This window comes from Aythya ferina (genome assembly GCF_964211825.1).
Source record: "Aythya ferina genome assembly, chromosome: 22".
NCBI lineage: Eukaryota > Metazoa > Chordata > Aves > Anseriformes > Anatidae > Aythya > Aythya ferina.
Window position 1 is genome coordinate 274,703 of NC_140320.1, and position 554,660 is coordinate 829,362.

The window sequence follows — 554,660 nt, forward strand, 5'->3', positions numbered from 1 at the left end:
GGGCTCATTGAGAGGGCTTTAAACTAGGTAAGAAGGGGGGTGGCAATGAAATAAGGCTTGATAGAGGTGTGCCAGGGGGAACAATGTCAGGGCTGGGGAAGAAGGCAATGGCCCAACTGAAGTGCAACTACGCTAATGCATGCAGCATGGGCAACAAACAAGAGGAGCAGGCAAGCTATGACTTGGTTGCCATCACTGAAATGTGGTGGGACGACTCCCATGACTGGAGTGCTGCAATGTCTGGCTATAGGCTCTTCAGAAGGGACAGGCAGCACAGAAGGGGTGGCGGTGTGGCTCTCTATATCAGAGAGTGTTTTAATGCTGTGGAACTTGAGGCTGGGAATGATAAGGTTGAATCCCTATGGGTTAGGATCAGCGGGAAGGCCAACAAGGCAGGCATCCTGGTGAGGGTCTGTTATAGACTGCAAAACCAGGATGAGAAGACAGATGAGGAGTTCTACAGTCAACTGGCAGAAGTTGCAAAATTGTCAGCACTTGTTCTCATGGGGGACTGCAGCTTCCCAGACAGATCCTGGAAATGCAATACAGCTCAGAGGAAGCAGTCTAGGAGGTTTCTGGAGAGCATGGAAGATCAGTGTCAAGGGTCTGGGGTTGAGGGTCTGGGGTTGGGGCTCAGGTTTGGGGTTTGGGGTCAGCTCTGGGGTCGGGGTCAGCTCTGGGGAAACCTTTGTTTGCCATGCCTGTCTGCAACTTAACTGTGGGTCATCATCTCCTTCCAACCTTCTTCTCACTGGGTCAGTCTTCATGAATTTTTATTCCTCTTTGGTAGTTCTTCACCAGCATACCACCACCACACCCCCACACACACACACAACCAAGGAGAGGGTTTTACAGTTTTAAAGACAAACCATTGCCAGTGGCACAGCTGTATAACAAAGTCCACTCCTCCTTAAGCATTTCCCCTTCAGCAGCAGGCTCAAGGAGAAAAACACCTGGTCCTCGTTATGTTAACCCTCACCCCTAAAGTGATGTAGTCAGTCTTGTTATGCTCACTTTCCTGGCAGGATTCTCAGTGCCCATGTGGGCTAGAAGCAAGAAGTGGGCTAGCAGCATAGAAGGACTGAGCAATCTCTCCCTAGGGTCTCAGATCCAACCCACAAGAAGCAACAAACCTCCCCTACAGAGCGACTCTAGTTGCCAAATAGTCCCTCTGTCCCCTATAGGATGCAATATATGTAACTAAGTTTAATAATAGGCAATGCTGGCTTTAAAATATATATCTATAGAACATTAGGTTGATAAAGCCAATTTCACTATATTTCTAATTGCAAACATTTATTTAAATACATAACTAGTATATACCCTCACAACAGACACACTCTTTTTGATGACATTATCTGTCTTTGAGCTTATGTGTGACATCATGGAAAGATGCTTCTGCTTTAGTTCCTCAAAACTTGTTGGACTGGTCAGTTTTAACCTTATTGGAAGTGGAGTAAAAGTCAGAAAGGACAATGGTATTAAACTTAAATTGAAATGAGTCAATCATTCTTCCTATGATGGTCTCTTCCACCAATCCTAACTTTACTCTTTTTTCTACCTCTCTTTTCTTCTTTTCCTTCTCTTCCATTTTTCTTTTTGCCAATGATGTTCTTTTTGCATTCTGCAGTGCTTACAGACAGCACTGTTTCACCTGTACATTTCTCTGAAAATTAATGGATAAAGTATGTAAGTAAGTAACAAGAAGTACAATATTTGTTTGGGTAAGCTTTGTTTTCTTTGGAACAATAAACTGGGAATAAGTAGAAGACTTGAGAATGTTCCTATTTTGGCACTATTTTATCACGTGTGATGTTAACAGACAACTCTAAGGGAGCTGTGGCTACCTATTTACATACCTATAAACTTCCTAGCAAACTGATCACACACAGGTATGCAACTGACACTTGTTTCTTCTTGTAAACATATCTGAGAAAGTGCTAATCCTGTGGTTAATACTATTGGTTACCTCAGGACTCTGTTAAACATCAAGAGTTTTCCAAATGAGGTACAAAATAAATGCAAGTCACTCTGCAATGAAAAGTACAGGAAGCAGGAAACAGGGCGCACGGAATCAAAGGCTTTTAGAGCAACAGAAATGCTCAAACTGATCTGAGTTAGGGAGTTTTAAGTCTTTTTAAATTGGAGAGAAGAATTGGAGAGAAGAAACAAAACAAACAAAAACTCCACCATCATTACTCTCCAAAAGATTTATAGGAGTTCCAGTTAAAGTTCCTGTGAAACTGAACTTATACTAAAACCCTTCCATATAGATTTTTTTTTAATGAAAATATATATATATACATGGGAATAGCCAGGTGCCTTTAATAGTGATGTTATAAACCTCTAGTCTAAGTAAGCGTTTAAGCTTTAATCCTTACTGTCATTTAAGACAGCTTTGGGACAAACAATAAATATAAATCTGTAATTCTCCCACCAAAATAAACATTAATGGATGATGATACAAAGCTGGGAGGAGTGGCTGACATGCCAGAAGGCTGTGCTGCCAATCATCGAGACCTGGACAGGCTGGAGAGCTGGGCAGGAAGAAACCAAATGAGGTTTAACAAGAACAAGTGTAGAGTCCTGCACCTGGGAAGGAACAACCACATAGAGAGGAGATCTGCGGAGAAGGACCTAGGCGTCCTGGTGGACTACAGGTTGGCCATGAGTCAGCAATGTGCCCTGGTGGCCAAGAACGCCAATGGGATCCTGGTGTGCATTACAAGGAGCATGGCCAACAGGTCAAGGGAAGTGATCCTCCCCCTCTACTCTGCCCTGCTCAGGCTTCACCTGGAGTACTGTTTCCAGTTCTGGGCTCCCTGGTACAAAAAAGACAGGGATCTCCTGGAAAGAGTCCAGAAGAGGGCCACAAAGATGGTATGGGGCCTGGAGCATCATCACTATGAGGAAAGGCTGAGAGACCTGGGTCTGTTCAGCCTTGAGAAAAGACTGAGAGGAGATCTTATCAATGTTTATAACTACCTAAAGTGTGGGATACAAAGGGATATGGCCAACCTATTTTCAGTGGTCTGTAAAGACAGGACAAGGGGCAATGGCCACAAAACAGAGCACAGGAAGTTCTGCAGCAATATGCAAAAGAACTTCTTCATCGTGAGGGTAACAGAGCACTGGAACAGGCTACCCAGAGAGACTGCAGAGTCTCCTTCTCTGGAGATATTCAAGACCTGTCTGGATGCCTACCTGGGCAACCTGCTTTAGGGAACATGCTTTGACAGGGGGGATTGGACCCGATGATCTCTGGAGGTCCCTTCCAACCCCTACAATTCTGTGATTCTGTGATTGCCTCAAGCTCAGATTGAGTGTGGTCACAGTTATAGATAAGCTATCAAATCCTCTTTAGCAGCAGTAAAACAGCATGTAAAGACACGTTGGCATATATAGGGGATAGACTATATCAATGATCAAATGGGATGATACACTTCTATATAAATCTACACGTTACTTTGAGAAAGCTGCTGAACTGTATGTGTACAATGTTTATTTAGTTGGGCATTTTGGTGGATACCTTAATTAAAACCAGGGCAGATGGAAAATGCTTTATACAGGCCAGAAATTTAAGAATTCTTAATATTTACGTATTAAGATTTAAAAAAAAAAAAAAATCCAACCAAAATCTTACTAGGGCAGTTGAAAAGTGTTGTGATAATTTTCCCTTCATTAATTCAATCGTTCTATCTGTGTGCTTTCTTTTCTTTCTACTTCCTTTCATATTCAATTTCTTTCTAATCACAAAAACACAGTATGTTTGAGGTTGGAAGGGGCCTCTTGAGATATTTTAGTTCACACACATACACCCCAGTCAAACAGGGTCATCTAGAGCAGGTTGCCCAGCACTCTGTCCAGTCAGGTTTTGATAATCTTCAAGGATGGATAGTCCACAGCCTATGCTAGTGTTTGGCCACCTTAACAGTGAAAAATGTGTTTTCTTGTGTTGAAATGAAATGGAATGCAATGTGTTTTGTGTCCATTGCCTCTGGTCTTCTCACTGAGAATCACTGAAAAGAGTCTGGCTTTGTTCTTCATTTTAACTTTGTAAATATCAGGTATTTATGGTTAAGATCCCACTTCATCTGTCTCATGTTGAGGTTGAAGAATCTCACATCTCTCAGCCTCTCTTTATATGGCAGGTACTCCAAGCAATTAATCAATTTAAGTGGTTCTTTGCTGGAGTCATTCCAGTAAGTCCATCTTTCTTGCACTGGGGAGCTCAGAACTGGACACAGCACACCCAGATGTGACTTCAGCAATGCTAAGTGTTGGATCACCTCTCTCAACCTGCTAGTGATGCAATTCCTAAAGAAGCCCAGGATTCTGGTCTTCTTTGCTACAAGGACATACCGCTAGTTCATGGTCAACTTGTGCAGAAGGACCCCTGTTGTCCTTCTCTGAGGAGCTGCTTAACATCTAGTTGGCCCCCAGCATGTACTGGTGCATGGAGTTATCCCTCCCTAGATGCAGGACTCTGCATTTCCCTATGTTGAATTTAATTCTCTGCCCATTTCTCTAGCCTGCTCATGTCCTTCTGAACAGGAGCATACCACTTAATGGATTAGCAACTCTTCCCAATTTTGTATCAAATGGTACTTCTTGAATCACAGAATCACAGAATCACAGAATTTCTAGGTTGGAAGAGACCTCAAGATCATCAAGTCCAACCTCTGACCTAACGCTAACAGTCCCCACTAAACCATATCGCTAAGCTCTACATCTAAACGTCTTTTAAAGACTTCCAGGGATGGTGACTCCACCACTTCCCTGGGCAGCCCGTTCCAATGCCTAACAACCCTTTTGGTAAAGAAGTTCTTTCTAACATCCAACCTAAAACTCCCCTGGCGCAACTTTAGCCCATTCCCCCTCATCCTGTCACCAGGCACAGGGGAGAACAGACCAACCCCCACCTTGCTACAGCCTCCTTTAAGGTATCTGTAGAGAGCAATAAGGTTGCCCCTGAGCCTCCTTTTCTCCAGGCTGAACAAGCCCAGCTCCCTCAGCCGTTCCTCGTAGGACTTGTTCTCCAGACGCCTCACCAGCTTCATTGCCCTTCTCTGGACTCGCTCAAGTACCTCCATGTCCTTCTTGTAGTGAGGGGCCCAAAACTGAACACAGTACTCGAGGTGCAGCCTCACCAGAGCCAAGTACAGGGGGACAATCACTTCCCTAGCCCTGCTGGCCACACTGCTTCTTACACAAGCCAGGATGCCGTTGGCCTTCTTGGCCACCTGAGCACACTGCTGGCTCATATTCAGCCGACTATCAACCAATACTCCCAGGTCCTTCTCCGCCAGGCAGCTCTCCAACCACTCATCTCCCAGCCTGTAGCTCTGCTTGGGGTTATTGCGCCCCAGGTGCAGGACCCGGCACTTGGCCTTGTTGAACTTCATGCAGTTGACCTCAGCCCATCGGTGCAGCCTATCCAGATCCTCCTGCAGAGCCTTCCTACCCTCGAGCAGATCGACACACGCACCTAACTTGGTGTCATCTGCAAACTTACTGAGGGTGCACTCAATGCCCTCGTCCAGATCATTGATGAAGATATTAAAGAGGACTGGCCCCAGCACCGAGCCCTGGGGAACGCCACTAGTGACCGGCCTCCAACTGGATTTGACTCCATTCACTGCGAATCTTTGGGCCCAGCTACCCAGCCAGTTTCTAACCCAACAAAGTGTGTGCCAGTCCAAGCCAAGAGCAGCCAGTTTCTTGAGGAGAATGCTGTGGGAAATGGTGTCAAAAGCCTAGCTGAAGTCAAGGTAGACCACATCCACAGCCTTTCCCTCATCCACCCAGCGCGTCACTTAATCATAGAAGGAGATCAGGTTCATCAAGCAGGATCTGCCTTTCATAAACCCATGCTGACTGGGCCTGATCGCCTGCTTGCCCTGCAAGTGCTGCGTGATGACTCTCAAGAGGATCTGCTCCATGAGCTTCCCTGGTACTGAGGTCAAACTGACAGGCCTGTAGTTTCCCAGGCCTGCCCTCCGGCCCTTTTTGTAGATGGGCGTCGTGTTTGCTAGCCGCCAGTCAACTGGGACCTCCCCCGATAGCCAGGACTGTTGATAAATGATGGATAGTGGCTTGGCCAGCTCCTCTGCCAGTTCTCTCAGTACCCTCGGGTGGATCCCATCCGGCCCCATCGACTTGTGCACATCGAAGTGCCATAGCAGGTCACCAACCATCTCGTCGTGGATAGTGAGGGCCACATCCTGCTCCCCATCCCCTTCCACCAGCTCAGGGTACTGGGTATCCAGAGAACAACCGGTATTGCCGCTAAAGACTGAGGCAAAGAAGGCATTAAGCACATCCGCCTTTTCCTCATCTTTTGTAACAAGTTTTCCCCCTGCATCCAGTAAAGGATGGAGATTCTCCTTAGTCCTCCGTTTTGCGTTGATGTATTGAAGGCGCACTCTGTCGTGGCATTGAATCACAGAATCACAGAATCAATCACAGAATCACAGAATGAGCGGGGTAGGAAGGTGTGGTACAATTGCCTGAAGTAACTAGGAAAATAAAACTAACATTCACATTTTAAAGAAAATGTACAGCACTGAAGAGTCTTTCAGGGTAGGGTGCAGCTACATTACCTGAGCATTCCCTAGGCTTCCAACCTTAGATGCTATCGCGCTGGGGGAACCTGGTGTGCTAGCTCTAATGAACAGTACGGAGTGTAGAGTGGAGTGGAGACACCATGACTAGGCTCTGTGACCAGGTGGGGACTTGGTTGTTCTTGTGCACACCAAGACCAATAAGCTGCATTTTTTGCTACCCTGAGCCAAGGACCTGTCATGCTTTGACAAATGCTGTACCCTTATGTACTTTTGCTCACTATAATATCATTATAATACCAAAACACACCTCCATCCCAAAAGTTACCCGCCTCCAAGGTGCAACCACCCCTCACTGAGCATGCTCTCTGAATTTCTCGGAGCCTATTACTTTAAACGGAGATGGGAGAACTTTTCACCGATCATAACTAAGATATGCTTGACTAGAGTCACTCATGCTCCACCTAAAAGATAGAAAATAATATAAATTGGCCTAAGAGAGAGGGCATGTTAGGGAAGATACCATCGTTAGGGAAGATACCACCGTCATGGGAGATACCATCCCGAGGATGGGATACCATCCAGGCAGATACCATACTGAGGACCTCCTGACTCCTGGGATAAGTCAACAGGCTGAGCCTCTCTTCCCCCACATTGGAACACTTTTGATTTGAACGCTTGGTTATACTGTGTCTCCGCGGAAACTTAGGAATCTTAATAGAGTCTTTGTGCCTTTTTAATTTCCAGGCTTCGCACCTGTGTCACCTGTGTATTTCATGCATGCTAGCTTGCTTTTGCAGACAGTAACTATTGCCAGCAATCCAAGGAATCTGTGTACCTGTTGCTGTAATAAATTGCACTGTTCCTAGCCGTGATAGTTCTCATTAAACACAAGTAGAGTAAGGGTGGTTATACATTATTGGTGAATCCATGACCGTGGTAGTTCAGGGCTCTGAATCCAACCGGACCCCTAACGGTTAATGAGTTATTGGGGAATCTGTGATTGTGATAGTTCAGTACCCTGAATCTGACCAGACCCATAATGGTTAATCAGCTACACCCCTTAACATGACAGAAGGGACCTCTGAAGATCATCTGGTCCAACCCTCCTGCCAAGCAGGTCAGCTAGAGCACATTGCAAAGGATGGCATGTAGGTGACTTTTGAGTAGCTCCAAAGAAGGAGACTCCACATCCTCCCTGGGCAGCCTGTCCCAGTACTCTGTCACCCTCACAGTAAAGTGCCCTCTCATATTCAGTCAGAACCTCCTGTGCTTAATTTTGTGCATATTGCCTCTCATCCTCTTGCTGGGCACAACTGAAAAGAGCTCCATCCTCTTGACACCCTCCCCTCAGATATTTATATATATTTTTTTTAATATAATATATATATATATTTTTATATAATATATATTATATAATAATAATAATAATAATAATAATAATATATACTACTATATAATATATAGTATATAATATATATATTATATAAAATATATATATTATATATATAATATATATTATATAAAAAATATATATTATATACTATATATTATATAGTAGTATATAGTATTATTATTGTATATTTTTTATATATTTATTTTTATTTATTTATATATATATATATATTTATATGTTAATGATATATTAATATCCCCTCAGATATATTAATCTCCCCTCAGTCTCCTCCAGGCTAAAGAGGCCCAGTTCTCTCAGCCTGTCCTTGTGTGACAGGTGCTCCAGTCCTCTAATCATTTTAGAAACCCTCCTCCGAACTTGCCCGGTAGTTCTATGTCCCTCTGGTACTGGGGAGCCCAGAACTGGACACAATACTCCAGGTGTGGCCTCACCAGGGCTGAGCAGAGTGGGAGGATCACCTCGCTTGACCTGCTGGCAACACTTCCGAATGCAGCCCAGCAATCCCATTGGCCTTCTTGGCCACAAGGGCACATTACTGACTCACAGTCAGCCTGCTGCCCACCAGGACTCCCAGGTCCCTCTCTGCAGAGCAGCTCTCTAGCAAGTCAGCCCCAGACTGTACTGGTGCTTGGCATTATTCCTCCCTAGGTGCAGGACCCTGCACTTGCACTTGTTGAACTTCATGAGGTTCCTCCCAGCCCACCTCCCCAACCTGTCCAGGTCCCTCTGAATGGCAGCACAGCCTCTAGGGGGTCAGCCACTCCTCCCAGCTTTGTGCCATCAGCAAACTTGCTGAGGGTGCACTCCATTCCTTCATCCAGGTCGTTCATGAATAAGTTGGAAAACTCTGGACCCATTACTGACCCCTGGGTGACACCGGTGGCTACAGGCCTCCAACTAGACTCCGCGCCACTGAGCACAACCCTCTGAGCTCTGCCTTCCAGCCAATTATCAATCTACCTCACCGCCCATCTAGGCTGCACTTCCTGAGCTTATCTATGAGGATGTCATGGGAAACAGTGTCAAAAGCCTTGCTGAAGTCAGGGTAGATCACATCCACCGCTCTCCCCTCATCTACCCAGCTAGTCACCTCATCCCAGAAGGCTATCAGATGGGTTATGCATGATTTCTCCTCGGTGAATCCGTGGTGACTACTCCTGATCACCCCTTATCCTCCACATGGTTGGAGATGACCTCCAGGATGAGATTCTCCATCATCTTTCCAGGGATGAAGGTGAGACTGACTGGCCTGTAGTTGCCTGGGTCCTCTTTCTTGCCCTTTTTGAAGACTGGGATAACACAGGCTTTCTTCCAGTCCTCAGGCACCTCTCCTGTTCTTCACGACCTTTCGAAGATTATGGAGAGTGGCGTAACAATAACATCACCCAGCTCCTTCAGCACCCGTGGGTGCATTCCATCAGGGCCCATGGCTTTGTGGATGTTGAGTTTGCTTAGATGATCTCTGACCCAATCCCCTTAGACCAAGGGAAAGTCCTCCTTTCTCCGGATTTCCTCTCTCATCTCCAGGGCTTGAGACTCCTGAGGGCTGATCTTAGCCGTCCTGATCCCTGCATACTCTGACATTTTCCCCATATCCCTCCTGAGTGGCCTGTCCCTTTTTCCACATGCTGTAGAATTCTTTCTTCTGTCTGAGCTTTGCCAGGAGCTCCCTGCTCATCCATACAGGTCTCCTGCTCCCTTTGCTTGCCTTCTTATTCACAGGGATGCACTGATCTTGAGCTTGGAAGTGATGCTTGAATATTGACCAGCTGTCTTGAACCTCCCTTTCCTTCTAGGGTCCTTACCCATGGGATTCTTCCAAGTAGATCCCTGAAGAGGCCAAAGTTTGCTCTGCTGAAGTCCAGGGTCACAAGCCTACTTTTTGCCCTGCTTCCTCCTTGCAAGATCCTGAACTCCACCATATCACAATCACCGCAGCCAAGGTTGCCCCTGACCCTCACATCTCCAACTAGTCCTTCCTGATTTCATTAATACAAGGTGCAGCAGCACAACTCTCTTTGTTGGCTTAGGTCATTAACGTTGGCATTAAGGTTGGCATTGAGGTAATTAACGAAGACATTAAATACTCTTGGACCCAGTGCCTACCCAGGCGGCACTCATAACTGGCCTCTATCTGGACTTTTTCCACACTGATCACCATACTCCAGGACCAGTCATTCAGCCTGTTTTCGGTCCACCTCACTGTCCACTCATCTAACCCATACTTCATCAATTTGTCTGTGAGGAGACAGTGTTAAGCCCTAGTAAAGCCAAGGTAAACAACCTCCACTGTTCTCCTCTCATCCACCAAGTTCACCGTAAAAAGCTATCAGGCTGGTTAGGCACAAGTCTCCCATTTGTAAATTCCCTGCTGACTAGTGATGTCCTCTATACATCTGAAAATGTTTTTCACCTTCAGCTCCATGAGCTTCCCAGGGACTGAGAAGTGACTGGCCTGTAGTTCCCTGTACTCTCCCAAGCACATGAAAACATAGCAGTAAAGATACTCGATAATAGAGCTGTTGTATTTCTCATTCCAAGCAATTGCAGATATTAGCGTATCATACATTATAAAGGCAGAAGTGTGTAAGTGAGTGAAAAGTATTTTCCAGAAAAGAATGAAACTGAAGTTTTAATTGTGTGCAGTAGGGTGGCAAAACTTTAGGAAAGGACTAGAAGAAAACAAATGCATTTGATTAAATTGCAAATGAAATCACCCTCGTAGTAAAATTTCATTTATTCTCATGTAATCTCTGAATCTACACCACTGATATCTTATCTTAGTAAAGCTGCCAGAAGATATTCAGAGCCCCATACTGGTAAGCATCTATGTTTGATGTAATTTATCTTTAGTTGGACAGGCACTCCCCGTAGTACACAAGTTTTACATGTATCCAGACAGCCACCGAAAGACAGATCAGTCATAGAATGACAGTAGTTCTGCATTCATTTTCATACTTGACAGATTCCTCATTCACTATATGTGAACATCTGATATAGATAAAGTAATATAATTTCTTATATCCACCATGCTTGTCTTCTACTGCTACATAGCATGTCATTTGTGTAATGTGGCCTCTTTTTTTTTAATCATTTTAATCAACACGTGGTTTCTAAGATCCACAGTAGTGTGGCATCGACAATTCCATACATAAAATCAGAAATCCCATTGATACCTATTCTAATATACACATAGAGGTTATTAAGAGACAGTTTGTACATAAAGTCCTACTCTGTCTCACTTGTTAAATTTACCATGGTCCTTCAGCCTGGAGAGTTGTCTGTTGATGTCTGCAGTAGCTAACCTTAGTCTTTGGAAGAGTATTTCCTTTGCTCAGCACTCACCTTACAGGTTCTTCTCTCTTGAAATGAGAGCAATGACACTGTAGCAGCTCTCTTAAAGTTGGTGGTTTTCAAAACACAGTTATTCAAATGAATTAATCAAACCTTCTTGTTTAAATTTCTTCATAAAACACATCTTACAGATTCATTACAAGGAGGACATGTCCAAGTCAGTACACATGTACAACACACTGTACTCATATAACAATGACATTCAGACCTACCCAGCAATCCCAAGCACTCATGCCTATGCCGTTCATTCCAGGATTTCCTTCTGCAAGTCTCACTGCAAGTGAAAACTTCATGACAACGCATGCAAGGTGACAGCTGAACACCAACAGAACGTCCACACTGATAGCAGTATTTAAAGAATGGCAGCCTAGAACAAAGGTAGTTGTCAAAAAAAAAATATTAGTGTTTGTTTAGTCTTTTTTCTTAACCTGGTAGCATGTCTATTACAACACAATTAAATCCAAATGGAAACAATATAGAAACAAAAATGTCATAGTACTCAAGGACAGGGAATCAGAAGACTGCAGCTTATCACAGGACTCTGCGGGGAACAGGCTGCGTACCAACAGTAAAGCAAGCCCCCCAAAAGCCAAGTGTTCTAGTGAGAAACATACCCAAGCCTTTACTAAACCAGCAACTACATCCTGTACTACATTGTGTGCTTTAATCTACTCATGACGCTGAGTCCATTTTCAAACTGGTAGGCAGGACAAATTATATATGGTCGGAGATAATGAAGCTAAACCGGCAAATTTGAAAAACCCTCATAGAATATACTGGAAGATTGCAGAGACAAAAGGGACACCCATAGGCCACTGCACCACAACAGTTATTCCAAAGCTGGAACAGAAAACAAAGAGTGCTTGGGCTAGGTCTTTCAGTAAGAATGGGAAGCAGACTGTTAGATGTACTTGCAAGCTTGGCTATGTACTTACAATCTTTTAAAAATATTTAAGAACCCTTTACAGCACAGATTTCCATAGTATGGTCTGAGCCAAACAGTTCTATGCCTGTGAAATTTGACAAGATCAGATATAAGATAAAGCCAAAAGCTAACCATGCAAAAACTTTAATTCCTGTGATACTATTACATTTTTTTAAAGGTTAAGATACATCTAAATACTTTATAGCTTTTACAGGCAATATTGAATACATTGTATATACTACCAAATTTTTATCTTACAGCCTTCCCGCTGTGTGATATGGTCTCTATTAAATGCATTCCTTTATCCCTCCCAATAGCTAGCAAGTTTCACTGAGATTTCATCTCTTTGCAAGTCATTGTTGAAATCTATTCATGAAATCTTTGTATGCTACTTTAATGTTCCAGATTTTATTTTAAATCATTTTATTTTCTTCTGGCAATCTCTTCACCTTATACTATTATCTGTCCATCATGTTGCAACAGAAATGCTACCTCAAAATTTCTCTCTTCAAAAGTGGAACAGTTCCTGATACCTATGTTACCTGCTCTTGATTCAAATACTGAGACAAAGTTGAGAATCCTGTGAATTCCCTGCAGCAGGAGAAACTGATGACAGAATTCAGTATCCCTTAGGCACATATTTCCATTACTATTCAAACTTTTGTTACTGAACTGTTTCAAGAATGTTCCCAAACAGTACAAGTCTCTCCTGCAATTTCCTGTAGAGTCCAGAAAAACGATACAAAATTTGTATGTGCCTATTTCTTAGCATTTGCATGCTACTTTGGGATACTGTTGGTGTGAATTGGTTTAAAACACTAGGATACACTGCTTCCTACAATAAGGCTGAGTATTATATAGGCTCTTGTGATGAACTCTGAAGCTGAAAAGGAGCGATGTGATCACAACTAGGAAAGAAGCTAACTTCACCTGACAAGACTAGATAGACTAGAGGGGAAAATTAGAAAGGAGAACAGCAGGGTGATGACAGTCTCTGCGAGGAAAAAATAGAACCTGGTCATTTCTAGGAACAGTCAATACTTATGTGCAGTATCTCTGTCATACCTCACTTCTTCCACATGATGGCTCTTCTCTTTCATCTTTGAAACACATGCATGAATGATTGAATCCACTACAATAACATAAGGAAGAGGAGAGAAGAGAGCAAAAATCAGTACTCCAACTTGAGAATTAGAATACCAGTCACAAAATCCACCTTCGTTAGAAGTCTATTTGGCTCACCAGACATTACCAGATAGGCCGTCTACTGTATAAAATTTGAAGATACGTAATAAAATGCACATTACATCAATGAATCAATCATAGGATATGGATATAGGCTGGAAAAGACCCCTAGGATCATCAAGTCCAGCCACCAACCTAGCAGTACCTAGTCCATCACTAAGCCATGTCCCTAAACTCCATGTCCACACATCTCTTAAGTACCTCCAGAGATGGTGACTCCACCACTTCCCTGAGCAGCCTGTTCCAATGCCTAACCACTCTTTCTGTGAAGAAATTCTTTCCAATCTCTAATCTAAACCTCTCCTGATGCAACTTGAGGCCAATTTCCTTGCATCCTATCACTTGTCACCTGACCAAAGGGACTGACACTCTCCTCACTGCAACCTCCTTTCAGGTAGTTGTAGAGAGACATGAGGTCTCTGCTCAGCCTCCTCTGCTCCAGACCAAACAACCCCAATTCCCTCAACCACTCCTCATACATCTTATTTTCTAGTTCATTCACCACCTTTGTTGCTGTTCTCTGAATGTGTTCCAGAAACTCAGTATCTTTCTTGTAGTGAGGAGCCTAAAACTGAGCACAGCACTTGAGGCACAGTCTCACCAGTGCCATGTACAAGGGGATAATCACTTCCCTAGTCCTGCTGGCCACACTATTTCTGAAGCAGGCCAGAAAGCCCTTGGCTCATATACAGCCAACTGTCAACCAGCAACCTCAGGCCCTTTTCTGCCTGGTAGCTTTCCAGACACTCAGCCCTGAGCCTGTGTTGCTGCATGGGGTTATTGTCACCCAAGTGCAGCACTGGACATTCAGCCCCGTTGAAGACCATGCAGCTGGACATGACCCATCCATCTATCCAGGTACTCCTGCAGAGCCTTCCTATCCTCAAGCAAATCAACATTCCTGCCCAACTTTGTGTTATCTGCAAACTTACTTAGGTACACTTGATCTCCTCATCCAGATCATTGAAGAAAAAGCTAAATAAAACAGGCTCCGATCCTGAGCCCCAAAGAATACCAGTAGTGACCAGCCACCAAGTGGATTGAACGCCACCCACAACAACCCTTTGGACCCCACCATCCAACCATTTTTTTTACCCAGTGAACAGGACATCTGTCCAAACCATAAACCAAGCCTCATCCACTAAGTGGGTCATCTTAACATTGAAGGAGATCAGGTTAGGAATGTCAGAAGCCAACAAAAAAGAGCCAAAGTACTTTTGAAAGAAGAAACCACACAGATAATTTACCTTTACTTCCTGCTGGATGCCAAGCCACAGTATCTCAGGTTATTCTGAACTGCAAAGGTAACAATCTGATATTCTGAGGGCACTTCCCAAGTGTGATATATAAGTGCAAAGTCTGGTATAGTGAGATCAAGATTCCAAGCCTGGTTTCACCACATATTTGAGCACTACTGAGGAAGTCACTCAGATCATCTTAATGTATATATTCATTTTTGCCACTCTAGTAGAAGAAGAGCATTAAATACAACCAAGGTCTCAGGAAAACAAGCTCTCTCAGTCACTCATTAACACATGATAATAGATCTCGTATAGGAATTCACAAGGAAGAAGGAGCTAAGCTCATACTGAGATTTCCTTCACTGTGCCTTGTTTGTTCTTTTCAATGTTTGTAGAACCCTTAAACCTCCTTATCAAATATGTAAGGCAGTTTTAATTGTTACCTTTTCAGACAATACTGGAATTATAACAGTAAATTCCCCTTCACACCTGTTGATGCTACCCTTAATCTTGAAATACTCCTAGGCTTGAACTAACATTTCTTGGATCTTCTCAGCTCTTCTTGATCCCACTCCTTCTCTTTCAGGATGACATGCTCTCGGAGCTTTGCTGTAATGTGTTCCAGCAGTGACTGGCGTGTTTGAAAAACTTCCTGCTCAGATGCTGACAGTATGTGGTATGGTGTGTTAGCAATTCTCCTATCCTGAAACATACTCCAAGTTAATTCACTAATGTATGGGAACACAAATCTAAATAACATTTTTTTCAGAGTTAAAGCCAACCCATTCCAAAAGTGCAGTATCATCACTGATGGATCCTGGTTTGGAGCTCAGTCTGTGATATAGGCACAGGACATGCCCAGTTTAGAAGTTCTAGTTATTTCAGTTATCAGTTTGGTGAGTGCTCAGTAAGTCAACTAAAACAGTTTTCAAATGTTTCCCTAAGGGGGAAGCTGCGCTCATCTTGCAGGGCTCCTCTCCCAGAACTTCTGGAAGCACTGAGAAGTTTCCTGGAAATGAAAGACATCTTGTCCACTATTATATTTCTGCATTCGCCATACTGCTTCACTGTAGTGAGTGACAACAAGAAGAAAAAGAAGAAACTAAGTCCAGAGCCAGAAAAAAAAATAAGGTATCTGGATTATGGTGACTGAGTTTGCTTATGATCACAGCTATAAACTGTTTACTTTCCTGTTTGAGGATCAGATTACAAGCAAAAGAATCAAAATTAAATTTCTACACAGCATACTGGTACAGGATGCAAAAAGCCTCATGTTAGCTCCAAGCAGGCTGCTCGGTGAACAATGTGCAGTGGTGGATCCCACAGTCACAGAGCTATATTAGCCAGCTTGGAGGCAGCTGCAATACTACAAGGTACGTACACACTCCTACTATTACTTTTGTTTTTCTCAGAACAAGTACCATCCCAGAGATAATCAATCTGTTTATTATGTAAGCTTTTTTTAAGAAGAAAGCTATAAAAAAATCTTTCATGATCCAAGGCATAATTGCTTCTAATCAGAGCTGTCAGAGAATCCCAGGCTTTTTAAAGGGTTATTTTTTGAAATAAATAGGTTGAGAAAAAATAATAAGGCAGAAATTTAGTAGTTATACTTCACAGTAAGATTAGTTAGTATTAGTTATATTACAGTGAGATTCCTTTTATAGTGAATTAATAAATGATAAAGGCTCACTCTAGTAATTCCCTTTATTTAGTAAATATATACATAAATTACTTTATATGTAATATATAAAATTTAATACATTATACATATTTTAATGTATGTTTTATTCAAATATTCTTTTGTAAACACATTATTTTAAAGTTTGATTGGTATTGTCTTTTCATAGCTTATAACACACCTCAAATTATCATCATAATATATGCACACTATATATTATCATAGTATATAAAATAATCATATTTTTATATAATTATAATATATCATCATATTTTCTCATGGTTTGATTGTAGCCTCGTGAACATGACATCTGTTTTTAATGGCTGGTTTTAGGATTAGAATTAACTTTTTTCAATTCAGTTATGAATGGAATCTTGCTATACCATTTGACAGCACAGATTATCTTCACAGGCTAAACTGTTAGAGGTATTCAGACTTTAAATGATTAAAGTTCAGAAGCAAATGAAAGGCATCTCATGACATATGTGGAGAGAAAGCAAATTTCCAGTGAGCATTTCTGAAGAAGATACCAGACAAATCATAAGGACACAATGGACCCTATATATGAATGGATGCAAAGAACACAGTATTTTCCAATATTTAAGTCATACCTGATAATATTTGTAATAGGCAAAGTCGACAGCTGTTCCCACAGCTTTTTTCTGTCCTTCCTGAAGAGTAACTGGTGCAAGGATATCTGCACCAGCTTCAAGCAGCTTATCAACCTGAAGAAAACAAATCATCATACATCCAAGCATAAAGAAAAGCTTCCAACAAAAATGTCACAGCTGAAAAGACAGGACTGAGTATCAGAGCTTGATCTCTATTTGTGAGATTATTTTGTGCATCAAACCATGCATTTCTTCTGCTCCTTTAAAGCTGTTGATGGATTGACAATCTAAATGTGTTTTATAAGTAAAGCCTTCTTTCAGGCAGTTGCTATTTGTTTCTGGGCATCTTAAAATCTTGCAGCAACAGATGAAGCCAATCGCTTCTTCTGCCAGACCCCTCAACAGCAGGCTTCTTTACCTCCATTCTGAATAGAATCAGTTCTGTGCTCCCTGGGATGAGAAGACAAACTCCAGTTTTCACAAGGTCAAACACTGCCATTGACTTCAACAAGAAGTGCGCTTATTGAAAGTCATATTCACCAGTTTACAGTAACGCAACATCTCTCTCTTCATGTGGATGCTTGGTGTGTTTATAAAAGCAGATAACAGTCAGATCTGATACAATCACCCCATTTACCTTTAATGTAGTTTTTGCTCTTCTAAACAAAGAGGAAACATTTACTCAAACATGAAAATGAATTTCCATTCAAACCCCCTGTTCTACAGGACAGAAGAACAGCATTAGGAATAAACAAAAATGAATTGTTCTTCACAGAAGCAGTTTATCCATTAAGCAGTAAAGGAACACAAGGTACCTGATAAAAATCAGTGCTTTTTCTGAAATTGAAAAAAAAAGTGCACTCACCAAAGCAATCCTCTGTGCTGTTGTTCTTTGTTGTTCATACGTGGTACTGACAGCTGCACAGAGAGCATTTTTTACCACGCCACTTAATGTCAAATTAGGGTCAGCCCCATGCTTGAGGAGTTCAACCACTGCCTGAGAATGTGCATATGCAAATGTGGAAAATTAGTGGATCAAGAAGCCATTTTTGATAGTTTCACAGCACAAAAGTGAGAACCTAGTCACATCAGTCCAGACCCTAAAGGTTTTCAGTATTTAACACAGCATGCTTGGAATATCTGCTAGTACATGTCACAGATTTGTGATGTACAGTCCACACTGGTGAGGCCACACATGGAGTACTATGCCTAGTTCTGGGTTTCCCAGTACAAGAGAGATCTGGTGCTACTAGAAAGAATCCAACAAAGGGCCACAAATATGAGAAAGGGTCTGAAGCACCTGTGGTAGAAGGAAAGGCTGAGTAAACCTGGTCACTTAAGCTTAGACTAGAGGAGACTCAAGGTGTACATAATAATAGATAATGTCTATTTATAGAAGACGGATCCAGGCTCTTTTCAGTGGTGCCCAGTGCCAGGACAAGAGGCAATGGGCACAAACTGGAACACAAGAGATTCTATCCAAACATCTGGGAACACTACTGTGCAGGTGACAGACACTGGCATGGATTGCTCAGAGAGGTTGTGGAGTTTCCCTCCTTGGAGATGATCAAAAGCCACCTGGGCAAGCAGCTGTGGGTTCTGTTTGAGCATGGGGTTGGACCAGATAACGTCCAGCAGTCACTTCCAACCTTAACTTTTCTCTGATTCTGTGATACTGGAGCATACAGAAGCATGATTGAAAATGTCATCATGAGATACTTACCAATAGTGAAAAAGACAGAAAAGCATAGCATTAAAAATTACCTGTTCTAACAAAGATATATATTTTTTTAAACACTTTACCACAAAGATAAGGATTAGATAGGTTGGTCACTTATATTCTATTAATCATTACTTCATCACATTAGCTTCTGAGAAGGCAGGAGAACCAGTAGCATTTGTTGGCTATGGGACTATTTTAATGGGAAATCCTAAATTTCAATTATTGTGTTGCAAGAAAACACTTTTTTTTTTCCAGAAAAATACCAAAACTGTCTTTGAAAATTATGAAGACAGTGTAAGGAGCTCCCAGTTGAAAGATTTCAGACAATTTATTCTATGTTGTATGCAGTTGTAGCTATTTCTATTATATCTTCTTCCATAGTCCACAATCTTTCCATATTACGTTGCATTCAGTTTAATTTTTATAATCTATTGTTTTCCAGTGAAATTTGTATCATTAAAGAATAGTAAAAAACACACAACAAATCTTTCCTATCATTTATCTTGTGTATACTCTAAAATGTGATAGACTAAAAGGTAAAATGTTGGTTTCATCAAAAACATTGAAAAGGGTTTCCCCCTAGGTTTGCTTGTAGCTATGTTTCCAAGATAATAATTCTCTAGGTTATTAGTGTGCTTTTCTACTGGTGAAAGCAAGTAGAGAAGCAGAAATCATACCCCTACCCTGATCCTTGCAGCTGATTTCAACCACTAGGCTGCAGTCATGCTTGCTCCCTCAATGTCCTTCCCACAGCCTTGTGTGGTGACTGCACAGTAGCTGAGCTCAGTAGGGGTACCTGGGTGCCACTCATTCTCCTCCCTTGCTTTATGTGTGTCCAGAAGCCCAGACACACAGAACTCTAATGCCATAGAGGCAGACATTGCTTGCAGACACGTCTGCTTCATTAGCCAATTTGCTTGTACGCCTTCTCTTGCACTATGCTGGCTGCTGTAGACCTGCTCTGAAGGGCCCAGTGTGGGCAAAAGGCAGTCAATTCCTTGCTCCAGGAAGACAGGTGCTAACTTCAGACATTGAATTCCACCGTGTGAACTACAGTCCTCGTCTGTGGAGTGCTAAGCCTCATTACATCCCAAAACTTTTCTAAGTCTGCTGATCTATGAAAAAATCAATGATCAGACTTCTTAATAAAAATAACTAGCTTTTGTCTTCTACACAGAAGAAAGTGTTCTGACATTTGGTTGGGTTGCTCTGGGCAGGGAGACAGCATGTCAGAAAATTGCATGTTCTTGTAATTCATCAAACAGAATACACTTCTCCAGATGTCCAGGCCTTCTGAATCCTACCCAAATACTTCTGGCTACCTCATCCTATATTCATTTAGGACTCCTCTATTTCAGCTCATAAAGCACCCATAGGTTTAAAAGTAAAGTAAAAACTTCATTTTCACTGGAAATTTATGATTGCAAGCACCATTCATTATGCAGCTTGGCTGTCATCAGATAAGGCAGACAGAAATGAAGAAGTACATCAAAAAATTAAGGAACTTAAAGATACTCACCAAGTCATTCCCACTGGCAATTGCTAAGGAAAGTGGTGAATGGCCACTCCACAATATGTTTGGATTTGCCTTATGCATTAAAAGGAGACGGATAACATCTCTGGCATGCTTTGTAGGCAGGTAAGGTGGAAAAAGGTAGAATTAGATCATAATAAAGTCAACTTTTTAATATTAAATAAACATCATAATAATAGTATAATTGATAAAATGAGCCGCATAAAACACATTCAAAACTTTCACCTAAACAATGATGTTATAATAAAAATACACATCCATTTTCTTATGGCTGAGAGCCCAAGCACAGTGGTGTTATACGTAAAACCTCTCTGCAATTAGATTACCAAACCACATCATCTCCTGCTACAAGAGTGAAGGTATGTCTCTTGTCAAATACCATACTCCAAGTGTATGCATCCCAAGTCTGCTAGAAAAATCTTACTATAATACGAAAACAAATGCACATAGGTTAGCGAATGCCAAAACTAAGACCATCTAACTTCAGATTGGCCTTGTGGATGATAAAAGTTAATGGCGAAGTAAGACATGGAAACTCGACTAAAAGAGTTTCCCTTCTCAAATGGAAATCCAAATCTTAAGAAAAATTTTCCCCCCAAATGCTAATACATTTTTAATCTGTACAATATTTATAGTTCAGTAGGAGAAGAGTTTACTCCTTGAATTCTGTCAGCAATAACAGATGAGATGTCTTCACTACTACTACTAATCATGCCTGACCAATCTGGTGGCATTCTATGATGGAGTGACTGCACCAGTTGACAAGTGAACACTGGCCAATGTCATCTACTTTGACTTCTGTAAGGCCTCTGACACAGTGCCACATGACATCCTGATCTCCAAATTGGAGAGAGATGGATTTGAAGCGTGGACCATTCAGTGGATAAGGAATTGGCTTGAAGGTCGCGCCCAGAGAGTGGTGGTCAAGGGCTCCATGTCCAGGTGGAGGCCAGTGGCAAGTGGTGTCCCTCAGGGGTCTGTCTTGGGAGCAGTACTCTTTAATACCTTTAACAATGACATTGACAGTGGCATTGAGTGCACCTTCAGCAAGTTTGCAGACGACACCAAGTGGTGCAGTTGATACCAAAGCACGAAGAGATGCTGTTCAAGGGGACCTGGACAGGCTGGAGGAGTGGGCCTATGTGAACTGAATGTGGTTCAACAAGTCCAAGCGCAAGGTGCTACACCTGGGTCAGGACAATCCCATACCAGAGTACAAACTGGGAGAAGAACTCATTGAGAGCAGCCCAGCAGAGAAAGACTTGGGAGTTCTAGTGAATGAAGCTTGACATGAGCCAGCGGTGCATGGTGCATGCAACTCAGAAGGCCAACTGCATCCTGGGCTGCATCAAAAGAGGAGTGGCCAGCAGGTCAAGGGAGGTGATTGTCCCCACTTGGAGTACTGTGCCCAGATTTGGTGCCCCCAGCATGAGAAGGATGTGGACCTATTAAAGCAGGTCCAGAGGAGGGCCACAAAGATGATCAAGGGGCTGGAGATCCTATCTAATGAAGAAAAGCTGAGAGAGCTGGGGATGTTCAACGTAAAGAAGAGAAGGCTCCAGGATGACCTTATTGTAGCTTTTCAGTACTTAAAGGGGGCTTACAAAAAAGATAGAGAGCAACTTTTTGCTCAGTCAGATAATGATAGGACAATGGGGAATGGTTTTATACTAAAAGAGGGGAGATTTAGATCAGAGGTTAGGAGGAATTTCTTCACTCAGAAGGTGGTGGGGCACTGGAACAGGTTGCCCAGAGAAGCTGTGGATGCCCCATCCCTGGAGGTGTTCAAGACCAGGTTGGTGGAGGCCCTGGTCAACCTGGTCTAGTGAAGAGTGTCCCTGCCCATAGCGAGGGGAAGGGGGGGAATTAGGTGATTTTAAGGTCCTTTCCAACCCGAGCCATTCTATAATAGTGAGTTTTCTCATTTGAGATTAGCTTAGAACTACTCTCTATGAGCAGAGCCTCAGATGCTATGCTCTTACCTCACTGTTATCCTCTCTTTCACATGCAATATGCAGTGCACTTCTTCCACCTTCTTCAGGAACAGGACCACCATTGGAAGAGAAGTACTGTCGTGGCGGTCCTGCTTCGTTTTTCAGTTGCAAAGTGACACCACCTGACAAGTTGGTTTCCTTGTCTTGAGGCTGATGAATCTAAGTGAAATTAGGTGCACATTTGTAACATATCTTAAAGATAAGTTAACAGAAAATAAACCTGCTTGGTCAATCATTGATCTGGATGTAAAATCATGAATAAGACTTGTTCAGCCCCACAAAATCCACAGCTCCCCTTTTCCTACTTTCTTCCTGACATTCATGTTTCAACTGCCAGACTGCTTTAGGACTGCACACTAAGAAGTTTAATAAAACCACTTGAGGAATCTAAGGAAAGAAAATTTTAGAGATATAAGTTAATAGCTTACTGGGCCAAATGATACAGTTTAGGAAGTGGGAGAGAAGAAGCAAGCACAAAGGGCTTTCCTTGAGTCAAACTCATTCACATGTCATTCACTTAAGGTCTATGAATACCAGTCAGTACCGGCCAGACCAATACAAAAGAATATATTTGAGAAAGTAAATCTTGCCTACACAATGTCTGGGAATTCTGCAATTGAATACTGTTTCTACTTAAGAACAAGCTACTGAAATACAAACTGAAAAAAAAGCCATCTAAATCCCTGTGCTGCAAACGTTCACCTTAGTCCTTGTCACAGTAAGAAAAAAATCTATCAGTGCAGTTATATAAGCCAACTCCTTTTTTTAAGTAACTGGGGCCAAATGGTATGCCAGGGACCTGGCCAACAACATCACAAGGCCACTCTAGTTATCTCTGAATTTTCATGGTGAGCTGGGGGGGATACTAATGGCCAGCAAATAGAAAACATCACTCTTATGGGCAAAAATGAAGGGAACAATAGGCTGGTCAGCCTCACCTTAGCCTATAGGAAGCTGACAGAAAAATCTTTTTGAGAAACCACCTCCAAACATATTCAGGATAAAGTGACTGGGAGCAATCACCATGGATTTGCAGTGGGAAAACCATGCCTGACAGATATGATAGCCTTTTATGACAAGATGAGCATCTCAGTGAAAGATGGAAAAACAGTGAATGTTATTTATCTTGATTACAGCAAGGCTTTCAATAATGTCTTACAGACAGTGAGGTGGATCATGGCTTGTGATCAGCAGCTGGAAGTCCAGCTGTGCTGTACCCCCAGGTGGTTACCAGGGCCAATACTATATAACATCTTCATTAATTACCTTGATGCTGGGACAATGTGCACAGTCAACAAGTAAACAGACAATACAAAACTGGAAAGAGTGGTTGATACACCAGACAGTGCTGCTGCTACTCAGTGGGAACTGGAGAGGCTGAAGATTTGGGCAGAGAAGCATGCCAACAAATTCAGCAAAGGGAAATGCAAAGTCCTTTACCTAAAGAAGAATAACGCAAGGAACCAGTACATCACGAGGGCCAAACAGATGGAAAATAAATAAATAAATAAACTTTCCAGAACAGGACCTGGAAGTCCTGGTGGAATGTAAGTTGAACACGAGCCAACAATGTGCCCCTGCAGCATAGAAGATCAACAGCATCCCAGTGTGCACAAGGAAAAATGTTGTGACTGAACAGGTTGCCCAGAGAACTTGTTCTTGGAGATTCTCAAAAAACAATTGGACTAGATACTGAGCAACCTGCTACAATTGATCCTGCTTTGAGCAGGGATATTGTACTGCACAATCTTCAGAGGTTCCTTCCAACCTTTCAACTGTTCTAGTAAGATAATTCCATCATCACAGGACTTCAAGAAATTTCTCAGGTAATAAATGCCAGAAAAAACATATTTTGCTGGTTATAGCTCCAGCAGCTGTAGAGAGTTATCATCACACATGGCAACTCTAACTAAAAAGTTCTATACTACAAAAAAAGCGTATTGCTGAGCTGGCTTTCTGCAATTCTGGAAGCATAGTGAATGCTCCAAGAACCCAACAGAGGCAGCCTAGATTCAAGGAAATGAGACATAGACAGACAGACAGATAGCAATAGCTCAGCTCCATGGAGATGAAACAAGCAGGTCTCATCATACATTTTTGTTGTCATTATGTCTTCAGACACTTCTACTAGAGCACAAAAGAGATTTGTGATTTCTTTTTAGTATAAGACGTGACAGCAAAATACTCTAGTGCATCAAAACAGAAGAATGCATTTACTGCAACCCAATACTATTGACCTCAAATGGATTTTTCTTATTTTATAAAGGTTATCCCAATAGACTGCAAAGATTTCACTGTGAAATCAAGCAGGCAGAAAGCTCAAATCCCTGCTTAGGTCCTGTGCAGTTTGAATATCAACAGCTGAAAGAAGATGAGATCAGAAAGCAACTCACCTTGTCTGGACCATAAACCTCATTTCCATCTTCTGCCCTTGCGTCAAGATCTAGGACAGAATTTAGGAGGTATTGCATTATCTGGACTCCTTCCTCCCCAGGAATTGAGGCAGCTATGTGGAGAGGAGTTAAACCCCCTAACTGAAAACACAAACACAGCATTAAGATGTAAAGCATAAAGCATAAGCTTAAAGCATTATGTTTATCACAAACAGAAATTAAGCACCACCAAATATTATTTTTTTTCTGATGAATAAAATAAGATCACTCTTCCTACGTGTTGCGTCTCACTAACAGTTACCATAAACCTAGAACCTAGTGCTACAGAACTATGGAACACTAGAGGTCCCAGACACTCAGCTTGGATGTAGATGATAACAACAGCTTTACCAACTTGAGGAACAGTTCCACAAGCATTCCCCAGCCACTCACAAGCTTGGCAACCAAGGAAATGTATTGAGAAAAAAACAAACAAACAAACAAACAACAACAACAACAAAAAAACTCTGAGAATAAGAAACGTTGAGTTCTTCTTACTAAAAAAAATATTTGAGATAAACAGTTTAAAGAGCTTGCTCTCCATTCTAAAGCTGATTCTAAGACTGAAGGTATTTTACCGTAGGGCACTAAAGCTGCAGCATGCATCTAGAACACCCCCAATATGAATTATAATCCAGTAAAACCTTGGATGGAAGACGCACATCAGTCCTGGCTCCCCTTTCTACAAGGAGTTTCACTGCCTCTGCATCTGCAGCTTTAACAGCAAAGAACAGAATGTGTGGTGGAACCCAGGCTACATTGGGATCTGCACCTCGGCGAAGCAGAAGTTGGATTGTCTCCCATCTCTTCTGTTGCCTAGAATTGACATGAAAAATACCAGAATAACTTATTAGCAACTTTCAAGAAAAATGTCAAATCTACTGGACTAAGATGACCCCCAGGTAATAGAAATTAAAGCTGTCACTTTGCAGAGGCAGGACATGGCACTGTGTAGGGAAGCATCACAACTGTCCTACACCACTCAGGCAATGGTATTATAACCTGAAGAGGGAACAAACCTACCAGTGTATCTCAGCCCTCTAAGCTAAAGGGGCAGCATGCAAAAGCAGTCCCTGTGGTCATAAAAAGCCCTTGCATGGGCATCTATAGGCAAAGCTAGGCAAATTTCTCTGTACCCCCACCAGTCACTCACATGTGACATGTAAGCATTGAGTTTTAGAATTGTTTAAATCAAAGAAACAGACTTATATGTCCTGTAATCAATATTTCATTAGAAGGTTCTTTCCTCAGTAATACCTCATTCATCCATCCCAAGAAAACAAAGCTATATTTCCCTTAAACAAAAACTGGAACAGGAGCTATATTAGACTAGAACAGTATATTTCAGGAGGCTTACCTATGATTCCCTCTGCATTTTCATGTAGTCTAACTATCCACACACCCCAAAGAAAAACATGACTCCACCAAAAACATTTAAAAAAAATGGTGGGCAAACAACACTTGGAAGTCACTTAGAAACTCTATCACAAAGTGTTCTCAGCAGAGACTTATATTCTCAGGCATAGTATTAAATCAGTTTTACTCAGTTCAATGTATCTTTATATTCCAGTGAAGAGCATGCAATACACACAACGTTTCAGACAAGAATAATTATGGGAGGACATGACACAGAAGTAAAATATAAGGGGTCAAGGCCACCAGGAATTTTCAGTTTCAGAGTTTCAATGTAGCAGAATGACCTCCAGTGGCATAAAATGCAACACAAAATTTTTGTCATCTCCAGTGATCACTCTGGTCACAAAGCAAAAGGCAATTATGTGGCCCTTTCAAGAATCCAAATGATTAAATAGCTAGACTACGTTTCAGGTGATAGTGTCGAACAGACACTTGCAGAAAACAACCAGGAAGTTCATATGGAGTCAAGACTTCAAGAAGTGAAAGTATTCGTTTCCTTCCCCCTGTCAATACTACACTGTAAGTGTGCACTGCATACTTAGCATCTTTTCACTTTTTGCTAACAAGAAACCTTGTCTTGCTCAAGCACAATGTCCTTTGATTGAAAACACTTTTCTTCTGCTATCTTTGCCCACTGTCTGCCTGAGTTACCTTAGAGTGTATAAACAATGAGGGCTTCTACTGACATGAAAACAAGATCTACCTAGTGAAACATGCAAAAAAATATCTTTCCCTGCAAGGGATGTACCCTTCTGTGAAACAGTGAAATACTGTTACCTTCTTTGTACAAAAGGGTTTTTATGAGGGTTGATCTCCCATTTACAGTGTATGCGACTTACTTTAAGATTATGCCTTCAGCCCCAACAACTGTTTCTGAGGATTCTGATTGTTCACTCCTCTTAAGATTTAAAAAAAGAAAGAGGTTACAAAAATGAAAAAAGAAAAAAAAAAAAAAGACTTCTAGTGACTCAGCATATTAACACATTAGAACAGTAACACACTGCAGCATACAATTATAATGGAATCCAATTAATAAGTGCTAGAGAACATAGGGAGAGACTCTTTATCACAGAATCACAGAATGCTTGAAGTTGGAAGAGACCTCTGTGTCCATCTGGTCCAACCGCCCTGCTCAAGCAGGGCTACCTACAGCTGCTTGCCCAGGACCATGTCCAAGCAGCTTTTAAACATCTCCATGGAAGAGACTCCACAACCTCTCTGGGCAGCCTATGCTAGTGCTCCACTACCTGCACAGCACAGAAGTGCTTCCTGGTGTTTAGGTGGAACCTCTTGTGTTCCAGTTTGTTCTCATTGCCTCTTGTCCTGGCACTGTGCACCACTGACAAAATCCTGGCTCCATCCTCTTTGCACTCTCCCTTCAGGCATTTATAGACACTGATGAGATCCCCCTGAGCCTCCTCTTCTCCAGACTTAACAGTCCCAGCTCTCTCAGCGTATTCTCATAGGAGAGGTGCTCCAGTCCCTCCCTTCATCATCTTGGTAGCCATCCACTGCACCCTTTCCCATATGCCTATGTCCCTCTTGTACTAGGGGAGACAGGATGGGACAATGGGATACAGTACTACTGCTGCAGCCTCACCACTGCTGAGTTTATCAGGGAGTGTAGCAACAGGACAAGGGTTAATGGTTTTAAACTAAAAATAGTTATGTTTAGATTAGGTGTAAGGAAGAAACTTCATGATGAGGGTGGTGAGGCACTGGAGCAGCTTGCCCTGAGAAGTTGTGAATGCCCCATCCCTGAAAGAGCTCAATGCCAGGCTGGATGGGACTTTGGGCAACCTAATCTGATGGAAGTCGTCCCTATCCATGGCAGGGAGGTTGGAACTAGATGATCTTTAATCTCCCTTCCAACCTAAACCATTCCATGATTCCATGATCCAGCTCAGAGAAAAAGTGAAAGCAACATTTATTTTTCCTTGCTGAATCTCAGAGACTGTGACAGACAGAATTAAGCACAGAAAGATCCTCTATCTATTCCCAATTACTTTGTATTACCTACAAAATGAGAGGTAATAGCTTCATATTTGTTTCTGTTAAATTTTGAGCAGTTGCTTTGTATTGATCTCTTACTCCCCTTCTCCCTTTCCCATAAAAATATGGCTACTTTAGCAATTGGCCACCACTTAGATATACTCCTGGAAATGGAACAAGGACTTCTGAGCAACCAAAGATTATTCGGTCCTTAATTTCCAACAAGTTTGCACAGTATACGGGCCACTATCTTTCTAATCTCTTTTGAAAGTCTCAGTAGCACCCTTCCATTTCTAGCATTCACTGAAGTATCTCTACCTGCTCAGACCCCTTTCTTATCTATTATGTCATCCTGGCTAGTGATTCCTGACACTCCTTGTTTTCATATCCTTTAGTATTCCCAGGTTTGCACTATTGTTAAATGTATATTATGGTCTAGATAAGAAGATTCAGAGCAGACATTTCTCTTTGCAGCAGGATGAAGGCTAGGGAGGCTAGGGTTCCTTTGTGAACCCCTCCTCGCCCCCCTCCTCAGAGTGATCAGGAGCCTTCTGACAGTACAATTGCTTTTTACTAGCCACCTCAATGATGACAGCAGGATTTTATAGTACTAGGAGAATCACCTACCTCCTATTGTTCTAATTACACTTCTATGAATCCCACCAATTGTCCTGCTGCATCTTCATTGTCTTAAACACCTAGAAAACATGGCCTGACATCTCTGCTATTGAAACAGTGCCTTATTTCACTTGCAGAGTTACTTGTTACTGCAGTGGAGCTCAGTCCTTTGAGTTCGAAGTCAGCATTAAGAGTATGGATTATTCTGCATCCTCAGAGTGCAAAATGCACAAGAGTTATGATTTTTCATATGGAGTACACACAGTAATTTTAAAAATCAAGCTTACAACTTGAGAAGATAATACATTATATTCTGTCCTTTTCCGTAAGAAGCAAACAAACCTTGTTACTGTGCAAGTTCCTCTCAGCAATATTACCCTTAAAAGATTCTTCTGGATAATAGAGAATAAAACACATGGAGAGAGCAGATAATCCTTCATCACTACACTTATTCACATCCGCTCCACTATCAAGAAGAAGATTGATAACATCATTGTGGGAATGAACCTGTAGAGGGGAAATACCCATACTTGTACACATATGTACACACTTCTAGCTTTTGACATGAAAAAAAAAAAATATAACAGTTTTAAAGTAGTGCTAATTTAGCTAATTCAAAATTGTATTTCCCACAAAATAGAAACTCAGTATTGAACTAGGTCTTCAAGATTTCAGAATACATGTTTCAGCTAAATTCCATTTTCAAGTACACCCTTCTTTTTTCTTCCTTCTTTAAGAGAATTCAGAAAGAGACTAGATGTTTACAGGAGAAATAGTGTTCTAGATTACTATCTTGATTTTACTAGCAATTTACAATGAATGCCAAGTATTCAAGCAGCAAAAAAGGCACAAATAAAAAGATTGGGGAAGGGAGATTTCATGCCCCTCCTACAGGAATTGAAGTTGTGCTTGCATGGTTTCAAGCCACCATCAAAACCATTTCAGCAAAACCAGAACAACTGTCTGAATTTGATTTTGGCGAGGAGAAAAAATAAGGGCATCATCATATCCAAGAACATACATGTAGGTCTACTGCATAATCTTAACCTAAAATCAAGCTTCACATTTGAAATCATTCCTAATATTTAACCAAGGTCTTATTTTAGATAATTTATTTCCATGGGTTTTGGCATGATACCAGGCATTACAGATTCTACTCATGCCAGAACTCTTTTCTGTTTTTCTTGTTTACTGAACATTCCTTTCATATCATGTAATGAAATGACAACAAATTTATCCAGCCTACTATAGCAGGAATTTTGTCATTGCGTGGTAGAGTCATGCTTAGTCTTACCGCAGCAGCAGCAAGTGCTGTGTATCCATGTCTATCAGCTACATCTGGATGAGCAAGTTCATTCCTCAGAATTGCATAGACCCCATCAAAATCTCCTCTTGCTGCCTTCTGAATTAAGAGTTCTGCAGCAAGTTCCCTGGGGCCTGAAGGCCCATGACTACTGCGGATTCCACTGAGAATGAGGTTGATATCTGAAATGAACTCCACTTGACAGTGCCTAGAAAACGACAAAAACAAAAACAAAAACAAAAGCACTGCACAACTAAGCAGCTAGGTATTCTTAGATCACTAGCACAGTTAAAGAAAAAAACACATAAGAAGAAAACATGGAGATGATCAGGATGGACAAATAAGGCCAGCTATAATTAAATATAAATATCTATTTCAGATAGCACAAGCTTGCTTACATTACAGGAAAAAAGGCAAACCAGTGTATTAAGTGTTAGCAGCAGCACACAGATTTTAACTACAGAGGAGTTCAAATATCCAACCATCAAAATATCTGCTAAAAGAAGAAAACAAAATCTAATTTCCGAGTATTTCAATGAACCGATTTATCATGTACACACAGGATAACTGTTCACAATTAAATTTTCATCACTTGCTTTACCTAGGACTACAAAATATGCATTCCCGGCTTGTGTTTCCATCAACAAAGCAAAGAAGAAAATACTCCACTGGCTGAAAGAACACTTCCACATACAAGGACAAAGTTACATATAAATACCGAGATTCAGTCAGCAGTTGTATTAACTGTAGACTAGCTGCAGCACGTTTTGTATTGCCTTGAGGAGAAGAGTCAAGACAACCACTAAAAGGTATGAGTGGCCAGATTCACAGTTCTTTGGAAAATCTGCCACTATGTCTCTTCATGTTTCCACCTGTGCGCAAGACACTGCACTCTCTAAAGAGAAATGGTCATCTCTCATAGGAGACAAGGGCTGTGAAGACCTAATTCCTTTCAAAACTGGACTTCCAGGAATTCTGAGAAGCAAATAATTAATTTTTAATGCTATTTTTATAGCTGTTACCAGGATAAAACCAATGTTTGACATAAAGGAGAGAAACTTCATTTAATTTGTGAACTGAGAGCTGATTATTGTTTGTTTGTTTTCTTTTTCTTTTTTTTTTTTTTTTTAAATCCTCATTGCCAACTTGTAATCTCAAGATCTCATAAAAAGAATCTGGAGTACATTTTCCATCATGCAACTTAAATTTGAAAATAATGAACACAAAATAATGCAGAGAAGAAAAAAATCTAAAAATCTATATAAAATGAACAAATCATCAACAGTTACCTGTGCTTATAAGCATGCATTTGCATTCTAACCAGCAAAGGTGTTACATTTGCAACAGGCCAGTGGTCCTCCTCAGGCAGCTTTGTGGTGTTCTGAAAATACCAAGCATCACATTCTTCCAGGAAGGAGTGAGTCAAAGCAAGATGATCTGTGTTATGAGAATATGCAAAGACTCCTTCAGGAAAAATATCCTTATCATCAAAAGGGAGATGTTTATAGCTATGGAGAAAAGGGTCCTCCTTAACAGAAATATACTTCCTTTGAGACCTGTCGTCAATATATCTGCAGTGTTCTGGATAATCCAAGACAGAAAAATAACCAGGTACTTCAGCACACAGTTTAATTAGATGATTCCCATGCCACAAGCCAACATCCTGACAGCCATCTGGATAGCTTTCAATCCCTGGTCCAAACCGCTCATCGCATTTGTACAGCCCCTTTTTGGAAACAATTACGTTAGTATCAGTCAGAGATCAAACAAGTTATACAAAAAAGTCTGGTTTCTCCTTAGATTAATCTGTCTAGTTCTGGCCTTGGTGACCCAGTTCCTATTGACAGACTGCTGAAGCCATTCTGAACTGCAAAGCCCTCACATTCTCTTTGGTATATATTAGATATTAAAAGAAAATTTTCCAGGCATCAGTTTTTTAGTTCTGGACAGATGGTATCACATTTTATCCTTCAGTATTTCCCTGTGCAAAAGTTCAGTACACCAGAAGATGAGCAGTGGAAATGAGTGCCCTAACCCACTGGAGATCAAAGCATGAAGCTTTTTCTCTCATCCACAAAAATGTTAAGGGAGCTGCTTGAAACATACCAACAAACAAACAAACAAAAAAACAAACAAAACTGACTTTGAAAGGCTAGGAAATTAGGAAATCACAGTAGCAACATAGTATTTTTCCAGTTACCTGAAATTTTTTGCCATCCTTCCATTCCAGGGTCCCATAGCCTTCCACATGGCCAAGATAGAATGCTCCTGTGAATTTGGAACCATCAGGCTGGTAGCAAATACCCTTCCCATGGCGATGGTCCATGTAGAACTGTCCCACATATCTCTGTAATCCACAACAAAGGAAAAAGATAACAAGGATGATATAACTGAGTGGACAGAAATAAGTGTTGCCTCCTTAACTGAAACAGAGCAGGACTAACAGGGTGAAGGAGATCAATATATGAAAAGATCTCAAGATCTCAAGTCCATTTTAGTCACAAGCTTCAGAAATCAGTCAGGATTTACCAATTGCTCCCAGCAACTGTTTCAGTATGCAGCTAGCCATCAGCAGTCCACACTACTTCAGCAAATGTATCTCAGTGTCGTTGGATATACCCTGTCAAGTGATGCAGGTTAAACCAGCATCTATCAAGTGTTCAACAGCTTTCATAAGGACTTGCATACCAAAACATATGCAGTGGGAAATTCTGCATTCAAAGCAAATTTGAAAGCAGTAGAACTGTGAAAATACAAGTTTGGCTCAACACCAAGCTATTATGAACACACTCTAATGCAGAAAAATCTAGCAAAACCAAATGAAAAACATCTCACCAAAAAAACACCTAGCTATGTGCTTGCAAATGACTTATTAATGAAACAGAAGGAAAAAGCTCCACATATGGAGAATGCTCCACATATGTTCCTAATTCCAGATGATGAAATTATGTTTGGCATGTGATTGTGACCAAGGGCTCAGAAAGCATGTGCAAGGAGATGACCTGGGTTCAGAAAACAAACAGAGGCAATTGGTTAGCCTCTTTCTAGGGCAATCAGCCCCTGATATCGGAAAGAAATTGTCTTAGGTTGCAGGATAAACTTACAACAGTCAGGAAAAATGGGGACCTGCCTACCAGGTCCGCTGGTTGAAATAAAGCTAGGGAATGAAGAAGTGAAGCTTGAATTTTTTGTTGGTTACGGGAGCTTCTTTCTCTGTGTTAATTAGTCTGTAAATGTAATAGGAGCAACTGGCCAACAGGAAAAGGCATTTTTTTGCAATGCTTGAAATTTAAATTGGGAAGAATGATTGGAATTACAAAATGAGAAAAACAGTCAAGTTTGTTTCATGGTACTAGATTTAAAGGATGCCTTTTTCTGCCTGCCCATAGCAACTGAAGACCAGAAACTCTTTGCCTTTGAGTGGGAAAATAATAACAGAGGATGGAAAACTCAGCTTACTTGGACAGTGTTACCACAGGGGTTCAAGAATAGCCCCACCATATTCAGGAACTGTGATCTTGACATTTGAAAGACCCCCTTCGGGAAAAGGGGGCACTGTTGCAATACGCAAATGATAGCTACTGAAGAAGAAAAGGAATGTGTATTGTATATCCCAACTGTTGAGGGATTCTTGAAACAGCAAGGAGGCCATGACTTGCTGCAGCTGAGCAAACCAAGCTACCAGGATGACTACAAGAAGTTCCCATGACAGTGTTCCCACATCGCCCAATTGAGGAATTTAGAAAAATATTGTTGCCAGTAGCTGGCTTCAAGGACGGGATCGACGTGACTGCTAATCACAAGGGGGTTGTTTTCTTGCAGGTGGGGTTGTTTTCTTGCAATTGTTTGTCTGAGTGCTTTTGACCAATAATATTGTATGAGACACTATCTGCCCCTGTTAAGTTTGCTATAAAAGTCAGGCTATTCAGGTAATAGAGAGAGAGCATGATCTGACCATACTAGTGTCCGTCGTGTTTTTGGCCGTTCTTCCTGTAACAGTTTTTTAATCCAGAATGGTGTCTCAAGCATGTTGAATTGCTAATACAAAATTAACATCTCAGCAGTTCAACCAGCCTGCTCTCCTTTCCTAAAGATATCATTTGAAGAGTAGACAATATGGTCACAAAAGCAAGCACACCTCAGGGGCAGGACACGAAGAGACTTAACTGGAATGCTAGGAACAGGATTAGGAGTTTTAAATGGAATTGATTCAGAAATATTAATGAATAAGCTAGCCACAGCAACAAGTGATTAGACAAAACTAAAACAGCCCCTACAATCATCCTTATTGGCATTGGGAACTAGCCAATAGCAAGTTTCAAAGGTGTTACCGAGATGGGAAAAGGCTCAAGACCAACACCACAAACTAATAACAGATGCACGTAGTATGGTTCAAGATAAGGTATCTTTAGCTCTTAGTTGTACACAAGCACAGTTATCGATGCAGGCAACGGCTGCCTTGATCTTCGGAGAAGGAGGTGAAGGCATTTTTCCAGCTGAAGTCCAAAAGACTGTTTGGGACAATGCCAATGATTTTGAGAAGTTCCAATCTTGGTGGACTCTGGTAAATTTTACCTATGATCCCATTGTTAACATGGCTACTGCCTTTGTGCTTACTGTAAGTAATGCCACAGTTTATGTTATCCACCCCATCATTGCACTAGGATTAAACCATGAGGAGACAGTTCTCTATCCTTTGGAGCATAGAACATGGGCACAGATGGAGAATGGGAAATGGCAGTCTGTAAATCTAGAATCACATGTTACCCAGCAACAACAAGGATTTATTTGTGAAAGCAACACAATTGATGCTCAGGATGTATGTCTTGACATGGAGCAAGCTGTTTGCCACTTTGAAATTCATCCAAATACTAGTCAAAAGACTGTGCTTGTATATATTGGTCAAGGCTGTGTAAGTTTAAGAACTGCTTGTGCTTTTGTAGAAGTAGATAAGGAAAACATAACTCTCCCTAGCAAAAATCACTCTAACTTTTGTATTTGTAACTTTGTTAGAATCGTCGAGTGTGATTTTCTATATTTGGCACCAGTGGTATCCCACCAGTTGATCAAGTCGAACAACACAATGTATCACAAGTTATTACCTACAGCTATTGGGATGAACCTCATGTTAGTGAAGCAACTAGTTAAACACCAAGACCTGATCAAAATTTTAAAAAGCATTCAGGAAAATGGAAAGAAGACTTTAATCACTGTCCATCATGATACAAAGGAAATAAGAAGAGTTTTGCAAAGAGTAAAACAAGACACAAATCACAACTGGTGGGACGCACTCTTTGGATGGTCGCCAACTGCAACTGGGATTTTGAACACCTCGAGATACCCAATTATTGTTTTACTGATAATAGTTGGTGTAAGTTTAATATTGTCTTTTGTAATACTTGTTTGGAATTGGAAATTGTTACAACAAATGGCTATATTAGCTTCCCTGACAAAAGTACGTGGCAAGGCATTGAGGGGTACATATCACAGAGACTGGGAACAAGAATTTTTGTATTAAGTAAAAGAATTTACTAGATTTTCCAAAAAAGGGGGGACTGAAACATGGGATTAGAAATTAGAGAGCGATTGATTAAGAATGAATATGTAGGCAACACTCATTGCTTAATATGTGCTACGTTTGTGATGTGCCTGTGCTGCGCTTAGGCCTCCAGATAACAGGAGCCCCTGGGACCCCAAGAACCAGATCAAACCAACTTTATGGTTCAGACCATGGCCCCTGTGACCAAGGGCTCAGAGATAAGGAGGACGGTTCTTAAAAGGGCAAGAAAAAGAATGTCAAACATGCAAGGCCTCGAGATAACAGGAGCCCCTCAGACCCGGAGAACCGGACCAAACCAACCTTATGGCCCAGATCGTGACCAAGGGCTCAGAGAGCATGTGCGAGGAGATGAGGTGAAAAGTTCAACCCTGATGAAGACATCTTACTTCATCCTCATGACCCTCAGCGCCCACCACCAGAAGGCACTGCGCAAGCACAGAGGGGAGGAGTTTATGGAAATGACTTATTGGAGCTAACTTTAATACTAAGTAGGGACAGCTTATGAATATGTATAGGCATACTGGGAAACCTCATGCATATGTAAATCTTTACTGCATATAACCGAAGCAAGTTGCCATGTTAGAGGCACACGACTTTGGTGGGACTACCCCCCATGCCACCCAACGCTGAATAAACATACCTACTTTACAGTCTTACTGATTGTGGAGTCAGCTTTCCGTAAGTCAAATCCACCTGGTGAATGTGCTCTCAGATGTTACACAGACACTAGGAAAGCAATTGCCTTACTCAGGAATAAGCTGAAACTACTTAGTTTGGCAGAGAGTTATATCGAGGAAAACCTGCATTTCAGAGACACATCTCCTTACAACAAAGTGATGCCATGAAAGCATTACCTCCAAAACATCACCTTGTATATTTCATAGCTGGAAGGGGCTACTCTGCAAAGCACGGAACTAAAACAAAGGGGGGACAGGAGGACAGAGGGCCTTACTTGGCTGGCTCCGTGCGGCCGGGCAGGGCAGGGCAGGGCAGGGCAGGCCCCCGGCACGCTGCTACTCGGACGGAAAAAACGAAGGCGCCTCCGCCCACCCCTCTCCCCTCGGGACCACAGACGAGTACCCCGGCAGCGGCGTACCTCGCCGGCCCCCGGCCCGCAGAGCAGGCCCCGGCCGCCACAGGGGCCGCATGCGGTCGCCCCCGCCTCCTCACCGCCGCCGGCCACCGGCTGGCCGGCAGCTCGCCCGGCTTCGGTCGCCATGGCGGCCCGGTGGGAAGGCGAGCAGAGAGAGCGGCACCGGCAGCGCCCCGGCCCTCCGCAGCGCCCGGGCCCGGCGACGCTGCGCTTCGGCCGTGATGGGGGCGTTGCCACGGAGACCCCGGCGGGCTGGCACCGGGGGAGAGGCAGCGAGCGGGACCGGTCCGAGCGCCTTCGGACCCCGGTCGGCCCTGCCAGCAGAAGGGCTTCCCCGCGTTGCGCCAGCCAGGCTCAGCCACCCTGGCACTCGCGGCGTTTTGCCTGTGTCCACACGCAGCCTGTGGGAGGCCCGAACTCCTTCCTAGCAGCCGGAGCCCCACGCTGGCGGGGGCTGGCTCTGAGGAACGGTTTCTGAGAAAGGCATCGTTCAAACACGCCACGGCACACAAGCAGCCCCTCGCTTGCTGGGGACAGGGAACAAGAACTTGGCTTGGCACGGTGCAGTCCGGCAGGTTGCCGAGAGAAGCACGGGCCATGACAGGTAAGGCAGAAAAACAGCACGCAGGTGCTGCATAGGAGAACGCTCGGGGGCTGGAATTATTTCCCTGGATGAACAGACAGCCAACAACTCTGTCCCGGCCCGTCCTGGTGCAGACCCAGCCTGGTCCCTGCTTTCACAGCTGGTGCTTGTCCCCCTTCCCCCTGCACTCACACCCTCGTGGCACTTTTGCCAGACTTTTTCAACCCACGTGTGCAGGTATCATATCAAACCCATGCAGTGTGCTTGAATTGAGTGATGAACTTCAAGCTTGTGTCGTTGATTAGAGCAGGACTAAGAGCAGAGTGTAAACAGCTGTCTCAGAAATACACAAAATCTGTAAGCCCAAGGTACCAGATGTCCATACCACCAACCTCTTCAGAGACATGACTGACACCTCATTCACCACCAGCACAGCACAGGGGTTCCCACCTTACCCTGTTGTGTTGCTCTTCTCACCCATCAGAGTTCTGCTGTGGCTAACAGATTTTTGTCAAAATACTTTTTTTCCTATTGTTGCTACCTACTTAGAATCACTTGACCATGTGTGTGGAAGAATGTCTGCTCCTTTTAAAATAAGAAAGAGAGGAACCTATAAACAAGACCATACAGGAACACAAACCTAACTGCCAAATGATAAGGGAGGCAGTGGAGAGAACCAAACACAGTTGTATGAACTGATGCGAGAATGTGAGAGGGTAAGAGTATTTATTCCAGCAAGGCTATTTGATTGGGGATCTTGTCAATTAGCAAACTATGGGAAAAAGTGGAAAACATTAAAAAAAAAAAAAAAAGTGAGATTCACAGACCTGGCAAGAAAAACATGGAGGTAATAGCAAGAGGCAAGCCTCCTAGTCACACTAATTGATGGACTGGTACAATCTACAGGTACGCCACTTCAGGAAGATCAATCCGGACTTTGCAGCTGGTAAGGCTGTGAGTGAGGGGGACCCTGGATGGAGAGGTGTGGTGTTGTCGACAGAAGGAAGACACAGACGCTCAATGAGTGAACAGTGAACTTCAACTTTAATGGATAGCTCAGTCGCCTTTTATCTAGTTCGAACATAATCAACTCATACATATTGCAAAAACTAAGTTCAGGATTGGCTAACATTTCCCGCTCTTTTCAGGTAGTTCCTCCTTCTTTTAGCCACCGTCCCGCCTTAGGGACTTTCCCAATCGCTCAAGGGCATCGTGTCCTTGAGCCTGATCGGCTCTCAGCCAGCTGCGTACGTGCCAGACTCATGTGAGTTGAGTACGGTACTTTACTAGCCCATTGCCTCCTAACTGCCCAACATCCACATGTCCTATTTCACTTAACCATTCCTCCACAGTGTGGGAGAAACAAAAAAAAAAACTGTACAAACTGATGAGGGGATGTGCAAGACAAGGAGGAGCAAGGAGGTACAAATTGGATGTGGGCAGAAAAGGATGTTAGAGGGCCAGCTGCATGTAAAACTGGGCCAGTCATTATGCATGTATGGCTAAGCCTTGCACCTGATCACTGCAGTCTGTCCTATATTCTTATTAAATCTTAACTAACTGCGTATCTGCATATTCACACAGTCTAGCCTACCTGTGTGCGTGCTGCAAGGAGTCAGTACTGGTAAGACCTGTGTGTGAGTGAAAATGGGTTGCCAGGTGCTGGAGCCAGACTGGGTGTCTGTGCACTCTGGCTTCTGGTGTCTGCTACAGTCACCAGTGGGGGTCTTTAACTCCCAAACAATGTGGTGGGAACAGTTTGTGTCCCCAAAACCAACTCCTGTGGTGGGCCCATGTAAGCGAAGTGACTGAGGAACTCCACACTGACAGCAGGACCACTGGTCACAGCTTGTGTGCCTGGTGTCAGCTGCTGGGGAGTGCAAATGTCTGTATCTTCCTCAAACCTGGTGTGGATGGGATATACATGTGTACTTAAGCTGGTTTGCTGGTAAACTTTAGCCGGTAAATAGAGGGGTCTCAGGTCCATACCAAGGTATCAGGTGGCCAGAGGACATACTGGTACGCCTTGGGGGAACCTGCACGTGTAGAGTGCATGCAAGATGATCCTGTGAGTGTTTGCAGAAAACATCAGGCTGGTCTAGCCAGTGAGTAAGGGACCCAAGATGCAGGTAAGAGAGCCTTAGGTCTGGACAGGGGTACAGGTCAGGCAGAGTGGCCATTCCGGTACTTGAGGCATCTGTGAATGTGTGTTTGTGAATCCTGAGTCATGTTTGTACCTGCAATAGTGATATTTTACCTCTGCCGGCAGAAGAGGAGAACAGATGTTTGTTTGATGTTTGTCTGTGTTTATGATAGTCCTATGAGTAGGTGCTGTTGAAGGCTGCACCTTGTCTGCTGCAGTCTGTCTGACCAGCTGTGTCCATGTCCTGTCTTGTGTGTGCATGTGCTCAGCTTCACTATAGGCTGAATTTGCAAACAAGAAATCAGCAGCAGTGTCCCTTGGCCTGGATAGAGACCCTGGGGCTCCAGGCACCAGGTTGGGCTCCAGTGGCTGGGCAGGAAGGGAAAGGGACAGGACTACTAGAGGGGGCAGCCAGGGTCTTAACATCACGTGCTTACCAAGAGCTCTAAACCTAAATGGTAACCATCAAACCAGGAAGAGGTCTTGGGAAAGTTCCTATATGAACTGAAGAGGGGTTTGGGTTTTGGGAGAATTAGCAACATTGCAAGGAGCATTTGAAGCAGGGGAGTGCTAGTGGGAAATTGTAGTGGCTGCTTGAGTGAAAGAAGATGATTTTAGCAGGCAAGGAGAATATTCTGTGGAGGAGTGATTACAGTAAAACTTAGAAGCTTCTCATAAGTTTCTGTTCAGGTACTACAAGGAGGACCTAGATGTGCCATTCACATTTCATAACACTAGGAAACCCTAGAAATTGGAGACAAACATAAAACTGTACTGTCTTGCAGCCTAATTATAACACTTTAATTAATTCCTCCTGAGTACTTGCTCAAGTCTTGTACCTTTGAACTAATGGACATTTCTTACAAAACAAGCTAAGGATGGAGTTTAAATCCTGTAAAACACTAGGACCTGCTATCTCAAAAAGCCAGTTTTTCTTAGATAACTGCAATTACCATTTTTATTGAATACTGCATTGGTACTTTATGCTCAGACAAGGTAGACAACCTTCCTTTGAACCCTTTAGAGTGCACTTCACTTGTGGAGTTCACTTTTGTGGCAGACAGTTGCTATTTAGTTTTCAGGTCCTTTGCAATCTTTAAGAAAATGCACACAAAAAGCTCCCACTGTTTAAAAAAAAAAAAAAACACTGTATTCCTATTTTAAAAGAGAAATTGAGGTGTTCCAAATGGAAAGCATATGTAGCTATGAAGCAGTGTGCATTTTGTTGCACAGGCTCACAGGCTGAACTGCTGAAGCTTGGGCAGATGGAAGCTAAATCTTACTGACACCATCAACTTGACAAAAGCTGCTTCACTGGCATTCCTCTGCTTAGCTGCAGCTCCTAAAGAGCACATATCTTCTCCAGTGAGAGGTCTCATACCATGCTATTAATGGATGCCATACACTTATGCTATCTAGTTGGCTTCATTTTTCAGTACTTTGGTATTGTTCCTTCTGTAATCTACTTCTCTGTGTCACTGTCTTTTGGTGATTTTTGAGCACTGTAGTAGAACCAGACCGCTGGATAATATCAGGTGATGTTTGTTTTCACCACCAGTCCCCAGTGTGAGGAATTCAGCAGGGCTGTTAAACAACAGAGAAATAGCAGCTTCCATTACAAAAAGTAGAGGAAAATTAAATGCTTATTCCAAAACGTACTGCATACAGCAAACCCTGTTTTCAGGTTACTTTTCTCTTTAAATTCTAAAGAGGAGATAGGCCTTGCAGTTACCCTGGAAGTGAATAATTTTGTAATTTACACCAAAATAAACCCATAAAGTTAAGGACAGTGAGCAATTCTAGGCATGGTATGATTTTCAGTTTCTTGGCAAGTCATTATTATTCCTGCAGGGGTCAGTATACCTTTCCACAGAGCAACGAGTGGGACTGCAATTCTTGTTCTGTAAAACAGTTAACTCCTACTTAAAAGAGCAGTAAAATTCAGCGTAGACCTACTGTGAAAAAATCTGAACTAAGGTATAACAACAATTGATGAAAAAACATGAGAAGAAAAGACACCAGAGGGAAGAGGCAGTTGGAAATCAGTATCTCTCAATCCAGATGTTAACCATTGCATCTAATTAGATGCACTTAGAAAACTATGATCTAACTGCTGTCACGGAAATGTGGTGGGATGAATCACACAGCTGGAAGATTGGAATAGACGGTTACAAGCTTTACAGGAGAGATAGGCAGGGAAGGAAGGGTGCGGGCATTGACCTCTGTGTTAAGAAATTGATAGATTGTGAAGAGCTGCCTCTGAGAAACAGCCAAGAGCCCATTGAGAGCCTGTGGGTAAAAATTAAGGACCAGATCAACAAAGGACATCCTGTGGTTGGAGTCTAATACAAGCCACCCGATAAAATGGAGCCTGTGGACGAGGCCTTCTTGCTCTAACTACAATGAGCATCATGCTCATGGGCTGACATCCTCCTGGGGGATCTCAGCCATGCAGATGTGTGCTGGGAAAGCCACATGGCAGGCAGTAAGCAATTGAGGAGACTCCGGGAGTGCACTGAGGACAACTACTTCACCTAGGTATTAGACAAACCAACCAGAGGAGAAGCATTACTGGACCTGGTGCTCACCAGTGCGGAAGAGCTCATTAAAGAGGTTAAGATTGGAGGAAGCCTGAGTTGCAGTGACCATGTCCTGGTTGAGTTTGTGATCTCGAGGGATATGGACCTACCTAAGAGCAAAGTCAGGACTGTGAACTTCCAGGTGTTCAAAGAATTAGTGAATGAGAGCTCATGGGACATGGCCCTTAGAGGATCTGATCAGAGCTGGCAACTCTTTAAGGATATTTTTCTTACTGCACAGGAGCTCTCTCTTCCCATATGTAATAAATCAAGCAGGCAAGGTAGAAAACCAACATGGTTGAACAAGGACCTGCTTGTCAAACTTAGGCAAAAAAAGAAAATGCACAGACAGTAGAAACAGGGCCACATGCCCTAGGAAGAGTACAGGGATGCTGCCTGGATGTGCAGGGATGGGATCAGAAAAGACAAGCCACTGACAGAACTAAATTTGGCAAGGGATGCAAAGAATAACAGGAAGGAGTTCCACAGGTGCATTGGTCACAAAAGAAAAACTAAGGTGAGCGTTCTGTCTTTGACAAATGAAGATGGAGAACAGGTAACAACAGAGGTGGAGAAGGCAGAGGTACTCAACAACTTCTTTGCCTCAGTCTTCACTGGTGGTCAGGCTTCCCACATCTCTGAAGTCTCCAACCAGAGAAAGCCTCCACCAGAAAGCCTGAAATAACACGAGCAGCATGGGCAGGTGAAGAAATGTGGGGAAATACCATTATGCTTATGCCAAGGAAAGCAATGAGGCAAAGAAACTCTCCAGAGGGACAGTATCTTACCCAGCTGTGTCCCCCACACAGCTATCAGCATTGCTGGTTTGTCCCTCTAAGCCTTCTGTCATGCGGGAGGAAAAGGGCACATGTCAGGGAGATGCACCTATCATCTGCTGGAGCTCTGGCTTCAGAGGAGGCATCTCATGCCCCAGACAACTTGGAGTTCATAGCAGAAGCTATAACACGTGGGAGAGGACATCAGGAGGCTTGCTCAGAGAAGGTGTCTGCACTGGAGGAACAGACAGGTTCCTCAAGCCCACCCTGTGCAGCACTTATGACAGCAGTTTCCTCTCCTGCCCTCTGGAGAGCAGTACAACTCCACTGCCTGGATCTCTTTGTTCTTGGAGCACTTCCTCTGTCTTTTCCCATCCAAGTCTCTGAAAACTTGACTCTGCCCTGCAGAAACCTCCCAGCAGGAGCAGGGCACATGGTTGTGCAGAGGAGCAGGTCAGAAGAAAATATTCAGCAGACAGAAAATGTGATGCTAGTGAAGTCAGGCTGCAGAGTGGGTGACATGATATTACAGGGTTTCAACAGACATGCTGGTCTATCAGTCTCTGTCTCTTCTCTACACTTGGGAAGGAAACTGAAAGCACTAACTCAGGAAAGTTCTTTGTATCGAGAGCTTTGCATGTAATTCCTGCCTTGACTTTCCTTGTGAAAACTGCACTTGGAAATGCCCTGGGGTGCTGTGGAGCTGTGAGCAGCCTGCCCCAGGCAGCAGCCCCCTGCTAGCAGCAGGACCCTGCCCTGCCCTGCCTGGGGGTCTCCTTCCACTCACAGCTTCTCCCCGCAGCCCCTGGGCAGCTCCCCGGGCATGCTGAGTGCTGAGCCTGGCAGGAGGCACAGGCCCTGCCCCAGCACACAGCCCCTGGGACACAGCAGGGACCCTGCTCTGCACCACAGACCTGGCCACCCCTGCCTGCACCCTCGGCTGCACAGCCTGCAGTCAACCTCAAGAGAAGACAGCCCTCATGCCCTATCCTATGATGGTGCAGCAGAGAAGCCCTGCTGTGCAGCACATCCTCAACAGAAAAGAAATTGTGACAGACACCCTGAGAGATGCCATGATCTGAGGGATATGACTGCCTGCAATGTCTCTCTCCATTCTCTCTTCTCCCCATGCCACCTCAGTACCTGTGGTCACAGACCCCAGCCCTGCTGTGCTGTACGGAGGAGCTGCTCCTGGGCAGAGCTGTCTCTCTGCAGCACTGCCCATTTGCCAGTAGTTCCCTGTGGCCTAGGAGCCCAGCCCAGCTTAGCAGCAGAGTCTAGTGATGGTCCAAGATATGTGCAGGTAACTGGGTGACTTTTTGGCTTTCTGGGCTGCAAGCGCACCTTGCCAACTCTTGTTGAGCTTCTTGTCAACCAACACCCCCAAGAGTGTTGGAGCTGCTCTCAATTCATTCTCCATCCAGCCTGTATTTGTGCTTAGGATTTCCCCAACCCAGGAGCAGACCCTGTTGAAATTTGTAAGTTTCACACTGGCACATCTCTCGAGCCTATCAAGGTACCCCCAGATGGCATCCCTTCCATTCAGCATGTCGACAACACCACACAGCTAGGTGTCATTGGCAAACATGCTGAGGGTGCACTTGATCCCACTGTCCATGTCACTGACAAAGATGTTCAAAGAGCTCCAGTCCCAATACCAACCCCCGAGGAACACTGCTCGTTACTGATCTCCACCTGGACATTAAGCTGTTGACCACAATTCTTTGAATGTGACCATCCAGCCAATTCTTTACCTACCAAGTGGTCCAGCCATCATATCCATGTCTGTCCAATTTAGAGATCATGGGGGACAGTGTCAAATGCTTTGCACAAATCTGGATGGATGACGTAGTTTTCTTCCCATATACACTGGTGCTGTAAACCCATCATGGAAGGCCATGAGATTTGTCTGGCATGATTTACCCTTAGTGGAGCCATGTTGGCTGTCCCCAGTAGCCTCTCTGTTTTCCATGTGCCTTAGCATAGCATCCAGGACGATCTGTTCCATGATTTTGCCAGGCACAGAGGTGAGACTGACTAGCCTGTAGTTCCCCAGGTCTTACTTTTTTCCTTTTTTAAAACGGGGGGTTATGTTTCCCCTCTTCCAGTCACTGTGAATTTCACCAGACTGCCACGACTTCTCAAATATGCATAGTGGTTTAGCAAATTCATCCACCATTTCCCTCAGGCCATGTGGATGCACCTCATCATGTTTGATGGACTTATGTACCTTCAGGTTCCTTAGATGATCTTGAACCTGATCCCCTCCTATACTGTGTGGTTCTTCATTCTTCCAGTCCCTGCTTTTGCCTTCTGGGACTTGGGCTATGTAGCTAGCTTTTGCCAGTGAAAAGTGAGGCAAAAGTCATTGAGTACCTCAGCCTTCTTCGTATCCAGCGTAACCAGGTGTCCCATTTCCTTCTGGAGAAGGCCCACAATTTCCCTAGTCATCCTTTTATCACCGATGTGCCTACAGAACTCTTTGGTTTTGCCTTTTTGCCTTTGATGTCCCTGGCCAAATTTAATTTTAACCAGGCTTTGGCTTTCCTAACCTGATCCCTGGCTGCTCAGACAGCTTCTCTATATTCTTTCCAGGCTATTTGTCCTTGCTTCCACCCTTTGTAGGCCTCATTTTTCTGCTTGAGTTTGGACAGAAGTTCCTTGTTCATCCATGCAGGTCTCCTGGCATTTTTTGCCTGATTTCCTCTTTGTTGGGATGCATCACTCCTGAGGATGGAGGAAATGATCCTTGAATATTAACCGTTCTTGAGCTCCTCTTCCCTTCAGGGCTTTGTCCTGTGGTACTCTACCAAGCAGATCCCTGAAGAAGGCAAAATGTGCTCTCCCAAAATCCACTGTTGTGAGCTTGCTGTGCTCCCTTCTCACTGCCCTCTGAGTACAAAACTTCACCATTTCATGGTGACTACAATCAAGCCTACCCTTAAGCTTCACATTCCCCACTAGCCCCTCCTTGGTGGCGAGAATGAGGTCCAGCATAGCACCTCTGCTCTTTGGCTCCTCTATCCCTGTGAGAAGGAACCTCCTGGATTGCCTGTGCCCTGCTCCAACAGATAGCGGTGCAGTTGAAGTCCCCAAGAGAACCAAGACTTCTGAACGTGATACTGCTTTTGTCTGTCTCTAGAGGGCAATGCTGCCTCCTCATCTCCCCTCCCACAGGGCTTGGCCAGACAAATGTACTGACAGGCCTTTTATTTACAAGTGATGAGCCCTTTTATACCCTTTTCTATCTATTCCGCCTGTTTGTTCTTCCAGTTCCCCCTTCTCTCTGCACACTCCTCATGTTTTTTTCTGAGCTCTGCAGTTTCTGCACCCTCCCAGTTTAGGGCCCCTGGGTTCATATCAGTTGGAAGGTTCATCTCTCTTGGAAGTGGTGCCTGCAGCCTGTTAGCCTGTCCATTAGTATGACTGAGAGGTCTGTTTCTTGTCATTGTCTTCCAACTTAGAAGTTCTCCATCAGATAACCTTGCTTGAATAAATATTCCTACATTCTCACATAAATTAGCATGACTGACTAAATTTTGTTCCCAGCACTGCATCCCTTTCTTCCCCTTGTTGCTGTGGCAAATGATCCTTGACCAGGTACCCTTAAAGGAGTAGACACTCTCCTACATACCCTTATGACATGGTTATGGCTGGGACAGAGTTAATTTTCTTTGTAGAGGCTCACACAGTGCTGTGTTTTGGATTTAGGATGAGAATGCTGCTGCTAACACACCAACATTCCAGTTGTTGCGCAGCCATGCTCACACAGAGCCAAGGACTTTTCAGCTTCTCATGCTGCCCTACCAGCGAGGAGGCTGAGGGTGCACAAGAAGCTGGGAGGGGACAGAGGCGGGACAGCTGACCCCAACCGGCCAAAAGGATGTGCCATACCATATGGTATCATGCTCAGCAATGAAGGCTGGGGTAAATAAGGAAGAAGGGTAGGACATTCGGAGTGGTGGCATTTGTCTTCCCAATAAACTATTATGTATGATAAGCCCTTACCTGCCTGCCAATGGGGAGTAGTGAATGAATTCCTGGTTTTGTTTTGCTTGCATGTACAACTTTTGCTTTACATAGTAAACCGTTTTTGTCTCAACTCATGAATTCTTGCACTTTTACCTTTCCAATTCTCTCTCCCATCCTGTCTTCTTAAGTTGAAGAAAACAAGAAACCTTGAAGAAAGCAGGTAATACCTAGTCAGACAGACTCTGTAGTTCTTCTGACTATTCTGATAGAATAGTAGAACCAAATTTGAAATATATTACTATATTTAGTTAGATAGAAGGGAGACTAGAAACTTTGTATGTCTGATGCTACTTTACTCACTAATTAGTCAACCTTATCTGTAAGACCATAGAGAATTGTATCCCAGGATGGGGGAGAGGGGTCAAGATAACCTAGGCCTGGAGGATGTGCCTGTAAAGAATAGGTGAGGAACTCATAGTATACACTTATCTTTGAATTTACACTCCAATTTGAGTCTTAGAGAGTTTCTTTGACGAATTTTTATGGTAACACAGGGAGACAAAGATGATCACCAAGATGATCAAGATGATCAGAGGGTGGGAGCACCTCTACTATGAAGAAAGGCTGAGAGAGAGGGGGATGTTCAGCCTGAAGAAGAGAAGGCTTCAGGGAGACCTTAATGCAGCTTTTCAGTACTTAAAGGGAGCTTATAAAATATGGAGAGTGACTCCATCTCGGGTAGATTTTGACTCAGGCAGATAGGACAAAGGGGAATGGTTTTAAACTAAAAGAGGGGAGATTTAGATTAGAGGTTAGGATGAAATTCTTCACTCAGAGGGTGGTAAGACACTGGAACAGGTTGTTCAGAGAAGTTGTTGATGCCCCATCCCTAGAAGTGCTCAAGGCCAGGCTGGATGGGGCTTTGAGCAACCTGGTCTACTGGGAGGTATCCCTGCCAATGGCAGGTGGGTTGGAACTGGATGGCCTTTAAAGGTCCCTTCCAATACAGACTATTCTATGATTCTGTCATATTTTAACAGCATTTTGAAAATGTATTCATCAAATTATTAACGGACTTAATAACAAACATATTAACAAGCTCATTAAAAAACACATAGACAGTAGCAAACATATACACAAACATTTAAAAACATATTAACAAATATTAAAAAGAGAGAATGTCACTCCCCATTCACCTACAACACCCAGACATCCAGCTCTTCTCCAGGAGTCCAGATTCCTCCTCCTGGGGGCTGCCTGAACACCTGGGTCCTCCCTATTGTTCCTAGATGTAGGTCACACAGCAAAGAGTACTCACAAAAGCACACAATGTTTGAGGTTGGAGTGGACCTCTGGAGGTCCTTCTGAGCTCCAGGAGGGCCACCCAGAGTGGGTTGCCCAGGACCATGTCCAGACAGCTTTTGAAGATCACCGAGAAGGGAGACTCCAGAATCTCTTTGGGCAACCTCTTCCAGTTCTTAGTCAATTGCACAGTACAGAAGTGCTTCTTGATACTCAGGCAGAACCTCTCATGTTCCAATGTGCCCATTGCCTCTTGTCCTGGCACTAGGCACCACTGAAAAGAGCCTGGCTTTGTCCTCTTTGCACTGTCCCATCAGGTATTTCTATATGTTGTCGAGATCCACCCCTGAGCCTCCTATTCTCCAGACTGATCAATAGCAGCTCTCTGAACATTTCCTCACATACAAGATGCTTCATCATCTCTATGGCCCTTTGCTGGACTCAGCAATACAATGTTCTTGTACCCAGGTTCTGGTGGCTGGATGGAGAACCAGACAGGAAAAACACTAATTGGATGATCAGGATGAAAGAGTATTGGTGAATGGGTTGTTCCCTAGCTGGAAAGCATTGACAAATGGGGCACCCAAGGGAGACAACTCTCACCACCTTTGTAGATGACACCAAAAAGGGATACGCTTCATGGGAACCAAGTCAGGTGGAAGGATTGGCCTGACAGAAACCTGATAAAAATCAGCAAAAATGAACTCCAGGTCTGGTACTTGGGCCTAACCGAAGTGGTGTGATAGGTTCTGGGGACAGCCTGTCGTGGCACAGCTCTGTGGAATAGGTCTTGGAGCAGAAGGCAAGATATGACTGAGCAGTGTGTTCAGGTGTCACGTAGTGTAAGCATGGCTCTACAACAACTGAAACATTGGAGTGTTATCAGCATTGTTCTCATCCTAAATCCAAAATGCAGAACCACACCAGCTACTAGTAAGGAAAATAGCTGTGTTTTAGGAAGGAAACTAACTTAGTTAGGAACTCTATTTTAGGAAGGAGATAGGAACTTTATTTTAAGAAGGAAAATAACTCCATCCCAGTCAAAACCAGGACAGCAGCAGTGGCCAATGGCTTCCTGAGCAGTATGTACAGGAGCCTCGTCAAAAGGCCAAAAAGTATACCCCTAGACATCACTCATTAGACCACATTAGACCTCCTTGGTCCTGAGTTTAATCAACATTTTGCTCCCTTTCTCTCCATGTGGGTCTGTAATGTCACTGGAGATCCACAGGGTGGGAGAAATGTCCAAGCTGCAGTCTGTCATGGCTGACCTTTGGTCAGCCTACCCAGCGCCGTGACTCAGGCCACAGCGTGCACAGGAATTCTGTGCTTTGAGGGCACCCCAGAGGTGCCCCTTCTGGATAGGCTGTGCCACCCCGAGTCCTGTCCTTGTCTCTGCAGTGTCAGTGCTGCTGTGCCACCCCAGTGAGCAGCAGCAAAGTGGAGGCCCCACACCTCTATCACCAGCTCACTGCCAGGCCTGTGCTCAGTGTCAGCTTCACCTCCGCTCTGGCCATGGCCATCAACAGCCTCTGCTTCGGCCTCAAGGATGCCCATGGAGGCTGCAGGTGTGAGTGCAGCACCCCCAGACCTCCTGCATCACCTCCGGCCAGTAGGGAGGTGGCCCTGGGGCCTTTTTTTTTTTTTTCCCAGGTGGCCACAGGCTGGTGGCAGACAGGCCTTGGGCCAGGGGTCTCAGGGCCTTGTCCATCCACTTGCTGGGGACAGGAAAAACAGACGTGTGTCGCTTGTCTGAGACATCTGCTTGCCATCCTGTGTCTTTAACCTCAGTGAGCACCTGGGAGTTACTGAAGCTGCTTCTTGTAGGCATCCTGCTCACCTGCCGTGGCATTTATTTATCACAACTAAGTGACAAATCTGCGGGGCTCCGGCGCAGGAGCAGCAGCAACTCCCCGGCACTTATAACGAGTGGTTCTGATTCCGTGTCACTGCGGCTCGGTGCCAGACGAGCCCAACCCCGCGGGACGAGCCCAGCCCCGCAGCCGCAGCCGCGGCCGAGGCAGCTCCGAACGCTCCGCGGGGGCCCGGCGGCCTTCGGGGCAGCGGCCCCGCCGCGAGGCCCCGCCGCCCCCTGGCGGGCCCCGCCGGGCCTCGCAGCCCGCTCGGGGGGCCTGAAACCGGGGCCTGAGGGCCGGGCCCTCCCGCTCGCCCCGCCCCGGCCGCCTCCGCGCACGTCGGGCCCCGGGCGGCTTCTGCGCGGGCGCGGCGGGAGCAGGGGAGGGGCGGCGCCCCCTGGCGGCGGCGCGGGGCGGGGCCTCCTCCCGCCCCTCCCGGCGGTGTCGCCGCCGGTTCGAGCCCCGGGGCCGCCCGCTCGGGGCCGTCCCGCTCGGGCCGGGACAGCGGCCCCCGGCTCCGGCAGCGGCCCGGAGGGGAGCCGGGCCTCGGGCCTCCTCCAGAGAGCTCCGCCGCCGGGCGGGACGAGGGGGCCGAGGCGGGGAGCGGGCGGGCGGCGCTGCGGCTGCGGGCACGGCCAGAGCCGCGTCGTGAGGCGAGCGGCCTCCGGGCGGCCCCCGAGCCCAAAGCGGGGGGATTTCGACCCAAAGCAGCGCAGGGCGAGGCTGGCGGCAGCCGTCGGCCCCTGAGCTCTACGGATCCCCTGTGTTATATATGGAGTGGTAATTCGCGTCGAGAAGATGGTTGATGTTAATAAAGAAGGGGGAGATGTGGGAGTGTGGCCATGGGGGTGGGAAAACCCCATGGTTGATGATAACATCAGACTCTTAACGACGAGACCATCAGGAATGTGAAAGAGTTTAGAGGGAACAAAGAACGGTGATTCAGGAGACCCCATGCAGTCTCCGGTTTCTTGTTCTCCAGCTGTTAAGGCATGGAAGTTTCTGGGTGTTTGCTGCTGTTGTTATATGCAAAGTTGTATGACCAATTAAAAGATGTTTTTGAAAAGGACTGCTGTGGGGTGAAGGGTATAAGAAGGGAGCCTGCCATCAAGATAAAAAAAGGCAACACGATGAAGTTATATCATCAGTAAAGAAGTAGAAAGAAGGAATGAAAAGGAACAGGCTGGCAGAATAGAGACGGACGGGAACAGGCACATTGATCACCTCATGAAGATAGGTTCGGCCAAACTCAGCAAACCACTCGGAGAAGCTCGTACTGAAAGTCGCTGGAATTGGCGCACCGGAGCTGGGAAGAAGCTCAAGCTGAGAGAAGCGGAGCCGCGCACACAACTGCCTCTCACTGTTAAGCAGCTGCACATTATGGGGAATCATACGTCCTTAGGAACAAAGACTGTCCTGGTAACCTTACAGATCATTCTCCTTATTAACAATCGGACAGTTTATGAGCCTGAAATATGGAACCAAATTGAGGTCAAAGTGTGGGACTCTGCTACTAAAAACGACAAGGTTGCGGTGGGATTGCTCGGCACCTGGCGAGCAGTCTCTGAGGCCTTAAAGAGCCCTGTGGGGCCACAGTCAGAAGCATGTGGTTTGCCAGACAGTGAGGGAGCTGCGGGCTCCTTTGCTGATCTGACTGCTACGCCATGGGCCCCTCTGCTGCTGCAGCCATCGAAGGCTTTTGCTGTTATGCCCCCTGCTGACCTGGACGTGCCTTTTGACCCAGGCCCTATTGGCCTTGAAAAGGAGGTGGATATGCTTTTCTTCGATCTGGGAAGAAGGGGATACATAAGGCCTGAAGACTGAGTTGCTTGACAACTTAAAGCAAGACATATTGTTCAAAGGGAATGGAAAATGGAGACTTAAGTCATGGAACTTAAAGGATCGTTTGTTACCTTTTCTGATCGTGAATATGTGTAGGCGTACTCGATTTTAGTAAGTTATGGAACTTAAAGGATTGTTTGTTACCTTTCCTGATTGTACGTATGTATAGGCATGCTTGCGTTTAGTATGTAAAGCAATGTTCTGTATATTTAGAATGTTTGATGTTTGTGTGTGCGTGTTGGTGGAGCGTAGACTCCCTGCACACCCAGCTCTGTTTACTTGCCTTTTATACCTTTTAGAAATATTCCTTTTATAAATATTACAAAATTCAGATTGAGTTGAGACCTCATTTATAACACCCCCAGAGCAGCTCGACCCTGCAAATGAGACAGCTGCATATCAGGGCTACTGGGCCTGCAGGGTGCTGAGGCAGCAGTGTGAGAAACACTCTGTAGCCAGTAACTTAGACTTAGGCGAGGATCTCAGTGAAGTAGTAATTTATGTGCGATTGCAATGGCAGGAGAGCACACCTACTAGTTCCAAAACACAGTTTATATACTTTTTGATGATGACAGGACCCTCCCATTTCCCCACTGAGTGGGTAATCCAGGTTCACAATCTATCTGATGCTTCACAGACAATGCATGGCCTTCAGTTAAATTTCTGATTTCTTTTGACTTTTTTACTGTTTGAAGTGGTAACGTTTCTTCACTTATCCAACTTGACACCGTGATTTTCACCTAATTGTTCTAAGGAATCTGATTGTCTGCATTTTACAAGGTCGCCTGCTAAATTTTCTTATCACTGCAAGCATATCTCAATACCACATTCCTTACCTTTAAACAATGTAACTCTGCAAAACCAACATTTTTATTCCCACAGCAATGAGAAGCCGCCCAGGTTTCAGCACAAGCAGGAGGTGATGGGGCTTCCACCACTGCCATGCCACCCTGGTAAGCAGCAGCAGAGTACAAGCGTATCATCTCTGTCACCAGCCCTAGATGCCCATTTCCCAGAGTGTCAGGCTTGCCTCCAGGTGCCCACTCCCAGAATGCTGCACCTGCCCCATCCTATGGAACTTGAAAGGGTGCCTGAGATCCCCACCTCGTGCCTAGGTCTCCCTGAAGCCACAGGGGACACACACACATACCCTTGGTCACCTTCTGTGCCACCAGACCCTCTCTGCAGGCAGCAGGGACCAGGGAACAGACAGAGCCTGGGGTGCAGGGGGCAAGGGGCTCAGCATCCGTGGATGCCCAGCCCTGACAGCCCTGTCCTTGGAGCTACCAAGCCTCTGCCCCGTGATGTTCCCCAGCTGCAGCGACCTTCACAGGGGGAACCCTGGGGTTCCCGAGCCCAGCACCCCTTTGCCAGTGCTCTAGAACTACATCTGCAAGCAAGGTGGGTATGGGGCACTGGAGAAGGGGGAGGACACCTAGGAGACACCAGGGAGATGTCTCACAGGCTGTGTGTCCTTACTCAGAGCTGGACCAAGTGCACAGCACTCCTGTGACAGGCAGAGGTGAGTGGGGGTGGATTTTGGCAGGGGGCAGCTCTTGGGCCAGGGAGCTCAGGGCCTTGTCCCTTTGCAAAGGGTAGGAGGGACAGGAGCACAGTGGCAATGCCAGAGTCCCCTTGGCTGAGGTAAAATCCAGCTTTTTTTCATTTTCTACCCCAAAATGAGCTTTCCACTAGCAAAAACCCTGTGCAGAGGGTGGGTGGCACCAAGGCAGGTGGGTGTCCCTCCTCTCCTGTGCCTTTGCCCTCCCCAGCATCCTTGTCTTCCCCAACTAATGTTGTCCCCAGGTTCCTCACACCTCCTGAGCACTCTCATCCTTCTCCACCATCTTCAGCCCTCCCAGCTGTCTTTGTCCTCAGGCTCCTCCACCTTCCTTAACACCCTCATCCTTAGTAACTGTCCTTGGCCATTTCAAACCTTCTCATCCCTCCTGAGCATCACTGTCTGTCCTGACCATCCTTATCCCCACCCAAACACCCTCATCCCCTCAACTTGCTGCCCACTTCACTATCAGCTGCTGGCAGCTATGTGCAGTGCTTAGACAGAAATTAATGAGCATCCTCTGTCTCCCCCAATGTGCTGTGTCACTGTCTCCACACTGCTTCTTCTCTCCCCCTGCAGGGTGACAGGGAGCTGGGTGGCAATGGTGGCTATTGCCACAGTCCCCTGTCATCCAGTGGCACCCCAAGGACATCAGGAACCCCTATGCCATGCTGCACCAGAGCAGGGTGGAGTGGTACTGTAGTGGCACAGCTGGGTGACAACAGCACATCTGGGTGGCAATGACGTGGAAGGATTGAAGGACAGTTGGATCACAGAAGCACAGCTGGATTGCAGTGACATGGCTGGACTGCAATGTCACTGCTGGATCAGTGCCATAGCTGGATCACGGTTGGATGTCTGTTAAAATGGCATAGATAGGCAATTGCAAATGCACAGCTGGATTGCACCAGCACATCTGGGTTGTAACAGCACATCTGGATCATGGGAGCATTGGTGTAATGCAAGTGCATGGCTGGAATGGGATGGCACAGCTGGATCACAGCCACACATCTGGGTTGCAATAACACAGGTGGACTGCAATGCCGCAGCCAGCTTGTGGTGGCGCAGCTTGGGTTGTGGTGCCCTGACCAGGTACACCATGCCACAGAAGGGTTGTGGTCCGAGTAAGGGTCAGGTGGCAACGTCCTCACTTTGGGGTTCGTGGCCATGGAGCCATCAGCCTCACAGCGAGCCCTAAGTCATGCCTCAGCTGTGCGTGTGCCCCTGGTTGGCCCCAGCCCTTGTCTCAGCTCAGTGCAGAGTGAAAATGTAATCAAAATGGAAAGTCAGGTTGGTTTGTAGATCTTCATGTGTCCTTTGCAGAATGGGAAGGTTGGGCAGCTGCTGAGGTGTATGCCACCCTTTTGGTGAATAATGAAAGGGCTGGGATGAATTAGGGTAAATAAAACCCTTTTGGGGACAGAGCCAGCTCTGCCTCGTTCTGGAATACCAGACGGTCCTGCACCAGGAAAAAAGGCCAACAAAGAGGGAAAAAAAAAAGGGGGGGGGGGGGGGGAGAGAGCGGGATGGGGAGAAGAAATGCAAAGGACTTTCCAGACCTGGGCTGGACTTTAACCGGGTTGGGATTTCTGGGTTTTAAGTTCAGCCCGGTGTCAGCCCCGCCCCCGGGAGGGAGCTGTATGAATATTCCATTCTCGTGAACATTCACGGGGCGGGCGGGGCGGTTAACCCCGGGCGGGCGCTTCCGGGTCAGCGGCACCGGCACCGGCACCGGCACCGGTACCGATACCGATAGCGGCAGCAGTGCAGGTAGGGGCGGCCCTAGGGTGGGTGCGGGCGAGGGCCCTGGGGGCAGCGGGCAGCGCCGGGAGGAGGCAGCCGCGGCCCAGCCGCCGAGGAGCGCGGGCTCGGCCTTGCTCTTGGTGTCTCCGCTCCGAAATCGGCGGGCGCGAGCGCGCGGAGCGGAACGGCGCGGGAGAGGGTCTGAACGCACGCCCTAGAGATCGTTGTTAAAATGAGGTTAAAAAAAAAAAAGTGGGGGGAGCTTAGAGTTTGGCTGTGCAAGGGTAAGCCTGGGATGATACTCGCTCACTGTGAGCTTTTGGAGAATCCTGCACCACGTGGTCTTTCTAATTAATCCACACAGCTATAACAGATCTTCTCACATGCTTTATTAAAGAAGCATATTGCCAAGACGCCTTAAATAAAACAGCTCACACAGCAACCGATTCAGGGGAACTGCCACAATTCAATGCAAAAATCACAAGCCTCATTTTATTGTTTATTCTCTAGAGCATGAAAATCTTGTAATTTGAATGGGTTTACCCTGTCTGCTTCCTATACTTTCTGATAGTTACTCCACATGAAGCCTTGCATGATGTAATAGAGAAGCAAAGATGTTCATAACCCCATAACCTGAGGAGCTGGGTAAAGTTGTACATCATAAACAACACACTTGTATAAACACAAAGGAGATTTTCAGAGTTGTTGAGGACCTGGAGGAGGAAAAAACATCTGTGAATACAGTGTGGGTGCTGCAGGACTTCAGAAAAAGGTGCTTTTTCGAGGGATGAGGCCGTTGGCCAGGTCCCAGCGCACCTCCCAGCGCAGGGCAGCTCTCTTCTTCTCTGTGGGCACCATGTAGGCATTGGGGACGCAGGTGCGCTGTGGCCTGCTGGGGAGGCCAGGCCGGTCGAGCATCTGCTCCCGAATGCCCCAGCGCAAATCCTTCCGCTGGTCCTCGCCTGGCACATGGAACCTCTCCCACTCTCGCTTGTATTCAAAGTACTTGGCAACCCGATCGGTTTTGCCACGGTTTCGGCCCAGTGCTTCTAACCTTGGTGGAATGAAGGACTTGGGTGGTCCTGCTGTGGCTGTGTACTGAGAGGTGGGAGAGCCCTGGAGGACCCTGAGAAGAAAGGGGGGACCATCCCCAGGGGTCTGTTGGTGACAGTGAGGCTCCAGGGAGGACTCTTCAAGGGAGCTGCTGCTTGTCTCAATTTCTCCCTCAGAAAGGCTGTCTTCTGGGCCAGTGCTCAGCTGACACATTTTCTGTCTCAGGCTCCAGACCTCATCACTGGTGTCCCATGTGCTGATGACTGACTCATCAGAGACCTCAACTCCTCCATCAGGTCTCCGCCTCAGCACCTTCCTCTTCATTGCCAGCCTTCTTGAGTTCCCAGGGGACCACGGTGCAGCAGGGGGCTCTGCAAATGCAGGAAGGGCTGGCTTCAGCCCCGTGGCCACAGTGTAGGGGTCACAGCGGGGGGGTACTCTCCAGCTCTCACTGCTGCCATGCTGCTCCTCATAGCTCAGAGTGGCCCATCTATACCTTTCTGCTCCCTGTGTGTTCTCCATGGTTTCTGCTGGGCTGGCTGGATCCTGCAAAAATAAACTTGCAGTTTATGTCTTGCAGTGCATCCAAGTTGGATGAAGACATGTAAAAAGGGGCTCTGAGAAAGAGTCTCTGACTCTTGGCCACCCTGAAGCTTCTCAAGTTTATGGGTGTCAATCTAGGCTCCAGTTACACAGAGGAGTCCCTAACTATATACAAGTCTACTGCAAACTATGGCACTGCATATGAAGTATCAGTGTGAGACTGGATAAAAACACAGGGCAGATTCACTTTGCTCTGTGGCTGTAAGCCTTGTCAGAGGTATTAATGATTCTCCCTTTATGCAAACCACTATGTTCTTTCAAAAACACCATACCTAGTCATGATTAAATCTAGGGACATCAAATAAAGGGTGTTTTATTTCCACAGATGAGGAAAAGATGTTCATTTAGATGTTGACCATTACAGCCTAAAGGCAGAGCTCCAGGCTGAGTTGTGGGGGGTCTGGTTGAGGTGAGTCTCAAGACTGGCTGCAAAAGGGACGTGGACACTGTTCACATTTAGTGTGCAGGTTTGGGGCTATCTTTATGCCATTAAACAGGTTTGGAAATGCAAGTTTCAATCGTGTAGCAGCGATACCATTATGAAATGTTAGAGCAGATGGTGCTGCGAGATGACTGGTAGCTGTTAGCAGGCTGTCTGAAGTGTTGATGCTAGCTGAGCACACGGCGAGAACGGGAACTGCTCCGTGACAGCTTTGCACAGGAAATGTGGGAATGTGCTGCTGCCGTGCTGGGCTGCTGGAGCAGAGCTGGTCTGACAGCGGTGGCTGGAGGAAGACGAGTGATTAAAAGTGCCAAAGAGATTTGGAACCTCAAGTAAGATAAAATTGCCCCAGCCAAGCACCTTGACTGTTCCCACATGCTGCTAGGAACACTGAATGATGAAAAAGAGACAAAAGCGTAATTACGTAGATAATTCCTTTACAGAAAGCCTACAGGCACACGTGTAATAAAAACTGCACAAAAAGGCAGAAACACAGATTTTCTCCTTTCTCTGCAGGACCTGAGGAGCTACCAGCTACTGATTAAAACTCCAAGGGACGCACTCACTATGGCAGATGGGAGTGGGGCTACTGATCGAGAGCAGCTCCTGAAGAGGGTGCAGGACTTGGAGGAGGAGGTGAAGCGACTGCAGGAAAAGCTGTTTGAGGGCAAGGAGAGCACTGTGGCAAAAGACACTGTTTCAGCCTCCAGGAAACACAGGAAGCAGCAGCAGCGACCATTTGATTTCAGCGCCTACAGCCGCAGGCACGTGGCACTGAAGATTGCTTACCTCGGCTGGGGGTACCAAGGCTTTGCCAGCCAGGAGAACACCAGCAACACAATTGAAGAGAAGTTGTTCGAAGCCTTGAAGAAGACACGTCTGGTAGATGACAGACAGACCTCCAACTATCACCGCTGTGGGCGGACAGACAAAGGAGTCAGTGCCTTTGGGCAGGTCAGGATGGATTCACAAGCTCCAGTGTGGGGAGCTCGGGATGGAGATTCTATGGGATTAGTGATGAATGGTGATGAGCTTGGTGCTCAGTACATGGCAGTGCAGATTGGATTTGTTTTTAAAGAACTTTTTCAGACACTAATAGATTATTAGTGCTGTTGTTTTCAGGGGAGGATAAAATGCACTTTAGGCTGCCATTTCCTGAGCCAGGGCAGCTATTAGAACAGCTCAGCACTGCCAAAAAGGGGAGATGCCCCTTCTTCCCCACATGAACATTTTGCTCTTCCTGTGCCAATTGCAATGCTTGGCAGACCCCTCTCAGCTGAGTTAACTCACTAACACAGCAAAAATAATAACTGGATGGCTTCCCACAGACTGAGAAAGCTGAATTCCCGTGCAGAAGGGTCTGAGGAGAGCTGCAGCCAGCGGAAGGGAGCGTGGGAGTGGGAGCTGGAGGGAGGGGAGCAGCTGGCCCACATGGTGGCAGGGAGCCATCGGGAAGGCACAGCCTCCGCATGCTGCCATCAGAGCTTTAGGGTGGCTTTGCTTTCCTCCTCTTCCTCCTCCTGCTTGTGCTCTGAGAGCAGATTGTGCTTAGCTTTTGCTTTGCTGGGATGGTTTTAACCTGCACCACTCATCTGCTCTAGGTCACAAAGCAAACCACATGAAATAAAGGCATGGACCACCTTTACATGTGCTGCTTGATGCGCTTACAAACCTGCAAGTGTTAATTCACCTGTTCCCATGCTAGATTTCTCAGCCAGTTGAACTGTTAGTGGGTGCAAGTCATGATCTCCAGTGTGGGGGAGGCGGGAGGAGTTAAAAAAAAAAAAAAAAAAAAAAAAAAAAAAAAGCACATGTGTATCTTGCAGACTGATTAAAACTGAAGCCATTTAGAGACCATGTAGGTCTCTGCTATGTAGGCAGTTTGCAAGTTTCTCTGTTTTATTAAAGGAATCTGTAGCATCTGGTAGGAAGCTCAGTAGAGGCACTTGCAGTTTTACCCACAGGAAGGAGTGGTAAGACAGACCAATTTAAGATACCTTCCTCTGTAGGAGATCCTGAATTTCTACCAAAATGTAAGGCAGAGGTGTAGGAAGATTTGGCTTTACATGCAAAGTACACCCATCCACTACCTAATCCCAGTTTTCCTAATTTTGCAGGTGATTTCCCTGGATCTCCGCTCAAACCTGTCAGAGGGGAAGAAACTAAATGGTTGCAAGGGTAACTCAGAAGGGAAAAACAGTAAATCAGAGGAAGAGCTCTGCTACACCCATATTCTGAACAGGGTGCTCCCACCAGATATCCGCGTGCTGGCCTGGTCCCCTGTGGAGCCTGACTTCAGCGCCCGGTTCAGCTGCCTCAGGAGGACCTACCGCTACTTCTTTCCCTGCGCGGACCTTGACGTGGCCCTCATGCACGCTGCCGCCCAGAGGTATGTGGGGACACATGATTTCCGTAACCTGTGTAAAATGGACGTGGCCAACGGTGTGATCAACTTCCAGAGAACAATTCTCAGCGCCCAGGTGATGTGGGTGGACAGGGGAGCTGAAGCTGGGCTGCAGGACCCTTTTCGACTATGCCAGTTTGAGGTGACAGGACAAGCATTCCTCTACCACCAAGTGCGCTGCATGATGGCCATCCTTTTCCTGATCGGACAGAGGATGGAGAGCCCAGAAATCATTGATGAGCTGCTGGATGTAGAGAAGAACCCCCGAAAACCACAGTACAGGTATGGACAGCTCAGGAAACCTCCTAGGCTGCTTCTCAGAGACCACTGTGTGCGAAGCACTGGTGGCAAAGCCCTCTTCTGCCAGCCTGCAAAGCCATCTTGTACAGGAAGGAAGCAAGCTGCCAGTGGCCTCTCTCTGAGATAGTGTTAAAGATCACCTTTTCTTGTTACTGCTTTACTCAGACAAGTTATTGATGGTTTTAGCCCTAGTTATTTGGTTAAAAAAAATATATATCAAAAAAAGCAGTTTTGTGAGAGGCAGTACTGTTGTTAGCAGAAAGAGCCAGCTGTTGTGCTGTTGCATTAGCCTTGTGATCCTTTTTTATTGCAGGCCCTCTCTAGCATGCCTCCAAACCCTTAGCCATCTGTTTGTAACACTTTCTCTCCTTTTCCCTAGCATGGCTGTGGAGTTTCCCCTGGTCCTGTATGACTGTGAGTTTGAGAACATTCAGTGGATCTATGACCGGGAGGTACAGGAGTTCAATGTTACCCACCTGCAGCAGCTCTGGGCCAGCCACGCAGTCAAAACTCAAGTGCTGCATAACATGTTACAAGGCCTGGATGCTGCTCCTGTGGCTGCAGGGAAAGGTAAAAAGATGGCAGAAATTATATAGGGATAGTATTAACGGGTTTAAAAAATAAATAAACAAGGGGATAATCAAACAGATGTTTGAAAGTACAGCTATTTCTTCACTTACGTTGCAGGACCAGGGGATGTCACTGCTACTGTCCTTTGGGGAGATCTGAAACCTCCAGTGCAAAACCAGGCCAGCAGCTTCATGGAAGGCGTCAAAGCCCGTACATACAAGCCCTTACTGGAGCGGCCCAAGTGTGAGGGGCTGGAGTCCCGCATCCAGCACTGCCTGCGGAGGGGCCGCAGCCAGGCTGCTGAGCGGGCTGCCAAGCGGCTCTGCACCACTGGAGGCCCGGAGCTCGCCTCACCAACCAGTGACTCCTGAAGGGATGTTCGCCTTTTTTCTTTCCGTTTCCTGTTGCGAGTTTGATAAATTTCCGTCAATTTGGGTAAAGTGCTGCTGTGTCGCGGCCTGTGGAGGGGCACGAGCGGGGGGGAAAGGAGTGGGGCGCGGGTTGGCCTCCTCAGAGCAGCCCCCCCGCGGTGTGGCAGCCCCGGGCTTGAGGTACCGAGGCCTCCCCACGCACTGCGGAAGGCGGGGCACGGCACGGCACGGCACGGCACGGCACGACACGACACGACACGACACGACGGCCCGGCCACCCCCCGGCCCGATACCTGCCGCCCCCCAGCTGCTCCCGTCCTCGCGCCGCAGCCGTTGCCGGTCCCCAACCGCCGCCCGCCTTCAAACGGCCGAAGGGGCGGGACGGGAGGGCGGCACTGCCCTTTTCCATTGGCGGTGCGCCTTGTCGCTCATCTCCTTCCGCCTTTTCCCGTTGGGTGAGGAGGCCGAGGGGCCGCCTTCCGCGCCGCCGCCATTGGCCGGAAGGGCGAAGGGGGAGGAGAGGAAAATGGCGGCGAGCGGCGGGGCGCTGTGGCGCCGGCGAGCGGCCGCCCTGTGCCGGGCCGCGCGCTCCGTCTGCGGGCGGGCGGCGGGGGCGGAGCGGCTGGCGGGGCGGCTGCGGGCGCGGCGGAGGGAGGAGGAGGAGGAGGAGAAGAAGAAGCGGGAGGTGAGCGCGGTCGGGCCGGGGGCGTTGCTCCCCTCGCTCCGCGGGGTGCCCAGCAGCGACCGCCGGGAGCCGTCGTCCCGCCGCCTGCCTCTCGTCCCCCGCAGGTGCCCGGGAACCCGGCGCGGAGACGGGCCCGAGAGCTGGCCGCGCTGCAGCGGGTGCACCCCAACGTGTTGGCCAGAGTGCTGAAGCAGGGAGCCGTGTACCAGGACGAGGAGGTGGTGGTGCTCAACAAGCCCTATGGCCTCCCCGTGCACGGTGAGGGGCGCCCGGGGCCAGCGTGGTGCCCGTCCCACCGGGTGAAACGTCTGCTGGTCCCCCTCATGGGCAATGGCACGTTGGGAGGTGGTAGAAAACACCCCCAAACACAAAGAATGCCGCTGCTGTTATGCTGTAGGGCTGCAGATACCTTGCATGTTTCCCGCGCAGTGTGGGTCATCGCTTTGGTTTTAGCATGTAGTGAGTTCAGAAGGGGCCTTGGGCTTGGGGGTTCTCCCATCTGACCAAACAGGGGAGAATAGCTATACCTGTCATGGTGTTAGAGGGGTCCTCTGTCTCTGTCCTTTTTGTGCTGTGGTTTTCTTTCTTCCTTTCAGCTCCAAGGAAAGGTGTGGGGTGTTTGCCATCTTTAGATCATGGCTCGAATTGAGCTGCCTTAGCAACTTGTTCTGTAGAAGAAATGCCTAGTGCTGTCTCTCACTGATTACTGTTAAGAGAAGAATCCCGGTATATCTTGCAGCCCATTCGTCTTGTTTTGTGGGATTAATTTAAGCTAGACTAGGATGTGAATACCTGCCCTTATTGCCTTGCTGTCTGTGGGTTATGCAGGTGGCCCTGGAATTACGAACTGTATCACTGATGTGCTGCCAATTTTGGCCAAGATGCTGGAAAACATGAGAGCTGAAACCCTGCACCTGTGTCATCGGCTGGACAAAGAGACCACAGGTGTCATGGTACTGGCACGGAGCAAGGAGGCAGCAGACAGGATCCGACTCCTCTTCAAAACTCGCCAAGTGGAGAAGATATACTGGTAGGAATGGTTTTGTAGGAAAAAAAAGTCTTTGGCGAGGAGCAAAGGGAGAATTGCCAGTGTGCAGATGTTGGAAAGTGGGGCTCTATGGAAGCAATGGGTATTTGATCATGAGCATTTGGGTCACCCATTAGAGGGCTGGCTCCTGGGAAGAGAGATGAGGGAGGGTTCCTGTCCTAGATGTGCAGAGGGCTGGAGCTGCACCCCACAGACCTCTGCTTTCCCTCCACAGGGCAATTAGCGTAGGGCACCCTGACCCTGCTGAGGGCATTGTGGAAATCCCCGTGGTAGAGAAGGAGGTGCAGAGCCACCAGCCACACTACAAGGTGAGTGAGCACCATCTCAGCCACAGTTTGAATGCTTTCTTCCCTTTCCTATGGGCTCACCCTCTCTTTATTATTCAGATGACACTGGCTCCAAACTACCGCCTGTCTCCTGAGGATGGGAAGGTGCTGAAAACTCGCAAGAATCGCAGTGCAGAAAGTGCTGTGACACGGTACCGCATTCTGGCTAGCTCATCTGCCTGCTCTCTGCTGGAGCTCCAGCCCATCACAGGTGAGGTTTGGCCATGTTTGTGCATTGTGACAGCTGCCCAGCTGCTTTGTGCTTTCTGTGCTTTGTGCCTGACTGTGCTTTCTGTGCAGTCAGGAGCAGTCCTGGAAGTAGGAACAAGCTGTAGAGCTTGGCCAAGGCTCTGGGAAGTAACAGTTTGCTGCCAGTGGTCTCAGCACAGGGTTATCTGGTGCAAGAATGCTGGTGGATGGATGGCAGGTGTGGAGCTGATGCCCACTGTGGCAGATGTGATGTTTCTCCTCTTCTTCCTCTTCATCTCAGGAGTGAAGCACCAGATCCGGGTTCACCTGGCCTATGGGTTGGGGTGTCCAATACTGGGGGATCACAAATACTCACACTGGAACAAGCTGGCACCCCAGGTAAGGCAGGTACTGTGCCACAGAGTGTTGCAAAGACCAGCTGTTTGGTGGCACCTGCTGGGGTTTTGAAGTCAGGCTGCTGACGTGGGACTGTGGAAGGGATGCTGGGTCTGTCCTCATGCCACTCTCTGTCCTCACTGCAGAAGCTTCCTGAAATCACCCTGAGGAGGCTGAAGCTGGAGCAGAGCAAGGCTCGCCACCTCCCCCTGCACCTTCATGCCCACCGCCTCTCCCTGCCACTGGGTGCCAGTGGGGGCAAGTGGATAGACCTCGTTTGTGAGCCACCTGTCTTCTTTCACAGGACATTGAGGAAGCTGGAGCTGGACATTGATAAAAACTAGGATGAGGCTCATCAGCAGGACAGGACTGGTTCTGTGCATCTCCGTGCCTCTAGCACATGGTAGTGCTGGATCTAGCCTTGCTGCAGTGATGTCTGCCTTGCAGCAAGTGGTGTGATATGGTCTGTGGTCTCTGCTGCTTGGGAGAAACCTCATCTGATGGGTAACAGCGTTGCTGGCTTCAGCGTGTGCACTTTTGCCCACAGTCCAGGCCTGGTTTAGAGCAGAAATGTGGCTAAGTGCACTCAGGAGCCTCTTGTTCATGCTGATAAATCTGGGTAGAAACTGGGCATCACTCAGTCTGTGTTTTGAACTTGACCATGTGTAATAAAGGACCCATCTCCTGCGGAGGTGAAGGTTGTGTGGTTGTCTGTGGGCAGGGTGGGATGATCTCAGTGCCTGGGCAGGTTTGAGTCCATGTGGGTGTAACCCCACCTGGCTTGGGACCTCCCTGGCTCATCCCTTCTGTGCCGTCTATCATCCTGGCACTCTGATTTGGAGACTCCTTTTGTTTGAAAATGCAGCAAAAATGAAATTTGGCAGCAGCTGTGGGTTTTGACTGTTGAGAGACTGTTCAGAGCTGCAGCATGGTGGGGACTCCCTCGCCTCGGCTTGGCTGAGCAGCCCAGGGCTCCCCCAGCTTGGTGCTGTCAGCACAGGGCTTTGGCTGCCTGCTTTTTGGGCAGCAGCCGTACTGCCAGAGTGGGGGAGCTTTTCTACCCTTCTCTTTTCCATCCCACCACCCCCTTCTGATTTCCATATTGCTTATTTCTAGATCCCTCTACTTGCATTGCTCTCCCACTGGAGCTTGCTACCTTGTCCCTGATTGTGTGGGCTGCTGGTCCCATGGTGCCAGGCTGGAGAGGGTGAGAGGGAGAGATTAAAAAGCTGGCATGCGGGGAATTGCAGTCTATGCTCTGCATCAGTAGTGCAGCCACTGACATCTCAGCTCCCACTGTCCCTTGGCCTGTCCCCAAGTCTTGGGACTGGGGGACCTTCAGGAGCCCTAGTTCTCTGCCTGTGCAGGATTGCTGGAAAGGGCTCTTTGTACCCTGTGGGGCCACTCAGCTGGGGCTTTTCAGTAGGGTTATGCCCCATACTTGCTTGTTACAGGAGGCAAAAATAGCTTGGGAGTCCCACACCCCATGAACATGCTGCTGGAAATACATCTGCTTATGAGAGAGGGGAGTAAAACCACCAAGATCTGGTATGCAGTGGGACAAGTGGTGGCTGGGCAGGAATGCTGTCTTCCTGGCCGTGGTGCTGTGACTGCGAGGTGTTCTGTTTTTTTGTTTGTTTTTTTTTTTTTTTTTTTCCCTATTTCAAGGCATGCTATTTGCATCCTCACCAGGGAAAGGCTTCCCCTGTAATTATCAGTCAATTTAACGCACTGTCTAAGCTGTCGTTTACAGCTGCCTGGCTGGCAGTGCTTGGCATGCGATACCTTCAGACGTACAAAATCACTTGCCACGCTGCTTGCACCTCAGACAGTACCAGAGCTCCAGGCAGCAGCACCAACTTCCATTTCCCTGTGGTGCGTCCTGTCCCAGATAGAAAAATGTCCCTGTCACACACAGCTGCTGAGTATATGCTTTCGGATGCCCTCCTCCCGGACCCCAGTGGCTCCCGTGCCAAGGGCTTGCGTCTGGAGCTGCCAAGTGACCGTATGCTGAAGTTCATCGCAGTGGGGCTGCCCCTCTTCCTCGTCTCTCTGGCCTTTGCCCGGGAGTTCTCTGCTGGTGAGTTGTGGGGGACGGGGGTTTGCACCAGCCACTGATCACATTTTGTTGCTGGGACAGATTTGGTCTATGGGGGTGGTGGGTGCTGTAAAAGCTTGGTGTTTTCACACACATGGGCATGCTCTGAGACAGAACGCTAAAATCCTCTAAAATGGGATTTCCAGGCTTTCTGTCTCAGGTCTATTAGTTGATTGTGGATTCTAATTGATTTTGATCAATCTGATGGGGTTTTATTGTTTTGTCTAATTTCTGGTAGCCATCACGGTGCACAAACAGCAATCCTAAAACCCCAGCAATCTTAAAGGCACTGGTTTGTCTGTGCTCCACTGCTCACCGGCTGCTCTGCTTACAGCACTCCTTTGTGTTCCCACTGCAACAGCAGGGTTGTTTCAGAGGAGTTGCTGGTGGAGTGTCGGGGTTCCCCATGGTGCTCTCTGGGGGCTGTACTGTACCAGGGTGCCTCCTTGTCTTGGTGCTTGCCTGGATGACTGGGATGGGCTGGTGATGGCAGTACACAGGACTTCACTGATAGAGCTGTTGGGTGTTTCTCAACCTCAAGCCAGAACAGGATTTGGCTAATGTTCTGCTGCAGGATTAGGTTTCACACTGGGTTCTAGCTGGGCTTAAATATTGCTGCCATGAACCCGTGGCTGTGCTCAAAGGGAAGTAAGTGTGTCAGGAGGTGATGGTAAAGCTCCTCTGACGGCCAGAAAATGCAGTGGGGACAGGCATTTCCAAGAGACATTCAAAAAGAGCCCTGTCCCACGTGCTCATCTCCTCTCCTCATTTGTAGGCTCGCAGATCAGCTGCTTCTCCCCCTCCAACTTCACGGGGAAGCAATCTGCCTATGCTGACACGGCTTGCTGGGACTCACTCCTCCACCATGGCTTTGATGCTGAAGGACATGCTGTCACCAAGTCCCTTTGGGTTCTCAAGGTATGTTGATGGGCCTGGATGGGACCACCAAGATGGTGTCTGGGCACTACCAGGTCTCACCATGATGGCAGTGGGGATGGATCTTGCAGGAGCAAAGTAGTCCAGCACCTCACCCCCGCTAAAATCCCTCTACCCTGGGGATACTCTAAGATGATTTCTCTAACCTGGGGGTGGTCTTCTCCACCCAGGTTTTCCCGTACTCGCTGCTGGTAGTGGCGGTGCTCATGTACCTGCCCTACCTGCTGTGGCGCTATGCAGCCACCCCTGCCCTTCACTCCGATCTTCTCTTCATCATTGATGAGCTGGACAAGTCCTACAACCGCTCGGTACGCCTCGTACAGCACATGAGGAAGGTCCAGCAGTCCAGTACTGAGCCAGAACAATTTTGGGAGGAATATGAGAGGTGAGATGGTGGGATGGGGATGTGCTTCTTTAGCCCCTCTGTGCTGTATTTGGTGTATTTGGTATCCTCACTCAGGGTGGCTTCAGTGAAGTAGTGGGGTGGCTTCAAGTCACTGCTCTCTTTCCAGGGCTCGCCAGGAGAGGTACTTCGAGTTCCCACTGCTGGAGCGCTACCTGGTGTGCAAACAGCACTCCCACTCCCTGGTCATCATCTACCTCCTGAGGAACCTTCTCCTGCTCTTGTTCTTGGCTGCCACTTGTCTCTACCTGGTCTTTCTCCATCTCAACATCTTCTTTCAGGATGAGTTCAGCTGCTCCATCAAAACAGGGCTGCTTCAAGCTGAGCCCTATGTTCCCCCACTCATCCCTTGCAAGCTGGTCTTCTTCTCTGTCTTCCAGCTCATCAGCCTCACGGTTGGTGGTGTCTATGTCCTCCTTATGCCTGTAGTCATCTACAATGCTCTGCAGCTCTGCCAGTGGGACAAAGGGTTCCTCTCTGTCTATGAGATGCTGCCTGCCTTTGATCTTCTCAGCCGCAAGATGCTCACCTGCCCCATCAATGACCTCAACATCATCCTTCTTTTCCTCCGGGCCAACATCTCCGAGCTGACATCCTTCAGCCGCCTCAGTGCTGTAAGCGCCTTGCGGGAGGCCACTGCTGACAAGCAGGACATCGATACCGTTGTTGACTTCATGACACTGCTGGCTGGGCTGGAGGCCTCCAAGCCAAAATACGAGGCTTGTGTGCCCATGGCCAACGGTGAGGCCATAGGTAGGTCTTAGGGGTAGAGATGACCTCTCTTTGCAGTCTTCTCAGTACCCACACTGTCACATCCTACCTTGTGGATGAGGCTGAACCTGTCCACTCTGTACCTTAGCCTCTTGCCAAGACCTTAAAGCTTTTTGGGCGAGGGTTGGGGTGCTGCAGGGGTCACTGAGGGGGCAGCTGATGGCTTTCTCTCCCCTTTCATGTCTGGGGACTGGTTTGGCAGCCAGGGCCGTGATGCTACCACAAGCCCACGCGTAGGCAGGGGTTGCTATAGGAACAGTTTCGCTGAGAAAACTGCAGAGTTTAAACCCAGGCTCTGGGCAAACTGGGGGACTGGGAGGGTCCTCATTTTTGAGGAAGACAACAGCCCGGTCTGTTGATGAGTGGGGGCTTAGCCTTAAATTTTAGGGTGCTGGTGTAATATTCTCATGTTGCCATGGCTGTGGGTGGTGGACAGGCTCCCAAAGCACCAATGCTTCCTCTACCATGTAAGATTTTGTGGGGAGGTGGGGGGGGGGCACCTCCTTTGTCATCTCCTGGAGTAGCTCACAGTGGTTTCTGGGCTCTGCAAAACAAATCACCCCTGGCAGGGTGGGAGCCAGGATGCCTCCGCTCCTTTCCTGGCCCTGAATATGCAGTCTGAGGTTTGTGGTTTTGAAATGAATAAATATGGAAAGAAAGGGACATTGAGCTGTATTTAGCATCATTGTTGGCATGGCAACTGCAGGGCTGGCACAACCAGCTCTGGGTCTAGCTGGTGGAGAAAGCCCAGGATGCTGGTGTGAGGTGGCTCAAATGCTCAGGTACTGAATTTTTTCCTCTTTTCCCTGCCCTATCCAGAAACGAAGCCTGGAGCGGAAGCAAAGGGAAAAGCTACCCGTGACTCCCTCGGCTCTGCCTGAGCCTGGCCCCAGCAGCTTCTGGATCTAAGCCTGGTCGCTTTGTTGGGATCCACTTGCATCCCCTTCAATGGTAGTAGCATTGGTTGTGTACATTAAACTCAGGTTTTGATACAGGTGTGACGGCTTCTGTAATATGGTACTGGCAGCTGGGCTGAGCTCACCCATCTGTCCCCCTTTCCATTGTGCTGGGGTTGAATCCTCCCCACCTCTCCAGCCAAAAAGGGTCAAAACATAAAACAGTACAGTAACTCTCAGACATCTGAGTGCTGCATGCTGTAGTGCTGCTTCCATGAGAATTTTTCCTGATGTCACAGCAGGATTGAGAAATGAGGGTTTCAGTGATACGGTTGGATGGGGGGGAGAGGACCCAAGAACCCTCTAGCCATTCTCTGTTATTAACTAGGACATCCGCTGCAGCAGACACTCCTGTCACAAAGAGATGTGTAAAACAGGAGCCCTTGGCTATATCTCTGCCCCTTTCCTTGATGGGATGTGCCCTGTGCTCTCAGCCCTAGAGGGAAATTGTCCTGCAGGGGGGTGAAATTCTTCCTCAAGGCACGTTGGGGAGGGTAGTGGGGCTTGGGGGCCGCCCAGCACTGCTACAGCAGAGCAAGGGCCAGAAGGTGGGTGGGAAGGAAAGGGAAAGAGGAGCTGCAGGGGCTAGGATGCTCCTGGAGTAGAAGGGAACCTTTTTGCTGGAACACAGAGCCTTTTGCCAGGACCAGGCAGCTTCTGGCAGCTCAGTGGGGACTGCAGCAATAGAGAAGTGACATCCCTGTGACCCAGGTTTCCTCCAGGTCTCCAAAAGCCAAGGAAAAAGGGGGAGGGAAAAGAGAAATCTTAAAAAAAAAAAAAAAAAAAAAAAAAAAAAAAAAAAAAAAAAAAAACTTAAAGACAAGTGTGTCAGAGCAGATGATGCCAGGAGGAACAGGCTTGCAGGAGCAGCTTGGTGCTTGTGACACTGCAATGCCTCCAGCTAAATTTAGAGGTGTGGGGTGGAGGCATGAAGCCGCACTGGGTGTGCATGGCCAGGATGCTCTGGGGCAGGAGCTGCAGCTCTCACTTGGAGCTCTGCCTAGGGGTGGAAGAAGAGTGAGTTGCAAGCTTATGGGTAAGGATCAAAGGACAGGCTACCGTGCCTTATGCTGCTGTGAGCATTTACTGCGGGACATCTGATCAGGAAGAAGAGGTAAATGAAGCCTTAAGACAGCTGGAAGTAACCTCTTAGTCACAAACCCTAGTTCTCCTGGAGGACTTCAACCACCCTGAAATCTGCTGGGAAGACCACATAGCTAGGTACACAGTTCAGGAGGTTCCAGCAGTGCATTGATGACAACTTTTTGACACAGGTGGTGGAGAAGCCAACAAGATAGTTGTGCTGCTGGATCTTGTATTAACAAATCAGGAAGGATTAGTTGCAGATGTGAGGGTCGGGGTGACAAAGGGGGGGGAACTACAGGCCAGTCACTTCTCAGTCCCTGGGAAGCTCATGGAGCTGAAGGTGAAAAACATTTTCAGATATGTGGAGGACAGGAAGGTGATCATCACTAGTCAGCAGGGAATTTACAAATAGGAGACTTGTGCCTAACCAGCCTGATAGCTTTTTACGGTGAACTTGGTGGATGAGAGGAGAACAGTGGAGGTTGTTTACCTTGGCTTTACTAGGGCTTAACACTGTCTCCTCACAGACAAATTGATGAAGTATGGGTTAGATGAGTGGACAGTGAGGTGGACCAAAAACAGGCTGAATGACTGGTCCTGGAGTATGGTGATCAGTGTGGAAAAAGTCCAGATAGAGGCCAGTTATGAGTGCCGCCTGGGTAGGCACTGGGTCCAAGAGTATTTAATGTCTTCGTTAATTACCTCAATGCCAACCTTAATGCCAACGTTAATGACCTAAGCCAACAAAGAGAGTTGTGCTGCTGCACCTTGTATTAATGAAATCAGGAAGGACTAGTTGGAGATGTGAGGGTCAGGGGCAACCTTGGCTGCGGTGATTGTGATATGGTGGAGTTCAGGATCTTGCAAGGAGGAAGCAGGGCAAAAAGTAGGCTTGTGACCCTGGACTTCAGCAGAGCAAACTTTGGCCTCTTCAGGGATCTACTTGGAAGAATCCCATGGGTAAGGACCCTAGAAGGAGAGGGAGGTTCAAGACAGCTGGTCAATATTCAAGCATCACTTCCAAGCTCAAGATCGGTGCATCCCTGTGAGTAAGAAGGCAAGCAAAGGGAGCAGGAGACCTGTGTGGATGAGCAGGGAGCTCCTGGCAAAGCTCAGACAGAAGAAAGAATTCTACAGCATGTGGAAAAAGGGACAGGCCACTCAGGAGGGATATGGGGAAAATGTCAGAGTATGCAGGGATCAGGACGGCTAAGATCAGCCCTCAGGAGTCTCAAGCCCTGGAGATGAGAGAGGAAATTCGGAGAAAGGAGGACTTTCCCTTGGTCTAAGGGGATTGGGTCAGAGATCATCTAAGCAAACTCAACATCCACAAAGCCATGGGCCCTGATGGAATGCACCCACGGGTGCTGAAGGAGCTGGGTGATGTTATTGTTACGCCACTCTCCATAATCTTCGAAAGGTCGTGAAGAACAGGAGAGGTGCCTGAGGACTGGAAGAAAGCCTGTGTTATCCCAGTCTTCAAAAAGGGCAAGAAAGAGGACCCAGGCAACTACAGGCCAGTCAGTCTCACCTTCATCCCTGGAAAGATGATGGAGAATCTCATCCTGGAGGTCATCTCCAACCATGTGGAGGATAAGGGGTGATCAGGAGTAGTCACCACGGATTCACCGAGGAGAAATCATGCATAACCCATCTGATAGCCTTCTGGGATGAGGTGACTAGCTGGGTAGATGAGGGGAGAGCGGTGGATGTGATCTACCCTGACTTCAGCAAGGCTTTTGACACTGTTTCCCATGACATCCTCATAGATAAGCTCAGGAAGTGCAGCCTAGATGGGCGGTGAGGTAGATTGATAATTGGCTGGAAGGCAGAGCTCAGAGGGTTGTGCTCAGTGGCGCGGAGTCTAGTTGGAGGCCTGTAGCCACCGGTGTCACCCAGGGGTCAGTAATGGGTCCAGAGTTTTCCAACTTATTCATGAACGACCTGGATGAAGGAATGGAGTGCACCCTCAGCAAGTTTGCTGATGGCACAAAGCTGGGAGGAGTGGCTGACCCCCTAGAGGCTGTGCTGCCATTCAGAGGGACCTGGACAGGTTGGGGAGGTGGGCTGGGAGGAACCTCATGAAGTTCAACAAGTGCAAGTGCAGGGTCCTGCACCTAGGGAGGAATAATGCCAAGCACCAGTACAGTCTGGGGCTGACTTGCTAGAGAGCTGCTCTGCAGAGAGGGACCTGGGAGTCCTGGTGGGCAGCAGGCTGACTGTGAGTCAGTAATGTGCCCTTGTGGCCAAGAAGGCCAATGGGATTGCTGGGCTGCATTCGGAAGTGTTGCCAGCAGGTCAAGCGAGGTGATCCTCCCACTCTGCTCAGCCCTGGTGAGGCCACACCTGGAGTATTGTGTCCAGTTCTGGGCTCCCCAGTACCAGAGGGTTGCGGAGCTACCAGACTGAGAGCAGGGGAGGGCTGAGATGATGAGCAGGGGACTGGAGCACCAGTGTGAGGACACGCTGAGACAACGGGGCCACGCTGGCCTGGAAAGAAGACGGAGGTGAGACCTCATTAACGGACGTATGAACAGCTGCGGGGAGGGGGCAGAAGGACGTTGCCGCCCTCTTTTCCCGCCCCGTGGCTCTGTGGCGGCTGCGGCCGAGCCCGGGCGGAGGGGGCGCGGTCCGCCTTCGGGAGCGGGCTCAGCGGGGACACGGCCGGGCAGGCGTCGCTCCGCCCCTCCGCTGCCGGGTGCCCCGCGGCCGTGCTTCAGCGGCCGTCTCCCCGCGCCGAGGGGCACCGGGGGGCCTGGTCGTGCCCGGCGGGAGAGGGGAGGGGCAGGGCCTGAAACCGGGGCCTGAGGGCCGGGCCCTCCCGCCCCGGCCCGGCCCGGCCCGGCCGCCGCCGCGCACGTCGGGCCCCGGGCGGCTTCTGCGCGGGCCGGCGGGAGCAGGGGAGGGGCGGCGCCCCCTGGCGGCGGCGCGGGGCGGGGCCTCCTCCCGCCCCTCCCGGCGGTGTCGCCGCCGGTTCGAGCCCCGGGGCCGCCCGCTCGGGGCCGTCCCGGGAGGGCCGGGACAGCGGCCCCCGGCTCCGGCAGCGGCCCGGAGGGGAGCCGGGCCTCGGGCCTCGGGCCTCCTCCAGAGAGCTCCGCCGCCGGGCGGGACGAGGGGGCCGAGGCGGGGAGCGGGCGGGCGGCGCTGCGGCTGCGGGCACGGCCAGAGCCGCGTCGCGAGGCGAGGAGCCCCCCCGGAGCAACCCCCGGAGCCCCCCCGGAGCCCCCCAGCGCCCGCCCGGGAGCGGGTTCCGAGCGGGTCCCTGTAACGGGGACGCCTCCCTCGCGACCCAGCCCGAGCGATCGCCTCATCCCCCATTTGGAAACGTCCTAACCCAAAATGAGGAGCCACGATCGGAAAACCTAAATTTCTCTACCAGGTGGTCTCACAGGGCAGAAAATAATCTCCCACGCTGCCACTGAGGCACTTCCATAATAAGAACTTAATAAAATGCCTCAACTAATCATCTCCCAAGGTCCCTGCAGTTATTAGCAGTTCTCACCTGAGGTCTCTCCACATAAAGCTCAAATTTAAGAGCTTGTTTGAGTGCACCCTGCCCTTCCAGCATGACCGAAGGAGGGAGAAAATCTCTGTAAAGATGCACGCCTTGAGATGATATTTAATACTCTATATTTAGGCCCCTGCATCCCTGGAGGTTGTCAAAATTTAATACTGTCCCTGTAAGAAGGAGGGATGTGACATTGCTCCTCTTCCACCACCACCCCAACAAGAGCGGGGATGAGGTGCTGAGACACCTTCCTAGCTCTGCTGTGATTGAGGGGGGCCCGGTATGATTCCTCCTGGACATGTTTTGGAAGCACCAATGAAACCCAGGCTTCCCCAGCAAAAACCAAAATCACTGAAAACGAGGTTATGGGGGGCTGCTCGTTTCTGGGGGGGTCTGCAGCCTCTTCCCCACCCCCCTCCGCTTACCTCGGGGGGAAGCCATGCCACCCCACAGAGCTGGCGCTGGGAGCTGCCATATGCAGCCTGAGAAAAACAGGAAGGAGGGATGGGGACAGCTGGCGGGGACCCCGTGTGGGGCCAGTGCCAGCCGCTGCACAGTGACCCGGCCTCACTGACTGCCAGCCCTGCCAGCTCCACTTGCCGCTCCCCAAAGTGCTCGGTGCCAGTACCGGCGTGTCCCCAAGTTGGAATGTGTGATCCCCTGCAAGTGTGACATGCTCACCCATCTCCAGCCCCACACTGCGTGGACATAAGTTTTTACCTCTGCATCCCAGGGTCATGTTTAGGAGATGCTGAGTGTCTGGAAAGCATCACCCAGGGCGGGTGGTTTTCAGGGGGCCCCCACTATGAGCAACAGCCCTGGTAGGAAAATGCACAGGCTGGCTCAGGCTCAAAACGCTGCTAATGATTAGAAATGTTCTGGCATTTTGCATCCCTCCTCCGCAGCCTGCGGGATTCGCGGTGCTAAGAGGCTCTGCCAGGACTGGGGGCCTGTGGATGGAGCAGGTTTTGGGGGGGGACCTGGGACAAAGCTCCACCCAAACTGTGGAATTTTTCAGGTTTTGCATGTAATTGGATGATGCTCCCAACATTTTGCACAGTGATTTTGGGGGGGCCTTCCCACTAGCACAGATTTTCCTGGAGCCATCCCCGTGATGCATAGATCACCCCAGCTTCGCTCAGCTCCCCAAGAAATGCCTCATCTTGCTTTGCTGGAGCAGGCAGCCATGAGCCAGCGATCAATCTGGAGGCTCTAAAAAGGGAAGGGGGATTGGTTTCCCATCTAAAAGCGCCGTCTGAGCAGTGCAGCCTTTGTCTTGAAGCTGGAGCAGGCTTTTAGGAGCAGATCGGTGCTGGGAGCGCAGCTATTTTTTTCCCCTCGCTGGTGGGAAGAGGTGGCATTTGCAGCAACTCGAAACTGGCTCAGGGAGAGCGGGTGCGAGTGGCTCACAGGGATTCAAGGGATGCTCAACCAGCACCCTGCTCCCCTGTGTGCTGCCTCGGCTGATGCGCCCTGGGGGGGGCGGTAGCTGTGGACCCCTCCCACCCCCTCTTGGGCCCTGGAGTGGGATGGGGATGTGGGGATGGGGATGGGGTGAGGGACGGGGAGGGGGACAGGGACAAAGACGATGAGGGAAATGAGGATGGGGATGGGATCAGGAACGGGGATGGTGATAGGGACAAGGATCGGGATGGGGACAGGGATAATGATGGTGTTAAGGCTGGGCATGGGGGCATAGGTGGGAATGATGAGAGGAATTATGTCAGGGATGGGGAGTGGGAACGGGGGTGGGAATGGGGACATGGGTGGGCATGATGAGAGGGATGGGATCAGTGGTACTGATAAAGAAAGGGATAAAGGGAGGGGATGGGGACAGCAACGGAGATGGGGATGGTGGCAGTAGCAGCAGTGAGGACTGTGACAGTGGTAGGAATGGGGACGGTGATGACAACGGATCAGGGATGATGACCTCCTTGGTGGTGAACAGGGGTACTGGTGATGCCATCAAAGAGGCAGGTCAGTGCCACCAGACCCCTGAGCTGGTGGCGGGGGACAGCAGGTGCAGTCCCACAAACCAGCCTGCCCAGGGGTCCCTGTCCATGGTGGGGGGGGGGGAGAAGGGGCTCAGCGTGTTTTGGGGGCTGGTTGGAGCAAACACCAGTGCACGGAGCCCACTGGCGAGTCTAGTGGTTGCTTAGCAACCCCAAAACGGATTCGAGGCATGTGAGGTGGGTGATGCAGGGGGCTGCAGGCTGCACCCCCTAAGGTGCTCTGTGGGTCCCCCATCTTGGTGTGGTCTGAGGGGTCTGCGCACTGCCCCCAAGGGCTGGGAAAGTGGCTGGGCTCAGATATTTTGATAGAAAACATCCCAAACTTGGGAAGGAGATGCTGCTGCAGGCATGCCCCGTGTGCTTACCCGGCCTCACCATCTTCATCCTTGGCCCTCCTTTGGGTTTGAGCTCTAAGTAGGTCAGAGCTGGTGTGGAAAGGTTTCCCTCTGCTCCCACAAAAGCAAACCTGGGGGCAAAGCCCCCAGTGTGGGAGCTAAGTATCACCCCCAAGCAGTCACATAACCCCCACTTGCTGCAAGTTCAGCTATGTGTGCGTGACCCTGGTACAACCCCTCCCCAAATCAGCGCAAATTCAGGCACAACCCTATTAAATCAGCCCCGCTGGGCACAAAGCACAGCCCCCTGCCCTATTACAAGCCCCAGAGCCCCATGCCATAGGCACAGAGCCCATCCCATTAAATATTTGATAGCATCATCTGTACTGCTGGATTTATATTGCATGAAGCCCCAGCGCAGGCTGACGGCTCCTTTAAGCATTAGGAGGGAGTTGGAGGCGAGGGGAGTTGCTGCAAGAGAAATTGGAGGAGGCAGCGAGAGAAAGAGAGAGAGAGAGAGAGAGGGAGAGAGAAGGGGGAAAAAAATTAAAAAACTAAAGCCCAAGCCTGGCAGGAGCAGCAGTGCTGGCGGGGAGGTGGGCTGATAGGCTCGCCCCGAGGAAGCGCATTACGTAGGCAAGCAGCTCCGCTCAACTTGCCACCTGCGCCGGGAGAGCGAGCCCCTGCGTGAGCCCCTCACCACCATGGACTGCTGCAACGTATGTACCTCGCGCCCTCCGGCTTTCTGGTTTTAATTACTTTTTTTTTTTTTTTTTTTCTTTCTCCTGTTTTTGTGCAAGGCACGGTGGCAGGGATGCGCGGGGGGGGGGGATTGTGCTGTTGTGGGGGACGATGCTGCAGGACTGTGGGTGCAGCACCCAGGAGCCAAACCAACTCCATTCCCTCCCCAAGATCTGCTGCAAAGCCTTGCACCCCAAGATCCCTGCTGCTCCCATGGGTGCTGCCGGGGCTCAGAGGAAAGCACTCCAAATATCCCTTTTCCAGCCAGTTTTGCATGGCATCCCAATGGGGCAGGGCAGGAAACTCCCCCCTTTCCCCAGACCCAGCAGTCAGACCCCTCTTTCTGTTCTTCTCCAGCATTATGTCCCCCCAAAAGCCTCTCCAGGAGGCAGTGAAGGTTTCTTACAGCCAAGAGAGAATCTGGTGCTTCCTCCTGCTCACAGAGGGGATCGCAGTGCTGCACCCTCCAGCCTCACCCCAGGGTGAGCCCCCCTTGCCACCCAGTCACCAGACGGCTCAGAGAGCAGATCCAGCAGAATGAACATATGTTTTTCCCCTTTTCATCCTTTTTTTTTTTTTTAATTTCCTGCCTTTCCCCCTTTTCTCTCCCTTTTTTTTTTTTTTTTTTTAAAAAATACCTTTTGCCCCAGCTGGCATTAGAGCACTTCTGGCTGCATCTGGGGTGGCAAAGCCCACCCTGGATATGGGATTTCCTCCCGACAAAGCCCACCCTGGATATGGGATTTCCCCCGACAAAGCCCACCCTGGATATAGGATTTCGCCATGGATATACAAATCCCCCACCCCACCCCCCCACCCCAGATATAGGATTTCCCCTGCGGGTATAGGATTTCCCCCCTGCCTATAACATTTCCACCCTGCCTATCACATTTCCACCCTGGACCTGCCACTTAAGCTCCTGTCCCCCTTTCCATCAGTTCAACAAACCTCGGTGCCTCCTGTGCCACTTTGCAGTGACATCGTGTCACCTCTAAGGCAGTGCAGGGCTTTAGTGTCCCATGCATCCCCAGTGCTCCCACAGAGCCCGTGTGAGAAAAGGAACACACACACACACCTGGCCAGGGTGCACACTTTTGCATGAATCAGTCCTGGGTGCTTTCTCTCGTGGGCGGGATGAGCCACGGCTGCCATACCCCCAGCCCAAACATGCAGCTTGCAAAGAACCAAAAAAACTCTTCAAAAAGTCCTTTAAAGCAAACAGTGGTGGTGATGTGAAGGATGCAGTGGCAGTGGGGTGCCCAGTGCCAGCCCCCTCTGGTCCCATTTGAATGCTATATGTGCTTTTTTTTTTTTTTTTTTTTTTTTTTTTTTCCCTCCCCAGTTTTTCACCTGTTTCCACTGCTCAGCAGTGATAACTTTAATGGGGGTCGACCACTCCAACTGCAGTGGCAGGAGGGGGCTGGGCTGCAGGGCGTTATATGGGGGGCCATTGCATAAGGAGACATGCTTTGGGGTCAGGATGCAATGCACAGGTTGTGCATTTTCAACAGGGTATAAATGTGATTATTTCGCCACCACCACTCCTTCCCAATTTTCCCATTGATTTTCAGCATTTTGCAGCACTTCTGGTTAAAAAGACTGGGCAGTCAGCAGGAGCAAAGCAGGGTGAAAGTGATGACCCCCGCAAAACCTCCCTCTGTTCCCCTGGATGGCCCCTCCTGGTATTGAAGCACTCAGGGGACCAGGATTTGGCCCTAGCAGTGCATTTGTCTAGATGGTGTTTGTGGCAGGGTGGTATTGGAAGGTAGTGATGGGAAAGAGCAGGGTTAAAGTATCTTTCTGACACTGTAACCATGCTCTGTTGCTTGCATGCACCATGAGTCCCCTGAGGACCTTGATTTTTTTTTAGCAAAAGACCAGGTTTAGGAGCTCCTGGCATAGGGCAAAGCAGGGACCCCACCCCGTAACTGCCCCTCGCTGTCAGCAGGAGGGAGCCTGCACAAAGCTGGACGAGGACATCCTGGACATCCCCCTGGACGACCCCGATGCCAACGCGGCGGCGGCCAAGATCCAGGCCAGCTTTCGTGGCCACATGACCCGCAAGAAGATCAAGGAGGGGGAGATGGACCGGAAAACCAAGGATGCTGAGTGCGCCAACAGCACCCGTGGTGGAGACCTCCGCAATGGTGACTAGGTACCCCCTGATGTTCCTTACTCTTAAAGCAGGGATTCTTCAAGTAGCCTTCCCCATCCCAGCTCCTGCTGGACCACTTGGGCTGGAGAAGGGTTTTTCTTATTCCAGGAGTCAAAAAGCAAGCAGGAGGTATTCAGGCAGCCCTGCCTTGCCCTAATTTTGCGGGTGTGCCGTAGTAGTTAGCATAGGAACGGCGGGGAAGGCAAAGCCCTAGATTTGAATTGAATTTCTCCCTTAGCAACACCACCCCAAACGCCTCGCCTCAGCACATGCTATTTTTAAAAGCCTGTGTCACAGTCTCCTGGCAGGAAAAGGGAAATTTAAAAGCGCCCACGGTACCAGGGCTGTGGGGCTGGGGATGCTGGGGGTGCCGGGGGTGCAGGGAACAGTCCCAACCCCCGAACACTGCTTTGGGGTTGGCAGCTGTGCCATCCTGCTGCTGCCCCAGCTCCATGCAGGGCACTGGAGTGCAGATGCAGCTGGGATGCAGGGGGGGCTGTAGCAGGGATGTAATTGGAATTCAATGACAATGCAGTGGGGCATGGACTTGGGATGAGATGGGCATTTGGTGGGGGTGCAATGGAACTGCAGTGAAAATTCAGTGAGGATGCAGCAGAGATGCAGCTGCCGATTGCCAATGCTGCAAAGCTTGTTAAGGCCACAAGGCTCATTAGGACTGCCTCTCTGAGTCACCTGAGCAGGGTCTCTTCCTGTGTCAGCTCCAGCCCACAGTGAGCTGGGTTCAGCTCCCACTCCCCACTGAGGTCCTTGGAAAAAAGGTGCCCAGGCTGGGTATCTCTGCTCCCCAAACCCTAAGTGCCCCAGCTGCCTGGACAGGGCAGGGGACAGGTAGGAGCAGGGGCAGTGGAGGACAGGGAGAAGTTGCAAGGACAGGGTGCAGGCAGGACATGGAGGAGGTGCAGGATGCAGCAGCTGGATGAAGGAGCAGGGCTTGAGCAGGGTGCAGGTGCAGGGTGCAGGTACAGGCAGGGCCATGCATGCAGTCTGACTGCTCTGCTCTCTTCTTGCTTGCAGGGCCCACCGGAGCCGCCCTGCCGAGCCCCCTCAGTCGTCAAGGCGCAGGAGCCCCCGCTTTGCCCTGACCCCGCATGCATCCCCTGGGCCCCCGCAGCTGGGGCCCCCCCTCACCCCTGCCCCAATAAAGGTCCCTGCCAGAGGCCGGGCTGTCCTTGCCACCATGGGGACATCACAGCACCGGGAGAGACATCACACGATGGGGGAGTGAGGTCATGCTGGTGGAGCTGTGACAGCCACGGGTGGGTGGGGTAACCAGTAGAACCGCGATGTCTGGTGTGATGTCATACCTGCACGCATGATGTCACTGGCAAGCACTCAATGTGTGACATTGTGTGACGTCATACAGGCATGTGTGACATCACTGGTGGACATGTGATGGCCGGCATGATATCACACAAGTGTGCGTGGCACTCCTGGGGGACGAGAGCTAGCTCTGGTGAAACTCTGCAGCCCTCGGTGGGCGCTGTGACATCACCACAGGACATGTGGTGGCTGGAGTGACATCATACAGGTGTGTCTGATGTCACAACTGGATGTATGATGGTGGGTGTGACATCATGCAGGCATGTGTGACATCACTGATGGACCCGTGACAGCCGGCTTGAAGTCACACAGGCAAGAGTTGAACGCTGTGATGCCACACGCCCCCCCCATGACATCACACCACCGGTCACGGCAGGTGCGATGCAGACATGGCAAGCTGTGACATCACAGCGAGGGACAGCAGGTCAAGTGGTGCACTAACACACACCGTCAGCATGACCCCAAAGGCCCTGGCTGCCTAGTGTGACATGGGGCCAACAACCCACCACATCCTCACAAAATCAGCCCAAAGCATTTTAATCAAAAAAAAAAAAATCTAAAAAAAGTGCTCCTCCCACCTCCCCCCATAGCCACCTCCAACCCCCCCTGCCTCCCAACACCTTTAATGTTCGTTTATGAAAAATGCCCATTACCACTGATACATTAAAAAAAAAAAAAAAAAATAAGAGGACCCCTCCTCCAGTTGGGGCTGTTTTGGGGTGCTGGCATCGGCGGGGAGTCTCGGGCCACCAAAACCCGGAGCGCGGGCACCTCCCACACCCATTAAACAACCGCAGGAAAAGTCCAGCTGCTCCAGGTGTCTTAAAAGAAAAGAAAAAAAAAAAGGTGGAAAAAAGCCCCCAAAAGTGGGCAGGGTGAGATGTCAGAGGGGGACATCCCATTATTCGGGGGGTCACACCAAGGAGCCGGCCCGGCTCTGTGCTGGCACCATGACAGGGATGGCACCTGCCCGTGCCAGGCTGGAGGGGGGCAGCCCGCCTGCAGTGGCAGGGGGCTGCGGGGGGTGCCAGGGGGCCCCGTTGGTGGGGGGGGGGCATCCCCCAGCCCGGTGGGGTCCCCGGTAGCTGCCAGCAGCTGTGAGGACAGAGGCAGTGTCAGAGAGGGGTGAGGCCCCATAGGGTCTGTCCCGGGCACCCACAATGGAAGACAAGGTGCTGGTCTTGGAGATGGCATCTGCGGGGGGAGTCCGTGTCCAGGAGGGGGTTTTGGGGGCCACGGCATCTTCCCTGTGGACAGAAGAGAGAATGGCAACACCTGCTGGAAATCTGGCTGCTCCCCACCACGCACTCCCAAAATCACCTGTATTTTTGGCTGACACTCCCCAGCCCCCAAAGCAACAAAAGAACTCAGACCTGATGAGCCACAGGAGCCCCCCCCATGCAGGGGACAGAAAGAGGGATTCACCCAGTAGGGAGGGGGAACAGAGGTGGAAAATATCCTCGTTAACTCTGAAATCTAATGATGACCAGAAATCTCCTCCCCTCATTAATTCCAAGACGTAGCAATAACTTGTTGAACCTCTGTCCCGGGGAGGGGGGTAGGGGTGTGTGGGGGGCTGCCCTCACTTGATCTCATTCGCTGCCTCCTCCTGGCCATCACGTTTCTTCCTCCGGTAGCCAACAAGCCGGCGGGCAAAGAAGGCAACAGTAGCTAGAGCGCCCAGGGAACCCAGCACGGCACCAGCGATGATGGCCCCCTCACTGGCTGCGGGGAGAGAAGTGGCAGGGGCAGCTTTGCCTCTCCCTCACCTCGCTGCGAGGATCGTGCCCCCCTCCCCAGTCCTGCGGACACGTACTTACTTGAGTGCACCTCCAGGATGATGCGGCACTCAGCTGACCCTGCTTGGTTCTCAGCCACACATTTGTAGAGGCCCGACATGTCCAGCGAGAGGTTCGTCAGCTTGAGGGTGCCCCTAGCCTGGTCTGCAGGGGAGGAATTGGGGTGCTGCCCCATGGCTACCCCCCTGCCCCACACCCACCTCGGTACAGCAGGGATAGCAGGGGGCAAGGTTACGGGGATGCTCACTCTCCTCCCCCCTTTGCACAGCAAGGCTGGGAACAGGCAGAATTCAGGGGACGACCCCAGCCCCTCCACCTCTCCCCCCCCTCCAAAGCTTCCCCCCACCCCCAGCCCCACCTTACCCTGGGCAGGGGGGAAGAAGACCTGCGGGGTGGGCGCGATGCGCTGCCACTGGTAGGCGGGTGAGGGCTTGCCCTTCTCAGAGGCACAGCTCAGCGTCACGTTGGCCCCCACCGCGGGGCTGCCCCGAAGCTGGCAGGCGGGGGGGGCTGGCGGCACTGCAGGCACTACATTAGTCCTGGCCCCGGGGCCACAGGGGGGCACAGGGGACCGGGGTGCCCTGCAGGCCCTTACCCAGCACCGTGAGGTTGATGACGGCCACGTTCTTGCCCGTGCTGGTGGCATCATCCACCACGTTGACAGTGCACATATACTGGCCTGAGTCACGCTCCCGTGTGGCGTTGATGAAAACTGAGATGTTGTGGGTGAGGACAGGGTACAGGAACCCCACGCGGGGCTTCAGCTCTGTCTCCTCCACCTTCACCACCCCATCCAGGTATGTTAGGATCTGCGCAGAGAAAACTCCTGCTCGGACATGTCTGGATGGCACTGCAGGAGGGGAAACCCCTCCAAACCCCACATTTTGGGGAGCAGCAGCAGTCATGTGAGCTACTTCCATCCTCACCCACCCTGAGCATCCACAGCATGGAAACTAAGGACACATCCCCACCACGGGCACCATGAGCATCCTACCACCATAGGCACCTCCTTACCACGGGTACCATAGGCACATCCCTATTGTGGGCACCCCAAGCATCTCTCCATCATGGGCAACTCCCCAGCATGGGCATCCCTCCCTGTGGGCTCCATGACCATCGTGGGTACAATGGACATCTCTCCATCGTGGGCACCTCCCCACTGTGGGCACCACCCCCACATTGTGGGCAACACAAGCATCCCCCATGTTGAAGGCACCGTAGGCACCTTCCCACTCTGTCCCCCCAGTCACCTGGAAGGGGTCAGCATCAGCCTTATCCAGCAGCCACGTGACATAGGGCTTTTTCTGTGAGCGGCTGGTGTACCAGGCAGGCAGCACCACTCCCTGCCCCTCCACGGAGAAGACGGAGCCTGTCCCCACGTGCACCTCCAGCACAGCTGAGCAGACACCTGCCCAGCAGGAAAATGGGACATGACTCAACACCAGGTGCCAGTTTTACCAAAAAAAAAAAAAAAAAAAAAAAAAGGAAAAAATAATAACAACCCCACCAATTGTTAGAAAAACACCCTGTTCCAAAGAAAAGGAAAGAAAAAGCATGTTATCGCCTGGAGACTGGGCCAGGAGGAAATTTTTCCTCCTTCCCCGCCATGGGAAGGGCTTTCCGGCCAGCTGGAGGATGCAGGACAAAGCCTTCCCCTCCCACGGCCACTTCCCCCCACGAAACAAGCATGGGAAAGCATCTGCCCCAGGCTGCCGGTTGCATCAGGGATAAATCCCCAAGCTCCCCAAATGCTTTTGGAGGAGCCCACAGGATGCCATGCAGCCCTGGGGCTGGTGCTACCTCCTGCCCCTGGGCGATTTCATTTTTTATGGGGGAAACCCATATAGCACCTGCTTCATTGCAGGCACCCAGCCAGCACCCCCGCATCATTTTGCACCCTCTCAGGTCCTTTGCCACCCCCACAAGTGCTAAACCAGAATAACTGCTGTGTGGCCTTCTGTGTTCCCCCCCCCCCCCGTCCCCCCGTCCCAGTGTCATCCACGGGGCTGTGAGGGTGTCAATGCCCCCACCGAAGTATCCCCCCCAGCATCAATTCCCTCAAAAATAAAGTCAGGAGCAGGGGGGATCAGAGTGGGTGCCACAGGTCAGGGAAGGGGGGTGCCTGGCTAGCAGGGGGTGGGATTATTTCCCAGCTTTGCTCAGAAAAGGATCAGCTGGAAAATAATCTGCTCAGGCGAGGTCGGGTGCCTGGAAACAGTTTGCATTGGGTTCCCTCCAGGGCTGAGAATTAAATGCCATGGGTAACCCCAGCACGGCTGCCCCATCCCCATGTCACTGGCTGTCCCCATTCCACTGTCCTCACCCTGAAAAAATGGGGGTGGGGTGGGGGGCTTTACTACTCGTGGCCTGTGGGGGGATTTGGGGCAAATTTTGCAGCTAACATGGGGATTTGGGCATCAGTGCACAGCCTGGATGGGTTTAACCCACAAATTAACTCACACCCAAGCTCAGCCCCTGCTCTCACAGCCCCCTTTCTCTCCTTATCCCCCCCCCGCCTCCCCCCCCAGCGTGCACACAAACTTCTCCAGGATTTTTTTCAGGGCAGGAAGATGAAAACAAGGCGCCTGGGGGTATTTTTAGCCTCCTGCATTCATCCGCTCTTCCCCCAGCAAGGCTTCAGCGCAACTTCCTGAGGGCGCCTTGCAGCCCCAGGCAGGAAGCCCTGCGCCAGCTGATAACACAGGCTCCCCCCCACAAATTCAAAGTCCTAACACCCCCCCCCCCCCCCCCCACCCTCAGTCCCCTACTTGGGCCAGTTTGGCCAAGGAAAGGCAGGAGAAATCAGCCCTGGCTGGGCGAGGGCGGACACCTCAGCGCTTAAAAATAGCTAAACCCAACCTAAGAACATAAAACCTTAAGTCCTACCCAGGGGGGAAAACATGGTGGAGACAGCAGCGCAGGTCACCTGAACGCAAGTAGCATCACAAAAAAAAAATTAAATTAAAAGAAGTTAAAATAAAATACAGAGGATGGTTCATTAACTACTCAGACGAGCCCGAGTCACACAAGTGGTTTCGCATTTTTGATTTAAGGTCGGAAATGGGAAGCCAAAGGGTCAGAGCAGGTTGGGAGTGAAAAGCAGTGATTTGGAAACTAATCACCCCCAACATCTGCACTCTTCACCCCATGAAAATTCAGGATTTTCAGCCCATCAGCATCTTTATGGCCCAGGTAAAGCACAGCAAAAGCTATGCACAACAGGCAAAGTTGAGGTAGAAAGCCAAGTTCTTGGGGCTGAGCAGCAACTGGGCACCAACATTGGCTCAAGAGGGAGTGAACAGCAAGATGCTCAGCCCCGGCCACAGGCTTCCCATCAATTTTGCCTCAAGATAAAGCCCTGAAATCTTTCCAAGATCAGAGATAGCAACAAATACGCATATAATTACTCACAGGGTTACCATGGCCATGAGCAAACACTTCTGCACTGAGCTCCTATGTCATTGAGCTGTTATTTCAAAAGCAGGCTGCAGGACCAGACTGAAGTTGTCCCAGTGTAGCCAGCCCAAGCCATGTTTTCCCAGTCCCACTGGGAATCAGTGGCAAAGCTCAGCAGACACCTTTTTCCAGTGGTTCTTATCCTCCCTGTCGCTGGTTAGTACCCATACATATGGAAATGTCTAAAACACAGCAAATCCACTGGCGCTTACCCCAGACCAAGCTCCCTTTGCTGTTACAAGCATGCATTAACGCTGAAACCTAGTGACAACCAATTCAACAACAATCTGTGGCTGCAGCATTTCTCTGTCATCCTTCAGCAACAGAGATCTGAGATTGCAGCTCCATCATCACCCCCAGAACACTGGGGAGAAGCGACACTATCAAAACACAGATATTGTCTTTCTGGAGGATGCTTGCTTCCAAAATCACTTTTTTTTTTTTTCATTGTAGAACTGACCCACAGCCCCTCATGCAGGAGGAATCGCCCCCAAAAGTGCTGGAATAGCAGGTGCTTGAGCTCAGGCCGGGGATGCAGCACCAGAGGTCAGCTCCCTGGGGACCAGGACCAAACCCTTTGGCATGCGGGTGCTGCTGCTGGCATCAGCTCCAGATTTAGCCACCTTGCCACTGCAAATCCTCTAATGCTTTAAACAGATAGAAAAAATTAAGCTGCTCGGGGTGTGCATATGCATATCGGCATGGGTGCCTGGGGCACTCGCCTGCTGCCGTCCCTGAGGGCCATCCGGCTGCTGTTTGGGATGAAAAACTCAGGTTTTTATTCAACTGCCTTGAGCTAAGCATCTGTCTGGGGAGGGCTTCCCTCTGCTTCAGCCCATCTGCCAGTTTTTTTCCTTCAGAAAAAGCCTTTAAATCCCTGAACACCTCTAGCAGTGATTGCACAACCTCATTGACAAACTGCAGCACCTGTATGAAACACTGAGCTGCCCTCTCCCCCTCACCCCCCTCTCCTCCCACTGGCTAAATCCTACCATTTCAGCCCAAAATGCTGCCTCCCACATCAAAATGCCCCCTCCACCCCCCACTCCCCAAATCCTCTTGCAAAAAGCATCCTCCCCAAAACTGTAGTGCCCAGCCGGACGCTATAAGCTATTAACCACTTGGGAATTAATGGGCTGAAGACGGATTGCGTTTGATGCCCTCACTCTATAGGATTAAGGCGATCTGGCCATGTGAAACCGAGACAGAAATTAAACCGAGAGACGACGGCTTGGGTTTAATATGCTCGGCTCGTGCTTCTCCAGAGCGGAAACAGTGGCTGAGCAGGAATCTGACTGGAAAAATGGCCCCTAAGAGCCTTGAAGAAAGGTCAAGAGACTGCCTTGCATGGCCCTTCAAGGAAACGAGCCTGCACCCACCCAGCCATGGGGTTTTCTTCCCTCCCTCAGCTCTGGGCTATTTATAAATGGGCTGATAGAAGCTGCTGGTCCGCGGAACAGCGCCCGTTGGGAAAACCCACAGCAGCTTTTCTCATGACCCAGGGGCAGAAAGTGCCGTATCCTCTGTAGAGCCAAAATCAGGAAAAAAATGTGACTTTTCTATAGATAGACACGGGCAGCCAGCTTTAACCCCCAACGTGCCCAGCCCCAAATTTCACTGCTCAGCCAGTGACATGGGGACAAGGAAGAAGCAATGGGACCACCAAGCATCATCCCTCATTTTTCTTTCTTCTTTCCCATTTTTCTCCCATCACTAGTTTTGCTATGATCCAATGTGGACCCCATAGGATGGGATGTTTGAAAGCATCCGAACCCACCAATTTGGTGCCCAAACATCTTTTCACCGCATTTCTATTCTATGGGGTAATTTGGGTCCTGTAGCATCATGCCCCAAGACTTCAGCATGACTTTGTCCAGGCAACCTGGCACAACCCTATGCAAATTTACATTGTAGACAACACAGTGGCTCATCCCAGCACCCTTTAATAGCTTTTTAATGGAAAAAAAATAATAATAATAATAATTAAAAAGGAAAACAGCAGTCTCCTGAGGCTGGGGACCCCTAGACAGTGTTCCGCCATGGAGGAAATGCCACCCAAGCATCCCAAGCCACTGCCATTGTTTTGGGGGCCATTTCCTTTGCTAGCAACTTGAAGGGCTGTTTCCCTTTGAAGCACACCCAGCACTTCCAACCTTTCCCTTAAGATCACAAAAAAAAAAGGATGGAAACGGATGGGGGGGGGGAAGATAAGAAGGAAAAAAGCCCGTAGACAGAGAGGGGTTGAAACCCTCTCCACTTCGCACATCCAGGCCAGCTTGGAGGCATCGGTAAACAAGGGGGGAGGCGGCAGGTTTTATAATGGGAAAAAAAATAATTGATTTTTTCTGCTCAGCGCTGTGCAGGAGAGCAAGTTGTCAGCAGGGAAGGGGAGAGCAGGCCAGGAGCAGCACATCCACATCCCTGCGCCCTGGTCCCGTCGGGATGATTCGGTTCCGGGACTTTGGGGGTTCTGCACCGCCCCGGGGTAACTCCGCGGCCCCGTTTGCTTTTCCCTCTGGGGGCACCGAAAGAACGGCAGCTGCCTCCCGCTGGGGATCGGGAACGCGGAGCGGAGCCGGGGGGTGCCCCTGGGGCTCCCCCCGTCGGTCCCCGGTTCCCTCCCGCCCCGCAGGTCCCACCGGCTGCTTCCCCCGCCTTCTGCCGCTGTCCCCCCGCTCCTCCCGGCGGCATCCTCGGCTGCCCCGCGCCGTGCCCGGTGCCCCCCGCTTCCCACCGGTCCTACCGGTATCCCCCCTCCACGGCGTCCCCAGCCCCCGGGAGCCCTGCCGGATGCCCCCCAGCTCCCCGCCCGGTGCCGCGGCGCTCACCCAGCAGCGCAGCCAGCGCCAGCGCGCCCGGCGGCAGCGCGCCCATGGCCGGAGCCGGAGCCGCAGCAGGTGCCGGGGCCGCGCCGGGGCCGCGCCGGGGCGGGGGGGACCGGGACGGGGGGGGGGGGGGTCTGAGGCGGGGCCCAGGTGGGGGCGGGGTTTGTCGGGGGGTGGGGCTCCTCTCCCCACCCACACCCCGGGGGTCCAAACCACCTCCCCCCCCATTCCAGCCAATCACGGTTATTTGTTAATTAGTAGGGTTATTAATAATTAATTAGGGCATTATTGCGGGGGGGGGGGAAGCTTGTCACCTCCCCAGGGGTCACGCTGCTGCTACCCTGGGGACCCCAGAGCCCCGCAGGGCTCTTCCTCCTCCCAATGGCCCCTGAACAGACGCATTAATCCTCAAAAAGCAGTAAAAAGCATAGTTCAAAACCAAACTGAAAAGACAAAACAGGGACATTTTGACCCTCTGGCTGGAAGCAGCCCCAGCTCGCTGTGAGCACCCGAGCTGTGTGGCCTTGGCCTGCCTGCAGCTGGGGCGAGGAGCGGGGATGGGGCCTGGAGCAGAGGCAAGGTCCCAGAGGGATTTGGGAGCATATGGGGGGGGGGGGGGGATTTGCAGGGCAGGTGGACGCAGTGCATCCTCCCAGAGCAAGGACAGTGGGTACCCAGGAGGCAAGGAGCTTGGTAGGCCCCAACCAAGGACATCAGCGGACCCCCTCAGCAGCATAACCAGCCTCGAGCATGGCAGGACGCAGCCCTGGGGACCACTGGGGGATCCATCCCGGGCTGGAACAGATCTTGGCAAGAGAAGCGGGAAGAGCAGGGAAGGGGCAGGACGGGGGCTGCACACCAGCGATCCCGGCCACCAGATGCCCTCTGCTGGGAACAGCACCAGGAGAGGCTTTGCAGCTAATCCTGGCCCTAACAGGTGGTAGAACCCTTATTTCTCCCCAAAAAGCCTCCCCACACACTTCCATCGCTCAACGCTTCAGGAGAAACAAAAAGTCTCTCTGCTAGGTAAGGCCACACACCAGACAGCCTGAGAAGCCTTAAACCCACACAACCCATCCCCACTACCAGAGGATCCCAAGTGGAAGAGCCCCATTTCCACCCATTTCTCCAGCCCCATGCTCAGTGCCCAGCTGCATTTGCAGCTTTTCTGACCTTAACTTGCTTGTTCCAGTCCCAAATTGTCAGGGAAAGTCACCACTGAACACAGAGGAGTCTCAAATGCTGCCATGCAGCAGTGAGGAGGAGCCTCCCCATGCAGAGCCACATCAAGTGTGAGGAAAACGATGGGGGCAAAGGCGTCTCTTGTTTCCTAAATGGTGGGGGTTAGATGGGGCTGGGAAGCAGTGCCAAGGGACACAGAGCACTTCCAAAGGCTGTTCATCTTCCCTGCTGCAACTCAACAGATGGTGTTCCCAAGCTGAAGACATGTCCAGAGCTGGGGGGGAGGGGGGTCAGAAGGCAGAAGCTGAAGGCAAAGGAGGAAACTCAGCTCCACCAAGGGACACACTGCTGTCCCACATCCCTTGAGGCACAGCCACCAACCAGGGCTATAAAGCCACTTCCACTCCCTCCTCTCCCCAAACCTTCTGTCCAAGCCTGGCAAGAGGGATGCTCAGGCACCCATGCTGGTAACAAAACAAGCACAGCCACACTCACCATCCTCCATAGCTGCTGACCCTGGACACAATACAACCAAAACTGAAAGGCTCTCACAGGGATGACCTCTGGAACAAAACCCCAGTGGAAATTTCCAGGGTGCTGCTCAGAGCCCCGGCAGGAAAGCTGTGTCCCTGCAGATGGATCCAACCCCAGGAGGAGAAAGACAGCTCTAGGAGTCCGTGCGCATTTGCTTGATTTTATTAGGACTGACACATTCATTGTATGTCACAACGTCACTGATCAATGAGCTTTAGAAAAAACAAAATGCCAGCACCAGCCAGCAAAGTAATGGGGCTTATATAGTAACACTTCTGAAAAGGCTTTAAATGCTTCCTCCCGGCCCCCCCGACCCACCCACCCCTTTCCCCCCACCCCAGTTCTCACAGCTTTGATTGTATCCATAAGCATGGTTTGACAAAACGTTTCCCAGCTGCCAGGTTATTCTCACAGAGGCTAAATAGAATTCAAAAAAAAAAAAAAAAAAAAAAAGCCCAGGAATTATTTTAATGTTAAAAATAAAATAAAATAAAAATAAAATAAAAGCAGATATGGCAACACTACTAGTAAAGTGGAATACATCACAGAAACAAAAGTCTTTGCAGGCAACACTGTTTGGATAGAACACTTGATGGGTGAAAAAATGTGAAATTCTAAATTATATACAATAGTATCTAGGGTGGCTTTGAAAAACAGTCTCATTTAATGTGATTCAAGGTTTAACTTGCCATTATCTATTGCTTATTTATTCAGATCTGTAATAACACTTAGAGACGGATGTGTAAAAATGAGACATAGTGGAAAAACAGCTTTTTGTATGAAACGCCAAGCATACGCTCAGTCCGATGTGGAATGTACCTACAGTCATTTCATGTACAGGGCTCTCATCGCAGCACTGCTCGGTGCAGAGCTGGCTGGTCGACGGCTGTCCCACACGCCTGGGGCGAGCTCTTTGAAACCGCCCGCAAGCATCTTTCCCTCTGAAACGCATTTCAAGTGGAAAGTCTTACTTGCCCGGCTGTGAACAGACAGGATCTGAAAACGTCCAGTAGTGAGATGGAAACAGGCAGAAGCCCTAATCCTTATGAAGGACGAGATTCAGTTGTTAAATTTTAAGGGGTATCCAATGGCTTTTTCCAGGCACTCTACCAAAGAGCCAGCAGAAAGAAAATCCCTCTCCACTTCCACAAATTTGATGTAGATGGATTTTGGTGAGACACCGGGCTCTACAATGCAGTTCTGAGATAAAAACGCATTGATCCCAACCCACTCTTTGCTGAAGGTTTTGGTGTTTGCCTGAAAATGTAAAAACAGGCACTGCTGGAGAGTTCTGACCTCAGCAATACCAAGGTAACAGTAGATAATACGGGCAGACTCCATCTCCACCCGGAGAGATGCCTGCGGTGATGGCACTTCCAGCTCCCCTTGAGTCTCATTGCCAGGATCGGTGCCTCGGTGTTCCATGAGAGGCGAGTGGGGCTTCTCATGACACTCTTCATACCCAATGGCATACAAGCCCGGGCTTTTGGGGATGCCTCCTGGTAATAAATACTGAACAATATTTCCTCCCGTTGGCTTGGAGTGAGCAATGGGTATCCAGTCAATCTCCATGTGCAGCTCGAGGCACCTTGCTTCACTAATAGTGATCTCTAGGAATTTGTAGTAAACATTTTTCCAGTTCATTTTCTGTACTCTGGTCATGATAACCCTGCCCTCTGGCTTCTCCGAGTTGAAATACTCCCGGAGCCGTTTGCCAAGGGGCACCTGCGAGCTGATCTCTGCGTAGTGGTAGCGAATATCCTCCTTCCAGCGTGTGTTGTAACCGATGCCAAAAATGGCCAGTTTATTAGAGAGATGTAGCCTGGAGAAGTCTGTCCAGCTCTGAAACAGCTCCCACTTCAACTGGACAGACTCCAGGATTTGCATAATGTTCTGCATCACGTCGCGCTTCCTGGAAAAATGAACAGAAGGGTAAGCTGTCAGTAACCGTTCTGCTAAGATCAGAGCTGCTAAACCACCCCAGCCAACACACCAGCTTTCAGAAAATGCTGATCTGCTGCTCGGCACAAGGCACAGCAGAGAAGGTGCGAGCAGGGCTGCTGCTGTCTGCATGGAGAAGGCTTGACCTCAGCACTGCTTTACAGAATCTTTATGAATTGGGCAGTGTCAAGGCTGAAAAAACAATTGCAAAAATTCACATGCTGAGCAGCTGAAGAATCACCACACTGCACATTTGCTAGACTGCTTTTTCAGCTGTGGGTATTTAATTACTGTATACATCCTATGTCACTACATGAATTTCCAGACTACAACACCACACTGTTGTCTTTAAATTAACCTCATCAAAAAAGAAAAAAAAAAACCTCTCAAACAAGAAACTGAACTCCATCCAATCTCTCTAGCAAACTGCACTTTCAGCTGGAAATAACCCGGAGAAGAAAACATGAGCTGCCCTGCTAAGAGATCTCCAAGTACAGGTTCAGAGAAAGATTTGTGCTCTTATTGCTACCACCGCACCCAGAACCACACTGTAGAAATGTACCTGTATTGCTTAAAAGCAACTGCAAGCAAACATTTCTCTGGTACTACTAAATTAATGTGAACTCTTTTCTTTTTTTTCCACAGATGTGTGTACAGCCCTGAAATACTTTGCTTCAGCTTGTCCTGCTGTTTCCTCACAGAAGTTTAAGTGCATTTGCCTGCACCTTGCTCAAAAAAAAAAAAAAACAAAAACAGAACTTGCCTTTCTTCTTGAAGCAAAAGTGTTGTCTGTTTTCACCTCCATGCTTCCATAATTCCAAAAATGGAAATGGATTTTGTTTCAGCTTCCCAAATAAAAAAAAAAGTTTGCAAGCACAGTGAGCAACTACAGTGAAGACCAGGGCTGACTTTTCCAGAGCAATTCCCCTCTTTTCCTCTTACTTAAGGCTCTCGTTTCAACTAACTGCACACAGACATCCTGTTCTTGCTTATTTGGAAAAATACTATGTGCATGCATAGCTTGTGGGCAACATCAGCACTCAGTCCATCAAAGACAACTGAAGCTGCATCCCTAATTCGTTACCGACACTCACATGCTTCTATCTAAGTCACTACCCTGAAATTATATCAGTGAACAACAGGTTGCAATTGTAAAAACACAAAACAAGCCAAGGAGATCCAAAGGCTTGCTGCCAGCACTAGGCAAGAAACAGGGCTCTTGGGACATGGAGAACTCACCCAGGCCACAAACCACAACCCAAATCCACCCATGACAAGTGCACCTCTGCAGAGCAGAAGATGCAAGCAAAGATTCCCTACTCCACAGCTTGCTGCTGGATCAGGACACAAGTGAAGCATTAAGCTGCACCATGATGTGCATCTGAAATCCTTCCAGAGATCAAATAAAGAAGCTCTTGCATTTCCAAAGATTTCTTTTGGCTGCTAATAACAACACCAGTGTCAAAGTAAGTTTCACTGTAGGGATTCACGCATTGCTAAGCATTCAGGCAGGAGCATTTGCATACATCTGAAGTAAGCTGAACATCTTCATTCAGGAAGAATGAGACACTTCAAGCATAATTAGTAGACAGAACTATTGATTTTAAGAATTCTTGCCCTACAATCCAAGTCATAGGAAGATAGCACAACACTGTTGGTAACTGAGAAACATCTTGGTCCAACCAAAGTGATTTGAAAGCTAGCTCCACTCAACTCTCCTCACCTATCTGTTATACTATATCTTGTTATACTACATCTGTAAATCTGCACTGCAATCATATGGGTGTCACCACATCCCAGAGAGGATCAGGCGCTGAAGCTACTGGATACATTATCTCCCTCGACTTCCCACTAGAACAACATGCACCTTCTTCCTTGCACTGGGTGACAGACCTTTCTTCTGCAGGGTGAACATGAACTCCCTTCTTCTTATGGGCTCGTACCACCCACTTCCGTGGATTCATCATGGACAAACACCAAAGGCAGCAGAGCTGCACGAGCTTAGAGTACGTGAGGAGCTGCCAAAGCTTTTTCTTTTTACCTGAAGCAACTTGTGTTCGCTACGTTCACAAAGACTGCTTTAATTCCTTAAAATCAGCCTTCTGTAACAGCTCCCTATAGAGTTAGGGCACAAGACTGGTGAGACAGTAAGGTCAGAAGTATTAACTGGTTATGAAACAACTCCTTAAGCAATAGCAGACAACACCCCACAAACTGCACGGGACAGACACGAGGCTGGGATTCTCACAGTTACTTTTCTGCCCAAAAAATCTCTACATGGAACACAGGCAGGATATAAAGGTCTCTCTTTCCATTTTTGCGTTACATTGATCTAATGGTTCAAAGGAAGAAAAAGGTTGGGAGCTACAGAGCCTTTCCACAGTGCAAGAGGGGTTCAATCGTTCAATCAACTTCACAGCTCCTCAGCTCAAAAAGCTTTTTTTTCCTAGGTGCTGCACATCCAAATCAAGCCTAGTATGCTCCAGCTTACTTTACAGAGACATAAATTAAGAGGCAACAGCATCCCAAAATTTATCTATTTTACTCAGAGGACTGCTGGAGACTGACTTCAGTTTTCCAGGCAGGTCGTTCAACTCTACAGTCAAGTTTAATATAAAGGAACACAAACTGACACACCGAATTTTCCCAAATGCAACACATGATTTTGGGAAAGCTCTCCAACTGCTGGGTTTACTGTAAGCTATCCATTTCTTCCTTGGCAGACTGAAGTCAACCTGGTCTCAGGAGTGTTATGCTCCCTGCTGAACAACATTACACATATTAGGTGACCACTGGCTCTGCAAGCTTCACACAAGCCCAAGCCCAACACATCAAGTCTGAGCAGCCGAGGCAGAAATCACTCACTCCACCCAGTGAGAGCTAGGGCTTTATCCGACTAGCATGCAGTGTATTTCAGCTTTCTAGCAGCAGCAATCTTGCCAGCCAAGCAGAAGAATGCCTGGATAGACCTTAAAAGGCATTTTGGTAAGTGCATCACTACTGTGATCAACACATAACAGAGTTCATAGAGCACTAAGGAGGGAACGTGCTTGGAAAGCACAGGATAAGAGCCAAGGGTTGTTAAAAACACCTGTTGCATTGTCAACAAACTCTTATTTCTTAAATTACTTCTTAGAAGTCACTTCCACTTTCCCCAGACTAGCAGCAGAAGAGAAGGCAAGGACAGAAACACTATACAAGAAAAGCGCATGAGTATTTACTCCAAATACATTTACGTTTACAGACACTACAGCATACAAGCCTGAACTTTTTCAATAGATAAAAGTGGAAAGAACTTTCTCTACAGCTTTCCTGATGCTTCTTCAGATGCTGAGCAGCAGTGTCACTACGCTTGGAAGATGTCATCTCAGACTTGCACTTTAGACTTTTGGAAGTGTAAGTTCATCCTCTGGGGACAAGACACACAAGGTGACATAGTAAACAGCTGGCTCAGTGCAGGGCTGTGCAACAGCAGCCTGTTTTACCAGTGTTACACATTCATTACATTACAGAGAGACAGAAGAGAGACAGCCAAACTCAGTTTAAGGAAACGGTTCCATCCAAACCCAGATACATGAGAACACAGTGTGGGTAGATTTTCATACAACAGTGAAGGAATAAAGCTAGGAACAAAAAAAAAAAAAGCCACCTTTACTAATTACACCATAAATACTATTGCTAAGCTTAGTTCAGCATAAAAAAGAGCTGAAGCTCTGGTGAAAAAAAAAAAATTAGTCACTCATCCAACTACTGCTGGGAACAAGAATAATTTCACTAGAGACAGTCTCCAGCAGCACCTCACATATCAGATAAAATACAGGCTTCCCATGGAGGGAATCTTTCAGTTTGAGCACAGAGGAAACAGTATGGAAAAAGAAATGTTAAAAACGCTCTCATTTTCATTTTAGCATCTCCCCTTCCCACTTACACCAGGATTCAACAGCTCAGCAGCAGTCCCGCTGCTGAGCTTCGCTTTCCCAGTCTCCACACAGCACCTCCAGGTATAAGGGCACTCTGCACCTTGACCAAAATACTGGCTGATGAAAAATGGTACCTAGTACCCCCAAATCATGCTACAGTCATGACTACACATGGGGCCAAGCCCAGGAACTGGGAAGCATGCAGTTCTGTAGCTGTGCTCCCCTGTTCTCCAGAGCCAAGAGCTTAAGGCACAGCTAACTCTGTGAAGACAACCCCTCTTTTCACAAGCATGAAAAATTTGGGCGGGGGGATGACTCACTGGGTAGGGGGGCAGTTGAGTGGTAACTGGGAATAAACCCCTTAGCTGTAGTTTTGCAATCACTTACACCACAGCTCTGTCCTGCTAGGTAATAGCTAAATTAATGTGATGTAGCTCAAGCACAGGTGCTGCTCTGCCAGAACACAGAGCTGAGAGTGCTTCTTGTCTTTCTGCTGGTTGCTGGAAGACAGAAACACCTAACATGGCACAGTAGGTAGAAGCCAAACTGTTATTTCTCTCTCTCTTTAGAGTAAGGAAAGAAAATCTGGGCAAGTAAAGAGTTTATCCTGGTTCAGCCCTGTGACACACAGGGCCATGTCATTTTTCATCTGCAGAAGGTGCCCTAGAGCTGCATTTTACCACATTGCATACTACGACCATCAGCACCTGGCTCAGACTGGTCATCTGCACTTCCATCTCCTCAGAAGCTTTTGCAATTCAAATGAGGAAAGTCTCAAGACTTAGTGCAAATTTGTTCTCAGGCACTGTTTCTAAACAAAAGCAGACTTCAAAAAAACTGAAACAGCTAGTTTCAGTGAAGGATCTAACTCTGCAGGCTTTTTCTATTTCATCTTCAAAAAGCCTGCAGTGAAAAAAAATACTCCTCAAATTTAAAATAGTAGAACAGCGTCTTAAGTAGCATTTCAATTTTCAAAACAGTTTACTGGGAGACAGTAGCATGCCGAGTGAATGCAACAGCATGGCCAACATGGGCCACCTGACAGAGTAGTTGTTTTGAAGGGCAGTTGTTTTCTATCTGAAGTCAAGAGGTGCAGTGCTGTCAATGCTAACAGGCTGTGCAGCTTGCTTGGAGATACAAGGTACTAAGTTTGTTGGCGCATAACCAGGTCCTGGTGCTGGCTAAACTTCAGGAAGAGCGCAACCCCTGGCACACAGCAGGCAGAAGCAAAGCAAGCTATCTTGCTTCTACAGACCTCTGGTCTGTTGATAGCAATAGTGACTTCTTATGTGCGTTTTATCAGAAAAAGAACAGTCAGAAGAAATTCCAGTGCTCAGAGAGCTCAGTATTAAAGCCTGAAGCTGTGCACTGTAGTGGAACGATAAGTTTTCTATAGCAAGCACGTTAGAGATGCTCTCACCTTCATCCCTCCTGTTAGGGAAATAATCTGCATGTGTTTTCTACAACCACGCTCCCATGTTTTTCTACAAGCCACTCAGCTCAGCTCTTGGAATCCACTCACTCATAAGGGGAGCAAAGGATTCCTGCTGGACTGCTGCTGGTTTTTGCAGTGCCACACTCAGCCTCAGGGATATAGAGGCAAAAGCGCTGCAGAGAAATCCCTTCCAAAACTCCATGGGAGGGAGAAGCAAAGACAGCATTTTAAGAACATACGTACAAATAGCCAGGCATCTCCACACTGGAAATTCTCTACTTCAAACATCTCAACACAAGATTCACCAGAAAATGTGAATATACCTTCTCTGAACACATCATCGCTTCCACCAATTTTACTGAGATTATTTCAGCTTTAAATTTCCACGTGTCCAAGTAAGCAGACAAACTGGTGGCCTGTGTTCTTTGAAATAAGCTACATGCATTTTAAAACACCATCCAAAAACATGAGTAAGCTTGGCTTTTTTTTTTTTTTTTTTTAATTTAAAGGTAATAAATACCCAGCTTATCTATAGTATCTGTCAGGCTTCTCAAGACTGCTTGTAATCACTCCAATCTGAATGTTCATTTCCTTAACTGATTTCCAAGACAACTGCTGAGGTGCTAAACTGGACAAAGTAAAGTCTGGCACACCAGCATGCAGCAATCTTTCGCTTTTCAAACCCCTACCTTGAAAATCTGCATTTGACACTGCTGGGCCACACTGACCAACCAGACAAAGTTTAGCAAGAACGAATGCCAGATTCTTTACCTGGGAGGGGACAACCCTGGCTGTATGTACAGCATTGGGGACAAGAGGCTGGAAAGCAGCTGCAGAAAGGGATCTGGGGGTTCTGGTTGACAGCAAGGTGAAGATAGATCAACACAGTGCTCTGGACACCAAAAGGGCCAACTGCACCCTGGGGTGCCTCAGGCATGGCGCTACTAGCTGGCGCTAAGGGAAGGGACTGTACATCTGCGCTCTGCCTCATGAGGCCTCACCTCAGGCACTGTGTGCAGGTTTGGGCACCACAGTATGAAAAGGACATAAAACTACTAGAGAGGGCCCAAAGGAGGGCTAAAAAGATGGAGAAGGGTCTGGAGGGGAAGACGTGTGAGGAGTGGCTGAGGTCCCTTGGTTTGTTTAGCCCAGAGCAGAGCAGGCTGAGGGGAGGCCTCATGGCGATCTGCAGCTCCCTCACGAGGGGAGCAGAGGGGCAGGCGCTGAGCTCTGCTCTCTGGGGACAGCAACAGGACCCAAAGGAATGGCATGGAGCTGGGACAGGGGAGGGTCAGGCTGGGAGTTAGGGAAAGGTTCTGCACCGAAAGGTGACTGGGCCCTGAAACAGGCTCCCCAGGGATGTGGTCACAGAATTGAGCCTTTGTTTAAGAGGCGGTTGGACAACACTCTCAGACACATGGATTGATGTTTGGGTTGTCCTGTGTGAACCCAGGAGTTGGACTCAGCGACCCTTATGGGTCCCTTCCAACTTAGGGTATTCTGCGATTCTGTAACACCTTCTACTTCACATCCCTGACAGTGCAGAAGACATGAAGAATGCTTATTGACTTCTTTGCTTTTCATTGCTCGATGTAGTGAAACAGCATATTTTTCAGGTTTCTTTACATCTTTGAAAGACAACCTGAGTCAGTTTGATCTGAGTCTGATTTCCTTGCTTCTCAGAGGGGCAAGGAAAAAAAGCCACTTTCAGCAATTCACTGTGTTGGAAAATGCTCTGTGCTTCCACTGAGCACGTAAGATTGGCTTATCACCTGCACGCTTCACAAAATGCCCAAGAGTTCAGAGACACACATGAATTTTAGAGACCTTGGGAGGAGAAAAAACCCCAGCTCTGGACAGTCTGATCCAGCCATGCATCTACACAACAGAACTCTGGAAGAGAAGATCAGACAGTATGAATACACCACATGCTCCTCTGAGCCTTGACCTCAAAACATTCAGGTTTATTTTCAATGCAACTCCCTAAGGCACATCCTGAAGGTGAAATTAACCATGAGGAGCTTCTTAGGACTGTTCTAAGAGGTGACAATAATGATTAGAGTGAAAAAAATATATATTTTTCCTCCAGTTGCTAACTGGAATTTGATCCACATTAAGGAAAACAAAAGTGACCATCAGGTACAGGCACAGGTACACACCATCAGGTACAGGTACTGGAAAATTAATCTGAAGAGAAGAATTTGATAAAGCTAAGCCATTACAAAGGTCACTTTAAAAAATCTTCCTATTTATTTATTTATTTATTTATTTTACTGTAACTGAGTAATTTAAAAAAGTTATATTACTAGCTAGGGACACTATGTAGATGTGTACAGCAATGATGAATTATCATCATAGACAAGCTCACTTTCCAGCATAGGAAATACTTTAGCCAACCCTATAAAGGGGTTGGTGGTGTAAGACACCATGGTCCACATGTGTTCCCACCCTAAAGAGCCTGCAAGCCAATTTGAAATAGCTCACTTCATCACATTCTGATCTGCAGTTACCCTATGAGTATTAAAATATGAGAGGCTGGAAGAAAGTAGCCCTGGTCTGAAGAATTACGGCTGTCATTTTTTGAAATACTCTGTGTTATTGTTGGCAAGGCAATGGAGATTCACATGCTCAAAACATTTTAAATGCTCCAGTATTTGTCAGATTAAACCAATCCAAAAGGTTACAAGTCAGATCTGGAAAGTTATAAAAATAAAAATCATGAGCTTTGGCATGCCTTCCCACCAAGGAAGGAAAATGCGTGAACTTTTCATGCAAGCATTACTCACACCAAGCCAAGTCAACAATACACACTACTACAGGGATGGTGTCATGTCAGTCTCTTTCCTCCAGCTATATTCTCCTTTTGATCCATTTTAAATATCTAGTCAGTGTGCACCATTGCACATGTAAACACCTAGGTATCCAAGTTATGATCCTGTAATTGGTTTAGTGGAAAAAAGTGTTACGACAAAGACTGCTTTATAAAAAAGTTTTTTCCCTTATGTCCAAAGGGGCAAAATTCAGGCAAGTTCAGGCAGATGGAAAAAACAGATCATAAATACATTGAAGAGTTTGGACTCATCTCATGATAACCACAGCCTGCCCACACCTCCCTAACAGTTCTGTTGTGTATTTTATCCACTTTTTTAAGTCCTTGCATTCATGCAGTGAGTCTTATTTGCTGTATGATGAAGCCAAGAACGGACAAAGTTGTGAAGCTTTTCAGATGCTCTGAGGTAACTGGAATAATGCATAAAGCAGATTCAACTGTATGAAGAGTCTTGCACAATGTATTTATAATTATAATCAGAAGTTTCAAATATCCTCCCTCCTGCAAAATATCCCCAGGGAAATACATTCCAGGGTAAAACATTCATAAATTACTTACTGAGTGTCTTCTGAAGATTCCTGTTTTATCTTTAATGTTCTTTTTGTGGTAGGCATTTCATCTGAAAGGTAGAATTCCAACACACAGTTATGTTTTAAATAATGTTCCTGGTGGTTTTTTTCTTCCTTTTTTTTTTTTTTTTTGTGTGTGTGTGTGTGTATGTCTGTGTGTGTGTTTTTTCAGGCTGAAATTAAAATCAAACTTACTTCCTAAGTCCACTAAATTCTGCCACATACACAAGACAGCTCCAGATCCTACATCCTTCTTACGAGAAAAAAAAATTCTTTCATATGACATGGTCAGTTACAAGATCTGAATCTCCCTCTGCAAGTGCAAAACCTTTCAAGGACAATAGCACAATTCCTGTTATTAAGTCACAAGTCAATTCAATTACAAACTACAATGTGGGGAAAAAAAAAGAAGAGAAACTATCCTGCTTTCAATAGCACATTTGAAGAGCAAGCACCAGAACAAATGCATCTGTATTCCATTTAGATTTTGTGTGCTAAATGCTTTTCTCATAAATTCTTTGAACATTAAGAATATTGTAAGCCTCAGTGCACCCAAATGCCTCTGTAATACAACTGAATGAAAATGGTGACAAACTAGAAGACCACAGTTTGAGTCACCAGAACAACTAGATGGAGTTAGCTGTCATTTACTTATGTTTTGAAACATCATCATCTCCCCACCATTTCTCTCTCCTAAGAGAAATTCTCTCACCATATTTCTGACTCCTAAACTCCTTAGGGAAGAACTCTAAGAGAACTAGAATATGCTTAATTTGCAAGTTGGCTGTTTTAATATCAAATTGCAATTTAATCCTCTCTCAAAGCATCTGCATCCACTGGTCCCCTGAACACAGATGTGTATAGGTATGTGACTGCAACTCCCATTCCTGTTCAGCCTACAAATCACGAGGAAAGGCACACCAACAGCTTTTTTCCAATTCATCTTCTAACTACTGCCTCACCTGAGTCTGCTGAATTTGATCAACTTCAAGTTTCTGACACGTAAATAAGACCTGTTTCTCTATGCTTACACAAGGGAAGAATATGTACGATAAGGTCCATAGCTCAAGAGATACAAGTATGCTTAAGGAAACCCACTTTTTCACTGCAGCTGGACAAAACTGCCCAGATTCATGTGCTTTCTTTTTTGATTAAGAATATGGTCATTGGCTCCATTTGACAACTTTAAATAAACCACAGGCAACAAGTAAATCTCCAAATCAATTAATGTACTGACTCTTACTCAGAGAAACTGACACCACTAATTCAAGCAGGAAAAGCATGTGAGCTTGCTTACTTTTTGAAGGCCACATCTGGATATAAGCAAATTTACATGTTTAAATCTAACATACCAGTTACGATAAATGGGAAGAAGGAGAAACATTCTTATAGTCCTTGGCATCAACAACAACAGCTTGGATATTGTTGACCTGACCTTGTTCACCCCTCTGATTATTACCCATTAGCAATAATTCAGGCTGGCAGAAATGAAATTGCTGAGAGAAGCCTGAGGGCTATCAAAAGGGACTTCAGGGGACTGGGGTGGTTACCAGATGGAGTGGGTGTGGAGGTGGTGTTTCCTTCAATCCCTTCAGTGGTGGAGAGGGATACTGAGCAGACACGGAAGGCCCAGCTGATTAATACGTGGCTGAAAGGCTGGTGCTGTCACAGCAATTTTGTTGGTTTTTTTTTTTTTTTTTTTTTTTGATCGTGGGGAGGTTTACTCAGCACCTAGCCTCATGGCTCCAGATTGGTCCCACCTGTCCCAAAGGGGAAAACAGACTCTAGCCTGAGAACTGACAGGGCTCATCAAGAGGGCTTTAAACTAGGTGTAAAGGGGGACAGGGGGAACAGAGACACAGCAGAGATAAGCCTGGTGGAGCAGTCCCAGGGTTGAGGGTGAAGGCAACGGTGCAACACAAGTGCATCTACACCAATGACTGCAGCATAGGCAACAAACAGGAGGAGCTGGAAGCCATTATGCAGCAGGCAAACTATGACCTAGTCGCCACCACTGAAACGTGGTAGGACCACTCCTGTAACTGGAGTGCTGCAAAGGATGCCTACAAGCTCTTCAGAAGGGATAGGCAGCTAAGGAGGGGCAGTGGCGTAGCTCTCTGTATTAGAGACTTTTTCAATGCTGTTGACCTCAGGGTTGGGAACAAAAAGGTAGAGTCCTTGTGGAAAAGGATCAGGGGGTTGGCCAACAAGGCGGGCATCCTGGTGGGGGTCTGTTACAGACTGCCAAACCAGGATGAAGGGACACAGGAGGAGTTCTCCAAGCAGCTGGCAGAAGTCACTCAATCTCCAGCACTTGTCCTCATGGCCAACTTTAACTTCCCACACATATGTTGGAAAAACAATACAGTCCTGACGAAGCAGTCTAGGAGGTTCCTGGAGTCAGGAAACTCTCTTCCATGCACTCAGCTGATTATTGTGCCTTCCAGAGAGGGTGCCCCGCTAGACCTGCTGTTCACAAACAGAGAAGGACTGGTGGGAGATGTGGTGGTAGGGAAGAAGTCTTGGGCAGAGTGACCATGACATGGTAGAGTTCAATATTATTGGAGAAGTCAGAAGGGGCATCAGTAAAACTGCTACCTTGGACTTCTGAAGGGCAGACTTTGACTTGTTTAGGACACTGGTAGGGAGGGTCCCTTGGGGGGCAGTCCCAAAGGGCAGAGGGGTCCAGAAAGGCTGGACACTCCTGAAGAAGGAAGTCTTCAAGGCGCTGGAGCAGGCTGTCCCATGTGCCGTAAGATGAGCCGGTGGGGAAGAAGACTGGTGTAACTGAACCAAGGACTTTTGCTGTGTCTTCAGGAGAAAAAGAGAGTTTATGCCTGGTGGAAGAAGGGGCAGGCAACTCAGGGAGAATACAAGGAAGCTGCCATGATATGAAAAGAAAGGATCAGGAAGGCCAAAGCCTAGCACAAGCTCAACCTGGCCACTAAGGTTAAGGATAACAAAAAATGTTTTTCTAAATAGATTAATGGCAAGAGGAGGGCCAAAGAGAATCTCCAGTCTTTACTGAATGCAGGGGGGAACATGACTGCTGAGGAGAAGAAAAAGAAGGAGGTTCTTAATGCCTTCTTTGCATCTGTCTTTACTAGCCAGACCACTGATCCTCAGAGTACTCGGCCTCCTGACCTGGAAGTCTGGGATGAGGAGCAGAAGAAATACCCAAAAGTTCAGGTGGAAACAGAGACCTGCTGCTCCACCTGGACTGTCACAAGTCCATGGCACCAGATGAGATCCACCTGAGGGTGCTGAGGGAGTTGTCAGATGTGATTGCGTTGCCACTTTCCATCATCTATCAGCAGTCATGGTCATCTGGAAAGGTCCTACATGTCTGAAGACTTGATAATGGGATGCCCATCTATACAAAGGGTCATAAGAAGGACCCAGGAAAAAACAGGCCTATCAATCTGACCTCGGTGCCTTTCTGGTGATGGAACAGGTCATCTTGAAGGCAATCATGCAATGTATGCAGCACCACTGGGGGATTAGGCCCAGTCAACATGGGTTCACAAAAGGCAAGTCCTGCCTGACCAACCTCATCTCCTATGACTGGTGACCCACCTGGTGGATGAGGGAAAGGCTGTGGATGTAGTCTACCTGGACTTCAGCAAGGCCTCTGACATGGTCTCCCACAGTATTCTCCTGGAGAGGCTGGCAGCCCATGGCTATGAATGGTACACTCTTCTGCTGGGTTAAAAACTGGCTGGACAGATGGGCCCAGAGAGTGGTGGTGAATGGAGTGAAATCCAGCTGGCAGTCAGTGGTGTTTCCCAGGGGTGGGTGTTACGGGCCCATCCTCTTTAATGTCTTTGATGACTTGGATGAGGGAACTGAGTGCACCCTCTGTAAGTTTGCAAACAACACCAAGTTGGGGGGAAGTGTCGACCTGCTGGAAGGTAGAAGGCCCTGCAGAGGGACCTGGACAGGATGGGTCGATGGGCAGAGGCCAAGGGATGAGGTTCAACACGGCCAAGTGCCAGGTCCTGCACTTTGGCCACAACAACCCCATGCAGCGCTACAGGCTGGGGGCAGAGTAACTCAAAAGCTGTGCAGAGGAAAAGGAGATGGGGATGTTGGTTGATGCTCACCTGAACATGAGTCAGCAGTGTGCCCAGGTGGCCAAGAAGGCCAACGGCCTCCTGGCTTGTGTCAGGAACAGTGCAGCCAGCAGAATCGGGGAGGTGATCATCCCCCTGTACTCTGCTCTGGTGAGGCCACACCTTGAGTGCTGTGTTTAGCTTTGGGCCCCTCACTACAAGAAGGAAATTTAGTGCCTGGAACGTGTCCACAGCAGGGCTACAAAGCTGGTGAAGGACCTGGAACACAAGTCCCATGAGGAGCAACTGAGGGAGCTGGGGTTGTTTAGTCTGGAAAAGAGGAGGCTCAGGGGAGACCTTATCGCTCTCTACAACTACCTGAAAGGAAGCTGTGGGGAGCTGAGGGTTGGCCTCTTCTTGCAGATAACTAGTGACAGGACTAGAGGGAATGTCCTCGAGTTGCACCACGGGAGGTTCAGGTTGAAAATTACGAAACATTTCTTCTCAGAGAGTAGTCAGGCATTGGGACGGGTTGCCCAGGGAGGTGATGGCATCACTGTCCCTGGAGGTGTTCAAGGAAAGGTTGGAGCTGGTGCTTCGGGACATGGTTTAGTGGGTGACATTAGCAGTACAGTGATGGCTGGACTAGATGATCTTGGAGGTGTTTTTCAATCTTAATGGTTCTATGATGCTAAATCCTGCTCATACTTAAGTGAACAGCATTTGAATGGTAGCTGGCACTCAAGGGCCTCCAAAGCAGAATATTGCTGACAGGGAAAACATCCGGTAAAACCAAAGTAGTGGGTGGAAGGAAAGGAGAGACAGGGAATGCATTTTCTTTTCCAAGGTTTCTGGCCACATAACCCTTTTCTCCTGATCTGGATATTCCACCAGCCTTCAAGAACCACTGTTTGCTTTTGGTGATGAACAGGGAGACATTTCTCTCCCTTTTCTCTCCATAGAGATTAGCTGTTTAGCATCTGAGCACATTATGTCCCAAACACCAAAATCAGTACTGTATGAATGCAGAGCACAGGTAACATCAGAGCGTAGAGACGCACTAACGGGATTTCTTACCCAATTCCTGTTCACCAGTCTGGTAGCAATGAAGATCCTGACTGTGGTTTCCCCAGTCCTCCTGCGAATACTCTTCCATCGTGCTGCCATCTGACTCCAGCTCTTGGTACAAGCCACTGCTGTTAATGAGGACAGGCTGGCAGGGCTGCGAATCCCATCCTCCCTGTCCAAACACCTGCTCCAGCTGTTCAAATGTGTAGCTGCTTTTCCTCTTCCCAACACCATGCTCCTTCACACGGCTGTAACACCTGCGAAGGGTCTAAGACAGAAAACTGTGTGTTAATCACCCGGAGGCGATGCTTCAGAAGAGCACACATTCACTTGCAGACAGTTACACAACTGCTAGGCAGAGTTTAGGTTTTTACTTTTGCTGCTCAGTATTTGCCACACGCTCACAAGCTAAATGCAAGGCTGTCAAGTTAATCTACACCTGGCAGGAAGCATCGTTTTTATCCGAGGTTCCTGATGCAGTGTTTTAGCTTTAACATCTACAACACAGAACAAAGTTGCATAGCAGCTACAGGTTCATCAGATTTAACTTGGGCAACTTATTCTCCTCCCCACTTCAGAGTCCCCAGACCTGTTATGTAACATAGGGAAAAAAAATAGATCCCCAGTCAGAGATACCAACCAGCCAAGAAAATGCACACCTATTACAAGGAGGAGAAAGCAGAGCTGGTGTCGTGGCCACAGCTTGGAGAAGGTGAAGCAGGGAGGAGAAGGAAAGGAAGGAAGAAAGAAAGAGTCCCCAGAAGCACAGACAGTCCAACCTTCCTTACTCTGGTAAGAAGGCATAAGGTACAAAATGTATGCCTAAGCTATTCAGCTAATAAAATATATATTACTTACATATTTTGCATTCCTTACTAACTCACTCTGTCTCTTGTGAAGCTGCTGAAATTTAAAAGAGGTCAAATCAATAATGCTCCAAATTCCCAGACTTCGACATCAATCATTAAGAAACAGTACTCAGGTGGCTCTGTCTAATAATCCATTACAACAAATTTCAGTGCAGAGGTCAAAACCTCCAATAAAGACAGATGCAAAAACCTGTTCGGGTTTTGGTGATCTCTGCAACATCCTGTACTGATGGCCAAGTTGGCAGCTATGCATAGCACAAAGCCATAACAAGCCTATGAATTCCATCCACATTTCCCCCCTAATTCAGAGCTACAGGCAAGCTATTTGGGGGAAAGTCTTTCTAAGCATCCCCCAATGTGTTTTTAATTCAACCACCACTCTGCTTTTAAAAGATAACATCCTGCTCCAGGTTTACTGTATCTGAGCAATTTGCCGTTTGGTAAATTTCTAGAAAGCGTTTTTTCCACATTATATTTCTTAGATTGTTCAGGTGCTAACTTAAATGGCAATCAGAGCCGCCTCTAGAGTTCAAAAGAGGCATTCATTTGGGAATAACTAGTCATGTCACCTTGTTTTCTGGAGGAGGACTACAGCTCTTAAATGACTAGTAAGTACACAGCATTGCATAAAATAGTTGGTTTTCCCCCAAAAGGAACCTTACATCTCCAGAAAGCTCCAACGTACCTAATGCTCCTCATATACTGGTTTAACAGCATCAGCAGGAGAGGAATATATTTCTAACCAGTTTCCTCGTGATATTCAGAGCCCTGGGGGGAGCAGCAAAGCTGCTAAGCAGCAAGTCAGTTTTACCCTGCTGTTTCAAAAACAAAACACAACAGAAAACCCACATAAGCACAAAGGCAGCAATAAGCACAAGAGTTATATTCCATGGTTTGGGAGGAGAACCTGAAAGCTTTCAACCTCACCCACTGTTGGGAGGCTTCAAAGCAGAGACCCCTTCTTCCACCACGGCAGAGGCAGTTTCAGACCACTGCAGTTCAGGTCACAAGAGATACAGCCCAAGTGACGTCTAAGCATGATTTTCTAGCAGCCACTTTGGAAGAGTGATTGGGGCAGCCAAACATGTCAGCATTTTGAGGTTTGGTGACCAGATTTTGCCTTTGCTACGTCTCAGGATAAGCAGGTAGATCCTCTTTGGATGGACACCACCAAATTTTAAGATTCCGTCACCTCTGCTGCAAATAGGGTAGAAAACAACCATCTATGTAATCCTGACACCAAGAACCCATCCAAGAAAAACATCAGCTGTCACTAGGGACAACTTCCATTCCCAGTGGCTGGGTGTACAGATAAGCTTGGTTGTTAAAAGTTGGCACCAAGAACCCCTCGGGAACACTGAGGCAGTTTTAAATGATCAGGTTTGACCTGTGCTTCCCCTTCAGAGAAGCGCACTCAAGAATATATTGCCCATCTCTTAATCTAACTTCTGTCCACTCAGTTCAAATCTCAGAGCACTACAGGCAAACTCACATATCAGGCCCAACTCTCTTTTTAAAATCCATACAAGACAGATTTGGGAAATATGCTTCCCAATTTCTAATTCCTACATCTGCCCCAACTCATGCACCGGGGCTAACTACAGTTAGAGTTTCTAGCTGATTTTGTTAGCAGTCAAGCAAAACAAACAATCTTTAGCACAAAAAGCCTGTATTCTTGGACAAGCTCTTTTGGAAAGGCTCAACATCTGCAGTCGCTTGCTCTATTTTAAGTGTGTTTCAAACAACACTCCCTACCAATTGAGTTATCGAGTATCTCACACTGAGCTGCAGCCTGCAAATAGCTATTCCATTCAGGTTATGAACAGGTTTATTTTGTCATGAATAAGTGAACTGAGCATCAACAGAGACCAGTATAAAAACATAAGGGAGTGATGGAAAGGGCGGGGGCAAAAATAAGCAAGCAATATTCTTGGTCAAGAGTACTTCTGAGGTTACTGCCCAGATGACTCTGGACAAGGCTGAGTGATCCACCTGCTGGATCCACCTCCACTTTTGCTGATATGTTATCCAAAGTTTGAGCATTCAAGCACTTTCCTCCAGCCTTCAAAAGCAGGAGAAAACCTGCAGCCAAGCACTGCTGGCTCCTCGGCCCAGTGTCCTGGAGACTGGAGTTTCCCAGTAACTCTTCCTTCTTGGAGGTGCTCTCCAGTGTCTCCAACAGACAGGCCCTATTACCTAAGTGATGTAAACTCCGCACAACACGATCCAGCTCTGTTTCACAGATGCCCGCAGGCTTCTGCTTAGCAGGGATGAAGTGGACCAGACCAATGGCTTTCCCTCTACAGCTCCTGCAACAATTTTCTCCGCTTGTTCTCTCATGAGACCTAAAGAATTGCTCAGACTTCAGCATAAGCTCCCTGGACATTTTACAGCACTCCATGGCTTGGACACCCTTTTGCCCCAGCTGGGTATTTTCCTCACTAAGATGTAAGATCTAGTTTTTCCTAACACACCTCCTGGAGTACAGCTCAAATCTTGCCAGGTGGTTCCTAAAGCAGATATACACATTAACACAGACAGAAAAACAGCACATTTAGGGCCAGTTTGTTTTCAGTTCCTTGATTACTAGTGATTGCGCGGACTGGAAAACAGAGCCTTTTGCTTACTGTTCTGCAACACAAGGATAGATTACCCCCACTTAAATTATAGTTTAAACAATACATTGAAATCTAAAGGAGAAGAGAATTAAGAGGCTCAGTGTGGAGGCTTGCCACCTTCTGATTTTAGCACTACTTGTAGCTTAGGAGCCCTTACCTCCTCTATGAGGAGCTAAGCACCTGACAAGTGATTACTCTGCAGGAACTGCAGCACAAAGTTTAGAAACGCTGCTCAGAAACACCCTACTAAGAGGTGTGGAGGGAAGCTGTAGATGCAGTCCTTCTCCCAGCAAAAAGATGAGGACAAGCTGTGCCACAGCAAGCTTTTCATGTGCAACCCCAGAGAGATGGTCCAAGACAAGAAGCTTCAGATCTCTGCTCTGAGATCCACCCTTACTCAGGCGGACGTTATGGGCTCTACCGAGCAGCTAAGTGGTCTACGTACGTGTCTGTATTCAATGGCCATATTTACTTATTGGCATCTATTAAATGATAGCTGCTGGCCTAGCCCAGTCCCGGTGGCCCAGAGTAGCACTTAGTGCTATTCAGGATCAACGACATGCTTTCACTTAATGGAAGAGAGGAGTCCTTGCTGAATTAAGAAAGGCAGTATCAAACAGCTGCATGTGGTGCCTCATCATGCCAGGATACTCGCAAGTAACAAAACCATATGGGGATGAAAGAAATGGTTCTTCAAGTTTGGGGAGGTTGCACTGCACGTGGGGATGACTGGCAGAGTGAAAGCTCTTGAACCCTTCATTTCCATGCTGGCAAATTGGATCACAAGGAAACAAACAACTACAGATGGCCGATACCTCTGCTCAACATGCTAGATCATGAACTGCCTTTGTTAAAAGATGTGAAAGGCAGGAGAACAGATGCAAATGGGAATATCACCATAAGAAGCCCTATTTCTGTTGTTTAGGTGTTGTTTCTATCTAGAAAAAAAGAAGAAAGCACAGCTTGAACTCAAGAAAACTGTATACCACAGCAGAAAGGCAGCTGAAGACTTCAATGCATCTCAAGCAGTGCCTGAGACACTGAGTCATAGCAATGCTCTACAAAGCACACAAGCAGCCTCACAGAAACCCACCCTTAAAACTTTGCAGTAGCTGCTGCAGACCTGTCTGAAGACACTCCAGCCCTGCAGGTGGCTGCACACCTGCCAGATCACAGCACTCAGGGATACGTTGGCAGTCAAAATAAATCATACTTTACACCAAAGAACGAAGCCTCAATTGTATCCTGATGTGCCCCAATGCCCAGAGACTTCCTGACGGATTTGGCTCCTGCCCAAGGGTGTCCAGAACAAAACAACGAAAGTGACATGAATGTACTGAGGGGAAAAGGCTGGTCTGGGGAATACAGACAAGTTGCTCATCCAATTGAGAAAGGAACCAGAAATTGCTTTGGACAATGACTTGAAGAAGCAAAGTCACACTACAAGACGCAGATGAGATTTTCAGTCAGTACAGGTAAGCCACATGTTTTTAAGGTGGATTAGTTAGCAAGAGTTAGAACCTAACAAAAAATCACAGTGTATTTTTCATCACTGCCAATTTCTAAATCACAATTAAACATAGTTAAAATAAGCCTGAACAAGAATGACCTGTAGAGGTCAGTCTAGATGATTATCAAGGTCTTCATACACCCCTTCGCTGAGCGCACATGGCTCCCATTAGCTCTCTGAACTGCCACAGCAGACATCAAACTATGTTGTCCATTTTGCTTACCAAGACAGTAGAGTTTGGAAACAGCAGCCCCACAAGCTTCAAGATGCAAGCCTTGTCGTGCTGGCAGGATTTCATGGAGTGCACAAACAGGCATGGCAGGACTTTGCCAGAAACCAAGAGGGAAAGAAGCCAGGTAAAAACAAGCTGTGGCCTGGCTGGGCAAGGAAAACAGTGCAGAAATGGCAAATTTCCCTGCAGTGGCAGTGGGCTGCACCTTGTGGCTCAAAATAGCCACCTGCAAAGATCCTCCACTGGCTGCTGATATTACAGAGCTGAGAATAAAATTATTCATACACTTCTCATGGATTTGATGTTGATCAGGCTAGACACCCAGAGAGAAAAAAAATTCTCCATTACCACCTGCAGAAAGACAGACAGTGGGGAACTTCCCTCTCCGGATGGACTCAGCTCCTGGTCTAAGATAGCTCTGGAGGAAAACTACCTAGTTAGCGCTCATTACCTTGAGAAGGCAGATCAGCAAAACCCTCTCTGCCTTGCCAATCTACAACAGCAACGACTTCCAGCTCTGTAAAGATTTTTGGTGGGATGGATATGTCACAGAGATGGAACTCAGCTTACAGAGGTGCATGGATAAGGTTCAACCCAGTCCTGGCATGAACTGCACCTGGCACCAACTGCTCAGTAGCCAGAGGACTGGGACAACATCTCATCACCAAGCCTTTACTGATGGATCTCGTAATCATGCAACAGCAGCATGTCCAACAAATATCAGGGGAATGAGGTGCCACAGAAACATTGCAAATGCATGTGAAAGAACACCTGGAGGGACACAGACTTGTGCTATCAGCTGGCCAAGGCTTTCCCCCCATAGTTAGACTAAGACTAAAGAATGGTTGGGGGTTTTGCCCTTGCATAACACAGGACGAATTCCACTTCCAAAGTGCATATGGGACTGCAGACACTTTCACTGCAATTCAACCAATACTAAGGGCTTACTTTATTCCCACTAAGACCTAATAGCAAAGCTTTTAAGGGCTGTGACACCTAATAATAGTCTTGCATGCCTGTTTGCTCAATAAAGGTATTCTTTCCTACACTACCCAAAACCAGTTTAAAACCCATTGCTACTTACTCCAAAGCAATGAAGACTATGATTGTACAGGTCATCTTTCTCTAGAAACAGAATCATTCCTAAAAAAAAAAAATCATACTATGAAGTTTCATACTAACACTGCGAATGTGACAAATATTTCTATGACACCTATCAAGTCTGCCCTGAAAGAAAAGTGCAACAGTCTGGACCAAAGAGATCTAACAGGTTAAGTAACTATTGGCAAGCCAAGAGAGACTGCACAGGTCTATCCCTGTTGGTTCTAGGTCCCATATGAACTGGCAGAACGATGCCACTGCCCCTCCAGAAGACAAAGAGCAGCACAAATTCTCCTGCAGGTGGTATGGAAAACACTCCACTCCAAAACAAGCTCCATATGGGTGGCAGAAAGCATCAACATGGGTGGCACCCCACAGCACACAACTTGCATAGTTCTAAAAGTTGAAAGCTTTACACACAACCTTAGAAGGATGCAAGTGCCAGTCCTGAGGCTGGGGTCCCCAGAGAAAGGTCCCTGCCTGGCAAGTCCAACCTCAGCCTTTGTGCTGTAGCTGCATTGAAAAATCATTATCAATGGAAAGCAATGTCTACATCCAGAGCAGCAGGAAAAACTGGAAGTGAAATACTAGAGGTTGCTTTAACTCCAGTTTTCACCAGAAATAACAGTCAAAATAAGGGCTGGTGACTGGTGAGACCACAGAGGTCCAGAGAGTATCATCTCCTTAGCTCCTAGATTTACACATTTAACAGGATGCTTAACTGGAACAGTGGTGAAAGTGAACTGGTACCCACACAGGCACTTGAAGCTCTGTGCTTTCATGCCAGCTTCATTCTGTTGAGCATTTCAGGTGCATCCAGTTGCTTCTAAGATAAATATAATCCATGATCAACCATGTAACAACTCCTGCATCACTGCCACTGGGACTCTTTTCTGACAAAGAAGTTTCTGCCGACGCGATGTCCAAAATCTCAGCCAACCTGTGTGTGTTGGCTAAGGACAAGCGACAAATCAGCAGGATTTTAACACCTTTCCAAGTCTTCAGTGGTTCTCCTCCTAAGGGGGACAAGACACATGCTCTCACCCTAAGATGTAACGTTCATAAACATGACTTGCTGCCCGCGCAAAGACACATGTGTGAGCTGCTTTTAGCCCTGTAACTTGCAGTAGAAGCAGCAAACTAACTTTGCTTGTCTGGGTGTGTAACCTTAGTGCACATCTGCATCATAGAACCACTACAAAAGTGCAGCTGGCAGAGCTGCCTTCCAGAAAAAAGGCAATCTGGCCTGCGGTGCTAACCTACCTCCCTGAATGGCTTGAGACAGCATTCTGGCAACAGGTCTCCTTCCATGGCTAACTTCTGCCAGCTCTGTTACAGCAACTGGATTTTCTTCCTCCATGCTTTTTGCTCTTCCATCTCTGCCAGCCAAGTTGTGAGATGTGAACCAAGCTGTAAAGGTAATACACCACCTACAAGACTTTGGGGAAAAATAAAATTTAACCAGTTTGTCCCTCTGCAATGAGTTCCTGGTCTCAACTATGTGTGTCAGCAGGATAATTAGGTACTTCATTCCCAAAAAGACAGCAGAAGTTACTGGACAGTAAAGATACTTGTCCGGCACGTGCAAAGCAAGACAGATGGAGAAGAGCACAACACCACTCTGCAAATACACTACAGCAAGTAGCCCAGCCAAAGTAGACAGATACAGCTGCTACGCAAGAGGGTTCACTCCACATGATGCTGACATCTTCCAGAGATGCTTCTCTACTGCAGTACCATAATACATCCGAGAAGGAGTAAAGCAAATAAATCTGTTCTTTGTCACTGAAGAGTGTATTTTTTTTTTCCAGCTTATAAATGTCAACAGAAAGTTGCTCCCACCTACTGGGGTCTGTAAGATTCTCCAGCAAGAAGTGAGTTCTTGGAGAGGATTCAGAACAGGAACTGCAAGAAATGACCTAGCCTGGAAAACTAAAGTCGTCTGAATCTAAGCCAAAGAAAGATCAAGAGGTGACTTGAACACTGCCTGTGCACATCTCAGTGAGTAGAACCACAAGGACAAGGATCTCAGCCTGAGATAACAGGAGAGAAGGTAACAAACAGAAGACAAAGGTAAAACATGTAAATTAATAGAAGGCAAAGCTGTTCTGAAGGTAATTGTTCGGATGGGTTGCTACTAAAGGTACTGATACTCCATCCTCTGAAATCTTCAAACTAAGAGACAGCCACTGCTTTAGGTTATTGAGCCCAATGATGAAATTTAATCTCCTGCATCATGCAGAAGGTCAAACTAGATTACTACAGGAGTCTCTTCTGAGACAGTCTGGTTAGCACAGCATTTCCTTCCTTAAAAACAACTTCATGCTACAAAGATTTTAAAATAGATTGTTTACATTGTAAAGCAGCAAAAACCACAGCCACATTAAAGTAAGCCCCTGTCATCATCGTTTTACTTATAAAGCAAGAGAACGTGAACAGCTGATATTCAAGCATAATTTTTCACTCCATTGTGTTTCATGTGGGTTAGTGGCATTCACTTCCCCCCTCTGTGCCTACATTCTCCATGTGAAAGCATGGAACAAGTGTCTTCAAGGTGTTTTGGTTTTTTTTTTCTTTGCAAAACAAATCATGTATTTGCGGACAACCACAACCCAACAGAATCTCCAGTAACCTGTCCAGGGTGACAGGCAGGTCACTGTGCATGTGAAGTCAAACATGAGGGCAGCAAGTTTGCAATCAGCAGCAGAACTTGTGAGTTGTCCCAGCTGAGAGTTAGATACTAGGTCTGTTCTTTGAATGAACAACTTGGCACCCACTTCTGGGAGAGGCAAACAAATTTCAGCATCTCAGCGACTAAATAAAAGCAGAACCCATGCTTTCCCAATTTTACATGGGAACTGAAGAAACGACAAATTAAGAATGACCCTGAATTCATTTTAACAGTCTCCCAACTGCTGAACTGCAACTTTTAAGGAGCGATTTCTTTGCTCGAGAGAGGGTTGCTAGCTGCAATTGCAGCCAGTGAACTTCTAGTACTGAAATACTCACAGCCCAGCTAAACGAAGCACTGTAAGGACAGTAAGTCTTTGATTTCACCTTTGATAAAGGAAGATGCACACAGCAGAAACAAATTATTTTTCTGCAGATTTAAAAATGCACAAGCTCCAGTACTGAAAAACAGCTGCAGGACTTATAGAACAATCCTTTAAAAAAATGAAATAATTTCCTGAAAATTGTCCTTGACTTGCATGGCTCATGCTATGCCACACTGGTCAGTGGCAACCATAAAGCCTGAGCTCATCTGCACTTCCCTAGAGCATCCACCTCTGCCAGACATCGCAGCCATACGCAGAGGTTGGAAGAGGATGAAACGGCGATGTTCATGTGCATTATGTGACTGAAAGTGATGACAGAACATACATATTGGATATATCAGCTTTTTTGGCCGTCATATGGAAACTTCAGAGCACTAAGTGAAAGCTCATTTTTCTGCAGTTGACAGCCTCTGCCCTTTGCAACCCCAGTCAGTAGCTAACCGTCTGCCCTCTGGCTGAAGTAACAGCACTGCTAGGTGAAGGGCACAAAACAGAAGTTACTGCATATAAATCCGGAAAGGGTTTTGCAAAATATCCCATTCCTTTGCTTTTAAAAAATAGTTATAAGGTCAAACTGAAGAGCTGAAGGTGCTCCACACCGCTGCATAGAGGGACCAGTTTCAGGACACACAGACGCTGAGCCAGGCTAATTCCCTCATTATCATTTCTGAGTAAAAACATACTTCGCAAAGAGGAGCAGGGCTGGAGGAAAAGCACATGTGTTTTAGTAAACAATTCTTTAACAAGAGCTGTGAGACCACAGTCGTAGGAACAGTCGGAGCATATTACCAAACAAGTCATGATTAAGGATACAGCTTGGCATGCCAGGATGAGGAAACTATGGAGCACAACACAGCTTCTGGGAACCCAACCGGCAGAAATCAAGATGCTTCAGTTCTTCTGCAGTTCCTGATCGCTGAGCTAACTTGTCCACACACATCAGAGCAATGAAGTCAGGCTCAAGGTCTCTTTCTGCAGAAATAAACTAGGAATAGTTGTTGGAACCATTACGTGTGAATCCCCAAATCTGAAACAGACACTCAGGAGTGGCCAAACTGAACAGCAGTCTCATTTCCAGACTGCAGACCAGCACTGCTTATGTGCAGAAAACCACATGCAGATGTTAAGAAACAGAGAAGATCTGAACTGGGACCTTACTTTACATCCTGTTTGAATTAGAAGATAACGCATATATGTGATACAACTGGAGAACTGGAAAACTTTGTTCTTCAGAGAGGTGACTTTTTCCTTTCCACTCATTTCTAACTCACTTTTCAAGATTTGGCAGAGCCCAGAAATGAGGTGTCCTGAAGAAAGCCAATAGAGAGTTCTTATCTAAAATGTATTTATAAGGTAAGTCAGGTCCAAAACATTTTAAGCATGATTTACACTTATGATCAATCAGCAAATACTTACAGTACTCTCCCTTGAGGGACATTAAGTCAAAGTATCTTATAAAGTCATGGAAATATAGAACATTATGACTACAAGTAGGCAAGTGGAATGATGCAACTAAGCATTCATTCATCACCACCACCCTTGGCTCTGCTTTTAGCTCTGACGACCGACAGCATAAGACTATGAAGTACCTGTGACCTGCCCTTGTTCCCGCAGCAAGTCCAAGTCTTCACGCTCCATCTTAAGAGCACCTTCAAACATCAACCACTCTGCATCCAGAAGTGATTTTCACCCTCGGTTGAGCATGAAAGAGCCAAGCAGCCAATTCTGCCTGGAATTCTACAAAAAAACAGGATTTTAGGATTGGCAGCAGCTACTGCAACTACTTCAATAATTCCCGTAACAATGTCAACTCTTGGCTCTCTCAAAAACCTCAGCTTTCAAAGAGCGCTCATTTTACAGCAATTCTTGAAAAACCTACTGCAAGCCCGAAGGCTTTGTTAAAGCTCCACCATCACAATGTTTTTGCATCTCCAAGACCACAGCGGTAAAGACCCTCACACCAGCATGGATCCAGGATATACAAAAACTCGGGCACCAGCAGGACCTCACCACTGGGCACAGGGTAAGACATTAGCCCTGCTCCAGGACGTGCACAGGATGATGAAAGCCTGCAATGAGGAGCCTTCCTTGCTGACATCAAACTGCTGCTGTTCACCTGGCCGTGCTGGCAGAAAGCCCATGACCAAATAGTCTAGGACAGCATGTCAATGGAAAACAGACAGCCCCTTTATGTTGAGCCTTTTAACCAGATGCTGTGGGGTATGTTATTTCAGACTCCATGAGGACGCACGGTGCATCGATCTAGAAGAATCTGTAGACAAATGCCTGACAGATCTTTCAAGAGGTGCTCTTGAAGCTACGACAACATGAAAAGTAAAAGCCTCGTAGTCTTTCATTCCCTCTAAACTCTTTGATACATACATATGAAAACACAACTTATGGTTTCTTTGCAACTTAAGCATTTCATTGACAACAAATCTGTTGAAGCACTTCTCAATGGGGGAGAAGTCTCTCCTGCAGTAAAGTAGTCAACTGCTGGGAAGAGGAGATCTTTCACCAGCCACAGCCCTTGACCAGCATCCTCCCAAAGCATTGTATGACCAGGATGGCCAGCTCTGGGCTGCTCTGGTAGCAAGGCTTCTCCTTGCTTCTCTCTCGCTTTGCATCCCATGAGGCAACTGCTTGCAGAACCTACAGTCAGAATTACGGTAGCAGTCCTCAACAACCTCTGCAGGAGCTGCTGCAACAACTAAAAATCATCAGAGCCTTCGCGGTGAGGAAAACTACCTGAAGTAGTTTTTCCATCATGCATTGGACTCTAGCAAAACCCAAAGTGTCCCAGTTTTGTGGAAGAAACAATTTACGTTGGAAGTTGCTCAGAAAACAAGGGACTTTGAGAAGTTTTGCAGTGGATGAAGTATCTGCTTAAAAACAACATTTCTCTCAAAAGCATTTTGATGCGTTTGGGGAATTAAGCCCTAAACAGCAAATGCATGGAGACAAAAAGATGACACGCGAAAATATATTTAGTAACCGTTACATCCTTAGGAAGGGGCTTTGCTTCATTTCAATCATCTTTCCAAAGATGCATGCTGATCTAATTATCAGGTAGATGTTGAAGGCAAGTCCCCTTCTTGCTTATTCCTGAGCATCTCTCAGGATGCTCAGCAGCACGTGTAATTGCCTACAAGACATAACTGCTACTGGTCTTCTTTATCAGTACTGCAGAATTACAGAGTCCCTTACTCCACATACTTTGCAAATCAAAGACCTGGGTACATGTGCCTGGACAGTTCCAGACAGGATGGGCCAGCACAGCTGTGTTTAGTGGCTAAAACAAGGCACAGAGGAGCAAACGTCCTTGCTGATCCCCAGCAGTAACAAGAGATAACAAGATGTTATTTTTTAATCAATCAACATTTCAAGTGACTGCACAGAAGACCCAATGGGTTATAAGAGGGTAAAACAAAAGCCTTGAGGGAACTCAGAGCATTTAATTTGCTGAGTTTCATTCACACTTATGAACTGAAACCTCTAGCGGTTCTTATGGACTGCGGGCACTGCTGGGGCACCACTGCCTGCCCATTGCACAACCCGTTGCCGTCCCTTCCACCCCACCATGTGGTCCTCAACGCAGCTCCCTTTGTAAAAGCATGGCACACTGAGTATCTACTCCCAGATGGAACCCAACCTCTTCCTTTTCGCTAGGGAATGATGCGATTGGAAACTCAACCCTCTAAAACCTACCACCAAAGGAAACACAGCTGTAACACAGCTTAATTGTCAGAGAAGCTTTCTGAGATTGCAGCATGCTCTGCGTGGTCATAACCCAGAGAGAGCTTCTCATCTGTGAAATGAACCCCAAACCACGGAAGGACTGCACACTCAACACAGCCAACCTGAACCCACACCGTTCCTCAGCACTGCAGAAGCTCCCTTTCCCACAGGGCTGCCAACACCACCCCACTGCTGGCCAAGGGCCGCTGGAGGACGCATCAGGGGACTAATCCAACCCACCCAGGGCCGTGGGACTCTGCAGAAGGACCTAGGGCTGCCTGGCACACCCACGGGAAGGTGCCGCGGGGCCTCCCGCGGCCGACCCCTAAAGAGGCTGCTGCTACCTGCCCACTCGAGGGGAACCTAAGGGCCGAACCCCGAGGGCACAGCAGCGCCCGCAGCCCTGCAACGCTGCCGGGGGGCTCCACGCAAGGAGAAGCGAACAGCCGGGGGGACTCGCACGACCCCGAGTCCCCGGGACAGGAGATACCGTCGCCCTCCTGCGGCCTCCCCTCCCCCCCCCCGGGCCCGCCGCCCCCCCCGGTGCCCGGGAGCGGCCGGGGGTACCTTGATGCGCTCCCGGCACTGCGAGGGGGTGCGCTCGTAGCCCAGCTCGGCCAGCGCGCGGGAGACGCGCTCGTACATGGCGGGCCCGGGGGCCTTGCTGCCGAACACGGTGCCGGCGCCCTCCAGCTGCTGGTAGCGCGCCTCCACCAGCCGCTCGTTGCCCCACACGGCGATGAGCGCGTTGGTCTCCGCCGGCGTCCAGGACATGCCGCGGCAAGCGGCGGCGGCGGCGGCCGCGGCGGCGCCGCCCGGCGAGAAGGAGACGGAGGGCGAGGCCCCGCCGCGGCCCCCCGCGCCGCCGCCGCCCCCCAGCCCGGCCCCGCCGGCCGCCGGCCCCGGGCCGAGCGGGGAGGCGCCGCTGGGGGTGGACGGGTCGGAGAGGCTGGGGTTGCCGTCGCTCAGCGCGCCCGGCGAGCCCGGCGACAGCACCTCCATCTTGGGGATCTTCAGCGGCGGCTCGGCGGCGGGGAGCTGCGAGGAACCGCAGGACGCCGCCATATTGGAGCTGCCGGACCGAGCGGGCGGAAGTGACGCGCGGGCTCCCCTCGGGAGGGCCTTCCGGCGGCCCCGAGTCGAGAGGACCGCGGAGGGGGCGTGGCGCAGAGGGGGGCGTGGCTAGAAGACGGGGCGTGGCCGCGGCTGGCGGGGGCGGGGCTTCGCTGGATGCGAGGCGTGGTCCTGCGAGGAGGGGGCGTGGTTAAGCGGACAGGGCGGGGCTTTTGTCAGCGGGGGCGAGTCCTAACCGGGCGGGGCGTGTCTCTAGGGGGCGGGGCTTGACTCGAGGGGCGGGGCCTGTCTCGCGCGCTACCCCGGGGTGCCGCCGCGCAGAAGGCGCCGCGTGTGCCCCGCAGCCGCCCCCCCGCCGAGCCCCCAATTAAAGCGGCTGCGGGCAGAGGGGCCCTTCCCGGCCTTGATTGATGAGCTCGGGGGGCGCTAACGAAGGGCAGCAGGGGCCGGCTCCGCGCCTCGCCCTTCTCCTGGGACCCTCCCCGAGCCCCCTTTTCGGGTCCCTACGGGTTGGCGCTGCCTGGCTCCATCCTCGGCGTCCCCCCCCCATCGCGCAGCCCGTTAAACAAAATGCTTTAATTAGCGTCGTGTTGGTTAAACAAACCCGTGTTTGGCAAAAGGCAGCTCTTCAGGCAGGACTGGGGGGGGAGGGGGGGCGGTGGCCCCCCCCCGGCTGCTGCAGCACATCTGGCAGGGAGCGGCCCGGGAGCAATCAGAGCCGTAATTATCCAATTCTAATTACAGGGATTACCGCGGTTGTGGCATTACAAATTTCATGAGCTGCAGGCGCTGGAATACATTAAACGCCTCCACTCCAGCGAGGGGATGCTGTCAGGGCACAGGAACACGGGGCTCTTTGTGAGCAGCGATGGGGAGCAAGGGGCACCCAGTGGGATGTCGAGTGTCCCCAAGGGGTGCACCCACTGCCAGTGTGTCCCCAGAGGGGTGCACTTGCTGCCAGCCCTGCAATGTGTGCCTAGATTTGTGCCAGCCTGCCAGCCCTGTGACATGTCCCTAAATGGGTGCACCCACTGCCAGTGTGTCCCCAAAGGGGTACACCCACTGCCAGCCCTGCAACACATCCCCCATGGGATGCATGCCCTTGCTAGCATGTCCCCAAAGGGTGTCCAAAGGGACGCACACACTGAAACCCTCCCAGTGCGTCCCCTGATGGATGCCCCCACTGCCTGCCTTGCTGTGCGTCCCCAAATCCAGGTCCCCAGACAGATATCCCCACCTCAGTCCCTGACAGTTTGTCCCCACAGCTGGGTTCCCAAAGGGACGTGCCAACTGCTGAAGTGTCCCCAAAGGGTTGCACCCATCACCACCCCTGCTGGCGTGCCCCAAACTATGCAGCCATTGACGCACATCCTCAGTGCTGGGTGTTCCTGTGCCCAAGCCCGAGTGTCCCTGTTACCATCCACCCTTCCCCCCCCCTCGGCACTGCTCACACACACATCCCCCCCCCCCCCCACACACACACACCCCATTCCGAGCTAATCAGAACACAATTAGAGGGGCTCTCCATAATGCAGGGGAGCAGGCGGAGGGGAGGGATGCAAATGAGGTTAACAGTTAATTACGTATTGAAAAATTCATTATTCCTCTAGAGCAGCTGATTGCGATGCAGCCCTGCATCTCCATTAGGGCTGTTTGACCATTTGCAAATGAAATGTTGGCATGGGGCTTGTCCCCCTCCTTGCCTTGCCAAGGGCCTCGTCAGCAGTGCTAATCATTCCTGTAGTGAGTTGTGCCCATCCTTGGCCACCCTGCAGGCACTTACTTTGCTCCCAGATATCTCAGGACAGAGGCAAATTAGAGGGATTCTTAGTGTAATGGGGGGGAAAGGGGTACAAATGGGAGCCAGAATCTCTGGGGTTGCCCCCATACCAGCAAAAAGCTCACTCCCTGTTAACTGGTGCTAATTTCATCTTCCCTCAACTTTTCTATTTCATTTGAAGCTCCGTTTAATTGGGAAAAGCAGGGAAATACAATTAGAAAAAAAAAAAAAAAAGACTGTGCCATCTTTTGCTGAGCAGCAGCAAGATGCAGACCGAGCTTGGCACCAGCTGGGTGAGCGTTCACATTGCATCGCATCAACCAGCACCGCTGGCAGTATACATTGGTCAGGATTAATTTAATTAGAGATGGATGCAGGGTCTGAAATGCCACCATGAAGGCACCCCAGCCACACAGTCTGGATTGGTACTGGTGTTAAGAGAATGAACCATGTCTCTTTCATTGCAGTGACACCAAACCCAAGCAGTTCATCTATTGACCACAACACACAGTTGCTGTTGTGGTGTCTCTGGGGGTGTTTCCAGCCATGCTGGAAGGTGCTGGTGCAGGTGCTCAGCATGCAAGGCCAGGCTCACCCGTATGACGACCAGTGGCCGTTCTCAGCTGGCATCACCTGTGCACTCACTAGGCAGCTTTGGAGACACATGGATGAGGGACAAACAGCCAGTGGCCATACTGCCACCCTGGGGACCCCAGCACCTCGCTCACACCACCCTTCCAACCCAATCATGATAATTAACAATTACCAAAGAGACAAGTGGGCAAGCCATTAGATATTCCTGAACTAGTGTTTACTGCTATTTACTGACCTGTTCATAATTAACCTCCCACTGCAAAAGCATGTTGATGAAAAGAAGTGTAAACTTATTAGCAGTGGTGGTGGCTGATGTCAATTAAAGCAGAAGCTCGAATGGGTTTTCCTGTCATGTGGCAGTGGGCAGCAAAGAGCAAGGTCTGATGAAAGGAGATAAAAGGCGTTGGATGCCTGCGGTGGTGATGCAATATTTAGGAGGACGTGGGGATGCCAAGCAAGGCAGCACACTGCCACTGCGCCTGGGGACACCCCCGGGGGCCACATCCCAATGGGCAATGGTGAGGAGGAGGAGGAGAAGGAGGAGGAGGAGGCAGCATCCAGCTGCCCAGTCCTACGCACAAAGGGACCCAGGCAAGCTTCTTTGGTGGGGGCGGACTGTCACGCCTCTGCCTTTGTCTCCCTTTCAAAGCCAATATCCCAGCCCCAGATGGGTTAATACATAATGCAGACAAGCAAGTAATTGGTTGCCTTTGTATGGCCGTCAGCGATCAGTCCCTGGCCCTCTGATCCCCCATTAGTGGCCATGCAAACAACCCTTCCACCCAATTAAGCACAGCTTTGATAGCGCCTTTCCCAATGATGCGCCAGCCCCAAAGCAGCGATTCGCACATGAGCCACTACCTGTTAGACCTGGCTTCAGGGACACGCAGCCCTCACTGCTCGCTGTGACCCAGCTGCTGGGCTCTGCCTGGTTCCCCTGGCCCTGAAGGGAGGCCCGGCTGATGAATGATCCGGGCAAACTCTGTATTAAAGAGGTGGAAATGGGATGTTAATATACACCAAGCTGCTCATCTCGAGAACACATGGGCTCTGGCTTCCCAAAGGCAGTGGTAATGAGGTGGGTTGTGATGCCCTGCAAGGAGCCCCTGACTCACTGCCCTGCTGCGCCTGCCAGGCATGGGGAGAAGACATCCCAACACCACTCCTCTAAGGCACTCCAGAATCTTCCCACAAAGCATCCCAGCAGCAGCCTACAAAGTATCCCAGTGTGCTCACTGAAAACATCCCAGCATCATCCCCTAAAACATCCTGGTATCCTCCCTTGGTTTATCATGGCATCATCTCCTAAAGCAGCTCAGTGTCAGCTCCTAAAGCACTCACTTAAAGCATCCCAGTGTGCTCACTGAAAGCATCCTAGCATCATCCCCTAAAGCATCTGACCACCCTCCTCTAAAGCATCCCAGTATCATCTCCTAAAACATCCCTTGTTATCCCTTGGTGCATCCCAGAATAATTTCCTGGAGCATCTCAGTGTCTTCCCCTAAGGCATCCCCGCGTGCTCAACTAAAGCATCCCAGCAGTATCTTCTAAAGCTTCCTGGCATCATCCCCTAAATCATCACACCATCCTCTCCTAAAGCACGCTGGAATCATCACCTAAAGCACACCAGTTTGCCCTCCAAAACCATCCCAGCTTCATGGTCTAAAGCACCCTGGCATCATCTTCTACAGCATCTCAGTGTCATCACCTAAAACATCCCAGTACACTCCTCTAAAGCAACCTACATCAACCCTGAAGTGTTACTCCCTAAAGCATCCCCCCCACACACTCCTCTAAAGCATCACCCACTCCTCTAAAGCACCATCTCCTAAAGCCTCCGGGCATTATCCCCTAAAACATGCCATTATCGCCCCTGCAGCATCCCACTACACTTCCCAGCATCATCCTAAAGCATCCCCTAAGACACCCCGCTTTGCTCTTCTCCAACACCCCAGTGTCACCACCTAAAGCGCCCCGTCTCTTCCCCCTTGTTGTGCCCGGGGCCCTCCTCCCTGGCACGGCGTCCCGTGCCCTGTATAAATATTCAACGCGCCGCATTTCCAGGCAGCCGCCGACACAGGCGATAGCAGGGAGCTCCCCGGGGGTATGCTAATAGCCGGGCTGTGCGGGATTTACATCCCCCGCATCGGCATGGGGGCTCCCAGCCGCTCGTTTGCCCATACAAATGCCTTGTCGCTTGTCATTACTCAGCTCCGGCCCGCCCGGCTCCCACCTTGCGGCTCCGTGCCTCAGTTTCCCCACCCCGATGCCATTCGGCAACGCCGCAGAGGGTTGGGAAAGGCGGGGACAGAGACTGCTGAAATAAAGAGGGACACGGAGGCAAAGCCTGGGGAGAGCCTCACCCTGTCCTAGCCTGATGCAAAAATTCTGAGGAGCGATTTTCAACCACGCCCGAGCGGCACCCAAGCCCTGCGCAAACAGCCACTAATCGCCGAATTAAAGGACAATTAGGCAGCGCGGCGGCGATAATAAATCTGCTAACAAGGAGGCAATGCCCCCAGCACCACCCCGTGCTCGCTGTTTGCCCATCTGATTAACAGGGACAAATCGGGGGATTAGCTGCCGGGACGAAGTGGTTCCTTTGTCTGCTTCCCCCGTCCCAAGAGGAGGTTTTGGGGGCTGGATCTGCATGTGCCGCCCTCAGGAGCCTCTCACCCCTGTCTTAGGCCTGGGGTGACCCAGAGCAGGGTTAATGTGGAGGATTTCCAACAAGCCAGGGCTGGGTGCTTTAATCCCCAGGGCTCCCAAAACCCTCGGATTCACATTAAAAACTCTTCAGAGCACTCCATTAAAAGAGGTCCAAAAGCTCTCTGGGGACGGGTAGCTGTGGGATCCCCAGTGCACAGCTTGTCACCACCTTAGAGGGGATTAACATGCTCCTCTACTCTCTTTCATGGCCAAGGAGATGCTGGAGATGCCCTGTCCTCGCTGCTTGGCTTTCCGGGGCACACAGAAACCCCAGGCTCAGGGAGGGAAGATGCCATGGCATTAAATATTCCGGCACCACTTTCAATTACCAATGCAGAGAATTGTTAGAGTTGGATAAACCTGTTATTCTGCAGGTAATTTATTTCCACTTTTTCCTACCAGGAGTCCCTGGACTGCTGAAAGCCCAGCAGGAGAAATGGAAAAGCTTTGTGTTACTATTAAATTAATATTTATTTGCTTTCTCTTCTTGCCCATGAAGAAGAGGAGGCATGAATAATGCATGGCCCTGCAGATGCCCAGATAGGAGCTCTGTGGTCGCAGCAGTGACTTTCCTGGCTGGGGCTGAAAGAGGTGGAGTGGCTCCCAGGTGTTCACGGATGTGCCAGAGGGCCCCAGAAATCCAGATGTGCATCCAATGCACATGCCAGTATGCCACCAGATGTGTGCACAACCCGTGCCCCTCCAGTTGTGCACGCCTGCACATCTCTGCACCCCTCTAGATGTACACCTGTGACCTCCAGCACAGCTCCATGTGTGTGCCTGTTCTCCAGAGCCCTCCAGATGTACGGCCAGATGTGAACTCACCCAGATCCTATTTTCACATCCAGTTGAAAGCAGCTAAACATTGTCATGGCTCCAGATGCACACAAATTCAAAGTATGCTGCTCTCCAGAGGTGAGTGTGCACTTCAACACAAAGGTGCCTGCATCTATGTGCACGGCTGTGGCACCAGGGACCCATCCAGCTGTGGGTGCACACAACGCCTTGCAGCTGTGCACACCAGCTGCACCCCAGTTCTGAATCATAAAAGCCTGCTGTCTCCCAGCTGTGCACAATGGCCCGAAAAAGCCTTCAGATGTGAACCAGTGTTGGAGCACATTCGTACCCCAGATGAGCTGAGCTGCACAGGCCCCCTTTCATCTGTAGGTGTGCATCCAGATGTGTGTGCCTGGTGGCCGCTTCTTCCAGATTTGTGGCAAGGGGAGAGCACAGGCGCCTCCAGATGTGCACACAGATGTCACCCAGCTGTCTCCCCATCACCCGTTCCTCTTCCCAGCCACCTCTTCCCATCCTGCCCGCACACCCCAAGCCCCCTCGCTGCCCCCACCCCCTCGCCAGCCGCAGCTTTGTGCTTTTCCAGCCTGGTCATTAGTGCCACCCTAACGAGCCCCTTCTCACGCCAGGGGGATGCAGCTGGGGGGCCATGCTCAGGCTCCAATTAGCGCCGGGAGCAGCCAGCTCCGAAAAGGTGCATTGCTTCACACGGTAGCCCGTCGCATTAATAAATCCGCTAATTGCCAATTATGAATTTGAGAGGCGTTTTGCAAAGGCAGAGCAGGGGGTGACGGCAGAGGCGGGACCCGGCATATTGGGGGATCGTCCTGGGCTCCCCAGCAGCATCTTCGTCCCCTTCGTCCTCCTCCTCCCTCCATCCCCCTCGGCTGGGGGGAGTAGCTCAGGACCCCCCTGCCCCCCCTCCAAGGGTGACCGCCGCTCCCCGGGTCCCCCCCCCTTTTCTCTCCGCCCCCCACCTCTGTGCCCCACTCTCCGCTTCTCGCTGGCCTCGCCCCCGCTCCCCGCCGGGACCGGGGGGCGGTGCCGAGCCGAGCCGAGCCGAGCCGAGTCTTGCCGTGCTGAGTCTTGCCGTGCTGTTCTGGTCTGGCAGTGCCGAGCTGAGCCGAGTCGTGCCGTGCCGGATCCGGCCAGGCCGTGCCGGGTCCGGCCGTGCCGGGCCGTGCCGAGCCGTGCCAGCATGCTGCGGTACCTGCTGAAGACGCTGCTGCAGATGAACCTGTTCGCGGACTCGCTGGCGTCCGAGATGTCCAACTCCTCCGAGCTGCTGCTCGGCCTCAACGGCAGCATCACCGCGCTCGACCTCCACAACTTCACCGCCGGCAACGGTACGCGCCTAGCCCCGCCGTCCCGGCCCCGCCGTCCCGGCCCCGCCGCTGGAAGCAGCGCGCAGCCCCCAGCCCCGACCCGGGACCTGAACGGGGACCGGCCCCGCGTCCTCACACGCGGATCCGTCCCGTGTCCCCAGAGCAGCCCCATTTTCCAAAGCCTGTTCCTTGTCCTGTGACTGGGAGCGGCTTCACATCCCCAGACAAGATCCGTGTTTCCCAAACCGACCCTGCGACCCCGAGCCGGGAGCGCCGCATGTTCCCAAATCGTCTCTGTACCCCAAACCGAGGCCACTCTCGTATTCCCAAAGCCACTGCGCTCCCCGAGCCGGGAGGGTCTCCGGGGCAGAGGCGGTACCGGAGGGACGGGGGGCCGGCTGCATTTAGAGCACTTTTTGAGTTCTTCCCCTCTCTTCCCTCTCTTTGCGCCCAAAAGTTTTGCTCCGTTTGGGTCAGGGCGGACCGATCAGGGATGGGGAGCTCTGCTGCAGGAGCCCCCCTGCGGGAGCCCCTTGTCCCATCGCAGCCGGCTGGGCTCGGCAAGGGGCCCGGCTCGAACCCCCTGCTCGTCCCAATTAGCCCCGCGCCCAGCAGCGCCCCTCGGGGTGCCTGGAACTCCGCAGCATCCCGTCCCCACGGCAGCACATCCCTCTCGCCAAGGGCTTCCCTCTGTCCCGCAGGGGTAACCCTCCCGGCGCTCGGTGCCACTTACCCGCACGCACCCCCCCCCCAGCCCATCTGCGTGTGACAGCAGTGACACTCCGTGACCGAAGCCCGAACTGCAGCGCCGGCGCTGGGGCACGCCGAAATGGCACTGGGGGACCCGTCGGGACACACCGTTGGTGGCCCTGGGGACACAGCGGGCCGTGCCACTCGGTCACAGACTGGAGGAAGCCGGGGCTGGGGCGTCATTAAAGTCCCGCTCTTTAATTAACTCCCGAAGGGCTCACCGAGGGGCTGGGATTTCTTGGCCCGCTCCAGTTTGGGGGTCTCTGTGTGGCAAATGCTGCTCTGAACTCTGGCTTGGTACAAATCAATGCAGGCACCAGCATTAATGAGCGTTAATTAATTCTCCTGCCTTAACGATAGGGATTTCCCTGCATTCATTGAGAAACAGACTTGATGGGGAGGGGAGGCTTTTTTTTTTTTTTTAAATTAAAACCAAACATTTTCTGCAACTTAATGTCACCAACTCCTGGTGTGCCACATCCCAGGGGAAGCAGGCACCAAAAGTACCAAACAGGGACAAACCATGCTGCACTGAGCTCTTTGGTACAGACCCCTTAATTGCTGACCCCCCCCGGCTGCAGCCACTACCCTGCCCTGCCGGTCCACCATTCCTGGGACGGTGCCCGCACACTGTGGGCCCTGACTACCCTTCTCTTCTCCTCCACTGCCCAGGCTTTCTGGTCCAGCATCCTTCCCAGGCCAGGACATGTGTCCCCCTCCCTGTCACTGTCCCCATCCCCGTCCTTTCTCCCGTTCCCGTCCTTGTCCCCATCCTCATCCCTGTTCTTGTCCTTGTCCCCATTCTAGTCCCCATTCTCATGCCCAACCCTGTCCTTGTCCCCATCCCCATTCCAATCCTCGTCCTGACTCCCCCTCTCCCTCCCTCTCTCCCTCTCCCATTTCCATCCTGTCTCTATCCCTATCTATGTCCCCATCTCCACATCTCCTGCCCTATACTCTCATGGCCTTGCTCCCAGCCCCCAGTCCACACAGGGAAGGGTCACACACAGGAGTGACATGGGGGGGCGGAGGATGCACGGGAGCCCTCCCCACTGCCAGCTGAGCCCTGGACTCACTTCATCTCACCTCCTGGGGGCTGAGCATCCTCAGGGTATGCAACACACTTCCTCAGGGTCCCACCCACAGCTGGAGGACTCGGCACCCCGCATCGTGGAGCACCCCTCAGACCTGCTGGTGTCCAAGGGTGAGCCAGCCACACTGAGCTGCAAGGCAGAAGGACGCCCCCCGCCCACCATCGAGTGGTACAAGGACGGTGAGCGGGTGGAGACAGACCGTGAAGACCCCCGCTCCCACCGCACGCTGCTGCCCAGCGGCTCTCTCTTCTTCCTCCGCATCATCCACGGCCGCCGTGGCAAACCTGACGAGGGCGTCTATGTCTGTGTGGCCAGGAACTACCTGGGTGAAGCCACCAGCAGGAATGCCTCACTGGAGGTGGCTGGTGAGCATCCTCCATGCTGCCACCCCCTTTTCCCAGCCACTGGCTTGGGGCAGAGCTGCTGCCCTGGTCAGTACTGGAAAATGTCATGAGGAACGGGTCATTTGGAGGGGCATTGGGGGATATCAGGGGTCTTCCAGCCCCCCTCAGTTTCCCTGTTGTCACCTCTGATCTGGGCTGCTGCTGGATGAGGGGATGAACACCGCCACCCTCCCGCCCCCCCCTCCCCCCAGCCCTGATGCTGCTAAATGAAAACAAGTGAAAATATTGTACCTGGTGGCATCCCCTGGCTTCCCTCGCTTTGTTGGGTGGCTCGGTGGCCCCCTGGGGTCCTGCAGGGCTGGGTGTCAGCACTGGGAACAAGCCCCAGGACCAGGGTTTGGGGGTGATGGGGGACACGAGAAGGATGGGGGTGGATGCACAATGGGGGACAGTCTGCACTGGGCTTGGATTAAGCACCAGAATTGCTCCTTGATCATGCAAACATTAACTGCAGCATCACTGGGTTTATTGCTGTACCCTGGGAAATCATTTCCATGCTGGGAAAGGGTATTTTTTGCCCACAAAAGGGGTTCCTGCTGCAGAAGGAGCATACAGATGGGGAAACTGAGGCAGGGCTGACACTGTGGCATCCCTCCCCTCCCAGTGCTGCGGGATGATTTCCGGCAGCCCCCTGGGGATGTGGTGGTGGCGGTGGGTGAGCCGGCCGTCCTTGAGTGTGTTCCACCCCGTGGTCACCCTGAGCCCACTGTCTCATGGAAGAAGAACGGTGCCCTGCTCAATGACAAGGATGAGCGCATCACGGTGAGGGACAGGGTGGTCCCCAAAAACCAGGGTTGGTGTTTGGGCCCTGGCTGAGCTTGGCTTCCTGGCAGATCCGTGGTGGGAAGCTGATGATGGCCACCACACACAAGAGCGATGCTGGCATCTACATCTGCGTGGCCACCAACATGGTGGGGGAGCGGGACAGCGAGCCGGCTGAGCTGGTGGTCTTCGGTGCGTGGGGGTGAGGATGTGTTTTTTGGGGTGCTGGGGGTGGCAGGGCTGTGACAGACAGCAGCTGCCCCACAGAACGCCCCACATTCAGCAAGTGGCCACTAAACCAAGCGGTCCTGGTGGACGAGATGGCTGAGTTCCCCTGTGAGGCACTGGGGGACCCCCAGCCCACAGCCCGCTGGCGCAAGGAGGACGGTGAGCTGCCACCAGGAAGGTAAGTGGTGGGCGAGGGGCTGGCACAGAGGTTGCCACAGCCGGTGCTGGGATGGGCATCTGTAATGGGGCTGGGTGTGCTGGTACCTCATCCCATGTCCTCACTGCATCCCACATCCCCATCGCATTCCACATCCTTGCATCCTGTATCTCCACCACACCTACATCCTTATCACATGGTGCCTCCCCTTCACATTCCACATCCCCAACACAATGGTTCCATATTGCAACCACATCCCTGCTTGCATCCTGCATCTCCCACCATGTCCCCCTCACATCCCACATCCCCATCACACCCCATGTCCCCATGGCACCCTTGTGGCACCCTGGTGCCCTGCTGGTGCCGTGGGCTTGGGGGGTCCTCCCCAGGTGGGAGCTGCTGGCTGACAACACCCTGAGGATCAGCCAGGTGCGTGTGGAAGATGAGGGCACCTACACCTGTGTGGCTGAGAACAGCGTGGGCAAGTCAGAGGCCTCAGGCACCCTCATCGTGCGCGGTAAGGGGGGACCCCTTAGGAGCACCCCAGCATGCTTGCAAGTATGCAACCCCCCCTTTTCTTTCTGTCTCCCCCCTGTACCAGTGCCCCCCCAGCTTGTCACCTGGCCCCATAACCAGAGCGTCCCCCCTGGCCACAGCGTGACCTTCCAGTGTGAGACCACAGGCAATCCGCCACCAGCCGTGTTTTGGCAGAAGGAAGGCAGCCAGGTCTGTCCCCTTCACTGTCCCCAGACCTCCAACACCCCCGCCCCCACCACACAGCAGAGCTTTGCCTCCCTTCCTCCCCCAGACGCTGCTGTTCCCGGGCCAGCCTCCCCAAACAGCCAGCCGCTTTTCGGTAGCCCCCGGTGGTGCCATGACCATCGCTGCCGTCCAGCCGACCGACGCAGGCTATTACCTGTGCCAGGCCATCAGTGTGGCCGGTAGCGTCCTGGCCAAGGCACTGCTGGAGGTGGAGGCGGGTAGGTGGGCGCCAGGTCAAGCAGAAAATGTGCGTTTTCAGCACACCTGCTGAACTGTGTCAGGGAAGGGGTGGGGGTTCATTTGGATATTTCCCCCACCCTGCAGCACCCACTGAGCATGGGCCACCTGTCATCCACTGGGGCCCCGCCAACCACACAGTGCTGCCAGTGGGGGCCACGGTGTGGCTGCCCTGCTGGGTGGCCGGTGACCCCCAGCCCCACGTGGGGTGGCTGAAGGACGGCCGGGCCATACCAGGCCCCGAGACCCGCACCAGCCTGCTGGAGAATGGCACCCTGCAGATCAGCAGCCTGCGGGTGAGCCATCCTGCTGGGGAGAGCCCTGAAGGACCGGGGGGGGGGCTGAGATGGGGAGTGGGGTACAAGGGGTGGTGGGTGCCCAAGGTGCTGGGTGCCCAGGGTGATGGCTGCTCAGGACAATGGGGCAGGAGCTCTTCCCTTTGCAGGTGACAGACTCGGGGCAGTATGAGTGTGTGGCCACCAGCTCAATGGGTGAGACGCGTTGGAGTGGGACCCTGCAGGTGCAAGGTGAGTTGTGGGGATGCTGTGGGACCAGGGAAGCCATGGGACTGGAGAAGCAGCTGCCATGGGTCTCAGCACCTCTCCTCACAGGTGATGGATCTGGACTTTCCCCACCACCCCCAGAGCCTGCCATCCTCCCCCAGCCACCCTCCACCCCTCTGGTCACCAACGTCACTAAAAGCAGTGTTACCCTGAGCTGGAAAGGGAATGAGCAAAGCAGTGGCACAACTGTCACCTATGTTGTGGAAGCTTTCAGGTATCCCACAGCTGCCCCCTCCAGGTTCAGTGGGGACCTGGTGGCCCAGTGCCACCCTGCCATGGGTCACCTTTGTCCCCTGGCAGTGAGGCAGCAGGTGGCCCGTGGAAGACAGTGGCAGCCAACGTGGAGGGCGAGACACACACTGTGAGTGGCCTTGTCCCTGACACTGTCTACCTCTTCCTGGTGCGGGCAGTCAGTGCCCATGGGCTCAGCGACCCCAGCGGAGTCTCAGAGCCCATCCGCACCCAAGGTGAGACCCAGAAGAGGTGCAAAGGGACCCTTTGGTGCCTCACTGTGGCCATGCACCCAACACCATCCTGCTTTTTGGCAGATGCCAGCCCCACGCAGCCAGGCCTGAACCCTCAGCAGGTGCCAACGGAGCTTGCGCAAGTGGCCGTGCACCTGCAGGAGCCAGTGGTGCTGCCACCAGGTGCCGTCCGCCTCTCCTGGACTGTGAGTGCAGGGACACGGTGGGAGAGGAGGGGGACATGATGCAGCACATCCCATAACCCCCCTACCCTGTTCCCATCTCTTGTGTCCCCAGGTGGAGCCCCCATCGCCTCTTGTGCAGGGCTACCAGGTGCTGTACCGGCGGCGTGGTGGGCGCTGGGAGGCACGGGACGTGCGGGCACCGGGCGAGCGGGGTGCCCTGCTCACTGGGCTGCGCCGCGGCCAGGACTACGAGGTGAAGGTGCGGCCCTACTTCCACCATCTCCACGGTCCTGACAGTGCTGTGCGTGCCCTGCGCACCCCAGAGGCGGGTGAGTGTGGGAATAGGATGCGGGGATATGGGACAGCACGGTCATGACACCCCGCGTTGCCCTACAGCCCCCAGTGCCCCACCACGGGCTGTCAGTGCAGTGGGGAATGGCACCAGTGTCCGCATCTCATGGCAGCCGCCACCGCTGGCTGAGCAGAATGGTGTCATTCGTGACTATCGGGTAAGTGGGGCCAGCAGGGGCCCACATCCCCATCACATCCCACATTCTCATCGCATTCTTGTTGCATCCCACATCCCCATTTCATCCTACATCTCCAGCCCATCCCACGTCCCCACTGAATCCTGTATCCCCATCACATCCCGCATCTCCATCTCGTTTCACACCTTTATCACAAGCATTATTCCCATCGTCTCTCAAGCCCTCACTGCATTCCACGTCCCCATCACACCCCACGTTTCCCTCTGCCCCCCCCCCACCATAAAGATGCATCCCCCCACCAGATCTGGTGCCTGGGCAACGAGAGCCGATTCCACATCAACCAGAGTGTGGAGGGGACGGTGCTGGCAACGGTGCTGCAGGGGCTAGTGCCTGGTGTCCCCTATCATGCTGAGGTGGCAGCGGCCACCGGCGCGGGTGTGGGTGCTCGCAGTGCACCTGTCCCCATCCATATTGGTGAGTGCCCCTGCACTGTGCAGGACCGACGGGTGGGGGCTACAGGGGTCCTCCTTGTGGTGGGTGCTGTGGTTGGCTCCTCGGAACCTGCTGGTTCCCCCTCTGCTTGCAGCACCTCCTGTGGAGCGGGAAGCAGGGCCAGTAGGCCGGGGTGGTGTGGCTGAGCACTTGGCGGAGATGGCGAGGAGGCCAGCCTTCATCGCTGGCATTGGCGGTGCCTGCTGGCTTGTCCTCGCTGGCTTTGGTGCCTGGCTCTATGGCCGCCGCCGGAGGAGGAAGGAACTGAGCCACTTCACGGGTACGGGCACGGGCACGGGCACGGCCCTGGGTGTCCCAGATCCACTTGTCCCCAGCGCCCACACAGGGTTCGTCTCCTTGCAGCCTCCTTCGCCTATGCGCCCACGGGTGCACCTATGGGTGCTGCAGGGACCTGCCGTGGCCCCACTGCACTCTCGGCCCAGCCTCCATCTCTCTCTGCGCTCACCTTTCTGCACACCCCGGCTCCGGCGCGTGGCAGCCCCAGGTAATAGCACGGCCCACTGGGAACTGCAGCCCACCCGGGGATGCCCTTTCAGCCTGTGTCCTCACAGGGCTGCCGTTGGTGGTCACCCGTGGCTGGTGGACGCGTGGTGTGGTGGTGGCACCAGCAGCCTGGACACTGCTGAGAGATACTACAACGGTGAGGGGTCAGCTCAGGGTGGGGGCTGGCAAGGGGCTGGGGGTGGAAGCCAGTTCTGACAGGGCCAGCCATGCTCTGCAGAGGCTGGCATCTCCCGCTACATCGCCCAGACGGAGCCATTTGGGGCAGGGGCCACCGAGGGACCCATCTACAGCAGCATCGAGGTGGGCGGCGAGGAGCTGCGCACCTTCCACCGTCCCTGCTCGCAGCACGGCCTCGAGCCACTGGCCACCCTGTACACCCACCTGGCCCCCGGCCGCCCCGAGCACGGTAGGGCCATGGCAGTGCCAGGGGGATGTGGGGACGTTGTGGGGCATCCCTGTCTCTGCAGCCCCACGTCCCTAACCCCAAAGGGAAAAAACTGGGGAAAGCGGTGCAAACGCCCAAGCTGAGCTGGACGGAGCTGCTGCCCCCGCCACCCTCAGCCAGCGAGCTCAGCCAGTACGCTGAGGAGGAAGAGGTGAAGAAGGAGGAAGAGGAAGAGGAGGAGGTGGTGGAGGAAGAAGATGAGGAGGGCAGGTAAGTGCATGTGGCCAGGGGGGCTGTGGCACGCTGGCCCCAGCACCCACCCTGTGCCCCCTGCAGCTTGGGGCTGGAGGACCGGTGTCCCCTTGGGGAGGACGTCCTTCAGCCCACCGCCTCCTCACCTGCCACCCCTGCCGGCTGCTGGTCCCCTGCCGTGCTGGCACCTGCACCCCGCGAGGACATCTGCAGCCCCCACCGCTTCAACAGCCCCCGCCTGCCCCGGTAGGAGATGCCACTTGCTCAGGCTGCCTCACCCGATGTCCTGTCGTGACATAGCACAACGGGGACACGGCACCGCGGTCCGGGCGTAACTCTGAGGTCCAGACAGGGCAGCACCACCCGGCTGTGCTGCCACCGTGCAAGCTGGCTGCAGCTTTGCAATCCAGCTGTGCTGCCAGGCCACCAGCACAGCACGGGGGGGTCCTCTATGCTCCCCCCACTTCCCCACCCCTTTCAGGCAGTGTCGATGATCCCCAGCCCCACATCACCCCTCCCTCTTTCCCAGGAGGCCCCCCCACAGCGCAGGACCACCACCAAGCCCCCCACTGAGCTCCCATGGCCCAGACACAAGCGAGGGCCACATGCCCCGAGCCCACCGCCCCCATGGCACAGGTGAGCCCTGGGGTGCCAGTGCAAGGGCTGGGGGTGTCTCACCATCGGGGCAGGGGTCTGATGCTCCATCACTCCCAGGGAAAACCCGCTCAGAGACCCTGAAAAGTCGCCCGAAGCCCAAAGGAAGCCGCTACCGCCGGGAGCAGCATCTAGGAGGTGAGTGGGTGTCCGGGGGGGAGGGCAGGGGCCACCCGTGGCACTCAGCCCCCGCTCCCTCCCTGCAGCAGACCTGCCGCCGCCACCACTGCCGCCCCCAGGTGAGACCCCCAGCCAGGAGCCAAGCGGTGCTGAGCGCAAGGCTGCCCATCGCCCACCCCGCCAGGGTAAGCCCTCCTGGGGAGCCGATCACAACAACAAGTGTCAGGGTGGAGGCTGCCACCAGCACTGTTCCCTCCCCTGCAGGTGACATCGTCCCCTACAGCAAGCCCTCCTTCCTGGCCCATGGCTGCTCCACCACTGGCAGCGCCTCGTCCCGTGGCTCCACCAGCTCCCGTGGCCATGGCTCAGGGCGCAGCCGCCACCCAGACCCGCTGTCACCCTGCCTGCCGCATGAGGAGCGATGAGGCAGCACGGGGACAGTGACACAAGGGACAGGGATGTTGGGGTAGAAATGGGATGCTCATTAATTTTGGTCTGAGATGCATAAATAGGTGTGCACAGAGCCAGTGGGGTGGGCAGAAGCTTGAGGGAGGGACAAGGATGCTCTGGGTGGGGACAAGGATGCTGAGGATGCCTGAGGATGCTCGGAAGGGACAAGGATGTGCAGGAGGGATTAGGAGGTTTGGGACAGCCCAGGACAGTCGCAGGGGATGAGGGTGCCCCAGAAGGATGAGGATCCTGAGGCCAAGGCTTGTTGGGAGGGACGAAGGGAGGAAGAGCAGGAGGGGCACCCGCTGCCCCATTGCCACCCATCCTTTGCATGTAGCTTTTTCTAGCAGAGAGCCCCTTTTTGGGGAAACAATGAATAAAGCTGGATTTCAGCCAAGCCAGGCAAGCTCTGGCCTTCCCACCTTCTATATGCTGGGGACTGCCGTGTTCCTGTCTCTCCTGTCCCTGGCAAGGAGCCCGCCCTGCTTGCTGGCCACCCTGGCCCAGGGGCTGCCCGTCCCTGTCCCCAGGGCCACCTCCCCACAGAGAGGGAACGATGCCTGGCAACTCACGGGGACAAGGGCTCCATCGGCATCCTCGAGGCTGAAGCAGAGGCTGTCAACAGCCACAGCCAGAGCCCGGGCAAAGCTGGCATCGAGGAGGAAGGAGCCATCAGAAGAGCTCGCCAGGCTGCAGCGGGTGCTGGGGACATTTCCCTCTGAGATGGAGCCCCAGCCATTCAGCAGAGACCCCCCTGGGGAGCCCCCCTGGTCCCACATGTCTGTCTTCTCTTCCTCCTCGTCCTCCTCCTCTTCCTCCTCCTCCCCATCGCCCATCTCTGAGGCAGAAGGTCCGCAGATGTACCCATAGGTGTGCGGAGGGGAGAGGGGCCGGGGCACAGGGACACACCGGGGATGTGTTGGGGATGCCTCTGACATCGGGGGATGCTCCATCCCTGGGGTGTCCATGGGGTGGGCAGCCTCCCGTGCCTGCTCCAGGTCCTTGGCCACCTGCTGTGGCGTGAGGACCCCATCGCTGAGTGCCAGCGAAAGGTGGGCAGGGTCTGGGGACGCATCCTCAGGGTGCCTGGTGGCCAGGAGCATGTTCTTGGGGTGTCCAGTGACAGTGGCCAAATCCCTGGGGTGCCTGGTGACTATGGATGTATCTTCAGGGTACCTGGTGTCTGGGAACACATCCCTGGGATGTTTGGTGACCAGGAACGTGTCCCTCGGATGTTTGGTGTCTGGTGATGTGTCCTTGGGGTGCCCAGCAACTGGGGACTTGTTCTCATGATATGTGGTGAGCAGGGAGTGCCCAGTGGCTGGAGACATATCCCTGGGGCGCTTGGTGAGTGGGGACATTTCCTTAGAGTGCCTAATGACTGGGGACATGTCCTCAGGGCACCTGCTGACAGGGGACATATTCCCGGGGCACCCCCTGGCTGGCGACATATCTTTGCCGTGCCTGGTGGCCAGGAACACATCCCTGCAGCTCCCTGCTACTGGGGGCATGTCTATGGGGCTCCTGGTGACTGGAGACGTGTCCCGGGGGTTCCTGGTGACCAGAGATGCATCCTTGGGGTGCCTCATGACCAGGGACACATCCTTGGGGCTCCTTGTGACTGGGGACATGTCCCTGGGCCTCCTGGGGACTGGGGACATGTCCCTGGGGTTCCTGGGGACTGGAGACATGTTCCTGGGGCTCCTGGTGACTGGGGACGGGTCTCTTGGGTTTCCAGTAACTGGGGACATGTCCCTTGGGCACCCAGTGGCCAGGAACCTGTAGGCACAAGGTACACACTGGCTTTTGCCACTGGTCCATCTTGCAGCACGTGGCTGGGGCGCAGGAAGGGGCCACCCCATAGCACCCAGGGCATCCCCAGGAGATGTGTAGACTCACCGAGTCCCTGCAGGGTGCCAGGCGCGGGGCTGCCCTCGGGGTGCCACCAGTTTCTCAGTGCCAGTGGATGCCAGTGAGGCACTGCCCCGCCGTGCTTTTGGGGAGATGAGAGCTGGCAGCCACCATAGGTCCCCTCCTGCCAGTGCAGCGTCGCTGCCCTGTCCCTTCTGCTGAAGCAACCCAGCCTCCAGGCCAAAACGTGTCCCCCACTCACCACCACTCACGGGGATGGGAATGGTCCCAAGTCCAGCTGCCACCACTGGGGTGCTGTGCACTCGGTCCAGCTCTGCGTGGGGACACAGCCACCGTGAGCAACCTCCAGGTATCCCTGTGGTGCACTCCCCCCATCCCGATGCTCTGTCCCCACCTCGCTTGTGGATACGCTCCCAGGGTGCTGGGCTCAGGGTGCTGGGTTTGGGGTGTCCCCTGCGATGGTCGCTGCAGCTGGGGGATGTCGCAGGACTGAGGCTCGGTGGCTCCGAGGACAGGGCTGTCAGGGCAAGAGCTGTCAGGGCTGGGCACCTGTGGGTGCTGAGCCCCTTGCCCCCTGCACCCCAGGCTCTGTCTGTCCCCGGGTTACTGCTGCCTGCAGAGAGGGTCTGGTGGCACTGAGGGGGACCAAGGAGGGGGAGTCCTGAGTCCTGTGGCACCAGGGGGTCCCATGCATGAGGTGAGGATCTCGGGCACCCTTTGAAGGTCCCTTAATACCCTGTGGGGGTCACAGGTACTGTGTGAGGGGTTCCATGGCATCACTGGGGTTCCCATTGGGCATGTTAGGGTCCCAGGTACCAGATGGGGGACCCATAGCACCTTAGGGGTGTGGTGCCAGGTACTCAGTGGGCATCCCAGGGCACTGGGTGAGGAGTCCCAGGTACTCTATGGGGGTACCCTAGCAGCTGGGGGGGGGGGGGTCCTAGGCACTGGGTGGGGGTCCCATAGCATTCTGTGGTGCTCCCATAGCACAGGGTGAAGGGTCCCAGGCACTGGAGGGTAGTCCTACAGCAGCGGGGGAGGGGGAGGGGTCCCATAGCCATGGGTGAGGGCTCCCGACACGGAACTCACGGGAGGGCTGGGGGTCCCTGCTGTCGCTGCCCAGGAGCCGGCTGCTGAGGCTGCTGCTGCCACTGAGGTTCTGGGGGACGCAGCTGGGTTTCCAGGGGCTGCTGAGCCATGGCGCATCACTGTCCCCCTCTCTGCAGGGCAACAGCATCTGCCATCAGTGTCCTTGTCCCTGTTGTGCCAGTGACCCTGTTGCCACACCCGCTCCAGGCCACTCACCTGTGGCGTGCCAAGGCATCCTGCCTGGCATGGCGCTGGCAGAGGAGGAGGAGGAGGGCGAGCAGGGCCAACCATAGCAGCGAGCCACCAGCTGCGATGACAGCAGGCTGCCGCAGAGCCCGCACTACCCCAGTGCTCCCTGCCGTCACCTCTGCAAGGGTATGGCTGATGTCACCTCTGTGCCACTGCTGCGTCCCCCCCCACGCCCCATCATGGTCCCCGTCCCCTACCCAGGACACTGCAGGTGGCATTGCTGGGGACCCCCAGCCCCGCGCCGTTGAATGCGGCCACCTGGATGCAGTATCTGGCCCCGGAGACAGGCAGGGGGATCTCCAAGCGGTGGGTGCCTCTGTCCACTGTCCTGTTGGTGGGGTGCGACCAGCCCTCGCCCAGGGACCAGACCTGGTTTGGGGGCCGATAGGTGGTGATCCTGCACTGCCACACTAGCATGTGCATGGGTGCCCCGTTGAATAGACTCCCCTGGGATGGACTCTTATTGATGGGTCCCTCTTGGATATACCCCTTGGTTGATCCCCATAGAGAGATCCCCTTGGTGAAAACCCCTTTTGGATTAGGTCTCCTTGGATGACCTCCCTTAATAAACTTCTTGGATGGTTCTCCCTGGACGGGCATAATCCCCCCCCCCTTGAATGGGTCCCATTGAATATACCTCCTTGGATGGTTTCCCCACCTTGGATGGACCCCTCTTGGGCACAACCCCCACCAGGAATGAATTCCCCCTTGGATGACCCCCCTTGGATGGAACTCCCTCCATGAATGGATTCCCCCTTGGATGGATTCCCCTTTCACAGCCCCTCTACCCCCCTCAACGAAACCCTCTTAGATGGACCTCTCAAATGGATCCTCATTGGCCAGCAACCCCCAGTGCCCCCCGTCACCCAAACCTGGTAGCCCTGAATGATGCCATTGTGAGCATCAGGGGGAGGTGGTTCCCATCTCACGACAACGGTGCTGTTCCCTGGCTCAACCTGGCCCACGGTGACATGCTGGGGCGCTGCGCTTGGCACTGCCGGGACAGCAATGCTGAGACCCTGGGAACTCCATTGCCCCCTCATCCCACCCACCACCCCAGTGTACCTTCCTCAGGGATCCGAAGATGCCAGCTGTTGCTGTCCAAGCCCCAGGCCCCTTTGGCATAGGGCCGGACCTTGAACTCATACTGGTAGCCCCGTTGGAGCGCAGGGATGACAGTGCTGAGCTCCCTGCCCACATCCTGCTGGGACCAGGCAGTGCCGACAGGGAGCAGGCAGCGGTACAGCACCGCATAACCCTCTGGCGCTGGCCCTGGCGTCACCATCTGGAGGGAATGAAAAAGGCTGTAGGGACACAGCCAGGACATGGGAAGAGGGCCCCCTCCCAGCCTGGTCTCTTGGGGTGTCCTGGCAGTACACGTACCCGCCAGCGGAGCCAGGCGGCAGCGGTGGTGGGCAGCGCGGTGCCATTATCCAGCTGCAGCCGCATGGCCAGCAGGTCCTGCAGCATGACCTCCCGCCGGCCTGCAGGCAAAAGGTCTGCAGGGAAAGGTGAGTGTGGTGGTGGCGCCTACACCCCAGATAGCCATGCTTGGGGCCCCTGATGTCTCCTTGGATGGACCCACTTGAATGGCCCCCTTGGATGGACAGCTCTTGGATGGCCTCCTTGGATGGACCCCATAGTAGACTCATATTGTTGCATACTTCTTAGATGGACTCTTTGGATGGATCCCTCTTGGCTGGATCCCACTTTAATGGGAATCCCCCCCCCCCCCGCCTTAGACGGATCCCCTTGGAGGAACTTGCTTGGTTGGATCCTGCTTATACGGACTCAAAGGACTCTCTTGGACGGGTTCGCCTTTGACGAACCTCCTTGGATGGACACTCCTTAGTCTGACCCTTACTTGGATGATTCCCCTTAGACGGACCTCATCTATATGGAACCCCTTGGATGTAACCTCTTGTATGGAACCCTTCAGATGGACCTCCTCAGCCAGAGCCCTCCTTTTGGAAGGAGCCCCTAGGATGCACTCTCCCTGAATGAACCCCTTGGATAGCCCTTCTTTGATGGACCCCCTTGGATGGACTCCCCTTGGATGACCCACATGGATGGACCCCACTAAGATGGCCCCCACAGACAGTCCCCTAGATGACCCTGTGCACTGGCACTGACCCTCCACTTGGACACGAGCGGTGGCAGCGGCGCTGCCCAGCTGGCTCTGAGCTGTGCAGATGTAGGTGCCAGCATCGGCGGCTGTCACGGCGTAGAGGCGCAGCGTGTGCTCCTGGTCCACCTCGTGCCTGCGGGCACCAGTATCCCGTCACCCTTGTCACACACCCTGGGGAGGTGACACTGCCACCCTGCCACCACCTACCTCCCCCAGGGCAGGTCTCCATTCTCTTTGTGCCACTGCACCCGTGGCGTGGGATCACCCTGCACACTGCAGCCCAGCTCCACTGTGCCACCAGCCACCACCACGGCATCACTTGGCTGCCGCACAATGGCTGGCTTCTCTGCAGGGAGGGGACATCGGTGAGGTTACATGGCACATTCCCATGTCCCAGGCCCCTCCACCACCACCACTTACCTAGGACAGTGACGTGGGCGCCCCGGCTGTGCCGCTCACCTGCCGCGTTGGCCGCCACGCAGACATAGACCCCCGCATCGGTCCTGCGTGCTGGGGCCACCCGCAGCTTCCCACGGGTGACCTGATGACGTCCCCCACCTGGGCGCAAGGTGACACCGTCCTTCCTCCAGGAGACACGGGGCTCGGGGTGCCCAGCGGGAGGCACGCAGTCCAGCTCCAGCACCTGGCCCACTGTGGCTACCAGATCGCCAGGCTGCAGGCGGAAATTGTCCCGCAACACTGCAGGAAAGGGGACACCGCCCTGGGTGGGGACACATTCAGGGTGTCCCATCCCCCCGCCCATCACTGTCTCCTGTCCCCAGTTTGTCCTTACCAGCTGGGCGCTCCACCATGGTGTGGGGCTCTGTGTACCCCCCAAGGGGGTGGCAGCCCCCCAGGCACAGTGCAGTGGCCCAGAGCCCCAGCCTGAGTGCTGTGGCCCAGCCGCTCGCCATGGCCTCTGCGTTTCCTCCCAAGATCCGGTCCCTCCCAGCTAGGGTACAATGGCCGGATGCAGGGGATGGGAAGTGCTGGAGGGACACAAGCAGCTCAGCTGCGGGAGCAGCCACTGGGTTGAAGGGAAGTGCAAGTTAAGAAGAAATGAGCTGTCAGCTTGGAGCTGGGAGGCCTGAAGGGCAGGATGCCATTGGTAGGGACCAGAGTGAACAGCCTCAAGGGGGCACTGCAATCCGAAATATGGCAGAAATTTCAGGGTTTCCCAAACTGCCCTTGGTGCTGCTTCCCCCCATCGTGAGATCTCCCTGCCAGCCATCCCCTAGACCTCATTCTTTTTGCAGCTAAGACATGCTCAATAGGTGCACCGAGCCCATCGGTCCTCAGCTGCCACCCGCCTCCCCCATGTTGCCCTGACCCCCCAGGACACCAGGCACCCCCTGGCTGAGTAACACATTTAGTTTATTAGTTAGTAGCATTTGTGGGTGCTCACACACCCCAAGCACCCCGGGGTGCCCCAGCACCCACCCCGGTGACCCAGTCCTCCAGCTTTGTCCTAAACCTATTCCTCGGGAAGCCTGGGGCAATGCGAATGGGTGTGCCAAAAAATGGGTGATTTTCACAGAAAATCCATAGGCAGCAGCGGGCGGGTCTGGCTGGTGGCTGGGAGAGGAGTGTTCTCTTATGGGGCCTGGGCCCATGTTTTGGGGACAGCACAGCCAGGGAGCTGGGGGGGCCTTCCACCTGTGTGCATGGGTGTGAGTGCACGTGAGAGCCTGCACGCTAGTTTGTGTGCACAGGGCTGTGTGTGTGTGTGCACAGTGCTCTTGCACATGCAAGGTGCATGCGTGCTTTCTCTGCACACCCTGTGCATGCTCCCTGCACACTCGTGCATACTTTGTTCACGCTCTTCTCACAGGTTCCATGCACGCTCCATCTGCACACTCCATGTATACTCTTGCTGAACACTCACGGTCTCTGCACACTTCAGGCACACGCAAATGCTGGCACACTTTTTCTGCAAATGCCATGCACACTTACCTGCATGCCCCACGCACACACCGTGCGCGCTTTCTCCACATGCTCCATGAGCGCTACCTCCACACAATCCATGCTTTGTGTATGTTCTCCTGACATACTTTATGCATGGCCTTTTACATGCTAAATGCGTAATCCCTGCACACTGTATGCATGCTCTGTCTGAACACTCTTGTGCATGCCCTCTTATATCCTTTGTACATGCTCTTTCTGCTTGCTCCAAGCTGCTCTTTCCACATGCTCCTTGCATGACCTCTTGCATGCTCTGTGTATGCTCTGCCTGCATGCTTTCTCCACACATTTCGAGCATGCTCTCTCTGCATGCTCTGTGCATGATGTCCCTGCACACTCTGTACACTCACTCTACATGCACTGCACATATCCTTTTGCATGCTCCATGCATGCTCTATGCACACTGCATACATGTTCTCTGCACGCTCCATGCACATCTCCGCACACTCCGTGCACGCTCTCTCTGCATGCACTGTGTGCGCTCTCTGTGCACACTGCATGAACGATCTCTGTGCTCACTCTGCCTGCTCTTTCTGCACAAACTGTGCACACTGTCTCTGCATGCTCCATGTGTGCCCACTTGCACAGTCCGTGCATGTTCTCTTTGCACACTGTGTGCGTGCTCTCCACGCATCCTCTGAGCACACTCACTCTGCAGACTGTGCCTGGGCTCCCTCTGTGCATGCTCGGTGCACACTCCCTCTGCACACTCAATGCACGTGCGTGTGTGTTCCCCGTGCGCCCCACACCCTGCCCCACAGCCAGGCCCTTCCAGCAACACCCCAGCACCCCTCGCGGGGCGGCAGGGTGCAGCTCCAGCTGAGATCAATACCAAATTAGTGACTTCCCGCTGTGCCCCACATCACCCCTCAATGCTGGGGGGGGCCGTCCACATGTTCCCCGCCACCACTGCCAGCTCAGGCACTGATCTCCAGGGTGCTGCCTTCCTCCTGCTCCCGGATGGCAGGGACACCGGTGGCCCGCAGAAGGCGTGGGGCGGTGCGGGAGCGCACAGGTGAGCCAGGGGGTGAGCGGGGAGGGCGGGTGGGGGCGGGCGAGCGGTGGTAGCGGCGAGCCCCTCGCCCCGGCGAGCGCCCGGCAGGCGGCGGTGAATCCTCCTGGGGTGCTGGGGTGTCCTGTGGGGAGGGCGTGGGTGTTGACACAGGGGCGATGCTCCGGCATTTGTCTCGGTGTTGCCTGGCCCCGCTGCCCACTCACCTGCTCCTTGAGGATGTACAGGGCCAGCGGGGCCTTGCGGTCATGGTCAGTGCTGCGTGGGATGGTCTCGGCTGCAGGAAAGGTGGGGAAGGGAAGGGATGGGAAGAGAAGGAAGGGGAAGGTGGTGGGTTCTCAGGGCATGGTGCTGCCAATGCTGCCGGCACCACACTCACCCTCGTGCTTGGGGTGCTCCTCATCCTGCTCGGTGTAGTCGGGGGGTGGCGGCTCTGCTTGCTGCTTTGGTCTGGGGAGGGAACAGAGGCAGTGATAATGGTGGGGATGGGATGGGATGGGATGGGATGGGATGGGATGGGATGGGATGGGATGGGATGGGATGGGATGGGATGGGATGGGATAGGATGGGATGGGATGGGGACGGGGACAGAGACGAAGATGGAAATAGAGACGGAGACGGAGACGGAGACGGAGACGGAGATGGAGATGGAGATGGAGATGGAGATGGAGATGGAGATGGAGATGGGATGAGATAGGGTGGGATGGGATGGGGTGGGATGCGATGAGGTGGGGTAGGACAGGGCAAGTCAGGGTGAGATGAGATGGGATAAATTGGGATGAGATGGGACAGGATGGGACAAGAGTGAACAGGACAGTATCAAATGGGATGGGATAAAACAGGGCAAGATGTAAGGGGGAAGGGAAGGACAGGACGGGATGGGATGGGGCAGGACAAGAAGAAACCCCTTTGGCTCCCATGTTCCCCTCAGCCATACTTCTTAGATGGTTTCCAGCAGGCACAAACAGTCACCAGGGTTACAAGGAGGAAGATGCCGCCCGTGGAGAGGATGATGTAGAGGGAGCTCCGGCCTAGGGGAGAGCAGCAAGGGGGGAACCCCCCCCAAAAATCTTAACCAGGAACATCTGCAAGCAATGTCCAGCCCTGGGGACACATCTTACGGTAGACAGTGAGCTTCACGGGGATGCTGCGGCCATGGCTGATGGGGTTCTCCACCAGGCAGCTGTAGACATCGTCATCAGCCATGAGGACGCGGGTGATGGTGAGGATCTTCTGGTCAGGGGACAGGAGAAGGCGGGAGTCGTTGCTCAGCGGCCGCCCATCCTTCAGCCAGGTGTAAGTCGGCTTGGTGCCGTTCTCATGTGAGCAGTTGAGGGTAAAGAACTCGCTGAGCTCCAGCACTGTCGAGGAGGCCACCAGCACTTGAGGCTTTGAGATGGGGACTGTGAATGAGGAGAGCCAAGGTGACACCAACGCCCCAAAGGACACGGATGGACAAGGGGAGGACATCAGTGCCCTAGTGGGGACCTGACCTAGCTGCAAGCAAGCTAGAACCACCTCTGTGTTTTGCTGAACTCCCCAAACCACCTCCCTGATGGACAAATTCCTCACAAAACACTGTGGGGAGAGATGTCCCAAGGGGAAAACCAAGCTCGGCTGGGTGCCCTTACTGTCCACAGTGAGGTTGATGGTCTTCTCGCCGGTGAAGGTGTCATCGGTGATGGAGACCTCCACCTCGTAGGCACCCTCATCAGCCAGCTGCAGCGGGCTGATAAGCAGTGAGCCGTTCTCCAGCACGCGGATACGGTCGCGGTAGTCAGGCCGCAGGTTGCCGATGATCTCGGTGCCAATGGACTGGACGACGGTGACAGGCTTGTCCCGCTTCAGCTGCCACTTCACCACCGGCTTGTCGGGGCTGGCACTGGCGTAGCGCACCGACAGCAGCGCCGCCTTGCCTGCCGTGCCACGCACCAACGCCGACGGGCTGGTGATGTTCACCCCCGCCAGCAGACCTGGGGATGGGGGGGAGACAGCGGGCGCCGCGTCCCGGCCCTCCGAAAAAGGGGAAAACCCCCTCCCGGAGCCGCAACGAGCATCCCTGAAAATCCCTCTCCTGCAGCATCCCCACTGTTTGCACGGAAGTTTGCAAAAATGTATGCATCACCCCAAAAAAGTGCTTTGGGAGGGGGTTGATGCAACCCTTGGAAAGTGCACTGGGGGAATTGATGCAACACTTTGCAAAGTGTATTGGGGGCATTCATGCAACCCTTGCAAAGACACACACACAGGGTTTCCACCCCAAGCCCTAGAGGATGCTCTTGTCCGGCCACCCCCCCATGCCAGTGCACAAACACAGCACTGGCGACTGAGCCACCATGTCCCAGTTCCGAGAGGACCTCCTGGTACCCATCACCCCACAGGGAAATTCAAGCTGTCTGTGCTCAAAGCAAACAGCAAGGCTTAAAAATCTCACTTTTGAGGGAAAACAAAAACCAAGAGCATAAAAATAAAATGGGTTTAATCCCCAAAACACCCCTGTTCCCACTAGTTTGAGAGCCTCATCCATGAGCCCCCATCCAGATGCTGTCACCTGAAGTTGAGCAAACCCCAGACTGAAGAGGGATGGGAGGTGAAATCAGCTGGAAGGGGGGGAGGAGGGGAGATGAGGAGGGAGGCGAGCAGAGCAAGAAAGGGTTTAAACAAGCCTGAAAGTCACGGGACCTATTGGTATGCAGCATCCGTCCATCCATCCTCCCCAGCAGCCGTGGAGCTCAGCCCCGAGAAGGAACCGTGGGGTGAAATTTGGAATAAAACCCGGGCACATGGTCAGGATGCGGCCCCTGCCCCATCCCCACACTCTTGTGTGTCTAGAAGCCCATTCCTGCCCTGCTTTAACCCCTTTGCTTTATATTTTCAAGGTTCTGGGGGGAGGAATGGGAGGGATTTAGGAAGCATCACACAAACATCCCCGAAACACCAATCCACCAATCCTTCCTCCAAATTGCTGGTTTCTTCAAGTCCCCCCTTCCCCCCCCCCCACTTCATGGAATAAATTTTGGGGTGCAAAACCAATCCACTTTGCTCTGCATCCTCAGCCTGACCCCCACATTGCTGCCTTTGTACGCAAACTTTTGAGAAATGGTGGAAAAGAATTGCAGCTGCCTTCCTGTGCTGGCCCCAAGAGGGGGTGGGTTTGCTCCTTCAGGGGGTGCTGAGCCTCAGAAATCAGTGTGCTGGTGGAGGGGGGCACTTGGGGAATTAATGCATTCGGGTGAGATGCAGTGGGATAGGGGAACAGGAGAGAAGCGGGGTGAGAAAGGGGCTTTTGAGGGAAGATGAAGAATGAGCAATAAAAGCGTTTGGGGAAGTCAAAATCAAATGTCTGAGCCTGGGGTTCACCCCCCAACTCCTCCCCAGCAGGATCCGCTTTTCTCCCACAGAGCTTTTTTCCTCGCTTCTGGACCCTTTTTTTCCTCCTTTCCACCCCTCTGCCACTGGAGGGGCTGCTTGGCAGCAGCGCGCATCCCCCCCCTTGCACCCAAGCACCCCCCCAAACCCCCAATTTAATGAGAGCCCCCGGCCTCCTCCACTCCTGCCCCATTTGAGTTAAAACAAACAAACAAACAAACAACAGAAAAAGGGGGGGGGAAAGAGAGGAGGCTGGCTGCTCCCCTACCTGCGTGCAGCGCCAGGAGCCAGGCAGCGGGCAGCAGGCATGGGGCGGCCACTGCTCCCCACATTTCGGGCAGGCTGCAGGGGCCCCGCTCTGCGACACTTCCCTGCTCTGGGCACGTCCCTCTGTGCTACTGGCCTGCAGCCCAGCCAATTTTTTTTTTCCTTTTTCTTCTTTCTTTTTTTTTTTTTTATTTGTCCCTTGCTCTCTCAATAGAGCCCTGTGTGTTTCGCCTCCCCAGCGGCCTGAGCTGACATTTGTTTGGGGACAAATCACACAGATTCGCAATTTTTCCCCCCGCCTGGCTGCACGGGGATGCTCAGCATCCCATGGGATCTGGGGACCAGGGTGTTGCATCCTGTTTTCTGTTTGTCATTACTTTTTAGGGGGGCATTTGGGGGGGTTATTTCACAAAGCTCCCCCCCCCCCCCCCCCCCAGTCCCCACAAGCCAAGCGTTCCTTTTGCTTTTTCCAGCCTGATGCTTTAAAACGAAGCCGTGGCTGCCCGCGGGCCCTGCTCCAGCTCCGGTGCCAATTAGCAGCGGTTCCCGGCTGAATGGGGCAGCGGGAGCAGGGCAGGGTGCCCGGAGCCGCTTCCCACAGAGCTCTGCCAAGCTCCTCGAGCGGGCGATGCTCAGCTCCCCCCAGAGCAGCCTCCCCAGCCCTGGGATGCAGTGGAGGATGCTCGGACCTTTTTAGGGAGGTGCTCGGGGCAGATTTTTTGCAGGGGGACGCTCTGGGGAGATGCTGGGGGGGCATAATGGGGAGATGCTATAGGGAGGTGCTTTGGGAAGTTGGACCGATGCAATAGGGAGTTGCTGGGGGGGGAGGTGTTGGAGGGGAACACCGCGGGGAGAAGCTCCATGGGGCTCTATGGGGTTATTCTGGGGGGTCTTACGGGGGGTGTTCTGGTGGGGTGCTCCGGGGATGCTGCAGGGACGCTCTGGGGAAGGCTTCAGAGGGATGCTCTAGGGTGTTTGGGGGGCTGCTGTAGCGTTCTCAGGACGCTCTGTGGGATGCTGTTGGGACGCACTGGGGGATGCTCTGAGATGCTCTGAGGACGTGTGGGGCTGACACAGCTGGGGCGTTCTCAGGATGTCGGGGGGATGTCGGGGGGGATGCTCCGAGAGGACACTTCGGGGAGATGCCCCGGAGCGTTCCGAGGACGCTGTGGGCGCTGTTTCAGGGCTGCTCAGGGGCACGTTTCAAGGGGACGCTCCTGGGGCAAGCACCTTCCCCTCCCCCCACCCTCCCCCGGCCTCCCTCGGTGGGACGCGAACCCGCGGCCCCAGCATCTGGGGGTGGGGCGGGGCGGAGCGGAGGGGGCGGGGCCGGCGGGCGGAAGCGGCGCCAGGATTCAAACCGGTGGCGGAGGCGGAAGTGGCGGGTGGTGGGGCTGTGGGGGGCGGCGGGGCCCGTTCACGCTCTGTTTCCCTCTTCAGATCCGAGCGCAGCGCTGCGATGCCGCCGTCCTGCAGGGAGCGGCGCGGGGCCGGGGGGCGGCCGGCGGGGTCCCCCCGGCGGGTGCTGGCAGCGAGGAGCCCCCGCGTGGCCGCCGTGGGAGCCTGGGTGGAGAGCGGCCCCCCGGGGCCTCAGCGCGGCGCGGCCTTCGTGAGTGCTGCGGGGCTCCCGGGCCGCCCCCCCCCGGCACCCTCGAGGGACAGGACGGGATGGGGCTCGACCTCAGGCTGTTATCCCCGTTTTTGTGGGGGTGGTAGGGCTGCGTGGTGTCCACGTAGCCTGGCTTCCCTTTTACAAAGGCCCTGATTTGCTTCCCCTTGAATAAACTGTTTTTCCTTTTTTTAATATTTTTTTTTTTTAGGAGAAATGCATTAATTTAAAAATCAGTTGGGTGGGGAATCTGGTTTGTCTCTATAAAGCTGCAATTGACTAATTATTTGCACTCTGCGCTGTAATATTAGCTGGAACTGTGTATTTTCAGCTTGTTAGTAGGAACTGATTTCCATCATAGGTATCGCAGCTACAATCATCAGGTTTGTGCCCCCTGCCTGCATTTTTCCCTCATACTGGTGTTCCTCACCTTGTTTGTTGCCTCCCTGTTCATCTCTAAAGGATGTCTGTGAGCAAGAGCTGTGTTCCATGTTGCTAATTTTAAAATAAGAATGTTAAATGTTTCACGGTGTAGAGCCAATCTCTGCAGTACCTCATTAGAAACACTTAAGAAAATCTTCCTGGATGCTTATCTCAGGGATTTCTGCTTTGAGGGTTATTACAAGAAGACTAAAGGTGCATTAAATATAGGATGATGAGTTCAGTCCCCTGTAATTAACGTCTAAATGTTACAGAAGCTCCTATGCTTCTGAGATGATTTATTTCCATATTGTAATTTAAATCCTGAAAGGTTGAGATAATATATGGAAATAAATTGTCTCTGTATTCACACAACTTCCCCTGCCAAACTTCGGGGGGAGCTGAAGTCTTCCTGGGTGCTCCTGGTCCTCTGCATTTCAATGCAACTGGGAGCTGCTGGTCCTTGCTGGGAGGGCTGAGCCTTGGCTTTGCACCAGAGTGTTGCTGTGGTTTGTCTTGGCACAAGTCCTCATCCACTACTGGGAGGAGGCATTCTCACCCTGCATGTTTGCCATGCTCAGCTGCGTTCCTTACCTCCCCCTAGCCCTTGTGCCATCAGGTGTGGGCAAAGGTGCGCAGGGTTATCAAAGCTTACGTAAGGCACTTTTATAAACCAGTGGGTCATACTAATAAAAAATATAAATAAATATTAATGCCTCCTCAATTAGAATTGCTAATGAAATTGCTAGCAGGGAGCATGGCAGGTTGTTGATGGCATCTTCAGCATTGTTCCGTGTAGCTCTGGCTTGCTTTCCCTGTTAATAGTGCAGATTCCTGTTTTCATGCTTTGGCTGTGCTATTGGGGCCCTGCTGCTGTTCATATTCCTGGCAGTGAGGGTTTGTGGGGTGCAGACCACCCTGAGATTTGGGGTTGTAAAAAGTGTCTATCAGAAGATATGATACAATCAGCCACATGGGGTCTGTCTGTCAGCTTCTTACCAGCAGCTCCACTCATTTCCCTTCATTCTCTTCCTCACTGCTGTGTTTAAGGCTGAATAAAACTAAGCATGTAAATAAGTAAAACTGAATCACCTTGCAGCTGACAGCCTGCCTTTGCAAATCTTGCTGGCTGCCTCTTTTCAGGATTCTGCACAGTTATTTACTGATTTGACAGCCAGGGAAGTGATACTGGTTTTATTTAAACCTTGGTAGTGCAAGCAGAATTGCTTGGCATGGCTTCGAGTGGGAACCATGGGAAACCTGATTTTTAGGTCATTGCTTTTAATCTTTCACTTCAGATGGTAAAATCATTGTCAGAGCAGTAGCCCTGCCTGTACCATGGTCAGCAAACTGCTTGATGCGCTTCCAGCATTGCTTTTGCGAGACATTTGTCTGAAAAATGGACGTGGGATCTTGTACAGAGTGTTAATGTGATGGAGGTTAGCCTGCTCTTTTGTGTCTAGACTCAGAATTTCTGCGTATTCATGGGAACGCTGACCAGGAGTCACTGTGTTAGGTTACATTTTTTTTTCCTCTCCTTTCTCTGCACATTGCAGAGTCAAAGGAAGAAGCATGTGTGCTCAGTAACAGCATCTAGCTAGCTAGATTCAATTCAAGCTAGTAGCAATTCAGTAGGCATTGTTCAAGCTGGTGTGCAGTTTATGAAACAAAATGTCATTATTAACTGCTCTGGGTGCTGCTTGCCTGGCCTGTAGATGCAGGTTTTGGACGGGGAAGTAGGAAAATGGGCTGTTATAATGCTGCAATGTAGCAAAAGCATTGTGAAATCTTCTTTCACCTCTCTCAGGCTTCAGCATTTCGAGTTGAGGAGGAGCTGAAGGAGCAGCAAAGGGAGAAAGCAGCAAGCCTGAGACGCTTCCAGGGAGAAGTAAAGCAGCGAGTGAACCAGCAAGTCAGGATGAGGAGAAAGCAGCAGCTGCAGAAGTCCTGCGAAGCGGTAAGCATTCCCCTTCTCCCTGCCTCACAGACTTCCAAAGCTAATGTGTCCCTCTATGCTGGGGAAAAAACAACACTGCAAACCCTAAGTCAAGATCTTAATAAGAAAAAGTGAGGAAACTTGTGGCTACAGCAGGCCCTGTGGCTGCAAATAGCAAACCCGTGAGTGAGGCTAGTGTGATGCCTTGGTTCGCTCTGATGCCAGAGGTGCATAAAGCCTTTTGCCTCCCCATGGAAGGGTCGATGGCTCCCTGGAGCAGTAGCCAGAGAATGTTGTCCTTGGTGCCCTCTCAGATCTCCACAGTGTTAAAAAAAAAAAAATAGCCAGGCCCAAGTTCATAGAATCATAGAATATCCCGAGTTGGAAGGGACCCATAAGGATCATCAAGATGTGAATGGTGTGAATGTCTCCTGGTCGCACTGAAGCAAAGCAGCTTGTCCTCTCCCAGGGCAGCTTGCAAGCAACACTTCCACACCTTGTCCTCCATATTCCCACTTTCTCCCAAGGGCTTGTTTTATCCTGTGAATATATTTAATCCTGTCTACTTTTAAACAACCTCCAGTAATACTTGCCATAAACTCACTGTGCAACAAGAAGGGAAAGTACTGAAATATCAACAGTTTTGGACACACCCCTAGGGTGTTTGGGCTGTTTCCAAAGATGAGAAGGCATGGTCGAGTGGGTATGTCCTCATGTAACTGCTAGCACCATTCGGAACAGCGGCAAAGCTGCTTGTGTTTTCTCATTCTGCCCACTAGAGTGTTGCTTTAGTGTCTTGTTTTTTTTTACCTCAGAAGGGTGAAATCCTAGATGCTGAGCATGAGCTGCTTCAGGGACATGTGCCTGCCAAGGGGGAGATGATCACTTGAGATTTATGTGTTGTCTTTTTTTTTTTTTTTTTTTTTTTTTTATCATCGGGGCCTGTGTCCTGGCAGGCAGAGAAGGAGAGCTGCCTTGCCATGCAGTACTCAGACTCGGTGCTGCACTTGACTCCCAAGAAGAACACGTGTGTGTTTCGGAGCCACCCCGCACCCGTCATCTGCAGCCCCAGTGTCCGCACCATCCTGGCACAGTGGCAGGAGCCGGGGATGCCCAGCGATCCGTTCCAGCAGCAAGCCACCAAGGTGTGTAGGCTCCCTCCTGCACTCATCTTTTCCGTCTCTGCTCTGTCATGCTGTGTGCTCATTGTTTGAAACAGAAGATGGGCAATACTTGTTTTCTACCTGTTTTTACAATGGATCCCTAATATTTATACTGAGTGAAGCATTGGCTTACATTTTTATTCTGGCTTATGAAATATTGGTATACCACTCCATGGGATGCTGTGCTTGTACTTCCTCCACTGCTTGTAGACAGTAAACTTAGAGTAAAACCCACGGGGAACTCTGCACAGTGACCTGTTACTGCACTGGGATGTCATGTTGGAAAGTAGACACTAGGTGGTGCCACCTCATTGAAGCTTGTGTCCTGCAAACCAGGAGTGTGTGATTGTGAAATCTTGGAAAATGTGATCTAGGGACTTCTTTAATAGAGATGCTTGTGCTGCATTTGGCATCTTATAAGGCATTTGTGTTCATCTAGGAATTGGAGTTGTTCTAGTTGGGGCACTGTTTCCCCTGGGATGTGGAACAATTTCTGTCTGGGCACTGGGGATCTGGGACCTCTAACATCTCAGCAAAGTGATTCGGGAATGGATGAGCTTTACCATGGCTGGATCAGGGTTTCAGTGCATTTGGGCAGCTCTGAAAGATGAATTGGTTGCAGATTACCCCAATCATGTGTTATACCTGTTGGTGAAGCTAACTGAAAGTTGACCCACGCTCCCTTGATAAAGCACCGAAGCTCTCATTGTTTTGAGCAGGGTGCATTGCGACATCTCATCTACGTAACTGAGCTTCTTGGCATGGCCCTTGCGGAAAGCATCTACTGACCCGTTTTGCTTGTCCTTATGTCCCCTCTTACGGCAGCTCAGCAAAACCATGAGGCAAGTTCGTCGCAGGCTGGCATCCTGCCGGACTGTGCCTGAAGGAATGGGCCCCTCTGAGCTCCCTGGTGGCATCTGGAGCCTCAACAGGAGGCATGAGGTAAGTGAGGGCAGCTGGGGCAGACTAAGGTGTTACCGTGAAGCTGTGGGCAGGTCTGGTGCTAATTGGCAAATCTGAAGCATCACTCAGGGGGTCTGTTTAGCAGAAACTGTGTTTGCAACCCAGGTAATGATTCACCCATGGATGAATGGGGCTTGAGGGCTCTGTCCCATGCATGACACTTCCAGCTTTGTTCTTCTAGCCACCTTTCAGAGAAGGCAGAAGGGTAAAGTGGGTGAAAACGCTTCTGTTTGAAGAGACTAATGAAAGATAAACTAGGAAATATGAATTCAAAAAAGGTTTAAGAGGCTTAGATTGTGGTCTGGGTATCTGGGAGGAATGTAGTGATCGACCCTCCCCTTATCTGCCCTTATTTCTTCAACAAACCTCAAGAATTGTTTCCATTGCATCAGTCTGTGTTGTGTGTGTGGCTAAGACCTGGAGGGTTTTCCTCATCCAGAACTGGCTTCTGGCAGGCATGTAGTTGTTGGCATGCATCTCCTTTTCTCAAAGCATTAAGTACATAGTAGCCACATAACAAGATTAGTCCCAAGTGCCTGACCTTTTGTGCTGTTCAATTTCGTCCTGTTTTTGTTACTCAAAATCAGCTTTATGCTACAGCTATTGGCATAGCTGTGTTGTGCTTTCAATGCCAAGACCTTTCTTAAACTGATGTACTTTGCCCATCCACAAGTCCTGGAGAATACCAGCAGCAACCCAACCTGGTATTTTGTCTTACTGCCTTTGCTGGAGACAGCTTCCTGCCTGTCTTGCAGTTCTTCATTCCCTTCTCTTTTCAGGTTCATCAAGGGTGAAGTACATCTTGGCTAGCTGTTATCTAGAAAATGCCTTTTATATAAGGGCTGGTCTGGGTCTTCCTATTCCGTGTATCGTTGGATGTCTGTTCAAGAAAGTCAGCTTTGAGAACAAGAGTTACAGAAACACTGTAATTATGGGCTCAGAAAACTTGTATCTATTTCAAACACTACGCATACCTTCTGTTTAAGTTCTCAATGCATTCAGACTGCTCAGCAAGATGGACTGATAACATTACTCGGCTATTAGCAGTGTTAAAGCCTCACATAAATAATACAGTACCTACCCAAGCAAGCCAGATGGTTACAGAAGACAGAGAGCACTTGTGGGATGTGTGGTGTGGGAGTCCTGTGACAAGTCATCCACAGCAGTGAGAAACAAGGCTGGGAGGGATTCTGGGCCACACCATCCATCCTCCTACCCGAGCCGTAGTGTAGGTACTGTTGCAAAAGTACACTAATCTCCACTCTCTTAAAACGATTGGCAAGAAGCCTCTAATAGCTTCCCTAGGCAACTTTTGCCAAGAGGGATATGTTGATTTATTGCCTTACTCTGTTTTATTACTCCAAGATGGTAGAGAGTAAAAGTTCTTATTTTGATGTGACTCCTTCTTCCCATATGAATGCCTTGTTTTCCATATTCACAATTAGACAGCATCTTATTCCCTTCTTTTCAGATGCAAAATGTTGCTGCAGACTTCACACCTTGATAATTGCTGCTTGCCCTTTGCGTTTGTTCATGTTGACCTTCCTTGTGTTGTCTTCCCCAGCAGATTTCTTTGATTTGAATGCAGGCGTTTTAACCTCTTCTCAAATATTTCTGCAACTTCATGTAGCCTGGTGGGTTCTTTCTTCTGTCAGTCTGGCCAATGATGAAATTATCAAGCAGTGTCCACGCAGTTCTTCTCTATCTCAGCAAGCTACATAGACTGAATCCAGATAGTGTTTTTTAATCACCTCCCTTGTACTGGTTTCACTTAATGAGTATTTTCCTTACCGAAGTGTTGCATCAGGCCATGTCAAAAGCAAGGCTAAAATTAAGATGTCTTCTGCTATGGTCTTGCCTGAGGCTTCTTCTGTAGTAGGATAAATTCATACCATCTAGACGCTACTTGCTCGTGACAAATTTATGTTGGTGGCTGCTTATCTTGTTTTCTAGCAGCTTACAGGCAATTTGCAAGGTGATTTCAGTTCTCCAGAATTCAGGCAATTGAAAACTTTTGAGGCTGAAATTCCTGTAGTTTTCTCTTTAGTATTTCCCTTTTCCTTCCTTAATTTAAAGGCTATTTAAACACTGCATGTCCTTTCCCAATAACCTGGACCTCCACGCATTTCCAAGGGGGTTGTTAGCAGCTTGTCTGCTGGTCCTGGAGGTAACCCAGGGCAGGTCCTGCCCACTTTAAAAAAAAAAAAAAAAAAAAAAAAAGGCACCTCAGTTTCTAGGAATAATCTGACTTTTTCTTCCCAGTTCTAGTCCAAGATTTGTCTTGCTTCTGTTACTAGCTCAGGACAGTTCTTTGGCTGAAAGCCAATGCACAGAAGCATAAAATCCTGTTTTTCTTGGTGTCCTCTGATAGCTTTCCCTCTCCTCGTGTAATGAGTCCCCTTTTGTCCCTCTTACCAGAAGCCTGATTTTTTGTTACCTTGGTGTTTCTTGTTTTACTTGGAGCCTTGGCCTTTCTGCCACTTGTTTTATGTCCCTGCATGCTTGTGTTTTCTCCTACATGATTCTTTCAGTATTGTGACCCATGCTCCATTTCCTCTGTGCTCACATTGATCACAGGCACAAGAAGAGCCAGGTTTGTCTCACACTATGCATCGTGTCTGTCCACTCCAGCAAGGTAGCTTGTACTTGTTCAGTTAGCATTGTTTAAAGATCTGCTGCTTCTTTGGTTCTGTTTTCCTTTTTCTATTTTTTCTTCTTCCCTGTAAGGAGTCACGTTCTCTGTAATTGTTAAACAAGAAGTCTGTTCCTGAAACCATTGCTGTTCTTCACTTCTGGAGATCTCTTTTCAGGTCGGAAACTGTTTAAAGACCCTGCTGGTCTGTTCTCTGCTGCAATTCTTTCTGAAACAGATACCTAGATTGTAATTGAGTGGAAATTATCTGTCCTGTGTTTCTGGTGATCTCATTCACCAAGTCTTCATCTGCTTTGTGGAAAGGTTTGTAGGTCTTCAGCATGACAGAAAAATTCTTTTCCCCAGCTGACCATTCCCCAAAGATTTTTTTTCCCAGCAGTTTCATTTCCTTCTGCCTTCAGGGCTTCAGAGCATCCTTAGAAAGCAATAACCGTCACTCTCCACTTCTTGTCCTAACTGAAGAAGCTTCTCTGTGTTGTATTTTTGTCATTACAGTGTTGATAGAGTAATTCCTATGCCTATCGAATAATTTCTTGTGCAGACTGGCTCCAGGCTATCCTCCATGCCTCATAAATTGCAGCACAACCATCTTGAGCAAACTCTGGCTTGACCTGTGCTCTTCCTGTTAATCCACCCTCTCACTCTATGAACAATCCTACTCTTCCCTACCTGTCTGCATTCCTAGCCTGCTGAAGGGACAGTAAGGAGAAAAACAAACAAAAATGGCTTCTGGCATTTTGATTTCTAGTTTGTAGGAAACAATCTGCTGCCTCTCAAAATATTGTTAATATCCTTTCAGGAGCCTGCCCACTTACCATCTGAACAACTACAGAATAAGTGTCACTCAGGAGATCCCACCCACCCCAAATCCTTGCAGTTGTGAAATAGTGCCTGGAGAGGTCTTTCCCTTTTCTTTCCTTCACCCCACACACATACATCTGTCCCTCTGTTTCTGCAGTTGGTTGTAGTCACGAGCTACCCGGTTAATTTAGATTAAATTTAGATTATTGTGCCCTGCAGTGATGCTTGAATATGTTGTGCTGCTGCTTGCCAGGTCTCAACTGACTTCACAGAACAAGTGTCCTGAGGTTAAAGCTACTTGTAACCCTTGCTCAAGGATATTGCATTTGCTCTCTGCACCAATGCAGTCATATGAACTTTGCATTCACACCTGTCTCCTCCAGGAACCAGTACCTCATGCCACAGTGCCCACAGAAGATGACAGTGAGGAGCTTCTAGCAGGACATCATGATCTTCCAGCTGAACTACAAGACCAGGCAACAGCCCCACATAAGGCTGAACAAGAAGATGGTTTCTATATCAAAGTGGAATTTGAAAAAGTAATACGCGTATGAGGTTGGGCCAGTTGGTCTGAAGAAGTTCAAATCTTTGGGAGTTGGGTTTGTTTAAGCAGGGATGGTGAGGCTACTGTTGTAATCAGTTTCAGTTACTCCTTCAGGCCTGGCTAACTCTTATGCCTACTCTCAGCTTTGGTCAAAACAGGCCAGAGAGCAGTGTGAAAGTCAGGAGAGATTGATGACTTGGAGAAGGGTCTCTGGCACAGCACACGCAGTCTTGAGGGACACCTTTGCAAGACGGTGCCTGTGAACTTGTGTGTCTTGATCGGTGGGCATAAGGTCACCATTTTTAAATACACACAAAGCCAGTTAGGGGGTAAGTGTAATGGGAGCTCTGACTGTTGTGTTCTCTTAGAATAGCCATGCCGTTTTGACGTTACTGTTTTACTGCTTTAATCTTACTGCTGTGGCTTCAAAAGTGGTTTGTATGTGCTTGCCTCATCCTACCAATTGGCTGGTGCTCAGCAGAAATCTGACACTGTGTGTGCAATTGCATCGTGCGCTTAATTTAGCTTCAGGAGGACCTGTGGCTGCCCCTTGTGCTGTGCTGGGGAGGGAGAGCAGTGGGTGCATCAAACCAGACGGAAACCTCCAATAAAATGGAAAAAAAAAAAAAAGGTTTTCATCAGAGGAATAAACTGGCATCCCTCGCCCTTGCCTCAGGGCTGGCAGCTAGTGGGGATTGTACAAAACACCTCCCTTAGAGGTAGCATTTATGTGCCTGCTCCTGGGAACCTGGCTAAAGTATTTATTGATTCTTTGTTTTCAGTCAGAGTTTTGTTAAGCATCTGAGGTGTGGAAATGTTTTGCCCTTTGGATTACTTGGAGTAGTTAGCAAATACTTTATGGATATAGCAACATGTGCCCATCCTTATCTGGTGATTTGTCCAGCTAGGGAGCAGAAATACTGGCTTGGCAAATATTGTGAGTGGAGCGAAGAAGGTGAAGGTTTGCACTGAGGTTTTGGGAGACATTGACTGTTGAACTTCCCTGACACTTCCTTTGCTACTATTACTTTCTTGCACTTCATGAAGTTCAGAATCAAAGTCTGGGAGGTGAGGTGGTAATATGAATCCCTATTTAAACTAATACAGAAAACTCCTTGAAGGATACCTTCAGAAGTGTTTTGTCAGAGCATTGGTGCTCATGCTCCTATATGGAGATGTAGAACGTGTCTTCTGTCTGGTGATAGGGAGGAGAAGCCAAACAAAGTGGTGCTTTAACACTGATAGGTAGCTACGCTCCGCCATGCTGCTCTGTCACTCCCTCTCCTCAATAGAACAGGGAGAGAAAAAAACTTGAGATACATGTAAGAATAGGGAGATCACTCACCAATTGCCATCCCAGGAGAAACAGACTCAACCAAAGGGAGACTAATGTAATTATTGCCTATTGCTCACAGACTAGGGCAGTGAGAACTAAAAGCACCTTTCCCCCATCCACCCTCTTCTACTTACTCCACTTGAGCAGCACAGGGACAATGGGTGCCGTGGTCAGTCCCACTTCATCTCCACTGCTCCTTCTCAATCCCTCTCTGCCGCTGCTCCACGTGGGGTCCTTCCCACGGGATGCTGTCCTTTGCAAACTGAGCCTGCAGTGGCTGCCCACAGGCAGCAGCTCTTCAGGAACTGCACCTTACCACAGGGTCTGTCAGGAGCAAACTGCTCCAGCACAGGTTCCCCGTAGGTGGCAGCTCCCCCCAGATCCCCTGCTCCTGCAGGGGCCCCTCTTTACAGGCTGCAGCATGGGGATCTGCTTTGTGGTGCCCATGGGCTGCAGGGGGACAGCCTGCTGCACCAGGGGTCTCTGCAGTGGAACTTCTGCCCCAGCGCCTGGAGCACCTCCTGCTGCACTGCCCTTGGTGGCTGCAGGGTTCTTTCTCTTGCACTTCTCAATCCCCACTCCCAGCTGCAGTTTTTTAGCACAGCAGTTTTTCCTCCCCTTCCCCTCCCCCCTCCTTAATTCTCCTCTCCCGGAGGCCCAACCAGCATTGCTCTTGGCTCAGCTCTGGCCAGTGGCGGGTCCTTCTTGGAGCTGTCTGGAGCTGGCTATGGTCTGACATGGGGCAGCTGCTGGGCTCTTCTCACAGGGGCCAACCCTGCAGCCCCCTCCCCCCCCCCCAATAAAACCTTACTGTCTAAGCCTAATGCACACGTGTCCTGGAAACACATGCAGAACTGCAGGTATCTTGCATAGGGGACTCACCTCCAGCTTGGAGGACTTTGCTGAGTGAAGATGAGAAACTTGACTGTGAAGATGCTGATGCTGCTCTCTTGTACTGTTTTTCAGTTCTGTGATGGGTCAGTGAAGGACTTGAGCCTGCCTAACTCTCCCCAGAGACTGAACCCTTGTTGTCGAGCTCCCCTTGTACTCTGGGCTGGCATAGACCAAGAGGAAACCAAGAAGCAGGTTTGTCTGCTACAGCCAAACTCACTGTTTCGTCTCCATTTCAGGAGTGAAAGGTATTGAGCGTAGGGAATGCTGCTGGCTCAGATAAGCCTTGGGAGCAGCATCTGCTGGGTTTGTAAGTTTGTAAGTGCTGATGGTGTCCTGGGTTTTCAGCAAACCTACACAGTAGGTAGACACCTACACAGTATCTGAGATCCAAATTAACACTGAAGTGTTTTAGAAGAGAAGAGCTTGGTTCATTTTGCCTTGCAAAACAAAGGCTGAAAGGTGTTGTGATTTGTTTTCTGTAGTTGCATGGGGGGAGGAGGGGGGGGGAGACCTGCCAAAAATGTTATTTAAAAAATGCTAGGGGGGAAAAAAAAAAAGGAAAGAAAAACAAGAAAACCCTACTTTATCTTGTTTGGATGTAAGGCTGGAATATAAAGGTTCCTACCATATCAGTACCTAGCAGGAGGGATAATAGCTTTCAGGCACAGACTGCAAGCCTAATGCTTGCAGGAGCTTGGCTGTGCTCTCAGCTTGAGCTGCACCATTTGGTCAGTGCAAGGCATGAAGTTACCTCCCTCATAGCAGGCTCATGGGCCCTTTACTTGAGCACAGTAACTTTGCCTAACTTGATTCAGGAGTGGTCTAAGCTTGCTGGGGTTTGTTGTGTGTTGTTAACAGGGTTTTGTATCTTACTGTTGTGCGCTGAGGGTCTGATTTAATCACAGGGGCCAATCAGTCTGTGTCCAACAGTTTGGCTCATGCAGGAGATGCATGAGGGATTGTTTCTCTGGGATGCCTAAAGAAAGTGGCTTTTTTTTCCTGCTTCTTTCTGATTTGAACGTTTATCTCATTTTTTGTGAGCTTCTTTGCAGTGTACAGCATAAAACAAAGTGCTTTGAACAAATTGTTTTTGTTCTTTATGTGCATTTTTCTAACAAACTTATCCAAAAATCCGGTTGTGGTTTCTAGAAGGCATGACAGCAGCTGGGGCTTGTCAGGCTGTTGCTTCCCCCATCAGTTCCCTGTGCCTCTTGCTTTGTATCTCCTTGGCTTCAATCCACCTTGAGATAACTGGGTTTGCAGCAGGCTCTTCCGTATGGTTTTTTTCCATCCAGCTTTCTACACTTGCAGCCTGCCAATCTCTCCTGCACCTTTATCTCCAGCTGTGCAAGGCTGTTTCCAGTGAACAGGACAGACACACTCAGTCCAGAGCTCTTGGTATTGATGAGAAAATCCATGCCTTCCGCTTTCTGGCATTGTGGAGCTCAAATGAACTGAATGCTGACTGCTTCCCATTCAGGTGGCAGGATCAGATGTGAGATTGAGTGAGGAGGTTTCCCCACCCTCGCTGCATCTTTGGGTTTAAGCTGAAGCCAAAACACTGAAACTTTCCATGTGGTCTGACTGTGTGAGAGCTGTGTTCCATGTGGGGCTCTTGGGTTTGTCTCAGCAATGCATTTGCCGCCTCTGCAGTTCTGCATGTGATGGGTTCAGCTTGATGTTGTGCATTATTTATTGATTTATTTTGGAGATAACAGGATTTTGTGTAAGGCCTGCAAGTGGATCGTGGTGGATAGAAATTCATGCACTGTTGCTTGTAGCACTCTCCTCTATCGGAATGAAGTGGGGGGAGCTGTTTTTTTTCTTGCCAGGAAAGTTAGAATTTAGGAATTTGTCAGGTGTCCTGTATCCATAGGAGACTCAGTCAAAGGGTGCTGGTACTAAGCTCTGTGATGTATGAGATACTTTGAACACCCTCCATCTCTCCAGCTTCTCCTTAGTCCTGGGATATTAAGGGACTTCTAAGGATCATTTGGGGAAGGAGTGAGGCTTCTATCCAGGCAACTATGAGCTCCAAAAATCTAGCCAAGCATTGATATTATCTGATATTAGGTAAGTCTCCTACAAGACATCCTTCTTAAAGTTGCACCTTCATTCCTACAGCGTCAGAATGAGTACCTGAGGTGCAAGCGCCTCTTCATGAATGTTGAGCGAGAGCAAGTGAAGGAGCAGAGGAGGCAGAAAGAGCAGCAGAAGAGGATTGCTAAGTGAGTATGTGCAGATAAGCAACACACTCTCACTTTCCTTTTGCAGCCCAGTAAACAAAACACAAAGGCTTTGAGAAGACTGTCTATCTTGATAGGAAAAAAAAAAAAGCATGTGATGAGTCACATTCTGACTCCTTTGCTGCTTTATCTACCTTAAAAAAAAAAAAAAAGATTTTTTTTTTTTTTTTAATTAGGGAGTAAGAAATGGGGGTTAGAAATGTCAGGCCGAGAGAGGTATGATTTACCAAACCACAGCCCTCTGGGTCACCGATCCCAAGACCCTGTGCCCATGTTCAGAAACTTTGGGATGAGATCACGTTCTCATTAAACTACTTTTCTCCAGGATGTTTATGTCAGACCCTTCACCCTCATAACTATAAACATATATATGGCATAATAAAAAGATTTCTTAGCACTTGTTCCAGAGTTGAAAACTCCCTATCTATGTAAAAAAAAAAAAAAATCCTTATCTGTGTAAAAGTACCTGTTCATGTTTTGGAGGTTTTAATTTAAAGGAGGCTCTCAATTTAAGGAGGTTCTTAAGGAGGAACTCTGCAGTTTCAGACCAAAGGAAGAAAGATGCTCTACGCTTTTGTCTTTGACTCGCTATGCAAGAGCATCTAAAAATTGCATCTAATACAATTCCACACTGTAATCACCTTTGTTTTCTGACACAGGGTTTGCAGTGAGCAGGCTCTGTGGGAGCAGCACAGGTTTGTGAGGGCAGGATTTGGACCTCCCATTTGATTTGATTGAAGTGCAGTTTCAAAAAAAGCAGTATAACCCATATGCCACCTGCAGCTAGCTCTAACTGATCCAAGTGGACAAACCAACAAGCAGAATAAATGAGTGAGCCTTTAAATGAAGAGCTCAGCCTGCTGTGATGCAGTGTTCCTGGGGCACAAGATCCTGGTGGTTGTTTTTTGTGGCCATTTTTCAGAGAGAAATTGCAAATCTGAGGAAATTCGACAGACATGTTCCTGAAACTTAAATTGGTGCTCAGAGCTTTGGAGACCCTTTCCTGCCCTGCAAGTGCTGGTGAGACACCAGGGCCTTTCTAGTTAGTGATATCTTCCCCCCCCCTCCAGTCCCAGGGTCTCTGCTAGACTTGCTAGCTGCTCAGAGCATGTGCAAAAAAAAAGCTGTTTTTGCAGTTACTTAGTGTAAAGCTAAGTTGGCCTTGGCCTTAGCTTCTACAATAGAAGATTTATGGTGGTGTAGTTAAGGCTCTATTACCACTTCATTTAAAAGACGTTTTGGAGTTTATAACTTGACAAGAGAAGTTTGGCTTCAGCACTTTCCTTCTCAATGTGTGAGCACTTCATTCTCATATCTGACCCACCAAATGGGACTTTTAGGATGTTGCTCCATTCTATTACGCTTTCTTTCCCTGGCTTCTACCCAGCTTTGACTTTTTTGAATGCCTTTTGGCAGTGATCAGTGTGTAAGATGTTATTGCATTTGTTACTCATCAGCAGGAATAAAATGGCAGATGCTTCGGTTTAAAGTCTTTGTGTTTTGTAATTTCCACTTGTCAGGGGAATGTGCTTTGCATTTTTGTGAATTATACTGTCCAGATTCTGTGGAAGGGCTGGAGTGCCATTTAGGTGCAATGGAAATTGAAGCAATGGAGGAAGATTTGTTTAAAAAAGAATAAAAATTAAAAAAAAATCATCTCTTCAAGCCTATTTAGAGTAGGCATTGGATCCTTGGAGTTTTTTCTGCTGTACCCTGCACTCTTCTGCAGTCCTGTTAAGTTCTTTGTCATGGAAGTTTTGCAAGGACAGCTTATGGTAGGATCCAAGCTGCCCTATAATCAGAAGATATCACAGGTGGGGTGGCTGGGACTATTGCCCTTTTGGGTAGATATAAAAGAGCCCAGGCACCATTTTTAGTTTCAAAAGGATGGAAGAGAGCACCTCAGGAGCTTTTTTGGAGCAGTGCAGGTGCCACTTCAAAACTGGAGCGTGTAAATGTGGTCCAGCACATGTCAGGAAATGGACGTCACGTGGGGAAGCTCCTTCCTCCGCTAAGGAAGCCCAGTGACAGCTGTCTGTGTTTGCAGGATTAAGAGCAAGAAGGAGAACCAGCGCCAAGTGGAAGAGCAAAGGATGCAGAAGATGGCTGAGCAGCAAGAACCCTGCTTGGGGGAAAGTGTCTGTGAAATCCTGGCCCACCTTGAACTGGAGGAGAGAAGGCTGAAGAAGATTAAGGAAAAGCAGCAGCGAAATATGGAGTATGTGAGGTGAGCTGCCAAGAACTGGGTCCCAGCTCCTTGTACAGAGCAAAAGTGAATGCTTTGTCCCTTGCAGGTATGTAGAAGCTCTAAGAGCTGAGATGAGGGAGAAGATGAAGCTGTACAACATCGACTTGCCTCCCTTGTGCTCCTGCAGCTCTGATTTCTGGGAGTCCCACCCAGATACCTGTGCCAACAACTGTGTATTCTACAAAAACCACAAAGGTAGGAGTTCCTGCTCTTCAAGAGGACTTAGCGCAGACCTAGCAGAGGGCGTATGTTTGAATGCACTGGGAGAAATCAGTCCTGGCCAGAAGTTCCCATTGGTTCTGGGCTGCTGTTTGCAGAAAAGCTCATGGCTGCCAGGATTGCAAGCATACTCCAAAAAGAAAAAGGACCCGCTGCTGATAGGCTCAACATTGTGTTTAACTAGATCTTTCTGTGCTGCAGGTACATCTTGTAATACTGCACAGATGTGCCCAGCTGCTAGCTTGCCTAGTGTAAGACTAGGGCTACTCAAACATGTTGCTCAGGGAAAAATCAGCTGCTCATTTCTAATCCCCTCTTCCTCTTTCTCTTCACGGAATTTAGTGGCATCCTCAGCAAAATGCCAGCCTCTGTGTCAAAGTGTTGAAAAATGCTGCTGTAAATATGTAGATGTGTTGACAGGGGGAGAACCATGAGGAAAATACTGCAGAACAGGCTTGTTAAGGGCATGGGAAACCAGTGGCTTTTGGAGCTCTTTGCTTAAATGCTACATCTGCGCTTGGGGAGGTTGGTTGCAAAAAGGTGACAGAAATCATTATCTTTACACAAAGAGTGCTCTGATCTAGGAAAAATACCTGCCTGAGTATAATTGGGAGTTATCTTCTAGGTGGCTTTGTAAAGTGGAGAAATGGAGGCCTTAAAAAAATCCTCTAGGTTTCCTGCTTTGGCTGACGTACCACTCTGTAATTAGGAGTGTACAGACTGCCATACAGCCTGCAGGGTGCAAAAAAAAGAATGTGGAAAACTACAGGCATGTTGATTAATCTTAAAAAACAGGTCTTCTCTCTTTGCTTTGCAGCAAAAGACAGAAGCTGCCCCCAGCTTTGGGCCATAGGTGAAACTTTCATCTCCTAATGCTGCTTCTCAGTCCTTTCCATATTTAGCCTACAGCCATGCTCTGCAGTCTGTTGTCCTGTCCTGTGACCCCACAGATGGGAGGACGAAACTGCCCATCCATGACCTCGCTGCTCTCTGCACACACCCTGCGAAGCACCAGTGAAGAGGGTGTGAAGAGTGCATTGCAGTGAAGTCCCTGTGGTTCAGGGACTGGCGTAAGTAGGCATCTTGTCCCAGCACAAGAGCTGCGCCGTGCCAGAGCACTTGCTGCTCCTTGTGCTCAGGTTTAAGTCACGCATCTTTGGTTTCGCTCCCTTGGTGCGGTTGGCCAGACCAGGAGCACAGGGCGGCTGGCAAGTGTAAAGGGGCTGATCGTTCTTGTGGGCTTGTTTACAGGCAAGTGTCTGAATTTTGGTGTTCAGCTGCGCAATAAACTTTGCAGCGTGTGTGATGCTCTGTAGTCCTGTTTGTAGTCAGAAATGAGGAGTAACAAGTTGCCCAGGTTTGAGTATCACATCGCCTCATCCATCGCTTTAAGCCACACTTCTGGGATCAGTTGCAGAGTGTGTTGCTGTGGGTGCTTGGCCCCAGCTCCTGGCAAAGGGTGCGCATGCCTGCCGCCAAACCTTTGCCTGCCCTGATGGGTTCACAGAGGAGTGATCCTGGGCACGCGGCCAGCCCGTGCTGCAGGCACTAGCAGTGCTTGGGAAGCACTATGTGTGATCCAGCTGCTTTGAATGAAACCCAATCATGAACTTCTTCCTTCCCACTGCCTTCTATAGATTTCTGAATTATGTACCCTGGCCCCTGGTTTTCAGGTCACAGGGCGGAGTAAGGTATGTATTGCTCATTTGGTTCCTTACTGGAGAGGACCTCTCTAATTGCCCCCACCCAGTAGTACCCAATCCACACTCCCATGGCCTGTTTTCCTCTGGAAAGGAGCTTTGCCCTGGGAAAAATCTGTTTAAACTCTTGGTGAGCATAGCCAGGGCTTTCCTGGGTGCTGCTGTTCTTGGGATGCTGGGGTGGATTTGCTTTGACAAGGAGTCTAGTAGTTATGGGGATACTGCTCTGTGGTACCAGCATTGCAGGCTGGGGTCCTGTTGCTTCACTGGAGTTCTGAGCATCCCAAAGAGAAACCTCATGCCTGAGTGCTGTCAAAGCCACTGGTGCCCCTGGCACCCTCTGCTTCATATCCTGCAGCCAGTGGGGAACATTCAGGTGCCAGGATGCAGGTGGGTGACCCCATCCGTCTCCACACAGTGCAGAGGAGCCGTGGCCGAGCCCAGCACTGCCAGACCTGCTGATGGCACTAAGTATTTTTCTTCTTTTCTCTGAAATCCAATTCACAGTCCAATGCCCAGGCAAAACCTCCAGTATCTTCCTGTGAAAGCGATACTGCGAGTGCGATACTGTCCTGGACAGAGGTTGCACCATAACCTATCATTAATGCTTACTCCTTGCCACGTGGGTGCTGGCTGACAGAATGCCAGGGTCATTGCAGCATGGCTACCACTGGGCACCCTCCTGCCACCTCTCCAATATTAACCCAGGCAGGAAGGGCAGGCGACCGAGCGTGCAGCCCTGCTTCCACGCTCCCCTTCCAAGGATTTCTGCTTCTGAGCATAACCCTGTACTGGTCAGGTGTACAACAAACCCACGACCCCAAACCATGGTCCGGAGGTGGCTCATCAGCTTGGGGCTGGTGCTATTTATTAACCATGATTTGCGTCATGGGGAAGATGCTGGAGACATATGGGGGCACTGAGTGGTTTAATGGGGTGCCAGTGCCTGGAGGGGGTTTGCTCCCCTTGGCTGCCCCTGGAGCTGGGCTGGGGGTGTTACCAGTCCCTTCCTCATGCCCTGAGGATGGGGAGAGGAAAAGGGACCCCCATTTTAACCCCTCTGAGGGGTTGCAGGGTCCCTGGCCAGGTGCAGGCTGCACTGGGGCTGAACTCAAAGGGATTGAGGTTAAATAAAGCTATCAGTGCAGTATACTCGTGATCTCCCCCTTCTATCATGCCAGCTGATGCTGAGTGGTTCCACTTGCACCCCCACTGCTGTCACTGGGACTCTGAGTGGGAGTCTGGAAACCCCTGCAAATAAACTCAAAGCCAGCCAAGGGCAGAGCTGTAGGAGCCAAAATCAGGCCAGGGAAAGCCTTTCCCCCACAGTCATTTGCAGCCACGTGCTTTCTGGGCAGGATGGAAAGGCAAGTGGAAAAGTTGAAACCAGCATTTTCTGTTGGAAAAATTGCATCCAGGGAAACTGTTCGGGTGCCTACCCACTGGGGAAACACTGGCCCTAAAACAGCTCCTTGGGGAGCCAGTGGAGCAGCTCATTCTAAAAGGCTGCGAGTGATTCAGTTTCTGAGGGGTCAGGGCTTGGCTCCAGAAGCTTTCCTTGTCCCACAGTGCCCTACTCACTTCTCTTTCCAGCTGCTCCAGCTGCCTGCGGGGGTGGGAGCAGCCACTGCTTTTGATACCACCTCCTGCTGCTCCGTGTCATGGGCATCGCACCCATCCCAGCTGCTGCTTCCAAGTTGAGGCCCCATTGGACACAGGAAAAGGATCTGAAAACCCCAGTGCCTGGGGGCTGGCTCCTCTGCTGTGGACAGTGACTTTTCTTGGGTTTTACCGTTGGCCTTTTTTGGTTGTCCTTTTTTATTCTTTTATTTTTGTCCTTTTCCCCCCTACTTTTTTTCCCCCTCTTCCATCCTTTTTATCCCATTTCATCCTTTTTTTGTCCTTATTTCTCTTTCTTGCTTTTATCATTTTCTCATTCTTTTCTTGTCCTTTCTCTTTTCCCCTCTTTCATCCTTATTTTAGTCCTTTTTTCACTTTTCTTTCTGACCCTTATCCTTTTTTTCTTTCTCGCCCTTTTGGCCTTTCTTTTTTCTCACCCTTTCTCCTTTATTTTTCTTTCTTGCCCTTTTGTTCTTTTTTCTCCCTTTTTTTTTTTCTTTTCGTCCTTCCCCACCCCCCCCCCCCTTTTTTTTTTTTTTTTTTCCCTCCCCCACCCCTTTTCCCCACGTCCTTTTTTTTCCTCTTTCCAAGCCCTTCAGCCGCCCCGGGGCTGCCCCTCAGCCCCGTGCCCTCGCCTCCCCCCCCTTCAGGATGCGCCCGCGTCTGCCGCGGGGCACCCGGGGGCACCCGGGGCAGGCCCGGGGCGGGCAGGGCAGGCCCGGGGGGGGGCGGCGCCGGGGCGGTGCCGGGCGGGGAGCGGCGGCCCCGGGGGCCGTAAAGCCGCGGGCGCGGGGCCGGGGCAGCTCCGCCGCCGCTCGCCATGAGGGCAGCTCTCGCCCCCGGCGTCCGCCTGCTGCGCGCCCTGCCCCGGGACAGCCGGTGAGCGGGGGGGGGGCTTCGGGGGGCCGGGGCCCATCGCGCCTCGCGCTGCACGTGCCGGGAGGGGGCCGGGGCCGGGGCCGGGGGAAGGGGGAGCCGCCCCCCGGGGATGCTGACTTCGTTCCCGGCGTGGACGCGCTCAGCCCTCGCGGCTGTCCCGCCGGTGCCGTGCCGCCCGGCCGGTCCGGAGCCTGGCCCCGGGTCGATTCCGTGCCGGGAGCTGCCCCCGCCGCGGTCGGCTCCGCCGAACCCCCCCCCCCCCCCGCCTCGCTCAGCTGCGGGAGCCGGGATGTGCACGGAAAGTTTCTCTTCCCCTTTTTCTCCGGCCACCGGCAGCGCCTCGATTGGCCCTGCAGTGCTGCCCTGCGATTTTATTCTTTGTTAAGAATGTTGTTGTTAAGCTATTTATTTTTATGGTTGGGGGGTGGGAAATAGTGATTTCTCTGCATTCCCAACTGCCCGCAACCCCCCAAAGCAGCGCTGTGCCCTGGCCCTGCAGGGCTGCTGGGTGCTTCTGATTCCTGCTGCCAGTGCTGGGAAGAAGTGAAACTCCGAGGAGGAGCAGCACCAGCAAAAGCACTCGCCCCCCCTCCCCCAAGCTTTTAGTTGGTTGCTTTTGATTTTTCCTATGGGGCTGGTGTGAGCCATAACGCTCCTTGGGCTAGGATCTCCCAGCTGAAACAATTGTTTCCATCGGCTTTGCTTGGCGCAGCATCCTCCGGAGACCCCCATCCCCACGTTCACCTGCACACCGGCGCACAAGCCCCGTGTTTCCCTGTTTTCTTACATTTAACTGGAGCAAACAGGAGGGATCAAAACGGGCAGTGCACCCCCTACCCCGCTTCCCCCTTCTTTTTTCCACCTCAGCTTCAACAAATGCCGCCAGCAGCAATGTGAGTCAGCCACTGCTTCCACCCGTGCCCCCGCGTGACACCAGCAGCGCTGCCTCACCCCGTGGTGCTGGGGGGAGGCACCAGCCCCAACCTAGGCAGTCGCTGTCGATTAGCAGTAATCCCGCTGTTATCTTTAATCCTGATGAAAATCTTGGGGACGGGCTTGGCCATGGGACCGGGTGCTGGGAAATACCCTGGGAAATACCTGTTCTGGAGCTGAGCCAGTTCAGCTCACCCATCCTGTGTGAAAACTCCCACCATCCTTATGTAGTGTGGGGGGCGGGGGAGGATTGAGGGGGAACTGAGCCAAAAGGACCCTGCTTTTCTTCTTTTCTGTGCATTTCAAAGGAAGACCCCCAGGTCTCCAGTATGGGTTAAATAAGAGCAGCACGCATATATCCAAAAATTGTATTCACCTCCTGATAGCATTCATCCTGGCACCTCAGTGGTCCAGCTGTCTCTCATCCCCCTCACGTCATGTTTTCTCCAAAAGGCATGATTTATTATTTATTTTTTTTTTTTTTGGAGCGGGGCAGCAAGAAGCTGAGTTTTGCCAGCTGGGACAGTTCTGGTGTCCCCTGTCCCCATCCCACCAGCCCCAACCCCTCTGCTCACTCTCTCTTGCAGCTACCGGGGGCTGACGCTAGTGCTGACCTTCTTCTGCTACACGAGCTACCACCTCTCCCGAAAACCCATCAGCATCGTCAAGGTGAGTGATGCAGCATATGTGCCACACCCCCCCCCAAACCCAGCAGGGGTCCTTGAGCACCCTGGGCTGATCTCACTCCACTTGCTTTGTGTCCACCCCCCCCCCATAGAGCCAGCTGCATCCCAACTGCTCGGCGCTGGGCGTGAACCCCCACAATGGCTCCAACAGCACCACGTGGTGCAGCTGGGCACCCTTTGGTAAGACCTGGCCTCCCTAATCCCCCAAATGCACCTGCATCTCACTGTGCCCCCCCCCGTGCTGGCTCTGTCCCTAAAACTCGGGGTTGTTTTGGCCATTACCGCGTTGGGCTGGGCGGGCAGGGGGGCAGGTGCTCATTACGCTGGCAGCAATCAAGCGGAGTGCTCATGCCCTGTGCCCTGGGCCAAAGGGCAGGAGCAGTGTAGTGGATGTCGAAATTGGGACTAGACTGGGACCATTCCCCTGCTCCCGGCCCCACTGTGAAACCTCCGGGGAAGAGGATTTGGGGGTGAGGACAAGGATGGGGATGTGCCTGAGCCCTAATATCGTCTTCTTTCCAGACCAGGACAACTACAAGGAGCTTTTTGGTGCACTGGACAACGCTTTCTTGGTGGCCTACGCCATTGGGATGTTTATCAGGTACCCAGGGGTCATCTCGGCTCCTCTGGCTCAGCCCAGTGCCCACCAGTTTGCACCAGTCTGCTTGGAAAGCTGTTTCCCATAGGGATGGAGGTGTGCAAAGAAGAAACCAGCTCTTCCCTCTCTCCATAGTGGCATTTTTGGAGAGCGGCTGCCCCTAAGGTACTACCTGTCAGGGGGAATGGTGCTGAGCGGGCTCTTCACGGCGCTCTTTGGCCTCGGCTATTTCTGGGACATCCACGTCCTCTGGTACTTCATCATCATGCAGGTGTGTCCCAGCCTTGTCCCACTTCAGGAGCGGGAAGCACCCAGGCATTTCCTCCCCACTCAGTGTAGGCGCCGAAACTGCCAGCCCGGTTTGGTGAGCGCCAGGCACGCCTGGCCACCACTCCCAAATCTGCCCTGGGAAGGATGCAAACACCCCCAGGATTGTCCCACTGCCTCCTTTGGCCATGGCACCAGGAGAAAAAAACACCCAAACCGGCATGTTTGCTCTCTCCCTGCCAGGTCTGCAATGGGCTGGTGCAGACGACCGGCTGGCCATCCGTCGTGGCTTGTGTTGGGAACTGGTTTGGGAAAGGAAAGTGAGTGTTTGTCCCTGTCCCTGTCCTTGCTTGCACCCATTCGTTGCTACTGACCCCACTGCCTTGTCCCCACCAGGAGGGGTTTGATCATGGGCATCTGGAACTCACACACCTCTGTGGGCAACATCCTGGGCTCGCTCATCGCAGGCATCTGGGTCTCTTCCAAATGGGGCTTGTCCTTCATCGTGCCCGGCATCATCATCGCTGCTGTGGGTGTCGCCTGCTTCTTCTTCCTCGTGGAGCGTGAGTGGTAGCAACGCGCGGAGACCCAGCACAGTGCCGAGATCAGTGGCAAAACAGTTTCTCTCTTTGTCTATCTCCGAGGGTTTTGGTCATCCCCAATAGCGATTTCCCATTGGTGACAAGCAGGGATATATCCTTGCTTCAGCACTAAAAGTGGAGCAAGCAGCACAGGGATGCTCAGCATCCTTTGGGGTCACAGCATGGCTGCCTTGGTGCCATTCGCTCCTCATAGCCAGCCCAGCTCAGAAACACGTAGGAGGACCCCATGCTTTTTACCAGGCTGTTTTGCTGCCAGGGATGCAGGTACCTGGGGGTGCAGCCCAGTGCAGGCAAGCAGCTGGTGCAGGGCTGCTCCAGAGCTCCCAGAGATGCCCTTTTCTTCTGGCAGATCCTGAGGACGTCGGCTGCAGCCCACCTCTGCATCACGTGAGTCAAATCGCTTCCAGCCTGCCCTGTCCTGGGCTGGGGGGGTTGGTGGTTTACAGCAAACAGTGCCAGGAAAGTAGGCTCTTGCTGGCCACCAGCTCTGTCATCCAAGCTTGTAAACCTCTTGGTGTCATGTCAGAAATTTGAGCAATGTTTGCCTGTTGGGGAGGATGCTCATTGCATTGGTGCAAGCATCCTATGAGCCAGTCCTTGGCCTGAGCCATTCACATCGCAGCAGCAAATCTTAAGGTTTCAGCCCCGTGCAGTGACCAGAGCTGCATCTGCTTGCTTTTAGGTGATGTCAGAGGAGAAGGACCCTGAAGGGGTGACCTCTGATGATGGACCACTGGGTGCCTCAGGCCACAGCAGCGCTGAGCACTCGGAGAGCCCCAAAGAGCCGTCTGAGGAGCCTGAAGCCATCAGCTTCCTCGGGGCACTCCGGATCCCTGTGAGTCCCCTGCCCCATACCCTGGTGGCAAAAAATTGGGGGAAAAAAAATCTCTCCTGATGTCTTCTTCTCTCCTCCCAGGGCGTGGTGGAGTTCTCCCTTTGCCTGCTGTTTGCCAAGCTGGTGAGCTACACCTTCCTCTACTGGCTGCCCCTCTACATCGTGAATGTTGGTGAGGTTTGGGAGGTGCTGTGACGGAGCCAGGTGGAGGGAAGCCCTTCTCCACACCCGGCCCCTCACTCGGCTCCTCTTCCTGCAGCGCATTTCGGTGCCAAGGAAGCCGGGGACCTGTCCACCCTCTTTGACGTCGGGGGCATTTTAGGTTTGTGGTGTGCCTGGGCAGAGGAAGGTTGGATGGGGGTGGGCTGGGGACAGTCCTGCCTTGCCAGCAGCATGATGGAAAGTCCCCTTCATAGGAGCACCACAGCAAAGTCTATACCCTGCCTGTAGCACTCAGTGGGTACAAAACACACCTAGCTTTAGTTTTGTCACCCCAAGTGACCATTACAATACCTTTCCCTGGGTCTCTTGCTCAGGCTTGCCTTTTCCTTAAATGGTAAATACATTTCGCAAGCATGGAGGAGAGCTGAGCTGAGTGCAGAGAAACCCTTGGCAGAGAGAAAGAGGCTGTTCATGGATAAAGCAAAACTCTTCACTCTGATGTTTAGATATTTAACATTGAGGGATCTCACTCAGAAGATGGGACAAAAGAGCATCCTGACCCAGCAACCCATTTGATTTTGGGCTAATTCAGTGTGAAGCCTTCTGCTGTTTTACCCTTGGGACTGATGCCAATGACTCCTTTTTCACAGGAGGGATCTTCGCTGGGCTCATCTCTGACTACAGTGGTGGTAGGGCCACCACATGCTGCGTGATGCTGGTGGTGGCTGCTCCCATGGTTTGTGTCATGTCGGGGACAAAGCCCAGTTATGAGGGCCTCAGGCAGCTCCTTTCCTCTGTCCCCATTGCATCAGAGCCACTTTCCCCTTCCTGGCACTGGTCATGCATTTGGCTGGGATTGATCAGTGATTCCCGGGGTGCACATCCAGACCTGGGAGCTGTAGAGTCCTCAACAGCTGGAAAAACATCTGAAAGGGATCTTTTTCTTCCATCCTGCTATAACTGCGCTCTGTCTTAAAGCCCAGGCAATGCTGTGGGAAAGCCTTGGGGGCCCACTGAGCCAGTCCAGCTTCCGTCGCTTTGCCTTGCACCCCAGAAGCCCACAAACGCAGCTCCTATGCTGAGAACCAGAGCACTTGCACAGAGCTCACTTGGCTTCGCCTCTACAAAGCGCAGCTCATCAGCTGTAACTGCAGCCCAGCTGGCTTGGGGCTGGGGGCCTGCTCCTTCCCACAGCCCCTCCAAAGTTGGCATGCACCAAAACGTGGCACACCATGGGACACGATAGCACTAGTGGGGCAGGTCAGCAGCTGTCGAGCCATGCCAGGCTGTAAATTGCAACAGCCCCTCTGTCTAGTGTTCCGTCTGGCAGGCAGACAGCGGGACATGGAGCCAAGCCTGTATCCCTCTGCCCCCACCCCAGCTGATGCTCGCCCCTTCCCACCCCATGTGGCAGGGGGCTGCAATCTTGGCATGGGGCACAGCCATGATTCAGTTACCTGGTGGGCTCCTGCCTTCTCCATCCCATGCCTTGGGTGCTGCTGCAGTGAAAACACTCAGGAAAGTGGCTGGGATATTCAGGAGGGGTTTGTCCTGTGTCTGTGTTCCAGCTCTTCCTGTACAACCGCATCGGACAGACCGGCATTGGCACGTCCATAGGTAGGAAGCTCCTTGGAGCAGTGGCTCCCATCACTGACAGGCAATGGGGCAAGAAGCTGAGGACTCTCCTGGCTTTATTTCTCCCCTGGACATGGGATTTGGGGAAGGAGGACCTGGATGGTTGTTTGCTACCATTTGGGGTACCGCTTTGCTACTTCACTGGGGAAAACATGATATAGCGAGCACCGTGTCCATACACAGACCAGGGACCACTGGGGACAATGCACCCAGTGTCCTGGTGCTCCCTGCACGCAGGCTGAGAGCATGCAAAGGCTCAACTTCTCTCCATGTGCCCCAGCTCTTGGCCTGACCCTGGGGCTGTCTTGTTCCTCGCAGCGATGCTGATTGTCTGTGGCGCCCTGGTGAATGGCCCCTATGCTCTCATCACAACGGCGGTGTCAGCAGATTTGGTGAGTCACGGGATTTTTGCATTTTTAGCTGTGTTCCCCAATGCTTCCAACTCACGGCAAGGAAGAGCAGGGCTGTTGTGCTGTGTGATTTTTTTTCCTATCAGCTCCTCACCTCCTCTGCCACATGACTTCACTCCTGTCCCCTTGCACATTCGTCAAGCACAAACCCAGTGGAAATATTTGCTCGTAAATCATCTGGGAGTGCTGCAACCCTGCTCGTGCCAGGAAGCAGCATTCAGTCATCCCGTCCAATGCTGGAAATTGCCAGCATGAATGGCACTTGATCTGCTTTTCATCCTTATGTCTTGCTCCTCTCTCCCCACAGGGAACCCATGAGTCCCTCAAAGGAAATGCGAAAGCCCTGTCCACCGTCACAGCCATCATCGACGGCACAGGATCCGTGGGTCCGTGTGGCTGAGGGGTGCTGAGCACCTATTTCTCCAGTAGCTGTGAGGGGTCCTTGTCTCTTCTTGCCCTTATTGGGGACAGCCCCTAATGTGCCTTGTGTCCCCTGGCAGGTGCTGCGCTGGGCCCACTGCTGGCGGGGCTTATCTCCCCCACAGGCTGGAACAATGTCTTCTACATGCTGATTGCTGCTGACGTCCTGGCTTGCCTGGTAGGTCCTTCTGAGAAGGTGCTGCAGGGCTCCAGTGCAGGGTTCAGCCCTGCAAACAGGACTTTTCCCAAAGAAAAGCCTTAAAATGCATCTGCCAGTGATGGCACCTCGGTTTTCCTCTTGCAGCTTCTTGCTCGTGTGGTGGTGAAAGAGGTACGCGGGTGGTGTGGCTACATGGCAAGGAAGAGAGGGTACGTACGGCAGAGCCTGGCACCTGTGCTGCTCCAGACAGACGTTTGCTACCCCGTGCTGTCACTGCTGCACCTCCATGTGGGTGCCATGCCCCAAACAATTCCCAGGGCCATGTCCCATTCCTGTGGGGACAAAGACATTGTGGGGGCATCATGGGGGAACTGCAGCCAGCAGTGTCTCACAAGGCGCTGAGTGCACCCTACTTGTGCTGTTGTAGCTCTAGTGTGCAGCTAACAGAGTCAGTGCTGGATGGGAAGTAGCTCAGTGTGAGTATTGCCAGCCGCCCCCCGCTTAAGCTCCCAGAATTAAATGCAAATATGAGTCTGATTTGTCCTGATGTCTAGTTTGGCTCGGTGGGGTCACGAACAGCTGCTCTACTGATAGCTTTACAGCCAAGGAGGCAAAGGATCACAATGAAATGGCCAGGAAAGGGAGTGTGGGTGGGCATGCAGTAGGTCCCCATCTCCAGATGACTTGTGACACGTTAGCCCAGATGCCTGATTAGCAAAACATTGATTAATGCACTTGAAATGACCAATTGATAGACCAGCATGCCCACTTATGCTAATGAGCTAGATTATGCAGATTCTGAGCCTGCTAATCAAATCTGTGGCCAAACCACTGTGGGGAAAGTGCACGCAATCTCCAAATCAGCACCGGCCATCTCCAATTGCCACCAAAACCTGTTTGTGGGCACCAATGAGGAAGGGGCCCTGTCCCCACAAATGTTTGGTCCTTTATGTCTTGTGTTTGCAGGTAAAAGAGCAATAGGCTGGGCCATGTGCTACGGTAAGTGTGGCCCAAATCTCCTGCTCCAGCCTCTGGTGGAGGGCTGTCAGGCTGGTCAGGGTGAGGCCAGTCCCAGCCATGCTGGAGCTGTCCCTGCCTGCACCGTAGCCCTGCTGTTTCATGCTGCAGGAGCAGCCAGCTCAGCTTGCAGCAACTCTGCAATGCCTTCTGGTCTTTGGGGAGCACGTTGCCTCCAGAGCAGCTTGCAGATGTGCACATGCTGGGTGGTTTTTGGGTCACTTGCACTTTGGTGGAGGCAAAATGGTGGCTGGATGCCCTCCTTGTGCCTGCTTCTCCTTGTGGTATGGACGTGGCACCCCGGCGGAGCTGCTTTTCCCTTCCCTCTCTCCTGATGCTGCAGATGGTGGAGGACGCCCTGGTACCCGGAGAGCAAGGCCAGGCTGCACAACGCTCAGCCACTTGCTTCTTTCCCACAGGTTCAAGCAGTTTTGATGTGCCCCCGCCAGCATCCCTGTGCTGACAGAGGGAGGAGAGGCCAGGGCAGGCCGGCACCACACCATCGCCACCACCACGCTGGCCCTGGGCCCGTGCCACCGCCATCTTGCCTCAGAGGGAGGAGCCAGCTGCCCACTTTTCTGGGCCAACTCTGTGCCATCAGCCATTTTATCAATAAAGAGGTGCAAAGCCTGTGTTGCCGCTCCATGCCCTTTCCACCCCATGGCAATGCTTGGCCAAGTCTTCCTGGAGGCTGGGGTGGATCACATGTACCAGCACTCAGTATTTCAGTATGTCAGACCAAGAGGATGGTGCACCAGCACCTAGAGCACTGCCTCACCGACAACGCCTCTTATTCTTCATAAAGGACATTCCTAGGCTGTTTGCTGAGCCCAAATTAAGCTGGTTTTGCTCCTTGCTCAAGCAATTCACAAAAATGACCACAACAAAAAAAGCATTTTTCTCAATTCTGCCATTTAGCACACAAAAAGGGACCGGTAGCTAGGCATCAGGCTTCGAAGGGTGGATCCCCTCATGCACCGTGGCTGCTCTCCTTGCTACAACGCAGGAGGCTGACGGTCTTCGTTAGCCACCTCCTAATTAGAGGAGAAGTGCAATGGGCACGGGCCTCTGGGTGGAGGCAGGTCCAGGAGGCCTCATCAGTGCTGCCTAATTAGCGCAGGGGCCAGCTGTGCTGCCAGCTGTGTGCTCGGGGGGGGGGGCTCCACCTTTGGTGCACAAGGGGTGATGGCAACCAGCGTCTGCCATGGGCTGATGTTTGCATGCAGCTGGTGGCTGAACTCCGGTCAACCTCACCTCCTCGGATCTCAACCCAAGGAGAAAACATCTGGGCCCAGTGTTCTTTTATTAAGTGCTGATTTCATCAGCAGAGGGGAAAAAAAAAATGGATAAAAGACAAAAAAAGACCTGCGGGCCAGTTGGACAGGCTCCCCGTAAATCCCCAGTGTGGGAAGCGGCAGCTGGACAGCCATGGCCATCGCTACGCACTGGGCCCCAGGCAGCCACATTCAGTGCTGGGGCTCTGAATGTTCCCCCCCAGTGGAGAAAATGGGGAAGAAAAGTGCTGGGGCTCACAGAGAAAAGCGAAGATGCTGCTGAGCCGAGCTAAGAACAGTTGTTTTAGTACACATGGGACTACGCTTTCTTTAACAGCCAGCCACATTGTGGAGGAGGACGGGGAGGCTCAAAATACAAGCTTTAAACATGCAAAAATCCCACAAGCAATTCCACAAGCTCTGACATACACAGGGGGAGCTATTGCAAAAGCAAGTTTTTTTTCCTTTTTTTTTTTTTTTTTTTTTTTTCCCACCTCCTGCCCTTTCTTGCAGCAGCCTGTAGTTTTTCTAGGATGAATTTAAGTTGGGCTGCGTCCCTCTCCAGCTGTGTTTGGAAAATCTGAGCAGCTTGGCTGCGGCTCTGGCAGTGCTGCTGAGAGTGAGATGAGAGGGCAGACAGCCTGATGCAGTTTTAAACAGCATTCATAGAAAAAGGAGCCAAATGCCAAAAATAAAACAGATTTCAAAGACCAAGGGGTGGGTGGGAAGCCAGGGGCATCCCCTGGGTTTGTCCTGGCCAAAGCCAAGCTCCGCATCGCAGCAAGGGCTGTGCAAGCCCGCTGCCATCCTGCAGCTGGGAAGGAAATACTGCGCTGCAAGTGAGCTCATTCAGAGCCTCCCCTTACCCCCCTTTCTGCTTTCCACCTGGGAAAAGCAGAATTTTATGGCATGAAGGCTCTCTGACGGCGACGTGCTTCAGGCACATGTGGGGAGCAGTCACCATGTGCCCTTCCACAGCTGTCCCTGTCCCTGTGTGCTTTCTGTCCATGCCACCAGCACCCATGGCAATGCAGAGAGGTGTGCTGGGATGGGGCCATGCGTGCTTTGGAGGGACACTGGCTGCAAAGGTGAGGAGGTGGCGTGGGGAAGGTCCGTAATTACCCATGCAAGGAGCAGCCAGCAGGCACTGAAGGGCTTTTTAATTAGCAGCCAAAGGCAAAGCGGGATTCAGCAGCAGGAAGCTGAAGTCAGCAAAGTCAGGGTGGAAATAAGAGGCCAGTTTTTACCAGTGAGGGTAATTAAATGCTGGCAGAGCGCAGCACGAGGCATGAAGAATTGCCATCACTCAAGGACCTTAAATCAAGAAGAGCAGATTCTCTAGCAGACACTTGTGCTCCCTTTGGCCCCGCTTGCTGCCCAGCAAGGAGGGAGCAGCCACTCCAAGGATGCCCCTCGGCTCGCACGAGGCCACAGCAGCCAGCTGGGTATCAGCATCCCCACGGCAGAGCATCCTTGCTCATTTCTAATAAGCTGGGCAGACAATTTAGTGGAGGAAAGGGCTGTTTTCCCATCTGACCTGCAAGCAGCTTGGCAGCCCTCCTCTGTGCACACAGAATCTCACGCAAACATCCTATTTGGCATGGAGGGAAGGCTTCTCTTGGTGGGATTTAGCATGATTCTCCTGGATGGGGCTGTCTCCTGGAACATGGAGCACCCAGTGTAATCAGCCTGCAAGAGGAAAGCTGGGAGCATTTCCTTGCAGTCGTGGGAGAAAGCTGGGTTGGAGCAGGGCTTCTTGACTGTAACATCTTCCAGACTCCCAACATCTTCGCCAATGACAGAGACGTTAGGATTTAAGCCAAAACCACCCTCCTGCTGTACTCTTAATTGAAAAAAAAAAAAAAAAAAAAAAAAAAGTAAAAATAAATGAGGGTGCTAGACAGAGGTGGCCTCATTTTCAAGAAGTTATCCTTCAGGAGCTAGAGGTTTGGGTGGGGAACAGCAGCAAAAGACAGCATTTGGGGCTGCTTGGAAAGCAGCTTCAGTTCATACCAATTCCTTGACGTGGTCCTTCCTTTCCCAAAAATAAACAGGAACTGTCTGGAAAGCCCTTGCGTGGGGGAACAGAATTGTGTTGCTGTGCCTGGAATAAATAAATATGCAGAGGGCGCCCATGCTGAGCTCACCAGCCTGATCTCCCCCTCCAAAGGTGGCAAGGGATGAGGATGGAGCCTAGAAAGCCTCATGGGGAGGGTCCCACCAGGAGGTGAGAGGGCATAGGACTGTTTTTCCAATTAGCACGGTTTTGGGGGAAAAGCATGGAAATGGCCTCCGCAACTCAGGGCCACCACATGCCTCCTGCACACAGCTTTCTGGTCCCCCCAAAATTACCCCCACAGGATTAGCCTTTAAACCAATTTTAGTTAAAATGGATGATTGAGGCAGGGTGGAAAGCAAGTATCTTGCATTTATTTATGCCAAAACTCTAGGAAGCTTCATGCTTCTACTTTTAGGGTTTTTTTTTAGAGCTCCAGCTGCTTTTACCACAGCTTCCCCCTTTGTCGGACTCAAAGCCTGGCAAGCAGCCACTGTCTCCGGCCAGCACAGTTTGCCCCAGGGCTCTGCCAATCAGCCCCCTGCTCTCACACAAGCATGGGGAATAAAGGCACAGCAGGCAGGGAGCTGGGGCGAGCTGTGAGGCTAACTTCATGTTCACAAATGTCATTAAGATGATGAATTAAATATGAATTTTGTTTCAAGTGTAACTTCAAAATCTCCAAGAAACTGGATGTGCTTGTGTTGCATAACTGCTTGGCGTATTCCTCAACATGATAGCTTGAATACTTTCGACATCATCCTCAGTATAAAAAGGGATCAAGTATTTACACAACTCAAAAAGTCAAAGCATAAGAGCCCCCTCTCTCCTTTTATGGGTGTAGAGACACTTTCTGCAGGTGCAATTTGTCCCTGAGCTTGTTAGTTTCAGCTAATTAATCTTTTGTGTCCATGTAGCATTTTTGACAGCAGGTAGGAGTTGGCTGCAACGCGGTCAGTTCTTTTATTATTGTTGACCACCTTGAGTTCAAAACATAAAAATGAAAAAAAAAACAAAAAAAAAAAAGGAAAAAAAAAAAAAACACCAAAACAAACCAAATGTGTAGGGAGCTATGTGTCTTTCACCTTCTGCCCATGTCAGCCCCAAACATGGCACAGGGCTGTGTTTTTTGGCTTCAGCTCTGAGCTGAGAAATGCAAACACTGAAGGCTCCTTGGCACTGCTACTGGACACAAAAAGTTGTTCCCCCCACCGGCTACCAGCTTCAGCTGCAAAACATGAGTGGGGTTTTCACACTGAGGGATAGCAGAAGCTGGGAGCCTCCAGTTTCCACTGCAGGATGACAGCCAGGGCCTGGCAAAGACGCTGTTAACAGCACGGGCCCCATAAAAACAACAGGGATTCTGGTGGGCTGGCAAAATGGCTGAGCACGGGCAGGCGAGACCTGGCTTTCCTCTGCATCCTTGTGCAATTTCAATTTGCCCCATTTAGCATTATTTTGCATGTTGTTTCCACCCTATTCCAAAGCCTTGGGTTTTTGGTCAACAAGGAAAACCTTAGCTTGAATTTCACTTGACAGCTGTCATCCCTTTGCACCTGCCATTTCAGAGAGTAGGGATTATACCCCTGTTTCAACTCCCTGGCCAAATGAAGCTAAATCATTTGGCTCCTTCCTCAGGAAGCTGGAATGACACAGGAATGATGCCGACTGCAGGGACAGCAGAGGAGTACCCAGCAAAAGGGACCATCCCAAAATATCCACAACCACACATGGACAAGCTAAGCTTCCCCAAAACCTTGGGAAAGGGCACTCTTTGGAGACACTGGCACCAAAAGGCTGCAAAACATGACATTCCTGTGAACTAAATAACAACTGAGCCAGGGGTTCTTCAGAAAGTTTAATTAGTCTTAACATTAAAAAAGAACAGTGACAAAACAACTTGTGGATATTGACTCACTAACTCCCCACCAGTCTCCTATTTCATTGCAATGAAAATTGGATTTCCTCTTCCACGCTACCAATATAAAACAAAGCAAAGAACCCTAAATCCTAAGTTCTCTTGAAAAGTATTGAAAGGCCAACAAGGAGTTAAAAAGTATTGACCAAAACCACCCCAGGCCTCACAAATCCATTGTTCAGGCAAAAACTGGCTGGATCTCTGAGTTCAGTTCTCTTTACCTTCCACGTTTCCCCGTTTAGGCTGAAAGCAGAGGGAAATTGAGAACACTGCTCAGTGCTGCGTCCTGCGGTTGGCTGCCACCCAGACCTGCTGCTATCCTACCCTGGAAGGGTATCTCGCATCATTTCTGCTCTCCAGTGCCAGGCCTTATCTGCCACCATCTGACATGGCATCTGCGCTGGTGGCCTCACCTCCAGCTGCGGCGCAGCGGCTTGGCATACACCGGCTCTGCGAGGTGGTGAAGCAGCAGAAGGAACAGGCACCCAAGGAAGACCAGGGCCATCACAGCCAGGAGGATGAGGCGGCTGATGAAGAAGGTGTCCACGATCTGCAGGGAGCGGAAAAGCCACGTGTTATGGTCCTGGTCCACCTGTGGGCCCACGCAGTGGCCTTGAAAAAGAGGTTTGCAGCAGAAGGCCAGCAACCAAGCCCCACGCAGAGCTCTCCTTCTGAGAACGGGGAGGAAAAAAAGAGGTTAAGAAAGGAATCCTTGTGGTTTTCCCTCTGCCGCGTGCAGGCCCAGCTCCTTGGGATGCCCCCGTGCTTTGCGTTGCCCCCCTGGCCCCGTTTTACACAGCCTGGCCTGGAACCGCCGCGGGAAGTCTTCTACAAGCGACACCATGTTTTCCAGCAGCACTTTTCACTCTTTATTTAGCCAATTAACAGGGTTTCAGTGCAGAGAGCCCAGATGGTGTATTATCGATGGTCAGGACAGATCCCAGAGACCCCTAAAACAACTTTCCATTCTCACCAGCCTGGCGGGCGGGCACGGCTGCGCCTCCCCTGTCCCAGCCCATCCGTGAGCTGGGCCTGCACGCGGCAGAGGGAAAACCACAAGGATTCGTGGCACAGATCACTGCCTAAGCAGTAATTAATCCGCATTAATAACAGAACAGAGGAAATTCTGCCTAAACTGTCACGGCACCGTGCCCGGCCCAGGCCGTCGCTCAGCAGGGCCGGAGCCTCGCAGACGTGTGCCGGGTGACGCATAACCGTGAAACTCGCCCTTTTTCCCCCAAACCAGCCTCCGCACGAGCTCCGGGGGCCTTCCCTGAGCACCGGCAGCGCCCGCAGGCCCGGCGGGGACGGCTCTTCGGGGCTGCTGCTGCCGGAAACCGGCAAAAAGGGGGAAAAGGGGCAAAAAGGGAGGGGAGAAGACGGGGAAAAAGAGCAGAGAAGGGGGGAAAAGGGGGCGAGGAGCGGCCGCCGGGCCCCGGGGCAGCGCTGGGGCGGGTCCCGCGGCCCCGCCCCGCTGCCCCCGCCTCACCTCGGTGCCGGGGGGCGGCCCCGCGCCTTCCTCCTCCTCCTCCTCCTCCTCCCGCGGGTACAGCAGCAGCGCGGCGCTGAGCAGCGCAGCGCCCAGCGGCACCGGCAGCGCGGCCAGCCTGCGGGGAGAGGCAGCGACGGGCCTCAGCGGCGGGGGCTCCGCTGCGGGCCTCCCCCCCCCCGCCCCTCCTCACCTGGCGGCACCGGGAGCGCGGGCGAGCGCCAGGCAGAGCAGCAGCGCCAGCGCCCAGAGCGCCGCCAGCAGCAGCGCGCCCGGCCCCGCGCCCAGCACCGGCCCCGCCATGCTGCCACGCCGCCGCTTCTGCCTAGCAACCGCCCGCCGCTCGGCCAATCGGCACCGCCCGCCGCTCTGCCGACGCTTGCCATTGGCTGCAGGAGGGAGCGGGGCGGGGCGCGGCCGGGCTGGCGGCCGGGTGCTTGCGGCCGTGCCCCGGCGGCTCCCGGGGGGCTGCGGCCTCGCGCGGCCCCTCGCTGGGCTGGGCGCGGAGCTGGGGTTTACAGCCCGAGGAGGGCTCGTTGCTGTCCTGCAACGAGAATTTTTTTTTTCCCCAGGTTTTACCCCTTAGGGTTTGGCGTCACGCACTGCTCGCGTCAGAGTTGGGCTGCCCTGAAAACTAAACAGGAAAAGGGGGAAAACGATGCTGGATGTGAATTGTGGGTTAAAAAAGACGCAGAAGTAGCAGAAATCAAGGAGTTCTCTGGGTGACGCTTGATATCTGCGGTTGTTTTTGCCTGGGGTTGGGTTTTGGCTTTGCGTGCAAACCCTTGCACCGGGCAGGACGCACCAACCAGAGGAAATCCTGGCTCGCCGGGCACTGCTAACGTACAGGACTGATGGATTCCTGGCACAACATATTTCATATCGGTAATCAAGGTAACACGAAGCATTGACTCGTTAGGCTCTCCAGTGATGCAGCACTTGATGCAGTAAATAAGGAGGTCAGCTGGAGTCAGACGAAGGATGCTTACAGTCCAGCAAAGCCTGATGTTGAGGGGAATAAATAATTCTTCATTGTGGTTATTATTGTGTTAGTAGTATGTTATTGAATTATTATATAAATATAATTATTATGAATTTGGAAACAGGCAATAGTTCGTTCACAGATTGGGGAAGGCGGCTTCATCACCACAGGTGGATTTTCTTGAAGGAAATGTGGGGTCATGGCGCTTCAGCAAAGGCATGAAATGGTCCTGTGAGCAGATGCTGGCTTGGGTCAAATGGAGCTTTGCAGAGAAATGCAATTTTCCAGCACTCAGGCTAATTAAACACCAGTCTGGGAGGATGCAGGGGTCACCTTTCTTCAGAGACTACGAGGCAGGATCAGCTGGATCAAAGCTTGTTTGGAAAACACACAAAAATATTTGCTGGGATATAGGGCAGGTTTGAATCAAGTGGGTCTCTTTTGGGGGTGATAACTGCAAATCTGTGATACTGATCGGCTGCAGAGTTAGCAGCATCCTGCTGCATCCTACATAGCACTCGGGGATGTCTGCCAAAGGTTTTTCACCCCCAATACTTTGTCCACGTGAGTGTGAAATAAGAAATATATGAAAACCTCTTCCCATATGGGCCAGAATGGTTTTACACTGCTTTTTGCCCCAGAACATGATTTTTTTGGTGGGAATATCCCACTCCACTTCATCCCTGGCGAGACGGGGCCTCCATCTCCACAGGAGCAAAATGCCGTCATCCAACCCAAATTACCAGTACCTGGGTGAGACTTAACAGCCTGTGAAATACAAGAGGTCGGACAAAGCGATCGAATGGTTTCCTCCAGCCTCGATGCCATGGAGCGAGCAGAGCTAAAGGAATTGATTTAAAACTCCTTGCACTGTCATAAAACTTGCAGTTTTACAGCTCCAGCCCCACAATTTGGGCTGGGTTATCAAATATTAGAGTTGTGAGAAACAAGCATTGATGCAAGTAAGAAAATATCCTGCTCCTGATTTAAAGACTGGTGAATTGCTAAATATTTTTATTAGCAGCAAATTTGCAGCTTGCTGGAACTAATTTCACGCCTGGTAGATATGGAGCTTAAGCTGGGGATGGCGTTAAATTACTCTCTGGTGAAGGCGTTTAAGCCCTTGGATGGGGATGCTGCTGGATGGGAGTGGGTGCCAGTGCCCCTTTGGGTGGCTCCACCGGGGCTGGGATTGGTGACTGGTAAGCGGTGCGATGGGGAGCACGTCTGTGCCGTGAAATGCACAACCCCATTTGCATGAACCTGATGGAGGCTGCCCCAAGCCAGGATGTGCCACAGAGGGAGTGGGGACTGATGCTTCAGGCTGGGAAGATGCTTTATGTGTTTTAGGGCTGAATTTGGCGTATTTAGGAGCTGATGTGTGATGCTGCAGCCTCTGGTTCTGCAATGCCTCTGGAGGCAGAGAGGTCACTGGTGGTGGAAGGACTGATGGCGAGGATGCTCACCCATAGTCCATTTTATCGCAGTGTGAACGGGGAGTCAGACAGGTTTAGGAGATGGACAAAGGGTGTGCTGGAGGGTATTGGTCACAGCAGGTGCTGAGCACAACATGGGACAGGTGCAGGGGAGGTGGGGAGGATGCGGCTGGTGGCACTGTGGAGCCGGGAGCACCGCGGAGGCAGTGGGGATCTGGTTACATCTATAAATAGCCCGGGGCAGTGAAGAAGAGCTATTTAAATCCCTGCCCCATGCTCCCCTTGCATTTCTCCAACTTTGTGGACAACACGTCTCAGCCAAGGGATGAGTTGCCCTTTTCCAAAGAGAATCACTAATGAAAGAAAGTTAAAATAATATAGGAGAGTTCATAATGGCTCCGGTGGGGATACAGCTCGCTCTCACAGGAACCCATTTCGTATTATCTTTCTCCTGCTCATGGCGGAAATCAATTTTAATAGCAGTGACAGGAAATGAGGATGTAAGACTTCAAATAGAACAAATCCTGCAATGCTCAGAAATAATAAAATGGGATATGAAGTCACTTTTTAAATAAAAATCTGATCCCATCTAGAGAAAACGTGACTAACAGCCCCAAAATGTCCTGGTTTATGGGTCAGAAAGTGGTTCCTGTGGTTGGGTTGCATGCGTGCCCAACCTGAACCCAGAAGGTAGATGGAGGAGGACAGGGTGTCCTGTCATCTCCCACGATGGCCTGAAAAGTCCCAGGAGGGAGGAATTTGGCTACCTGGTGCCTTTGTTGACTATTTATACTTGATTCAAATTGAACTCCCTGCAGTCAGTTGCTTTTCAAGCACACATCCATACACAAAACAGCTTCCTGATACTTTGTGCACTGAAGTTAAAACAACTGTAGGATCCTTTCCCTAAAAAGCCCTCAGCAAGCAAGTTGTCTCTGGGCACACTTAGATGTCATCTCTCCCACACTGGGTGATAATTTCCCCTAAAATTAACCAAAATCTGAACTCGGACCCAAACCTCTTTCTGGCGTCCCTTTTTTTCCCAGTTAAACCAGTTGATTTTTGTTAATTATTGTTGATTTGATTCAATCTCTGGTATTCTCTTACTGTAGTACGCCAGTGGTATTCTTTTAATCCAGGGCTGTTTTGTTTTTGGAGGTTTTCCTCCACAAGAAAAGAAGAGCTAAAATTCTAGGGAGAAAAACAGAATGAACTTCCTCAGACACAGCGTTCCTCACAGCACTAAAGCACATCACCAGATGTCTGCGTTGCTGATTCCCACCAAGCAAAGAGCAGAAATGTGGTCCCTCCTTCTCTCCTTAGTCCCAGACCCCCTTGCCTTAGCTGGGCTGTTCCCGCGAGTGTGAGACCGTGGAACCATCAACACCTGAAACTCCCCACATGTAACTTCAAGTGGCTCATCATCATTCGTTCTTTTAGTATTCCTCATAACAGCATTAATCATGGGCCACTCATTAGACTTTAATGCACCTGTAATACGTTAATCCGTGGTAATTCAATCGCAGTTTGGCATTAGGTGACATCTGCTTGTTGGGGTCCATTTGCAACACCATGCTTTCTACCTGGTTTGTCAGCCAGTGACCAGGCACTTTGGCTGTACCTTCTATCTCCCAAAATTAAATCCTGGCTTTTCACAACCCTCAGGTTCAAAGCAGTGACACAGTGCTTGGCCAGCTCATAGCCATATCCCACCACGCATGGGCAACCCAAGGATGGAGATCACCCACCTCTTGGAGACAGCAGGCATTTCTCCTCCCCTCCTACCTGCTTTTGTATTGCTGATGGATGGCAAAACAACCATCAGAAAAAGTAAATAAATCCTGTTTGCCACATTGTGACTCCTTCCAAAAACACATACTGGCTTCCCCATGTTCTCCAAGCGCATTTTATTTCAGCCCAGGGGTTTCTCACTTGGACCCAGAGGAAACGTGGTGCTTTGGTTTTCTCAGGTCCATCTGTGAGTCGCTGGGATAACTCCAGCAGCCAGGGTATGCAGCATTTAGGTGGTATTTAGCATACTTTTGCGTGACCCGTGCAAAAAAATAGAAGGTGGCTCATCAGGTGGTTACTCGTTATTCCGGTGCGAAGGTGCATGGTCACAGGGGGCTGGGGGGGCTGTAAAAAAGCAGATTCCAATCCCTGCAAACTTTTGTGGATAGAATTTCAGGAGAGATCAAAAATGATACTAACCTAAGGATGTAAAGCTACTCAAAATTCAAAGTTTATAGTCCATCTGTCTCTTTGCTTCAGGGAGCCTGTATTAAATTTATTGCTAAATAAAACAAATAAGCCTAGCAAAAGTCAGCACTGAAATCTGCATACTCAGATGAGAATTAACAGAAGTCTCTTGCTATGATGGCTGCTTCTCAATTTGCATCTTTAAGGAGTTGTGACCAGTGTGTCTCTCACACCGCACTGCATCGATGCCCCGGTGCAGGGGGACGCGGGTGGCAGTGAGCTCCCGCCATGGACCGAACCCAGCCGATGCAGGGAGGGACCCTGAAACACAGCCAAAAAAACCCTCAGGCTGAGCTAAAATCTACCAGGCTGCGGCACTGCAAAGCTGGCTATAGCATTGCATGGAAGGGAACCACAGCCAAGCAGCCAGGAGACCCCGAAGGAGCAGCGAGACTTTATTACGGCTTGAAATTAAACATTAAAAAGGAGCAAGTTGGCAGTGGGGATTTTCTAATAAAAATGATCTTGCCTGCCATTTATCCAGCACTTTCATCCGGAAGGACCCCAAAGTGCTTTCCCAGCTCGACAAGACATCATTAACCCCCGGCCGGCTAGTGCAGGAGCAGGCACGGCAGCCGTTTGAAGACATTCCTCTTCCTTATGCCTAGGGGTTATTGATAAAGCTCTTCCTTCTATCCCCCGTGCACTTATCTATTAGTAGCTGTCAGGTCGGAGCAGCTGTATGTTCCGTTAGGAGGCTATTTAAAATGCACCGCGGCTTCTCGTGGTTTGTTTTTCTGCAGCAAACAATGCTGCTGCGTCGGTGCTGTAAATCTTTTTGGTTTGCTCTCCCCATATTCCCAGGAAAATCATGTACGGAGATAAAGATAACATAGTTAAGATGAGTGCTTATTCAGCGGGGAGCTTAAGTATCGCAAACGGAGGGAGATCAGTCTTAACAAAAATCTTCCATGAGCTAAGGTCTGAAAACAGGTGAAAGGTGGGGAATCCCTTCATTTCAACCTGGATAGCGCTCTACAGGAATCGGTTCTGTCCATGTTCCTGGCAGCTTGTTGGTTTTAAGGCTGCACCAGACAGCAATGATTTTTTTCCGCCCTTTTCATGAAACACATAACTGGAGAGAGTTTGGGGAGGTGTGGGAAAGTGTATGTGTCCTGAACACCTGCATCTCAGAAATCCAGCACAAACCCAGGGAGCTGGGAGGTGGGCAGCACACGGGCAGGGAGCTGGGAGCAGCACCTGCTGTACAGTGGGGGCTGTGCTTTCCATCGGACTCCCTTCAGAGCATCCTTTTTCTTATGAATGGGTTTTTGAGCATCCTTTATCTTGCAAGCAGCTTGGCTTACCCCTGTGCTCAGGAAGCAAGCTTGCAATTCGGGGATGCTCTCGTGTCTCTTTACCCCCCTGCCACATATTACCCGGGCTCATCATCCAAACTCATGTTGTTTTTAACATCTATTGTTTAATAATTTACCCTGCTTTTCTCTTATATATATTTCAGAAGGTTTCAGCAGAGCCATACGCATTCATTTCCCATAGCATCCTGTCACAGTTTTCTTTGAGAAATTCAACACCAGCCCTAATGTAATCTTGGAGAGAGAATTGAATTATTTATGGTGGAGTAGTCAAATGACTGAGAGTAAAATGCTATACTTGGTGTAATTTGTTTTCTCCTGAAGCCAGTTATGTAAAAATGTAAATATTACAAGTTATCTATGTCACTGCTCTTGCCAAATGTTTAATATTTTAGTAAACTTGCTCCAAGTACTCTTGCCACTTTACAGAAGGAACTTGGTGTGCTCTTGAATAAGTGCTGATTAGTTTGCTCTAATTGCATATTTACAACTTCAAGTGCACAAAACACAGCCTCGGTGCAGGTGCATGGCACAACCTCCCCACTTAGGGTGTCAAAAGAAGGTTTAATTTCAGGGAGGTTTCAATTCCTTGGTGTGGGATGGGGATGTGGAATAAGGCATTTGATAAAGGGTTTTGTGTTTCAGGGGGTTTGGGCTCCTTTTCCAGTAGCAGCAGCAGCCTGTGGTAGAGAAGGTGCCTCTGGGTGTATTTGATAAAAAGCTGATGGAAATTTGGGTGGAGGAGAAAAGAGCTGGGCTGAGAGCTGGCGAGATGCTGGAACAGCAGGGAAAAGTGGAGTGGTACTCAGCTTGACATCCCAGCAGGGATGCTGCTACATATCCCTGTTCTCACCAGGCAAATCTGTGGGTCCCAGTGACAACAAGATCAGGGGTGACCTAGTACAGCAGAGAGGTGCTTTCTTAGGGAAAAAAAAAAAAAAAAAAAAAAAAAAAAAAGTTTGAGCACAGGCGCCATTTAATTTACGAGCAGAAAACACGACAAGACCCAGTGGCTGGAGGTTGAAGCTAAGCCAATTCAAATGGGAAATCAGGCGGGGTTTTTAGCAGGGATGATAATTAACCTCTGGCAAAACTCTCCGGGGAAGATGTGGCTTTTGCATTTGCAAAGGAGAAATCCAGGCCTGGCCATGTTCCTGGAGGATGCTGTAGCTCAGCAAAATAAAACCAAACTCTCTGCACCCCCGTGGGATGCTCGTGGTGAGTTGCTGATGGCATCAGAACAAATGTGTCAGGAGCAGCAAATAACCCTGAAATATTGGGCAGTCAGTGAAGGGGCTTAAAAGATGCACAGAAGAGAGCTGCTGGGGAGGAGGGGGCTCTGGAGGACCACAGGGGTGGGAAAACGGGCATGATACTGAAAATGCAGGATGGCTTTAATTGCCTTTCCTACACATCCATTTTGTGCCTGCTTTTCATCTCCATTTGGCAAAATAAGACACGAGCATGGTGATCCTGCAGCCCTTCGATACCTAATGAGTGCTTTATGTCCTCCCCTGCGCATCTATCCCACTCAAATCAGAGTCTCCAAAGACCAAAATATTTTTTGCCTGGCCCTGAATCTGGCTGAAACAAGGGAGGACTGAAGACAGCTTTATGGCTCCTCATCTTGGATGGCTCTCATGGAATAGCAATGAGGGTGGGAAGAGCATCCAGCTCTGATTTACACAGCATGCGGAGGTCTACATTGTATTCCAGGCCCGGAACAACAAGAATTGGTTATAAATCATCGCCCCAGCACTCGCACGGCCTTACCGACAGCGAGCGGGGAGAGAGGGATGCTCCAGGTGGAGCGCGCCAGGGTGGCGTTTGTCACAGCGACACGCGGCAATTCGGGAAGAAGTTTTGACGGCTGATGGCGCTGGGATTGAAGGCAGGATGCGGGATGCGTATCCAGCCCTCCGCTGGCCCCTCTGCTCTGCCGGCTTTGGGCTCCCCGCAGCTGCTCTGAGCGCTGCTGCCCCCACCCCGTGCCGGGCGCTCCCTGGGGGGGCTGCGACCGGCAGTGCCCGGCTCCGGCCTCCTGCGAGGCCCCGCGGTGCCCCAGAGTAATTTGGGGCCGTTCCGGGCCATTGCAACGAGCATCGAGCCAAACACCGGCTATCGCTTGCTTTGGGGATAAAAACACCGCTTTTGGTTCACGGAGCGCGACGGGGCCGCGGCACGGGCGGGGACAGCGAGGCCCGGGAGGCGGCGCCGCGGGGGGGGGGGGGGTCGGGGCTGAAGGGGGGCGTGGCGAGGAGAGGGGGCGTGGCCGAAGGGGACGTGGCCTGGTGGGAGGGGGCGGGGCGTGTCGGGGGCGGGGCGCGGCGCGGCGGCGGGCGGGGCGCGGCGGGGCGGGGCGGCGGGGCGGGGGCGGTGCGGCGCGGCGGCGGGGCCGGGCCGGCGGCGAGCGGCGGCCGCGCTGTCAGGGCCGGTGTCAGTGTGATGAAGATTGGCGGGCAGGTAGGCTGTCATTCACCGGCGGGCCGCCGCGCGGGGGCGGGCGGAGTCGAGCCGAGCGGCGCGGACAAAGCGGCCCCGGGCGCCGGGGCACGTGCGGCGGCGGCGGCGGCGGGCATCTCCCCCGCTCCCCCCCCGCTCCCTCCGGTGCGGGAAGTAACTTGCCGTTCCGCAGCGGTGCCTCGCGCCGCCCCCCCTTAGCGCCCCCTTCCCCCCCCCCCCGTTCCCCTCCTCCCTTCCCGGTGCACGGCTCGCAGCGGCGGTGCGTGGCCGCCGTGCTACGTCGCGGGGGCACCGGCACGCCTCGCAGCCGGTCGCCGTCACCCCCCCGTGCTCCCCCCACCCTCATCCCCGGTCGGCCGTCGCCGTGCCTCCAGCGGGCTGCGCTTCGCCCCGGCCCTTGCGATGCTCTCCAGCCTTGCGGCCGGCCGCGGTGCTCCCGGTTCCCCCGGGGGGTTGCGGTGTCCTTGGTGGGGGGGGGAGGTGTCCGGTGTCCCTCCCCGTCCGGGGCTGCGCTCCCCCCGCTTGCGGTGCCCGTGGGGGTCGCAGTGCCCCCCCGGCCCGTTGCAGTGCTTCCCGGAGGCTGCGATCCCCGCAGGGGGCTGTGTTCCCCCCGCCCCCCCCCAATCCCAGCCCGGTGCAGCCCCCCCTTGCCCCCGCGGTCCGGTTGCGGTTTGAAGTTTGCTCCTGCGCGCAGGGCAGCCCGGCGGGGCAGCACGCCCCGGGGCGGCGGAGCCCCCTGGCCCGGAGGCACCCCCTGACCTCGGGGAGCCCCCAGGGCCGGGGGCCGGGGGGGCCGTGCCACCCTGCAGGGCCGAGCCCCCGCAGCATCGCGCCGCTGCCGTCCAACCCACTGGGCGCGAGCAGACCCCGCGAGCCCACAGGCCCTGGGTTTGAAGGGCAGGAGTGGCGTTTTTGCAGCTTTTTGCCTTTTTTATTTTTTTTAATTATTATTTTTAACGCTCCCACCCGCCCCCCAACGCACACACACTCGCATCCCCAGGACGCCCCAGGAGTTTGGGGCACCCTCACCAGCTCCGCTCTTTGTTTGGGCTCTGGCCGCGGCCCTCCCAGCCTCCCTCCGGACCTCGCCACCGGCCTCGCGGCAAACGCCTCCCTCCTGCAAGGAGCCCTCAGCCTGGCGGGATGTTTGCGAACCCAAGGTGGGGAGATTAGATTAGGGCTCTCGCCACCGGGGGTTATTTTTGGCTGGGATGTGGGGGCAGCTGGCTGGGAACGGCTCCTCTCGGTCTTTTTAATGGATTTCCCTCCCTGGGGAAAGCTCTTGCATGACCCGACGCCAGCTTCGGCGAAACTTTCCCTGCTCTGTGTTCCTAAGCATGCTTTCACACGTCTCGGGTCTTGCTTCTTGTCCCTTTTAAACCAAACAGAAAAACCCTGCCTGGGACCCCCGGATGCTCTGGGGCTGTTTGCAGCTCCCGGGCTCAGCCACAATGGTTTGGGAAAAGAGCAAAACAGTGCCTGGGGCAGGGGCGCGTTTCAGCCCTGCGGAGCAGATGGGTGAAGATGTTGGGATTCCCCCTTATTTTCCTCCTTCCTCCCCCCCCCCCCCCCCCCCCCAATTTGTTTAACTCCTCCTGCTGAGATTCCTTTATAATTTAGGGGCAAAAGTTAATTGATCAAATCTAATTAGGGGAAGCTGGTGCCCACAAGCATCAGCATTGGTTGCAGAAGGAACCACCGTCGATGAGACAGATTCTGTCCAATTTTGCACCTGAAACAGATTTCGTCCAGTTTTGCCATCCCCTGGAGCCCCCACTCCCTTTAACTTCAGCCCCCACCACCACACAGGGTCTTTTGGCCAGGAGTGGGTGGGAATGCCCCAAACACTCAGGAAAACTAGAAGGAAGCTGGGAACTGTGTGCCTGAAGCCACTCACGTTTCCTTTGAGCTCCCTCCTTCCCTGCGCTTTTTGGGGAGCAGCACCATGGGCACATGTCCCCTGCGTTTATGGTCACAGCAGTGCTGGGGACCGATGGCGAGTGTGGCCAGGTTGCAATTGGGAGGATGCTCAGCATTCCCACTGGGCTTGCAATAAACTTTTTAGCTTCTTAAATGCAGCTCCCTACATTTATTTATTTTTTTTTTTTCCCCAGGAAGGGAGATAAAGGAAAATCCACACTTTTTTTTAACGAAATGCAGAAAAGTCAATGTGGGTAGGACCTGCATGCTGGGTGATGCCCATTGATGCCCACTGCTCCGCTTTGCCTCAGGAAAATGCATCTATTTTAACATTACCAAGTTTGGAACCGCTAACGCTAACAGGACCTCCTGGTGTTGCTTTTTTTTTTTTTTTTTTTGCCTTTCCAGGGAATTTTCTAATGGCTAAATGGTTTCTTCGGGTTGATCGACCACCAGAAAGCTGCTGCTTGCCTTCACCTCCCATTCCTGCTCCGGGAAGCCTGCAGGACGGGTCTGTAAGTCTCCGAGCGATGGCTGATACTCCAGCATAGGTGAGGAGCGGCGTGGTAGGCGGCACGTGGGGACGTATCACAGTGTGCTGGGGTGTTCTCCCCAACTGTTCTTCTCCCTGCCCTACAACACCCTGGTGGATGCACTGGCTAAAAATGGTTCTTAAAAGATGGGATCGTACATCTGGGTGCTGGTGGGCAGGGTTGGAAGAGTATCACAAAGCAGGCAGAGAGCCTGGGGTAAAAATAGGAGGAGCTCAAACTTGTGCTGGAAAGGGAGACACTCATTTACTTGTTTAAAATATCAAATTTGAGTTTCTTGAGGCTGAGCATTCTTTCCCCGTTCTCCTGGCTCTGGATGAGACACATCTTCCACGAGGTCTTTCTTTTTTTTTTTTTTTTTTCCCCTTGCAGAAATGCCAAACATGAACAACAAAATGCATTTTCCTAAAGTTTCCCAAAATCTGGTGTGGCAAAAAGCAAAATATTGGTGGGTTTTGGGGGGAAAACCACCTTGGCATCACAGGTCTTGTCTGAATGGTGGCTGGGGACCACGTGGAGGTGAAGGCACCGCTCCCTGCCATCCACTCACCCTCTCTGTCTAATTCCTGCTCTTTCGGTGGTGGTGGGGTAAGGCGCCGGATCCAGGCGTGCTGCCTGTGGAGCTGAGCGCTGGCTTGGTGTGGTATTAATATCTCAGCTGCAAGGGGCTTCTTCCAGACAGCCACTGCTAACTCCTGGCAGCTTAACCCAAGCAGAAACCGTGTATGTTTTTAATGGTTTGGGGTTAAACTCTTGGGGTTGGAGTTAATTTCATGCGTGCTGTTGAGTGACTCCATTCCAGAGCAGTTTTGCAAACAGCCTGCACTGAGCCGCTGGTTGTAACGATCGCTAGGCTGACCGCAGGAAGCTTTTACGGAGAAGACTAAATACGGAGCAGTTTTACCCCTAATGAGAATTGGAATTGGAATCCTGTTAGGAACAAATACCCGTTAATTAGAAAAAATATATTTCACGGCATCATCAGACCAGCTAGTGAAAGATTCCTCCTCAAAATAAGAGCACGGAGGGAAATGATTCTGGTCCACGCGAGTGACTGGAGCAGGGATGCAGTGCTGGCTGTGGAGGTGATGCTCTAGGTGATGCGGGGCACAAAACCCCTCGGGAGAGGCAGGCGGCAGGGACCTGGGGTCGCCTCCGCGCAGCTGGAAACCTGGCGCGAGCTCGGCCAAGCAGGGATTTGCAGCTGTGTCAATAAGATGAGAATTTGGCCTTGGCTCTGCTGGGCTGATCGCGTCTTTTTTTGTGTTCCCTCTTCACCGCCTCTGCCAAGAGCGCGGCGGTGGCGGGTGAAAATAACCTCTTGTTAGTCTCGAACGTTTGCTGATAAACTTAAATTAGCATTTGTTAAATATTTGCAAGTGTAGCGAGATGGAGAGCTGTATCTGGCATATTAGAGTGATATTTTTTTTTTTTAAAGCCAAATAGTGCCTTTTTGGTCAGCATTGCTGGAGCGTGATGCTCTTCGCAGCTAACGAGATGCAGATGCTTGCATCTAGCTCCAAGGGGCCAATGCCTGCGACCCTTCTTAGACTGTGCCTTGAGCAGAGGAGCAAAACCAGGAGCAAAAGTAGGCTGAATGGACTCAAATGTTCGCTTTGAACTGGAAATGCTTTCTGTCCCCAGCTGGAGTGTTTTTCCCCTGGTGCATCCTTGCCTTTTAGCATCTCGCAGTGCAGATAGGCGGCACATGAAATCAGAGTGCAAAGGGATGGAAATGCAGGGGAAGGGGTGCTTTGCAGGGACACATGTCTCCCTGAAAGACAAAGTGCTGGGTCCTGCCAGCACACTGCAAGCCCAGTCCCACCAAGCCCCCAAAAACAGGGGAGCGGTGAGGAAATAAATGCCCGGCCGCCCTGTCAGTTGCAATGAAATACGACTTCAGCGCATTAGGAAAGTGCCACCAGTCATGTTATATGTGTAGCTTTCAACTTTAATAAGGTGTTGCAAAAACTATGAAAATAGTTATAACCAAAACCACATTTTTCGGCGAGCACCAGCTCTGTTCTCCCATTCCCCGGTCACAATGTCTGGCTTTGTATCCTCTATAAAGCTGTTAAAGCCAATTGAAAAATGGCAGCGGGGCAAGCAACGGATTTGGGGTTAATCTACACGATGTGGATATCCGAAAATCCCAGCCTTATTTCGAACCATTTTAGACGACTCGTATTTTATTTCATGTCACTGCTACGCGTATAAAGAATGCACATCAGAAACAGGATTCGGAGCATTAAAATTGCATCGCCCCGCATTGGGAAGCCAACCTGTAATTCCAGAAAAATAAAATGTTTCAGTGTCTGCAGGAAGCTTGTGCCGTGCGATCAGCTCTGTGTTATTCCTCATTTTTGGGGAGGCAGGACCGATCTTTTTAGATGCATCACTTCTAGGTTTGTTGGAAGGCACTTTATAGCTTTATAAAGCCCTTAAAATGTTTTTTAAACACTGCTTCCAGCTTATAAGGCTAGTTTTAGAATAGCAATTACAAGCTCCCTTATCCCCAAGCAAATTCCCACTGTGATGGTGTATGTAAACCGGTTTAGACATTTTTAATGCTCGCGAGCAATAAATTTGAACGAGGAAGCAAGCACCTCAGCCCGTGCAGCTGAAAGATGTGCTGTCCTAATTTATGTGTCAAATAAAACTCCACCAAGTTGCCGAGCAGTGGGGGGAGTTTATATTTTTACAGTTTTAAGCTCTTAATTTTTCCATGCCTGTCCCACAATGAGACTTGTTGGTGTGCTTTGTGCTTTTCTTTTTCACCCCCCACTCCCCCAGCATCTTCTTGCTGCCTCTTAGTGCCGGTGAGCAAGGTTGTAGCATCCTGATGAGCCCTAGGTCGCTCCCAATGAACTGTCCGCTCTCGTCTTCCTCAGTGGAGCAGCCCCTGACCTCCTCCTCCTCCTCAGCCACCCATTTCAGACCCCCACTCCCCCCAAAAAAACAAACAAACCAGAAACTGGATTCCAAGCGCATTAATAAAACAAACAAACAAAAAATCTCAATCCCACGGAGATCACATTTGCACCGTGTCCTGAACAACAGTCTTTAATGCATTTGGGCAGAAATTGCTTTCCTTATATCTTAGTGACAGAGCCAATGTATCTAACTATGGCAATTAATTCGGCGGCATAAAAACCAAAGTGGGGCGTTTTGTCCACCAAATGTGTCCATGCCCATGCCAAGGCCCTCCCTTTGCTTCGGAGGGCATTCGCACATTTAAAAATAACATTTAAAATGCATTTTGAAGTTGTCCATTAGATGAAAATGGCACTTTTGGCAAATATTTAGCAGAGCACCTAAATGCAGAAGCTGTTTGGCTCTAAGCAAACGCTCTATAAATTGGAGCACTTTGTCAGCCTGACAGCAAAGAACAAACTTAATAAACGGGATCGGAGGGTTGTTTTCCTGCACGGATCCGAGCTGTCAGCGCGTAATGGGATGGGTAACACAACTGGGATCAGGAGGCAGATTTCTGTGTGTGGCCTTGATTGAATTAATCTGGTGCAAATTTACCCTGCAAGCCTTGCCTGTGTTTCCCTCAGAGCTGGACGCAAATGGTGCTGGTGGCTCTCAGCGCCCTGACGTCGGCAGAGCAAGGTGAATCTGATAACTGCGATTCTCCTAATGAGCCAATAATTAAAACTCGTATCAGCACTGCAAACTTGCCCCACTGTGTCTCCACCTCACTCCAGGGATGCCAGAGTGATTTTAGCAATGCTGCTCCAGGGATGCTGGCATGATTTTAGCGATGCTCCTCTGGCTTTTGGGGATGACTGGCCAAAACCGGTCCCCATCACAGGCGCGTTCCCCATTCCCCATTTTTTCTTGGTGCAGACCTCAGCACCCAAATCCCTTTGGAGGGGCTATCACTTTGTACTGCCCGTGTTGGCTTTTTGAGTATTGCAGCCTCATCCATGCATTCCAGTCCTGGCCGTTGGGCAACCTTCCCTGACATCTGACCTTACCTTTTCCATTTGTATGGGCTTCCTCCCTCCTCACCCTGCCAGTCTCCCTAGGCAGGATGCCTTCAAGGCATGAAGTCTGTTTGTTTGTTTGTTTTTTTGGTGTTTTTTCCTCCCTATTCCTCCACTTTTAAACATCCTGAGCTGTTTGGCTGGAGGATACATGTTCTGAAAGCAGCAAATCCTGCTGTTTCTCCGAGAGGGAGTGAAGTGAGTGGGCTGCTTCAGTGGCACAGCCGGCAGAGCACCTGGAAAGCGGCCAAGGTTATTGCAAGGTGGGCATCGCCTTGCTTCCCTGCAGCCTTCACGGTGGGATCTCCTTCGGAGGGGATAGAAATGTTCCTGGGGAGATGGGCTGTTATCTCCACGTGAATCGGAGCAGCGTTTTTGCTCTGCTTTAGCTCTGCATTCGTTATACCCTTGGAGGGCCCCAGAGCATCATTCTGGTCCTGCTGGCTGGAAGGGGCACTGGCACGTGTGTGATGAGCTGGGGAGGGCTCAGCATGCCTGGGCAAGAGCAGTGCAAGAGGGGACGCAGGGCAGGGATGCACTGAGGTGCTCCATGAAGCTTGTTTTGGGCAACAATGGGCAAATTGTGTTAGTGCCTTCTGTCCCCAGGTCACACATTTAATTTTACTGCAAAAAGGGATTATTTGCAAAAGAAAGTGGTGGTGCTGCAACACTGCACCAAAGCTCTCCTGCAACATTTTAACCAGCAATGCACCGAACTGTTCCTTCAATAAAATTTGCAAGCTTTTTTTTGTTTGTTTGTTTTCCTTTTTTTCTTCTTTAACTGCTAGTCTTTTTCAAAGGAGGCTGCTCCCATTGGAGGCAAATTTAAGACCCAGTCTTCATCCTTCTCGCAGGACACTTGCACAAATGCTGTGCTCCTGGACAGAAGAAGAGAGATTTTCAGAAGCAAGGAAGGGATTTGGGAGATTTGATATCTCCCTGTGGGACACGTGGGAGAAACTGGTCCCCTGAGGAGATGTGAAACCTGTGGCCGGTCCAGCTGTTTGGCCATGCAGCAATGGAGGCCTGCACCAAAAACAGCTGAATTGCACTCAAATCGGCACCTTGGTCTTTCCTTCATGACCACTGAGCAGGGAGCAGCAGGGGTGGGAAAGCTGCCAGGTGAGGTTTGCAAAGCCCTCTTTGCAAAGCCCCCCCGCGATGCACCCTTTTCAGAGCCCACCCTTTTGCAATGCCCCTTTTGCAAACTCCTTTCACAACACAACCTTTGCAGAGCTCCTGTTGGAAAGCCCCCAGTGCAAACACCCCCTTTGCAAAGCCCAACATTTTACCCTATGGGATTTTACCACCACCCCCAGGCTGGTGCAAGCCGGGGGCGGGGGACAGCTTTGGCCCCACTCCAGTGCCCAGCCAGGACACACAGCACCCTTCATGAAACCAGACAGAATTAAACCCTTTGTTTCCTGTTTGCCGGCCGCTTTAGCTGAGGCCAGGAGCGCTCAACAAACCCTCCTTTGTGCTAATTTAATTAATCGGGGCGGAGAGGATGAGAGTGCGGGCTATAAATACCTGCTTCTTCCCGGGGGCGAGGGGACCAGTGGCCCCACAGCCAGGCCCCGCTGCAATGTTTCGCGTGGCGGGGATGCATGGTGGTGGCACTTGGCACTTTGCTGATGCCACCACAGGCTTGTGAAACCTTGGTTTGGTGGGAAAAGCATGTTTTTTGGGAAAAGTGCCAATGTGCCGCTTTGAAGCTGTACGTGCTCTGGGGATGCTGGCGGCTGTCACAACCCCACTCCCTCCCTTTCTCTTCCCCTCCAACCAATGCAACCCCCCAAAGGGAGGAAAATCAGAGGAATGCAGCAGCACAGCAGCTTTTCTGCTTCCCCCTGTTCCCAGTGCTGGCTCAAGCCTTCCAGCAATGTCCTGTTTTGTGCTGGAAAAAACACCACCGCAATGCATGGGTGCATGCTCCTGCCCTACTTTTGCAGCATTGCTGGTGCATGTGCTCTCAAAAAGCGAACATTTAGCCCGAGTATTCAAATATTTGCAGAAAGCAATTGTGCACAACTGGGCAAGGCACACTGTGTGCAGGGCCGCTGCTTCTGTTCAGGGGCTCAGGGAGTGCTGGACCCAGCAGCCTGTGGCTGTTCTCAGCATTTTCCCAATGAGATGTTTGCCCTGTGGTGCTGGTCTTTACTTGCAATATGAGTTTCAGACTGCCCAGGCCCTTTGCAAATGAGGAAAATAAATCATGCAAAAGGGGATGAGTTCCCCAAGCTGCAGGAAATAAAGGACAAAATAGCTTCAAGACTTGTTGCTGAGCAAGTTTTGGCTACACAGGGTGACCTGAGACTGCTACAAATGATCTCTTAACCTTATGGAGAACAGTTTTAAATCAAGAAATCCACATGGGGCTGTTTTAGCGCAATGCTTTTGATGCATAGTAACCTAATAAGCAGTGATACAACTTTTGGAGTGCCAGGGGTAAGTCCCAAGCTAAAGAGTTTGCACTCCAAACAGCAAAATTCCCCACTGGATTGGTGCAGATAGCAAATAAGAGCAAATGAGAGAACAGATAAAACTATTCCCAACAACTTCGCAATAGCAAAGAGCCATACGGCAGCTGGATATCACATACTCACTGTTGTTTTGGGTAGGAAAACCCTGGGCATACGTGGTGAGGGACTAATCCTGCCCAAAAAGCAGTGCAGGAGGGAAGGAGAAGGCACCTCGTGGCTGAGATAACAGCGAGGGATGCTTCTGAAGTGTCCAGAGTGAGTGTGTGATTAGACAGATACCTGTTCAAATGCTTCTTTTTCAGTTTTTTAAAGATAAAAGGGGCCTTCCTCAGCATGCAGGCTGAAAGATTTATGAGCGTTTCATGGCTTGAATAATTCCACCTGTGGGATCCCCTCTGCAATGCTGCCTTTTCATCTTGCAGAGGGTATCGCCAGCCTGTGAGGGCTGGCGAGAGAAGAGCCCCAAGTGATGCTCCAAGCCCTGTGGTGACTGCTGCACCATGGGTTGGGAAATCTGCCTTCAAGCCTCTTTTCCAGACTCTTATTTTTGGGCATCTTCTCAGCTTCTGTTAGTTATGTTCCAACCCCCAGCTGGCTCCCATGGCACCAAAACAACCCCACCAAATGCCCCTAAAAAAAAAAACAAAACAACAAAAAACATGAAGCTAATTCAGGTGCTGGAGCAAAGTCATTTTGGGGGGGCAAAGGGGTTAAATCACACAGTTTGGGGAGGAATCAGATGTCCTCCCAAGCTGAGATTCACCACTCCCAGCTTCACAGTTCCAGGGAACAACCTGCCCCTGCCCCATCCCCCTCAGCCCTTTAATTAGCTGAATTTCAGCATTTGACCAAAGCTAAAGCACTACATGTGTTTGGAGTTCTTTTATCATTGCCCTGATGAATAAGGCGCGGTAAGAAAAATTGGTCATAGAAACTCCTTGGGCATCTGGGTTGTTATATTTAATGCTCGTGCTATTTCTACAGTGTTTAAAACGGGAGAGATTTTGCCCATTTATTTTAGGGTTGCATTCAACTGCTGGGTGATGTCACGTGAAACCCAGAGAAATTGTTGGTGAAACAATATCTCGGTCGAGCCGTGACGGCTGGCTTAAAATAGACGCTTCGTGGCACGGCTGCGCAAGGGTGAGCGGAGTGGTGATGGCGGCAGCATGGCTGCTTCTTGTTTGGGGCATCACCTCCGTTTGTTGCCTGGGATGAGTTGCCCAGCTTGGGCCCTGACCCGAATTTAAGGGAGATGATAATAATTCGGTCCTCAAAAGGTGAAATGTAAGAAGAAGGTGGTTTTCCAACACAGAGCCTTTACTCCTGGCTTCATTCAGGGGAAATCACAGCAGGAGGGTGCTTGGACCGATGCAGTGGGAATACATGTAAGTTGGTGGTGCAGGGGGGGTGCTGCACCCATTTCCATTTGGAGAGCCTGAATCTGTCAGGCTTTCCTCGCAGGAAAACCCTGGGCAATGAGCATCTCCCAGCTTAGTGCCTTTTCCCTACTGTGCACAGGGAGCTGGAGCATCCCCGGTCAGCCCCATGCCCCGCTGGCTCCTTAACCACGGAAGGTTGCAATTTGAGCAACCTTCTGTTGCTCCCTTCGCATTTTGGGGGAAGAAACGGTGTTTTTCCCACAGGAAAAAGTAGCATTGGGCTTGTGAGTTGCTAACGTAGGGAGATACTCCTGCTTCTACTGTCGTGGAAAGGAGTTTTTTTTAAACCTGTAGCAGAAGGAGTTAGGAATTGCAGCCTGGCTTGGTTGCTGTCAGAGGGGAGACCCTTGCAAAAGCCACAGTATTGCCAGCATGCTTTGGGTTATTAATAAAAGTTCTGTTTTTCCCAGTGTTTTGGCTTTGGGGTAGTGGAAAACACTAATTTTTCACATCACATCCCATACTTGAGATGTTTAAAAGCACTCGTGACGTCCCCGGCCTTGTCGCGTCTCTGTTTACACAACCTCGTATAAATATTCCACATCCGCTTTTAATCCTGGTTTTCCTGGAATTTAAGGGCTTTGGTCATGCTGAAAGTTTCTGTGCAAAACTTCTTTGTGCCAGGCTTTTTCTCCAAAAAGAAAGTGGCCTGTCGAGATGTGCATCTTCCCCATCCCTTTCCACAGGGAATATTCACACACTCATATTTTGTTCCAGAATGAGCCAAAACCCACCAAAATGATTAAACCTTTACTGAGATGAAGCAGACCGGGACTATCAGCCTGAAAAAAAGGTTGAACAGGAGCATGCTATAAAACTACAAATAGCCTAGAGAAATATCCAGGGGATTTGTATGTACCTTCTTAGGGGGAAAAAGAGCTAAGGGATCCTGATGAGAATTACAGGCTGACATGCTTAAAAAGAACCAAATGAGATATTTTTTCACTTGTTTTGGGATCTCATTGAGCAAAAGGTTGGCTGGGTTAAAAACAACAGTAAAAAAGGATTGGACGAAGAAATGCCAGGGAGTTGTTAACTGCTGGGGTATCACATTTAATATCAGACATCCTTCCAGGTAACATTCTCCTGCAACAAAATAGCATTTTCCTGGATTTTCTGGTGGCTGCAGTGTCTGTCTTATTTATTATTGTATTTAGGGTAACATAAGAGGAGATATTTTTGTTTGTTTGTTCTTATCAATATGCTGGGGGAATCTTTGAGTTTTTCTGATTTGGCACGATAATCTTGCAAAGCCTCACATTTCTTCCTGGCATCCAGAGTGGCTGCAGCATCCTTGGGGAAAAAAAAAAAAAAAAAAAAAAACACAAAAGAAAACAAAGAGCAGCCTTGGGTACAGCCTCAGCAAGGCGTTTTGCTGTGACACCAGGCACCTTGAAGCTGCAATTGTAGCAGAAAGGCCCCTAAAAAACAGACCAAACAAGCCCACCCACTCGTAGTTGTTTCTCCTAAAAGGGCAAAGGATGCTCTTGTGATCTCCTCCCAAAATAATTGTGGCTGGGTGAGCTCGGGCAGAGAGCGTGGCTGGGTTTGCGCATGATTAACAGCGGCGTAAGCAATCTGCATACATAGCGAAGCCCCATTGGTATTACATTATTCTATTAGAGTTTCAAAGCTGGTATTAAGTGGACATGATTTCTTCCCATGGACCATTAATTTTGTTTTATTGCTGGCCTGATGGCCATTACCCTTTTTTGCCAGTGCAATCCCCCATTAGGTTTGTACAATTAGCAAAACACGCCAGGAAGGGTGTTGCACCACGCTCAGCATTGCAGCAAGCTGCTTGCACCCTCTGGGGTGCAAAGCTGCTGTGAACCTTAAAACGCACATGGGAGAGGAGTGGATGCGGACACTGTGTATCTGCTCATGTCCTGCAGCCTGGATACCTAAATTAGCAGAGACTCTCCTAATGTGGCACTTAAATTATCAAGGCAATAGGATGGTACCCAAATCAGGAATGATCAATGCCAGGTGCTCAAGTCAGCAGATAATCTTGAAGTTTAACCAAATTAGCAAAAATTCCTTCCAGGCACCAAATTAGGAAAGCCCCTAGCATAGCACTTGAATGAGCAATGATGCTGGAGTGGTGCCCAAATCAGCAAAAATCCTTGCAGGACACCTGAATCAATAAGCATCCTGTCTGGGTACCCCAGTCAGCAAAGCACCCAAGCTGGAGACTCCAGCAGGGCACCCAAATTAGCTTGGGTCCTCTCAGGGCGCCTGGGTGCATCTGGGAAGCCGCAGAGGAGAGGTGCTTCCTCTCCTCCCTGGTGGAGCCATCTCCCACTTTGGCTGCTTTATTATTTCGCAGTTTTTCTCCCTTAGCGTGGCCGGTGCCCATGCTCTCCTCTCCCTCTGGCTTCAACTTTTTCTGATCCATCAGCATCAGGGTTTTTGCTCATTAAATGCTGCCTGGCAGAAACCCAGCATCGGGATGCTGAGGTCCTGGGACCCTTCTCCAAACCTGGGCTTTTTCTGCACCTGCTTTTTTGTATGGCTACAAGTGTAACCTCATTTCTACATTTAAAAATTAGTAAAAACCAGCAGAAAGACTTCTCTCTGCCAAGCTGATTGCTTCCGCCTCGTTAAAGTAAAAACTAGTTTTTCAGCATCTTTGGTGTCTGAGGCTCATAAGTGCTGTCTGTGTCTGGTGCCCATTGGTGGTTGTCCTTGCAAACAGAATGCATGTATGAAATCTAATTTTCTTACAAAAACAAGTTTCAGAGGAAAAACTAGGAAAACTTCATACCATTTTTGGTTTCAAAGTGCAATCCCACCCTTTAGGCAGCACTGAAAGAAAGACCTTTTGCATGCAAGGAGAGTGCAAAATAGTAAAGTGGGTTTTGCTCCAAACTTGTAGCAAACTCAGATGGAAATCGGATGGTGGTGAGCAGAACCTGAGAGGTGGAACCATGATGAACTTGGCAAAGGATTCAAAGTCATCGCAGCCCAGCACTGTGTCGCATCATTCCTCCTGGCTTTGGGGAGGTTTTTAGTAGCACCTACTTGTTGCTAAAATAATCATTTCTGATAAACACAGCAGAGCAAGTTCTGCTTTGTAATCAATGAATATAAATAACCTCTTCTTTGAGTTGAATCTCTCTTCCTTGTTAGCCCTAATTAGAGCCTCTGGTTTTGCTCCTCATCAGTTAAGGGCAAAGCAAACCGAGGCATTTCCATGCACACCATTGGTGCTGCAGGAATTTACCAGCTGGGGCAGCTGGCCGTGGGTATGTGTAGGGGCAGGGGGGCAGAACTACTGAATTCCTTTGCTTTTTATTGTTATTTTTTATCAAAAGGGTAAAGTTGGGACTGCGGCTGCAGTGCAGCAAGGGTGGTATTTAAAACTTAATTATCCCCCCCCCAGTTAAATCAAACGAAAAAAACAACACATTGCAGCTGTGCAGAGGCAGGAAAAAGAGGCTTCGCCAGCAGTGTGAGATGCTCTTTTAGCCCAGAAAGGGAACAAAAAGCATCCATGGCTAGTGCTGGCCTCCATCCTTCTGTGCAGGGCTGGTCCTGCTGCATCTTTGTGGTGAGATGATACTGGCATTTTCTCTTTGATACTGGTATTTTCTTTTCTTTTTCCTGGGTGCCGTGTGGGGTCACCTGGCAGGGCCAGTCCACAAAGGGGGTTGAGAAAGCCTGATCTGCCTGGGCTTGAGAAAGCAACCCACTAATGAGCGAAGTGTTCATTTTAATTAATCCTTATTGATTGTGCACTAAGGTAGACCTCAGAAGTTACTGGGTAATGAGCTCGGAATGGGGCTGCTGGCCTGCAGCAGGCACTGTGTCCTGTTTGCTTGCCCGTGGCTGCATCCCGACTCACAGCCTTCCTTCCCTGTAGCACACTGGCTCGGCCTGGCACTGGAAATGTTAAACCCTCCCTGGGCATGGCTGCACCTCAGAGTAAAAATAGATGGCTGGAATGAGGAGCTGAACAGCTCACGGGACGGCCAAGCTGGTGTCGCCTGACACCACGCAAACAGCCGGGCATGCGGGGCGTTTTTGGCACATTTCTTACAAAATCCGCTCAGGCGTGGCGGGACGGAGAGGATGGGGTTCCCCATGGGGATGAAATCCTCCTCCGTCACAAAATGCCGGCATGTTGCCCAAGGTCTGTGCTCTCCGGGTGTAATTTATTGCTGGGCAGTGACCTCTGTGCTCAGGAATACCTGGGAGAGAACTGCTCAGTGTCTCCTGCACTGCAGCTCCACGTGTCCTTCTCTGCTGCGCGTCTGTCTCCTCTTACAGGGAAGGAGAGATGCTTTTGCCCAAGATCTATAACAGGCTTCACAGTAATTTCTCTATTCTGCAATGCCCTGGCAGGGTGTTTTATTCTGACCCTGGGAGCAAAGAAGGATCCTGCTCCATGCCCTGTGTTTTTTGCGGAAGTTGTAGTCATTTTGGGACTGGCTGCCAGCTGGGCATCCCAAGAGGGTCAAATCCTGCACTTGCTGCCAGGTTATTGAATCGCATGGTTTTCCCCCACCCAAAACCACTCTGTTCCTGCACGGGGTGGCCATGAGCCCTTCCACTTTTGGGACCTGGCTCTCCCATCCTCTGCTGTGTGTCAGATCAGATGTCACAGCTTTCCCCTCTCCTCTGATAAACATCTCCCTGGGCAGTGGTTTTTGCTTTGCCCCTTGGGTTGGTGGCCACTGAAACCCGAACTCGTATTTATTTATGTTCTTGCATGTTGTTTTCAGTTTGCTCCTTGCAAGCTGCGCCAGGACCCTCCTGCAAGAGCTTGTGCTGCCCTGGATGCCTCGGCTTTCTGTTAGACCCAGAGCCACAGCTCCTGTCTATTTTGCTGCCTGCACCTAAAAGCAGCCAGGATTTAGTCCTGAGCAGAGGCATCCTTGCATCACATGTGGCTTTTTTGCCTAAGCACACAGGAGTGGGCTGCTGTGGCACTTTCTGCCCCAATTGTCCATGGAAAACCCAGACCTGCTACCCTTCTCACCCTGCATGGTGAAGGAGGATTTCAGTTGTTAAAGTTACAGGATGCTGTTGGCAAACACACTGTTTATAACACCTGCAAGCCTTTCAGCCGTCTTCGGCTCCTGGGCTCCTGGTTGAATTTTAGCATCCTCCAAAACCCAAAAATCTCCCTTTCAGCCCTGCCACTGCCATCTGCAGAGCCCCTAGCTGCATCCTGAGACTTGGTCCCTCCACACCATGGTCACATGTCGTGCTCCTGCCACAGGAGTTTCACTGAGACTTAATTGGGATTGCTTCATTACCTGCTGCTGCTGCAGCTCATCCCTTGCTGGCATCAGGTGGGTTGTTTCTTGGATCTAAACTCCCTTCCAGGAGCAAAAGTGGCAGCAAAACCCTTGTTGTATGGCAAACCTTCAGCTTTGGCAGTGACTGCCACCAAAAATACATCATTATTATGTAGGAGCTGGGGTGCTTATTTGCTCATCTTTGCACCAGGAAAGGCAAATATCCCCAAAGATACTTATTGGAAATGATGAATGAGGATACACATCCTGAGGGGATGGTTTGTTTTTTCAGTGCATGAAAGCTCTCAAATTTCGGGGTTTTCCCTCCATTGGTGGGGCTGCAGCTGTGATGTTTCAGCTCTCCTCCAAGCATTGCTTGGGAATTTATTGGGGATGGGCAGAGGGTGGAGTGGGGGTGGGACGGGCATTGTTACAGTAATGCTAAAACTTGGAGACAGAGAAGTCAAGAAGTTCCAACGACAGGAGGTTGCTGGGGCACGTTGGCTTGGCCACGAATTACCCTTCTGCTACTTGTCTTGGAAGAAGCAGCTTTTTTTCCCCACTGTCTGTTGATGCTGCTGGGAGATGTTTTGCTTTGAGGAATTTCTCCTTTTCCCCTGCCTGTACTCGGATATATTGTTGGGGGCAAGCAGCCTGCTGCTGCCACGGGTGTGAGGGCTCTGGCAATTACCGTTGAACAAGAGTCATAAAATGAAAAGAAACGCCTGGCTATATATAAACCCGGAGTGTTCACAGGGTACCTATTTTTATGATTTTTTTTTTTTTTTTTTTTTTTAAACGATCCTGGAGTACTTCCTGGAAAACGGAGGCATGAATTGATGCTTTTTATAGGTCACTCCATAAGACACTAATAAAGTGAAAGGTTAAGAGAACGGCCACGTTTCTCTTCTCTCCTCCTGCCGGTTGTTAGAATATCAGATTTTAAATCATGGGGAATTATGAAGTGCAGCAGATTGTGCCAGTGGCTCTTTGAGCTTTCCCCACAGTGCCATGCATCTCAGGGCCATGGGGCGGCTCAGCACTGTCCTGCTCCCAGGTGTCCCTGGGGACCGGAGCAGAGCAACCCCACTTAGCAAAACCCCATCAAGCAAGAGCAGAAATATTTTCTAAATCTCTTTAAAATAGTGGGAATGAGGCTTTGCTGTATGCAGGGCTTCTCAATATGTGTTGCTTTAGTTGTTTTGTTGTTTTGGTGTTGTGTTGGAAAAAAGCTACATAAAATCGTGTTGGGTTGGTGTGTGCCGCCCTGGGTGGTGGGAGATTGCCAAGGCGCCTGAGGCACTGAAAGCAGGCAGGGATGTGAAAGGTCCCCATCCCCTGCTGTGCCCCAGAGGCGCCCTGCCATTAACCCCCCCAATCCTCAGCCCCAAAGAGGTGAAATGGAGCCGGCATGAAGATGAATGAAGCCAGTGAGCTGTTGGAGCTACTTTCTCAATTAATGGCTTTGTTTAATCATACCCCCTGTCCAGAGGAGTATTGTCTTACGGATAATTTCGTTTGCCTAACGAGATTTTGCTAATTAAATCTCCTTTCGGTCGGTGTGGCTCTCCCTGCAGGATAGGGGAATGTTTGTGAATCCTTCTCTGCTGCTGGCTAAATAAACCTTTCCACTCCGCTACCAAAGAAAACATAGGAATTGCAGTATCCAAACACTGGCTTGCAAATTAATTAGCTTTTGCAACCCTGAGAAGGTGCTTTGTTGCATGTGCATCCCCAACTGCAGGGCAGGAAAAGGCAGGGATGCTCAGCCTTGCCTCAGGTTGCTTGTGCATCTGAGCTGGATGCCTTTGCCGTTGCAAACCATGTGTCAGAGGCTTATCCAGGGCTGACGGACTGTGAAAACCCACTGTGGGGTTTTGAGCCCTCAAAATTAGTCAACCAGCTCCAAAATTTGGCATGGGTATTGGAGCAATAGTTGGGTGTATTTCATCTGCTGCATCTCAGTGGCAATTGCTCCAACACTCCCAGCTTGCTCCCTGACACCTGGGAGAAATCTCAGCCCTATCACAAAGTGGATCTAAAAAATACAAGTTTGGAGAAGGAGAGAGGTGTGTCGCCTGTCCTGCCGTGGATGGCAAGAAATCCTAAAACAGGATCTTCTGCAGTGTTCTTGAGGTGTTTTAGGGCTGACATGGAATCAGGTCCCATTGCAATGGAAGTTTTGGGACAACTTGCATGAAAAACCTTCCAGCTTTGAATCTGGCACCTATTTAGCACCTGGTTAATCACCATTAAACTACTTGGCACTTGCTGTATTTATGCTAATAGTGACCCAATTAAGCAATAGTCATTACCTTGCACTGTCACTCAGCTAAATCATTTTCCAGAGAGACAGCCCAAGAAAATCACTGTCCCTTTAGCTGGAGCTCCAATGAAGAAGGATAAACTATATTAATATATTTATAGCACTTCTGAGTTGGAGCTGATCACACCAACGGCAGCTGAGCTGCACTAAGCCCAAATTACACCCAAAATATTAAATATATTATCCCCAAACTAAAAATTCAATTAAAAATCCTCCTGGCATCACCATCCAGTTAGCAAGTGCAGGGGTGCACCTAGACCAGCCCTGATGGAAGTTTGTTCACAAACTTTCCTGATCCCAGCAAATCCAAAGGGATTTTGCCCAGGCGCCTCCTAGGGCATGACCTCTAGAAGGGGCATTCATCAGTGAAATTTCATTTGTCAGCACCAAAAGCTGGGTCTGTGTGAACATACAGTGCCCTCTTGGATGTGCTGTTAAATAAGAAGAAAGAACAGACTTTTTTTTTTTTTAACTCTTCTGCATTAAAAGTGGTAATGCTGCTTTTACTGATTTTTTGGGGTGAAATTTTGCTGTAAAACAATTTTCTGCACATTTTCCACAAGTTTTACATGATTCTTCTTCAGTTTGTGGCTTTCTTGGCTGCTTGTGTTTCCTGTGCACGCTCCCCACACACTGCCAGGCACACATGCTGCTGTGCACACATGCTCTGGTGCGTGCTCCCGTGCACGCTACCATTGCCATGCTCTCTCTGTGTTTGCTTCTTGTATGCTCCCATGCATGCTCCCTTGCATACTTCCAGCTTCTGTGCATGCTTCTTTGCATACTTCAAGCTCCCAGGTACACTCCCATGCATGATCCATGCACATTTAGGTGCATGCTTCCATGCATGCTTTCAGCTCCTATGCACACTCTGTGCACCCTCCATGCACACTCCTGTGCACGATCCAATGCCCACTCCCCACATGTACCACATCAGGCTGGCCCTTCCCTCCTTCACCATCAGTGAAATAAAAAGCTCCAAAATAACCTCCTTTCCTCCCAGTTTGCAAGAGCTTTGTCTGAGTTGTTCCTGGCTGTACCAATTTTCATAAAATTTGTGGGGAATTTGTTACCGTGGGACCACATTGCCCAGCATTGGCAGTAATTGCACAGGCAGAAATCCCTGCTCACCCTCATCAGCAGTCTTTGCCATGGAGGCATGCTGCAGCCCCCAAATAGTTCTGCGTGCAGCCTTGCGGGATATTTAATAATACTTAATAATGTGGCATTGTGGTGTAAACATTGCCTGTGGTTTGTCAAAGGCAGTAAACCTAAAAAAGTTACAGGGAGCACAGGGAGAATGGTGATAACCCCTTTGAGAGGCAAATAATTGGCGTCCGAGGAGAAATATGGAAAATGAAAAGAAAAAAAACACATTTATGTATGTATATATATATATTAACGAAACATTAACTCTCAACATGACTTCCATGGGAGCCAGGGGTAGTATGGGGGGGACGTGTGGCTGAAAATCCCACCATAAGTAAAAAGAAAAGAAAATAAAAATGTTTTATCTCTGATCTCTTTCTGTGATAATGATCTTAACTGATTTCCGAGATGGCAGTATAGCTGAAGAAAAAACGTGCATGGTTTTTAAATGAAAGTTGCCTCGGTTGGCAACCAGAAGAGGAAAGGTCTGTGTAAATACCGCCTGCCCTCTGCAAAGGCATCAAGGTGTTGGGTTGGGAACACTGGGTTTACGCACCAAAAATACCTCGAGAAGGTGAAAAAGGTGAAACAGTCCCAGAAGGCTGGAGCGGGGACTTGGGAGATTTGATTCCAAGGGCTTAGATGCTCCCAGCATGGACCTGCCCAGGCTTTGGTTGGCTGAAAGAGACAAAACCTGTAATTCCCTACCAGCATTTCACCTCTGTTTGGTAAAACGTTGCAATAATAAAGTGGCATCCTGCTTTGCTAACTGAAAATAGGGAGGACAGGGGAAAATTCCCCTGCTTTCTCTGGGGGTGCATCCACGCATGTGCCAGAGCTTCACCTGTCCAGCACCCTGCGTCCTGTGGTGCCAGACCCAAAATCACAGCTGGGTTTCACTGTTTGATTCCAAACTGTGTAAATATATATTTATATTATTTTAATAGATGTGTTTTTTTTCCAAGAAGGTTTTCAGGACAGCTTTTCAAGTTGTACAGCATTTCTGATATTTATTTATTTATTTTGCAATAAATAAATGGCTTGCATAAGAAGCAGTGTGGCCAGCAGGACTAGGGAAGCGATTGTCCCCCTGTACTCGGCTCTGGTGAGGCTGCACCTCGAGTACTGTGTTCAGTTTTGGGCCCCTCACTACAAGAAGGACATCGAGGTGCTTGAGCAGGTCCAGAGAAGGGCGACGAAGCTGGTGAGGGGCCTGGAGAACAAGTCCTACAAGGAGCGGCTGAGGGAGCTGGGCTTGTTCAGCCTGGAGAAAAGGAGGCTCAGGGGCGACCTTATTGCTCACTACAGATACCTTAAAGGAGGCTGTAGTGAGGTGGGGGTTGGCCTGTTCTCCCACGTGCCTGGTGACAGGACGAGGGGGAATGGGCTAAAGTTGTGCCAGGGGAGGTGTAGGTTGGATGTTAGAAAGAACTTCTTTACGGAAAGGGTTGTTAGGGGATGGGCTGCCCAGGGCAGTGGTTCAGTCACCATCCCTGAAGGTCTTTAAAAGATGTTTAGATGTAGAGCTTAGTGATATGGTTTAGTCAAGGTCTTGTTAGTGTTAGGTCAGAGGTTGGATGAGGTGATCTTGGAGGTCACTTCCAACCTAGATGATTCTGTGATTCTGCAATTGTGTATGGTGCCTTTTGGGCTGAGCAGCAGTTGTAATGCTTGGGAAGGGAGGGGAAGGTAAATCCCACATCAGGTACTCAGCAGCTTCTTCCTGTTTGCAGTAAGCATCGCTGAGAGCGACTTTTTGGGGACAAGCCCTGCTCTCAGGGGCAAGGGAGTGGGGAGAAGCACCAAACCCCTTCAGAGGGGCCAGGGTCCCCAAATGCCTTTGAGACCAGTGCAGCTGCAGCATGCACATGAGCCCCGATAATGCTTTGAAGTTCAACCCGCTTTTGTGCCTTTTGCACCCTTTTCCTGCATTGATGAAGTGAGTTGCACGTTGTTCCTTCTGGCCAGGGTCATTAGTCCAAATCCTGAGGAAATCCCTGGCTGTAATCTGCAAATAAGAAGCTGGCAAGTTTTGTTGTGCATCGGGAGCCTTTCTGAGAAATGCTTTCCTTGGCTAGGGGCCAGGCTGGAGCCGGGACCGCCGTGATTTCAACTGCTATTTCCATGCTCTTTTCTTCCGAGGACAATTAAAGGAATACGTGAGCGCTGCCTCTGCACCGGGCTTCAGTGAGAATAATTGCATTTTGTATGTAAAGAGGAAAAACTCCACGTTATTTGATGGCATAGCACATCATGTCACCCCATGTCACTGCATCCTGCATCTCCCTGTCAGCAAAACTGCTTTTAGGTGTCTTTTCTCCAATTTAAGCACCGAGCGCATGCTTGAGGATTCCCCCACCCTGGTGTGGCAACAGGTTCTTGCTCATTGCAGCTCCTGAGCATCCTCCACCAGCTTCGAACAGCCAGCAAAAACACTTCCCAGAGGCTCAGCCCCACATTTTGGGGCAAAACATGAAGTTTTCCTCACTTTCCCCTCTTCCTCTCCGTGCTGAGCACTTGCCACCCTGCTGTCTGTTTTTCCTCACCGAGGTTCAGTTCTAATTATGTTGATTTTCTCCAGCCCACCCCCTCCTGGAAAGCTTATTAGGGTGAATATTTTTATTTATTATCATTTCGCCCAACTCCTGCCAGCATTTCCAATTACTCTCGCCGCTTCCTTGTAATTGTCTTTCTGTAATGGCTCCGAAACAATTGCGCTAAATGAGGTGTCTCCGGCAAGATGAGGGTTTCACTTCATTAAAGGCTAATGTATTCTCAGCTTCAGCTCTGTGGGGCTGGCATGGAAAGAAGAAAAAAAAAAAAAAGAGAAACAAAAAAGAGATTTAAACAGCTTCTTTTATATTATTGGGAACAACTTTCCCTCCAGGAGAGGCTTTTTGGCTTTTTTTGCGGGATGCTGGAATGTTTGAAGAGAAGCCTATGGAAGAAGCAAAGCATCTTACTGGGGAAATGCCGACTGTGGGGAGAAAAAGGGGAGTTTTGGGTTGTGGAAATGCTAGGTTTTATTCCCAGTGACCACTGCACCAAAAAACCCTGCTTGCAAAGAGGAGCTGAGTAAATCCAGGAGGTCTGGTGCTTTTTCTCCCTTTCTGCGTGATGAACATTGTATCTGCATGTGCATCGAGGCGTGTGGGTCTTCCCTTTCTCTGGGCTTACACCTTTTTAAATTTATTTTTTATTTTATTTTATTTTATTTTATTTTATTTTATTTTATTTTATTTTATTTTATTTTATTTATTTATTTTTTTTTTGACTAATTTTCCTCTAAGCTCCTGCTGGCTTGAAAAATCTGGCTTTTCCCCCTTTTTTTCCCCTCTCCCTCCTGATGGGAGATGCACAGATCAGTCTCGGCCTCACAAAGCAGCACAAGAGGATTTCCTTGTGCAGCGGCCAAGCCCCGCACTGCAAGCCCTCCTTGCACAAAATAATAATAATTATTGCTGCAAAATATCCTTTTCTCTTAAGAAGTGTCATATTTGCCCAGCAGCGAAGGATAGACACAAAGCTTTTTGTTTCTTCAGTGAAATTTCAAGGCTCTCTGGGTATTAGTATTGAACCGTAATCAGATATAGTTGTTCTTATTTATAAAAGCTTATTTTTAAAAACTTTTCTCTCATTCCCCCACTGTTTTTTCCGAGTTTTCTTGCTGATCCGATCTTACAGTGAAGAACTCAGCATTTACTCTGTTGGAAAGTGAAGATGCTGGGCTTATGGCTTGGGGATTTTCTCTCAATTTGTAAGGAAGGGTCTTTCACATTATTTGTTTGGGACCTGATTCAGCAAATGGCTGAAGTCCTGCTCAGGCCTGAAGCACTCCAACGTGAGCATCGTTAATGCAGATATAGGGCTTCAAAGCTAAAACTGAGCTAGAAACTCATGGGAAAAGCTTCCCAGTTAGGTAAAACACAGTCAAATCAAGTGTGTGCGGGGGGGGCTGTTGCTGTCTAAACATGGGTAAAAGTCAGTTTGGAGTCACACTTTGGCGTTAATGATCATCATGTCTGCAAAAAGCTGCAAAAATGGCTATTTTTGGAAGTAAGCTGCAAGGGGATTCCCCAAATGAGGGAGAAAATGCATTAATCTGGGGACGATGTGGACAGTTGAAGGCATAGCAATCAGAGGAAAACTGGAATTATTGCTATCGTGATTGAGTAGAAAATGCCAAAAACTCCACCAAAATGCAGTGCCCAGGGAGGAATTAAAGAAAAAACACAAATGTTTGATAAAGAAGACAAAAAACAGCATAGAGAAACTTTTTTTTTTGCCATGTGAACAACGATTTCTTGTTGTGTGAATATGCTTCATCTTTCTGTGTAATAATGGAACTCGTGAGAAGTCTGTATCCTTCAGGTTTTCAGTGCTGCACCAGATCCCCTGCGTGCTATTCCCATTCCCAGCCCGGGACTACTCGCCCTTGCCCCTTCTAAGAGATGAAATGAGGGAAAGTGCATTTAAAAACACATGCAAGTTTTTCTTTTAAAAATAATCCTGAGTGACCTTCAAGCCTTAAATTTCATTGTCTTCCAGTGAAGTGCATACCGTGGGATTTTTTCTTAAAACAAAAAGTCATTTTGTAGGGGTGCAGCCTTTGGAAAACTCCGCCAGCCTGTTGGCATCCCTAAGTGGCTGAAGAGCATTGAAAACCTGGCAGAAAGTGCAAAAAATGTGGTTTGCTGGGGTTGGCTGCCAGAGGAGCACCCAGGGGGCACCCAGGCTAGCAAAAGTCCAAAAGGCTGGTGTTGCTGTCCTGCACATGCAGAAATAAAGCCGTGTCTGTGGTGGTGCTCGCCGGGGCAAGGAGCACTTTCCTGCTGTACCTGCACGGAGCTCCACCATGTGCACCAAAGCTCACTCATTTGCCATAAATCTGCAATCCTGGCTTTAGAAAGCATGAAAGATGGTGGCAAAAAAAAATGTGGCTGTAGCACTTTGCACTGAACAGAGCTGATGCAGCCGAGATGCTGCAAAGTTACACCCTGCTGCCCAAAGCCCTTGCAATAAATAGCCTTTGTGCACCCAGGAGGGGAAAGCACAACACTGACCAAGTGGGACCTCCGCTCAGTCAAGTTCCTGCTGGGGTGGCTCTCACGGATTTTTGCTGTGTCCTTTCAGAGCTCCTTGCCATCCAGCAACCGCCTGGGCAGCACAGCTGTGCCCCATGATGGATTCAGCCTCCTCCTCCTTTTGCAAATATCCTCATCCCTCTGGCACCCCTCTAACTTGCAGCTTTCATCCCTCCTTATTTCTGATGAGGTTACTGGTGGCTGCACTTTTCCACCTCCATGGAAATGCCCAGGAAACAAACATAACCTCTTCTTGCATGCGCACCGGCAGAGCATGCTTCACTGGCAGAGCATGCAGAGGGTCAACAGTTGGGATGGCTTTTTGCAGGACAGCTCTGGTAGCACCTTTTTATGGCTTTTTATTTCCTGGAAACACATGTATCAGCTCGATCAGAAGCATAATTTGGATTTTATTTTGGATGGGCTGCCGGGAGCAGTTGTAAGAATACTTCAGTGCAGAGCAAAGGCAAACCTGACAGTGCAGGGACTGACCAGCTGGAAGAGCAGAAATTCCTAATTGCTGAAAACCCTGAGGTGACATAGTGAGACTGAAGAGCTGAAATCCCTAATTATGGAAAATTGGGAAGTGAAATGGCATGACCTTGCTTGCGCACTGGTGCAGTTCACCGGGTGAGTGAGCAGACGGCCAGGGATGCTCAGCAACATGGCTACACCAAAAGCAGGGCAGACCTGGTGGCCATCAATCCCCAACTTTTGTTAGGCATCCCTCATTAAGCACAAAGCTTGTGCAGCTGCATGTTCACACCTCCTCAGCCCAAATCATGTCAGTTTTGCACTCACCTGCACAAAAAACAAGCCTGATGGGGTTGCAGAGCATCCAGGTGCGCCAAGGGAGTGATGAGAAATCAGACCTTGCTGATATGTCTGGCAAAAGTCTTTTTTTTTTTTTCTAAATACAGAATTAAAGAGCAGATGATGGAATTTCATAATACAAGGGTTGGTTTCCTTTTTTTTTTTTTTTTTTTTTTTTTTCTGGGGAGGTATGTGAGGGGGTAAGAGGGTAAAGGGTGTGTGTATTAAGAAATAATGGAGCTCAATGAACATGCCCTGGAGCGTCACTGCCACAGTTTGGTGCCTACAGGTGTAAAAAAAAGAAACATCAAAAACACAAACCTTAGGGTTTTATTATGACTTTGGAAACTCAGAATACATTTTCTTTTGTTATTATTGTTGTTTTTAAGTGCCACTGAGGACAGCTATCTGTTGGGAGAGATTCCTAAGGATTTGGTTGATTTTGGGTTGGCTAGAAGCCTTTGAACAAGACTGAATATACCTCAAAAAAAAAAAAAAAAAGAAAAAAAAAAAGTATTTAACAGCCAAGCCCTGCATTTGGTCCAGAAATTATAAGCAGATCCCCTTGTTTTGTGTTTTGCAAGAAATCTGGGGAAAATAGCCAGATTTGTATTACTAAACTTGTACACCAAGCCGATGTGCTGAGTTAAAGCAAGGCAGCAAAAGCGTTTAAAGGAAAAAAGCAGGAACAGGGCTTAGGGTCTGGGGGAGGCAAAGTGACTGAAAGGCATGTCTGGAGCATGCAGGCAGCATGATTCAGACATACTGGGGCTGCCCTGAGCTTCGGAGCCAGGAGCAGGTCAGATGTTTTGGGATCTGAGGTGTGCCAAAAAGCATCTCTGCTTTTTTCAGCTATTTCGGTCAAGCTGAGAAAAAATACTGCTGCCTTGAGAAGCAGCACTGTGACACCCTGTGGACTCATCCCCAAGCAGCTGGCAGTCTCAGGAGACATACAGATTTGCATTTTTTTAATAGTTATATGAAAATGGCATCACAGCTTTGCTTCTATCCACAGTCCTTGCGTCAGTCCCAGCTAACATTTTTTGTGTCCTCCTTGGTCCAATCCTAGCCAGCATCCCTGGTTTGATTTCGCTGGGGTCCTTGGTTCAGTGCCAGCCAGATCTTTGAACTGATTTTAACTAGCAACTTTGGTTCAGTCCTGAACAGTATCTTTATCAATCCTAGTTGGGGTCTCCTGTTTGATTTTAGCTAACCTAGCCATCATTTTCTGTTTGCTTTTAGGTAACATCATTAGTTTGGTCCTAGCCAGCTTCCTTGCTTTGACCCTAGTGAGCATCTTTGGTTTGAACACAGCTAGTAGCATCCTCGGTTTGAAAATAGCCAGCACCCATGGCTTGATGTTCATGTCCTTGACTTGATCCTGCCCAGTGTTCTCGCTTTGGTCCTGCCCAGCATCCCCAGCTTGGTATCAGCCAGCATCCCCATATGATCCTTGCCAGAATCCTTTGTTTAAATTTAACACAATTTCAAGCTTAGCACTAAAGCTACATTTCTGCCTGCCAAGGGCAGGGGTATGCAGCCGATGCACCCAGCTCCTCCAAGCACTCTCAGTTGTGCTGCTTCCCTCATTAGCCTGCATTTACTGCAGTGGGATTTGGGTTTGGCTGGGTCATTTCGAAGGGACATGAGCCTGTTGCAAAAAAAGCAAGGGGAAAAAAGGCGGACAAGAGACTCAATCCATTTCTAAAGCATCAGCAAGAGAGCTGAATTGGGGCATTTCCCCTGCCCATTCCCATTTTTTCAAAGTTTTTTCACAGCTGTCCTTGTCCAGGCAGACCCGAGTCCAGCTGCCTGGGCTGGGTGAGCAGAAATGCAGGTGTGTGCTTGCTCACTTCATGCTTGCTTCTCATCCTAACCCTTGCCCAGCATTAATGCGCAGGGAATTGTAGTGACAGCCGCCACTGGTCCTGCCCAGTTTTTCCTACCTCGAAGAGCTCAAGATACAAAGAAAAAAGGCTGAGCAAAGAAAAAAAAACACACCTCATTTTGCATCAGCGAGTGAGAAATCAGGATGAGAAGCCCCAGCTCCTCAACAGAGCTGCAGCATTTGCAACAACTCTGAGACAGCTCAGGCCAGGCACATGTAATTGTGAATTTGCAGTGTGTGCTAAGTGATGCAAAAGCCATTCTGCTCACTCCATCAGGGGCATGCAGCCTTCTCCTCTCTGCTGCCTTTGTAGGTGGCTGCAAACTGGCTGCATGTTCTGCATGCACAGATAATTAAGTTGCATTTCTGCACATTGGTTACCGTTCCCCTGAACCAGCAGCCCTTCCCTGGGGACTAATTTTGGGTTTTTGCAAGCTTCCTCACAGCACTTTCTTCATTATGCTTGGGTAACAATTTTAATTTTGCTATTATTAAACCTTCCCAGACACTGCCTTATTATGTGCCTTTGAGCTGAAATTCCTGGACTGGGGACTCACATCTGGGCTTGTTCTGCAGATGCTTGTTCTCCTGTACAAAGGAGTAGACATTAAAGCCCGATGTTGACGCGATTTTCCCCAGCTCCCCAGGATGTGCCTGCACAGGCCGGCGTGGGCACGCCATCCCTTAGGAAAAGGGGCTTGGCACAAAGAGGAACCCAAAAACTTAATTTCATCTGAGGCAGGAACTGAGATGAGGCTTGGCTTTTCAGGTTGTACCCTGAACAAAAAAATAAAATAAAACCATCAGGGGTTTTTGCAGCGAAGCCGGGGATGCTGTGGCCACTCGCTGGGTGCATGTCTGCTCTTTCTCCATGAGCTCATTTTGCCCTGGGGGGGTCCCAGTCCCCCTTACCAAGCTGCCAGGTGGGGAGAGGTAGATTTTGCAGCTTTTGCATATTTTTGCAATGAGATGCAAAACAAACAAAAAACCAAAACAAAACAATCCCAGCTCTTCTGGCAAGCTGCAGGGCAGGAGCCCTGCTTTTTGGGTTTTCCACCCCAGACCTCCAGGAGCATCACTTGTGTGTCTGGGAGCATGGGTGCATGCACAGGAGGACTTGGAGCAAAATATATATGTTTTTGTGTGCTAAGACACACACATGAACTTGGCAAAACAGGGAGGTGCACTCCTAGAGCAAGGCACATGCAGCTGTAGCCCCCCATATGCAGATCTCCTGATTTACACGCAAACACACTCAATAACTTTCTTTTCTTCCCATTATCTCTAACCCATATACTCCAGGAAGTTTAATTTGTTCTCGCTAGTAATCACCATTAAATAGAAATTGTCTTTTTCTGTGTAAACACGTCATTAGTGAAGCTGGTTTCTGCAGGGTCCAGATTCCATTTTTATTAAAATGAAACACTTTTCGGCTCCTTACTGTGTCCGGAGATGAACAGTATAATTTTAACCCGTTGGGTTGGCCACAGATAATTGCGCCGGCGTTTGATTGGGGCGATTAGGGAAATATCCTCTTTTCATGCAGAAGAATTTGCATTTTTCCCCTACTTCTCTAAAGCTAAGTCATGCTTTCGTACACAGCCAGTTTTAATGAGCATTATAAATCCTAATGAATATATTTTCATGTTCATTTTATTGGCTTGTTTTTATTACTGAAGGTCTGAAAAACAGGTCCGGTTAAAAACTGATGAAATGACTGCGCAGCTTGGGTTGCTAAAAGGCACCATATTTCTGCTCCTTTTCCTTCCTTTTAACGAGGATAGCAGTGAATAAGGGAAACCTCTTTTTGCTACCAGAAACATGCATTACAAGACTGAATTATTTTGGAGCACCAAAAGCTTTTGCCTTCTTGATGCAGTACCTCCCTGGAACAAAGTGTGTGTGGGGGAGTGGGAGGAGTTGGGGAAAAAAAGTGTGATTTTGGGCCCAGGGTGAGGGCTTCGAAGGACTATCAGGGTTGCAATCTGGCATCATCCTTTTTGCATGAGGGCAAATAAATCAGAGAGGCCAACACATTTTGCCTTATGGTCCTATCCCCCTTTAATTCCCTCCATGTACCTTTTTTTGTGTCAGATTTGCCCCAAATCTGCTTTCTGCAGCCCTTCGCCTGTGCCAGAGTGACCTCTTGGCTCTTGTCGCGCTGCCTGTCTCTCATCAGGTACCTCTTTGAAAAGACCCTTTTTCCCCAAAATATCCCATAAAAAGAATGAAGTTCATGTGTTCATAAATCCATGTATAATATACATATAGGCAGTCATAATACACATATATGAATGCATATATAATACATATTATTATACATTATAGTAAATACTGCAAAGAATGAAGCTCACATATATAAATGCGTATATATAATACACATATCTATGTACAAATAAATGCATATATACAAATATATATTCTTGTTACTTTATATTATGTGCAAAAAAATATTTCCCTTGTATATATATATAATGTATATAGATATATATTTACATATTTATGGGAATTAGGTGACCTTGTGGCCTCTCCCTTCCCGTCCTATCTGCAACAACCAGACCTTGAATTTTTTGGCTGTGGCACTAAAAACAATGCGAATCCATTACCAAGATGCTCCAGACAGGATACAGACCATTTGCAGTGCTTAGTTGGGCTCTGAATATGACGTTTCCCATTCCCATGCTATCCAGAAAATAAGCATTTTCAGCTGGGGGGCACAAATCTCCCCAAATCCAGCTCTCGGCATCCCCCAGATGCAGAATCACTGGTGTTTTCTTGCTGCTGCACTGGGCAGCCATGGCTCGGTGACACCGGTGCTGGGAGCCCATGTGAACACAGCTTCACTTCCCCTTGCAGGCAGTGATGTTGGGTTATTTATTTAAAATCCCAGCCCCAAGGAGCGTGGCTGGAGCCGAGGCTGAGCCGCCTCACACTGTTTGCACAAGACCACTGGGGAACAGCGAGGGATTATGGGGAAGTGTCTCAGCGAAGCTGATTTCAAGCTTTTTTTCACCAAACTGCTCCAACAAGCCTGCTTTTTAAAGATTTTTTTTTTTTTCATGCGGACAGGCCTCCTCCTTGCTGGGAATTTTTTGGGAAAAACCTTCCTTTTTGTGCATCGAGGCACTGCTGCCCTTAAACTGCTCTTGCCTGCGTGGTCCCCGCTGTGGCCAGAACCTTGTTCTGAACAAGACTGTGACCTTTTTTCTCTAGACAAATTAAATGATAAAAAAAAAAAAAACACGCTTTTTTTTTTTTTTTTTTAAAGCAAACAAACAAACCACAAAACAGTGTAAATAGCCATTTGTGGAAACAGCAGGGTGCTCTCACCTGGAGTTTTGTAACCATGACAGGGGGCATTTAAAAAACATCATTTCAGCTCAGCCCGAATTCTGCAGAAATCTTAACCTGCTTTATGGATGGTGAAACCAATTCAACACTTCCAGCACAAATGCCTGCATGGATAAACCCGTGGCCTTTCTGTTCAGTGGTGCCAAGGTCCATGCAAAATTACAAATAAAAAAATGCAAACAGACATTGCACTGCAAAGTCAAACACACACACACACTTCCCACAGACAGTACAGTATATTGCATTGGAAATTTGCAAAAATGCAAGTCCTGCTTTGCAGTTTCAAAGTCCTGCAAAGAAGCACATTGCATTGCATTGCAAAAAGAGCAAGCAAAAAAGTACAAGCGCATTGCATTGCAAAAAGGAGTATGTGCAGTGCATTTCATTGAAAAAGCCTGCAAATCCATTACAAAAATGTGTTGCAAAATCTGCGAACTTGCATCTTGTTGCAAGTGCCAGAATAGAGCCGATTTATTGCAGTCAACAACAAATTAGTTCCAGTAAGTCTGTGTTTTTCTGAAGAGAGGAGTGAATTCCCTCTTCTGTTTCACCTTTGGAAACTCAAGTTTAATGATGGGAATCTTTCTTTGCACAGAGGATTAACCATGCCCCCTTTTAATTCATAATCCTTTTATTACTGTTTAACTTTTGCTATGTGGCCTGCTGCCTATCCTTTGGCTTGTGATACCAAATATGTCACCTTATTATGAAGCAAAAAATGGTTTGTTTTCCTTTGAGCATGGTGTTTCTCCAGCTCGGGCTGAGCAGCTTTGCTGAAACCACCCCAAAGTTGTTTTTGTGTTTTAATAAAGCTGGTGACTGAAAATGCTCAAAGCCATTGATGTTGCAGGTGCCACTGGAAAAGTGGCTGCACTTGCTGAGTATCAGTGGTGTTGAAGCCTCATTGTCATAATTTAACAATTGTTAAGTGCTTGTGGTGTGTTTTGAGCAAAGAATACCAAATGTCATGAGTGGGTTTCCAGTTGAGAGGAAAGCGATGCACGAAAAACCCTCACGTTGCATCTCTCGGGATGGCACCCACAATCCAGGGATTTTTGTTATTACTATTTTTTTTTTTTAATTCTCTGTGAAACTCTAAATGGTTTTGGGAAACATCCAGCAGTAAGAAAACATCTGTAAGGCTAAAAGGGATGTTGAATCCTGCTGGATGAGTTGCCTGAAGCTCAGGTTCCTGCTCCAAAAACCCCCAAATGCCGATGCAAGACTGCGTTTTAAGGACTGAAATTAGTGCAAGGTTAATTCTGATATTTTCAAACTCTGGAGTTTATGTTCCCATGGCAACCAGTATTTTTATCCTCTTCATTCTGCGCCCTTGTGAGATTGAGCCGTTGGGGAATATCTTTCCTCCCGAGACCCACGAACGTGTTGGGGTCGAGTCAGAAAAAATAAATACATCCCTGCCTGCCAAAAAGGGCAGGAATTTCCAACACATCCTCTTTGCAGACAGCAGGAAATCATCACTATTGCACTGCTTTTACCCTGCAACGTCTTGTTGCTACTTGTGTCTACTCACCAGTGCTGGAGTGGTGCAAAAAGATTGTTTTTTTACCAACTTCTCCTAATCTTTCAAAGCTCAGCTCTGCGGCTTGTTGCATTTTTTCCTGCAGAGACAAGTGGCTATCTCTTTGCTTACAGCTGCTGGTGAACACAAAAGTTAAAGTGGTGTTGGGTAAAAATGTGGCCAAGTAACCAAAACTGATTTTGTTTTGTTTTGTTTTGTTTGTTTGTTTGTTTTATGAAAAGATGTGCTGTAGTAAGGGTCACCTAGTTGAGTTTTCTGTGTTGCAAAAGCAACAGGAGTCAGAGATTCCCTAAAAATCCCTATGGGCAGTGAAAAAGGAAAAGAGGGGATTTTCAGAATTTTGCGTATTTGGAGTTTTGCGTGGCCATTTCCATAGGAACAAAGGTCTGCAGGTGGGGGGAGATGGAAAAGGAGACAGAAGTTTTTAAGCTGAGAAGAAGCTTAAAACCACAAGATATGGCTCAAAAAAAAAAAAAAAAAAGCGATGGGAATTTCACCCCAAAACAATGCCAGGAATTTGGGCAAAATTCTGCAGCCAGACCTTGTGGTCTGTGGCTGAGTATTCCATGTTCTTCTGCTAATTTTTGAACCCTATCCATATTAATTAATTTTTAATATTAACTTTTTTTTCCTGTGATGGGAGGTTTCTATCATGCAATCCGTGACATTGAATTAAGCAAATTAAAGGCAGTTTCATGCTGTATTTTTCTCTCAACTGAATCAAACAATGCTGTTGGCATAGAAACAGCCTTTTGTGAAAAGGTCACCTGCAAGGAGGGTGTTTTAGGTGTAATTCAAGGAGATTACAGGGTATTAGGGTATGGTCATATATATATTTTTATATAGAGAGGAAGCATATATATCATAGCATGCATGTATATATATATACATTTGTCCTCGTGCGCATGCATGCTTCTATATGTGTATATATATATATGCATTTCTTTAAGGAAATATGATAAAGGAGCAACATCCAACTGAGCTGGAAGGTTTGGTAAATTAAAAAGTCTGTGATAAAGGTTTTATTTCCCCTTTTCTTCTTTTTTTTTTTTTTTTTTTTTTTTTCCCCTCGCTTGTGGAAGGGTGATATCTACACGAAGCTCTTCTCCTCTGTGTTTTTGCGCTTGGCTTTAATTAAACCTCAGGCAGGGCTGGAAAAATGTGGTGAGACGAGATAATTGCGCTATTCCCCGTGCGGGGCTTGGTGCCATGGAGGGAAAAAGCAAGGAGGAGAAATTTGGGGACAATGCTGTGAAGCCAGGGAGGTGGTCAAGGACAGCAGAGCTGTGAGCTTTGGGCCAAACAACTTGCTCTGTAGCCCAAAAACTCTAAAACTGCCAGCTTTCATCCCATTTTGCAATGCTGCATTTTTCCAGTGAATGGGAAAAAGCAGTAAAACTGATTCTATTTATTTATTTATTGAGATGACCAGCCTGGATTGCTTTTCTTTGCTTTTTTTTTTTTTTTTTTGGCAAGGAATTTAAAAGGTGAGATCACTGGAAAATGGCTTTTATATAGGATAGCCCCCCCTGTGTACATGTCCCCTGCAGCTCCTGCTGCTGTCTTCCCCCAAATCCCCTAAAATGGTGGCAATGGGAGGGTGGTCCAGTGTTGCAAAATGAAGCATAAATCTCACAAAAAGAAAATGCAAAGGAGAAGTAATATTATTTTTTTTCCAGGGTTTTCCCCAGTATTAAGTCCCTTTAACAAAATGCAGTGCATTGAAAATAGCCATGCCTGATGGCTTCCTGCACCCACCTTCTGCTGGGTCCCTGTTGGGTTGTAATAGGAGAGAAAGGCACTGGAAATGTGGAAATAGCTGGGAAAAAAAGGGTTCAGAAAGACTATAATAACAAAACCCCCTTTCTCGTCTCTTCTTGCATATCTGTAACAGACCATGGTAGCAAACATTTGGTTCAGATTAGTTTTTGGTGATTACAGCTTGTCAGAAAATATTGTTTGCATCCTGGAGGAAATATTATATTTTAACTTTGTTTTCATTCCAAGAAGTCAAAATATTGATTTTTCATTTTTTCAGGGTAAAATTCCAAAAGCGATTTCTGTTTGGACACATGGAAGCAAAAACTATCAGATCTGTCTGCAGACATGAAATGTTTTGACATTTTAAAATGTTAGTTTCAAATTGACATTTCAACTTAAAATAGCATTAAAATGGCACGGAGTGAAGCTGTTGATTCAAACAAAAATTAAATTTCATTGAGGCATTTTAGAACTTAACATTTTTCTCCGTTCTGAACTCATGCTTTGGAGAAAGGAACATTTATTGCTATTGATGCTCTCTTCCTTCAGAGGATGCCAGATGGGGAAAAATACAATATCTCACCCTAATTTTGCTCTTAAATAATCCCAGCTCCACTATTTGCCATTTTGGACCAAAACAAAACAAAACAAAACAAAACAAAACAAAAAAAAAAACAAAAAACAAACTTTCCCCATGCTAAGCTAGCGAGACATTGGAATGAATCAAATGGCATCATGGGGATTTATTCATTGAAATTTTGCCTTTGGGATTTGCAATCTTGCCTTGAGATTTTGCCTTTTTTGCCCTGGAGGAACTTGCTCTGCAGATGGATGGGGACAGCTTTTGATGTCCTGGCGTGGCCATGGGGGCTCTTCCATGGGACATCTTTCAACTTGCCCCCTTTGGCAGGGAAAAAAAAAGCAAGGAGGTTTTTTTTTCTACCTAGGTGCAATATTAGATATATCACTGCATACTCCTCTGAGTGAAAAAAAACGCCAAAAAAAGTCAACTGAAAAAAAAAAAAACAATACAAAACAAAACAAAACGAAATAACGTTTGTATTTATTCCCATGTTGGTTGGTGGCCAAATACCATCGCCTGCCGGCATTGGAGGTGGGCTGCATCTATTCAGCTGGGAGCAGCTGTGTAGGAGATTAGCCAATAATATCTCAACAGAGAGTAGAAAAGCTACAGTGAACCTCAAATCACTTTTGCTCTTATTTATCCAAGTGCCTGCAGCTCCCATTTCAAGGTAAATAAAATGGGGACAAACACCAGAGTCGAAAAACAAGCTGTGTCCAGCACGGGTGGCCATACGGAAAGTGCATCAGGCAGTGGGTTGGCTTCCATGCGTATGCAATTAATTAGTTGGCTGAATTTCCAATTCAGTTGTGGTTGTTGGTATTTTTTTGTTTGTTCGTTCGTTTTTTTGTTAGGTCCTATTTTGGGGCAGGTGCATCTGGACGTTTGAGGGAAAGCAGACATAAGGACTCCTGCATGGCTGGCAGGGATTTGTAGGTCATAGAATCACAGAATTGTGGAATATCCCGAGTCAGAGGGGACCCACAAGGGTCTTCAAGTCCATCTCCTGGCTCCATGTAGGACAACCCAAAACACAGATCCTATGTCTGAGAGCATTGTCCAAATTCCTCTTGAACTCTGACAGCCTCAATTCTGTGACCCTGGGGAGCCTGTCCCAGAGCCTGACAACCTCTGGGAGCAGAACCTTTCCCTAACCCCCAGCCTGACCCTCCCCTGTCCCAGCTCCATGCCATTCCCTTGGGTCCTGTCGCTGTCCCCAGAGAGCAGAGCTCAGCGCCTGCCCCTCTGCTCCCCAAGTGAGGGAGCTGCAGGTCGCCATGAGGCCTCCCCTCAGCCTGCTCTGCTCTGGGCTAAACAAACCGAGGGACCTCAGCCGCTCCTCACACATCTTCCCCTCCAGACCCTTCACCATCTTTATAGCCCTCCTTTGGGCACTCTCTAATAGTTTTATGTCCTTATGCCCAAACCTGCACACAGTGCCTGAGGTGAGGCCTCACCAGGCAGAGCACGGCTGGACAGTCCCTTCCCTTAGCACCAGCTAGCAGCGCCATGCCTGAGGCACCCCAGGGTGCAGTTGGCCCTTTTGGCAGCCAGATCATGGTGATTTGGGTGTTTTCCATGGTGCCAATGGAGGGGTTGGGGCAGAGTGCTCCCTTCAGTGTGGCAGTGACAGGGAGGAGTCATGTTGTGGGTTAATGTGGAGTTGGTTAGAGAAAGGGCATTTTTGAATGCAAAAGGGTGATGAGCACCATGTGTCTGCAGCCAGAGATGTTAGAAGAAGGTTTTGCTTCTTCTCATGGTTCTTCCATCACCCCAATAAAGAAACACAGAAAAATGCTTTTGGGGCACTGTTTTTGGAATTTCTAGTGGTGTCGCTTGGTGTCTCTTAAGTGAAGGGAAATCAATGCTTTTTCCTGACAGACTCATTTTTGCCCACCAACTCCTTCTCCTAGACAACCCCTCTTCCAATAGAACAACAACAACAAAACTTTGGAAGCAGACAGTTCCTCTTCTTTCCACAAGTTAGGACAAGGAAATACTGAACAGAGGAGATTTCAGCTTTGGGAAAATTTCCATCTCCACTGGGTCCCTCAGTAGCATTTTTGAAAAGTTCCTCTCAAGTTTGACCAGAATTGATGGCCAAGGCTACAACCACAGAGTGCTGTTTCCCACCTAAATTGTCAAACGAGGTGATAAATAGTCTCTTTGGGGGGATTTCTTTTAATATCTGAAGTCACTTTATAGCAGTATTTGATTTTTATGGCAGTCTTTGGGCAGTTGGTTTAGGTCACGCTTCTGTGTAGCATAGCCACTGACACAGGATCAGCTCTCAGAAAGGTCAGTGCATTACTAATTGCTGCTGTTTAATAAATGCACAAAGAAATCTACATCCAGAAGTTGCTCACAACCATGCTTTGTTACTCCAGGCGTGTGGGAAGCAGATAATCGATTTTCAAGAACTTTCAAGAATTTGCCTTTTTCTTGTTTGGAATTTGACTAAAAATAACGCAATTCTCAACTTCTATGGAAATAAAAGTACAGAATGATGATGATCTGGGAACATCCTAACATAAAGTTTCTGTAGTGTTATACTGCTAAATGTGAACTTTATAGCTTCCACTCATTTTCTTTGAATACTAATAACTAACAAACGTGGATCAACACCGATTAACAGGTCAACAGTATGGGTTAACACCACACCAAACACTCTGCAGGGTAAATGCCTCACCAGCACTTATGCTCAAATTGCCAGATTTCATTCTGATGAAAAAATCCTAAAAGTATGCATTTTACCATGAGAAATGCCAAATTTCCTGGAACTGGATTTTTAGTGGAAGATTTCTGTGATTTTTTTTTTGGTGTGCACTGACTGCAGATATCGGTAGTAACACCTTGCACTGAGGTGCACATAGCACATGCAGCTTAAATCTATCACAGGCTTACTGCAGGCTATTAATAGTTTATTAACTCTGTTTAAACTCTGCCTAAATGTTCCTGGTGTACCAAGTGTCTCTGCATAGAAATTATGAAGAAAAGAGCTTTTTCATAGAATTACAGAATGTGTCAGGTCACGTTTGCAACTTGTGCCGTGCCCTGCATAGCCACATTTCTGAAAATAATGGTGTACATATAGTATTTGTGAAGAACGGGGGATGTTGTCCTTCTTTTTGTAAGAATTGGAGTGTCACCAAAAAGAAATGCTTCCTGAAAGCTTATTTTGAGTTGTTTCTTTCTTTCTGAGCCAACCCAAAACCTGGCGTTTTGCATGTGCAACAAAAAGCAGGCTGAGGTTTGCATTTGCTGCTGCTTATATTGGAGTGACTCAGGTAACAGGAGATTGATCAGCCCCAAACTTTACAAATTCATTCCCATAAGAAGGAAAGAGTTTTTCCAGCCCATTCCTGCCTATGGGGAAATACAAGTTTGGGGAAGGGATTACAGATGACAAAAAAATTCTGCCACTAGAAGATTGGTGGGAACCTATAATTTATATTTGCTGTCATTGCTAATCCTCACCCATGGGGATCCCATCATTTGATCTCAAGCACTCTCTTCCTGCCAAACATGGAAAAAATACATTCTTTTTTCATCTCCCCACTTCACTTTGCTGTGATGTTTCTTTGTCTTCTGCCAGTCCCTGGGTATTGAGAGTCAAGCCAGGACATTAATATTGATGCAGACCTCAGTTATTAGGAGCCGCATTTCTGAGTGTGACAGCAGCATATAAATACTATTACTGGGTAATTAGTGAGCATCAAGCTGAGTTTGGATCTAGCAGGGCTTAGTGTCCTACTTTTGTGGGGTTTTTCTGCATGGAGTTGTTGGGTTTTTGCCCCCAGTAGGAGCTGAAGGCAGGGTGGAAATCCCAGCTTGGGAGCGCCTGGTTGTTCAGTGAAATGGAAAGAAGCAAAACAGAGGTAAATATAGAAGGAAAAAACCTTTCAGGGTTTTTCATTTTTGAAAACCTTGTGTATTTGAAGTGTAAAGTTGTTTCCGAGTTTCTTAATCAAATTTTCCCATTTTTTGTTTGCTTCTATCCCTTCTTCCCAGAATGGAGTTTCTTGGTTTGCATTTTCTCCTCCTATGCCATGTTTTAATTTTGGTGCTGCAGTCTTGTAAAGTTTGAGAAGGCTTCAGCATCGCCAAAGGGCAAATGCAGCACTGCTGCTCAGCAGCTTGCTGAGGGCCAGAAATGTTGCAGATCTCCCAGCCTGCCAGAACAGCAACCATCTCATGCTTTAAAAAAGAAAAAAAAATGCAATGGGGAAAAATAACAAACAACTAATTCTTGGGGGGAAGGGGGGGAGGAGGAGGGAAGAGGAGTAACATCCAAAACATCTGGGTTATGTTGGATCTGAAAAACAGGTGCTCCTTGTGTTTCCTCACTCTCCAGCCTTTTCTAGACTGGGGACACCCTTTTATTTTACCCTCTCCTCCACTTCCTTCCCCCCAGCATATTCAAGAAGCATTTTTCCACCCAAATGGAGACAAGGAGACAACACAGGTCCATGGCTCCATCCCCAGATCCTTCGCTTGATCGCATGCTGGTGCCGTTACCAGCTTCTACTGAAACACTGTGTGAATAATTCAGGGGCATTTTGCATCTTTTATAGCTCTGAACTTCAACTAAAAGGAGTTTTGAGATGGTGCTGCTTGTGCAATAAAGTATGAATGTGGCTGAAGGCGAAAAACCTCAATCTTGCATGACTGAAAAGGGACGTGGATGGGGAGGGTGACAGCAGCGGTTGCTGGGGAAGCCTCTGAATGCTGAGAGCTCTTAGAAGTGGTTTAACACATTATTTTCATGTGTTGACATGGGTGAAAGGGCATTCGCTTGCAGGCTGGAAAGCACAGCTTGGCCCCAGTTTTTCCCTGACTGGGACTGTCAAGGGAAGTGGGAAGGTTTAGGGTTTGTCATTCCCCATGGGGAGCCAGCATCTTACCACCGCCCTGGTTTTTGCAGCTCAGTTGCTGCTGTTCCCTAGTGTTGGGTTTCCTTCTCCATGAGGTGTTTGAGCCAAATCATACTGTTTTAAGGACTCTTCATTGTTCCGAGGCTTTTAATACAGTTGCTGGGGGTGAACATGAGAGGTGCAGCCTCATTAGCGGTGTGCTAATGGGCACACGTCCATGTCCCCTGCTTTGGGATGCTAGCAGAGGACTTTTCCTTCAGGGGTTGGCTGCAGCCCTGGGGCCATGCACCAACATGCCACCAACATGCAGGCTTTGGCAGGCATCTGCATCAAGAAGCTGGAAAGATTTAAAATTCCTAACTAATTTCTTTTCCACAAAACAAATGAATCTTCAGAAGGGCCTTTTGTCACAGCTGCTAAGCCATTAAATTTATCTGAGTCGTTTACAATTTGTGATGGGACTGTTAATGGCCTGATGTGGGGATCAACATCACTGAAAGACATGGAGGTTGGTTTTTTCATTCCCCTTCCCCCCCCTTTTTTTTTTTCTGTTTTCCTTTTTTTTTCTTTTGGTTTTTAAGTTGCTTCTGGATTCTGGATTTGCCCCAGAGACACAAAGCTGTGTTTGGAAAACGTCAGCTCTGTGTCCCCAGCCCCTTTATCACGCCAGGGCAGCTCGGGCTGAAAGCACAAACCACAGCCCACCCAGGGGGAAGTGCAGCCCTGCTACTACTTACAGCTTCAAAGTACCTGTCCATGATATGAAACATGCCATAAAATGAATATATTCCAGATGTCCCTACAAATTTCTGTCGGCTTCACCATCCACCTGAAGGCGGCTGATGTGGTGAGGCTTCTCAGCATCTGTCACCTTGTTTCCATGGGGCTTCACTGCCCAAATGCATGGGCTGGTGGATTACTTGGCATCCCTGTGGCTAGCAGGGCAGTGGAGGGGGCCAGCTGGCCTGCAGGGTGGTGGGGTGATCTCCCTTTTTCAGATCAGGGAAAGGGGTCTCCACCCTTAGGTTTTGGTGAGATCTTCATCCTCGTCGACACAGGGAACCTCTCCTTGGAAGGTCTGCATAAACACATTAGGGAGGTCTGCATAAACACATCTTTGGAGTTTGGGGGGGGTCTCCATCCTCAGGGCTGGGAGGGCCCACATCCTTGGTTTTTGAGGATCTCCACTTTTGTAGGGGAGGGGGGGAGGGGGATTGCCATCCTAGGAGCTGGGTGTACTTCTGTGCTTGGAGTGAGGAGGGTCTTTATCCTTGGTTTTTGTGGTGCTCCATCCTTGGAGCTGAGAGATCTTTACCTTCAGAGTTGGGGGACCTTTGTCTTTGGGTTATGGGGATCTTCTTCCCTGAGGTTGCTAGAGTTGCTTTGTCCTTGGAGTTGGCAGATCTCCATCCTCAGAGACAGATGACCATCCTTGGACGATCTCCATACATGAGGATGGTGGCAGTGGTGGGATCTCCATCCTTGAAGGTTCTCCCTGCTCAGGGTTGGGGGAATCTCCAGCCGTGGAGGGATCTCCATGCTCAGAGGACCTCTGTCCTAGATCCTGGATAAAACCAGGACCCATTGCTTCTTCCATACAAACCACCTTGCATGAGAGCCGTGAGTGTCTGGCCAGACTTCTGCCCTTGGGCAGCTGCAGTTTTGGTATGACATGAACCTGTACCTGTGAGTGATGCGTACTTTGCAGCCAGCTTAGCAACCACAACCTTTATTTATTTAAAAGCACCACAGAAAACACACGGCAAATGTTTGATGTTGGATGGGGGTATTTTCAGAAGACAGGACAACAATTTCCTTGGTACCCTCAGTATTAGGGCCCAGTTGGCTAAAAGGACCGTATAAAAGCTGGAATACTGGTGGTGTGGAAGGCAGTGAAATAGGTACAAAGCTAGAATTATTATTCATAGCTAATACGTTGCATGGCACTAATTAATTTTTAAACAGACTCACTGGGGACCTCATTGCTAAAACATGATGTTTTCTCCTCTGGCACCATAACTGTTAACTCAAAACAAAGCAGAAGAAAGGAAGATGAACCTCAGCACCCACAATACAGCATCAGAGCCGCCCACTTGTGAAGGGGATTTCTCCAATGGCCAAATCCTGCCACCAGGGTTGGGCCAAGGTAAACCAGATACACTCCTCCAAGGGGATTTTTTTGGGGGGTGAGTCAAATCCAGCTTCCCTGAAGTACAGAAATGTCACCTTAGCTGAGAGCATGCTGGGAGCAAAGGGAAGAGCTATTTTTGGCTCTGCTCTCACCTGTCTCGCTTTACCCAAGCATGGCTTTCCTGAATATTTTTAGCTGTGTTTTATTACCAGTCTTGCAAGCCCCAAACCAGGGGATCATACCATTGCACTGTTACTTGCCCATAGACAAGTTATTTTATTCAAATACTCTTTGGGAGTGCTAAGAACAGACTTCCCTGAACATACTTGTTGTCACTGGCATCTAGCAGAAATCAACATCCAGATATATTTATCTGACATTTCCCATCACGTGATGTGTGGACTACTGCTCCTAACACAGCCAAAGTTGTAAATGCTTTATCTTTGTGTTTAACTATTCTTTTTATCAGGCTGTCCTTTTCTCACCATCCCCTTGAATCTACCTATTAATTCCAACACTTCAAGTTTTCATCAGGATGCATTTCTCCAAAAGAATGAGAATTTATCAAGCTTCTGCAAAACTGTTTAAAAAAAAAATAAAAACAACATCAAATTTGATGGTTCTATTTCCACCTCCATGTTTACCTTTGCATTTAAAAATTAGGAAATTTGGTGGCTCAGGCCAAACCTTCCCTGCTACTGTCCAGAGTAGGTGATACCAGGGTCTGGTCTAAACTGGACTGAGGGAGAGGAATTATAACTGCAACATTGCAATATTATTATTTTTAGTTGTTGAGGGGAGGCTTTGTTGGGTGCTGGTAGCAACCCCAGGGTCACAGAGTGCTGCAATCACAAACAACCCCAGACGGGGTGTTTCCATATGGAAAAGGGACGTGGCATCTGGTTTCACTCCCAGCAGCTGGCAGCTTGAAGCCTGTGTTTTGCATGGTGTGGAGTAAAGAGAAAATAAAGTGTCGAATTGTTTGGCATTATCAAGGATTTCTGCTCCCCAGGACTCCTGCATAAAGAGATGGAAATTTTAGCTGCTGGAGCCAAGAAACACACAGAAGTATATGAATTTATTACATTTTATCTCATTCCCCTGCAAACAGTACTGGAAATGTCAAAAGATCATCTATTGTTTCATCATTTATAAAGAATTTTTGTTTTCTAGTTGTAATTTCTTTGATGCATGGCTGAGGGGAAGGGAAAGAAATTGGAGCAGGAGACAGCAGGTTGAACGTGCAGTTTGTCTGGCCACAAAGCTACATGCATTTAAATTTCTCACATCCCAGTTTTTAATTTAACAAATGTAATTAAGGATGGGGTAGGTACTCGGATTATTCATTTACTCCAGATGGAAAAATTAAATTGAATGCAAATTCTGTAATCAGACATGAAGTTGAGAATGTCAGACGTGATGGGGAAGCGTCAGCACATTAATCGGACCACTTTCCCTAAACAGCCCCCAAATCTAGAGCCAGGGATTATTTGAATAATTGAGCTGGCATTTGATAAGATATCTGATTGCTGATATCTCCTTAAAATGGAGCCCTAATTGTAATTCTCCATCAAGAAGGATTAATCTGTGTAACAGAGTGCACTGGGAATAGCGCAGTGTCAGGCTGCCTCACTTGAGTTTTGGTCTTTTATTGAGGGCTGCTATTCCCAGCAAGTGTACCAAAATGATTTATCACTTCTACTGGTACACTATACATGAGATGAGAGGCCAACAGATATCACGGCTTGGCCCTGGAATTTCAAGACTCCCTGAGTCCCAGCAGTGTTGCCCATAGCCTTGGGTGTTGGGGCTGCATTTTGGACGTGCCTCCCATCCTTGCAGAGGGATTTCTTAAGAGTTGCACCAATGTTTTAATGTTCATACTAAAGATTGCCTTCGCTTCCCTTCTTCATGGTGCAATTAAACCCTTAGTTACCTGAGAAACAGAGAAACAAGGAGAATTGCCCCCATCTTCAGAAGATCTCATTGGACCATGACTCTAGCCACTATGCTGGTCCTCTGATGGGTCACAGCCATCGGCAAGCTGTTGAGCGTGGATGGACTCCCAACTCAGCCTTGGCTGGGGTAGCAAGAGGAGTTTCCCCTCAGTCTTGTGGCAGATACCCAGTCACAATCATGGATTTCTTTTCTTGCATTTCCTCAGCAATTATGTATTCACTTCAGAGAAGTAGCTTTTCTGTAGTCTTTTTCACAACTTGCAGCATTTGTTCCTCTTGACATGGCAGGACAGAATTTGCTTCTTAAATCCCACACCATAGCAGATACTGAAAATAATTTTAATTGGTCACTGTTTTTGCTGAAAAAGATTATTTAAATTAAAAACAAAACAAACAAACAAAAAAACCCTTCAATATTGAATATCTGGAGTTGTAAACAAACAATGATTGCAGTCTTTCTCACCTCCTGTATCTAGCAGTAAATGAAAAAAAAAAATATGGCAAAGAGATAAAGCTTCAAAGATATCTTGTTTTAAGTGCACGCATATTGTGGAACAAAATGTAAATGAAATTTAAAAAAGAAGGGGAGGGGAATACTCATGAGCCCTACCTGTAGCTGCTAGAACTGCCCAGCAGTGAAAAGGGCAGCTCATGTCTCTGTTTTCACTAAAGTAAAGCCAAGTGCCGCAATTTCTTCTTTTTTTCTTACCATCCCACCTCCTCCTGTGGCTGGGTGCTAATATACACTTCTGTTAAATGGGTGCATTAATTATGTCAGCAATGTAATTTTAGCCCGAGTGCATGCATTCAGCCATTTTCTTTTGTCAGCATTCACACTCCAGAACCAGAAGGGCAAGATTTCCCCCCAAAACTTAAATCACTTGAGATGAGTTGGGTGTTATCTTCAAGGTTGCAAATTGCTTGTTTACTCCTCCAGCTGGAGCTCTTAATTCAGAACAATTAGCATGCCATTTAAAACAGAAACAAAGCATATGGAGGTGATCCCAGAGAAAAGAGCCTATTTGGTTTGGAGAGCCCCGGCATGTTGCCTGACATTTGCAGAACCAACTGCTTGACTCCAGTTTGTCTTTCTTTTGACATTCCAACTGAACTGGTGGGCATGATAGGGAGTGATATGGATACCTAGCAGCTTCCCCCCAAAAAAACATTGAGCACTACGTTGAGTGATGCTTTCTATCAAAGCAAGAACCAGCTTGGTCTCTCCAGTGGACTAGAAATAAAGTGTTCGTTGCTGGGACAAATTCACCATTGAGAGAATATTGACGCCACTGTGTCTAGCCCCAAAATATTGCATATTGACCACACCTGTGAATACTAGAATAGTGCCCAGCTTGCTTGACAAAACCTCTTTGCAGTGTTACAAAATGCCACTCCAGCTCCCTCCTTCAAACCTTTCTGCAGCATCATTACAGGTACCTGCTATCTACTTGCTCAGGTTCCTTTTTTTGATGCAGATGAATGACAAAAGTGTAAATCTGGAAATAACCCCCCCAAACTTTTCTGTGGTGAGTGAGCTCAACCCGTTTAATGAATTTCTGTGCCAAGAAATGAAGAGGTGAGCTACTTGCTTTTGTGCAAGGACATAAAGCACTTTATTAGCACTTTATTATGTGAGACTGTGTAAAATATTGCTATGCTGGAAGATGCTGCATTTTTGCAGTCTGGTGGCAGCTCTTGGGACAGTGCCTGCCTGCTTGCCTTCCTTCCTTCTTTCCATGTCTTCACCGTTTTTGCTCATGTGGCTCACCCTATAATTGTACAAAATTTGATTAAAAGCACTCAAGAGTTTGTTTTTTATGTGAAAAAGAAAAAAAAATCCAAATATTTTCCCTCAAGTCTTTGTAGGAATCAGCATTGCCCAACATGGGTTGTATCACAGGAGTTTTTCTGATTCCCCCACAAATGATCTGTACATCTTCCTAATGTGCTTTTCTGCCCTAAAGCTGGCACTAGGGTTTTTGAGAAGTCCTGCAGCATGAATTCCCCCAGACCTGCAGACAGTCAGGCTGTGAAAGCCACACAGGTTGTCTTTAAGAGCTTTTCTGCAAACCCTTTCCTGCTATTCCCTGTCTGAGGATGGATGGAGGCAGCATTGGCAAATCTGAATAACTAATCAGAGTCCTCATTAACCCCCCGCAGAGATGCTCAAACATTCACTTTGCTGTTTGTGAAGCAGAAAAAAAAAGGGGGGGGGGGAGGGGGAGAGGGTGGAGGGGAGAACAAAAACCAAAACCCCAAAACCAAAAAAAACAAAACAAAACAAAACAAAACAAAAAACCACCCTGCATTAAAATTGATGTGTTATTAATCCCACTGTTCCAGACCTTATGGGCACCGAATTTTCCTCCATCTCGCCTGAGGCTGAACAGTATGGTGCCACTTCTGCGGGGCACTTTGACTTTCCATTATTTATCGGTGTGACGCTTTTGTTCCCCATGCCCAGATGTGCACATGTGCATGGGGGGGGTGGTCTCCAGTACTTCCATATGTGCCCCCCCCCTAGATAATGCAAATCGCCTATAGAGGGGCTGGGCTCTGCTGGTGGACTCAACTGGCTCATATCCTGGACTGCGTCTCACCGTGGTGCTGGATGCCATGGCTTCACTGTTGTGGAAGAGCAGAAATATCGCATGCATATTAGCATGTTTTAAATCTCTTTTTGCTCTCTTTACTCTCTGAGCAATGAAACAGGTTAGGCATCATCAGGTTTAGCCTATGGATCTGGGGAGGTGGAAGCATGAAAATGCCATATTGCTCTTTGCACCTTCAAGCATCCCCACCTTGCAGCTCTGAACCATGTTCAGAGGCTGCTGAAGTAAGAAAAGAAATTGCACAGCTGGGAAAAAACACACAAATCAAAGGTTTTTTTTTGCAATGCTCCTCATTCCAGATTGCAGTGGCTGTTGGAGCTGCATGATTGTGGTTGGGGAGCCACGATCACCCCTTGGCTAAGGCTGGAGCTCCTAAAAGAGTAAACCTGAAATTTGAGCTTTTATACTGTTTTGAACATATACAAGGTTTCTCTAGTTTTTACCACATATGTAGAGTTTGGGGCCAGCACAGCTTGGAACAGACTTCTAAGTGTAGAGTGGGTAATGAAAATATTTCAGCAAAGCATTATTAGGGGGACTTCACCATTTGTTATTTTCACTCAGGTCAAAGGAGCTGGTATTAAATTTGTTAAAAACCAATAGCCACAATTAAACAGCACTGACCTGCTGACATTGGAAGCATTGTGATCTGCTCACACTGGAAGCAAGGTAACTTGACAGAAAACATCTTCAGTCAAAGCTTAAAAACCCTATTTTTTTTGCAAAGATCCTGGATTTTTTTTTTCTAACTAAATATCATCTTAATTAGCATTTACTTACCCTTATTTAGATGTTTATTAACAGAGATGCTCTAGCGGACCATTTGTTTGCAGCCTGGGTACAGGCTCAGGTCCTGGGATGCTGGTACCTGACCTGGGATCCCATCTCCACTGTTGTATGTCATTCAGGTTGGGAAGATGGGGATTTAGGATGTTTTGGGGATTGCCGTTGATGCAATCTGTGCAATGATGTGATGCAGTCATGTTATTGCCATTGACAGATGTCTCATTTGTAACCCTCCTGCGGATGCTCCACGTGACAGTGGGTACCCACTACACTGTGTGTCTCAGCAGCTTGTGTTGCCTGCAGTGGAACATCTTGGAGAGGCATCCCCTCCATTCCTCCTGCATCAGGAGGACTTCAAAGGCCTCTGCTAAACTTCAAAGGATGCCTTTTGAAGTTGCTAAAAGTGTGTGCTGGCTGAAAAAGATTTATCTCCCTTTGCAATGGTGTTTGGGGAAATGTTGCTGGTGGGGTTGGCTATTTGCACTCTTTGTGACAGGGACAAAGATTGCATCTTTTGTGCGGAAACCACACAAATGCTGTTTATGTCCTGTCAGTGCAGGTGCATGCAGCATCCAAGATCTCAGCCCTGATCACCTCCAAAGAAGAAAATCTGCATCGCTTGGGACTGCAGAGTCTGCCAAAGCTATTTTAGCACTAGCAAAACCCTATTTATCTGCTCCTTTTCTTCCAGTTCTCATGTTTTGTTCCTGCTGCAAGCCCAGATGACAAAAGTCTCTCCCATGGGAGAAAAAAAGACTCTACGGGGATGACAGATTGCTGCAAAATACAAAGTTTTTGCAACATTGTCGGGACAAATCCAAAGCAGGTCAAATCCTGGGTCCTTGACAGGTATTTGGCGTCAGCCCTTGCATGCTCTTCCAAGGCACGAGCCCGTTGTTTTTTTATTCCTGATCATAAATATCCTTAATGATATTTAAGCTGCTGTTGCAGTTGGAGAGTTTGGGAACTCAAGACCCATCTGAGTGTTTAGCATAGCCCAGATTAAGCTTCTAAACCTTTTGGCAGGACTCACACATGCCTGAGGAGTCAAGAGGCTTCTTGCCCTTTCTGCTCCTTCACCAAGGTTTCCATGTTTGGAGGTTTTGGGTCCAATTTCTGGATGGAAGAAGAAGGTTTTGGAGCAAGAGCAGACGCAGAAATGGGTGCTAAAACAATAGTGTTGAGAAGTCAGATGGTATTTTGGAAGGCTGGGTGGAGAAATCACATCGGTGATACTGAAACACTGTACAAACAGCTATTTTGCATTATCACTGTTGGGCTGTTTCTGCCTGGTTTTGCCTTGAAATCACCCACTTGCTTCCAACATCTGGAGGCCTCAATGTCGCCGAGTTTTCCAGGAACGGCACTTTCTGTGGGACCTTCCTCATGGCCCCTCCTCTTCTGTACCCTTGGCTGCGATAGTGGATATAGTGTGTGAAGGCATGAAAACGTGAGTGCTGTTATTACAGGGGATTCGGGGTAGACTTACAACCAGAGGGAATGGCTGTCATGATTCTTCCAGCAGGCGAGGTGCGGCTTTCTGCTGGTGACATGTTGAAGATGTGTACCACAAGCATGTTTTGCAGACTGGAGGAGCTCCTCAGTAGTGGTGTGTGGCATGGTAAATGTACTGGATGGATCCTGGGGATCTGAGGAGCGCTCCACCAGGTGATACACATCCAGTGCATATATCAGATGTATACTGGAGGTCTGAGGAGCTCTCTAGAGGTGATGTGTATCGAGGCACATATATCAGATGTACATTCAAGATCTGAGCAGTAGTACGTCAAGGGATACTAGACATATGTTGGTGATCTGAGGAGGTCTATACAAGATAACATAAATCGAGGTAGACGGACGTATTGAAGATCTGAGGAGCTTTCCAGAGGTGGTGTGTATCAAGGGATGTAGATGTTTAATGGAGATTTGCGGAGCTTTGTAGAGGTGTTATATATAGCATGGTAGATGTATTTGACATACATTGGAGATTTGAGGAGCTCTCTAGTGGTTATGTATATGATACATACTGGGAGATGTATCAGATATATATTGGACATTTTAGGATCTCCAGACCCGTGGCATATATCATAGATGTATATATCAGACATATATTGGACATGTGAGGAGCTCTCTAGAGGTGATTTATATCAAGGTAGATATATCAGACATATTGGAGATCTTAGGTGACGTTTATCACTTAAGATAGAGGTAATATCTAGACCTGATGTATATCTGTGTATATATCTCAGAGATCTGAGGAGTTTTGTCTCCTATTGCCTGGTTTTGCCTTGAAATTACCCACTTGCTTCCAGTATCTGTTGGAGGCCTTGATGTTTTCCAGGTTTCCAGGAATGGCACTTTCTTTGCTCACTTTTTTTTTTTTCAGAAAACACGCAAAAGGCATTCATGGCCATGCCAGTCATTATTCAGTCCAACTTCACTTTTTACTTCTGTCTGATACGCAGAAGGTTTTAGGCAACACATATCTTTTTCTTGGTTTTGGTGGGTCTCTGGTTACTGTCCTGCCAAGGACTAGCACTGATTTGCCAGATTTCAAGTTGCCTTTACAGACCTTCTCCTGTGTTGTTGTTTTTCCCTTTCCCTTTCCCTTTCCCTTTCCCTTTCCCTTTCCCTTTCCCTTTCCCTTTCCCTTTCCCTTTCCCTTTCCCTTTCCCTTTCCCTTTCCCTTTCCCTTTTTTCATTTTTTCCTTTTTTTTTTTTTTTTTTTTTGACATGGGAAACACTGCAGAGAGGGAGATCTGTGAAGGCATTTAGTGAGATAATTAAAGCTGAACTGAGAAATACAGTAATTTGCAGACATGCTTAAGTGGGTTAGGCAGCTAAATCCCATTTAGGCAGGGAAATTTTGCCACTTGATCTGGTTGGATGGGCCTAGAAATCCTAATCTCAGCCTCCTTAAAGACCAGATCCTTGGGAGATGCAGCATCATCTCTAACATTTGTATGGACTTTTTCTTATTAAATAGCCTCTTGATCCAGCTCTCCTTGTTTTTGAATTGTTTTTTTCCTAATTCACGCTGTCTGAGCTTGAGTGTAAAAGGCATATTTACACTCAAGCAATGATTATAATTAACCCCAGGGCTGGTGACAGCCAGTGCAAAACAGGGGCATGGCCAACAGCAACAGCAGTTTCACAGCTTTTCCCCTGTTTTCTCCATTTCAGACCCAGATCATACTGCTAACCCACTGTGAGATCCCATGCCGGGGATTTGCCACCACTGAGGAACAGCAAGGGACAGGACAGGACATACTGGCAGATATTCCTTTGCAGATATACTGGCAACGAGCACATCTTCATTTTCCAGACACATCTTGGTTCACCCTCTAAAACTCTGATTTATTTTTGCCCTTCCTTGGAGATGTCCAGAGCTGCCTGGACATGTCCCTGGGGTCTGATCTAGCTCAGCCATTGGCCCAGCTTTCCCAGGGGGGAAAGCTTTTCCAAGGGGCTATTCCCACCTGTATTTTCCTTGGTTCTACTTTCTGCCCCATCCTGGAAAATGCATGCTATAAGAGCAGACTTGCCTGTTGGCGATGGCCACAGTGGCTTCACTGATGATGCCAAAGAACCTAGCACAGAAAGCTTCATCCTCTGCTTAATATTTAATCTTGTCATTTCAGTGTTTTCTTTCAGTATTCAATATTTCACCATTTACTTTCCCAGGTCGTGCATACCCAGAAGTCTTGCTTTTGGGGCTGCGGGAGAGCACCTGAAGGACAGCAGCTCCCTGAGCACCCCCCAAACGGTAAAGTGGCTTCATTTTATATTAACAGGGTAATGATATATATTAATTGACAGGGACACGGTGACCTCAGTGGGGCTTTATTTGGGGGATTTCTGCTCTTTCCTGGTACCCCTGTTGCCTCTTTCCTTCTTCAGTGAGCATTTAGAGGGGAATTACATATTTTTGCTGAGTTTTCTGTTATTTATTTATTTATTTTCGAAATCAGGCAGCTCAGGGAATCTTGCTTTAAAGCTCAAGTATTGAGAACACGTTGTTAAAAGCCATAACACCATGGCTAGCCTAGAGCAAAACACAGATTTCTATTTAAAAATACCCAAAATATGGGCTGTTATCACTGCAAAATATTGGCAGATCAGTAGGATATGGAGAAATGGTCACCAGTTAAAAATAACTTGAACACAGAGCTTAAAATAAGATGTATATGAAACCAAGGGTCTCAGAGTTCTTTAGTCAGACCCAATCACTAAAATTAGGGCTTGACAGAGTGACAAATGTGTTAGCTCTGTGCCAAAACTGTAGGCACCCAGAGGGTGACAAAGAAAATAAATCTCTGTTGGCTGCAACTTCCCTCCTAACGGAGCACAGAGGAATCTTTGGTCATTAACAAAACAGACTGAAAACGGAGGTGCTACTTTTGATTTGTGCATATGTCCTAGAAAGGCACTTTATCTCTTCCTAAATCAGTGAAGATTAGAGTGGGCACATCTCAGGGGAAAACCCCAAAGCTATTTCTGTTCTTCCAGCTCAAAGTGAAGCTTTACTTCGTCTGCTGAATGGCAGAACACAGTGCAAGACCTTTGGCTTCTTTTCTTTGAGTTTTGCCTACTCTGACAGCACTTCTAATAAATGGCAGCCAATAATGGCAGGATTATTTTCCCTGGACTGCCCTTTTAGCCCCAGTTTTCACCAGTGACCTTCCCTTGGCCAAAAAAAAAACAGCATTAAGTGTGTGATGAAGTGGCTGAATTTCTCATAATTCCAGATTGGATGTGGGTTTGCCCCATTTCTATTAAAGGTGTAAGTTGGGTTGACCTTGAAAACGCTTCTCTGGTTCATTCATGAGGGCTTGGGGTCACCACGTGTACTTCTTTTGGGGGCGATCCTCCATACCTTGATGCTGTCTTTGCAATGAGTATTTTGATGTGAGCTGCCTGGTGCTTATAGGGCTCAGTGCCCTACAGATTGCTTTGGGGACATTGGGTTGCTCCTCTGGAGGAAGCCAAGGATATGGAAAACAAGAGCACATGTCCATGGAGGGCACAGCCTGGCCTCCAGCAAGGAGGCCAGACCCAGTATATGCAGCAGACTGTGGTGAGGGCATGCAGACATATCCCACTGAAGGTATGGAAAGACATGATGCTGGGTGCATGCTTCAATATCTTCTGGAGCAGAAGGCTGATGTTGCTCTCGGCAGTTAATGATAGAAATTATCTACCCCAAAAGCCACCTTCTGAGATGGTGTTTCCCCTTGGCCCCCATGTTTTCCAGGGACAACCCGTTTTCCGCTTTCCTCTTGAAGCCTGCACATCTGTGGAGATGCAGCTCTGAGGCTAGGTTGTGCCTTTTTTCACTGTACAAAAAAAAAATGGCACATTTCACACCCTAAACATTTCACAGTCTTGTTTTATACACATTTCATTTATTGGGTTGAGTTCAAACTAGGCTTTTACTTCCATCTCACATATTTTGGGGTCTACCATTTAGAGTAAAATGGAGAAGAGACTGTATTAAATATCAAACAAGCTTAAAGGAGCTCAAAACTATTTGTAACTCCCTAGTTAGCTGGAGACTGTATAAATCACCACATCATGTCTCAAAGTGCTCTTTTGTCATGAAGGCTGGAAATATGGGGGGAAAAAGCTTTCAAATGGGCAAATGAAAGATATTTAAATTGGAACAATTAATCTAGTGGCTCACATCACAGTCATTGATGTCTGGGTTGAGTTTCAGTAGCAGAAGCTGCAATGTGTTGGCTCTGGGACATGGACAGCACTCTGCTGATGCCAGAAAGCCTAGAATTTCTTTTTGTCAAGGAAAAGCTCATTGTGTCTTGTGGTCTGGAGAGCCATTTCTCATCAGGAATTACACAGTTAAAAAAAACAAAACGTAAAAATCCACATCCGTTTCCATGGGGGGAGGCAAGACAGGGAGAAGATGGAGAGCTGCAGCAGAGGGATGTGAAGCAGAAACTCAGCGAGTTGGGAGCTCTGATTTATCTGCCATATGGGAAAGAAGAAAACAGCCAGCTCCAAAGGGATTTCTTTCCCTCTCCCAAAGGGAAAATTTACAAGCGTGTTAGCAGAATTTAGTAAGAAACAAGGCAGATTTAAGTGAGAAAAGGGTTTTATAGGTGTGCCATAGCATTACTCTGCTTTTGGTGCTTTCCACAAGCAGGGAAATCTTTGCTTTGGTTCCTGTGCATGTCTCACCACCCACATGTCTGAAGTCAGGGAAGGTGGGCTGTTTTAATCCAATTCCTGCAATCTGATCAAAAAGTGGGTTTCCACTGGCATTTACCCATTGTAATCATTCACAGAGGTGTTGGGAGATTTGTGCGAAAACTGCAAGCGTGGACACCTGAAAAAGGTTTTACTACAAACTGCACTGTCACTCACAAGATGGTTATGGGCTGCAGCAATGGTTGCAAACAGCCATTGCCTGTTATCTGCTCCCGACTGCGTAGTTTGTGGTCAGATTTTTGCCAGGATCTTTGGAGTATCAGGGTTGGCTTTTGCACCGGTGCTGGTATGATCCACACTTTGCAATGTTTGCGCCGGCTGAGAAATTGGTGATGGACTGCAGGATGGAAAAATGTAGCTGGCAGTTAAACTTCTGCTGAACAGGATTAACCTTGTCCTCAAAAAAGCTCTGTGACAAGGTCTGATCCTGGCTGGGACTTTGGAGTGAAACCTCCCCATTTTGGGACTGGTGTGGGATCAAAATTTGGTGTTTGGGTGCTGGAAATGTGGCTGTGCAGCAGTTCCTCTGTCATTGGATTAGCAGGTTGCAGTAAAAAATGAAGTGTGTAAGGCAAGTTTTGAAAGCATTGGGCAAGATTTTAATCATAAATTATTCCCACTTAATTGCTTGCAGCAAAAAACTGTTAGAAAATTAGTCTGCTCCCTATTTTTGTTAATACTCTCCAAGTAATCAGAACCTTTTACCAGACAATTCATGTCTGGCATGAGGATGTTTGCACATTTTTAGGATCATCAGCTATGTTTCACTTCAAAGGTTTTCAATTTGCCCTCCAAAAAAAACTCACAATCTGCTCTTTTGGGAACTTTTGCTGGGCTAGGGGCTGTATTGCCCAAAATTCAAGTATTTTCATGTTACTTTGAAGAAGCCTCTTTGATGTTTCCCTGTGCTTTTTTCCCTCAGCTTTTTTTGGAAGGTGCTTTAATGGTCTCCCTCTATAAAAGTAACACTTTAAAACGTGTGTAGGTATCTCAGCTCTCCACTTAAAAAAAGAACAAAGTTGTTTAATGCTGCCGTTCAAGGTACATTAACCTTGTCTACTAAAGCTCTGACTGGCTTTTGCAGGTTTTATTCTTGTGTTTATGTTGCAGAGATATCCCTGGAGCATTTTAGTTGGCAGCAGGGATGGGTATCTTTGGAGAGAAGAGAAGTATTTAGTGGTAATTGTTGTTCTCATCAGAAATGCACCACCGCAGCTTCCCCCCCCACACCTACTCCTTTCCATGCAGTTGGAACTGGGGGTGATTTGCAAATACAAAATGCTTTTTCCCCCGCCAGGGGAGAGATTTCCCATCCTGTGGGGAAGTTAGTTGTTTTTCGGCAAGTGTGTTTTGGCATCCCCAGCAGTGCAGCGTGTCCCTCTCCCTTTTATTGGTGCTTACATATCAGTCAATAACTTTTCTAGGAGAAGAAAATGGGTTTATCATGAAGAAATACCAAATCCCAACCTTCTTTAGACCATGGCAACAGCGGAAACCCAGGCTTGGTTTGCTTTTTTTTTTTTTTTTTTTTTTTTTTTTTTTGCATTGGGAAATAACTCAATAATGAGATGTCAGGAATATTGCAAAGGTCAGCATTTAGGGAACTGGTGTCTTGGCTGCTCCTGGTGCAAAAACTCTCCTGGAATTGAGTAAAGGAAATCTGGCAACCAAATATTTAAAAAAAAAAAATATATATATATGTATATATAGATGTATATATATATGTATATGTATGTATATTTGCTGGCCCAGTGGTATTTCTGGCACATACCTGTAATGAGGCATCATGCAAGCCCACTTGGTAGGGAGGAATCATGAGAATCAACTGAGAATGGGTAATATCTTGAAAAATGTGTTTATTCCCCATTTTTGACCATTTAATAGCATCAGGTGTGTTTTTAGTGAGCTCAGGGTGGCAGTAGGGGGTTATTTTAACAGCTTGTGAAAAGATGGTGTTCATCTGCAGCTGGAAACTTTTGTTTTCAGGGAGATAGGTGAATCTTGACACTGAAGGTTGGTGGCAGGGGGAGGTTCAGACAGCAGATATAAATTTGGTGTCTGGGGGAGGAGAGTCGCTCCTGATTCGCTTTACAGGCAAGCAGATGGATGCTGTCACCTGCAGAGGGTGAACCTGTCCCTGCTCATGCTTCAGAGCAAGATGTATAGTTCTCTGGAGGTTCCTCTCCCTTCCTGTCAGCCGTATTTCTTCATTTTAACTTATATATACATATATAATGAATGCATATATCATAAACATCAGCATGCGTAACCCCTCTGTGAAGACAGTGGCATAAAAAACTAGCAGCCCCTTGCGGAGCATGACTAACACACCATCATTGCGAACCCCCAGTTTAAAAAAAAAACAACACCTTTTAGAAAAGTAATTTTCCACTAATACACTGAAATACCTTCCTGTGCCTGGAAAAACACACTGAAGTGCCTTGAATAATTTTGCAACTTTGGGAAAATAAAGGGAAATGCATGAAAACCCGGCTTTATGGTTTTCCACTTTGAATCCTCTCTTACAAATCACATGCTGCAGGGGAGAAGCTGTTGAATTAGCTGGAAAAAATGATCCCTACTTTCCATTGGTTTGGAAACAACAGTTGTATCTTGCAAAGCTAATATTAATGTTATCCACAGAAAATGGTAACGTGGAGTCCAACAACATGTTTTTTTTTCACATTTGGTGCTACTTCTAATACAGTTTTATAGCAGTTCTGCTAATCGCGCAGGTCAGGGATTATTTCCTCTTCACCTCCAGGATGGCAGATGACTGTTGGTAATACTCAGATTTTTTAAAACATTTTGAAGCATCAGTGGCCACTGTGAAAAGATGATTTCTCAACTCATTGTAATTATTTTAATTTGAAAAGGAGCTGATATATGGCTGGCAAAAAGCAGCCTATAACTCTTTCTGAGCTGCAACTCTTTTAGGTAGACACAAGCTCTTCAGGAAATATATTTCCAATTCAATGGCAATATTTCAGTGGTAGCTAAAGTATTTTTTATTTCATAAGGAAATTTAGGATACTTTGATCTCAGGTGGCAGCCAAAACCTGAAGTACTGCCCCTTCTGGAAATGAAAAGAGCATTTATTGACTTTATTGCTCAAAAATTCTCTGCTCCATGTGATGCCCTGTAAGGGGACTGCAATTACTCCTTCTGCCCTCGTCGGCTCCCTGAAAATTCACTGATCTCCCAAGATGTGACCATTTGCTTGAGCTGGTCTGTAAAGTGTTGGTGGGGTTGGTTGTTGCCCTGTGCATCCTCCCATATCTCCTTTCGTCCTCTGGATGATTATAGCAAAGAGCTCACTCACTTAAAATCATTTGGAGGGGGGGAGAAGATGTTAAAAAAATAAGGATTAATGCATAGTATAGCAGCTTTTGAACCTTCCCTGTGCTTAGAAGAAGCGCCTCACTGCCAATAAATCTTTGTGGCTGCAGGAAAGTGCTGACAGCTTTGCACTGTTATCCTGAGATTCATGGCTGGGGGCTCCCACACAAGGCACCCGTCCGGCACTTCCGTGGGCGCCAGCCACTTCCCTGGATATTTACGGCGCCCAAGTGCATTTGTTTCCCTGAGATAAATATACCGCTATCAGCAACAGCTGTCTCTCATTTTTATCCCTTTTTATATTTGGCTATAAGTCCTATTCTCCAAACAAATCAACGCCCGTAAAGCCTCAAAGAATGGCTTGATTTAGTGAGCAGGTTAGATGATATTCAGCAATTAAATTGGGCTCCGGACTGCCACCTTCTGGGAATATATTCAGCCAAAAAGCCCACACCCTGTAATAAATTGCCACCTGCTAAAGGTAGGCTTGCTCCCAGCATGAACAATAAATGCCAAGCAGGGTTTTTCCCCCCAGATATCCATCTCTGGGTGTGTGTTCTTTTTTTTTTTAGTCTCCCACCAAGATGTCTGGCCTGCCAGAATGCTGAACTCTGCTTTTCTCCAGGCTGCAGCAATTTCTGGTGAAGCCATTTCCCCCAGGGGCTTTTGCACTGCCTCTTGAGGATGGGGATGCCAGAGCCGTAAACCAAATTTTAACATCTGACCCTACAGATTCTAAGCTGGAAGGAGCAGATAATTTTGCTAGAGGAAAAAAAAGATAAAAAGCATAATTTCAGGACTTAGACTCAATGATCCTCATGTGTCCTCTCCATCTCAGGAGATTCTATGATTCTAGGGTTTTAATCCCATAAATACAATAGCCTTCTTCAAGATGTTTGTGTCATGCAAGGACCCCACTCTGCCTTCCCAATGCACAGCATTTTGGGCGTGCTCTCCTAATAAGCTATTCGTGGGGCACCATACTTGTGCAAAGTGTGTGCACGTTGCTTTTTTTTTTTTAATTATTCATTCAAAACAATAAGGGTGGTTAACAATCGTGCCATGTAGACAGCACTCAGCTTTCCGCATGGACATAGCCTCTTGTGATCTTGGTGCCCTGTGGTTCCTATAAAGCCCAAAGCCTCATGGAGAAGACTAGAATATTGCAGATCTACCGCTGAATGACTGTGGGGACTGATCTGAAGACTCCAAACCCACCTCTGCTCTTGTGCCCTGGGTGAGAACATTTCTTCCCACGGGTCAGTGTTGCACTGCAGAAGCAACTCTATCACTTTTTACTGGTAGATCCGTTGGCAATATCAGAGGACTTTGCATGGGGCTCCTCTCCAGATGAGAAGCCAGCACAGCTCAATGACAGGCAGAGCGACCAAGCGAAGTCTTTGAGAGATATCATCTCTGACAAAAATGAGCTGTGCCTTGTTTTGCAGGGAGAAATGCACCTTTGGAAGTTCTGGGGAGATTTCGCCAGGTGGCTTTGTGAATTTACTCAATACAGAGCTCAGAGCCTCAGAGAGGACCCAGGATGGTGGTGGGTTGCTTTTTTTTTTTTTTTTTTTTTTTTTTTTTTTTTTTTTGTAGGTTGGTTGGCTTGTTGTTTGCTTGCTTGTTTATTTATTTATTTATTTTAGCAAGTTTATTGGCTTGCTTTTTGAAGCCACCCTCCATCTGCAACCAAATAATAAGAGGCATTTTTGAGCAAAGACCTGCTTCTTTGGTTGCTCTTGGCCGTCAGGTCTATCTTGGAGACCGTGTCCAGCCAAAAGCTCCTCTGCAAATTTGTTCCGTCACAGTGTCTCTCTTCTTTGCCCATTGCCATGGGGCCTGAAGATACCTCCAATAAAACTCTGTTCCACCCCCACCCCTCCCCAAATAGGTATGCATTTGCAGAAAGAACAGCAACTTCAGGAGAGGTTGAGGGGAGCATATCTCACCCTTTCACTGGCTTCAGGAATGTCCATTTGGGTTGTACAACATCAGGGTTATCTCCCTAGCTCAAATCAAGCAAAGGTTTGAATCTACTTTCCTCATTTCTGTGTGTTCAATTGCCATGGGGTCAGTCAACTCAACATAGGAGCCAGCTGGATTGGTCAACACAACATCAGATACTCAACATAAGTTTAGTGTGCAACGGATTGAGCATACAGCATTACTCCATGGTGGCAAAATGCAAAGAGACATCATTTTTTAGGTTGTTCTTTTTTTTGGTATGTAGTTTCAGGAAAGAGAAGATTTTGCATTTTTGACTTCCTTTCCTGCTTCCCAAAAAGAAGAATAATGGGAAAAGGGAATGGAAATCTCCATATAGGCACATAGCTATAGGAGCAAGGGGTGGAAAGCAAAGCCCTGGGTGCACCGGGGTTCACATGGGGAAAATCGCAATGAGCTCCACCAATTCCAGCCATCATTTCCAAGAGCTCTGCTCTCACCTGGCCACTCTCCTTTCTGTTTTTTGTTTTTGTTTTTGTTTTTTCCCTTTTGGGAGGGTTTGGGGAATAGTTTTCCCCTTAATCCAGCAGCATTTCTCTTGCCCTCAGGTTCTCGATGTGACTCCCACCCAGGATGCACCATGTCTCCCCGGCGCCGGCTCTGACGATGATGGCCACCCAGACGGTGCCCCCTCCTCCCTACCAAGACACCCCACAGGTGAGTGTCTGCACCTGCACCCCCCAAAAAACTCTCTGTGACCCCCAGCCCAGCTTATCTTCTCATGCATTATTTACCCCTCATTGCTAAATATGAGCAGTATAAAATATTTCACCTCAAACTCTTCATTTCAGAGACTGGCAAAAATGAAACCCCTCTCGCTGCATCCAAGGTTGCAGTATTAAAGGATCTGGGGACAACCCCCTTGTGTTTTTTGCTGTTGTTGTTTCCATAATGAGCCATTTCTGGCTCATTTTGGGGTGGCAGGGTTTTCTTGGTGGCATACTTGGGTGTGCATCTTGCCTCTGTTGATGCAATGAGTGCCCCCAACCAGTCCAGCCTCCCAGTGCAGTGTCGATATTTTGCAGTAAAGTGTCTTTTGAGGCAATTTGAATGGCATTTTGATTGATTTTACGGCACTTTTGGCAATCTGTCTCAGGGAAAAAAAGACTTCATCTACAATGTTGCTCCAAGGGGTCAAATAACCTCCTTTCCAAGCGTCATTACAGAGTTAGTTATTATAAGAACAGCAATTTGTTCCAAGAGAAACTCAGACAGAGCACCCCAACGTGCTGGATGTGGGGATTTGGGCTTCACTGAGGTCGGATTTTGGGGACGATCCCACTCCTCACAGCCTACTGCAAACTTTTGGGGGGTAAATCTATATTTCTGATTTGAGGTGCAGTGACCATCTGTGGAGACTGAATGTGAATGATCCGGATGAAGCACTGAACTGGCACAATGTTTAAGGCAGCTTTTTAGGGCTTTTATGGGAAATCATTTTTTCCCCAATTTGAAAGGGGCATGTGCTGCAAAGCGTGGCCCTGCTGCATTTCTCCACCATTTGTATCCTGGTGTCACTGCAAAAACAGAAAATCCCCCCCAAGAAAAAAAATAGAGACCCTTCCCTGCAAGTAAAATAAATAAATTGCTGCCTTGCCGCGACTTTTACGCTCCCCCGAAGCCACCCGGGCCTCCTTTCTGCTCGTCTCCTTCGATGGGAAAAGGTCACTTTTGCAAATGACGCCTCGGTGGGGCTTTTATGGCTCCTCCAACTTCTGTGTCATCATTTGCTCGCTCCACTGCTCTGCTCAGAGCATCTTTTTTTTTTTTTCTTTCTCACTTTCTCCTATTTTTTTAGTGCCTCTCTGTCGAAACGCAGTGCCTTTCTCGCTTACGCAGCAGGGAGCAGGGACACCGATTTAGTCCTAATGGGCAATTTAAGGGACTTTTAAAATAGCAGAGCTTTTCCATGGCATCCTACAGAGACATCCCCTATACCTTTCCCTGTCCCTTCTGCACCCCCATTTTCATTTAAAATGTTGCATTTGGGCGCCCTTGGGACCATTGTCATCTGAACACCTTCTTTTTTATCCTTTTGAGGGGGTTGATCAAGCATTTTTTCTTCATTTCAGGAGATTTAGAGGAAATGCTGCTGTGAAGAGCACTTTGTGTTTGGGTTTTTTATTATTATTATTATTATTTGGTTTGTTGGTTGGTTTGTTTTGTTTTTCCTGTATGCTGTGGCTGCTGTGAGCTCTTCACCTGAAAATGGAAGGATTTGTTATTTCTTGGTTTTGGAAAAGCAAATTGCATGTTTATTCCTCTTTCCAAAGATGGGGCAGAGATGGGGAGGTCAGTGGTAAATAAGAAAACAAGTTGAACCATCAATTACAAGAGCTACAACCAATATTGCAAAACTCGTCTCACCAAGGGGACCATCCTGGGGAGAAAAATACTAAAAAAGGGGTTTGGGAGAGCTTTACATTAATATTGTTACTGTAGAGGCCATGCAAGCAATCAACCTCACTGTCGGAAATGTGCAAAAATGAAGAAGTGATGGGAAAAGCTGCCTTTCAGAGGAAAAATATGCTGTAATAATCACCTGGTTCTGCTACCAGCATATAACACAGAGCATAATTTATACCAAGTGTGATCACGCTCGCCAAGTGACTCTACCTGTTGGAAATAGGGAGTCTGCATAAAAATCCATGTGTTTGCCATAATAAATTAAAAAGAAAAAACAACAGAAAGTCATCGGCCATTTCGTTGTCAAAATTGGACAAATATAGCTAGCAAAAAGAGGTTGTTTTAAAAATACATTCTCATTTTAATCACAGAAACTGATGAAAGAAGGCTTGTCCTGAAAAAGTGTTTTGTGGATGGTGTCTGATATATCACAAACAAAAACAGAAGCTCTATTGTTGTTGGAGCTTAAAAATTGGGTGGAAACGTCAATTTTTCACTAGGATCAGTGACACATACACACACATTGGGTGGAGATGTCGATTTTTCACTAGGATCAGCCTTACACACACACACACACACACTGGTGTCCTTGGCACATTTTGGGCTTGGAACCAGCATTAATGGCATATGGATTTCACGCAGTTACACTGAGAAATTTCACTGTGAAATGCTGATGAATAAGTTAAATAATGCCAATTTAGCAGGTTGCCTTGACCTGAAGACTTTCACCGTGGTTGCTTTCAGGACTTGACATACTATAGGACTACTTTGACCATAGTTTTCAAAACAGTGAAGCAAAAAGGATTGCTGCAGTTACCTGCAAGACATCCTGGATCACGGACAGGGAGCCAGGCTAGCAGCCACTGGTTCTGGCAAAGCGTTTTCTTCCTAAAGAACCAAAAAAAGAAGAATATAATATAAATATGAATATAACTGGGAGGTGATGCAGCAAGTGATGCTGCAGAAATCCCTGATGCTCCCTCAGCTCAGCATTCACCCCTGGCTTTAACCAGGAGGCTTACGAAAGCATGGGGATATTTTACATTTTTTTTCTCTCATGCATATTTTTGGCTGTTTTCTGGAAGAAAAAAAAAATGCACCGATGCAGCTTGTGTGCGAAACTCCAGCATTTACTGGGCAGGACATCTCAGAGGAGAGAATGCAGGCATGACATCCCTATCTGCATTTTTTTCTGTTTCCTACACTTATACCTAAATCCAGACCCTTTTTCCCATCTTTTTCTGCATTTTCTCCCCATTTTCCCACCATGGAGACACTCATGCTCCTGGGACAGAAACTGGCTGCGTTTTTCTTCCCTTCTCATCCCTGTAAAGCCCCTTTCAGCCATGTTTTTGGCTTCCTCCCTGCCCGGCACCCCCATCCGTCTGCAAACACTTGCATTGGAGCAACCTTTCCTATTTTTTTCTGCCGACTTGGCACGGCCGGGCTGTTCATCAGAGGTTGCATTAGGCACGGGGATTATTTTCTTTAGTCCAAGGTGAGGTAATGGCTTCGAAACAGCCGCAGAGGAGGCTTTTTTGTGAGTAATAGCCCAATTAGTTGCAGACTCAGCTGCAAACAGCCAACTTGGCAGGATTTTGGGGCTCCAACTGCCGGCGAGGACACGAAATGGGCTTCTATGTCCTGGTAAATGAATGTTAAAGTAAAAAAAGGGGAAAAGGAAAAAAAATAGCCATTTCCCCCCAAAAAATGTAAAGTAATTCTCAGTGGAGCTAGCAAGGAGGAAAAAAGGGAAAAATGAGAAAAGAGGAAGGGGAGGTATTTAATGGCACAGCCAGAGCGCTGTGCGCTGTGCAAATGCAATATTTGCATTTTGGTTTTAGTTACAAATTGGGAAGAAAGAAGACAGAAACCCAAACTGGTAGGGTGAACCCCACTTTTTTACCCAAAACTATGTATTCTCCCAGGGGAGAGAAGACAGAAGGAAATCAAGGCAGTCCAGCAGCTTACTTCTGTGTTGTGAGCATTTGAAATTACATGATGCTTGGTGACTTTACAGGAGCCAAACTTCAGAGTTATGAACAATAACAGTGATTAAAAAGAGCCGTAGCAGCAGTGAAAGGTCAGGCAGGAGATATTAAAGTCAAACATTTTAGAACCAACGGGTGCCGTAGGTTGGGCCCAACATGGGTTTACGCAGCTTTTAAACAAGGTGAGAAATCTGCTTTTCCATGCCAAGACCCTGACTATAAGGGTGAGTTTTGCTGAAGACAACCATGGGCATCTGCACATATGCACACAAGTCTTTATAAACATATATAAAATATTTAGCAAGACACAGAGGCTTCTTTTTGCTACCCAGCTTGGGGGAGGATAGAAGATTTATGGAGGAAAACAGGCAAATGCTAATTTTTACAGAATTTCAGCACTAGAGCAGGTAAAGCATCCACTTTGTGCATTAATTTTACACTGGGATTTTGAGTTAAGAACTGCACAAGTTTGGAGAGTTGGGGGTGCTGATGCATTTGAACCCAAAGAGATTGAACTTCTACCCCAGGCTTTCTTAATTACTTTTTAAAACCAAATCTTGTAAAGCAACATGTTGCATGGTGTATGTGAGACCCATCTGCAGTCTGGCAGGAAACAATGCAGATTTCTCTAATGCGATGTTAAGCTTAAGTGGAAATTACCCTTAAATGTGTGCACAAGCATGTGCAAATGAGGAAACACATCCTGTGCACATGGGCATGGATGTTTTGGGAGTGCTTTGGGGGTGATGCTAGGAGGATGTGAAATGATTTGCATGTGTGCTGGTGTAGACTCGTTTCACATATTAAACTCACATTTATTTAACTAAAATAATTGCACACTTTTTAAAAGCAAGTCATTAGTTAGCAGAGCCATTTATTACATAGCAGACATAATTTTAATGGTAGATTTTCAACCCTGGTGCATTGTGCGTCCTGTCCCAGCAGCCTTCTGGGACTGCATCGGCAATAAAGACAGGTGTTTTGAACCAAAAAAAAAAGTTGCTTTTCTGTCTGGCTGCTTGCTTTGCTAAAATGACTCATCCCTGGGCTCAGCGCACCAGAGAGTTGGAAGAGGCTCCCATTATTTTTGAAGAAAGCAGACTGCCTGTGTGTCTAGAGAATCACACCTTCTTGCTTTGAGCAACCTCTGTTCAGTCACGAGACAAATGTTGCAGCTGATTTAATCAGGGACTTCTGAGTGCTTCTGTGGAGAGGAGGTCAGAGCACCTGCATTTCCCCCTAACAAATTACCCCCGTGTCTGCTGTCTCATGGTGCACTGAGGAAGACATCAAGCTTTCTCCCTTGCAGGTCTGACTGTATTTCCCCCATGAAGTGGAATAAGTGCTAATCCTGCTGCCAAACTCAGCGATGCTCAAGCTGGGCAACGTGAGCAGAAGTGCAATAAACCCCATTTTTGTGTTTCTTTCCTTCCCTCCCTCCCTCCTTCCCTCCTTCCCTCCTTCCTTCCTTCCTTCCTTCCTTCCTTCCTTCCTTCCTTCCTTCCTTCCTTCCTTCCTTCCTTCCTTCCTTCCTTCCTTCCTTCCTTCCTTCCTTCCTTCCTTCCTCCCTTCCTCCCTTCCTCCCTTCCTCCCTTCCTCCCTTCCTCCCTTCCTCCCTTCCTCCCTTCCTCCCTTCCTCCCTTCCTCCCTTCCTCCCTTCCTCCCTTCCCAGATGACAGCCACAGCCCAGCAGCCCACCAAGGCTCAGCCTGTGCACCTCACCACCACACCAGCAGCCGCCAACACGCCCGTGCCCACTGCAGCTGGTGACCCCCAGGCGCAGCTGGAGGCCGACAAGCGAGCCGTCTACAGGTGATGCAAGCCAACATCAATGTGCATTAATTACTTAGTGCGTCACTGAATACATTATTTTGTTAATGTATTCCTTAGTCTCGTGAATGCCTTGAGTCAGTAATGCATTGATTTAACGCATTGGGTAATGCAGCAACTCACTGATGCATTAATTATTATAATGCACTACTAACTTGCTAATGTTCAAACACATTAATTAATGCACAGGAATGGATTCATTAGCAATTAGCTCCTTTTTAGCAATAATAGCTATCAATAATATTGCATAGTGGTGGAGCTTCTTTGTGGAACTAGTTTTGCAACACCATGGGATCTCCTATGTTCAGCAGCACCTGTCCCCCCCGAGAAATATTCACCTCCAGGAATTCCAAATCGGGTGTTTTTTGCAAAACTCTGTGATTTGAGGCACAAAAAGCACTCAGGAGGAGCAAAGACAGACATTAACCTGAAACATGCAGTTTGTGCATCCGTACAGTGCTCAGGCAACTACACCTGGGCCTCTCCGGTCTGCTTTTTTGTCACTGTGGGGATAATAATATATCATACTATAATGTATACAGCAATGATGTAGGATAATTGTACTAAGTAATATAATAAGTAATGTAATTATATATGATATGTAATTAATTACAATATTATAATGTATACAGTACTTATATAACAATAATGTATAATCTTTTAATATAATAAGGCTTATATAAGGCTTAAGGTTAAGGAGTAACACCCAGTTAACAGCCAGAGCTATGGTTCGTGGATGTGTGGAGCCACATGGGCCCTGTGGGAGGTTCTGGGGGCTCCTGAGCCAAAACCTGCAGATTGGAAGTTAAGAAATTAAAATATTTCACCTCCAAATATTCACATATAGTGAGTCCAAAATGCCCTGAAAGGGAAAGGGATCAGTGAAGAAAAAAACACCTTTTTCCTTTTGCAGCTGTGCAATGAGTTTCTGCTGGGTTAAAGGAAGAATTTCCACAGCATTCATGGGTGTGGCTTTATTGCAAAACTGAAAAATATTTTGGAGTTTTAACATCCTTAATCTGATGGGTCAAAAATGCCATACATGCCATTTTGGGTATATTTCCTACATGGGAAAGTGGTGACAAAACTGCAGGCGGCATCTTGGCTGGTACTATGTGTAGACTCAGACATCCAAATCCTGGTACTCATTTTTGGGTACCAGCCACAATTAGCCCCAAAAGCATGTTTTTATGTATAAAAGCATACTGAATGAACCAGTTTTGCTGCATACATGGCCTGGGGGGTTCCAGCCCTGTGCAAAATCTGAATATTAACCTATACAGTTTTCATGTAGAGTATGTATACGTAATTAGATATCAAATAGGTGTTTTAGCAGCTGGCTACATGCCATGCTCCCAGTACTGCATCCTCTACCAAAAACAATAGATTTTTGTTAATTTTCAGTAATTACACAAAGGCAGAAAGCAATGGCTGTACACATTGGTCAATCAACCTGGAGGGAAATCACCAGGAAAATGCAACGGGAAATATAAAAGGCAATGGATGAGTGGCCACTAAGTCACCACCAGGTTTTATGCTCTAGCAGGAGTTTTATCACCCATTAAAAAAAAAAAAAAAAAAAAAAGGAAACTAATCCACCCCCTCCCTGCTTTGTGTGGTGACAGCCGAGCATCTTTGTGGGGACTGGTCCCCAGCAGCATCACTTAAGGTTTGGACAAACAAAAGATGATGCCCCAAAGAAATGGGCACTGAAAACTGCTCTTGTGAGCTCTGTGCACTGGGTTTCCAAGCAGGACAAGTCCATGCTTCCTTGCAGACTGTTTCTTTTTAATGGAGAAAAAGAAAATGGATTTTGGCGCTGGGGGAAAGAATACGAGTGCATGTTGTGCTGTGCTGCCCTCTCTGTGCCTGCGTCGCAGCCCCGCTGCCAGCTCGCAGGCAGCGCCCTGCTGAATGTGCGAAATTAGGCCATTAGAGGAATTCATTTCTCTTTATTAGCCCGTGTCAAATCCTTTTTATTAGTGGCTGCGAACGACCTCTCTCCTGCAGGAAAATGTCAGGCCGGTTCAGCCCTTTTATTTGCTCCGTGCCACTGCGGAACAAGCTCTTCTACTTTTATTCCCTCTCGGCTTGGGGTGGGCACAAATGGGTTGGGAAGGCAGGCAGCTGAGCTGTGTACAGACCACATTTGGGGCCAGATCCAGAGGACTGCCTCCCAAAAAAACAGATTTTTGCAAAAGCAGATTCTGCCAAAGCAGGTGTTTCTACCCCCAAACTCTTCCCAGTTCCACAGGGCTGAATCTCTGCCTCCATAACATCTGTGGTGTGGAGAATACCCCTGTTTCCCCATACATCCTGGATATCCATCCCGTATTTCACAGTGAGGGTGGGATCCAGATGTAAAATGCCAAAGCCCCATGGTGCCCATACCATTCCCCTACATTTGGCAGCCACAGGATGGCTAGAAATGCAGAAAAATACTTTTTTTTTTTTCATGGAAAAGGAAAAAGAATTTGCAACAATTTAGCACCCAGCTCATGGCAGAAATCCAAATTTCACTGGTCCTCAAGACTGTTCAAAAAGGGGCCTTCATGCTCTCCCTGAACCTGCCCCTGGGCGTTTTGCATTTCGACCTTTGTTTTGTTTTGTTTTTATTTTTATTTTTATTTATTTCTTTTTTTATTATTATTATTTTCCAGATAAAAATCAAACCATCATACCCTCAGCCACATTGCTTCCCCATCTTGCCAGCACTGCAAGAAATTTGTGAAGGTCAATCATTAATACATAAGAGTACGGGGATGCAGGTACCCTTGGTACCTGCAGATCCTCAAAGCAAAGGGGCTAAATATGCAACTCCCCCACCAAAAACCACACACAATAATTTCACTCACTAGCGCAGGGTGGGTTCATGCATTTCCTTCCTCATTGGTTTTTGAAATGGCATCTGCTGCGAGCCATGGGTTCATAAGGCCAGTAATTCATACCACAGCTTGGAATTTGCCGTTCATATCCCTCAGCTAAGCCCCAGCGGGGTGGCTGAAATTATGGAATTATTCCCCCCCAGCCCCTCCCCATCCTCTCCAGCCTTGGCGAATCTTGCATTAAACCAGGATCAGGCCAGATTAGACCATAATATGCTGCAGTATTAGCAGCTGCAAATGAAGACTTAGCCGAGGTGTTTAACCCCTTCGCCTGACTCTGGTTTGGAAGAGACCTGCAGGAAGCCTGGAGTTGAGCCGTAATCATCTCTCCTTTGGGCCAAAATTGCTTCTTTTGCCCAGCACTTTTTAGAGCTGTATGTATTAGAGGCACCTCCAGAATATTTTTCTGAAGGAGGTGAGACCAGGAGGCAAACCCTGTTGCACTGGGATAACTGGGGTGCCCTTGCTGCACACAGGGGGAAGGGAACAATCCCTGCAGCAGCCTTTTGCCTTCCTCTCCTGAAAGTTGCCTCAAATACTTCAATATTTTTAAAATTGCACTGCTGGAGAGGCTCCCTGAGGGAGGCACTAACTCCTGGTCTTCATCACCTGCTTTGCCACATGTTTTGGTGTAGCACATATATTTGCATTTTATATTGCGTCAGATTAGTGTCATTGTTAGAGCTAATTGTGGATTCACAAACAGGAAGGCAAGCCTGTTTTTGAAGGGGGTCTTGTGTTGAGAAAGAAGAGAGACTTGGCCCAACTCCTCCTTTGTGTGTAGACACAAATGTGCTTGAAGAAGGAGAAAAGAGCCCTCTCAATGGGGTAGCAACCCATGCAGCAGAAGTGAGCGGTATCTGTGGCATAAACAGACATCGTGCGTGTGTAGAAATGCCAGCCCTTCCCTGCCCATCATCTCCAACTGACACATATTTTTGGGTGCCTTTTGGCCTGGATCCCAGTGCAGATGTCAATTCCTGAAGCATGAAGAAATCAGGATGACAGCCAGTGCCAAGACAACTGCCACAAAGCCAAAGCTTTTTGCCCATTGCAAAACGATTCTGAAACAGGTGACTCTGGTGAAATGCTGTGAAGCACCAAGATGTCAGGAGAAGCCGTGCCTAGAGGAGAAGATGGTGCATTTTGCAATTTTTATTTTTAATTTTTATTTTTTAATTTTGTAAAAGGTCTAGAGGGACCTCAGTCAGTATTGGCTTGGGAGTGAGGTTTGCAGTACCGGGCTCTTACAGGCTGGGAGGGAACAGATAGGTGATGTGGGGTAAAAGCAGATGGGGGACCTAAAACAGTTGACATTATAGGGGGATCTTCTCTGTCCTTCACAGGCACCCGTTGTTCCCGCTGCTTACTCTGCTCTTTGAGAAGTGTGAGCAGGCAACACAGGGCTCTGAGTGCATCACCTCGGCCAGCTTTGACGTTGACATCGAGAACTTTGTCCACCAGCAGGAGCAGGAGCACAAGCCCTTCTTCAGCGATGACCCAGAGCTGGACAACTTGGTAGAGGGGGCTGGGGCTTGGTGTATGGCCTGGGGGGCTGAGGAAGGGGTAGGGATGAGGAATGTGTCACTGGGGCCTAACAACTTGGGGATCTGATTGTAGCAGTGGCCACCTTGGCAATGTTCTCCATAGACCCTGAGAGATTTTTCTCTGAGACCTTCTCTGAGACCTTCTCTATAAAATCCTCTGCAAGAACAAACTCCAGCCCAATTTTTGACTAGTTTTCTTGCACAGATACCACAGAATCAACGCATCTGGAAACAGCCAAGCTTGATGGCTGGTTTGTGCCCCTAAACCAAAAGTCTTTGCAGGAGTCACTCTTTTTGGTGTAGCATGTGATGCCGTCCACCTTCTTGTCTGTCACCACCTCAGCTCACTCATGAGCAGCTCTTGTTCAACAAGCAGGGCAAAATAAGAGTTTTTTTTTTCCAGAAAAGGAGATGTATATCAAAGGTTTGGGCCATTTTGGGCTGTTTTTGGTACTTTCCCCCCAGTAGCAATCTACATTTCCTTCCAGAAACATTTCCTGAGAAGCCTGTGCTTTGGATGGAGCTTTTCTCTTGCAGGGACTTAGGGAACATCCCCAAATCCTATTACTTTCTCTGGAAAGCCTCCATACATGGTCTCTGTGGCAGGCATGTGGGTGGGCATGATCACAGCACTGTCCTATCACTCTCACCCAGTGCTCCACAAGCAGGTTTTATGGTCAAAAAAAGAAATTTCACCCACCTGAGATGATGCAAAGAGCAAAACTCCTTCTCTGGGGGATGACATGGCCCCTGGGACCCATTGCAGAGGGATTTCCAACAGAAAAGAAGCAAAATGCAATTCACAAGCAGTTTGTCTGATGACCTGGCACAAGGGAAAGAAGAGCAAGCAATGCACATCCAAAACAAGTGCTTTCCTAAAATCAAGTATTTTCAAAATGGATTAAAATACTGCATCTTTTGGGCCAAATTTCAGCTCATGGAGGAGAGCTTTGTGAAATCGCTAACTCCAGACTGGCTTAGCCCCTCCAAAAATTATGGGATGTGCAAAGTTCTGTTTGCAGATTACTGAGCTCATTTTGTCATGTCTTACAGACAAGAAAAGAAACTGCTCTGGGACAAGTGACAAAAAAAGCAACATTTTGGATTGTTCCAATGTAGATCCTGAGGATGAACATGCACCAAATGTTGAGGTGCACCAAAAAAGAAAAATTAAATTAGATAAAAATGGGTGCAATGATCTAGCAAAAGGAGAGTGACAGAGTTGGAGCCAGCTGGAGCTAAACAAAATTAAAATTTATGAGGGAGGAAAACCTATTCCCACATGTATCAGGCTGAAACATCTCCAGCAAATGGTCAGTGTGGGAGATGTGTCCACAGAGATGGCTTCTTTTAATAAAAAAAAACAAAAAAACAAAAACACAACACACAAGTGATGGGCTTGGGTTCATAAATGTTTAATTTGGGAGCATCTCTTGCTGCCATGGTGCAATTTGCCTGTGGCAATTTTGCACCAATCCCATGTATGTCTTGCACCACTGGATATGTCTATATTCATGTGCACATATATGTGCATATTTGTACATTTGCCTTGTTTCTAGGACATGTATATAAATTATATATACATGTATATATTCTGACCCAGTCCCCCAAAATTCTCCAAAGCCATCCAAATCCCTAAGTGCACATGGCCTCCAGCAAGGCAGAGATGGATGGGGATGCTGAGGAAGGACCACTTCTGTTGGTGGGAAGCACCAACTGGAGGGAATTTCAGATGAAAATGTCTTGCAGTGCTCAAAACTCAACATTTCCACCTGTTCCTGAGGCAACACTCTTGCCAGGCTTTTCCCCATCCAAAATCTGTTTGCGTTGTCATTTTTTTTTTGTATTTTTTTTAACGCCACTGATTCCCTGGAAATCGGTGGTGGCAAAGTGGGGATGAAAAGGCCAGCGGCATTAGCTATCATTAGAATAAGAGTCATGTATTCCTCACTGCCGAGATGCACATAATTAGAAATTAGAAAAAGGTCAGATCTCACCATTATCAACTCAATCAGCTGCCGAGTGCCACACAGTCAATTAATTCAGCATCTGTATTTTTTACAACCCCGCGCACGTACGCCGTTGGACTGTAACTCTTTATCCGGACAGATATACGGCGCAGCGGAGCAGGGACATAAAATGAGACCCTAAGCAAATGAGCTGAGATAATTGAGAGATTTATTTTTTATACATATATGTGTCAGGTCTTTTTGCCTGTGCCCTTGAATATTGACTTTCATGGCCATGAGCCCCAGGAGGATGTGGAGAGGTGGGGCGCGACACCTCCACCTTGCACTTAACCTGTGCCAAGTACAGAGGAGGGCAAAAGCACAGAAAAAGCATAAAAAAGGGAAAAATGCTGGCCACACCTGAATTTTGTTTGCAAACCAAAAATTGGGTTTCTCCATCATGGAGCTGCTACCTGAGTTTGGCCCTGGATTTTTCGGGATGTTTCCCAACCTCGGCAACTCACAGTTTGTAAAGATGACCACTAAAATTTGCAAGTTAAAAAAACCCTTTGAAATGCAAAGACTCTTTGTTACATAAAACTGGATTTATTGCCCCGGAGTGAATAGCTGAAATTTTATATATTATGCAAGATTTCAAACAGCGGCTGTAAAACTTAAGGTTTCAGCTTGGCAAGAGGAATGTTTCATGTGTAAATTTTTTAATGTTTATGGGGTATGTTTTAATGAGGCCCAGGCTTTGCACCAGCAACAGCTTACGGCAGTGCTGCAGCCCCATAATCTTGTTAGAAAAAGTGGCCTCTGGAGAATAACCAAACGCATTTCTACATCCAGGGCTTTGCATCAGACTTTTTTTTGGGCATTGGGAGAAATTCCCATGAAGGCAATGGTAATTTTTGTGAATTTTCACCTCTTGGGATCACAGAGATAGCAGGGGTGTGGAGGGAAAAGAAATGCAGCAGTGCAGAAGGATGGGCTCTGGGATGGACTTCGGGTGAGAATATTGATCTTTTTGGCTTTTTTTGGTTTGTTGAGAATGGAGATGCTTTAAACTCTGCCATTGTGCCCGTGCACAGATGGTGAAGGCAATCCAGGTGCTGCGCATCCACCTCCTGGAGCTGGAGAAGGTCAACGAGTTGTGCAAGGACTTTTGCAACCGCTACATCACCTGCCTCAAAACCAAGATGCACAGTGACAACCTACTCAGGAACGACCTGGGGGGCCCCTACTCCCCCAACCCCTCCTCCATCAGCCTCCACCCTCAGGTAACGCCTTAAAATCGCCTGCAATCGCCATCGTTGCACGTTGGCCAACATGCAAGTCACATGAGGTTTGGGGATTGCTCTGCAGCTCCCGTGGGCTCCAGGAAGTTTGTTAAAATCCATCCCAACCTGAGGAAAATCATTTTTAAAAAAGGTATCTTGCTCATATCATGCAAAAATTGTGAAGATTTTTTTTTTCCTTTTTTTTCTTATATAGTTTTGTAGTGGGTTTTTCTCATGGCCTTTTTTGTGTGCATGTATGTGTGTGTGTTTGGATTTGGCTGCAGCCCCAATGCTTGCAGCTCCTGCTGCAATGCAAGGACTTCTGCTTAATCTCCTATTGCCGCAGCAACAACATGCACAAGGAGGGAAATGCAGAAGCCATGCAAACACATGGGCAAATGGACAAGAAATTTGCATTTGTGCTTTGCAAGTGTTTCATGAAAAATACAGTTGTTGGTGGGAGGGACGGGAACACGTCAGTTTTCTCTGCCACTTCCTCACTTCACATTGTCATCTTCATTTCAAGGCATCTCAACAAATTTTGGGTCTCAAGTGACCCTTTTTAGCTTTGCTGCTCCAGCACTCTCTGCATGATCAAGGTTCACACCATGGTATTTTTTTGTATAATTTGAGTTTTAGCCTGGAGGAGAAAACAGCTGGTGCCTCAAGCACAGTGGGAAAGTACAAGGAGATGCACAAGAACTGCAGAAATATCAACTGAAATAGCCAAACTAAAAAAAGCCACCACCTTGGTGGCTTTAGGGACAACACAGGGGATTTTACCTTAATATTTGGAAGAAAAATCAGGTATTGCTTGGGTATTTATCTCTTTCCGATACTGATTTTTTTTTTTTTTTGAGTGGGAAAATGACACTTGGGGTTGCCCAATCCCCCCAGAAATAATGGTAGCCAACTCAAAATTAGCCAAAAGGTTGCCAGGCACCTCTTGGCACTATTCCCACAAGGGAGGCAGATGCCAGGGGCTTTTTTTGGATTTTCAAGGCACTTTGAAGGTGGTGGAAAGGGAAAAAAAACAATCATTTTTAGCTGCTTAGCTGCAAGTACTGCACAGATCAAAACTCCTGGTATGACACTCAGAGCCACTTTGTTTCCCCAGCACAGGGAAGGAAAACATGGAAAAGTTTTATTTCTTATTTGGGTTTCCTGAGAGCACCAAACCACTTAATCATTGATCTAAAAAAACAGCTTCTCTCTATTTTCTAATAATCTCTAGAAATGGACTTACTATCCCTTCACTGCTTTATGGTAGCATTCCTTATGATCAAAATTAGCAAGACACTTGCATAAAAGAGAACAATAATTGCTCAACGAGCATCTCGTTTGTAATTTATTAGTTTCTATTATTGTGCATTGCCATGGCAACAGCTCGCATCCCGGGTGATGAGAGAGATGTTAGATATGAGCCGACGAAGCTCCCGGTCCCAGCAAATGGAGATGCACGTTTTTTATCAGTAATTTTCATGAAAATAATAAGTGAGGGAGTTAATGAGATGGAAAGCCGTCCTGTGGCTATTGTGATTTTTTTTCCTCTCTTCCTTTTTTTTTTTTTAAGTGTTGATCTAATTAGAATGCATCGGTCAGGAAAAGTAATGAGGATTTAGTGCCTCACAAAGAGGTGGGGATCGTATCAGAAAATTAGCACAAGTCTTTGGAAAATAATCAGGCCCATGTAGAGGTGCTGCACACCTCAGATTTCTGCAATGATGGAGCTGCCCCCATTTCCCTTCCAGGCAGGACAGGAAAGTTAAGAAACTCAAGTGAGGCCTTGGAGGCAGTTGCTAAATAAATGGGAACTCACCCAGGAAAAAAGCAATTGGAGGGAAAATGCTGCAGGATTGTCACACTGGCTCAAGGATGAAAGGATTTTCAGTGGCAACAGCAGCTGAAATATTCATGGTGACAGCCCAGAAGGAGACACCATCTCATCTGGTCACTGGATGAGGATGACATTCCAGTGTCGATATAAAGGCAATTTTTTTCTAATTACCCAACTCAGCAATGTCAAGTGCCTGAGTGCTTCAGCTGGTTCAGCTTCAGCTTGAGTATACTTGAATTGAGCATGGATAAAGCTTAGAAAAACAACAGTGGACACACTTTGACTTGGTAGTGTTAGGTCAGAGGTTGGACTAGGTGATCTTGGAGGTCTCTTCCAACCGAGATGATTCTGTGATTCTGTGACTTTTTGTCCATCAGCTAGGTCTTAAGAGCTGGGGATGCTCCTGAGAACTGTGGGATCTGTATTTAAAAGATGGCAAGTGGGACGATTTTGCTAATTATTGTTCTAGTAATCTCACACCACAGGTAGGTAAACACCTAAGCAGCTACTAATTTAGGATTTTTTGTTTTTAATCCAAATAATAGAAATGTGATTAATTGACAAGGTTTCTCAGAAAAGAAAATAGGTTTTCTCAGAGCATGGGAGGGACATCAATCATTTTGTGAGGAGATACACCAGGTCAGTCATGAAAGCTTGTGCAAAGTTTTTGACCACATGACAGCCTGCTTAAAAAATGATGCATATGCCATAACAAGGATGTTAACTGAATCTGAGGAAACGGCAGATGGAACCGTCAAAATGCCACTGTGGAAAACTCGCGGTTGGATTTTCCTGTTGTCTCTGAAAAAGAGAGCTCATGGCTTGGCTTTATGTGGGTTTTTTAATATGAAAAATTCAAGAATTGCTGGAAATGCAAAAATGCCATTGAAGAGAAAGAACCTGGGCAGGTACATGATTTGCAAATCATGCAAACAGGTTTTTCCTCTGTTGCTGAAATCTTCTCATGTCACTAAGTTTGTAGGTGACTCCTGGCATTGACCAACTTCAGGTGAAATGTTTTTTCCTGTGCAGTAAGCCTTCCACAAACCTTTGATAACTTAATGATATTTTTCTACCCCATTTTCTCCATTGCTTTCTCATTTGCTTGCAAGAAAAAATATACTGCAAAACCAATCACATTGGGAACCAAAGCACCACCAAGGAGGTTTAATTTTGATTACATCTTCTGGTTTTCAGTCCCTGTTTTAAGTGAGAATTGCAGCAGATTAGCAGCATTTGTATGGGCATTGCCAGGATGGCAGTTCTTCTTGTCTTCCTCCTCAACTTTTCTGATGGTTGGAGACTGGTGGTTGGATTGCCCTGACTCAGTGAAGTGTTTTCTGTATAGGCCTTAATTTATCCAAGTTTTGCCAGGTGGACATGCCTTGATTTCTCAGTTATTTAAAGACAACGTATTTTTATCCCCATCCATCCACCCATTCATCCTTGATAAAGCCCTACATTTCCTGTGTTTGAGTTTGGCCAGCTCTCCCTTGGCAGACTTGTAGGTGTCTTTTTTCTCCAACTAATCCAGATTTTCCCCAGTTCAACTCAAGAACAAATAAATTTCACAAATTTAGGAGGGGAAAAAAAACTTTTATGCATGTGTGCCACCCAAAAATAAATTGCCATATCATGAAGCACAAGCAGTAGGAAAGCAGTGCAAGTGCACTTACTCTTGGGCACTTGGCCTTTGACACTTGCCTTGTTGTAACAAAGTTTTTGTTGTTGTTGTTCAATGCAATATGTACCAGGTCTGTTTCCTCATTAAAGTACTTTTAATTTGGAGAAAGCATGTTTTGCTGTAGAGTTGTAGAATGTTGGTGCCAAGATGTATCTGCAGAGACACCTAGTGATGCATTTTTTTACACTCAAGTGCCAAAATTGCTAGAAACATTCCAGTCCTGAAATATAAAACATTTTCCAGTACAACAAAATAATGAGCATAATGTAATTTGGCTGAACAATTGCAATCCAATGCAATTAGTATGTGAAATAGATTTTAAATTTTCTTGAAGATATCTACATTTATTTTAAGGCAGAGCCTCCACTTCCATTGGGTACCTTTGGTTTTACTGTGCTGATGTAGAAACACCATGAAATTCTCTCATTCTTTTTCTAATAATCCCTAGTATTCATTTCTGGACACAACTGAGCTAGTATTTTGGGACAACTCTCCTTTACACCACCAAAGTATCTTTCCAGGGAGAGAAAAATGCAATTTTTGTCATCATAGAATGCTGCTGAAAATGGCTATGACAATTATGTCTGGAGATGGTAGTTTCTCGTTACCACTTTCATCTATTCTGAATTATTTCTTCCCCATGCAATTCCAGGAGAGGAGCTCTGGATGTCCCCAGGCTGATCCAAGTCTCCAGTCACCCCTTGATGTATCTAACTGCTTCTCAAGGCTCTCCAAGGAGCCCATTTTGTTTTATACGACTACTTCCATCATGTTCATTAGACGGCCACTTACCAAAAACCTCATCACAGTGCATCGAAACTGACTGGTTTTTGCTTTCTGTATGTTAAGCAGCCCTTCTTTTTCAAAATTCCTCTGGTACTAGGGAAACGATATAAAAAAATCACAAGTATTTTATGGTCCTATTTGCAGTCTTTTTATTAGTTTAACTACTTGTTACAAGGAATGTCTGGGATTCAAAGCAAAAATTCATTGTCCCGCAGCTGTTGCAGCACAGTTTCCAGGTAAATAATGTTCAAATTGTCAATGCAGAGGATAAAAATAACACACTATGGAGACAGTGGTTATATTGTTTTGGGCTTGCTGAGGACAGTCAGTTTGATGGAAAAATTGGAGGAAAAATCGGAGCAGGGGATTTTAACAGCAAAAGTGTGCAGGAGAATCAGAGTTTATTCAGAACATTTTCATGGGGAAAAAAAACCAACCAACCAAACAAACAAACAAAAAAAGCACAAGATGAAATGTGCCCCGTGCTGATGAAGAGCACTATCTGTGTACTGGCAGAGAGGGTGACTTTGTGGGATTATTCAGCATAAATAAATATGTGAGCAGGGAAAACCTTTTTAATCGCATTATGACCTGTCATGCCAAAAAATGGTCTCCTTTGCAACAATTATTTAGGGGTACTGCAGTAGCATGACAGCCGACAGCCAAAACAGGAAAAGAAGGAAGAAAAACACCATGTTGGTGATGTCATCATGATGTCATCAGTGATAACTTGGGAAAAAAGTGAAAAAGAACAATGAAAAAAAATTAATTGATCATTGATCTGTGTGTTCAAATTATCATCTCCATCATTTTATTGCTAGAAAGAGGGGATCTGTGGCTTTTTCTGACCCAATCATATTTGCATTGCCAGTGTTCTTGCACGTCAATAGTCCAGAGAAATTCTTTTCTTAGACCAAGAAATAGGTTTCTTGAAGAAAAGCATCAAAATGAGGGGAAGTTTAAATAAGAAGATAGAAAATCCCTTCCGTTGGTATTTTGTTCAACAGTTGAGAAACAGCAGGACAACAGAGAAGTGAGACAGAATGGGAAAATGGGTCAAAAAGGGAGAGAAAAGATCCTAGTTTTCTTCCTACTTTTCTGGAGAAAAAAAAAAGTGCATTTTTATCTCAACTACAGCTGGGAAAATTATAGATCTATAGCTGTCTCAGGCTTATTTTGAAAGGATGATTTTATCAATATTAATGGCATAACACACAAAAATCTTGCACTTCCAGGAGACCGTGGTACTTCACCTTGTATTCCCACATATCCTCCCATCATGACACCCTTTCCTCCCCGAAGTGTTTCTATAAATACTCAAATAACCAATTTGTTCTTATTCCACTTGCAGCTCACAGGTGAAAACTATGCTGGAGCTGGGGTTCATACTGACATTACAGTACAAGGGGAAGAAATGCCCATTTTTGCAGAAAGTTAGCTTAAGGCTACAAAGAATTACGTCAAATGAGTCATATTATTATTATTTTCACTTTTTAATTATTATTCTGGCAAGGGGAAACTGCTGGTTGTTATTTTCTGGTGCTCTTATTGGAGACCTGTGCTGTTTACGTGCTTTTTTTTGAAAGTTTAACTTCTTTTCTGAGCTCTCTGCTATGCTTGACCTGGCATTTAGGAAAAGCTGCTTCATCCAGTTCCAGCCAAAGGACAAAAAAATAAAGACGTTTGTAAAAAGAAGATGACAGTGGGAGAAATTGCTTCTCATCATCTAGTGTGCACTTTTTTTCTTACTGGAAATAGCGGCTGCACAAAAAGGGTGGGGTTGGTTAGACATCAAGCAAGAGCTTTGCGAAGTGCCATTCCTTATTGTTCTGTCTTTTTTTTTCTTTCCAGCTGGGTCAAAAGGAAAGCCCCCTTCTGCACTTTTGCCTGTAAAAAAGTCAAGGAGGAAAACCCAAAACCCTTACTGCATGTGCAACTTCTGTCTTCCCTCTTTTCGCAGGAGATGCTGCAGAGCTCACCCGCAGCACTGCCGGCTGCGTCCAACCCCCCACCAGGCATTGTGGTGCCCGCAGCCGCGCTGCCCCCGGGCAACCTGGCCATGGGTGCCGGGAGCGGGTCGCCCGCCGTGCCAGGTAGGGCCAGCGGGGAGCACAGCAGGGGCCAGCTGGGGGGGTTGCGGCACCCCCACGAGCCCTCTCTTCCGCAGGTGGAGCCCTGTACCAGCCCGTGACGATGGTGACGTCGCAGGGCCAGGTCCTCACCCAAGCCATCGCCCCCGGAGCCCTGCAGATCCCCAATGCCCAGGTACAGCCACCCCCATGCCAGTTCCCTTGATTTACCCATTTTCCACGGTGATTTGCACTGCTGAGACTTGGGCAGGGGGTGAAGGAGGAGGAATAAATTCTCCCCAAATTCCAAAGGGTTCAACCCTTGGAGTATCCCAAATATATCATGAGCAAGGAAGGGTGATCCAGTCCTTCTGCTGCATGCATCAAGTTTTTTTGTGGGTTTACTGGTTTTATTTCCATCCATGTACAAGCCCTTTCTTAACCCAGGTTGAGGAGAATTGCAGTGATTTCTCATGGGGGATTTTTGTGTAGGGTTAAAGGATCTGCACCAAAATGATCCACCAAAATGTAGCAATGATCTTGACAGATCACCTGCATCATCTGTCCCACACAGCAATGAAAAGGGTCCTTTTTTCCCTTTCTTATCATCACTTAATGGATTTAGGGTATTTTTTAGGCATTTGCTCTATTACTACTCCTTGTTTGATTAGCCATGCAGGGGTTCCCTGCCGTCTCTCAATAAAGCAATGATCTGGACAACTTGCTGTCTGCACCAGAAAGACTGCGTCATCTACAATCTCTTAAAAACCCCTGTAATTTCTCAGGAATTTAGGCAAAAATACATCAGTCTCTGCCACACTGTTCCCTGGGGGAAGATTGGCAAAGATCCCCCTGTATACATTTTTCCTGTTTTTCCTGCAACTCCTAATTGTAGGAGCCCCCTAATGCTATCAGAAATAATGCATGTGGAAAATAAAATAAAATAAAATAAAATAAAATAAAATAAAATAAAATAAAATAAAATAAAATAAAATAAAAAAGAAATCCACCTTCCCAGCAGGTTTTATTGCCTGCAAGGCCTTTTTTCCTCTTTCTTTCTTTAATATTTCACTGTCACTGGTTTGGATCTCGGAGAGAAGCCCTCTGAGGTATGAGAAACACACGAGCAGGGAATATTAGGGCAGGGAGAGAGGCCTGGACAAGCACCTCCGGATGCTCTTCCTGCGCCGCTGGTGTGATTTATTCATCTGGAGCCCAGGGGAATCGCAGGGACCTGCCTGTCTGATGTTTAATTCATCCAGGAGAAGTGTTTTGATTAAGAGCTGGGGGAAAAAAAAAAAAAAAAAAAAAAAAAAAAAAACTTTTTATCTTAGCACTGAGATTTCAGTTCTTTCCCCATGACCTCATTAAAACTTTTCTTGCAGCTTCCCAATGTATTTATTTTTTATTTTTATGTTTAAAAATAACACATTTTCATGCAATGAGCATGTTTGTCCTCATAATGGGAATAAAAGGCGTGAGGATCAAGGGGTTAATGTATCACAGGGTTTTTATCTCATGCTGCAAAAAACAGTTTAGAAAGCTGTCTCCTTTTTAATTATTTTGTTTTGTTTGTTTGTTTGAAGTGTCCTTCTTCTGAAATGTACATTGCAGGTGGTTGTGGCATTGCCCCATGGTCCCTAGCTGTGCTGGTGCCACATTGTTGGGAAAAGGCCAACTGCTCATTGCAAACGGCACTGGGTAAAAAAATAAATGGAGGTGTTAAATGATACAGATCCTGGTGTAAAATGGAATTTAATTGAAATTTTGAGTAACAGACAATTTTGGGGAGTTTCTCACCATGGTTTGTTTTTTGTACTCACCACACTCCCAATTTGGACTGGTTGTGCTCACGGCTAGGGTTCTTGATCGCCATTTTCATCTGTATTTCTCCCTGTTCCTCTCCCTGGCAGGTGAACCTGGATCTCACCTCGCTCCTTGATGGCGAGGACAAGAAGTCCAAGAACAAGCGGGGCGTTCTGCCCAAACACGCCACCAACATCATGCGCTCCTGGCTCTTCCAGCACCTCATGGTGAGCATCGCAGCCACTGGAATGCCCTGTAGGGCATACCAGGTTGACTGCATGAGGTGGGGAAAGGCTGCTTTGCAAGCTGGAAAGAAAAGAAAAGCAAACAAACAAACAAAATGTACAAATTGTGGTGGTGATTTGTCTCAATTTAGGGTATTTGGAGGCACAAAGTGGCTTTGCTTATATTTTGAGAGTACTGGAGGCTTGAGTGTTTTCACCACAGGAGCAAAATTATGCTTTTTATGCCTTAACACTTTGCATGGAAAAGCAAACAAAACCAAGGGGGGAAAAAGCCCAAATACATGATTTTCACCCATCTTTGCAGATGGGTCAATGAACATTTTGTACAGTTAACAGTTCCCAAATACACCTTTCTAGCAAGCCAAAGGGGGCTGCCTGTAACAGCTGCCCTTGCAGATATCATTGTGGCACTGTGGCGACTGACCAAAATACAAAATCACAAAATCGACCCATTTTGGGGATTGTTGCTGGGTGGACATGTACCTACACAGAGGGTCCTCAGAGGATGCAAACAGGATATTTTCATGCAAGGAGACTGCTTGCCCACCCATGGGCTGGAAAAGGGGTAAAAACTAAATTTTCTTTTTTTCCTGTGTAATTGGGCCAAGAAATTATTTAGATGTCACTTGCAAAGAGTTACAAGATGGTATCCAGGTTGGTGGGTGAGTGTGTCCCCCCCCCCGGAAATGGCAAGATGGAAGATAGCCCCAAGAAGCACCTTGGGGAAAAACCTATCTTGAAGGTGACTCATGACATGGAGCAGCATGGAAACTTCCCAGCCTTTTTTTTATGGGAAATTCTGGATTTATTGCTTTGAGGACAAGGGCGTTGCTGTGTTCAGCTGCATCTCTTGAGCTTCAGAGGGCTGAGCTGCAGATTTGCAAGCATAAAAAAGACTTAAAAGACCAGAAACTGAAGAGCAATTTAATTTTAGGACACATGCCCATGGATGGACCTTTCAAAAGTTGGATCAAAAAGTTAAAAGAAATTCTTCTGCTACTGGGACAGTAGCAGACCTTTGGTCTGAGTCTGGTCGTCATGGCCAGAAGATGCTTCAGCTTCCTGATGGGATTACTCCATGCTAAATTTCTTCATGATCACTCATTTCTCAAAGCCCTTTCCTGAAGTTCCCTAGTGCAGAAGGACTAAAAGCCATTTTGCAAATTTTCCCACAAACCATTTTACCAGGCAATTTTTGACCACTTGGGATGATGAGGATAGTTGGCACAAGTCACTGCATCTTTCTGTATATCCCATCTTCTTACCCCAAGGGAACCAGCATCCTAAATAGGTTTGTAACCTATTAACAAGATGTTCATCATTCTGTTGGGTTCAGGAATTTTGTAGAACCAGCAGGAGGAAGAAATGCTGGAAATAATACTGAAAATGCGGGAATGGATGACAACACCATAGGAAATGGCACCAGGAACAGTGAAACACCCCTGGGAAATCCCAAATGCAACCAGCTCTGGGAGCACTTGGCTGAGTTGGTACTTTTTAGGGATGCTTTTGCAAATAAAGAGCTATTTCTTTTTTTTCCTCTTGGCATCCATTATGCCCTGGTGAGATGGCAGTCTCCTACATAACTTAGGGTGTTTTTATGAAGGAAATCACACCATTTTGGTGGCAAACAGATGGAAAAGCCATGTGAATCAATGTTGGGAAATACCCCTTCTTACAGTGCTGGCTTGGGGCTCCAAAAACTGTCATGTGGGGCTGGCTTGATTAATTTTAGGATCTGGAAAGGAGGATTGTAGCACAGCTGGGCGATGGGTGAGGATGTTGAAATTCTGAATGCTAGTAGCATCCCAGTGCAGACATTTCAGGGTGGTTTTCAGCACAGCAATTGCACCAGACATGGAGCGCTGTCAGTAGCCACAGGTTTTAAAGCCCAAATCCCAAATTTACCAACTGTAATTAGAAGACAGTGGTAAAATCACTAAAACTAGCACAAGTTCTCCTTTTCCTTCAAGGAAAAGCCTTGGAAAAGAGCCTTAAGGATACTGGGGAAATAGTGGTGCTTTCAATCTTGCAAGTTCAAGAAGCCACCAAACTTGGGGAGGGAGGGAGAATAAGTGCTTTTTTTCTTTTTTCTTTTTCTTTTTTTTTTTTTTTTACCCCTACTTGGGGCTGCCACTTTGCACACAAGGATGCCATTTTGCTGCCCATCTCTTTTTTCCAGCACCCCTACCCTACGGAGGACGAGAAGAGGCAAATCGCCGCCCAAACCAACCTGACCCTCTTGCAAGTCAACAACTGGTGAGCATAGTGGTGGCCTGTGCTGTTGTCCCATTGGTTTTGGAGATTTTAAGCTATTTTGTCTCTTTTTAATATATTTGTGGGGGTAACATGGTTGGTTAAGACTGACTTGGGTAGCACCATGGGTATGGGTTGCAATGTTCATCTGCAATATCTCAGTGCCCTCTCCTGGCAAGCACAACATACAGCAGCCGGTATTTTCCCTCCTACAATTATTATATTATTTATATTATTATATTATTTAAATTATATTTATATTATATATTATTAGTTGGAAAAATTAGGACAATGGCCTAACATGCCACAGACAAATGAAATGGGGCGGATCGCTTGGGAAAAAAACAGCTTTATGGACCAAGCAGCCTCTTATGAAAGGGTTTTATAGTGCAATTCATTGTTGTTATAGTTTCTACTCAAAATTGTTATAACAACTGTTACTTACTTTAATGGCCACTGTCTTCCTGGGAAAGGTTCATCAATGCCAGGCGGCGCATCCTACAACCCATGCTCGATGCCAGCAACCCGGACCCAGCCCCCAAAGCCAAGAAAATCAAATCTCAGCACCGGCCCACCCAGCGGTTCTGGCCCAACTCCATTGCTGCTGGAGTGCTGCAGCAGCAGGGTGGCAATTCGGGGACAAATCCTGATGGTAAGGACAAATCCAGATGGCCCCTGTTCCTCCTGGATGGGGTGGCTGCATGTTAAATTAGGTCCTGATGTTGGTAATTAAAGATTAAAGGAAAAACATTTTGAAGGAATGGCCCATGCAAGGAAGTCCTTGCAGCTGGTCATCACAGGTGCACTGACAATGGTGCCACTGCTACAGCAGTGCCATGGTCCCCATGTGCCAGGCACTGCCATTACCTGGGCATGGGAATGGCCCTCAGGGGTGACCTGCTATGGGGACATCAGCTGGGGTACACGGAGAGGTGCACGGAGAGGAGAGGAGACAAGATGAGACAAGACAAGATAAAATGAAGAAAACAGAAGATGAAGGAAAGGAGAAACAAATAGAGAAGATGAAAAGAAAGAGAGCAGAGATGAGACCGGAGAAGATGAGAAAAGAGAAGATAAAGAAAAGTGGAAATGAAGAGAAAACGAAGTGAGAAGAAGAGATGAGAAGATGAAATTCTTCACTCAGAGGGTGGTGAGGCACTGGCATGGGTTTCCCAGAGTAGCTGGGGATGCCCCATCCCTGGAAGTGTTCAAGGCCAGGCTGGATGGGGCTTTGTGCAACCTGGTCTGGTGTAGGTGTCCCTGCTCATGGCAGGTGAGTTGCAACTGGATGGTCTTTGAGGTCCCTTCCAACCCAACCCATTCCGTGATTCTATGATGCCATGAGCCAAAGAAAAAAGACGATGACAGAAGATGAAAAGAAAGAATCATAGAATCATTGAGGTTGGAAAAGACCTCCAAGATCATCTGGTCCAACTATCACCCTACTACTCTCTAAACCATGTCCCTAAGCACCACGTCCAACCTTTCCTTAAACATCCCCAGGGACAGTGACTCCACCACCTCCCTGGGCAACCCGTCCCAATGCCTGACCACTCTTTCTAAGAAATGTCTCCTAATTTCCAACCTAAACCTCCCCTGGTGCAACTTAAGGCCATTCCCTCTAGTCCTATCACTACTTACCTGTGAAAAGAGGCTGACCCCCAGCTCCCCAGACCTTCCTGTCAGGTAGTTGTAGAGAGCAATAAGGTCTCCCCTGAGCCTCCTCTTTTCTAGACTAAACAACCCCAGTTCCCTCAGCCGCTCCTCACAGGACTTGTGTTCCAGGCCCTTCACCAACTTCGTAGCCCTGCTCTGGACATGTTCCAGTCCCTCAATGTCCTTGTAGTGAGGGGCCCAAAGCTGAACCCAGCACTTGAGGTGCAGCCTCACCAGAGCAGAATACCAAGAGATGATCACCTCCCTGGCCCTGCTGCACTATTCCTGACACAAGCCAGGAGGCCGTTGGCCTTCTTGGCCACCTGGGCACACTGCTGACTCATGTTCAGGTGAGCATCAACCAACGTCCCCATCTCCTTTTCCTCTGCACAGCTTTCGAGTTACTCTGCCCCCAGCCTGTAGCGCTGCATGGGGTTGTTGTGGCCAAAGTGCAGGACCCAGCACTTGGCCATGTTGAACCTCATCCCTTGGACTCTGCCCATCAAAGGTGGAGAAGACGAAAACGAGAACAGAAGATGAGGAAGTTGTAAAGACAGATGAAGAGAGATCTTCACAACCATTTTGGACATCCTCTTGCTGAAAAAAAATGAGTGTTTCCTGTTATTCAGCAAAGATGCATGAGCTAAAATGTTAATGTTTGGACTTTAGGGGATGGCTGAATCAGGTGGGACACCCTACAGAGTATTCTGTATAGATACAGTTTTCCACTTGTGTTATTCTAGGTTTATGTACTTTTTTGTCCTTTGGTTGGTTGGGGAGTCCATACATATGTTTTTTAAATTTCAGGCTCAGTTGGCATGGACAACCTGCAGCCCCTGTCATCAGCCACAGCCACCATGGCCATGCAGCAAGCTATGCTGGCAGTCCATGATGACTCCCTAGACGGTACCGAGGAAGAGGAGGAAGATGAGGAGGAGGATGAGGACGAGATGGAAGAGGAGGAAGAGGAGGAGGAGGAGCTGGAGGAAGAGCCTGGTGGCCTCCCAGCTGCACCCGGCACTGACCTTGGCTTGGACCACAGTGACTCACTGGAGTAGCTCCCCCTACGCCCTCCTCAAATCATTGATGGCAGCATAAACAGCCCCCTCCCAAATGGCAAAAAATGGCAAGAGCAACAACAAATTGGTGAGAGAAAAGCAAATTGGAGGCACTGACAGGTGCCCTATCTGCCTGTGGGAGCACGGGGGCCACCACACCAGCGCGTGAAGTGAAGGACATGCGTTTACAAGGCACATATTGTGGCCGGATTTATTGTTTTGTTTTGTTTTCCAAGTTTTATCCTTGTTTTCCCCCTTTGCCCTTTGTTTTTGGTGAGGAAAGCATTTTTAGTGGAAGATGTTATGCCCACAATGCTTGGATGACATGGGGTAACATGTTTTTTTCACTGTGGGCTGCTGCATCCTCTTGGATTTCTTGGTGCAAAAAAAAAAAAACAAAAACAAAACAACCCAGGACTGATGTTTTTTTGGGAAGGCTTCCCCAGAAAAAATCACTCACAGGCATAAATATCAGCAGGTGGGAAAAAATTGCCAAGTGCAAATTCTGCTTCAGATCAGATTTGAGGAAAGTTTCACACTCTTGACCCACTGGATTGCCCAAACCTCCAATGTTGTGGCCATTTGGTGACTCCATACGTGACTTCCTGGAAAAGGGAGAAAGCTCCCCTGAACTCTTTAATTTATGTGCTAAAAACCCATCAAATCTGGAAAAAGAAAACACCCTTTCCCTTAAGGGCTGAGACTAGATACAAAGTTGGGCAAAACCTGCCAGGAGTGAGACCTTCCCAGGGTGCTTTGGTACCAAAAAGGAAAAAATGGTTAAAAAAAATCCACATACTTTCACCCAAAGTTGAACAGTGAACCCCAGGCTTTGCCCGGGAGGAAGGAAATTCAGTATTGTTGCTGAAAAGATGATTTCTCCCCAATATCATCCACCTGCACAGGAAAACATTGGGTTTCTCACCCCCAAGTGCTCTGAATGAGGTGTCAGGGAGGGCAGCTCTACAAAAACAAGTCATTTGGAGACTTTTGAATGGTAGTAAAAGGGCGAATTTTGCCTTAGAATATGAGACAAAAGCAGCCCAGGTGACACAGGGGCTCTTCTTTGTACCATGGGGGGGGGAAACAAAAGTTTTTTTCTGCAGGTTCTTCCCCATAACTGTGGGGTTTCTCCTTCTGTAGTAAGGAAGGACTTGGGCGGCTGCAACAATTGCCATTTTTGTCCTTCTTTTGGCTCTTGAGGAGTTGAGAAGAAACAGCAGCCACAGAAAAACAGCTGCAGCAACAAAGTGATGCAATGGGCAGAAAAGCCTATTTTTCGATACTGATCTGGCGTGAATGTAATCCATAATTTCATAAAGGATTCATTGTAATTTAGTATTAATTCATGTCCATTTATTATAAAGTACTAAGAGATGAGGTTTTGCAGCTGTATTTTATTGTCAGCTTCTTCTGGGGGGAGCTGAAGAGGAACCCCCAAATGGGTGAGTACCCCCGCCCCGCAAAACAGGCAATTCACCCAGATCCCAAATAGGTGAATCTCCCCCCAGATGGGTAACTCACCCTAAGCCCACAAATGAGTGATGCAGCCCAAAAAGGATTCCTGTTTGTACAACAGTGATGCACCCCTCCTTTAGGGAAGTGAGGCTTCCCTACAGAGCTCCAAATGGAGTGGTTTGCCCTCAGTGTGAACAGTGCAACCCCCCAGATTGGTGACTCTCCCCCAAAATGCATTATACTCTTCCAAATATACAGTATGCCCCCAAATGGCTGTCCCAGCCCAAAATGGATGATGTTTCCCTGAAATGTGTTATGCTTACTCAAAATAAGCAGTGCGCACCAAAATGAATAATGTTCCCCAAAAAGGAGGGATGTTCCCCAAATTAGTGATTTTCTCCAAAGTGTTTTTCTCAAAAAATGAGTTACTCCCCACAGAAAAAGTGATGTTCCCCAAAATGTGTGACTCTCAAAAGCAGTTGATGCTCCCATAAATGAGCAAAACTCCCCATAGTGCCTTCCCCCCTGAATAAGACAAGTTGACTCAAAATGATGGCTGCACCCCCAAAATAGAACGTGTTCTCTAAAAGAGAAAGTACCCCCAAACTAGTGACTCTTACCCAAAATGAGCAACACTCCCCAAATCTGATTGGTTCTCTCCAAAATGGAAGCTCCCAACTTCTCCCATGTCCTAATGAGCACCCAGCAGCTCACTAGCCAAAATGTGCATATTTTGCAAAATGCTGAATATTCATGAGCCTCAAAGCAGTTTCCTCCTTGGCATTTTCCTCAAAAAGCTGGTTTTTCTATCTAAAAGCTGCAAAATACAGTGAGCGTTGCAGGCAGGGAAAGAAGATACTGGAGGACAGTTGCTTAATTAATGAAACAAATTATTTATTTTCCAGCTGTGAAAAGGTGGGGGGAGGGAGGGAGTGTGGGGCAGGGGGGCCACAGGCGACCTGTTTTCCTTGTGTTTGGCCCCATTTTGGGGGGCGCCGGGGTGGGGGAGCTCAAGGGCAGCGCCACATCAGGTTGGGCAGAGCACTGCAAAGAGAGAGGCCATGGGCATTTGCCAGTGCACGGGTGTGCACAAGGCTGCACTGGGCTGCATGATGATGCACAAGCAGATGGGTGCACAACGATGGACAGGCTTGCACCAGGAGGCACAAGAGTGCACTAGCATTCAGAGATGTACAAGGGTTTGCAAAGGCACACAGTGATGCGTGAGCATGCACCAAGTTGCATGAGGACGCGTAAGTATGCACAGATGCATGGGGGTGCACAGAGGAGCCTAAGCATACTTAGGGGCTCACATGCACAAGTATGCATGAGAGTGCATGAGTGTGCACCAAGGATGCATGAGCACGAGTGCACTAGGACACACAAGGGTACACAAGCATGCATGAGTGCTGCATGAGGTTGCACAGTGGCTGCAAATGGGATGCACAAGGGATATGGAAGGAACATGAAAGGGATGCAGGAGGGATGTACAAGGCATACACAAGAGGTGCATGAGGGGACACGGGATGTGCAAGGGGCAGATGATGGTGCAAAGGGTACACGGAATGCACAACTGATGTCCAGCAGATGGGATGAATGGGGGCACAAGGGATAAAAAGGAGGGAGGCACAGGAGATATTCATGAAGGTACATGAAAGATGCAAAAGGACAATGTAAGGGTGCAAAGGGGATGAAGGAGAATGGACAACGAGGGTGCATGAGGATGCATAAGGCCTGCAGGCCTTAAGGATGCACAGAGGATGCACAGGAGACGAGTAAGGGATGCCTGCGGATACATTGAGGGATGATCAGGGCATGCAAAAAGGATACACAGGAGATGCAGAAAGGAAGCATGGTGGATGCACAGTGGCACAAGCATGCACATAGGATACCTGGGAAATGCATGAGGGGTGCATAGGGGATGTGTGGGATATGCATGAGGGATGATGCACAAGGATAAACAGGAATGCGTGGGGGCTGTACGGAGGATGACCAGGGGATGTGCAGGGTCAGCAGGTACCTTTGAGGATGTAATCCGTCAGCAGTGTGGGCACCTTCTCGTTCCCCTCTTTCATAGCAAACAGGACTGCAAGGGGAAATAGTGCCGTGAGCTCAGCCCCTGTGCCCCCACATGACCCTCCAAAATTTCCCCTCTGTCCCAAAAGTCATCCGAGACACGGCCAGAGTCTCCCACAATGCACCAAGCATGGCAGTATCCAAAATGAGCATTTTTCACCCCCAGTCAGCCAGTCTGGGGTTATGCAGAATGGGTGTTTCACACCCAAATTGGCACTGGCATAGTGTGTAAAAATAGGGGCTTGCTGCAGATCGGCTGTGCTGCAGTGATGCAAAATGGGCAATTTTACCCCAAATAGACTGTGTTGGGGGTTGCAAAGTGGGTCCGCCACCGTGGCTGGACCACTGTGATGCAAAAAACAGCTGTGCTCCAAATCAGCCATGATGGCACAAAGCAAAAGAGGTATTTTCACCCCAGATAGGTTTTTCCATAGTGCTGCAAATCAGACAACTGTGCCCAAAAATTGTCAATGCTGTATTGATGTAAAATGGTGATTGTGCCCCAAAGCAGCTGTACTGCCATGATACAAATGGGTGTTTTCCCCCCAAATCAGCTGTATCGCAATGGCATTATTTGGCTGATTGCACCTCAAACAGCCTGCACTATGATTCAACCAAAACTGGCTGTGTTACAACAGTGCAAAACTCACAGGTGCTGCAGCAATGTACATTTGTGCCCCAAATCGGCCGTCTTGTGGCAATGCAAAATGGCTGATTCTGATGCAAAATGACTGCCCAAGCAAGGACTCACTGTTGGTGAGCATCTGCAGGTCCTCAACGGAGGGGGGTGATCCCTTCTTCTCATAAGGAATCACTGTGTTCAGGTACTGCAAAACAGAAAAAATAACCACAGAAACACCTTCATGCTACAAAACTATATATTTTTGTTCATTTCGATGATGAAAATTGCACCAAATCAGCATGAAAGCACAAATGCAAAGTATGTCTGCAGCTTTCCTGCAATCACATTTAATTTGCAGACATTTGGGGAATATTGAATTATTTGGATGCTGCAAAAACTGCCCAAACATGAAGGGAGGATTTTGTGGATGAAAAAAAGATGATTTTGCAAGGTGGATTTGCAAAGAAGGGAAAAGTGTGTTGCAAAACTGTAAGATTAAATAATATTTTAAAAGGGGAAAATGGGGTTTGGGGGATGCAGGGGAATAGGGTGTGCAAGAGGGCAGGTGAAAGGGGACAGATCTGGGCAATTTGGGGGGAAAAAGGCAGCACCTGCTTCTCGTTGGTGGCAGGGCCAAAGGTCTGGCGCAGGCTGGAATGCAGGATGCTGGAGATGCCCTCCATGCTGAAGCGCTGGGGATGCATTACCACATCACCTCCTGGGCACCTGCACACCTCCCTCGACACCAATGTCCCCATCTCCCTGACCCACATCCCTCTCCCCACCATGGCCTTGTCCCATGCCCTGCTGCCCCCCTCCCCTCTATCCCCATGGCCCCCATCCCCACATCGCCCTGCCCCCACATCCCCATTTCCATGTGCCCTCTCCATGTCCCCCCATCCCAACATTCCCATCACACCCCTTCATGTTCCTTGTCCCATATGCATTGTCCACTTCTCCTGTCCCAACCTCATGTCCCCCCCATGCTGTCCCCAAGTTCCTACCTCCCCAGTCCCATGTGCCCCCATTCCTTCCAACGTACCCCCATTCCGTGTCCCACCATCCCATTCCCACATCTCCTGGATTGTGTCCAACCATCCCATCCCATGTCCCCCTGTCCGCACCTCCCGTCCTCATATCCCCATATCCCATCTCCACATGCCCCTGTCCCATGTCCCTCCATCCTGTCCCATGTCGTCCCCATTCCATGTGCCCTCATCCCAAGTCCCCCCATTCCACATCCCTGTCCCATTTTATATCTACATCCCATCCCATTCCTCATCCACCTAGCCCCATGTCCCCACCTCCCCCTCTCCTATATCCCCTTGTTCCATACTATGTCCCCATGTTCCCACCTTCCCCTGTATTCCTTTTATTCCAAGTATCTTATGTCTCCCACCCCATCCCATCCCATCATGTCTCCCCATCCTCACCACACCCTGTCCCATGTCCCCACATCCTGTCCCATGTCTCCATGTTTCCCTGTCCCCACCTCTCCATATCCCATTCCAACATCCCCAGGGTCCCATGGACCCCCTTCCCATCCCATGTCCTCCTGTCCCCACATTCCCCCATCCTCCCACATCTCCCCCCCATGGCCACCGCATCTCCCACCTTCCTGGGCATGTGTCCCCCGCGTTCGGGGCGCCCCCCCTGCAGGCTCAGCCCCCGTTCACGGTGGCGGCGCCGAGCGGCCTCCCGCTGCTCCCGCTGTTCCCCCTGCACCGCCAGCAGCGCCCCGATGAACGCCGTCTTCACCTCCTTCTCGAAGGCCAGCTCGTCCCGCCGGGCCAGCTGTGCCACCAGCTCCGCTGACAGCGCCCGGCTCGCCGCCTCTGCCCGCCCCGCCGCTGCCACCAGCTCCCCAGCTGAGAGCTGCTCCAGCCCTGCTGCCGGCAGGGCAGTTAGAGACAGGACATGCATTGCACGATTGCAAAATGCATTGCTCCATTAGTGGCATGCACACTGCAGTTACTGGGCTGCCTGGTGCAAGTGGTGAGATGTCCAGTGCAATTAGTGCAATGCACAGTGCAATTTGGCAATGCCCAGTGCAGCTAGTGCAATGCACGGTGCAATACAGCAATGTCCAGTGCAGCTAGTGCAATGCATGGTGCAATTTGGCAATGCCCAGTGCCGTTAGTGCAATGTATGGTGCAATACAGCAATGTCCAGTGCAGTTAGTGCAATGCACAGTGCGATTTGGCAATGCCCAGTGCAGTTAGTGCAATGCATGGTGCAATACAGCAACGCCCCGTGCAGTTATTGGTATGCCTGTTGCAATTAGTGCAATGCACAGAGGAATCAGTGATATTCCTGGTGCAACCAGTGAAAGGCATAGTGCATTAGTGAAACACGTGGTGCAATTAGTGACATGCATTATTTGAACACACACTACATTTAGTAAAATTCCACAGAGGCAATTAATGAAATGCACAGTGCAATTAGTGAAATGCATGTAGAAACTTTTTTAATGTGTTGTGATTATGAAGATGCACAGTGAACTTATTGGAACACCCAACACTGTCATAGTACGATTACTGAAATGCCCAGTGTCATAAGTTAAATGCCCAGAGCAATTACAGAGTTGCTTGGTGCAATTACTGACATGCACGGTGCAATAAATGAAATGTACTATGTGTAATTAGGGGAATACACAGAGCAATTAGCAAAATGCCTATGAGATTAATGAAACTCTCCATGCAGTTAGTGAAATGTATGCATGGTGCTTTGAGGGGGAAAAAAACCAGTGCAATTACTGAAAAGCATCAAAACGTTTTCTACACATTATGGATGGTGCACAGTGCATTTAGTGGCACGGTGCATTCAGGGAGGTGCACAAAACATTCAGTAAAATGCACAGTGAAATCAGGAAAATGCACCATGCACAGATCAGGGAAGAGTCTGCTGCATGCAGTCACATGCATTGTGTCATGGGGAAAGTGCAGTTATTGAAATGCAGGATGCAAACAGTGAAGCGCAGGACACATAAGACATTTTTGCAAAATACACAGGTTATTTAATGAACTGCATGGTATGTTTAGCAAAATGCTTGGTATACATGAAGAAAAGATGGTGATAACAGTGCAAGGTATAGCACATTTAATGAATGGCACAGTGTTTTGCAAAATGTTTTAGAGAAATGCACTACATGCATTTAGCAAAAGGCATTTAGTACAATGCACAATGCAGGAGATACTCTGCAAAACGTGTGGTGTGCTTGGTGACACACAGGGTGCACTTAATGCAACACTAAAAGCAAGATCTCCATAGGCTTATTTTTTTTATAAGAGCCCTCTTCTGGCCAAACAGTGCTTAAACACTGGGTCCAGCCAGCCCTGGAACCTGGAGATTTGTTTGCCCAATTTGGTGGGAATTTCCCCCAAAAAGGGACTGGCCTGGGTCTTGCTGGCCATACCTTCATGGGAGCAGTTGTTGTTGAAGGTGGGGGAGAAAGTGTGCAGGTCACGCAGGAGGATGGGCTCCATGCCCCCACTGCCACTATCTGCATCAGCCTCAGCTTCCTCCTCCTCCTCCTCCTCCTCTTCATCACCATCAGGGTCAGCCTCAGGGTCAGGCGAACTCTGCATCAGCTCCTCCAGCTCCTCAATGACCTGTGGGGCATTGTGCCCTCCAGTTGCACTTTGCACCCCACCTCATCCCACACCTGCACCCTGTACTTGTCCTGCACCTGCACCCTGCTGCCTGCACCCTCCACCTGCACCGCACCGTGTTGCACCATCTCATGTCTGCACCAAGAATCCTGCAGCTGAATCCCTTACCTACACCTGAATCCTGCTCCCTACATCCTATGTTGCATCCTCCATCCTGCACCCCATACTTGTCCCCATACCCTCCATCTGCACCCCACAATCCAAACCTGCACATTGCACACTACATGGGTATTCTGCACCTGCACTGTGCTGTCCATTCACATCTTGTATGTGCATCCTACATCCTGATCTGCACCCAACCCCCACACCCCACATCAGCACCCCCATTTCTAACTCTGCATCCCACACATCCCATCTGTTGTCTGCATATGGCTTCCCCCTTGCAACTCACGTCTGTGTCCTGCACCCCTGCCCACAGAGAAGGGACAGAGTTCCAAACTGATGGGATTTGGCCTTTTTTGCATTTTGAGCACACAACCATGGGGCTGGGATGGGCTGAAGTTGTCCTGGGCAATGCAAGCCCAGTGTTATGGGCACACTTGGGTGTTTGGGTACACACAGGAGCTGAGGGTACCTGCTCAGCCGTCAGCAGTGGCTCCTCATTGATGCCTGAGTCATGCTCGCTCCTCTCAGCAAGCTCCTCCTCCTCTTCCTTCTCACAAAGCTGCAGAAGACACAAGCTGGGTGGCCCCAGTGGCACCATGGACACTGCCTGGTGCAGGCACAGACACAGACATGGCCCCCACAGCTCATGGGGAGAGCTGCCATGGAGCCACAGCTCCGGGGATGTGCTACCTGCAGGGTCTGCACTGGGGAGATATTGGATGGAGACAACGGATAGGGAGATGCTGGATGGGGAGGTAGGACAGGGATACACTGGATGGGAGACACTGGATCAGGGTGTTGGATGGAGACGTTGCCTTAGGAGATGTTAGATGGAAACCTCATTTGAGGATACTGGATGGGGACACCAGACAGCCGTGTGTTCGATGGGGATGTTGGATAGAAATGCTGGGTGGGGATGTTGGACAGGGAGATGATGTTGGACGGGCACATTATGGTGATGCTGGGTGAAAATAATGGATGGGGACAAGTTTGACGAAGATACAGCATGCAGAGATGTTGCATGGAGACATTGGATGGTGAGATGATAGGGAGATATTGGAGGGGAATGGAAGAAGTCAATGGATGTGGACACTGGATGGGGAGACATTGGATGGAGACATTGGACTGAGAGAAGCAGAGGGATGTCAGAAAGAGATGCTGGATGGGGAGATAACGAACACGTTGGATGAAGATGATGGGAATGTTGGAAGGGGAGATATCGGACATGGGATGGAAATGTTAAATGAGGAGAGGCTTGATGGAGATGTTGGATGGGGACATTAGGCAGGGAGATGTCAGAGAGGGATGCTGGATAGGGGTGTGAACAACTAAGTTGTTGGATGGGGAGACATCTTTTTTACTATATTTCAAAGGTTATTTTGCTTTTTTTTAGCAGAAAATAAACCAGGAAATGGACTTTCTCCTCACCTTCTCTAGTGACAGGTTGTGTGACATCCAAATGGGCTTAATTCAGTGGGTTTGGGGACATTTTTACTGCCCTCCCACAATTCCAAACACAGCTACTCACAGCACACACTCACTACAAAGAAGTAAACACTATTTTCTCCCTCCAAAATACACCACCTTACCCCCAGCTTATGGACAGATTGGCAGGGACCAGATTGCCAAACCAAGCACTTAATCTTGCCTGTTTTAGTGCAATTGTCTTGGTGTTGCATGAAAGAACAGCCCCCCAAATACACTATTTCTGGGTGGTTTGAAGCACCCTGGCTCAGCTCCCTCCCTGATGGTCGCTAAGCCTTGGGACTGATTAACAACTGTCAATCATCACTGGAGGTCACATGGGGACAGGAGGGTTTTGGGGTGTTAAGGGTGCCACAGCCATACCTGGGGGTCGGTGCCATCAGGGGCCTCAGCTTCAGGGTGCAGCCAGGGTCGGGGGGAGTCCCGGGGGGCGAAGCCATCAGTGAGGGCATCCCAGACCCTGCAGGGAGGTGAGTGGTGAGCGGCAACTGCCAAAATGGCCCAAAATGCCCCGAGAAGCACTGCGTTCCAGACAGCCATCCTGAAATGCCATGACGAAATGCCTCAAAGTAGCCCCAAATGCAGCCCCAGAACACCCAGAAATGCCCCAAAACGATGCATGGAGACAACCTGAAACATCACTCAGATGCACAAAACATCCCAAATCACCCCAAATGCTGCCTCAGAACACCCTAAAACATCCCAAAATATCATTCTGCAATACTACCCTGAAATATCCCAACACTTGTGATGCCCCCAAGACATCATTTTGTAACTTCACCCCTAAAAGGCCACAGCAATGCTCTGAATGAGCCCAAACACCCCAAAACGCCATCCTAAATCACTCCTAAATATCCCCAAATACCACCCCAAAACATTGCCCAGATGCCCTGAAATGTCCACCCAAAAAATGAAAAAGTCCCTAAAGCCCCAGAAATGCTCCAAAATGCTGTACTAAAACACTGCCCCAAAGCCCTGAGATGTCTCAAGACACTCTGAAAAGCCCCAAAGGATCTTAAAATGCCCTGGAACACCCAAAATGCTCCACAGAGACACAGAGATACAACACCACCCCGGAACAACCACAGATACCCTCAAATGCCCCAAAATATTCCAATATACAACATTTGAACACCCAGAAATTTCCCAAAATGCTGTTCTGAAACACTACCCGGAAATGCTCCAAAATGCCCCAAAATGCTGCACCAGAACACCTTTGTATATCTTAAAATTCTGTCCCTTAACAGCATCCCAAAACACTCTCAAGTGCCCCAACATACTGCCCTGACACCCCAAAACGCCACTCTTAAAGAATCAAAAAATGAAATGTTGCCCTTAGACTAAGATCATTTCTAGAATGCCTCAGAAATCTGTTCCAGAAGCACCAAAACACTGTTCTGAAACACCCCCAAAATGCCACCGCACTGCTCCAGAACATCCCCAACTGCCCCAAAAGACAATGATAGAAACACAACACCCCGAAAAGCTTCTGCAATGTCCAAAATGCTTCAAAACTCCCCCAAAATGCTGTCCTGCATCATGCTGAAATGACCCAAAATGCAGCCACAACACCCCATAGTGCCCCGAAATGCCCTTTTGAAACACCTCAAACTGTCACCCTGAAAAAAAACTAAATCACCTCCAAAACTGCCCTGAAATTCCCTCAAAATTGGACCTGGAACACCCAAAAATACTGCTATGAAATAAACCAAAACTGCACCAAGTGACAGCAAAACTGTCCAGATTCATTGCCCTGATGCCCTGAAACCCTCCAAAACTGTCCTGGAACACCCCAAAACACAGCTGTGATACCCTGAAAACAAACAAACAAAAAAACCTCAAAGCCTCCCAAAATACCCATGTTTGCTGCCCCAGAACACAGCAGTGAAATGCCTGAAGCCACCCTGCAAAACAGCTCTGAAATAGAACACCCCAAAATTCATCTGACACTCCAAAATAAACTGCAACAGACCAAAACAAAATCTAGAAAAAAAATCTATGAAACATGGCCCTGAAATACCCCAAGTCACTCCACAAAACTGTGCTAAACACCCCAAACCATGGCAGCTGCCCGGAGCTCCCTGCCAACACTACTGTGTTGCCCATATTGCCCCGCAGGGCCGGGCCAGTTTTGCCCTATTTCACCAAAAAAAGGTGCATGGGGAATAGTAGAGGGAGGGTAGAGGGGAGAAAAACTGAAAATGAAGAATAGAGAAAAAAAATAAAAAAGATAAAAGAGGTAAAAAGGAGGAAAGGGCAGAAAAATGGAAAAGAAAATGGGAATAAAAGATGGGAAATAAAAGAAATGAGAAAAGAGGAAAAAAAAGGGGGAAATGACAAAGTAGAAAAAAGTGGGGAAAGAAAAATTGGGAAAATGGAGAATGAGGTTAGACAGTGGAAGGAGGAAAATAGGAAAAAGAAAGAGAAAAGGGATAAAAGGAAAAAAAGGGGGGAAGGGAATTGAGGAAAAAGAAAATGTAAGAAAAAATTAAGTACGAGGAAAATGTCAAATGGATAAAAAGGGATAAAATGGGAATTAAGTAAAAAAAAATAAATAGGGACAACTGGATATGGAAGAAGAGGGGAAAAATTGCTGAAAAGTGGCAACACAGGGAAAAAGGTCAAAAATGGGAAAAAAGGCAAGGTTAGAACACCAACCCCCATGTATTTTCCCAGGTCTTGACACCTCCTCCCCTAAATTTAGACAAAACCACCCATATTTCCACCGCAACAAATTGAAGTTTTAGTCCATCCCATCCAACACAGTGCCACATCCACACACGTCCCAATTCCCCCTAAACCATCCCAAAACAGCTCGCCCCTCCCCAAATGCCCCCAGTCCCAAACCAATGACCAAAACATCAATTTTAGGAATTCATCTCATCCCTCTCCTTGCCTGATCTTAATTTCTCCCTTATTCATATATTTCACAAATCAATACACAAAAACGCACATTAAAAAATATATATATTCCCAGTTTCAACAAAACTGCAACAAATAAGGAAAAAGCAAGTGATTATATCTGCTTTTTTTTTTTCTGCTTTTAAAGGGACAGCACCTTGCAGAGCCAGGCAAGCAACGGAAGGAGATTTCTGGGTTAATTTTGGAAATAATTGGTTAATAATTAGTGGAAAATAGTGCCTTTAAGGCCTCAGCCCATCCTCCACCCATGCACACAGGGCTCATTCAAGAGTGGGAAAAAAAAAAAGCCTGTTTTGCCCAAGCTGACCCAAAATGACACAATAAGCAGCACAAAGCAGCACCGTGGGCCGGCTGCCGGCGACAGCGCGATGCTCCCGGCACCAGGCCAAAACACATTTTTTCTCTGAAAAACTACTGATTTTTCTCTGGAAAAAAAAAAAAAAAAAAAAAAAAAAAAAGATTTGGGAGCTTTTGGGTTGAAAACAACCACTTTGCTTGGTGAAAAAATTAGCATTAGGAACTGCAGCCTGGGGAAAAATCCCAATTAAACACATACAAAAAAACCCACTAGAAAGGCGTTTATAGACAAACACCACTCAAAAAAAAAAAAAAAAAAAGGCAAATTCTGTCCCCAAATGGCATTTTTGCAACAACAAAAAAAGGTTTCTAAGGAAACTTAAGATTTCAGTACAAATGCCACCATTTTTGGCCAAATAGGCAAGGTTGGGCAGATTTTGCTCCAGATTGGCTGCCCCGCCTTGGTGCACTGCTTGCATGTTGAAAGGAGGAGGCTGAGCCCTACTCACACCTTACTCTAAGTTTACACTTAACCACCCCCTGCTGCAGTCACAAAGTCTGGGCCTGCTGTGGCCCATTGCAATGCCAGATGGAGCACCCTGCTGTACCTACTCATAGGATACTACACAGCTACTCCAAGGTGTTGCATGATCAAGCTGCAATGCAGTGATGTGATTTGCATGCAAAGGGCATCTTGCGAGCATGCAATTGCATAAGCACCAGTGGTGCTTTACTCATAGGATACAATGTTTTTACTCTGATGCACTGCATTAACCATGCTGCAGTGGTGGTTTGTGTGCTGCGGCCGCATGTGTGTATCTCATAACGTTGCAAGGAGGCATGCAGGCCCAACAGTGCCCTACTCATAGGATACTACACAGCTACTCCATGCTACTGCACAGCTTTGCCATGATGCGAGGTGTTGGGCTGCATGTGGAAGAAGCCTCTCAAGGGTTCAAGAAGGCACATAGGCCCCAAGGGGGCTTACCCACAGGTTACTACAACATTACTTCAGCATGCTGCATGACCATGCTGCAATGCAGGGAGCCAGACTCCACAGGGGTGCAGAGGCAGGCATCTCTGGGAGGAAGGGGCCTTACTCACTCCTCGTCCTGAAGGCGCTCCTCCTCCTCCTGTGCCTGCAGGCGGCCCCGCACAGGAGCCAGGCCCTCGGTGGCGGCATCGTAGTTACGGAAGCAGACAGTGAGCTTCTCGTCGAACTCCTGCACCAGGTCCTCCATCGACTTGAAGCTCATCATCTCAGCTGAGAAGCTCTCCAGCTCGGCCAGTGCAGGGTCCGCAGTGCGCCGGGGGGTCCCCCCATCGTCCCCAGGCCCCTCCTCGAACTCCTCCTCCAGGCTTACCAGGGGTGCCTCCATCCTCCTTGCCCCCACCTTAGCTGTAGGGAGAGGGCACCTGTGAGGTTCCTGCTGCTCAGGGTCACACCAGCCGGGCTCCCAATTCCCTTGGCTTGCACTGTGCTGGCTGTAACCCCAGTACAGGGCTAGTAGTGTCCCAGGGGTAACTTAGCAGCATCCCTACAGCATCTTATTACTGTCTTCATAGCATCTTAGTAGTGCTAAAGTAATATGCTGATTGTCTCTAAGTACTATCCCAACACTATTAGTAGCAAAGTATTTTAAAAGCCCCTAGAGTATCTTACTGCTACCCTGACAGTATGTCAACAGTATCACATCACCAGCTTTATTACTGAACTTTTAGTATCTCAGCAGTATCCTCCTACTATATCACTAGTACCTTAGTAGTGGCATCAAAGTATCATACTGGTATCAGCAATGTTTTGACAGTATTCTAACCTCAAGTGTTGCCCTGATAGTATTCCAGAAGCATCTTACCAATACCTTTTATCATTCCCTAGTAGTATCTCAGAAGTATCCTCCCTAGTAGCATCCTGACAGCATCCTATTAAAAACTGAGTTCTGTTCTGAAAGCACCTTATCAGTGTTGTGACAGTATCATAGCGGTACTCTGATTCTATGTCAGGAGCATCCTGATAGCATCCTGGTCATATCTTAATAGTGTCCTGAAAGTATCACAGTAGTACCTGATAGGATCCTAACAGTATATGGCTGGTATGTTAGCAGTGTTCTGATAGTATCTCAGTAGTGCAATGTAAAATCCAGATATCTATTATTTTAGTGCTTTCCTGTGAATATTCTACTGATATCTCAGTAGTACCTTCATAGTGTCTTATCAATGTGCTAAAAGCATTTTTGTAGAGTTCCAATAATATTCTAGTAATATGTTAGTAGTGCCCTGACAGAATCTCAGTAGTATCCTGATAGGATTCTAGCAATAAATTACTAGTAGAGTCCTGAAAGTATCATGGTGATACTTTATAATGTCCTGCTAATCTTACTAGTGTGTCCACTGTATCTCAGCAAGATCCTGGTAGTATCCTAAGAATGTCCTAGTCCTGCCATGTTACTACACCGAAAGCATCTTAACGCTATCATTTGTAGTATCTTGAGAGTACCCTGAAGGTATGTTAGCACTAGCCCAGTGACACCTTCCTAATGTCGCAATAGTATTGCACTATCATCCCAAGAAAGATCCTGGTAATAATTCTGTAGTGTCCTGACAGCATCCTGGTTGTGCCCTACTTCCTACAGTACCTTACTGGTGTTGTCACAGTACCTACTCAGCATCCACATAGTATCCTGCCAGTACCTTAGTGCCATCCAGGAAGTACCCAAGCACTATCTTCACTGTATCCTAATGGCATTTTAGTAAACTCCTGGTAGCATCTTAGTAGTATCCCGTAAATATCCTATAGGCACACACCCCTGTACATGCATGCACCCCCACGTCTGGAGGGGGGCACACCTGCACAGGGGCATATGCACATGAGGGTGCACCTGTGCACTGTACATACACATGCTGCATGCATTCTGGGGAGTGCATGAGTGTCAGGGTGCACATGTGCAAGGGGTACATGCACACATAGATGTAAGTGAGCCCTATGCACATATGCACACACCTCCACACACACGTGTCCCCATGCATGCACACACACACCCCTGCATGCATGCACCAGGGACTTCCACACCCCACGGGTGATGTGCCCTAGACGTGTGCACTGAGCAGGTACCTCCTGTGCCTGCCTTCAGCTCTGCACACATGCAGCCCTGCACATGCAGGCACAGTGCACACATACAGGGGTGCACAGACATGGGGTGCACCCTTATGCTGCATGCATGCTCAGGGGGTATGTGCAAAGCATGTTTGCATGCACAGGGGTGCGAGCACACACTGCACACACACATGCCTTCTTGTGTGTGCACCACTGTACATGGATGCACCGCTGTACATGCAAGCACTGCTGTACACGCATGCAGCCCCATCCCACGCACTGTACGTGTGCCCTGTGCACCATTCACATCCACCCCCTTGTCTGCCCCTCCCGAGCTCCCTGTTGCACGCACACACCTGCACTTGTGAACTGCGCATGCACTCCCCCTGCCAGCAACCCCCCCATACGTGCAGCTCTGTGTATGCGCCCCCCACACCTACCACCCCCGTTGCACCCCAAAACGCCTCCACAGCCCCAAATCACCTCCCCCTGCTTCATGCCCCCCCTCCCCGTGCAGCGCGTGCGCAGCGCACAGTGCACCACCCCTGCATGGATGCTGATGCGCATCGGGCACCCCCGGGGCACGCAGCATCCTGGTGTCCCCCACCCCCGCGAAGAAGCCCCCCCCCTCCCACAGCGCACCACAGCGACGCCCCTCCGTGCTGCATCCCCCCCACACACCTTGTGCACTGCCCCGCAACGCCCAACGCACCCCCCAGCCGCGGGGGTGGGAGGGTGGAGGTTGGAAAGGTGGCACCCCCCCCCCTGCACCGCTGCGGTGCGAGCCGCCCCCCCCCCTCCCCGCGAGCTCGCCCCTCGATGCCCCCCCCCCGCAACGCTGCACCCCACAACGCACGCCTTCCCCCAGGGTGGGGTGGGGGGCGCAAAGCACCGAGCTGCACCCCAAAAAGCAACCCCCCTCCCCCGTGCTTCCATGCAATGTCAACGCCCCGTGCGCCCCCCCACCGTGGTCACCCCCCCCCTCCCGGCTGCACCTCAAATCCCTCCCCCCCCAGCCCGTGCGGCCCCATGAACCCCGCATTGCCCGCAGCGCACCCCGGGGGGGGTCGCTCTGTGCCCCCCGTCCCCGCACCCACCTGCGGCCCCGCATCCTCCGCGCGCCGGGGGGGGCTGGGGGGGGGCAGAGGACGAGCTACGCACGCGCCGATGCGGGAGGGGGGTGGGGGTGACGTCATCAGGAGCCTACCCGCCCGCCCCCCCCCGGGGGAAGGGCAAGGGGAGGGGGAGGGGGGAGGGGGAGCGGGGCCTGCAGAGGCCCCGGCTGCATCTTCCCTCCCCCCTCGTCCTCCTCCTCCTCCTCATCGTCCTCCCCCTCATCCTCACCTTCATCCTCGCCCCCCCGGCTTCATCCTCCTCCTCCTCCCCCTCCTCGCAGATGCAGCAGAGGTCCCCAGCCTTTTTGGGGGTCATGCATCCCCACCAACACACAATTTTCGCCTCCCCCTCCCCCATATATATATTTATTTATTCATGCACTTTCCCAAGCGTATGAATACATTGCAGCCATTATGAAAGCAGACAAAAAAAAAAAAAAAAAAGGCATAAAAATTGATGAAACAAAGAGGAAATAACATCTTAAAAAATTCTCAGTGTTACAATCCATCCCTTTTTCCTCAAAAATAACCACCAAAATATCCAGTTCTGCAAAGTGGCATCCTCATCCTTTACAACGCTGGCTCAGTGGGTGGACGTGCAGCAATTGCTGGTTCGGTGCTGGCCGCAATGGCTGTCGGTGACAAAGCTGGGTCCTGAGGGAGGCCGCGCACTGTCGCTGTGCTTGCTGCATCCTGATACTCGTTTTCCAGAAATGTTGCAGCAGTTTTTGTCGGAATTCAGCTGGAAATTTCCATCCTCCCTGCTGTCGATCAATCAGTCTTGTGAACTATTGTGAAGGTCTTGTGTTTTTGTTTGTTTGTTTGTCGGTTTGTTTGTTTTAACAAATGGGTTCAAAACACACTGAAGATTGAAGATTATTAATGGGTTAGAAAATTTGTTTGCCAAGGTTTTAAGGCTATGGATGTGAGAGCTTGTGTAGATGACACATCACACTCGTGACAGCTGCTTGTCCTTGCAGAAGAGCTCAGCACACCAGGAGCACTGGCCTTTTGGGGAAGAAAAGCTGCATTTTCCAGTTCAACAGCTCTTTGAAGCACTTTGCCATGAGAAAACCAGCAAACTTCTGGGTGGTACAATGGATTTATATTTTCTCTTCCCATTTCATAATTAAAGCATTATGAAAATCTGACTATGTAAAGGTCTTGGTGCATTTTATTTCATGTTGTTTTATTTTTTTCTGTTCTGTTCCATCCTGTTCCATCCTATCCTATCCTGTCCTGTCCTGTCCTGTCCTGTCCTATTCACTTTATTTTATGAAGTTAACCACATCCATGACATCCCCCAGGAATTTCTAGCTCCAACACCTTTGCTGTGCTAGCTTGCCCAGGGCTGATGCTGACTTCCCGTTGTGTCCCTGTCCCTGTAACTTCACCCTAGCACCTTTTTTAATTCTGGTCACAGTAGCCACTCCACCAGCAGTTACACTGGCAGAGTTTTTCTGTGAAACACTGTTTTGTTAAAGAAATCATTTACTGTTGAGAACCGGTCCTCTCCCATAGGTCTTTACTTCACTGGCCCACCAGAGTCCTTCTTCAAGCAGTTTTCTGTTGAAGCAGAAACCAGCAAATGCCACCAGACAAGGCCAGGGACATTGGTGCTTTCACCCAGCTGTACTGCACGCCTCCTGCACCCCATCATTTGTGCCTCATCTTTCTTCTGATCCCCAGGAGCACTTCCTGAGCACCTCCCAGAAACATTTGCAGGCAAAGGCATGCACTTCTGCACGTCACCAAATCGCTTTCCATTCATTATCTCACCTGTTTTTACTGCATTAGGAAGAACGAAGGTTTCTCCACCACTACATGGCTTTTTACCTTGCATAAGAAACCTCAAAAAAAGGCTCCAAAACATGGATCATTAAGCTTAGGGTAATTTTGCGAAATAGTGGTTTGAGTATGTGCAGCATGATGCATCACTGAAGAGACCAAAGCAGCTTGTCTCTGTCCTGGATGCTCATTGCTGGTCGTGGTGGCTCACGTCTTAAGGTACAATACACCGTTAGGGTAAGGGTTATGTAAATCCATATTTCAAACAGCCTTCTTGAATATTTTTTTGAATGTTTATGGCCAAATTCTTGTCAGATCTCATTAGATCATTGTTGCTTTTACTCCATCATGTGGCTGACAAAGGTTTCCTTTGAGGAGAGAAGTGCCAGTTCTGCTTCTTCCTCACTGCCTGTCTGCACTGGCGTTGTCAGTTGCATCTTCAATATGCATTTCGAGGACGGTGTAGCTACCACTAAGAAACACGATCTGTAAATCCACCTAACACAAAGCACAGTGAGTCACAACAGCTGAAAGCAAGCAAACGAGCAAGGGCACCACTGCTGCCCCCACCATGCTGTGAGCACAAGACCCCAGGACACCAAGCGCCTGGCATCCCACAGGCCCCTCTGACATGCACACCGTTTTATTTTCTCATTTTTCAGATAAAAATTCAATACAAATAGAAGAACCAACATTTTCTTCCTGCACTTCCTTTGGATACCAATGCTCTAGAAGATCTCTGGAGCAAACAATCTCCTAGCCCTGGCTTAAAGCTTTCCCTGAGGAACCAGAGACCATTCAGACAAACTCCAAAAATCCTTGCAGAGAGCTGTGAGGGCTCTGGGAGAGCAGGGTTAAGAAAGGAAAGAAAAGCCCAGCTCAGTGCAGGAGGAGCTAAAGGACTGAGATGGAAGTTGAGCCTGAGAAGAAGCAGGCTGGGAGGAAGGTGTGTTAGTTATATTTTAGTTCTCACTGTTCTACTCCCTTATTAATCAGCAATAAATTAACTAACCTTCCCTAAGTCGAGCCTGTTTTGCCCATGATGGTAATTGTCCTTATCTCAGCCCATGAGCTTCTCCGTTGCATTTTCTCCCTCTATGGGGACAGGGAGGAGAGAGTGGCGTGGTGGGCACCTGGTGGCCAGCCATGATCAATGCACCAGAAGGAGCCTTGCTGATGTGTCCCTGGGTCTTGAGCCAAGAAATCAACTGCAAAGGAATCCGTACAGATCTAAAAAGGATATTTTTGTTAAAGGAGGTTTGAACTTTTCTACAGTTTAAAAATGCATTGGAATGGGAAAGAGAAGGTGGGAGATTTATCCCTGTTTCTGGAAAATGTTTACTGTAATTTCATAGAATCATAGAATATCCTAAGTTGGAAGGGACCCTTAAGGATCATCAAGTCCAACTCTTGACACCGCACAGGTCTACCCAAAAGTTCAGACCATGTAACTAAGTGCACAGTCCAATCTCTTCTTAAATTCAGACAGGCTCGGTGCAGTGACCACTTCCCTGGGGAATTTACTGTAGGATTCACAAATTTTAATGACTGACATCCAAAACAAGCTTTCCATAGTTGATATTAATCAAGGTAAAACAGTAATAGAACACAACCCTCTGCTATCTTGTAGGTTCAGAAGTTGTAAATAGAAGAGCTCACAAACATTTACATAGAAATCTATTTAAAGAAATCTCCAGCTGACATGGAAATCCTGATAGCACCCTGTCCTGGTTTCAGTTAGAACTGAGTTAATTTTCTTCCTAGTTAAACCACGACACGCCCTACGGTTGCTCTGAGTAGAACAAAACTCTTACAGCTTAAAAATTTGTATATGGAAATAAATGAAAAGAGACATGACCAACCACACAAAATAGCATGTATGTTATCTACAAAATCTTTTGTAGTTTTCTTCTTTTCTTCTTTCCGTTTATTTATGTTAACCCCCATCAAAAAGCTATACTATATATCGTAATGAAAATCTGTGAAGAAAGCAAATTTATTAAAAATGGGAGGACCAAAGCACATTCTTCTATCAACAAGTGGACAAGTGTAGCTGCTGTTCCTGGCCCAAACATCATGTTAACCTTTCATTCTGCAGTTAGCATCCCTGCCTCTCTCTCCTCCAAAATTTTCTTCCATTCTCACCTTCATACTCAGGACTTCAAATTAGATCAACTAGAAACCACTGTCATAATCTACAAAATCTTTGATCTTCCCAGCAGATTTGTGTCTATGTCATACCTGTCTCCAAGGATATCAACAAAAAACAAGTGTGAGTTTTTGTATTAGATGCTTTAGCACCCCATAGCACATACCATGGTCTTGCCAGTGGTTTTCATGGCTTATATTTTTGCCTTTAAAAAATTCCAGGGACATTCCAATACAAACTTGGTAGAAAAGTTTAAATCTATTATTTTTAGTACCCAAACCTCTCACATACTCCTTGGCTACAGCAGGATTCCCTTCTCAACACTTCCAGTTGATCAGGTATTTCAGGGCCAGTAGTTGTAACAGAATTAGCTTGTTACTAGTGTCTACCAGCATTTAAGATGCTGTATTGTTCAGCCATTCCCAAAACAGATGTGAAAACACTCTTGGTAATACAAACTGCTATTGTAATTTTACAGACAACTCATAAACACATGGTGTATGGGAGGATATAAGTTGAATGAATAAGTGCTAGACTTTGTGCAGATTCCTAGTAGTGCTGGTCTGATGAGTAATGAATTACCATTAACACTAATAAAGAATTTAACTGCAGCCATTTCCCCATCAAAGATACATGGTAGTCAAGAAAAACAATGAAAAAAAGTTAAACAGAGGTAAAAAAAAAAAAAAAAAAAAAAAAAAAAAAAAAAAAAAAAGATTAAGAGTCTAGTAGCTGGTCAAAGTCTCATCCCAAGTCCTGTCCTATTTACTGCAGCACCAGGCCACAGTGAGCTGCTGCAAACCACTTTCTTCTTTAGTTGTTCTATGTCCAGTCCAGAAGGAAAGACTGCTCTGAGGGTTAAGGGAATACCCTGGTAAGAATGAATCAGTTAAACCAGAAAATCAATACACTACTACTTCTTGAAGGGTCATGTCTAGCAGTCACACCATTATGTCCCTTTAATCTTAGACCTGCAGAACTGCTCCCTCCCCTTGTCCTACATCTCCCTAACCAAAAGAGGGGGCAAAAGCTCCACTGCAGCACCGGGAAGGAGCTTCGGTGGTAGGAGCCACCAGGGAAGAGCTCTCCAGCGTTTTTTTGGCTGTACTTTGTCCATCGCTGCCACTGAGCATAATGACACAAGGACTGCACATGTCATGTGCTAATTCAGACTCCCCATTTTCTGCTGATCCTGCTTGTTCTTTTGACAATAACAGCACATTTTTTTTCCACAGCTGGTTGTACAGATAGGTTCCTAAGCTATGTGCTGCAGAAATTTCCCATGTGCTGGAAGGGTTTACTCAGAGACATGTTTCTTGTTCCTAGTAAGTCATGCATTACGTTGAAATAGACAACTCAAGCAACCTCTTTGCTGGACAGGCACCCACAAACAGTGAATCAAAATGTTCTGAAGTACCACAGCATTCAAACTACAAGAGAAAATAGGAGAAAAGAACCAGGTCAAATAACCATTATTATTGCTTTGTATTTGGTACAAAGCAGAAATACATTATGCTAGATTTTATTACAGACCTTATAAAAGTTTGCTTAAAGTCCTGCCAAGTTGACTTCTATAAACCTAATTCAAAAACTCCTTTATTGCATTAAATGTCAAGATTCTGAACTCAAGAGCTAGCTCTCATTAAACAGATACACTTCAATTTGGTGGCAGCTTGTATTCCTTATATATGCAAAGATGAACTCCTTACACATGCACCTATGCATCCTCTGGTGCTTCTAGATCAGTGCCACAGATCTTGAGTTTCCCAGTTTGCTTCTGAGATTGTTTAGGAAAAGAAGAACGAGTTCTACAGATTTCACAGGTTCCATGGGACAAAAAGGGATACCAAATTCTTGATCAGAATACAAAAATATCTTCTCTCTGCACCTTGTTACTAACACTCATTTGATTTCTTCTAGCTAGTAAGGTACTAGATTTGTACAGGAGACTTGACTTCATGAAGAACAATGTGAACTAATTGCATTAGTGCCTAGTTGGCGTACAACCATGTACCTAGAGAAAACTGGAGGGTCTCAGGTTTTTCTGGCAGCTTCTTCATGTCTCTTTTCATACATTTATATATACAGCTTTTTAAGCTGTTCAGTTACCTGGGAGATAGTGAAATCGAGGAAGTAATGGATTTTACAGTTATATATATCTTTCTGCTGTTTCCTAGAACAAAAATAGACTGGTAGGAAATTTCATGTATGGAATCATCCCAAACTTAGGCCAATTCTGCTAACCTTATCAAATGCTGGGTATGTACCCACTTACCCTCTCAGGGAGCAACAGGATTACCTCTGTTAGCTGTCCCCCTGGAAGCACCTGCCAAGGCTTCCTGGGGAGAGCTCAGCCAGTCAATGGATGGGCTTCCTCCAAAGCTCTGAACGCAGGGACGCTGCAGGTCCCTGACTCTGCATGTTTGCATTCCCAGTGAACTGGGAATTTCATGAAGAAGAGAGGAGGTAGGAAAGGAACACGGGTGTGAAGCAACGTTCCAGTATGTGTGGAATGCCAGTAGTGTGCATGTCACCACAAGGGTCATGTCACCAAGCCAGGTCCAGATGGGAACACACATTTAATTCTTCTCTACAGTGCAAGTTGTAATACAAGCTACACTGCAGGTTGCACATTTCCTTATAATAGAATTAAGGATTTCTCACCTGGAAACTGCCATCCCTGCCACACCCTGTTGAACGATATTGCATGTTCCCCAGGATTTATTAATCATAGAGGATTGCACTGTATTGTGCATGGTAGGGCCTGTCATTATACAGCACAGCCACCTGAACCCTGGGAGGGTTACTAACACACTCAGAAGTACAACGTACTCTGCTAGTGGAGTCTGCCCATGAGTTACATGGAGATATTCCATCTCCTAACCCTCTAATGGGAAGATCAAAACCCAAATGTAAAGTGTCTCAAATCCTGTTCCCGAATCTTGGCATAATCAAATTTGTAGCCACCATCATAAATGTAGCCCAAACTATAGAATCTATGGGCAGCGCCAGCGTTGATACAATTTTGGCCTTGTAAGAAGTATCAGGAATTTGCAAAGGTAGCATTCCAAAATCAGGTGGTATTGGATGTGGCATTAGCTTCTGAAGGTGGTATGTGCATATTGGTAAATACCACCTGTTGTACTTATGCTGATCAATCTGGACATATCTCCACCAACATTCCCATTATTAAAGTCAAAAACCTTTCACAAAATTGGACAAACCAAATGGAACACAGACATATTGGGGTAGCGACACAATCTGGAGGTTGGTTTGGGAATGCCAGTAGGTCAATTTTGAACTGGGTCATTTTTGTCTTACTGATATTTGAAATACTCATACATCAGCAAAACTGATTTTATGTTTTCTGTAGTCCCTGCTCTCTATGGAGGGTGAGTGGAAGAGGAGCAACGTCCCTTGCCCCCTTGTGTGAACAGTAGGTAATTTTGAAAGCCTCCAGGGGCCTAAACATAGAGCATTAAATATCACCCGAAGGTGCATGCCTTTACAGAGCTTTTATCACATTCAGTTGTGCTGGAAGGGCAGGGCACTCAGATGAGCTCCTGAAGTCAAGATTTAAGGGAGAAATCTCTGGTGAAAGCTGCTGATAACTGCAGATACCTTGCATTTTAGCAAGTTCTCATTATGCAGGTGCTTCAACGGCAGCGTGGGAGATTATTTTCTGCCCTGTGAGACCACCTGGTAGAGAAATTTAGGTTTTCCGATCGTGGCTCCTCATTTTGGGTTAGGACGTTTCCAAATGGGGGATGAGGCGATCGCTCGGGCTGGGTCGCGAGGGAGGCGTCCCCGTTACAGGGACCCGCTCGGAACCCGCTCCCGGGCGGGCGCTGGGGGGCTCCGGGGGGGCTCCGGGGGTTGCTCCGGGGGGGCTCCTCGCCTCGCGACGCGGCTCTGGCCGTGCCCGCAGCCGCAGCGCCGCCCGCCCGCTCCCCGCCTCGGCCCCCTCGTCCCGCCCGGCGGCGGAGCTCTCTGGAGGAGGCCCGAGGCCCGAGGCCCGGCTCCCCTCCGGGCCGCTGCCGGAGCCGGGGGCCGCTGTCCCGGCCCTCCCGGGACGGCCCCGAGCGGGCGGCCCCGGGGCTCGAACCGGCGGCGACACCGCCGGGAGGGGCGGGAGGAGGCCCCGCCCCGCGCCGCCGCCAGGGGGCGCGGCCCCTCCCCTGCTCCCGCCGCGCCCGCGCAGAAGCCGCCCGGGGCCCGACGTGCGCGGCGGCGGCCGGGGCGGGGCGGGGCGGGGCGGGGCGGGGCGAGCGGGAGGGCCCGGCCCTCAGGCCCTCAGGCCCTCAGGCCCCGCCCCCGCCCCCCCCGAGCGGGCTGCGAGGCCCGGCGGGGCCCGCCAGGGGGCGGCGGGGCCTCGCGGCGGGGCCGCTGCCCCGAAGGCCGCCGGGCCCCCGCGGAGCGTTCGGAGCTGCCTCGGCCGCGGCTGCGGCTGCGGGGCTGGGCTCGTCCCGCGGGGTTGGGCTCGTCTGGCACCGAGCCGCAGTGACACGGAATCAGAACCACTCGTTATAAGTGCCGGGGAGTTGCTGCTGCTCCTGCGCCGGAGCCCCGCAGATTTGTCCGCCCTTTCCCCGGTGTCTCCACGGCTTCGTCGAGGGCCGCGGGGCTGCGGGGACCCCGCTCCGTGCCCCTGGCCCCAAAACCCGCCGAGGAAGGAGGAGGGAGAGGAAATGCGGGCGCTAACCCCAGCCTCCGGTGTTTGGGGGGATGGATGGGGGACAGGAGGCGCAGCTGAGGATTTGGGGCCGGCGTCGTGCTTGGCGGTGGCTGGGAGCAGGGTGCGCTGCGGCAGCCTCGTGGGCAGCACCGGGGTAACGAGCAATGAGCTCTAATTAAAGAATAGGCCGGTGGGGGGGAGCACGCAGGGGATGAGAAATAGCAGGTAGCGTCCTGCTCCTTACCCTGGCCCTGCTCCCCGCCATGCAGCGTTGGGGTTCGGCCGGGGACTGCCCCACAACAAGGGGTACCGTGAGGACACAACCACCACCCCACGATGCTGGGAAAATCGTGATTTTTATCCCCTTCCCTCTCACCCCCAGCACTCTCCTGTGCTGTTTTGCAGCAGAATCCATGCCCCACGCCCCCTGCTCCCACATCCCCCAGCTATGGGGCTGGGCTGCAGATCTGCACTGTGCTGCAATGGAGACACCAGCAGGAAAGATGAAAAAGATCGGGGGGCTAATTTAATTAATAATTGATTGTGGGGGAGTAATCAGGAACCCTTCTTTTGAGGGGCATGGCAGCTGCCACACAGGGACAGGGCACAGTAGGATGTGGCATCCCCCTCTCCACGCCACCTGCACCCCGACATCCTCCTGCTGTAGGGGGCAGCCTCGCCGAGCCCCCCCGGGTGTCCCATTACTGTGCCGCCCCCCCCATCAATGTTTCATGGCTGGGGCTCGGCAAGGAGCTGGAGATGAAATATCAAACCCCGCTCTCAGCGTCGCGTCTGCTGGAGGATCAAAACCGATGTTTTTTTGCACGGGGGGGGGGGGTGTCACAGCTTGTTTTCCCCTCCTGTAGCTAGAAAATGAGAAGGGGGCTCAGGGGAGTGCCCGCTGCTGAGGACAACCCTGCTGTGGGGGCAGGAGGCAACGCTGCCACTCCTGCCACAAGTGTGCCCGTCCTCATCCCTGTCACGGGAGTGTCCAGATTGCAGTGGCATTGGGTTTCTGCTAGTGGCTTATTAATAACTAGGCTCATTAATAACTGATACCTAATCAGGGCCAGGACAGGGAAACCCAAGAGGAGGTTGGGGTGGGGAGCACAGCCCGCCGTGGGGGGCTCAGGGCCAGGCATGGGGGGCTCCTGGCTGCTCTGCCTGCTGCCGGCGCTGGTGGCAGGTGGGTGGCCGGGGGTCCCCGGGGGCCGGGCTGGGGGAGCTGCAGAGACCTGGCCAACTTGCTGCGCCTCTCACCCAGCTCAGCCGCTGGACGCCGGTTCTGTGTCCTACGAGGAGCGGACGGTGACGGGGGTGCGGGGCCAGGCAGTGGAGCTGAGCTGTGGGCCCGCGGTGCCGGCGGTGGTCTTCTGGAGCTTCACGGCGGCAGGGAGCACCGGGCCGCCACAGGCGGTGGCAGTGGGCTCGGGTCTGGAGGCGATGGTGGCCCCCGGCGTGGGGGCGCTGGGTCAGGCCAGCCTGCTCAACGGCACCCTGGAGCTGCGGGAGCTGCGCACCGCCGCCGCCGGGCGCTTCTTCTGCCAGGGACTCTTCCCAGAGCCCGGGAGGCTCCGCGTGGGATACGTCGCCGTGCTGCTGCGAGTCCTGGGTAAGTCACCCCCTGGCCCAGATGAGCCCCTCGCATGTGTCACCCCCCACAGTGGGCTGGCAGATCATCCCCTCAGCCAGCAGCCAGACTGCGTGGTGCCCGCTGGTCACCGCAGCATGCAGTGGAGGCCGTGTAGCTGCGCACGAGGGTATCATGTCCTAACAGCCAGCACAGCACCCCACTTGCCAGCATCCTGCCCCAATAATCGGCATAGCAACCTGCTAGTTAACATAGCCCCCCACTAGCCAGCACAGGAGCTCACTAATCACTGAAGCACCCTGTTAACCAATGTAGCACCCCACTAGCCATCCCATCACCTTGACCACCAGGCCACATAGCACGCCAGTAGCCACCTCCCATCTCCTTCTCCTGTCCAACCTGGCATCCTGCTAGCCAACATATTGGCTCACCAACCCATACTCACCCTCACCATCCACGGTATCCCCTCACTGCTGGTTGTGGATCATCTGAGTCAGAAAAGCCACCTCTGGTTGGGAAAGTGGGTTGTGGGGGCTCTGGGTGGGATCAGGAGCAAGGGGCTGGTGGCCTTGGGGCTGCTCACAACTGGGTACCCCCAGTGCCTGTCTCCAGGCCTTTTGTGCGGCTGACGGCGGCGGCAGCAGTGGAGGGGACAGAGGTGGCCCTGATGTGTGCCGTGAGGGAGGGGACGGCACCGCTCAGCTTCATCTGGCAGCACCGGGAGCCCCGGGGGGGGGCCCTGGCAGCACCTATGGGGCTGGGGGGCTCTGGGGCAGAGCTGCGCCTGGCACCCGCCAACCGCAGCCACGCCGGCTGGTACGTCTGCACGGCCCGCAACGAGGTCAACAACCGCAGCAGTGAGCCTGTCTACCTCGACATTATCTGTGAGTGTGACATCGATTTGGCCCCATTTCCCCAGGGGGCCCCAAGGTGGGGGGCTTGGCTGTAGGGGCAGACCCAAGACTGGAGATGCCGCTGTAATGCATCCATGGCCACCGTGGTGCCTCCAAGACCACTGTGCACCCTGCCGCTGTGATGCCTCCCTGGCCACCATACCACCAACACACACCCATAGCCACCATGCCACCAAGCTGTGTCCATGGCCACCACATGGCCACCACGCAGCACAGGACATCCATGGGCACCGTGGCGTGCTTGCAGCCACCACACGGCACCATTTCTAAGGAGGCTCCCCTAGCAGCAGGAGGATGCCCCAGATGGGGCTGCATCCCCTCAACAGCAAGTCCCCACAGCTAAGGGGCCCCATGTCCCCACAGATGGCCCCGATGAGCCAGCCATCAGCATGGAGCCCTTTTCCCCTGAGCAAGGGGGCTTCTCCGCGGGCGAGAGGGAGGACGTGGTGCTGAGCTGCCTGGCACCCTCCAACCCCCCCAGCCGCTACATCTGGCTCCACAACGGCTCCCAGGTCCACACTGGGCAGACCTTTGTCATCGCTGCCATTGCCCGGGGACAGGCAGGCACCTACACCTGCCTGGCCGAAAACACCCACCTCCAAACCCGCACCCAGGCCACCATCATCCTCACTGTCTACTGTAAGTACCTCCAGGGGCAGCCCTGGACCAACGTGGAGAAGAGGCGGTGCCCGGCAAGGACGTGGGTGCGAGGGGCAGGTTGGGGAGATAAAAGCGGGGGGAGAACCCTGGCCATGATGCCCCCCCCACCCTGTGCAGATCCGCCGGCCGGGAGCCCCAGCTGCTCTGCCTTGGCCACCGCTGACCTGCGGGACGTGGCCCTGCGGTGCCGCTGGCCGGGGGGCTTCCCCCCAGCCCAGCTGCGCTGGGTGGGCCCCGGGGAGGAGGAAGAGAAGGAGGAGGAAGAGGAGGCAGCAGGGCCAAGCTTTTCCATGGCCACCAACATCCGTCCAGGGGTGACCACAAGGAACGGCAGCTCCTTCACCTGCCTGGCCACCCACCCCACACTGCGGGAGGGGTCCATGTGCAGGACCACCCTGTGTGAGTGCAGACTGGTCTCCAACACCCCAACATCCCCCTAAAACACGTCCCTTGCCCTCCCCCCCGCCTTCAACCCATGTTGCCATGCCACAGGGCAAACGTGCTCCACAGCTGGGCGATCCCTGAAGCAGTCCCATGGTGGCTGCCCCTTGCTTGCTCCCAAAGGGGATGAAGCTGGGCGGGGCTCGCCCAGTGACACCCCCCAATGCCTCTCTGTCTCCCAGGGGTCCCAGCTGGCAGCCCTGCCTGCACGGCTGTGGCCAGCAAGCATGATGAGTTCGTGATGCTGCGGTGCCGCTGGGAGGGGGGCATGCCACCGGCCACCCTGCGCTGGCGGGACAGCCGGGGTCAGGCGCTGGGTGTCCCCATGCCCTCGGCTGCTGTCCTTGTGCTGAGCGCTGATGCCAGCCTGGGGGGCCAAGACTTCATCTGCGTGGCCACCCACCCACTGCGGGTGGCTGCTGCTCAGTGTCACCTCCGGCTTGGTAAGCCGGGATGTCCCCACGCGCTGTCCCCAACAGCGCTGCAGCACGCCACGCCGGCAGCTTGCACAGCCCCAGTGTCTCCGTGCCCTCTCGCTGTGCAGACATCCCCAAGCTGGAGGTGGAGCGGAGCGAGGTGGCAGTGCTGGAGGGTGGTGAGGCGCGGCTGGCGTGCCGGTGGTGCGGTGTCACCCACCTGGGTGCCGAAATGGTCTGGTACGACCCCCAGGAGCGGGAGGTGCCACCGGGCATGGCTAAGTACTGGCTGGAGCAGGATGAAGCATGGGCCAACCTCACTGTCCGGGATGCCGAGTGGCCGGGGGATGGTGGGACCTACCGCTGCACTGCAGCCAACGCCGTGGGCACCACCAGCCTCCCCGTCCACCTCCGTGTAGACCGTGAGTCTGGGGGAGGGGGTGGCACCGGAGGGGTCCCCAGGGTGGACTGGGGACGAGCCCATCCCTGCTGGGTGCCATTTCGCTGCAGGGTACCCAGCCCCTCCCAACGTCACCATCAGCAAGCTGCGGTACACGCGGGCACGAACTGAGGTGCGGCTGGAGTGGCGGACGCAGGGCACGGGCAACCTCACTGGCTTTGTGGTGCAGCGGCGGCAGGCAAAGAAGCCCCAGCGCCGGGCCCCTGGCCCCTGGGAAACAGCCGCTGGTGACATCGAGCCCCACTCCCGTGACCGGCGCCTGGGGGGGCTGGACCCCACTGTGGTCTATGCCTTCCGCATCCTGGCTGTCAACCACCGCACAGCCGGGCACCCCTCTGAGGTGCAGACGCCAGGTGAAGTGGGAAAGGACATGTGGGAAAGTGCATCCAACCTCCTCCGGCATCCCCTCCGGAGCAGTCACATGGTGTCAGACATCAGTAGGGGCTGGAAAAACATCCCAGGGGCTGTCTCCCTACCGGGAGAGCAGGGATTAAGTGGAGAAAGGCAGCATTTGCATCCAAGTGTGAGCAGCCATCAGTAGGTTTCAGAGTAAACAGGTGCAGGCTTCCATCTCTCTCCACCTCCTAGGCTCTGCCAGTCCTTGCGCTGGGGTGCCTGGTGCCCACCTTGCTCACTCCTATCCCCCTGCACCTCTTGCACCCGTGCACTATCCCTGCTGCCCCTCACCTCATTACCTTAATTGTCCCTAGCAGGGACAAGCTGACAGGTAGCCACTCTCTTCCAGCTGAGCCTCCCTTTGAGGCACTCCCTGCAGTGACGGGGGCGGCGGTGGTGGGGATGCTGGTGGCCACTGCGGTGTCTCTGCTGGCTGTGCGCTGCGTCGCCCGCCACCGGGACAACCTGCCACGTGAGTGCTGGGGGGGAGGCTCGGCAGGGCACCCGGGGCAGTGGAAGGGCCCCCGACACCCTCACCTCGTGTGTTCCCAGGGCTGCACAACCTACTCTTCCACACGTGAGTGTCCCAACCCCCTTACCTGGTGCCCAGCTCTCACTGTGCTCACCTGGCCCCAGGTGAGAGCCTCGTGCCCCCCCAGGGCCAGCCCTGAAGCCCCAGAGATCCCCAGCATGACCGAGGATGCTCCAGCAGCCACAAACAGGGAGGACAGAGCAGAACAGGGACAGGGAGATGCAGGTGGCCCCAGCACAACAGCCACAGCAGGTACTGGTGCCCACGGGGCCAGACGAGAGTGCAGCCACCAGCCGAGGGGGCTGTCACCAAGGCTCCCCCATCCCACCCTTGCAGAGCCACTCTCAGCCCTGCCAGATGCTGCCGCTGCCGACCTGCCGGTTGATGTCCCCATCGTGGTGATGGCCACGCCATGAGCCTGGCTTAACCTCACCCCAGGGGCTTCTCCCAGTTGCTTCCTTTCCTTCAGTTTGATGCTGGGGACAAGCTCAGGTCTGGCAAAAGCACCAATGCCCACCCCGATCCCTGCAGCATCTCCGGGGACAGACCCCAGTGAGAGCCGCAGGGGCTCAGCCCCCTTCTTGTGTGCTGCCCAGGCTGTACCTTACTCATTTCATTGCATCAATAAAGCTGGAAGGGTGCATGGGTTTGTGCCAGGCAGCCACCGCAGCAAGCACGGAGGTGATGTGTTTTGGAAAAACCTGAGGGGAGGGGGCTGGTGATGAGAAGCAGGGGTCGCATGAGCAAGGCTGTGGGTGTCGGGCACCAGTGAAGAAGTCGGGCTCTCAGCCCTCGTGCTTTTCTCGGAAGTGCCCAGTGGTCGGGTGCTGCTTCGCACACAGAAAATGTTCCTTTGTGTCCCACCCGGATACACGCTCCCTCCTCCCATAACGCGGACTGTCATAAAAATTTTGGCTGGCGGAGACAGATTGGGTTGCAGTGCAGAGGGCTGCTGGCGAGGAGCCACAGAGGAAATTCTTTGGGCTGCTTTAATGTGCTTCGACACGAACTGCCAACGTGCAAACAAGTGAGCCAAGGCCTGGTTTTGCTTCTTTATAGTGTTTAAGAAGATGGTGAGGAAGATCCATAATTTTTCCCTTCCCCCTCCTGCCCTACAGGGAAGGGAAGGGAAGGGAAGGGAAGGGAAGGGAAGGGAAGGGAAGGGAAGGGAAGGGAAGGGAAGGGAAGGGAAGGGAAGGGAAGGGAAGGGAAGGGAAGGGAAGGGAAGGGAAGGGAAGGGAAGGGAAGGGAAGGGAAGGGAAGGGAAGGGAAGGGAAGGGAAGGGAAGGGAAGGGAAGGGGCTTGGCTTTTCTCCCCTGGATAGTGCTGTGGGCTGGCAAAACCACAATAGATCCAAGGTCTTGAAGCATTATTGGGGCTGCTAAAGAGGGGGAAAGCTTTAGCAGAGGAAGCTGGCTCAGGGATTTACCCACTAATCACAGAAGGCAGCACAGCCCCAGTGCATGGATGAGCCTGCTTGCACACGGGGCTTCCAGCCCTGCGCCCTCTGGCACCAGCACCTGCCTCCAGCTCTGCTGTTACTGCTGGGGCTAAAGAAAATATTTAGGTGCCCGCTCATCCTCACTGAGTGGAGGAGAGCCAAGCACTGCCACTCCCAGCCCACTGCAAGCCAGGGCCTCCCCCAGCGGTGGGTTTGTCAGGAGGTTTTGGGACCACACTGAATTTCTGAAGTTTATGCAGTGTAAAGAGAGCGCAGCCACAAACCTTCAGTGGGGTAAGGAGCTGGTGTTCATCTTTACCCCAGAAGTCCACATTTTTCAGGCCAAAATGCAGGATGTCAAAAATTGCCATTAATGATTTTTTCCCCCTTTTTGGTACAAACACAGAGGAAGGCAGGGTGCAAGAAAAGCAGCCCCTCAGCTCTGCTCATCCTTTGTCTTTAGGTTTATGAAGAAAAAAAAAAAAAAAAAAGGAGAGTTCCTGGTAATTTCTCCTGTGTTTTGTTAATAACATGTCCACTAAGTATTGAGTAATGAGAACCAACCTTGCTTCAGTGCCTGCACAGTGTTTGTCTGTCCATCTGCTTGAGACCCCGGATGGCACCAATCACCACTCCTGCCACGCTCCATAAAGCAGCAGCATTCTCTTTAATATTTCTCAAACCACCAAAAAAAAAAAAACAAACAAAAAAAAAAACAACAACAAAAAAAAAAAGCTTGCAAAAACTACATCATTTCAAAATACGTACAGCTTCTGAAGGAATATTACAGCTTCTTATAACAACACAGATCATTTGCCATATGACAACAAACATGCATCTTGAATTCATCACTGCCAGAGGTGACACCAGTGTAACTCCAGAACTATTTTCCTTGGGTAGAACTGCAGCCAGGTGACATGTTCAGAGATACCTGGAGAATCAGGGAGGGTTGTTTTTTTGCCCCCTTTTTTTTTTTTTCTTTTAAATATGCAGACCCCCATTAAGTAACATAATTGCCAACTAGGGCACAAACCACTAGGGAGGGAATCAGATGACAGCTGTAGGTTTAACATTAGGTGAGGATCTTGCTTGTAACTGCCTGGAGGACACAGTGCCCCATGGTTTAAAACCCTGAGGAGGAGGAGCAGGCACAAGGGCTGAGGAACATGAGGGTTGTTTAGAAATGTGCCTAAATGCAGTGCTTGGGGAAACAATGAACCTGGAGTTCAAACCAAGCTCCTAACCATTCATCCACCAAAGCTCCAAGGAGGCAAATACTGAGAAAGCCTCGCATCAGGGTCTGCAATGGGAAAATGCAGCAAGGGCAAAGCTGTGCTCCTACGAGTGAAGCAGAAGGGCAGGTTTAGGAGAGAAGGCGTTAAACAGAGGGAGGAGTGTGGCTTGCACAGCATCGCTAGGGCAGAAAGCAATCCAAGCCCAAGGATTTTGTGGCCCCAGGCCCACAGTGCCTGGGTGGGACCAGCAGGAAGGTTCAGAATTAGGCACCTCTAGCTGGGAGCACACACCAAACCCCTGCAATAAAGGTAAAAGTTATATATTTTTATAAATAAAATACAATAAAATGAAAAAAAAAAAAAAAAACACTTAAAACAGTGTAACTTGATATAAATAAAGCAGTCCACAAAGAGATTCTGCTAACAAGGCAGATTACAACAGTTTCATCCTTGAACAGAACCAGTCCCAAATCTGACACTCGTGGTGTCTTGCAGCCTGTGGCCTTGGGCTCCTTTCTGTGCTCTCACATCAATCCTGCCCACCAAACTCACACCGGCATCCTATACTTCAGCATCAAAAATGCAGACCTGCACATTTCCAGGAAATCAGGACAGGACATTGCACTCAAGCCATGTTCATTCAGATGCTCTTGCCTCCTTCTGACATGCACTCAGCCTTGCAACCATGAAAATCAAAGCCACAGTTGCGCATGGACAAGCAGAGTGGAGTCACGTACACAGTACAGCATCGGCACCAGTCTCTGGACACAAGCAAAAATAAAGTATCAACTACTGGAATAGTCTTGCATAGTAACCCAGCTCAGACCTAGTAAATTCTTATTAAGGACTCTATTTATAAAGCATGTAACACATTATATATATCTCTTCATGCTGCATGCACATACACCACTTGGCATTCAGTGGGGAAAGGAGACTTTTTGGGCCAGGCACAGTTTCTGAGCACGGCACGCTGCACCTGTAGCGCCTTTGCAGGCATTCCCCGAGGGGTTTGCAGCTCCAGCCAGACCGGCTTTGCTTCCTCCCTTCCCAGCTCCAGGGCTGTTGCTGGCGCTCACTAGAAAAATACTTGTTCCATTAAAAGAAGGCTGCACATGTGTCGCCTTGGGGCAGCTGTAATTGTAATTTATGTGCCTCAAAGCTGGGGTTATGTGCGCTGATTTCTGGAGAGAGTGCTTTACAGGCACAAGTTTGTTTTATTTACTTTGATTAAATTTGAAAGAAAAAAACAAAACAAAACAAAACAACCCTGCAGTTAACATTGCAACACCTACATCATGCTGCATGTGCTGTTTCTGAAAAGGCAGGCAGGTTTCTCAGAGCTGCGTGCACAGCCGGGCTGGAGCACTTTGACAAGGTTCATTTCACCTAGAAGGCAAAGGCAGCTAGTCAAGCAATTAGTAGTATCCCCTTTTTTCCACTCCAAACCAAGGAGTTTAAATGCAGTCAAACTGAATTTCTCTTCTGCAAGTGAGCAGGACAGCAGGAATAAAGCATCACAAACACAGTGTTTTGGGTTTGATTTTCTAACAGCTCATGGAGGTCTCACCGGGCTCGGGAGCTGCGCTGCAGTAGGTGACATGGTGTGAGAGGAGCACAGTCAGGGAAACTCAGAGGCGGTTCTGCTGCAAGTTTAACAGCTCCACACCATAGCCACTGGAAATTAAACCACCTGACTTAGCAGCAATTATTTACTAATGAGCTGTAAAGGTCAGTTCAGCTGGATCACCTTTGGCAGCAGCCCTCTTAAGCATCTCCTGCTTACTGCCATCGCTCCTGCTCTGTGGGTGCATCTGTGGGATACACTGGGTGAAGGTGATTGTGAGACTTACTTTAGGCTGGATCACTTCACCAAACCATCTTGCCATCCTGCTCTACAGACATTACCTGGAGCAGAAGAGAGCAGATGCCCACACCCATGCTGCTGCCAGGAAAAAGGCTGGCTGCAGCCTGCCCCGAGCACTTGCTGGGAGGGAGACCAGCAGACCAGGTGGGTTCCAAAGCACCCCAACAATCCCTCCTCCTGCCCAGGTTCTGATGACTGCTTGGATTACCAAAGCACTTGTAAAAAGAAAAGAGCTAGCTGCTAGTTCAAACAGGCTGGGCTTTTGCACACACTTCTGAAAAGGAAAGAATCACTGAAATAGTGGCAAAGACCTACAGATGCAAACAGTTGCCAGAACATCTCTGAGCTCTGCCTCTGAAGCCATATTGTAACTACTCAGCTACTCATTTTCTTACCCACAGTCCCTTATTCACCCTTGTTCCATGAGTTCTTCCCAGAGAAACTGAAAGAGGACATGGAAATAAGTGTTCAAGCACTGTGTTGTCATGTTGCCAGGGATGTGGCAGCCCCTGTGAAGGTGGTCGTAACATCAGAACTGCTCAGGTGTGCTCCAAACTGCTAACTCCATGTGTAAGACACTTTGTCTCCTTGGAAGTGCTTCTCACACTGGTCATATTCCATGGAAGACACACTACACACTTCCCATTGTTGTTCTTTATATTATTACAAATCTTTTTTATACACATACCCAGGCTAGTTTCATGGTGCATGGGGGAAAAAAAAGGGATTTCAATGCATAAATAATATAAAAAGACAACCATTTAAAAACAAGATACATTCATTCATATGACACTACTACAAAAAATAAATAGTGACTCTCTCTGTTATAATTAACATCCCTCCATTAGTCCCTTTCAGCGACTTTGCTGTGCAGTTACTGGCGTTATGTGGGGAAAGCGGTCACTTCCTCAGGTTTCCTGAAGCTGGAGCTGTCGGAGGTCCCCAGAACCATTTAATGTGACGCCAGATGAGCTCCATCTTGGCTTTTCCTTACAGTCCTTTGAAACAGGCTGAAGAATAAGGGGACTCCAGCTCAAAGCGTGGTTTGATGTTTCCGAGTGCAAACAGTTGTCACCTGCAAAGCAAGTGTAGGGTTTTTTGTTTGTTTTTAAACAGATTATCTCCTCTTTAAACTCAGACTCACAAGCACATTAAAAATTCGGATTAACAGATCCTGGCAAAGCACTCTGAGCACAGATTTATTCTTATCTAAGCAGGCACAAAGCCTACATGCAGCATTAGGCAACGGTTTAGAGCATCAGCTCTATCCAAGCACATTGACAAACTTATATCTAATAGGTTACATTAATTAGGTCAGGATTATGCAGCCTAATCTCCATCTGCATTTCTGTGCCTGTTCTCACCTACGGGATGAATCTAAGCCATTATGGATACTTGCTCATTAGGAAAAACTCCATTAGGCAGCATTTCAGCTGTCTAGGTCTGGGAGACCACAAGTATGCTGTACCACAGGCAACTACAAGCCAGCATAAATCAGTCTCAGCCTCATTATCTGGAGCACGCCTGCTAAATGAGCTCCATTAGAGGCATCAATCATAAAGGGCATGGCAGCCACAGGCACCTGAGCATTGCCACTTCTATTTTCTACAACACAAAAGGTGGAACACTTAATAGTTTTTCCAAAGGACAGGTTTGTGGGCCTAACTACTAGTTCCTTCGCAATAAATTATCATACTGCTTTTCTGCGGAATCTACCTGGCTTCAAAGCCCAGCGGTATCCTCTTCAAAATGACTTACCATCTGTGTACTCCATGGAGAGCTGATTCATGCTTTCTCGACAGCAGGGATGCTGGGCGGAGGGCTGCTCTGTCTTCTCTTTGCTGTCCTCCTCCAGCTGTGCGCTGCACTCAGGAATGCTGGAAGCTAAGCACATGGCCACCATGACATGATTCAGAGGTTTCATCTCCAGACTGTCCTGCTGGTAAGGTGCTACGATGGGCATGACAGGTAGCGTGTTGCTGCTGAAAGTGCCATTGGTTTTGGTGAAACACCTGAGGACATAAGCCAAAATGGAGTTACTCAGAGCCCTGATCACCTGCACGTTTTTTCTTTCCACTGCTTGACTTATCTTGAGAAACTGCAATTTTTAAGTACTTTACCATGATTTATTTACTATAGCAACGGTAAGAATCTTGCCAAGTAAGTTTTGACTATATTTTTGGATCAATCCTGACATTAAGAAAAAGATCAAGCATTTTTTCTCCCAACAGACAGCTGAAAACATTGTAAACATTTGCTCAGTTACTTCCCCCATCTGTTGTGACCTGATGACCTGCCTTGCAAGTCCATTTCTTCATCAAGGGAGCCCCATAAAGCAGGTTTTCACTGCCAAGAAAAAGAGCTCAAGTTTGAAAACCAAGCAGCAAGCTTAAGTACCTTGGAAAATAAATACTAAATGCTATTGGAGAGAATGCAAATTAGAAAAATATATTCAACACTATAAACATAAAACCCCTGTGTGGTGCAACTCAGATTGTGGCCCTACAATACATGTGTAAGGCTGTGAAACTGAAGTTAAACTGCTAAATCAATTGTTACAGCCAAGGTATTTAACCTTTAAACAAAAAGGAGCTAGAGACCTTAACAGACATTCATACCACTGCAGTAAGCAGGGAAAATGCCTTGTGTTTAGAGTTCCATTAACAACATAGATTCACTGAACATTTATGTACGTAATTCCTACAAAAGGAAACCCAAAATCACACTTCACTGTGGTTTTATACAAAACCATAATTACCAGAAAAAGTAAAAGGTTGATTTGTATAGTTGCCATAAACTAGGAAACCACCCCCAAAATGCTCCTGGTTTTGAGGCATGGAACAGAGATGGATAAGCAGATGAAGTGAAAGCAAGTATCCCACAATGATAACCTAATGCTATCACTGTGTCCTGTCCTTTAACCACTTGTTTCACAGTGACCAGTGAGGGAAAAAACAAACAACAGTGCCCACTCCCATCTGAACCATGACATCAGACCCCTCAGCACGGAGATATGGATGAAAAATGACTCAGCAATGCTGTTTTCTGGCATTAGTGAGACCACTAGAAAGGGGAGCATGTTCAAAACTAGTGCTAGGGAATGATACTCTGAAGCACTCAAGAGAAAGTTAAACAGGCTTCAAATTTTACACACAAATGATATGCTGATATGCCAAATGAATACAACTCAGAGCATTCTTTTGCTGCCAAACCTAAATATAACTGTCGCCTGTTCTGCTCATGATGACAAGCCCCATCCATCTCACTGCACGCCATTGTTTATTACCACTTACTACACCACCTAAGTGCTGGCATTCGGAGCTGGCACCCATGGCTGTGCGCAGCTCTACGTGGGATCAGATACATTTAACTGACGCACAGCAGAAAAACCTATGGTGTGTAACAAGATACAGGGGAGCTTCTGGAAAGGAATCCATCCAGAAATCATTGAATACTTTTTTCCCCCTAAATAAGCTTGTTTCAGTAATCACCTCTAGCCAAAATAACATGGTTGTACATACTTATGATGTAGTCGTGCAGTTTGAACTACGAGCTCGGTAGAGCTGGAGTACCTGTCATGCCTGTATTGAATAAAAACAGCTGGAGCACTAACATATTTGTGAGGCTTCTTCCATAGAAGAACTGATACCCAGGACCTGGCTGTTCAGGTGCTACCTCATCCGATATAAAGTGTTTCTTTAGAGTGACTCTGGCCCAAAACTGGGCAGAGCTGATCTTTACGCTGCTGAAGGAGGGGAAACATTACTTTGACATTAGCAGTGATAGGGTATCGGCAATCAGAGCTTACTTGGATAGCAGCTGATGCCTCAGCACCAAAGGACTGAACTCAGAAACAGATTTAGAACTGGGAGACACTAAGCCTGGCAGTTACAGAAAGGTCCTGACAACTCCCACGGTGTGCTTTTATTCTAAGGTGATGGTGATGAGTAAAAACACCACACTTGAGGTACTTCTGCTATACACATGGCCAGAGCCTCACGTTATACTTCCACCTGAAAACGGCAATTGACATGGCCAGAACTGAGAAGCAAAACATCCATTATCTGCGGAACGCAAACAAACTTTCTAGACAAGAAGTGGACAGCGTTCTCCCCTCACAGATGAGGTGGGACAAGCGGCAGCACGGGATGGGGCTGGGAGACGCCCATGGGCTCCTGCAGAGACACCCCAGGGGCTGTGGCAGGGCCCAGGAACCTGCTGCCTCCAGAGTGGCACGAGGACAGGGCTGCGCCTCACTTCGGCACGCAGCAGCTCTCCTATTTTGTCCTTCCGCTCACACAGCAGCCTCCAAGTCATTATTCCAAGTACCAAAATACCACAAAAGCCACTGAAGAATCCACATGAAACACATCTGGTCTTCAAACAAATCCATTTATTAGTTTGCATTTCTTTCCGCAGAGGTTTTGACTACACTCACTCATTATTTAAAAAATTCTTAGAGAAACCCATTTAAAATGTTTGGTTTTGCATGTTTATAGGACTTGCTTTTTAAAGATACAGAGATCAGTGTAGTTCTTTGTATTACTCTACTGGCTTGAGTGAAGTTTCAAGACAGCAGTTCAGCTTTTCAAGCTTAAAAAACCACATTCTGACGGAAACTAGCCATGGGCGTATCCAGAGCAGAGCATGTGTGAATAGCAATGGAAAATCTCTGCTGCAGAAAACACATTTTGCATCATTTCTCAGTGCCAAAATCCTACAAACCATAATCTGACTTAGAAATCTGCACCGGCCTAATTTAGATTTAAAGAGCTGGACATTTGGAACATGTATGCTGAATTTGATCAGGACACAGCAATGTGCCAAAGTGAACTTGCAAAGAAGAGAACTACAAAAATGTAAATTCCTCTGCAACCACAACAATCTAGAAAATTTTAGCGCAAAAGCACCAAAGAACAAAAAATCAGTTTTGAATCCTAATGTAATAAGTATAAATCACACTTGTCTTACTGGCTTTGTCCACCACAGCAAAATGGGTATCCATATTTCAGCAGCTTCTACCTCTGGCAAGCCTCCATGAGCAGTAACAAGAGCATGAAGTGCTAATTTAAACAGAAGACCAAGGGATTTCATTACCACAGTGGTGAAACCTGCTTCGAGATGGCTCTTGGTGCAAATAGCCATGGTAGCCGGCTATTAGATACACTAAATTATCAAGATTCATATGTGCATGTTCACAATTCAAAAAATTGCCAAGTTTAGTCCAAATCAGCAATAATAGAAATAGGCTACTTCTGGAACTGACAGTGAAGTGTTCTAGCAGAGCACCATGCATCTGGCATGCTCATGTTTTACTGAGATCCTCCTGTTGAAGGTGTCTCCACTTCAACCAAGGAACTGTCTGCTTTTTGTGCAGTAATTCGAGGACAGGACAAGGCATGGGTCCTTCTCTGTGTGTGGAGGACTCGGCGCAAACAGAGGGGACAGCCCTGAGCAGAGAGAGAGCATGGGCCCCAAAACCTTGCTGAAACCCACATACTAGGCTGTGCCTACCACTGTAGCTTTCTCCTCCTCCTCACCCAAGCCATAAATGCAGCTCAGAAGCCCCTGGGGTAACATCAAGCCGTGTCCTCAGTCCTCCCTGCTCCCCTCTCCCATGTCCTCCTTCCGTTCCCCAAGCACAAACAAGGGGATGGAGAAGTCCCAGCTCTCAGTGAGCGGCTGCGCAGCTCCCCTGCCAAGCGGCACTTCAGGCTCTCCTCTGGGGTAGGCAGCTCCAAGGGACAACTTGTTTCCGAATCAAGCAGTCAAATATAGAACAGGGAGGTGAAAATTCAAAGTTCAGCCACTGCTAATGACCCATCTGGGAAGAACATCAGTCACACAGGATGGAACACATTCTCCCCTTTCTCTTAAGAAAAAAGTGTAATTAAAAAATTAAATATGCTTAAAACTGGAAAACAAGCTATTAATTACAGCATAACGCATACAGTATGTTCCAAATTATGGCCAGTTGTACACATCTTGATGACTGCTGTTACACACGCTGCCTTGAAAACAGACAATTGGCTCATAATGAAATGGTAGCTCTTTTCCCCTGCAACCATCTGCGAAATCGGTCCCAACAACACAAGCCCAGCTCCACCTGCAAGTAACACCTTGTCCCCTTTGCACTATGGGGATGAAAGATTTTAATCCTATTTTAAGCTATATATTAAAAAATAAAACAATGAAAACAAACAGCTTTTCTGTCTTCTGTAACGGATTAATTCCAACTCAGCTTCTTCAGATGTAAACTGGAGGGCAGCTGCCAATTTTAATATGAGAAAATTCAAAGTATGATTTAAAAGACCCCAACTTTACCAGTCAAACTGGTCCAATATGTCTGACTTTCAGTCCTATTTTTAGTCATTACAATAACCAGAGATTTAATCAGAAGCCTGGATGGATATTCGTTAAAAAAAATAAAAAATAAAAATCTAGATTGCCTACTACTACATAGAAGACAGATTTTCCCTTATTCTATACAAGAATCTTCTTTCTCATGCAAAAATATATGCGGTGCTAACAAAGGCTAACCAAACTGCTACTGAAGGTCTGAAGAATCTCAAGTACCAGGTTTCACAAAGAATTGTGTTTTGAAAGCAAAGCTGCCATTCTAGTTCATTGGCATTCTTAAGAGAATGACAGGAAATGCAAAATACAGAAGACTTGATTAAATCCTATTTGAGAACTCTCCTTTGTATTATTCCACATGGAATGGTTTTCTCTCAAAGCTGAAGAAAAAAAGGTTTAAAAAAAATACTGTGCCCAACCTGCCTCACATTCTGGAGACCATCAAACGAAGAGATCGATCAAGATGAGTTCTGGAGGTTCAATAACTCAATTATTCCACCCCACAGGTTATCGGCACTGCTCTGAGACACTCTCTACTTTAGTTTGCCTACACAGCCTATAAAGGAAGGGCTTCTGCTGAAGGCCCTGACCATAGGTGCAGGTTTTACGTTACCTGTTATTGTTCCGACAGTTTCGGCAGCTGATGCACTCGGAGGGGTCAGCCTGCGGCACTGCTGTGTACATCCCACCACCCTGAAGCAGGAAGATTCAACAATCAGTGGCTGTGAAAGCATACAAGAGACAGTCACGGAGAAAGGAGAAGGCAGTTCAGTGTCAGCTGGTGCCCCAAGACACTTCATTTCCAAACCCTAATCACTTTATCAATCTTCAGATCCATGTCCCGTAATATGGCATGGCAACACTGAGCCATTATACAAAGTCAAGCAGAGAGCTTTTGCCAGCATGTGTGTCAGAGAAAAGTAAATAACTGTAGCTTAGACAAGTATGTGGTAATTTCCCTGGTCTGTTTTCAGCTTAATATGCTCAGGTTTAATTTAATAAACACACTGTAAATATGTTTATTTTTAACACTGATGACAGACATGAAAGCAAATTGCTTTTCATTAGCAAGCTGTGCCCATTTGGGGAGACGGAGTACTAAATTCGCAGGGCTGATGTCACAACATAAACCCATCCCACTTTCCTGTAATTACTCCGATTAGATCAGTTTACTTCACTACACTGATTTTTGAAACATTTAATATTTTTACAGATGGGGTAATTCCTTAGCCAGCAATGACTCTGGGTGAGAGGGATTTTGTGTTGTTAGTTTTGGCTAGAGGGGCCATTACAAGCAAGTAAAATGCCCAGATTAACACATACCTCATTGTTAAAGCCTAGGCGGACACCAATGTGAGAGCCATTTGAAAATGGTGCCATGGAGCCAGGCTACCACAGCGTATTTTGGGAGGGGAGCAAGTTTGGGAAAGCTCATTTGACTTTGGAGATCTTAAACAGTAGGTAAGGGTAAGGGCGGCTTATGCAAAAACAGGGCTAGCCCTAAGTTTTTGAGGCTGCTTGGTCAGATATGGATCACTGAGGAAACGCCTAATTAGTCCTGATTTCCATACTGGCCAGTTTTTCTCTTCCTCATTCAGCCCAATCAATGAAACAATAAAGAGTCCTAATGAGAATGAGAACATCCTGTTCCTCTGCTGTGCCTCATCAGTGTGCCAGTCTGAGCTCTTCTGTGTGGGAATGGATTGCCGTACTCAACTCTGCACAACATGGAGGGGAAAACCAAAAAAAACAACCCAGTCACTGCTCACAAGACGGCATACTGTGATATTTCATGTTTGTATCTCGTGGCACAGGGTTTTGCAGAGGAGCTGCAAGTTCAGAGCCCTGTGTTACCAAGTGCCCTGCACAAGACCCCTATTTCCCTAATTTTTTTCTTGGAGGCAGGAAGGACAAAGCAGCAATGCAAAGTCCACAGTGCTGTGTTGCAAATTTTCTTATGGGCTGGCTTTCAAATGCTACAAAGTCTTCCCTTCCTGAGGGCTTGTGCAGTTTGAAACTTTCAAGAGTTCACCCGCTGGGGGGTAGACAGGTCAAAAAAAAAACCATGGTTCTTGTCTCGGTTGCTCTTTGAAGCAATCAAAAAGCAATACTATTTGTTACATGAGCAAACCAACGAAAAAATCAGGTGAAGAACCTACTGGTCTAGCCTCAAAACCAGAGTTATCTGAAGTGGCAACTACTGTGCAAGTGCTAATTTGTTGTTCAATAAAACGAAGTACTTGTGTTCAATTACTAACACAAACAATAGCCTCTTTTTTTTTTCCTCCAAAACCAGCATGCTGTTTCTCAGACTTTTGAACTTTTTCTTTCAGTTTTCCTGAGCAATGTTCACAGTTTTGAGTAAGTTTAGTAAGTTTGAATGCAAGCCATCTGTTTCCATAGACAATAATGAAATCATTATTGTCTCTTGGAAACAGGACACATTTCAGCAAATGAAGTATTTTTCCACAGCATACAAAGGCTGGATCGCAGACTTAAATAAATAAATAAATAAATAAATACTAATTTATTTTTAAAAAGGAGCCTGTCTCAAAAGTCACAAACAAGGGCCTTAAAAAAAAAAAAAAAAAAAAAAAAGCAGTCTTATTATATTGCTGCATTTCAAGATGTATGGGACATTTTATTTTATGGAAGCTCCTGCTACATTCGTGCTTTGCAATAATTAATAGCATTGCTTAGAGTTATAGATCTGAAACAGGTGGGGGAAAAACGGGTGATCCATAAAGCTGCAGAATAAGCAGCTATAATTAAATCTATTTAATTTGAAGATTGAGAAATACCATATGTACAAGTAAAGTATCTCAACCCAGTACAAAAGTATTCTCAGAGCTTACATGCTGTTAGGAGGAGGGTAGAGGCAGATTTCCCAGAGTAAGAGGAATTCTTGCTGTCATCTGATATTCTCAAATGAAAACCATGATGTTTGTATCAGAAATATCAGCCCAGTTGCTTCCTTTGGGAAAAGTCATTTAGTGGAACTGGCTGTTATCAATGGATGAGTATTTCCCCACCCGAACTAAGCCTGCTTCTACAAACTGTGTAAAACCCAAGGTCTAGTCTGAGCCTTTCACTCCATGTAAGAGCTTACATTCACAAGGTGGTGGGTATGTTTGTAGTCCACGTGTGTCCTGGACAGGGAGTTGGTGTGCCCTGGGTAAAGTCCAGCTCCTCCGTTCACAATCCCATTAACTCCGTTAGCAACTTTATGATGGATGTGCGGACAGCCATTGCTGAGGCCGCCGTTGCTTATGAAGTTCCCGTGGATGCTGCCGTTGACACAACTTGTGCCAGGTAAAGTCGTGTACTCAATCCTTTGCCCATTGATATCTGAACCTTGGTACAGATAGCCAGGAGGGTCATATTCTGCAAAAGACCCAGGCATTATTACGGCAGTTCTGCTACAAACAGCATACTTATTGCCAAATTAAAAGTTTAACAAGCTTCTCTAAGAAACCAAATCTCATTTTCTCTTTCTGCAGCTTTTGTAAATTAACTGTAGTGTCTAAGTGCTTAGTATGCAAATGTAGAAATGGAAAGCAGCCATATCCTGGAAAACAGACGAGGAGCATTGGTCTGAAAGGACTCGGTCAGCCAGTCCCAGCAAAGAACATTCTAAAAACAGATAATCTGTATGTATAATCAATAGATCCTTCTGCTATCTGTTATGAACTACTTCCAGAAAATATCTTTGGGCTGCAATTGAAGACACTATCTTGTCTTGCAAGTTTTGCTTAATTTCTCGTTGTCAGAGAGTAAAGACGTTTAAAAATAAACGCAAGCTATGGAAAGAACAAGGCAGGCTGATTTATGCATTAGGAAGAGAAAAGACTACAAAGAACCTCCATTAGCTCAGAATCATTTTGTGGTCATAGAGCACCTTGCAAAGGCTGCTTAAACTCCAGTGCATCTGCTCAAGGCTCCTACATGCAAACTGGCAGGTTTTCCCTATTACCACCTTTCTGGAAGACCAATACATTGAACACACTTTTACTGTGAAGGGACTAAGCAGTAACACAGGACTTGTCCTTCTAGTGCAAGAAGTCCCTTCACTTTCCAGATACACACAGGGCAGGGACATAGACAGATGTGGCATTTAAGTCTCTGCATTTTAACAACTACTTAGGATTACATACAAGTTCTGTCACTGCAAACAAACAAATCTGTGCAGGTTCTTAAGGACAGAGGCTGAAGAACTTCATGCACTGGCATTTCAACACACCACTCTTTAGATAAAACTGCAACACAACCTTACAGCAATGCAACAGGGCAGTGAGCATCTATGCAAGGAAACAGAGACATGGCTGTTCTCAAATATTCACTTAAGGCACATCTAGAAAGCACAAATCCCTAAATAAACGCCAGTTGGCTCTTAACAGGAGGATCCCTGTTCATAAATTGTAATATGAATGTTACTAATTTTACTCTGATAATATTTTTGTCTTGAACACTGAAATGAAAGGAAAACAAATATAACTCACTCTGCATGGTGTTTTGTTGACGGTTCTTCCACAGGCACATGGCAATGAAAACAATCAGAATAAGGACCATCACTCCAAGGACACACCCCACAATCAAATACAGCATGTCACTGCTCCGAACGGGGCCATTTGAAAGCCCACCGCTGCTTCCCCCAACCCGGTCAGGGGAATTTGGTGGTGTGCTCAGGTCTTTTATTGGATATTCAGATGCTCCTGGCATGCGTTTCACTAGGTGAAAGAATAGACAAGAATAGGTACGTTCACTAAACAAGTCTTCTAAACGTATTTTTTCATTATGAAACAAAAATAATTACTGCTGGAGTTTGAATGCTAATACCTCAAAGAGAAAGTTTCCAAGTCAATATTAAAAACTATATTGAGAAGGCCAACTACTATTGGGTAATAACTATTTGCCTTGGAAAACAGTTATTATCCAGACTGCTAACCCTCTCATTGAGGTCACTTGAAACTTTAACAAGCAACTCGACGTATGCAAGGCCAGAACTGCTCTAACTCCCAACTTGAAAGAGCACAAATCTTTCCACTTCTGAGGTCAGGAAAAACCACAACACGCATTTCTATCATATAACCACTGCCAGATGACCTACTTTTATCTGATGTGAACCCTGCTAACCCCATTTTCTAAACCATACTATTTAAGATGCTAAGAGCTGAACAGAAATTGCAGAAAGCTAGTCTAACACAGAAATTAAATTTACATTAATTTTCAGCACACCACAACTCAGATTCACTCCACTTGACACTAAAAAGTAGGCTTAAAGAGGTGCCTGGCTTAAGAGTGAAGCTGGTCAATAGAGAGACACAGGCACCTCCATACAGATGTGTTAGATAAGCAGAATCCCTGCGAGCCTGGAAGAGATCTATTTTAAGGAAGAAGAGGTATGAACGATAGATTACATCTTGCCAAGTTTAAAATTAGGGAGGAAGGTTATATTCCTTGCAGGAGGAAAACCAACTGCACACACAGCCTGAAACCCTGCAGCTCCTAACCTTTCTTTCAAGGGCTTTGCTACTAACTTAACGAAATTTTGATGCTTCCGCTCCTAGAGGGCTTTTAATTTTTTTTTTTTTTAAAAAACAACATTTTTTCATAGCTCTGCATTTGAAGTTTACTGTCTGCATTTCCCCTTTACAGCCTTACTTGGTTTTAGAGATTAAAGGAGACAGGAATTCTTCGCAAAATAAATGTGACTGCCATATCTGACACTTCCAGAGAACAGTACAAACTTTGTGCCAGAGGCATGCAGGATTAGCGATGGAGGCAGCCAACATAACCATCAATTGCTGTGGTCTGCACTTATACAATGTGTCACAGAGCCCTGAAGACATAAAACAGACGTACAAATCAATTCTGTCATCTCTGAGAGCGTGATTGTCTCCTAAGGAGAGGCTATCATCATAGCAAAAAAACAACCCAGAACAACAGTACTATTGCGTTGGCCAGGCAAATCTACAGAGTTTTGCTAAGAGTCTTTCTTGGGAGTGTAACATATCAGTTTCCACATGCTCAAAACAATCCTAGCTATCAAAGACAAAACAATCCCACAAGACATTCCAGAAAATTACAGTCTTCATTACAGCTAGCTTTTGTGCTGCAAAAAAAAAAAAAAATCAACACAACAGATATTTGATGGCAGAGAACACCACCTTTCACACGATCTCACAGACAAGCAGACGCACTAGCTACGTGCTCACCTTTAGTTTCACAGATCATCACGTTGCTGTACTCGCTTTCACCACCTTCATTATAGCACTGCATTTTTATGTCATAAGATGTTTCTGGCTGCAGGTGATTTATCAAGTGCCATTGCTTTGTACCTATGAAAAATAATCAACTGCATTTAATTTATTTGTATGAGTCAGAGTTAGGTATGAGTATGTTGCAGTGTCTTTATAAAACATGGGGTATTGCAGCTTTTGTGGCTGGCACAGAAGTTTTATTAACAATTTATGGACTTTTTGAAGTCTAAGCATCTTGTGAAATATATTAAAAAACCTTTGGATGAATGAAGTGCTGGAGGGGTGTGGTTTTTTTTCCCCCCAAGTGTCTTTCTTCACAAAAACTGGAAGTCCCTGAACTCAAAAAAGACATCGAAGTTTCCAACATCATCTTTACATTTGAAATCAGCAGCAGTTCTGGGTATCTTTAATATGGAACTGCTCTGTTCTACCCTGAAGTGTCCCACAGCATTTTACAAACAATTTTTTTATTTTTTTTTTATAGAATAAGCTTTCCTTCACTACTTATTTGAAGATGGGTTATGCTAGTTATTCACAATATGCCAGGCAAAGAACAAGGTGAAACTGGCAAGGCAATCAGAAAACAGATTAGCTGCAGACAGGAAAGACTTCACGGAAATAAGACCCTCTCCCAGTTTGCTGTCCTGTGGGATCTCTGGAAATGCACAGTACCAACTGAAGCAGCCTGTTTTCACAGTAAGGATACATCTGGGTTACTCAACTAGCAGAAACCGCAAATAATTGAACATACATTTTATTAAACATACTAGGAAACAAAATTAGACAGTAAGGCTGTCTCTTGCGCTGCCTGCCCCTGCAGAGACAGATTCCAAGCCAAGCAATCTTCTCTAATAGGACGGTTTTGTCATCTCTGGCTCCCGGCCAGCATTTCATTTAGACACCCTCCTGAAGTACTGAGCACTTCAATATAAATCACTCTCAGTTTTTACTTTCACGGGCTTGTGACAAATTTTAATAAACAGGGATCCTTTTTTTTTTTTAGTGAGTTTAATTAACTGTTTGAGCACTCCTAATCCCTCTTGGAAAATACCACCTTGAACTGTTTCCACTGTTTCTAAGAAACTGTCATACCACCTACTGATTTAAGCATTAATAAAAAATAAAGCCTCTTTGGCTGGCAGGGGCTGTCACCACGACTCCACTCGAACTCTCCCAGACCCACGCCGGGGCACAGGTACCCATGCCCAGCCGCAAAAGGCCCCCTGGAAAGGGCAGCAGGCAGCATTGCAGGGTTCGGGAGCTTCGGGAATGGATGCACCACGCGGTCCAGGCTGTCTTGTGCACTGCAGGCATCCTGAGTGACCGCACGCGAGTCCTGGCTGAGGCTGGAACTGGCCTTTTCCCTAAAGCGCACGTTTTCCCAAGATCCACAGTTCTTCCCACCCGCCCCCCTCCCCAAGCATTCCTTTCGGTAATTACTACACCAGGTTTTAGGTTTCCGCTTCAAGCCATTAGTGGAACTGGAATCAGTACAGGCACTTTAACTGTCCTCTTCGTGCACCATTAGCAAGGAAAAACATTTAAACAACTGAGATCAGACTGCATTTACATTTTAAATTGAATCTCCAGGACCCTCGAAACAGAGAAGCACTGAATGTAGATGCAGGATAAGGTAGGTTTTTCTTTGCTTTTTCTTAAAACTGCTGAAAGATAGCAAGCAGCCATCTGAGGTTTTTTTTTTTTTTTTTTTTTTTTTTTTAAATAAAATCTGATTTGGCCTGTAGCAGCATTCATTAGAAGAAAGTCTTCTGCAGCATTTTGAATGTCTCGAAAGACAAGACTTAACAGGAAACGGTAAGGAAAGCCTACGGCAAGTACTTAGCTAACACAGGCATCACAACACTTTTTCCACTACACACACAGTCATTTCAAGATAAAATTCCCTGTCAAAAACAGACAGATAAATTCAAATGAAACAGAGGGGAAAAAAATTTAAGAACAAGTGACTTACAGAAAAACGTCCTAAGTCACGTGTTTCTATACATATTTCACTTCAAGTGCTTCCAATCACACTTTAATTGAAAATAGCTCTTTTTTCTTCCCCCTAAAAAGCTAATTTAGGGGAGCACAGTAAAGAAAAGTTCTTGTTTAAATATTTCCACCAAATGAGTTTTTGTTCCAGGGTTTGGCAGAGCAGAGCAGCTGCTAATGGTTTCAGACTGCCACAAAGAGTTCAATACACACACACACACACACACACACACACACGGGGAGAAAAAAATCAGAAACAAGCTAATTTCACAGCACAGTGGAGCCCACTTAAACAACTAACTGCTTAGTGTATAAGATTTATAAACACACAAGTTCTGTCTAGCAAAGGCTAAAATACATTTGCAGATGAAGCTGCAGTCTGCATAAGCTTCTTTAACGCAAACCTCTGAGCAGAAACTCTGGATCTTTAATAGCTTTAGAGAGTGCAAAAGCTTATGTCACGCATCAAAGTCCTATACAGAGTATTGTCTAGCTGGGAAAAACATTCAAAATAAAGGCCCATTCCCCTTGAAACTGAAATAAATGAGGGGAAAAAATAATTAACGTCATCAGGACAGAATTAGATCACTGCGTTTACTCAGCCCAAGTAATAAGGACATTAAGTAAAATATTTTTAAAAGGCTTTTCCACTTCTGGACTAATATAGACATTATCTAATAACTTCTTCCAGGAAAATGATGATCTAATACGCACAGAGAAAAAAACTGATTAACAGGCAAAATGAGGCACAAACATACCTGCATTTGCAGCACACTACTACACCTGAGGCTAAAAGCAGCTTCCTTATAGCAGGAGAAGCAACTAAGCAACGTAAAAGGAGAGAAGGAAAATCACACACGAAGTACTGCCTAGTTTAGAAAACCCATGCTGAAGTAAATCATCATAAAATCCATCTAGTTATAATACAGTCTGTAACAGATACACTTAATTCTGGGTTAAATCTCATCTGCGATAGTTTCCCTTTACTAAATTACTTTAAACTAAACCAGTTTAAATAGAGCTACATCAAGGATTTGCAGCAGTCTAACAAGACAAACTTAAAAACATATTTAATTTTCAAGTTTCAATGTAGATGAGGCTTCAGAAGGAAAAAAACAAGTTCATGTGTGGGCAGAATTTAATGTTATGTAGTTGAGATAGCTACTTCTGTGAAATATATTGTAAAGACTCAGTTTGGGAAAAGCAGTTTAGATTTCTTATAAACACAGCCAACATGGCTACATGATGTTCTTCCCCATCAAGTAGTGTTACTAAGCAAGCAAAGTGCACTGTACCTTCTACAATATCCCTCTTGTAGTCGCTATCATTGTCACTGTCCGTAGGCCGATAATAGATATAAAATCCTTGGATAGGTGTGTTGTTGTTGCTTGATGTAATATACTAAAAGAGAATTCCAGAAGACAGCATTAGGGAAGAAAAAAATTAATGCAGTCCTACTGAATTGTCATCACTGAGTCTCTTCTCACCTTGAAATATCTATTTTATTTTTTTTAATAAGATTGTGCAAACAAGGTATAGAAGAAGGTTTGCATAGAAACCACAACACAAAAAAGGGCTGTCAATTGCTGTGGATGTGCAGACATAGGTATGACTGACACAATGCCGAAGAGGATGAAAGTTTCCTGCAGAGCTGCAGAAAGAAGAGTTCTCTGCCTCTCAACTCCTCAGACCAGCCAAAAGAGGAAGGGTAGCACTGGGACAGAGCTTGAGCTGGGGATGACACCTTCCTCCCACATCACTTTACAGACATTGAAGTAGGGGGTCTGAGCATCAACAACCTGAAAATTCGAGTGATTAATGGAATGGAGAAGTTAAGACCATTTTTAGTACAGCAAGAATTAAAGTCACTCTAAAATTCAGTTCAGGATATTTTACTATAACTTTAAATTATGTAGCCTCCTGAGGAACCAGAGGTTATTTCAAGTTTATTACCCTTAACATCTCTTAAGACTAAGCTAGTAGAGCGAACTAACATTGCAAACTCCACACGTTAAATCCTCCAAAGTATACTAGGGGGTTAGATTTCAAAACAAGAGCAAAGAATTTCTATGGCTTTCAGTAAGGACTTTAAAGTACTTGTTTACAAAAGACAAGGTACTGGGGTAAGAAAAGTGTTTCTCTAACATGAAACCTCTATTAGAAGCAAGGGAAGACGTCAGGTTTCTAAATACAGCACCAGTTTGAGCCATCTCTGCCTGGATTGACACAAGCAGCAGAAATTGTAGCAAATGAGGCCAACTGCTCACAACTGATGGCATTAGCAGTGGTTTGGACAGGGTAGTGCCTTCAGATATGTCAGTGCAAAACCCTGGTGGACTGAGAATGCTGCAGCCTTTCACTGAAGCTGCCACTTGGTGTATCTGTCATAACCCAAGGAGCGCTCAGACGAGCCCATCATCTCAAAGACCGTGTGACATCCCCAGGGAGTGGGGAGAGGAGAGTAATGTGGAGGGAGGCTAGGGGACAGTGCAAAAGGGAGCAAACAACTGACAGGGCTGCCTCCACAGAGGAAAAAGGGTTTGGAAGTGGGGAGCAAAGGGTGCAAGAGGCACACGGCCTGGTAAGTTATCCTATTCTACCATACAAGAATGAAGTACATTTACCCTCTTCTAGAAACAAGATCACCTCTGACTATCAGGTGAAAGAGAAAACACTCACTATTCCACAATTAGCTTTTAATCCTTGACTTTTAAGAGCTTCTAATTAGCCAAAGCAGTAAAAACTGTCCCACAACTGTGAGAAGACCAGAAGCTGATGATACTCACTGTCCATTTTAACATGATCTGAGTGTCACTGATGGCTTCCGTATAAGCTATGTGAGGTCCTGTGATGGGGCGGTTGGAAAACCGGTTGGTGAAACCAGCTACTTGGTAAGGGCGAGACGCTGCACTTCGTGGACTCTCCCCATAGTTGTTCACAGCAATCACACGGAACTTATACATTTCTCCTTTTAAGGGAAAAAAGTTAAAGAAAAGAGTTATAGCAAAACAAGTACTAGAAACAGGATTCAAGGAGAGACTAAACAGATTAGGAAATAGTTTTTGCACAACATCCAATTAGAAAAAAAGCGTAGGACTCATTGCCACAGACTAATGTGGCCATCAGAAATATAAACAGCTTGTAAAAGTGATTAGGGAAATTCACTCAAGAAAAATCTAAAGACACAGTGGCAGCCATAAGGCTCAGGAAGTCCCTAACTGCTGGACACCGAGAAGATGCTTCAAAGGATACCTATCATAATCCATTCCCCCTACTCATAACTCCTTCCCTAACATTTTATGGCTGGACAATGGGAGAAACAAAAAACTAGTACAGACAACTTTCCCTTAATGCATTTTTCTTTTCTTTTACTTTGAGTGCTTTCTAGAATGACAATTAAGTTAAAAATAGCAATAATACACAAAGCTCCCCTCCACTTGGAAAAGTATTAACTTATGGTGTGGAATTTTTTTCCACTGGGAAAGCCAGAAATCAGCTTGAATTCATATGATGAACTCCTATCCCACAAAAGTTAAAATGAGAGAAAACTTGAACTCTGTCTCTTCAACTGGAGTACTCATCTGAGCAAACACAGCAGCATTAATTGCTTCAGAGGAAAAAACGTTTTTAATACCTGGCTCCAAGTTACGAACTTCCACAGACAGCTTGGAAGGAGAAATGTTATCAGCTGCAATTAGCCAGTCACTGTTTCGTCCCAAACGTTTATACTCTACTTTAAAGGCAGTAATGGGGGAACCACCGTTTGCTCGTGGTATCCATGTGACATAGACAGATGATTCTGATGCTGTGGAGATTGTGGGTCTATCAGGAGCTTCTGGAACTGAAATAAGAAATTCAGTTAAAAGAGTATTAGAGGCAGCTGAAACTTCGTTTTCTACAACTGATTAAACTAATTTATGATTAAATTAGACTTTGTATATTAACACAGAGAATCTCAAATCCTCTTATAATAACTATCCCTCTTACTCTTCTGAAAAATATGCTTGAAGAGCAGGAGTTGAGAAAATGGAGGAATTAACTATTTTACCAATGTAATAATCAAACAGGTATGGTGTTACACTACCCCAACCCATCTCTACATGGAAATGGAAACACATACTAAGTGAATGCAGAAAAAAATGGTTATCATTTTTAAAACCCTGAAATTGCCCTAGATCCAGATGAGACTTCAACCCATCCACACTAATGAGCTATATTGCCAAAATCATAATTTGGAAGAAATAATAACAAAGAGCAAACAAAACATGCAACAAATGATATACTTACTGAACTCACTTGAAGTTACAGACAGCAGTAGAACAGAGAGAACGGAAAGAGGGGGTGTTAGTAAATCTGGTTTTAACCATTCTGAGAGCTAAGACTTCACTGGACTATCTTACATTCATTAACATGGAGCCTGCCACTGATGAGAGGAGGAACCAAACAAGGAACAGAAAGCTGACAGCTTTAGGGGCATTAAACAAGCTGAGCATTTGCAGCTGGACACATGTAAGTTGTCTCTTTGTCTGGCCCCTCTGATACTTAGCAATGTCACGAGCATGCAATGCTCAGCTCCCCTCACCTGCATTATTAACCCTCAACTTTGGTTCTACACAAACTTTACACATCATATCACCTTTGAGGTCTCAGCCCAAGTAAATTTACCAGATCAGGTCAATGAGTTCAAAGGCTGGGGTGATAAAATAAAAAAGGACTATAACCATTGTTTTCATGGGAAACCAAGCTTTAAAACAAAAAAAATTACACCTAACTGGAAGTGGTTTTTATTTTCTTGCAGTAAGAAATAAGTGTAGCCTTGAGAAGCCACAGGAGATCATTCAGAACAGAGATAGTCCACTCAGAGAACTTAAAACTTTGACACGAACATTTCCCATTTCATCTCTCCCTCTGCATCTTTTACAGTGAAAGAGAAAAGTAGAGTATTTAACAAAAAGCAACTGCAGGTTTAAAAATTAGCAGCAAGAATGATACATATTAAAGACTACTTTTATCTAATTTTTTGAGAACCAAACATGCAGGTGATTCCTGCATGATATCCTTTCAAATCCTATATTCACTAGATTAGGACATGCATTTGCTAAATTCATAGCTTCAAATACCTCCCCATGGAAGCTGCACTCTGTAAGAAGTGCACTACAACTTGATGACTTAAAGTAGCTGTGGAAACATGAGGTATCGAGGCAGCTGCATACAATGCTAGCTCACAAACTGGAATAAGTTAACCTTTCAGTTAACCCCAAAAGCATGAACTACCATCTCTTCTTCTGGAAATGCAATAAACAGAAAATCTGACAGCTTGAAGTTGCTGCTATCTGATCTCACTCACTGAAGTTCCACAAGAAAAAAAAAATAACTGTCTCAAAGAGGCTTAAGGAATACATAAGAAATAAAGAATAGAAGCATCTAGAACAGTAATAAGCACTTCACAAATTAACCTAGATGCATCTCAGTTCACACTAACTTCTAGCACATGGATTACAAGCAACCCATATACCTACCTCCGCTATGTCGAGACAGATCTGGAAGTACGACACCAAAATTATTTGTCCCTTCATGAATGACGGGATGTTTAGGAATGCCTACTGGTGGAGATGGAGCCTGAGTGTTTTTCGAGGATGATGTTCTTTCTAAGAAATGTTTGATATACAGTCAATCAATTCAGGGATTGGATAAGAAAGTGCTGTTCATTGCTTCTTGCAACATGCTTGCTCTGCAAAAATCACATGCTATAGTGCAGAGGGATAAAGCCCTGGCTCCAAATCACAACTTACACAGTCAAGACAGCAATTAGGAAGTTTCTTCAGGGGAGCAAGAGAGGAAACCTCTTCCATCCACAGTGCAAGAGTCCCTGGGCTGGTATGTGACTGTGCTAACATCTTCAGTACTGTACTGTGCTTTGTGGTGGTACTTGCTGACTGCTGCCTGAGTTTTGAAGTTCTCTCATCACAAAATCGCAACAGGCAGAAAAAAAAAAGAGTACACTAAAATCCACATCTAGAAAAAGAAGTTCAAAAAATACTGTGGAAACTGGTTACAGCTGGACCCAGGATACTGGCTTGAAGGGGCTTTTGGCCTGTGTCAATACAGCCATAAGTACTTAAGTACGTATCATGACTTCACAGATTTCACAATACTACATTTTTAACAAAATTTTGAATTATCCTGTTCTTGTACAGAAGTATGAAAAAAAAAATATATTTTTTTATATGCTTAAGAGTACAGCCCACAGCTTCCAAGCTTGAAAGAAAAAATTACTTCAACTGGAAACACTCTTTTGCTTGTTGTCTGCACGCAACAATCAAAACAGCTGGCTCCTGGTCAAAACCACTGAGATATTTTTACTGAAGCTTCTGCAAATCAAACCAGAAGCAGTACTGTTTTTACGATATGAAAACTTAAAGGCGACTATGCAATTCAAACAGTTTCTGTTGATACTCTGTGCAGAAACCTGAACCAAAGACAGACTGATTCCTGACCACAATTAAGCTCCTTTAAGCAATAGAAAATTTTCTGTATAAAAATCTCCACAATCACATCAAAAATAAAACTATCATACATTTAATGGCTTTTACTTACCAATAGACCTGGTAACGCTCAGGAAAGCTTGCCCTACAGCTATTTTAGCTATTAGAGGCTGTTCTTCAGCAACAGTATTGCAGAGCATTTCATACATGTATATGGCTCAACAGACAACATACAGCTGACGTAATTTAAGTAAACGTCTTCTTTAAAGCCTAGGACACAGGGAGCATTGTGTTGCACCTACCTTTGCTGGTGCGAAATGTCAGCATAGCAGGCTGGCCTTCGCCAGCAGCACTCCTCGCCACCATTAAAACTTCATACAGGCTTGAAGGCTCCAGCTCAGTGAGCCGGAGCTCGTTCTCACTGCCAGGGACACGCACCGTGTGCCAGCTCCCCACTGCACTGACGCTGTCGTCCAGCTGCATGGGACAGCAAGACAAAGTTCAACATCAGCAGTGAATTACATCAAACTCAATGTAGCGCTCAAATCCCTAATTGCTTTAGCACACAAATATCCAGAGGACCTCTGCACTTTGCCAAATTTCCTCATGTTTTCCTATATCTACCTATGGTACATTTGTTGGGTGTTGCCATCTGCAAGTACTTTGGCCACAAATCAGCATTTCTGCAAGTGTCTTCACAGTGCTCCTTCCATAGGCTTCTCTTGCGTTCCCTCTCCACACACACGTGCTTGTTTTTGAAAAAACAGATCACTTCATCTTTCATCTAAAACTAGTGAGAGTCCAAGTTATTTTAAATACTTCAATCAGCCTTTAGCTTGGGGATGTTGGGGTGTGTGTGTCATTAAAGGCTGGACCTAACACCCTAATAAGAAAGATATGTTCCCTGAACTATTCCAGCTTTTCCTGTGCTTAAGCATTTCAAAATATTTACTGGCTAAAATGGGCAACAAAAGTATGTCTTAGTTACTTCTAGAAGCTGGAAAAGAAAAGTCAGAGAGAGCAAAGATTTGGTTTTTACTAATGCATTTTTCCAAAAAACAACACTTTTTAATTTAATAGTGAAATCACCATTTAAGAAAGAAAAGAGACTGAGGGTAGTCTCTTAATGCTTGACCTCTGCAGCAAAACATTACCCCCAAATCCCAAACGAAAAGACAAAGACTCTAGCAAAAATAAACTACTAAACAATGTAAGATTTTAATATAACATGGAAGGCAGGTCTAAATGCCACGAATTATCAACAGTTATGCCAGCAGTCTTTGTTCAAGTATTCCCCTCTGTAGAGACCCCTCTTTCAAAGTTTTAATTCCCCCTCGTTTTTGTTTGTTTGTTTGTTTGTTTTTTCCAAAAGAGAGAAATTAAAAAAATAATTTATGGCAACGTAAACACCACCATAAAATAACATAGTAAGCTCCCTACTGAGAAATGCATGAGTGAGCACATTTAATGTGGAAAGGATTGTTATGAGTGAAGGGTAAGCATCAGAAAGGTCAAATAAGTATTCAAAGCTTTCAGTGCTTACGTGAAACAGCTACCTTTGGATGAGAAATTGTATCAACAGACTTTGGCATTAGGTTTTCAGGAACTAACAGGTCAAAAATCTAAGCGCTCCCCCCAGGCTAAGACAAGATCAGGATGTAGAGGATTAAAAAGCTTATGAAAAATAAAACAAACAGCTCTGCCATACAGAAAACTTCACTTGGAAGAATGGGCATAGGCATTGCTTAGTTCTGATTTTTGTCAGAACAGCTCACTGCTGACACACCATATTTAAGGACATGACATGTATCTGCTTAAGGAATATTAGTTCACTTTCGTATTTGGTAATTTCAATTTAAAATAGTCTCTTTGGGATGCAAGGTAGCAAATTCTTTGACAGATTAGTCTAATACTCATCTTCCCTTCTGATCTCAAGTGTACCCACTGCAAACCAGATTCAGGCTTGCTCACATGAATGCATTTCTAACATCACTGAAATTGCATATAACATGCCCTGGAGCCCAATTCCCCAGAGACCATAATGATACTGTAAAGGAAATAAAAGCTTGGGCTCCCCCAAATAAATCTCATTTAAATCTTGATAGAACAGCATACTTGTGACCAACTTCAGTCATCCCTAAAATAAGCTGCCTGTGTGGCCACAATAAAGCTGTGGTTCAACTACGTTCTATATTCTCTCTGGCCTGACACCACATTCTTGTTAACACCAGCAATGCAACAATTATTGGTTCCTTGAGAAACCTAAAACAATGAAATCCATCTGCTGTGGTGCACTGCTTCAGCGCTGCAATGAAATATTACCTTGCGGTATTTAACAAAATAGGCATTGATGGGCAAGCCGCCATCCCGTCCCGAACGCCACACCAGGGTGTATGTGTCCGGCTTGAGAGTCTGCGGGGGACTGAGGATGATGGGGGCTTCTGGGGCGGAGATGCTATTCAAGGGCTTTTCTGTCACAGCTGCATCAAAATGCAGCTTTGTTGGAGGCAAGCTTGAAACCGCTGTTTCCACACCAAAGTCACCATCGCTTTCATTGCTCTGGACAATCTCCACAGGAGCCATTTCTTCTTCTGCTGCTTTCGTGCCAGATTCTAAGGGAACTGTAAAGGGAGGAGTCTGGTTACATCTTCGAGATGACGTATATTCGCCCCACACAGAGGGGACACTAAATCATTTAAGAACGTCATTTCCAAACAAACCCTGCTGCAAAGCCAGCTCAAGAGATCCCCACGCAGGCCTGACCATAGTGCCAAGCTGAACCTTTGCATGCTGGCTTTCTACTCTTTTTTTTTTTTTTTTTTTTGTGGCATTTCACAGTAGCAAAGAGAAAACCTGAAATGCAGTGTCCACGGGCACGGTTTGATTACCATCTCCAAGAAATTAAGTAGCAGCAATGTATGTTAGAAGTAAAAACACAGACAGAGCTACACTTGTGACACAAACGGAGTAATTTTAAATTAATTGCAGTTGTACAAGGAACTTTTCATGCCCTGAATTGGTGTGCACACAAGAGGACATTCTCCTACCTCAGTTTCTGAGGTTTTAGCTGTAATTTCAATCAGCTTTGAAAGCTGCACGACCCGACTATTTCATTTGAAAATTTATGCTGAGAACAAACTCAGTTTACAGGCAGATCTAACATGCAATTTAATACCAATGCATTTCTAGAAATCCTGCTCCAGCCTCCTCCAGCCTATTTACTTTGCCCGGTTTGAAATAAAAAAAAAAAAATAGTATCAGTAGTTCGAAAGAGACCACGAGACAGAAAAAATACTGTTTGGCTGATGCAGGGCTTGTCAGCATTCCATCCAGGAAAGGGGTGGCAGGTTGGACATCTGAGATTATCCAGGACAAGAAAATGTCAGTGCTTCAGATGAGAGCATTTGGGAACCAGCACAGCCCTTAAAGGTTGCATGCTGCTATGTCAGGACTGCCAGATGTTCTTAGCCCTGTCCTTTCTTTCAGATTTGTGTAGGTTTATGTTACGTGCAGGGGTCTGGAAGGGGAAGGGAATGAAGGGAACTTGGTTTACAAAACAAACAAATTCCTTGGTAATGTAAAGCCTCGGCAGTGTTAGCCTGGCTGACTCAAATTCCTCCAAACCTCCATTAAAATACCAGCAGCAAGTGTGGCTGCTATTTTGGGCCACTTTTTAAAAAGCTGTGAAGGGAAGGAAAGTTCTCTTTTCAAACTGAAGACACTCTGCAAGCATGTGCTGTTTGTTTCTTCCTATTTGTTTAGGAATGCTAAAAAATTCAGAGGCAGCAGAAGGGAACAACACAAGGAAAAGCCCCCAAAGCCAGACATAGTTTGCTTAAAATGTCAAAAACCCTAGGACGACCTCGAAGTGAAAGGATATCTACTACAGTCAGTAAGCAGTGGGAAAGTGATGCATTGCCACACATTAATATTGGAAACAAATGCTGTATTCACTTGAGGAGCCAGAAGGCCCAGTGCATTGTGACGGACTCAGAGGATTTGTGGGTGGGCACAACATGGTTCGATGCCTGCTGGCATGGGGAAATGGACTGTTGCACATGGAGAATTAGTTGTGGTTTAGGCTGGTGACAGGAGACCTGCAGTTGTTGCTGTGTTTATTGCTCCAAGAAGGGAGTCATCAACAACTGGCAAATAATTTGTATTTTGCTTTTGGAAAAACAACCCTGGGTAACAATTTCCATTAAGCAATTCAGAGCTGAGCTCTTTTTACTAAGTTTCTGGTATAATTGCTGCCCATATAAACCAGTACATCAGACTTCCGTTGGCTGCTGTGTCATCATGTAACTCTCTCCAGCTGCTGCAAGAGCATCATCCCTTCCCCCTTCACTTCTTCAGGCTTTCTCCTCTTCCTCATCTGCCTAGCCCCACCTCAGAACAAAAGCGTGACTCAACTGGGTCAGACCAAAGGATGAAGTACCCCAAGATCTCATCTCCAACAGTGACCAGAAGTAGAATTTAGGGAAGGTTTTAAGCCTGTTCATCTCCAGCCTTTCATAATGCTTCAGTAACAGTATTTCTAGTTCAACAGGGTGTTGTGAAAAAAAAAAAACCACTCCCTTGCAAACAGAGAAGCACTGAGCATCCCAAGTTGAAGCATTAGGAGAATGTATTCACAGCTTTTACTTGTATGCTCCGTAATACCCCATGTTTTATAGCTCACTATCATGTTTCACCTTTGGGTGCCTCACTTTGAAGACAGAGCCCTCATTCGTTTCAGTCTCTTCTCCTGCAGAAACTGTTCCATATCCCTATGAATTCCCCTGCCAGGTTTTACAGCATCTTTACTACTTATTCTACACCCGTCTTTAATCAGGGCTGCAGATGTACAAGCAGTTTTCAACCTGTTGGCATTCCTTTTATTTGTATGGCAGCAGAGCAACCTTTGTATTTTGTCATCAGTGCTGTCTCTGCTGTGCAAACAGATCACATTCCCAGGCATTTCTTCCCCGCTTCTTAAACAACCAAAGGATCCCCCCTTCTATGAGCTTGCTGAGTACGTTAGCAAAGGCTGGGAAAGTGCTCTGAAAATGTGAACATAGCACATCAGTGAAGTCACCCCTGCCTGGCAAGCCTTTCAAATTACCCTAAAACTTCTCAGACATGTCTGGCCTCTATAAAAGATAGCTTGAGCCTGCTTTCCAATGTAACATCAACCTAACTCTAGCAAACACTGCTCTTTCTTGGGTTTTGTACTAACCTGCCTGCCACTTAGACTTCCTGCAGTGTATTTTTCTCCTTAATTTCCATTAGACAAAAGTTATTTTGAAGAATTAAGTGTAATTAGTAGCTATGGAAAGATACTGCCATACATGCAAACACCACAACTGTCTAAAAAAGACTTTAAATGTTGTGCCTATAGGATGCTAAGGCTATTGTTTTATACTTTGTTTTCTCAATATGATGGTGGCTTAAGTTGCCCTGCCTGTTTTTAAGACCATGCAATGGATCAGGTCATGGAACAGATCCAGCAGAAATAATAATAAAAAAAACACAACATTTTTCAGCCAAATAATCTTTTACTCTGTGCTTGAGCAAGGCAAATTACAGAGACAAGCTGCTGAGGCAGAGAGCTTCTTATATTAATCCTAACATCAATGAAATGCACTGGAATCACAGCTTAAGCATTTCTGAAGCACCTGAACAACTGACTACCTGGCACAAATTCTTCATTAGAATTTCTAAATGTTTGAGCATGTCTCCTGGCATGGATGGGAACTGTTTAAAAACCTTAACAGCTCCCAGAAACTACTTAAGGAGTTTTATATCAAAACCAAATGCTATAACCACCTTCTACATCATAATCAGCAGCATATTAGAAACCGATAAAAGTTAATAAACAAAACATTAAACTTGAACTTACTGCCATAAAATTCTGAGGCAAAGCAGTGGGATTTTTCTGTTTGATACAGATTGAATTCTGTGATGATATTTAGCTTTGTTTCCTCTTAGCAAGGGTCCAGCAATAATTTATAAATAAAACTATACGATGGGATCACTTTCATTAGTTCCCCCCCCCTTCCTCTAAGTTCCCCCTTCATCATATTTTCACATCATATAAATGAGTTTAACTGGTGATAGAGAACTTTAAGTATGGGACCACGTATATGGAGAATCTTAAAATGCACTGACATTCTACTAAACGTCCAGAGACAAGATGCTGTAGCAGATGAAAAACTAAGTCACTTCATGTAATTAAAACCTGTACCTTAGTTCTTGTGGATGGAATTTATGAAGGGAACTTAAAATTGTACTAACATAACATTCCAATGTCAAAAAAAGACAATATTTCTTTCCCTATCTTGCCTTTAATTAAGAATTCTCTTTTCCTAGCAGCACAGCACCCACCTTGGAAAGTTTCTTAATCACATATTAGAACGCTAAGCACCATGCAATACACGCAGCCATTTCCTCTCTGCCTATCAGTTGAGGAAATAGGGAAAAGAGAAAGAGGACCATGAAGGCAGCTTGGACCCCTCTGCTGCGTTTCCCCAGGATACCTCCACTACCTGCCTTCATTTTAATTTTTACTTAGACGCATTTCTCACCTAAATCTGTACGCTGACTACCTCTACTCTCCGTGTTACAGCACTAGATTCCATATCAGTTTTGTGATTCAGGCTTACCAACTGTGAGGAAGGCTTCTGACATCGCAGAGCCATGCTCGTTGATGGCTTCGCAGGTATACTCCCCCACACGACCTGGAGTCACATTCCGAATGTGCAATGAACTTGACCCTGCTTGAGATGCGGTGAAATAGGTGGTGGGCTCTGCAATGGTGCTGCCCTGCATTGCTTGGGAAGGTTCTTGTGGGTTTGGATGAAGCACCTGGGAGGGGTGGCTGGTAATGAGGCCTCTGCTATCATACCAATGGATCACAGGAATGGGCAGGCCAGTGGCGTTGCAGAACAGTGTAACATCCCCACCTTCTGTCACACTGACGCTTGCTGGTGGAGAGACTATAACTGGCCTTGACCCACTGCCTAAGGAAAAAGGCCAAAAAATAAGTGTGGTTAAGGAACGTGTTTAATGCCAAACTGAGTCAATGCAATTAAAAAAAGAAGTGATGCACGCATCTTGTTAATCATTTCAACTGTTATTTCTTGTCTAGATGGCTTCTCTAGACTTCCTTTCCAGACTTAAGAGATCAGATGAAATTTATGCTTAGAGAAGACTTAAAGAAAACCACACTGAAAACACACTACCTTTTCTATACATGAAGGGGTTGACTGTCAAGGAGGAACATATACATGCCTGGCTTAGCCCACTCCACAGGCGAACAGGTAATAATGTCTGTTCAACCAGTACATCTCACATCAATTTGAATTTAGTTAAAAAATGTGCCAAAAGCTACACAAAATGACAAGAAAACAGGAAACGTAAAGTTTTTGTCCATGTCTGTGTATTAGTAGAAATCAAGTTCTGCAGTATTGCAAAGTATCTTAGACTGAAGAGTGACCAAAAGCACTGTAGGTACCTGCTAGTCTGATACTAGCGAGTGTGCATTAACTCCAGATCTGAAAATCATTTTGTAAACTGAGGGTATGAAAGAGTCATTACTCAGCAGCCAATACTGGTAAGAATACCAGTTCATCCAGCACAACAGTACCCTGATTCCATTTAAGAATAAATTGTATCAAGTTCAACCAATTGACTTAATTGCAGCTGATAATCTACACTTTAATTATCAGATAACCACAATACAGAAACATCTACTGCTTTTAAAATTCAACTGAGAGCACCTTATTTGTAAGATTTGCCACATATAGTGGACAGAAGCAAATAGATACATAATCAAGTTGGGGGGGAAAAAATAAAGTTTCAAGTAGAAATGCTTAATTTGAGTTCTTGTAGGCCTGCAACTGCTCCTACCTGGCTGTACATAAAGTCTCCCAGTGGACTGCACAAATCCAATCCCATTGTTTGCTACACACTGGTACAAGCCAGAGTCCTCCGCAATGACACCATGGATCTGCAGGCTGTTTCCCAATAGCAGGTGCCGTGGAGAATGATTGAGGGGAGCTGCATTGTGCAGCCAGGTGAGGGTTGGAGCAGGGCTTCCATGGACATCACACCAGAAATGCACAGTTGCTCCAGCAGCCACAGTTTCATCTTGCAGTCCCTTGGAAATTGAGACTGGCTCTAAAAAGAGAAACAATTTTACATTGTATGTTGATCTTAGCCTAAATCCTGAAAAATAAGACTGTGAAATATTAAACAAACTTACCCACACAAAGGCTAAGTAAGCACCACATACTTCTGGTTCTACGCATAAGTTAAGCTGTTTTTCCCCCACACGCTTGCTTATTTTCACAGAATCACAGAATCACAGAATCACAGAATTTTCTAGGTTGGAAGAGACCTCAAGGTCATCGAGTCCAACCTCCAACCTAACGCTAACAGCCCTCCACTAAACCATATCCCTAAGCTCTACATCTAAACGTCTTTTGAAGACTTCCAAGGATGGTGACTCCACCACTTCCCTGGGCAGCCTGTTCCAGTGCCTCACAACCCTTTCAGTGAAGAAATTTTAATGGTCTTTTCCCTCTATTCCAGTGATGTTTTTATTAACAATATTAATGCAACACTTATACTTTCAAAAAAAATATCTTTAGTAACATCCTCATTACAAAAGGTGTATTTTGTGTCAACAACCTATTTTCCAAGTTCCTCTAGTGTACACATTTCAAAAACCAAACAAAAACAGTCATGGAGACAAAAAACTCAAACACAGGAAAATCTGCTACAAAGGAAAAGGGAGTTTAGGAACAACTTGCAAACACATCAGGCTGGTCAAATACATTTCTTTAGCCTTTGTTTTTGTCCTCGACATACCACCTCTACTTGTCAGCTTTTTGCTTACATGTATATACAGCCTCAAAAGAGAAACATCTCTGCCACATTATTGATACAATATCCCATATATACTTGGCACACTGCAGAAAACTAAATAGATAGGTTCTTGCCTCAGAGTGTGTTTTCCTTTATTGCTAAATTATTTCAGACTGCAAAGGATTTGAGAAGAGATAGTCATGAATTTTAATTTGGGAGAGATGATGAGATATGCTCATAATGAACATACCTTTATTTTACTATGCTTATGTTGAGAAAAAATACTAAGCTACTTGCAATCTAATACCAAAATTCACAAGTATACAACCAAAACAAATATTTTGGTTGGACATCAAAATTTCTTTATTTCTTACCGAGTATTGTAAGTGAATAGTTAATGTATTTCACTACTCCAAATTCATTTCCCACTACACAGGAATAATTTCCAGAGTCCGATGCTTCAAGCCTGTCTGATACAAGATGGGAGTGCAGCAGTTTCCACCTGCCTCTGCTCAGTGCGTCCTGGCCATCTTTCACCCAGTGGACTGAGGCTGGAGGCAGTCCACTGACAACACATTCTAGTGTCAAAGAGCTGTGCTGGGGCACTGCCAGGGTCTGGGAGACCAGGGGATGAAGTATGTGGAAGCCTTCTGAGGAAGAGCCTGGAAAAAAAGGAGACAAAACTTATCTCTAACCTAGTTTTTAAATTTCCAATTCTGTCCTCCAGTCCTGAAGCTTTACCATGTCTTTTTAAACACAGGTATTTCCCCTTGTGACTAAGCACAATACTATAATTCTTCCAGAAATCTTGCTCAAAAATCAGTTTGGCAACTGCAGAATTAGCCCTTGAAAAGGGAATACTGCTAAGTGATCTGTCCTCTTGGGATTTGAGAAGCAGGCTCATTGCTCCTCTGAGGCAAAGAGAAGTAAGAATTTAATGTGCAAATAGCACAGGACAACTTTTTTTTTTTTAATAACATTTGAGACCAGTGAACATTTAGGCTGATACATCCATGCCAAAATCTTTTTCTGTGTGTGCTTTTTTTTTTTTTTTGACTCAGATTTAACCACAGAAAATGAAAAATAACATTCAGCAGATATTTACTAACCACTTCATACACAGCAGAGGACAAACATTTGATTGTCATAGTGGTAAAAATTTAAGATCTAGCCAAATGTATGATTTATTCAGTTTGAGATGTATTAATTCTGCAAAATCAAATCAAATACTTACGTGTGACTATAAGCTTATGTCCAGCAGGTTCTACTTTGAGATCATGAGTGACTGGGTTGTACACAGCACATTTGTAGGATCCCTTGTCTTCTAAAGATACATTCAAAATCTGCAGGTTTCCAGATGGAAGAATTAGGTAGTTATCTAAACAAGTAGGGAAGGAAAAATGATTATATTTAACTTAGTTTCAGATAAAGAATTGCTTCTTTTAAATAACCTGTCATAAAAATCAATCTGTTCTAAATTTAGGATCACAAAGAGATCATACTGCTATGAAAAGGATATTAATTTACAAAGCTAGATTTAGATGAAGTGATTTGTGCATAAAGTTGTGCAAGTTTCTGGAAGGTTTTAAGTTACTTCAGATAAAATTCCAAGAAAGAGTTTGTTGGATATTTATATCGCTGGTTAATGCCACAAAACTTCTCACCTGTTGATTGTTCCAGCCATTTTCCCCGCACTCGAAAACGAACTTGTGCTTTAGGGTTACTTTCTGGCACCTTGCAGCCAATGAAAGCTGTGCCACCTTCCTCTGCTACAATGACAGGTTTCACTGAAGTATCAAAATTAGCTAAACCTAGAAGGGAATGGGTAAAAGGTTAAAAGCAGCAAAGGCTTGGGAAAGGTGAAGGGAAGTAATCACATTAATTTAAAAAAAAAAAAAAAAAAAAAAAAGATAGATGGTATCAAGCTGATTATCTTTCCTGGCCCAGCATTTAGATGTTCACATCCACAGGCATGGTCCTTTCTGTATCCTGTAATACCATAAGCTTTCTGGTGTAGACATGCTTTCTTACCCCAGGAAGGACTAGCATTTAAACAGGAATAGTGAAGAGAAAAAGTAGTTCCTATGTTCCCTCAACTCCTCCAGGAAAAGAAAGCAGAAAAATCAGTAAGAGAAGACTGTGGTGTTAATCTTGGGCTCTGAAGGCAATACAGAAGATAATTTGAACTAACACAAAGAAGCCTTCTCATAAGAAACATTAAATTGTCTTTCTGTTTCTCTTAACACAACAGTGAGTACAATAGTATTTTCCACTCACTGCCATGAGCAGTGAGGCAAGCAGAAAGCCTCAACAATCAACAGCACCTTCAAATTTGCTACTAAAATCTTAAAAGGAGGATAAAAGTACAAAGGCTGCTCTTCTACTCCCTTCATGTAGAAAGCATCTTCTAGGTCGAGAAGTTTTTCTATGCTAGCTACCCTTATAGCACTCTTGAGAGGGTCTTACTATGGGTCAGTACTCTACCAAAACACTTACAAGAAATTTTCCTCCCAGGGGGATTTTGGACATGCTCCATAGATGAGATACCCTTACAGAAAAATTACTCAAATCCTGCTTGACAAAGGCCCAATTCAGGCAGCACTGCAATCTTAAGCAGACAAATCATCCTCATGGAGGAATACTACATTCCTATTCTCAGCACTATGTCATCCTTTCTACATGGAAAACTTTGCACTTCCTCTAAACTCTTTTAAATCAAGTAATTTACAGATCAAGCACCAAAGACTGATTAGAAGAATCAATGCTACAGAGATGGGAAATTCCACCTAGAATAGCAGAAGACAGTGCCCCCCAAAGAACAGCATTTCATTAGTGAAAACCATCTAGATGTAGATGGAAGGTGCACAAGTTCCCTTCCTTTCCTAGGCAACAATTCTGACTCATTTCTCCTCTCCTTTCTTACTGACTCTCTAGCATGCTTCTGCAATGGTATGGCAGCTCACTTTCTGCTTTTTTATCCATTTTGAAGAAAAGTTTTCAGGAACCTTGCATTTTAAGGCATTCATTGAACAGAATGTTATTTTCTTGAGTAATATTTGCATCTGCCAGAAAGCTCTCTTAAGGTCTCTAACCCAGAGTTCAGCTAAAAAGGGGCTATTGACAATGCTAAATCAGTCAACTGTGGCTTTGCTAGTGGACTCTTTAAAAGCCTCTACGGATGAATATCCACAAGCTCTCCAGGGGAGCTGTTCCACATGTGCATCACCTGACAAATACGTAAAGGGTGAGTGTCAGGAGGATGGAGCCAGGTTCTTCTCAATGACACCTAATGATAAGACAAAGGGCAATGGATGTGCGCAGGAACATAGGAGGTTCTACTTAAATATGAGAAGAAACTTTCACAGTGAGGGTGACAGAGCACTGGAACAGGCTGCCCAGAGGGGTTGCGTAGTCTCTTTCTCTGGAGACTACAAACCCACCTGGACGTGTTCCTGTGTGACATGATTTAGGCATTCCTGCTCTGACAGGGGGATTGGACTAGATGATCCTTCAAGATCCCTTCCAATCCTTCCATTCTACGATTCTGTGTGACAGGTCTCACATGACACAGAAGACCTATCAGTGAAAAACATAACTGATCACATACTAAGTGCTGGCAGGGTGAGGGGGGGATTTAAAACTAGGCTTTTTCTACAAGTCAACTAGATGAGATCTATGCAATTTGCAGAGTAAGGAACACAAAAATTAACTTACTGCCTATCGATATCGCTGCAGCCCTACTCACAACAGCGCCCACGCTGCTGTTGGCAATGCACTGATAGTGACCAGATGTTGACAGGCTTAGAGAGACGATTGTCAAAGATCCTGACTGGATTTCCACTTCTCCCAACCTGCTGTCCAAAGGCTCTCCATTAAACAGCCAAGAAATGTGAGCTGTGGAGGGCTCAGCAGAGCAGTGTAGTTGTATGGGCGCACCAGACTTCTGGACAGTAGACAGGGGCTCAGAAGTAAAATGGGGAATTAAACCTAAAATGAAAAAAAAACACAATATTAAGTTCATGAAGAGCATTTATTAATGCATTTTGCATGAGCACATGCAATGAGATTAAGGATGTATTGACTCATGTTGGAGACTGATCATAGACTGTATTATAGCAATCCTCTTTTGTAAGGTTTGTGTCACTTCACAAACCAGACTTCTTTTATCAGTGCTGGAAGGGACTGGTTGCTTCAGGAAAAAGTTTCTCAAGAGGCATAAATATTCCTAAAAAAAGACTTCTCATATCGCACACTGACAAATGCAGAGTCTCTAAACACCAAGTTGGTAGTGATACTCACTCAAGTAGGTATCACCTTTTCTTTTGCAAGAAGAACTCATTACAAATTCCCACTCTCAAATGCCAGGGAAAACTTCTGGACAAGATTCAAACCCCATGAAGACAGTAACAATGATTAAATGAAGGTAGGTTCTGCTTAAAGGAAGGCAAGATACATCCCCAACTACAGACAATGCGAGTGTGAACATCAAATCCAAAAATTAAATCTAAACACTTGCATCCAGATATGGCTGATATCACTTGATAAAAGCATGATGAGAGACCATGTTTGCAAGAGCCAGAAAAAGGGGGAAAGCAGTAACTGCAATCACACTGGTTTAAATCAGAGTGAAACAGCACCCGTCACCTGAACAGAGTCTAGTAACACAGCTGTAGCTGATCTGTCCCATATGAAGCGGGCCCGGACGTGATTTGTAAAATTTTAGAAATGGTAGCAGCCTGCCACGTATTTATGCAGAACTGCCTCTGAGTCTGCAGAACTAATTAAAAATAGCAGGATAAAAAAGCTGGATGAACAGCAAAGGCTCTTGATAATTCCAAATACATGGACTTCATCAGGATGAGAATGATGAATTGGACGCCCATTATCTTTACTGAGTCAAGACGAACAGAAACAGGAAAAGCTGCTAATAAATAAAAGGTTCGGTTGTACAAAACTTGGGTTATGAGAATCCATTTATTTGCCAGAAGAAAATTCCTGCTTGTGGAGGAAATTTTTTCCAATCCTGGCCAATGAAACATTGGGAATTATTTCCATTTGTTTTCTATGGAATTTTCTGCTAAGGAAATTTGTACAAACAGATCAAGAGAGGCAATTAACACCAATGACTCCTATTTGGTTAGAAACATGGAAGAAAAAGTGTTTGTAAAGAGACAGAACAGCAAGGGAAAACAATTTTAGGTTGTGAGTAAGCTAAAAAAGTCCAGATAGTACAGGTCAAGACAAGATTAAATGACATCCAAATAAGAGACAGTTTTCTTGTAGGTGGGGCTCTCAGTTCGTGCTTTTCTTCCAAAGTCAGTCTGTCCAAGCTCTGTCTATACAGATGAATTTCAGATGAGAAACTGTGCATTTTTAACAGAACCATAAACTAAACTATCTACATAAACAAAATAAAACTGGAAATTAAAGTGTGGCTTCACTTAAAAAATATGAAATCCATAAAAATGGTATCCAAGCATTTCACAGGACTCCAGATGTACATTTTTAGCTTTTAATTAGAAAACTGTTTTTCCTATTAGTTCAGTTTGAATTTCCAGGGATAAGAGAAAAGCATTGGGCTTCTTAGTTCATGAGCCACCAATAGCTCTGAAACTGCACCGTTACTTTCATCTTCCCTCATCTTTGTCCCTGTCCTTGCTTCTAACACCAATACTTTACATTCAATGTAAAAGTCAAAATTGGTAGCAGTGACCCTGCAGCTAGAATTAATCTCCTATGACTGCTTGAAAAATAAAATTTATCCCATTTGCTTATAACGATTGGCTGTGAAGTGCTAAAAGTAGTAAAAGCTTCTTTTTGGTGTGGTTACATTAAGACAAGCTGACTATGCAGAGCAGATGTGTCAATTAAAACCATCCCTCTTCTTTTTTTAACGCAAGAGCTGTTCCAACTACAGCCACGCATCAATGTTCGTGTTTCAAAGATCTCATTCCCCCTTTCCCTTGCAAATTTCAATCCCCTCCCAAACCCATGGGAACACAAGATGCATGGTACACAGCAAAATCAGAGTCCAGCTAGTCCATGGAGATCCCAAAGAACAAACCTACATAACAGAGCCTTCTAAATTCCAGCATTTGTTTTGAGCCAAGTTTTCAAAAACAAGTCATATATCCAGCGTAAGACATTTGAGCTTCAGAGTGTCAGCGCTCCGTGTGTCCTTAAAATCAGCCTATCATTAACATGCATTAAAATTGGCATTAAGATTGAAATGCACTCTAAATCACTGCTTGTTTAGAAGTACATGCTCAAGCCTGCAAATACATTTTGATTAGGGCAAGAAGGCCTTACCTGAACTTGTGGCAGATATGAGAACTGTGACGGCGACAAAGAGTGGTGCCTGTAAATGTCCAGGATCTGGATGCATAGCGCCTGATTGCAGAAGTTGAAAGCACAAAGCTCCAGATTAAGATGAGGCACTGAAACAGCTACAAAACAAACAAACAGATGTCTACTGTAAATTTCAGGAGTTATTCTTTTAACTCTCTAACAACAAAGTGTTTGGGGTTTAAAAAAAAAAGCACAACCAGGAAACAGCCAGTATTCTTCACAATATAGAAACCATCTGTAAAAATGAGTTAGATGTTGAACTTAACTATGTTTCCAAGTACTATTCTTAATATAAGATTTTTCCACAGCTGGGATGTGAGGCATACACGCTGAACCATACAGCCTTGATAAATTAGACTACTTTCCAACCAGAGGAACTGAAGTCCAAAGTAAACAGCTTATCTATTTGAGATAATATTGTTTGCAAACAATAATCATTTGGTCATCTATCACCAGGCTACACTTGTTTTACAAGTTTTTGTGAATCTATATTCTGCAATGCAGCTACTGCTTGTGGTTGTGCTAAACCTGCTTAGTGAGATATGTCATCTGCTTTCCTCGTCACGTTGGTCAAGAACCACGCTGCTTACGTGCACTGTCCCTCAGTGGATTTACAGGCAAACTGTGGCAAATCCTACTGAAAAAAAACATTATCAATGTCGATCTTGTTCTCATTTATATTCCAGAACTGAAACTGCTTTCTCATACATACTGCTGGGGTGTCTACACAGCTGCTTCTACAACAGGACAGCCCTTTCCTCAGCTGTATCACACCTGGCAGTTGCACTGCAGAAGACCTCCCTTTCAGCACCTAAATATAGGGACCAAGTCGTGAAACCAGCAGCCCCCCTTGCATGAGGTAAGTCTCAGCCACTGTGTTTCTGACACTCAGAGTCCCCATCTCTTCTCAAAAAAAAAAAAAAAGTTAAAAAAAGCAAACACAAAACCCTGCACCTGTCACTCATTTAAGTTTTTTATTTGCCTTTTGTATTATAATGATTAATGTGATTTTTAGTTCATTTAGCATAGTTACTTCATTTATCAGTCTGCCTGAAACAGATCATACAATTTTGTTGCTGATAGCATTCAACATATATTTTAAACATCTCATATATCAGATATATATATAAACACATATCTAACACAAATACAATAACCATGAGTTTTACTGGCATCGTACAGAAACAAGTGCAACAATGCATACATTTGATAGGAATAAGTCCTAAGCAGCACTCTCAGTTTATTGAGTGTTTGCATAGCCATTTGGTTCCAAGAATCTGGATCCAGATATCAACAGCAAAATTATTCCCACAGTTTATTTAAAATTACAGTATTTTATCATCAGAATGTCACTGTAAAAAGTATATGCAAAATAAGCATCAGGAAAAGACTCCAATAACAATAAAAGTATCACTTCAGATTTTATAGAACTATTTGCTTACAACTACTTCTCCCTGCAAATTGCACTTCAAGTTTATAATGACAGTTTTAGAAGGCTGAGAGAAAATCTGATGAGTTCTGCTCCTGTTTCTGGGCAGTTTTATCTGATCCAGCAAATTTATTTCAGCTGTTCAGAAGATCCAGTAATCCAGCAGACCACGCTGCAACGGTTTGCTGGTTCCTGAAGTAGTCAGGACTGTTTTGGTAAGATACAGATGGCAAGGAAGACTGGCTGTGCAGAAAGTATTTTGGTTTATTTGAGTTCTCACTCGGTTCAAGGGCAGCAGAGCCGCTCCACCAGCGAGCACAGAGGACAAAGTAAACATGCAGAGAACTTGTTAACATCAAACACTTTTCTGAAGAGGGTGGGGGGCAATGTTGCTTTTCGCCAAATCTTCCCTTGACTATTTATTTATGAAAAGCAATGAAACGTATATTCTAGGTCAACTTTAACCCCAGCACATGGAGCTACTGGGTTATTTTGCAGCTGTCTTTTTAAACAAGGCCAGCTCATTATCTTTAACTAAACTTTATCTTTGGAGATCTACTTTATCCAGGCTCTGATTTCCCTTTGTTTATCTTTCTCTTTACATGTTCCTAGCTGCCAGTATCAACAGCTACTCCTCTTTTGACCTACCAGTTTGGCTTTCATAGGCTTGTGAAGTGGTAAGACCAACTGTAAAACAGGGAGTATGCAAAGAAAGCCACAAATACCAATGCTCTTTGACTGGAGAAAAAAAGAAAAATATTAACTTTAACTGGTGTAGCATTGTTCAGCAACAATGCCCAGGCATCAGAATAAAGTTTGTCTGTCATCTAGTTTTGAGAGGACTGCAAAGACCTCCTATCCACTGGTGAATATGCAAACACTCAGAGAAGGTGGGATCCCGCAAGACCAAAAAATATTTGCTTTTTTCTTCTGCAGGTGCTTTACCTCATGTCACTATAGAAGGCCCTCACTATGTAGAGGAGGAAAAACCACAGCTCATAGTTTTGGGGGTCTTTAGACACCCAGTGGAGAAGGCTTGCCTCTAACATTCCATTAATATGTATCCAAGTGTTAAAAGGCCTAAGCAATGGAAGAACAGGACTCTTCCTCTTTGCCACCATTTCGATAATCCTGAACTTTCATTTTGCCTATGACATTTGACAGCAAGTATGGGTCATTGGGGATCTACCTGGAACAGAAAAAGGAGCACTTTGGCTGGATGCAACTCCACTTTAGTATCTAAGTATCCAGGTTGAGTTCACCCAGAACGTTGGTGTGATCCTCCATTTGCTGTTCCTCACTTGAGATAACCGATTTCCATCACTGGTAAATCAGATAGTTATTTTGAAGGACGAGGTGTCACTGAGAAGATAGGGCTATTTAAGACCCTTGTAAAATAAAATAGTACTAACAGGAGTTATTCATTAAAATAACAATTGAATTGAGGTGGCCACAATTTTCATGGATCAAAAAAAGCCCTTTCCACTTCTGATGGCAGCTTCTCTAGACCATCAGGGACACACACCAGAAAGCCACAGCATGACAAAAGCACATACTTTTCCTACCTCCACATCTTTATCTAAAGTCATTTTCCAATTATTTTCCTCCAGTACTTGAGCTCCATATCAACTATGATGTAACCGCTGCTCTTGCGTATCTCAGGTCAAGGGAAACAAGGAAGACAAAGGGCTCGTGTCACAAGACGGCGGAGTCCCGACCACTCCGATGGATATTTATCTCTGGAGCACACTGCATGCACAGGGCTGTAAATGTGCAGCCAATACCTTCTGGGACTTAAATCATTACAATGGAATATTTCTGAGGACAAGATAATTTTAGTTGTGTGCCTCATTTGTCACAGACACTTCATAAAAGGGACTCCTCATCCAACAGCCCTGGGGACAGGCATGTGCCCCTCACCCATCAGCTGGCAGCTTCATGCCCAAGACCTTCAGGATGCCACCTACTGGCAAGCAAAGAAGTCATCAGAGTTAATGTGAAACGGCACAACAGCCTGGAAGGTGACCTTTTAATCAGCAGGTTCAGGGTCCCCACAAGGTTCCCACTGCTGAGCAGGCAGACGGGCCTCAGCACAAGCCTCCTCACAGCTCCACAGCTGCCTCCATTGGGCAACTTGCAGGCAATCAGCAGGATTTCAAGGCCTGAAGAGATAATTAGGAGGGACAGGAGCAACCCTGGGCCAAGATGAGGAGATCCAGGCCTCAGAGCAGCCAGGCAGGCTCCTCGCTGTTGCCTCACACCCACGTGCCAGGGCAGCACATCCCTGGCAGCAGCCCTCTCCCTCTCTTTGCACTTCTCAACATCCCTCCAGACACCAGTGGTCTTTGATGTAAAGCTGATGTCTTCAGTGCAGCTGTCTCAACCTAACACCTTCCAAACTAACTCATTCCTCCCCATGTTTGCCCCAAAAGCAAGTCTGACACTCCAAAAAATGACAAGTGCTGCTGTTTACCACACATTCGTGTGGCACCTGGGCTGAGAGGATCCTGTCTCCTTCAGGACACAGCGGAGAACCTGCCTTCCTGCTCCTTTCCCCAACCATAAAGTCACCTCCACCCTTTCAGCCAAGGGCAGAGTCACTACTAAAATGAACATTATTCCATACCCATTTTTTACAGCTCCCTGAATCACTTTCCTGCCATGCCCAAGAGTAAGCAGCCGCCAGCACCATTTAGCTGCAGCCCCCTGTCAATCCAGACACTGCAGTATTCTCACCCCAGTACTCCCCCCAGACTCCTGACCTTCAGCCATGTTCCATTATGGCAGGACAAACTGAAGCTAAAAGAGGAAAGTTTTTTTTTCCAGCCAAATGCACCCTACACGTTTGGTGCAGGACCCTGTGAACACCAGAGCCAGCGCAAAGCAGGAGAGGAGGAGGAAGGAAACTGCATGCTCAGGAACAGAGGGAGTTATTCAGGTTACCCACTCCACCTCCAGAAGCTGACAGCCTTCTCCAAGACAACCTAGGAAAAAGTGACGTTTGCTTGACAGAGCGGCTGCTTCAGGGGCAACACTGCCTGCGAGCTGCCAGCATGACAGCAGCCTTGACTTGCAGCAAAACAGCTTTAGATTCCAAAGACTGCATATTTCTGTTAAGCTGCAACACAAAATCAGTTACTCCAACCTCACTCTATACTACTGTATGCAATATAAAAAGACACCAAGCGCTGAGAATACTTTTATTTTTTCCTGGTTTATTTATTAAATTGCAGAATTACCAAGAAAAGAGTAATTTTAACTCGCTTTCCCAGATTCCCGCTGTACTGACAAAACAATTGCAGGTTTTCAAAGAATCTAAATTTGGGGCAAATAAACCCCTCAGAATTAACTAAAATACTATGCCTTTAGTACAAGCAAGCTGAGTTAGATCATTAAATCTCACACCAAGACACCTTAAAAAAAAAAAAAAAAAGGTATTGAAGCCTGTGGCATTCCAAGAGAAAGCAATCAGACATTCCTGCAGCCCGGGCTCCTCAGTGATCTCCAAATCCTTTGATCACTGACTGTCTTCATGCTGTCCTCCTGGGGTCTGGCAAAATGAGTGTAACAGCTGGCATATATACTTCATTAGCTTTTTGTGCTTGGAGGAATGGTTGGGAGCCCAGTAGCAACTGACAATCCGCCCATCGGCTTTGCAGACTAACCTCTGAGGTTTCTTCCTGGGTCTTTTGGTGGCTGGGAAATCCTTGAAGCAGCCACGAGCAAGCGACGCCAAGGCGCCTGCAGTTATTTCACACATTTGCGGCCTGCACCTCTCCTGGAGCCACTGCGCACCGAGGATGCGGCAGATGGATTTTTATGCCAGCATGCTTGGGTCTGAGGTCGCTCTAAGGCAACCCAGGCTGCTGCTGAAGCACCATTTTTATGAATGCTTAATGATTACTCCATCATTAGCATCAGCCTTTAAAAAGCAAATGCAGCACCTACAGTGTTCATTACCCTCCCCCTCCCCCCTTTTCAGGGTCTCAATCGAGTCAGTCAAGCATGCAAACTGATCCTGTCGCCAGAAAAAGCATTTCCTTTCACTGTGGTCAGCCAAAAGCAGGGGAAGAAAATGGAAGTGACTTGGAGTTATGGCACCAAAAAGGCCAGACAAGCAAGGAAATAATCAACTCCACATGAGCCACTTCTAGCCCATCACAATGCAAAGGGCCCACGACTAACCCCAGGAAAGGTCACCAGGACTATGGGGGTCAGAAGCTGAAAAAGGCAATAGTGAGCAGCTGCCAGCTGCAATAAGAATCAATGTGTTCCTAATTACACTCAGAAGAGAGGACCCGAGCACAGAGAAAAGTTGTGCTGTAGTCACAGCTTGTGTAAAAAAATAAAATAAAAAAAAAAGTCAAGCGCTCCCGTTCTACACTCTCCACCTCAAGCACTGAACGGCAGTTTCTGCATTACTAAATTACAGGAAGCCGAGCAATGTAGATAAGGAATCAGGCTTTTACATAAGTGTTGGGGTCTTTTTTTCTTCTTTTTAAAATACCATAACTAGGCACTTGCATTAGAATTATCGAATCATGAAAGAGCATTTTGAGAATGTAAGTAATAAAATTACATACTTCAAAGGGATTTTTGGGTGCTTTTATAAAACTTTATAAAACAAACTGAACTCTGCCCAGCAGTCCTGAAAGACCAGCATTTTTCTCTATCCTAAAACACACTTGAAAATCTGAAAAGGAAAACTCCACAAAAACAGTTTGCTGACAGTGACCCTATAAAGCAAACATGAAAGATACAGAGATCAGAGAACACAACGAAACATACTCAAAGGCATCTACAGAAACAAACCAAATTGAAATGTATTTAAAATTACAAGAAACAGCATCCTTGGATGTCGTGTTCATATTTATTTATTATGTTTTAAACTGGTAGTAAACTTTCTATACTGTTATCATAACAACTTAATGAAGCTGCAGAATAAAATTGCACAGCCTTTTCAATCCTTACCTTGAATTCCATTAACATCTCCAAATTTCTGCCCATCCCCATGCTTAGTGTCCAAATGAATCAGTGCTAAGCCCATGATCAAATGTTTTCTATAAGCATTCATGCTTAATGAGTCAATTAGTATTTTCACTCTTGGTAAGTAACATGCATTTTTATAGTCTTGCACGGGTGTGCACAAAAGCTCTCTAGCTTACAAGTGATGGCAGCTTCATATTTGCTCCACGATTCAACCCGCACTGCGAGTCAGTGGCCTGCAGCTAGTGACAAAACCTGACAGCATCTATATTGCTAAAGTGTATTATCAGCTGTGCAACAATTTCAAATGGCACATTATTTTTGTCACAATTAAGACTGAATGTTTGCTCAGGATAAAGGAGAAACTTGACTGGCACTGAGCAAAGAAGATGAATTCTGAACATGCAGAATGTGAATTTACTCAAACTCTTCTAAAGGTAAGGTTTGGTGTCATGGGACAAAGGAGACGCATGAAGACATTAAGTAACTGAGAAAAACAAGAAGTATCAGTCTAAAAACATGACCAAAAAGTTGGACTGCCTCAAAGACAGAGAAGCAGATCTTTTCCTGAGTTGTTCACTGGATTTTTCTATTTTGCTTTCAGGCCTGGAAAGTCTCATGGTTGGTATCAGCTGTTGGACTCTGATCAAAGTTTAGCTTTCCATTAATCCTTTGAGTTATATGTGAGGCTGATAGCAAATTTTTTTTGAGAAGACAGTTAAGATTACTCAGATACTTAATTTGCACTCCAATATTTCAAAAACACCTTGACTTTAAAACCTCAGTCTTGGCGTACATATGGTCTTGATAGAAGAACGCATGCTTTGGCGTTGACTGAAGAAATGGATTTGTGAGCAGAGTGAAGAAAATTTAACAGTTTGTGTACTGTGCTTCTGCAGCACACTGCTCTCTTCCCTGCCCTGTAAGAGAACACAGCTAAAAACACTCCCGACTCCGTATATGCCACAGGCACATCCTGATCACTGACACTTGGAATTTGCATCCAGTGATAGCAGCACTGGTCACAGCAAGAGAGGCTTCAGGAAAATGCACCCAAGTCACACTTTCTTGCCCACAAACTGGCATAACAATTAGGTTAATTTTATTATTAAGCTTCAAAAAAAAAAAAAAGCTGACATAGTCCCCCTGCTGCCACACTAATGAAGTGGGTATGGTTTCTGACTCTTCTAGCCTCCAGGGAAGAAAAAGAACAGAGCATTAGCCTAATATACAGTTCTGCTGTGCTGCAATTATGTTTAAATGCCTAAATAAAGGCTTTTAGACCCCAAGGGATTGAAAGGTATCATTAGCCTAACAGTTCTATCAGAGTAACCGTAGACCAAATAAATACAAAATTCTTGCCCTTTGCTCTTTAAGACCCTTGAGATCTCACCCTGTTCTCATTTTCCTTCTTCCCCGTATCTTCAGCTCAACACCTGTACTGGTTCTCTCACAGCACCTTATGACTTCCAAGGAAAATTCTGCTCAACTTCAGTCATGTACAAGGTATTTCTGAATGCTCCCCTCCCCTCATCAATCCTTTCCACTCTTCTTCCTGCAGGGCTGACCTGATCCCTGGAGTACAGCGTTGTTTTTTACATTATTCAACCAAATATTTTTACTGAGAACAAGATTTCACAACCAGTTTAAGCCAATCTGAATTCAGGCTACTGCTGAGGAGGGCAGCAACACCTTCCTTCAGGACCTGGCTTGCATCCTCCTATCTGCACCCACAACTGCATGGCCAGTGAGTCAGACCTGCTGGCAGATCCAGCTGGAACCTCAGCCAAAGAAAAATGAGGTTTAGTTTTCACCTGGATCAGGGAGCGGTTTCAGCTCACCACACAGTCTCAGAGCACAAGCACAAAGGAAGGGGTAGGAACCAACGTCCACAAAAGGGAACTTTGCACCCAAACAGCAAAAAGATTCACATCAACCTACCAGGCACCTTTCCCTGTATCTTTAATAGACCCTGAACTGCAAGAATGTAGACCAAAATTAAGGGAAAAATATTCAAAACCGAACTCCATGTGAGAAATACCCATTTTCAACAAGCTAGGGGACTTGCAATCCTAAATCCTAATTATCAGAGTTACACATACACATGAAGGACAATCACCCTTGTTTGTAAACTCTCCAAATCCTATAACCAGAATTGAGCACAATTTCAAAACGGACTGGAACCACAGACTTGCTCTGCTCATCAACAAAAACCTCTCAGATTCACAGACAAAGGAGCTTGTGTCCACGCATGCTGCCTGAAGTCCAGCTCCCACAGTGCACTGATGCCTGCTCAGTTCTGAGATGAGAAAAGGTTCCCTGAACCTTCATCAAGAAGAGCAGCGATAGCTGAGCTGTGCTAGAGGACAGCAAGCTCATTGTTGAGGTGACTCCGGATAAACACAGATACCTCAACAGCCTCCAGCAAGCAGCATCTCTAAAAAAATGTAGGCAAATGGCTCTTGTAGATGCCTTGCCCCTAAGTCCAACTCCATCTGTTGTAACTTGCAGGGATCCATGCTCTCCGTGATCCCTTAAAGGGAAGCACAACTATTAAATCCACACCTGCAGCCAGAATTTATAGCAGCCCCATCTACTGCTGTCTTACATCATAGGCAATTAGGAGCCTGTGAACTCATGGCTGCAGGATATGGGAGGTGCACTGGAAACAGAGAGCAAAGCCTGTGCATTACAGCACAGTTGTTAGTCACCCTTTAGAATTCACTGCTTGTGGAGAGCTGAAACTATACATAAAAACAGAGTAACCAACTGTTTTTGACTTTTTCCTGAAAAGAAGTGCTACACTCTGCTTGAAATGGTTGTTCTTCCTTTTTACAGTAGTCCGTACTAGTCCATATTTACCATAGTACACCACGCCAACATGCACTGCTGCAGAACCAGGTCTCCAGGGTAGGCACACAGAACAATGCTTATTAAAGAGCAAACTGGCTAACCAGTGACAGCTGAGGGAGAAAGCAGCGAAGAGTCAGTCTTTCTTCCCCTGATTAAAAAAAGCCTTCTAACAATTCATCTTTCAGCCTTACTGTAAGCTAACTGGGTAACTTTTTTTTTTTTTTTTTTTTTTAAATCTGCCCTCCTCCTCTCCCTTCCCCCACGCTCACAGATCAAACCTGGTTTCAAATTTGAAGTCCAAACTCTTGGCCAAAAACTTGCTTCTGCCCTTCTTAATCTAGAGGGAAGGTATCCTGACAATGGACAGAGCAGCCCCACCAGCTTGGGGCCTGGATAGAAGCTGTCTCAATGCAATGCCTGGTTAAAAAAAAAATAATAATTGAAAAATCACTTTGGTCAGGTCACCTTTTTGTTGCAAAAAACGGGAGGTTGGCACCATCCTCCAGCACTGTCTTCCCACGGTGGCTGGTGGTGAAACGCTGTGGTCTGAGGGTTCAGTTCCCATCGTCCTACTGCCCCGCACGGGGCAGCACCAGCACTGACACCGCTGGCCGGGGCCACATCCCCACTGCCCACCTGGAGAGACACCCGAGTGCTGCTGCAAGCCTGCCGGTGGCTGAGTCAGAGCCCCATGTCTCCTCCCGCCGCCTGTGAATCATGGCAATGGCAGCTATTACCAGCATAACCAGTTCAAACATGAGCAAGTTAACTGATAGGAAAGTAGCTGGGTTTCATCGCAGGTATCATGGAGAACTTTGTCGGGTTAACCTGACCGAGCCCTGTTTTCACTCGCACAGACACATCCTACGCTCTGACTTCGCTGAGCGGGATTTCACTTCATTCAAGGGCAGGCCCAAGCTTCTGGAAGACATGCCCAAAGGAAGAGGGACACAATTACCAAGGCATCAAGACACAGAAAAGGGTCAAGGCTTCACAGCACGTCAGCTCGCCCAAAAACATAATGCTGAGCTCAGCAACACAGTGCCCCTGTGAAGATAACTGCTGCCAGGACCTATTCCATCCCTTCCATCTTACATCCATCAGATAGCAAGAAAAACAAGATTAAGAAGCACCACAGCATTAGTCTTCATTTAAACTTGGCAAAGGAAGCAAATGCTCTTTTTTGTTGGCTCCTCTTTGTGTTTTTAAAGCAATCTCAGACATAGCCAGAGAAAGGTGCCTGGACTTTTTAATATTCAGGGATTAGAACGGACACCACTTGTACACTTGCCAGACCCCAGATAAGTAGTGAATGCTTAGGTTAAGCAGGCTAGCATCTGCCTCATGCAATATATACATTTCCAGAGTGAAAATAAACAGCTTCACACCTTTGGCTCAGAGAAGGACTTCAATTCTTTTACGTCCTCAACCTGCAACCTATCCACTCGAGGAAAAAGGGTTGAAAGGGTGAAGGTTACTCACAGTTCTCTTTTTCTAGCCGCCTACAAGAGCAAAGCTGAGAAGTTTTGGTCTCCTTTTGCACCGGTCAGGCTAATTAAGGTCTTTGCCACAGCACTTCGTTTTGTGTTACCATAATCAATAAGAGCTGTTTTAGGCAAACTCAAAACGTACAGGTTGTCCAAGCTTCCATAAGCAATAAGCGTAAGCAATGACAAATGCACTAATTATAAAAAATGCTAACTTAAGAATTAGACCATTTTTTTTTTCAAGTGCTCAATTCAAAAGTACATAATCCAGAAAACTACACTCCATTTTATTGCTACCAACAAATTCAAGATCTGTTTCTGTGATGACTTCTAGTGCTGCAGAGACTCAAGCAACACAACTGCAGATGCACTTACTTCAGTACCCACCATCTATGACCTGGTCCTAGACTCTTCTCCGCTTGATCCTGACTTCCTGACTTGCACAGTGATCTGAAAGTGCAGTCTGCACCCAAAAAAATGCCTCAGTCTGAATATCTGAATTTAAAATTACATCATTAGGCCTGAAATTTCAACATATTTAGAAAGTTTTGATAGCATTTCTGATTACATCCATTGCCAGCTTCCTTCTACACCCTTACAAAGACTTAAAGTATACATTCCTATTTTGTTCTGCAACAAAGATTAGTGGCAAGAACAGAAAACATCTTCTGTTCCAAAAAGCCCTCAGGGTTTTCCTCCTTAGCTTGCATTTTATTAGAGGAGACTCAAATCTCCAAACTGTGATACACTGTCACAGCAAAACACTTATGCAAGGAGCATCTGAGTGCTACACCAAAACACAAATTTTGAAAAGGCTGTTGAGAAACAAAAATTTCCTGAAGCTATTGCAAACAAAACAGATCCTCAGAAGTAACAGCCTTCAGCAAACTTTATGAAAATCTGGGCCTACATGCTGTATATGCACACGCACCTGCAATTTGAAAACTTTTTTGGAGAGGGAAGTGGGGGGACAAGAAAAAAAAACAAAAAACACACATGCTGTTGTTCAGTTCAACTCTGCAATATATTTAATCTACATGGAGTTGGAACATTATGCAGCAAACCTTTTCAGCTACCAGGAATCATGTACTGACAACACAATCAGAACCCATTCCCCAGATGGGTAAATGCTGTTTTAAAAGATCTTATCTTTACCCACACAGCAAATATAGCCTGGGGAAAAATTACAGCTGGAAGCTGTCACTAGCACTTCCAATGTCACCACATCCCCAGCAGAGGAACACCAGCTTTCACAAAACCAAGGCAATCCAACGCTGATGGGTTTCACTGACTTGACCTTGCGTGACAAGAGCATTTGCCAGCATGCAGACCGTGGTGCTGAGCAGAGGGCACCCAGTCAACCGTGGCCATCAAATACCACAGGCCCTTTGAGTCCTGAGCCCGCATCCATCCAAGAAGGTCCTGGGGAACAGCCCTAGAGCACCCAAATGGTGCCCATGCCACTGGGCCCCTTGAGATCCACCACACCAAAGCAGCTCTGAAGCAGCCCAGGGGCTGAAAGCAGGCAGTAGCTCCTTGCACTGGCAGGTCTGTGGGGCTAGTGTCAGAAGGGCAGGCTAACCTGGCACCTAACACTCTCCCCCAGCACCCAGGCACACTGCCTTGCACTGTGACCTCACGAGTTGCTTCATGGGCAGTGAAGCACGAGCCCCAGCCCACCCGCTTCCATGAGATCTGGTTGTGGGCTGAGGCAGCCCTTTCCCCACGCTGCAGTGGGGCACAGAGGGACATTGCAGGCTCCTCACACCGAGGAACACTGCCTGCCTTCAGGGCCCAGCGGACTGCTCTGGCAGGCCCAGCACCAGCACCTGCACCTCTAGCGGGGTACTGAGGAGAGGCAGGGGGCGAAGTGGGCCACGGGCACCTCCCAAAGCCGAGCACACCCCCTCCTTGCCCACCTGGAGCAGAGACACCTGACACGGTCCCATCCTCATCCCCCGCGGCAGGGGGCTGGCGCGCAGGCAGGCCGCTCTAGGATTTCAGCAGGCCTGCCGGATGAAACCGTGAAGAAAGAAGCTTTTCAGTGGGGGAGGAGAGGCACACACGTATTAAACGCATCATCTGTTTGGAGCGCTGGCTCCTACTTGTTCTTGGTTATATTATTCACTCAAGAGTGGATTAATCCATCACTGCAAAAGAATCTCCTGATCTCAGAGATAAAGGCAACAAGTCATGCACTGACTGTCTGTGGATCCTCCTGAAAATCTCCAGCCTCTTCCATACCCTTATTTGGGCTGATCTATAATGTCTTCACAAACAGGAAGGGGAAAAAAAAGGAAAAAAATACTACCTAATGACAGTAACTTTACTTGGGAAAGCCTAGCTTGGGTCAATCTGGAAGTAGCTGGGGGATCTGAACCCAGAAAAGTCACCTTTGGTTTGCTTCAGAAGGGGTTACGTTAACCGCCCTCAGCTGCAGATCCCCACACTGGACTCATTCCCGCAAGAGAAGTAGTCACATGGGGTCACCTTCTAAACTGGTGCATCAAAAGAAGAAATCATTCCTCTTAAGATTCTCTGGAGTGAGGCCTTTTAGCCAAACGAACGGTTTATTTTACTGGGTGAGAACTGTGACAGGAAAACCCCAAGTACCATCCCCTTCTAAGAACTGGAGCATCTCCAGCTACACCTCCACCAGAGCAGGTTGCCATCCAACACAGGGTGTCCACACAAGAACTAAAGACACTGCAGTAGGAATGCAATCTCCAGTACCCACCCATCCTCCAGCAATTCAGTAGATGACATAGAACAATCGGGGGCATCCACAAAATACCTCCATGAGGGAGGATGGGGGTTGGAGAAAAGCCCCTCACCTCACTGCAGCTGCCAACCCATTGGGCAGGGAACTCAGCCCACAAAACACATTTCACCCCAACGACGCAAGCCAGAAGTGCCCAGCCCCTTCCCACAGAGGGGCAGCAGAAACTCCTTTTGCTTGAGCTGATGCACCAAGGCCAGACACAGTTATTGGGTATGTATTTAGCTAGTAACACACAAGTTCAATGCCGTAGCCTGCTGCAGGATGGTCGTACCAGGCCAACCCAGTCAGCATGCCTACCAGCTGAGCACACAGCAGCTCAGCCTTGCAAGCCAGAAGGCACCAAGGACACCCAGCACCACTGCTGCAGCCAGCCAAAACCCATGGCATTTCCCCCGCTATGCTCACTGCACTGCCCTCAGCCTGGCTGAGCCCCTGGAGTGCCCCCGTCCCACTTGGGAACTGGGCTGCATCTTTGTGAGCACCACCAGGATGCCACAGCGAGCTATAGGAGCATGCCTTACACCATCACAGATCCCACCTTCCAGCACCAGGCTGCTCACGGCACAAGTGCTTCCCCACCACCACCACCCCTCTCCTTGGGCATTTTTGCAGGTTCACCGTAAGGAAAACCAAAGTCTGCAAGGCAGGCAGACTTTGTACAACTCCAAGGTAGGAACTATTAACTCGTCTTTGAATTAAACAAATAAGGCTCAACCACTTGGTTCATTATCAGATACAATGGTTAAAGTCTGCGGGGAAAACTAAACAGCAAAATCTAGCATATAAATCAAAGGCATGATCAGACAGACAGGTGAGGCAGGGGGTGCGGTTTCACATTACAGCTAAGCCGAACTGAAGGCCCGCTGCTGCCAGAAGGGATGGTCTCATGCCCCCGGCACGCTCTGCTCCCCCCGCCGCCAGTCCCTCAGTCCCTCCTGCTGCTTTTGGCATTGCCCCCAGCTGCCAAGGTGGATAAGAAAAAATATTCCAATTGAGCTGGCTTATCTTGCTCTGGGGTTTGGTGGATTTTTCCCCCCCCCCCCATTTTAGCGAGCTGAACAGGTTAATATGGGGCATTTCAAGCAAGGGGCAGGAGATGGGGGAACAGCAAGCCCTCCCCCTCAGCAAGGCAACCAGCCCTTCGCTCAGCTGCAGCTACAGCATCCAGCTAGGCCGTGAGAGCACAGCTTTATGAGACAGCTAAGCCAATTTAAAAACCGGCTGCTGCCAAAAGGGCCCACCCCCCCACCCCTGCGCCCCCCCCGAGGCCTCTCCAGAAATCAGCGTGGAGGATTTGGCAGCTCCCTAGCTGCATGGCGGGTCCCCAAAGTGGTCAGTTGAGGGCTTGCTCTCTGCAGGCAAGCTGCAGTCAGCCCCCACAGCCAGACCCCAATGAGGGAGGCAGGCACCAGCAGCATCCCACTGTGTGAGGCTGTGCCCAAGAAGCCAGAGAGGGGGAAAAGGAGCCTCAATCTGGTCAGAGGAGCTCAGGCAGCTCATAGGAATGGGAATCGGAAAGCAACCCACCTTGTGTGATTGTTTTCCCTGCTGCTAAAAGACAGCAGGTATTTCTCATATAGGAAGAGCAAACAGGGGCTTAATGGGAAAGACAGGCAGTGTGGATGCACAACTCATTCCCTAGGAGGGAGAAAAAAGTTTCTTACCCTGCAGGGATAACCGCCACAGGATAACCAGCACTGAAACAGGCAGACAAGCTGGTGAAGCTGAGTGGAAAACTATGACATGCTCAGTCCTGGAAGATACACTAAGCCATCTAGCAATGAAATTACTGGAAGAACACGCAAACAAAGTACGCACAAACACAGGCAACTATCTATTCCAAAAATTCTTGAGACAGGGTAATTGGAGACTACTCTTGTTAACTCAAGAAGCCTTCATGCTGAATTTGCCGTGGAAACTGGAGGAGTAGGTGCAGGAAGAGGGAAGATATCTCCCTGGAGCAAGAAGGATGAGATACAACAAGTTCAGGCGGGGTTTTGAAGTCAACAGCAGAGACTCATCAGATGTTACGCTACAGAACATCTTGCAGAACCACGCAGGTCACTCCACTGGGCCTGGGCAAGCACAGCAAGGGAGCAAGACAGCGCTGAGAGTCCTCTGGTCCCAGCAGAAAAAGACAATACCCCAGAGCGAGATGTCAGCATGCCACAGCAATACGCCTCAAGAACAGACCTGGTGCCAGCAACCCATTAACAAATCAGACCAAAATAGCAAAGAAGCATACAGAGAACACAGTTCAGTCCCCACATACCACCTTTAAGTATTGCTAGAAAAGCTGGAAGTTCCATTTAAAGATAAAATTTGATGAACTACACTTGGTACAAGCAGAATTGATCAGTGTCAACTATATGATGTTAATGCTAGATTCCCAAACATGCAATGGCATCTTTTCCCAAGTACTTCTACTTGTTTGGTCTTAGAAGGACTGACACATCATCTGTATCTGAAAACTTGTGTGTAAATAAGAGCAAGCTGTCAGTTAAATCAGAGAAAGTTGAAGAGACCAAAGACTCCAAACAAAGAAAATGTGCTACAGATGCTGGGCTCTTTTGTTAAAAACAAAATTTCAAGCAATAGGATACTTCATTACGCAGCATTAAACGCTGCAGGAAGAGGGAAATAATTCAGTCTATTTCTCTTCTGCATTTGGAAAATAGAGGTTCTACTCACAACATAAGGCTAAAAAAGTTAACAAGATTTTAAGCAGCATAAACAATCATTTTTGATCAGCCTTACCCCAATTACAGACAGGATTCAGTTCAGAAGCTCCCTGGACCACTGGAAAAACAGAAACCAGATAGAGAAATACTGTAGCAGGTGAGAAAGCTACATGACTCAGCTGAAGCAGAGCCACTCACAAGTCCACAGAGTGTAAGCAAATCAGTTGACACAGACTGTACACAGAAGGGTCAGGTCTCCAGTACCCATTCATGCAAGTTACATGTTGTCTAACTAAGGACATTAGGCAGGTTTATAAGCTGCATGCAGCATGCCAATCAGAGTGGTTCCACATAAAACGTGATCTGAAACACCAGATCTCCACAGGTTTGAGGGAGAAGTCCCAGTCTCAAGGCTTCCTGGAGAGACACACTAAATTTAACTGTTTTAAGCCCCACTGGAACCACATTCACAAGCAGCAAAATCCACAGCTGTCACACAGACCTAACAGCAGTCACAGGACAGGGTACTATGGACCTGAGGCAATCAAAATAAATGAGACAAAACAAAATGCATCTTAATGTAGTTTCGCATATGTCTGTATGCCCAAGAAGGCACAACACAAGTGGCACCAGCACACTGGACTGAAGTGCCAGCAGATCACAGCAAACAGCCACCTCCACATGAGCTGGAACACACAGAGACCGCTACCCGGGACCACAGCGCTGTATTCAAAAGAAAAAACAACACCCAAGATTCGCATCTTAAGCATGGAAAAGTTAAAGATGCAAAGGTTTCCCAGTGCATATTAACAGCCCTTACAAGAGGAAACAAGTAAACAAACTTACAGACAGCATGAGGAGCAGGCCTGGTGCAACATACAGGCAAGCCAGGTGAAGCCTAGTACCTGCTCACATCCAGAATGAAAAATAGCTCACGCCACCTCCACACATTAAACGTCTCTCATACAGCTCACGTCACAGCAGCAAGACGCACACACACACACGCGTGCAAACTGCCGCTCAGATGCTGCTGCCTGGGCAAACAGCTTCCCATGGCACGCACCGCACCAGCACTGCACAGTTGGCGACATACCCATCAGCACCAGGCACTGCTTCAGCAAACAGCTTCATCCTGAAAACGGCTCAGTCACCACACACTTCCCAGCTAGGCTTCTTGGAGGCTGCAGCTTTGCTGTCCTTATACCTCAGGGAGGTGCCTGGAGCAGGATCCTATCTCAAGCAGCCACCAAATGCACTCCAGAGGTCTTGGTGCAGCCCAGCATGCAGAGGAGGATTTACGAGATGACGAACGCCAGCACAGCTCTGTGCTCATGCAAGGGAAGCGGTTGCTTTACTTCACAATTTCCACATCTGCAGAAGCAGCCTTTAAACAAGCGAGTGTATTTTTACGCTTTGACAGTTAAAACCCTCAAGTGACGCCACCTGAGGCTGCAGCACAGCTGCCTTATTCCTCCAGCCAAAGCAAGCACGAGCCCCGCCGTACGGGCTCCCGGCACCCCTCGAGGGACTCCCCCCCCAGCAGCCGGGGCTCTCCTCACTCGGTTCTCCCCCGGTGTGGGGGGCGCGAGCCGCAGCCCCGGCAGCCCCTCGCCAGCAGGGAGCACGCACCGGAGCCCCGGCGCCCCCCCCGCGACTCACGGGCACCGCGGAGCGGGGTCCGCCCGCCCGCCACCTGCCGCGGCAGCGCCCCGCTCCCGCTCCCGCTCCCTGCCTCCGCGGGCTGCAGCGCGGGGAGCGCCGGGGCTCGGTGCCCGCCCCCCCCTCCCCGGGAGCCCCGCTCAGGTGCCGCCGCCCCGCTCCCGCCGCCGTACCTCCGGGCCCGGCCCCCCGCTGCCGGCGCCTTCCAGGCGGGGCGGGCGACCCGGCCGGGCGCCTCCGTCCTGCACCGCCCGCTGCCCACCGCCGCCGCCGCCGGCCCCGGCCGCGCCGCCCCCGCCCCGCGGAGCGTACCAACGGCCGGTGGGGGGAGCGCGGCGCCGGCCCCCGCGGGCGGCAGCGGGGCGGCGGGGCTGCGGGCCCTTTAAGGCGAAGAGAGGAGGGAGGGGGGCGGGCCGCGCGCCGCGGCGGGGCGGGAGGGGCGCGCGCGGCCCCGGGGGCTCCGCACCGGGCTGGGGGGGGGGGCTCGGAGCGCGCTCCGTGAGCCCCGCGCGGTCGTGGCGTGGAAAGCGCGTTCCCGAGCAGTGCTTGCATCTGCAGCTGCCACCCGCGCAGGCTTCACCTGTGCGCGCCCGCATCTTCGTGTGCCCCCTCCCCCCCCATCCCGGGCGGAGGGCTGCTTGCGGCATGAGGAGCGCAGGCACTGAGCAGCACGCAGGATTTGTGCCTGTGAAAATTGCACCCGTGCAAACTTCACCCGTGCACCCGGTATCTTCATGTGCCCCGTGCGAGTGGGGACTTGTTTGCAGCAGGAAAAATGTGTGCCTGAGCACCATGCAAAGTTCCCCCGTGCCCCACGCCTCTCCGTGCCCCCATGCAAAGGTCATCCCCATGCCAAGGCTGTTCACACACCCGTGAGGCCTCACGGAACCTGTTGCAAGGCCTTGCATTGCCCGACTCACCTCTCTGCCCTTGCACTGCAGAGTTTTTTTCAGCCAGGCAGGAGCTGGAGTTGCAAACCGTGGGGCTTAAAAAGCAGTATGAAGGCTCTGGCATGGGAGCTCTGCAGGAGCGTCGTGCTGCAGAGGGGGAGTTGCTTGAGCCTTTCCAGAGAGCGGGGCCAGGCAGGGCTGGAAATGCTCCTCCACTCTGCACACATGCTCTGTGCGTGATCCTCCAACAGATAACGCCGAAAAAAAAAGCCCTGCTTGGGCAGACAGCACTAAAACCAACAAAAGTGGGCTTATCTGGGCTTGGAGCACGTCCAAACGCAAACCGCAAGAAGATCATATTAAGCATTCGGGAAGCTCCCATCATTTGCAGCGTAATTTAATATTAACAGCTTACTAAATTGCCCAGCATTAAACCTAATCTTTGGAATTAAACATTGAACCAGGGCGTTACGGCTCCATCTCTTGCACTGCACCCAAACCCTTCACTGCTTTTCCCAGCCCCTTCCAACAGGCTGTTTGTCAAGGCCAGCAGGGATGTTGCCCAAAATGACCTGTTTTTGGACTTGCTCTGCTAAATTTAGGTTGGGCCTGCATGTGGCGGTTGTGGGCTGGAGAATGGACTTTTGCCCAGGAAGGGTTTCATGTGAAAAGGCCTCAGTTTGTGGAGTTTTGGGTAAACCTGGGAGGCCAACAGGCTGTGCTACCCTGTGTTTACCAGCCCTAATTTTATCCATGCAAAGGTTTCCTGCAGGACGTAATTATTTCCACAAGTGCAAAAGGAAAAAAAAAAAAAAAGAGAGAGAGAGAGAAAACACTCAAAGTCCCCAAGCTGCCAGAACAGGGTGGGTGCGGGCACCTTCCCTGGAGAGCTGGGGTCAGGTGGAAATGTTTTTTAGTGAAGAAATCACCCAAAATAAAGTATGAGTCAGGCGGTGAGTTAAATCACTACACACACGCCTTGCATGGTCAGGGAAAGTGGAATAAGCAGGAGATATGGGGTCACCAAAAGGCTGGCACCTGCCAGAAGAGCCAAAGCCTCAAGCATCGCCCTGCAGAGAAGTTTCTGCTGAGAATTTGGGAAGAACCTGGAAGACACCACACTGCTTTGATGGCATAACCTCGATCTCTGACACTGATGGCTGGCGAGGGTTAAATACAAGTGGTGAAGATGGCCCTGATGGAAGGTGTTGCCGATAGAAGATGACCCTGATGGAAGGTGTTTGTGATAGAAGATGGACATGATAGAAGATGGCCCTGATGGAAGGGGGCTCTGTTGGAAAATCATAGAGTCATAAGTCATTTAGGCTGAAAAAGACCTTCAAGATCATCAAGTCCAACCACCAGTATCACCTACCATGTCCCATCACAAAACCGTGTCCCTTATGCCACATCCATGTGTCTTAAATCCCCCTGGGGGTGGAGATTCCACCACTTCCTTGGGAGACTGTTCCCATGTTTGATCACCCTCCTTGTGAAGAAATTCTCCCCAACGTCCAACCTAAACCTCCCCTGGCACAACTTGAGGCTGTTTCCCTGTGTCCTATCACTTGACTGGCAGCGTCCTCACTGCAAGCTCCTTTCATGGAGTCCAGGGTGCAGGCCCTTGGCCCTCTTGGGCACACCACGGGCTCGTGTTTGGCTGGCTCTCGACCAGCATCCCTCTGGGCAGCTTTCCAGCCACTCTTCCCCCAGGCTGTCTCACTGCACAGGGTTGTTGTGCCCCAGCCGTGGTACCTGTCATTTGGCCTTGCTGAAGGCCATACAGCTGGACATGTCCCATAGATCCAGCCTACACAGGTCCCACCCAGACCCCTCCATAGCGCCCTCCGGCCCTCAAGCAGATCAGTGTTCCCACCCAACTTGGAGTTGTCTGCAAACTAACTGAGGGCACACTTGATCCTCTCATCAAGATCATTGATTAACATGAAAACAAACTTGCCTCATTACTGAGCCCTGGCAAGTGCCATGTTGATGAGCCAGTGACCAGATTTAAGCCCCTTCACACAGACTCTTTGAGCCTGACTAACCATGCACTTGTCCAAGCCACGAGCAGCCAGTTTCTCCATGAGAAGGCCATAGGAAACAGTGTCAAATGCTTTGCTAAAGTCCAGGCAGACAACATCCAACACCTTTTCCTCATCCGCTAGGTGCATCATGTTGTCACAGAAGGAGATCAGTTTAGTTAGGCAGGACCTGCCCTTCATAAGCACATGCTTATGACCACTCAGTTGTCCAATATGTGCTGTGTGATGGCACTCAACATGATCTGCTCCATGACCTGCCCTGGCACTGAGGTCAGACTGACAGGCCTGTAGTTCCCTGGGTCCTCCTTCCAGCCCTTCTTGAAGGTGGACCAATCTCCAGTCAACTGGGACCTCTCCAGTTAGCCAGGACTGCTGTAAATCATCGAAAGTGGCTTGGTGATCACTTCTGCCAGCTCCTTCTGTACCCTTGGGTGGATCCTGTACAGCCCCATAGACTTAAGAACATTCAGATGATATAGACGGTACCCTGAGAATAACTGGCCTTGTGAATAAAGACAGGTAAAAAAAGGCATTGAGTACCTCAGCCTTGTCTTCGTCTTTCGTCACTGTGTTTCCCCTCATATCCAGTAAAGAATGGAGATTCTCCTTAGTCCTGCTTTTGTTGTTAATGTACTTATAAAATAATTTTATTGTCTTTACTGCACTAGCCAAATTGAATTCAAGTTGAGCTTTGGCCCTTCTAATTGATGTTCCTGATGGAAGATGGCCTTGATGGAAGATGGCCCTGATGGAAGTTGTGCCTGATGGAAGATGGCCTTGATGGAAGATGGCCTCTCCCATAGCAGGATCCATCAGCCCTCAAATTCAGTGGCTCTAATATAAAACTTCCCCAGTCTAGGAATAAAATAAACACTAGGAATAAGATAAACACCAGGAATAACCTAACCAAGCACTGGTTGGAAGCGCTCATTGTTTTCCTCCCTGGTGCCACATGGATGGCCTGGCCTGTTGGGATGACTCCAGATTCCCATTATTCAAGCTGTCGTAGAGATTATTAGAAAGCATTTCCCACTCGTATAAAAACCAGATGCGCTTTGTCACGCTGCAATCGCGCCAGGATTTGAAAACAAAAAATAACAGGGCTCTTGACATCCAGTGGGGATAATTACTCTTTGCGGGGGAAAAACAACAGGGAAGTGAAGGGGCTGAGCTTGGGAAGCAGCCTGGGCGAGCTCACCGCGTGCCGGTGTGCCCCTGTCACCCCCGCAGCCCTGTTGCACAGCAAAGCCTCTGCAGGAGAAGATTTTGGCGGGGAATGGTAAAATTTGCTTCTTTTCTTCTGCTTTGCCACATCGATGCCCCCTGAGCCCATTAGGGAGACCCAGCTGCTGCCGCAAGCCCTTACATCACCCAAGCAGGAGCTATTTGCATGATAAAGCCCTCTTTGGGGGGGGGGGGGGAAATTGCTGCTTAATTACAGAGCAGCAGTCACTTTAATTAGCATGTCTCCATGCTCCCTGGTACTTTGCATGGATTCAAATGAGCTGCTCATTAGGGACTGGTGCTAGGACAAGCTACGCCCGTTAGCAGTGCACTAACTGAATTAACCTTGGCAGGGCCCTGCCTTTAACCGCTCCTAGGAGGCTTGCAGGAGCATGCAGTAGCTGCCAAAGAGGATGGCTAACCGGAGCCATCCCTAGGAAGGACTATTTGCACCCAAAATGCTTATGAATGACAAATCAGCTCCAGAGGCAATGATATTTTGCTTTGACAGCCTGGCTCTAGCAGCAGTACCATGTGGGGACCCAACATGGCTTTGCTTGCACAGATGCAACGCATCCACTATGGTACCTGGTGTTTTTTACACCGGGACCATCATCAGTCCTATAACTGAGTGCTTGCAAAGGGGGAGCAAAATCTGGCTAGCATCCTCACCCCTGCCGCCAAGCTGCTGTCGTTGTACCAAATCAGGAGCAAATCTAATTACTGGAAGGCAGCAGGGCCATGAAAGCGGATGAAGTCATCTGCTTTCAAAGGCGCCGAGTGACACCCGGACAACGGACAACGGGGCTCCCTCTAATCCCTTCTGCAAAGATGCAAATGGGTAAATTGGGATCCTGCCAGAGGCTGGTGGCTTTGTCTGGCGGTAGTTTCGTAAACAGCCTTGTGGGGACAAAAAGGCCATGACCCACCAACCTCTGTGGTTTCTTGCCAGGTTTTGGGTGGCTTTGGGCAGCCAAGTCTTCTTGGTGTCTGTCCCTGTTGCTGCTGATGGCTAAGCTTGCATGAAGCTGTTGTTTTTACTTCTGTGTTTCCACTTCACAAAGGCAAGTTTTCCTTCTTGCCAAGTATTGCTCTCTGTGTGCCCTGCTGCTTTTGCTTTCTCCCCACTGGGGTTTGTCTCTCACTTCTTACTGTTCCCCATGCCAGCTTGTCATCCCACAGGGCAGAAATGGGGCCTGAGGGGACCTGGGACCTGCTGTGCTCCACGATGCAGCTGAGGACCCCCAAAAGCCACCTTCCTCCTTGCGGGCCTGTGCCCAACATTGATTTCTTCCAACCTTTCCCCATGGGCCGTGCTACATCCTCATCCAGCAGAGGGGACTGTTGAAGGATAGGCAGCCAAAGAGGTCATCATTAATGAGGCAGGGGCATGGTGCTGTTACCCAGCCCCAGCATTAGCGGGGGCTCTTTGTTACCCCCCCCCAGGACTGATCTCATTGGCAGCAAGCAGGTAGTTCAGTGTTCGGCACGGCCAGGGAAGGCGTGCACCCCTCCACTCACAGTGAGGGTGTTTTTTCTCTGGCTGCCCCGTAATCTGATCGTCTTGTCACGGTTCCCGGGAGCGGGGCTGCTCGAACAAAGCCCCGGAGCATCCTCGGCTCCTGCAGCCGGGGGCTGCAGCTGCGCCTCGGAGCGTGACCGATTGGGAATGAGCCTTCGCAGCGCGTCTAATGCCGCTTGGACAGGGAGCCTTTCATGCACTCGTGGGAGCGAGGCCCCGGCATTGAGCTGGCAGCACCCCGTGCTCCAGCCCTCACCGCTCCCACCCTGTAGGACCTGCACAGCCGCCTGGCCCCACAGCAGCAGCATCTTCGGGGTGCCATGGGCAGGGCCGGGGAATGGGGGTCGCTGGGCACTGGGGGGGTCAGCTGGTGGAGGGGCAGGCTGTGGGTGCAGGGTCAGCATGGTGGGGGGTGGGAGATGCTCCTTGTTTTCCTGAGCTGGTCCCCAGCACCCCATGCTGGGCCCAAGCAGGTACCTCGTCCTGTATCTCATCACCCTGTCCCCAGCAGGTACCTTGTCCCAGCTCCCATCACTTCTTCGGTGCGCACAAGAGCATCGGTTCCCCATCTCGTCACAGAGCCTATCCGTGGTGTCTCCACTCTGCTCTATGCTCTGTACTGTTCCTTAGAGTCAGCACACCAAGTTCCCCTAGTGCGATAGCATGTAGATGAGTGGTTGGAAAGCTGCCTGGCAAAGAAGGACCTGGGAGTACTGGTTGATAGTTGGCTGAATATGAGCCAGCAGTGTGCTCAGGTGGCCAAGAAAGCCAACAGCATCCTGGCTTGTATAAGAAGCAGTGTGGCCAGCAGGCCTAGGGAAATGATTGTCCCCCTGTACTCGGCTCTGGCGAGGCCGCACCTCAAGTACAGTGTTCAGTTTTGGGCCCCTCACTACAAGAAGGACATCGAGGTGCTTGAGAGAAGGGCGACGAAGCTGGTGAGGGGCCTGGAGAACAAGTCCTACAAGGAGCGGCTGAGGGAGCTGGGCTTGTTCAGCCTGGAGAAAAGGAGGCTCAGGGGCAACCTTATTGCTCTCTACAGGTACCTTAAAGGAGGCTGTAGAGAGGTGGGGGTTGGTCTGTTCTCCCATGTGCCTGGTGACAGGACGAGGGGGAATGGGCTAAAGCTGTGCCAGGGGAGGTGTAGGTTGGATGTTAGGAAGAACTTATTTACTGAAAGGGTTGTTAGGCATTGGGATGGGCTGCCCAGGGCAGTGGTTCAGTCACCATCCCTGGAGGTCTTTTAAAAGACTTTTAGATGTAGAGCTTAGTGATATGGTTTAGTTGAGGACTTGTTAGTGTTAGGTCAGAGGTTGGATGAGGTGATCTTGGAGGTCATTTCCAACTTAGATGATTCTGTGATTCCGTGATCCCCAGCAGGTATCTTGTCTTGGTTTCCCTTGGGTACCTCATCCTGGTTCCCATCAACTCAACCCAATTCCTAATGGGTACCTATTCCCAGTCCCCTATGCCCCATCCCGGTCCCCATTAGGCACTTCATGCTAGTCCCCACCACCTTGTCCTCACCCCCATCAACTCATCTGAGTCCCTAATGGGTACCTCATCACCCCATGCCACTCTCCATCAGGCACCTATCACTCCATCCCAGTCCCCACTAGGTACCTTGTCCCAGTCCCCATCAGGCTCTACCAGGGAGGGCTTGGGGACCTTGCTGGGAAGGGGACAGTGCATGCCAGCCAGGTCCTGTTGCCCCCTGGCTTTGGGGGACAGGCTGTTTTGTGGACAGTCAGTGTCTGTGGGGTCATGAGATTTATTGCTCCCACCTCCCTCTGGTTTTAAGCACTTGACACACGGAGCGTTTTCCTGCTGGCATGAGGCTTCTGATCCGAAACACGCTGCCTTTTCAAGTCCTCTTTAGCTACATTAAGGTTAACATAAGGGACAGAAAGGTCTGTAAAAGCCTAATGTAACATTTACGTGCAAACAGCTTCTGTGGTAGCAGTAAAACCCTATCAGTCACATCACTGGTGCCTAGAAAAACACAGCTGTTCTCAGATGGTGGCAGAGCGCTGCTGCTGCCACAAGATTTATTGGGGCTTCCCCGTCTCCGAGTCCAGTGCATCGCAGACAGCCCCAGTGGTGCTGGGGCATGGGGGCCTCTGTGTGTGGGGCTCCTCCAGACCCCAGGGCCTTTATCCTTGGAGGTGGGGCTGGGTGGCACTGGCACTGCCCTGCAGTGGGATAGCAGTGTGTGTGAGGGGGAAACTGAGGCAGGGATGGGAGTGGAAGGGGAGATGGTGACAGGTTGTCGGGGGCATCAGGAGGGAGCAATGTGGGGGCCACATGTCACCTGAGAGAGGGCGGGAAGGGAAGATGGAGAGATGAGAAAGACAAGTTAAGGGGATAAGGAGAAAAGGATGAGAAGAGAGAAGGTGGAAGGAGAAGAGACCAGTCAGGGTGAAAAAACAGCAGATAAGGAAAAGGTGAGGAGAAGGAGGAGAAGGTGGAGGAGAAGGAGGAGGAAAAGGAGAGGGAGGAGGAGGAGAGGAGGAGGGAAGAGCTCAGATTCACCTCACCATACCTGAAGCTCTCATGCTGTCCCCCCCAAGGTGATGGGGTGCTCCCCGGTCCCATGCGGGCCCCTGCCAACCACAGCTCCTTCCCGACACACTGGGTTCGGTTGCCACCTGGGGAGGGACACAGGGAGACATGGGGGTACATGGGGGGTCCTCTCGGGGGGGGCCCTCCCACAGCCTGGATCCTAAAGGGGCTAAAAGCCAAGCATCTGAAAGTCTCTTTGCACCTGCCCCAGGGTCCTCCTGTAAAAACAGAGCTGGGATGGAAACAAAGCAAAACCCGCTTTCCTCCTCAATTGAGCAAAAACTTCTCATTTTTTAGGGAAAAAAAAAAAAAGACATAACCCTTCTGAAGCCAGTATTTGCCTTGGCGGGACATCTCTGCTCCGATGGACCTTCCCCTGCCCAGGGATGCTGTGTCCACGTGCGGTGCTGCGGGAGGAACAGGGCAAGCAGTCCCCCCTGTTGGCCACCACTGCTTTGAAGCTGGAGGGGCAGGAAATGAAGAGCTGTCTTCAAACAAAAGCTCGCCTCCTCTGGAATGGGGAAACGGGGAAAAAGGAGACAATTTCCTCCATCTCCCCAGCCAGCTTGTGGGGGGAGATGGGTTTCTTGAAAGGGGATGTGCAGCTTGTGAGCACCTCGAGGCTCCTCCAGCCAGCCTTGGCGCTGTTCATTTTTTTCTCCTTGATGCAGCCAAAAATACAAATACATTGGGGGGGGAGGTTGGATTGGAGGGTGCTGGAGCTGGTTGCGTGAAAGGGACACAAAGTACGCCCCCAGCTCCTGGCTTTGGGCCTTCCAACGTCCCCTCCGCAGGTGGTGGCTCCTCCTCTCCCTCAGGTTTTCTGCTCACTAACACAAATGGGTCTCATCTGTGCTATTTTTGTGGGGATTCACTCTTTTCCCTCCATCCTTCCCCCCACTGTATCAGTTGGCTCCACAAAGAATATCACACCTCCCCATGAGCTTTGCCAACCGTTCACTTAAGGGGTTAGGTGGTTTTCTTGGTGTTTTTTCTTTTTATTTTCCTTTTTTTTTTTTTTTCCCCAGAGAAAAGTGGCTTTTTGACCCAAACACTTCTCTATTTTCATAGAGAAGGTTTATTTTGGCTGAAAGCCTTTTTTTTTTTTTTTTTTGTGTGTGTGTGTGTGTGTGTGTGTGTCTTAAAAAGAAATATGGGAAGGCAACGCTGAGCGGCTGGTGGGAAGGAGGCTTCACGAGAAAGGGTCACTCCTGCAGAACATGGGGGAGGAAAAAAAATGTTCTGTTTGTGCTTTTTCATCAGAAATACCAATGAGGGAGTGAATCACTCCCAAAATCCCCTGTCCTGTGCTATGTCTGGTCCTGCCCAGCTGCAGCCACTGAGGGTGAAAGCCATCACCTTGCCCTTGCTGACGGATGCTGTGGGTCACCCCTGTGCGTTTTTGGGGCTTTTTCTGCACATCCCTCAGCTCCTCTGGGTGTGAATTTTGCTTTGGTTTCACTGCAGGGGGTCAGGGCTTTGTGCTTTGTGATGCTGAGCTGCTTCACCCAGCAGGGTAAAAGGCAAAAAGGCAGCAAGAGAACGGGCTCTCCCTGCAGCAAGCAATAAGAGCACTTGGGTATTAGAAAAAAAAATAAATACATATATATATTTTTTTCACCTTGATTTTTTTACAGCTATTTTAGTAGATGGAAAAACACTTTGCTCAGTTTCTCTGCATTTTGGCTGTTTATCTCATAGAGCTGCTCTGGTGCTGGGTACTGCAGCCATAAAATCTTTTTTTTTTTTTTTTTTTTTTTTTTTTTTTGAGAAAAAATAAATGAATTTGCAGGAATTTGGCTTGCACCAGAACTTGGGGGAGAGGAGGGTTGGCACCCTGGGACAGAGGCCATGTGCCAACTGCTGGTCCAATACCACAGCTTGCTGGGTCCTGGGGATTTGCCTAATCCCTTCTCCCACCAGTTTAGGTTTTGGCCACGGCAGCATGAGGTGACAATGCTTTTTTTTTCCCCATTTCCTCATTTCCACGTTATCTCCTTCATCCTGACCCCATGGCCCCCGTGGTTTTGGTGATGAGGAGTGAGACCCCCAGGTGGCTGCTGCCAGGAAGGAGCAAAGAACGGCCCCAAAGCAGTGCTGGCTTTCTTGGGGCACTGGGGCTGCACCCACAAGGAGCTTGGCCTTGCTGGGGGACAGACCTCACTGCATGCCCATGGCTGGCTCTGGGGATGCCAAAGGGTCTCTGCTGCCCCCACGGCACACTCCTGCCCCATGCCCTGGAACCCGGGACTGGGCTGAGACTTGCAGTAGGAGATCTCCAAGCCTGATTCCTGGAGGGACTTCAGAAGGACACTGCAGGTGGGTTGTCTCCAGCCATGTCTCCTGGATGGACCTCAGGCCGGCGCTGCAGCTAGCTTCTTCCTGGTCACGTCTCCAGCTTCATCATCTGGATGAGCCTCAGAGCGACGTGGGGAGCTTGTCTCCACTCCTGCTCCAAACCTTTGTTCCTGGGTGGACTTCAGACCTAGGTAGGTGGCTTGTTCCTGCTCCTGGTTTCAGCCCCATCCCTGCCTCATCCGTGCCTCATCATTCAGCCTCATCCCTCGGACTGACATTGCAGGTAGCTTATCTCCAACCCTGTCTCTAACCCCATGTCCTGGTTGGACCCCAGAACTGTGTTGTAGATACCTTGGCCCCAGCTCTGTCTTCAGCCTGGTCTCTCAGATAGACCTCAAGCCAACCATGTAGGTTGTTCATCTCCACCCCTATCTCCTTGACAGACCTCAGACTGATGTTGAAGGTATCTCCTCTCCATCTCCACCTCCTGAAGGACCTCAAATCAATGTTGCAGGTTGCTCTTCTCCACCCCTAGCTCCTGAAGAACTTCAGCCCAATGTTGGAGCCCATCTCCACGTCCCCCAAGTTCCCCAGCCATTCCCCAGCCCCAGCCACCATCTCACCTTGCCCGCGGCGCCCATCCCCGGCTCCAGGCGCCCCGTGAAGGGCTGTGCCGCAGGAGGGGCTGGAGACAGGCAGAGGGGAAGGAGCGCCTTCCAAATTGACAACATATGGCCGTGCCTTATCCCAGGGCCCAGTAAATAGGTCTTTCATGCTGGGCCGGTTGCCATAGGAGCAAACACGCAGGAAATATCCCAGATAACTCGAATAGTGGCGAAAACATATGTTTTGGATAAAACCCGGCAGAAAATCGCCCCATTTAACCCCTCCAAGGCATTTTACCCGCTCAGCTTTAACCCCTTCCCCCCCTGCAGTGCATGTACAGGGTGGAGAAACTGAGGCAGACCCTGGGTTGCACTAGGATGGGCATTTTGATTGCAAAACCAAGCTGCAGCTGCTGGTTCCAAGGGGTGGTTTCACTGCCTCCTCCTCCTCCTCCTCCTCCTCCTCCCTGCAGCCGCATCGCCCCTTATCAAGACGGATGCTTCCATGCGAGGCTCTGTGCTCACTCCGCATGCACTGCACTTTGATTTGCCAAGGAATTTGCTCTGCTTTTGCTTTTTTTTTTTTTTTTTTTTTTTTTCCTTTTCAAGCCTCAGCCAAACCTTTTCTTATCACATCTGGTGAGCAGAGCAACCTCTCCAAGTGCTGCAAAGGCGAGAAAGGGAGGCTGAGCCCCATCACCCACCAGGAAGATGTGGCCAGAGAGAACGGGCCCTGTGCCCTTTTTGCCACTTCACAAAACAAATTCCATGACACATCTCCCTGCTGCTGGCAGCCCTCACCTGCTGGCTGGGCTTTGCACCAACCTGCCTTGCAAAAAGGCATTTTTGGGGTGCTGGCAGGAGGATTGAGCGGAGGGATAAATGGCTGGAAAGCAATGGTGCAGCTGGCACTGGTTCCTATGGCCTCTGCTTGGTCTCAGGAAGGGGAAAGCTGAGGCACAGTGTGGGGGCAAGGCTGAAAAGCTGCTGACGGTGTCTCTGGGTTCTGCAAAGTGCTGTGAATGTGCCTGCATGCCTCAAACACCCCTGGATGATGCAAACATCCCTGTGCACTGCAAACACCTCCATGCACTGCAAGCATCCCCACAGGTTGCAAGCATCTGGGTGAGCCACAAATATCCCCATGCACCACCAACATCCCTGTCTGCACGAATGTCCCCAGCATGCTGCAAATATCCTCAAGTACTGCAAGTATCTCCACGTGTTGCAAGCATCTCTGCATGGTGCAAACAACCTTGCAGGCTATAAACATCGCTGCACATTGCAAACATCTCTGTGCAGTGCAAACAGGCTGCAAAAATCCCCGTGCACTGCAGACATCAAACAAAATAGGCTGTGGGGCAGTGGCCCAGTGAGTGGTAGCTGCACGCCTTTGCCTTGCTGCAGTCCACCCGACCTGGGATTTCTCCTGGTGCTGTCGTGTAAATACTGCTGACGGGAGGAATGTAAGAGCACGGAGAAGAAATCCCCTTCCCTGGCCAGAGCATTGCCCCACTGCTTCCTCCCTCACAGAAATCCCTCAAAATGCTTCTTATCCCCTCTCATTTGCCTCTGCATTTTTTTCCCACCTTTATTTCAGGACATCCCTGTCTGCAGCTGCTCTGCAGATGCAATCCCAACCTCATTTTCCCTCTTCAGCTGGAGCTTTCTTTTTTTTTCCTTTTTTCTTTCTTTCTTTCTTTTTTTCTAAACGTTCAGTGCATCTCCCGCTGCCTCCTTCCCCCTCCCCAGCTCTATTATGGGTTTGTGAGGTTTAGCAAAATAAACACAGCCTAACCATAACCCTCCTAATGTGCTAAATCACTGGAAAAGCCAAAACAGCTTTGCAGGGTGGCTGAGGGCTCGCGGCAAGGCAGCGGCAAGCCCCAAGCTGCTCAGCTCTCCAAGCAGAGCACGGCAGATGCAATTATTTTAGTGGCTTTGTGCCCCTTCTGCTCTGCTGCCCTGTGCGCCACAGCCCCAGGATGCTGTTGTGCTGTGGGTCCTTGGCTGCGGGTCCCCTCAGCTGGGGGGGACCAAAGATATTTTTGAGCCCCACAGCCTGGTAAAACCAGGAAGAAAATGCTAGATTGAGGAGGGAGCAAAGGAAAGAGAGAAAACCCTGCAGGGCAATGGGGAAAAAAAAACATTTTCCCTGCCAAATCTTTGGCCTTGCTTTCCTCCCCATCCCCAGAAAATGTGCAGGCAGAGCATCCCAGCGGGGACCAAACACCCCTTGAAAGACACTTCAAGCTTGAGCCCCGCCCCCTGAGGGGGCATTTTGCCTGTTTCTGTGCTGGTTTTGTGCTATTTGTTGCTGTTTTGCCGCCAGTCTCAGCTTTCGTCATGATGCATTCGGGTACTGGCCAGGGGTTGCAAAGTGGCCGCAAGCACTGGATGTTTCCTGGGGGGGTGTTTCAGGCTGCTTTGGGGTGAGAGCACTTTCTCCCCACCCTGCCCAAGAATGTTTCTGCTGATATTAAACCAGACCTGGAGGCACTTCGAGCGAGTCGACTTCCTCGCCAAAAAATGACCTCAGCCTGCGTGTTTGGGAGGTTTTCACCTATTTCAAGTGCTTTCTCTTTCCTGCTTCTCCTGCCCCTGGATGTGGGGGTACCACAGCAGTGCTGACTCCCCCTGATACTGGGGGATTGCAGCTTTTATCCCACAAAACCCTCTTGGCTGCTTGTAGAAGATTGCAACCAGCAAAACTTGGACGTTTGCGCAGGAGGCTCCTGAGCTGCTTTCCCCACACGGGCTCCCCTGCATTTTTGCTTTTATTAACATGGCTGGGGCTGTGTTGTAGAGCAGGACACGATGCTGGGTGCTTTTTGACACCTGCAATGGTTTTGCAAGCGTGAAACCATAGCCTGAGCCTCAGTCCAATCCCTCGGGCACCTCTGTGGCGGGGAGCGCTGAAGAGAAAGCAAGGAGCAAGTGCTTTAAAAAGGAAAATGCTGGATTTGGGAGTTTTTGGATGGAATTGCTTCATCTTTATTTTTGCCTAGCTTACTACATGTATTTGCTGCCAAGGGGAGAGCAGCCTGTCTCCCCTGGGAGATGTTGCAGCTTTTCAGAGCCAGTGGTCCCCGAGACACGCAGCTGGTGGGGGCAGCTCAGAAAATAGAAGCACATCTACAGGAAGCAAACCTGTTGGATTTCCAGTCCCCAAAAGGCTGATGTTAACAGGAAAATTCCAAATTTAGCCCTAAAAACAGGAGAGGAAATACTTCTGACATTCCCACCTGCCCAAACCTGTGCATCCTCATCTGCAGCTGCCTCCCACACCTCTGCCCTGCACCCCACAGCTTGCACCCCCATGGAGCAATCTGCTCCACGCATCCTATTCTTGCATCCTGGATCTGCACCCTACACCCTACATTTGCACCTCTCACCCTGCATCCCATGTCTGCACCCTGTAAATATATCCCACATCAGGAGGCTGCACCCTGCCTCCTGAACTCACACCCCTCATCTTCATCCTGCATCCAAAATCCTACATCTGCCCCCTGCATCCCATGTCCTGTGTCTGCCTGCCTGCCCTGCACCTGCTCCCATATCTACATCTCGTACCCAGCACCCTGCATCCTGCACCCCAAAATCCCGCATCCACATCCTGCCCCCTACCCTGTCTGGCCACGCAGGGCAGCTCCCATGGCCCCATCCCAGCCCTCGAGCAGGCGTGCAGTGGGAGTGCCGCGTTCCCAACCCAGCACGAGCGCGGTGTGGAGGTTTCCCTGTCCGCAGGGGCTCAGTCCCCCCTGTGAATCACCGCCCCATCACATCTGGCAGACAGATGTGGCCACACTGGCCAGGCTCTGCTGCCCAGATGGGGGACGAGCGGTGAAATCCCTGTACGGGCCAGGCACGTGGCCTGAAAGCAGTGATGTTTCCTTGGGAATTTACATCTGCCTTGCGAGGTCCCCATGCATGCCTGGGTCTGTGCTCTGGTGCTCTGGGGACAGAGCATCCCTGTCCTGCATCTACGTGCCACATCTGAATCCTCAATCTTGCTTCCGCATCCCCTGTCCTAAGTCCTGCACTTGGCATCCTGCATCTGCATTCTGTTTTCCACTCCTGTTCCTGCATCCTGTGTCCTACACCCCGCTTCCACACCCTAAATCCTGCTTCTGCCTCCCACGTTCTGTGCCTTGTACATCCTCCATCCGCATCCTATTTCCCATGTCACCTGTCCTGCATCCCCTATCTGCACCCCAAATTCTGCTTCTGCATCCCATGACCTACATCTGTATCCTAAATTCCACGTCTCACACCTGCACCCTTAATCCTACATCCCATCTCCTCCAACCCGCATCTGCACCCAAAATCCCAATTCTGCAGGGTCCCCTATCCTGCACCTGCATCGTAAATCCTCCATCCCACATTCTAAATTCTGTATCTGCATGTAAACCTTACTTTCCACATCCTGTGTCCTGTCTGCATTCTAAATCCTGTATCCTGAACCCTCCATCCCACATCTGCATCCTAAATCCCACTTCTACATTCCCCATCATGTATTCTGTTTCCATGTCCTGCATCCCACATCTGTGATCCTGTGCCCACAACCTAAATCCTGCATTCACATTCTAAATCCTACGTCCTGCATCTGGATCCTAAATCCTGCATCCTGAAGTCTCCATCTTGAATCTTCCAATGTCACCCTAAACCCCACCTCTGCATCCCCTAACCTGCATCTTGTAATATACCTCTAGGATCTTGCATCTCCATTTTAAATCCTCCATCCCATGTCCTGCATCTACATCCTAAATCCTGCATCATCCATCCCACATCCTGTGTCCTGCATCTGCAACCTAAATCCTCCACCCTGTCCTAAATCCTGCATCTACATCCCAAATCCTGCATCCTCCAGCCCCCAGCCAGGACCCCGCAGGGAGGTCAGAGCAGCCCCGCTGCGGGATGCGCTGTGGCTGCCGTCTGCTTTACAGGCACTCGGGGCTCCTGACAGCAAAGTAAACTGTGGCAGCCGGCGCTTACCCAGCCCAAACAAGCAGCACTTCAGCCTGTTTAACATTTCCTTCCCCAGAATTAGTGGGGAGGTGCTGAACCGCAGCGAAGGGCCGCGGGAAAACCCCACCTTCCCACTTATCGCATGGAAAAGGTGCCTTCATCCAGTGTCTTTGTGCAAAATGAGGGACAGAAAAAAGCCAGGAAGGGACGGGCACGTGGTGCATGCACTGCCTCAGGGGCTGCGGTTGGGGTTTGCACCCCGGTGCAGGCTCCTGCGGGGAGAGGCGCTGGGGTGCCATGAATTTGTGATGAGCGGCCGCGGGAGCTGCCCCTGCTGAGCTGCGCCGCCCGCGCTGGCGATAATGTTGGTTTAAGGCATTTTGCACGCTCCGGTGCCTCTCTGAGAGCGCCTTGTCCCCGGCCCCTCGCTCCCGAGCAAGCCACCGCTGCCGGCCCTGCACAATGGACGCTTTCAGGGGGCTTCTGGCACGGGGCAACCCGCCTGGCGCACCACCCTTGCCATGGCAGCCCCCAGGGTTTTGCGTTTGTAAATGGGGCACTCACCCCCTGCATCGCCCACCTCAATGCCCAGCGCACGGGGCTCAAACCTGTGGGATGCCCCCAAAACCATGCCAGTGCTGAGGAGCAGGGCAGGAGGATGGCACGAGGGGAACAGCACGGGGCTGGGCCGAAGGAGCAGGGCTCGCAGTGCCCTGGGCTGCATGAGGGTGACGCCGGTGAGGAGCCACCGGGACGCCGCGGGTGGAGGCACCTGCCCGCAGCCACAGCCCCCGTAGGGCTTCATCGCCACGCTTTGGCTGTGCTTCCCTTCCCGTGGCCTACTGGGGAAAGCAGAGGGATAACAGCAGGAAAATTAAGCCAAACATCCCAGGAGTGAGGGAACAATCGGCACCGAAAATAACCCTCGTGAGGATGGACCTGTGTACCGTGCAGGAGCAAGGTGGAGCGTGAGCACTGCGCGCCCCCAGCTCAGCAGCACCGCCCCACAGCCCCATGAGCTCTGCAGGTGAGAGGCGCCCTGTGACCCCCGAAACGACCTGTTTATAGCCAAAACAGCGTCACGTAATGGGTGAAAAATGCATGGGGGGGAGAGGGAAGAAGACTAAACATTTCCTCCCCCCCCCACAAAAAAAAAAAGAAGCCAAACTTCTTCCCTCAAAGGGGACAAACTTCCCACTTGTGCAATGAGTTGTGTCTGTCCCAGCCCCCCAAAAACCTTATTCCCAGGGCACTCCCAAAGCTTCTTTCCCTCCCCCCCCCCAAATACAAACCCCTGCCAAGCCCTCCAGGGAGCCCGGGGGGAGTGAACCAGAAAACCCTGTATTCAGCCTAATTATTCCCCCCGGCTGCAATCTGTGATCTCTGGGACAATTAAAAGTGCTTAATCCCAGCTGAAAAGCAAACAAGGTCGGAGGCGGCGTCTTCCTGCTTCCCCCTCGCCCGCTGCCGGGGTCTCGCTCCCGGCTGCAATATAAATATGCAATTAAAAATCCCCAAAAGTCCTCACTAATTGCTCTGCCAAAGGGGGGGTTCCCACCGAAAAAAATAAAAAGGTCTGGGGCCAGGACAGGGGGTACTAAAAAAAAAGGGGGGGGGAAGAAAAAAGTGAAGAGAGCTTTTTCCACCCCAGTAACTGAAGCCAAGGCAGCTGCTGGGTTTTGGGGATAAATTGTGGTGTGTGGAGACATCTTGGGATGGGTTTTTTGGGGTATGCTCTTTTTTTTTTTTTTTTTTTTTTTTGACAGGGGGGAGGGAGGGGAGTTCCCCAGGGGTTAATCTCCAGTCTTTCTCTTGCTCCAGCGCTAAGGACCCCTGGCAGCTCTCAGCTCGTTAACCCCGCTGAAAAGCAATTAGTGAGGCTGGAAAACGTGGCAGCTGCTGCCCTGAGAAAAGGTGGTGTTGGGGGGGAGGTGTCAGCCCTGAGCCCCCAGCCCCAAGATTTTTGGGGGTCCATTAACGGGCTGCTTTAGGGCGACTCAGCTCTGTGAAGATCCCTGACCAGGCGTGCTGGCTGAGCACCATTGCGCTGTCAGTAGGTTTCAGAGTGAACGAGCCTGTGCTCCGCCAGGAAGCCACTTGGTGCCAGATGAGGAGGGTGGGTGTACACAGACATCTTGAGCGCATTAATCGCCGATTCAAAGCAAAGCCCTGCGTCACAGGATGCTGAAAAAATGCTGATGGGGCAATGCTGTGAGCAGCTCGAGCCAGCCTGAGCACACAACCCCACCCCCGGCATTTTTTGGGGTGATTTTCAATGAGATTGGTGCCTGGATGAGGAGAGCACATGGAGAGGGACCTGCAGGTCCCGTGAGACCTTAACCTGCAAGGGAAGGGCTTTTTCTGGAGGGTAGAAGACATGCAAAAGCAGCTTTTCTTACTATAGGGAAACATCTCCTTCCTCTGCCTCCCTGCTGTTTGCATGGGGCTGAGATTCCTCCAAACCATCCCCAAAAGGCAATGTTGCACCCCAACCACCCCCAAAAAGATGGAATATACTGCACCAAGAGCCAAGCTTGCAGAGTGGCGGTGCAAAACAGCCCCCGACCCCAGAGAGGATTTTGGCTGCAACTCTCAGGGACAGGGGTAACAAGTGATCCCATTGTTGGTTTTTATTGAACCCATTTCCCTGCACTCTGCCAGAGCCAGGGACCTGCATGGATTAAACGCGGGGCTGTACAGACAAGCCCCACCTTGCAATTTAGGGACCCCCCAGCACCCCATGCTAATTGTGGCTGGACAGGACCCATCGCACTCACACGGATCCAGACCCCTTGGCAGGGTCTGGCTCCCCCTTGCACTCACCCAGCCAAGAGGAGCCGTTCTGGGTGCCCACTGCCTCGCAGCCCAAATGCAAAAGCACTGCGATTTTGGCCAATCTTTCCTAAATCCTTTCCAAGGAGCGCAGCCGCTCGCAGCCAGAGGAGTTGCTGTTTGATCCCCAGGCTTTATTGAACCTTTAAAAGCTGCGGCCGGCACAGAGCTGTGCTGTGTCCTGCGGGCACCGTCCCCAAGATGCTCACAGCATGGGCCCTGGCGTGTGGGTGCTGGGTGGCCCCGCAGAAGCCCCCTGGGGCAAGGAGGAGGAGGAGGAGGAGGAGGAAGAGGCAGATGGGGCTCAGGTCACAGGCGCCCACACTTTCTGGGTGCTGACAATGTCGCTGAGCTTGCCTTTGATTTTCAGGAAATGCCGCTTGAACTCCAGCCCATCACCCTGCACAGGGAGAGACAGTGGCTCGGTGCCTTGCACCCACTGTGCACCACACTTCACCCCCCCAGGCACCACCTTGCACCCACCATGTACCACCTTGCACCCACTGTGCGACACCTTGCACCCACCTTGCACTCTCTGTGCACCTCCTTGCACTGCTTTGCACTTCCCTTGCACCTGCCACGCACCCGCTGTGGACCCACCTCGCACCGACCACCAGCACCCACCTTGGAGAGGCGGAAATCCACCAGAATCTTGCTCTCCATTTCAACCAGGTTCACCTTGAAGATGAGCTTGTTGTTCCTCCTGTCCGTGGTGGAGATGGTGACCTGCAGGCGACAGTGAAGGGGGAGCCACCGGGGGGGCTGGCAAAGGCCCCTGTCCCTCCATGGCCCCATCCCCACCTGGTTGGTGCAGCTCCTCTTCCAGCCGTAGCCCATCTTCTCGCAGACCTCCTTCAGGCTGCGGTAGGAGCCATCGGCGTCCAGCTTGGTGAAGAAGCGTGTCATCCTCTTCACCAACCGCTGCCACGGGCTCTGTGGGCACAGCACATCCCGGTGTTATGGGGGCTGCCAGGCAGCACCCCGAGTACCACTGGGCTGCGTCCCAACGGGAACGCCACCAAGCTGTACTCCTGCGCTCACGCTCCCCACTTCCACCCGCCCCAAACCCCGGCCTTGCTGCCTGGCTGCAAGCTGGTGCATCCCCAAAAGTGCACAAACGCAGCAAAGTTGCATCTTTATATGGGAAATATTGGCAAGCTGCACCCCCTCATGGCAAACATGGCGAGTTGCATCCTGGTACAGTAAATACCGCAAAGTGCAATCCTGAATACTGCTACGTTGCAGCCCAAATACTTTAAAGAATGCAAACCTGCACCCCCCAGTGTTGAAAATTTGCTCCACAGTACCAGAAATTCTGCAACGTTACATCCCAATTATTACAAATGCAGCAAACTGATATATATATATGCTGCAAAGCTGTACCTCTCAGTACTACAAAGCTGCATCCTGGCAATATAAATGTTGAAAAGCGACACCCCCAGTATTGCAAAGCAGAATGCTGATACTGTAAATACTGCAAAGGTGCACCCTGAGATAATAAATATGGAAAAGCTGCACCTCCAGAATTGCAAAGCAGCACCTTAGTACCAAATGCTGCAAAGCTGCACACCATACACTGCAAAGTTGCATCCCAATACCATAAATACTTCAAAGCTGCTCCTCAAAATACTGCAAAGGTGCATCCTGAAATGATAAATATTGCAAAGCAGCATCCCCAGTGCTGCAAAGTTGCACCTATAAATCCTGCAAAGCTGTATCCCAAAGATTGCAAACTTGCATCCCGATATTGTAAATACTGTGAAGACGTGTCCCAACAGCAGCACCTGCGAGGAGCCCGGGGTGCCGAGGAGCTGGCTGTTGACCAGCATGTGCTCGGGGCAGGCAGGCTGTGAGAAGCTGATGCCCTGCACGAGCTTGTCGATGCTGCCCGTCCCGCTGTCCCAGAGCGCCATGCCGGTGCCAGGCTCAGGCTGTGATGTGGAGTAGCTTGCCTTGTCCTCACTGAAACACAAGCAGAGATGGCACGTTAGTGCCTATAACTATCACAAACAGTGGCGCCAAGATCACAAAGGGGACAACACTCAACTATGGGAACAGCACCAATAGGTGCAATTTATATTGTAGGATGTAGGACTGTCTCTGATTGTGCATGCACAAGCAGGGTAAGTAGGGGTTCACGCATGCACTAGGCTGGTTTCCACCACAACACCTCCTGCTTAACAGAGTTACAAGGCATGCAAGAAAAGCTCCTGCTTGCACAAGGGTGCACGCGTTGCAAGGAGGTGACGTGTGCAACTACACATGCATTTGCAAGCTCGCTCACCCGAGCACGCCCTTCACTGGTGAGAAGTCCATGTCAGAACGGACATGCTTGGAGAAGGCGCCAGGCGAGTCGGTGACACCGCCCGAGGACACACGAGCACGCTTGACACCTGCCAGAGGAGAAATCCAATCATGTGTCCCGATTTGGGGTGGAAAGCATGTTTTCCCCATGCCCCTTACCCTTCTTCAGGGGCTTGCAGTACCACCGGTCCTTCTTGATGTCGGGGATGGTGATCCTTGCCGTCGGGCTCTCTGTCAGGATCTTGTGCAGCAAAGCTGAGGGAAATGGGGCAGAAATAGCAAAATGCTGTGTGGCACCGGGTGCTGGGCCTTGCTGCCTGCTAGCTGCCTACCTAAGGGTGCCGAGTCGATCTTCCTCCAGGGCGGGAGGTAGGTCTTCCTCTCCTTCCAGTCGCTGTACTCCTGGCAGCTGTCGCTGGGCTGATCCCAGGGCAGCTCTGCCGGCAGGGCAGACCCCGCTGCGTTAGGGCAGCATGGCCCTGGCCGGTGCGGGGCAGAATCCAAAGGGGAGAAGCGAGGGAAGGCCACAGCCAAGTGGGATTTGCACAAAGGGCTTTTGCAAGGGAGCATTAATAAACGCTGTATTTCCAGTGTGTTTTTAAAAGGGTGTGACATGCAGAAGCGCACAGCGCACAAAGAAAGGTGTTCCAGTGTGCAAAAGCCCTGTGGTGTGCAAAAGCCTGGTACAGCACCAGATATGACACCACAGTGATCAGCTGCACAAGGCATCGCTGCTCTGCTCCATGCAGCGGGTGCTGCTAAGCAGCTTTTGCTTCTCACAAGACTTTGGGGTGAGTGCAGCGCGGCCACCCATCAGCCAGGGATGGCTGCAGGTGCACCAAAAAGCTGAGAATTGCCCCATGCAGACGGCAGCGCTGGGCTGCAGCACTGGCATCAAGCAGTTCTCAGCTCTCCTCTGTGGCCACCGCTCTCCAGGCACTTCGTCTCCTTCCCCTCTGCATTTCCTCCACCTTGTACGCCCCGCCACTTGCATCCCCACACACATCTCCTGTTTCACCCTAAGCATCTCATGGATGCCCCTGTGCATTCCATGCCTCCCCTGACACATCTCACACATCCTCCTTCTGCATCTCACATGTCCCTCAGTGCATTCTGTACGTCTCCTCTATGCACCGCACACACCACCACGCGTCCCGTCCCCCCCATGCATTTCGTTTGCCTCCTTCTGCACTTCCCACATCCCCACTGCCTCCCACCACTCCCTGCACCCTCTGTGGGTCTCACGTGCCCACCTCCGGCCAGCATCGCTGTCAGCACCACACCGCACGCCCACACGTCCACAGGCTCAGCCCTGAACTCGGGGCGACGCAGCAGCTCAGGGGCCACGTAGGGCAGGGTGCCGCACATCTTGTTCAGCAGCCGCTCACGGCCGTTGTGCTTGAAGACGGTGGCCAGGCCAAAATCAGAGATTTTCAGGTTGTCTGGGAAAAAAGAAAAAATTGGTTAAAGGCAGACAAGCGGGGGGCACCAGGCTGCCCCTGGCACGCACCTCGTTCGTCCAGGAGCAGGTTCTCTGGCTTCAGGTCCCGGTGGGTGATGCCCATGCTGTGCAGGTAGACCTGGGGAAGGGGAGCAGGGTCAGACGAGGCAGGGATGTTGCTGCTGCCACCGCCAGCGCCACACTCACCACGCCGGCGATCAGCTGCTGGAAGAAGCGCTGCGCCTCCGGCTCTGGCATCCCGATATCTGGCTCTGCAGGAAAGCAACACCACGGGGATTGGAACTGCAATTCCCAGCTGCACAAGGGAAAGGTTTTTTAACACAAGGCTTTAAAAACATGCAGATGTGTTTCGGAGCACACAGCGTACCGATGCGGTCGAAGAGCTCGCCGCCACTGCAGTACTCGAGGAAGAGATACTGTGTGGCACCCTCCCGCCGGTGCCCGTAGAACTTGACAACGTTCTCATGGTTGAGCATCTTGTTGATGCAGATCTCCTTCTTGATGTTCTCTGGGCAGTCAGCTGCCCGCTTCATGTCCACAATTTTGACAGCCACGGCTTCCTCAGTGCGGCGATTCACCGCCAGCTGCACCCTGAGGGTGGGAGTCAGGGGTGGGCGCAGAGCAGCGTGCAAGGGGTACAAGGAGAGTGCACAATGGGTGTGCAGTGGGTGTGTGCAATGCAGCCACAAGTGGCAGGCAGCAGGCAGGTAACAGGCAATGCACGCACAAGCAGCCAAGCAACAGGCACACGGTGAACACGCAGCTGGCAGGCAAAGGGCACGCAGCAATCTTGCAACGGGCAAGCAGCGGGCACACAGCGAGCATGCAGAATGCATGCGACAAGGCATGCAGCAGGTGCGCAGGGGGCATGCAACAGCCCTGCAGCAGGCAGGGCACGGGCATGGAGAGGGCACGCAATGAACACGCAACAGCCTCGCAGCAGGCAGGGCAAGAGGCAGGCGTGCACGGAGCAGGCCGGGGACACGGAGGGCGAGCAGGGGGCGTGCGAGGGCCCCGCCGTGGTGTGCCACAACCCCCCCAGCCCGGCCCGGCCGCACTCACTCCCCGTAGGCGCCTTCGCCCAGCGTCTGCACCAGGTCCCAGTCCTCCACGAACGGCACCGGCCCCGCCATGGGCCCCGGCCCGGCCCGGCCCCGCCGCGCGCCCCGTTCCCGCCGGCGCCCCTGGCCCCGCCCCGCCCTGCGCGCGCAGCGCCCTCGCCCCGCCCCCGGCCCCGCCCCCCCAATTTTCCCGCGAAATGCCAGGGAACAGCAAAACCGCCCCCGCGTTCCCCCCGGCCCCGCCCTCTGAACGGGAGCAGAGTTGGGGAAAAAAAAAGGCAAAAACAACGTTTTGGTCGTTTTTCTGTAATTCCCCTTTAATCAGCCCTGGCGAAGCCGTTCCTCCTGATTCGGTGAGTATAAAAATCCCAGCCGGGCACGCGGGGCAGCGCCGGCCTGGCTCCTCCTGCGCATATGAACGGTATAAAAAGAAAAAAAAAAAAAAAAAAGACAACCCCCAAAAAAACAGAAAATCAAAAGTATTTCTGCTTCACAGGCAAAGGCTGGGTCAGTGCGGTGGTTGGCTCGGGCAGTGGCGGCTCTACGTCCTGGACAAGCCGCGGTTATCCAAATCCTTCACCTGCAAGAAAGGAAAGGCTCAGCTGTGGGCGCGCCGGGGTGGAATTCCGCCTTGCCCCAAACCCGGGCTCGTTCCACCTCCATACTTTGTATATTCGGACCAGCCAGTGCTCTGTGGTGTACGCCTCCTCCAGCACGTCCAGCTCAAAGTCCTTGTTCCCGATCTCAGCGTTCCTCACCCGGTCGTAGCCCGGCGGCCGCTCTGCAAGAGACAAGAGGCAGCACTATCCCACCACATCCCTCAGGCCTTTGGGGCATGGCGGCGGCACCGGGAACTTACTGGCCTCAGTGTAGACCTGCCCGAAGCGGTAGTAGCACATCTTGTACATCAGGCAGTTGAGTAGCACCGGGGAGCCCTCTCGGTCAACCCGGAACTCCCCCGTGGGGGTGTAGTAGTCGTGCTCCTTGATGTGTCTGCCCGTGTCCGTGCTGCCACCGATGCGCACCATCCACAGGAACTTGTTGATGTCTGCAAGGCAATTGGGGGGTTGGGGGACACATTAGGGGGTCAGAAGCCAACAAGGCACTTGGGAGGGGGAGGGCGCTGCGGGACCTTACCGTCGGAGGAATACCCAGTGAGGCCACCAAATATCACCAGCACATAGCTGACATCCAGCTCCCTCATGATCTCGTAGGCTTTCTCCTCTGTCGATGCCATTGCCTGAAGGGGACACAGCGGCTGTTGCACCACATGGAGCCCCTGGGGCGGCGGGCAGACACAGGGCAAGCACCTACCTGACCAACGCGGGAGATGTGCGTGTTGTTCCAGGTGTTGTTGTCCACCAGGATGGTTCGGTTGGCCATGGCGGTGATCTGGTAGCCGTAGTCCCACCAGGACATCACCTTGGCGTCCTGCACCCAAACACCACGCATGCCATCAGTGCCTCAGCAGGTGCTGCCACCCACCGAGGCTGACGCATGGTTACCTCTGGCGTGTTGTGGCGCAGCCAGTAATAAGCCTCTCTGAAGTCGTCAAAGATGATCCTGCTGCCATCCCCGCCACGGGCAGACAGCACGATGGATGGCGAAGAATAGGCCTCACTGGTCACCCAGGTCGAGTGGAAGGTGTAGGTGATGAGGAAGAAAGCCATGACCAGGATCATGCCGCTGGCAACCTTGTAGAGCAAATTGGCATCAGCACCCCAGGAAAGAGGCCATCAGCCTCTGGTACTCATCCCCACCAGGATCAGTGGCCACTTTCCTCTTCCCCACAGTTCTCCCCGTCACGAGCTGGCCCAACACTCACTTCATTTTTGATGGGGTAAGTGGAGTCTTGCTGCTTTTTGCTCTTCTTGTCTGGTCGGCTGATGTCCAAGTTCTTCATGTATGTGGACAGCACCTGAGAAACCCCAATGCCGGAAAGGATGCACATCACTGGGGCCAGCACCAGCATCAGACGCACCTACGGCAACAGCAGGACAGTCAACACCTGTCGGAGAGGAAAGCTGGGCAGAAAGCAGAGTAACAGGGAAATTACATGCAGTCCCTCATCCTGCACCGCAAATTCAGCAGTAACTGCAGCCCTGAGAGAAACCCATGGGTGATTTTTTTTAGAGGACACACACTGGAGGACACGAACTTCTGCAAGGGAGGTTTTCTGAAGTCCTCAAAGTCAGCCAACATGCAGAAATGACCTCAATTTAACAGCCGTGGGCAATCTTTAGGATTATTATGTGGAGCCAGGAATTAACAGATGCCTCCACACAGAGAAATCAACTTATATTAAGGGCTTGGCAAGAGTGATAACGGGCTCATAATCAGCCGTTTGTCTTCAGTCCTGCCTGGACACCTGGAGAATTTGTTTGGTTTTGCAAGTCAGCTATGGGAGACCAGGAAAAGCATTCATCCACTCCTCCCAAGAGCCAGTCGCAGACCGCAGTGCTCAAAAGGACCCGCATTAATGCCCAAAACAGTAAGTTTTGCAACGTCATATTCTCTCACTGCACAGAGGAGTACATAAACCAGCTTTAGGGAAGGGAGAAAAGCCTCATGAAAGTTTCAGCTGGCTCAGGGAGGAACAGACATTACCAACAAATTCAAAAAAAAAAAAAAAAAGCCAACTCCATTAAGACCATCTCATCATCCTGCTCTTGCCCTGGTCACACCCGTGACAGCAGATACTGACACTCCGCAGGCAGCAGCCCTCACCATTACAGCAGAGAAGTACATGCTGGTCACACCGTACATGATGATAAAAATGCGGGCATCTGAGAGGTTACTGAAGCAGTAATAGAGACCAACTGCAAAGAGAAAAGAGAAATAGGTAAGATTCGCCTCAGCAATCTGCTGCCTGAAACAAAACCCAGCTGGCAGAGGCAGGCAGCACACCATGACCTGCTTCTGCTCCACACGGCTTTGTACAGCGATTTAATAAACCTGGGGTATGCCTGAGGGTCTGACCACAGCAGCACTGGGCTCACCTGGGAACATGAAAACGAGGAGTTGTAGGTCAAAGTAATAGGAGGACCAAGTGGTGGGCTGGTGCTCCGAGACAGAGGCGATGATGGGAATGTTGTTCTTCGCATAGGAAGGATCCAGCAGGGAGTAGAAACGTCCCGTCCATGGAGAGATTTTCCCTAGCAAAGAGGACAAAGTCACGATTGATCCCAGCGCAGCACAGCCAGCAATGCCTATACATTCTCTCCTAAGGGAAGCATGTGCAAAGCTGAATGAGCAATTCTCATTTAACACCTCCGTTAAAAAACTGTTCCTCTGTCACCTCTTTCAAAACTCTTCTTTTAAAAAAGAAATAAAGTGCAATTTTATCCTGAAAAGACTTCTCCCTCATCCAACCAACACCTTGTAGCATCCATTACTACAGATCAGCATTCAGCTTCTGAAGCATCAACTCAGCATCCCCAGTGAGGTCTGAGTCACGGCAGGTTTCTCTGCATCTCGCACCACCCAACGCCCAGATCTTACGGCTGCATTCTAAATATTTTCTTGCTAATGAACAAACTGGGGCAAGTCCCATCTTCCACATTAGAGAAGAGCTTGCAGGCACTGAAACCACAGTGCAAACAAACAATGCAAAATCATGACCAACAGATTGCACACTCATAAAAGAATCAAAAGGAGGCAAAGCCAGCAGTGAAATGTGTTCATCATCGCCACGAGCCAGGCCTTGCCAGGGATCTCAGGCTACCTGTCAGCATCAGCACAGCCCCGATGGTGAGGAGGACAAAGCCAACCAGGGAGATGACGCTCCTGAAGAGGATTTCAAACTGCTGCGGGTTCAGCTTGCTGCGAAGGTAGTCTACAAAGGCATGGATCTGACACAAGCCGAAGACACCAAGGGCAGCCATGTGCTCCGAGGAGAGGACAGGCTGCAGGCAGGGGAGAGCACAATCAGATACTACGCAGAATGACAGCTGAGTCGCACCTGATACCAGCTTTCTTTTTTTTTTTTCTTTTAATATTTAAACAAATCACTTCTCAGCAAAATCACTGCTTAAGTCATAGGAAGCCATCCCCTTCCCATAGACAGTGAACAGCACATCTGGTGCAAGTCACTTTCTTATGTCAGCTTTAATTCCCATATAGGAATTCACATGAAAAAATAACTGAAAGCCTAACCTCATGCTTGTAACCTCTCCTCATGTTTAATTTTTTAAGCCCCAAAAAAACTGGATTCCACATGCCAGGTTGGTAAAGGTGAACAACAGGCAGTACTTTAAACTGGTTTTCTTGAAAATGGAGACGACTGTTCAGAAAGAGCACGCATTTTTCCTGCTGTATTAAGATGCATGCTGGCGTGAGCAGTCCCTGCACTGAAAATGGAAACTTTTTCATGAACGCCAGCCAGTGCCAGGAAGGTTATTAGCAGCTTATCACTTTGAAAGTCATCCAGCCTTACAACCTGCCCTAAATCAACAATAGCAGTACAGCCATGTTCTTCTCACTCTGAAGAAAGGCTGCGTTTCAAAGGCAGGCAGGCACCACCAAAAGCTGGTCACTGCCGATGTTGCTGTTTGTTACAACAAGCCTGTGTAACAGCGCCTAGACTTAGAAAGTCTGTCTTACCCACTTACAAACTCCATGGCAAAGGCAAGAAGAGAAACCAGATGTCAATTCACAGTTGTTCTGCTACAACCCACAGAACTACAACCATCCTTGTATCTCCATATCCTTCTATTCCCCACCTGAAAGCCAACAAAGGAGATCTGCATAGAGAGGATCGTTCCCAAGCAGTAGACAGTGCAGTAGGCTACGTATATCCTGTGGGAGAAGCGTCCGGTCAGCATCAGCACAAGAACGTGCAAGGGGATCAGGTTAATCAGAAAGACGTAGCCACCCCATGAGGAGACCTGGCAAGAGAAACAAAGAAAAAGCAAGTTCCAGGGCTGAACACACTGCACGGCAGGGCTCAAACAGAGCACGTTTGATTTTCCTGGGGTCACACGCAGGATTTTCACTTGGCAGTAACCCTGAGATCCACTCTCCCCAAGGAGGACACTGTTAATAGTCACAGCTGTCAGAAGCCCAGATTTTTCAATGCTATCAATAAAACCTTGCACAAAAAATGCTGTGGCATTCAGTTTTGGTGAGTGGAAGTTAACGAAGACAGCGTTTGTTTCATTTTCACACTAAGTCCCATACAGAGGTTTAGTTCCCTGAATGCGCAGACACAAGAACTGCATGCTGTATACTTTCAGTCCCCATACCAAGAGCAGTCCCCTTGGAGTCAGAAATACCTCGGTGCCATGAAAAGGAAGACTCACCATGTAGAAATAGGCAAGAGCACACATCGCTGCCCAATAGATAGAGCCAGTTTTTACAGCTTTGATCCACATGTAGTAAGTTAGCAGCATACAGAATATGGCGATACCTGGGTGGAAAAGTGTGGCAAAGTCAAAGCAAGCTTACATCTGCCTTGAAATGTCATTTAATTGTCATTTAATCCCTGGGGCACACCAGAACACTCAATCACATTAAAAAAAAAATAAATCTTTTTGCTGTTTCACCAGAAGGTGGAACAGCACCTTGCACAAAGAGCCAAGGAAAATGGTTTCAGTATCTGGTTTCTAGATTGAAACACAGTGACATTTGTGTCTTAATCTAGGTAACAGCTTATGTGGCCTCTTCCATCTATACCAGATGACCTGAACACACTAACTCCTTATGTGGTCCCTAATAGCTCAGCTAGTGGAGAGGGACCTGGATTTTAGCAACAAGATTGCTGCCTCTGCCAGTCCCAAAATCATTGCCGGAACACAGACAAAAGCCTGGGGGAGCTGCTGAACAGCTCTAATGCTAAGCAGTTTGTGGAGGTGGCAAAACTCTTTTTGACTTGCAAACAAGGATATTTGGGGAACTGGGCGTGGAAACACTCTCCCTCTTCTCAACCAGAACAGCCACCCATCTCAGAGCAGTGCAGTTTGGTTAGCACATCACAGGTCTGGCATGGTTCCTTGTCACATGCTGCAGCACCTCTACCAGCAGCTCCCAGCACAGAACAGCCGTTAAAGGTTTCCCTGCTCTGGCTGCCACAACCTCACCTTCATTATCGTAGGATCCAGCCACGGATCGAGAGATGTATCCAGGCACAACTGCGATCATGGCAGCAGCAAGGAGTCCTGCGCCGGCATCCTGGGAAACAGACAGAGGGTAGAAAAGCCATCAGCCTTTAAGGCTCTGATTATCTACACACAGACATGTCTCGAAGAAATGAAAGTTCAAAATAGACCTTCCATTTTCCAGGAGTTGTCAGCTCTGAGCAACAGTCTTCTCTACAACAGCTAGCAAAAAGGCACACAGCATACCCAGATCTTCCCCATACCTTGAGTTCTTTGGTGAGGTGGTAAGTCACTATGGTGGTGAAGGAGGAGAAGAGGGGTGCCAGGAACACACAGACATTCCGGATGTCGATGGTGATGTGGAAGAAGTGCAGCACGTGGTAGATGGCCGCCGATGTGATCATCAGGCCTGTGGGACAGACACGACACCGTCAGCAGAGCTCTTCTGGCTGGCTGGCAGCACCAGGGGCCGTTCGGTTGCCATTCGAGCAGGGCCAACAGAAGTTTTGAAGGGACAGAGCAGAAAGGAGCTGCTGCCTGGTGCACCTTGATGAAGGGCAACCCCAAACTGCCCTCCTCTCCCAGATGGTGCTCTGAATGAAACCCAGATGCATTTAAGTGGAGCATGACACCACCCAACTGCTTCTGAACCATGGAAGCTCTGCCTCGCTGCGATCAGAATTGCATTTTGCTGCTAGCGTGTGAGCGGAGCAGTCTGATGTGCTGCTCCCTGCACAGAGCAGCTCCAGGCACCGCTCTGCTCCACATACTCTAAACGCCACTCCCAAATGCACACCCTGACAACTTTGCATTGCACGAGGTATGTTTTAGCAGAAGCCTACTGGCTTACCTGGATAAATGGTTCCACCAATAATCCTGCCCAAGGGGTACCATGCTCGGTCATCAAACCAGTTGTGGAATTTATAGAAGCCCTCCTCTGCCAGGAATCGGGTCGTGCGGTAGTTAAAATACCTGTTAACAGCAAGAAGCACTGAGCACCTCCGCACCCAGACACTGTGCTGACTGCTCACAGCGCCTCACGTTACAATCTCAGTTCTTAAGGAGCATTCAGGAAGCGGGGCAGCTTCGGCAGGCCACACTGCATGCCCAGCAGTTAGCAGGTTATAAGAGAAACTCCTGATCAATTAACGTGGAGAGGAAACTGCTGTGCGTGCCGTTGGTGGTGAATGCTGCCCATGCACCTGGTGTTTCTGCAGCAAGCCACGTGTTTGGGCAGCCTTCTCTGAAGTCTATGGGTAAGAGAGCGCTCTGAGGGCTGGCCACGCATTCTCTGGGCAGATGGAAGCCTCTTTGCCTCCAGGCAACTGCACTTTGCCACACGCCTTTGTTTTAGTCACACTGAGACACCATCAGAAAGAGCAGGGCCACAGGGGATCCTCCATCCATCAGTGTGGGCACAATAATTTTACTCAATTTCCCCTCTGCTGCAGGGTATCACCTTTGGTCCTAGCAAGTTTAAAAGTCATTTTGCAAAGGTCCCTGGCTTCTGATTTAATTGGCAACAACCCTGGGACAGCAATGCAGGTGGTACTAGGAGCCCTCCCTTCAGGTTCAGGTAGAGAACATCCCCAGCCCAGCATTAAAGCAGTGTTGAGTGATCACCCTGACTTAGATCCAGGCTCCAGAAAGAGTGCTGGGACCTGAGAAGTGAATTTTGGGACTGGAAAACTAAAATGTTTGTACTGAACAAATCCTCCATCCCCAAAGGGGAGCAAACTGACACCAGCAAACAGCACTCAACATTCACGTGCTCTGTAAGAGAAAAACCCAGCAGGCCCCGTGGAACGAGAGAGAAGACACTTACGGGTCAAATTCATGGATGACACTTTCAAATCTTAAGACAGAAAAAAGCCTTGTGGAAAAAGCTGCAAACATAGAAAAAAAGACAGAATGAATCTTCAGCATTTGCAGGGCCGGAGTTACACTAGATTTATCCACTTTGTTGCTGGATGAAAATTGTTTCTGTCTTAAATTGATCATTGGAAAGATGCGGTTTTCAAAGAACAGATACTAAAAGAATCACAACGTTCACTGAAGTCGCGCTTTAAAGACAGACGGGAGCTTGATGACCTATGAAAGAACAGAAGGAGGAACGGGGCAGTTCCACCCCAGAGTCCCAGCAGCCACCCCATGTGCCCGGATGCAGACTCACACAGCACTGCTGCCATCGACAGAATGAGGAGCTTCAGCAGAGTGTCTTGCTTCTCATAGGAGAGCCGGAGAAACCCCAACTTGGTCATTGTCACATTAAAGGCAGAGAGAGGACGCGTGAACACCTGGACAAGAGCAAGGGAGGCAATTAAAGACCGAGCCAGTCTGCGGCCCCAGCACAACTCCAGGAGTTTCACAAAACCAGGCCCTCAACGCCCTGCTCCTGCTGCGGGCTGCCAGCTCCCTTTAACCATGCCAGGAACTTGAACTGAGCCGTGCCTCCTGCCCTGATTCCTGCCCTTCCTCCTCGCACCCTTCTCCCACTCCAGAGCCATCTCCAGTGCCGCAGCGCCCTGCCCTTCATTCCCCCCCTCAGCTCCCGGGGCAGCCGCTCCTCACCTGCCCCGAGCCTCCGCCGAGGCCGTTCTCTCTTCTCCGGGACCGGGCCTCCCCTGGGGCTGTGCTCCTTCACCTGCGCACAGAGCAGCGCCCCGGGGTCAGCTTCCAGCAGCAGAAGCCCCAGCGCCCGACCCTCCCCGGCTGAGCCGTACGGGACGCACAGGCTCCCCCCAGGCACCCCACGGCGCTTCCTCCTCGCTGTTTTCCCGTTTTTTTCCCGTTTCTCGTGCTCTTCTCTCGCGGCTCCCGCCCACCCCCGCCAGGTCGCTGCTCACCCCGGGTGCTGGGGCCGCCGCTCTGCCCTCCCTGGGGGGGGATCCCCGCGGCACCGGGCCCCAGGCCCCAGGCCGGGCTGTGCTGTGCGGGGCGGGGAGGCCGCTCCCGGTAACGAGCCCGGCCCGGCAGCAGCGCCCCGCGGGCCGCCCCCGCTGCGAGCCGGGAGCCCCCAGCCCCGGAGCCGCCCCCCCAGCCCCTCCCGGCCCCGCCGCCCCCGCCCGCGGCCCTCACCCTGGCGCCGCGCTGGGCCCCGCCGCCCCGGCCATCCGCCCCGCGCAGCCCTCCCCCGCCCGCGCCCCCCCCCGCCCCGTCGTCCCGCCATTGGCTCGCCCGGACGCCACTCAAGCGGCGCCGCCGCTTATTGGCTGGGAGGCGGGGCGCGCGGCGGAGGGCGAAGGGCGAGCCGCGGCCGGGGCGTTCCGATTGGCGGAGCGCGGAGCCGGCGGGGGCGGGAGAGCGCGAGCAGTGACGTGTCCGTCCCGGCTCGGGGAGCACTAGGGCGGGGCGCGCCGGGTCACGTGGCCGGATGCGGAAGCGGGCGCCACGTGGGTGCCGCCACGTGGGGGAGGCGTGGGGCGGGCGGGGCCGGGCCCGATGGCACAGAGCCGGGGAGGGGGGGCCGGTACTCGGGGTGCGGACCCTGCTGGCCACACCGCTTCTGACACAAGCCAGGATGCTGTTGGCCTTCTTGGCCACCTGAGCACACTGCTGGCTCATATTCAGCCGACTATCCACCATCACTCCCAGGTCCTTCTCTGCCTGGCAGCTCTCCAACCACTCATCTCCCAGCCTGTAGCTCTGCTTGGGGTTATTGCGCCCCAGGTGCAGGACCCGGCACTTGGCCTTGTTGAACTTCATGCAGTTGACCTCAGCCCATCGGTGCAGCCTATCCAGATCCTCCTGCAGAGCTTTCCTAACCTCAAGCAGATCGACACACGCACCTAACTTGGTGTCATCTGCAAACTTACTGAGGGTGCACTCAGTGCCCTCGTCCAGATCATTGATGAAGATATTAAAGAGGACTGGCCCCAGCACCGAGCCCTGGGGGACGCCACTAATGACCGGCCTCCAACTGGATTTGACTCCATTCACCACGACTCTTTGGGCCCGGCTATCCAGCCAGTTTCGAATCCAACGAAGCGTGCGCCAGTCCAAGCCAAGAGCAGCCAGTTTCTTGAGGAGAATGCTGTGGGAAATGGTGTCTAATGTCAGACTTCCCCTGAATTCACCCCAAAAACCGCCCCCAGAGCCTGCCCACAGCAGCCACCAGCCCCGCTGTGAACAAGCTGCCGCCCAGCCGGATTCCTCAAGTGCCCCAGGGGAACGCAAACACTGGGGTTTGCAAATCATCCATCAAGAGGAAGGGAGAGATGGCACTGGGAGAACACACACACAACTGCCCAGGAGGGCAGCGACGCTAGAACACAAGCACAGGGAGCCCAGCTTTTCCAAACTCACAAAGGTGTTAAAAATCCAGACTTTTCCCACATTTCCCATCTGCATGCTCATGGGGGAACACTGCACCACCACGCGGGCAGGGCTTTGGGCAGCAGGGGATGCGCAGGCACCGCGGCAGGCTGCATCCTGCCATCCCTGGGGGCCTTCCTAGCAGCCGAGGTGAAGCCCGTGCCCCGTCGCCCCAGCGGCCGCGGCTCAGTGCCCCAGAGCAGGCTTGTGTTTGGCAGGAGATGGCTGGGGGGACAGCAGCCGGTCCGCGGAGGCGCTGCTCAGGGTGGACTGAAGGTAAACGGTCTTGTGGAAGAGCCTGTTGCTGAGGAAAACCACCAGGGAGAAGAGACGGAGCTGGAAGTGGCTGAAAGGGAACGGAGCCGGTGAGCTTCCCACCTGCTGACAGCCTGGGCTCTCCCTGATGCTACCCCCGCACTGAGAAGCCCCCTCCAGCCCTCGCACTGCTTGGGGCAGTGGCTGCCCAGCCTTCCCCTGGGGATAAGGGGAATTGACCCAGCTTTTAAGTGGGTACAGGAAGCCCAGCACTGCAATTCCTTCACGCTTCCACCCACCCACCAAGCATGGGTAGTCTCTGTTCTCCCTGCACTGTTCCCTATTTACCATCCATTTGTCCTGGATCTAACACCAGCACAGAGCTTCCCCAGGCCACTACTTACTAGGTTTTGCCAGGGGTCTTTGCTTCATTGGCGCTGATGATGAACAGAGGGAAAAGAATGGAAAAGAGGCAGCCACTGGAAGAAAAGAGAAAAGGCACCTCGGTTGCTTGTGGCCTCTGTGAGGACATCTCTGGTGCTGTGGATGAGGGTGAAGTTCTCTGATGCAGGAAAGGAGGCAAGAAGTGTATGGGCTCTGGGTTGGGAGCAGGCAACTCCCCAACAGCAAACCGCCCTCCTAAAGACTCACCTGATGATGTAGGACGACTGCATCGCAGTGAGGAAAGCCAGTGGTAAGCCAAATCCAAAGTAATAGGGCCAGTTTCTCTCGATGTTGGATAACCGTTGGTGCATTTCAATTCCTGGTGAGAACAAAATCCCACAGAAATCAACCCACAGAGTTATCATGGTGGGAAAAGTTCTTCGTTACACTTCAGCCCTTGTAAAAAAAAAAAATGAAGGAAAATGAAAAGAACGGCAAGCATTTCTTTTCAGTCTACTTCAAAGAGCATGGAAATACTTACTTATAACTGTTATCCAAAAGAGCAAATGGGCAGAGAGAAAACAAACCACGCAGTAGCAGCAAGATAGAGAACAGCAATAACCAGCAATAGTGCTTCCTGTCAGCTGGTATGGGACTGCAAAGCAGCTTGCTCACTCCTTTGCCACACACAGGGCTCCTGTGGCTGCACACGTCCTGCTGGCAGCCCACCTGGATGCTACTCGAGCAGGGAAACGGCCGCCTAGCAGCAAACATTTCAGCCCCACAGGCCTTGCAGGTGGTGCCGAGAGCAGGGGCAGCACTCACCTTTGTTAAACCAGCGGTACTCAAAGCAGTATAGAGAATATAGCAGCGACATGTGCAGGAGGCTGATCAGCTGGCCGATGATATCGATGGGGAAGAGGCTCACTATCATCCCCTGAGAAAGAAAAGGGCAGGTGAGCGAGGGGTGCTCAGGACCTCAGGGTGAGCAGTGTGCCTGCCACTGCCCCAGAGCATGGTGCGGGGTGGCCCAGGCAGGCGTTGGGTTGTTTTCTGGTTCGTTACTCTGGTCTCACCTGGATGAGGAACAGCGCCTGCAACAAGAGGTTAAACAACATGTCAGCAATGATTTTACTGACACTGGGAAAGGGATGAGGCTTTCTGCCAGACACTTCAAAAGCTAGATCTGCAATGTCCTGCAAAAGAGAGAAGGGGACTTCAGTGAAAAGCAGTTAGGATGACAGACAATGCCGGTGAGCTGTGGTTGCCCAACTGAGAACACCCCCAGAGTCCCTTTTCAGGATGGGATTTCAGATTTTCTAAGATTCTTATGGCCAAACCAGGAATTCGCCCCTCTTCTGCACAGAGATGCCAAGATGGCAGATGCTCCACACAACTGGCTCATGCCATTTCTGGGCCTGACGTGCAATGTTTTATCTGCAGCCAAAACGCCATCAACATACCACCAGCAAAAGGGGCTGCAGGGTACCCTGGGGATTTACTCCTGACTGATCAAGCTTTAACGAGGACGTTCCCATCATTCGCATGACACGCGGTCAATGTTCCCGTCACCTACCTGAAACCAGATGGCATTGACAACCTTACTGAGCACAAACAGGGGAAGGACCCAGAGGGCGCTGAAAATGGAGGTGAGAATGAACTCTAGCCAAGACCAGACATCACCATGTAAGGAAGGGTCGCCTTTGAGAGAGAGACAGGGAGAAAAGCACATTAGGAACCTCCTCATTTCACATCACAAACCCAACAGGTCCATGTTAAAGCTTCCTGGCACAGCCATCTCTGCCATTGTGAAATACTCCTGACTGTAGCACTCAAGGAAAGGAAAAAAAACAAAAAACATTTCTTCCTCCACCCACTTGCTTTTTATTTATTCGCAAAAATATTCTGCAACTACTGACAACTGTTGGGTACTGAGTGACAAAACCAACAGGCTAGATCCTAACACAAGAAGGGTTCAAAGACTGTTGTCGGCCCTTCCAGTCTGTTAGCAGAATTACCCATCTGTCTGATTTTCTATGGAACAATTAAGCACAGCGTTGCTTAGCACAGCCTGTGTATGGTTTTCAAGCCTCATCCATACATTTTTGCAGTTGATGACAGAAGAAAAATTTCCTTGTTGTTTCAAAAAAACCAAAGCGTCCAAGTCCCCTCAAGAAGGGTCCTTCCTAGAACCCATCCCACAAGTTGGCCTTGGTAAAACTTCAGGTTTCACCAAGATGTGAAACAGAACAGGGGAAGGCAAACGGAGGGCTGGGCCCAACCTCGAAACAAGCTGTGCTCTCACATCCTGCTGAATGAGGAGCGCACCATCAGCAGGGTGGCCAGGAGGGAGAGAAACAATGCAAGGAGACAAGCACAAGGAGCAGCTTACAGAACAAAGCCTCAGCAGTTTGGGATGAGTGTTGGGACTCCCACAGACTGCTGAGCACCCCTTAATGTACTAACTGGAAAAGGCACTTACCAATGATCTGTGCTGTGACTGACTGAAGTACGGGTATAAATACTCGGTAGAACAAGAAGAGACTAAGCTACAGGGAGAAAGAAACAACAAGAGTTCTTGGTGAGCCTTCGCACTTTCATTCTTGTGCTCTTTTCTGCCACCTGGCGCAGTGAAACCCCAAAACTTCCAACTACACCTGTGGCAGAAATGCACCTAAAGGTACTACACCCCCTCCTGATGCCACCACGACTCCAAAGCCACATGGTCTGCTGTTGCAGACAGCTTCCTGCTTGGCACCTAAATAGCTCAGCCTCAAATGAAAGCTTTATGTCCACATATCACGACAGCAAAGGCTGTAACTACTGATCTGAAGGCAGACCCACTGCCTGCTCCACCTATGCCTTTATATGGGCAGTTATCCATTGGTACATAAGAATCTGTTTAAATACAGCCAAAAACTGTGATTGAGCACTTTCCTTTTAACATTTCCACGATGACTCCTCATACCCTGCCACAGTCTAATGGAAAAAGCAGCTGGTGATTTAGTAGGTTGCAAAGTGTCTGCTCCATTAAGAATTTCCCTCTTGAAACATACTAACAGTCAGGGTAAGGCCAGAGCTGAGGAAATGACTCGAGATAACAATATTCAATTTGGCAATATCCCAGGCTGCCATAGAGGAGGAGCTGAATGTTCAGGAGAAAAGCAGCCTCAAAGACCTGGAAAAGCAGGGTTTAATACACAGGTTTCCCAAGAGAGTCCACCACTTCAGCCCTATGCTGTGCCACTTTAAATACAGCATGGGGACCAGGGAGCGTAACGGCTCCTCTCGGTTCAGCTTCTCCTACAGCCTTCCAGCTGCAGGGCAGCCAGGCACCACTGAAAGCTTACAAGCACTGGAGCAGGGCACTGGTTTCCACAGCATCTGAACACAGAAAATAGTAAAAACACCTACTTACCCAGAACACACCTCCGTTCCAGGCACAACACTGAAATATCCGGCTCACAATCCGGGGTTCACTGGAGAGCAATAGAATAGAGAGAAGCGAGACACACTTAGCTCCTGGGATCCGGACAAATGGCAACTTCTTCGGCCCCATATTTTGGGCACTGACGTAGCAGCCACCTGAAGAAATTCCTCAGGTACGCAACTCAATGGCAGCAGCACACCTGATTTTATCTGAATGCTGGAATTCTGCAAGAAATCCCAGCGCAGACTTGCAGCAGGTTTCAGCCAGTGTGTGAGCTGCAGTTCTACAGATTTGCACCAGGGAGACTTTCAACCTTTAAGAATTCCCCAAATTAAATAAAATTTCCCAATTAAATGAAATAAAAGTAAAGGAGCCATGCTTTTATTTGGGGTTTCTTTAACATATCCTTGGAACATCAAGTTAGAGAAACAGAATTTTAAGCATTTATTAAAGATCTCGAGCTTTGTTTTCCTCAAACAAAATTACAGATTTTGGGGTGCTTTTTGTTCTTGGAAGAGGCCACCAGCTGAGGGTGGTTTGGGCTTCTCTCCCTGCATATGACATATGTCTATGGATACGCAAGAGAGAGAGCAGCTCTGTAGGACCCTATAGTGGACTTTTCCCATCAGTTTCTGCTACCAAATATTGTTACAAAGAAAAACAGCAAAAGAGGACTGCCCCGTCCCCCTAAAATAAACATCAATCCTCAAGGGCAGCATGTATGCAAAAAGGCAGGAACCTCTACGGTCGTAGGAGGGGTAAGCTAATCAGACATAGGAGACTTCTCCATCATCTTTAGACAAGGTCAAACTACCACTGAGCTAGGCAAAACAAGTTGTAAATAAGTTTTGAAAGGCACGTTACCATCCAAAAGTAACTGCAACAAATGCCAGCCCAACTGTAATCAGGCCAATTGAGAAACATCTCAGTGCAGTTTGGGAGTCAGACACAAGAATAGATGCTGGTTTGCTCCCACACGGATATAATTCTGGCATTCCCAGCCTTAGTGGATGCAACTGTTCTACATGGCTGCAGAACACAGCAAAGCTGGGAAAATGTGATACTTCATCTGCCCTGAATGCGTTACGTGGATGAGAGACCTGCTCTGAGCAGGCTGTCTGCTGCTTCTTCCTAACTCCGAGTACCACCAACAGCAACCATCTTTGAAAGGCAGCATGAGTGGTCAGTGTTCAGGACAAAGAGGAGACAGAAATCCACGTTCTTTTGGCTTGTACAGCTTCACACTGCAGAGCACATACCTGCTATTGCAAAGTGCCTGCATCCTCTCAATTCTCCAACAGCATAAGGAATCATCTTATCTCACAGTAAGAGCTCCAAAGTATTGTTACATGGAGTAGAAAAAAGGGCATTTCACATCATGGTTTTCACACTTATTGGTTTTGCACTCAGTACAATTGGGTTTATGAATGGTGTTTCTACTGCAAGCCATCTGCAGATGTCAGCAGTTCAGCTTTTGCTGATGCTCAGGTTTCAGGTCTTTAAAGGTTCTGACACTTTCATGGAGATCTTCACAAGTGCGGGCAAAAATAATGGCTTTATTTCTTAAACCCCACTTACCTCAACTTCCCTTTTAGCCAGACTACTGTGATATGATGGGTAATTTGGAGAAAAAAAGCAGAAGCCCTGCCAAATCACTACAACTTGCAGAGGTTTTGCAATTCAGTGGGCTCTTCAAAGCTCTGGGCAGTTGCTCTCTCTCCCCGCCCTCAGTAGCCGGTAGATGAGGAGGAAACAAGCAAATTATCTGATTTGTGTCATCAGGCCCCATACTCACTTCTCTTGCTTCCTCTCTTCCATGTGAAACCTCCGCTGGGCAAGCGCACTGTTTGCTCTCCTTCGCCTCTGCTCTTCCCTTTTCTGCTGGATCCGGGCATCCAGCTTGGAGATGGTGCATATGCCCCAGATGGAGTCCTTGATTCCCTGGGGACACAAGGAAAGTACGTCAGGCTTGCCATTCCCCAGAGGGGGGAGGAGCAGGACACAGCTGACCCAGGCCATCTGAGACCTCCTGGTTACGGAAAGGGACATAAACGCATGCCGAACGCATGTGCACAGCGCTGCACGTGTGGCTGCTGCTTTACCAGCTCCTCTGTTGGGGAAGGGCTGGCAGCCCAGTACAGAAAATTAACAAAGAGATCTCACAGGGAGGGGGCTCACAGCACAAGGAAGGAAGCGAAAACACTCCCAGGACAGCAGTGCTGTGACGCATCCAGATAAAGCAATCTGGAAACAAAGCTTTGCTTTCAAAGAAATGCTAGCCGTGCTGAGCAACAGCCAGAGAGATAAAAGATAAATGGATCAAACTCCAGCTCAATCCAGCTGTGTTTTATGCCAGCCACTCCTCACAGAAGACTCTGGGCTTTCACTCTTGAGAAGAACAAATAAAACCTCCTCCAAGCTCCTCCTCAGGGTCGAGGTGGATTTGTATCAACACTGCCCTTACTCAGCCCACACTCCCAATCGAGGCTGGGGAACCCTCAAGCAAGCAGGACAGGGATCTGGGGGAAGAGATGAGGGAGCAGCCCCTCGCTGACATTGCTTGTTGCCCTCAGATGGGAGAAGGGCGAAGGCCAGTTACGCTCTCCAGCGAGAGGGGGTAGCCAGCACCAGGGCTCAGACCAGCAGCTCCGTCTGTTTTCCACAGCCTGGTGACCTAAATCACCACACGTGCCAGCAGCTTTAGGTGCAACACTGGAAAGCCTTTTTTTTTTTTTTTGGTCTAAAGGTGTGATTTCTCATCAATCTCCTCTATTTATAACCCTGGCAAAAACCAGAGTCAGAGCTTTCACAGCCCTTTTTTTTTTTTCTGTCTGGCACAATGCACTTCTTCCCCTGCCAGCATTTCTAAGGCCAATAAAATATAATTATAGAATACTTCGGAAGTGCAAAGTCCCTGTGGCCTGACTGTACAAGGCTGATGCTTATTCCTTTACAAATAAAAGCATCTGTCTTTGTCTCAGAAACATTCTCACATCAGCCACATCCGTGTAAGGCTCTAGGGAGCATCTGAAAAGATTTCCAGTGCAACTTCTTTTTCTTTTAATGACAAATTTGCCAGAGCTGGCAGGGTGACTAGTGCAACTTCTACACATGGGTGACGTTTACTGCTGCAGCAATGGCTGAGCCCTGTGCATATCACTGGTGGCTTGAGGTCGAGCTGCCTGGAAGGACAGAGAGGGCTGGGAAGGAGATGAGTCAGCAGGACTCCCACCCCAACAGACACCGCGGGCACCTTTCACAGCCTTGCTGCCACACAGCAAGCAAAACAAACTGTTAGTAGAGAAGCGCCCCAAAGTAAGTCTCTGCCTCACTCATCTGAAAGGCTCCTCTTGCAACCTTCTAGTGCTCCACAGGCAGCTATTTCCAGCCCCAGCAGGTATCATTGCCACCATCACCAAAATCTCACATCAAAACCAAGACCATAAGGACCTCAGGGGTCCAGGACAGTGTTACTGCCTAGGTGGCTCACACACCAGTTCAGTCTGCGGAGTCCTTGACATAACAGCGTAGATCTTGAAGCCATGTACACGTCTGACAAACCGCAGAGCAAGCTGCTGCTCGTACCCGATGAGGTAGGAATTAATTACATCGGTTGCTCTCCCCACTGCTTACAAATGGTGCGAAAGCATCACAAAATGACACGGGTTCTTCCGCTTCGCACTGTGGCCAGGGCACCACAAGCCTTCGCTCATTTAACTGACGAGTGTCTGAAAGCTGGGTCTATCTCAGCATCGCATCACGAGGGTTTGAAACCTGCACTTACACCTGGGAGAGACAGCAGCATGGGGTAGGAGCGCTCGGCTCGTGCGAAGCCTTACTGCCATTAAACAACCGCCCTGTTCATAGGGGCTACAAAGGTAACTTCTGCCTGAAGAAAATCTGTCCCAGGCTCAGCTTGCCCTTTGTAACAGGCACACAGTAGTGGGAAGTTATTATTCTAGGAAACACTTACTAAAGCTCAGGGAGCATGCATCCCACAGCCCCAGCACCACACCACCTCTACCTGTCATCAGCAAGCAGAAAGCTCAGCTACAGCACCCCACCTCACAAAATACTAACCCTGTACATTTTTCCATATGAAATCAAGAACTGACCTATCGGCCTGCACATACTGGGTAATTTTGGGTAGGACCCACTTATGACATGGAAAAAAGAACGTCAGGAGAGCACACAGCACACCAGTGCTGGCAAACAACAGTGGTCAGCCATACAGTGCTCACCTATGTTTGGCAATAACTCCCCAAGCCCACACTGCACTCCTTTAGGATGCTGGCACTGTCCTAAAGCTGGCATGAAATTAATCCTTCCTGGGATGTGGGACAGAGAACCACTTCCAAGAAGCTGCGCAGCCAAAATGACATCAGTTGGTTTCTTCTGACAGCATTTTCCAGGGTATTGAAACGATTATTGAAGATGTCTTCAATTAAAATACATCTGGAGCCCCCTTTCTTTCAAATTCTGTAACGTCCCCTCAAGTGTACGGGAAGGAAGGCACTCCCTGCAGCAGACCCACCATCCCCACAGCAAACAAGAACAGTCCCTGCGATGCAGGACCCGGAACGCAAACTTACCCTGACCAGGTCATGAAGGAAGGTTTTCACACTATCTGCCATCTTGACTCCAGCATCACCTCTGGTTCCAAAACTATCAACTACAGGGAGAGGGGAAAAGCCGAACCCAAGCCTCTCTCATCATGGAGAGGTGGAAAACGGATGGAGTCTGTGGAGAGAGCAAACACAGGACTGTGACAGGCACAAACAACACATCTCGGTTGACGCATCAGTCTGAGCATGGTAATTACAAGCCAAATCACACCCCAGCAATCCTCAACAGACAAGTATTTGGCCACACCAGCAGGACGTTTTACCCTCTTGCTGGTGTGTTGCCTGCTGTTTTCTGATTGAGAAAGCACCTGAGTTAGAAAACACGGCCAAACAGCCGCATGCTGTGGCCACCGCACAAGCACCAGCAGGAGGAAACGATGGGAAGGTCGAAAATGCTTCACCAAGCTGAATGTCTCCTTCCAAAGGCTGGACAGTCCCACGACAACCCCAGCAGCTCTGCTTTACACTTCTACAGAAAGATCTTCACAACAAGCCTAAGCTAGAGCGCGTGGCCAGGAGAGGCATCCAATGCTGGAGTGGTGTGCAACTGAATGAAGCAGGAAGAAAATTCCCCGCGTGCAACTCACACTCTGCAGCCTCCTGAACCAGCTCTCCAGCAGATTAGCAGCAGCCTCATCACCACCATTTCACCTCCATCAGCTCCCCTTGGCGTGCTGCAGGGCTCCAAAACCTCGGGCACAACACCTGCCCGAGCAGCCCTGCGCATGCCCGACCCCAACACCGGCTCCTAAGCACCCAGCTCTGGCTCTCAGCAGCATGCTACCAGGCAAAGACCCTCAGGCACACAGTGCAGAGGGGATCTGCCCTGTCAGATTTGCAGCATCTCACGCTAACAACTTGTCCCGCAGAGCCTGTGCTCCTAAGCACCAGCACCTGTCTCAGAACGACACGATGTGCTGTGGGATGCTGGAAGGGAAAGCTGGCACAATGGGGCGGGGATGAAGCCCAGCAGGGAACGTCCTGCACAGGGAGCAAGGGCCCCAGAGCCAGTGACGGGCGCCTCTCGGTGTCAAACATCAGGACCTGGCAGGAAGATCCAGCAGCAGAGCAGCTATGCTGCAGGTGGTTCGGGTTGTCAGCTCAGCGTGGAAAAAGCGATCTCAGCAGGAAGGTGTAGGCTGAGAGGACAGTCATGAAACACACACGGCACTGCTGGCTGCTCGAGGAATCAGGTAGGTTCACCACGACAAGGGGCACGAGGATGCTTTCTGCCCAGTGACACGAGGCCACTGATCCAGGAGCGACACCCCCGCAGATACACCTCTTTTCCCTTAAACACTTACCCTGTGCACGGCTCCTTTAGGGATTCTATCTGGTTATTTTTAAAAGCACCCAGGCAGGATACCAAGGCAATACTTTCTGTGCCTCGCGCCGCACGGTGCCCATACCCATACACAGGCTGTTACTACGGATGTCTCTTTGGCCAGGTACAAAAGCATCCTGGCTAAACACACCCCAACAAGCCTGAATTTAACGCTTCGCACCTCCGTGCCCCCTCCTCCTCGGGGGCCAGGTAAGAAACTCAAGGCGTGCAACGAGCACCCGACAGAGGAGGGCTGCTCCTGGACTGCCTCTGCCCGTGCCTTGCGCTCCCTCCACAGCAAGCCCCGACCCACCACCGCAGAGCGCAGAGCACAGAGCCCTCCCCCCCCCGTCAGAGCCAGCAGGCCCCAGGCTCGGCCTCCCCCCGTGAGGCAGCTCTGCGGGCAGGCCGCGAGCCCCGCAGCCCGGCCCAGCTACCCCCGGGAGGCAGCGGGGCCGTGCCGGGGGGGGGGCCGGTGCCTCAGCGCCGCGGCCGCAGGGCCCGAGGGCGCCTCAGGGCATCTCAGGGCGCCTCAGGGCCCCCCCCCCGGGGCTCGCGGCCGCCTCAGGGCCCCCCCGCCCCGCACTCACCGCCGGGCCGGGCCGGGCCGCGCCGAGCGGCAGCAGGGCCCAGCTCGCGCCGCCCCGGCCGGGAGGGGAGGGGAGGGAGGGGAGGAGGGCGGTGCGCATGCGCCGCGGAGGGAGGGAGGGGGGCGGCACCCGGCGCATGCGCAGTTGTCAACGCGGCTGCAGCGGGCAGAGGGGCGGGGGGGGTAATGGGGGAGGAATGGGGCGATGGGGGGTAACGGGGGGAATAGGGTAACAGTGTAACAGGGGATAATGGGGGTAAGAGGGTAATGGGGGATAATGGGGGTAATGGGGGGGAGTGGGGATAATGGGGTAATGGGGGATAACGGGGGGAATAGGGTAACAAGGTAATGGGATAATGGGGATAACGGGGTAATGAGGGATAACGGGGGTAATGGGGTAATGGGAGGTAATGGGGGGTAATGGGGGGTAACGGCGTAACAGGGTAATGGGGCATAATGGGGTAACGGGAGGTAATGGGGGGTAATGGGGGGGAGAGGGGATAATGGGGTAATGGGGGGTAACGGAGGATAACGGGGGGAATAGTGTAACAAGGTAACGGGATAATGGGGATAACAGGGTAATGAGGGATAACGTGGGATAATGGGGGTAATGGGGGATACTGGGGGGAGTAATGGGGCATAATGGGGGGAATAGGGTATAGAAGGTAACGGGATAATGGGGATAACAGGGTAATGGGGGGGGAATGGGGTAACGGGGTAATGGGGGACAAAGGGGAATAATGGGGGAATGGGGGCAGTGAGTGATGGGGTAACAGGATAGTGGAGAGCAATGGGCGCAATAGGGGAATGGGGGGTAATGGGGTGTAATGGGGACGGGGGCAAGCGGGAAATGGGGTTAAAGAGCGAATGGGGCAAAGGGGGAACGGGATAATGGGGTAGTGGGATAATGGGGTAACAGGATAATGTGAATAATGGGGAGCAAATAGGGAATGGGAGGCAACTGGGTAATGGGAATAATGGGGGGTAAAGGGGCATTGAGGCAACAAGGGCAAAAGGGGGATAGGGGTAATGGGGTAACGGAGCAATGAGATAAGGAGGGGCAATAGTAACGGGAATGGGGAAATAAGGGTTACTGGGGACAATGGGGGAAGGAGATAATGGGGGGTAACGTATGGGGAATGGGGTGATGGAGGGGAATGGGGTCGGTGAGGGGAATTGGGGGCGCTGGGGGTAATGGGGCAGTGGGAGGCAATGAGCAGGAGCTGGACGAGGCACTGGGGGCGATGTGGGGCACTGGGGGGTGACGGGGGCAGTGGGGTGAGGGGAGGACTGGGAGCACTGGAGTGTAACAGGGAGCAGCGGGGAGGCCTCAGCAAGGGGAACACGGGGCGGGACGCATGGCCCCCATCACCCCATGCAGCCACAGCACCTTTATTTCTCTTTATTTCCTCCACGGCGCCCCTTGTTGAGGCGGGGGGCTCCCGACACCCCTTTTCTGGTGGGGGAAGCCCCCGGCTCAGACGATGGCCGCCTCCCGCAGGGGCTCCCCGTGCAGCAGGCGGCCGGGCGCCAGCCTGCCCACGTCCATGGTGCTGCAGCGGCCGTGCAGGAGCAGCTCGGCGGCAGCGCGGCCGGCGGCGGGGGCCTGCTGCAGCCCGTGCCCGCTGAACCCCCCCACCACAAAAACGTTCTGCAGCTGGGGGTGCCGGCCCAGCACCCCGTTCTGGTCGAAGGTGTTGTAGTCGTAGTAGCCGGCCCAGGAGCTCCTCACCTGTGTCAGAAATGGGGTGTGAATAGGGCTGTGCCCCCCCCCACATATTTTTTTTTGGGGGGGTCGAGGGGGAGCACCCTACCTTCAGTGTCTGGAAGGGGGGCACGCGGTGTGCCAGCCGCGGCCAGACCTGCTCCTGGAAGAAGTCATGGTCCACCTCCAGGTCCCCTGTGTCCGGCTCGTCCCCCTGCACAGGTGACACATCAGAAGGGTGTCCTTCCCCCCAAAAAATCCCTACACTGCCCCCACCCTGGGACGTACCTCGGGGGGGCTCATGCCCCCTAGGAAGTTGCCAGCGATGCCCTCGCGCCGAAAATAGGCCCCCGAGGTGTCGATGAGGAAGGGGCACTCCAGGCCCGGCCCGTCGGGGCAGTGCCACATGTAGACGTACCTGCGGGCACAGCACCGCGTCCCCTCTCCGTTTTGGGGCTAAAAAGCGCCCAAATAGGGACAGCAGGGGGGGGAAATTCCAACGTTCGGGGTCAGCACCGACCTCTTCCTGGGCTGGATGGGGAGGGGGGCTAGGGACCCCCCCGGCAGACTGGCGGTGGCCGTCGCCAGCAGCTCCCCGCTCCAGGCGCCGGCAGCAACAACAACGATGGCACAGGCGACGGGCTGCTGCTCGGGGCTGTCGGGCAGGCGCACCTGGGGACAGTGGGGACAATGGCGGGGGGGACACGGGGCTAGCCCCCAAGCTGGGGACGGCAGTGGCACAGAGGGGGCACGCTCACGTTGACGTATTTCACGCGGTCCCGTGCCATCAGCTGCATCTCGTCCTCAGAGGGTGTGATGAATGCTGGAAACGTGTTTTTTGTTTTTGTTTTTGTTTTGTGTGGGGGAGAGAAGGACAGTACGGGTGTCCTGGTGCCCGGCGGCAGTGGCAGCAGTGGTGACTGCGGTGTCACCGTGCCAGGGGCTCACATTTTGCCTCCCCGACACAGCTGAGGACGCCCAGGGACATGGCTTTCCTCCGGAAGGCGTTGAGGAGGGACCAGGGGTCGAACCAGCCCTCGTTCTCCAGCCCTGTGGGGTGGGGACACACACACACGGACACACAGCAGGTGGCACCTCTGTCCCCAAGCCCCCCCAGCCTGACACGCAGCACGTCTCCCCCTCACCGTAGGACGCCACAGCCACGTCCTCCGTGTTGATCCAAGGGAACTTGGCCTTCAGCTGGCTGGGGGACAGCAGGGCCACCTTGGCACCTTCCTGCCTGGGGACAACGGGCATCAGGTGCGTGGGGGGGTGACAACACCAGGGGAGGGGGGTCGGGCAGGGGGCCAGGCCTCACCTCTGCAGCTTCACGCCGGCCTCCAGGGTGGCAGCGCCTCGCTGGGAGGCCAGGAAGAGGTACCCCGAGGGCTGGAACTGGAGGTCAACGGGGGGCTCGTTGGGCACCCAGAGGTAGTCCTGGGGGGGTGGGGATGGACACACAGCCTGGTGAGCGAGGTGTGGGGGTGAGACCCCCCTCCGCTGTATCCCCCCCCCCCCCAGACTCACGTTGATGTTACGGAGGAAGGCGGCGGAGAAGAGGGACAGGCGGATGTTTTCGGGCAGGGAGAACTGCTGCCGGATGCCCCCCACGGACAGCACGGTGGAGGCCCGGGAATACTGCTCGGGGAAGGGGGGGCATAGAGGGACAGGGGGATGAGAGGGGGTGGCTGTGCCCCCCTCCCCACCCCCCACCCTCCCAAGAGCTGGGGTCTCACCGTGGGGTCCCGCTCCACCACCAGCACCCGCATGCCGTGCTGCCGGTTCTCCAGCGCCTTCAGCCAGTAGGCGACCGCCCAGCCCACGACGCCCCCCCCCACCACCACCACGTCTGCCTGCTCCGGGGGGGGGCAGCTCTGGGGGCTCCACTGCGGGTCCCAGCCCCCCGGCCCCGGCAGCTGCTCCCGCAGCGTCTGACCCAGGCGGGACAGCGCCGGCCCCAGCTCTGCGGGGAATTGGGGCCATGGGGGCGGAGCGCACGGACACCTTCCCCACGGCCCCAAGGCCGTTTGGAGCCCTCCTGCCCCCCCCAGCCCCCTCCGCACCCCCCGGGACCCCCCCACCCTCCCCAGCTCCCGGCCCCCTCCCCCTTGGGGCCCCCCCAGCACCCCACACGCAGGTCCCCAGGACCCCCCCAGCCCCCTCCCTGCACCACCCCACACCCCCTAGAGCCCCCCCCGCACCCCGAGGTCCCCCTCCCCAATTTGGGTCCCCTTTACCCCGCCCCCATCCCTATCCCCTGCGACCCCCGCCGCCCCCCCAGCCTCCCACGACCCCGAATCCCCAGCACGACCCCGAATCCCCAGCCCCACCCCCCCTCACCGCGGAACACGTCGGAGCTCCGCGGGGCCGCGACCCGCAGGGACCTCCCGGGGGCCGCCCCCCCGCGCCCCCGGGGCCCGACCCCAGCGCCCGGGCCCCGCAGCGCCCGCAGCGCGCGCCCCCCGCGCAGCATGCCGGCAGGCCACGCCCCCTGCCGCCAGACCACGCCCACTGCCACCGGGCCAGCCCTGCCAGTAGGCCACGCCCCCCGCCGTCAGGACGCGCCCTCTGCCTCTAGGCCACGCCTCCCCTCCCCGCCGCCAATCCCCGCCCGCCCCGTCTCGCCCCGCCCCCGGCTCTCCGCGCGCGCCCCCCGCCTCCCGCCCGGCAGCCAATGGGCGGCCCCGCCGGCTGGGCGGCGACTTCCGGCGGAAGTGCCCCCGCGCGAGGCAGTGCGACGTGTGCGCGCAGCCGGGCCCGGCGCGCCGCCGCCGCCGCCATGCTGGACTTCTTCACCATCTTCAGCAAGGGCGGGCTCGTGCTCTGGTGCTTCCAGGGTGTCCGCGGGCCCGCCGCCGCCGCCACCGCCCCCGTCAACGCCCTCATCCGCTCCGTGCTGCTGCAGGTCCGGGGGGCGCCGGGCGGGGCCGGGGCAGGCCGCAGAACGGGGGGGGGGAGGGGCGGTGGCCCCGGGCCGCCTCGTCTACCCAGCGCCTCCCTCCAACCGTTGCCCCCCCATTTCCCCGCTGTCCCATCCCAGCCCCCCCCCCCCGTGTCTGTGCTCGGCCGGGTGCCCCTGGTTCTGGGGGACGCTGAGCGGGGCCGTGCGTGCGCTGGGAGGGGAGGGATCCTCTGCCCGGGGAGCTCCTCTCTGGGAGAGAGGGGGTTCGGGGACACCCCCAGCAGGGTGGTGCTGGGCCCACTGGGAGGGCGGCTCCGCCTGGCAGCACCTAAGGGGGGTGGGGAGCCCCCCACTAAGGGGGGGACATATCGAGGGGGGCCATGTCAAGGAGGGGTGCCCCCCGTGTGTCGTCAGGCACCTGAGTGGCTGGTTTCCTCCCGCAGGAGCGCGGCGGCAACAACTCCTTCACCCATGAGGCCCTCACACTCAAGTACAAGCTGGACAACCAGTTTGAGCTGGTGTTTGTGGTAAGTGGCCCCTGCCATGCTGCAGCACTGTGCTGCGATGTGTTCTGCCGCCTGGGGGGCTGAGGGACCCCTGGGAAGGGGCGTGCTCATGCTTGGAGGAGAAAGGGGACGCTCAGGAGAGGTTGGGGGCTCGCTCAGGAGAGGTTTAGGGCTCGCTCAGGAGCTCCAGAAGGGCTGAAATGCCGGCTGGTGCCTTCCTGCGGGGCTGAGGCTTGCAGCTGCCTGCCCCAAACCTCTTGAAGCCTTCGCTTGGTGAGGAAGCTCGGTCAGCCCAGCACAGGCAGCAGCTTGCGCTTCGGAGTCGAAGCTTTCCCTGGGATGTCACATCCCTGGTGTTCCTCCTGCTCTGCCGGTGGCACAGCACTGTGGAGGAGGTGGTGCCCATCAGGAAGTGCTGCAGCTGGGCCAGGTGTTGGAGGGAGCGCCCTGGGATAAGGCGTGAGCCCTGCCGGGCACCCAGAGGGACTGGGAGGGCATGGGAATGGCCACAGGTGGGGCACGGGCAGCTCACACCTCCCTGCTGGGAGAGCAGTGCTCGTGCATGTGGGGCTGGAGAATAATTATCTGCAGCAAGCTGGTGCTTTTGATGCACACCGCCGTGGTTTGGCTCCCTGGGTGGGACTCTGAGGTTTTTGGGACGAGGGAGGCCTTTCCCTGAGGTTGTTGGTAGTGTCCTGCCCGAGGGATGTGTGCTCAGCGGGCTCTCTTGGTGTGCTGTAGGGTTTGGTTTGCTGTGTGAGGAACGTGGGTGCGACACGACTGTCTCTTCAGCCACGCACCGCTCTGGTCCCTATCAGTTTGTTTTAGTGTTTGTGGTAGGATTAAGACTTATGCACTGCAGCTGGGATGGAAGCCCCACAGAGTGCTACATACTAATAAAACTTCAGCACAGAACAGTCACCTGAGAAGTCTGCTGTGACTGCACCTCCTTAAGGAAAGCCAAATACGTGTGTTCGTTCTTGTGCCTTAGAAAACGTTCTGACTTTTCCCCTTTAAGCGCTCTCTGCCTGATTTCAGTGAAGCCCCACAACTTTCCTTGTGTGCCCACGTTAAGCACAGGGCTTCCTGTTTTTTTGGTACAAGTCTCTGTTGCTGTGGAACATCCAGCCCATTTTTATTGGTGTCACGCTTTAATGTGAAGCTCTGCATTGTGTCACTTTTGTTTCTTTGAGAACATGCTAAAAGCTTCAGAGGTTATATTAGAAAATGTAGTCTGAAGCTTGCATCATCTGCTTGCTGAAATGAAAGAACTTCCCATCAGGTTTTCTTGCAGAGTTTATGAATGTGCCATTTGCACAGAGCGACATCTTTTCACTGTGCTTTTTTGCAGGTGGGCTTTCAAAAGATCCTGACTCTAACCTACGTTGACAAGTTGATAGATGACGTGCACAAGGAGTTCAGAGACAAATACCGTAATGAGTTTCAGCAGAAAGGCACTCTGGGCCTCCTAAATGGCACCTTTGATTTTAAAGATGACTTTTTGCGTCTCCTCCGGTAATGAATTTTCCTGCCACTGCAAAGCTTCCCTGTGCAGCAGGGCCTGTGTCCTTGTGACTTTCACTCCTTCCCCTGCTGGAAGTGTGGCAATTATTCCCCAGCTTTGTGGGTGATAGCCAGTGGTGGGTAGCTCTGTTCTGCTTCTGTGCTGCCGGCTGGCTGGCAGCAGGTGTAGCTGTAGTGGCAGCGTGGGTTAAAGCGCGGGTTCTGTGCTGATAACTGGGAGGGGCTGAGCTCTTTGATGTTGCCATCTAGAGCAGAGATGGTCGTAGGGATGGGGGCAAAGAGCTGAAATTCAGGCTGATGCATGCTGTCCCGCAGGGAAGCGGAGGAGAGCAGTAAAGTCCGAGCTCCCACCGTAATGAAGACATTTGAGCAGTCTGTGAAGTCTCAGAAGACTGTCAAGTGTATGATAGAGACCCGAGGGGAGAAACCAAAGGAGAAAGTCAAGACCAAGAAGAATAAAGGTTCCAAAAAGGAGGGTGAGTTGATGGGAAAGGTAAAGTGCCTGTGCACCTGTGGGGTGTGAATATTCCAGAGCTATGAAATGTGGGTCACGTGTGTCTCAGCCTGTGCTTTCCTGGTCCTGCATCACTGGAGCGCTGCTCAGGTGCCTTTGCTCACAGCCAGGATGGGTTCATGAGGGGAAAGTCCTGCTTAACAAATGTGATTTCTTGTTCTGACTGAGCCTGCTGGAGTTCAAGAGGCATTTGGACAATGCTATCAGACACAGGGTCTGGGTTTTGGGTGGTGCTGTGCGGACCCAGGAGCTGGACTTGGGTACCTTCCAACTCGGGATATTCTGTGGTGCTGTGACTCCATGTGCCCTGCTCTGCGGGAGAGCAGGCATGGTGCAGTAGGAGCCTTCCGTGGACTTGGCCTTGCTGAACTGCTCCGTCGTGAGAGGAGACAGCTTGGTGCCCTTCGGAAAGCAAAGTGAAACTGCCAGCAAGACTTTAATTCAGTGTGTCTCAGCTCTGTCCTTGTGAAGGGAAGCTGGGAGCACACTGAGGAGGACTGGTGGTATGAGATGCAGCCCTTCAGCTGGGACAGCGATAGGCAAAGGTTGTTCTGGTGTAACAGCGCTGTCATGTAGCATGTGTTCTGGCTCTTATGTGGGGAGTGACGTGTACGTGTCATACATGCAAAGACGTTTTGGGAGAGCTGGTTTGTCAGCTGCCCGTCTTGGGAGGATCATATCCAATGCCTTTGGGCCAAAGTAAGGTGCTCCCGTTTCTTGAGGCTTCCAAAATCTTAGAGGTGAGGCTGGAGCAGGACTCTCTCCTGACAGAGGAAAGCCTTCTGTGGAGTTGGTGCAATGCTGGGTGGTGGTGGTGGTGTTACCAGTTCTGCAAGGCTGAGCTTGTGCTGGGCTCTGTACTGCAGGAATGGAAACTGTTACAGCATCCAATAAAGCAGCCCCGGGTGAGAAGCAGCCCTCGTCAGCTGGGGACAAGGAGGAACTGACCAAGGATGAAATACTGCAGAAGAACCGGGAAGAATTCTTCAAGAGACACATGAAAGCAGGGGAGAAGTCCAGGTGGGTAATGAGGGTATGGACAGATCATGGGGAGTCTGCCTGTGCTTCAGACCAGCTCTTTGCTGGCTGCGTGTAAAAGAAGCTCTGTGCCATCCCTCAGCCGTGCCTGAGCCTCTCCTTCCTTTAGTGACCCTGAAAATCATCCTGCTAATCATCAGACTGTGCTCAAAGTACAGTTTAGAGTTCAAAGTATAGACCTCGCGTTCAGGTCGAGATCTCTTTTTGGGGAGGCTTTCCGACTGTGAGTAAAGGGCACATTGATGCCTGGTTTGGGTTAAAGCAGCCCGCATCAAGCGTGATACGGGACTAAAGTTCAAGTAAATAATCTGTGGAAGCCTGGCATCAGCCAGTTTTAGCTTTGGTTGCTGCCTTTTTGACACCTGGGCTTTGAATTTTCATGTCTTCTAAGGAGCTGTTTGCTCATTCTTTACAACACCAAACAAAATGTGTTTCTGTTCTTTGTTTTAGCAAGTCTCCGAAGCCTGATGCTCAGAAGGAGAAGGGGAAGAAACCCAGAGTGTGGGATCTGGGGAACTCTAATGCCAAAGTACTCGATTACAGTGACTCCACTACCAATGGGAACTCGGAGGCCTGTCCTGTGGAGGAATTTGACCCTGATGTGGTAAGAAGTCAGGTCACGGTGTCTGCTTCAGTGCATTGTTCTCGAGTCAGCTGGGCATCACGAACCCAGCTTGGTCTCCACAGCTGGCTGAGGGCTAGAAAAGGGGATCACGGTGCCCGGCCTTCTGCGTGTAAAGCAGCTGTCTAGAGAATGTTTCCTCCTGCTGTGACAGCTGCAAGCAGCACCAGTTTCTGCACTCTGGGTCAGACAGCTGAGCCCTTCTGACGAGGATCTGTGTGGATTTGCTTCTGCTGCTGACTGTAATTGGCGTTGCTCCTGGTCACAGTGAAGGCAAGCAATTAAGCAGTTGCCGCTTCTCAGTACACTGCCTTCCCCTTGCAGGCCCTGGGGGATCGAAATCGGGAGCCCGGCCGCCTCTATGACCTTGAATATGAGAGTGATGAAGAAGCTGAAGAGGAGAAGGTTATTCAGAACACTTCAAAACCCAGGTAGGAAGCTCCTACAGCCCCTGATTGCTACACACTTCTTGATTTCCCTCCCATAACTCATCTTCCAGTCCAAGCAGTAACACAGTGGAGCATTTGTCAGCTGCATGACAGGCTCGTGTGTCTCCCTGCTGCTGGCAGTTGTATGCACTGTGCCATTCACACCTGGAGGTAACTACTGTGCTTCTCTGCAGCACAAAGAAGGGTGGCCTTGGAGGCATGTTTGGCATGCTGAAAGGCCTGGTGGGCTCCAAGAGCTTGACAAGAGAGGACATGGACCCAGTTCTGGAAAAGATGAAAGACCATTTGATCGGTAAGTGTGGGTCTGCTGCATGTGGGTTCGACTGGATGGATCAGGCAGGCCAAGCTGGTTCCCGAGTGCTGTGTTTAGGGCGGGCTCCAGAGGGTTGGGTAGGGCCCACGTTTTGGGGAGTTGTTGCTCACAGGAAGTGTCGCAGGTTCCTGCCTTGCCTCTGGGGGAGTTGTCAACAGCAGAAGAGGACAGCAGTCTAATCTGGAGGGGGGAGGATCCTGCCACTCAGCCTTCCCTTGATCCACCAAACTGCCAAGGCTTGGTGGGATGCTGATGTCCAAGCATGTGCCACCTGTTCAGCCCCACTAACCCCGATCTCTTCTCTCTCCCAAAGCAAAAAACGTGGCAGCTGAGATTGCAGTCCAGCTCTGTGAATCAGTGGCTAAGAAACTGGAAGGGAAGGTGATGGGAACATTCACCAGTAAGTGGCTGCACTGCACTCATCTCTTTTGGTGTGTGAGGCTTGCTGGCCTAAATCTCCTGCTTCTCTGACCTGGTGCTACACGGAATTGGGTCGTCCCAGCAGCTGCTGCAGTTTCCTCTCAAATAAGTGCAGGAGATCCAAGCTGTGCAAATAGGCTTGACCCCAGCTATTTTGGAAAAAGAGGGAGGCCTGTGACTCCTGCCAACTTTGTTAAACTGAGCAACCATATATGATACTTCAGAAGCTCTCAGGTGTCCTCCTGGCCTCCTAATGCTTGTGGGTTGGGGCTCAGAGCTTCCCTGGACTGCCTTCCAGGTGTGACAGGTTCTCTTTATATCTCCTTTTTCCCAGCGGTGACCTCAACAGTGAAGCAGGCCCTACAGGAGGCTCTAGTGCAGATCCTGCAGCCCCAGCGCCGTGTGGATGTCCTCCGCGATGTCATGGATGCGCAGCGTCATCGCCGGCCCTACGTGGTCACTTTCTGTGGTGTCAACGGTGTCGGGAAGTCCACCAACCTGGCCAAGGTAGGGCATAGTCGTGCCGGCTCCCTGGGACGGGGTTGCTGAGTTCAGGCCACAGCTGCTAACAAGGCTTTTCCGTTGCTGGCTGCAGATCTCGTTCTGGCTTATCGAGAATGGTTTCAGCGTCCTCATCGCCGCGTGTGACACCTTCCGTGCGGGAGCAGTGGAGCAGCTCCGCACACACACCCGCCGCCTCAATGCCCTGCACCCCCCGGAGAGCCACGGTGGGCGGACCATGGTGCAGCTCTATGAGAAGGGCTACGGGAAGGACGCGGCCGGGATCGCCATGGAGGCCATCTCTTATGGTAGGAGGAAGCTGGGAGCAGGAGGGGCTGTCCTGGGGGCCCTGGGCTTCCTCCTGCTCATACTGCCTCCCTGTCTTCCCAGCTCGGAACCAGGGCTTTGACGTGGTGCTGGTGGACACAGCGGGCCGTATGCAGGACAATGCCCCACTGATGACTGCTCTGGCAAAGCTGATCGCGGTCAATGCTCCCGACCTGGTCCTATTTGTTGGGGAAGCTCTGGTGGGCAATGAGGCCGTGGATCAGCTGGTGAGTGCTGAGAGTTTTCCTGAAGGGTGGATGGGAGCAGAAGGTGTCTGTCTGCAGGTTTTGTTGGAGGAGTTGTGGACAGCGTCAGCATCACAAGTGCATTTCTTGGGTATGTTGTCTTCCTCAGGTCAAGTTTAACAAGGCACTGGCTGATCACTCCATGGCCCAGACACCCCGGCTCATTGATGGAATCGTGCTCACCAAGTTCGACACCATTGATGACAAGGTAAGGAGACCGCTTCATGCCCTAGGAGGGATTTCCTTTTAAGTGTAACCTTGTACAGAGCTGGTGTGAGCACCCATTGGTGATGGGAGGAAAGAGAGATGCAGTCAACAAACGGTGTTTCTGTGCTGTCCTGGATGCAGTTCTCTGCGTGTAGATGCACCGCAATCATCTGAACAAAATTAAGCATACTGACTTCTGTGCCTCTGGAAAAATGGCTGTGAGGTGTCTCAGTTCATTAGCATTCCTGCAGCAGGTCATACAGAGTTGGGACTGTATGGATCTGGAGAATAGGAGGAGGCTGTTTGATGTGGTTCCCTGAGGAGGCAGCACTGGAATAGCTGCAGCAAGCAGAGGGATCTGCAGGGAAGGGCACTACAAATCGGGCCTTCAGACCCCAGATTAAATGCCATGCGGAGTCACTGCACTAAAACCTTGTGGCAGGGTTGAACCTGCTTGTGCAGCATTAGGACTGAAATCCAGAAAAGGAGAAACCCTGGCAGGAGGTGAGTTGTGGCTGTAGGTGGTACCGGTACCTGGCTCTGCGGTATGTGACACCCCCTGCCCTCCCAGCCTCCTGCTGATGCAGCAGACCCCAGAGTGCAAGGGGCCTGCGCCACAGGGAGCAGCCTGTTAGCCAAGAACAAAGCAGGCTGAACTGGCTCTGCATCTGCCTGTTTTCTAAATTCCAGAGATTCAGGCTCAGCAATTCTGCTCTTTGTTGCATTCTTGGGTCCTCATTTTCCTTCCATGTCATGGTGTAGGATGAACTAGAAATAGTTCTCTGGAGTAGCAGGCTCTGTACAAGCGGGAGGAGTGGTGCTTTTTTTTTTTTTTTTTTTTTTTTTTTTTTGAAATCCAGCCTCAGTTGGCCCTGGCTAAAGATGCTTGTCCTTGGCAGGTTGGTGCTGCGATCTCCATGACCTACATCACAAGCAAGCCCATTGTTTTTGTTGGTACTGGACAAACCTACTGTGATCTGCGTAGCCTTAACGCCAAGGCTGTGGTCGCAGCACTCATGAAGGCCTAAAAACAACGATTGCACCAAATTGCTGTTTGCAGATGTCTCAGAAGAACATGCTTTACCCCGTGACTGACTATAGTCTTTCCAGTGTAGTGCAAAACAGAATGAAGGGATGCGGGCGCGAGAGCTGTGCTTCCCCTGCCTGCCTGTGAATCCTTCCACTGGCTGCGTGATTGTAAACTAGGGTGGTGGTGTTTCTGGTTGTTGTGCTTACTCCAGTTAGCTCCGTGCTCTCCTGCCATATTTATTGACTACAGTTTATTTTTGGATAAAAGCTGTCTTCTCCAGCTGGAGCACTTGTACCTGGTCAATGCCGGGGCTTCACCCAGTGACAGCCTTTCCCCGGATCCCTTCATTCTGTTTAAGTCACTCAGCCTCCCTTACAGAGGCTGAAACCAGAGCTTTGTATTGTTCATGCTGTACAAGTGGCAATGCAAGGACCTGCTGTGCTTTGGGGCTGTCCAATTGTTAGCAGCATCTGGGGGCTGTCTGGGGGGTTGTTGGTGGTGTTTACTGAGCCTGTGAGCTCTGCTTCTGATTTCTAGACCAGCTTAGGGATGACACAGGCTTGTTTGTCAGGCTGGAGGCAGGTACGCAGGCCCGCAGGCTGCAGAAAGGGATGGCTGCTGTGTAGTGACAGCATTAGAACATCTGACCATTCACAGTGCTGGCTTGATTGTGGCAGCTCACCAAAGTTGATAAACCAAAAATTGCAACGGCCTGCCCCTGTGCTGGGCAAGCAAGGGGCTAGAGGGGGAATGTTAAATTGCCTTAAGGTCCCTATTTCTGTTGTCAGTGGGATTCTGCTGCAGGGCATCCAGGTGCTGCACGTTGTGGCAGAAGCTGGGGAGCTGTGGCGGCTTAGTCTGATCATCTGACTTGTTCTCCTACCAGCCAGAGGACGATGTGCCCCTGTGTGTCTTCTGCCTGCTGGCCTCAGTGTTATTTGCTGCCTCAAATATGCTAGCAAAAGGAAAAAAATACTGGAAGACAAGGGTGGCTGCTTGCTGCTTCCCTGCGCCCTTTCTCCCCCTTTAGAGTGCCTCTTGATCCTGGTCTAAAGTGCTACACTGAATAATACAAAACTCTCTTGCAATGTCATGTAGCTCTGTCTTGCAGATGTGCTATAGTGCAATAAATTGAATGCTGTCTGCTAAGAGACATAATTTATAAATAAACTCCATAATTTGTTTTCTGTGTATATATAACTTGCCTTCAGCAAGGACAACTTTCTCCTCACGGGGGAGACAACTCCTGCCTCTGGCTTCAGCCTGCAAGAGTCCAAGTCCTGGGCAGGCTGTGTGAAAGGTCTGAGCACAAACAAAACACCAGCCCGCAGGGGGTAGCTGAACAGGTCTTTAATACAAGCTTCAACATACAAAATACTGTACAGTATAAAGAAAGGACTAGAAAACTAGAGCTTCAAGTAAAAAAAAAAAAAAAAAAAAAAAGCTCAAGTTTCATTTTAAAGTGAAAGTACAGAATACAAAAGCACTAAGTATGAAATTACAGGAGGCTGCAGTTGAGGTGGGGAGAAAACAGTCCCCAGGCAAATGCACCCTTGATTAAAAAAAGACAATCACTACATTAAATCAGGCAACGGTGCGAGGGAACTGCCCAGCCCTCTGTCTTGTGCCTGATGTGTCTCTGTGAGTCTCAGTGCATGTGGGTGAGAGCAGCAGCTCTGGATGGGGGCTTTGCTCCTCCCCTGGACGGACCTCGAAGGCTTCCATGGAGCTGCTGGCTCCTGCTCATCCCATCCTGGGGAGGTTCTGCAGCACTGCTCCTGGGGCAAGGCTGATGCTCAAGTGCTGCATCCTGTGCACGAACAAAAGGCTCTGTGAAACCTGCATGGGGCACACTGGGCTCCCCTGGCGCCTAGGGAGGCTCCAGCTGGGCAGAGTGGTGAGAAAGGGAGAGGGAAACGCTGCAGGGCAGGCAGGACCTCTCTGAAAGCTGTGCACTGGGACTGGCTCTGGAGGCGCCATGCAGGACAAGCTACCTGTGGCTGCTGCGCTGGGAGGGCAGGCAGTGGTGCCCAGCCCTGTACCCCAACACGCAGCTGCCGTGCAGGAGCTCGCCCTGCTGCAGACAGGGCTGCTCGCTCTGAGCTTGGGGGAAAATCTTACCTTTTATCTCGTCATGGGCAGCGGCGGAGCCATTCAGCTGCTGTCCCTCCTTAAGCGCACCTAAAATGGAGCAGAGTGTAAGTACCAGGTGGAAAGGTGACAGCATCAGGTGTTGAGCCCGTATTTCTCTGGGAAGGCAGAGATGCTGAGAGCGCTTCAGAAGTGATCGGTGCTAGGGATCTGAATGCAGCACTGAGTAGTTTCACATGACAGGCTCTCCTGGATGGGTTTTACCTTCAGAACACACACCAGCAAGGCCCTGGCTAGCAAACTTGCTTCTTTTTTCTGATTTTTATGATTAGTGAGATCTCATATGTTAAAGCATTAGCTTGGTCTGCACAGCATGCAAGTCACCAAGACCACACTGTGAGACTGGAACGCTCTTTCACTAGAAAGGGAGTAAACATGAGCTACACCTCAAAAATTAAGTCTGGATGTGTTGGAAGCAGTAGAGCTGTTTTCACTGTATGAACATAACAGTGATTGTGTGAAAGTAAGCCCCAAATCCAACTACAGTTGCAGACAATTTGGATAAAAAAAATCTTAATGAGTAATACAGCACTGAGAAAAGGGGTTACACTGCCTGCACTCCAGACATCACAATGACAGTCAAGAACTGTGCTGCTGTGACAGGATGTCACCCAGCACCGTCTGCAGCCCCTGTACCTGTCCGACCCCGCATGGCGATCTCACTCGTCAGCCTCTCGAAGTACTCAGGCAAGTCTGCGTATTCATCTCCGTAGGAAATCACTTTAATCCCTTTGTCCAGCATGTTCTCACGGAGCTTCTTGAACTCATCCACGTCTCCTCGCCGCACGAGCATAAAGTGCTCCAGGTCTGACTTGTGCTTCACAGCTTCTAAAAACAGGGCTTGAAACGTGGTGTCATCAACAGTCCAACCACAGCCCAAGAACAGGAATGACTTATTTTCATACAGCTTCTGAATCTCTCGCTATAAACAAACAAACAAACAAAAAAGAGCGATGTTCTTAGTAAACGCAAGTTTTATCTTCACAAGGTAAAACATAGAGTACTTGGCTTCTAATTTATGAGACTCTTCAGGAGTGTCACCATTCCCTCAGCCCACATGGAAACGTGGTGAGGTGTTTTTGCAGATTAACTGGCTAGAGCAAGTTGCTCAGGAATTTGTTTTATTTAAGAAAATCCAGGATTCTGATCACTCTGCGTGAAGCCTATCTCTAACCTCATGTTTTAAGCTCAGCTGAATCTTTGCCCAGTCTATACACAGGCTTGCGAGGGGCTGGAATGGGAAGTTGAAGATTTGTATATACAGAGTTCTTAAAATATGTAACCTCAAGTCAGTGAACACATGTTCTGAGGAGCTGCAACAATCACGAGGTTTAGCGAGAGGCAGGTGATTGCTCTGGCAAACATGAGTTGGGGCAGGCTGTTAATTGTTCTTTGCTTTTTGACCCAGTGAAGCTAAAGGAAAAAGCAAAACAAGCTGGTCCATCTCTGCCAGTGTGCCACGCACAGAGCCAGCGAGGTGCCTCACCATGACCTCCGTGTTGCGCAGCACGTTCTGGTACCCGGCCGGGTGCAGCACTATGCCACTCGGGTTTGTGTACACGCCGTGGATATGCAGGACGCTGAGCTTCCTCTTCTCTTGTGCCCACTCCAGCACCTGCACAAAACGAACCGTGCCAGAAACATTAGCGAGAGCAGACAGTTCAGCTGCCAACAAGTTGCTACGGGGATATTCTTTACTAAGGTCTTCTGCGTCTCCTGTTCTAGGACTTGCTTCCTACCTCTTCAAGCATTGAATTATGTGCTGTCAAAAAGACAATTCTGGAGAAGCTTCTCAATGAGGCAGCTTCTTTTTCATGTTACATCTTATCTCCTCAAGGGGTCCCAAGTACAATAGCCTCTACATCACAGCCTGCAGCGGCAGCCTGTTGCACTTGTTTGATTTAACACTTCAGCTGAATGGCTGATGCCACAGGAAGAGACCTAATCAATACACTGGACTCAACAGAAAAATGGGAAAAACTCTAAACATTATGTCAGCATGTTTCATGAGACTACAGCATTCATTTCTTGGCCCCTCTAGGCTCTGGGAAGATCTGAGAAAGCTCAGCAGCTGACCTTCTTTCCAGAAAGCCTCTTCCTAGGCTCTCAGTTTACTCCTACAGACTGCCGCTCATTTAAGCTTGCAATAATTAGAATGCTTATTTGTATCGCTGTAAGTACTTCCAGCCATGTAGATTAAGAGGTCACAGAGGAAACATGAAGCATAGAAATGAGTCAGAATGGAAAGAGACTAAGTACTTCACAGCACCCACACGGTGCATGTGCAACAAACAAAGACACCGTGCTCTCCACAAAGAAAGCCCGCGGTGTGAAGATGAGGTGGGCAGGTGGGGGGGAGCGCGGGCTGTGCTGTGCCACGCTCTGATTTTCTGCCTGACTGCAGGCCTGGGGCTGCTGGTAAGGAGGGAGGTTTGTCTGAGGTGAGCAGCTACAAATCCAGCAGCACGGCGGCACAAGCTGCAGCACAGGGAGTTGTCCCACACGGAGCCACTCGGCCATTTTGGGAAAAGCAGGGAGAGTAGGAGGGATGGGGGAGGATGAAAGCACCCAGGAGCTGTCTCACTGGCTTAGAGCCCTGAGAATGCTATCACAACAAGCACTCATCAGAAAATGACCAAAATAGACAGGCCGGCTTTGTTTCTCACTCAGGGTTCCTGGGTCAGTCAGAACTGTCAGTCCGAGCCTTATGTGGAAGCAAGGCTTGCGATACTTCAGCAAGGCCAAGCCACAAGTTTCAAGGACAGAGATCAAAGAAGGGCTCAAAGGCTCCTCCTGAGCAATGGATGTCAGCCAATAAGCACAGCACTTCAGAAACAAGCCAGCATCTTCATGCCTCTGCTCGCTGCCCCCAGCTGTCAGAGCCTCTATATGGAGTTCGTCTAACATCATGTAAATTCCCACGAACAGCACAATCCCCTTACACGGGCATAACAGCACACCCCGCAGCTGTGCTGTCCTGTGCTGTCCCAGCTCAGTCCTGACATCAGAAAGAATCATCATCTTTTACCTTCTTTTCATCCGTCAGGTCAAGAGACTCCAGATGCTTCCCCTGGTGCACTGCATACAGTTCCAGCAGGTTATCAAAGTTTGTGGTTAACACGAGTGCCCCATTTTCCATTAAGTGAAGCACAGACTGAAGCAGCTGTTTGCCAGAATCTTCCATTTTAGATTCCAGGTCATCAAACACCTCGTATAAACAGTCTTTGAAAAATGTTGAGCGAACATTGCTTGTGCGCTGAGAAGCAGAGAGAGATTAAGATCAGAGCCTGGTTTCTTTTAGTATTTCATGCCAAATGAATACACAAAAACACCCCGCGTTTCTTGAAGAACTCTGCAAAGCTAGCGGGCCTTGCAAGGCAAACACAGTGCACTTCTATCAGATTTTTTTCTTCAGGTTGAAAAGCAAGACCATGAGAATGTTTGAAAAGAGACATTCATCAGAGCACTGCTCCATCCAGACTCATCAACACAGCTCAGCTGTGGAGGTCAGAAATAAAGGAGCGTCACTCTCCACAACTGAACAGTGGGATTTCCTCTTGCCCTCTGGAGGCTCCCTGGCATGCTCATCATTAAATATCCAGAAGCTGGTAAGCACAGAGCCTGACAACGAGACTTAAGCAGGCACAGGAGGGCACATGGCTATTTAAGGGGACACACAGATGCCTCTGTGCTCCTGTTTGCTCCTGACAGTGCATCAGCCATACAAATGCAGATCTGGCTCAGAGTAATCAGGCCCAAAACACCGTCCCAGGAACCCAGCGCAGTAACTGCCCTTGCTCGGTTCCTTGCACATACGGTACTTGCCAGAGGACTGGTGGATTTCCAAAAGCCAATTCCCATGACAGGGGTAGGAAAATGAGACATTTATGTACCCTGCTCTAAAGCACACTCACCGGAGACAGCTTTTGGATGAGGTCATGGGCAACGTGAACCAAGTTCTTGTCCTCATGGAGACACTTCTGAAACCTTTTGCTCTCTTCATCTTCCAGAAGATCAAAGTCAATAGCAGCATCCAGGAGGGCCTGGATTAACCCTTTCCAAGACTTCAGTGCTGGGACTTGGGGAGCAACCGCTGCGCTAATTCCTGTCCCAATCACCAGAACAAGCTCCCGAGGCTTCTTGGTTTTTAGGCTTGGCAGCAGCTTCCTGCAAGAGGGGAAAGCAGCACAGCTGGCAGCATCATACATAAAAGGATGTCCTGGGTCACGGCACATGCAGACCGAGAACAAGACTGCCTACATTTTGCATCAACATATCCACTAGGGTTCTCCGATAAACAGAAGAGAGGCAACTCGGTGTCCCCTAAAGGCAGAGCCCAGCTCCACAGGTCGGTATCAGATGCTCACGGCTACATTGCGTGGAGGTGCGACCTTACAGGGAAGGCCAAGGCTGCACAGCAGTACTTCTGAAGCACAGCTGAGTCACTTGAATTTTGCAGGACGGAAGGGCCACAAGTCTTGTGAATGACAATAACTGGAAGCTAATAGAAAAGCTGGAGACACTGGAAAAGATGCAGTGAGCAACACAGAAAGTTACTCGTTGATGTAGGGGCACTTTTAACACACGGGGCAGTTTAAGGCCTCGTCCTGCATCAGGGAAGCACACATCAGAGCCCTGTGAGAGGAGTGAACACAGCCGTGACCGTGCCTGGTCCAAACAGGTGCCCAACACCACAAAGCTTGCTCTGCCTTTAAGTGACAGGGGCCAAGGGGGGGCTGAAGACAGCAGCCCTCTTTAGAGCAGCACAAAAAAAAGGAAGTGGGGGCTTCCTCCCAGCGCTCTGCCCTGGAAAGGCCCTTCCCACACCCCAACCCTCTTTGCTGAGAAGGCTGCTAAGCCTGGGCGTCGCTGTGCCAGAAATCCCTTGCCTGTTATGTTTTCAATGTCAGCAGGACACTCAAGGCCAATCTTTTACAAGGCCACGTCATAACAAGAGTCTAATCAAAGAGCTGTCTGGCTATTGTGCTCCTTATCTGCTCCTCTTCCCCTCTTCCTTGTTCCTGGCTTTACACCTGCACTGTGCTTTTAAATTTGATGTTATCAAACTTTCCTTAAGTGGATATACTTCTCCCCATGCTGCCTAAAGGCAGCCTGGCGGCAAGCTGCTTTTGTGAAGCAGGGAGGGACTGCAGCTTCCCAGAGAACCTCAGCCTTGAGCAAAGCAGCAGCCTGGGGAGGCAGCTGGCTTGGAAGGACTGCTTTTATCTGCAAACATGTGATCCTCTGCAAGAATGGGAAAGGAAACAGACACCACACAGATGGAGCTTTGCCTTTCCTCCTCTACTGCCTAAGAAAACAAATGAGTTAACCTTTTCTTCAGAAGGACTTCACTGTTAGCTGCTGCAAACTAGTTCTAGATTTAGTGGGTTTTAGTTTGGGGACTGCAAGTGTCACCTCCAAACAGTATTAGTGCTAATGAGCTACTATAAAAACACAACTAGAAACTTAGGTGCTGAAAGCCAAACAAATACCCAAGAAGAGACATTCTTTTCCTGCACTGACAAATAGACTCGTGATGTCCTGAGCAAGGACAAAAATCCACCCAGCCTCTCCTGCTCATTTCATTCGCTGGGTCAAACTGGAGACAAAGGCCAGAAGAGACAGAAAGTGTATTCCAGCCCTCCAGAACCAATAAATATATCAGGTGAGTGGAAGACAACTCCCTAGACGAATCAGCTTCTCCTTTGCAAGTGTCCATGCAGGTATGCAATGATGCAGGTATGTCTTAATTCCAGAGCTACGCCCAATCACAGCAGCCACAGTAACAACCTTGTCTGGAGAGAAGTGGAGGTATGCCCAGAGTTAGTGCCATGCTGAAAATGGAGCAGACCCCACGCAGAGGACTGCAAGATGACCTACTTAACAGTACAGGCAGCCTCGAGAGGGGAATTATTTAGCCCTCATGTGCAGCAAAGTCAAAGTAATTTCCAGTCCTCCTCGGAGCCACCATCCAGGCGGAGTGCAGTAGCACAACTGCCACAACAGGCCTAGTGCTAGGGGTGGGCAGCACCTAAGTGAGGGTTAACACCAAACAAAACCACAGAGACAGTGCAGTAAAAGCAAGCTTTCTCTGCAACCATTCATCCTGACTTAGGTGTTAAGAAAACAAGCAGCAAAGCAATTCTTTGGTACATGCTTGGCATTAAGGCCTTTGTTCCACACAGGGCAGGAAAACACTTGTTAGAGGGCAGGGCTAGAGACAGCACACAGCTCTCGGATCAGCAACTGGAACGACTGCTAAAGCTTTGTGCCAAATGTCATTCTCTTTAAAGAATGATGCAAGATTACAGAAAAAGCTCTTATGAGAAGAAATTCACTGGAGTATAGTTAAATTTACCTGGGCTTTTTTGCAGGTGGCATTCCATCTTCCACTAATGTGTCTTTACCCAGGCTCACCGTAGAAGCCATCCAGTTTCTATAGTAGACAAATCACCACAAGCAAAGTCACTACATGCATGCAACACAACGTGGAACACAGCACAGGTTTTTGTTTGGCCAGCTTGGAACGGGCAGGTAAACACCTAGCTTTGTTATCTTTATGATCTTTACCTTTGGGCCAAGAATCGCCCTTTCTTGGTTTTGTACTTTGCACGTTGGCTCTCGTCCACCTCCTTGGCTTCTTTTATGACCAGGTTTTGTGAGACCGCCTGCCTGATCTGTCCGCAGGGTGCCAGAGCCGTCTCACGGGCAGCGTGCCACTGCCCCTCGGAGCCTGGAGGGGCGACACCTCTGGCACACCGCAGGGCCCTGCCATCACGGTTACAAAGGTGGCTGACCGTGTGCCACAGCCTTTGTTTCGCCTCGGCCATTCTCCTCTGTCTGACGGCCCGCACCTTGGAGCGGCGCTGGCCCCCTTCCGAGATGCTGCGTGCTGGAGAACTCGCTGCTTCAGAACCAGCGGGAGGGAAGGAGCACAGGATTTGTGTTGGCTACAAAAGGCTACTGAGAGGACTTCATTCTCCAGCGATGAGGGAAGGATTATCCAGCCCACCATACAGCTAGACGTGGTGGGATCTGACCTTAAAGCCGACAGAAAGGAAGTTATATACCCAAGAACTCTTTCAATAGCCCATTACATAAAATACAAAGGGCCTGCCAGCAAATGTTCCTCTCCCACTTGCTTCTCCAAAATAAGTCTATTAAAATGGAAAGAAAACAGAGAGATCTATTCACCCTTATCTATTGTTCTTGCCAATTGCAATGACGAGTCCAACAACAATTCTGGTTTCTGTTAAGCCAACGGCAGGCTTTTGCTAAATGTAAACGTACAAAAGCAACTGGCCTGCAGTGCCAGCCTTGTCCAGGTACTGCAGCCTCTCGCTGTCGTGCAGCCACAGTGAGAATCAAGCGTGTGCTCTACAAATGAGGCACCTGCAGTCTGTTCACCAGCTCCAGGAGCAAAGCTGCAGCACTCAGATGTAATGCACCGGAAAACTCTACACAGATATGAAACCTCAGCTAGGCTGTAAGTGTGAGCAGGAATCATTTAGGAGATTGTCCCACTCATCTCGATAACTCATCTTTCCACACTGGATAACGAGAACGGGACACGCTGATGCTCACAGGAGCGGTGCTGACAGCGTGCTCGCTGGCCTCCCGTTTCTCACCTCTTCTGAAAACCTGCACTGCACGGGAATGCCTGGCAGAGGGGAGCTGGAGAGCCAGGCGTGCCACTCTGCCTCCTGAAACTGCACATGCTGCCCGCCACCTAAATAATCACTTTTATTTTACTTTAAAGCTCAGATTTAAGACCAAACTTTTAAAAAGCACTTAGCAAGTGAGGAGTCAGGCTCCAGCCAGCTGGGCTTACACACCCCACTCTTGCGAGCTCCTCCACCACAAACCCTTTTGAACATTGTACCCTGCGTTAAACCTGTGGCAGAGCCTGACTGCACTTTTACGCTGTTCCAGGAACTCCGATCAGAGGCTGTCTCCTCCTGTTCACCCCATGTGCCCCCCAGACACCACCTTGTGCAGCCATCAGGCCCTGCAGGGAACTATTTCGGGGTGCAGCTGCCAGGAAAGCCCACACTCTGAGCAGTGCTGCCTGGTGGGCAGGAGGAAGGAAGCGGGGACCACGCACACTGGCACTGCTCAGGCAGATGGTCAGACAGGCAGTGACTCGAGCTCACCCCGAGCGGAGGCAGCCAGGGCAGGACGCAAAACATTTAAGGGAAAAAGCCCCGTCAGGAGGGAAAGGTCTCTGTTTTGCTCAGGAGATTCTTCCGGAAGGACAGATTGCTCCACAAAGCCAGACCCGTTTTAATTAACGGTGTAAAGAAAGAGCAAACATTTCAGATGAGCTAGGGGCTAAAGCACAGACCTGTCATTAGCTTGAATGTTTAAGGAAGTTTGTACAAAGCAACACACAGAGCTCCCAGCGCTGCCTGGGTTTGCTCTCACTTCTCTCCTAGGCAGCATACGTAACAGCCAAGGGTAAAATCCTCCCCAAAATACCAGTTCCTCAACTGGTTTGGTTTACAGATGTAATTTACCTTTATATTGGCTTTACACTGCAAATTATCTGTTCTCTGAGACTCAAAAACCAAGCCTATCTATAAATCCCTACCCGGGCTGCCCCGTGTTTTGCTTACTCACAAACTAGCTAACCCCTTGCCCCAACACTGCTTTAGTTTTGCTCCTCTTACACATATGCAGTATTTGGAACAGCACAAGGCAGCTTAATTTTTAAGTGACTATAAAGCATTAAGGACATTTTAAAAGCCATTTTGAACTTAGGAAAAAACATCCCTTATAGTTACCAAGAATTAGCTTTCTAATATGAACTTCAATTTTCGTCTACTTACTGCAAATAACCAAAAAGAAAAACAAACAAACAAAAAAAAAACCTGCAAATAATGTCTGGGCTTCTCCTACCTCCAAAGAAGTGCAGTTCGTTCAGAGCTTTAACAGGAGTAAAGCTCTTCCTAGCTAAAGATTATTTCTCTCAAGATCAAGTCTAGGAAATTCAGCCAGGAAATATAAATCTCTGGATTTGCAGCCTGGGAAAAGGTCTGCTCTCCAGGGGGACAGATCACGCAAGCACAAACATGTTCTGGCCAAAATAACTAAAATTAAATAGCATTATCTCAGAGCACGGCACCACTGCTGTGTGGAAAATCCTGCACAGGGCACTTGGCAGTGACTGTGCTGTGAGCGTCCCACGAAGAAGACAGAGACAGGATCTTGCAAGACACAAAACACTCCTCCAGCTTCCTCCTTGAAATGTCCAGAGCTCTCCAGGTACTTAGACTACAGTAAGCTGGAGACAGCGCAAACACCGCCCTCGGCTCTCCCTCCCCCTCCACACCTAGGAAATTTGTTAATTTACCTTAAAGCCTCTGAGGTACAGCTAGCTCCTGCTGACTGTAAGAATGAGTCTGCTGATTCATCACTAAAAGCAAAATAGCGGAACAGAAGGCAAGGAAAAACAGTTAAGGGAAAAAGAGAGATGGTGTGTCACTTCCTACTTTTAATTTGGAAACAAAGGACCATAATGAACACTGAATTGATGCTCTGTGCTCCCAAAACAGATTTTCCCAAGGAACTGTTATCTTCAAATGATACACAAGTTGCCAGCACAGAACAAACTTTCTTCCACAGAAGAAGCTTTAACAACAACAATTCCATGTTTAATACAAAGACACATCCAAGGAGACAGCTGTGAAACACATGAAACACAAAGACCTAGCTAAGCTAAAACCAAATGCCTAAGCAGAGGATATGCCAAATGAATGCTGACATTCACAGGGTATGCATTCACAAAAAGCCTGTGCTAACTCTATCAAACAAATAGATTGGGAGGGACTACGTTGCTCGATGTCACTGCTCAGTGTCTGGCCCCTGGGCACAGAGCCACCCTGGAAGATTTATGAGGCATTTTCTCTCCGCACGCATCACCAAGAGGATGGGCTGTGGATGCCCTCTGTTTGGCTGCACGCTCAGCAGCCAGTACACAAGTCAGGCTACACTTGCACACTAGAGCACCTGAATATTTAAAGTTTAAGCAAATAAAAAAAGATAAAAAATTGTTCTTCCAACTCGGTGCTCTTCAGTGAGGAGCTGTTCCGTGACAGACTCAGGCTGGGTGGCATCCCCTCAGGGTGCTGCTGTACACAGCTTACAAGATACAAACACGCAGAGCCCTGCTGACTGCTGATTAACGGTATTTTAACACCATGAGGTATAACCAATCACTTCCTATCAATTTCTAGAGATTGAAAGGGTGAGTCTGTGGCAGCGAAGGTGCAGTGTAAAGCAGGATCCCTCCAATGTTTTTGGCTGAGCTCAGCCACCAGCAGCACAAGCAGAAGCATGGAGCAGATCTGGCTCCTTCAATGGGCATACCCCACATGCCTGCCAGCCCTGCATCTGTCATGGGCTCAAAACTCCAGCACTGCAACATCCACGTATTAATGCAATGGAAACGCTCAAAGTACAGAGCTCATTAGGTAGCGAAGCAAGTACAAATTCTCTGCTCATCTATTATTTTTAGCTCCTTTGAGAGCCACCAGCGGGGGCCCAATTCAGAACTGCTTTTTAAATTAAGCTGCTTTAAGATGTTGGGAATAAGGCAAATATTAATAGTTTAAAACTCGCCATATTTCAGGTAGGAGAACCCAGAAGGAAGTCGACAAGCTGTCCTTGGCTGATTCCTGAGCACTGCCCTTCCACACAAGAGCTGCAGTTGCAGCAGGCTCACGAAACCCTTCCTTTCCTTCTGACACCCATGGCAGGGTCAGACTGCAGGTATAAGGGGGACCTGCCAAGTAAACAGAACAAACCCTGCTCTGCTTGCACCGATGCATGAACACAGCCCTCTACCTCCACTGATACCACGTCAAATCGCGTGGTATCAGAGGCTGATACCATAGGCTGATGGGCTCCAGACAAAGGTGTTCAGTCACAGGCTCCCCATCTTGTGGCTGTGCCCAAGGCCAGGCTGGATGGGGCTGGGGGCACCCTGGGCTGAGGGGAGGTGTCACTGTTGCTGCCTGTGGGACGGGGTGGGACTGGGTGGGCTTTGAGCTCCCTCCTAACCGGGCAGGACCCACCTCGGGGCTGGGGCTCGCCCTGCCGCAGAGCCCCCTGGCAGCCACCTCACCTTCCCTCCTGCGTCGCCCCCTCCTTGCCGCCAGCCGCCTCCGCTACACCTGCGGGAAAGGAAAGGGAGAAGTTATTTTCAGCGGGTGGCTGCCCTGCAGCGTTTTCAGGGCGAAACACTGAAAGAAAAACAAACAAAAAAACAAAACACGCTGGGGGGGGGGGGAGGCTCCCAAAGCAGGGCGGCTGAGGTGCGGCACCAGGATCCCCCTGGCCCCTCAGGTCTCCTCATGTTCCCTCAGATCCCCCCCAGCCCTTCAGATTTCCCCACGGCCCCCTCAGATCCCCTCAGATCTCCCTCCCAGCCCCTCAGGACCCCCTGAGGTCCCCTCAGATCCTCTCAGATCCGCCCCCCAGCCCCTCAGGTTGCCCCCCCCCGGCCCCTCAGATCCCCTCAGATCCACCCCCCCATCCCCTCAGGACCCCTCTCGTCCCCTCAGATCCCCCCCCGGTCCCCTCAGATCCCCTCCCGTCCCCCCCCCGCCATGGCGGCCCCGGGCTCCCCTCAGCGCCGCCGCCTCCCCATCCTCGCGCGCGACCCCGGCCCCGCCGTCACCACGGCAACGCCCGCGCCGTCGCCATGGCAACGCCCCCCCCGCCCTCCCCGCACGCACCTGGCGCCGCGCGCCCGGCCCCATCAAGAGACGCCCGGCCCGGCCCGGCCGCCGCCAAGCCCCGCGCAGGCGCCCCGCGGCCCCGCCCCCGGAGGGCTGTGGGTGGGAGAAAGGAAAGCGATTGGCCCGCCCCCTTCGCCAACCGCCATGCCATTGGCTCGTAGAGAAAGAGGGCGGGGCTTTCCTCCTGCAGGGAGGGGGAGAAGGGGGCGCGTGCGTGAGAATTAGCTTTGTTCTCACGATACTTCGAGGAGGTATAAAAGGCGCACGCGCATGCGCATGGCAGTTTGGCTCTGGGCACGGTGGGGGGAGGTTCGGTCCTGTACCTGCCCGCATGAGGGAGCTGGGACCGGGTGGGTCAGGGGGAAGAATCTGCGGGGAGGGCCCCGGGACTCTCCCTGGAGGCTGTGCCGGGGGAGGGAGCTGAAAGGGGCCGGTCTGCAGGCTGGCACCTGCCGGTTCCTGGGGACCCCGGGGCAGCCCCGCGGGTGCCGGGTGCTGCTCGGGGCGTGCCGGTGCTCGGGGTTCCCGGGTGGGGCCGGCTCACGGCAGCCCGTGACTCACCGTGCCCCGGGGCAGGGCCTCGGGCGTGCTTCGGGGCCTCCCCTCCCCGCGATGGGGTGGCAGCTGCCGTGAAACCACCGCTCCCAAGTCACGTTCAATTGAACGCGTTTTTAGTATCGTTAGTTATTTTTAAAGTTTTACTGAAAAGCGCCGTTTAGAATACTAGAAAATATTTTTCAAGATACTTCTGAGCTGAATAGCCTCTGACTTGGGTTATTCCATAAATAAAGGAATGGAAAATTCTCATTTAGAACTCGTGGTGGTAGTGGTTGTTGGTCATTTTTTGAGAGAAAAAAAAAGTAATGGATAAAGTGCTGTTTTACAACCTCTTTTCCTCTTTGAGGAATTCCAGCAGGCACCGACTCGATGTCAGAAGCCTGATGAGCGTTCAGCAGAAGGGCTGAGCGAAGCGCTGTTAGACACCACGCAGACTGCCCCAGAGCCCTGCCCAGCTTTGGGTTTCTTCCACCCCAACCTGCCCTGTGCTCCGCGGTGTGAGGGGCAGGGGGGTGCCCACGCGGCCTCCTGGGGCTGGTGGATGTGTGCGGTGGGGAAGCCCTTGGGGACAGGCAGGTATTTCCTACTGTACCGGGCAGTGGCTCAGGGCTGCCCCCCTCACCTGGTGGGCGTTGTGCCTGCTGATTGTACGCTCTTGCAGAAAGCGTAACTGGGAGGGTATGGGGGGGCAATGGGGGCTGGCCCTGACCACCCCCCTGCTCACCCACTCTTGGGTTGCTTTGCAAGTAGAAAGGCAAAAAATCCCCCAAGCACAGCTCCTCACCCCCCCTGGTAAACCCCTTCCAGGCTCCACCAGATCCCAATTGACAGGTGCCTGAATTTGAGGTAGGGGCTGAGTGGTTGCTGCTGAGGGGAGGGGGTGCAGCAGCCCCAGGGGACGGGGTGTGCTCAGTGTCCCTCATTCTGCTCCAGGATGAACGGCGTCAGAGCTGCTGAGCTCCTGCAGGAGCTGCGGGGCTGTTGTGGTGATGCTGAGGGTGAAACCAGCCCACGCTCACCCCAAAGGTGCTGGTGGCAGCGTGTGGGGTCCAGGGTGAAGATGGGGGTAAGGGGGGAGCACGGCTGCTGCCAGGCTGTCGTGCAGATGGGGGCTTTTGTGGAACCGGTGTCTGGAGCTGTGCTTCGTAGTGGGGATCAGCTTAGTTTGCAGGTGGGAAAGTGCCAATTTAAGCATTTGGAGGTGGGCTCCTGCATTGCCAGCACGGGGGTAAACACCCCAAAAAGGCAGATGGGGGGGGGATGACACATTTGTGCTCTACCCGCAGCAGTGTGACGATCTCAGGTGGGATCTGTGAATCTCTAGTTTGTGTGGGGGTTGTGGCGGAGAACCACCGTGTTTGCTGCCCTCAGCTCCTGCTTTGCACAGAGCTGGTCTGCCCGAGTGCCCTCGCCCCTGTGCAGCAAGCAAGGCAGGGGATTAGCCCCCCCACCCCAAACATGTCTGTAGTCCATCCACATTCCTCGAGGCAAACGATTACAAAACCTGATGTCAGGCAAGGAAAAACATGCCTGAGCTCACATCTGTCTGGCCACGCCATTTTTTGGCACTTGGAGCCAGGGACAGGAGAAGGGGGACTGGGGAAACTGGGGTCCCTGGGGGACGTGCAGGGGGATGGAGGCTGGCTGCCAGCCCCAAGGTGCCGTCCTCGCCCGTGACTGTGTTGGCAGGGATGGCCCCGTGGCGGATGTGGGAGGGAGGGAGGCCCCGGGGAGGGCTGGCCTCCTGGCCAAGGATCGCTGCCGACTTCCCCTGCCTCCGCTTCCGCACCTGAGCCACCGGCTGCTCCGCTCGGCAGCGGCGCCCCAGCCCCACAGCGGGCCCCCGAGGGACGGGGCAGCTCATCCACGCTGCCCGTGGGTGTCCCCGTACCCCCCTCGGGGCGGAGGGGACGGGACAGGGCCTCTGTCGGGGACCACGGAGGGGCGAGGAGGAAGCTGCAGGGATCGCCCAGCCTCACTGTTCGCGGTGGATCCCATTAGGCTCCAGAGTGAACGTGCCCTACCTGACTGCTCCTCTCCCACCTAGGTGATCCTGCTGCCTACCGCAGGCCATGCTGCCGGCCCGGGGCTGATGTATCCCCCTTCCCTGTGCCGGTGTCTGCTGCATCCCAGGTGGGTGTCCCCAGCTCCTGGCCCTGCTGAGCCATTTGCAGGCTGCTCTCTGAAGCTGTGCTCACACTTATCTTGCTATTACTAAGCAGGGGCTTGCCCTGGGAGTGTGGTTTCCGTGGGCGAGGTTGTGCATGCTGCACCACTGCTGCTGGGTCGCTTGTGGGACTGTGGGCTTTGCCGGTGCTCACCCAACACTGTACTCCTTTTTTTGGGGTGAAAGGCTTTGGCGTGACTCAGGATGCTTTGTTTCGGAAGAGGTGATGCAAGCATGGAAAACTGCAGAGTGAGGGGAGGTGTTGAAACAAGCAGGAGCACGCTGGCTCCTCGTGCTTGTCCACCTCTTCTGGCTGCTGCTCGCGTGCACAGGAGCGTGCCCCTTGCCTGGGTCGCTGTGGGTGAGCCCCGGAGCATCCCCAATGCCTCTGAGCCCTCCCCTGGTTTTCATCCTCACCTTGTGCCCAATGGGCACAGGGAGCCGCCACGTTCAGATGTATTTTTTTGGGGGGGAAGCACCCATCAGGCACGAGGTGCTGGGCCGAGCATCACTGAGGGTGCACAGATGCAGACCGCAGAGAGCAGCGCTGCTGTTCGAGGGGCTTGTGGGGGCTGATCCCCTCTTCTCCTGTCCCTACAGGATCCTTTCCCATCCTCAGACTCCGTCTGGCCCCACTCCGGGAATGAGGGTCTCTGCCACCCCTCAGCTCTTGGCATCGTGCACTGCAGGTGAGGGTCTTGCCCAAGGAGGGTCCCAAAATGCGGTGCTCGGGAGCAAAGCACTGGGAGGGCAGAGCTGGGGGGGGTTCAGCGATCACGAGAGCTCAAAGGGACACTGCTTAAAGGCATGTCTGGGGTCAGGTCCAAAGTGTTGCTCTGTGGGAAATTTGGGGTGAGCGTGGGGTCTGTCCCTGCGGGGGCTCAGTGCCCGCACAGGGAGCGGTGCTGGTGTTTTCTAGGAAGGCTCGGCTTGAAGCTGCAGCCTGGCCAGGTCACACAGCGCAGGCACGGAAGCATTGGGCAACGCCAACGCGTTGCTACGGCACACGCCAGTGGCAGGTGGGGAGCCAAAAGCTGGGGCTCCCCTGCTCCTCGTCCAGCAGCAAGGAGTTTGGGGTGATAAATCGAGCTGACTGGCGGCTGCCCCAGCAACGTGTCCCTCCCCAAGCCCCCTTTTCCCACCCGATCCCCCAGGTTGTGGTGAGGCACCCGTGTGCAGCCTGTGCCGAGTACAAGGGGAAGTGAGTCTGTTCCTCTGTTCCTTTCACTAAAGTGTGTTTAGGGGAATTGGCTCCCTGGGGCGGATGCTGTGGCTGCATCCCAGCACGAGAGCAGCCCTGTGTGCTTTGGGGACGAGCCCCCCAACGGCTGCACCGTTGTGGGGTGCCACCAAGCTGAGCATCCCTGGGTGCATTGTGCTTTTTTCCCCCTGCCCCGTTTCTGCCTGCAGGAGAGGTTTCATGTGGGAGATCGGCGGCTGAGCGGCACGCTGCCTGTTATGGCTGGTGAGCGTGGGTTTTGGTCACTTTGCTGGGACGGGGGGAGCTGAAGGAGAACCAGCCCTGTCTGTCTGCTGGCCTGGCGGAGGCTTCGCTGCTCTGCCGTGGGTGAGGAGAAGTGGGGAAGAAGCCCCGTGGCTCTCCGGCAAAACGTGGGGATGCCCGGAGCCCGGCAGTCGGGTGGCTGATCGATGTGAGAGCATTCAGACTTCAACAAGAGCCGAGTGCTTAGGGGTGCAAGGCAAAGGGCTGCTCGGGGGATGCAGCTTGGGGTTCAGGGTGGCTTTTTTGTGACAGGCTTGAGGTCTGGCACAGCTCTGAGATTTCTCCCCCAAGAACCTTCCCACTGTCCCCCTGCCTCCACAGGGTGGTTTAGGCGGCTCCTGCAGAAGCCCAGGCAGAGCTCCAGCCGCACGGGGAGCAGTCAGAATGCCAGCACCGGGTGTTCGGCTTCCTCATCACCCTCCTCCTCCTCTTCAGCCAGGAGCTCCAGCTCCTCCGCCGGCACTGCCATGCCTCGGGCTGGCCGCCCGGCAGCAGTGGACATCAGCAGCTCGGGCAGTGCCCGCTGGGCCAAGAGCTATGACGTGTGCATCTGCCACAGCGAGGTGGACCTGGAATTTGTGGAGGAGCTGGTGTCCTACTTAGAGAGCCAGCCCCAGAGCTTCCGCTGCTTCCTCCAGCTGCGGGACACTGTGGCAGGCAGCGCCATCATGACGGAGCTGTGCGATGCCGTGCAGAACAGCCACTGCTGGGTGATGCTTATCACCCCCAGCTTTCTCCAGGACCCCTGGTGCAAGTACCAGATGCACCAGGCGCTGGCTGAGGCCCCGATGTCCAATGGGCGCACCATCCCCGTGCTGAAGGACATTGACAGGAAGGACTACCCCAGGGAGCTGCGAAATCTTTACTACATCTCCACGGTGCTCAAGGAGAACAGTTTCAGGCAGATCAGAGACACTGTCCTGCACTGTGAGTACCCCTTGTACCATGGGATGGGACGCTGCCCGTCTCCCCAAATACCCCTTAGATGTGGAGTGGGGAGGGAAAGGCCATAGGAAAGGACTCGGTACTTGTGCCCCGTTCTTGTAGATTGTTTATGTAGTTTATCAGAGATCGATCAGCATGCTAACAAGGCCTGTGCACTGCCTCCGCAGACCTGGAAGAGCTGTGCCGGAGCTCTGCAAGCGGGACAGAGCAGTGACACTGAGGACATGGGCACCTGGGTGAAGATGGAGGCATCTCTGTGGGCATTTCAGAGCCGTGGAAGTTACTGGGCACAGAACCGCAGGAGCTACTGGAGCCTGGAGATGAAGCAGTGCTGCTCAGGGCAGACCTGGGACCTGAAGACGGGGAAGCCCACGGGCCAGCAGCAGCACAGCGTCTACCACGTCCCCATGACACTGCCAGGCTGCTGTTGTGCCTGTACCCTGCCCTGCTGCCCCACCACGGGGCTTGGTCTCAGTGGGGATGAGGATGGGGGCAGCGCATTTCTTGAGGTCACACAAACACTAAGCTCCCACCTAGGGTGGGTTCAGCACACGAGGGGTCCTCAGCATCCTCCAGCGTCGTCCACCAGGGACAAGGATGCTCGGGGAGGTTGGACACTCCTGTACCCTGCATGAGCTGACATCACTGGAGTGTGTTTGCACTGGTTGATTCAGGTTGCGTGTGGAGAAATGCAGAAGTTTTATGTTTTAATCCGTCTGATGTGTTTTTTATTTGTTTGTGTTTTTTTTTTTTTTTTCTTCTTGTGGGGGTCTATAAGAAGCCCTGGGTGGGTGGCTGGCCATTGTCTGGGTTGGGTAGGGAGGCCCTGCCACCTCCTTACACCCCGTGGCAGGGAGGGTGCTGTGGGTGCTGGTGGCTCCTGGCGAACACCAGTTGCAGGCACCTGCAGGTACATGGGGGTCTGGGGCCACAGCTATGGGGCTGTGAGGCCACGGGAGTACAGGCTGAGGGCTGTAAGGCCTGAGGCCACAGGGCCCTGGGGGCCATGGGGCTATGAGGCCTGGAGCTACAGGGCTGGTGCTGTAGGAATGGGCTGATGGGGCCTGGAGGCACGGAGCTGTGGGACTGTGGGGCCATAAGGGTCTACGAGGCTGGAGATGTAGGGCCAGGCTATGGGGTCTGTATGTGCCCACAGCCCTGTGAAGCTGGAGCTATAGGACTGGGATATGGCTGTATATGTGCCCAAGGAACTGTGAGGCTGAATCTATGGGGCAGGGGCTATGAGGCATGGAGTGTAGGGCTGGTCTATGGGTGTATATGTGCCCGTGGCCCTGTGAGGCTGGATCTATAGGTCAGGGATATGGGTGTATATGGTCCCATGGCCCCATGAGGCTGGATCTATAGGTCAGGGATATGGGTGTATATGGTCCCACAGCCCCATGAGGGTGGATCTATAGGGTCCCACAGCCCCATGAGGGTGGATCTATAGGGCAGGGGCTGTGAGGCCCGCAGCTGCGGGGCTGGCCGATGTCCCTCCCTCACATCCCCGCGGCTCCTGTGCCGCCCCGGGGCTGTGCGGGGAGCCCGCCGGCCCGGCAGGGGGCGCAGTCCCCGGGCGCGGCCGCTCCTCTCGGCGGCGGCCATGGCGGAGGGCCCGGAGCCGAAGCGGCGGCGGGCGGAGGCCGGGGCCGGGGCCGGGGAGGCGGCCGGGGACGGGGCCGAGGCCGAGGCCGGGGCCGGGGCGGGCGCGGAGCCGGGCCCCGGCGCCCCGTTCCCGCTGAGCTCCGTGCGGCTGCGGCGGCTGCTGCGGGACTCGGCGCGGGAGAAGGCGGCCTTCGTGCACGGCCAGGTAGCGGGGGGAGCCGGGGGGAGCCAGGGGGAGCCGGGGCGGCGTCGTGAAGCGGGCGGGGGGGGGGGTCGGGGCCGGTATCGGGGGGCTGCTCGCCGCCAGGCGACCCCTCGGGGCTGCGGGGAGCTCCCCGTGCCGGTTCCCACCCGCTGCAGGTGACCGGCCCCTCGGGGGAGGACACGGACGCCGTGCTGATCCTGGAGAAGACGCCCTTCCAGGAGGAGAAGATCGAGGAGCTGCTGAGGAAGCACACCAGGCTGGAGCTGCAGATGGCCAACGACATCTACAGCACCTACCGCCTCTACCCGCCCCCCGAGCTGAGTGGTGAGTGCTTGGCCCCCGAGCGCTTCCCTCCTGTCCTGTGGGGACCCGGGGCTTGCTCTCACACGGCTCGGTGGCCTGCAGCCATCACCCTGCACCTTGCCGTAAAGGTGGAGGTGGCCCCGTGTCTGAAAGCTGCCTGTTCTGTTTGAGATGCTGGGTGATGTTAGCTGTCATCCCTCCCCGCAAGGTTTGCTTTGAAAATGTTCTCTGCAGAACACGTGTGTTGGCCTCTTCTCGTTCCAGGGCGTCATCTCCTGTGCTGTGTTTTCATTGCCCGGTGTTGCCTTGCAAGGACAGGCAGCTAACGTGATGGGAATGGGAATTTAAATGCTGGTGGCCCTCAGTGTCTGAGGCGTGCAGGCAGACAGCTGGTGTGTCTCTGCCTTTCAGGCTGCTCCCTGGTGATTTCACACATCCCTGCGTTACAAATTCCTGATTAACAGCCGAGTATGGCAAGGTCAGATGAGCAGGTTGAAGACATCCTGGGAAGGTGTTGGCCTGTGAAATGGATTTTCATTGCCATCAAAAGTCTTCTATGGCTGTGGCACCCTTCAGCTGCTGATGGAGGGGCGTGCTTTCTTGGCTGTCCTGTTGCTTAGATTTAATGCTTATGTTTGTTTTAATTCTGGAAGTGCAGTGATTAATTATGTGTCAATGCTGCTGTAAATGTGATGATAACCAGACAGGTTTAATGTAGTCAAAATTAATCAAAGTGATAGTTTAAAGTAAGAAGTTGTTGTGGTCCCAAATGAGATTTTCACAACAATGCACATGTCTTCCCCCAAATGCTGCTATTTTAGTGCAGCTCCTATTGTGTTAGGAGGAAGCACTGTCTGGCTTTGGAAGCTCACGTTCTTCTGCAGGTAACTTGAAGTTGGAAATTTTGGCCTTAACCTTCCAGCGGCAGGAAAACACAGCGATGCGGTGGCTGCTGAGAGTACCCTGGGCCGTTGACAGGATTGTGGAGCTGAAAGCTGGCAGCAGCTCCCACGAGGTGGCATTGCAACACCGAAATGCCAGGACCTCGCTCCAGCCTACAGAGAGCACTGGGTGCTCTTGGCGTGCTTGCACTATCTTGTTACAGGGCTACACAACTCCACTGCTGCTCCGACAGCAGAATTGCTACTAATGCTTGATGTCAGGCCAGCTGCCGTACATTCGGGTGCTTAACGATGTATCTGGGGAGAGTTAACCTTCAGCCACCGTGGTAAAAGTCACTTTCTTCCTGTGTCTGACTTAACGGATGTCTCCTCCTGATCAGTGCTTCTGTGCTGTGACCCTTTCCTGCGTAGCTTTGGTATCTACTTTTCATGCCAAACCTGCTGCTGTGCTTGCGTGTGACCATGCCGCTGCTCTTCTGGCTGTGAGAAGGAATAAGCCCACGGCATCCTTCGGCAGAAGTTTGTCTTTCGAATCACCTTTAAAATTGCCTTTCCAAGGCAGGATTTGCAGAAGCGTTACCAGGGGTGCGCCTGCTGTGATTTGGAAGCAGCATGCCCCCTGACAATGCAAAGCATCCTTGCTTCCTGCTCCCCAGCTGGCCCCACAGGGCTCTGTGCTGGACCGCTCGGTCTCCCCAGTTTCCTACGCCAGCACATCGTTACCAGAGAAAATGCAAGCAGGGTGAATGATAAGTAGGACTGGGAGATGTCTCCCTTGGCAGTCTGAGGCCTGTGTGCTGACGTTAAAAAAGGCTTAGCTCTTCCTTTGAAGAAATTTGGTGCTGAAGGAGCTGAGGTCTTTGATTTACAACTAACCCTGCGGCAGCTCAAACTGCTCCAGGCTTCCCTGTGCCTGGCTCCACATATCTCTGACCATCCAGGAGCAGTGTGGAGCTCCTGGCCTGGGGAATGGGCAGGTGCAGCTGTCTGGCTCCTGACCCCGTGGTGAGGCTGGCCCTTCCTTGCAGGGTGTTGCGATGCTGTGTTGAGTTGCTTTTGCAGGTATCTCGCTTGAGAAGCTCTCAGGCAGCTGCACTGGCACCCCAGGACACTGAGCATTGGAGGAAACAGGTTTGGTAGAAGAAGGAAATTGTCCTTCTGAGTTGAGTCATGGTCCAGGAAAGGAGTTGATGCAAGGAGTAAAGCTAATAAACCTTAAAATGAAGGATGAAGAATTTCCTCTAAGGCTGTGCCAGGGCTTGTGAGAAATCCCTGGACATCGTGTGGAGACCTAGCAAGACCTAGCTTGGGGTCTAACTTGGTCTCTTGGCTGTGGTGGTAGGGTTTTACCACCTGGTATTTTCAGGTTTGCACTTCCCCATGGTCCGAATGCAGTACCTTGCAGAAAAGGTCAAACTTTGTCCTCACCCAGTTCCACTGAAAAGCCCTGGGTCGCTGTGTCATGCAGAACAGGAATTTGCCCCGGGGATTTTGCAGCTTCCACGTTGAGGGCAGCCAAGCCCCCAGACTGAGCTCCTTCCTTTCCGAAGGTGAGGTGAAGCCCCCCCTTACAGCAGACTGCCTGGGCCGAGCCCCACAGAGCTGCAGGTGGCTGGTAAACGTCTGCACTCAGGTGGGACCTGGGCACGCCGATGGCGCAGAGCAGCTTGTGGAGGAGCTGTCTGTGTCTCAGTGAGCTGCCTCCAGGTCTGCCGCTTTGTCAGAGCACATTTCTCAATGTCACCTTTATGGCTGAGAGACACCGGGAGGTTCCACGTTCAGCTGGGGCTTCTTGATAGCCGAAAGTGGATATTTTCTTCACCCTTTTCCCGCCTTGTCGTTTAAGCTGCTCAGATACTGTTTCATCCAGGGACTAAAGCTAATGCCAGCTCCGCGTGATGAAAGCTTGTTTTGTCTTGGTAGTAAAAGAGCCTGCAAGGCTGGGCAAGTCTCTTTGTTTGCCTGGCCCAGCTTTGTGGGGCAGGTGTGGAAGAGGCAGTTTAAAAGATGCACATCACCTCGAGCAAGTGGCTTCCCTCTGCCCTGGGAATAAGAATTGCAGTGTGTGGCAGCCACAGCTTATGGGCAAGCTTTCTGGGGCTGAGAGCGTGCCAGAGGGGGTCCTGGCTGGGGGGGCATGTGGAGACAGAGCTTGTGTACGTGCAGGAACAGGACCTCATCCTCAGCGTGCTCTGCTCATCAGGCTTACTGGCTGCTGGGGCAGACTCTTAGGGGGCAAAATGGGAAATACGTCTGAAAACCAGTTTGATGACGGTGTTCATCTGAAGTGTGACCCAAACCCACCCCGTTAAGGAGAAGATACTTTGTCAATGAGTTTGCTGGCAGGGGTGGTGGGATGCCCTCTAATCATATCTGGTCTAATAATGAAAAAGGAAGTGTTTCAACTTTGTTTTAGGCTAGCCAGTGGGTGCTGAGGGCAGCTGTTTGGAGATCAGCTGTGTGGGTCTGTGGAGCAGAGCTGTAAACGCTTCCCTGTGTTTGCCAAACAGCGTAACATTGACTGATAGGGAGGGCGAGGGAAGAATATCCCTCTTGCTTAAGCTCTTGCCATGCTTAAGTATCAGTGCGATGCTTTTCCTGCCCCTTGCTCCTGCCTAGATTTATCAGGCAGCTGATGTCTGAAGGCGTGAAATGCTGGCAGAGGAAACCGCAGCCTTGTGACCAGCCAGGGAGGGCAGGGTCTGCTTTCATAGCAGGGGAAATAGGGCTTTCATAGCAGTGCCAAAGGATCGATTGCAAAAGCTAGATGGTTTAAGCAAGACGTTCCCTAACAGCATCCAGCTCCTGGTGGTGCGTTTGCCCAGCTGACATCTGTTCGGCAAGCAGTGGCTGTGTTTTCCAGCGCGGCGCACCCCATTTTGCCTGGCTGCTGGGGGATGTTGGGTTCTGAGGCACCAAAGCCATGCTAGCGTGGTTCAAGGGCTCTTGTCAGCCCTGTGCTGGAAGGAGTCTCCGTTTGCCACACACGGCAGTGGCTGGCAGGTCGCAGCTCCCTGTCACTTGCCGTTTCACAAGCACAGCCTGTCCCTGTGCTGCAGACCGAAACTCACCAGCTCATAGTCTAAAAATGAGCATACTGGGAGACACTCCGGCTCCAGCTCTCCAACACAGGGTGGAGAAACTGCGGGAGAAAGGGAAGAGCATGGAAGGCAGTGGGGAAACTATTCAGTCACGCAGGAAGTGATCCATATTCCTGCATTCCTGAGCCCAGAAAGTGTCTGGTTTCAGGCAGCAGGAGCTGGAGAAACTTGCATGAGCTGCACCGGGAAGGTCTGCGTTTCCTGGAGCCTGCAGCACTTCCAGTGGCTGTGTTTGTCCGCTCTGCCTGCCCGCGGGGCTTGCCCAGCAGAGCAAGCTGCCCACCTGAGCTGTAAATAACAGTCCGGAGTCTGGAGCAGTGCTTGGGCCGGAGAGGGGTGTTAGATGGTTGCAGAAAGGATAGAGAAGGGAGGGCTGGTTCGGGAGGTGGTGGGAGGTGTTACTGTGCTTTACCCCAGTTTTCAGGAGGTGGTGATTTGGAAATTGTCTCTTTCCCACGCTGTGACTGCTGCAGCCAGAGCCCACCACGTCCTCCTCTGTCCGTGGATGAGAAGCAGAGGCCAGACAACCTTGGCAGGAGTCCCCAGCAGCACGCTTGGCTTGCCCTGGCATGTGCTAGCCCTGGAAACTGCGTGAGCTCTTGAAAGCCTTCTCTGGCTGTGTGTGCCTTTGTTTTGCTCTGTAATGGAAACCCCACCCGTCTGTGACGAAGCATGGTGGTACCTGATCAGGGGTAGGTTCAAGTAGGTGTTCACCTGGAGTCCTGCACAGCGGTGATCATAGCCAAAAATAAAGGATGTTGATGCAGAGGGGAAAGGGGGAGGTTGTACGTTGTTTAGTTGGGTCTGAGTTAAAAGGAGAAGCTGGGGACAGTGCAGGAAGATGTGTGCAACAAGAAAGATGTTGCGGAGGAAAAATCTGCAAGACTGCAAATGTAACTTTCCCTTCAGCTGCCTGTGCAGGGCACTTACCTTGTGTAGATCGTAAACCAAAGCACCACTTCAGCTTCCTTTTAGCAAAGGGAAGAAAAAAGTCCCCCCACCCAGAAACAGAATCAGGTTGTTCCTGCCCCACATGCTTCTCTCAACTCCTCAGCACACTTAAATTAATTTAAAACATTAAAAAAAATAAATTACAGTGGCCCATTTTAACACTGCCTCAGAGTTTTTTGAGTGAGATGAGAGAAACGTGCACAAATTATCTCAGTGTGTCTCCCTGACCTCTTCCTCACTGTTTTCACTGGTGTGAAATCTCAGGACAGCTTGAGCCAAGCAGTTGGCTTAGCTGGTTCACTTTGAAAGCACAGAGAACCTGGGGCAACATGTTTTGTCCTCTGCTTCTGGCAACAGCTCTGTTCAGTCCCTTTTATCTATTAAGTCTCCCAAATTGAGCCGGCTGTCTCTTTTTTTTGTTGTTGTTGTTTGTGTGCTGGGTTGTGTTTTGCTCTCCTCTCTGGCAGGGGAGGGGAGAAGTTGTTTGGTTCTAGTCAGTCTGAGCTTCATTTTTTTGTGGGCAAGGAGCCAAAGGCACAGAGTATTCCCTCAAACACCCCCTTTGTAGGGTGAGCTGCCCAAACAGCTGTTCTGTACCACTGGAGTACCTCTGGCATGTGTTCATTCAGGTTCCTGCAATTACACCTCTATTTTTTTTTTTAGGTACCTCCAGCTAATTGCCAGGCAGTCCTGACTTCCAGAGTAAGCCACAGACATTTTGTGGAGTCCTGGGGCTGGCGTTCAGGAACATGCTGGCTGACGTGGCTCAGATGCAAGCAGAGACACTCGCTGACCCTTTAGCAACCTAAAAACCACAAGATGTGTCCAGTGATTTTTTTGCCTTCTGTTTCCTGGCTAGTTTGTGCCCATATGGCATCGTACGTGGTATTTTAATGCATGTGGAGCCTGTCAGGAGCAGGGCAGCTTTTAAAATGAAGCATGAGTGTGGTTGGTTGCCCGCAAATGGAAAGATTTAGCAGCGAGTGAGCACGGTCTCGCTGGCATCTGTAGCGTGGATGCTTTCTGTGGCTGAGTGGGGCTGCAGCATTCGCATCCTGAATGCGAGTGCTTGGGCTCCTAATTGAAAGTCAGGCTCTGAACATCTTTCAGGCAGCTTCTCTGGCCTTAGTCATTTATGCTAATTAGCAGTGTTGGGGCGTTTGAGGGTTGATGAGACCTCTAGAAGGGAAATAATCATTAATGAACCGCAATCTCTTCCCTCTCTTCAAAACATCTGCTGCCCGACCACAGCTGTGCGTTAAGGGTTTCTCTGATCTTGCGTTATGTTTTAAAGTACATTAAGAGGCTGTCTCCACCAAGAGTGGCCTCCCCCAGCCTGGGAGGCAGCAGGGCCAGTTTCCTGCAGGACGCTGGGGAGATGCTCTGCAATCCCTGCCCAGCAGCTCTGCGGTGCTGTGACAGCGCAGGCGCACGTGTTGCGTTTGTCACCAGCCCCAGCGTGGGTTGGTTTGCTGGACTTCCGTGCTCTTGCCTTGTTTTGGGATATAAAGCTAGATTGTGGATGCTTCAGCTGAAGGCCGATCTTGGCATTTTATCTCTTGGCTTTCTGTTTTTTCCCCAGTGCTTTTTTTTTTTTTGTCTTTTTTAAGTCAGGAGTGGAGGAGCTGCAGCCTTGTCTTCTGCAATTACATCATCCCACTAGAAGTGCTAATCGAGTCCTGGAAAACAACCTTGTTTGAACATGTGTATGGTGGGAATCAGACCAGACTGCCCTTGTGGTTTGCATTTTCATATTTCATGTTACCAGCATTTTCCTGTGGATTTCATTAAGCTGGGCTTGGCATGAAATGAAAAGGCAGAGTCTCCCAGCTTGTGCAGCGCTGACCTTAAAAAAACAGAAACCAGAAAACAAAAAAGATTCCACCCTGATCCTGGCTTCAAGAGCAAATAGATTTTTATATTCAGTGTCTGGCTAACATATATACGTGTATAAAGCTTGAGGCACAACTGGTTGGTGAGTGGCTTGGTGGGTGGTGTGCAGCCCGTGGTCTTTCTGACAGCAGCAAAAGGCGTCACAGAGCTTGGGCACAAGCTGGGAGCTGGGGCCTGTTTGCTATAAATAGCAGGACTCCTGCCCCTTGCTTCACGCAGATCTGATTGCTGCCCCGGTTTTGTTTCGAGTTGTGAGGTGTTTTTTGCCTTCCAGCATTAAATTCGATGCCAGCTTTCCGCTGGCTGGGAAGGTGGAGGCCCCCGTTGGTGCTGTGGCAGGCTCTAGCGCGCATCCAATCTTGGGCAAAGAGGGAAATTTTCCTGGTGTTCTGCTGCCGTGCATGAGACTTACTGCTGCCAAGGTCAGAGCTGCTGGGTCAGGATGCAGGAGTGCACCTCGCTGTGTAATGGCATGGAAAGCACACCTCCAAGTTTTAATCTCAAGGCAAACAGAAATTGTTTTCCTTTTGTTAAACAGCTAAACGCTTTTTGCTGGTCGGCCGGTGCAGGGGAACAAAGTGAATCATCCAGCCCTCTTCCCTGAGCTCATCTGGCCGCGTTAATCAGACATTGTTTGCTCCAGATGTGTCCCTCTGTCCTCGGCCTTCTGTCCTCGGGGCTGAGCACCCTTATGGCCAGGAGCTCTGGGAAAGGAGCGGTGCCAGCCCTTATCTTGTCCGCGTGCTCCCGGGAAGTCATCAGGGACTCCTTCCTCCGGAGAGACGCTGCGAGCCAAGGTCTGTGCTGAATGAATGCTGCCAGTCACCGTGCACAAGGAGGTTTTGTTCCCGCAAGTCGCGTTTGGCATAGGGCAAGGGCTAGCGAAGAGCCTTGCCTGCGGGGCAGAGAGGATGGCCGGGAAATCATACATACGGCTGCTCACGAGAAGTACAAAGCTGTCCCTAGCTCCGCAGCTGAAAGAAGCTTTCAGAGGAGATGAATGATCCTTTCCACGTTACGTTTTGCATTATGAATGGAGGAAGCTTTCAGGACACAGGAGCAGCAGGCTGCTGTGAGGCTTGTAGCCTAAGCTGGATGCGGTGGAGCAGGACAGGGTGCTGGGGGCTGGCTGGGGTCAGGGTGTGATCACCTGTCACTGCAGAGGTGTCTGTTTCTCCTACTTCTCTCTTCCTGCATCCCTTCTACTGCCTGTTGTGCACACCAAGGGTCGTGCTGCTGTCCCAGCTGCTCTGCTGCTTGAATTCACGAGGGGCTGATGAGGTGCCTGTCCTGTTTTTTCTGCTTCAGAGCTTTTTGTTCCTTACCCAAATGGAAGAAACTCTGTCCTAGTCTTGTTCTCTAGAAGCAGACAGCCATGGTGTGCTCTCAAACACAGCATGCATGTGCTCAGAAGGACCCTCCAAGCTGTGTCAAATAGTTTTGGCTCTTCAACTCCTGCAAAATGAGGCTGCATCATCTTGGAGCTGGCTGGGGAGCTGAGCTGCTTCAAGTCTGCCTGTTTGCAATCAGAAAGCAGCTCTAGCAGCCTCCCTCTGCGGGAATTTGGACAGCTGGAATGAAGCTACACACAAACTAAAGAACAAAGCTTTTGGAAAGGTAGGAGTGGGTCTGCTCCGGGGCTGTGAGGCCCCGCTCCTTGACATTGCTGGGGCCTGTCCCTGTCTCCGTTAGGGGCAGGAGTTAGGGGCTGATGTGGAATTGACTGCTGGCACCTCAGCCTTGGTGTTTTGGATCGGCGCTGCAGCCCTGAGACAAATCCTGCTCGAGGCAGTTGCGGCGGGATGGAAGTAGGGGAACAAAGTGGGTTTTGGGCTCTCCCAGGAGAGCAGCTCTCCAGTGCTTGAGTAGTTCAACCACCTTCCAGTCTGCTCATGGCTACACTGCCATCTCCCCAAGTCTTGCTTTCAGCTGCCGCTTCCAAGCATGCTGGTGTGTCCCCAGGTGGCTCAGGAGGCTTGGCGAGCTGCTCTGCTCTCCTGGTGGCCTGCTCGCTGCGCCAGAGCTTCCCAAAGACCTCAGGAGGCTCCTGGCTTCATCTGGAAAGCCCCTGCGTCCCATGGTGTGGGTCCTCTCCTCTGCCAACACTTCTGGTTGCATCCAGTTCCCTCTCCTCATTTTACAGCTGACTGCAATGTGTAGGGTGGGCTGGAAGCTGGGGTCTCTGGCTGCTGCTGAGCTGAGGCAGCGCAGGGAGGTGTGCTGGTGTTACGTGGGCTGGATCCAGAGCGGGCTCAGCTTCATCTTCCTGCAGCCTTGGCTCCCCTGTCCCTGCCTGCCAGCCCCGCTGGTGGCTTTCCCGAGGCGGTCCCTGGGGACGGCGGCTGTCCCGGTGTTCCCAAGCCTGGCGGCTCCTCGTGCCAGCCCCTGGCGGAGCCCTGCTGCGTGCAGCTCACGTGGTGTCTGCTTTGGTGGCTGGAGAAAGTTGCAGAGTGCTTGCCTGATAATATCTGATTAGCTTCAGATTTAAGAATGAGGAAAATGCCCTGGGTAGTGTTGTTGTGCGCTGTTTCTGTCCTAGCTGACTGCACATAAACTCTTCCCTGGGAGCCCCAGATCTGTGCTGATGCTGCTGATACGTCTGAAAAGTGAGCGTGGGAAAAACCTTTCCTCACAGAGTACCCTTCCACCTGAACTGGAAATACGGGCTCTGGCTGTGCTGTCAGCTTCTGCTCCTTGTCTGCAGCTGTAGCAGCCTCCTCTCCTTTAGAGCAGAAGGAGCCCTGCAGGTTCAAGTACTTGTCTGCCTTCTGTGTCAGCTCCCCCCCTGCTATTTTAATGGTATCTTTCTGAAATGTGTTAGTGTGGCATTTATTGGAGGGGGAAAAAGAAAGGATTTATCAGGAATTAAAGGGAGTAACTTGGCTTTCATCTGTGATTATAACTCAGTAAAAATGTTTATTTCTAGAGATAAAAACCACAGTGGTGTACCCCGCCACAGAGAAACACCTTCAGAAATATCTCCGCCAAGAAGTGCACCTCATCCGTGAAAGCTGGGAGGATTACAAGAACATAACGCTGCCCTTCATCCAGTCCCAGAGCTTCAGCATCCAGGTAGGGGCACTGCTGTTTCCGCAAGTTACTGTGGCTCTGCATCCCTCTGCAGAGATGGAGGAGTCTGAAGGAAGAGGTGTTTCAGGCAGTGGTGTGTCAAACACCATTTGACAACTTTGACAAGCTGGGTTCCAGTTGTGCTGGTACTGGAATGGGTTTGGATGGTGGGAACTGGGGGCAGGAGAAAAAAAGCTCAGTTCTCAACCTATTTTATTTTATTTTTTAGCAGTCTTGATTTTGATATTCTTGTCTGCAGCCTGATGGCTGCTTCCTGTCACCACAGCTGCCAGAGGCTGTGCCTGCAGGAGCACCAGCAGCTGCTCAAGGCCTCGTGCATTGCAGTTATGGTATGCTGCGGTCTCCAAATCCTCTGGCCAAACCAGAGCTGAAAATGTGCCTTGAAGTCAACAGACTCTGCAAAGCTTGACATTTGCAGGAGCCTTAGGGACAGGGGCAGGGCTCTGGCTGTCTTTGGTCTCCCTCTAACATATTGTGCTGTCAAATATCTCCTCAGAAGCCCATACAATCATAGAATGGTTTGGGTTGGAAGGGACCTTAAAGATCACCTAGTTCCAACCCCCCTGCCGTGCGCAGGGACACCTCCTACCAGACCAGGTTGCTCAGAGCCCCATCCAGCCTGGCCTTGAGCACTTCCAGGGATGGAGCATCCACAACTTCTCTGGGCAACCCGTTGCAATACCTAACCTCTCTCTGAGTAAAGAATTTCCTAGAATTGTAGAATCATTAAGGTTGGAAAAGACCTCCAAGATCACCTCCCTGTTCCTGCTGGCTGCACTGTTCCTGACACAAGCCAGGAGGCCGTTGGCCTTCTTGGCCACCTGGGCACAGTGCTGACTCGTGTTCAGGCGAGCATCAGTCATCACCCCCAGATCCTTTTCCTCTGCACAGCTTTCGAGTTACTCTGCCCCCAGCCTGTAGCGCTGCATGGGGTTGTTGTGGCCAAAGTGCAGGACCCGGCACTTGGCCATGTTGAACCTCATCCCTTGGACTCTGCCCATCGACCCATCCTGTCCAGGTCCCTCTGCAGGGCCTTCCTACCTTCCATCAGGTCGACACTTCCCCCCAGCTTGGTGTCATCTGCAGAGTTACTGAGGGTGCCCTCAATTCCCTCATCCAAGTCATCAATAAAGATATTAACGAGGATGGGCCCCAACACCCACCCCTGGGGAACACCCCTGGTGACCAGACACCAGCTGGATTTCACTCCATTCACCACCACTCTCTGGGCCTGGCCATCCAGCCAGTTTTTAACCCAGCAGAAGAGTGTACCATTCATAGCCATGGGCTGCCAGCTGCTCCAGGAGGATACTGTGGGAGACTGTGTCAGAGGCCTTGCTGAAGTCTGGGTTGACTACATCCACAGCCTTTCTTTCATCCCCCAGGAGGGTCACAGGTCATAGGAGATGAGGTTGGTCAGGCAGGATTTGCCTTTCATGAACCTGTGCTGGCTGGGCTTGGGGGGTTTATTCTGCTCCACATCCCAGACTTCCAGATGAGGCTGAGTACCCCGAGGATAACTGGACTGACTATTAAAGATAAATGTGAAGAAGGCATTAAGGTCCTCAGCCTTTTCCTTATCCTCAGTAGTCACGTTCCCCACCATGTCCAGTAAAGGATGGAGATTCTCCTTGGTCCTCCTCTTACCGTTAATATATTTCTAAAAACATTTTTTGCTGTCTTTTACCACAGTGGCTGTGTTGAGCTCATGCTGGGCTACAGCCTTTCTGATTTTTTCCCTGCATATGCCAGCAGCTTGCTTGTCCCCTTGCTTGCCCCTTCTTCCACCAGGCATAAACTCTCTTTTTCTCCGGACACTCAGCCAAAGTCCCCCGTTCGGCCACACCAGTCTTCTTCCCCACCAGGTCATCTTATGGCACATGGGGCCAGCCTGCTCCTGCACCTTGAAGACTTTCTTCCTGAGGAGCATCCAGCTTTCCTGGTCACCTCTGCCTTCAGGACTGACTCCCAAGGGACCCTCCCTGCCAGCATCCTGAACAGTTCAGCCTGCCCTCTGGAAGTCCGAGGCAGTGTTTTTTACCGACATGGATCAGCAGTGCTCTGCCCCCATCTCCCTCTTGGTTGCACCTTCTGTGGATTGTCAGCTCCCCAGTACTTCACCCTCTCTTCTGGCTGGGGGCCTGTTGAGCAGACGTGACCAGCTGCAGGTGATTTGAGATGTCTGAGCTGTGAGGCTGCCTGTCCCATTGAAAACACCCGCTTAACTATCATACTTTCTTGAGGCAATCTGACCTTTTGGGTAAGCTCAGCAATGCTAAACCAGACGCTTTCCCCTAGGCTCCTCCAGTATAGCTCTCCTTCTGTTCTGTGGCATTTCTGCACCATTACAGAAAAACGTTTCCCTTGGAGGTGTATCCGGAGTGTGTTTCTCAGGGTTTCTGGAGGCTTTCTGTGTTGGGATGTTCCTTCTACAAGGATGGTTCCCTGGGTGTTGGTGCTATTTGCTGGGCCTTTCATGTGTCTCTTGGGTGTTGTGGAAATGCAAAGACTGGTTTCCTGCATCACAACTCGCTTGTAGTGCTTTGCATACAGATATGCCTTTCAGTTCTATGGTCCATATTCCATGGGGAGAAGCTGAATATCAGTCTGCTTCTCACCCCGGGCAGTGGAAATGGACTTGTTTCTTCTTTTATCTCCTTCTTGACCACTCCTCCCCCTACCTCATCTTTTGTCTTTAGAAGGAACACAAGTCTGTAGGGACCAATTCATGCCAGCCTGTGCAGCCTGTAATGCTAGGCTTACTGAGTAATTGATTACTGCTTTTTCAGTGCATTAAAATAAACTGATTGCTTATGTATCTAATCTGTGCAGCCACTGCCATGAAAGAGAAACCAGGAAGCAACCTGAACAGCTTTTAAAGCCAGACAGTGGCCTCTGCGTCCTCTCCCCTGTGATGCTGCCTCTGCAACTCACTGATGAGGGAAGCGTGTGCCCTCTCCAGCTGACTGCAGGTGAGGGTCTGCTGAGGCCATCCATTAAAAATAAACTCCTTTATCTCAAACAAAAGCCAAACACCAGGTCTTGGGTATCCTCTCCTTACACCTTTGTTCTGCTCTCCTGAACAGCAGCAGAACAGTTAACGGGGTTTGCTGTTGTGATGTCTGTTCCCTAAGCACTTGCAGATGAACATGAATCTTACTTTCTGTATCTAGTGCCAGGAGGCACCTTGCAAACTGCAGTGTGCACTCAATTGCTCCTCACCGCTCACTTTTTTTCGCTCCATTGTTCAGCTTTCTTGCAGCAGTCAGACTGCAACACCAGTGATGTACAGGAGGCATTTATTAGCTGGAGAAACAGCAGAGTCCATTGGCACCCTATAGCAACATGCACAGATGTTTTCTCCATGCCTTTGCTCTGCAGGCTGTGAAGTTCCCTGCTGTAGCAGCAGCCTTTAGAAGTTGCTTGAGCTCTCTGCCTATTCCACCAGGTGCTGGTGAGCTGGTTTCTGTTTTAGGTAGGTGCATGGAAACATGTTCCTGGTTACCACTGGGAGCAGCTGCCTTAGTTGCGCTGAGAGATCTCGGTCAAAATGGTGTGACCATCAGTCCTTGACCTCTGTCATTTGGTAGTGCAGTTTCTTGTCTTTAAGTGGTTTTGGAAAGAGGCAGAGGAAATATCAAGGGTAACAGAAGTACTGGAGAACTACAGAGGAGGCTCTGTTTTCTGCCTGGAGAACACAAAGCGTGGATACTTTCAGCATAATAGTTTTATTGTGGTCCCAGCTTCTGGACATGTGTTATCCTCCCCAGGCTTGTGCTGGAAACAGCAAGAGCAGCCAGCTGATCCCTGCTGGTCACATGAGGAAGCACTGGTGTAAAATTCAGCTCATCTGATCAGTGAGCTTATTAAGGTACTGATAGCTTGGCACTTCTCAAAAGAGGAGGTGTGAAAAAGTAAATGGCAAACTTTCATTTCCTGCAGAGCTTCCTGCCCTGCTTTTCTTCTAGGGTCACAAAGCACAGCGATCTTGTGACATGCTTTCCAAAATCTCTTTGAGGATCTGAATTTCTCTAGGATATTACTGCTAGGGAGAAAAGACCAGAAATTTAAGCAGAAAAGAAGGATCAAGGGAGGAGAGGTTCATTTGTCCCTAAGGAGATGTATTCAGGTCAGTTCACAATGATCCTAAGTTTTGGTTAGATTAATTAAACTCCTGACAGTTCCCAAAAGGGCTGTCTTTTATCTTGAGCATCTGGCTTGCACAGCTGCCACTGACCCAGCTCGCTTGGTGTGTCTGCAAGACTAGCAACAGCTCCATTCTTCTGTACCCACCTGGGGTAACAGAAATGTTCTGTACCTAAGCTTGATGGGAAGATGAGCGTGGTGGTAATGAGTATTGTGTCTGGTTTAGATGTCTGTCCATATCCTAAACACTCCCTAACACTAAAACAACTGGGGGTGCTCTTTCTACAACCTAGTTGTTTCAGTTAGGATTTCTTTCTTCAGAGACTGACTGGGGGAGGAACAATTGGTGTTTCAAACTAATTTCAGCTTTCAAAGCCTAGCCATTTTCTACCATCTTGCCCTATCATCTAGAGACCTGGTTAACATTGGGAGCCTTCAATAAAACCCCAAGGCTGTTAGCAATTAGAGGAAACCAAGTGGCAGTTCTCTCTGCAAAACTTTTCATTTGGCAGGTGATGTTTAGAGCAGGTGGGCAGCTTGTTAGCAGGAAAAGAAATCTTCTAGATATAAAGATGCTTTCTGCAGATCTTACTTTGCCATTTATTCCTGTCCTCTTCCATTTCGTAGGAGAAACTTGTCTCTGGATGGTGCTTTGCTCTGAAGGTCCTGCTGCAGGGGAGAAATATTTCTCTGTGGGGTCTGAGGTCCCACGTCCTTCTGTTCTCCTTCCCAGCAGCCCAACTGGAGCTGCTGAGGAATGTAGGGGGATAACCAGAGCAAGGATTACAAGCAATCTGGAGGTTGAAGCTTTAAATATAGAGAAAGAAGAGCAGCAAGCTGTTTTCTAATCAGTCAGGAAACCAAGAGACATGCATTGCCCAAGAAAACACAGGCCTTTCGTATTCACCCAGAGAGTGCTAGCTGCCAGCAGCAGGAGCTGTATCCAACCTCAGGCTTGCAAGCAATGCGCTGCTTGCTTTCCGAATGGAAAAATCAGCTGAGTTTCCTTTCCAGAGCTAGTTGTAAAGGTTTCAGCACAGCGTGGGAGGTAAAAGGTGTAAACAGGCCCAGAGCTGCATGCAGTGCCGTGAGAGACGTCTGCTGAGCCCCAGATGAGTTGACTTCAGCCTCTGTCGATCTTGCTAGGGCCTGGCATGCTCAAGGAGTGCCATTGCTCATGCTGGTGAGGAGCCTGCTCTGTCTGGGTGCTCGTGCCTGTTTGCTGCCAGATGGGGAGCGCAGAAGAGGAGAGCTGCTGCCCCTCAGGGGTTTTTGTGCTTGCAGTGGTCCGCAGCTGTGTCCCCAAATGGAGAAGCAAAAGTGTGGGCACTTGTCCCAGTGGTAAGGGAGAGACCTAGGCTCTGGGGTCTGTGCTGGGCTCTGCTCTCAGTTTGCTGGGGTTAAACCAGCCAGGTTGGAGCCCTTGGCTGCGTATTTCCTTCTGGGTGCTGAGTCAGGCTGCGCCCCGCTGCCCTGAGGTAAGGTTTCTTCGCCTTCATTGCTGGAAGGAGGAAGCTCGTGTTGCCTGAGCTTGCTCAATGCCCCAGCAAGCAGTGAGTCTGGCTTCCTTTTCAGAAGTCTGTTCTTGTTACAGACAACCCATTAATCAAAGGTGCTAATGACAAGCAAGACCATCAGACAGTAATTTGGCAAAACTCACAGGAAGAGCTCATGAAGGTGGCATTGCAGAAGTTCGTGTGGCAGGAAGGGCGGCAGCACAATGTGCTGGCTGGAGAGCTTAGCACTTAGCCAGCTGAGTCAGCCTGCGTGGCTGGAGTCAGGCTCACTTAAAACCATTTAAAACCATTTTTGGTTATAGAAGAAAATGGGCTGTCTGAGTAGTAGACAGTAAGTTCTGTGTGTGAGCGTTCCCGTTTAATAAGAATTTGTTTAGTGCTAGAGCTTGGGGTCGGAGCCTGAGTGTTGGGCACCTCAGACCGAGGACCTGATCTGGGACCTTGCGTACACTCAGACTCTGGCCAAGCAGCCAGATCTGGCTGGAGGATACTGGACTTGATCCTGTCGGGAAGAATTGTCTCCAAATCCTCTTGCAGGCAAATGTAACAATTTTTATACTGGACTAAACCATCCCTGTTCAATACCTCATCTCCAGCTGTGGCCAATTCTTAATGCTTGAGAGGTAAACAAAAATCCCTGAATAATTTAGCTAGCCAGCAGTGTAGTGCCATGCAGTGGGGTCAGGGGGGTATCTTTTAACTGAAGTACTCATAATTGCCTGGAGTTTGTTGGAGTTTTTTATGGATAATTAACTACAAATGTTGTTGGCCAGGAATTTATTTGGTCTTAAAATCAAGTTGTTGATTTTTTTTTTTATATATTCTACTTGCAGTAAATACAAACTAATCCATGAGCTTGGGTTAAATGTACCTGAGTTTACTTTATCTGCTGGTTTATAAATCACATTTCTCTTTCAGTGGGTGTATAATATCCTGGAGAAGAAAGCTGAGGCTGATCGAATCATCCATGAAAACCAAGATCCCTCCAACGGCTTTGTTCTAGTTCCAGATTTTAAGTGGAATCAAAACCAGGTTTGTTAGCTACTCTTTTTGAGGGGATGTTGCTTGTTTAGAGGTAATACAGAGGAAGTGTCCCCTTTTGTATTACTAATAGCACGTTAATGAAAGTTTTAGTAGGGGGATGTATCCTTCCTGTTCACACTGTCATTAACCAGTGATGCTGCCAGTGATTCAGGGCCTTTTATCACATGTGGACACTGCACAACACAGACTGTCCTCGCTCTTGCTCAGTGATTTATTTATTAGCTTCACTTTCTCTTTCCTGTATTGGCCTGAGTATTGTCATGATGTGTTTGAACCTAAGTCCAGATGCCTATTTGTTCCTGATGAATTTGTTTGTTTGGGTTTTTGTAAGCCTAAATGTTAGGCATAAATCAGTCAGATGTGTTGTTGTCCTTCAATTGTTCCAATTAACTCCCCTGCACATGATATCAAACAGATGGTTGTTAGCTTATGAGCAGCTGCTTAACCCCTCGCTGGAGTGGTCACTTGTTGAGATTCAGAGGTTTTAGCCCAGGCTATAATCCTAAATTGAGTGGCTCATTATTTCCTTTGCCTCTGGCTCAGTTCCTGCGGTACCTCCGTGGCCTGTAGACATCAAGGCCCACAGCGTGCCTGCGGAGATGAAATACCTGAAGCTCAAAGAAGCAAGGCTCCAAGCCTGCACCCGTTGACTCGCTGGAGTCAAAAAGTCCTTCATGTTTCTAATCCTCAAAACATTTCTGCAGGTGGCAGCGAGGGAGATTTACCATTTGATAAAAACTTAGAAATGGGAACTAAAAATAGTCCTGCTTGTGAGCTGTTACCACAGTGCAATTCTGTGTGTCTGTGCTGAGCGTGGGCCAGGGGGAGGTCGGGAGGCAGGGGAATTGATTTCTGTCTGGTGCTAAATTACTTGGGGGAATGACCAGGTGAGGACACGTAAGTTACTGCAGGGTAGTCCATATACAGGGTGAATTCCCCACACATCAGCTATTCCAAAAATCCCTTGCCAAGTTCCTGCAAGTAATTGAGCCTGAATTTCCACTTGTTCCCCCAGAGGTGCGACCTTTAGTGTGCGAAGCAGGCGACACGCTGCAGGCTTGCAGCCTTGCTCATGCTGTTCAGTGTCTTTACTTGCAGGATGGTGACAGCAATACATAGTGATCCCAAAAAGTTAATTTGCAGCAATGTGCTGTCCTTTTCCTTGCTCTGAGCAAAGTCTTAGTGTAAATTCTCACTCACTGGAACCAAACTGAGTGGTTTGGATCAGCACTGGAGGCAGATGGGCTGGAAGATGTACTTTAGTTTTCTCTAGAGACCTGCTGTATCCAGGTTTCAGAGCTGGTATGGTTAGGGAGCACTTAGATGGTAGGATTTGTCTTCAGGGGAGGTTTATCCATGCTGCTGTGTTTTTTTATTTTTATATTTATTTTTATTTTATTTTTTTTTATGTGTGTGTGTGAGCCAAACAGGATTTTCTTGATTTCTTCCCCACAGCTGCCCTTGCCGTTTGCCCTTGCTGCCTCTGGAGCAGCACAGCAGCTGGCCCTGGGGCAGAGCCTGCCCTTGAGCCCTGGCTCCTCCAGGCTCTGGGGAAGGACTGGGGAGGTGTTGGGGAGTTCAGTGCCTTACACGTGGGTACTTTCTTCTAGGTGATGAGAGTTGTTGATAGCTGGATGCTTTCTGTGCTTTAAAAAAAAACAGAGGTGTGGACTCCTGGATGATTTTTGTGATTCTTTACTCTGAGACAAGGGCTTGGACTTTATTTTCTACATCTGTGGCCTTCAGGATTTATAGCCCCTTGTGCTGAATGTCTCTTTCCCAGGCAGATGAGAGAGCGTCCCAGCAAGGGGTGTTGACTTCTGTCTCTGAGCCAAGATATTTCTTCTTGGCTGCGGGCAGCGCCAAGCCACGGCTGAACCTGGTAGCCTCAGGGTTTGCTGTGAGCACCGGTTCCCTCCATCCTCCCGTTGGATCCCACCAAACAAGCAGGGCTTGATGTCAGTGCTCACAGGCGGGCTCAACATCCCACGCCTGGAAAATGCAAACGGGCCAGTGAACTGCTGAGCTTGCTGTTAGCTGTGTACAAATGATTTTAATTTGAGAAAAATGTTTCTGCAGCAGGGGAGTTCCTTAAGGAGGAGAAGCTGCGGAGTAAGAGAAGTCTTATTTGTGAGCTCTTCGTACAGGCTTTTGTGTGCAGCTTGGCCTTTTGTGCTGAGCAGGGTATGTGCATGTCTCCTCTTTGGTGAAGCTGTCATCAGGAAGACTAGGACTGTTTTTCCTGCCTTGCAGGAAGTTGGAAGTGTGCTCAGCAAAGAGGGTATGTCTTTTAATTTAGTCATTGGCATAAATAAATTGTATTCTGACAGACACTGAATGTGTTTGGGTCCAATGTGTCTCAAGTCCTAATGTATTAGATTAAATGTGGGACCTGTCAGAACAGATCTCATCCCTGCAGCTGCTCTTCAAAGCCCTCAGATGTTCAGATTTCGACTCATCTCATCAGCACGCTCTGCCGGCAGTGGCTCACAGCCGTAGGCTACTAAATTAAATTAGGGAAGCGAGATAGGGCTCCCAGCAGGACTCTCCGAACCTCCCCAGAGCACGGGCTTAGAATTCTGTTTGACAGTGTCGCCTTGTGCTCTGCCTGCAAATACTGCAAATTCACCTGTAGTTATTTCAGGCTGATGGATGGGAGGAAGGTTTCCTGTTTGTGTTTTGAAGTCTTCCTGCTTGCTGCTGACCTCCTGCAGGCTGGAATGGCTGCTCCTAGTCAACCTGTCAGTTCTTGGTAGCACTTTGAGTTTTCTTGGATATTTTTTTTTGCCACTTTGGAGCACAGTATTTGCCCTTGCTGATGCCTGTGAGTGCGGGTTCAGCCCCACCTGCAGGACCAGCCTTGCCTGGCGGGGTCCAGCAAGTGCTCCAAGCCGGAGCGTCCCTTCCTGCCCGGTTCCTGCCCACAGCAGTGGGCTGCAGGACAGGCTTGCACAGCTGCCTTGACCTCCTCCTCCTTGGAGCCTCTCGGTGCCTCTGTTTACTATCGAGCTGCAGGCTAGCGGGCGGCTGGCCAGGATCAGCCGGCCATGCTTAGCATGGGTAAGCTGACACCTAAAAAAGACTGCAACAGCGGTTTGACAGCTTGGCCTGTGCAGAGGAATCAAGTTCTTGTTAAACATGCGGCTGGAAGGCCGGTTTTAGATCCCTCTAGCTTTTTTCCTCTTCTCAAACCCGCAGGAGCCCTGAGGCGTTGCCTGAAATGGTGCTGTGCATTACATCATTGAGGGCCTTTTTAGCAACAGGCTTATTTGTTTCAAACAGTAACATACAGATGTTGTTCTAAGGAGAGGGGATGTTTGCTTTTCTCCTGCGAGCCAGCTCTGGTTTGAAGAAGACAAACTTGATACACCATCTTTCTTGGAGCTGTGCACAGGGCTGCTTTGAGAATCAAATCAAACCATGAGAATTGCTTTGTTGGCTGGAGGCAAATAAAAGCTTTGTATTTCAAGAGTCCCAAGACAGGGTTCTGCAAGCATCTTTTGGCATAAACATCTGTTTCTGAATAGCCAGATGGGTTTCTTATAACCCTGAAAAGATCTGCTGGGTCTTGGATATCTAAACCCTTTGCTTTCGTGTTTATATTGTTAGAAAACTTCTAAGTAAACTGAAGGAGACGGATTAAATGCTGCAGAGAGGGGTTGTTTATCAGGAGGATTCAGTTTTGGAAATAGAGGCAGTTGAAGATGTAGCCTCGGGCAACTGCTTGCCAGAACACAGCATAGCACAGAGAGCACAGGTAGATTCAGGTGTGGGTGACGTGCAACTGCGGGTATTGCTACAGATCATCTCTGTTAATGGTGTGTGAGCCTGTGTCGTGTCCTTCTGGCTGCCTCTGCCTCTCTGCACAGTCAAATCCCTATAAAAGGGACTTCATCTCTGTGTTTATTATCCCCTGTGCAGCAATGCCACACAATGATCTGACTGAGCATTTGATTTTTATTTATTTTTGACATACAGTGATCCACGACCCTGTGTTCTGTTAAACATATAATTCGGTAAGTGCTTCCGGAGGTGCCAAAGGTCTGGCTGAGAGCTGCTGAGCGGCCGTATTTCACTGCAGCGGGGCTGTCAGGTGGATGATTAGATCCTGAAAACGGTTATTTATAGAACGGGAGCGACTGGAAAGTGGCCCGCTGTTTGTGCAGTGGAAATATAGGAAGCTTTTCATTCGGAAAAATCTACAGTCACAGTTGTGGCCGATGGAATGCGGTGTAAATCCTCGCCGGGGCACGGAGATAAGCCACCCGCCTGCTCTGCAGAAAGGCTGCACTCAGCGCTGCCTCCGTGCCTCGGGCGGCTGCAGCCCTGCACAGACCTGGTGCCTCTCCTGCCCTGTGCAGGGGTCTTCAGTCTTGCTGCGTACTGGGAAAAGTGCTTTTGAAACGCTTGAGGAGATGTGAGAAGCGGGTTATTTCTGTGGAAGGTGGCAGTGCTTGTGAAGGCTGAAACATGGGGAAACAAAGAGTAGAGGAGGCTCGGTGACTGTTTTCATCTTGGAGCAGTGAAATAAAACCCAGTGACTACAAGCGCTGTGTTTACAGTAGAAAAAGTTTGCTTTATCTGCCTTTAAAAGTGAGAAGAAATTTGTGATCATGTTGTTTATTGTCTGGGAGAAAGCTCTTGTCTTCTGTTTGTTACTGTTCCAACAGCTGAAAAACCCAATTTGTCCAGAAAGGGTTATTGAAAACACACGGGGTTTGTAGGTGAATGCATCTCATACAGGGGTTCTCAGCTGGGATTCCACCCAGCTTAGACAATGGTTAAATAAGACAGCAGGTAGTGAGCACACGTGTGTGTCTGTGTTGTGACACAGCGTAGGAAGCTCATGTTGGTGTGTCAGGGCCAACGTGCTCAAGTCTCCGCTGCTTGTTCTGCTGTCAGCCTCATCAGCATCCTGTGTCTCTGTTTGTCCGCAGCTGTACGACCTCTACTTGATAGCCCTCATTCAGCGCCGGGATGTAAAGTCTCTTCGGGACCTCACAGGGGAGCACCTGCCTCTGCTGAAGAACATCCTGCAGGAAGGCAAGGTGAGTGCAAGGGCAGCAGACGCCTGGGCTGCTGCAGTTGGGGTGGCTGCGAGCCCAGCTCTGGCAAAGAACCACCTGCTGTGTGCAGACCAGCAGCTGAGAAATGCTAGCGTTTCCCTCCCAAGGTCCTTCACGTTATTTTGATGCAGTGCAAGCCCTGTGCCTACCAGGGGCCATCCGTTAATAGTTGACAGTGACTTTCCTTGCAGCTGCTGCCCTGTGCGGCGTTGCCACGTGCAGCAGCAGTGGGGAGCAGAGGGGTGCCTGGTGACACTGCTGCCTCCTGCTCTGCAGCGGCTGGTGTGCCGTGCTGGGTGGCCCCCCGAGGCGGGGACACGCTGTGCCACAGTGGCAGGCTGATGGGTCTCCCTGGGAAGTGCTGAGGGGGGAATGGAGCACTAATGAAAAGAGGGCGCTTTAAATCCTGCCTCGCACTCTGACTTCTGTGCCCTTGAGGCCGGATACATTACAGGCGTCCTGGGCTGCTCCAGGCACTGACCAGGGCTCAGTGCCTAGCAAAGCAGCAAGTCTCCGTAGGGCCATGGGAAGCATTTTCTGGTTTCCTTTCCTCCTTGATTTAGCCCCTCTCATGGGAGATGGTGGGGGGAGGTGTGAATGCCTCCCTTGCCTCTTTCCCTTCCTGAGACCAGCGCAGAGCCTGCCCTGTGGGCAGTGTGCTCTCTGTTTGCCTTACAAGGGTCTGTTGCTGTGGGAAACCCCTCCCAGCAATGCCCTGCCGAGCCTGGCCATGCTGCCCTCCCTGCATCTCTTTCTGGAGACCCTGGTGGCTTTTCTTTCCTCCTGCAGCCACCAGACATCTGTTTGTACGTCACCGCGTGGTGGTGAATCCTGATGTTGGAGCTGAGGCTCTCCTCCATAGCTCGAGAGCAGTGCTGTCTGCATATTGCTGCCTTCAGCCTCATGCTGTTATGTCTCTGGGCTTGCGTGCTGGTGTGGCGTGTTCCAGGAGAAGGAAACATCTTTCTGGAAGGGGCTGGAGAGGTGGTGGATTTGTCTGGGAGACCGCCCGTCCCTTTGGAGCAAAGCCTTGCTCTTCTTTGAGAAGAAAACACCCTCTTCCTTTTGGCAGCCAGGCTGGGAACAAAGTCTGACCACTGCCTGCCTTGGAACTGGGACTGCTTACCACGGGCAGTGAGCACCTCACCTCTCTCCCCTGTCAGGGCTGCAGTACACTTCAAGAGCTGAGCTTATCCTCCTGTGCTAGCAGCCTCCTGTCTGACCTCGACCATTTTCTCTGGCTGGTGACTTTTCCAGCCCAACACCGGGGCATGCTCGGTAATGGGCCGTATAGATCGGTGTGTGATAGCTCCTCTTCCCTTCACTGCATTCATTTTTGGAAATTCATTCAATTTGGAAACTAATTACACTGGGGAAAACAGAGATCAATTAAGAGATTAGTCAGGGGATTGCAGTGTGCTGAGCAGCAAACCAAGCCGGTGTGTTGGAGTTTGCTGTTGCTGTTTATAGCTTTAATTACACTGGCTGGTAACGGGATCCTGTAACTTGCTGAGCGAGCTGAAGAGATAAGGGAGGAATGGAAAACAGCGAGAGCGGAGAGCACATCCTGGTACGCAGAAGTGGGGCAGCCGGAGGATGAGGGCTGGCAGAGAAGAGCTCTGCCCTTCCGAACTTCCCCATCTCTCTTGCTGTGAGGATAGAGGAAGCAGAAATTGCTCCTTTTTGTCTTTCCTTTGCCTAACAGGACTCAGGCCCCCCCCTGCTCCTGGCTGTCAGACAGCAGGGCGTGTGAGCGGGGCTCCCCTCTTGGTGGGGTGTTTATTTAACAGCTTCCTTTGATGTTTTCACTGCCTGAAGCTTCTCCACCCATTTCAGTCCTTCTGCAAACTCATTGCCAGCCAGAGAGTATGGCTGGTTACTCTCTGCCTTTCTGTCCTTATTTATGGCACCTGGGGGCTCTCCTTTCCATCTGTCTGGGGTCTTTATTCCCACCTTCTCCCCATCACCCCTGCCTCTGCTGCACGTTACCCTTCCTGACCTGTTTTTCTCCTCAGGAAGCCATAGAAAAGCGCTTTGGTGTGCCTGGATCCCAGCTGCGAATCTACCTGCATTACCAGCCCTCCTACTACCACCTGCACGTGCATTTCACTGCTCTGGGCTATGATGCCCCGGGCACCTCTGTGGAGAGAGCCCATCTCCTGGCAGACGTGATCGACAACCTGGTGCTGGACTCGTCGTACTACCAGAAACGGGCCCTGACCTTCGCCCTGCGGGCCGATGAACCTCTGCTTAAGAAGTTCCAGGAGGCAGGAAGAGTGTGAGCTGGCAGAGCCAGTGCGGGGTTGCTTTTATATCTTTCTATCCTAATAAATGTGTTGTGTCTTTTTTTTTTAAGGGTTTTGTTGCTTTCTTTTTATACTTGGGTTTTGTACAAATTGGGGCCGACAGCCCATTGCTATGGAAACTGTTCCTTCTGCTTAAGTCAATTAAAACCTTGATTGAGTAACCCCGTTGGTGTGTTTTTTTTACCAGACACGTAGCAGTGGTCTGCGCTCCTCCGGGGCTGCGGGAGGGAGTGGAAGCATTTGGGCAGGAGGGTCTGCACACATCCATCTTCTCCACCCAGAAGCCTGGCCAGCAAATGTGGGGCTGGTGAAAAAACCAAAGATGGTTCCAAGGAGGGCCACTGTCCTTGGAAGGCTTCACTTCTCTCCCATGGGCTCACCCCTGGGAACAGGATTTCAGCTTTCCTGGGGCTGGGAGGGCTTTACTGCTCCAAGTGAATGACTAAATCGAGTCCTCGCCCCTGCCGGCCAGATGCCATGAGCTCCGTGGAAGGCAAAAGTGACTTGTCTGATCCCTGGCCTCGGAGCCATCACTTCTAAGCTGCTAATTAATCATACGTGCAGCTTAAATGAGCTCACTTGAAAGGGCAGCCCCTCCCTGACACAGGCTGCTCAAGGGTTCACTCAGATTCCTCAGCATGCTCAGTTAAAAAATACTGCTACTCCCGTTCCTCCTCCCACCAGGGTGGTGAATCCCTCCTGCGGCCACGGGGTCCAGGGAAGGAGCCTCCAGGGCCGGCCACGTGGCCGAACAGAGAATCGGGCTGGTGTCCAAGCTGTGGTGTTCCCAGGGGGCTGCATCTCCCCGGGAAGTGCTCTGGGAGGAGCTCCTGCAGGTGAGGAACGTGGGGTGCGAGCTGCTTGTCCTGCCCGCCCAGCTGCCAGCTCCTCAGCATCTTCCAGACACAAACCTCGTACAGCCTCACGAGTTCTTGCTGCCCAAGAGGGCTCTGGTTTCTGGTCCGTGGGTAACTCGGGAGGTAATTACAGGAATTGTGTTGCTGTCTATCCTGGTTATTTACTCCTTGCAGCACACCACGGAGGTCTCGGGTTTGTTGTTGTTATTATTTTTCTCACCCCTTACCTCTGGGGGGAAAAATAGATGCAATTCGTTGTTTCCAGGGCTGCTCTGTGTGCCACACAGCACTGCCTTGCAATAGGGTGGTCCAGAGCCTGATTGCAAGTAGCATCACAAGAGATGCCCACGGCTTTGTTCTCATCTGATTAATAAAAATTCAGGTCAGGCAGTTCCCTGGTACCTTTTAGCAGCAGGGAAAAGCAAAGCATCTGAATGCAGCTGACTCTTGTCGGATTTGCTTATTTCTCTGCAAAAATGCGGCATGTGGCAAGAAAGCTGGAGTGACCTCTGAGTGGGGTTTCCTTCGCGTTACACACAGATCCACCCATCTCCTGCAGCCTGGGCAAAGCAGAGCATGTCTCTGCTTGGACCAGAGTTGATTTAGGAACCAAAGAGCTGCCACAGCAGCACATCTGGAGATGGTTGTCATGGTTGACTGTCCCCTAGTTCTTTGCATCCCTGCGTTTCAAGTTGTTGAGGAAAAGGGATGGTTTTTTCCCATGTGTTCTGGACACCAGAGCAGTTTCTGTTCCAAGATGGGGCAGCTCTCAGGACCTGTGGGTCAAGGAACACTGCAGGCCAGCGCAGGCACGGAGATGGTTAAACAACAGACGGGAAGAGTCCGTCATCCAGGAAGCATCCCTGGGCTCCCGTTCTGCAGGTATTAAAAAAAGCTGCCTTGAAAATAGACTTGGAGGACTGCAACAGGCGATGGAGACGCACATCTTCCACAGACCATCTGCCTGCTCCCGCTGGGGACGGAGGTGGCGGCGAGAAGTGGTGCCTGGTGCTCTGGTGGGCAGGAGCTCAGGGCAGAGCTCGCTCTGCGCCCCGCAGCCAAGCCAGGACAGTGGCGACGGGCGCCCGCGTTCCTCCCGCTGCCGCCCCCAGCTGCAGGGCCGCGAGGGGCAGGGGGCACGGGGACAGAGCTGGATTGTGCTGGGCATGAATTGCCCCATTCTTGTGCGTCTCGAGCAGATGCCGGGAGCCTGGTGGAGGGCATCTCCCTCCTGCTTTAATAGATCCATGCTTGCTGGTGCGCCCGTCTCCCCAGATAGACTGCAGTGTCTCCTGCCTGGTTCCCAACCCCTTAGCTCCAAGCCGCCTCTAAGCCCACAGGCGTGCTGGGCCCGGAGCTGTGATTTCAGGGTCCAGGCTGGCACACCTGCACTTGCACAGCCTCAGCAGCGTGCACAGCCTCACACGTGCTTGGACTTTTTGGGGTGTTAAGGATGAGGTGGGGTTTTCTCCCCCTAGGGAGCAGCAAAGCTTTGGTTTGAGGGCACAAGGCACAGCTGCGTAGGATGGGGAGATGTTGGTGGGGACGGGTGGGCAGCAGCTGTGGTGCCGGAGATGTCCCCCTACCATCCTCCAGCCCACACGTCTGCGGGGCAAGGAAAAGTCTGGTTATTCACAGCCTCAGCCTGGGCATTTTCTAAACCCTTTTAATGATGTGATTTCCTCTGGACCTTTGAACAGCTTTGAACTGGGTGATATGGAGCACATTACAAATTCACTTCTCCACCAGCCAGGATTTTATATTTTTTTGCCTTTCTTCTTTAAATCACTCAGCACTGATCATGCTGAATTAATCTAACTGGCAATTTATCCTTTCCGCTCTTTGTAAATTAAATATTAGGGCAGGGTGCAGTCATTAGCAATGACTAACTACCCAGCAAACACTTGTGGCATTCTGCTAACCCAGCAAATCCCTTTCCAAAAACGTGTATTTTCTAGTGGGAGAGTAGCATTGCACGGTGCTCCCAAACGATGGTTCATGTTTTATTATGACAAGCTGGCTTTAAAACACATCATCTGCTTGAGGCAATCGCTGCTCCCTTGGGTTGCTTCGGGTGGGTGCTGCTGCTAACACCCTGCTGCTCCCTGCATCCTGTGGTGTCCGGGTGCGGATGCTTTGGCCAGACCTTGCTTTTGGGTGTCCCCAAGGGGCTCTCCATCAGGAGGTGCAAGCAGGCAGCATGAGCAGAGCAGCCCCACTGCCCTGCGGCATGCTCAGCGGTTGCCCCGAGGCTCTGTGCACATGGGTGGGGGAAAGATCCTCCTCCTTGCAGGAGATACACCTTGGTTGTGCTAATGTCGTGCTACCAGACCAGAATATTCTAAGGAAAGGCATGAGATGATGGGATGAGAGCTCCAGATGAGCCCCTGAGGTCCTGTTGGATGGTGCTGGCGGTCCCCAGCACTGCATGGAGCTGTGTGTCCACTTGTGGCTTTCCCAGCACAGCTGTGCTTGTGCCACTCACGTCCCATTCCTGCTGGAAATATGAGGGCCCTTGTGACCCCTGTCCCCCCCAGTGCATCCTTCACCTTCTGCCACTGTCTGGCCAAAACATCTGTGCTGGCTGCAAGGGACAAGGCAGCTTTTTCATCTCCTCCAACATTTTGCAGCGACCTGGCTTCCCTTGGGGGCACATCATGCCGCTGTCATGCCCTCGGCACAGGCGGGCTCGCCAAGAACCGGTGAGGGCTGTGAAGCGATGGAGAAAACCTGGAGTTCTGCATCAGCACAGCTTTTCTCCCAGCCTCAGAGAAGCCTCATGCAGGTCAAGATCTCAGCATGAGAGCACAGCAGCCGAATGGAACCACGTTGCCAGTGCCAAAATCAGAGGCTGTTGCTGTTTCTCCTCCCTGGACAAGGCAGTGCCTGCAGACAGAGGCCAGCACACCGAGATGGACCCACAGCCACCAGCATCAGGGGGATGGAGCTGGGGACCAGCAGGCTCAAGACTATCCTGGGAAGCGAAGCTTTGCAGCCGTGATCCTCTTTTAATATTCTGTCTTGGGGGCATGGTAAAAATAGACATTTGGGATGCATTATTATTGCTGGAGTTTTATTGAACGCTGTTTATTGTTTTCAGATGCAATAAACCTAGCAGGGGAACCCAAGAGACTGATGGATCTAAATATTCTTCAAGCAAGTCCCAGCTCCCCTGCTGGGCTGCGGCCCCAATAATTACCCCCGTATCAGTTGCAAGCCGATGATAATTAAGGCACAATTACGGATGGCTTGGCTGTTACCATTGGAAAAAGCCTCCCTGTGTGAATCCACCTTGTTGGATCAATTCGCACTATGAAGATAACCCCATTGCCACATATGCTGAGACACAGCATGCGGGGAGTAAGTGGCTTAGGGCATAATGCACATGTCCTACCAGAAGTTACCTGGGTGCTGCTGGGCTCAGTGGAAGCAAGCACTGCTGGTGATAATCAGCAGGGAATCAAGGCAGCCGTGGTGGCTGCAGCATTTGGTGGTCACATCTTCATCGTCACTTAATTTATTCCCCTGCTCTTCCATTTTCCAAAATTGTATATTTTTTTCCCATCAGTGTTGGCTGTTTTCTGAGACAGCAGAGAACGAGGTAAGGCTGCTCTTCAAATATTGATGCTGTTGCTCAGTTAGCCCTGGCAACATTAGTGCCATCAGCTCAGCAGGTGAGCTTTTATCAGTGGGTGTGGTTGGCCCTAGACACATTGGTCTTCAGATGGAGACCTTGCCTCAAAGCTTTGGCCTCTTTCTGGATCTTGTGATAAAGAGGAATAAACTTTGCTGGGTTGCACCCTGCCTGCTGGCAGCCTGTGCTCCAGAGCCAACAGTCCAGGTTATTATCCATTTGGAAATCAGCATTAATATTGCTGATTGTCTCAGGGATTACAGGCCTGGCAAAAACAGCCAGTGCAGGAGGATGGCTTTGGAGCCTTAGGAGTAAAAGCCCCGAGGGGCCAGCTGCTGAGCTTGGCGTGCTGCTGGGGACCCGACAAGGCACGGATGGACGGGACGGATCCCAGCGGGCGCTCGGTGCCCAGCAGGGCCGCAGTTTGCTGCTTATTGCAGGGCCTTCCCACAGGGGAACGAATTTCTCTGCAGGAAAACGAACGCTGCTGCTTCACCGGCGGCCCTTACACGTGTGATTTGGGGTGCGGTGGGTGAGCCAGGCTGAGCCACCGGCAAAGCCACAGCGTTTGATAGTTCTGAGCATCCCAGAGCCCCTTCGCTTCCTGTGCCAAACGCGTTTGGGCACCGGCGTAAATCCCGAGGGCGGGCAGCCCCGCCTGCTTAATTTTTGGGCTGCTGGGGGTGATGGGGGGGGGGGGAGGGGTTGAGCACACCCTCCCCTTTTCAGGCCACCCCCAAAGCTCGTGGGGAGCCGCTCGGCGCCTCCAGGCGCGCACGGGGAGGGGACCGCGGGCAGCATCCCCGCACCCGCACCGGCCTCTGCCGGCGGCCCCCCCCCGCTTCCCCCCGCCTCTTCCCTCCCTCCGCCCCGCAGCCCAGCCCGGCTCTGTGCGCAAGCGTGCCCGGGCCCCCCCCGCAGCCCAGCCCCGGCTTAACTCCGCTCCCCCCCGTCCTGCCCGCTGCGGAGCCCGGCACCCCCCGGCCGCCCCATGGTGAGTCTGCAGCGGGGGGCGTTGGGGTTGGAGGGGGGACACACGCTGGGGCTGGGGGGGGGCTGAGGTGAGGGGAGATCCCACCCGGTCCTACCAGCCCCCCCCCTCCCCTTTTCTGTGTGAAAACACAGCGCTGAAGGCGCTGCAAAAGGCTGCGGCTGAGCTCTGCCCCATCTCGCCTGCTGTAGAGGTGAGGGGGGCCGGGGGGGCGGCTGGGGGGCTTTGGGGTGCCGGGGGAGGGTTGCGATGCAGGAAGCCCCCACCGCTGCTGGGTGGGCGTGCGGGCAGCCGGCGATGCCAGCAGCAAAGCCACAGCAGCCCCCTCACTGCCGGAAGGCGAGAAGGCGGCTTCATTTGATTCGTTTTTAAATTTATTTTCAAAGCGTTTTATCCTTATGGAACTAGTGCCTGAGCGTGGTTTGGCGCCCAGGTGTAATGGAAGCCGGATCGCGTGCCCGACACCGGCGGCAGGGAGAGCGAAGCGATGCGTTGCGCTCGCCATGCCCAGGGGAGCGGCCCCCGCCCCAGCCAAGCAGCGCCCCGCATGGAAAGCCCTGGGCCAGGCTCTGGATGGACATCCCGATGTGCTGCTTCCAAGGAAAACAAACAAACAAACCAACCAACCAGCCCTGGAAACCACGAAATGTCTGTCTGACATCTCTCAGCGCTGGTTTCGGAGGGTATTTGCAGTAGTGATGCCAGGGCACTTTTGGCGCAGGTCCTTGGGGTTTCCATGCGAGTGCACAGCTTGTGCTCTGCAGGTGAGGCAGCATTTGGGGGGCTCTGCTTCTCACCGCCCCCCGGCTGGGGTTTGGTGCTGCTCCAAATTGCTCCTGGCTGCCTCATGGAGGGGAGGACATAGCTGGCAGCCACCCGACACGCTGGGGATGGAGAGCTTGGTGCCGGCCTTGGGCTTTGCTCTGCCCATAATGCTAGCGCAGCAGCGTGGGCTGAATGTGATCTGTTTAGGCAGCTGAAGCCTTTTCCCACCCCTCAGCATCCTCCATCCGTATAGCCTGGGATCTGCAGCTGGTGGATGTGCTCCAGCAGTGCCTCCTGCCCAGTGACCCCAAAGTCACATCCCCATGCGCCCAGGGCTTGGATGCTGCGAAACCCCATCCTGCCCCATCGCGTGTGCCTGTTCTGCAGGGAGGCCTCGTTCCCATCAGGACGTGGGGATGCTTGCTCCAAAGGCAGCAGAAAAACAACCAGTGGGACTTCTGCCCACCGAGCTTTCACCATCAGGTCTTTTGCTGCGTGAGCTGAAGCGGTTTCATTGTTCTCAGGAGCCTGGAGTGGAGAACAAAGGAAATCTTCCTCCGGGGGCTTTTGTTTGTGCTCCTTCGTAGGTTCCTTAGCTGGGATGTAATGCATCTGGCCCAGGAAGCCTCATGGCGTTGCCTTGCTTTCCCTGCCCAGGTCATGGAGCTGGCGAGGAGCTGATGCTCAGTGTGTGGCACCTGGCCCTTGGGCTGCTGGTGGCTCTGGTCCTCCCCTCATCATGGTAGATGGTGTGGGATGAGCTAATTAATGCCTGGTGGTGGAGCTTTAGGGAAAGCCCTGCTGAATTTACCTATCGTCTCTGATGGGTGGCTCTGCCAGGATCTCCCTCCTACAGCTCCCCAAGATAAAGAGGCTTTCAGCCGAGCAGACTGATTAAATCACAGACTGTCAGCCGCCTTCGCTGAGGCTTCATGTGGTGGCAAGTGGCTGTGCAGTGACACGGGATGCCCCATACAAACCCCTGTCCAGATGCAAAACCGACGGATCTGATGGTTTAAGGACACGTCCAAGCTGTAACAAACTCCTGGCGTCATTACGAGCTGTAGCTTGGGAGCAGCGTGGCTTGCTGGACTCTTCCTAACCCTTGTGCTTAATTATCTACATCATTAGAGGCTGCTTTCTCCTCCAGCTCCGGGCAACAATTTAATAGCAACTGCTACAGCAATGTGCTGAATCCCACAAGGATAGAGGGTAATGGCTCTGTAAATGTAAATACGTGAGGAGGAACGCTGCTGGCACAGGCAGAGCTCTGTCAGTGTTAACATCGCCTGCAGGCTGCCACGGAGATCTGTGAGCGGGGCAGGGACTGCCAGTGACTGCAGCATCCTTCCAGCCCTGCGTGCCTTCCGTCTGTCAAGGGAAAGCCCCTATTTAAGTCCTTTTACAACTTCGGAATGACCATACTGATGTCTTCGAGCCTGGATTTTTCCTTCTTGTGTCTTTCCTATGCTTACAACCCGCGTGCGCGGTGGTGGGAAGCCCGGCGGCTCCCATCAGGATGAGGAGCCCTTCCCACGGAGGTGGCTTTGGCACGTGTCCCCTGCCTGAGCCCAGTGATGCTCATTCACACGGTTCCACAGGGCCCGGCCCCGACGTTGCAGTGAGAAGAGGAAATGGTTTTACCGGTCACACCACTATCTGCAACTTCTTGTTCTTGTTTTTCTTTGAACTCAGCTCCCCACTTTACTCTTGCACTGCTTGGATGCTTTGCAGTTTCTTTCCTTCGGCTGCAGCCCCCAGGGAAGTGTGTGTTTGTTGTGTGTTTTCTAGGAAAATCCTGCGTCTTCTTGGAGGTGGGGGGGAAGGGCCAGTTCCTGCTAATCTCTTGTGTTTCCAGCTGCTGACCCCTTGCGTGTGACCGTGGATGGGGTTGGAAGTTTCCTCTGAGAAAGCAAGGGGCAGCTGGATGTGGCTGTGGCGGTGCTGCCGGGTGTGCTTGGTGCAGGAGCGAGCCCCTGGCTGCTCTCGCTGACCTTACTTTGGACTCGCTGCCAGTTGGGGCTTTGCTGAGCAAAGCCAAGGGGCTCCGACGTGCTGTGAGTGAAGGAGACGCAAGGAGGGAGGTGGAGCAGGGTGCAGGTGGGGTCAGCGTCACTTCAGTGAGACGCTTGGGGTTTTCCAAATGCCCAAACCTTCGTTTGGGCATTCTCTCACATGCCACTTGCATGCCTCTTACACATCATCTTACATGCTGCTTCTTTCTGTAATGTGGGTGTCAGCACAGCTCCAGGCGTTGTGTTTATTTTATTTTTTACATTTTTTAAGGTGCAGATTTACATGCTAGCCATGTAGAAAGGCATGACTGAGGTGCCTTGGTTGGTTCACTGAGCATTGGCTGCTGCAGTGGGGCTGGGGCCCCCACTGAGGTGCGGGGACCTGTGCTGGGTCCTCTTGTAGCTCGTGTCGGTCGATGCCCCGAGGTGGCCAGGGGATCCGGTGCTGCCCGGGGACGTGGGCTCGGAGGTCCAAGCACTGAGAGCAAGCTGGGGCCGGAGGAGCAGCCGGCAGGACTTCTGCAGGCAGTGCCATCACCTTCGGCTATCCTAAGGGCTAGGAGCTGGCCACCTTGCGGAAATTGGGGCACCCTCGCTTCTGGTGCAGTCGTGGTTGTTTTAAGGGATGCCGAGCTGGGGGAGGACCCTCTGACACCATGCCTGCAAAGTTATATCAACAAATGTAGACTTCTTCCTTTTATTTTCTTTTTTTTTCTTGGTGGGCAAATCAAGGAGCACAGAACCACCCCAAATCACACCGCTGCGTCCAGGTAGGAGTGAGATGGGCGCCGGCTGCCTTTTGTAGTGGTTTGTTGCTGTTTGCAGGCTTAAAACTGCGCGAAGCCCTCTTGTTGCTGGCTCTCTGAAGGAGGCTTGAACCTGAGCTCACGCCGTTGGAATTCCCCGCTGTGCCGGGAGAGGCTCCTCGCCTCCAATCGCTTCCAGATGCCGTTTCCACTCCTTCAGCTGTTCCTCTTGCAAAATGTCTCCGGCCACCCCTCCCCGAGCTGCTGGTGATGCTGGGGCCGGGCTCAGCGTCCCCGGTGTGCAGGGACACATTGGCTGAGCCCAGCGTCAAGCTCCCTGCCCTTGGCTCATTGGGGTGATGGGATGAGCCCCTTGGGCTGCGGAGCCCTGAGTTAGACCCTGCTCTGCGGCTTACGCCAGGGCTGGGGCTGTAAAGCTTCTTCCGAAATTTCTGTCTCCTGCTGGAAGTGAGTGCTGCTGAGGAGGGGGCTTTGCTCCTCTGGGGAGTGCGGGGTTGCCGCCGGCGTTGCGCTGGGTTTCACAGCCCCAGGACGATGCTGTCCCCTTCCCTGTGTGCCCACCGCCGCAGTGACACTCGATGGGCGGCGCGGTGCTGGCGGGGATGCAGCTGAGTGCAGGCTGAGGGAGAGAGCCAGGCACCCTCTGCTAAGTAAATGCACTGGGCATGTTCCCAAAGCACGGAAATGTGGGCAGGGGCTGTGATCCCAGGCTGGCCGAGCCCTCTCCCTGCCGGCCTGCCAGCTGGGCATAGTTTTAATTTCCTTTTAAAAACACGAGCTGGGCTGGAGGCTGGGGCTGGCGGAAGGCAGTGGTCTGCCTGCAGCCGAGGCGCCACGGCCGGGGCTGGCTGCGTCCCTGCTGGGGATTTGTCACCACAGGGATGCCGGCACTGAGATGGGGACTGAAGTTCTGGTGGCATGCTGGGGCTGGGGGCAGCACCATGGTGCCTGCCCCAGGGCATTTGGTGCGCTTTGGGGTACAAGGGGAGGGTGACTGGGGAGGATGAGCGTCTTCCCATCTTGGTGGGGGTGTTTGGGGCTCCCTGCCTCTCCTTCTTGCCGTCCTCAGCCCTATTAAACCCCTGGCAGTTTTGGGGGAGGGAATGATAGTGAGGGAGAGGAACCAAATCCACCCTGAGTTATTTTTATTTATTTATTTTTGTGATGGAAAGCAAAGGGGGCACCAATTTGAGGTTTTGCTGGGGAACTGGAAGTTTTGCAAAATGGAAAAATCCTCCTGGGGGTGGAACTGACCCCACAGCCCCTGCTTGTCCAGAAACCAGGCTGAGACCCCGTGCCTGCAGGGGGCACGTGCCAGCCGTGCCTCCAGCTCGCAGAGCTTCTCCAGCCCTGCAGCAGGGCAGGGAAATGCCAATGAATCGTTGAGGATGCCTAATGTGGTTCCTCATCCTGCTGCAAACTTGCATTTCTGGGATTTTGCTGATGGAAAACACTGCTCTTGGCCCTTTCCAGCTCTCTCCTGGATTTTCTTTGCTGCATGGTGCCCGAAAGCCTCGAGCCTTGTTTTGCTCTAAAACTGCAGGCGAGCCCTTTGCTTCTTGGAGGGCCGAAGCACCACCAATTCCCCGTTTGCTTTGGGTTTTGTCCCACGACACACTCTCCCGTTTCAAGAGCCAAGCTGAAGAGCCTGCAGTCCTGCCAGGGACAGTTAAGCTGCTAATAAAACAGTCTTTAATTGTGGTGATTGTAAGGAGATTATTTCCCTGGCCCGCGTTCAGCTCGGACAGTTGCTTTGTGTTGTCTCCCTTCCCTTGCAGCCAGGTTTTCCTCCCTGGGACATCGGGGCTGATTTTCCCAGGGGCTTTCCTGTGCTGGGTTTATCTCTAGCTTTGAGGCGGCTGTGGTCCCTGGTTCCTCCGTGGTGTTTGTGGCTTTTGGGGTGCTGGCTACCCGCAGCATCCGTGCTGGCCAGTTTCTCTGTCCTCTGCCCTGCCTGCACACCCTCCCCAGGCACGTGGAGCTGGTTGAGCAATGCCATTGTCACCCTCCCTCCTGGGGCAAGCCCAGTGTGCCCTGAGCTGGGTTGGCCCTATTCTGCATCCCCTTGGCATGCTGTGACGCTGCTGGTCCAGGGTCTCCTCCATCTGCTCACCGAAGGGACCTGAGGGCCTCAGCATCCCTGTCCAGGAAGCACCTGAGGGTGCCAGTGGGGCTGCTTGTGTCCACCTGTGGCTTTTTGGAGGTGGCCAGGACCGTCCTAGCCACTTCCCTACCACTGGGTCACACCCAGGTGTATCCTTAGAGGGTGTCCAGCTCCTCTCCACTTCCTTCCCTCTGTAGTGCAGGGGACATGGGGTCAGGCAACTCCCCATGCCAGGCTTGGGAAGCTGCAGGCTCAGATTTTGCATCTTCCATCCCTGAGCTGTGCCAGCACCTCTTGATTTGTCCAGCCTGGGGTGTGCAGATGTGCGTGGAGCCACCCGTGCCCGGTGAGCACCAGGAGCTGAGCAGCTTCACGCAGCACAAAGACTGAGAGGGACTGGGGTGAGAGTGGTCGGGGGGACTGGGGGAGAATGAGAAGTAGGAAAAATGCCCTGAGAGAGGGGATGCAGGGGCATGTGATGCCACCATGGGCTGACAAAAAGTGGAGAAAGAGAGAGACGGAGAGCACGGGGGTCGGGTGGGCTGTGGGACGTGGAGGTGGTGCCAGAGCTCAGGAGAATGAAGGGAGGTGGGGGTTAAATGAAATGTTGCCTCCTCACTGAATTAAGCTGGAGAACAAGTCGTCAGCACAGCCAGGAACTGCGCCAAGGGCTGGAAAGTCCTCGGGCCCATCCCTGTATGATAACCACTGCGGCTTCCAAAAAAAAAAAAAAAAAGAATGACAAAGAAAGGCCTGTCTCCATCCCCCGAACGTGTTGTGGCCTGGGCTGGTACCTGGGCTCTGGACCCCAGCCTGTGTTTCCAGAGCAAGGCGCAGCTGCTGTGGAGCTGGGCTGCAGCTCTCCAGGCCTCATCGCTGTGTAATTAACAGTGTAGCTGCTTGATTCAATCTGCATTTACAAGTTAAATTGACAGATTATCTGTATTATGTAAATGCACATTTAAATCTTAATTATTTGCCTGGCTCTCCTCAATGCATTGGATGTCTGGAAATCAGCCGCTTTATGCTTGCTGAGTTGGGGATGTTCCTTGTGTGTAAGCACGGAGCTTTTCTAGAAAGCATCTGTGTAGAAAACAAAAATAGTCTTTTTTTTTTTTTTTTTTTTGATAGCAAAACTTAATTTTAACCCCGGTGCCATGCTCAGCTGCTGCTCTGAAAGGTGATTTTTGCCTGATGTGGGGCACTGCTGGCTGCTGGGTGATGTTACGCATTGCTGAACAGGACTGACTGCACCCTGACTGCAATTCCTTGTGCCTCTTCCTTCCCTGGCACTGCTTTTTTGGGATCCCCGGCTGTCATTACCCCTGCGGCCGGAAAGTGGCCAGATGCTATCCTTGTTAAATATCTGCTAAATGAATAATCTCCTGGCTATCTCATGCACCATCATTGCTGTTGCCTCCATCGCGGGGCGATAGCGATCGGGATGACGTGACGGATGTGCCGGGCTTGGAAACGCTCCTGCCGTGCCAAGCAGAGGAGCGGTGTCTGGGTGAGGATGATCTCACCTGGATCGTGTTCCCCTCCCCGCGCAGCTCTTGCGCTCCCTGGGGAGGTAATTTTAAATGAGGGCAATGGCTCAGTGAGGGTCTCGCGCTGGAGCACGGACGGACAGACAGACTGAGTCGGTTCAGGTCTGGCCAATGTAAGGAGGAGACTTGCTGGTGCTCGGGCTCCTCTTCCTCAAGAGGTTGTTTTTTTTGGGGGGGAAAGTAAAAACATTTGGAGTTTTTTTGGCAGGAGCTGTTGAAAAGGCAGCGTGAGCGCAAGGAAATGTGATCCTTCCTCCCTGCCCCTGGGAGATGGAGCCAAGCCTGGGGGCGGTGGGGGTGGCACCAGGGCTGGGTGCCCATGCAGCCCCCGGGGGGCCAGCACCACCGTGTGCCGTTTTCCTTCCAGCTTGGGAGCGCCATGGGGAAGAGCAGCTTCACAGGGCGTGCGCTTTATTGTTTTATTTTTGTTTTTGTTTTTTAAAGAAAGCTACTCGATTCGCAATGAAGAGGGAGCACAGTTTCCAGGAGCAGCTTGTCCTGACGGAGCTGGGGAGGAACAAGCAGTCGATGAATTAAAGATGGGTGGAAAATGAACAAGGGAAAGTGCAACCATCAGCTGGACGGGTAGGAAAACACCGAGCCTGTTCAGGGCTAAACAAATCATTAAGTGTGTGTCTCCTGCCAGGGACAGCGAAGAAAGCTGGGGTTGGGTTTATTCTGTAGCATCACTGAGGGGTGCACTGAGCACTGCAGAGGGCAGAGATTGCTGATTTTAATCTTTAAAGCTGGGCTGTGCTCGGGAGGTTTTGGGGCAGTTGAGCTTTTGGCTCCCTGGGGAAGGCTTCTGCATGGTAGTGATGCCGTGTCCTCTGGTGCTGGCGTTGGTGAGTTTTTAAAAGTTGTTGTGAAACTTGAAGGTGCAGGGAAGAGCAGATAATGCATTGAGAGCTGCAGTTTGAGTCAGTCGGAGAGGTTGTGGTTCTGCCTTGAGAAGGCAGGAGCTGGAAACCACCGGCCATATAAACCATCTGGAAAGAATGAAATACCTGTGGGGGATAAGGATGAGCTGCCCCTCCACACCGCCTTTGGAGGTTGTTGCTTGCACACAGCATCGCTGGGAAGCACTCAGCACCCATGGGGAACAGGCACGTGGCACAGCCCCCTAGTGCAGAGCCCAGGGAGGAAGAGGAGCAAAGTTCAGCTCTTTTTTTTTTTTTTTATATCCCTGCTGTTGTCCATGGGGATGCTCCCCCCCCCATGTGAGCTGTAAGGACGTTCATTTCCTGGCCAGGTTAGCTGCGATGCTGGGTCACAATGCCTGCGGTGCATCGTGCTGCTGGGGCCCCTCGTGGCATGGCACGCTGAGATGGTAGCCCTTGGCCTGGGAGGTGCCTGAACAGTGTGCTTTTGCCAGACCTCAGGCTGGGAACAACTAATTGCGCTGGTTAACAAGGGGGAGCCTTTGAGGAGAGGAGGATGCCAGGATGTTGATGCAGGGAGCCTCCTCTGGCCCTTTACACCTGGATTTCCATGTGTGAACCATCCCTGCTCCCTCCTGGGCTGCTCAGGAGGTGACACAAGGATGTAGGACCTTGAGCAAGGCTGGAAAATGCCACGAAGTGGTTGTCCTGTGGGGAGAAACAATCGTCTGCAGCTTGCCAGGATCCACCAGTGATTGCTCCTGGCCCTTCTTGTTGAGCTAGAAATACCTGCTTTCTGCAGATCCTCCCGGAGCCCTGCTGCTCCTGAGCAGTTCTGGGAGGTTGATGAGCCTTAATGGGCTTCAATAGGAGCCTGCTTTGCTATGGGGTCTGCCATCTGGACAGGACCCACTGGGCCTGCTGCAGAGGAGGAGGCAGCCCCTTGGCCCCCCTTGCAGGTCCAAGCATCCCTGTCCTGGTGCCGTGCCACGCCGCTAAGTGCTTTAGCAGGAGCTCTCAAGGGGGAGTTTAGCCTCATTAACAAATCCTATAATTCATGGTTCTAAATAAAAAGGCTCTGGCTGCTCTGGTCCTGGCTCGCCTCCCTGCATTAGCTGCATTGCCCTGGGGCACTGGCTCAGCCTGCTGCTCTCCCTCTGGCCGGGACATCACCGTCTGGGTATCCCGTGCTGTTTCCCTGGCTTCCTGGGAAATGCAGGTGTGCCCCGCTGTCGCACAAAGCTGGTAATCCCCCAAAACACAGGAAACCAAATCTATGGCTGCTCAGGTGAATGCAGGGCTCATTCAGCTGCTGGAAGGATGCTTGGGCAGGAGGGCTGCTTGCTAAACGGTTTGGCCACTTGCAGCGTGGCCCCAGGTGTGTCTGGTTTGGCTGTGGATTGTGGTAAGCTGTGCTTTATTTGCTCCCTGTGCAGAAATGCAGGGTTTGCAGCTGGCTGAACCCCTGGCTTTTGCCAGCCCCCCCCCCTTCCCCCCCCCCCCCCCCGGGGGCACCCCCAGGACATTTTCTGTCCCCTCTATCCATAGGAGAGTGCAGAAAAGGGCTCCTGCTCACCTGGAGGGGATAGCATCATGGGGCACATCTCCTCTCCTCCCATTTCACTCTGTCAGATGCTCTCGTAGGCGGGGAAAACCCCCCTCAGAGGGGGCTGGGGAGAGAAGCTGCACGTCCTTGTGCTGGACCAGCCTTGCTCCCAAGGGCATCTGTGGAAAGCCCAGACCTTGGATGCGCTGAACACTGGGAGATAAGCACTGAACCCTGCTGAAGGGAGAAGCTGTTGGTGATTTCCTTCCTTGCTTTAGTAAATACACTTTCGCTTTCCTCTAGCTGGGATCTAAAATTAGCTGAGAGTTGCTCAAGCGAGCAGCATGTGGTGCTGTGGGTGCTGTGCCCCAGGGAAGGGTGGCAGCACTGGTGAGCACCGCGCCTCTCACATGTGCTTTCCCCAGCTGCAGGAAGCTGGAGATACAGGGCAGGAAGAGCTAAAAGGAGCGGAGAGAGGATGTGGTGCCCCCCTGGTTACCCTCACATGACCCATGGGTGCAGAAAACCCCACGCTCGCCGCACCAGTGAGCAACAGCGGGGGCAATGTATGGGATGCGCTCCTGGCGCGATGTGTCAGACTTAACCCCGATGTTCGTGGTGTGTAGGAGCACAGATATGAAAGCAAGGAAGATGCTTTACAGAGTTCTGGGCACTGGGAGTTTTTCAGCCCCCATAATCCCAGCACTCAGCATTTCTACTCCGAGCATGGGCTGGGGCATAGCGCGGTGGAAACCTTGGCTCCTTCGGCAGAGGGAAGACGTGGGACGGGCCCCACTCGCAAGCAGAGGGAAGAAAGGCCCTTTTGTTCGGTGCTGGTGAAATGGGATGTTTTGTCACCACTGGATTTTTTTTTGTTGTTGTTGTTTTCTTTTTCCCCTCCAAAACTCAATTCTGCCAAAATCGCCTTGATTTTTGTGAAGCGTTTTGGTTTTGATGGAATGGCGTTTTCCAGTGGAAAACTCCAGTGTTGCGGCTTTGCCCCCTGGGACAGAAAGCTTTCCTCTGCAACCTGGGCCAGCTTTGCCTTGCCCCGTGCGAGCAGCTGCAGTCTTGGCCCCCTCTGGGGCCACCCAAACTCCAGCCTGTGCTCAGGAAAGCAAATCTGGCCCACATCCACCCCTAACCAAGAGCTGGGGGCAGCAATGGGCTCAGCCCACCCCTTGCTGCAGGATGCGGCTGGCTCCTTTTCCTGCTTCACCCCACCTGGCTCCTCATTAGCTGGGGTAATTAAGCTAGATTCAGAACAGCTGTCCCTGCCCTGCTGCAAGGAAAGCGGTTTCTCTTTCCAAAGCAGTGCAGCAGAAGGGTTTTTGTGCATGGAAACTTCTTGCTGGGGGTATTTTTTTTCTTCCCCAAACTGTCTGTGGTGGTGAGGATGCTGGTGTGGCGCCAACAAGGATGTGGAAATTAGAAAGTTTGGGAAAAGCGAAGCTGGCTGCGAAGCCACGGGGCTAGAGAGAGCTGGAGCAGGACAGTGCGTGGGGAAGGCACCCGAGAATCCCAGGGGTCGGGCAGGGGCTGGAGTCCCCCCTTCTGCAGGAGGAGGCACCACCAGGGACCTGCCAGGGTCTCTGTTGGCTTCCTAAAAGGCCGGGTGAGTCACCAGAGGGGATTTCAGCAGGAAGGTTCAAGAGGGTAGGGGAAATCCAGCTGCCCCCTTGGTGGGGATTCCTTTGTAAAGCAACCCAGAGCATGGCCTCTGCCAGCACTTGGGGATGTGGGTGGTTCTGTGGCCATGCTCTGCCGCACGTGGTGGCCTGCTGGGGCAGCTCGGAGCAGCCCTGGGTGGCTCCTGCACCATCGTAGCTACAGAAGGGTGGGATCAGCAGGACCCAATGCATCTGGGTTGTCACTGGGATTTTTGGGGTGCATGCTCCTCCGAAGCCAAGTGCATCCTGAGCATCCTTTGCCTGCTGCCATTGCGCTGAGCCTCTCCCCGTTTTTCCTTTGCCAGGGGAAGAGAGGATGGACCCGTAGACCCCCAGCCCTTGGAGACCCTGTCCCCTCTGCTCGCCTCGCAAGGACGGACCGTAAGTATCCACTGCCTCCTTCCTGCTCCGTGTGGTTCCCCCGCAGCATCCCCGCACGGGGGGCACCCGATTCAGCCCCTCCTGCTGCAGGGGGGTGCCCACTGGGGTGGGCTGGGGCCAAGGGGCCGTGGAGCAAGGCTCTAGATGCAAATGGACGGGTGGGCTGCGAGCGTTGCCAGGAGGGTTATGGGGCACCCTCCGCTGCCATGGGCAGCTTGAGAGAAGGGAGCGTGTTGGGGCTGCCCAAGCTCCCCAGTGCGTGTGGAGGAATGGAACTGAATCCCTCCAGATGTTGCATGCCAGAGGCAGGACTGGAGGAACTGACCAGGGAAGCTCCTGCAGGGGTTCTCTTACCCCAACAGTCACTGTTTGCCTGCACAGAACAGGATGTGTGCCCTGGCATGGAGGGAGCCCCTGTGGAAGCCGCGGGGCAGCTTGGCAGGGGGCTGAGGTGGCACTCAGGGGCTGCGCGTGGGTGGGGACACTCGCCCTCCAAGGGCACATCCTTCCTGCTTTCCACAACTCGTTGCATCCCTTTTCCCTCCTTGTTGTGTTGCCACAGAGTGCGTTGGCTGGGAGCTGCCTTCACCTCCCTGGTGCTGTGGGGTCAGGATGAGGCAGAAGTCCTCCAGGCACCCACTGGTATCCCCGTGTGGCTCCCTGTCTCCCCCAGCTGTTCCCAGCTGGCGGCTCACCAGTGAACATGGATGGGATGCTCACCCAAAGCATTCTATTTTTGTATAAAATAAGAGCAATGAAAGCCGACGATAAGACCTCCTTGCTGCACAAAGAACTGAGTTGCTGCGCTTCCCAGCCTCAGGTGTAATTGAACAAATCCGAATTGATCAGACGGGAGCCGCTGCTGTACTGCAGAGGCAACTCTGTGTCCTGTGATGTGGAGGATGCTGGTGGCTGCAGGAGGGTCAGGGCATGAATTTGGGGTAGGGGGTACCCCAAAGGCTTGAGGTGCTGTGGTACTGCCCCTTGTTGCAACTGAGCTTGAGAGCTCCTGAGCTGAAATCTGTCTTAAAACAAGCAGCATGGAAGAGCGAGTGGGTGAAACTTGTGGGAGGAGCAGCCTGGGCTGCTTATTTTGGAGACCTGCAGCCATGTGAACACTCGTCCAACCCAAGCCTCTCCCCATGGGGCTATTTGCTCTTCTGGGAGAGGTCTCAGTGCTTTTTGTAGTAGTGTTGAAGAGACAATCTTATTTTTTTTGACCCTGGATGTGCCATGTGCAGCCAGGGCAGCCCAGGGGTGACCTCTAGGTGCTGTTTGCCAGCTTCCAAATTGCCTTGGTCACAAGGTAAATATTATGTTAACACTCACCTGCCAACAAGGGTTTTTTCGCTACCGTAAATCTTTGGTCAGTTTTTTGTATGGCTGAGATACCATGTGCTAAGACTAAACACTGCCTTCCCCATTAGAAAGCTATTGAGATCGTCACAAAGAGCATTTAAAATGGTCTGGGACTCTTAAAATGTGATTAGTGGTATCTGCCCCAGACTTGTGGGCTCGTGGTGGTGGGATCCTAAAAGGATCCCTGCGTTTCCTTCCCAGCTTGGAAAAAAACCGAAGGCCACTGTGCTGCCAGTGTGTGATCACAGCCTTTTGGCAGGGTTTTGCCAAGGTGCGCTCAGGATCCCACCAGCAGCTTTGACAAGCGAGCAGCCCCCGGGGTGCAGGGTGTTCCCGTGTGCCCCATCACCACCTCTGTATAATTTTCCTCCGTCCCTCCTAGGAGCCGAGGCTAAGGGGATGGCTGTTGCTGTCCCAGCTGCGTTCTGGGGTGCTGGGGAGCTGACTGCAGCATGGAATCTCCCTATCCCTCCTCCTCTGCCCGTGGCCAGGTTGGGGCAAGCAGTGCGAAACAGCCTAAAAAGCAAAATTGCCTGGCAGGGAGATGGCTTTTCTCAAACCTGTGGCTTCCTCCACCCGAGCATAGGGTGCAGAGGTCTCACCATGGCAAAAAACACCCTGCAGCTGGGTTATGTGGCTGGTTTGGTGCCATGCAGCTGTTCTGCACCTCTTTTTGGCAAACCAGCTTGTATTTCGTGCGTATCCTCTCGTCCGTAGGAGGGATGGGCATCTCCTCCTGGGTGGGAGCTTCTTGGTTGCAGAGCCAGGCGTCGTGGGGAAGCTGATGCAATGTGGGTTTAATTCAGCCTGGATTTAATCAGCAGCCAGCGGTGCTGGAGGTGCACAGGAATTAGAAGAGCAACTCTTGAGCCGTTCCCTCTCTTGTTTCAAGCACCACAGGGGGAGAGGTCTTGGCAACTAGGGTGCTGCCCGGATGTCAAATGCCCTGGCAAGCTGGAGAGCCAGGGGTGCCGCCTGTCGGGTGGCCCTGCCGGGATGGGAGGGCGCAGGGGGCTTCGGGGGTGGTGATGGAGAGGCTGGGACACGCAGAGGCAGCGTTCCCCCAGCCAGGCTGTGTGTGGGGGATCTGACATCTGACGGATTCCTCTGGTAATTGGGGCCGTAAATCCTGCAGAAAGCTGTTTGATTCCATATCAGCACCTGAGTGCTCCCCTGCACTGAAATGCACGCGCCTGCTGCTGCCAACACCTGGGGCTTGCGGGGTGGTTTCTCATTAGCTTACCTCTCCTGGAGGTCCCTCAGCACAGCTGAGGAGGGGGTGAAGAGCTGGGATCAAAGCCCCCCCACGTGGATTCCTCCCTCTGGGGAGGGTGCGGAGCTGTTCTGGGGCTTGTGGTGTTTCAGCGTGTGGGTGATGGATGGGGGAAGTGATGGTCCAGCTTGGGGCTAGGGGGTTTGTGCTGTCCTGTACATCTCCATCAGGTCTCTGTTGCTAAATGTGAGTCCCTGGGGGCTGCCAGCACATCCTTTCCTTGGTGTAATCCCCTCCAAATCCACCTCTGCTCCAGTTTCATAAAACCCCACGTGTTTCTGGGGTGACCTGCTGGGGATGCTCGTTCGTGTTTGGCAGCACAGGGAGGGGTATTTGGAGCAGGAGGTGCCCCTGCTCCCGCCGAGCCTGGGGACAGTGAGAAGTGTCCTCTCACTGTGTCAGCCATCGTTTTCAGAATTTCTGGGTTACCATGGTAACATGAAGGTATGGTGTGTTTCTTGGGGTGGTCCTCGGCTGCTGGGTGGGAATGTGTGGTGCTGGGACAGGGTGAGGGCATCACGCTCTCTCCAGTGCTTGAAATGTATTTTTTTATTTTTACTTTTTTTCCCAAAGATGGGCTGGGAGCAGTATGGCCAGTGCCTTCTGCTGCTTTGATATTTGCAAATCCAACACAACAGAAAAACAAAACCTTGGAAAGCATCTGCTTTCCACCTCGCAGCTTGCTGTGATGCTGACCCCATAAATTAGATGCCTTGGGTGCATCCCAGCCCAGGCTCCAACAGCTGGGTGCCCCAAACGTGGCAGGGGAGCAGAAAATCGTGCCAGGCATCACCTGGATGGGATGTATGGGGCCAACTGCTGCAGCCCTGAGCCCTCCTCCTGCTCTCGATGCTCTGAAATCATTAATCGCCTAATTGCGGTCCAGGCAGGCGAAACGGCGGGCAGTGAATCGCAGCGTGTCGAGACAGCAGCAAAAGCTGTTTTGTGCCCGGCTGCTGCAGCTTGAAGGGTGCAGAGGGAGCAGAGCCCCTTCACTTTGTGTCCACAGGGGAGTTTGTGTGCAGCAGGGATCTGGCACTGTGCATCCACCAGGTACAAGCCCCACGGGGCTTCCTGATCCTTGCAAACATTTTGTGCTTCCCTTGTGCTCTCATCCGTTTGATCCACGCTGGTTGCTCTTTGTGCTGAGTTGGGGCAAGAAACCCTGCGCTGAGGTTTTAACCTGCGGCAAGGGTGATGCTCGCGTGGGGCTGGGGAAGGGGAGACCTGGCTGCAAACACAGGCGATGCATCTGGCGGCCACAGCGCTTTCAAGTAATCCGAGCGGCGATAACGTTCAGCCTGGGGGCGTTGTGGAAGTAAATTGTGCAGACATCAAAGAAAGGGGTTTTTTGGCTGTCTCTTTGAGGAGAAGCTCCAAATCTCACCCTGCCAGCCAGGGATGCTGCAGGGCCAGTGGGATGCTGGAGCATCCAGCCAGGGGACGGGGGAACTGGCTGGGTTCGCTCACACCTCCATGCTTTGGGGAATCTGGGCTGCAGATCTGGCACTGCCAGGCCGGGGGAGGCTGAACTATTACCAGAGCCCCTCCTTTGTGGCCTTGGTGTGGGGGCAGCCTGGGTGTGCTCTGTTTTGCTCTGCATTCCCCAAACCGCTTCATTGAGCAGTGCTCATTTTCCTCAGAACTATTTAGTTGTTTGTCTTAGGTTAGCTTTACATAAGGCCCAGCTTGTGCTTACAAGCCTGAATAAAAGATCATAAAGCCTGGAAGGTGGGGGGGGGGGGAGAGGGGGGAAGTATTTTAAAGAAGCCACTATGTAAAAGCAAACAGTGGGGGTGGGAGCTTGCTTTCCTGGTGTTGGAGCATCTCAGGCCGGTGGGAAGGAGAAGCCACTTGCTGCACAGCTCGATTGCCTGGGTTTGGTGCTGAGACAGAGCTCGGAAGCAGACGGAGTGTGTGTCTGTGATAAATTTGGGCCGTGACACCCAGGCCTGGGCTATAGCATTGGTGCTGGGGCACCTGAGGGGCATCCACAGCCTCCAGCTGCACATTTTCCCTCTGGAATTTGGTGGCTGGTTTTTGCTTGGAAAAATAACCCCAAACAAAACTCTTGCAGGCTTTTTACTTTTCCTCTGATTTAAATTTATTTATTTTTTGCAATCACGATGGGGGAAGTAGTGAAAGCTGGGGGTGCTTGGTGTCCTGATTGCTGACCTGGGTCCCTGGGAGGCTGCAGCCTCCAGCAGGGTGCTGGCCCAGCTGGTATCTACTTGGCCTCAGAGCCAGGGGATCCCTTTGCAGGGGACACGCAGGGACTTTGTCCCCGAGCAGAAGGCATATATCAGGCTGGGACCTGCTGTCTCTTCCTCCCTGCTCGCTCTGGGCCTTTGGGATGCAGCCGTGTCCTTTTCCCTCTCCCTCCCTTCAGATTCCTCTTGCAAGGAGGGGTTTGCAGCCATTGTGGGGTGGGATGGGTTTTCCAAGTGTGCGGGGGTTGCTGGCACTGTGAGCTCGGGGCATCCTTGGCTTTCTCATCCCTCCTTTAAAATTTTTTTTTGGGGCTATTGACACCAGGTGTTATCCAACAGTTTGTTATCTGTACTTTGTGAAGGAGATAAGATCCAGTGTGAGACAGGTAGTTTCCCAAAGTGCAACACCTCTTATTCTCATCCCTTATCACCAATATCAAATGTACATGGTTTTCTGTGCTTTATATCCTGCCTTGTTGCTTGCAGCACCATTCAATTGTGCTCACTGCTCTTTCTTTTCTGGCGGTGCTGATAAGGAAGGTAAGAGCCTGGCACACCCCCGGCTCCTGCGGGGTCCGTCTTGGACCCTGCTTCCTCTCTTCCTTCCTTGATTTTGCTAGTGATGCCCCAAAAGCCCCAGCAAACACCAGTTTTGCCGTCACTGCTGCTCTGGGCGGGGGCCGGGTGATGGATGGCCACGCTGGCGCTTCCTGGGGCAGGGAGGCGCAACGTGCCCCTAAGCGGCGCTGGGTGCCCTCCCGTGTGACTAATCCCTGAAGCGCCTCCTCGTCCTCTTCCGAGAGGCAGCTGTGGACAGGCTGTGCTCGTTGCGGGGTGCCCGAGTTGAGCCGTGCTCGAGAAGCTGCTGGGAGCCCATCTGCGTGTCGCGGGTAGAGAGGAGCCATCCCCAGGGAGCGATTTATTGGGGAGCGGGGCTTCCTCTGTGTCCCCTGCTTGGCAGGTGGTGCCCGAAGCTTCTCCCTCCTGGTAAGTTCATTCTGCAGCCCCGCTGACACCAGTGGCCAGCCCCGGTGTTTGCATTGCAAAGTGGTGGCGCACCCGCTGCCTGGGAGGGGGGCTGGTCCCTCCTGCCTGCTGTCACACTTTCCATCCTTAGGGTACGATTCTTTTACAAAGCCCCTGGGGTTTCTCTAACACTGGCTATGATGCTGTGAGAGCCACTGGGATGTCCAGGGGCATTTGGGGAGGATGGCCAACACCTGCCAGCATCAGCAAGATGGGAGATTTTTGACGAAGTATGAGTTAATTAGGGGGCTGTGTTTGAGCAAGAGCCATCACTGAGCACCCAAGCTGGTGATTGGGGCTTGCTCCACTAGCAGGCACCCACCCCGTGGCAAGTGAGCATCACGCACCACTGGGGAGGACCTTGTTAGTCACTTCAATTAGCCACGGGAGGTGGCTAATTAGGGAAGCCTCCAGCTGAGATGCTCCCGCATGACCTGGGACTGGCTTTGACCACAGCCGTTTGCTGGCTTCTTCTAGGAGCAAGAGGGTTCGGAGGAAGAAAAACTCACCCTGTTTCCAGTGCTGGTGTGTGTGCTAAACTTACGGCCCCTCTGCTGTGGGGCTTCCCCAGGCTGGGATGCTTGAATCGAAGGCGTTGGAGGTTTCCCAAGTATGTGACGTGCTTTAATTTGGGGGCTGTTTTGCTGCTTCTGTGCTTTCCACTTGGCTCAGCAGCGTCGGGCTGGTGCAGTGGTGGTGCTAGTTGAGTGCCCGAGCTCAAAATCCCCCCCCACCCCCTTAAAATTCCCCCAAAGTCACATGTTAAAAAAGGATGTGCTTAACCTCCCCCAGGGTCATCACTATGGGCACCAAGGGTTAGAAACTGGGGCGGGCACATTGTGGTTCTGTGATTTGAGCTGTAGGCACAAACTCACTTTTCCTCTTTAACTCATTTTTCTTTCTTAATCTCTGCGTTCATCTGTACGGTGGAGACTCCTCAGGAACCATTTTTTTAATCGCATTTATAAACTCAGGGTGAATCAGCTGTAGAAATGAAATCCTTGGTGGATGTGGGTCAGGGAAACCTGTATTTAAATGGGAATAAACCAGGGGGCAGCCGCCTGTGGGGAGGTGTGGATGGGTCCTGCTCCTCTTGGCTGGAGGTTGTAGCGCCTTGCAGCGCGGGATCCCCTGGGCCACGGGGAGAGCCTTCCCCATGCTGTTTTTTAGGGAAAAGCCTGGTTTTGCCTGGCAGATCTGAGCTGATGCTTCTTTCCCTTCTTGCTCCAGGTGACCGGTGGCAGCCGCGATGAGAGCTCCGGCCCTCGGCTGATGCCTGCCCTGGCGATAAAGATGATCAACAAGTCCCGTGAGTTCCTGCTGTATCCCCCCACCGTGATGGGGTGCTCCCAGACCCCTCCTGTGCCTCCCTTCCCTCCTTCCCCAGCCTGCATGTGGTGTCGAGCCCTTCTCCTTGGGGATCCCCGGCAGGGATGGAGTCAGGGGCCCTGGAATTTGCACTTGAACCCAGGCCCACTGGGGGCAAGGTTGCTGTTGGCTGCAGCTCTTGCAGGGATTTTCTTCATTCGGGTGCAACGTGTGTCACTGGCACAGCCACAGGGGAGTGAGCACCTCAGGGTGGCCTCCGTGGTGATGCCTGCATGGTTTGGGGACAGGCTCTCTGTCCAGTAGGGGTGCTGTTTGAGTGCTCCCTCCTCTTCCCCTGCAAACACAGCCCTGTCCCCATGCACACTTGATTTTCTTTTCTCTCCCTCCTCCACCAGCCCTGCCACTGGCCCGCCAGAGCTCAGCACCCCTGCAGCACCTCTTGGCACTGATCTGGGGCTGGGAGAGTGTGCCTGTTTGTGTCAGGCTTTGCCCTTCTCTTGTTTGTCCTTTGCGTGCACCATGCCAGCATCCACGTTGCTCCTCCAGGTGTCCCAGCCACCCTCGGGTCAGTGTTAAAAATATGGGGTGGAGTGCGGGTGTGGGCACCAGAAAGAACTACACGTTTGTGTCACTTTTGATGCAAATGGTGCCAGTCGGTATGAGGAAGAGAGGCGGTGAGCTCTCAGCCTGGCCCAACAAACCTTTGTGGTTTGGTCTCCTGCCCTGGGCACTGTGCCAGCAGGGCCCCCGCCGCTCCGTGGGGACGTGGCTGGGCACAGAGAGAGCACAGCGTGGAGGGAGGTGTTTGCCAAGGTCAAACCACCTGGGTGATGGATCTGCCAGGACATCCTCAAAGCCTGGGGGGATGCCAACGCATCCTCAGGGCGTGTTGGCCCTGGTCGTTTTGTCCCCAGGGGCACAGAGCCGGCTGGCTCCAGGGTATGACTTTGGGAGTGTGGCACGCGAGGCCAGGAGCACCTTGTGCAGTGCCTGGCTGTGGCAGGGACTGCAGGCAGAAGCAGAAACTGAAATGTTTCCTAATGCTGACATCCACTGGCCATGCTGAACATTTCTTTCGGGGGTGCTGGAAAGCCCACGTGCTCCATGCGTTCAAAGCTGGGCAGAGTGTAGCTGTGCAAAAAATGTATTGAGGAGAAAAATCCCTTAGGAAGGGAAGAACATCCTTCTTTCCCTGCTTCCCTCCCTGCTGGGGTGGCCCAGGGCAAGGCAGGGTCTTGCCCCCTAGCCTGTCTGCAGTAGCCTGACAACATTTTCTGTTCCCCTCTCTCTTGGCACGCAGGAGGGAAGATACTTGGAGTGCTGGCACTGTTTCTGGTGATGGTGTGGTACTCGATATACCGGGAAGACAGGTACATACAGCTGTGAGTGTATTTTTTAAAGTTTAAGGGCCTCCTGCCCTTTCCTTTGCTCTTGGGACCAGGAGCATCTTGGTCCCAGGCAGACCTGGAGCCCATCCCCTGCGGGGGATAGCTCGCTCCCCACATCTTGCCATGGAGACAACTGGGAGAGGCCCGAGGTGGGGTGGCAGTGCCCTTGGCTCCTTCTGGAGGAGTGGGGCAGATGCCAGATCCCAAAGGTGTTCAAACCCCTGTGGGTTGGACACTGCCAGCATACCACCAGCAAGGATGTGGGGTGCGATGAGCCCCACAGACGGGGTCTGTAGCCAGTTCTGGTGTTTTCTGAGCTTCTGGAGATGGGTGACAAAGGGAACCCTTTTAACTGGCACTTCTTTTCACTACTTCCCTTGCAGCTTTTATTTCCCCATGCAAGAAAACAAGACGGTGTGCCCTGTTGGAGAGGTGGAGAGGAAAGCGGCACAGCTTATCGGGAAGTGAGTAACAGGGAGGGGGCCCGGGGGCTGCAGAGCTGGGCCCCCCATCTCTCAGTCTCACTGGCGCTTTGCTCCTTGGCAGCTACACAAGGGACCACCCGCTCTTCTTGCAGCTGAAGGACTACTTCTGGGTGAAGACGCCGTCACTCTATGAGCTGCCCTACGGCACGAAGGGCAGCGGTAAGAGCTGTGAGGCCACCTCAGTGCCCGGTGGGCTGGATGTCTGTCCGTCCGTCCTGCCTGCCTGTCTGTGGGCTTCAGCTGCATGACTTGCTTTGGGGTTGCATTCACATGCATATGTATCCTTAAAATCACCTCCAGGTTCATCTTTTTGGCTATTTTTTATTGTGAGCAAGCTGCGTCAGCTTGTGTTGAGACTTTAAGGTGTTTCTGCTTCCCCACGTGTGTGTTCCCTACAGAAGGAGGGGTACATGTTTTATTGATCCCTGCTGAAGAATGGTCTGGGGGGCTGGGATTAATGCCCATATAGAGCCTGGCGGGTACGGGGCAGGCACCAGGGCATTGAGGTGGCCATTGTCACCTTCCCCTTGCCATTGCTTTGCAGAAGATGTCCTCCTGCGCTTGCTGTCGGTCACCAGTTACTCGCTCCCCGAGAGCATCCAGAGGTAATGCTGGGGAAGGGTTGGGGTTTTTCTGTCACTTCCCATGAGTGCTCTCCTTGAGGGAGCAAATTTGCATGCACCGTTGTGCAAAGGGTGAACTGTCCCCTTCTGGCTCTGCTTGCCTGGTGGCATCACCAGAGACCTGTCCAGCTCCATGACGTGGGGACCAGCAGGGACCTGGGGACCAGCTCAGTGACCTGGGGACCAGCAGGCATGCGGGGATGGTGAATAGAGCACGGGAAGCTTTGTAGTCTGTTCAGCACAGGGTCAAAAACCCCTGCAAGGGTTAAAAACCCCTCATTGAGCATATCTGGTTCAGAGGGTGCTTTTTGCTCACAGCCTGAAGTGCCGGAGGTGTGCGGTGGTGGGCAATGGGCACCGGCTCCGCAACAGCTCCATGGGGGAGACCATCAACACGTACGACGTTGTGATCAGGTACAGCCCTGGGCATCTGTGTGACGTTCACCCCTGCCCAGTGCCACCCACAGGTGCTGGACATGTGTCACTTGCTGCCCAATGTCCCCATGTCCCGTGTTATCTGTCCCCGTGCCCCAGGCTGAACAATGCCCCGGTCCACGGTTACGAGCAGGACGTGGGCTCCAAGACCACCATGCGCCTCTTCTACCCCGAGTCAGCCCACTTCAACCCCCGGACGGAGAACAACCCCGACACACTGCTGGTCCTGGTGCCCTTCAAGCCCATGGACTTCCAGTGGATGGAGGCCATCCTCAACGACAAGAAGAGGGCAAGTGTGGTGGGGAACTGGGTCCACCATGCCCCCGACAGCACCAGGGCCCAGCTCTGTCTGGATCCCACCCACTGCAGGGGATTCAGCTCTTACTGGGAAGGCAATGGGCATCTCCATCCTCTTGCAGGTTCGAAAAGGGTTTTGGAAGCAGCCCCCACTGATCTGGGATGCCAACCCAGAGCAGGTGCGCATTCTCAACCCATACTACATGGAAGTTACTGCTGCTAAGCTGCTCAACCTCCCCATGAAGCAACCGCGGAAGGTCAAACAGGTGAGAGGGGTGGCTCCGTCGAACGTCTCGAGTGGTGCCGAACGCAGGCTGCTTTGGGGTGTGTGTGTGGCATCATTAATGGGCTCAAACCTGATGAAATAATGCTTTGTGGATGCTCCATCCCTGGAAGTGCTCAAGGCCATGCTGGATGGGGCTTTGGGCAACTTGGTCTGGTGGGTGGTGTCCCTGCCCATGGTGAGGGGCTGAATGAGAAGATTTCTAAGGTCCCTTCCAACCCAAACCAGCATGCGATTCTGTGCTGCACCCTGGGGGAGGATTGGGTTTTCCTAGAATCACAGACCAGCTTCTGGTTTTGGGGCTGTCCCCATGGCTTCTCCATCTCCCTCTAGAAACCAACCACGGGGCTGTTGGCTATCACCTTGGCTCTCCACTTCTGCGATCTGGTGCATATTGCGGGCTTTGGGTACCCCGACTCGGCCAACAAGAAGCAGACCATCCACTACTACGAGCAGATCACGCTGAAGTCCATGGCTGTAAGTGTCATCCCCCACTTTCCACTTCATGTCCATGACCTCCCCCCCAGTTTTACAGCCCTGGGGAGCAGGAGGGTTCGGATGAAGGTGTGGGGTCAACTCAAAGCTGTCCTGTGCTGGGGGAGCCAACAAGGTGGGGAGGCTGGGAGGACAGGGCATAGCTCCCCTCTGGTCTCATCACTCTCCTGGTGTCCCCCAGGCTTCGGAGCACAACGTCTCGCACGAGGCAGTGGCCATCAAGCGGATGCTGGAGCTGGGCCTCGTCAAGAACCTCACCTACTTCTGATGGCGCTGGGGCTGCGCAGGGACACGTCCCTGTCTCCCTCACCTTGCAGCCCCCCAGCAGTGGCCCTGGAGGAGCTGGGGGGGGGGGGGGCAGAGCATCGTCACCACCACCCCTGGACGCTGGGAGCAGGGGGCAGGGGGCTGGGGCCGCGCTGGCTCGTGGGTCCCCAGGGGCGCAGGGAGCCCCTCAGCTCGTCCCCAGCCAGGGAGGGGACGCACGTGGCACCACTGCCAATGACTTTTCTTACAGAAACACTGAAGATAACAAGGACCTGAGGGGGGAGGGATGTTGGGGGTGGGTGGGGGGTGGGGATGAGGGCACGGGACCTCCCTCCCAGCGGGACTGGGGGGCACGCAGGAGCCCCTCTCTTTAATTCCCTCGTATTTGGACGAGGGCCCTGAGGAGGGGCTGATGTGGGGGTCCTGGGGGGGGGGTCCCCTATGTGCAGGAGCCTTTGGGGGCTGAGTTGCTGCCTCCTTCCTGCCCTGGGCACCCTAGTATTTAATTCCTTCCTCCCTTCCCCCTCCCATTTTTTAATTTTCTTTTTACATGTTGGCCCAGCCCCGTGCCTTAGCGCTGGCGCGGGGGCTCATCCCCGCAGCCCCCCACCCACGGTGCCTGGTGTCGGGGTCCAAGGTGGCCCGTGGTGGGTGAGGGGACGGGACGGGACACGGAGGTGACTCGGTACGCATTAATTTAATTAATTTAAAAGATTATTTATCGTGGGGCCTCCCCAGGTGCCTTGGCACCCAGGCCTTGGGTGGGGTGGGGTGGGGCTTTTGGCTCCAGGGGTGCTGGGATCAGTATTTGGGGGCTCCCCCCCTCCTCCGGGGGTGCCTTTCCCCACCTTGCTTGCCTGGGCCCCCCTGTCCCTGGTGAGGCTGGGTCCTGCAAACCCCTGGTTTTGGGGGGGGGCACCCTGAGACCCATGGACCTGGGGGTGCCGGGGGGCTCCTCCTGGCTCCTAATAAAGGTCCTGGTGAGTCTGGGCTGGGTCTTCCTGTGCCAGGATGGGGATGGGGGCAATGGGGGGGGGGGGGGAGGTGTGTGAGTGGCACCCCAGTTGTGTGCAGCCCTGCCGTGTGTCCCTGGGCCATGTCCTGGTGTCCCTGTGCTCATGTCCCCGTGTTCAGGTCCCTGTGTCCTGAAGTGTCACTGTGCCTAGGCTGCATCTGTGTGCTCACGTCCCCGAGTGCCCCCGCCCATGTCTCTTTGCCCACAGGCACCCCAGCCCCTTGCTCCAGGGGCTGTCAGGTCCCCGTCACCGTGTCCTCAAGTGTACCTGGGGGCTGTGTTCCTGGGCTCATGTCCCCGTGTGTGTGTCCCCAGGTGCCCCAGCACGTGTCCCAGGCTCCCTGTCCCTCCCTGCCCTTACCTGCTGTGTCCCTGCTGTGACGCCCCACGTCCTGGCTCCTGCAGGGATGGAGCTGTGGGGCCCTGCTAGCGGCTGCCCCTGTGCCTCAGTTTCCCCGTGTACCGAGCCCCCATGGTGGGGTCCTCACCCCTGCAGCCTCCCCACCGTGGGGACACTGCTGCACACCCCAAGCTCCCGGGTGAAGGAGGTGTCACAGCAGGAAGAAAGGCACGGGAAGCAGCAGCATCCTTGTCCTCGTCCCCTCCCGGCGCGGCCATCAGCCCAGGCGTGCCACGAGAAACACCTCTTGTATTGCCCGCGATACAGCGCGGCGAGGCCCTTCCCGGGGGTGCTCTGGGGGTCCCCGTCCCCGCTGGCATGTGTCTCCCCCCCACCCCCCATCCCACCACGACGGGACCCCCCCGAAATGGACTCTATAATTATGGACACCAAACACCAAGAAGGAAGGAAAGGAGCCAGGGGCGAGCGGAGCGGGGAAGCGGAGGCGAGCGGATGGGTGGGTGCAGGGGGGGGCATTCACTGGGACGACGGTGGCCCCAAGCCCCCTCCCCCCCACACCTTTTGGGGATGGCGCCGCATCCTCGGCGGGGTCGTGCTCAGTGTGCAGCGGTCCCGTTCCCTGCTGGCACAGCCCTGCTCTGGGGGCCAGGTCCTGGCTCTCCCACCACCGGCGTGACCGTCCCAGTGTGGAGAGCCCCCAGCCCGTGCCCCACGGGCATCCCCGGGGTTCAAACGTGTGTCTGCATCCGCCTCTGCAGGGGCCGGCTGGGGTCCGAATTTTGGGACGAGGACTGGGAATGGTGGGAGGAGGACGCGGAGGCTTTGCTGGCCTTGTCAAACTGCACGTAGCCGTCCTGCTTGCCGCTGCTGCTGATGCTGCTGTCGCACTGCGTGTCGAGGAAGGAGCTGCTGTCGCTCATGGAGCCGCGCTGGAACTCACGCTCGCACAGCTCGATGGAGCTGCTGCCCATGCCCAGCACGAAGCGCTGGCTGTAGTCGTAGAGGCGGCTCTGCCCGCTCAGCGTGCTGTAGATGTTGGTGAAGGACATGCCCGTGGGCACCCGCTGCTTGCCAGCAGGGCGCAGGTCCGCCGGGCAGCCCGACAGCGAGATGGTGGGCGTCGAGTGGTGCTCCTTGAAGGTGTTCACACTGTAGTAGCCGTTGGTGGGATCCTGCGGGGTGGTGGTGGTGTTGGTGGGGATTGGGGGCACCCCAAACTCCCTCCAGCTCATTGGGGTGGGATAGGGATGCCCTCCACCACCCAACCTGGCTGCAGCATCTGAGCATCCCCCTGTGTGACCAATTCCCCCTTCTTCTCCCCCCTACCCTGATCCTGGCACACACCTTGATTTATTTTTCTTGCCCCCAGAGGGTGCTGAGACCAGCAGATGGCACCGGGGGTACTGCAGCATCCCTCCTGGCATGGGGACAGAGGTCACCACGGGAGCCAAGGGGTGGCATACGGCAAGGGAAGGGCTGATCGTGCCCCATGGCTGGCACAGGGCCACGCCGGCACCCGAGGGACACGGAGGCACCTCCGTCTGCAGGGCTGGGGACAGAGGGTGGCTGCTGTCGAGGCTCTGTCCTGGGGCCTGGCTCACCTTCAGGTTCTGGAACTCCTTCTCCTCCTCCTTGAGCACCTCGAGCTGCTTCAGCACCGAGTCCTGCTGGAACTCCCCCCGGTCCATCTAGGAAAGGAGGCAACTGGGCATGAGCACCCCCAGCCCTGCTCCTGGTGGTGACTCCAGGAAGGACTTGCCCAGGGCCACTCCAGCAGGGCAGCATCAGCACCTCTACACAGCTGATGCTCTGCTCACAAGTTGCTTTCTTCCTCTCTGGCCAGGACCAAAAAGGCTGAGCTGATGCAGAGGATGAATTATTCACAGCTGTTGTGGCTGCGAATTGCTGACAGTGACACCCCTGTCCAAAACAACCCCCAGAATGTCTTTTTAATTTTTTTTCCTCCTCCTTTCTCATCCTTTCCTCCTAACCTGAATTTGGCTGCTAGACAACTTCTCAGTAAAAAAAAAAATAAAATCCCAGGTGGGTTTTGGCGTGTCCTTAATGCCATAATTAATGTGAAATCCTTATTTTATTTTATTTTAAATTCTTGACTTTGGCTTCTCTCAAAATATTTGAGTCCTGGAGCCTTTACCCAGCCTTGCTGGGAGTGGTGCCGGCAGGGACCGGTCAGGAACTGACACCTTGGGGTTGATTTCTGCTCGCTGCTGCTCTGGATACGGATGCTGCTGCCCAGGCACACTGGCCTCACCAGGGCAGCCCACTCCTCCCCACCTCATTATTTCTTCTTTTGAAGGCTGACCGCAACTGGGGGCAAGGTGTGCGTTAATTAGAATATGACTTTAATTATCCGTACTTCAGAAAGGTGGGTCTGTGCAGACGCTGAATAATTATCGGCCAATTTCTCAGCTGCCTTTTATCTCTGCCTGCACGGATTGCGCAGCTCTGGCTCATAGAGGTGCCGAGCCCCGTCCCGCTTGCAGACCCAAGGCTGCACAGCTGGCCTGCCCGACTCCTCCGTGTGTGCCTGCTCTTTTTTTCCCTCTCTTTTCCCTTTTTAAAACGGTAAGTGGTTGTGGAAATTCACCCTGCAGCGCTTTCTGTTCATCTTCTGAAAGCCTTTGATATGGCTATTAAATGCAATAAATTAAAGTACCTGAGTTTTTCCAGGAAAAAAAAAAAAAAAAAAAAAAGCTTGTAAGAGCCATTGATTTAGTAGGATAAACACACGTGTCACCAAGCACGAAACTCAGGGCAGCTGAACCTGCAGCACGAGGGGCCCCTAAATCCCTGCAGGACGGCTGCAGGAGGCTGCACATGGCTGTACAGACTGTGCCCAAAGGATTTCCAAGTCCCCAATGGAGAAACCCCTTCTCCTCTCACATTTTGCTGGGGTTTGGTGGTGACTGGGGGCTGGAGCGGGGCAGGGCAGCACACCTGCCAAGGCGGTGTCCCACTGGTGCCTTGCAACACCAAAGTCGAGTGGTGGCATGGGTTTTCTGGGGTCTTGTAAGGCATTTCATGGTGCCTCTTGCCATGGTGATTTGGGGTGCTCCTATAGCCCACTGGGGACCTGCCTGTGCCCAGGGCTGGGGGGCTGGGGGCTCCCTCGGGGGTGTGGTGCTGCAGTGAGCCCCTGCACCATCAGAGGGCACTGGGTCCCCGTGCAGCACGCGCAGCCGTTCATTTCTAATTCCCAAATTAAGCCATTCATTAACGTGACCTTTATTAAAGCCCGCGCCACGACTTAGCTCAGTGCAATCTCATGCTGTCAATTAGCGGGCAGCGGGGCGCTCGTTTGCGTTCCTTCCTCTCCTTTTGATCCCTGGGTAAACAGAGAGCTTGGGAGTCCCTGACCACACTCATCCCCATCCCGGCATCCGATGGGCACCGGCCAGGCCTGTGCTGCTCCGGGTTGGCTGGGAAATCAGCCAGAGGGAGGCACGAGCCTTTCTCTATCCTCGGCTGGCAAAGCTCAAGCACGACCCTTTAACCCAGACCTGGACAGGGGCAGGCAGCTCCTTCCCAGCTCACCCAAAGTGAGTGGCTTTTGCTACATATTTTTATTTTATTTTTTTCCCCCGCTAAATGGCTTCCATATCTTCTCCATCCCTCTGAGCACAAAAGGGCATCTGCTGCGGAGTGGGCAGCGCTCGGAGTGCTGCGTGACTATCAAATGCCACCCGAGCTGCTGTATATAAATAGCATGTTAATGAGGAGGCTCCTCATTCAAACAGGTGGCTACATGTCAATATGCAGAGTGGGGACGAAAGTTAACTCCATCACCGCTATTAATAAGGATTATGAACGCACAGACAGCAGGGGAGGAGGAGGGTAGAGAAAAATGTTCAAAGCAGAGCAGGACATGGGGGCACCAGCTAGGTCCCCATTCCCAGTGGGTCCCATCCGTGCCCAGGGCAGCGCAGAGCTTCCCAAGTGCCGACGAGGGCCCAGCCACCCTGTGCCACCTGCAGGCTTTGCCTGGTGCCCGGCTGCCCTCTGGACTAAGCCACCAATATGCTGCCATCCTTTGGCCTCTCTGCTGCCATGCTGATGGCTGGTGACAACGCTGTGCACCGCCTTGTTGGAGCCGAGTGCCTGCCATCCCCTTCCTGCTGGTGCTGCTCAACTCAAGGGCATGGCCAGATCCCGGGGACAGCGTGCCAGCTGCCAATGCCGCCTGGCAGCACCGGGTGGTGCCAGCTTTGGCATCCTGAGACCAGGGTGCTGCTCTTACTCTCTCCCCCTCCCCATGCCCAAGCCTCACTGGTCCCTCGTGACCCACATGGCTACAGGGTGCAATGTGTGGCATCCGTAATCATTTCGTGCCTCAGTTTCTCTTGCTGCAAAAGACTCCCCACTGCAAAGCAACATACCAGGTTTTCTACGCTGTTTCCTACAGCCATCAAGGTGACTCCTCAAGGTCGTGCAAGGCAGAGAAATGATTCTTAAATATTAAAATCCCAGGCTGCTCCCTTTGCTGGCAAACCCGCCTTGCTCGCCAGGCTGGGTATGCTCCAGCACTGTGCTGCCTAATCCTCCGCATGCTGAAGCTCTCCCTCATTTAGCTCCGCAAAATGAAGCTGCTTTCATCTGGGATGGTGAATTCAACAGACCGGATATTAAATTCTTTGCTTTCATTACAGGAGACAATATGTTTTTAAAATGGGTCTCCCTGCGGAGTCCCCGGCAGGGTCCCAGCACAGAGGCAGGCGATGAACCCATACAGGCTGGCGAGAGCCCTGCCTGGGGGGCTGCTCCCCTCCTTGCTCTGGGTTTAATTATAATGTTTTCTGCTTGTCGGGTAATTGGATGACACTCAGATGTACTTTGAAACTTGCACAGGTCAAACCCTAACAGAGGTGAGGGACGCTGCTTATCAGATTCCTGATAATCCACGGGGTGCTTGAAGCATTTCTTGGGAAGAAAGGCAGAAGCATGATGCCCTGGCAGCTGGGCTATGGGTAGAAATGTCTCTTGCCCTGAATTTCTGCTTTTTTTCTCTTTAACTTGGACCTGAGCTCACCTCCTGAGCCAAGGATGTGTGCAGTGGTGGCTGCAGGTGTGACCAAAGTGGGGATTTGTCCCATGGAGCAGGAGGATGGGGAAAAAAAGTAAGTGGAGCAAGAAGGCCATCAGCCCGGTTTTGTTGTTTTCACCATTCTACTCCAAAGCGATGCCTGGGCCCACCTGGCTGCGCTGGACCCCGTTTGATTTGGGATGCTCTTGTGTGTTGGTCCCTTTGGGCTCATCGCTGTTATAAGTATCCCTGGCAGCAGGGAAGTCTCATCCAGCACCTTCAGCCCCATTTCACAGGTGGGTAAACTGAGGCACAGACCCTAATCCACCAGAAGTAACAACCCCATCACCGAGCCGTGACAGCAGATGAGGATAAACCACATCCAAGCTGATGGTCCTTCGCTCCTCTGCTGTCCCTCATCATGGCCAGGCAGCGTCGGAGCCGAACTGGTGTGCTGCTGCCAGGAACCCTGGCATGTCAGGGCTGAACGGAACAAGAGACAAAGCTGTCATTGCAGAAGGCTTGCCTTTTTTTTTTCTTTTTTTTTTTTTTTTTTCTGGGATCACACGCTTTAACGGGAGCTCTTGCCTGCAGCTTCTGGTGGCTGTTTGCTTGCTGGCCTCTTTGGGCTGGCAGCCTTCCTCCGTCTAGAGGGGGGGCACTATGCTGAGACAACGTGAACATATGCAAATCAGACAGCATGACGTGTCTCCTAAGGTGTTAATGAATTTACAGATGCATGAATAATTATTTGTGAAAAGCACAGAGCACTGTGGAGGTCACAGATGGCTGCAAAATAACAAATGCAATAATGATTTTCAGGAAAAACTAGGGGGAAAAAAAAAAAAGAGTCGCTCTGCAGCCCAAAACACTTAAGCAGAGCAAAGCACCGTCCATGCCACAGCTGCACCTCCACTCCCGCAGGGCCTGGGACAGAGGGAAGGGGCTGATGTGGAGCTGCCTTTTGTTAACATCTGCATTAATGATCGTGCTACTCCAGCGCCCAGTGTGTTAATGCAGTTCACAGTTGATATTAAATTGCAAGGTGTTAGGAACATTGTTGAGGGCAAGGAGATAATTTCAGGTTCCACCATGGGCAGGAAATATCCCGGTGAGCTCAGGAGGTGCAAATGAAGGAGCAGCAGGGGCCACGGTGCTGGTGCAGGGAGGAGGGAGAGCAGGAGGGGATGGGGTGAGCAAGCAGGGTGCTGCAGCGCGTTGCCACTGCTCCTGCCAGAGGGGTCTCACCACCCACTGCTCGTTAGTGGATGAGTTCTGCAACTTCATCTGCCGGTGACAAACACAGAGCCTGATCAGGAAGCTGTGCAGCACCTGGGCCGAGGCAGCTCACTGCCTGAGGAGGCTGCTCCCAGCAGCGAGCAGTGGGAGTGGGGTGAGCACCCGAGCAGGGAAGGGAATTTGGGGAGTGTTTGCTGGGGGTGCTCTTGCCAAGGGCAGATGAGGACAGGGAGGATCCGGTCCATGCAGTGGAGGGGCTTTGATGTCTTCTCATCTCCAGGGATGTCCCAATCAGTGCCAAACTCGCATGGAGACCCAGCATCAAGCTCAGAGACTTTAGGCCATCTCTTCCAGCCTGTTGGATGATGTTGCTCTGACAGGGTTATTTTCAGCTCATGTGTCTCCAGGAAAAGCTTGGCCATGAGAGTGGGGAAATCTCCTCCTCCCCCCAGTCCAGCAGCCAAGCACACTCACTGCTATGCTGTCATGTTGTACCTCACTGTGCTTGATTTTGCCTGCCTTGGTTGCGCTCAAATAGCTTTAATACAGCATGCTGCAACCAAATCACCTCTCAGAAATCTTTCTGATGAGCTAAAACACATGAGCTCTCTAAACCTCTCCCTGTAAGGCATTTTTTCCTGCTATCAAATCAATGTTGTCATTTTTTTCTGCACCATTTCCATCCTGCCAAGATCCTTATTGAAACGTGCTCAGCGCCGTGCCGTGCTGCTCCGGTACCAACCTCATCAAGGGCACACGTGGATGCAGAATCGCCGTCTGGCTCTGGTAAATGAGCCAAGCAAGCACTGCACCCTGCTCGCCCCCACAGTATCCTGCAGGCTCAGACCCTGTCCCTGGCCTCCCATCACCATCCTCATCCCCATTTACCGCTCGTCACTGGTAAGTGTCACTCATCTGTCTTCTCTGCTGAGGCTTCCAGCGTGTTGATGGAGCAGCAATTGGGCAAATTCGAGCAGCATTTGAGCATTTGAGCAGCATTTAGGCAAATCTCAGCCCTTCCTTTGGAAGCTCCCCGGCAGCGCTGTACAGATGGTGGCACAGGGTCCCACGCAGAGGAAACTCCGTATTTCCCATCATCTCTGCAGCATGGTCCGAAACCAAAGCCCAGCCTGCTCTGCCCTTCTGCTGAGCAAAGATGCTTGGCTGATCTAAAAAGAACCCCCCCACAAGTTTTCAGACCCCTTTCCTTCTTCCCTGCCTGGAAAGCAGAGATCCCACTTACAGAGGTCACCTCTGCCTTTGCTGGTCCCTCCTGGGCAAAGCCCCTCTGAGGATGAAGCTCCCAGCACAGAAACCTCTGTGCTTGGCTGGCAGGCTCCATTGCCTCCTGCATCCTCACTTGCTGTACACGTGCACTGCCCAGCAGGGTGTAGTGATGCTTTCAACTGCTGCCCCAAAATCCGGAGGGCAAAAACAACCCAGCAGCCTAGAAAGCAGCCCCCGCTCGCTTCAGCCCTTTCTCCCTCTCACATCTGCTCTTTTCTCCAACCTTTTTCAGCTTCCTGGCTTTCTTTGGCTCGACTCACCTCATCACTTGTTCGGCTTGTATTTGTCACCTACAATACGACACCAGCAAGCAGCAGTGGCAGCAGGCTGTGCCTCAGATGTGGAGAAAAGAGGTGCTGGCAGTGAGAGGAGTAGCCCGTGCCCGTGGGGATATGCCAGTCTTGGGACGAAGCTGAACTCACCGTGGGGATGAATTTCCTGCTCATCAGCACCCTCCCCTGCCCAGCCCTCCCCAGCGGCAAATCCACTCCACGCTGGGCTGGCCACACACCGCTGGGTTAGCAGTCTGCAAACCACCGTCTGCACGTGCTGCTTTTGCACTTATTAATATCTCAAGCGTATCCAGGAGAGTGCCGTTTGTGCTGGCTAATTACTTTATTATTATCCCATGTTCACCTACTGTGTGCCTGCTTGCAGTTTGCAGCACTTCCCCCCGCGTAAGGTGGCAAACTTGCTTTGCAATTAGCCCCATGGGCAGCTGGGCTGCTGCAATCAGCCTCAGCCCGTCCTTGCTCCTCATTAGCAAAGTTTCACTTGAGGAGCTTTTACTGCATGGTACCTCAAGAGGAAGGTTTTGGATGAGCATCTTTGCCCAGGGAGGGGATTATGGCACCGCACTGTGTGTGCCTGTGCTCGTTACCATCAAACCCGTTAATTGCTTACAGGGAGGGGAAGGAAACCCTTACCATCAGCTGCTTGATCGTGGGGTGCTCCTCCGTCTCCCTGCCTGAGGCTGGCTCCTTGTGCACAATCTCCACGCGGATATCGTTCTTGGCAGAGACCACACCTTTCAGATCTGGGCAGAGAGGGAGACAGAGAGGGAGAGGGGTTAATGAACGCAGCCGTGCTGAGCACCCTCAGGGACCGGTCTGAGTGCAGCCCTAACCCCAGCTCAGTAAGTGCATCCAAGACTGGGGAGAGCGATGCTGGACTACCACAGGGTGCAGGCATGTGAAACCTTCCTCACCATGGAGCTCAGATTTCTAGTTTAACTCCCATGGGAGCTTGGTTAGTCTCTGCTGGACTGCATCAGGAGCCTGGGCTGCCCAAGCAGTCAGGGGATGTTTGTCCAGACTGATGGTCTACAGCTTGAGGAGCACATGAAACACCACTCCCAAGGGACCCAACAGCTCTTCTCGTGCACTGGGAAGCCCCTGAGAAAAGTCTTGGGGAGCAGGCACCAAAGGGAAAGTCCAAGCAATTAACAAAGATGAAGCCAGGGCTCTGGGAGAGATGATAAAATCACCCCCGGCTGCTGCACCAAGCAGCCTGTTTTCATTCAGGGCAAGGGGAAGATAGAAATTGTATGGAGAGACTCTGTCTTCCCTGAAGGTGTCAGGCATGCTTTGAAGAAGTCATTTTAGAAAAATTAAACCAAAGACGGCGAGCAGCGGGAAAAGAAACGGCTGTGCGGATCTGAGATGAAATGCAGAGATGGATGCAAACCCGTGCAGCAAGATACCAACAGCTCGTGGCTTTGACGCGGGTGCTCGGGCTCTGTGTGCCACGCAGGGCTCTTGCTGCACCACCCCTCCTGGCCCCATGGGGCCTTGGGGCTTTCGGATCCACCATGGCTGGCCCCTGGCTTGGGGCTCCGTCCTTGGGCTCCATCTTCTCCCCTTGGCATCCCTCAGCCTTGGTGCCTGCAGCCCTGCTGCCACCCGCGGGCATCTCCAAGCTGCGTGGCTTTGCTGGCAGGTCTTTACTGCTCTTTGTTGTGGCTCGTTATTTCTTTCTTTATTTTGGCTGGGATGACATTCCTGGTACGGGAGCCTCCATATTTAATCACAAGGAAAAGCTAATTACCGTCTTGCACATCCTGCCCCAAGAGTGTTCCCCTTTAAATAACTCTGGGCTGTTATGCCACCGAAGATACAACAACAGATGTGCCATAAAGTCTTTTTTCCTTTCTTTTCCAGAAAACAAACAGCCTCCAGTCTCGGTCTGTCTGTGCTTGCTGCTGCTCTGCTCTCCCCAAAGCTGGGGTCGCCTCCCCTGTGCCACGGGTGGTGCAGGAGGTGCCTTCCCTGAGTCACTGCTGGGTCACCTTGTCCCCTCCGTGGGGAGCCACAGGCTGCAGGCTTTGTTTGCAGGCTGCTGCTTCAAATGATGCCACCGCGCTCCCGTATTTGTCCTGGGAGACAAATCTGCAGTCATCCAGGTAGGAAATGAGTCCCTCGCCCTGCATCAAAGCGCTCTGCTGGGCCCATCAGTCCTCAGCTGGTCTCTGTGATACCTCTGCAGGTGTCACATCGCTAAGTCCTCGCCTCCCCTTCTCGGCACGTGGCCAGACCGCCCCATGGGTACCGGCCACAGCATCACGTGTGCGATCCCTTCAGTGCAAACACTCTGGCAGCATCTGCAAAAATTGCACACCCTGGCAGCCGAGTCCTGCCCTGCATGGTGAGGGGGGTGCAGGATGAGTTCCTCCAGGGCCGGCTGCTGCCCCTGGGGAGGTGGGAGCTGGGCAGCCCAGCACCCTCTGCTGAAGACCTCCCCAGGGGAGCTGCACTGGAACCATGGTGGAGGAAAGGGGCTTGGAGCGCTGCCACACCACCACATTCCCGGTTCCCTCTTCCTCTGTTCATGCTCCCATCGCCAGGGAGGAAAACGCCTTTTATTCCTGATTCTGCCTGGGAATCTCCCAGGGCTGCCTTCAAACAAGCTCGTGGAAGGACGAGCACCGCTTTGTCCCCCAAAGCCCTTCCCTTCCTCTGTGTGCATCCAGCCTGTGAGTGACTGCTGCCTGAAACTGCCGGTGACGGCTCTGAAAGCTGGCATGTGCACCACATCTTTGATCTGTTGTCATGGCATTCACTTTATACTGTGTGTCCTGCAAAGAGCCCTGCACCATCTGGTTACAGCCAAAAAGGGGGATATAACGAACCACATGCTCTGAGCAATGCAGGGTGTGCGTGTCTGCACCGCAGGGAGAGCACGGCCGATTGCAGCCAAGCACTGACGTGGTAACAGGGCTTGGCCTCCTCTTCCAGGCACTCGAATTGCCCATCATTGCTGAATGAGCTCAGCAAAATCGAATTGGCAAGGTCCTAGCATCACTCCTGCCTGTCAGCAACCCTTCCCAAAAAAGCAAGATTAATGATGGCCCTGGTTTTAATTCGTTAATACTTGCACAAGTTGCTAATGCAGTCTGCAAGAGTTCAAAATGTGGGGAATTGAGCAGGGAGAGGCATCGTTACTGCTCTTAAAATTAAACACATCTCTGCTGTGGGAAGCCATGCATTTGTACCCAAACCCAGGAGGAGACAGGGCTCTTTGATTGCTTTGCAAATGACGGGGAGAACAAGAAGGGGAAAGCAAGGGAAGAAAATCCACTGTTTCCTGCATGCGTCTCCCAAGCTGGGAGCATCGTCCAGCACTGCGCGCTCTCTCCTGCTACCCGAGATACTCCGGATGCTCATGCTGCTCTCCCTCATAGTTCCAGGCCTTTTCATTTAGCCAACAATCATCCTTTAATTTCCTGGTTTCTTTTTAATGAGGCAACATGATGCCACTCTGCTTACCCCTCCTTCCCTCTGCCTGTGTCTCTAATGTCCCTTTAACTTGGACTCCCACTGCAGCTGGGCGTCAAATACCGTGTGTCCCATCACGCTGTCTGTAATTCCCCACCCAGAAATACATGCTTTATGTCTGCAAATGCACTTGAAATAGAAGCAGAACAAAGAGGATGCAGCCTGAGGAGGTTTTTCAGCAGTGGCCTGGCACACCGGGGCGCAGGGAACTTCTCCCCCCTGGACAGCTGATGGCTCTGGGCTGCCCTGAGCAGGTCTGGCACCAGCCCTTTTCCTCTGATGGGTGGGCTTTGCATTCGTCCCACACTTACTTCGCTGAGAGCGGGCACAGCAGAAGGCGACGATGGTGGCCATCAGCACCAGGAATGCCACGCCGGCCCCCACGGCCACTCCGATGATCACCGCCATCGGCACCGACTCTGCAAGAGGAAGGAGAGCACGGCTGAAGCTGTGCCGAAGGCAGCGGGGTGGCTCTCCCCCTCTGGCGAGCCCCCCCCCGGATATTGGCAAGTGGCTCAGTGGTGAACCTGGGGAGGGTTTTGGGTTCTTCCCCGCTCCCCCCGCAGCGCTTCATCCCTCGTCCCTGCGTGGCACCGTCTGGGGAAAGAGACCGAGCCTGGCTCGCTCCCCTGGCCCCGACTTGCTGCTGCTGGCAATGGGATGGGGAGGCGAGACCCGGTGCTGCCATGCTCCCTTTGCCCAGTGAGCAAAGCTTGTAGCTCTGCCACTGCCGTGTGCTGCAGTTCGGACAGGCTCTGACCTCTCTGTGCCTCAGTTTCCCCTATGTGGTGGGAGGAGGAGGGAGCCAGAAAAGCTAATTGCTTTCAGTAGCACCACATGGCTCAATGAATGAACAGCTAACTCTAAAGGGCTGTGGATGGCAAGTGCAAAAGAAGACAGCCTGTTAATATTATTAAGAAAGAGAAATGGCATCAGAGCTGGCTGGGAGAAAGGTTACAGAGCAGGGCTGGTGAAATACAGGGGGATGGAGACCAGGCACTGTGCCCACCTGCCAGAGGTGACAGCTCAGCTCCGCGGAGCGGTACTGGAAGGTGCTGGCCATAAAGTATCTGGGGATGGATTAACCCAAGCGCCATCCGTCATGGCCTCTGCCTGCTTCACATCCCAGCCTCTTGCCTTTTTCCTCGGCTTAGCAAGTTTGGGAGGGAAGGAGGGAGAGAAGGCAGACCACGACGGGCAGGCAGGGCCCCCCATCCCACAGCCTGGGGGCAGGGGTTACTGCTCGCTGCCTCCTGCCTGTGGCAACTTCACAGCTGGGCTCCCAGCAGGGATTTCAGCTGCAGCCCAGCCAGCAAAGTGGATTTATTTGCACAGATCCAGGCTTGTGAGGTGTGCCGGGAGGGGAGGTATGAACTCACACTGATGGCAGGAGGGTCAGGTGCTCAGCCCATGAGCCGTGCTCCCTCCCTGATCGGTGCCCCCAGGCGCTCTGCCTGCTCTCGGGGTGGCTGCCAGCACCAGCACCAGGTACCGCAGATTGCCTTCACCACCTGCCTCACTCAGAGACCTCCCTGAAAGCAGCAGATGCCTACAGGCCCCCTTTCCTGTTATTTCTAAACACCCCTTGGCCTCTTGTGAATCCGCTACTGCCCCAAAAGGAGGAACCCTTTCCATTGCAGCCGGGTGAGCCCGCAGGAGCCATTATCTACCTACTGGGGGGTTAAATTTGTGCCCTGAATCACACCTACAATGGCACATATGGTGTCTGGCAAAGCAAAGCCTTTCATCCATCCGCTGCCCTCGATCAGTGTGAGACCAGAGCATCCTCTCTGCTTTGGGGAGCTTTGGAGGCAGGAGAGGGGTCAGGAAGCACAGAGTGTCCTGCTCGGAGCTGCTACCTCTGATGGCAGCGAGTTGCTCCAGCCCATGATGGAACATCCACATCTGAGCATGTTCTTGCCACCCTCCTGCCTGCCTCCAGCACAGGCTTTCTGCTTGCTTGGCCCCTCTGCCTTATGGAAGGATGGGGTGAATTTTGGGAATGGGGAGAGGTGGTCTGGTAAAGCAAAGCCCAGTGGCCTGATGGGTGACAGATGGGTGATAAGGAAAGCATTTCATACTGTCCTTTGGGGTGGAGCTGGTGTGGAGAAATGGGAAAAAAGAGGTCCTGTGGCCACCTGGGGGCATGGAGAGGACACCAGCCACCCTTCTGCTGAGATCACTGGGACTTTCTGGGCTGCAGGTAAGGTGTTCTCTCACTTTTTGACCACAGATTTCACCCAGAACCTGATCTCAGCACCCTGATGGGTCTGAGCCCTATCTTGAGAACTGCAGAGTGACAAAAAAAACACGCTGCTTGAAGTGAGGCTTTTCTGCTCGCACTTGATCTAGAAAGAGCCTTTCATCTTCCCTGCAGAGCTTGTTTAAAGTGATGAAATTTGTGGTTTATACTGAGGCTTTTCAGTTTTTATCTCACTCATGAACTTTCTGCTGGGCCTGCCTATTTCTGGATTTGTCACTTGTCACCACGGCTGGACCAACAGTGACATGACTCTGGCAGCACTTGCTCTGTTCCCTGATCAGCCTGCCCAGCCTGCTGACTGCTCACCACCACTGCAGTGCAAGAGTTTCCCTGGGGCTCCTGAGTGCTCCGTGAGCTCAGGCTCGAGCAGTAGAGCCCCAAGGCACGCATCCTCAAACCATCGTCCTACAAGACACCAGCTGACTCACAGCAAGAAGCCTTTGGGCCTTTCTTCTCCTGGTAGCCTGATGCCACCTGCCAGGTGGTGCTCCTGACAGAGATGGTAACTTGCTGCAGGATTCTGGCAGATTTTTTTTTTTTCGCCTTGGCTCTCCCAGGGAGATGTGGGGCAAAAGGGTGAGGGGGAAGGATGTGAGCAGAGAGCTTACTGGCTCTCAGCTTTAGGGCACAGGATCTGCAATTCAGAGCTGAGCGAGCATGAGTAGTAATGGTGAATGATGCCACTTGAGGATGATGGAGAATCATGCAGGGGATGGGGTGGGGAAGGTGCCTGAGGCTCTGCTGGGCTGCTAAAAAATGTGACTGCAAAGGGCCAGAGACAGGGCCCAGTGGCTGGGACAGCAAACCAGAGCCCAGAGACAACAGCAGTGTGACCCTCCCGGCAAGCTGAGCAAAGCTGACATCTGCAGACAAGCCTGGAAACTTGCACTTCCCCCTCTGGCTTGCCCCATAAGAGCATGTATGCAATCCCTTTAGGTGCAAAACATGGCTGTGTAGCATTATCCCCCTCTCAGTGGCTGGGGACTGGGGCACAGAGAGGCAGGGCGGCTCGCCGGGGAGCACGGAGCCGAGCGGAGACCGGAGCGCCCTGCTTGCCAGCCCCTGCCCGCACTGCTCTGCACCTTCCCTACACCCTGCCTGCCCTGCTGAGGGGAGGACGCCGGGTCCTCAGGCGTGGTAACGGCTGGGGACAATTCACATTCACCGTCAGCTCAGGATTTCCGTACCTGCTTGAATACCAGCTCCTGATTTCATTTCCGTACCTGTTTGAAAATAAAGCAAGTGTCCACAGCCGTGCACAGCCCAAGCGCCCATGCCAGCCTCGGGAGCGTTTCCTGCTCCCAGCGCAGGTCCCCCTGAAGGGGATGTCCTCTGCCACCCCACAGTGTCCCCTGCCTGGGGCAGGGACGTCCCTTCGCAGGAACACCCAGGTCTGGGGGCTCAGGCTCTGCCTGGGACCCCAGCTGGCGGCCGAGAGTTCCCGCCGGCTGGCAGCCGACCTGGAAAAACCACTGGCTCTGTTTGCATTGGAAGAAGCCCAAGGCTAATTTTAAGGGGTTCATTTAGCTCTGATTTAATCTGGACGGCAGCCTTGCCTATAAATCACAGCTTAATGAGAACAATCCACCTGCCTGCCCTGGCATTTAATAAAACAGAAGAGGACTGGAGTCCCTCCAGGAGCTAAGTGTTCCTCACCGTGGAGAGCCCCGAGCCTGGAAATCCCCTGGCCACCCCAGGAATCCCCCAAGGGCAGTGGGGTTCGGCAGGAGCAGCTGTTCCCATCTCTCTATGAATATAAATGATCCTGCAGGCTGTGGCAGGGGCATCACCTTGGGCTGTGGGGCAGGGAGCAAGGGGTGCAGGATTGGACCATGCTGTCCAGCTTCAGCAAGTGGGACTACGCTGGGTAGCAGTGGCTTTGCAGGGCTTTTCCCACCTCCTGCCCCTCTGCCAGGAGCTGGTACCCTAAGGATGCAATCTGACACGGCTGGAGTGCTTTCTCCATCCTTCCTAGCTTCCTCTTTGACATCCCAAGGGCTTTTCAGAGCACATCCTGCCTCTCGTGGCATCTCCCAGCCCAGCCAGGTGCTAACCCACAGCAGCCCCCCGGCAGTGATGCCCACCTTGCTCTTTGAGCCGGATGATCTCTGTGTCGGAGCCGAAGCTGTTCCAGGCAGTGCAGTTGTAAATGGTTTGGAAGTCGGCCCGGACGATGTTGCTGATGGTCAGTGTGGAGATGACGCCTTCGTCTGTGCTGACTGTCTCCACCGTGTAGCGCCCAGAGGTCCCAGACTCCAGGACGTTCTCCTTCCAGGACCAAGCCTGCCAAGCAAGAGTGGGGTCAGCCTGGGGCAGGTACTTTGCCCACCCGCTGGGCACCCTATGGCTTGGACAAGCCCCACGGGTCGCTGCGCAGAGGGTGCTACTCACAATCCGGTCTGGCGGAGGGGTGCTGCGGATGAAGCACTTGATCTGCCCTTTCTGGCCGTGCAGGGCATGCTGTGTCTGTGTGCTGGAGATGATGGGTGGCCCTGCAAGAGAGGAGAGGAACACCGGTTTCACACACGGGTAAATGGTGATGCAGTGTACTGGTGACAGCTGGAGGTGGCAGAACTGCCAAAGGGCAAAAGGGGACGGAGAGGGATGGAGGAGCAGCTCCCTCACCTCCCGTGATGCACTCAGGGCACAGCTCATGGCACAGAGGGGGCTTTGCTTTAAAGCACTGCTTTTTTTTTTTTTTTTTTTTGGCAAAGTGCCCTAAAAGCAGTAGGGTGTCCCTATCTCTGCTGCTGCATCCCTGGTGTTGGACTTGAGCACTCAGTGGAAATCTCCTTGGCAAACCTGGCTGCTTGCACCAGGAGCCAAGCAAGAGCCCAGCTCACATGGTAGTCCCCTCCTGTGAGTTTGTTAAGCAACAATTACACTAATTGCTCCCCAGGGGCTTAAGGAAGTGGTAGGGGAAGTGGTAGGAAGTGAAAATCACTACAATTACCCAAAAACCCCAACCTGCATTTTTTAATGCACTGCAGGTAGATGTGTGTTTTTACTCTGGGGTCCATAGATGGGTGTGATGCAAGGATGCTGAGAGCACAGGGGTGTGCTCATGGGGCACGTCCCTCCTTGGTGGAAGAAGGTTAGGAGAAAAGAGGTGGGAGATGAGAGCGGGTTTGGAGGATATTACCCTGAGGGAGCAGCAGCAGAACGGCAATCCTAATTGCTCTTTATTAGCCTCCTTAATTACAGCAGATTTGCATTTCTATGAGTGGCTTTCTGCTGGCATCGAGGTGGGATGCAGGCAGGGAAAGCGAGGCAAGGCGGTGGGGCTGCCAGCTCTCCCCATGCCCCGGCTTGGCTGGTTGGATGCTGGTTCTGGGCTGTGGTCTTGTTTGTCAGCCTGTCCCTGGGGTTATCAGCAAACACCATCATCTCATCAAACCCGCCCAGACGCAGGTGTCTGGAGTGATGCTGGCCATGTGCAAACATGCTGCAAATGCTCTCAGGCTCTGTCTGAGCAATAACAAGTGGAAGAGCTGTGGCAGGAGCAGTGACAAGAGCCCACACAGGGAGGCCAGTGCAGTGCAGAATCAGGCAGAGCTTCGTCCCGAGCTCAGGTCTCTGTTCAGTCAGAGTGGGACAGCTCACAGTGCTTGTCCTCTCTCCCATCTATTGATCCTTTGTGGATTTGCAAAGCATTTCTCTCTTTTTTTTTTTTTTTTTTTTTTTTTTTTTTTTTGACCCTGTGTCTGATATTTTCTTCTAAGAAAGTCTCAGCACGTGGGGTAAAGTGGTGAGAAACATATTTGTCCTGGGCATTCTTGACTGATCATTCTCCAAGTCACCAAGTTACGAATTTGCCTGATGAAAAAAAGGTACTGAAGTGCTAAATTCAACTAATGCATCCAGTTGCTCATTGGCATTACCCCAGCGACACCTTTCTGTGCTGAAGTCTCACCCCCCAAACAATTCCCATGGCAATGCAGCTATATTCTTTTTTTTTTTTTTTTTTTCTGTGATGCTATGAGGTAAGATACACAGAAAACCAGCTCTGTGCAGGACACTTAACTAACCAGAGACCAGAAACACCACATTTCCTCTGCCCAAGGGAAAGCAGCACAATTACTGTCCCCAAAAGTCCCACGGTAGGCACACTGGCACAGAGACTGCCTTCACGCATCTTCAGCATGCTGCAGGTCCATGACTGCTGCTTGGGGATGGAGCTGGTGTAAAACACAATCTGGACACTCACTGCATGCTCTGCAAATCTGGAAGTGCTGTGCACGAGCAGCACACATGCCAGTGGCTCGGGAAATGGCTGTGGAGAGCAACTGCTAACAGCAGGTGGGTCTAAAGCAGGCACTCAGGACTTGTTTTCCACTATTCAGATATAATGCTCATATCTGCATGTTATTGGACACTTTTTTGCCCTTTTTTATCTGTAAAAAAAACTATGTAAAATTGTAAAATGTAAAAATTGTAAAAATTGTAAAAAAACCAACATTTTGTTGCTGCTTTCTGCCCAAATGGCCTTCTCAAAGATGATCTTCTTGGCACGCGTTCTCCTTTATCCACCTCTGAAAACTTTAAAGGAGCTGGCCTGGGTCTCCAGAGAGTCTGCCTTACCCCTTGCTTTGCCAATATTGTAACAAATCCCTTGGGGCTTTGGCTGCTTCTGCTGACACGCAGCAGGATCTCGTCATACACCAGGGGTGGCACAGGGTGCGTCATGTAAGCATCCTGGATCCCTCACCTCGTGCTAGGTGATGCTGCTCACCTACACTGATGGCTGATGAACCCACAACCAACAGTACCAAAAGCAGCGATGGGGTCTGTATGCCTAAATTAATAAAAAAGCTGTCTTCTTTCTATTTCAGTCATTGCATGTTACTTACAAATTCTGTGAGTGCACCAAGACTGGGTGACACTAGAGAAAAATGGCTTAATAATCATAAAAAGGATCATTTTCCCCAAGGAGAGTGGATTTTAAATGGCACAAATGCCAACGGCTCTGGGTTTTATTATTGCTTGAGGAGTTCAGAGTCAAAGGCTTATCATCATGATAATAGCAGATGACTAAAGACCATTTGTGAGATGAACATGCCCGGGAATAATAGCACAGAGCTGCAGCCTCGTTGCGTTCGAGGCTGGTGTTTGATTCTCCACCGGGCTCTGGCTCCCTGTGAAAGCTGCCAGTTCCTGGCTTGGCATGGAGCTGAGCTCAAGACAGCCCGCCGGCAAGGAAAGGCTTTAAACAATGTTGCTATGGATATAAATGACAGAGCTATTGGTTGCGGTTATTTTTAGCGTGCCGGTGCCAATTTATTTGCGCCATCCCGGAGGCTCGCACAAAGGAGAAGGCGGCTTGCTGGCTCAGGAGCATCACAGGATGGCTGCAACTTCTCCATCCTGCTCAAGGCCAAGCGAACCAAGCCCTGCTGATGCTGAAAATGGCTTGATGGGAAGCGTGGTTTGGTCCTGCAAAGCCCTCATGGCCAGGAGAATGGAGTGGCTTTGGCTTGCGCAGGGCTGGAAATCAGGCTGCTGCCGATTTATTGCAGTGCCACAAGCTCCTTGCTGCCTTCTTGCCTCTGTTGCTCCAGCCCTGCCAAACACAGCCCATTTGCATAATCCTCCTGCCCACTAGTGAGGCTCTGAATCCTATCTGCATCCTTTCAGGCTCGTAGCCTTGTGCCCCGGTGCTGGGGGAAGGCAGCTCTGGGCTGCTGCAGCTGTTCTGGGAGTGGATGCGGGTGCAGCCGGGCCAGGCTGGTGGGCTCAGGGTGGGTCGCTGGGTAGTGGGATCAATCTGGGTGGGATGGAGCTCCTCCCATCAGTGTCCCTGTGCCTTGGGACAGACTGACCTGCCAGCCTGTGCCACCAGCCCAGACACTTTCAGGTCCCTAACCTGACCGTGATGAATCCCAGCCTATGGAGAGAGGCACCCGATGGTCTTGAGACAATTGTGTCACCCGCTGGATTTAAAATCACTTGAAAATAGGAGGCGTTCAACTTCCCCTCTCAAATTGCAGTGCAAAAGGCTTGCAGAAGAATTCATTAGCAGGATTAGATGTGCCGTGTTGTGAGATGCTCCATTAGATGCAATGTGCTGTGCTGACGGGGGCTGCAGATGCTCCAGCTGTGGCACTCAGCACCGGGACGGGCACCACACCTGGGGACACAGCTCCAGGGCTCTGCTCCTTGCCTGCAGGGTCGGGAGCCCATGGTGGCCCTGAGACATGCGGCTGTCCCCTGGGGGTTGCAGCAGCCCCTGCCACCAGGAAGGGGTGCTCCCGAGGGGCTGCCCCACGCTGTGCACCATGAGCGGACCCCATCCCGCTGGGCGCCTCACTCCACGCTCACAGCAGGCAGCGACTAGTAGGTGCTGGGAAAGGAGCAGGTTCTTTGTTTGGGCTAATTTGTTGCTTTGTTTTCTGCAAGCTATTTTAATTGTAATTAAAACACAGCAGCCGGCAGGGAAGGAGCATGCAGGCGTCGAGGAGCTGAGTGGAAGTCGAGGGAGTGGTTGGGTTTCAGCATCCTGCTGCGTTGCCCTTGGCTTCCCTCCCTAGCATTATCTGCATTCAGAACTAATGCTGTGCCACTTCCCTGCTTATTTTCCTCTCTTTGTGACAGTGAGCAGGGACTGAAGCCTGCCAGTTTGTCATGCAGGTGAGAGATGATGCAAAATTCATCCTCTGTTTATACCATTTGCAGCCCGCCTGGCTCCTTCCCTTCATGCAGGGCACATCCAGGCTGCAATTCGTAACCGGCTGCTGCGGGGTCCTGGCCAGGGTGCCCTCAGCCTGCAGGGCTCTGGGGTGCTTCCCAGTTCCCCAGCAGGGTGAGGGAAGGGCCCAGTCCTGGCACTGTGCCGGGGCAGCCCCATGCAGCCACAGGGGGTTCATGGCACTGTTTGCTCCCTTGGGTGCTTCGAGCGAGTGATTATGCTGCCAGCCTCGGATCCAGGCTCAATTCCCAGCTCTCTAGCTGTACAACAGAGACAACAGCGCTCTCCGACCTTGCAAGGGTTTTGCAAGATAAATCTATTAAAGATTTAAAACGCCAGCTCCCAGCTACTCAATAACCCCCCGTTGATAATATGGAACCAAGTGGGTCTTAGTTAATCCCACAGGGCAGGAGCCTCTCTGATCCCACCCCTTGGGATTTGCTCCCGAAGAGACTACCCAAGGGGGTGATTCTAAATGCACTGCCACAAGCTGATGAGAACACCGGGAGGAATAGCAAGAGGGAAGCCAGAGGTACCGTTGACAGTGAGCGTCACCTCGCGTTCCCCTGCGCCGACCCGCGGTACCACGGCTCGGCACACGTACTTCCCGGCGTCTTCCTGGCGGACGGACTTGAGTGTCAGCTTGTTCTCATTGCTCAGGACCTGGAAGAGAGGAGGAGGCTGCTTTCAGGGTGAGCGATGGGAAGCTGAGCAGGAGATGTGGGTTACAAGCTCAAGGGCAGCTCAGGGAAAACAGGGATGAGGATAAGTGCAGTTTTAAATGGCGTGGAAATAGCACTGCTGTTGACCAAGGAATAAGGAAACTACCAAGTCTGTGGGGAAATAAAAGTCCTGATCCATTCACCTGAATTCTTGCAAGCTCACTTTTGCAGGAAGTCCCACAAGAGCTCAAGACAAAAGAGAAAAGCCTTGGTGCTGTTTCCTGGGAAAGCTTTGGCACAGCTGCCTTGTAACCAGGAGCAAAAAAGCCTTCCAGAGAAGCGTGCTCCACACTCTCAGTTCCAAGTTTTCAGGGGCCAAGCCTCGTTCAGGTGCAATTTCAACCCCAGAAGTGTGTGTGTGTGTGGGGGCAGCCTGGAGAGCTGGCAGCCGCCTGGATGGCCAGGAAATTTGGGCTGGGTTTGGTGGGCCCCAGCTGCATGGAGGAGACCGGCTGCAGCATGGTTATCAGCCACCCTGCCCTCCTGCCCCGGCCATGCAATCAGCAGCTTTGTGAAATCCTGGCAAGTGCCGAAGCAGAGGGATCTGGCTGAGGACATCAGCAGAATCCCTGCGCTGGTGACATTTAAAAGATGTGGCTTTTGAGCAAGTGCTTCCCATGCTGGAAATGCATGCCCCAGGGGCTAACTCCTCCTGTTTGCTCTCCTCTCCCAGGACTTTGCAGGCTTGCAGGCTGGGGCCAGCCCGTCGCCTCCCCATCCTCCCAAAATGCTGCAAGGTGCTCATGGCCAAGGGCTGAGCTGCAGCTGCTCATCTTCAATGCGGGCAGAGCAGATGCAGCCTGCGAATGCAAATGTTCCTTGGGAAAGGGCTCTTCCTGTGCTCAGTGGGAGTGCAACAAGACAGCAAATAATCTTGGTGGCCCTGCAGCAAGGCGAAGGGGACCCGGCAATAGTCAGAGCTTCAGATCCCCTCTGAGCCCCCTGTTTTAGCACTGGTTATGCAGATACCCATGCAAATGACTCCAGATTTGCAGATCTCTGGAGCAAAGGCCTTGCTTGGCCTCATCCTCTCTTCCATCTCTGATTTGTTTCCTTCCTGGAAAGGAGAAGGAAGGGTAGGAATCCTGTGGGAGTCTGAGAGTGGAGGGGCTGGAGAAGAGCAGCCCCAACCCCACACCTGACAGCCAGGGCTGTGAGCTTGGGGGAGTTACAAAGCAGCACCCCCTGCCAGCCTCCACAGGGCTGATGGAAGCAGCTCTGCTGAACAGCTCCAGCAGCTCTGCTGGGCTAAACCAGGTGGTCCTGAGCCCCTAGGCTTCAAGCCAGCGTAGTTTGGCCACATGGAAGGGGAGAAGGCAGAGCTGCATTATGATGGACAGGCCCTGGAGCACGGCTGGGGCTGGGCAGGGTCAGGAAGCCCCTGTCCCCCTGTGCACAGCTCCTTCCACCACTCTGCAAGTTCCAGCAGCTTTGAGAAAATGAAATAGCAGCTTATGGTGTGAGAGCACTGCCTGCCTTCAAATAATGGTAACAACTGAGAGAAACAACAGCCACAGCCAAGGGATGGGAAGCCACCCAGGGATTACGAACACAGTGGGATTCCTTAGCTAATTCAAGCTATCAGCTCTCCCAAGTCTGTGATTGCTTCCCAGGAGATATTTTTCTTGGAGGTCATGGTGGTTTGGGAAAAACACGCCAGCAGTGAAGGCAGACGACTGCCTCATGCACGCGTGCAGCGTTGGCGATGCCTGCTCTGTGTGCCAGGAGCAGAGGCACAGAGGCACAGCCCGTGCACCTCACCTGGCACAGCCTCATTGCCTTCAGCACACATCTGCCTGGATGAAGCTGAAAGGTACTTTCAGACACAAGGCTGCGTGCCCCTCACAGGTGGGTTTCACTTCTCAGCCCTCCTTTAGCTTAACAGGCTCTGCTCAGCCCTCCTAATGGCAAAGGGGGGATCAGAGCCTCTCGCGCCTCCCTGAGCTGCGGTTAATATTTGCAAAACTCCTTACACTTCTCAGGACAAAAAGGATGTGGAGAAGCCTTCCAGGCCAGACCCAAGTGAGCAGAGTTGAGCATGTTGGGACGGGATCTCCTGGTCTTGCCTCCTGAGCCCTGAGCAATGTCACACTGGTCCTGCCGGGAGCTGTGGTCCCCACATGGTGCTCAGTACAGAGTGCTGCCAGTACAAGGGTGAGAGATGCCCTCTGCTTAATCCTCTGCCCTCTGCTTAATCCTGGTTCAATCCAGCCTCTGCAAACGCACCCTGAGGGCGATGTCCCTAGGACTGGGTGGCAGTGATGGCACCCTGGCAGAGCTCTGGCTGCCCCTTTGCGCTTCCCACACGGGTGCCCCACCAGCCCCGTGCCCCCAGCACCCTGGCAGCGACTCTCACCACGCCTGAGCCTCGCTTCATCCAGACGATGGTGAGGGAGGGGTTCCCCGTCCAGGCGCAGTTGAAGACGGCGTCCGAGCCCAGGTCAACGAGGAGGGACTGTGGTTCTGTCGCCATCCTGGGCCCGACTGTGCAGAGGAGACCAGCATTACCACTAGCGAGGGACTGTGCCACGCAGTAGCCCCCAAACCACAGAGGTCTCGGTGCCGCAAGAAGCAGGGGAAGGTCTCCACATACCCACGGGCCACAGCCACATAAAGCCCCCAAGTGCAACGCACCCGAGACAGGAGCCTGCTGCAGTCCTGGCACGGCCAAGTGCCCAAGGAGCCCCCAGGGCTGTGGAAGGCAGGAGGAGAGCATGGCCCCACCAAAAGAGCCTTTTCAAAGCCAGAGCTGCAATGGAGCCCAGCAAGTCCTGGTCATCCCAGGCTTTCTGGAGCTGCCCCAGGAAGCTCACGTCCCTTTCCCGTTTATTTTCAGCAGCTCTGCTGGCCCCAGGAAGGCAGCCTCAAGCTGGCAGACTACTTACAGTAGACGTCCACGGTCCTGCTGATGTTGGTGCTGCCCAGCGCATTGGTGACCTCGCAGGATACGGGCTCAAAGAAGAAGGTGTGGTCTACGATGGTTTCATAGAAGTCACCGGACGCTTCTTTTATCACCTGGCCTTTCTTTGCCCACCTGTCAGATAAGACAGAGCAAAGGGGGGTTGTGGTCTCGCGCTGCCTTCCACTTACACGTGAGTGATGATGGAGACCAGCACACAGCAACCCATGGGGTGCCAAAGCTGCTCTAGACTGTAGGAGGGGTGTACCCACAGCCTCAACGTTGTCCTCATCAAAGGACATGGGGATTGCAACCGCAGCTCCTGGAGAGGAGACACCGAAGTGGTGTGTATGTATATCCCTACTGGAAGCTTTCAAAAATCCACCAAAATTGCTATTTCCCTGTGAAAACCTGTTTCACTGAAAATCCACCTTATTCCTTAGGACTGTGGGCCACAAAGAGTTCAGTGACAGGAGGGGTGGGACAAGGACAGTCTCTGCTGACAGGGAACACGATGTCAGTGCCTTGCCAACCAGCGTTGCTGGTCTACCCACACCAAAACCACAAAAAACCTTTTCAGCTTCCCCCTGCTTTCACCTTCTTTCCCCTTTTCTTCTTCTTTATTTTTTTTTCTGTCAAAGAGAACTTCATCCCTTGAAGGCAGCTGAATTCACATCACCCTGGAAAGCCAAGCTGGCATTTGCAGCACTGCAACTTGCAAATTGTCTTGGAGAACAAGCTGTCAACTCAGCACTTGAATTAAGCTGCTGTTTGCCAAACAATGAGCAAATGTGACCTAACGGGGCACCATCTGGCAACCTGCCACTGAGGCGCGGGTGGGGAAGCCAGGAGATGCTGTCAGGCAGCACCAAACTCCAGCCGCTCGTGGGAGGAAGGGAAAGCAAGCAGAGACACAGCCTGCGGAAAACATAACGAACCTCCCCCAACGACTGACAGGTAAGTTGGAGGGTGAGAGGATTTCCCCGAGGAATCTCTGATGCTCTTGTCTCAGGGCAGCTGTCCTCTGGTGGTGCTGGGTGACGTGGGTTGCTCGGGGAAGATGGGATGGGTTGGGGAAAGAGGCACAGACAGACTGTGCGGGGTGGGAGCCCAGCGCCAGCCCTTGGCATGCTCCATCTGTGCTACCAGAGCAAACTCCCTCTGCACCAGCTAGCGTGAACCTACTTGGAGCAGGAGAGCTGACCTGCAGGCTTCACCCACCAGCTGATGACACAGGGTTTCAGGAGGGAGGCATTGGCGGCAGAGGTGTGGCTGATTTGTACGCACTTATCTGCTCTCTCTTTCCATTTGTTTTTGCACCTCTAACAGATGCTGACAGGCCACTGCAGCTTCCCTACCCTGCCTTCCTCCATGGATTCCCCCTTTATTAATGAATCAGGAGATGTTGCTTTGATTTCTGGGGCCTGTGCTTGACAAGGGAATCTCCCTGTATCAAAAAAAAAACCACAAAACAGCACAAGTGACACCTTCCAGGTGCTGCTCCAAAGGGCTGCACAGTCCACCACCTTCAGGTGATGCCATTCTCCTTCCAGAGGGACTGAAACCCAAGCCTCTGCAGTGGCCCAGGAAAACACACGAAACGACCCTGCTTGATGCTTTATGTGTGTGTTTGAAACCCATCGCTTCTGCAAAACTGGCTTTCCCAAGCGCAGAGATGTGTCACAAACAGCAATTTTTCGTGCTTCAGCAGAGATCAAGGTTCTTGCACCGGTTTTCCAAGGCTTAGTACTGCTAAATCAATGTGGCTGAACAAGCGGTATGGATCTTTTATAATGTCAGATCAGTTTTTAATAACGATGGCTGATAACCCTCCTGTAAAGCTGCTCATGATGTGCTTGCAGACAGCCAGAAGGCAAGGTACTTCTGTTTTTAACAAGCCCATAACATGCCTTGCTCACCTATTAACCTCTCAGTAATTATTTATAAGCAGGATGTAAATAAAATGTACCCAAGAAGATGCAGAGGGTGTTCAGGTCCTGCCTGGGGCCAGCCACTCGGGGTGGCTGCACTGCCTCTCTGCCTTCTTCCCAGCATGCATCCTCCAAACGCACCCAGGGAATGCACAGGGGGGAACCTGGCTTCCCCCTTTCAGTTTTGTTCTTCTTAACCCCCTTGCACAGCTCATGGGCTTGCTAAGCCTTGAGGGCAGCGGTCCTCAGCTTTGATTTGGGGAAGGCAGCCTACAATTTCCACCTCTGCTACCTCTTCATCAAGCGTGAGCAGTGCTGGTGAGCCCGGTTCAAAGCCTTGCAGGGGATTTTCTTGCTTGATCTTCACCTGCCATGAAACTTCTGGTTGCAGGTAGGTTGCTCCCTTTGTGGCCGTGCTGGGATGTTGCTTTGATGTCCAGCTTGGCTGAGCATTTCAGCCAGACCCTCGCCCACTCCCCTGGCCCCCTCCCCTGCTTCAGCTCTTCACAGTCTCATCCCAACATCTCCCAGCCTTATTGCATCCAGACTGGTGCTCCCTGTTCCACCACCACTGGCAGCACAGCTTCCTCCATTTGCAGTGTTACCTCAAAGGCATTTACAGTTTGCCAAATGTGCCACCACGGGTCCGTTCCAGGCTATACAAGTTTACCTCCTTTACTCTCCGCATATTATGTACCCACTAACTCCGCTGTCATTTCTGCTGCTACTTTTCTTCCACATTTAAATCCATGTTTCAGAGGGGTTATTATGGGCAGCAATAAAAACACAGTGGTTAAGGAATAAAGAAAAAAAAAAAAAAACGCCCTACTGGGTCCTTTTAACATTTAAATATAAGGCGGGGGGACTTCCCTAAGGAGATGTTATCCAGGGAAATTGTATTTTTCTTATTCCATTGATTGCTTCCCATCTAGGAGTGCAAAGAAGCAAATAGAAAAGCCAGTTTGGGACACGATAGCTCACAAACAATGCTGTGGCTTTGCTGTGGCTTCCATAGACCAATGTGCCTTTAGCAACCTCCCTGGTTTCTGAAGGAAACTGGCTGAAAGATGGGAGCCCAAGCTTCTTCCCAAGGGGCTTTTATCCAGCAGCTCCATCGCTTCCCTGCCAGAAGCAAGGACTGTGTTTCTGCTGGGCTCACAGAACCTGTGATGAGCTAAATAAGAGCATTACATGCCCTGTGGCATGCCAGTATGTAGAGGAGCATCGCCAGCGAGCACTTCATCTGGCCGAGCTCGCTGTAGCAAAGAAATTCCTGTCTGCAGTGAAAGGACTTGTAATTTTTCAGTGAATGGCATGTGTGAACAAGCTGTTTAGGGGAATTTGTAGCCCTGTCATGTTGCAGCCCTCCCGAGTGAAACAATACTGGTTCAGTGCTGCCTGGATAAGTGAGGCTTTGCCGATGTGAACATGCAATCCTGTCTTCTTGGTGTTTTACCTGCTGCCCTCCTCTGCCACTGAGACCTGGCCAGCTCCCTGACCCCTCTGGCCAGTGATGCTGTAGGGAAGTGAGCCCTGGCTGTGGCAGAATGGCATTTGCTCCTTCCAGAGTGCCGCCTCCACCAGCACTGTGCCGGCCATCACATCAATTCCCTTGCTGCCAGTCTACAGCCGTCCACACCCATGCAGCAACACTTCCATCCCTCATCCTTCACATCCACTCTGGCAAGCAGCATCAGCAGCCTCCACCCTGTGAGCTGTCCCTCTCCAACATGTCATTTCCAGTCATAATCCAACATGGACTCAACTCATCCTTGTGCAAGAAGATCTCCCCCGGCCCCCAGCCAGCATCCAAGGTGACACCTTGGCCTTGCAGGCAGCTGGGGGAGCAAGAGGTTGCAATGATGCAGCACAGAGCTGCAAGGAGAAGTCCTGGAGAGGCTGCAGGCCTCAAGCACACGCTTGTTACTGCAGGCTGTGAGCATCCTTGCAGGGAGGATTTGGCTTACCACTGCCCTCCAAGCACAGCCACCAGCAGCACTCGCGCCCCTGGGCAGCTCTCCCTGCAGACGGGCTGCTCCCATCAGGTGAAGCCCAGGCAGGAGGACTGTTGTAATTTTTAACTAACAATGCAAAAACAAAACAAAACAAAACAAAACACCTGTTGCTTGCCATATAAATTGTGTTTACTAAGAGTGACTTAAAATAGATAAATATTTTCTTGGATGCATTTTAATTGCTTAATAAAAGTACCGAGAACACCCACAAATACCTTAAATAAATGCATGGCTCACGGAATGAATTAATTAACATTTCATTCCTGCGAATGGCTATTAATTGCTACAAATTGCTTGGAGAATGGGTTTTGTTGTTTGATTACCAGCAGTGCCGTCAATTGCTAGGCTGTAACTTGGCAGTCCCCGCTCATCCTCAGACAGGAGCTGTCCCCCTGGTTGATGGCTGCCCATGAGCATTGCCCTGCATCTTTCTGCAGCTCTCCAGAGCCCTGGAGGCTCCTGGGGAAGGACCTGTGATGGGGTGGTGGAGGTGGAGGCTTTTCCATGGGTGCATCTCCTCTGAGTGACAGCCTCGTGAGAAATGACTGAGTGAACAGCAGGGCTTGAGCAGCATCACACTGCCCCCTCTCCCCAAATGACTGTGGCTTGATGCATCACACAAATTATTTCTTTATTAAGAGTAAATTTCCATAACGGTGATGTATGGGGTTATTCCTCTCCTCCTGCCTGCTCCCTTCCTAATGAAGACATGTGGGACCGAGTCCCGCTCAGCCGTGTACTGGCCATGCTCTCCCTGTGCCGACGTGCGGGTCCATTTACCAGGCAGCAGACCAAGCCCTGGTGACAGGAAGGGGACAGGGGAGTCCTGGTGGCACTTGGAACAGCCCAGTATGGAGCCAAAGGTATGGCTGCTTGCACAAAACCCATCCTGCAACCCCTGGAGATCACCGTGCCAGTTATAGATGTAGATACATTATTCTACGGCACCAGGTTCCCTGCTATGCTTGGGTGAGCCCATTTTCTCCCAGGTGCAATTAGTAATTAACACCTCTGCTAAAGGGCTCCACAGGTCTCCTTCTGAGGTTTCACTAAGCAGCTGGCAGGCGCAGTTCCCCTTATTTCGGAGCTTGCTGCAGAAATGCTGCCGGAGTCATTAGCAGCAGCCCCGGGAATTCCTTGTCCTGGGTTCCATCCCCGAAGACTTCCCAGCTGGAGCTGCAAGCAGCGGCGTTGCTGCGCCCTGATGCTGAGCTGAGCTCGGTGCCAATGTTACTAATCTCCCTCTTCTTCAGAAACAAATAAACAGTGAGAAAAATTGCTGCCTTTACCCAAATTTCAGGAGTTCAGGATGTCAGGCTTCAATTCCAAACAAGGACATGTTTGGTGTCTGATTGTGCCTCCTACAATACAGGGGTTGCTGCTACCAGGGTCTGATTGTTTTTCAACACTCCAGGGTTTTGATGATAATAATAATACCTTGCTGTGCAGAAGAAACCTCTGTCTTGATTTCCTGTCTAATCTCAGCTTTGGTGTTCCCCCTCCTGCCCAGCTGGCGATAAGCCTGATTGCTCATCAGATGGCTTCAGTCTGTCTCCTCGTGGTCAGCAGGATCCCAGGGTGGGAAAAATCAGTGACCCTCCAAAAGGGGCCCCTCCAAAGCCCCCCTACAGATGGGCACGTTGGGCTCAGCTCTGCAGAGAGCCTGTGGTGCTGGTGGATGGGTTGAGCAGAGGCAGTCTCCAGAGGGCATTTTGGTACCAGACTGGAGATGGGCAGAAGCACCTCAGGACCCCAGGGTCCAGGGGTGCAGAGGAACTGGGGTGAGGAGGGGGGAGGAACCTGTGTCACTGGAACAGCTCATACATGTTGCAACTCACTTTGGTGAGAAAACAGTCAAAATAGACACTTGCTTAGCCTGGCAATGAGGACAAATCATGGAGGGGAAGACATGGAAAGACATGTTGGGTAGACATGGAAAAATGACACCTGACATCAATGCCATCTTTATTCTCATGCTTAGCACAGAGTGAAGGTGCTGTGCTGTGAAGCTGTTCAAACCTCCACGGTCCTGTACCTGTCATTTTCCACCTCAAACCATCACCCATCATACCTTCACCCAGGCTCTCTGCCCTGCTGTGCAATTCCTTGGGGGCTTGCAGGAGGAAACAGTGGTAAATGGAGACAGAAAACCCCAACCCTTCATCAGCATAAGAAATCTGCTGCTGGGGGCATCTCAGAGTCAGGGAAAGGACCATATTTCAGATTGATGAAGGTACTTAATCCACATGCTTTGGGGCAAATGTGATGATGGGGTGGGCAGGAACGGCTCCTGCTTTCTGGGCATGGGATACAAATATGGCCAGAGTACTGGTGGGTGGCTGGGGCTTTCCAAAGTGACCAAATCCTAAAGCTCCTCTGAAGGCCTTTCCCTGAGCTTTATTTTTGGGAGGTTTTCAAGGGCTTTGTGGTTTCATCTCTGCAGCGTGAAAGGGTTGCAGCAGCACACACCAGGTTTCGCTCTTGCTGGCACTGAGAGAAAAAGGACCTTGGGACAGGTTTACACGAGGGCGAGCCCAGGAGGAGAGTGACCAGCCTCAGAGGTGTCCAGGAGCCAGGCAATGGCCCCCGATGGCACATGGTGTCTGCCAGCCCCTGTTGGCTCTCCAGCCCCAGCTCTGAGCAAAGTTGCTGAGCCCCCTAAAGCCCCACGGCAGCTGCTGGTGCCACTCCACTGATTGGGCTCATGTTAAATTTTGACATATCTTTAGGTTGGTGCAAGGTACAGCTCCTTGTCAGGTTCCCAGAGCCCTGCCAGAGCAGCTAATTTGTCAGAGCTGAACTGTGTCTAGATCAAATGGTGTGGGTTAGGATCACCAGCAGAGGTGAGTGTGCTAGGAGGTGTGTGCCCCACGTGAGGATGGGGTCTCCTAATTACATGGGCATCTTCTTGCAGTGATTTCTGTGTAATCTGACATGGGCTCCCACTGGCTGAACCTGGGGAGCTGGCAGCTCCTATGGAGGAATAATAAACGATATGCATTCCCTTTGTACTAACGCAAAAATATAGGCAACTTATAGGCGAAGAAGTAAAACAAAGTTGCAAATTTAACAAAATATCTGCTAATTTTTTCCACTATAAAAATTTCCCTACTTTCCATCCATCCATCCACCCACCCCTAAACTTATTCCCAAATCACTCTTCTCAATGCCTCTTGAGTCTCCTTAGAGCACCCTGGTAACAACACTGCTCACTTGAGCCTTCCAAGTCATGAGAAAGTAATCCAATGTGGCAGCACACTGATAAAACAGACTGACCTGTAAGAGCTCCAGGATTACCTACTGAGTTCTGTATAAAGCTGCAAGAAACATTTCAAAGAAAAAAAAAAAAAAAAAAGAAACCTCAAAAAGCAAAAACCATTAAGTCCTTAATTACACACTCCAAAAGTAAAGCGGAGCTAAGCAATAAGCGTTGCATGATGCTTTACAGACAAATGGCCTTATAATCCAGTGCCAACAGCTCATGTTCTTCCTTTGCTTTCATATTTACCAACAGCTTCCAGAGAGTTTGCAGAGAAATAGAAACCCAAGGATAACTCCAGGACCTGCAGTTAGCAGGGTTACTCCATGGCCTGACACTGGGTGAGATCAGAATCCCTTTCCAGTGAAACCCAATGGGTCTATTTTGGGATGTCAGCATCCACTGGGGTTTCTCATCCTCAGCTCCAATGTTGGGCTGCATCTTGTATCCATCCTGTCAGCTCATTTAAGCAGAAACAGCAGCCTCTAATGAGGCTGCTTGGGGAATTAGCCTAATGAATAACAACTGATGCCAACTGCAGTCACCAAAACACCTGCACCTTTAGCAAAGCCCCGTCCCCATCCCTGGAAGGACTGGGACGCTTTCAGCACACCCTGCCTTGCCTGACCTGTGCCATGTTTCCTACCCCTTGCATGGAAGCAGAAAAACCTCAAACAGAGCTGAAGGCCTCTTAAATCAACATATTTTCCATCTCGGAAGCTGTAAGAGGATTCATTATTTATATGGCAGAAACACAAAAGCTTAGCATATTTTAAGCTGTCTGAAATGACTTCAAGGCAACTCGTCCGCTCTCTCTCTTTTTTTTTTTTTCCTCCTAACAAAGCACATTGAGATGTCTCCGAATTGAGCAGTGGGAGGAAACCCTTCAGAAAGAGAAAACGGAATGGAGGAATTCAGGGAGAGAAAGAAAAAAGCTGTGATCTAGCTGGGGATTGCCAAGGAATGCCCATCGGGGGTGTTCCCTGTGGGATGCTGGCATAACCCTTAGACAGACTCTGCCTGACACCACATGGAGATTATGGCAGGCAAGAAAGCATCCCTGGTACTTCACGAGTACAAGCACACGTGGCCATATCCTTCAGAGGCAGCAGGTGAGGAGGTGCTGAATGCTGGGTGTCCTTTTTTTTTTTTTTTTCTTCTCCCCATTTTTACATTTTCAGTTTAGTCACAGCATCTCTAATTTCCTTAGATCTGAAGCCACCTCGTGAGACTGGAAGGGAACGATATAGAAGAAAGATGAGGGGAAAAAAAATGCCAGTAATCTTGTAAAAGTCAGTTTTGAAAAATCAATTTTCTTGTGTGACAAGATTTGCTTAAGGCTTTTCGTTCTGTGAAATCAGCCCATCATCCTGCGGGAACACATGAAGGAAGTGGCAAGTGTGGTTTGGAATAACTCAGATTAAAGACTGCTAAATTAGGCTTGAGGAGCTCCCACCTCTCCTGCAAGGATGCGGCTGGCGCATCCAGCGATGCTCGCTTCCCAGTCATCTTCCCAGCAGCCTGTCTTGAAGGAGAGGAGACCAACGGGCCTGGGAGAACACAGCTCTGGGGTCATCCCGAACAATGTGGATGCTTACAAGTGTTCACAGCTTGGCTTGCTAAAAAAACATATGGGCTTTGCTAATGCCCAGAGACCTGGGTGCAAAGCGTGCTGGAAATGAGATGCCTGGGACACCTCCTTGACCAGGGCACCATCAGAAGTGATTGCCCTTTAAGCCTTGTGAGGCTTTTAGGGTTTCCTGGACCAACCAGCCCAGAACCCACTGGCCTGATCTTATCCATCGCTGTGCAGTGAAAGGCTACGGCCCTGCTCCTGCCACGTGCTCAGCCAGAGGAGCACATGCTGCTGAATGTCTCCTTTCAGCTGGAATGGACCAAACTGGTTTTTGTTTCTTTCCCCCTCCTTGATGTCATTCTCCCTCACTTCAGGAAAGCCATCGTGTTTCTCTGTCCTGTCCAGTTCTGCTGGTGGTCCTGGTTGGGATGGTCACAGCCATGGCTCACCCCACATCCCAAACCTCTCCACTCCAGCACAGCAAGCACACAGACCACATCAGCAACACCCCTCTGCCAGCCCCCTCCATCACTGAGGCTCCATCCAACAGCAGTTTGGGCTGGCTGCTTCATCACTCATTTAATTTGGTTCCTTTAATCACCGCTACATCAGGAAGTGATGCTCAGAAGTACAAAGCACTTTCTTTCCTCCCCCACCTCCCCCCCTTTTTTTTTGCTTTCCACCAGATTCTCCCTCCTCTATGCTCTCTCCTCATTAGTCTGAGCTGCCTCTGAGCGTCTCCCACACACTTGTTCCCATTACCCTGACAAGCCAGGGAAGGGGAAGACAAATCTCCCTGTCCCCACACTGTGTGAGCAGAGGGAAGCTCCACGATTCCCAGTGTCACCTGGAGTCACCACCACCACAGAGTCCCTGCAGCAGCCCAGCAGCGGAAAGATTTGTGCCTTTTATTTTACTTTATTTTTTTTAAAGCCTCTCTCTCCATGTCAGAGGGAGCTGGCAGATGGGGCTGACGCATCATGGAGAAGATCTGAAGAATTCATTTCCCGTTACTTTTTTATTTCCCCAGCTTTCATTTTCACTTCAGAGCAAAGGTCCAGTTGTCTGGGAGGAAGCTACAAAGACAAACCCGGGCAGGAAAACAGAGATAGCCAGGAAAAATGTTACTGTGCCGATAACTTGAGACCTCGGTGTGCTTTGCATTCATTTCAACTCCCACTTCAGCTGCATTTTCCTATGTCTATAAATTAGATTTACTCTGTCGCTGCTGTGAAATGCCTGAGGGCCCCTTCCCCACGCTGTCTTCTCCTCCCTCCCTTGCCATGTGTGGCTGCGGGAGGCAGCGGGAGAGGTGACAGCCCTGCCGAGGGACAGCGTGTGGCTTTCAGCATCCTGTGGGGGACCGCTGGTGGCTGTGCTCTTCGGAGGAGGAGGGAGCAGATGGGAGCATGGCAGCTGGGGGAAGGCAGGCTGCAAAAACGAGGGGCTTGGGGTGATAATCCTGTGTGCTGGTGTGAACAAGCAGTTTCCCCAAGCTGGTCTGAGGGAAGAGAGTCCTAGCATGCCATGAAATGACTGCAAAGCCCGAGTGGCCCAAAAGGGCAGCTCTGGGATGCTTTCTGCCCCGATGGGTGCACAGCAGCGAGCCCGTGCAGCTCACACCTTTCCTGCCGCCACCGGCTGCTCTGCAGTGTGTTTTGAGCCCTTGGAAGCTCCTTTCAAGTATTAATAGAGATGTGACTGTCATTTAATATGAGCTTAATATTGCAGATCTCCCTTAACTGGGGGGGACAAAAACAGGTACCAGTTATACAGTAGTCCCAGTAATAAGAAGCCCTGGGGAAGGCGGAGTATGGGGGGATTTCATGTTTGCGTTGGGCCCCTCATGGATGGTCAGTGGAAAGTAAGGAAACAGCAAGCACTCCAACTCCCAGGAGACATTTTTCAAAGCCACCTGAATCCACATTAAAATATAGTCAGGTCTTCTAGTGCCAGAACAGGGAGCACAGCCCCTCCTGAGGCTTGGCTGCAGGCAGCACCAGGCATGCCATTAACTGGGTTGTTTGCCATGTCTCCATCGGAAGTTGCCAATGAAATGCATCATCCTGAATCTTTGCATCAGTTTTCCATGATCCAATAATCCCTTCTGGCCTTCACAGCCTATGGATCTGCAAACACATTCTACAGCAGCTAAATAGAAGAGGCAGCGACAACTTTGGTGTGATGGAGGAGCACTGAACTTAAATCTGCCTTCCCTTGGGCTTTCACCTGGGACCAGAGATGTTGTGCACACTCAGATGCCCAGTTGGCCATGTGAAGAATCACATGGACAAAGGATGGACAAAGGATGGAGAGCCAGCTGGAGTGAGATCTGTTCCTGGTGCCTGGGGTGATTTCTTCTTCTATTCACTGAGCCTAGCAGCAGAAAACCATTCCCAAGACTTTTCCTTAGGGTCTTTCTTTTCCTTAAGACCCTAATCCCCCATCCTTTGATAAGGCTCTCCCAGTCCTGATGTGCTCCTGGCTTTGCTCCTCAGCCACCCAGTGTCACCCAGCAGCACGTGCCCTCATGGACTGGCTCTCAGCTGTGCAGCCAAGCAATGCCAAGCCACAGACGAGCTGGTTCAAGCATCTCAGAAAACCTCCAGGCTGGGATGGTGCGATTTCCAACAGGACAGGGGCTCCTGTTCTTGGAGAACTTGACTTCTCCATGGCAGCCTGGAGCACTTTGTGAATAGTCCTGGCAAGCTGCTCCTTCCCAGCAGGACCAAGGACTGAGGAGATAAGCCCCAAGCTGACAGGAGCAGCAGTGACCTGTGGAGGCTGAGCTTCTGCTCTGGGGTTGTTAAAACAAAATGTGGGAATGTGGACGCAGTGTAAGACAGGCTGGCCAAAGTACAGCTTGTGTGTACATGTATCTTTGTCTTCTCCTCTTCTCAGAGCTCAGCAATATCAGGTATAATTTTTCCTTATCTACCCGAACTCCAGCAGGCCTGCCCCTTTTTCCCCCAAGACCAGAAGCTAAAATGCTCACAGACCTTCAGGTAGGCACAATGCACGACACTCACACCCCCAAGCGGTAACAAAACAGACCTTCTTCCAAGCAGCCAGCTCCCTGTGCACCTCTCCAGCAGAAGGCAGTGGGGACTGGACTGCCCTGACCTCAGCAGAGCAGCCCTGCACGCCTGGCATCGGCACACTCTGCAACAATTTATGGCTGCAACACCTTCCCCCTGCTCCCAGCAGCTGCTGACTTCTCCCAAGGCAAAAAGTGAATGCCAGTGAGACCCGCAAAATGGGGTGACTGCAAACATGCAGGCTGTGGGGTGTCCCAAGCAGCTACAAACTGCTGCACAGCAAAACGCATGGCAAATATCTGAGCTCACGAGCAGGCTTGCCTGGGTTTGCAAGACTTGTTCTCATTCTTTAAATTAGCAATCAGAATTAAGATACTGTGTGTGCCCCTGCAGGAAGGGACCAGTCCAGATCTGCTGGAGGTGCTCAGACTCTTCATCCTTGCATTCTCTCCTGAGGCCTTGGTGGGAAATGCCCACCCTGCATCCCAGACAGAGCTGGAGGTGGGCTGCAGAAACTGGATGTTTTCCCTGCTTGCCCTTTTGCAAACGCAGCAAGCACGTCTTTTTGTTTTCCCTTGTGCAAGGCAGGACACCATCTCCCACCAGGTGTGTTCAAGCCCCAATGCCTTTAAAGAAAAGCTCTTAAGAAGCAGTTGAGTTCAGATTAATATTTGATGAGCGACAGCGTGCTGTTGGTTCAAAGATAAAGCAGTGTTTTCCAAACACGGAGGTCCTTTCTGCAGCGCGGAGCCCGCTGGGCGAACAAACAAACATCGCTCCCTGCCCGCCCTCTTGTCACAAGATGGGGCATGGGAAATGGAAACCCAGGCACTGGTGTTCACCAGGCTGCTGCTGCAGAAAGGTCTGTGCCCCTTTGGGTAGCTGGCACCTTTGGTTTCAGCCCAGCGTGTGCAGGTGGAGGTTGCTTGTACTGCACTGAATGTGGTCCTGGCTTCTGCTGTGGGGTGGGGAAGAGGAGCTGGTGGAGCATCCCTCAGGGGGCTCTTAAATAAACGGCTCCTCCTGACCTCTGCTTCTGCTGCAGCGTCGCCTGGATCTTCTGCCATGCCCCATGCAATTATGGAGAGGAGCGTGCGTTTTTAAATGGTATATTTGATCTCTCTCTCTTTCTGTCCATGCTTGTCTGTCCATCCCTCACCCCCATGCCTAGGTATTGCCCTGCAACCCAGCTCTGTAGCTGGTGCTGCAGGGTGGCTCGAAATGTCCCATCCCCCCCATGACTGCAAAGATAACGTTATTTGCAAAGGTCTCTGCTAGCCTTGGGGATGAGAGCACTGTATCAATGCGCCAGAGTGAGGTATTTATTATTGCCCTGCCTGTAGCAGTTCCCCATCTCACTGCAAAAATAATCATCATCAGAGGAGCCCAAAAGGCTGAGGGACTCTGCCTCTTGCAATATTAAACTTTCCCATTTTCTTCTGCCACTTTAAAGATTCTCTTTCTTACTGCAAGTGATAAATAATAACAGCAAAAAAACACCCCACAGACACACAACAGACATCAAAAGCCAAGGGAAGATTGGCAAATAGAGAGATCTGAAGTGAGCAAAGAGGAGGCCTGGTTGTGAGTCGGTTCACGTCGCCCTGACTTCTGTTGCTTTCCATTAATTTCACCCGCCAACACAGGTGGCAGAACAACGGCGACAGCTAATTACTCTCTCTCGCCTTCCCTTTCTTGCCCGTTTGCTTGCAGCAAAAGAAAGTCAGTGAATTCCCTGATAGCCTTGGAGCTCGCTCCCCACAGGAGCAGATGGGGGCAGATGCTGCCCAGGCTCCTCAGCCCTGCCACAATGCGGGTGCAGGATGCATAATCCCTGGGCCACAAAAAAGCAACCTGAGGCTCAGCACGGCTTGTGCACCCATGCGATGCCTTGCCAGCCTTGCCCAGCTTGCTTTTGGTGACAGTGGCTGCGAGTGACAGCGCAGGTGAGACTGCGGGTAAAGGCACTTGCACCAAAACCCTCTGGGGGAAAGGATGCTCCTTGTCCAGGAGCTGCTGCTGTCCAAAGGCAGGGCTAAGAGGAGTTGAGGAGCCGTGCCTCTGGAAAGGAGAGTCCAGCCCTGCCTGCACAGAAGCACCCAACACACCGAGACGCCCCCAGGTTTTATGGCAGAGGACTTCTGGCTTTTCCTCCCATTGGACAATGCCATTGAGGCTAAATGGAAACGTTTCACGGAAACCTGTCAGTTTTGACAAAAGGGAATTAACCTGTCCCAGAACAGAATATTCTGTAACTTTCCACTGTGACTCTGGGAAAAGATCACTCATTTCTAAACAGGTTTTCCTTATGTTAAAAAAAAAAAAAAAAAGCATGCGACGCATTATATAAGAGAAAGCACGAACAAAACATGCGGACAGGGGGATGTGACAGTGGCATTGCATGACAACGTCATGGTGTCATGCAGATGCAGAGCAGGGGGACAGCTTGCTTGCATATTCACAGCAGAGACAGCACCACAGAGCTGGCTGTGGGTTTACGTCCAGAAAAGGGGATTTATGGTGTTTAGACATTTTCCTTTCTGTTCAGAGCTGTTTACTGACAAATATATTGGGAGGTATTAAAAATAAATGTCGGCTGCTGACCATGATCTAATATTTCTGAGGCTGAAGGAAGCTGTAGGAAATAGATCAGCATGTGTCTCTCCCTGGGGAGAAAAATACCACACTTTCTGTTTCCAGTCTACTTTCTAATCTTTGTTTTTAAGGCAGTGTAAGTTCATCCTGGATCACACTTTCCACCCTTGCAGCTCCTGGTGCAGGATCAGTGGTCTTTCCTCTCTCTGTCCTCCCTGGGATGCCCTCAGAGCTTCCTGCATCCCTGTGCCCACACGATGCTCCCTGAGGTGCACAACACCAGACTTTTACACCCAACGGTGCCGCTGAGGCTACTTGCTTACTTGGGCAACCCTGTGTGCTTCAGAGACACGGCTTTGTTTAATTAAGGCATACTCTTGACATTTACAGAGACCCTTTCTTGCTGCTTCAGCTCCAGACAACCTCTGTTCCTAAACTGAAGCTCCAAATCCTCCTCTCGCTTCCCAGCTGGGATATCCCACACTGAGCTGCAGGGCTGAGATGTCTGCTGCCTTGACATAGCTACTGAAGAGCCCTGGGATCTTTGGGAAGGGAAATGAATCGCCCTGATCAATCAGAGCCATTAGATGGAAGGAAGCCCCACCGTGTGCTGCTGAATCGTGTTTGCTTGTCACAGTGGTAGGGAAAAAGCCTTGTGTGATGTTAACATGTTAAGGGAACTTAAGAAATGAAAACCCCAAAGTGCTTGAATTTTTCATGCCTCTTTTTTTTTTTTTTCTTTTTCCATAAATAAAAAAAATCCCTTTAATGAAAAAACATAACTCAAAAAAAGTGCAATTAGCTTTGGTATAAAAGTCCACCATGAGAAGAATGACAAAGTATTTTGCAGCAAGGCAGACGTCCCTGTGGCACCAGGGTCAGCACTGCCCAGGGAGGGTGAAAGGATGGGGCTGTGGGGTGGGAGGAAGGCACGGAGAGGGCTGAGGGCAGCACGAGCAGCTCCAGGGGACTGCGACTCCTCTGTGCCCATGTGGGACACACACCCAGCCTGCCACACTTATTTTCTTCTGAACTGTAAATATGGAAACGGGGCTATTTGTATCTTTGACATTAATTGACTTCTGAAATTAATAACTCTTCCGTGTAACTAGGAACGCAATTATGACTTTGTTGTGCTGATAGCAGATATCCAGCCAGAAGGAATCATTCCTACCAGCAAACTCGATTGTACTAATTAAGCTGTACAAGCCTAACAGGAGGTGGGTCGTGGTAACCTGTCCCCGGAGGTGCCTCCTCTGTTATTACAAACTGAGGCAGTTGCACAAACACCACCGACTGCCTGCACGTGTCTGCACCCAACTCTTGAGCCTGGAGAGGCCGTGGTGGGATCTGGTGTACTGCGAGATGTCTCCAAGAGTGCTCAGGCCCCCGAGGAGGGACGGCAGCCCTCCCGCTTCCCTCTTCAATGAGGCAGGTACTGGGACACCGCACACCGAGCCCCATGCTTACAGTCCTGCTCATCACGCCCTGTGCAACCTCGGTGGCTGCTGCTCGGGAGTGACCAGGTACAGGCACAGAGCCTCTTCTGCCCCTACCTCCCATGAGTTCTCCTCCTCCTCCACCCCCTTCTTGCCTCCCCAGTGCCCGGCTGCTGCCCAGCCCCTGCAGCTTCAGCCCAGGCACCTCTGCTCCAGCCTGTGGCGCCCTTCTGAGCCCTGTGCCATGCTGCTGGGGCTGCACGTGGCTCCTAAAGGGTTACACAGCGATGGCACCAGAGTGGTATTGTTCAAACCATAAAAGAGCATGCACAAAGAGAAGGAATTTTCCGATTTTCCCCATAAAAGACTTTTCACTCGGCACGTTTTGCTCATTATGTCCTCGAACAGATGGCTCCGCTAGCTCTGTGCCAGGCCTCCAAATCCAGCCCAAAGCACCCGTGCATCCCCGACCAAGGGCTTGCTGCATGCATCAACCTCACGTGGAGCACCCAGAGCTTCCTCACCTGTGAGCAGCAGCAAGGTGAGGACAGCTGGGGGGAGCTGGGCAGCGCTGGTGAGGCTGTGCTGTGTGCGGGGATGGAGGGGGATGCACAGTGACAGTAAGAAGGGAGGACGCCTTACCTGTACTGCGTGACGGCCGGGTTGGCCTTGGCAGAGCAGTGGAACTTGACGGTGTTGTCCTCCAGGACTGGCTGAGGCTCCACGGACAGGTTCACCAAGGGAGGGTCTGCAAAGAGACAGCGACAAGGTCACATTGCCAGCCGAGGTGGGCACAGCAGCCCTGTGCTGCTGTGCTGCCCACGGCTCCTGAGCCTGGGAAGCAGAAGGCAGGTGTGGGAGAGCATGGCAGAGGCTCTGAGGCTGCTTCGTGCTGTGATCGAATGCTCAGGGCTTTGTAAGGCTGGCTGCAGGCTGATGCTGTGCACAGAAAGCACAAGCCCTGGGTGCACATCTGCAACATCTGGGTGCAGCCTGCAGGCCCCATGCTTGCCCCACAGGGTCTTGGACACTGAAGAGGCATGGGGAATAAAAACCCTTTGGGCTAGAGAGCTGTCCTCCCACCAAGACAGCAGCCAGAGCTGTTTTTTGGCTCCTCAGCAGCACCCGATCCCTCCTCCAACCCAGGATGCTCTCCCGCTTGCTGCAGCCCAGCACCTTCCCTGCTGCCACGCCACGTGCACTGCTCAACGTAGCATCTCACTTCAGAGCCATTAGCGCAGGCTCTGATTCCCGTTTAAGGGAATAAACTCGCCTGCTTTGAAAAGTTCCCATTCAATATCTTGCTGCGTAATGACGATCTTTTGTCTACCCGCTAACTTGAAAGTGGCATTTCTGCTCTTTCATCAGCCTAATCATCTCTGCCAAGTCCTTATTGGTGTCACAGGCCTCTCGGTTCTCTTGGCTGCTGCTCTGCTTCTCTTCTACTTTTACATGATAAGCTTCTGTGTGCTTTAGCAGCAAACAAAATTTAGAAGAGAACGGATGAAAGCAAGTGAGAAGAGAAAAGGGTGCAGTGTTGTGGTGGATAATAAGAATATTCAGAGCGGTTTTAATTTTTCATGATGTCTCAGAGGAGGTGCTGGACATCCAGCTTTAGGTTTGAAGAAAGAGACCTCACTTGAGGGAAGAAAAAAACTCCAGGTGGTATCTCGCAGCTCTCCTGTCTGCCAAGGCACCTGTTACAGGCCACCGTTAGACACTGCAGTGCTAGAGGAACCACTCCAGCCTTGTCAAGAGGCTTTCCAGAAGGTGGAAATGGTGCTGAAGGACCAACCCCTTCAGGCTGTGTTGGGACTGTGAAGAGGAGCTGAGGGGCTCCCCTGTCCTTAAGGTATGAATCCAATGCAGCAGATGCAAAAATGCATCCTAAACTATCTGCTACCTGCTGCCTCTCTCCTCTTCTTAAATATCTCAGCAACATCTCTCCCAGCTGGAGCATCCCTCCCATGCTGCAGCTTCACAGACACCTGTGCCCTGAGGGGAAAACAATGGCAGTGAGGGGATGTTTTACTGGGAGCCAGACCAAGCTGGGGTGGCACGATGATGGTCAGCGTGCTGCTTGGATGCCCTGAAGCCAAAGCTCTAACAGAAGCCTGAGCAGCGCTGCTGTTAACCACATAAACACTCAGGTTGGAAAAGACCTCTAAGATCAAGCCCAGCCAAGGATGAAAGCTCCCCTGCCACTGCTCCCTCTGCCAGCATCCTCCCCCAAACACAGGACAGGGTCTTGCTGGGGAGATGGGGCTCTCTGGCACCAGCTCAGCACCTTTGCTTGAAGGCACACGCTCTTTCTGGGCATCCAGAGGTGACAACAGCTTGACTGCCACCTCTCCTCTCTGTCCCCATCCCTTCTGATCCTGCCTGCAGCACTGGGTACCATGCTGCAAAGTGTGGCCATCCCTCCTCTGCTGCGTCCCCACCTCTGTTGGCCCCGTGATATTTACACAGCCAGAGCCCTGCTTTGTCGCCAGCAGAGCCACCTGCCTTTTTGATGGGAAATTATGACGGGAAATTATAGGTATTTTCAATTTACCCTAATCTCATTTTAAAATGTGCAATTCAAATGACAATAAAGATGGGCGCAGTTGGGAATATAAATGAGCTTCACTAACATAACAGCCCAGAGATATATAGTGCGCTCCTAATTCATTTGCAGGCATCCTGACACTTCCCCATTGTTATACAACAACAGCTAATCACCTTCCTTTGTTAAGTATGAATCACACTTCTTTTTAGTAGCTTCCCCATTGTTTGATGGTTTAGTAGCTGTGCCTACGATTTACAGAGGAGCCTCTTTGTATTAAAATGAGCCCAGCTCCCTCCTTGCACTCAAAATAAAAAATGTAGATTAAAAAGAAAAAGAGCAAAGGAAATGAATTAAAGTCTTTGATCTTCCCTTTCGCAAATGGGATTGGGCTTCTGAACGTTGCAGTAAGGCTGGTGAGCTTCCCCACGAGGCGGTCGGTGCTGCAAAGAGCGTGGGTTTGTGTGTGCGAGCGTGTTTGGGGGTATATTAGGGGAAAAAAAAGACACAAATTGTAACTCATCAGGATGTAATTCCACGCGCTTACAATTATAATTCCTGCCTGGCTTCTTGTAATTAATTTGAGATGGAATCAGAGTTGGAGGAGAGCATGCATGCAAAGTGCTGGCTGGCGCAGGTACCGCGCATTGCCGTCAGCAAACCTCCTAACTCAGCACCTGCAAAATGAGGGCTGGCATCGCTGCGGGGCAGAAAAGCCTTTTTGGGGTGGGCTCCGGAAGCTGTGAATGAACAGGGATTAGGAGCTGAAAGCAGGCTCTGATGCCTCTTCAGATCTGGGTTTTCATGCTCCCCGATGAGAGGCATAAATAGGAACAAAACGCTGCAACGCTGCAAGGACCAGCACAGCACCTCCAGCGGAGCGAGGTGGCCTGCGGGTTGCTCGTCACCCTGGTCCCCAGACCTGCCACTTCTGTTCTCATACTGCCACCTCCTGCAAAAATATGGATGTGGTCAAATCCCTTCCTGCCATCAAACAAAGGTGTAAAAATGAGCAAATACACGTGTGTGCAGAGGCTTGGAGCAAATGGCTTTGGATAAGCAACAGCCCTGCTCCTCCCCATCCCGGCACGCTGGATGTGAATTTCCATAGAGCCACTGGGCTCTGGCAATATAAATAGTTTATGGCATATCAAACTATTAAACATGATTTTAATCCCACTTGTGATGTTCGGCGCATAACTCACAGGAGGCTGACTTTGATGTGGCTGGTGGAACAGAAATCACATTGAACAGATGTTCCAGCTGGAGTCGCTTAGTGTTTCCATTACAGACTCCAGCTTTTTTTTTTTTTTCCTTGGTTTCTTTCCCCTTGCCATTTTTTTTTTTTTTTTTTTTTTAAGGGGATAGTGTTTATGACTCAGCTATTTCACTGCTGCTGAGGCTAAGATTGGCAGGCAGGTCCTGTGCCCACATGATACTGATGGGATCCAAACTCATGCTTTGCATCAGCTGAAGCAGGCTGTTCCTGCTGCCACGAGTGCAAGCACCTCATACACCTGCAGAGGACAAAAACCCTGCCTGGGTGCTTCTGCAGAGTACAGGCTGCTTAATCCATCTTGGCATTTTTCTATCCCTCCATCACCCATCCAGCTCTGGGAAACTGATATCCTCATTAGACCCCATTAAGAACAACATACTTTTAATAGCTGAATAGGATATTATTATTATTACTTTCACAGCATGGAGTATTTAATGGCTCGAAGTGGAAATTGGTGCTCTTTATTTGGTCTTCCTCTCTTCAGAGTAGATCCCATCATGATCAAGGATGCAGCTCACGTCCCTTGCCCCATACTGTACAGCACGGTGTAATGATGTCTCCGGCTTTGCGTTGTTTGTGAGAACGTGCGTACATCTCCAGCTATTGTAACTGTTTGCCGGCTGTGAAATAACCCATGCTATTATCTCATTTTATCTGGCTGGTTCTGTCAGGACATGCTATAGAGCGACCCAAGAGCCTGTTAATCTTCCGGCAGCAAAAGCTGGGAGTCTTAAATGGTGAATTTTCTGCTGTGCTTGAGTTTGTTCAGGCAGTTTTAATTGGACTCTGGAAAGCAGCTGGCATGCTAATATTGAACACCCTGCATTTGCAAATTGTTGGTAAATACAGCTGCAGGAATTGTGTGTGCAAATGAAGCCTGGCTGGAGAGAGGTCAGGATGTGCCTGAAAGCAACAGCTATTGCAGAGGAGGAGAGAGATCTGTGAAACGTGAATTTTTGAGGAAGAAAGGTTTTCCTTCATGGTTTTACAGAGAAGTGACATCGCTCCCCACACACCTGTCCCTGCTGGATGGTGACTGACACCAGCTGTATGTCACAGGAGGGAGGGCTTTCACAGAGCACTTTGGTGTGTCTAATGGGCTATCTAGATGGAGAACAAGACAAAAACTTAGCCCTGAACAACTTGCAAGCCTGGAAACACGTATTTGTCCAAGAAATGCTTGCCAGCCAGGCAGTGCATGGCTCAAAGAGATGGGCACAAGATGCAAAAGCTGGGAAGCAGCTGGGTGTTGTGTACATCAGGTGCCCCAGGGAGCTCAGGGGAGATGAGCCCTTGTGCCTCTGCCCTCTCTGCACCAGTACACCCCAGTGATGGGGAACGCCCAGCTTGGCGGCCCCGGTGGAGGCAGCAGGGAGGCTGTGGTGACATGGGGCTGCAGTGGCTCAGGTACTCACGCTGGATGTCGATGGTGACCGAGGTCTCCTTCCCGCTGGGAATGGCTTTGTTGGTGGCGCGGCAGACGATGCTCTCCCCATTCTCAATGTCAGAGGGGGCGATGAAAAGGGTGCTCATGATGCTCTCTCTCTTGCCATCGCGGAGAAGTGTCTGTGAGGGGAGATAGGGAGATGGAAAAGGCAGCTTCCAATAGGAAAGTGGCCCCTTCCCCTGGTCAAAAGTCACACATACAGCCAGGCCTTGCTGTTATGAGTTTGCCAGCTAAGCAGCAGTCTACAATCACAGCTCCTCTGGCTGGAATCTACACCAAGAACCCATAGGGGAATTGCACAGGCACATTTTGCTGTGCTTCCCTTGGAATTGGGCACTTAACTCACATCTGCTTCCCTCCAGCCCTGCTGTGCCTAGACCTGAGAGCTGCAGCTCCAGTGACATGACCGTCACCCCCGGCCTGGGAAAAAGGGAGCCAGGGGACAGATAAGGCAACCAGCTTCTCTAGCCTGCCATCACCTGCTGCACCTACACCAGGCAGGTGCAGAAGCAGCCTGGGCTGATCGGGCTGCAGCTCCCAGCCACTTTGTGCAGGGATGTGTGAGTGGTGGCAGCCGCTACCAGCAGCACGGGATGGATCCTGGGCAGCTTTGATCTGCTGGAGCAGGAGCCCTGCCTTATCCTCAGTGAAGTCCTAATCCTCATTTAAGTCCTTATAGACTGTGATCATGTCACCCTGTCACCTCGTCTGTGGTAAACCAGACTGACCAAGCCCTCTGAGCATCTCAAGATGCTGCACGGTTTTCAATCTTTTAATCACTCTCTGACCCCTCTCTGGTTTATCAGCATCCTCCAGGGACCAGAAATGCCAGAAACACGACTTCACCCAGCCATTGATAATAATGGCAAATGCCATGGACACACCCAGCCAATTCTGGGGATTTCCAAACAGTTTTTCTCTCTTAAGTCTGTATCCTCCAAGTTTTCTCTTCACCATGTAAGGCAAGTACTTTATTGAATTATAAATAGACAGCAGTGAGACTGATGTTTTCATCATTTGGGCTCAGCTGGATGTAGCCCTCTTGCTATAGGTTTGCACATCCGTCAGGCAGTGAGCAAGGAGTAGTGCTGAGGAATTGATACCATCAGCCCAGAAGCTGGACAGAAGCAGCACCAAGACCTATTAGAACGTGATCTTTGGTATCTGAGGGCCCCAACAGCTCTTAATTATCCTGACAAACCTCATCTGGGGCCTCTATCCCACCTACAGGTCTAGGAGTTGAATTTAAACTATGGCTCTAGCTCAAGCCATATTTTGGGGGTGCTGATATGGACTTCATCTCCTGGCTTGGCTACAGCCCTGCTTCATCTCTGTGGGCTTTCTGGTGACTGCTGCACTGTGGCTGACCCTATTATGGTCATAAAAACCCACTCTTCTTGTGCCTTTGGTGGTGAGGGCACTGCCTGCTTTGCTGTCACCCTGCCTGTCCTTCCCCTGCAGAACAGCCCCACTTCTGCTGCTGAGGGTGCTGTGAACCCCAGGCTGAGCGCTGCAGGTCCTGCCTGTGCAGAACTCACACCCACAGCACCCCAGAGCTCTGTTTAGCTGTCAAACCCTGCAGGATCCTACAATACCCCCTACAGCCATAGGGACCATTTCCTGTCCTTTTGAAGACAGAGCAGGGTGAGGGTTTGGGGTTTTTAAGTCAGATCTGGCTAATCCGTGATGCCTGGCTGTGACTGCAGTGGGGCTGCATATTAATCAGCTGTTGGATTTGAAATTCAGAGAAACAAAGGAATTATCACTCAGTGCAAATGGTTTCAGGCAATCAGTAACCTGAGCAGTATGTCTTCTTGGTTGACTGGAATATCTGGATCAAATGAAGTCTGGGTTGGATTTTAATTTTATTAGAGAATAACAACAGAATAAAACTGAAGCCCAGTCTTAAAGGGAACTTCAAAAGGGAGAGGTTTCTTGTATGCCCCAAATCAAAACATCCCATTTCATAAATGGTTAAAACTGCCCATTAGCTTTTCTGTGGGGTCTTTTTCTTTTTTAATGTGACAAGGTTGAAAAGGTCTCAGAAATGCTTGTGTGCTCAAGCTGGGATTTCTCATGCATGCACGGGTGGATGTGGTGATGCTTGAGGCAATGAGCACTGATGCAGCCCACACTGGCTGACCACCTCCATGTGCCCTGCCCTACAGCTGCATTTTCCTGCTCATGGCAGGGAATTATTTGTGGAAGGTCCACCTGGAAATCTCCAGTGAGTCAGGAGAAACTTGGGTTCTACATCCCCAGATCAGCCACCACCACTTCTGCCCCTGGAGAAGGGGCTGACATCCTTGCAGAGCAGGGCTTGCCACCCAAACCACCCCGACAGCTGCTTTAGATGCCATGGAAGTGTTTGTGTGGCATGTGAGATAAGCTGCTGCCTGAAAGCTCAGCTCTAAAAGGCTTCCAAAAAATATATATTTTGAAGAAAAACAAAGAGGAGACACCCTTCCTTCTCTGCTACCCAGTGCTTGGGGGTCTGAAAGGGAAATGCTGGCTCCCCACAGCCAGGTCTGCACAGCCTGCAGTGCAGAGCAAGGCTTGGTGTGGATGGAATAAGTTACAAACAATCACATGTCAAAGGCCTGGATTTTAATTAATTTCACTTGAATTAAGAGAGGGCGAGGTCAGCTGTCTCTAGCTTTAATTAGCGCTGCCTCTTGCATAGTGCACAGGGTGATGGGGGCAATTCTGTTCATCCCCACCAGCTATGAGGGGGCAGCTCAGCTTCAGCTAAGGTGTCCGCGGGTGCTGTGGGGCAGCAGGGGGGAGGACGGGGATGCTTTGGCTCCTCTGCCCTTCCAAGCAAGCTGGGATAAGGCTTCCCAGTGGTAGCAGAGGGTGAGATGTTTATTAAAAAGATCTTCAGGAGCTCAAGAGGAATGCCTTTGACTCTGAACTTTGAAGTTGCTTGCATTACAAATGGCTGTAAACTGACCCATTTTGTGCCTTGAATTTTGTGCTTTAGAAATTTTCATTAGAAATGTCAAGTGTTACTGAATCTTTAGCACTTACTGAGCATCAGGCTTTGATAAACAGGAGAACATGTGGGTACCCATTCCGAGTACACTGCCGATTGCTCTTTGATGTTTTCCTTTATGACCCAATAAAGGCTTTCTATTTAAATTAAAAAATGCCAACAACCCTGACAATTTTTCATGGAAAACTGCAGTTAGAGGCAGGGACATATGTCACTGCAAAAAAACTTCTGCCTCAGAGCTTCTGCTGCAGCCAAGGGCAGTGCTGGCTCTGCTCCTTAAGCACTATGAGCACGACACCCAGGTGGGGTCCTGAGCGGAGATGCCAGGTAATTCAGAAGCTATGTGAGGGTACAGAAAGCCAGCCAAATTCCAAGCAGAGCCTATTTCAGTGACATCTTCCTGACTGTTGGAGGTTGCACGGGGTGATGTGGGGTGCGAGGCAGCTCTGGCACTGAAGGCACAGCCCCAGCTGTTTTGGGGCTGTGAGAAGGAGCCCAGGCCCTTCCCAAAGCAAGGAAGAGCACAGTGCACATCCCCACCCCGTCCTGCCTCACCTTGGAGTAAGTGGCTCCATTGATAACTTCTCCTTTCCGCATCCAGATGATGGAGGCAGCTGGCTTGGCGTTGTCTGCGTGGCAGGTCAGGTTGAGGGGGTCTCCTGCTCTCAGGCTGATGATGGGTCCCCCCATAATGATGGGGTCGTCTGGAGGAACTGCAAGGCAATGGCATGAAGGAGGCAAGGTCACTTGGTAGCATTAAACCTCCAGGACTGGAATGGGACCTCTCACACCTCCAGCGGGGTGTGATGAGGACAGGAGCAGCCCGCCACCCATCACATTGTGGGACGGCTTGCAGGTAAGGGCTCTGCCCTGGATTTGATCTACAGCAGCAGAAACTGGCTGATGTTTTAGGTCACGGAGGGATGGAGAGACCATTGAGCACTTCCTTGTCCAGCTTTGATCTTCCTTTTGCTTTCAGTCATCCTCTGTGCCACCCTCTGGCTGCGCAAAAGGTGAAATTCCTCTCATTTGGTCAGAGACTCCCTCTCACTGTTGCATGTCTTTCAAGCATCTCCCTCCACGAAAGCAGGTTTTGCCGGGGGTATTGAGGAGACATTTAATATCCCAACCTGCCTTTGAAACAGTCTCGGTCTGACAGCCTGTGTGAGGCTGCATCCTCATTACAGGACATGGCTTTACTGGCATTGCAGCCGTGGACCTTCCTGCTTTGTGCCAGAGAGGGATGGAAATGGAGAAGCAAGAAATACTGAGCATGGTGATTTTTTGGTGTCTAGTCTGTGAAACCTGACATCTTTAAACACCACCAGCATGGTGGGAAATTGGGCTCTTGGGGGCTCACACAGCACTGGAAAACCAGCAGAAATGCAGAGGTGGAAAAGCATCCCCACTGCAGCCCCTTCTGTCCAAGCAGAGGAGCTCATGCTAGCCAAGGGTGGAGAAAAATTGCTGCTCCAGACCCAGGTCAGAGGAAGGTAAAGCACCTGCAAGAGCCTCCTGCCCTTTCCATCCTTGCAGAGGGGATGCTGCTGGGTGAAAAATGCCCTTTTTCCACAAAAATGGAGCTGCCTGTCATGGGGCTGTGCTCTCCGAGCTGGCTGGCACTGGGCTGAGCTGCACAACGCCAAAGCCTTGAGATCCCTGAGCAGGGCTCTGCCACTGTGCCTGAGCTGCTGCTGTTAGCTGGCCGGGGAATAGTCTTCAGAACTCCTTGCTGGCTTCTCCAGCATGGGCCGAATTTGGGAGATGGAAGGGGATTATTTTCTCTGACAACTCAAAGGTGGCTGCCCGCGTCGGCACAAGATTTGCAGGCAAGGCAGATGTGCCGGTTGCACACAAGGCTGGTCACATACGCATCTGCCAAGCGCTTTGAGTAATGGGATTTTTCAGCTCAGTGGGTGGAACCCAAGAACTGGAGGAAAAAAAGCTTTTCTACATGGATCCAGAATGTACATTTTTCAGGCTACAAGAGTGAAAAATGTGAAAATCCATGTTTTGGGTTAGTCAAGATGCGTCAGCCCCTGGAATATGAGAATGTGAAAAACTCTACTTCATTCTGATAATGTTTAGCTGTTAAAGAAGCATTTTAACTTAAAAAAAAACAGTTATTTGATTTAATTCATTTATATTGTTTTCAGAAAAAGAAATACATGTTTCTCAGTAGTTTTTTTTCCCCTCACTGATGCTACTAATTGAATTTGACCTCAGCTTGTGAAATATTGGAAATTCATCTTGTGGAGCTGGGAAGAGGCCCAGCCCACAAGCCTTGCTCTGAAGAGCCTTTCAGAATTAAACGGAGGGACTTTCACGGGGGCTGTTTGTTTAATGCTCCTGGCTGGTCCCACCATCTGGAGCCTGAAGTGTCCCTTTGCAGCCTCTGGCATCACAGTGCTCCCTCAAAGCAGTGCAGATGCCTCTTAGCTGCCCAGTGAAACCTGGGGAAGGGGACAGGACAGGGGACAACCCCATGCAGATATGTATGGGACCACCTGACTTCCCCATGCCAGAAAGCCTTTCCTAACCTGTGTTGCTCCTGTTTCACTCTATTGGATCAGCAGCAAGACCTGGGGAGCTGCTGAAGGAGATGAGAGGGAGAGAATAGGTCCTGATTATGTCTTCCCAAGCAAGTGGTTATCATCCCCCAGTTATTCATGTGGCCATGAATTATTGATTGTCTCCAGGCTCACTAACCAGGGGATCTGGCTGGGGAAGAGAGGGTCTGATGAATAGAAATCAGCAATATCTCTCAACAGCTCTAACTTCTGCAAAATGAAGGATGACGATGCCTTCCCCACTCAAACTCCAGCCTGGGAAAGGAGAAGGAAGAGAAGAATGGAAGATGAAAAGAGAGGAAGAAAGAAGGGGAAGCAAGAAGCCAGTAGCATAGAGCCATGATCCATTATTCATCCCCTGTGCTCCCAGGATTGGTTGTTATTATAAGGCACCACTACAGAATCCGGTCTCCTAATTTTTAATCACGTAGATGTAGAAGTGCTAGCCTTTCTGATTAACGCAGGGATATAAATAGGAAGGGTTGTTTGGGGTTGTGGGTTTTTCATTCCTGACAGCAAAGAAAAGGGAGTTAACCTTTACATGCCTGGAAAACTTAAAAAGGGAATAAAAGAAAAGGGCTGGATGAGCAAAGCACAGGTTGTCATTGGTGGCTCAAGCCCATGAGACCTGAAATAAGCCAGAGAGGTGGATGAGGCATGGTGCATGAGCCCAGACTGGTGTCCAAAGGGACAACGCACTGAGACCTCCTGGGGTGGGAGGAGACCCCAGCAGATCTCTTCTTCACTGTGCACTCAGGACTCGAGCTGGGGAGCTGTTCTTTGCCTGACCATGGACAAAGTTTTCTGGAAGCAACACGACAAGCTTCCCCTCCTCAAAACCATGGGTTTCTGTCAAAACACAGGGTTTGCTGAATATTCTGAAGCCCACAGGTAGGCATTCATTTGTTCTCCATAGCTGTGGGCTGCTTGGGTGTGTACAAACAGCTTGAGGTCTCTGCTCCTTACCCTTTGAAGTGCTTTGGGAGATGGACACATCAACATAAAGAAATATGAATAAATGTGTGCTGCTCTTCGGCTGTGCACTCAGCAACTTCTTCAATTAGTTGGCTAGTTGGAGGCCTTCCTGCATACAACCCTACTCGGCAAGCTTTAATCGTATGATTAATCAATGAGACCATGCAGAATTATTCAGTGCTGAACTGATACCCTAGGCTAACACTGCAGCTTTGACTAAGAAATAACATAGATGTCTCTAAATACTCCTGGCCGTCAGACAGCTGGACAGCATTGTGGCAAGCAAACAGAGCTCAATTATTAGCAATATTTATTGAGATAACAGGATCCTCCAGGCAGAAGTCTTCTTCTGCAAGCAGAGAAAGCAAAAAAAAAAAAAAAGCCCTCCAGCTGCTAGCACCTCTTCCTAATTAACACTGGCTGCTTTTTTTGTTGTTGCTGGCACCTCCTTACTGCTGGGTTTGTGGATGCAAGAAGCCTCTTCTCCAGACAGTGTTAACATTCAACCCCGAATGCTCCCCAGTGGGGAACGGCCACCCAGCTGCCGGGATGGAGAGGCAGCTGCTGAACGGCCCCTGAGGACTGCTCTGAGCACTATATCAGAAGAAATGTTTGGCTGATGTGAGACGAGTGTCCCCCAAGGAGTGTGAACGCCTCTCTCGGGTAAGAGATTGCTCATGTGTTGCTTATCTCCCCTAAGGGGGTTGCAGTATCCGACGCTCTGGGCTCATCTCCTGTGCTAGGCCAACAACAGTGACCAGAAGATGCTCTTAGTAATCACAAACCACTGGGAGGTGGTTGCCAGCCCCAAAGCTGAGGGTCCAAGCACACAGTGGAGACCTAAAAGCATTCCCAGCCCCCTGCAGGGGTTTGCTCGCCCTCCATGCTGGGGGTGCCACCACCTTCCCGGGAGCCTGCCCACCTTTGGTGGCAGCTGGAGGGTTTGGGAGCTTTGCTCTGGCGCAGAAGTGTTTGTGTATTCAGATGCTGCTTCACAAGCTTGTCAAAGAGGCATGTTTGCCTCTTGTAGACAAGTCAAGCTTATGAGGGCATCAGAATACACGTGCTCTGGGTGAGCGTACCCAGGCACTGTCCTGATCTGCATACAGCTGCTTGCTGTGTGGAATATTTTGCAATACAAACCCCACAAAGAGTATTTTCCTTTGCAAATCCAACCTCTGCTCCTTGTTGGGGTGTTCTGAGACCAGGTTTGCTGGCTGGCGATGAGCAGGATTTGGCCTCAGCCTCCCCTGGAAGGTGCTGTCTCTCTCCAAAACAGGGATGTAGCAAGACTGCTGGGGTGACTCTGAAAATTGTCTTGGTGTTGATGATACATTCAGCAAACCAATGAGTTAATTAGCTGCTGTATCATTTCTGGTCTCTGCTTGGGACTGGCACGTCCTGATGACCGCAGGGGCTGCCTGCTCTTGGAGGATGATGCCTGTCCTCCAGAGCGCCAGGGGCTGTTTTGCAGAGGCTGCTGGTGTTGCTCTGCAAGATGCTGGTAGGGTCGCAGAGGGGTTTGGCCACATTTGTGGATGTTGGGCTGAGGATGCAGAGAGAGGCTGGAGGGCTGCTCAGAGGAACAGAGCTGCTTTCCTACCAGGTGAGATCAGATGGGATCGGCTTGTTTCGTTTGGCAAAGTGAAGGCTGGGAGAGACTAAGCCTGGCTGCGGTGGATGAACTGTGGGAGGCTGGGAGAAAACAAGGGAATAAACAGGAAAATTTGGGCACTGGGAAAGAAAGATGGTTTCTTGCTTGATCAAATATCCAGAAGAGCTTCCCAAGAGGAGGAAAAGGGGCTAGAAAACTGCTTTTAGGATGGAGCTTGCTACAATGGATAAGAGAATCCCCTTATAGAGATTGTGTTTCTGGCAGTAGGTTTCCAGCAGACTGCCTGGGGTCTCACTGTATTATCAAGCCTGAAGAGTACAAATTGTGAAGACCTAAACCACTGCAGAGCAGCTTACAGCTACATGAATGTTCAGCTTTTCATTTATCAAGGCTTTACACATTTAGGATTCAGATTTCCAGCAGCTCTTCATGGCTAGGAAGGATATAAACAGCCTCTGAGGTTTTGTCCGATGCTTAAAGGCTGAGATTTTGCCGTGTCTGAGTGCTGCTGAGGGTTATATTTCTCAGGGCAGCACTGCCATGAGGCTTATGGCAAAACTGCAGGGCTTGGTGACCTGAGCTCTGGAGCAAACCTAATCCTGGACTGCAGCTGCATCCTCCCCTTAACCTTCACGATGTCTGTCTGCTCCACCTCTCCCCTTCCTAATGCACATAGGATTGCAATTCCTTTGCAGATGAAAAGCCTGGCAGGTGAGGAAAAAAAAAGGACACGACAGAGTAAGAGACTGCTCTGAGCCTGCAAACAGAGTCAATTGTAGGGCTGAGTCCTTTCTCGAAGCACAACCAGACAGATTTTCCTGTGAATCCTTACATCTGTGACCTGCAGACCATTTCTGTCTGCAAGCTGCTCAGCAGGATGAGGCTCAGCTCTTCTGTGAGGAAAACAACCTATGCCAAGCTGCCTGTGTCCTTTTTCCCTACGTGAGCTCTACTGAAAAAAAACCTCAGCCCATGTTGTGCACTGCCAATTTACAGGGGCCATGCTGGCTACAGTGCAAACCTTGGCATTGCTTCAAAGCGTTCAACCCCGTCCATGTGCCACCAGCCTCTGGTCCTGCTGAGATGCGTGGGATGGATGGGCAGCAGCTCGGAGGGTTCCTGCACATCTGGCAGTCAGGCAGGAGCCCTCCATGCAACAGTTGGCACAAAATCCTCCCCCTGTGCTAAGTACCCCAATGACTCCGACCCTCCCCACTTCCCTCCTCTGCCGGGCTCTGGGAAGGGTGCTGATGGGACGGGGCTCTGGACAGCCTGAAAAATGCGGGGCACTCGTGGGTGCCCTCTGAAAGCTGCCTGGCTGCTGCGGAGTGAAGGAGGAGAGGAAACAGATGAAGGCAACCAGCACAGCCTGGGGAAAACACGCTAAAAAATAAATCAAAAGCAACAAGGGGAGCAAGGGAGAAAAATAGTTATGAAAGTTTAAATAGCGCATCTCTTTCTCGGTCCTATTTGTCTTGTGGCACTTCGTGTGTGTGTGTCTGAGCCGGGAGAGCGTGGGCAGGCGCCAGCAGTGATGCCGCCTCTCCATCCCACGCAGGGGACAGGGACATGGAGACCCCTGCCAGGAGGACAACAGCTCCACACACCCTACACCCTACATCCCTGTTTCTCTCCTGCTGCACCTGTCTGTCCATCTGCCAGCAGCCGAATGCGATACGCAGACCCCCCTCACATTAAAAACCTCACAGGAGGCAAATGGTGCAAATACCATTTTTTACCGCTAATTATTTATCTCAGTTTTCATCTAGCCCTGCATTTCCCAGCTTGGTTTGGGTCAGCAGGCTGGGTTTGTGGGGTGGACAGCACCCTGCTGGGGTGTGCGGGTCCATCCAGCCCTGGGGCACTTCGCAGCCCTGATTTTGCCCAGGTTCTGCAGAGCCCTGAGTGGTGCACGGGGAGGGCAGCTGCTGTGGGGCACTTGGCTATTTCAGACCGAAGGGATCTTCAGTCCCAGATTCTTTCAATTTTTAAATACTGCTTTTTTCCATCATGCTGGAATTAAACCAAATTTCAAAGTTCTGGAAGTGAAAGCAGGTTCTGGGCAGCATGAACTATTGGAGGAAACATGAACAGATCTGACACAGGCTAAGTGGGCATTTGTATTCCACTGAAAAATCTTTTATATGAGAAAAAATTAAAAGTTCTGGCAAACCCCTCTGAGCTCTAATAAACAGCCTGATGCCGTGCAGGCCGGCAGGTAGCTGTCCCAGTATTGATTGCATACTGGAAAGATTCTCTGCACGAAGAGCAAGAAACTTGAAATTTCCTCCTCCAGTTGAAAAGAAAACATAATCCCAGCATATGTATCAGGGTTGTTGGTTCCTTGTGCAATTCCCCCTGACCAAGGCACTGCTCGGATG

The 554,660-nt window shown here is 50.0% G+C and overlaps 28 protein-coding genes and 4 long non-coding RNA genes across 97 annotated transcripts in view; 15 read left to right on the forward strand and 17 right to left on the reverse strand.

Moving 5' to 3' along the window:
• Positions 1-1,502: 1,502 nt before the first annotated feature.
• ANKMY1 (ankyrin repeat and MYND domain containing 1) lies at positions 1,503-36,729 on the reverse strand (the record flags this gene model as incomplete). Of its 6 annotated transcripts, none has more annotated exons than XM_084495424.1 (16): positions 36,706-36,729; positions 32,250-32,396; positions 31,339-31,775; positions 30,041-30,257; positions 29,089-29,253; positions 26,976-27,034; positions 25,365-25,536; positions 24,682-24,822; positions 22,277-22,447; positions 20,280-20,387; positions 17,903-18,034; positions 17,038-17,151; positions 15,283-15,448; positions 13,325-13,391; positions 11,547-11,701; positions 1,503-1,666 (listed from the first exon to the last, which is right to left on the reverse strand). In XM_084495424.1, exons 2-16 carry the CDS (start codon positions 32,373-32,375, stop codon positions 1,503-1,505), a joined length of 2,394 nt encoding a protein of 797 aa, XP_084351550.1. In that variant the 5' UTR covers positions 32,376-32,396; positions 36,706-36,729. The 6 variants fall into 6 exon arrangements, 5 of the variants coding, with proteins under 5 accessions (XP_084351550.1, XP_084351549.1, XP_084351551.1 ...); XM_084495423.1 differs by lacking the exon at positions 36,706-36,729 and adding an exon at positions 36,562-36,650; XM_084495425.1 differs by lacking the exons at positions 1,503-1,666; positions 36,706-36,729 and adding an exon at positions 36,562-36,650 and having other exon boundaries at positions 10,728-11,701.
• Positions 36,730-50,336: 13,607 nt separating this feature from the next.
• On the forward strand, positions 50,337-60,871 carry PUS3 (pseudouridine synthase 3). Of its 4 annotated transcripts, none has more exons than XM_084495565.1 (6): positions 50,337-51,275; positions 52,638-52,708; positions 57,674-58,111; positions 59,275-59,843; positions 60,241-60,431; positions 60,549-60,871. In XM_084495565.1, exons 3-6 carry the CDS (start codon positions 57,725-57,727, stop codon positions 60,800-60,802), a joined length of 1,401 nt encoding a protein of 466 aa, XP_084351691.1. In that variant the 5' UTR covers positions 50,337-51,275; positions 52,638-52,708; positions 57,674-57,724; the 3' UTR covers positions 60,803-60,871. The 4 variants fall into 4 exon arrangements, with proteins under 4 accessions (XP_084351691.1, XP_084351692.1, XP_084351693.1 ...); XM_084495567.1 differs by lacking the exons at positions 50,337-51,275; positions 52,638-52,708 and adding an exon at positions 54,943-55,086 and having other exon boundaries at positions 59,275-59,335; positions 59,414-59,843; XM_084495566.1 differs by lacking the exon at positions 50,337-51,275 and having other exon boundaries at positions 52,630-52,708.
• HYLS1 (HYLS1 centriolar and ciliogenesis associated) lies at positions 55,434-58,079 on the reverse strand. The gene is made up of 2 exons (XM_084495569.1): positions 57,947-58,079; positions 55,434-56,658 (listed from the first exon to the last, which is right to left on the reverse strand). Exon 2 carries the CDS (start codon positions 56,632-56,634, stop codon positions 55,822-55,824), a length of 813 nt encoding a protein of 270 aa, XP_084351695.1. The 5' UTR covers positions 56,635-56,658; positions 57,947-58,079; the 3' UTR covers positions 55,434-55,821.
• A 237-nt stretch (positions 60,872-61,108) lies between the features above and the next one.
• RPUSD4 (RNA pseudouridine synthase D4) lies at positions 61,109-64,137 on the forward strand. Its single transcript, XM_084495568.1, has 7 exons — positions 61,109-61,487; positions 61,592-61,745; positions 62,316-62,517; positions 62,750-62,843; positions 62,922-63,072; positions 63,352-63,449; positions 63,593-64,137. The coding sequence occupies exons 1-7, from the start codon at positions 61,329-61,331 to the stop codon at positions 63,788-63,790; spliced, it is 1,056 nt and encodes a 351-aa protein (XP_084351694.1). The 5' UTR covers positions 61,109-61,328; the 3' UTR covers positions 63,791-64,137.
• Positions 64,138-64,286: 149 nt separating this feature from the next.
• On the forward strand, positions 64,287-68,789 carry PANX3 (pannexin 3). Of its 2 annotated transcripts, none has more exons than XM_084495562.1 (5): positions 64,287-65,526; positions 66,320-66,462; positions 66,651-66,865; positions 66,993-67,636; positions 68,474-68,789. In XM_084495562.1, exons 1-5 carry the CDS (start codon positions 65,028-65,030, stop codon positions 68,533-68,535), a joined length of 1,563 nt encoding a protein of 520 aa, XP_084351688.1. In that variant the 5' UTR covers positions 64,287-65,027; the 3' UTR covers positions 68,536-68,789. The 2 variants fall into 2 exon arrangements, with proteins under 2 accessions (XP_084351688.1, XP_084351689.1); XM_084495563.1 differs by having other exon boundaries at positions 66,993-67,624.
• A 7,163-nt stretch (positions 68,790-75,952) lies between these two features.
• NRGN (neurogranin) lies at positions 75,953-79,625 on the forward strand. The gene is made up of 3 exons (XM_084495433.1): positions 75,953-76,270; positions 78,241-78,447; positions 79,483-79,625. Exons 1-2 carry the CDS (start codon positions 76,256-76,258, stop codon positions 78,445-78,447), a joined length of 222 nt encoding a protein of 73 aa, XP_084351559.1. The 5' UTR covers positions 75,953-76,255; the 3' UTR covers positions 79,483-79,625.
• Positions 79,626-79,973: 348 nt separating this feature from the next.
• LOC311422416 (endothelial cell-selective adhesion molecule-like) lies at positions 79,974-87,990 on the reverse strand. 2 transcript variants are annotated; one of them, XM_084495432.1, is made up of 8 exons: positions 87,872-87,948; positions 84,474-84,513; positions 82,838-82,995; positions 82,183-82,396; positions 81,951-82,106; positions 81,609-81,731; positions 81,375-81,513; positions 79,974-81,035 (listed from the first exon to the last, which is right to left on the reverse strand). In XM_084495432.1, the coding sequence occupies exons 2-8, from the start codon at positions 84,487-84,489 to the stop codon at positions 80,702-80,704; spliced, it is 1,140 nt and encodes a 379-aa protein (XP_084351558.1). In that variant the 5' UTR covers positions 84,490-84,513; positions 87,872-87,948; the 3' UTR covers positions 79,974-80,701. The 2 variants fall into 2 exon arrangements, with proteins under 2 accessions (XP_084351558.1, XP_084351557.1); XM_084495431.1 differs by lacking the exon at positions 84,474-84,513 and having other exon boundaries at positions 87,872-87,990.
• A 2,273-nt stretch (positions 87,991-90,263) lies between these two features.
• On the reverse strand, positions 90,264-119,612 carry MSANTD2 (Myb/SANT DNA binding domain containing 2). Of its 16 annotated transcripts, none has more exons than XM_084495437.1 (5): positions 119,091-119,612; positions 106,258-106,299; positions 105,409-105,667; positions 100,269-100,329; positions 90,264-91,496 (listed from the first exon to the last, which is right to left on the reverse strand). In XM_084495437.1, exons 1-5 carry the CDS (start codon positions 119,586-119,588, stop codon positions 90,644-90,646), a joined length of 1,713 nt encoding a protein of 570 aa, XP_084351563.1. In that variant the 5' UTR covers positions 119,589-119,612; the 3' UTR covers positions 90,264-90,643. The 16 variants fall into 16 exon arrangements, 8 of the variants coding, with proteins under 8 accessions (XP_084351563.1, XP_084351560.1, XP_084351565.1 ...); XM_084495434.1 differs by having other exon boundaries at positions 106,258-106,302; XM_084495439.1 differs by lacking the exon at positions 119,091-119,612 and adding an exon at positions 112,993-118,995 and having other exon boundaries at positions 106,258-106,302.
• Positions 119,613-126,564: 6,952 nt separating this feature from the next.
• On the forward strand, positions 126,565-135,763 carry LOC311422420 (roundabout homolog 3-like). Its single transcript, XM_084495444.1, has 23 exons — positions 126,565-126,821; positions 128,683-129,009; positions 129,653-129,810; positions 129,882-130,002; positions 130,078-130,216; positions 130,585-130,712; positions 130,797-130,921; positions 131,004-131,175; positions 131,282-131,490; positions 131,640-131,971; positions 132,058-132,427; positions 132,519-132,735; positions 132,803-132,915; positions 133,197-133,368; positions 133,481-133,666; positions 133,750-133,891; positions 133,959-134,047; positions 134,129-134,317; positions 134,401-134,566; positions 134,633-134,794; positions 135,078-135,340; positions 135,409-135,507; positions 135,587-135,763. The coding sequence occupies exons 1-23, from the start codon at positions 126,674-126,676 to the stop codon at positions 135,745-135,747; spliced, it is 4,188 nt and encodes a 1,395-aa protein (XP_084351570.1). The 5' UTR covers positions 126,565-126,673; the 3' UTR covers positions 135,748-135,763.
• Positions 135,764-135,783: 20 nt separating this feature from the next.
• Positions 135,784-142,033, reverse strand: ROBO4 (roundabout guidance receptor 4). Of its 2 annotated transcripts, XM_084495442.1 has the most exons (13): positions 141,904-142,033; positions 141,531-141,809; positions 141,318-141,456; positions 141,116-141,243; positions 140,366-140,481; positions 140,048-140,267; positions 139,855-139,976; positions 139,180-139,351; positions 138,950-139,100; positions 138,734-138,864; positions 138,039-138,161; positions 137,672-137,957; positions 135,784-137,551 (listed from the first exon to the last, which is right to left on the reverse strand). In XM_084495442.1, exons 1-13 carry the CDS (start codon positions 142,022-142,024, stop codon positions 136,198-136,200), a joined length of 3,342 nt encoding a protein of 1,113 aa, XP_084351568.1. In that variant the 5' UTR covers positions 142,025-142,033; the 3' UTR covers positions 135,784-136,197. The 2 variants fall into 2 exon arrangements, with proteins under 2 accessions (XP_084351568.1, XP_084351569.1); XM_084495443.1 differs by lacking the exons at positions 139,180-139,351; positions 139,855-139,976.
• Positions 142,034-142,467: 434 nt separating this feature from the next.
• HEPACAM (hepatic and glial cell adhesion molecule) lies at positions 142,468-147,800 on the reverse strand. The gene is given in 8 exon segments (XM_084495528.1): positions 142,468-144,208; positions 144,291-144,361; positions 144,464-144,534; positions 145,022-145,115; positions 145,206-145,487; positions 145,716-146,070; positions 146,072-146,097; positions 147,722-147,800. Coding segments are annotated over 8 exon segments (1,182 nt in total). The 5' UTR covers positions 147,786-147,800; the 3' UTR covers positions 142,468-143,989.
• Positions 147,801-149,142: 1,342 nt separating this feature from the next.
• Positions 149,143-166,058, forward strand: CCDC15 (coiled-coil domain containing 15). Of its 5 annotated transcripts, none has more exons than XM_084495687.1 (10): positions 149,143-149,329; positions 151,557-151,706; positions 152,642-152,830; positions 153,674-153,790; positions 157,649-157,804; positions 160,112-160,231; positions 162,164-162,267; positions 164,333-164,512; positions 164,580-164,728; positions 165,655-166,058. In XM_084495687.1, the coding sequence occupies exons 1-10, from the start codon at positions 149,180-149,182 to the stop codon at positions 165,768-165,770; spliced, it is 1,431 nt and encodes a 476-aa protein (XP_084351813.1). In that variant the 5' UTR covers positions 149,143-149,179; the 3' UTR covers positions 165,771-166,058. The 5 variants fall into 5 exon arrangements, with proteins under 5 accessions (XP_084351813.1, XP_084351812.1, XP_084351811.1 ...); XM_084495685.1 differs by having other exon boundaries at positions 149,144-149,329; positions 165,570-166,058; XM_084495684.1 differs by having other exon boundaries at positions 149,144-149,329; positions 165,703-166,058.
• A 2,634-nt stretch (positions 166,059-168,692) lies between these two features.
• SLC37A2 (solute carrier family 37 member 2) lies at positions 168,693-177,308 on the forward strand. Of its 4 annotated transcripts, XM_084495681.1 has the most exons (19): positions 168,804-168,951; positions 170,472-170,553; positions 170,663-170,750; positions 171,093-171,171; positions 171,304-171,439; positions 171,679-171,755; positions 171,832-171,998; positions 172,387-172,424; positions 172,720-172,872; positions 172,954-173,044; positions 173,132-173,194; positions 173,685-173,770; positions 174,603-174,651; positions 174,988-175,061; positions 175,387-175,465; positions 175,580-175,677; positions 175,804-175,868; positions 176,087-176,135; positions 177,096-177,308. In XM_084495681.1, the coding sequence occupies exons 1-18, from the start codon at positions 168,893-168,895 to the stop codon at positions 176,127-176,129; spliced, it is 1,527 nt and encodes a 508-aa protein (XP_084351807.1). In that variant the 5' UTR covers positions 168,804-168,892; the 3' UTR covers positions 176,130-176,135; positions 177,096-177,308. The 4 variants fall into 4 exon arrangements, with proteins under 4 accessions (XP_084351806.1, XP_084351805.1, XP_084351807.1 ...); XM_084495680.1 differs by lacking the exons at positions 170,663-170,750; positions 176,087-176,135 and adding an exon at positions 176,626-176,658 and having other exon boundaries at positions 168,693-168,951; XM_084495682.1 differs by lacking the exon at positions 176,087-176,135.
• Positions 177,309-181,851: 4,543 nt separating this feature from the next.
• On the reverse strand, positions 181,852-184,905 carry TMEM218 (transmembrane protein 218). 4 transcript variants are annotated; one of them, XM_084495570.1, is made up of 4 exons: positions 183,607-184,901; positions 183,414-183,531; positions 182,338-182,595; positions 181,852-182,249 (listed from the first exon to the last, which is right to left on the reverse strand). In XM_084495570.1, the coding sequence occupies exons 1-4, from the start codon at positions 183,797-183,799 to the stop codon at positions 182,240-182,242; spliced, it is 579 nt and encodes a 192-aa protein (XP_084351696.1). In that variant the 5' UTR covers positions 183,800-184,901; the 3' UTR covers positions 181,852-182,239. The 4 variants fall into 4 exon arrangements, with proteins under 4 accessions (XP_084351696.1, XP_084351698.1, XP_084351697.1 ...); XM_084495572.1 differs by having other exon boundaries at positions 182,338-182,474; positions 183,607-184,892; XM_084495571.1 differs by lacking the exon at positions 183,414-183,531.
• A 6,887-nt stretch (positions 184,906-191,792) lies between these two features.
• On the forward strand, positions 191,793-278,601 carry PKNOX2 (PBX/knotted 1 homeobox 2). Of its 5 annotated transcripts, none has more exons than XM_084495577.1 (14): positions 191,793-191,869; positions 194,198-194,340; positions 241,546-241,697; positions 242,047-242,128; positions 250,482-250,590; positions 256,003-256,142; positions 260,392-260,563; positions 263,636-263,824; positions 270,092-270,224; positions 270,299-270,396; positions 272,114-272,233; positions 274,434-274,510; positions 274,981-275,159; positions 276,971-278,601. In XM_084495577.1, exons 5-14 carry the CDS (start codon positions 250,507-250,509, stop codon positions 277,219-277,221), a joined length of 1,443 nt encoding a protein of 480 aa, XP_084351703.1. In that variant the 5' UTR covers positions 191,793-191,869; positions 194,198-194,340; positions 241,546-241,697; positions 242,047-242,128; positions 250,482-250,506; the 3' UTR covers positions 277,222-278,601. The 5 variants fall into 5 exon arrangements, with proteins under 5 accessions (XP_084351703.1, XP_084351702.1, XP_084351700.1 ...); XM_084495576.1 differs by lacking the exon at positions 241,546-241,697 and adding an exon at positions 249,375-249,475; XM_084495574.1 differs by lacking the exon at positions 241,546-241,697.
• LOC311422678 lies at positions 234,223-235,793 on the reverse strand. Its single transcript, XR_014685478.1, has 2 exons — positions 235,575-235,793; positions 234,223-235,291 (listed from the first exon to the last, which is right to left on the reverse strand). It is a non-coding gene; the product is annotated as an uncharacterized lncRNA (long non-coding RNA).
• Positions 278,602-279,552: 951 nt separating the features above from the next.
• Positions 279,553-294,171, reverse strand: FEZ1 (fasciculation and elongation protein zeta 1). The gene is made up of 10 exons (XM_084495617.1): positions 294,049-294,171; positions 290,962-291,256; positions 287,002-287,098; positions 285,623-285,712; positions 284,793-284,988; positions 282,992-283,263; positions 281,989-282,069; positions 281,507-281,582; positions 280,700-280,765; positions 279,553-279,723 (listed from the first exon to the last, which is right to left on the reverse strand). Exons 2-10 carry the CDS (start codon positions 291,234-291,236, stop codon positions 279,707-279,709), a joined length of 1,170 nt encoding a protein of 389 aa, XP_084351743.1. The 5' UTR covers positions 291,237-291,256; positions 294,049-294,171; the 3' UTR covers positions 279,553-279,706.
• Positions 294,172-301,770: 7,599 nt separating this feature from the next.
• On the forward strand, positions 301,771-308,702 carry VSIG10L2 (V-set and immunoglobulin domain containing 10 like 2; the record flags this gene model as incomplete). The annotated part of the gene is given in 12 exon segments (XM_084495665.1): positions 301,771-302,131; positions 302,758-302,832; positions 303,943-304,290; positions 304,869-305,153; positions 305,547-305,822; positions 305,961-306,242; positions 306,467-306,732; positions 306,735-307,122; positions 307,211-307,513; positions 307,906-308,028; positions 308,109-308,133; positions 308,216-308,702. Coding segments are annotated over 12 exon segments (3,021 nt in total). The 3' UTR covers positions 308,505-308,702.
• Positions 308,703-313,267: 4,565 nt separating this feature from the next.
• Positions 313,268-367,859, reverse strand: CDON (cell adhesion associated, oncogene regulated). Of its 8 annotated transcripts, XM_084495581.1 has the most exons (21): positions 366,971-366,997; positions 365,215-365,256; positions 348,882-349,018; positions 346,287-346,559; positions 344,237-344,383; positions 343,807-343,950; positions 342,947-343,234; positions 341,613-341,882; positions 340,367-340,723; positions 336,045-336,343; positions 334,025-334,199; positions 332,757-332,885; positions 330,872-331,078; positions 330,024-330,205; positions 328,533-328,638; positions 325,201-325,323; positions 323,485-323,712; positions 322,095-322,369; positions 319,599-319,678; positions 314,387-314,640; positions 313,268-313,703 (listed from the first exon to the last, which is right to left on the reverse strand). In XM_084495581.1, exons 3-21 carry the CDS (start codon positions 348,955-348,957, stop codon positions 313,537-313,539), a joined length of 3,780 nt encoding a protein of 1,259 aa, XP_084351707.1. In that variant the 5' UTR covers positions 348,958-349,018; positions 365,215-365,256; positions 366,971-366,997; the 3' UTR covers positions 313,268-313,536. The 8 variants fall into 8 exon arrangements, with proteins under 8 accessions (XP_084351707.1, XP_084351710.1, XP_084351706.1 ...); XM_084495584.1 differs by lacking the exons at positions 365,215-365,256; positions 366,971-366,997 and adding an exon at positions 367,718-367,859 and having other exon boundaries at positions 348,882-349,009; XM_084495580.1 differs by lacking the exons at positions 365,215-365,256; positions 366,971-366,997 and adding an exon at positions 367,718-367,827.
• A 17,997-nt stretch (positions 367,860-385,856) lies between these two features.
• CHEK1 (checkpoint kinase 1) lies at positions 385,857-390,683 on the reverse strand. The gene is made up of 12 exons (XM_084495587.1): positions 390,572-390,683; positions 389,877-390,100; positions 389,696-389,760; positions 389,558-389,627; positions 389,301-389,489; positions 388,380-388,484; positions 388,207-388,302; positions 388,028-388,136; positions 387,528-387,705; positions 386,545-386,676; positions 386,368-386,469; positions 385,857-386,143 (listed from the first exon to the last, which is right to left on the reverse strand). The coding sequence occupies exons 1-12, from the start codon at positions 390,640-390,642 to the stop codon at positions 386,048-386,050; spliced, it is 1,437 nt and encodes a 478-aa protein (XP_084351713.1). The 5' UTR covers positions 390,643-390,683; the 3' UTR covers positions 385,857-386,047.
• A 177-nt stretch (positions 390,684-390,860) lies between these two features.
• On the reverse strand, positions 390,861-431,650 carry STT3A (STT3 oligosaccharyltransferase complex catalytic subunit A). 4 transcript variants are annotated; one of them, XM_084495588.1, is made up of 19 exons: positions 399,744-399,807; positions 399,237-399,309; positions 398,839-398,962; positions 398,491-398,551; positions 397,516-397,637; positions 396,929-397,074; positions 396,648-396,738; positions 395,871-395,977; positions 395,292-395,456; positions 394,295-394,475; positions 393,570-393,725; positions 393,298-393,389; positions 392,396-392,551; positions 392,076-392,264; positions 391,885-392,001; positions 391,708-391,810; positions 391,430-391,618; positions 391,236-391,351; positions 390,861-391,150 (listed from the first exon to the last, which is right to left on the reverse strand). In XM_084495588.1, the coding sequence occupies exons 3-19, from the start codon at positions 398,924-398,926 to the stop codon at positions 391,112-391,114; spliced, it is 2,118 nt and encodes a 705-aa protein (XP_084351714.1). In that variant the 5' UTR covers positions 398,927-398,962; positions 399,237-399,309; positions 399,744-399,807; the 3' UTR covers positions 390,861-391,111. The 4 variants fall into 4 exon arrangements, with proteins under 4 accessions (XP_084351714.1, XP_084351715.1, XP_084351716.1 ...); XM_084495589.1 differs by lacking the exon at positions 399,744-399,807 and adding an exon at positions 399,512-399,629; XM_084495590.1 differs by lacking the exon at positions 399,237-399,309 and having other exon boundaries at positions 399,744-399,765.
• Positions 400,957-411,681, reverse strand: EI24 (EI24 autophagy associated transmembrane protein). Of its 2 annotated transcripts, none has more exons than XM_084495602.1 (11): positions 411,588-411,681; positions 409,641-409,788; positions 406,844-406,989; positions 405,037-405,097; positions 404,101-404,167; positions 403,195-403,319; positions 402,695-402,814; positions 402,444-402,555; positions 401,886-401,997; positions 401,639-401,713; positions 400,957-401,325 (listed from the first exon to the last, which is right to left on the reverse strand). In XM_084495602.1, the coding sequence occupies exons 2-11, from the start codon at positions 409,680-409,682 to the stop codon at positions 401,166-401,168; spliced, it is 1,020 nt and encodes a 339-aa protein (XP_084351728.1). In that variant the 5' UTR covers positions 409,683-409,788; positions 411,588-411,681; the 3' UTR covers positions 400,957-401,165. The 2 variants fall into 2 exon arrangements, with proteins under 2 accessions (XP_084351728.1, XP_084351729.1); XM_084495603.1 differs by lacking the exon at positions 411,588-411,681 and adding an exon at positions 410,978-411,134.
• Positions 412,973-415,790, reverse strand: FOXRED1 (FAD dependent oxidoreductase domain containing 1). Its single transcript, XM_084495597.1, has 11 exons — positions 415,632-415,790; positions 415,028-415,254; positions 414,819-414,929; positions 414,610-414,728; positions 414,437-414,531; positions 414,240-414,341; positions 414,050-414,114; positions 413,812-413,963; positions 413,580-413,709; positions 413,401-413,505; positions 412,973-413,318 (listed from the first exon to the last, which is right to left on the reverse strand). Exons 1-11 carry the CDS (start codon positions 415,762-415,764, stop codon positions 413,064-413,066), a joined length of 1,494 nt encoding a protein of 497 aa, XP_084351723.1. The 5' UTR covers positions 415,765-415,790; the 3' UTR covers positions 412,973-413,063.
• On the forward strand, positions 415,977-425,072 carry SRPRA (SRP receptor subunit alpha). Its single transcript, XM_084495592.1, has 14 exons — positions 415,977-416,196; positions 416,637-416,720; positions 418,051-418,214; positions 418,539-418,699; positions 419,604-419,757; positions 420,226-420,379; positions 420,722-420,828; positions 421,020-421,138; positions 421,473-421,559; positions 421,914-422,086; positions 422,175-422,388; positions 422,471-422,634; positions 422,762-422,860; positions 423,759-425,072. Exons 1-14 carry the CDS (start codon positions 416,071-416,073, stop codon positions 423,885-423,887), a joined length of 1,935 nt encoding a protein of 644 aa, XP_084351718.1. The 5' UTR covers positions 415,977-416,070; the 3' UTR covers positions 423,888-425,072.
• Positions 425,225-438,124, reverse strand: FAM118B (family with sequence similarity 118 member B). 4 transcript variants are annotated; one of them, XM_084495599.1, is made up of 9 exons: positions 438,105-438,124; positions 437,779-437,965; positions 437,166-437,214; positions 429,955-430,207; positions 429,069-429,296; positions 427,527-427,655; positions 426,677-426,962; positions 426,011-426,070; positions 425,225-425,699 (listed from the first exon to the last, which is right to left on the reverse strand). In XM_084495599.1, the coding sequence occupies exons 2-9, from the start codon at positions 437,930-437,932 to the stop codon at positions 425,686-425,688; spliced, it is 1,173 nt and encodes a 390-aa protein (XP_084351725.1). In that variant the 5' UTR covers positions 437,933-437,965; positions 438,105-438,124; the 3' UTR covers positions 425,225-425,685. The 4 variants fall into 4 exon arrangements, with proteins under 4 accessions (XP_084351725.1, XP_084351724.1, XP_084351727.1 ...); XM_084495598.1 differs by lacking the exon at positions 438,105-438,124 and adding an exon at positions 432,399-432,476 and having other exon boundaries at positions 437,779-437,850; XM_084495601.1 differs by lacking the exons at positions 437,166-437,214; positions 437,779-437,965; positions 438,105-438,124 and adding exons at positions 432,399-432,476; positions 436,661-436,795.
• Positions 432,469-433,221, forward strand: LOC311422490. Its single transcript, XR_014685377.1, has 2 exons — positions 432,469-432,574; positions 432,694-433,221. It is a non-coding gene; the product is annotated as an uncharacterized lncRNA (long non-coding RNA).
• Positions 438,092-443,666, forward strand: TIRAP (TIR domain containing adaptor protein). Of its 4 annotated transcripts, none has more exons than XM_084495604.1 (5): positions 438,092-438,131; positions 440,387-440,472; positions 441,126-441,195; positions 442,332-442,937; positions 443,123-443,666. In XM_084495604.1, the coding sequence occupies exons 1-5, from the start codon at positions 438,113-438,115 to the stop codon at positions 443,167-443,169; spliced, it is 828 nt and encodes a 275-aa protein (XP_084351730.1). In that variant the 5' UTR covers positions 438,092-438,112; the 3' UTR covers positions 443,170-443,666. The 4 variants fall into 4 exon arrangements, with proteins under 4 accessions (XP_084351730.1, XP_084351732.1, XP_084351731.1 ...); XM_084495606.1 differs by having other exon boundaries at positions 438,113-438,131; positions 441,107-441,195; XM_084495605.1 differs by lacking the exon at positions 438,092-438,131 and adding an exon at positions 440,110-440,214 and having other exon boundaries at positions 441,107-441,195.
• An 892-nt stretch (positions 443,667-444,558) lies between these two features.
• On the forward strand, positions 444,559-469,245 carry DCPS (decapping enzyme, scavenger; the record flags this gene model as incomplete). Its single annotated transcript, XM_084495666.1, has 6 exons — positions 444,559-444,765; positions 444,921-445,089; positions 454,842-454,987; positions 461,587-461,700; positions 466,650-466,760; positions 468,794-469,245. The coding sequence occupies 6 exons, from the start codon at positions 444,559-444,561 to the stop codon at positions 469,058-469,060; spliced, it is 1,014 nt and encodes a 337-aa protein (XP_084351792.1). The 3' UTR covers positions 469,061-469,245.
• A 5,243-nt stretch (positions 469,246-474,488) lies between these two features.
• Positions 474,489-497,995, forward strand: ST3GAL4 (ST3 beta-galactoside alpha-2,3-sialyltransferase 4). Of its 6 annotated transcripts, none has more exons than XM_084495619.1 (13): positions 474,489-474,569; positions 482,212-482,352; positions 486,170-486,245; positions 493,344-493,422; positions 494,743-494,812; positions 495,214-495,294; positions 495,377-495,474; positions 495,860-495,920; positions 496,257-496,352; positions 496,473-496,662; positions 496,793-496,936; positions 497,287-497,430; positions 497,630-497,995. In XM_084495619.1, exons 2-13 carry the CDS (start codon positions 482,318-482,320, stop codon positions 497,714-497,716), a joined length of 1,161 nt encoding a protein of 386 aa, XP_084351745.1. In that variant the 5' UTR covers positions 474,489-474,569; positions 482,212-482,317; the 3' UTR covers positions 497,717-497,995. The 6 variants fall into 6 exon arrangements, with proteins under 6 accessions (XP_084351745.1, XP_084351749.1, XP_084351746.1 ...); XM_084495620.1 differs by lacking the exon at positions 474,489-474,569 and adding an exon at positions 474,679-474,759; XM_084495621.1 differs by lacking the exon at positions 474,489-474,569 and adding an exon at positions 492,591-492,723 and having other exon boundaries at positions 482,273-482,352.
• LOC311422499 lies at positions 482,354-484,631 on the reverse strand. The gene is made up of 2 exons (XR_014685380.1): positions 484,225-484,631; positions 482,354-483,356 (listed from the first exon to the last, which is right to left on the reverse strand). It is a non-coding gene; the product is annotated as an uncharacterized lncRNA (long non-coding RNA).
• A 1,321-nt stretch (positions 497,996-499,316) lies between the features above and the next one.
• KIRREL3 (kirre like nephrin family adhesion molecule 3) overlaps positions 499,317-554,660 on the reverse strand; it is a 317,016-nt gene continuing 261,672 nt past the window's right edge. For 3 of the 4 annotated variants that reach the window (XM_084495609.1, XM_084495611.1, XM_084495608.1), the window contains 13 exons: positions 547,675-547,832; positions 544,093-544,243; positions 539,496-539,601; positions 522,987-523,135; positions 522,458-522,585; positions 519,916-520,042; positions 515,086-515,186; positions 514,779-514,977; positions 513,882-513,917; positions 510,743-510,850; positions 507,585-507,694; positions 500,693-500,779; positions 499,317-500,263 (listed from right to left, as the gene is read on the reverse strand). In XM_084495609.1, the coding sequence (XP_084351735.1) occupies positions 499,820-500,263; positions 500,693-500,779; positions 507,585-507,694; positions 510,743-510,850; positions 513,882-513,917; positions 514,779-514,977; positions 515,086-515,186; positions 519,916-520,042; positions 522,458-522,585; positions 522,987-523,135; positions 539,496-539,601; positions 544,093-544,243; positions 547,675-547,832 (1,904 nt within the window). In that variant the 3' untranslated portion in view covers positions 499,317-499,819. The remainder of the gene's footprint in view (positions 500,264-500,692; positions 500,780-507,584; positions 507,695-510,742; positions 510,851-513,881; positions 513,918-514,778; positions 514,978-515,085; positions 515,187-519,915; positions 520,043-522,457; positions 522,586-522,986; positions 523,136-539,495; positions 539,602-544,092; positions 544,244-547,674; positions 547,833-554,660) is intronic. The other variant, XM_084495610.1, reaches the window with a different exon arrangement.
• On the forward strand, positions 530,796-532,760 carry LOC311422492. The gene is made up of 3 exons (XR_014685378.1): positions 530,796-530,927; positions 531,050-531,317; positions 531,416-532,760. It is a non-coding gene; the product is annotated as an uncharacterized lncRNA (long non-coding RNA).

What these genes read in the sequence shown, in the direction of transcription:
- FAM118B (XM_084495599.1), bottom strand. Translation starts at nt 437,932, where the DNA reads ATGGCATGGCGGTTGGCGAAGGGGGCGGGCCAATCGCTTTCCTTTCTC. An exon ending in GGCCGGGCGCGCGGCGCCAG is followed by an intron (nt 437,215 to 437,778) that starts GTGCGTGCGGGG and finishes CCTTTCCCGCAG; the next exon opens with GTGTAGCGGAGGCGGCTGGC. An exon ending in TGCGCAACACGGAGGTCATG is followed by an intron (nt 426,963 to 427,526) that starts GTGAGGCACCTC and finishes GTTTGTTTATAG; the next exon opens with CGAGAGATTCAGAAGCTGTA.
- PKNOX2 (XM_084495577.1), top strand. Translation starts at nt 250,507, where the DNA reads ATGCACCATGTCTCCCCGGCGCCGGCTCTGACGATGATGGCCACCCAG. An exon ending in ACCCAGAGCTGGACAACTTG is followed by an intron (nt 260,564 to 263,635) that starts GTAGAGGGGGCT and finishes GCCCGTGCACAG; the next exon opens with ATGGTGAAGGCAATCCAGGT. An exon ending in TGCAGATCCCCAATGCCCAG is followed by an intron (nt 270,397 to 272,113) that starts GTACAGCCACCC and finishes TCTCCCTGGCAG; the next exon opens with GTGAACCTGGATCTCACCTC.
- EI24 (XM_084495602.1), bottom strand. Translation starts at nt 409,682, where the DNA reads ATGGCAGATAGTGTGAAAACCTTCCTTCATGACCTGGTCAGG. An exon ending in GGAACGGAGGTGTGTTCTGG is followed by an intron (nt 404,168 to 405,036) that starts GTAAGTAGGTGT and finishes TTCTCCCTGTAG; the next exon opens with CTTAGTCTCTTCTTGTTCTA. An exon ending in AGGCGCTGTTCCTCATCCAG is followed by an intron (nt 402,556 to 402,694) that starts GTGAGACCAGAG and finishes TTTCTTTCTCAG; the next exon opens with GGGATGATAGTGAGCCTCTT.
- CHEK1 (XM_084495587.1), bottom strand. Translation starts at nt 390,642, where the DNA reads ATGGCGGGGCCGGTGCCGTTCGTGGAGGACTGGGACCTGGTGCAGACG. An exon ending in AGCAGCTGATCGCCGGCGTG is followed by an intron (nt 389,628 to 389,695) that starts GTGAGTGTGGCG and finishes CCCCTTCCCCAG; the next exon opens with GTCTACCTGCACAGCATGGG. An exon ending in GCACCCCGGGCTCCTCGCAG is followed by an intron (nt 386,677 to 387,527) that starts GTGCTGCTGTTG and finishes CTGTGCCCACAG; the next exon opens with AGCCCGTGGCAGCGGTTGGT.
- STT3A (XM_084495588.1), bottom strand. Translation starts at nt 398,926, where the DNA reads ATGACCAAGTTGGGGTTTCTCCGGCTCTCCTATGAGAAGCAAGACACT. An exon ending in GTCATCCATGAATTTGACCC is followed by an intron (nt 397,638 to 398,490) that starts GTAAGTGTCTTC and finishes TGCTGTTAACAG; the next exon opens with GTATTTTAACTACCGCACGA. An exon ending in TGTACTTCTCTGCTGTAATG is followed by an intron (nt 392,552 to 393,297) that starts GTGAGGGCTGCT and finishes CTGTTGCCGTAG; the next exon opens with GTGCGTCTGATGCTGGTGCT.
- LOC311422416 (XM_084495431.1), bottom strand. Translation starts at nt 87,917, where the DNA reads ATGGGCGCGCTGCCGCCGGGCGCGCTGGCGCTGGCTGCGCTGCTGG. An exon ending in CTGATGCTGACCCCTTCCAG is followed by an intron (nt 82,397 to 82,837) that starts GTGACTGGGGGG and finishes TTCTCTGCGCAG; the next exon opens with ATCCTAACATACCTGGATGG. An exon ending in CTTCTTCCCCCCTGCCCAGG is followed by an intron (nt 81,732 to 81,950) that starts GTAAGGTGGGGC and finishes CCTCCCCTGCAG; the next exon opens with ACCAGGCTAGGGGCACCCTC.
- SRPRA (XM_084495592.1), top strand. Translation starts at nt 416,071, where the DNA reads ATGCTGGACTTCTTCACCATCTTCAGCAAGGGCGGGCTCGTGCTCTGG. An exon ending in ATGAGGCCGTGGATCAGCTG is followed by an intron (nt 422,635 to 422,761) that starts GTGAGTGCTGAG and finishes TGTCTTCCTCAG; the next exon opens with GTCAAGTTTAACAAGGCACT. An exon ending in TCGACACCATTGATGACAAG is followed by an intron (nt 422,861 to 423,758) that starts GTAAGGAGACCG and finishes TGTCCTTGGCAG; the next exon opens with GTTGGTGCTGCGATCTCCAT.
- CDON (XM_084495584.1), bottom strand. Translation starts at nt 348,957, where the DNA reads ATGCATCCAGATCCTGGACATTTACAGGCACCACTCTTTGTCGCCGTC. An exon ending in TCAACAAAACACCATGCAGA is followed by an intron (nt 322,370 to 323,484) that starts GTGAGTTATATT and finishes GGTCTTTTGCAG; the next exon opens with AATATGACCCTCCTGGCTAT. An exon ending in ATACCCACCACCTTGTGAAT is followed by an intron (nt 319,679 to 322,094) that starts GTAAGCTCTTAC and finishes TTCCTGCTTCAG; the next exon opens with GGTGGTGGGATGTACACAGC.
- CCDC15 (XM_084495687.1), top strand. Translation starts at nt 149,180, where the DNA reads ATGCCGCCGTCCTGCAGGGAGCGGCGCGGGGCCGGGGGGCGGCCGGCG. An exon ending in CGAAATATGGAGTATGTGAG is followed by an intron (nt 164,513 to 164,579) that starts GTGAGCTGCCAA and finishes TGTCCCTTGCAG; the next exon opens with GTATGTAGAAGCTCTAAGAG. An exon ending in ATTCTACAAAAACCACAAAG is followed by an intron (nt 164,729 to 165,654) that starts GTAGGAGTTCCT and finishes TTCCATATTTAG; the next exon opens with CCTACAGCCATGCTCTGCAG.
- ST3GAL4 (XM_084495619.1), top strand. Translation starts at nt 482,318, where the DNA reads ATGAACAAGGGAAAGTGCAACCATCAGCTGGACGG. An exon ending in CTACGGCACGAAGGGCAGCG is followed by an intron (nt 495,475 to 495,859) that starts GTAAGAGCTGTG and finishes ATTGCTTTGCAG; the next exon opens with AAGATGTCCTCCTGCGCTTG. An exon ending in CTCCCCGAGAGCATCCAGAG is followed by an intron (nt 495,921 to 496,256) that starts GTAATGCTGGGG and finishes TTTTGCTCACAG; the next exon opens with CCTGAAGTGCCGGAGGTGTG.
- SLC37A2 (XM_084495679.1), top strand. Translation starts at nt 168,724, where the DNA reads ATGCGCCCGCGTCTGCCGCGGGGCACCCGGGGGCACCCGGGGCAGGCC. An exon ending in AACCCATCAGCATCGTCAAG is followed by an intron (nt 170,554 to 171,092) that starts GTGAGTGATGCA and finishes TCTTCTTTCCAG; the next exon opens with ACCAGGACAACTACAAGGAG. An exon ending in CGGCATTGGCACGTCCATAG is followed by an intron (nt 174,652 to 174,987) that starts GTAGGAAGCTCC and finishes TGTTCCTCGCAG; the next exon opens with CGATGCTGATTGTCTGTGGC.
- TIRAP (XM_084495604.1), top strand. An exon ending in CGGTGTCTGCTGCATCCCAG is followed by an intron (nt 440,473 to 441,125) that starts GTGGGTGTCCCC and finishes TCCCATCCTCAG; the next exon opens with ACTCCGTCTGGCCCCACTCC. An exon ending in CTTGGCATCGTGCACTGCAG is followed by an intron (nt 441,196 to 442,331) that starts GTGAGGGTCTTG and finishes CTGCCTCCACAG; the next exon opens with GGTGGTTTAGGCGGCTCCTG.
- RPUSD4 (XM_084495568.1), top strand. Translation starts at nt 61,329, where the DNA reads ATGGCGGCGAGCGGCGGGGCGCTGTGGCGCCGGCGAGCGGCCGCCCTG. An exon ending in AGGAGAAGAAGAAGCGGGAG is followed by an intron (nt 61,488 to 61,591) that starts GTGAGCGCGGTC and finishes CGTCCCCCGCAG; the next exon opens with GTGCCCGGGAACCCGGCGCG. An exon ending in CTATGGCCTCCCCGTGCACG is followed by an intron (nt 61,746 to 62,315) that starts GTGAGGGGCGCC and finishes TGGGTTATGCAG; the next exon opens with GTGGCCCTGGAATTACGAAC.
- ROBO4 (XM_084495442.1), bottom strand. Translation starts at nt 142,024, where the DNA reads ATGGCGAGCGGCTGGGCCACAGCACTCAGGCTGGGGCTCTGGGCCACT. An exon ending in TCTTCGGATCCCTGAGGAAG is followed by an intron (nt 139,977 to 140,047) that starts GTACACTGGGGT and finishes CTGTCCCGGCAG; the next exon opens with TGCCAAGCGCAGCGCCCCAG. An exon ending in CAGGGACCCCCAGCCCTCCC is followed by an intron (nt 138,162 to 138,733) that starts GTGAGTTCCGTG and finishes TTGCCCTGACAG; the next exon opens with CCCTGTCCTCGGAGCCACCG.
- MSANTD2 (XM_084495434.1), bottom strand. Translation starts at nt 119,588, where the DNA reads ATGGCGGCGTCCTGCGGTTCCTCGCAGCTCCCCGCCGCCGAGCCGCCG. An exon ending in AGTGCCGGGAGCGCATCAAG is followed by an intron (nt 106,303 to 119,090) that starts GTACCCCCGGCC and finishes TTTAAATTTCAG; the next exon opens with CAGCTTCACAAGAGACAGAG. An exon ending in GAATCTTCAGAAGACACTCA is followed by an intron (nt 91,497 to 100,268) that starts GTAAGTAATTTA and finishes TCATTTTTCCAG; the next exon opens with GAAGCGCGACGTGATGCAGA.
- LOC311422420 (XM_084495444.1), top strand. Translation starts at nt 126,674, where the DNA reads ATGCTGCGGTACCTGCTGAAGACGCTGCTGCAGATGAACCTGTTCGCG. An exon ending in GGCTGAGCTGGTGGTCTTCG is followed by an intron (nt 130,003 to 130,077) that starts GTGCGTGGGGGT and finishes GCTGCCCCACAG; the next exon opens with AACGCCCCACATTCAGCAAG. An exon ending in GAAGAAGATGAGGAGGGCAG is followed by an intron (nt 134,567 to 134,632) that starts GTAAGTGCATGT and finishes TGCCCCCTGCAG; the next exon opens with CTTGGGGCTGGAGGACCGGT.
- PUS3 (XM_084495565.1), top strand. Translation starts at nt 57,725, where the DNA reads ATGGCAGATGGGAGTGGGGCTACTGATCGAGAGCAGCTCCTGAAGAGG. An exon ending in CCCCGAAAACCACAGTACAG is followed by an intron (nt 59,844 to 60,240) that starts GTATGGACAGCT and finishes CCTTTTCCCTAG; the next exon opens with CATGGCTGTGGAGTTTCCCC. An exon ending in TCCTGTGGCTGCAGGGAAAG is followed by an intron (nt 60,432 to 60,548) that starts GTAAAAAGATGG and finishes CTTACGTTGCAG; the next exon opens with GACCAGGGGATGTCACTGCT.
- TMEM218 (XM_084495570.1), bottom strand. Translation starts at nt 183,799, where the DNA reads ATGGCAAGCGTCGGCAGAGCGGCGGGCGGTGCCGATTGGCCGAGCGGC. An exon ending in CGCGCTCCCGGTGCCGCCAG is followed by an intron (nt 183,532 to 183,606) that starts GTGAGGAGGGGC and finishes CTCTCCCCGCAG; the next exon opens with GCTGGCCGCGCTGCCGGTGC. An exon ending in GGCCGCCCCCCGGCACCGAG is followed by an intron (nt 182,596 to 183,413) that starts GTGAGGCGGGGG and finishes CCCCGTTCTCAG; the next exon opens with AAGGAGAGCTCTGCGTGGGG.
- FOXRED1 (XM_084495597.1), bottom strand. Translation starts at nt 415,764, where the DNA reads ATGCTGCGCGGGGGGCGCGCGCTGCGGGCGCTGCGGGGCCCGGGCGCT. An exon ending in CTGTGTCGGGGAGGCAAAAT is followed by an intron (nt 414,115 to 414,239) that starts GTGAGCCCCTGG and finishes ACACGTTTCCAG; the next exon opens with CATTCATCACACCCTCTGAG. An exon ending in CCCCCTTCCAGACACTGAAG is followed by an intron (nt 413,319 to 413,400) that starts GTAGGGTGCTCC and finishes TTTCTGACACAG; the next exon opens with GTGAGGAGCTCCTGGGCCGG.
- FEZ1 (XM_084495617.1), bottom strand. Translation starts at nt 291,236, where the DNA reads ATGGAGGCACCCCTGGTAAGCCTGGAGGAGGAGTTCGAGGAGGGGCCT. An exon ending in CTGATGGCACCGACCCCCAG is followed by an intron (nt 285,713 to 287,001) that starts GTATGGCTGTGG and finishes TGTCTTCTGCAG; the next exon opens with CTTTGTGAGAAGGAAGAGGA. An exon ending in CAACAACTGCTCCCATGAAG is followed by an intron (nt 283,264 to 284,792) that starts GTATGGCCAGCA and finishes TGCCGGCAGCAG; the next exon opens with GGCTGGAGCAGCTCTCAGCT.
- PANX3 (XM_084495562.1), top strand. Translation starts at nt 65,028, where the DNA reads ATGCTGTCTTCCTGGCCGTGGTGCTGTGACTGCGAGGTGTTCTGTTTT. An exon ending in TGCCCGGGAGTTCTCTGCTG is followed by an intron (nt 65,527 to 66,319) that starts GTGAGTTGTGGG and finishes CCTCATTTGTAG; the next exon opens with GCTCGCAGATCAGCTGCTTC. An exon ending in GGCCAACGGTGAGGCCATAG is followed by an intron (nt 67,637 to 68,473) that starts GTAGGTCTTAGG and finishes TGCCCTATCCAG; the next exon opens with AAACGAAGCCTGGAGCGGAA.
- HYLS1 (XM_084495569.1), bottom strand. Translation starts at nt 56,634, where the DNA reads ATGGAGAACACACAGGGAGCAGAAAGGTATAGATGGGCCACTCTGAGC.